Source organism: Castor canadensis, chromosome 1 (genome assembly GCF_047511655.1).
Source record: "Castor canadensis chromosome 1, mCasCan1.hap1v2, whole genome shotgun sequence".
NCBI classification, from domain to species: domain Eukaryota; kingdom Metazoa; phylum Chordata; class Mammalia; order Rodentia; family Castoridae; genus Castor; species Castor canadensis.
In genome coordinates this window covers 27,662,219-28,238,934 of record NC_133386.1, presented here as the reverse complement: position 1 = coordinate 28,238,934, position 576,716 = coordinate 27,662,219, and the positions used below count along the sequence as shown (strand labels likewise).

At 37.9% G+C, this 576,716-nt stretch overlaps 3 protein-coding genes, 1 long non-coding RNA gene and 1 other non-coding gene across 20 annotated transcripts; 1 reads left to right on the top strand and 4 right to left on the bottom strand.

The window, feature by feature from the left end:
* Nucleotides 1-144,133: 144,133 nt before the first annotated feature.
* Nucleotides 144,134-453,623, top strand: Pde7b (phosphodiesterase 7B). 4 transcript variants are annotated; one of them, XM_074073883.1, is made up of 13 exons: nt 144,134-144,556; nt 231,580-231,640; nt 369,476-369,559; nt 404,067-404,218; nt 407,120-407,183; nt 409,060-409,155; nt 411,020-411,120; nt 412,500-412,631; nt 424,531-424,622; nt 429,074-429,218; nt 431,393-431,489; nt 434,873-434,953; nt 438,887-442,458. In XM_074073883.1, exons 1-13 carry the CDS (start codon nt 144,536-144,538, stop codon nt 439,099-439,101), a joined length of 1,341 nt encoding a protein of 446 aa, XP_073929984.1. In that variant the 5' UTR covers nt 144,134-144,535; the 3' UTR covers nt 439,102-442,458. The 4 variants fall into 4 exon arrangements, with proteins under 4 accessions (XP_073929984.1, XP_073929991.1, XP_073929980.1 ...); XM_074073890.1 differs by lacking the exon at nt 144,134-144,556 and having other exon boundaries at nt 231,559-231,640; XM_074073879.1 differs by lacking the exons at nt 144,134-144,556; nt 231,580-231,640; nt 438,887-442,458 and adding exons at nt 304,948-306,118; nt 447,576-453,623.
* LOC141416259 (U6 spliceosomal RNA) lies at nt 210,073-210,179 on the bottom strand. The gene has a single exon (XR_012441037.1). It is a non-coding gene; the product is annotated as a U6 spliceosomal RNA (small nuclear RNA).
* On the bottom strand, nt 250,682-305,791 carry LOC141423302 (uncharacterized). 5 transcript variants are annotated; one of them, XR_012448054.1, is made up of 3 exons: nt 305,658-305,791; nt 267,361-282,666; nt 250,682-250,826 (listed from the first exon to the last, which is right to left on the bottom strand). It is a non-coding gene; the product is annotated as an uncharacterized lncRNA (long non-coding RNA). The 5 variants fall into 5 exon arrangements; XR_012448055.1 differs by lacking the exon at nt 250,682-250,826 and adding an exon at nt 250,860-264,329; XR_012448053.1 differs by lacking the exon at nt 250,682-250,826 and having other exon boundaries at nt 250,860-267,488; nt 267,611-282,666.
* Nucleotides 453,624-482,724: 29,101 nt separating the features above from the next.
* Mtfr2 (mitochondrial fission regulator 2) lies at nt 482,725-500,229 on the bottom strand. Its single transcript, XM_074073863.1, has 8 exons — nt 494,323-500,229; nt 493,751-493,855; nt 489,945-490,049; nt 489,370-489,482; nt 487,841-488,073; nt 486,355-486,703; nt 485,440-485,614; nt 482,725-483,442 (listed from the first exon to the last, which is right to left on the bottom strand). Exons 2-8 carry the CDS (start codon nt 493,811-493,813, stop codon nt 483,431-483,433), a joined length of 1,050 nt encoding a protein of 349 aa, XP_073929964.1. The 5' UTR covers nt 493,814-493,855; nt 494,323-500,229; the 3' UTR covers nt 482,725-483,430.
* A 4,151-nt stretch (nt 500,230-504,380) lies between these two features.
* Bclaf1 (BCL2 associated transcription factor 1) lies at nt 504,381-536,243 on the bottom strand. Of its 9 annotated transcripts, none has more exons than XM_074073801.1 (13): nt 536,090-536,243; nt 530,937-531,026; nt 525,074-525,187; nt 523,225-524,133; nt 521,437-522,102; nt 521,147-521,316; nt 518,811-518,916; nt 517,711-517,795; nt 515,177-515,352; nt 513,917-514,097; nt 512,829-512,975; nt 506,985-507,197; nt 504,381-506,834 (listed from the first exon to the last, which is right to left on the bottom strand). In XM_074073801.1, the coding sequence occupies exons 3-13, from the start codon at nt 525,175-525,177 to the stop codon at nt 506,829-506,831; spliced, it is 2,763 nt and encodes a 920-aa protein (XP_073929902.1). In that variant the 5' UTR covers nt 525,178-525,187; nt 530,937-531,026; nt 536,090-536,243; the 3' UTR covers nt 504,381-506,828. The 9 variants fall into 9 exon arrangements, 7 of the variants coding, with proteins under 7 accessions (XP_073929902.1, XP_073929922.1, XP_073929909.1 ...); XM_074073821.1 differs by having other exon boundaries at nt 523,225-524,127; XM_074073808.1 differs by lacking the exon at nt 536,090-536,243 and adding an exon at nt 535,568-535,717.
* Nucleotides 536,244-576,716: the final 40,473 nt, after the last annotated feature.

The window sequence follows — 576,716 nt, the reverse complement described above, 5'->3', positions numbered from 1 at the left end:
ACAGAGTAGTTTTAAACTACAGTGAAATTCCCAGTGGGCCTTCTTTCTATTTATGCCCCTATTTTAGAAGGTTTTCTTGGAGAATTTATATTTTATTAAGATGGATGGAAAATGGCTATGTTGTTTAACTTATCACTGCCATGTTCTGAACCACTTTCTGTTGTCATGGGCCAATTATAAATTCCCTCTAAACCTCTGTTTCTGGAAACTACATTTTCACTATTAATCCCAGTTTTAACAGGTCTTAGTCACTGTCTGAAAGTCAACACATTGGATAGGGATTAAATGCAAATCTAAAACCAATAACTCTAAAACTCACCATTAGCCACTTTCATGCTTTTTTCATTCCACACTTGCTATAGTTTGGGTCTTAAAAGGCCTTTAAACTCATGAGTTGAAGGTTTGGTTGCCAGCCTGTGGCACTATTAGAGAGTGATGAATCTTTAAGAGATGGAGCCTAGTGGCTCCATCTATATGTTATTGGGAGTAAACAATTGAAAATGGTGGGACTCCAGCTCCTTCCTATCTCTCTCTTTGTTCGAGGTCATGAGGTAAGCAGCTTCTTCTACTACATTGCCATGATGTACTGTCTCACCTCAGACCCAAAAACAATGGGGCAGACCATGGACTAAAACCTCAAAACTCTGAGCCAAAATATAATCTTTCCTCTTTTAACTTGCTCATCTCAGGTTTTTTTTTACAGTAATAAAAACACACTGTTGTACTCTAACTCAACTTGTCTTCTTGCAAGATTTGTCTGTTAATGGCTATCTGACATCATGTCACAAATTATTCTATGTGCTTGGAATCCCCATTTGCAATTTTCTTTTCTCAGATTTGTGTGCTTAAATCTTCACTGTTAAAGGCATAAAGTTTATAACCCATGACTTCTAAAAAGTTTGTATTTTAATATTTAGAGCTGACTCAAGGGGAAGATGTATTCAATGCCATCTTTCTCTGTTCTCAGTAAAGGCTGCTCAGATATTGACTTTTATATTTGCTTAAGATTAATATTTTAAACTTGGAGAATTTTGGGTAAAAAAACAAAAAAGAAATAAGGTTAGTAGAAGTAACTGTTTTAAAGTATCTTCTCTGTAAAATGTATTGAGGGAAACATTTGGTTTGACCATAGTGATTCCCTCAACAGAATAAGTACCCTTGAACCAAGGAATCAGGAGTGGGAGAACTTGAGGCAAGAAAGGTGGGAGTCAGGAAGTAGTACTGCACCCTTCACAAGACTGTACTGTCATGTTGAAGGTGAAAGGAATACTCTCCTGTGGAGTGCTCCAAAACCTGACTCTATATGCATGTTCTTGAATCACTCAGATAGTGTGAACATATAACATTTCTGACAGATTCATGAGGCAAAGTCTCTTTTGGCTTAAAGAAAAGGTTTTAAGGCAATTTAATTCTAAAAACATTACTTAGTTCTTTCCATGTGCAATTCAGTGTGTTTGATAAAAAACATGAAGAGATTTTGCAACTCCTTTTTTTCCCTTAGGAATTCTTCAAAGAAAAGAGCATTTACAGTATAATTAAATGACAAGTTACATTGCTACTTGTTCATGCCAATCACAGGTCATTTATAGTTAACATATGGTGTCATAAAAGGAATCACAAAATCTTATGACTTAGTTCTCTTTATATATAGTTTCAAAAGCTATATAGTATAAATGCAAACAACTTCAAATCATAACTTGTATCTTTTAAAAATCATGCCCCATCTAAGATTTCCCATAATTCGGATATTTGGAACAGTTCCCTTATGCCTAATAGACTATATGTATTCAACAATAAATTATATTCTAATTATCTAGAAGAATCTATCAAGAAAAGAAACTCCTTTCTTGTATGGGGAGATTAGCTCATATTAACACATTTTCTATCTCAGTGAAACTACTTTTAATGTGTAGTTAAGGGTTAGCAAATGAACTGAAACCTTGAAAAGAGGAATTTGGGAGCAATGTGGAAAGAAGAATAATCTCATTGGTTCTCAATTTTGTTGACATTTGGAACCATTTGGGAAGTTTTCCTAAATAAATAATACCCCTCCCCTTAAAAAAAAGCCCAAGACCAGGACTTCTGATTTAATTGGTCTGTAGTGTGGCCCAAGCCAGAAGATACTAACGTACAGTATTTAAGAACTACAGGTCTATAATTAAGAAGCTAGTTCATACTGCTTCAGGACAGACTCACACCTTCCACCTCCTGGGTCTCTTCCTGTTTCCATAGGCTTGTTAAGCAGTTTTATGATGCTAACTTATTTTCCCAAGTGGGTAGCATTTCTCCTGGAGAGAGATAGGACTCACTGTAAATGATTGACTTTCTAGTCAAATTAGACCCTGGTGAGTCTAAGAGTGAGACTCTCACCCGACCTGAGCTGCTCAGCCTGGGAGTAGTATGCCATCCTCAAGATCCCAGGCCTACAGAGCTGGCAGGCCAGCCCTAGAAACAAAAATGGACACAGCCACCTCCAAATCATTCCAGTTTGTCAGTTGGTTTCCACCCAATTACTGCTCTGCTTGTTATTTAATTGGTTTATACATCTGCTTAATCATACCCCAGACCAACTATTCTCAATCCTGGCTGCAATCACCTGTGGAGCTTTTAAATTCCCGATGCTAGTGGTAACTGCATCAGGATCTCTGGGGGAGGTAAGCGGTCATTAGTGATTCCAAAGCTCCCCAGAAGACATTTGGATGCCCTGCCTGAGGCTTTCATTCAAATGAGGTTCCTTGGCCCCAGAGTCAGTAAGCTTAACCACAGGTATCGTTGCTACAGTCCCAGATCTGATGAGGTAGGTATGTTCTTATATTTCCATTTTATAGGTAAAAAAACTGTGCTAGAGAGAATGTTTCCTAGGATCACACAGCTCATAACTGGCAGAGCTGAGTAAGTTAAAATAATTTGGACCCAAAGTTCATGCTCTGGTAGTAATCTAGCCCTTTTCCATACATATTCAACTGACACAGCTTGTCAGAGGTTTCTATTACCACACCACTGAAATTTGGTATTGCAAGTTTCCTGTGTGCTTCTGAAATTACTTTTAATATTTTATCCAGAATTAGAAATAAAAAAGTTTGTGGATTTTTCAGTCTACTACTACCCTAAAGATGCCATTAATAAAAAAGATACTACATGGTTTTAAAATTTCTTTGATTTGCAAATATGTTAGGTACCATATATCCATCAAGATGGCATGAAGAAAGAAAAAAAAGAGTCTCCATGCCAAATCTTTACATGCCTGAAAACTCATTCAATTTCTTTTTAGTTTGGTATGCTTCTAATTTTTTATTAAAATCTGGATTTCTTCCAGCTATGGACATTGTCCTGTTTCATACTTTTCAAACAAGTCCATCAGAATATTATGGTGATAACTATGTAAGTAGGACAAATGCATCTCGGCCCTTTGGCAAGCAGCCTTGAGGACTGAAACAGTTTCAAATTGTGAATTTCAACCGGTGTAAGGATTATTGAACATAGTTTTGTAAAATGAATCAGTTACAGATTATAAGAGGCTGTTTTAAAAGTTTCTTGATTTTCACATTTTAATATGCAAACAAACCACCGAGGCTCTTGTTAAAATATAAAAATCTGATATGGAAAGTCTGAAGTGAGATGCAAGACTCTATTTCTAACAAACTCTAAAGCGATGTTTATTCTGTTGGTTTGTGGACCACACTTTAAGTAGCAAGGACACAGTGCTAGCCAAATAGTTCTCCAAAGCAGGAAAACAAAGCCCTGATTTGTAGTGTTTGCTAATTTCCATGATAGAAATACTCCTACAATGGCCAAGTTCAAGCTATCAGCATGACGTCATCTAAAACTGTGTTGGGAAAAGGTGCTCAGCACACAAGTAGCACAAGTAGCTCTCCTGAGTTGGTACAAGCCAACTTCAGCACACCACAGGATCTATGTGACTATTAGCATACATTATTTCAAGATTGAAAATAGTGAGTGAGGCTGTGCCACTCTGCAAAGAGTTTCAATAAGGTTAGGGGATGTTATAGGAAAAATGACTAGAGATTAGTTAAAGTGTATTGTAAATATGTGCAAAATAATGTAGTTCCAAGGCTGTAGACTAATAAGAGAGCAGATTTAAGGAGATAAAGAACACATGAAGCCAATAATTGAGACTTTGGGGAAGATAATAAAACACTTTGGGTTTGGATGAGTGGGAAGGGAGAACAACCACAGAAAAGGAAGTGGGACAAGAACAAGAAAAATATCTGATACTAAACTAGAGTGAGGGAAACCTTGGAATCAGTAAATAGTTGGGAGTAGAGTAATTGGTCCAGGGCCAAATGAGATCATCGTATTTTCACAAATGTACTATTACCTAGCATAATTCAGGACTAAAATTCTCTGATTAAACAAACCTTCAGGCTAACAGAGAGTTGACTTATGTACTAGAAAGAGATAGCAATATTTAACATAGCTTTATATACTAGAATACACAGACCTAATTTCTTCTTTGATGGCAAAAGGATCTGTAGAGTTGTCATCCCTTGTGGCTTTGAGCATCTTTGGTCCCTATTCTGGTAGAGTTAGGTGATACAGCCTGCAGATTTCCAGTCACAGTGTGCTGTTAGAAGAGTTTTTTCTCCATGGATGCAATACAAGAGCATCCTAGAAAACCCTTCCCCATGGCGAGAATTTCCAACTAGGAAAAAAGTTTTTCCTTGCCATAAATTGAGTTCTTAAGAGCCCAAACTTTTTCCTTCATTTGTAAAATGGGGCTCATGATACCTAATCCATGTAGTTTTGGTGATGATTAAATGAATGTGGTTAATAAATGTTAGGCTCATTAAGTACAAGTTTCTACATTACAGGTACATCTTTGAGAGAACCTGTGGCTGGTTGTGTGCAATATTTGAATGCCTAGGAACTGTCCTGCTGCTCTGGTGGACAGCATTTTCTTCACCCTCACACCCTTCCTTTAGTAGCCTGCTACATGACAATGACTTCTTACGTTTCTGAGAGCTGAATAGAAGTTTATTTTGAAAACAAAAATCCTTTTTTTGTGTCTCTTGGAATAAAAGTACTATTTAGATTTTCTTAGATTTATACTATGTTAAGAACAAGGAGAGGGAACTTAAGGTCAATCTCTCAGGTTAAGAAACTCCAAGCTATAAGCTCCAAAATCTTGTCTTTGTCTTTGATTCCAAATGGGCTTGTGGGGAAAAGTGATATAACCATGAGATCACTGTGTTCTTTCAGATGATTTCCTATTTCCTGTGTATTTAAATACACAGGGAATAATCCCACTATTAAAATGAGACTCTGTATGTGTGTATGGGCAGAAGTTCAATGAGAAAAGGAAGAAAAATATGCTTACTGAATACCAGATGTAGAATGCATAAATCCTGTTAGGACAAGTGGGGAATAGCTTTATGGCTGTCTTGCAAGAAACCTAAGGGAACTGGGAAGTTAGATAGGCAAGTGTCAAACAGACTTATTTAAGCCATCCACTTCCTTAGCAAAATGAAAGTTTGAGAGAACTCTGTTTCCTTTTGCGGTTTGAAATTACAGTTGTAGGCTTCAGAAGTCCTGCTTGATTGAGGGCTTCCAAGCAAAGACATTGCATGACCCATTCCAGGCACCCGGCAACACTGAGGTTGTCCAATGTCTCTTCCAAGGCCTCCTACATGGCCCTGTTTGTACTTTCTGTCCTTTGTCATCTCAACAACAAATTGCAGTGCAGCTAACCACGACTTCATGGCTCTCTGACTTGTCTCTGGAAAAGGCTTTGGCATCTGAAAAAGAAAAGTGCCCACTGATTTCCTTGTCAGATTAGGCTGGAGAGCCAGAATATAGGTGTTAGCCCTATAGGCTTGAAAGCTAGGCAACTCCAACCCCCAGCCCCTTCTCAGCAGCCCGTGCCCTGCCTTGTCCTGCACAACTCACACAGCTTGTGTTAAAGCAAACTGAATTGAAAAACTGATTATCTGTGTGTGCCACCTACAAGAACCACACTAATTTGTTGTGAGAGACAAAACTGGATTAAATCCTTTCAGATATGGCATCCTGACAGGTAAATCCTTCAGGAGATCACATTCTGTTAGTAGGTGATTGGCATGTACAAATGTAAAGCAGAGGAATTTAAGCATTAGCCATTTCCTTTAAGGTGTAGAAGCTCTCTAAATTGTTCTTTTCAAGATATTTCTGTTTAAAAAGATTCTGTCAAATATGTTACTTCAGTAGAATTATGTGTGTGTGTGTTCTTCAGTTTCCTTATCTTCTCACTAGGAATGTATATATAAAAGACATTTATAAAGAATCTAGTACAGTGTCTAGCACTTTGGGAAACCCTAATAAATTCTTACCCCTTACCATAGACCCCTCCCTTCCTCCCTCTAACTACCTGAGCATGTTGTTTCTGGAGACAGAACAAACAGAAGAACAAGCAGTGTGTGTGGTCAGAGTAAAGGGGTATCTGCTCTCCACGAAGTGGGAGTGTGGGAAAAGGGTAAGTGAAATATATATTGGCTATCCATTGCTGTACAATAAAGTGTCCTAAAACCCCACAGCTGAAAACAGCAAGCATTCATTACCTCACACAATTTCTGAGAGTCAGGAATCCAAGACTCAAGGTCTCCTGGGGAGATGCAGCCAATGTGCTAGCTGGGGATGCTATCATCTGAAGGCTCAGCTGGGGCTGTAGGTGTACAATGCATGCTAATTATATTTCTCTTATTATGGAAGAAGTCAGGCTTCCTTTTATATGCTTAAAATTATCTCTCTTTACTTCATCATAAGTTTTTCGTAATCTTTGTTCACTTATTGATTAGTGGGAGTTTCTTAGGGATTAAAGAAATCAGCTCTTGTCTAGAATGTTAATAGCACCTGTATTTTTCCCAGTGTGTTTTTTTCCCATTCTTTTTTTACTTATTAATTTTTTTCTTTTTGCCATGCAGTAATTTATTAAACAAATATTTTGTGTGGTCATATTTATCCTTTTTTTTTCTGTTAAAACCTCTGGGTTTCTGTTACTCTTAGAATGTTTTCCTTCTCTAAGGTTATTAAGAATTTTCGCATGGTTCTTTTTAGCATTATCATAATTTGATTTTTTCACTTTCATTTTTTATTGAATTGGTTCTTTTAACTCTTTACAATATATTAAAGGATAAATATTATGGGAAAGACTAAATTTGTATCCATTTTGTTTCTGGTTCAGATTTGTCTGTTTTATTCTGTTTTCTCATTTATGGAATAAGGATAATAGGTACTGAGTATCCTCCGTGGCTTCTGGTGGGAAGAGGCCCTTTTCTAGATTACAAACAAAACCAGAATTGTCTTCCTCAATACTTGAAGACTTCACACCTGATTAGGTTTGGTGTTCCAGTGGGAGAATTGAGATGGCTCATTTTAATAATCCAAACTAAAATCAAATTAGTCATGTCATGTCTGCCTACACGAGGAATGATGCTTTCACTTAGAGTGTTTAATTATGTATGTATATATGTTTATATATGTATAATTATACATTTAATTATATATAGTATATATTTTTAAATAGCATACATACAAAGATAACACTTTTGAAATAATTTTGCCTATCTGTGAAGCAAAATTAGAAAGGGTCTCATAATTTTGAATTGGTTATTTGGAACTCAACATTTCACAAAAAAGAATATTTATTTATTTTTTGATATTTCTTTTTTATTTGCATACAATAGTTGTACAGGGGGACACAAACAGAATATTTAAATGTTGATTAGGTTCTTGTACCCTTATCCCCATTCCAGGTTTATGTATCATGCAATGCAGGATAGGAGGAACACTGTTATAACATATAGACATAATATTTTACAGTAAGGTTCTTTTGGTAATATGTATCATAGGTAACTTTATTAATAAGTGGAAGAAGCACACTTTAAAGTAATGATAAAAGGTGTATTGTAGTAAGTACATAACCCAGCAGCATAGTTATTATCAGTATCCTGAAGTATTAGGTACTGTGCATTATTGTGTGACCTACCTTTTATATGACTAGCAGGGGAGTAAGTTTGTTTATTCTAGCACTACCACAAACACACAAGCAATGCATTATGCTATGTTAGAATGACTACCAAGTCACTACACGCTAGGAATTTTCCAGCTTCATGATGATTTTATGAGAGCACTATTGTATACACATGTGGTCTGTTGTTTACCAAAATGTTATTATGTGGCAAATGGTGGTAGTAGGTACTGTGAGTTAAATCTATTAAAAATGAAATTCGCCTGTGGCAAATACAAATTATGATAGTTTGGAATAAAAGCCAAAAGACATTTTACTTTGATGGGTTGTATGTGCTATCTGTGTTCCTGGCATCTCCTTCCATCTGTGTCTAGTTGTTTCACTGTTCATTAACATTTCCACTAGAAAGTGGACAGGGTGATGATAAAACATAAAAACACAAGGCTGACTGCCACTCAGAATTTAACATTTAAAAATGCAAACAGAAGAATGATATAAACATCTCAATTGTGAAAATAAATCATGACCCTGTTAATATATGGTATTTTCAATACATGAAAAATAGTGAGATATTGGAACACATTCTATACAAAAGATCACATCCATAGAATGTTATTCAGAGGAAAGGACCACATAGATACACTTCAGAAACATCTGTCCCAGCAAGTGAGAACAGCAGAAAAAAATCATTAAATAAAAAACAAGTTTGTAAGTACACATGAATCTTCAGAAGATTCATGAAGATTTCCAGAAGGCAATTGCAAAGCTTGGCCTGAACATGACCAGGCTGAGGTCACTTGCTAGAGTGAGGGAAGGCATCTGCAATGGGGTGTATTTTTTTTTTTAGAAACTGATTTCAACATTTTCAACAAGGAAATTGGGGTTGAAAGTATATGATTCTTGATTATTGGTATACATCAACATAATATTACCACTACTGCTATCATTATTAGACATGCAAGCTCTTGAGGCCATCTTACTGCCATGTTTATGTTACTTTTCATTTCAAAATTTCTACCGTGAACCTGTATTAATTTTATTATCAGAAAGTAATTTTTATATGGTGTTGCTTTGTTTTCTTTTTGGTGGTACTGAGGTTTGAACTTGGGGCTGTAAGCTTGCTAGGCAAGTGCTCTACCACTTGAAAGATGCCCCTAGATCCAGAAGGTAATTTTTAAAGAGAAATTTTATGTTCCACTCCCATTTCTTTTATCAGTTAAATGAAGTTTATGCAGTGAGTTTGATTAGTCAAACCCATCCTCAGTGGGATGGAGGCAGAGGTTAAGACAGGGAATTTCCAATATGCAAATGATTTTAATAACTAAAGCATGGAGACAAGCCCTAATGTGGCCATGTACACCTACCAATTAAATTTATCAGACTGTTCACAAATAGGAAGACCTTTTAAATTTAAGGAAAATTTATAGAAATTCAGTGGCTCAAAAAGTATATTTTTAAATGCTGTGACAAGATACCCATAATTAACTTGCAATTATTAGAAAATTACCACTATGAAATATTAATGATTTATTTCAGACATTATATGTAGTCAGTATCAAAATGTTAAGCAAAAGGTAATTGAATATTATAGTTATCTACTAGTGAATTTACCTGAGCTTCAAAGAAATTTTAGATTTCCACTGTTTTAGTAGCGATTAGTACAAATGATAGTGATGTTAGAACAGTTTCACAGATCCTTTCATGATAGTGCATAATAAATTCTTCACTTATATTTTTGTGATACAAACCCAAAGAAATACTTGAGTCATCTCCCTAAACATGGGGCTTATTTCAAGAGGCATTGATTGAAATTCGGAAGTTTTTAAGATCTGTTATCTGAAAACAACCTGTAATTTTTGCCTATGTTGCCAAATCTGGGCAAGCTTTGGTAAACCTTGTGCCTGTGAAAATGGTGATTCATTGACGGATCTGATAAACTTCATGCTGAGGTCCATAATGTGTAATGCACAACTGACTCTGGGATTTCATATGTCCTAAGAATTTGTTATAATGACCTAATTGACTAAATATAAAAATTCTCATTGAAATAGTAAAAGCAATTAGTGACTAGCACTAAAGCCATAGATCTATATAGATTAAATAGTTTTCTTCAGTAACTTCTATTAATACATCATGCTATTTTCTATTAGGTTACATTCCACCCATGTTTATTAATAAAAATCCACATATATCACACATACTGATTCCTGAAAATTAAAGTGTATATAAGTGACGTGTTTTTAAAAAATATACAGCATTGCTGGCTAAAATCCAGGTATACAAAATCAGAAATAATCAGCAGATATTCTACTAAATCATACTAGATTTCCATGTGGCTAAAGAATGAAAAGTAGCCGGACACAGTGGCTCTAGCCTGTAATCCTAGCTACTCAGGACAGATCTGAAGGATTGTGGTTTGAGGCCAGCCCAGGTTAAAGGCACACAAGATCCCATGTCAACCAATAAAAACTGAGCTTAGTGGCTCATGCTTGTCCTCCCAGCTACACAGGAAGAATTAAATAAGTGCATGATAGTCCAGGTCAGCCTGGTGTAAAGCCAGAACCTATCTCAAAAATAACCAAAGTCCAAAGGGCTAGGGACTTGGCTAAAGTGGTAGAGCACCTTTTTAGCAAGCAAGAGGCACTAAGTTCAAATTCTAATATTGAGAAAAAAACAGTAAAAAAAAAAAAGAATGAGATGGTCTTTGAAGGAGGTTGATAGAAACTGAAGGTTCCTATATGATACATAATCATGAGAATGAAAGATTAAGAGACTTCTGAAAATAACTTTTACTTTGAAAGAAATGATTACCAAAAGGTTAGAACATAAGATTAATTAGATTTGTGTGTTGTCCTTATGATACAAATTGTCACTGTGTCAGTTATTTAATTTCTTTCTTTTGTTTTTCACTTGCAAAGTGATGATAATTGTGTCTGTAGGATAGGTTAGAATAGTAATCAAATGATTTAGTAATATAAAAGAGTGTAGGGAGTAAACATAACTAATGTTTAGCAAATATTAGATATTATAACCACTGTGGATCAAACATTATGGTATGCTCTTAACATACATAACTTTATTCAATCCTTACAGCATCAGTGTTGCAATAATAATAATAATAGTATTATTCTCATATGGCAGGTCAGAGAAGTTTAGATGTGACCACATTTGTATGGCTAATGACTGAGTCAAGATTTGGCAATGTTTAAAAGCTAAAATTCAAACCCATGTCTGTATAACTGTTGAACAGAGAGTTGGCTAATTAATAACTATTTTTACTTTTTTAAAGTGTTGTTAAAAATAGGACAGAGACCAAATATGGCCTGCAAAGACTAGAATACTTGCTATCTGAGACTTTAAAGAACAGGTTTGCTGACTGCTCATTGAGTGAAATTTTCTTTCTTTCTCTAATATCAGAACCAGACTGCTTCAAAAAAAAAAAGATGTTTAATTGATAGAGTTATTTATTTTTCATTTGTTCCACAAACATTTATTGGGCACCTGCTATTTGTTTTTTTTTTTTAATTTTTATTTTTTTATTATTCATATGTGCATACAATGCTTGGGTCATTTCTCCTCCCTGCCCCCACCCCCTCCCTTACCACCCACTCCGCCCCTTCCCTCTCTCCCCAGCCCCCTCGATACCCAGCAGAAACTATTTTGCCCTTATATCTAATTTTGTTGAAGACAGAGTATAAGCAAAACTAGGAAAAAACAAGGGTTTTTGCTGGTTGAGATAAGGATAGCTATACAGGGAGTTGACTCACATTGGTTTCCTGTGCATGGGTGTTACATTCTAGGTTAATTCTTTTTGATCTAACCTTTTCTCTAGTTCCTGGTCCCCTTTTCCTATTGGCCTCAGTTGCTTTTAAGTATCTGCTTTTGTTTCTCTGCATTGAGGGCAACAAATGCTATCTAGTTTTTTAGGTATCTTACCTATCCTCATATCTCCCTTGTGTGCTCTCGCTTTATCATGTGATTAAAGTCCAATCCCCTTGTTGTGCCCTTGATCTAATGTCCACATATGAGGGAGAACATACAATGTTTGGTCTTTTGGGCCAGGCTAACCTCACTCAGAATGATGTTCTTCAATTCCATCCATTTACCAGCAAATGATAACATTTCATTCTTCTTCGTGGCTGCATAAAATTCCATTGTGTATAGATACCACATTTTCTTAATCCATTCGTCAGTAGTGGGGCATCTTGGCTGTTTCCATAACTTGGCTATTGTAACCAGTGCTGCAATAAACATGGGTGTGCAGGTGCCTCTGGAGTAACCTGTGTCACAGTCTTTTGGGTATATCCCCAAGAGTGGTATTGCTGGATCATACGGCAGATCAATGTTTAGCTTTTTAAGTAGCCTCCAAATTTTTTTCCAGAGTGGTTGTACTAGTTTACATTCCCACCAACAGTGTAAGAGGGTTCCTTTTTCCCTGCATCCTTGCCAACACCTGTTGTTCGTGGTGTTGCTGATGATGACTATTCTAACAGGGGTGAGGTGGAATCTTAGTGTGGTTTTAATTTGCATTTCCTTTATTGCTAGAGATGGTGAGCATTTTTTCATGTGTTTTTTGACCATTTGAATTTCTTCTTTTGAGAAAGTTCTGTTTAGTTCACTTGCCCATTTCTTTATTGGTTCATTGGTTTTGGGAGAATTTAGTTTTTTAAGTTCCCTAGATATTCTGGTTATCAGTCCTTTGTCTGATGTGTAGCTGGCAAATATTTTCTCCCACTCTGTAGGTGTTCTCTTCAGTTTAGAGACCATTTCTTTTGATGAACAGAAGCTTTTTAGTTTTATGTGGTCCCATTTATCTATGCTATCTCTTAGTTGCTGTGCTGCTGGGGTTCCATTGAGAAAGTTCTTACCTATACCTATTAATTCCAGAGTATTTCCTACTCTTTCCTGTACCAACTTTAGAGTTTGTGGTCTAATATTAAGATCCTTGATCCATTTTGAGTTAATCTTGGTATAGGGTGATATACATGAATCTAGTTTCAGTTTTTTGCAGACTGCTAACTAGTTTTCCCAGCAGTTTTTGTTGAAGAGGCTGCTTTTTCTCCATCGTATATTTTTAGCTCCTTTGTCAAAGACAAGTTGGTTATAGATGTGTGGCTTCATATCTGGGTCCTCTATTCTGTTCCGTTGGACTTCATGTCTGTGTTTGTGCCAGTCCCATGCTGTTTTTATTCTTATTGCTTTGTAATATAGTTTGAAGTCAGGTATCGTGATGCCTCCAGCATTGTTCTTTTGACTGAGTATTGCCTTGGCTATTCGTGGCTTCTTGTGTTTCCATATAAATTTAACAGTAGATTTTTCAATCTCTTTAATGAATGTCATTGGAATTTTGGTGGGAATTGCATTAAACATGTAGATTACTTTTGGGAGTATCGACATTTTTACTATGTTGATTCTACCAATCCATGAGCGTGGGAGATCTCTCCACTTTCTATAGTCTTCCTCAATCTCTTTCTTCAGAAGTGTATAGTTTTCCTTGTAGAGGTCTTTCACATCCTTTGTTAGGTTTACACCTAGGTATTTGATTTTTTTTGAGGTTATTCATATATTCTTTCTCAGTTTGTTCATTTTTAGTGTATAGAAATGCTAATGATTTTCTATGTTGATTTTATATCCTGCTATCTTGCTATAGTTATTCATGGTGTCTAGAAGCTTTTGAAGAGTTTTTTGGGTTTTTAAGGTATAGGATCATGTCGTCTGCAAATAGGGATATTTTGACAGTTTCTTTACCTATTTGTATTCCTTTTATTCCTTCTTCTTGCCTAATTGCTCTGGCTAGGAATTCCAGTACTACATTGAATAGGAGTGGAGATATTGGGCATCCTTGTCTGGTTCCTGATTTTAGAGGGAATGGTTTCAGTTTTTCTCCATTAAGTATAAAGCTGGCTGTAGGTTTGTCATATATAGCTTCTATAATATTGAGGTACTTTCCTTCTATTCCTAGTGTTCTTAGAGCTTTTATCATGAAATGGTATTGATCTTATCAAAGGTTTTTTCTGCATCTATTGAGATGATCAAGTGGTTTTTGTCTTTGCTTCTGTTAATGTGGTTTATTATGTTTATTGATTTTCATATGTTGAACCACCCCTGTATTCCTGGTATGAAGTCAACTTGGTCGTGGTGAATGATCTTTTGATGTGTTGTTGAATTCGGTTTGCCATTATTTTATTGAGGATTTTTTCATCAATGTTCATTAAGGAGATTGGCCTATAGTTCTCCTTTTTGGAGGTGTCTTTGCCTGGTTTTGGGGTAAGTGTAATACTGGCTTCATAAAATGTGTTAGGCAGTTTTCCTTCCCTTTCTATTTCATGGAACAGTTTAAGGAGGGTTGGTGTCAGTTCATCTTTAAAGGTCTGATAGAATTCAGCAGAGAATCCATCAGGTCCTGGACTTTTCTTTTTAGGCAGACTCTTGATTGCTGCTTCAGTTTCATTTTGTGTTATAGATCTATTCAATTCATTAATATTCTCTTGGTTCAGTTTTGGATGATGATATGTATCTAGAAATCTGTCCATTTCTTTAAGATTTTTGAATTTATTTGAATATATGTTTTTGAAGTAGTCTCTGATGATTTCCTGGACTTCGATGGTGTTTGTTGTTATCTCCTCTTTTGCATTCCTGATTCTACTAAATTGGGTTTTTTCTCTCCTATTTTAGTCAGGTTTGCCAGGGGTCTGTTGATTTTGTTTATTTTTTCAAAGAACAAACTTTTTGTTTCATTAATTCTTTGTATGGTTCTTTTGGTTTCTATTTCATTGATTTCAGCTCTTATTTTTATTATTTCTCTCCTATTTGCTTTGGGATTTGCTTGCTCTTGTTTTTCTAGGAGTTTGAAATGTATCATTAAGTCATTGATTTGGGATCTTTCAGTCTTTTTAATATATGCAGTCATGGCTATAAACTTTCCTCTCAGGACTGCCTTTGCTGTGTCCCATAGGTTCCGGTAGGTTGTGTTTTCATTTTCATTGACTTCCAGGAACTTTTTAATTTCCTCTTTTATTTAATCAATGACTCACTGTTCATTATCAATGAGTTATTCAGTTTCCAGCTATTTGCATGTTTTTTGTCTTTACTTTTGTTGTTGAGTTCTAGTTTTATTGCATTGTGATCAGATAGAATGCATGGTATAATTTCTATTTTCTTATATTTGTTGAGGCTTGCTTTGAGCCCTAGGATATGATCTATTTTGGAGAAGGCTCCATGGGCTGCTGAGATAATGTATATTGTGTAGAAGTTGGATGAAATGTTCTGTAGACATTGAGTAGGTCCATTTGATCTATTGTATATTTTAGATCTTGGATTTCTTTATTGATTTTTTGTTTGGATGACCTATCTATTGATGATAATAGGGTGTTAAAGTCTCCCATAACCACTGTGTTGGAGTTAATATATGCTTGTAGGTCTTTCAGGATATGTTTGATGAAATGTGTGCATTGACGTTGGGTGCATATAGATTGATAATTGTTATTTCCTTTTGGTCTATTTCCCCTTTTATTAGTATGGAATGTTCATCTTTATCTCATTTGATCAATGTAGGTTTGAAGTCTACTTTGTCAGAGATAAGCATTGCTACTCCTGCCTGTTTTAGGGGGCCATTGGCTTGGTAAATCTTCTTCCAGCCTTTCATCCTAAGCCTATGCTTATTTCTGTCAGTGAGATGGGTCTCCTGTATGCAACAAATTGTTGGATCTTCTTTGTTAATCCAGTTCATCAAATGGTGCCTTTTGATGGGGGAATTAAGTCCTTTAACATTAAGTGTTAGTAATGATAGGTATGTGGTGATTCCTGTCATTTAGTTTTTTTAGTTGTTTGAAGGTTTGATTGTGTGTACCTAAGTTGAGGTTACTCTGTACTTTCTTGCTTTTTCTTATCCTGTAGTTTGGTGCTGCCTGTCTTTTCATGGTTATGTTGGGTTTCACTTTCTGTGTGCAGAATCCCTTGAAGAATCTTTTGTAGTGGTGGCTTTGTGGTCACATATTGTTTTACTTTCTGCTTATCATGGAAGCCTTTTATTGTGCCATCTATTTTGAATGATAGTTTTGCTGGGTAGAGTATCCTGGGGGTGAAGTTATTTTCATTCAGTTCCTGGAAGATCTTACCCCAAGCTCTTCTTCCTTTAATGTTTCTGTTGAGAAGTCTGCTGTGATTTTGATTTCTTTACCTTTGTATGTTATTTGTTTTTTCTCTCTTACAGCCTTCAATATTCTTTCACAGGTCTCTGTATTTGTTGTTTTAATGATAATATGTCATGCAGTAGTTCTATTTTGATCTGATCTGTTTGGTGTTCTGGAGTCCTCTGCATCTGTATGGGAATAAATTTCTCTAGATTTGGGCAATTTTCTGTTATTGTTTTGTTGAATACATTACACATTCCCTCTGCTTGCTCCTCTTCTTCTTCTTCAATGCCCATGATTCTCAAGTTTGGTCTTTTGATGGAGTCAGTGAGTTCTTGCATTTTCTTTTCACAAGTCTTGAGTTGTTTACCTAATAGTTCTTCAGTTTTTCCTTTAATTACCATTTCATCTTCTAGTTCTGAGATTCTCTCTTCTGTTTGTTCTATTCTGCTGGATTGGCTTTCTGTTTTGTTTTGCAATTCTGTTTCATCTTTTTTCTGAGGTTTTCCATATCCTGGGTGGTTTCCTCTTTAATGTTTTCTATTTTTGTCCTGAGTTCATTTATCTTTATTAATCGTGTTCTTTGTTTCACTTTGATGTTTATGGTTCTATGGTTTCTTTTATTTCTTCTTATGCTTTTTCAAATTCTCTGTTTTTGTTGCCTTGGAATTTCTTGAGTGTCTCCTGTACATTTTGGTTGACCATATCAAGTATTATCTCTATAAAATTCTCATTGATTACCTGTAGTATTTCTTCTTTTAGATTTTTCTTGTGGGCTTCATTGGGTTGTTTGGCATAGTTTATCTTCATTTTGTTGGAGTCTGGAACTTAGTATCTGTTTTCTTCATTCCCCTCAGGTTCCTGTACTAATTTTTTGCTGGGGGGAAACTGGTTTCCCTGTTTTTTCTGTCTTCCCGTTATTTCCCTTGGTGTTGTTATTGTCCGTGTACTGTGCAATTAAGTATTTTCTAGCTTGTAATAATAACAATGGTGATTTTTAGAATGGAATGGTGATTTGAGATGGAAAGCAAAAAGTTAAAGAAAAGGTGAAAAACAAATAAGCAAGTAGGAAAAAACAAAACAAAGAAACAAAGAAAAAAGTTTCAAAGATAAAAACAGGGAGAGATAGTGTACTAATCGACAGTAAGCTGAACAGGCATTACAGAGACAGAGAGAGGATTGAAAAAATAAATAAATAAATGAAAAAAAAATCTCCAAGTTCAAATGCAATAAAATTTCAGTCTTAATAATTTTTGTGTTAGTCCCTCAGCCTCCAATCCTGGAGATAGTGTCTCAGAAGTGTTCTGTCATTGTCTCATCAAAGGGGAAAAAACCAAACCAAACCAAACAAAACAAAACAACAGAAAGTAAAAAAACACCACAAAGTGTCCCAAGCTCAAATGCAATACAGTTTCAGTAAGTTTTTCCACATGCAGGTGTAGTTCAGTTTTTGTCTCATCAAAGGAAGAAAGAAAAAAAAAGAGTCTGGAGACAGTTCTGAGAATGTTATCTGCAGCTGTGGCTTGCCTGCCCACTGCTGTCAGCCTGCTGTTGCTGGAGGCATTATTTATGCAGATCTCTGGGGTGAGGTTAACACTCACCTGGCCCCACAGATTTTGTTTACTCAGAGTTCTCCTGGGTGCGACCACCACTGCTATAAGTTTTCCCCTTTCCAAGCACACTGGGGGACGTGGCACTGCACCTGCTTTCTCAGGCCTGTGTGTTTATTTACAGTTCATGTGGGAAGTGGGTCTTCCCCCCTCTCCTGTGCAGTTTTCCTCCCACCGCTGATTTTACAAGCTTTCTTGCTCCTGGTTTCTGGGTGTGTGCTGCCACTCCTGCCTTCTCCAGCTTGCTTGTTGTGAGGGATTTCCCCTTTCCCCCTCTTCAGCACTCAGGGTGCCCCACCCTCTTTGATATGTGCCTTTTTTTGTTATTGCTTATTATTCAGGTTTTTTTTCCTTTTTTCCCTTGGTGGGGGTCAGTCTTTCCAGGGGGCTATGCTGATCTGGCTCAGGGTTGTCTGTGGGAGTACCATATACCACTTAGCTCACCTTGTGGTCTGCATCTTCCCAAGCCATCTGGGTGCTGCTGTCTGGCGGTGGCATGGGAGCCCTCCTGGTTTCTTTGTTTAATGTGAAGTAGAGATGCTATGCACAGGCTGGAGGTGTGGAGGAGTCAAAATTTTGCCTCTTCTCAGTGGTTTTTCCTGTAATGTGTATCTCCAGTGTCTCTCCAAGATTTCACTTTAGGAGGCACGCTTTCTGCTTCCTCCCTCAAGCCACCACCTTGGAATCTCTACTGCTAATTTATAAACAACAGAAATTTATTATTTTTTTTTATTGTTTTATTATTCACATGTGCATACAAAGCTTGGGTCATTTCTCCCCCTTGACCCCACCCCCTCCCTTACCACCCATTCCACCCCCTCCCTCTCCCCCCACCCCCTCAATTCTCAGCAGAAACTATTTTGCCCTTATTTCTAATTTTGTTGTAGAGAGAGTATAAGCAATAATAGAAAGGAACAAGGGTTTTTTGCTGGTTGAGATAAGGATAGCTATACAGGGAGTTGACTCATATTAATTTCCTGTGTGTGTGTGTTACCTTCTAGGTTAATTCTTTTTGATCTAACCTTTTCTCTAGTTCCTAGTCCCCTTTTCCTATTGGCCTCAGTTGCTTTTAAGGTATCTGCTTTAGTTTCTCTGAGTTAAGGGCAATAAATGCTAGCAAATTTTTTAGGTGTCTTACCTATCCTCATACCTTCCTTGTGTGCTCTCACTTTTATCATGTGCTCAAAGTCCAATCCGCTTGTTGTGTTTGCCCTTGATCTAATGTCCACATATGAGGGAGAACATACGATTTTTGGCCTTTTGGGCCAGGCTAACCTCACTTAGCGAATGATAACATTTTGTTCTTCTTCATGGCTGCATAAAATTCCATTGTGTATAGATACCACATTTTCTTGATCTATTCGTCAGTAGTGGGGCATCTTGGGTGTTTCCATAACTTGGCTATTATGAATAGTGCTGCAATAAATATGGGTGTGCAGGTGCCTCTGGAGTAACCTGTGTCACAGTCTTTTGGGTATATCCCCAAGAGTGGTATTGCTGGATCAAATGGTAGATCAATGTTTAGCTTTTTAAGTAGCCTCCAAATTTTTTTTCCAGAGTGGTTGTACTAGTTTACATTCCCACCAACAGTGTAAGAGGGTTCCTTTTTCCCTGCATCCTTGCCAACACCTGTTGTTGGTGGTGTTGCTGATGATGGCTATCCTAACAGGGGTGAGGTGGAATCTTAGTGTGGTTTTAATTTGCATTTCCTTTATTGCTAGAGATGGTGAGCATTTTTTCATGTGTTTTTTGGCCATTTGAATTTCTTCTTTTGAGAAAGTTCTGTTTAGTTCACTTGCCCATTTCTTTATTGGTTCATTGGTTTTGGGAGAATTTAGTTTTTTAAGTTCTCTATGTATTCTGGTTATCAGTCCTTTGTCTGATGTGTAGCTGGCAAATATTTTCTCCCACTCTGTGGGTGTTCTCTTCAGTTTAGAGACCATTTCTTTTGATGAACAGAAGCTTTTTAGTTTTATGAAGTCCCATTTATCTACGCTATCTCTTAGTTGCTATGCTGCTGGGATTTCATTGAGAAAGTTCATACCTATACCTACTAACTCCAGAGTATTTCCTACTCTTTCCTGTATCAACTTTAGAGTTTGTGGTCTAACATTAAGATCCTTGATCCATTTTGAGTTAATATTGGTATAGGGTGATATACATGAATCTAGTTTCAATTTTTTGCAGACTGCTAACCAGTTTTCCCAGCAGTTTAACAACACAAATTTATGACTAATAATTCTGGAACCCAGGAATTCCAAAATAAAGGCTTTAATAGGTTTTGTGTCTGGTGAAGTCTTGGTTTCTCATTCATAGATGACACCTTCTTGCTGCACCTTTACATGGCGGAAGGGGCAAACAACTCCCTTGAGCCTCTTTTATAAAAGCACTTATCCCATAACCTAATCATCTCCCAAAGGACCTAATTCTTTAGACTGTTGTATTGGGGAATAAATTTAGATATAGATTCTGTGTGTGTGTGTGTGTGTGTGTGTGTGTGTGTGTGTGTGAGAGAGAGAGAGAGAGAGAGAGAGAGAGAGAGAGGGTGGACACAAACATTCAGATCATCTTTGTGGATATTAGGTCTAGAAAATAAATGAAATAAGGTCATTGCCATCAAGAAACTTAGTCTTTGAGGCAATCTGAGAGAAAATGAGCAATTATGATACAGTGCAACAGGAATTCTAGTTTCATATTGTGGGGTTCTGTGGAAACTGATAGAAGTACCCTCCTGTGAGGCACATCAGTGTTCAGGGGTTAGATATGCCTTTCTGTAAAAAAAAAAGATGCTTGTAATAAGCTCCAAAATTTTAGTTTGAGTGGGTATACAGTATTTTAGTAAAATGGAGAAGCATATAAGTACAAAAGACAAAAATATGCTGCAGAGAAGAGAGAGATGACAAGTAAGAAGAAGTTGTCTTATACATTGATAAGATGGATGTTGAAGTGTAGGAAGTCTGAGCTGTCTGTAAGTAATGGAGCAGAGTTCTGTAGAGTTGGGAGCTACATATAGAAAAGAGAGCCAAAAATATACATGGGGTGGTCCCTTTGAAAAATATAGACAAGCACATATAGGATGAAACTCCATAAAGTGGGGCAAAGAACAACTAGAAAGTTGTGAAATGAGAAGGCTTCCATGATTTGTATGGGCATGGGAATAATTTTCATCACCACCAGATAGAATGGAGAGCCTTCATTGATTCCCAAGGTGTGCAGTTAAGATTTCAGAATGGCTACTCCTTAGAGCTGGTGGAATGGCTCAAATGGGAAGAGCTAATTTACCATTTTTAGGTTGAGGATAAAATCTTCTAGATTTTCTCAAGCAAAACTTAAAAACAAGGCTCAAAATGATCTAACTATAATGCTTATCTTAAGAAAGAAGAAATATCAACACTTCATCTAAATTTATAAGTTTTAAAGTTCTACCATAAGAAAACTAGAAAGCAAAGACAAATTAAACTTGAAGTAAGTAGAAGGAAAAGAATTAAGAAGATCAGAAATCAAAAGCAAATACATTGAGAAAATTTATGAAACTCAAAGATGCATCTTTGACAACATCAATAACATTGACCAACATCTGCTTAAACTTATGAAGGAAAAAGAGCAAAGGCACAAAATTATTTAATTTCAAGAATTAAGGAGGAGACATCACTACAGATCTTGCAGCTTTTAAGTGGCTATTAAGGAAATATTAGTAATAAATCTATGATGACAAAGTTGGATCATTATGAAAAATATCCTGTAATAGGAGTACCAAATCAATAAAATTCACCATAACCATAACAAAACTAAATCATTTGTTGAGCAATTTTATGCAACAAGCCCTGGCTAGGTAAGGTAGAAATAAACAAAAACCCACTAAATGAGAAAAGCAAAGACTACTCATTCAGAGCTTTTTGTAGCAGAGGAGTCAGCCACTATCACTTGTATTTTGGCAGAGACTCAAAGACAGGCAGAGGAGTGAGAAACTTTATAGTAGAAAAAAAAAGAAAGGCTTCAGTTATATCCTTACTGGAGGCTATTGACACAGGGAAGTTAGCAGTAGAATAACTAGAAGTAGTGCCTATGTGCACAAATCCTATATGATTGGCACACATCTTTCTTTAGTTTAGAAGTGGGGACAAAAATTAGAGAAGCTGTCTATTATTAATTTAGTCCTGGACATGAGGTTAGCCTGGCCCAAAAGACCAAAAATCGTATGTTCTCCCTCATATGTGGACATTAGATCAAGGGCAAACACAACAAGGGGATTGAACTTTGATCACATGATAAAGTGAGAGCCCACAAGAGAGATATGAGGATAGGTAAGACACCTAAAAAATTAGCTAGCATTTGTTGTCCTCAATGCAAAGAAACTAAAGCAGATACCTTAAAAGCAACTGAGGCCAATAGGAGAAGGGAACCAGGAACTAGAGAAAAGGTTAGATCAAGAAGAATTAACCTAGAAGGTAACACCCACGCACAGGAAATCAATGTGAGTTAACTTCCTGTATAGCTATCCTTATCTCAACTAGCAAAAACCCTTGTTCTTCCTATTATTGCTTATACTCTCTCTTCAACAAAATTAGAGACAAAGGCAAAAGAGTTTCTGCCGGGTATTGAGGGGGTGGGGGGAGAGGGAGGAGGTGGGGGCAGAGGGGAGAAATGACCCAAGCATTGTATGCACATAAGAATAATAAAAAAAAATTTAAAAAAAGCTTGAATTTCCCCAGTAAAAAAATAAATAAATAAAAAATAAAATAAAAAATAAATTTAGTTCTGGACAGTTTGGGCTGATTGTTACAGAAGTTATAGTTTACCATCTTGGATTTCTACTAGAAATTACATGCTGTCTTCCTGGGCTAAGAAGAGGTTTATTTTTGGGGAAGAAGGCTACAAATAGAAGGTCAAAGTTCTATTTTTTAAATATATATATATTTATGCTGTAGCCATTATCTGTTTGTATATTAAGTTCTCAGTAATAAATGATATTGCAATACAGCCTTTATTTTGAAAGTGTACTGAAAGGAGTGATCCAATCTTTCTAGGTGCATCTGAGAAGCCTTCTTAGTAAAGGCAATATTTAAGATAAATCTTCAAGACTAAGGCAAAGAGAACTTGAAAATACATCACTACCAGAGATTGCAACATTTACAAATAATCAAGCAGGTAGGTGTGAGGTGTGTATGGGGAGCAATGATGTTTTTGAGCAGCTTAATCATAGGCAGGTGGGGTCAGAAGGTGAGCCAGGAAAGGAAGGTTGGAATTAGAGTGTTAATGGACTCTGGATGCTGTTCTAAGATGAAACTTTATGAGACTCCAAGGAAGAGCAGGATACCTTAAAATCAACAGTCATAATAGACTTGTGTTTGGAGAACATTATTCTTATGACTGTGGAAAACATGCATGGGTGTGCCAGGAAACTGGAAGACTGCACAAAAGCTAAAAGAGTACTTTTCAAATCGAAGAAGTAGTAGTGAAGGCCTTAACTTGGGCAGGGATGGTAGGAGTGCAGCCAAGGGCAGTAGAAATAACTGGGCAGTATCCTGGACACAAAGTGAGTGCTCTATAAATATCCGTTATATTTTTTGAGTGAATAAATGGAATATCTAGGTATTGGAATAGATTGGGTTTGATGACTGGTTATTACAATGATGGGGAAAGGTCAAGAACTTTTGAAGTTAGCTTCAGCAACTGATTATATAACTAGGTCATGGGCCAAAGTATAAAAATAAGAGTGTGGAGGTTTATGAGTAAGAAGTCTGATTCTGGGCCTGTCATTGGGGACTATAAAGTTATAATGGGGGCCTATAAATCCAGGTTTTGGTGGCTGATGGCAGCAAATAGGTAGTAGTTGGTCAGAAAGACCTTTTAAAGGGAAGGGGGCCTGGTCCTTGAATATACTGATTTTTTTTAAAGTAGTATAAATAATAAGAAGAAACAGTGCTTCCCAATAAAAGCTGTTCTGCACTACTTTAGGATTTCCCTTTTAGACTGCCTATACCCACTTTTAGCCATTCATCTTCCTGGAGGTAGGGAGAGGAAACAGAGCCTTTTAAGAAAAACTTGAAAAATCACATTGGATAGAATATATACAATTCTGAGAATCTGGCTCTTTAAATCTGACCCTTTGTGTACATGAATGACCTGTTGCCTCCTGTAGGACCTATAAGGGTGGTTCCTTATTGCTTTCAGTGATAGGATTTGGTTTGGTTTGGTTTTTGGCGGGCTTGGGCTCCTCCCCTCCTCCATCAGGTGGAACTTCTGCATCTGATGGGTTCCATGCATCTTCACAAACCGTGAGGATACCCAAATTGGGCTTTCTGCACCTTCAGGAAAAACACAAGCATGGCCTTGGCTCCATAACAAGACCAGGCTAGGGCCTTGCCAGGCCCCAATCATTACATCTTTCCACAATATCTATGGCAAAAGTTGTTTACTATGATGTTCCCAGTGTTTTTCAGCTGGAGTAAGGCCAGATTCAGAGCAATTAAAAAAATTTAAAGTAAAAAGAGCTTTGTTAATTTGAGTGTCTGGGGAGCTCTCTCCCTCTTCTTGTCTTTGTAATTGAACTTTTAAAGTTTGGTGAGCTTGTTCCACTATAGCTTGGCCTTGGGGATTGTAGGGTATGCCTGTGGTATGAAGAATTTTGTAGGAGGAACAAAAAGCCTTGAAGGCAGCAGATGTATAGCCTGGACCATCATCAGTTTTAATATGGAGTGACTTGCCCATCACAGCAAAGGTGGATAAATAGCGATCTATGACATGGCGTGTTGCTTCTCCTGATCTTGGAGAGGCAAAAACAAAACCATAGTAAGTATCAATGACAACATGGTCATAATGCTGTCATCCAAAAGATGGAATGTGAGTAACATCCATCTGCCATAATGATAGAGGATGAAGACCATGAGGGTTAATTCCCTCACTGGACACAGGCAAATGAGGAGCACATTTTGAACATGACTTAACAATTTGATGAGCTTGTTCAACCTTAGCCAGGGCCATCTGACCCTCTGGTGTAAGATATCTAGGAGATGATGGTTGAGTGTCTGCCTGTAAAATTTTAAAGAGAGGAGACAGTTCACAGGTGGTAAGTTTTAAGGCAGAACATAGCCAATTTAATCACCTAATAATATTTGAAAATCATTTAAAGTTTCTAAATTATTTTTACGGATTTCTGTTTTTTAGGGGGCTTATAGTCAGTCCCTCAATAAGCTGTCCCAAATATGAAAAGGGAGATTGCTTTTGTCCCTTATCTGGAGCTACAGTAAGCCCATTTGGCCAAATTAAATACAACAAAAGAAGTTTAGAAGAAGTGGGCTTACCTGGGATCCATTTTTAGTTATGCCTGGACTATAGATGAGATCCTGACAACTTAAAAATGCTGCAGAATGTCAACAGATGACAGTTAAAGGTTTTGAAAAAAGCCAACAAAAGTAAATATTTAGAAGGCTGACTCAATTGAATATTAGTATTGGGTAATTGTAAATACTCTGAAGAAGGACCCAGACTGAGAATGAAAAGACTTAGAATAGCTATGGTTAAAATACTGAAAAGTAGTTTGGGAATTGTCAGACATTTAGTTATTTTCATTGCAGACTGAATTTTTAGGAGAATAATTATGACCAATAGTATTAAAATAGCACACTAAATGCTCTTTGTTACAATTAGGAACACGTGTACACAAGCTTGTAAAAGTCTGGCATCATTAACTTTAGATCTCTTTAAGTTAGGGGGCCAATGCCTGTGATCCCAGATAGCCTTATTTTTTGATGTACAGTTACATTTTACACATATACAGTAACACTTATTTGCCTAAAACTAATATAGGCCAGATTTTAAGTAGCAGGATTGCTCAAATGGCAAGGTTTTTCTGAATGTTACTGATAATTAACAGCACACCTGCCAAAAGTTTCATTAAGCATTTTATATGTCAAAGGTTTAGATGTAACACTTTTGAATAAACAACTTTAGCTGGTCAGTTAAATGTAACACTTTTGGATAAAGGAGAGCTTTAGCTCATCATTTTACATAAACTGACACTTTTAACTTTGCAAATGTTTGTACCATATTTAGATAAAGTCTAGACACAGAACACAGTTATAAGGTGGTCATTTAAGAGAACTTTGCATGAGCAAATATGTAAATGAATTCTGATTTAGTAGTATTTAAAGTTTGACAAGATCAACAGAAAACACAAGTAATTACTTTGATAAAATCTATCCAAATAATAGTTTTTTGTAGATGTTACTTGGAGCAGAACAATATTAAAATAGCCTTTTTATTTTATGGACATGGAGAATTAGATTTTAGTCTGACATGACCCTAAAAACATTCTTTTAGGCAACTCTTAGATTATAGTCAACTTTAACTTTATCACACATAGAAGCTTTTTATTTTACACTTTTAAAACTTACTCAGACCTTCATACAACATACTAACCCCTCTGATGGTTTGTCCGTATCCCTCCTCTCCATATTTGAAACAATCTTTAGGACAAACCCTTCTTTACAAAATCCTTTCTTATCTAAAAACATTTCTTTTTACCTTTAACTTTTCCCCAAAATATACACTCAATACCTATCTGTATCCTTTCTACTTGTTCACTTTGTAACTTGCATTTTAAAATAACTTTTATAAGAATTTTAAATTTAAATAAAATGGTTTTTTCAATTTGCCCTTTTTTAAAGACACCTTTTGTTAATAGATATAATTATAAAAGAACTGAATGTAAATTATACCTATGACAAAATGAAACAGATTAATCTTACTGTCCATAAAATAATGCCTGTAATTAGTTAGACCTGATTAACATAGCCTTTAAAAAACTGGTTTTTCTTAAAAGTAGTACCAGAAGAGGTGGGGGAGAGAAAAGAACAGAAATTATTGTATTTCTTTACAATAATTTTATAATAAAAATCCTCCTAAAGATGTTTAAATATATGCATATGTAGAAAAGGGTTTTTTTTTTTTTGGGGATCAGAATTTTAGGTAACTTTTTATTTATTTATTTTTTCTTTTTTTCTTTTATTATTCATATGTGCATATAAGGCTTGGGTCATTTCTCCCCCTGCCCCCACCCCCTCCCTTACCACCCACTCCGCCCCCTCCCTCTCCCACCCCCTCAATACCCAGCAGAAACTATTCTGCCCTTATTTCTAATTTTGTTGTAGAGAGAGTATAAGCAATAATAGGAAGGAACAAGGGTTTTTGCTGGTTGAGATAAGGATAGCTATACAGGGAGTTGACTCACATTAATTTCCTGTGTGTGTGTGTTACCTTCTAGGTTAATTCTTTTTGATCTCACCTTTTCTCTAGTTCCTGGTCCCCTTCTCCTATTGGCCTCAGTTGCTTTTAAGGTATCTGCTTTAGTTTCTCTGCGTTAAGGGCAACAAATGCTAGCTAATTTTTTAGGTGTCTCACCTATCCTCACCCCTCCCTTGTGTGCTCTCACTTTTATCATGTGCTCAAAGTCCAATCCCCTTGTTGTGTTTGCCCTTGATCTAATGTCCACATATGAGGGAGAACATACGATTTTTGGTCTTTTGGGCCAGGCTAACCTCACTCAGAATGATGTTCTCCAATTCCATCCATTTTCCAGCTAACGATAACATTTCGTTCTTCTTCATGGCTGCATAAAATTCCATTGTGTATAGATACCACATTTTCTTAATCCATTCGTCAGTGGTGGGGCATCTTGGCTGTTTCCATAACTTGGCTTTTGTGAATAGTGCTGCAATAAACATGGGTGTGCAGGTGCCTCTGGAGCAATCTGTGTCACAGTCTTTTGGGTATATCCCCAAGAGTGGTATTGCTGGATCAAATGGTAGATCAATGTCTAGCTTTTTAAGTAGCCTCCAAATGTAAAAAAGGTTTTAACTTAGGCATGTCATAAATGTCAATTTAAGTGCACATAAATTCAAAAGCTCAAGAACTGTAAAAATTAATTAAGTGGCCACAGTACATTGATAACTTATTTTTAAAAATTTTTTTTAGGAGCAGATTGAGAAGTGTCCCATTCTGGACTCATTTTGAGCAGCTTAACAGCTGAGGCAAGAATCAATTTTAGGAATAGTGTTTTGAGTTAGTCTCACTTTTTAATAAGACTGTTGCCATAGCTATTAGATTTTTGTCTCTAATAAGTTAATCATACAATAGACATACACAAAACTCAAACAATGAAACACAAAACAAATACATTAATATACATAAAATTTACATAATGAAGCACAAAACAATTACATTAATTTTGAGTGCACTCTTAAACAATTGAGGACTTTAGATTTACCTCTAGTTTTAAACATACACACATAGCAATATCTTTCTTTAGATCTAGTTTGTCCCATATTTATTACTCCTGACTATATTCAGAATTTCGCTCTCCCCTTACCTTATTTCCTTTGTGGACGCGTCCTTCAGAGAGCATTCCCTCACCTTGTCCAATGAATTTTCTTGTAGTCAGGCCCCACGTTGGGTGCCACTTGCCCACAACCTGTGTGGGTATGCGTGGGTGTGCTGCGTGAACCTGACTAAGAGTGGCGGTGAATGAGAAATAAGGCACACACAGACATACAGACATAAAACAGAAAACAGAAGGCTGGGATCAGGAGGACCGCACGTTCCTAGTGGGAAATGTAAATGCCTACCTGAGCCAGAGTGTTTATTTTATTAGGTTAGTACAAGGAAAAGACTCAGGTAAAAATCAAGCTTTAACAATTCTTGATGCAAGGTGAAAGGAATGAGGTTTGGTGGGCTAATTTTCCTAAGGCTAATGAAGCTTAATTACAACACATCAGTTCTGGAATCATCAAGGCACGCAGGACACCTTATATAAGGTATTGATTAATCTGGCACCAGGGAGTTTCCTAACAGTTCTGGTACTTTATCTAGTTTTGTGTAAGGGGGCTGATATGCAGACACAGCAGGCTGTATTCTTCAAGGAGATGTGAAAACAAAGGTTAAGACAGCAGGTACTGAGAAAAATACGGTAGAAGAGGCTGTGCAAACTCCTACATGGAGAGGCTGTGCAAACTCCATTATATCCCAGTCCAGGGTTCATGCCTGGTCCCCAACACCAGTACTTTCCAAAATGCCAGGCATTATATTAGGCTTTGGGTTCTTAGATGAACATTATGTTTTGGATAGGAAGTTTCTTCCAAAAAGTCTCATGTGTTGAAGACTTTGTCCTTAGCTCATGGTGCAATTGAGAGATGTTTAATCATGAAGGTGAATGGGCTGTTAGGAGGTGGGACCCGTTTGGAGGAAGTGGTAACTGAGGATGTATATCTTGTCCCTGGATCCTTTCTCCTTATGTTTCTCTCTCTTTGATTCCTGGTTGTCAAGAGGTGAGAAGCCTCCTCTACCACATGCTCCCTTGCCATGACATTCTGCCTCACCTCAAGCCCACAGCAATGGAGCCTGCCGATCATGGGCTAAGCTGAAACTATGAGCCAAAACAAACCTTTCCTCCTTTCATTTGATTTCTTTCTTGTATTTTGCCTCAAAAAGCTGTCTAACACAATGAGAAATAATTGCTTTTTACAGGATATCAGTCTCTTATTACTTAAATCATTGTAGACTGATAGAAGATACCTCAATTGGCAAAAATACAATAGGCATTGTTGAAAATGTCAAACTGATGCATGAGAACAAGTATTTGACATGCTTGTTTTTCATTCCTCTACATCAAGATTTTTTTAATGAAATTATTTGGTCATGGCTTGAATGTGTCCCCCACAGGTTCATGTGTTGAAAGTTTGGTTCACAATATGTCAATGTTTAAAGGTGGTGAAACCTTTAAGAGGTAAGTTATGCCAACCAGTTTTCTGTCACTGAAGCAAAATACCTGAAAAACACTTACTAGGAAGAAAGATTTATCTTGACTCATGGTTTCAGAGGCTTCAGTCCATGGTCACTGGACCCCTTCACTGTGGGGCTGTTGGCAAGGCAAAACATCATGATGGAGAGTGTGTGGTAGAAGAAAACTGTACACCTCATGGCAACAAAGAAGGAGAGGTGAGGAAAACTCTTCAAGGGCATGCCCCCAGTGAACTAATTCCTCCAGCGAGGCCCTACTTCCTAGTTTCCACTACCTTCCAAAAGCCCCTTGAACTATGACTCCATTAATAGATTAATCCTTTGTTGAGGTTAACAGCCTCATAATCCAGTCACCTCTAAAGGCCCCACTTCTTAATACTGTTACATTGGAGACCAAGTCTTCAATATATGACCCTTTGGGGACATTTAAAGGACAAAGAGTAGCCCTTCCCTGCTATCTTTCTAGCACTTAAGCCACACCCTATAACTTTATAGATATTATTTTGTTTACTTTCTTAAAAATCCTATGATAAGTGTTATTATCCACATGTTATGGAAGAGGTCCTGAAGCATAAAAGTACAGTCATCCTGTGTAAATCACAGCTAGTAAGTGAGATTAAGGTCAAATACAGTTAAACACCAGCATTGTGTAAGGCATTGTGTCAGTTTCTCTGAGGAACAGTAAATTAATGAAAAATTTGTAGAATGAGTGAAAGGAAGAAAGTGTGTAAAGTTGCTTTTAGGATATTTTCATGTAACAAGGAGGAAGCTAGAGAAGGGAAATAAGGTCAAGGGAGGAATTTCTTTGTTAAATGACCCAATATGAAAGCTCTCTTCTGATTGAATTCATTATAGCAAGTTGATGGGGTAGAGCTCATGAGTTAAAGGAAAAAAGATAAAAAAATGTCAACTAGGAATAGTGGATGAATTTAAAGTGAGTCTAGTCAGAATGATTGCCGTTATTCTACACTTACATTCATGTTAAGGTATGTAGGATCCACACAGATTGAGAGTTGAATTTTTGTAGGGTGGGGTTTTACCAAGTAAGTAACAGGGTTTGAACTCAGGGCCTCATGCTTGGTAGGTCAAACCCCTAGCCACATATAGAACCCTCTTGAACAGGCTTTTTTCCTTGCAGTACGATGTTTGAAGTTAAGGCTTCATGCTTGCTAGGCAGATGATCTACCATTTGAGCCATGGTTCCAGTGTCATCAAACAGGCCTTTGACCATCTTCTTTTCCAAATTTTCTTTGGCCACGGTCACAGTGATTACTAGGTAGCTAAATCTAATGGCTCAGTCTCAGATCTCATCTCACTTGACTTGTATGTGTCATTTTACCAGGCTGATAACTTCTTTATAAGACATCTTTTACGTGGCATCCAAGACACCAATTTCTTTTGGGTTTCTCCTCCATTACTGGTCACTCCGCTCAGTTGCCTTTGCTTATTTTTTCTCATCTCTCTAATTTCTGAATACTGTTGTGTCCCAGGGCTCAATCTTTGGAGTGTTCCTTTTTTTCTATCAGTATTCCTCTTGGTAATCTCATCCAACTTCCTGGTTTTAAATGTCATCTATACACAATTTCCAGAATTGAAACTCCCAACTTTATATTTCACTTGGTTGTATGATAGTCATTTCAAAATTAATACATTCCAAAATGAGCCCCCATTTTTATCACCAAATTTCATCCTTTTACAGCCTTCCCCAACTCACCACATGCTAACTCTATTGTTTTGTTTTGTTTTTTTCAATTCCTAAGGTCAGAAACTTTATTCTTGCTGTCTCCTTTTCTCATGGTCTATAAGTAAAACTTGTCTGTTCTAGCTTCATAATACTTTAGGATCTATTTTTTTTTTTTACTACCTCCACTACTACCAGTCTGTGGCCCAGGTGATGTAGTAGCCACAAGTTCAGTCTCTACTTTTGTACTTCAGAGTAATCATAGTAAAGTAATAAAACTTTAACCAGATGTTTCTCCTCTGCCCCCAATTTTTTACTGGTTTCCAGTGTCAACAGTGAAAATCAATGTTCTGATGGTGACCTAAAGGCTCAACAGATCCTTAACTATATAAACTCTTTGATTTTATTCTCCTACTCAAACTATCTGCTCCAGACATGCTGATCAGGCCTATATGTGTTTTAATACACCATGCAAACTTCTGTCTCAAGACTTTTCTACCACTGCTTTTTCAAGAAATGATTTTCTATTATAGGGCTGCTACACTCACTCTTTGCCCACCTTTAGAAAAAAAAATATATATACCTTCCTTAACTATCCTATCTGAAATTGCAAAACTCTAACTCTATCACTGTCCAATTCACTTTCCAACTTTCTGAATATATGTGTATGTATTATGTATTTACCTATGGATGTCTACCTATGCATCCATTCAGTGTCTATATTTCTTTACTAACATGAGACCTGTGTGTGATTTTCTTTTCTTTTTGTTTCATTCATTTCTGTATTCTTAGTGGCTAGAACTAAGTCTTTGATGGACAGCGGGTGCTCCATGAGTATCTGTGTGATAAATGAATGGCATTATTCATTGAAGATTGTGTAGTATATATATATTTTTTAAAGTAAGAAGTTTTGTTCCTTTTTCAATTTATCTTTTAAATGAATTTTTATAAGGGGCTTGAGAATTAAGAGTAAAGAAGACATAACTTGAATGTGGTTGATGTGCACACTGTAGAGGAGCGAACATAGTAATCTTAAACTGGCAGAGGCCACTATGGGAAGGTGACCAAGAAGTAGTAAAGAGGTCTGGTAGAACTCTTGGGGATATACCCAAAAGACTGTGACACAGGTTACTCCAGAGGCACCTGCACACCCATGTTTATTGCGGCACTATTCACAATAGCCAAGTTATAGAAACAGCCAAGATGCCCCACCACTGACGAATGGATTAAGAAAATGTGGTATCTATACACAATGGAATTTTATGTAGCCATGAAGAACAACAAAATGTTATCATTCGCTGGTAAATGGATGGAATTGGAGAACATCATTCTGAGTGAGGTTAGCCTGGCCCAAAAGACCAAAAATCGTATGTTCTCCCTCATATGTGGACATTAGATCAAGGGCAAACACAACAAGGGGATTGGACTATAAGCACATGATAAAAGCGAGAGTACACAAGGGAGGGGTGAGGATAGGTAAGACACCTAAAAAATTAGCTAGCATTTGTTGCCCTCAATGCAGAGAAACTAAAGCAGATACTTAAAAGCAACTGAGGCCAATAGAAAAAGGGGACCAGGAACTAGAGAAAAGGTGAGATCAAAAAGAATTAACCTAGAAGGTAACACACATGTACAGGAAATCAATGTGAGTCAACTCCCTGTATAGCTATCCTTATCTCAACCAGCAAAAACCCTTGTTCCTTCCTATTATTGCTTATACTCTCTCTACAACAAAATTAGAAATAAGGGCAAAATAGTTTCTGCTGGGTATTGAGGGGGTGGGGGAGAGAAGGAGGGGGCGGAGTGGGTGGTAAGGGAGGGGGTGGGGGCAGGGGGGAGAAATGAACCAAGCCTTGTATGCACACATGAATAATAAAAGAAAAAAAATAAAAATAAAAAAAGAGGTCTGGTAGAGATGAACCAATGTGGGTTGCAATACACATGTGCATGGAAGTAATGCTAGGAATCTCTCTGTATAACTATCTTTAGCTCAAACTCACTATGTCTTTCTAATTATCTGTTATGTTTTCTCTTCAACAAAATCAGAGAAAAGGGTGATACAGATTCTGCCTGGAAGTGTGTGTGGGCGGAGGTGGCCCAAACAATGTATACACATGTGAGTAAATGTAAAAATGATTTTAAAAAAAGAAGATAGTAAAACCCTCCAAAACCAGAACATCATTATGAATTTTAGGAGGGAAAATATGGTGGAAATATTATGTACTCATGTATGAAAATGGAAAACTGAGACCCAATGAAACTTTCCCGGAATATGGGGAGTGGAGGATAAAGGAGAATGATGGAGGGAAAGAATTCAACTATGATATATTGTAAGAACTTTGATAAGTGTCACAATGTACATCTAGTACAACAATAACAATGATAAAAAGAAAGGTTAAAAAAATAAGCCATACTGCTGACAGTGAGAAAGGAAGGGAGGGAGGAAGAGGGGGACAGAGAGAGAGAGAGAGAGAGAGAGAGAGGAGAGAGAAAGACAGAGAGAGAGAGACAGAGAGAGGGAGAGAGAGAGAGAGAGAGAGAGAGAGACAGACAGACAGACAGACAGACAGAAATTCCCAGGAGCTAGAAAAAAGAAAGTGCATTAGAGTCTAAAGAGAGCTATAGGCCTAATAGCAAATCAGGATCAAATTAGACCAAGAGTGGCTGGGGTTTCAGTGCCTGTTGGAAAAGAAGAGCTGAATATGTACAGGACAAGGTAGAGGACAAGACTGGGGCCACCAGTGGAAGGCTGGGGTGGGAGACTGAATTGGCTCCAGTTGATGAAGAGGAAAAATCAACCACAAAAGGCTGGAGCTTTGCCCACATCACTTGCATGGGGTCCAAAATTGCACAACTTTCATGGAGTAGGAGCACAAAGGCTCTAATTTAAGGCCAAGTTTGGAGCCATGAAACCCAGAGAGCCAGACTGTGGCACATTAAACTTATGATAGTGGTTACCTCTAGTAAGAGGGAGGGGGACAGGGTTACTTTATCTACAGTATTTGTTGGGAGTTAAAAAGCAAAGATTACGAAATTATCATTTTTCAATTCTTGTAAAACCATAGGCGCATTTCTATCATTCTATACACTTTTCTGGATTTATTTTAATGTTGCAATTATTTTTAAAAAGAAAAATGTTTTCAAGAAATAAGTATAGCGTCTCTAGATTTTCTATGATATTTCTAGTGGCTTAGGTCTGTTTCTAAATACTTTATTAGGTAACATCGGATAGAGCTAAGTATCTCTTACTGTATTTTTCCTGTTTCTTTTAAGTTATAGTCCATGAAAAACTGTTAAAAATACTTTTTTGGGATAAAAAGTTTAAAAAAATCAAAGTTTTTCCTTTTGTTCCCTTGATCAATTATTATACCACCAAGTTGGATTAAATTCAAAGCCACAGGACAGCCCATACAATTCACATTATATGGCATTTTATAGTGAATGAGAATTGAAGCCAAAACAGCAGTAAAATATCCTTGGATATTACATATGATTGCAAGTAGACTTTGTATTGAGTGCGTGGTTGGATGTAGATACAAATTGCTATGTATTAAAATGTTCAGACACTTTTAAAAGAAACAATCCAAGATGTTTTCTTGCTTACTGAAAATTGCTCAGTTTTGAATCTGGAATATTTACTGTAAGGCTTTCTGAAAATTTCCACTGCATACAATAATTAATGTGCTGTTGTTAATCACATTAATACTTGTACTTAGAGTAATACTTTGCTAATAGCGAATAGCCATTTACACCAATACTCACAGATGAAAATATCTGACATCTTGAATACCAATTTGGAAATCAGAAGGTTTGTTTTTCTGAGTTCTCACTTTTGAAATTTTACCTTAAAAGAAAATTCTCAGGAGTGAATTTGATTAAAGCACATTATATTCATGTAAGGACATATAACAATGAAACTCCTTTGTATAATTAATATACACTAATACAAATAAAATTATTTTCTCCTCAGAAATAATATATATTCCCCTGTATGAATACTCTCCAATCAAAATGTCATTTTAAAATACGCTTTTGACTCATGTGGTTGCATCCTCTATTCACTTTTTGTTTTGGCTCGCTACATATTTGAAAGCTGTTAACACATCTTACTCAAATTTTCCAAAACAATTCTTAATGGAAAAAGTGTAGGAATCAGAAATGTAGTAGGTTGGAGCCAAAAATTTTTTCCAAGTTTTAAGAATTTGATCTAAATCTTTAAAATGAAGTTCTTTTCCTTTTATACATGGAACTAATTTTCCATTGTAAATTACTTGGCATTTTACATAGATGTACATGTAAATTGAATTTTATAATCTTTATAAATATGACCTGCTTGGATCCAACATTCAACCTTGGAATCTGTGGCCTGGAATGACAGCCTAACCTTGTTCCTAAGAGAGTTATTATCTATTCCTTCATCAGGTCCTACACTTAGAGTATGTGGATATGTAAATGTTTGAAGAACACTTTGTAATATTCAGAGCACAAGAGTTTTATTATGTCTAGATTTGTGACCAGAGATGAGGATCTCTTAAATGTAAATAGCAATTGGAAAACCAGGAGACAGAATTAGAGGATACAAATTAACCAGGGAGGAGGAATGCAGAAGCTTATTAGGAATAGAAAGAGAAGAGAGACTATAGAAAGACAGCTGTATCTAACATCTCAGGAATAACATGTTCAGGAGTTTTAATTTACTTATTAATAGAAAATTGAGTCCATTTAATGAAATACCAAACAGCTGTTAAAAATGATAAAGAGTCTCAAATTACACTGGTTAATGAAATTAGGAGTTAGAGAACCTAAAGCTAAGAAATTTGAAAGGATATATTACACTTTTAATAGATTAACCCTACAGAATTAGATAGGCTAAGGGGTGTGTGTGTGTGTACTTCATTTTATGCATCGTCTTAGAAACATACTAATAGCAAAAAAAATCTGAAAATAGTATCAGCAACCAGGAATTGGTTGGGTAAATTTTGAAACATTCCTAAACATTGAACTAGATTTTGTTTTTAACACTTGATCTTAACCAAGAAGCAATGGAGCAGATTTTTTTTTAATCCAGGGACCATAAAAATAATAGCCTGAAGGCTAGCACCAACTTCTGACTCTTTTTATAAGGTTTATTATAATGCAGCCATGGTCACATATTTGCTTATCATGGCTGGCTGCTATCCTGCTCCCATAGCAAAGCTGTGTAGTTGTAGACCATATGGACCACAAAGCTTGAAATAGTTTATAATTTTATTTTTGAATTAGTATACATTAATAATATGAGGGGATTTCATTGTGATTCTATACATGATTATAGTGTACCTTTTATTTATTTAAATTTTTTTGATTAATCATATAATTATATTAGGGATTTCATTGCAATAATTCCATACACGTGTACTGTGTACCTTGGACAAGTTCACTACCTCCATTATATTTCCACTCCCTCTCTCCCTCCTTCCTCCTTTTTAAAAACAGTGTTTGGTGGGTTTCATTATGCTGCCTTCCTATGTATATATGTAGTGTACCTCAATGCTCTTTCCCCACTTAGTATCCTTTCCTTCCCTCTCCCCATCCTTTTGATCTCCCCCTAAACACTCTCCCAATTACACTCATGTCCCATCATCATTGTTGTCGTCATCATTGTTGTTTTAGGTCTAAGTTCTACAAATGTGGGAGAACATGTGATATTTATCTTTTTGAGCTTGGCTTATCTCACTCAGCATAATAATCTGCAGTTCCATCCACTTTTCTGCAGGTGATATAATTTCATTATACTTATGGGTAAGTAACATTCCTTGGTGTGTGTGTTTGTGTTTGTGTGTGTATGTACATAGGAATAGATATGTATGTTTTTTCTTTAGTCATTCATTGGTTGTTGGGCTCCTCAGTTGTTTCCACAGTTTGACTGTTGTGAAGAGATTTGCAATAAACATGATATGCAGGAATCTCTCTTGTATATTGATTTGCTCTCCATCAGATTTATGCTCAAAAGTAGTATGAGGGGTCATAAGATAAGTCTATTTTTAGTTTTTTAAGGAATACTGATTTCCATAGTAGTTATGATAGTTTGCACTCCCACCAACAGTGTCTGAGGGTTCCTTGACCCCTTATATCCTTGCCAGCATTTGCTGTTGTTTGTTTTTTGGATGATTCCAATCTGACTGGGGTGAGTTTTGATTTGCATTTTCTTTATGGCCAAGGATGTTGAATATTTCTTCATGTATTTATTAACCATTTGTATTTCTTCTTCTGAGAACAATTCATTTGTCTATTTATTAATTGGATTATTTGTTCCTTTGCTATTTAGTTTTTTGAGCTCTTTGTATATTCTGGATATTATTCCCTTATCTGTTGAATACCTAGTGAAAATTTTCTCCCATTCTGTAGGTTGTCTCTTGATTCTGATAACTGTTTCTTTTGATGTGCAGAAACTTTTAATTTTGATGCAGCTCCCTTTGTCAATTCTTACTCTTATTTCCTGGACAACTGGAGTCCTCTTCAGAAAATAATTGCTTATGCCTATATCTCCCAAAGTTTTCCCTGTATTTTCTTGTAGTAGTTTCAATATTTCAGGTCTTAAATTAATACCTTTGATCCATTTGGAGTTTATTTTTGTACAAGGTTGGAGACAGGGGTCTAGTTTTAGTCTTCTGCATATAGCTATCCAGTTTTCCCAGCCCCATTTGTTGAAGAGACTGTCTTTTCTCCAATGTATGTCTTTGGCTCCATTGTCAAAGATCAGATGGATGGCTGTAGTTGTGTGGTTTTATTTCTGTGTCTTATACAGGTGTTTTAACACCAGCTGACAATATTGTAAAATCCATACTCTTATTGATCATAATTATGTGTAAAATCACACATAACACTATTAACATAGTACCAGTGATGGTCTTGGGGTACATGCCTTTCTCCTAGAAATTTTGAAGGGTGATGCAACTTTCTATGAAGTGAATGATACATGCATGCTAATCTTTAGGCCATCAAAGTTGAGAAAATTATATTCATATATAGGCTTAATTAGAAATGAACCCTTTGAGAGAAATTTAGTCACTTTGATTAATATGATTACCTTTCTCATTGAATTAATCAGATCTAGCCCTTGCATATAACCCCAGATCACTTGTTAGAATTCCAGTTGAAAACCAAATTTTGAAATTTAATTCTCACATAGATTCATTATCCTGGTGTTCCCAAAACCATTTAAATCATTTGGAACAACTGAGGAGCTTCAGGAAGTGTTCAGAGTTATGGCCTCCACCCCTGACCAGTGTCTCAGAATCTTTAGGTTAGAATTTGGAAATCTATCTTGCTGTGTAAACTCTCTAAGTGTTTGTCAAACATTGCACAATAAAGATGTAGTTTAAATATGAAAAAATCAATAATAAAATCTGTCATTTATTGTGTGTGAGCTATGTGCTGGAAGACAAGAAGAATTTACTCTATCTACATATCAATGACTCTAGTTTATCATCCCCTAGTTTACAAATTAGAAGTTAAATAGCAGTTCAAGTCTATAGATTGACTAAGCTTTTTGTATAGGAAAAGCTGGAATTCTACAGAATTCACCTAACTCTGGAGCTGTGAGCCTCTCACAAGAGCAAAGATGTGATGTTGTGATCCTTCATATGATAGCCTGGCTGTGCACGCTAGGTTTGGCATGTTTGATGTGAGTTTTATGTCTATTTCAGAAAGTTCCAGCAAGTTTCAGTATTCTATTTAAATGTCATTGTACAGAGAGGATTGAGTTGTGAGATGGTACAATATTAGAATTTCATGTCTGATTACCTCATGTTCTTTTAGCTGATAAAGATTCTTTTGTTTGTCTGTAGAAAGAGACCATTTGGCCTTTTCCACAGCTAGGTGGGGCTTTGGAGATTGACAGGAGAATTGGGACCTTCCTTATTCCCAGGTAATATCTTTAAGTTTCCAGAATCTCATTCCATTTTTGGTTCTTGTGATCTACCCTTATGGAGGGTTCTCTGCACATTTGATGTAATCTGCATGGGACTGCAACAAAACACAAGCCAAGAATTTCCCACTGTGAGTTCCCTAAAGAATGACAATGCTGTAAATAAAAATCCTACTAGGGATGAATCATCACAACAGTCTTCATAGAAACAATAAAAGATATACATCTTTTAAATATAAATGTCCTAAATCATTAAAGCGGAGTGACAGAAAATTGAAATAAATGAGGCTCACTTGAAAAGGAAAGGCACATTTTTCAGCTTGCATCAGACATTTGGTTCCCATCTTGTATATACACTCAGAATTATTTTGTTTATATTTTTATCTCTTTGCTACATGCTATGAACCAAGTAGACATGGACAATTAGAGGAATGAAGGTGCTTTTTGGGCAATCTGGCAGGCATGGTAGGAAGGACAATATTTCATATTCAATCTCTCCAGTCTTCTGAAGTCATCAGGTTAATTGCATACAAGCTGGTGTTTATAGTTTGAGGCTACAGATGAGGGGAAAATGTATCAGTTAATGTGCACTGATGCTGCTGCCTTAAGACCCAGTTGTTTGAGGGCTGTGGTTGTTTAGCAAATGCCTGCCTGTTTTCTACTTCAACTTAAAAAATGCTGACAGTTGTCTTGTAGGTTGTATCAGAAGGGATTGCTCTGTCATTGAAACAAAAAAGACTTTTTGAGCACAGCACAGTATGAATGTAGTTGACTTGTATCTTCCATTCACACAGTGTGTGTATATATAGTGTACACATGCTGCATATGATATAGAATAAATTCACATTTTCAAGTGTGTTTATTTGTGGAATAATGATCACAGCCCTATGTGAAAGAACAAAAATACCATTTAGATTGCTGATTGGGGACTTAACCTCTCTCATCCTCTCACCCCAATCTCTAGGTTATCAGTGAAACTTTGTAGTTTTTTTTATCAAATTCTTGTATCATATAAAATTTCAATATTTTGAAAGAATAAAGGAGTCTTCCTTCTCTGGCCTTCTTCTATGTCCTGACCCAATCTTTGGTACTATTTCTTCTTTGAAGATATGTACTCTGGTGTCATTGGAATTATATAGCAAATATAGCAGAACACTTCTATGAAAATGTCCAAAATAGAATAATAAAGTATGGAAAGATGAACCTCTCAGAAACAGATTCACTCTTCCGTACTCACAGATGAAATTAGTAAAATAAGCAAAAAGCATTGATTTTTTTTTTTTGCTTCTTTTCAAGTAAGTTAACAACTGCATAGGGATGTAAAGATATATGATGATATCATTACAATAAAAGCCAGAAGATGATAAATGCTATAGCAATGTTAGCAGAACATTTAATAGGAGATTATAGACAAGGAACATACAATCTTAGGGGACCTCTATTTTCAGCAATGGGATGGATGAGATAGTACAAAAATTGCAAAATCAGGATAACATCATTTAAAATACACAATTAATCATTTCAGGAAAGAAAGGCAGGGATCTTGAGACCAGAAAGAAGGTGACACTGCACAAAAAATTATCCTGGGAAAATAAGCCACTCTCAGCAAACCAGAGTCTTGGATTTTAAATAAGTGCACATGTGACAAGAGCCAAGGTATTAGGCCTATGCAAAGCGGAGAAGTATATCCTTGAATAAGGCTAGAATCCTTCAAATGCTATATATTCAGTCGGGTAAATGGTGGATTATCAAAATGAATATAAATATTAAAATATGAACTGCAAACAAAGGCAGAAGACCAAGAAATGTGCTGTCTTCACATGGGGTTTAGGTAAGTGAAATCCCCTTGTAAAAGTTAGTAAAAACAAAAAAAGTTGCAGGAAAATTTGAAAACCCAAGTAAAGAAATTGACCTTAGATGGTTCGGAATGCCTACTAGGAAAAAACCTAACTCATTTACATCTGTAAAAAGTTACTACCTGTAACTTACTCTTTTCAGGAGTCACAGGGATAAAGCCTAGAAAGGCATGTTCTAGCAATACAAAGCAAGCTTATACAGAGAAACAAGCAAATCTGAGCTAATTTTATCAAGCTCAGTTTGATACATGGGTTAAAATATTGGACTTACTATATTAAAAATATAAATATACTTAAAATATTGAAGTAAATGATATAGGGATTTAATAACATTTTCAAGAAAAAGGCTATAAAAGGCTGAAATGTATGTGTGTGTGTGTATATTTACAAAAGAAATGAATTTCTCATTGGGTGAGATAAACAGGTATAATATAGAACAGGGAATTAATGAAGTATATGGGAAATTTAAATCTAAGCCAGGTGTAGGGGTGCATGCTTATAGTTCCAGCTAATCAGCAGACTGAGGTAGAAAGATTGTTTGAACCCATGAGTTCACCACCAGCTTGAGCAACATAGAGAAATCCCATCTCAAAAATAAATAAATGAATTAATAAATAGCTAATTTGCCAAAATGAATTATAGAGAGAGACTAAAACATGAAATCCACAAAAAAAGAGTAAGGAGCATAAAGAATAAGATGATTTGATGCAATAAATAGGAAGTAGGTATTTAAGAAAGACAATGAAAGACCGTGATTCTCAATTCAAGGAGCAGAACAAATTTCAAAGTAAAAGAAACGCATTTCAAGATACATCATGATGAAATGTTATAACAAAATACACTGAAGATCGGTTGTCTATCAGAGAATGTCACTAAGACCAAGGGATGACTTTTGATAGCAATAATGAAAGCCAAAAAAGATGGTGGAATAATATCTTTCAAATATAGGGAGGAAAAAAAACCCCTGTCAACCAAGATTTAGAAAAATAAACCTATACATTTGGGGATTAAAATTTTAAAATTCCTAATTAATTAATGAGCTAAAGAAGTAAGCATAATGGAACTTAGAAACTTAGAACTGTGTATTTTTATAGCTACATTTACCAAAATATGACTACTAAATACAGTAGTGACTAGTAAATGTAGCGATGTAGATGACTACTAAATATAGTCATTTTATAGATAGACTGCTAAATATTTGAATTAGACAAGATGAATATTAACAAACAGAAATTAAGAAATTGCTTAAAATAGTAGAAAAGACACAAAATTGAAGGAACTAACAAACATTAGAACAGAAACTAATTTAACTTGTAACAAAGAGGAGGAAAACAAAGACAGCTGTTTTAAAGAAAATATAGATAAAATAGATACAGTGATAGTAAATTGAGCAAAAGAAGTAAAGGAAAGGCACAAATAAATAATATTAAAAAATAAAAAGGGTGATATAACTATAGAGACACTACAGATTTACCCTTTCATAATGTAATACTAATTTTAAAAAATAATGTAATACTAAGAATAGCTTTCTGGAAATATATTTTTTAAATCTCTAGAAAGTCATAACTTACAAAATTTTCTCCTCAAGAGGAAATAAAAGACCTAAGTAGATTTATACATGAAATGGAAACTGGCATCAGCCATATGAGAGAGACTGACCAGATACTTACCAACGCTCTATTTTCTGGAAATACATCTGTCTTGCCACTAGGCTGAAGCTACAAGTCTGACTAGCTAGTGAAATTAGGGAAAAATGATGCTTATAGGACAGTCCTTATCTCCAAATCTTTCTTGGAATCCTGGGTTTGCTTTCACTCAAGGTAAAGAAATTTCCATGATGGAGCCCTGCAATAGAGAAAGATGGAAGCGCCAAGCAGAAAAAGTGCTCACTCAACATCCAGTTCCTATATGAGTGATGAAGGAGAAAGGAACCTTCTGTGTGGTAAGCCATTGCAATTTGGGGAACATTAGCAATAGTTATTATTGTAAACCTCCCCATTGCAATACACACACACCAGATAATTACACATAAATCTTCTACAAAATCTTGAAAGGACACATAATTCCAATCTTTTGCAAATCATTCCAGAGAATATAAAAAGAGGAAACAATCATTCTCTCAATGCAGTTTAGAAGGCTAAAGTTGACCTAATACCATCACCAGAAGAAAACGCTATGAGAAGGGAACAATATGATTTATAAAATAGATGATGAAATCCTAAATAAAATATTAGCAAGTTGAATAAAAACAATATATTTACATTGTATACAAAAATATGAAATCAGTCATCATTTAACAAGTACTGCTAAGTACCTACTATGTATCAAGCACCAATAAAATAACTTGTAGTACATCAGAGTAAACATATTCTAGCAGAAGAGAACAGATGATCATATATAAATATGGAGTTGTTGGTGCCATTCTCAGCAGAAATTCTTTAGTAGTGCTGCCCAAGATTGCCTTAGCTTTAAATACCTCCAACCTTGCTTCTTTATGCTCAGGATGGCCTTAGCTACTCGTGGTCTCTTGTGTTTTCATATAAATTATATCATTGGTTTTTTTTTCTAGTTCTGTAAAGCATTGTTACATGGATTGCATTGAATCTGTAGATGACTTTTAGTACTATGGCTATTTTCACCATGCTATTTCATGAATATGGCAGTTCGTTTCATTTTCTAATGTCTTCTTCAATTTTTCTCTTCACTGTTTTTAAATTTTTATTGTAAAGGTATTTCACATCTTTGGTTAGGTTTATTCCTTAGTATTTTATTTGAGGAGGGGTATTGTGAATTGAATTGTTTTTTACCAGGAAAAGAAACCACCTTTCTCATTGAGTTTGTTGTTGGCGTATAGAAAAGCCATTGGTTTTTTGTATGTTGATTTTGTACTTTGCTGAAAGTGTTATCAGATCTCAGAGTCTTCTGGTGGAGTTTGTAGGGTCTTTTAAGTATAGAATCATATCATCTGCAAACAGAGATAATTTAGCTTCTTCTTTCCTATTTTATCCTTTTTATTCATTTTCTTACCTTATTGATCTGGCTAGGACTTCAAGCACTATGTTGAATAAGAGTGATGATACTGGGTATCCTTGTCTTCTTCCTCAGCAAGTCAGTTATTTTAAAAAAATAATTTGAGTGAAATTGATGCCAGAAATAATTTGAATGCAACCTGAGAAAGTAGCCCAACAGATAAGCAGTCCTCCTAGTAGCTCCTCCCACTTTTGGCCTTGCTTGAGTGCCATTTCCTTCAAAGTACTTCCCTTGATCCCAAAAGAGATTTTGTTTTCCTTTTTTCACTCTCTCATAACACCCTATTGTTTTTTGTCACAGTACTAGTTCAGAAGTCAGAACTAGTGACACTTTGCAGATTTTGGCACCTAGAAGCCACAAAAATATTATTGTCATGAAAGAATTAATGAGCTAACACTGGAATGAGCTTGCTTTAAATTCTAGGATCGGAGGAAATCTTTCATTTTCTTGTTTGTGAGTTTTCTGTTATAATTCACATTTCTTAATCTTCATTTAGATCCAAAATAGTCATACATGAAGAAAGAGTTGGACATACAATGGCTGCTTAATGGTTCCCAAGTGTTTATTTCCTTCTTGTCTTTAACAAACCTGTTCTGGATGTTAGAGCTGGGTTTAGATAACTGGTCTCTTGAATTCTATTCATTTGTAAGAATCTACAACATGGGTTTTCTGGGAAATGAACTTATAGTTTGGAATAACAAATAACTAAGAGACATTAGGGCCAAAAGACGAACTGAACATGAGATCAGCATTGTTGAAATAGTGTCATGGGATGCGCTTCAATATTCTGTTTGTGTTTTCCTGATTATCAACTTAAAAGAAGTTCATCCAGAAAATGTAGAAATAATATAAAATGTAAAGAAGAGAATACATCACACATAATCATTTAATTCTACTGGAGCACACCCCAAAGCACATCTCTTATCTCCGTCTCTCATTGTTTCTATTACTTTTTACTGTTCTATGGAAAGAGTGAAGGATTTGGGAAGGCAAACTATGCTGGAAATATGAAAAGAATGCAAGGTGATAAGAAAAAAATCAGGCCTCCAACAGTACTGCTCAGTATCGTAGGAACTTGAATTTGTACACCATTTGAATTGTCTTCAATCAGAACCTACTGATAAGTGATCACAGAATTCAAACTTCAAATCACGCCATAGTCAAACAAATTGAACCAAACCAATCAAATGTCCTATCCACTTCTCTGCATGCAACAAATATTCTGATTAAAATTAAACGTCCAGTAGGTTAACTGTTTGGGACTATGTGATTTTAGAGGATATAGGACAACTTCAATAATCATGATAAATACATACAGCTCATACAAAAATGTATTTCCATAGCAGAAATGATTATAAAAGTAAAAAGTATGAAGTAATAAAATATTTTATAATGAAAGGCTGGTTAAATAATTTATTTCAATATAATATGATAATGTCACTGAATATTTGATAGCCTGGGTTATCAAATTTGATATTAAAAAACCCATATTAGTCAGCAAGTATTCTTCACCTGGAGTACTTGGGATCCTAGAGGGGCCACAGATAGGTGTCAAAGCATCTGTGACCCTCACAAAATAAGGTATATGTTTTCTATGCATATTGCTTGTGAAAGAGAATCCTTATCTTCTCATAAATTCTTATAGTGATCAGTGATCTCTAAGACCCAAGGGTAACCACTTTCCAGAAACTAGATTGATAATCTGCTCACGATAAATCAAGGTAGGTGTCTTCAGATTCTTCATTTCAAAGGCTGTGTACAAACTCTGGTCTTGAGGGTCATCATGTTGAATGTTAGTCTTCTATGTGTATCTGAAAGCCAGAATATTCATGGGAGTAAATTTAATGATTTATTTTTTAATAGAACTAGATGTTACTATCTGATATTTCCTAACTCAAGAAATAAGAATATTTTCACATTTAAGCTAAAACACCTTAATTGCTTGTTTCTATCATAAACTGTTGTTTAGAAATGACTTTTAAAACATTACTGACTGAGGAAGCATTCAACCTTGCTCTCCCTTGATCCTTATTTAAATAATTGTATAACATTGACTCTTTACTTTGTAAGTCTTCACGTGGCCTTTGGCCAAAAGCAATACGATCCTAAACTGACCTTTATAAATGTCTCCATATTTCACTCTTGTGAATAAGATAGAGGGGTACTCAAAGGTGCCCTGTCCTTCCTTGCTCACCAGTCCCAAAATCTTATGGGGTCCATGCCAACACCACCAGCATATTTGAAACCCTGAAGGACATTGGTTTGTTTTTTATTCAAAAATTAAGTTTCTTGAAACATTCTTTTTGTCCTTCCCTTTCATTCTGGATAATTGCACATACAGACTTACACACACTTCTTTCATTCATTAACTGAAGAATTGCTCTCTGGCTACAAAGACTACATCATAAGTACTTACTGAGTTATAAGTAAAAAGAAGTGGATTCATTTTTAATTTATTATTCAATAAAATATTATTCCCCATTTGGGACAGATACAGAATTTGTGGTTCATTTTAAATACCAGTCTACAGCCTCATTTCTGTACAGAGAACAGTACAGTCCTTTTGAGCTTGACCCTATAAAGTGTTTTATTTATTTGCTTTTTAATTCCAGAGTTGATCTTACAGTCTTTACACACACTGGTTAGTGGTGAATACTGGAAGCTTGCCTCCATAGTCTTTTGGGGAAGAAGGCATATAGTGGCTCTCCTTTTTAAAAGATCTATACAATCCACTGCAGTCAGTTTGCATTTTGAAAAATTTTGCCTTAAACTGACATTTTGTAGATATTTAATCTTTGTTTTGCGTTGCAGTACCCCATTCATTAACTCACTGATGGGAGTGGAAAGTGATGCCTAGTGGTGACACTCTTACAGCTTTCCCTGCCCACTCCCCCAACCAACTACTGAAGAGTGTATGTGTGTGTGTGTGTGTGTGTGTGTTTATGTGTGTATGGGGGTGTATGTGGTACTAGGATTTGAACTGGGGATCTCACATTTGCTAGACAGGAATTTGAGCCTTCAGCCCACTACTGAATTTTTAGTGAAACTCTCAGTAAATCTTTCTAAAAAGTAGGAAGACCAGAAAGAATATTAACCTCCTCCAGTTCTATAATAAGATTCTGATAACACCACTTGCACAGGAATGGAAAAGCAGAAGCTAAGGATCTGACACCTACAGAAGAAGGTTCATTGAAGATAATGCTGGTAAATTCATTCTCATGGGTAGGATGAGACTTCCGAGTAGAAATGGTGTGACTTTTCTTCAACTAAAAGAAAACTCTCTGTACTTTTGCATCAGTGACGTAAGTACTTGACATATGGTAGGTGGTGCATGAAAGTTTTTTGAAGAAATGGAAGGCTCTAAGTGGCTACTGATAATTTTTGAGATTAGCACTCTAATTGACATTTTTGTGTTAAATTATGGCTTTACCTTACTTTCAGTTTTATGTTTCTCTTATACGCTAATCGAAGGAGGGTTTCACAATGCTTTATTTATTTATTTTTTTGATGATACTAGGCTTTGAACTCAGGGCCTTAGATATGGTAGACAGGTGTTCCACCACTTGAGTTAGTCCCCTCGTCCTTTTACTTTTAGTTATTTTTCAGGTAGCATTCCACACTTGTTTTCCCACATGGCCTTGGATTGCCATCCTCCTACCTATGCTTCCCACATAGCTGGAATTACAGACATGAACCACCACACCCAGCTTGTTTGTTGAGATGGTGTCTTGCTAATTTTTTGCCCAATTTGGTCTCAAACTTTGAGCTACCCAGTCTCTACCTCCAAAAGTTTTCACTATTCTTAATATTTCCTTTCTTCTTGATGTTTTCTCAACCTGAGATTCCTTCCATTTCTACTTATTGAAGTCAGGTCCAATATTTAGGAACCACACCATTTCTCTCCTTTTCTTGGAAGTCTTTTCTCATTCCCCTTGACTTGATACAATGTCTTCTATTTCTGAATGTTTATATTATTTCATCAATAATAAAAGCTACCTTTTAAACTGGCACAGATTAAAAAGAATAAGAATTTTCAATCTTGGCAAGTGTGGGGAAAAAGGAAGTCTCAAAACATTGTTGACAGGAATTTCCAGAGGATAATTTGGCAACGTGTATCAAAGCCTTAAACATGCAAATAGTCCTTGGCATAGAACTTTCCACTTTCATGAATTTTTCCTAAGGAAATCATCAGTTAGGTGCAACATTGTCCATTACAGTATTTTTTGTAAAAGTAAAAAATGTAAAAGCCTAAGTGTCTAATGATGCAGTTTTTGTTCAATAACTTTTGGTATAGCTGTATAAAAGAAGATAACAAAGCCAATACCCATCTTTTAAATTAATGTTTATTTACATAGGAAAATATTTATGATATAAAAACAAACAGGCACAAACAAAATTTCCCTTATGATGCCATTATTTCAGCAGAAATTAAATATGCTTGGAAAATTTAAGGAAGACATACACTAAAATGTTTATAATGATTTTGTTCCATTGTAATTGATATGAATGTATCTTCCAAATTTTCATGTGCATACACTATACATAATTTTATAATGCATTGTGACAATTTTAACACTTCAGTGAAGTAAAGGACTGTGTGGTATGCCACCCATGTGTCCCTTCCCTCTCTGTCTTCATCTGTGACCTCATGTGCACTTCCCTCCCACTGAAGGCTGCCTGTGTCCAGTGTAGACCTTCTTCCCCGAACTCTAGTAACTGCCCTTCTCTGAGCAAAGCTGGTGCTAAGGAGACTTGCCTCTTACAAAGTCACACTTCATTGCCATGGGAAGTCTACACTCGATGACTGTAGTCACGGAATCTAAAGCCTTGAGCTCCTTTCCCTAATTTGAGAGAAAGCTACAAGACTATCTAACTACACTGTGCAGTAAGCTGAGGTCTTTGTTGAGACTTCCTCATAGCCTGTTGCCTGTCTAGTTGTGCTTCCTTCTTTTTCTCTTCTCTATCTATCAGCCCTGAGGGTCTGCCCTAGTCAGTTTCCTACATGGAGCTCTCTCTCCATTTTAGAATCCACTTTCCAGGGAAGCTGACCTGCGACATGTACTGTCTTGCTGGGTACTTTGCATCTGTTACTCCCAAGTCTTGCAATGGGATTTTAAGGCAGTTATTGATATCTCTGTTTTGCAGAAAGGAACACTGTTCAAGAAGCTTATGTATTTTGTGCAAAGATACGTTATTAATAAATGTCAGAGACAAGTTTGAAAGCAAGTGTGTTTAAGGATAAAGACTATGCTTTTTCCTTTAAGCCAAATAGCTCTCTAGTCTGTCCTATGCTTCATTATTTTTGTGCTTTACTGGTTCTCTCTGGCAAGTGGTGAATTCCTCCATGGCAGGGATTTTGTCTTCTTTTTCACTGAATCCCTGCAGGATACTGCATGGTACCTTGCACATAAGTGCTCCATGTTAAAATATAGTTCTGTTCTACAAGAAATGGATTCCCTAGGAGGAAAACAAAATCAGGGCAAGATGTTGCAATAATAAATTTGATTTTGTTTGATAAAATAATTTCCTAAAAAAAAGAGGGATACTAATATTCTTCTTTTCTCAATGTTAGCTAACAGAAGGCAATTTTCCAGAACTTTGCCTTTAATTACAAAAGTCAGCAAATCAGTGAACTGATAAACTTATGTTAAACTTTGATGGCATAAATAATGCATTTTTACCTTGTATCCTTTAGTTCTAGCTTTTATAAAATTTAGGTTATTGGAGAAGTAATCTACTAAAGGTAAAAAAAGAATGCGACAAGGAAGCAGCTTTCCTTTTCACACAAGAATTGAAAGTAGTTTAACAGAATTGAAGTTTTTGAAGCAGCAGACAGATGGCATGCAATGAAAGTTTCTAATAACCACTGGAGATTGCAAGTGTAAGCTGAATTTTCCTTTAATTCAAAATCTTCCAGATTTATGATTTTTTAAGTACACATGAAATGAATGTATCAATAGTGAGTTATGCTGTTAGGAATAAATAATATCAGATTTGGGATTAGATTTAGGGAGGTGGGTATCTGAATAAATTTCGAAGAGCTCTGTTATAGTCTGAAGATTGATTACCTCACCCCCACACCTATTCATCTGTTGGACTTTAGTCAAAGTCTGATGGCATTTAGAGGTAGGGTCTTTGCGAAGTGATTGTCCTGAGAGTGGAGCTGTCCTGCTCTCTGCCCTGTGAGAATTCATCATAACCTCCATCTGTGAGCAACAAATGCTTTGCTAGAGATGGATCTGCTAGTGTCCTGATCTTGGACTTTCTAGCTTCTAGAATTGCAAGAAAGAAATTTCTATTATTTATAAATTAACCAAAATAAGCTATGTTGCTATAGCCACCTGAACAGACAAGACAAGCAACACAGTAAAAAAAAGGTTTCCTGTTGGCTCAGTTTTATTGTTCCTGCACAGCTCCTACTAAAACATGTATTTCCCAGGGAAGTTAATACTCATCAATTCCTTCATGAAAATGTGCCTTTGATTGGAAAGAAATGTGGAACTAGAGGCCTGGAGGCAAGAAATATAATTCAAGACTAAATAGACAGATTGTAGTTATCATTATATATGTTATGACTGATGTTGAACCTTAAGCCTGAGGCCTAAAATAAGTGCATCTTCTAATTAACTTATTTTGGTCTGTCTCATCATATCATTTCCTTTTTTTATTCATCCCAGATCTAGATGCTCTTAACTATTCCCTGTAAAGCATAAACAACCATCTAACTATTGTATTGATCATATCATCCCCATGAACTCTAGCTCTACCTTTTAGTTTGAGGTAACATATCCTTGAAGAAAACCTCCATATCTTCTTCTTCCTTTCCCCTCCATGATTAAGTGGGAAATAGAGGGGCTTCGTTTTAGAAGTTAATCTCATAAAACTAGAAAGTAGAATACTGGCTAACCAGAGGCTAGGAAAGGTGGGAGGGGAAGAAAGGGGATAGTTACAGGGTTGTAGGTGGATAGAGAAATTACTTCTAATGTTTTGGTTACAACAATTAACAACATTGTAAAATAGTAGAAATAATTTCAAATATTCTCAACACAAGGAAATAATAAAACGCTTGAGCAGATGGCTGTGACAATGACCCTGATCTGGTCATCACACATTGTATACACACTGAAAAATCACAACATACTACATAAATATATACAATTATGCACACACTACATTTTTTCTCAGTGAAAACTTTTATTTTTAAATTTTTTTATTATCATATATTATTGTTGTGCTGGAGGTCCATTGTGACATTTATGAAAGTTCTCACAGTATATCATAGTTGAATTCATCCCCTCCACCATTCTCCCACTCCTCCCATTCCTGGAACAGTTTCAACAGGTCTCATTTTCCATTTTCCTACAGGAGCACGTAGTATTTCCACCATATTCACCTCCTCCACATTTCCTTATGTCCTTTCCCTTCCCACTGGTGCCAACCTCCCAGACAGGAACTATTTTACCTTCCTGTTCTGTTTTTGAAAACCAAAAGACATTTTTGTTTGTTTAAGGTAGCTACACAGGGTGTTTCATTGTGACATTTTTAAGTTAAATAAATTTATAGCAACAGAGAGGGGAGCTTTCTGACTACATAGGTATTTATATCAAGGTGGTTAAATTGCTGTTTCATGTAAACTCCATATGTTTTCAAAGGACTGCTATTGGATTTCCCCACTGCACCAGAACCCACGACAGAGGCTTTCTTACAGTTCTAACAAGAGATTAACGTTCCCTCCAGAAAACTTGGAAATTTTGAAATTTCTGTTTCATTACAACTAGTGTTGAACTGTATCAATGAACTTTATCAATAAATAGCCATTTTCTTGTAAAATCACAAATACCATCAGTAAAGTAAAATTTAAGAAGACATAACTTAATATAGATTATTGTAAACAATTAGTCTCTTTTAATTCTTATCTGAGATCATTCACTAAAAGAATAAGATTTTTTATTTGAGGGAAAGAACACAGAGGATGGGGCAGTGAAAAGATGCTACTAGAAGAACTTTGGGTAGTGCCGTGGGTTGGAAACTCTTTCTGCCAACAGAAGAGTTAAACTAAGACTGATTTGTTTGAACTAAACTTGAATTACTCTACACTATGGATTAATTGATTTTTATAGGCTAGTGTGACATTTCTGGTGCTGATTTTGAGAGAAGATGCCTTTGCAAATCTGAACAATAAACACATTGGAAGTATCTTACCATAAAGTGATGTATTAATCAGGCACCTGCTTCCAGGCACCATTTTAACAAGAAGTACCCACTGAGCAGGTCAGCTACCCATCAGATGTGTTTAAATAAGCTTTTCAACTGAGCCATCAGGAAGCAATGATAAGTTTATCCCTTTTGTAGGCCCAGGATCCCATGTGGCAGGGTAGGTCAACTAAAGAAGGAAAATTTACTGTGTAAAAACTTTATTTTTTAACTTTTAAAATTTATTATCATACTATTTTTGTGCTTGGGTACATTATGACATTTATAAAAGTTCTTACAATATATCATAGTTGAATTCACCCCTCCATCATTCTCTTTTACCCTCCCTCCCCCCATTCCTGGAATAGTTCCAAAAGGTCTCATTTTTCCATTTTCATACATGAGTACATAATATTTCCACTATATTCACCTCTTACACCTTTTCCTCATATCCTCCCTCTCCCACTGGTGCTAACCCCCAGAAAGGACCTGTTTTACCTTCCTATTCTCTATTTTTGAAAAAAGACATCTTGTTTATTTAAGATCTCTTAAGGCCTCTGTGATTTGTGTAGATAAGATGCACTTAAATAATTATTTCATGTTAGTAAATGCTCTTCATTGTCTCCATAGTCTTTTTATAAATACTAATGAGCCATAAGCTCATGGGGTGTGAGGATTTTGGCTATACTGTATAGTGCATTGTGAGCTCAGTGTTACCCAATATTTTGTAAGTGGTAATGCATGCGTTTATAAAATTTATTGAAAGCAATAGTTTTCATGTATACATGAACTTCTTAGAAGTCGTAATGGAAAACAACTACAATGACAAAACAATTCTGAAAAGGATACAATTTCAAGGAACATTTCTGATAAGGAAATGTTCTAGTATTCTAGAACATTTAATATTTTAAGGTAAAAATGGGACACATTTCTGAAGAACAGAAGAATTGAGTAAATGGGAAAACATACCAAGTTTGTAAATAAAAAAGCTCAATGAGTAAAGATGCCATCTCTCACTAAAATAATTTATAAATTTAACAATCTGAATAAGAATACTACAAAACAAATTTTGGACTGGAATTGGGTAAGCTAATTTTAGCATTGGTATGGAAAAATAAACTACTGATAATAACCAGGAAGTCTCTGAAATAGAAAAGCTTTGCCAGCCAATAAACATATAAAACTCCAATAATTACAACAGTATATTATTGGGACATATACAACACTGAAGAGAAGATGAATTCCAGAACCAAATTCCAATTTTTGTGGGAATTTAGTAAATAGCAAATAAAGGTGGTGCTCAAATCTGTGGTGGGAAAGATAAATTTTAATATATGTTGGGATATCTGAATAACCATCTGAAAAATGAAACTGTCAGGATGCATACATCATGCCATGTTCAAAGATTCCAAATGGATTTAGAACTCATATACTAAAAAATTATAACATGGTTGAATTATTTTATGATCTTAAAATAAGAGAGACCTTCAGAGCTGCAACTCAGAAATGAGAAGTCAAAAGAAAAAAGTGATAAGCTCAACCACATAAAATTCATAAATTTTGAGTTCAAAAACGAAATGGAAGAGAATATTTACAATTCACATCACAGTCAAAGGGTCATATTGATATATTATAACAACATAAAAATTTTAGAAGAAATGGCACCCTAAAAATTTGATAGAAATATGGACAAATAATATTAATGGACATCTTATAAGGAAAAATATAAATGTCCATTAAACATAGAAAATTAATTATAATAAAAGAAGTACAAATTAAAGTTACATTTCTAAAACTGATTGGCAGAAATGTAAATGTCACCATAAACTCCAACCCAAAGTATTAAGTTCTGTACAATCCCCTCCGCTAAGTGTGGCTATGACTTGTGACTTGCTTTTATTTATTTGTGGTTAGTTTGTGAAAACTTTAGGAATGGAAATATTCTCTCAATTTACACTTATAAGTGTTTTATAGGAGTTTCAATGTTGTGTATACACTTTTGAAGCAAAAGTGCAAAATGGAAAATGAAACAATGAAAACTTTGCTCAGCACACTCAGAAAAAGCTACTTGACAACATTCTTTGAACTTTTCAATATACGTTGTGTTCCTTGTATCTTTGGGTGCTTCAGCCTATTCCTTTGTGGACTGGCTGCCTCATTCCACCCCAAAGAACCCTTACACCCACCCCCCTTTTTTTCGTCTTTTCTTTGGGTTGGTGCTGGGGATGGAACCCAGGGCCAAGTGCGTGCTAGGCAGGTGCTCTACCACTGAGCTTTATCCCAGGCCTTCTCCTTCCCTTTTGTTAGAAGGCTTTCTTCCCCCAAGACAGTTCTGCACTCTATTTCCTCCTTTCTATTTCTCTCTGGGTTGGATGGTGTAGAAAAATGGTGGGGTTTTTTGCTCAAGTCATTAACTTTGTTATAAGTGTATCAGAGAGTCAGTGAGTCTTTCCTTTCTGGTATGAACTAAGCAAGCACCTGTGAATGTTGTTTTCCAACAAAGTTTAGGATTGTGACAGAGATAGCTAAAACCTTAACCATGGTGCTAAAAGCATGACTCAAGCTGTAGAGCACCTGTTTAGCAGGTATGCAGTCCTGAGTTCAAACCCCAGTTACCAGTACCCCCAAAAAGGAACCTTAACCACGGCATTATGGAGCATATGGAAAAGGAAACTTCAAAGGAAATATTCCACTACAATTTGTTTTGGCAAGGAAGACAAAACAGAGAGGAGAGGGAATTAGGTCATGACAATTGCTATTTGGTGAAAGAGGAGTGAAGGAAAATAGGATGAAGAAAAACCCAGGAGACAAAATTTTGGCATCCTTTTCCTAGATTCTTCATTCTTTCAGCTTGCCTCTAAGCTAATTTTTGTTACCTGCCTCTGTGTTGGCACTTGTTAAAGTCATTGAGTTATTTAGTTTTCTAGGAATTTCAGAGTTCTTTGATATTCTTGTGGGGGTTTTAGTCTTCTTTGATTTTTAGGGAAATTGATTGGATTCCTGGAAGCAGTATTTGTCTTGCCAATCACAGCTTTGAGGTGTAAATAATTTTTGGATTATTCAGAAGAGTGGACATTTTACTTCCATTGTGCTGCCTTCAAAAGGATATGTAGACTGGATGTGGTGGTGCACACCTGTAATTACAACTACGTGGGCAGTAGAGTTAGGAGGATCATGGGCAGAGGCTAGCCTCAGCAAAAGCACAAGACCTTAGCTGAAAACTAACTAAAAGCAAAGGGACTGGGTGCATGTATTATTATTTTATTGTTTACATTTTAAATCCTATGCATGAAAAAGACAGGAGAAATGGAGGCCCCAAGTACCTGACCTCCCCATGTCACAGGTAGAATGTAACTGAAGTCATTTGGAATTTGATATTCTTTTGAAAGCTAGGGGAGTACTATAGATCAAAGCAAAGGTCTCTGGAGCTAGTCAAGGAATAAGCCAGGGTATCCTGTCTATTTAGTATATCTAGCTCGTTTGGGATAAGAAAATTCAGTGAAAGAAGCCACTGACAAAATTCACAAAGAACTTGTCAAATAGCACTATGGTATTTCTTTTACTTTCTTACACAAAACTGAAGAATGTTCAAGGTAAGGAAAGTTAGGGGCCACTAATTTCAGCATGTCTGTCAATACAATAACTTCTGTTATTAACAGGATAAAGTTTTTCTTACACTTGAATATGTACAGAGATGGTTCTCACATCCTAACAAATCCATTCTACTTTTTAGATTTCTTTATTAAAAACATACATATTAAAAATTGTACGTTTGCATGTGTTTTTATTGACACATACTAATTGAGCAAATTAATGAGTTTTGCTGTGACATTTCCATAGATGTTGTAAGTTGATCATGTCCACTCTTCCTTCTACCCTTTCTTGCCTTCCCCTCTCTCTCTATTCCCTTAACAGTCCCTCTTCTACTTTCAGGTCAACTTTTTGTTAGATTATGCATATGAGAGCAAATAAGCAATACTTCTGTTTCTGTGTCTGAATTATTTCACTCAGTTTTATGTTCTATAGTTCCACCCATATCCACAGAAAATACTTTTATTATATTCACTCCAATTACTGCCCCCCGGCACTCTTCCTCGTCCCTAATAGCCCCCCTCTACTTTCACATCTTTTTTTAAAAAACCTAGACCTGACATATAAGAGAACACATGCCATATTTGTCTTGCTGAGTTAGCCTTCTTTTGTTTTACATTACGATCTCCAACTGCATCCATTTTCCTAAAAATGACATAATTTTGTTCTTTTTTATGATTGAATAATACTTCACTATATATCTCGTATTTTCTTTATCCATTCATCTGTTGATGGGTACATAGGCTACAGATATGCAGGTATGTTTATTGGTTATCAGTTATTTTTTTTTCTTTAGGACTTGAAATACATTGTTCAGTTCCCTCCTGACTTTTAGGGGTTTTATTGAGAAACATGCTCTTAGTCTAATAAGTTTGTCTTTAAATGTGACTCTTACAGATTTTGATATTCTTTGTTTGTCCTGTACCTTGGGCAATTTAAATGTACTGTGGAGAGTTTTTTTCTGGTCATGTCTACTTAGGGTTATATGCCTCCTGTACATGGATGTCCATTCTTTCCCAAGATATGGGAAATTTTCTGCTATTATTTCATTTACTAGGTGTTCTATACCTTTGTTCTGAAGCTCTTCTTACTCATCTCTTCTAATTATGCTTCTGTTTTGTCTTTTAATAGTACCCCAAAGATCTGGCATGTTATGTTTATTATTTTTTTCTTTCATATTGTCTGAATGTGATATTTACCAGATGTCTTCAAGCTCTGAAGTTCTTTGTTCCACTTAATCTAGTCTGTTGGTGAGGCTTTCAACTGAGTTTTGGTCTTATCATGCTTTTTGATTCTAAGATTTCTGTTTGGTTCTTTTTCATATTCTCTCCTTATGAAATTTCTCATTTACATCCTACATTATCTTTCCTTATTCAGTCAATTGTTTATCTGTTTTCTCTTAGAATTCAGTGAGTTTTTAAATAATCATTCTTTTAAAATTCTTTATCCAGCATTTCATCTACTTCAATATCTTTATAATCTGTTAGTATAGAACTATGATTTTAGGTGGTGTCATAGCACCTTGGATTTTTTTTTTCATATTTTTTGTGTTTCTGTGCTGAAATTTGTGCTTCCATTTGGACAGGTATCTTCTCCACTTTTACATGAAGACTTTCTTAATAAGCACCCCTCATTTGACAATGTGTCTTGGGATACTGGTTTATTGCGTAGTGTTGAGTTTAATTCCAATTGGGCTTCATACTGTAATCTCTCTGTGGCTTCTTTGGCTGTGGTGAGTGGGTTTTGATCTATTGTGTGCAGTATCTAAGCCTAACAGACCCACTTTCTCTGTAGGTCTTGCAAGAATGGGGTCCTTCTGGTAATTCAGGCTGGTGTGATGTAGGTCACAGAGTATTATAAAGCACACCCTCTGTGTTATTCCTACAATGGAAGTGGAAGTCTTTATTAGATGGGGGGATTTCATGGGCATTATAGTATTGTCTTTCTTACTTGAAAGCTATTCTGATATTGGTTGTTCTGATTGTGGTAAAGGGCCTGAAGCTTTTATTCTTTATTTAGTCATTAGTGCAGTTCTTGATGTTTCATGTGGAGAGGAGAGGGCCAGGACCAGAGTTCTCCCTCTGTGACACTCACATCCAGTCTTATCAGCAATGTGTGATCTGACAGGGTGTAGGAGTGACTGATACCTTGGACTCTCATAGATGTAGTGTTCATAACATTTGTGTTGTTTCTCTTTGCTGTTCCTGGGGGGTAGTGACTATCTAGGAGTGAGACATCAGATGCCTTCCAGCTGTGCCCTCTTGTGGAAATATCATTGGTTGGAAACAATGTATGCACATGTGAATAAATGAATAAAAAAAAAAGAAGTATCGTTGGTTGGGAGTTTTCCTTCCTTCTTCTCTCTCTTTGTCTCTTTCTCTCTCTCTCTCTTGTCCTTCCTTCCTTGCAGTATTGGGGGTTAACCTCAGAGCCTCACACTTGCTGGGCAGGTACTCTATCCCTGGAAGCACTCTGCCTGCCCTTTTTACATTAGTTATTTTTGAGATAGGTGCCTCACTTGATGCCCAGGCTGGCCTCAAATTGCAATCCTTCCAATCTTCACTTCCTAAGTAGCCAGGATTACAGGCTGGAACCACAGTGCCTGCCCTGGGCAGGACCAGGTCACAGCTGGAGCTAGATGCAATTCCTCTCATGGACTAGAGTGAGCTCAGTGGCAGAGGACCCATTCAATGTGCATGAAGTACCAGGCTTGATCTCTGGCAATTGTTTTTGTTTTATCTCATGGAGAAATGTATAAGTACTAGTTGCCTCTAATGCACCATTTTTCCTTCCTAGTCATTACCTCCTTTCCACTTTTAGATGCTCTAATGGTTAGAAATTTACCTTATGTTAATTGAAATTTGCCTCTCTGTGAACAATCGGACTTTACTGGGGCTTTGACTCTGTTGTACCTCAGTTCCTTTCTGACCACATTTGCTCTACCTTTCTCAATTCGAAGATCAATCTCCTTGTGAGAGAAAAAGGAAGCAAATTGAAATTGAGTAGCTGTGCTTTCTCTATATCTGAATATATCTTCTTCAGGCAGGGGAGATACTCTTTCCTTGTTTATTGTCCTTATTTATGGATAAGTTTTTTTTTTAAAGTGTGCTATTTTTAGTACTCTTGAATAGGTCAAGAAGTCTCCCAATACTTATGCAAGGCATGCAGAGCCATTATTTTGGTACCTTAAGAAAATCAAATGGGTTATTTTCAGCTGATAGGGTCATTATTCAATTTCAGCATTAAGTAGTGCATAGGTTTTTAAAATAGTAATAGTGCACCTTAACTTGACCTATAATACGTTTAATGACATCAAATTACTGTCAAGCAATAGCTGTGCAAATGTGTTCATGGTCCAATGTTAATAGGGCCATGAGTATACCTCAGTGCTGACCGAGGACCAGGAGACCTGAATTAGACCCAGCCTGGTGCTGTCAGAGAACACATCAACTTCGTATTTGTACCTATTAGTGTTGGTGATTATTAGACAGATGTATATTATGTGATTTATTGTGAATTTTGCTTTAAACTTCTCCTTTGTTGTTTCATGTGCTGAAAGATCATTTATAGTTTGTAGTGTTTTCCCTTTCAACTAACTGGGTCTCAAATTATGTTTACTTTACAAATTGAGAACTTATTTGTTGGTGGACATGGTGGCATGTGTCTGTAATCCTAACACGTGGGAGGCTGAGGCTGAAGGAATGAGTTTGAGGACAGCTTGGGATATATAGTGAGACCATGTCTCAAAAAAAAGAAGAAGAGAAAGAAAAAGAAAACCCAAGCCAAATTTATTTGTCACAATATCAGATCTAGCATCATTTGTTGTAAAACACGTATTTAGTCATATATGACTTAATTTTCAACTCTTAATAAATTTTACTAGCTCATGAAACTCTTGGCATAGCACATGTATCTTGAATTGCTCTAACAAAATAGCTGATGATTTGACACTAATTTTTGTACTTCTTAACCATGCATTTTTTCTATTTAATATGGGGGAAATTAGCATTTGTAATTCAATTCATGAAGTTGATTTTTGTATATATAGTTGGTCCTCTCTAAGCCCTGTGACAAAAACAGCACTGGTATTGCTGACCTCTGTTTAGAAGGAAACTGAAACTTTAAAATACTAAGTAAATGAAGGACTTCTCATCAATCTTACTGAAATGGTTCCTGTTATTTTACTAGTAATTAGCACTGAAATAACACTATTTTCCAGGTACTGTAAGTGATTAACATATAAAAACTCATTTGATCCTTACAATCATTTATGATATAGGTACTATTGTTATCATTCCCATTTTATAGATACAGAAACTGGGCACAATGTCACATTGCTCTTTAGTGGCAAAAATGGATTTTGAACCAAAATAGGACATCTGTGGAGTTCACGGCTTTGTTTCCCTTATATTCACATAAGTCAATATTTGTTGAGAACATGTGCAAAATGCTATATTATGTACACTGAGAGTTCTAACAGCTAACAAGGTATTTGAAGAGATAATAAATGTCACTATAGCTAATGAAGATAAAGCCAGTGTGCAAATATGGGAGCTTTGAACTTTTTTTTTCCATTGGTATGAAGTGAGTAAAAGGAATTCTTGTGATGAATCATAGAAGTCACTTGAAGGAGGTAGATTTGAAACTCTATGCAGTCTGGAAGCTTTTCACAGTCTGATAAGCTTGTTGCAGTGTGAAAAGTTCTAAGATGGGTGGCGTCCCAGGAAGAGCATCTGACAGGGCAGCATAAGCAGAGGCCCAGGGGCTGGGATTGCCTGGGAGAAAGGGGAATTGGCTGAAGTTGAGGGCATAGGTGGAAGGTAGGGTTTAGTAAGAAATAAATTTAGGACTCCAGCCTGGAGCAAGATTGTGGAAAGCCTTGAACAGAAAACTGAGAAAATTTGGACTCATTCTATATTCAGTCTGGAACTAGTAAAGGATTTTAAGGATATGTGTTACATAATCAGATAAACTTTAGAATGAGAACTCAGGCTGCAAAATGAAGACTTTTTTGGGGAGAACAAGTTTGGGGGAAGGAAAATCAATTAAGAAATAGACACAATTGTCCAGGCAAAGAAAAGGCAATGAGTCTGTGCAGAGCTAGTAAAAATATGAGTCAGGAGCCTTTTACCCAAAGAGAAATTAGCTCAGAAATAGAATCAACAAGATTTAACAAAAGATTTATTATGAAAACAAATGGGAGGTAGAAATAGGAAATGGCTTTACAGTTTGCAGCCTGCACAGTGGGCAGGGTGCTCTGCAGTGAGAGGAGGCATGGGACAAAAGGAAAGATATGGTAAGTTGGGGAGTTTTGTGAAAGTGCCAGAGCTATAACAATCTTTCTTATTTCTGAATTTTAATCATCAGCTCTGCACAGTTTAGTTCTCTGTATTGGGAGGTATGTGTGTGAGAGAGTGTACATATCTATACATACATGTAATATAATGTAACATAACAATATAATATATGTGATTAATAGTACATATATGTATTATCTTGGATACATATGCATTTATTCTGTAGTGTCCTATAACATATGTGTGCATTAGAGCTTTGCTTGTCTGGGGAATACTCAAGTCTGTGATAGTCTAGATTATTCACTATTTTCATCGATCATGCTATTATTTCTTAAACACAGTATTTTGTCTTCTCGAATATGTAAATATTTAAATATGATATAAAATTGAAAGTTACTGGTAAGTAAAATCAAAAGTTGGATGATTTTGTTGTATGGTAACAATCTTAGTAAAAGGAAAGTATTTTTAGATAAAAAGTCATGAATTTTTTTTATATTATTTTTTTAGAAGACCTTGTAATAGTTTTCTGTCATGTGTTAAAGTGTGTCAGATCTTTTTGCAGTTTTGGGATTTAGTACTTCTTGATGAATAACTATCATACTAGCAAGATTCTATTTAGATATTTCAGTGGATGATATTTCTACACTTTTGTGTATTTTTGGCACTCTTACCACATTTAAAGTATTGTTAATCTTCCTGAGATCTGGCCCAGTATTTCTGACATCTTTTAAAAAGGTGGCACACCCTTTATAAAGTGTATTTTTCACTTAAACCTGCCATATAATTCTAGACATTTTGAAATAATTTATTTTTTCTGTCATGATTTTAAATTTTTCCAATTATTTATAATGTATACATATAAAATCAATGATAATGTATATTTATAATGTGCATATTATATTTATATTTTGCCAATTGATCATCCATAATTCAATAAAAGATGTTTGTTTATTTTTCCTATCATGATTTATGTTTTGTCCATAATCACTTATATTAATACATAAAATTAATAGTAATGATGTATATTTATAATGTATGTAATATTATACCTTTTTGCCAATTGATCTTCAGTAAGTTATCCAGCAAAAAAAGCCTAATAATGTCCTTACTCTTTGCACCAAGTACCCAACCAATCAAAGGTGGGTCCAAGACAAAGGAATGCACTCCAAGATAATGTGACTATCCTAACAATTGTTCTGTTGACTGTATTATTGTTAATACATATTGTTCATATTGAACCTTTCTCTGACCTGACACTTCTCTGAGCCCCAAGAGGATCCTTCTTGCCCCATTGATTTCAGGCATTGCGACAAACCTTGCTTTGGGTTATAAAATGCATAAAATGTATATGCGGAAGTAACGCACTGCTCTTCAAGCAGAACTTTTGAGTAGTGATGCCTGATTTCCTTTTACTTTTTTATCCTAGGGGGCTTCACTTTAAGCTGGGCCCTCAAAATAAAGTACACTTGCAATTTAGTAAAATATTTACTGATCATGTTAGTTACTGAGATTTGGGACCAGTTTGCTAACTGCACCACACTCAGCTTAAACTGACTAATGCAGCTAACTTTCTGCATTATTGGTTCTTAAGCTTTTCTTCTTTTTGATGTAGATCACTGTAGAGTTTCCCTCTATTTATTTACTACATAAATATTAATTTTGTTAAATGAAAATATTATAAATAATTATAAGCTTTTAAAAAAATCTTTATTATGGTTAACTAGTATATTGTGTTTCTATAAAATTAACATAAATTTGATTCCAAAATCTGACATAGTGAGCAAAAAAGTGGGCTGGTGGAGTGGCTCAGGTGGTAAAGCAGCTGCCTCGTAAGCAAAAAAGTGATACTCCAAAAACCTGTAGGGTGGTGTGCGTGAGTGTGTGTATGTGACGTGAATGTGTGAATGTGTTTGTGTGTTTAGTTAGGGAAGTCCTTCCATATAGGAGCTATATCCCTATTATAAATGTGCTTCCTACTTGTAATCACAATTTAGTAAATCTAAATATATATTGAAAAATCCCAAACAGAATAATAAGATATGAATTTTAACAGTATTTTAAGGCTCTGAGTTCTTGCCAAGGTAGATTAATAGCTACTATATTTATCTGTCTACCTTCTGCCTTCTCAATTATTACCTGAAATAACTGAGAAAACAGAAAAAAATACATGAAATGATGGCTTTCAAAGTCCTGGACACCAGCCAGTAAAAGATGGCACTTTACTTTTCTCAGCCTGCCATAACAGAATACTACAAACGAGGAGCCTTAAACAACAAAAATGTGTTATCCAACAGCTCTGTGGGCTGGAAGTCTAAGATCAAGGGCTCAGAGGGAGAACTCACTCCATGCTTGTCTGTGGCTTCTGATGGTTTGCCGCCAATCTTTGGTGTTCCTTGGCTCGTAGAGACCTGAGTCTTATCTCTGCCTTCATCTTCATATGGTGTACCCTGTTTGATGAGTCAAAACAGATAAATTTTCTTAAATGTTACAGGGAAAGGATTAACTTGACACTGATGTAAATCACTGTGACCTCAGGAAGGCAGGGCCTGAAGAAGTCTCATGTACTACAAGTTCCATCATCACCTCCACGGAGATCTTGACCCCAAATCTCAAAGAGGGTGCCCGGGAGAGAATCCTGGGACTGCAGTCCATTGGAGCTGCAGCAGGTTTGCTGTTATGTACTCCACACTTTTGGGGGTAGAAGATCACACAAAGAGCCTGGAGGCCACAGACCCTTTCCCTCACTATGACAATCAGTCCACAGTGAGATGTGCAGTACCTTCACCATGTGCAGGGACCTGAATCACACAGGCTTGTCAAGTGTAGGGCTTTAAAGAAACCAAAACCACTTTGGGTTATGAGATTGGACCACAGAGAGTGATTTAAAGAAATTTGTTGGGAAGAGGCACAATCTCAAATAGGAATAATTATTTCAGTCTTCAACTGAAGAATCACCTATACATGCAACTAATATAGAAAGCAATTAGGAGTCAATATTGTAGGTCAAAACCATCATATAAAGAAGAGAAATATTGGGATTCATTTTATTGTACAATCAAGTGTCATTCTACATTTGTAGTACTTAAGGAAATTTTATACTCTGTAATGTGATATTGTATAGCCCTGTCTTTGGGTAGAATTAAACTTCCTAGGTGGGATGTTTGTGCTAATTATGAGCAGATTTGTTGTAACTTTCAGGATCTTTTCTAGCTTATTTTCTTAAGTCCTTGTGTTGAAGTTTCCCATGGACCCAAAGGACTAAACTCAGTTCAAAAACATGTCAAGGGGAAACTTGCCACAATAATGGAATAAAGTCCAAAAAGGGCTTCTGGATGAAAATGTTTCTGCTATGAAGGAGGACAGAGTCTGAATCGATTGGTAAACAAGCAACACTTTTATATACTAAATATTGTTTTTTAAAGCAAATTTCATGGTTGCCTGCACATTCTGGATTTATAGGATGAGGTACTGTCGTAAACAGCCATCCAATTCCCAAACAGCCTCAAGCATGTGTCAAATCTTTCTCATATTGTTTACTTGCCTACCTAGGTTTTTCTGATTTGTCCTCGAATTTGCTGGAAACTCAATATGGAAAGGAAACTGTGTTGGACATCTCTTCATTTTCCTTGTCTTGGATCACGTTCTCCACATAATGGCACTTATGGTGTTGCTTAGGCCTCTGGTGAGGCTTGACTGCCCCTTTCCCCAGCTACATGAAGTACCTCTTTCCTCCCCATTCTGGGGCTTCTCTGCCACCTTGGGAGTGGAGGGGTCTCCCATAAACTTGTTCAGATCTTCCTTGCAAGTACGAAACTGAAGCATGAAGAAGTCAACACATTTGCTGGACCACTCCTAACCAACGCTGGATGGTAGCTGATGGGTACATCCTCTCTTCCTGGTCTGGGACAGGCAGTTCTACAGCCTGTTCTACAGGGTTCCTCCGGAGTCTCCAAAGGTCATGCTGAACATTCCTATCTTACAACTGGTTTCCCATCTTTCCTCTTCCAATCTTCCCACTCCTCTCTCCTATCTCCTGGGATCCCTTCTCTTCCAAGTCCCTTCCCTTCCAGATCTCTTCTCACACTCTGCTTTTAGCATAATAAGAGAGAGATTAGATGTTTTAGTACTATTTGATTCATTTCAGTATGTTCTCGTAGCAAACCAATAGATCTTATCTGTGTGAAGAGTTCAGAGATTAAACAAATCTAGAAATTAATTTTTTATTTTTATTCTTAATTGCCAATTAATGTCTTTTGTTTATAAGCTGGAAAAAAAACCAAAACTAAAACTACTTTGTAAGTCACATTCTAACCCACATCAGATTTATTTCTGTATTTTATACTATGTACCAGAAGACTGGACAATTTTCATATGAAACCCATTTTGGAGAAGCAAAAATGTCCAATTTGGACAACTTTAATGTGGATACCCACATTCTCCAGTTCAACTTTAGTGTGGATTTTTGTTGTTGTCATCCTAAAATGAGCTTTAAAGCTGTAGCCTCTAAAACCTTCATGACCAACCTACTTCCTTTTCCCAAAACATGCCAGTATGGAGTACAGAAGGTTACAAACATCTTGGTTGTGGGTGTTCCTCACATCAAAAGCAAACTTGTACCATTTTAAGCCACTAAATTGCTGATATTTTGTTATAGAAGCAATAACTGATACACCAGCCTGGCCACACTTGCCAAAAGTAACACTCAGTTGTTGTCTGGTAACATTTCAGGTGGGATTTTATATTTTTAAGAGTGTTGAAAGGCATGATTATTTTTACATGAACACTCTTTCCCTCTCTGTTTCCTCCATAACTGAATATTATAACTGACTTTTAAAAATATTATACTTATCTCAACCAGCAAAAACCCTTGTTCCTTCCTATTATTGCTTATACTCTCTCTACAACAAAATTAGAAATAAGGGCAAAATACTTTCTGCTGGGTATTGAGGGGAGGGGAGAGGGAGGGGGCGGAGTGGGTGGTAAGGGAGGGGGTGGGGGCAGGGGGGAGAAATGAACCAAGCCTTGTAAGCACATATGAATAATAAAAGAAAAATGAAAAAAAAATAAAATAACTTTTCTCCACTTAAATATAGACTGTCATAATAAAGAAAACTAATTTGAAATATTTAATATTCCCAGAGAATCAGAGAGAATATTCACTATTACATGTAAGTGAGTGCAGAATCTGTTCTAATGGAGACTGAGATTTTATAGACAGACATACCCATACATACATACACAAGTATCCCATTATAGGCAATATATTAAAGAACATAAATTATGTGTATATATGTGCTTCCATTTATATACATATGTGTATATATGTATGTGCATGAATATATATATATATATGTATTAAAATTAAAGGAAAAACCTAAGCCCCAAACAAACAATTAGCAACTTTCGTACAGATGCCATATTACTGGTGATTTTTTCACATATTCCCATAGGCAACTTGAAAGTACCTGTTAAAAGTGAAGCTGTGCACATCTTCTGATTGAGCAATTCAATAGCTAGGAATTTGAGTTAAAGAAATATTTCTTAAAATGCATAGATACAAGTATAATGATGCTCACTGCAACACATCATCTTCTGAAAAGTAAAATGAAAGTATATATGTCATGATTTTAAAAGGTTTCAGCTTACTTCATTAAAAGCATTGGCATAGAAGCCTGTCTGTGAAATATTATTGAGTGAAAAGGAAATTTTAGTATAAAATATACCATATGAGCTATAAAAAATACATACATTTAGATGTACTCTTAAGAATTTTCTTAGGTACGTAATTATACACACACACACACACACACACACACACACACACACACAAACCCTTAGATTATATTGTTATAATCAAGAATAGAAGACAAGAAACTTAGGCAGTAGGTTTTAATGTCCATTTCTAGAGTACTCTTTTTTTTTTTTTGGTGGGGCTGGCATTTGAACAAGGGCTTCACATTTGCAAAGCAGGCACTTTACTGGTTGAGTCACACCTGCAGTCCATTTTGCTGTGGCTATTTTGGGAGAAGGGGTCTCATGAACTATTTGCCCGATGACCCTTCCAATCTCAGCCTCCCGAGTAGCTAGGATTACAGGCCTGAGCCACCAGCTTCTAGCTATCTTTTTTTTTTTTTTAAGTGAAAAAGAAATGTATCCTCTTTTTTACAGTGTGGAGTTCAGAAAAATGTTACACCTCTGAGCAACACTGCATATTTTCCCTACTGATCTCACCAGAAATCAGAAATTGGTATTTTAATTTATTTAGTTACTATCTTATTCTTTACTCTTAAGCTTAAAATTTAAGGATGAAATCAAACTGCTTTTTAGCACAATTGGGACCAAAGCTTTAAGGACTTTTGCTAAATAAATGGTTGTTCAGTTTCTTTTTCCATTATAAGCAAATTTCAATTTATATAAATTTCCAGAAATAGAAATGTATAGAGTTAAATGCAGTTAAATAAAAATTTCATATAGAGTTAGACAAAAATTTATGGATGAGTTACTCTCTCATGAAGCTAAGTTTTGAAAATGTTATTTAATGGATAATAGAAAACTATAAATTTGGCATTTCTTTTCCTGTAAAGGGCAGAGTAAATGTGAATGGAGTGACACTGTGAGCCTGCCTTTGTGACAGCGATTTCTGAGCATTCCTGCATTTAAAGGCTGTGAATGCCTGCTGAGGATGGAAGACTCACAGTTTCCCAAGGAGGTGCAGGGTCTAGGAAACTCAAGGTCACCTGGTCACACGCATGGATCAACTTCATTATTTTTTCACTGTGACATAGCACATGGATAGCTGATACTTTTATGCATCCCATTCGTCAAGTTATTTTTTTTTAACTCTTTAAAGCCAAACCTAAAACCAGGCCTTTATCATGACTAAGTTCTATTACGAGTGCTCAAAATGTGGTCATTCAGAATATCTGAGATGATAAGTGTGCTTGTGAAGTTTTATTGCTCTAAACAGGAAGACTCACAATTTAAAACATATACTGAGAAATTTTTCTGTTAAATATTATCATTTTATGTTTAATCTTAGGTGCCAGAATATTAGAGCTTTTTATTATCTTTTCACCAAATCTCTATCAAAGTCTGAATTTAGGCAAAACTTACATTATAATGGGTCCTGCTAATACTAACCATCCAGATATTTTATTGTGTGCTTGGAATTTTGGGAAGGTTGTTGTATTTAAACAGGGTCGTGCTATGTCATCCAGGTAGGTTTTGAATTCGTGATTCTGTTACCTTGGCCACTCAAGTGCTGGACTACAGCAGTACACCACCATGCCCCGTTTACAGTTATAATTTTACATTTGTGGTGTTGTTGTATAAATGTGCGCCTCAAATTTAGCCAGTAGTCCTGTAATATGAAACACTTGAATGTATACAATAATTAATATGAATAACAATACAGTCCTTTTTATAAGAATGAAATACGCACATTTACCAGGTTACTGCCTAATATGAGATAGGATCCCCTAAAAAGATTAAACAGTAGGGGGAAAAAAGCATTCTATTAATGATTTCACAGTCTAGTGGGAGAAGCAATTTTTTGTTGTTGTTGTTAAGCAGCACATTTATTGAGTGCCTACAGTATGCTTTGGTATCATCTTGGATTCTGCTAGATTTGCTCATTTGAAGCTCACAATAACCTGTATTTGGACAAGGATTTTTCCTCTCTCCAGGGTGTACTTGTTCTGTTGGTGCCTTAGAAAATCTCCTATATCCTGCAGAATCTTGCTGAGATGAATTATGTACAGGGGCTTCTTCCTTGACCTCCCTCCTCTCAGCTGCCCCACTCCAGCCTCCTGCAGAACCACTGTCTCATTCACTTTCTCTTTTCGTTAGGCTCATGTATGCATTTTACATCATTTGATGTTGTTCAGCAGATCCCCGAAGCTCTGTTCATTTACTTCAATGTTCTTTGTCCTGTTACTCAGATTGAATAAATGCCAAAGATTGGTTTTCAGTGTCACTGACTCCTGGTTTGTTTATTTGTGTTGCTGTCAGTCATCTCCAATCTTCTGGTAAGTCTATCAAGTAAAATTTTAATTTCAGTTATCATACTTTTTCATTTCCAGAATATCCATATTACTTTTATAGTTTTCATTTTTCTTTTGGAATTCCCAATTAGTTCATTCATTGAAGTCCTATTTCCTTTAATTATTGGACATAATCACCCTTGAATTTTTTGGCCATAGGTATAAAAGTAGCTTTACACTCTTTATGTGTTAAGTTCACTGTCTTGGGCTTGTCTCTCTTGTCTGCCAATTCCTGACCCATTGACTATGAAGCTCTACTTCTGTGTGCACCTAAGGAGGGTTTCTTTCTTTTTTTTTTTATTGAACACTAAATATACTTTGGGGAAAATTCTGGATTTTGTTATTTTTCTCCAAAGAATGATTACTGTTTTCACAAGGAATTCAATTATTTTGAAGTCCTATAGGGATGATCCTGCCTGCTGCAGGGGCAAGCACAGTCCTTACTTATAGAGTTGAGAAGAAGCCCCCTCTCCTAACCCACATAGATTTCTAGAACTCTCTGCAGTCACTTCATTTCCAATGACACATTTCATCAAGTCCAGCTGCTTGAACTACCCCACCCTGAACTCTGCCTTCCCTGATCTCAGTGAGACTGCTATACTGGAGATCCAGCACAATGTGCAGCATTGGGAAAGTGACCATAAATAAGTGGAGGAGCAGGAAAGTAATGGGACTTGTGAGCTGTCCTTCTTTAGGAATCACAGTCCTGTTTTGCCTGTCATCCACTGCCCCAAAACACTTGATGTATATATCTTGTCTAATTTTATAGATGCTGTTGCAATAAGGCTAGTCTGATGCTAGTTACTCCGCTCAGAAGTAGAGTAAAAGTTCTACTCTTTTAACATTTTTCCTTTTCTGACCTATGGCACTTATTGCGTTCTAACATAGTAGATAATTTACTTATTCGTTAGGCATTATTGGGATACTATCTTCCTCTTCTCACCACCCTGCCGGTGTAGATGCTGCATATGAATAGAGATATTTGTCTATTTTGTTCACCAATGTGTCTCAAATTCCAAGAGCAGTTCTTGGAATGTACTTGGTATTTAATCAGTGTTTGTTAAAGGAATGAATATATTATCTTAGCCATTTTACAGTAAAGGAACTAAGATCCAAAGATTGGACATATGTATATTTTTAAAATTTCAAGTAGCTAATAAGTGTTAAAATGTTTCCATACTTGTTCTAAAACTTCTTAAAGTCCCTTCTGTGTTTTATAGTTTCCTAAGTAAGACAAAGAAGGGGAAAGATTGAGGGAGAACAGAAATGAGAGACAAAATTTCAATGATATCTTCATTCACCTCTTTTTTTTTTTTTGGCCCATTTATTTATTTATTTATTTATTTAATTTATTCATATGTGCACACAATCTTTGGGCCATTTCTCCCCCTACCCCCTGTCCCCTTCCCTCTCCCCCACTATCCCCCCAATCCCCTCACTTCCAGTCAGAAACTGTTCTGCCCTTATCTCTAATTTTGTTTTTTTCTTTTTTTGCAAATTTTTAAAAATTTTATTATTCATATGTGCATACAAGGCTTGGGTCATTTCTCCCCCCACCCCCTCCCTCTAATTTTGTTGAAGAGAGAGTATAAACAATAATAAGAAAGACAAAGCATTTTTGCTAGTTGAGGTAAGGATAGCTATACAGGGAGATTCCTAGCATTGCTTCCATGTACAAATGTGTTACATTCTAAGTTGCTTCTTCTTGAACTGACATTTTCTCTAGTTCCTGATCCCCTTCTCCTATTGACCTATGTCACTTTGAAGTTTCTGCATTAGTTCCTCTGCATTGAGGACATCAAATAAATACTATCATGTTTTTTGGGTTTCTTACCTATCCCCATACCTCCCATGTGTGCTCTCGCCTTATCATGTGTCCAAAGTCCAGTCACATTGCTGCATTTGTCCTAGATCTAAAGTCCGCATATGAGGGAGAACATACAATTTTTGGTCTTCTGAGCCTGGCTGACCTCGCTCAGAATGATGTTCTCCAGTTCCACCCATTGACTTGCGAATGATAAGATTTCATTTTTCTTCGTGGCTGAGTAAAATTCCATTGTGTGTAAATACCACATTTTCTTGATCCATTCGTCAGTGGTGGGGCATCTTGGCTGTTTCCATAACTTGGCTATTGTGAATAGTGCTGCAATAAACACGGGTGTGCAGGTGCCTCTGGAGTAACCTGTGTCACATTCCTTTGGGTATATCCACAGGAGTGGGATTACTGGATCATATGTCAGATCTATGTTTAGATTTTTAAGACGCCTCCAAATTTTTTTCCAGAATGGTTGCAGTAGTTTGCATTCCCACCAGCAGTGTACGAGGGTTCCATTTTCCCCACATCCTCAACAACACCTGCTGTTGGTGATGTTTTTGATGATGGCTATTTTAACAGGGGTGAGGTAGAATCTTAGTGAGGTTTTGATTTGCATTTCCTTTATGGCCAGAGATGGTGAGCATTTTTTCATGTGTTTTTTGGCCACTCGAATTTCTTCTTTTGAGAAAGTTCTGTTTAGTTCAGTTGCCCATGTCTTTACTGGTTCATTGATTTTGGGGAAGTTTAGTTTTTTGAGCTCCCTGTATATTCTGGTTATCAGTCCTTTGTCTGATGTATAGCTGGCAAATATTTTCTCCCACTCCGTTTGTGGTCTCTTCAGTTTATAGAACATTTCTTTTGTTGTGCAGAAGCTTTTAAATTTCATGTAGTCCCATTTGTCCATCCTTTCTCTGTGTTGATGAGCTGCTGGAGTTCTAGTAAGGAAGACCTTGCCTATACCTACTGCTTCCAGAGTATTCCCTGCTCTTTCTTGTGCTAACTTCAGAGTTTCGGGTCTGATATTAAGGTCCTTGATCCATTTTGAGTTGATACTAGTACAGGGTGATAAACATGGATCTAGTTTCAGTTTTTCTTAGATGGATAACCACTTTTCCCAACAACATTCGTTGAAGAGGCTGTCTTTTCTCCAGTGTATATTTTTGGCACCTTTGTCAAAAATAAGGTGGCCATAGCTGTATGGATTCATATCCAGGTCCTCTATTCTGTTCCACTGGTCTTCATGTCTGTTTTTGTGCCAGTACCATGCTGTTTTTATTGCTATTGCTTTGTAATATAGTTTGAAGTCAGGTATTGTGATACCTCCAGCATTGTTCTTTTTGCTGAGTATTGCCTTGGCTATCTGCCGCCTCTTGTGTTTCCAAATGAATTTTAGATTCATTTTTCAATCTCCATGATGAATGACATTGGGATTTTGATGGGAATTGAATTAAACATGTAGATTGCTTTTGGTAGTATAGCCATTTTTACTATGTTGATTCTACCAATCCATGAGCATGGGAGATCTCTCCACCTTCTATAGTCTTCCTCAGACTCTTTCTTCAGGGGTTTGTAGTTCTCCTTGTAGAGTTCATTCACATCCTTTGTTAAGTTTACTCCTAGGTGTTTGATTTTTTTTTTGAGGCTATTGTAAATGGAATTGCTTTCATATATTCTTTCTCAGTTTGTTCATTATTACTGTATAGAAAGGGTAATGATTTTTATAAGTTGATTTTATGTCCTGCCACCTTGCTGTAGCTGTTGATGGTGTCCATTCACCTCTTAAGAAGATACCTTAAAAGCAACTGAGGCCAATAGGAAAAGGGGAACAGGAACTAGAGAAAAGGTTAGATCAAAAAGAATTAACCTAGAAGGTAACACCCACGCACAGGAAATCAATGTGAGTCAATGCCCTGTATTGCTATCCTTATCTCAACCAGCAAAAACCCTTGTTCCTTCCTATTATTGCTTATACTCTCTTTACAACAAAATTAGAGATAAGGGCAAAATAGTTTCTGCTGGGTATTGAGGGGATGGGGGGAGGGGGCGGAGTGGGTGGTAAGGGAGGGGGTGGGGGCAGGGGGGAGAAATGACCCAAGCCTTGTATGCACATATGAATAATAAAAGAAAAAAAAAAGATGCTGACTGTCAGTTTATTTACTCTTTCCATAAAATGCATTCCATGTTTTTTGTGTAAATCTTATCTACAGTGAGTAAAGATATTAGTGGACCTGATTTTGAATTCATGGCTTTTGAATTTCATTTATTTCTGCTTTAATATTTTTTAAACTTACAGTGCGTTTTTGAATGAGAAAATGAGTTATACATCTGGTTCCACTATCTACGCACAGTGAAACTTTGGGCAAACAGTAACCATTGTAGATCTGCTGGAGGGGGTTGTTTTCAGAATTCTTGTAAAACATGCTTATCCCACCATTCATTTTAAATGTAGGTCAAATAAGAAAATGAATTAAAAATGATTTGAAAAGGTCATTTGAGAAGTTTGAAAAACTTATACAAATATTAAATATTATTTGAGCTGTTTAGATTTTGAAGTTAGTAAGTATGTATAAGATAAAGAAGCCATCATAACAATAAGTAAATAGCAGCAGTGGTAGCAGTGGAAATATAGTTATTTTGCACGAAATTTTGCTATAGCCCTTAATAAACCAAAACCAGAAAAGAAAAATTCTGACTCATTTGCTTAAAGAGAATGTTAATATAAAATGTTACTTCAAATTTCTTCAAAACTTGCAACTGAAATTTTTCCCCTTTGGTAAAATCAGGGATTCTTTTTTTTTTAATCAATGTAACAGTAAGATACATAGAAAAAATTAGAATAAAAGTTAAAAGCTATGTCACAGTATAATCTCAGAAAAGAATTGAAGGGTCTGTATTACATTTCTGTCTGAGAATTCTTTCAAGAGATTGGGGCAGAAATGGTAGTTTTGCCTTTAGTTACAAATGAATATTATATAAATAAAGTAAAAATTATGTTAAGTTAAAAAACTTTTAGTTGTCCAAGAAGAAATGCTTCTTTCGTTCACATGTGAACACATTCTTAGTAATTTTCTTATTGATAGTAGTACTTGTTCCACCTAATTTTGGAGGTCCTGGATAATTTGGTCAGATTCTTCTTTTCCATTGGGCATGCTGGGAGTAGTTAGAGATATGTATAATTTGTAAAGAAAATGCACCATCTTAAATTAAACTACATTAGCAACTACTAGTTGGTGAGTTAACACTCCCCATTTGGAAGATAACCAGTTACATAATTCTGGTTTGTGGCAGTACTTATCCAGACTTCCAAGATTACAAGTTAAAGTGTTAATAGTGGACTGGTGTACAGCTCAATAGTAGAGCACTTGCCTTACATGGGTAAAGACCTGGGTTCCATCCTCAGAACTCACACACATGCACAAATGGTATTAAAATTTTATTTCAGCTAGATGTAGTGGCTGTCTGTAATCCTAGGTGGAGATTGGGAGGATCACAGTTCAAGCCCAGCTTGAGCAAAATGTTTTCAAGACCCTATCTTAACCAATGGTTGGATGTGGTGGAATAAGCCTGTCATCTCAGGTACACAGGAAGTGCAAGTAGGAGGATTACAGTCCAGGCCAATACAGGCATAAATGTGAGTCCCTACTTGAAAAATAACTAGCCTGTTGCCAGTGGCTAAACCTGTAATCTTAGCTACCCAGGTGGCAGAAATCAGGAAGATCATGGTTCAAAACCAGCCTGGGGAAATAGTTCATGAGATCTCAACAAAACCCATAACAAGAAAGGGCTGGTACAGTGGCTCAAGGTGTAGGCCCTGAGTTCAAACTTCAGTATCACAAAAAAAAAAAAAAAAAAAAGCCTAAAGCAAAGAGAGCTGGTTCTGGAGACATGGCTCAAGCAGTAGAGTGCCTGCCTAGCAAGTGTGAGGCTCTGAGTTCAACCCCCAGTGTCATTAAATACATAAGTATATATTTGAATCTCTTTGGGACATTGAGACATTGAGATGAGAATATTTGTTTTAAGGTCTAGGAAATTTGGTTGTTTTTTTTAAAAAACAAACTTGAAACTCTAAATCCATTTAAATATTCTCTCTTAAATATTATTTTCCTACCACCATTTTTTATTGTTTAAAACCAATTCCGTAAAGCATCCCAAGGTACACCTCTCACCTCTGTGCCTGGTCCTTTAAAGTTAAATGTCAGTAGATTTGTGATAAATCACATTCTTCTAAGGGAAACTTCCTTTGAGATAATGGTAAAACGACCCCTACTCAAGACTTTCAGATTTTAAAAAGCCATCATGGGGGCAATCTGGGGAGTTCGTCGTTTAGTCACTTAGAGTGCATTGCAAGATGTGGTTCTGTTTTCCTGTGTTCTGTTTTAGAGTATAGTAGCACATCTGAAGTAGGTATGGCTTGTTTACAGTCAGCATTCATTCCCTTTCCTTCTGTGTTAAAGAACCTCAGTTTTCTCAGGTATCCACCCGTGTGTCAGTTGCTTGGGGAGAAGTGACATTATTGTAACTCAGAGGTAAATTGAGTCAAGTCAGCTAAGGTAGGAAGTCTCACTCCTCCACTCTCAACACCACTGACCAGTTTTGTCAATGTAAAGAGCTGGGTTTTGTTGTTTTGGGAAAGGTTCCTTCTATTTCAGACTGAGACACTAGAAATAATGGACACTGGAAACGACAGAAATTTATTTGCTCATAGTTCTGGAGACTGAAAGTCCAAGATCAAAGTGTTAACGGAGCTGGTTTCTCCTGAGGCCTCTGTCCTTGGCATATGGATTGTTACAATCACATTGGGTCCATACATGGTGCTTTCTCTGTGCTCACGTGCACCTGATACTACTTTTTGTGCATCCATATGTCCTCTTTTTGTAAGAATACCAGTAAGATTGGATTAGAGCACTCTAAAGGCCTCATTTTAACTTAATCACCACTTTAAAGGCCTTATCTCTGATTATTGTCACATTCTGAGGTACATTCTGGACAGAAACAATTCAACCTTTAACCCAAGCCTGAGGTCCAACAAGCTCACTGACAACGTAGAGAATACCAGTGTAAAGAATCTGTAAAATAATAAGTGTTCTACTGGGCCTGCTGCCTATAATCCAAGCATCAGGGAAACTGAGGTAAGAGGATCAAGAGTTCAAAGTCAACTTGGGCTACATGGTGAGTTCCAGACAAATCTGGGCTATAAGACCCTATCTCACACACATACAAAAACATAAATAAATAAATAAATAAATAAATATCCTTATACTCTGTAAGCAAATTGAGTTGACATTTTCTTGGAATAGAAGACATCTACCTTGAAACTAACAATCATGGAAACAATGGAAAATTATTTCTGTCGCCCTTCTTCCTAGCCTGGAAATCTTCACTAGTTATTCTCTCACATGGAGTATGGAAACACTTCTTACTGCAGAAGAAGGAAGTGTGTTTAAATAGTGTTTAAAAAAACCTTCTCAAGTGACAAGAAAGCTTCCTTTGATGGTATTCTCCAGAAAGGTTTGTATTCTTTGGACCTAAAGACCACTCTTTAAGATCTTTTTTTCTTTCTTTCTTTCTTTTTTTCTTGGTAGTGATACTGGAGTTTGAACTCAGGCTTCATGCTCTTCAAAATTTTCAAGTCACAAGAAGACTCAAGGTACATACACACAGATTTTAAAGTGTGCCAATGGCACAAATTTTATATTTGGAAAATGTTATTTTAACTCCTTTTATATGATTTTCCCTCATCAATATATATAACATGTGAATTTTAATATTTAGGAAGTTCCTTAATGTTTGGACAACTAACAGCTGGACTCTGAATGTTCTGAGTGACAAACAGTTCTATAGAATACTATTTCTTATAAATACGTCATTAAATGGTTTAATGAAAAATTAATGGCTTGCATTTGTTTAGGTCTTGCACAAATCATTTTCAGGTACATTATTCTAGTGAGTCAGTTCTCCAGACTTTCAGACTTAATTAACTTAACAAGAGCTAGGTTAAATTTGCCATGATCAAATGAACAAAAAAGGTGGATTTAGAAACTACAGGAAGGTTTTCCAACTTGCATAGGTAGGTATTCCAATTTGCAAAACAAGCATACAAACAAAAACAAAACAAAACAAGACCACAGTCACAATGCAACCCTAAGCATGTTCTTCAAGATTCTTATATTAAGTGGTAACCACTGGTCAGGTGTTAAAAAAGTGAATATGATGAAATTTTACATGTCTATGAAAGAGACAAAAGATATAAAAAGAATGAATCAGGGCCAGTATCGTGGCCTGTAATCCTAGCTACTTGGTAGTTGAAGATCAGAAGGATTGTGGTTCAAGACCAACCTTAGGGAAAAATGCTATCAAGACTCCATCTCAATAAGCTGGGCGTGGTGGCATGTGCCTATCATCCCAGATACAGGAGAGACATAAATAGGAGGACAATGGTCCAGGCTGCCCCAAGCAAAAACCAAGACCCTATTCAAAAAATAACTAAAGCATAAAAGGGCCAGGGATGTGGTTCAAGTGCAAGGCCCTGTGTTCAAACCCTAGTAGTGCCAAAAAGAAAAAAGATGAAAAAGATGGGAAAAGGGAGAGAGAGGAGGAGGAGGAGGAAGAGGAAGAGGAGGAGGAGGAGGAGGAGGAGAGAAAGAAAGATAGAATCATAAAATTTCTAGAGTTAAAAATTCTCAAATAAGAATTTCTCAGGATAAGCTACCCCAAGGCACATTTTATCATTTGGTGAAAACTAGTAATGTAGAGATTATTTTCAAAACAGAAAGACAAAAAATATTATATACAGAAAAATAAAAATAAGAAAGACCAATGAATTGACCATAGCCAGAATGCTATGTAATGACATCTTTAATGTAATGAAATAAAAGCAATTGTTAGCCTAGGATTCTGTATCCAGTAGGAATGTTCTTATTGAGGCATTTTAACACAAACAAAAGCTGAGAGAATTGGTCTTTCTACTTCAGACTGAAGGAGATAATGCCACATGTAAGCTTGGATCAACAGAAAGAAACAAAGAGCACTAGAAATGGCAAATATGTTGGTGAATACATTTTTTCTCTTTTCATAGTGTCTTTGAAATAGAAATTACTGGTTACAGCATTAATAATAATAATGATAATACCGTATTATATGTTCACAATGACTGAAACAACACAGACAAGGACAGAAGAAGAGAAACTGGAACATATTATTGTAAATTGTTTACATTATATGAGAAGTGTTCAATATTTGATGGTAGACTGTGAAAAATTCAAGTTGAATATTGTGACTTCTTTATTAGCCACCTAAAAAGTAAAAGAGTAAGATAATTCAATAGAAGATAAAAATGCTCAATAAATTGAAAAGAAAGAACAAAGAACACAGAGGACTGATGGTTGAAACTGCACCCTTGCTCATTGGAAGAATGAGTGTTAATACCCAGGACGTACTGTTACACATGCGTTACAACGAATGACATGGTTTTTAAAAAAATCACCACAGAAATGTTGAACAGATATGGAACAAGTGGAATTCTCTTCATTGCTGGTTAAGGTGTGCATCTTTAAGCCACTTTGGAGCACTCTTTGGCAGGTTCTCATAAAGCTAAATATGCCCATGCTCTTTGACCACTTTAAGAAATTTGCCCAAAACATACACCCACTAAACAACCAATTCAAGAACATAACAGCTCTATTGACAATAGTCAAACTGAAAATAACTCAAATGTCCACTATAAGGTGAATGAATAAATATTTTCTGGAATATTTAGACAATGAAATAATAGTCAGCAGTAAAAACAATAAACCATTGATACTTGCAATGACATAGAAGGATCTCAAAGACATTTCAATGAGCCAAAGAAGCCAGACCCCAAAAAATCTATCTTCTATGATTTCACTTAAATCTATAGTGACAGAAAACATATCAAAGTTCATCAGGGGCTGAGGGGTGGGAGATACAGAATTGACTGCAGGGGGCAGGAGATATCTGGTGGTGTAATAAGCACCTATGTTCTACATCATGACTTGGAGAGTATCGCCCCAAATGCTCAAATTTTCCAAAATTTATCACACTACAGATACAATTCCAAATGATATAAATTATATTTCAATAAAGTTTTTTTTTTGTGGTACTGGGGTTTGAACTCAGGTCCTACACTTTGAGTCACTCCACCAGCCCTTTTTTGTGAAGCGTGTTTCTGAGATAGGGTCTCGTGAACTATTATGCTCTGACTGGGTTTGAACTGAGCTCCTCCTGAGTAGTTAGGATTACAGATGGGAGCCACCGGTGCCAGGCCAAAGTTGATTTTTTAAAGAAAAAAATCATAGTGCTGCAAAAAAGTTAGGTAATTAAGGTATATATAAACCAATTTTTAATCAGTTGATATTATCACTTATTGTTGGAATTAAAAACTGCCAGTCTGGAAAAATTTCATTTTTGGAAGCTGGGTATGAAGTAAGACAGATGCCATGAGTCAGTCAGATACCAAAAGGCTGTCATATTTTGTTCAAAAGTAAGTTAAAAACGAATACAGACAACAATAAAAAGAAGTTTCATCAATAGTTTGAACTTCTCTAACAGCTACCAGGAGAATAAGCTCTTGAGACCTGTGATCCAAGGTTTTACTAGAATTATGATTAAATAGTAAAATTTACTCATGAGACTTTAATTTTGTTCCTCCTCACAGGTATTATGTAAGAGGTACCAAAAAACTAAAAATCAGTAGAATAAAGTCTGATTTTTTCTATTCTCAGTTAACTATGCAACTGTCTGGCTGTCAGATCTTTAAAACAGGTAGTTCAACTTAATCTTGAAGGACTCTTTCACTTCTAAAATTCTTTGCATGAATTTGTGATGTGAGTGGAAGGAAAGTAATATTAAAACAAATGCCTCCTAAAAGAGCAGCCCAAAATATTTTCTAACTGCACATTTGATGCAAATTTACTTAGAGAATTTATTACATTATCCAGACAAATATATTCATACACACATTTAACTATTTTAACATTTGAAATGTGATCTATAACCCTGGTACTATTTTTTTATGTTGGTGTAGATGAAAAATAAATTGATGCTGATTACATTTGGGAAAAAGTTACCACATATTTAAGCTATAATAGTTTTCATTAATACCATTGAATTATGTAAGATTATAAAAAATATATAGGCATGTTACTTTTATTCTTACTTTGGAACATGTTTCTATACCAATGAGTAAATAATGATTTTATGTTTCTTTGTGGTTGTCAGAAAAAAAAAGTACTCTTATTTATGCTGGTTTAATTGCTTTATTTACATATTTTTTGCTTGTCATTGGTTTGTACATCTGTTCCTAATGTTTCTATGAAAATTTATATTAAAGCCACAAAGTTAAGGTTTTGATGAGTAGCTCAGAAGCAACTTAAATACAATATAAACATTAGAACACAAAGCTTCTCATGGCTAGTGATGGAGGGAGACCACTTTTCATGGAGGATGCAGAGCCAAGACAGTCAAAAATCAGAGATATGTCAGCCTCCAAGTTTAATATTTTTTAAATTGCTAAATGCTTCCAAATGTGTTAGCATACCCAAAGCTTCTTTGATTTTTATTCTGTTCCTATAGTTGGAATGAAAGTTTCCAAGCATAGATTAACACTTTCTTGTGAAAATTCCACATGATCATTCTAAACATCAAGTTAAAAAAATCTTTAAAAGATGTGTGGTGGTAGTGATACTCTTGCATGTGAGGAACATGAAAATATATAAAAACAATCTTGCAAACCATTTGATGAATAAATAACGAACAATGCTAAAAACTGAAAAAATTCATTTTACTATCTTTGGAATCTAGGTTGATTCAAAAAGCAATTAAGAACAAAAACTAAATTTTAGAGCCATAAAACAAAGGAATTCAGTAAAGTGCACACCAGAAGTTATCGAGATCCTGATTTCTTAGTGCTCGAACCATAAATAAGCATTTCTTATGTGTCTTTTATTATTGTAATTATTAAGGCATATTAATTATGCTTATCAATGGGGTTCAGTGTGGTATTTCCAAACATGTATGTATTGTGTTTTGGTCATACCCATTCTCCCAAGTACCCTCTCTCATCCTCCCCTCTCATCAACAGACCCCAGACCCTTTGCTCTTCCCTGGTAATCCCTGTACTACTTTCAGGTCATCTTGTTTTTCCTTCTAGCTTCTACATATTTATGGTTTTTTTGCAGTGGTTCAAATGCTTGTCTTAAATGGAACACTAATGTCCTGTTCGTTAACGTCTTTGCCCTTAGTCTTCACATTGATAACATGTGGGGACTCAACTAGTCAAGTATAACTACCTTAAAAGCTGTTATTTATTGTCCCAAGATACATAACCTAAATGCAGAATAATGAACCATATGACATCTCAGTATCACTTTCAATTACAAGACTCTTGGTCATTGTTTGACTTTGTTGTATTTCAATATCGAGACAAAATCATAAAGAATACACATCTCAAACTGACAGAATACTGGCTATTCAGTAGGAACAAATAAACGTTCTCCTACTTTCATCCCCCAAATAAGTTAAATTAAGAAAGAAAAGAAAAGGAAAAGATGATTTATTAGTTTTTGGCTCTGGTTTCCTATCTTTTTCTATGTAATATGAACACTATTAAATAACTGGAAAAAATCTAAAATACATAAAGAAGGATGTGGTTGTATAAATTGGTTTCACTACTTTAGAGAGCAATTTGGCTCAATGTCAAATCTCCAAAACTTTTTACTGAGAGAGAGAGAGAGAGAGAAAAGAAGTTGCAAGAAGACATACAAGCATGATACCATGTTTAAAAGTTGAAAACACTTGAAACTATTACATCTTTTTTATTGGATACATACATACAAATGTAAGAATAAAAAGATGCTTGTATGTAAATAATAAACATGAAATCAGCATGGTGTTTATATTGGGGATAGAGAAGAAAGTGTTCAGAGAGAGAAAGCATAGAAATATTTGGTTACACTTGTAATGTTTAATTTTTTTGCACCAAATGATATATTTAAGGATGTTTAGTAGGGTACTCTTTTACCTTTTGGCATTTCTGAAATACTCCATAATAAGAAAGTAGAAAGAAAGCAAGACTATTCAGCTTGAAGCTAGAAGTGTTGTACTTTTTATGTGAAGCATGAGAACCAGCTGTTTTCTGCCTCCATAAATAGAATTAGAAATTTAGGTTAAATATAAGGCTAATTTCCCCAGTTTAATGAGGTTTTAAATATTACCATAGGTTGCAAAGCAAAGTTTATGGGACTCCTTCTGAATGTCTCGACAATGGTGCTGGATTCTTATCTCTCTTAAGCTTGGGTGTTTCCCAGCTTAAAGTCAGCCACCTTCCCCCTGGCTTTTTGAGTGTAATTATAAGGTAATGATAGTTTAAGATGAGGAAACAGAGAGGGAAGAAAGAACAATTATGAGTATAAATATCTGAGATTAAAGCCTCAAAAGCAGGCCAAATAATAAACAACATAGACAAAGAGTTTTTTTCTTTCATTTTTTTTGTCCTTTATGATCACCAATTTCTAAGCAAACTGGATATCTCTTTAGTATCCCATCAATCAATGTTTTAAATCAAAGTTTTTATTTATGTAGGGAAAGAACCTTGAAGGGTCTCAAATATTCTGCCAAGTGACAGGCAACTGGAAAGGCCTTGATCTTCTACTTTTCCATTTCTAAATCCAACAGAGGTTGTTGTAGACTGCCCATGGTGATTACCTCTCTTGCCAACACAACACTGAACTTGGATTCCCATTTCTAGGTAACAAGTGAGGAGGGGACTTGAAGGACATTGGTTTGCTCCCAGTGTCTAAATGAGATTGTGCAGGAGTAAAAAGGAATAATCAAGATAGCAAAAGATGAACAAAATGGTAGATTTTCTCAAAGATAATAACATCTACATTTAAAATTTATATGTATTTAAAATGTAAAATAGGAAGAATGTTGTTTTGTAAGGGATTGTTCTGTTAGCTATAGCTCTGGAAGATATGCAATTGCTTTAAACAATTTATTTCAGGATACCTAAATATCCCAGTAAGCATATCTCTTTTCCTTCCTTTTTTTTTTTTTTGAACCCAAGATCACATATGCTAGGCAAGCTCTCTGACAACTTAGCTACATCCCCAGCCTGGTAACATAGTTCCTTCAGACCTTCATGGGAGAAGGAGCAGTCACCTTTTGGAGATGCTCCTACGGTCCAAAATGTTTGTGTGTTATCAACGTTCGCTTGAATTGAGTTAACTGTGTGTCTTATGTTTCTTCAGGGTCAGAAAATTGCTTTCCAATGTAATTCTGAATTTTAAAAGCTACAAAACTGGACAGAAGCATCATGAACACTGTGTATTATGTACGTGACTATGACTGTTTTGGGGTTTTAATAATGTCCATTGCTTGTGACTTGGGAGTATAGCTAAAAAAATGAACCAACAATGCAATTTTCAAGAAATCTTTAAAAAATACTTAATACTGTAACAGCATCTTTGGAATTTGTATTTGACAAGATGTAACAAATTAGAAGAAAAATACTTGTTCTTCTTAAAAATATCACTTCCTTTAATTTATATCAGAACAAATATCTTTGTTCTTTTTAAATACAAGCACGCAATTTAAGTAAAATTTAAAAAGACAAAATGCTGTTGGCCAAACATTCTGTTGGAAAAAAATTCTGTCTGTGTGTGTGCTTTTCTGTGCCTCACACAAATTCACACTTCATCCACATTGAGAAGACATAATATTAGATTAGGATGGACTAATTATTCTTCCAGGCATGGAGCTTGGCAGCCTCCTGCCTACATCTCACATTCTAGGGCTGTGGTTCATGGAGCACTGACTTGACTCAGAAGCCAGAAGACTGTCTCTGGCCCTTGCTCTGCACATCTCTGGGTCATCATAAACAAGATATTTAACCTCTCTGCCTCTCCATTAGCCCAGCTCTACTCTTGCTTAACCATATGTAAACTGATTCATTTCAAAGGCTGTAGTAAGAATCAAATATAATGACATACTTTAAAACTCTTTGAAAAATGCAAAGCACCAAGCAAGAGTCCCAAATAATGAATACATTTTCTAAGCCCCGTCATTTTTAAATGTGGTAGATAAGCTTAATCCCAAATTTTGTCAGTTTTCTTGTTTTGTCATCCCATTTGTGAAAAGTTACCAATTTTACCAACTAAAGAAATAAGTTCAGGTTTTTTTTTTAACACATTTGTTTTGAATGTAGTCAAATACAGAGCTCATACTATCAAATCAAATCTAAATTATGAAATAATGGTTGACTCTAACAGTTGAAATAATGGTCTCCATTATTATACCACTGTTGAGAGAAAGTCTAATGCCTTAAAGCCTACATGGTCAAGGCATAGTGCCTATTTTACTTACAAATAGAAATTCCCCCACAATGAGTGGTCATCACAGAACAATTAGGCATTTAAGTAGCATACTTCTCAAGGGAAACTTTTTTCCCTGGCTCAATAATCCATATGTCATTATATTTGCTCCTATTTCTGGCTAGAAAACATAGATATAGCAATTATATTCAATATTAACAGAATTTAATCCTACCTATGCAATTTTTCCAAAAATTATTTGCAGTAGAGTTATCAAAATAATGAATTCCCTAAATTGGTCATTAATTTTTTTAAATATCAAATTTACAGCCTGAAAATTGGGTTTTAGTTGGTTGTGCTAATCTGTACTGAACTATAGCAAATAGAATCATAATAAAACAATGGCATGTTGTATCTGCTTATTTATTCTTTCAAATAACATGTTTTGAAGAGCATCTATCACCCAGCCAGGTGTTGCTCAATTAGTCATTAATGAAAATTTCTATATAACCTGAATTTTTGTATTTTCATTTCAAGGTAATAAAACTGTATTGTATAATAACTCAAACCATGACACTCCACTAAATATTCTCATTAATGCAATTCAAATTTTGGATATAATAAAAATCTTAGAATTATCCTAGGTGTTATAAACATTTACTGGATTTGCAGAAAAAGGTAGTTACAGAGACTGCAAACACAAAAACAAGAAAAAAATTGCTTTACAGAATTTGTCCTTCTTCCTTTATTCAACCAGAGCTGTAAGCATGGTAGCAACATGAAGGCCTTTTTCTCTGCCTGGTGATTTGATCTCATTTTTAATGTTTCAGAACCATATTTTCCTTTTAAATTAATACAAATTAGCAAATATATGAAAATTTTTTTCCATGCCGTGTTCTTCCTCCTTCGGAGCACAATATTTCACAGCAATTGAGTTCTTGGAATTGTAAAAGGTATATAGCTCTTTGAAAAACAATAAAAAAAAAAAAGATTGTGTACACAAAAATCACTCTTCTGAACCCATTAAAAGTAGTGTTACCTTTTTCTCAGAACTAACAAGCAAATAAAACTAGCTGAGATTACAATTACTGGATGCAAAATTTCTGATCTTAGAGGAATTGAAAGCAAACATTTTCCCAAAAGCAAAGAATAAGTATATCCAAATGTTCTTTCCAACAGAGAAGAATGAAATAAAGTTACATTCTGGGAAGATGAGTACATGATGTGTTAACTCAAGGATTTTGTGCGTTCCCGAAACTAATATTCAAATCAATGTAGAAAAATTCGTTTCCATAAATTAAATTTATTCATATCTTCTCATTTGTTTATTAAATGCTAAAGACTTCACATTGACATCAACACAAACATTTAATCAAGAGTGCCTGCTGTTGATTATAGTCTATGACTGAAAACTTGGCATATTTCAAGTTTTCAGATGCCTCTACTCTATCCAAAACAAAGCATTTTAAGATACATTGCTTCTCTGCTGGAGGATCTTGAATCTTAAATGAGCACATTTGCGTGAATACAACCCATGAGCTGATGCAAAAGCATTAGACCAAGCATTGACATAAAGTCAAAGACATTCCCTAATGGTGTGGTGCCATTAAGAGCAAGAGAGGAGTGCACGCTCTCACACACACACTCAAGCATCCTCACACCCAGAATCAGGATAACGGCTAACATTTCTAAGTGCTGGTGCTGTGAAGAAGAGGAATTTACATAGCCTAGCTCCTTCAAACCTATGAAGCAGAAAATATTCTGATCACATTAACAATGAAAAATTGTGGCCATAAGATGTCACGTTATTAGCAAAGTCCCAAAGGCTTCTTGACTTCACACTTTAAGTCAGCATGCTGCATAATGCTAACACACACACACACACACACACATGCACATACACGCATGCATGTGCACAGGCACACACTCATTCAGCTGCAGGAAGTGAGGATTCCAATCAGATAACCATAATATCAGATTAGGCAAGTTTTTCAGGAATGCCCCTCCAACATGAAGTCAGAAAGTGGATTGAGTGGCTTTTATCTCACCAAGACCACTGAGTTTTATCTAAGTATTATTGTGTCTAGAGTTGGCATTTAACACATGACTACATTAACTGTATTAAAATGTCATCAGTTATCAATAACAAAGAGCTAAAACTCTGAAGGTAGCTCCAAAGCATACTTGTATTTTAAAAGCCGTACCACTTTTTTTTCTTTTTGATAGCAGTGGGGCTTCAATTCAGGTCCTCATGTTTGCTAGGCAGTGCTCTTCCACAGGAACTATAACACCCAGTCCTTTTTGCTTTAGTTATTTTTCAGATAGGGTCTTGAAGTTTTGTCCAGAGCTAGCCTTAGAGTACAATCCTCCTTCTACTTCAGCCTCCCATGTAGCTGGGATTGCAGCAGTGAATCACCACATCTAGCCAAAACATACAGCTCAGGTATTCAGTGACAAAAGGTCATTATGTCTACAACTTATTCTTGAACAAGTCAGAAAAATCACACACATACACACGTGCACACACACTACAGAAAACAAATCTGATAAAATATTATTTGGGGGAATTTGAGAGAAAGTATAAGACAATTCAAACTAATTTTGTACTTTTCCTGTAAGTCTAAAATGACTCAAACTAAGAATTTCTTTTAAAGGCAAATAAAAGAAAGAATTGAAATCCACTTGGAAGCACAATCAAAAGGACTTTACTGAGCAGGTGCAGCAGGAGAGCAAATACTGAGAATACAAATATGTCCAGACTGGCGCGCTTGAGATGAAACCTCATTCATGGTTTTCTGGATGCAGCAGACTGGATAACACCCCTTCCCCAGAGCTCCATTCCTGACTCTGAGCTTCTCTGCAAGCCAGACTGGAAGAGAAAGGCAGACATGGAATATGTTTTCCTTTCTGGCTCTTAGTTCTAGTTTTTTCTCTACGATTCTATTTTTTTCTTTCTAGGTCACACCATCTTCTTTCCATAGGATTGAGACGCCCTTGAAACTTTTCACAGGATAAATAAATCAGAATGCAATAAAATAGTTTCAACATCTACAAAAGAAACACAATAGATTCACATTTTACATTGTGGCTAAAAAGTGAATTTTAACACATTAGGATGAACTAGTGTACAGTCAAAATTATCCTCGAACAAACTTTAAATATCCCATTAACTAGGGGATCATTGCTTTGTTTAGTAATTCTTATGCACAGTAAATTTTGACAGCCCCTGAGGTAAACAAAAGGAACAAAATAAAAATTTACATACAAATGTCTGAACATTCAAATGAGTATGCTTTTAAGATACCCATCAACTCATAAGAGGCAGTGAGAAGTGTGTTTTAAGTGATTCTGCTTTCTGGGGACTTATTCCATTCGCTTTAATGTTAAGCTTCTAGAGCATAATATATGTAAATATACTTGATTGTTGTTGAGCGTAAACAAGAATAGAGCAAATAAATTCTGCTTCCAGTCACAATGGAGAAACTCTCACAGTAGGCCTCAAGCTATAAACAAGTATAAAATTGGACAAAATATTGCTACTTTTAGACATTGAATAAAAGGTGGCATATGACTATAATCTATGAAAAGGCAGGAAAATGAGATGAGCTCTGTAATCAGAGTAGTTTTTTGCCTGGCATCACTTTTTATATTGTGGCACAGGAAGAAGCCCAAAAAGAACACAGCAGTCCTCCTTAGCTAAGATTGAAATTTGAATTCAGGGCCATTGATAGGGCAAGAATTTGTACAACAGGGGCAGAAGGAAGTGAGCTGAGCAGAGGAAGCTTTGTCTGAATTGGAAGCTGTATATATGCAGATAGAACAAAGTATAGTTGCTAGAAAAAGAACAAGAATGGAAGAACTAGGAGTTGACCTCAGAGTTAACAGAGCAGGAAGACATGTTTGTACTAACTTGTGTTGATCAATTCAAGCTCAGAAACTATGGAGATATGGAACAGAATGCACATACATAGTAAAAATGCCTGTAATACAAGAGTTCAAAAACATTTTGGCATGCATCTAGGATCTCAGGACACAACATAATTATCTGGTCATTCCAGATGCCCGTAGTCAAAGGGTGAAGCTGACCAAAAGTTCACATTCCCAGGCAGCAGTTTGAGAGATGTGCTGTTGACTTTATGGCCTCCCAGCTCCATTTTGAAAAGTTCTGTTAAGGTTGCTTTCATTGCAGTTTTCTTTCTATTTTCACACCAGCCAAAGTGATAGGACCTTATTAAACACTGTGGATTCAGTGGAACTCCACAAAGACCATACTGTAGAAACAGAGATAAACTAGCTCTAGAGAAAACATTACTCTTGACTTACCTTGACAACAAGTCCTGAAAGAATCAAAGTCCTCTGCAAGTTAATTAACTCCCTATGGAGTTAATCTATTACTATTACACATTATTGATGATGATAAAACCCAGTCAATATGAAGCATCTGTAAGGTCCAGATATAACAAAAAAAATTTTTTTTTTAAAGTTTAAAACCAACTTTATTGAGGTATAGTTTACCTGCCATAAAATGCATGCTTTTTTAAAAGTCAACTTTACTTTTTTTTAATTATTTTTATTTTTTTATTGTTTTATTATTCATATGTGCATACAAGGCTTGGTTCATTTCTCCCCCATGCCCCCACCCTCTCCCTTACCACCCACTCCGCCCCCTCCCTCTCCCCCCCTCCATACCCTGCAGAAACTATTTTGCCCTTATCTCTAATTTTGATGAAGAGAGAATATAAGCAATAATAGGAAGGAACAAGTGTTTTTGCTGATTGAGATAAGGATAGCTATACAGGGAGTTGACTCACATTAATTTCCTGTGCGAGTGTGTTACCTTCTAGGTTAACTCTTTTTGATCTAACCTTTTCTCTAGTTCCTTTTTTTTTTTTTTTTTTTTTTCATTTTTCTTTTATTATTCATATGTGCATACAAGGCTTGGTTCATTTCTCCCCCCTGCCCCCACCCCCTCCCTTACCACCCACTCCACCCCCTCCCGCTCCCCCCCCTCAATACCCAGCAGAAACTATTTTGCCCTTATCTCTAATTTTGTTGTAGAGAGAGTATAAGCAATAATAGGAAGGAACAAGGGGTTTTGCTGGTTGAGATAAGGATAGCTATACAGGGAGTTGACTCACATTAATTTCCTGTGCATGTGTGTTACCTTCTAGGTTAATTCTTTTTGATCTAACCTTTTCTCTAGTTCCTTGTCCCCTTTCCCTATTGGCCTCAGTTGCTTTTAAGGTATCTGCTTTTAGTTTCTCTGCGTTAAGGGCAACAAATGCTAGCTAGTTTTTTAGGTGTCTTACCTATCCTCACCCCTCCCTTGTGTGCTCTCGCTTTTATCATGTGCTCAAAGTCCAATCCCATTGTAGTGTTTGCCCTTGATCTAATGTCCACATATGAGGGAGAACATGATTTTTGGTCTTTTGGGCCAGGCTAACCTCACTCAGAATGATGTTCTCCAATTCCATCCATTTACCAGTGAATGATAACATTTCGTTCTTCTTCATGGCTGCATAAAATTCCATTGTGTATAGATACCACATTTTCTTAATCCATTCGTCAGTGCTGGGGCATCTTGGCTGTTTCCATAACTTGTCTATTGCGACCAGTGCTGCAATAAACATGAGTGTGCAGGTGCCTCTGGAGTAACCTGTGTCACAGTCTTTTGGGTATATCCCCAAGAGTGGTATTGCTGGATCAAATGGTAGATCAATGTCTAGCTTTTTAAGTAGCCTCCAAATTTCTTTCCAGAGTGGTTGTACTAGTTTACATTCCCACCAACAGTGTAAGAGGGTTCCTTTTTCCCCCGCATCCTCGCCAACACCTGTTGTTCGTGGTGTTGCTGATGATGACTATTCTAACAGGGGTGAGGTGGAATCTTAGTGTGGTTTTAATTTGCATTTCCTTTATTGCTAGAAATGGTGAGCATTTTTCCATGTGATTTTTGGCCATTTGAATTTCTTCTTTTGAGAAAGTTCTGTTTAGTTCACTTGCCCATTTCTTTATTGGTTCATTAGTTTTGGGAGAATTTAGTTTTTTAAGTTCCCTATATATTCTGGTTATCAGTCCTTTGTCTGATGTGTAGCTGGCAAATATTTTCTCCCAATCTGTGGGTGTTCTCTTCAGTTTAGAGACCATTTCTTTTGATGAACAGAAGCTTTTTAGTTTTATGAGGTCCCATTTATCTATGCTATCTCTTAGTTGCTGTGCTGCTGGGGTTCCATTGAGAAAGTTCTTACCTATACCTATTAATTCCAGAGTATTTCCTACTCTTTCCTGTATCAACTTTAGAGTTTGGGGTCTGATATTAAGATCCTTGATCCATTTTGAGTTAATCTTGGTATAGGGTGATATACATGGATCTAGTTTCAGTTTTTTGCAGACTGCTAACCAGTTTTCCCAGCAGTTTTTGTTGAAGAGGCTGCTTTTTCTCCATCGTATATTTTTAGCTCCTTTGTCAAAGACAAGTTGGTTATAGTTGTGTGGCTTCAGATCTGGGTCCTCTATTCTGTTCCACTGGTCTTCATGTCTGTTTTTGTGCCAGTACCATGCTGTTTTTATTGTTATTGCTTTGTAATATAGTTTGAAGTCACGTATTGTGATACCTCCTGCATTGTTCTTTTGACTGAGTATTGCCTTGGCTATTCATGGCCTCTTGTGTTTCCGTATAAATTTCACAGTAGATTTTTCAATCTCTTTAATGAATGTCATTGGAATTTTGATGGGAATTGCATTAAACATGTAGATTACTTTTGGGAGTATCGACATTTTTACTATGTTGATTCTACCAATCCATGAGCGTGGGAGATCTCTCCATTTTCTATAGTCTTCCTCAATCTCTTTCTTCAGAAGTTTATAGTTTTCCTTGCAGAGGTCATTCACATCTTTTGTTAGGTTTACACCTAGGTATTTGATTTTGTTTGAGGCTATTATAAATGGAATTGTTTTCATACATTCTTTCTCAGTTTGTTCATTATTCGTGTATAGAAATACTAATGATTTTTCTATGTTGATTTTATATTCTGCTACCTTGCTATAGCTATTGATGATTTCTAGAAGCTTCTGAGTAGAGTTTTTTGGGTCTTTAAGGTATAGGATCATGTCATCTGCAAATAGGGATATTTTGACAGTTTCTTTACCTATTTGTATTCCTTTTATTCCTTCTTCTTGCCTAATTTCTCTGGCTAGGAATTCCAATACTATGTTGAATAGGAGTGGAGATAGTGGGCATCCTTGTCTCATTCCTGATTTTAGAGGGAAAGGTTTCAGTTTTTCTCCATTAAGTATAATGCTGGCTGTAGGTTTGTCATATATAGCTTTTATAATGTTGAGGTACTTTCCTTCTATTCTTAGTTTTCTTAGAACCTTTATCATGAAATGGTGTTGGATCTTACCAAAGGCTTTTTCTGCATCTATTGAGATGATCGAGTGGTTTTTGTCTTTGCTTCTGTTAATGTGGTTTATTACGTTTATTGATTTTCGTATGTTGAACCACTCTTGCATCCCTGGGATGAAGCCTACTTGGTCGTGGTGAATAACCTTTTTGATGTGTTGTTGAATTCGGTTTGCCATTATTTTGTTGAGGATTACAAAAAAATTATTAAACATGCAAATAAAGGAGCATAGGTAATTTACCCCCAAATATGAAACCCTGGAATGTTATGTTTAAATGAAAGGTCCTTGAAGGTCAGCAGTACTGGAGACTTTATTCTGACAGTCCCTTATCTACCCAAAGCCTGGACACACCAAAGAGGAAAGCAATTGCCCTTGATCTTCCTCCTGAGGTTTCATCAAGCAAACTCCTGTCACAGAAAGAAGATTGAGGAATGTCACTATACCTGGACAGACTTTGTCACAAGCTATTATGTCCTTGGGACCATTCATTCTTCTAAAGACCTCTCAAAAAATCACCTATGTACTCCATTCTCCTGGCTCTCATGAAGAAAGATATATAAGAATCTGAACCACACTGGGTTATTGGGTACTAACCTTTCTGTGGTGCTCTAGTTCACATGAAATAAATCTGGGTACTTTCCTCTGTTTAACTGTCTACTGTCAATGCATTGTAGTGAAACTTTGAAGGGTGCAAGGGCAGAATTTCTTTTATCCCTACACAAAGAGGTAGAAACATGTGACCCATAACCAGAACAGCAATCATTCAGTAAGGAAAGACCCAGAAGTAACACAGATGATGAAAATAGTAGACTATCTCCCTAAAAACATCTATTATAATAATGGTGAAGGATTTAAAGAAAGGCAGGAAAAGATAGTAAAATAATAAATCTGAACAAAAAACTATAAAAAGGAAACTAATATTATACACAAAATATTATATCAAAGTTTACAATTCAACAAATGAGCTTAGATAGATACTGAAGCAGATTAGACAGGAGAAGAAGAAGGATTAGAAGTGGAAGAAGGAGCTATCAGTAAACTTGAAGACAGAGCAATAGAAATTATTCAAACTGAAGCATACAAAGAAAATGCAGCTGAAAGTAATAATGGAGTCTCAGTAACTTATGGTATATTTTTAGACAGATCCAAGGAACTCAACAAAGCCTAAGTAGTATAAACATAAAGACCATACTAGGGCATATCTGTTAGGGCTCAATCAGGTAAGCAGAATTACTGCAAGGGATATATAATGAGGGATTTATTTTGTGGATTTGATTTTAGGCATTTGTAGAAACTGGTGAAGCAGTCTGTAGAGGTTACTTCTGGCATGAGACCTAAGTCAGCAAGGAAATGTCATGAAATGAGAAGATCCAGAGTGAACCTTGAGGCGCCTATAGATAAAAAAGTTAAAAATCTCTAAGGAAGCTGGGCACTGGTGACTCCCACCTGAAATCCTAGAGACTCAAGAGGCAGAGATCAGGAGGATCTGGGTTTGAAGCCAGCCCCAGGCAAATAGTTCTCAAGACCCTATCTTTTAAAAAAAAAAATCACAAAAAAGTGGCTCAGCAGTAAGAGCACCTGCCTAGAAAGTGTGAGGGCCTGAGTTCAAACCCCAGTGCTGCCAAAAACAAACAAAATCTGTGAAGAAAATCTAGAACCCACCTGAAAAAGTAGGAGCATGTGCTTGTTTTTCTCCTTACAATTGGTGTGTGAACGAATTGCAAACCAAGTGGCAACTTTTTTCATGAAGCTGACCATGGTGTGAGCTGGGATTCAAAGACTCTAAAAGAATATTTCTGCAAGCTCAGATGTTTTCTTCAAGACCAAATAGATGTACCAACTGATCAGTAAAATATTAATGTGATACACAGTGCATGGCCCCATGCTAACCAGTGTAAAAACTGGCTATTTCTTTACTTCTTTCTTCCCAATCTCACACAATTTCTGTTGAGGCCAATCATAAGCCGGAATGGTAGAGTGAGTGGTATTCTGACAAACATTCCAGTTAAACTAAATTGACACAGAACAATTACCATAGTCTATATCTTTATAACTTGGCCTACCATTTAAACATTTGCCATTGAAATAAAAGCAGTAGTAAAATAAATTTCCTGAATATCATGATACAAGTGTCTGGTAAACTAAAAACGTGCTAAAACTCTCCCCCAAAGAGCACACAAAATCCCTTTATTCAACTTCAATTAATACACTTTTCCTCTGACTGAATTATACTTTCCTTTTGGTAAATTGTAATTTAAATATTGAATAGCCTAGTTGCTATTAGTACATCTCGTTCTATTTGGTAAGGGGATAGGAGAGAAAAAAGATGACTAAAAACATGCACATATATTCACACCAAAACAAAGAAGATATGCACAAATAATATAGTATTTATTTTTTCAGCTGGTCACATGATCTTAGCTAATATTTGTAACTTTATTCTTCCACTAACCTTATCATTCCCTTTACCTTTAAGCAAGTACTTTGATTAGTTATAATTCTTTGCCTAGTGGGCAAACTTTTATTCTTGTAGTATATAAATGAACAATTAGAAGTTTTGCTATAGTTTTTTGTTGACTTTTATTACAGGGCTCGGAAGTACTAAGATGTGTCCCAATATATTTCATGAATTGTATCTTACCCCAACAGTGTAGAAGAAACTTAATTTTTCCTGGCACTATCAATCACTCCAGTTAGTATTAAAATCTCCCTTCTCTGCCCATTGTTTACCTCTATAAGTATTATATATATGTACATATATATAATTGTTATTATACTGTGAGAAATCTTAAGTAGACCCATGACAATGTCAAATTCCTATTTAGTAAAACCATTGTTATGTCCCCTGGTGTACACATTTCTTTCTTGAGAGCTAAGACTTCTAGACAAGTGGTCTACTCAAGGTTACAGAGATGAGAAGGAATAATTTTGTTAGTGTTGTATTAGGGGTAAACAATGAGATGAGTCATTCACTCCCATTTCACCTTATTGATTACTAGATCTGTATAAAGAAAGAAAAAGCATCAAATTGGACACTGATTTAGAAAATACATACTACCTTGGATGACATTACTCCAGGCCTACAAAGTGTTGTCATTTATCTGGTACCATAATTTAGTCATTGAAAGACCATTTTAATTATAGTCTTGTAATAATACAAGTGAATTCCATGCACACAAAAGCATTATTACAGTTTATTAGCTGTTGTATGACTTCTTTAGTCAGCAGTAATGCTGTGTGGAATATCATGGTGGTGAAGACATTTTCTAAATCCAGAGGGTAATTTTGGCAGAAGCATTGCAGGTGACAAATATACAGAGAACGTTTCTATTACAGTGAGAACAAAGTGTTTGTTTTCTATCATGGAAATAATTTAATCCACTTGTTATGTCCTACAGATCCTCCTTACAATGACATCCTTTTAGGGTTCACTATTAACCTCTGATAGTAGATTGGACACTCAGCAGTGGCAGTTGTCAGATCAGACTTAATAAATGTATATTGCTGAATCCCTGCATAACTTTCTTCCTTCCCTGCTGCCCATGGACACTGTTTATGACCCCGTTGTACACAGACAGGGGTAGCTACAGAAACAGTTTCACTCACACCCACAGATTACCTCATCATGTCCACCTTTTCAACTGAGTGGTTCTTTGGAAAGCATTGCCATGGGACACAAATATCTTCACGACCTATGCCCATAGTCTACCCATATCTTCCCAGACCTCACTGTACCCACATTTCTAATCATGCTCCTTTTGATTGATAATCCTCCAGCTCAACCATTGGCCATAATCCATGAACTGATGGGTATCTGTTATTCTCCTCCTCCAAGAAAAACTTTCTCCAAGGATCAGAACAAGCAAAAGTCTTTTTTATGTTCTATTTTATTCAACATTCTATCTAACATTTTAGCCAATGCAATAAGACCAGGAAAAAAGAAGCAAAAGGCATAAATATTGGGAAGGAAGAAGTAAATTATCATTATTTAAAGACAGTATGATATATATTATATAACATGTGACATATATTTATGTATGTTATACGTACATTATTATATATACATATATATATAATTCTAAGTAATCTTAAAAATACTAGTGGTGCCCATAAATGGTTAGCAATTCCAAGTCTATATAAAAATATTATTTGTATTTCTATACATTAGAAAAGAATAAACATAAAATAAAAAATAATAACATTTAAAATAGCAAAGTATTTAGGAGCACTTAAAGAAAACACATTCAAGATCTGTACACTGAAACTGCAAAACACTTCTGGAAACTATTAAAGTAGTCTAAATAAATAGAATTATATACCATGTTCATGGATTGTGAATTCTGCCTAAATTGATTTATAGATTGAAAGTATTTCCAAACAAAATTTCAGGAGCATTTTAGTAGAAACAGGCAAAATGATCCTAAAATTTACATGGAAATATTAGATATTCAGAATTGCCAAAAATCTTGGAATAAAAGATTTTGGAGAACTTATTTTATTTCAAAACTTACTACATTCAAGATAGTATGGTATCACATAGAGATATGTTTATATTATGATAAAAGCACATAGTGATTCTAAAAACAGACTCATATTTACATAATCAGTTGATTTTTATAACCAAACTACTGACATAATTTAATTTGATAAGGAAAGTTTTTTGTAAAAAACGATTTTGCAAAAGAAAAAGTAGTATTATCTACAAGAAAAAAATCCATTTTAAGTTATCCATAAAAGTTAAGCTAGATCATAGTCCTGAAGATAGAAGAAAATTCTAAAACATTTTGAAGAAAACATATAGGATTATTTTTGCAACCCAATGAAAGACAAATTGGCTAGGCCCTGAACTGTGATCTTTCCTGCTGGTCTTTGCAGTGTTCAGTTTTAGCAAAAATCATGTCAAATTTGTTTAGCCAGAATCCCCTACTTTCAATATCTGATCTTCCTCCATATCTCAAATTCCTCATCCCTCACCATCACCAATCGCCCTTACCTTCCTTCAGCAAGAATCCCATTCTCCTACTTAACCAAAATTCCCTCTTGTCTCCAATGCTTCTTAAGAATTTTCAATCCATTGATGCCTGCTCCCCAGTTGTAAGTCTTCACTTGTCTTTGTTGTATTCAGAATCGAACCCAGCTTTAGCCTGAGGTCTCTCTTCTGCTATTGCAATAGTTCTTGAATAAAATAAATCTGCTTAATCTACTGCCAACCTCTGGTTCTATGTGATACTACTCATTAATTTAAAAAAATTAACTTCTGATACATGCAACAATATGAATAAACCTCAAAAAAGTATGTTGAGTGAAAAAGACGAGACAAGCATATATACTGTGTGATCTGCTAGGAATGTGAGGTTCATGGGTAAATGCAATTGTCAAAACTCATCACATTTAATAGACACTTCACTATATCTTTGTCATTCTACTGTATGCAATTGTATTTCTGTTTGGGTCACCACACAATAGATGCTAGAATGTTTTCTTTACTTGAAACTAAATGATTTATTATTAAACTCTTGTGCAAACTTTTATTAAAAAGTTGTGAACTGTCTTCAGTAGCTTGTTTTTGTCTTTTATATTATTCTATTTAACTCCCCCACTAAACAGTTGCAATTCTTATGACCATTAGCTTTTGTTTTAGGACCCCTTACAGCTATTTCAGGGCTCTTCTGATTGATAGCGTACTGCAGAGTAAGGGAAGTTACCAAGGTCAGGAAAGTCAAACAGTCCGTGGGGTGTGTATGTACAGTCAATATTCAAGTTCACCTGCAGGCCACATTGAGCTATCTCCTTCCAGGCTAAATTCTTAACTTAGTAAAAAGAACATCATTTGCTAAATGAGCTGGGGGAATTACCTGGAATTTGTTCTTATCAGTTAGGCAGCTTCATGGATAATAAGATGTGTTGTACATTGGTTGTATATTTGACTCCCAGAAGTAGCCTCAGAATTTAGTCTCATGTGCTGCCTCCCTGGGCTACAATCAATGTCCACTGGGCTCTGAGGGTCCCTGAGAGACCAGGCTGTCAAACCTCAGTATCTTTAATACCCCCCATAGGCGCCCATAATGTCTACTGAATGTCTTTGCCATTCTTATCCAATCAGTGAATGAAATCAACTTCTAGTACAACAAACAAAAATATATTTAAGAATATATATTATGGCTGCATGTTCCTTTTAGTAAGTCATAAATTTTGGTGGTTTCATAATGATTGGGTATACATTTTCTACTCACTTTTTCATTGTTTTCAAAAATTCCTCATTCCTCTATTTAAATCTGTTTGAAATATTTGTATACTTGTAGCTTTTCCTTATGGCAATCTAAGGAGTACTTTTACAGAATGCTTCCTGACCAAATTTATTTTAAACAGGTGTTTGTTTTTAAAAAAAAAATAAGTTGAATTTACTAGGTAAGAATTTCCATTAGGAAATAAGATGAACAATTTTGCAAAGATTCCCAGATTTTTTGCACTTTCTAAAGTACTAATGACCCCAAAATGTGGTCTTTCTGTTTTGTTCTGTTATTATTCCTACAACTTACCTGCTTTCATTTATAGCTCCAGGAAATTACAAACAATTATACCCTTTCTCTACCATTTGTTGATTACTCTAACAAACAGTCTTTGAGTACTTGCTTTTGTATGTACTAGAGAAACAGCTGTGACCAAAACAGATGTAGCCTTATCCCAATGGAACTTAGGACTTCTTGTCACAAAAGTAATTATATAAATGATTACTCAACTGTAAACATGGAAAATGTCAGGAAGCAAAATCCAAAGTATGTCATAGTACCCTATTAATCTGATTGGGAGTGGAAATGCCATTTAATCAAGGTCTATCCTAGTGCCAGGAATTAGTTTGGATTTTGTGTATATACTATTTTAGGTATTGTCATATTTTATTCACATTGACTTCAGTTCATCCTGCTGGTGTTAAACAGAGACTATATTGATAAGATACTTTTGTCTAATAAAGAAATGTTCTAGTTTTTATTATTTGGAAAATAAATGTTTATAATTTGATTTCATTTTGTACCTATCATTTAAAAAAATCTATTCTTGAGTGATAGGATCTTGTGGCTGTATGCAAATTGCTCTTATTCAAAAATAAGCATCGGGGAGAAAGAGTAGAAAATAAATTATTCATTAGGTAAACTGCCAAAGATTGATATAGCTTTGAGTTTTATGACAATCAAATAACTTACTTGTTTTTTACCAAATTAAATTATATTTTTTTAAAATTATTCTTGCAAGTCTTGTTTGATATCTTTCAACTATAATTCAAATTATATTGAAAATGCAGTTATTACTTATTTTGCTTAGTTTTGTTGGCCTAACCATATGGCTAAATTATATTACTATACTGTTAATATTGCTTAACTAGAAGTAATTAAATGAGCACATACCAGAAAGCATGATTTTACTTTATAAGCTGCCTAGAACTCTTGAATATTTTCCTTTATCTTAAATTTCTTAGCAATTTCTACAGGTCTACATATGACAATGAACTGTCTTGGTGCACCTCATTTGGAAGTTTAAAACTATCATACAACTTGAATGTCATTGTTGAGATATACCTAGATCAATAGTTTTTAAATGGCATTTCACAAGCTTTCAATAGTTTTATTCATTTCAGAGTGGACACTCACAGAAAGAAACCTGCAGCATAAAGTAATCACAGCTTTCAAATACCTCAATATAGAACTTTATTTTGCAAAACACAAGGTTGAATTATCTTCATTTTGCAATTGCCCAATTTGAGAATAACTTAACTTTTTCAAGAAAATAAGTTAACTATTGTCTCAGTCTACTTGAGCTGTCATAACAAAATAGCATACAGTAGAATGGTTTAAATAGCAGAAATTTATTTTCTCACAGTTCTGGAGTTAAAAGTCTACAACCAAGGTGCCAGCAGGGTTGGTTTGTGGGGTGTGAATGGGGGTGAAGAGCATGCATGAGCAAGTGCCCTCTGATGCTCCTTTTCATAAGCACACTGATTCTAATGGATCGGGGCCCTACCCTTGTGAGCTCATTTAACCTTACTGACTTCTTTAACACCCCCGTCTCCAAATACAGCTACACTATGAGTTAAATCTTCAATATATGAATTTGGAGGGAGACATATTCATAACAGACTTGAAAATGTCAGTTTGGTTTAATTCCAAAATCAATAATGCATTACTGTATTTAACAAGATTCTCAAAGTTTGAGTTTTCATCAGCAAACTAGTCCATGGGATGTAGCTCACTGGTAGATCACGTGTCTAACATACATGAGGTCCTGTGTTAAAACTCCAGCACAAAAAAAAGTAACAAAAAGAAAGAATTCAAGTTGAAGGTGTTATCTAAATAAGATACAAACTTAAAATCAGAGAAACTTACCAAGAGAAACTTCTCTTGTAGCAGTACTCATTAAAAAAAACTTAGTACCTTTGTGCAATACTTGATATGTTAGGGTATTTTTGAAGGGTGTTAGTAAAGCATGTATAATGATGTGATAGCAATCATTCATATTATTGTACACATACTATACTCACTATGCTGCAGGAAAAGCTAAAAAATTGAATTGTATAAAATAATTTAGCACTGCCAAAATCAAGTAGCAATTTGAAACAATTTCATAAATATATCAAAGGAAACATTAAATGAGGTAAAATAGTGTGAATTAACTTCATAATTATTTTACTTTATACTTTAGCTATCAAGTCCCCATCTAGAGATGATAGGAGGAAGTACAGAGAAAAGACAAGCCTCAAAAAAGTGAAAACTCAATGGAATCCTGTTGTGCCACTCCTGGCCATAAGACGCACAGAAGGTGTAAGTCAGCACACAACAGAGAGACCCACACAGCCATGTTTATTGAAGCACTACTCACAATAGCTAAGCTATGGAACTAGCCTAGGTGCCCAAAAATCGACAAACAGATAAAGAAAATGTGGTATATATACACAATGGAACATTATTCTGCCATAAAGAAGGATGAAATTATGTCATTTGCAGGAAAATGGAACTGAAGATCATCATGTTAAACGAAGTAAGTCAGACTCAGAAAGACAAATATCACATTTTTTTCTCTCACATGTGGAATCTAGATCTGTCTATCTATCTACTACCTACCTACCTAGCTACCTATAACATGAATGGAAAAGAGGGATTGTTTGGGGAAAGAAACCAGCAAGAGGGAGGAGAATGAAAGGAGGCATGTCTATGATAAAAATACATTACATGCATGTGTGACAATAGCATAATAATGCCCATTAAAAATTGTAAAAAAAAAAAAGGAAGGAGGAAGAAAGGAAGATAGAGAGTAATAATAAGGTTGAAATGCATTATACCCATGAATGGAAATTTCACAATGAAACCCCTTTATACAATTAATATATGCTGATAAAAATTATTTTTATAAAAAACAAGTAAGAATGCAGATGTCTAAACACAGAAGACACAAACAAGCCTGGAAAATACTGCCCTTGGAGAAATTAGAACTACAAAGAGCTGCTTTCCAAAGTTAAAATGTCTGTGGTAAAATAAGCACCTCATTCTCATGAAAATGACAACTTCTTAGAATGGACACCAAAAAATAGCAACTGGATTCAGCTGGATTGGTGCCTGGTTTTTAGAGCAAGAGGCCTGGTATTTTTTCAAACAAGAGGCCAGTTGTCAGTAAGTCCCACAGAGAAAGAACTCCTTGGTTCTGACACTCCTCACCCATTTGAGTATGCACCTTCTGTGTGTAACTTTATAACTGAAAGCTTCAGAGTCCCAACTCTCTAGGGAAAGGGGGAATGAGACAAAATAAAGGAGAACAGTGCCTGACAATCAGAATGTGAATCAAGGTATCTTTCAGTAGGATTTAGCAAGTGCAATTTAGCTCAACACCAGATTAGCTAGGTGAATAATTTATGCATCAAAAGGACATAAATCATGAAAATAATGTGCTCAATGTCAAGTTTAAAAAATTAGATGTTGGTTCTCTAATGAAATCTTTTCTTCTAGGTTAAGAGTATTGTTTTTTTAACTGAGACCCATTTCAAGGAATTTTGATGACCTGAGTTGCCAATCTGATCAAATTTGTGTACCAAATCTTGGGGATGAATTTGTTTTTCTTGCTTGTTTTTTAAGCAGAGCTTCAGTTAAATAAATCTGAGTGAATAAAGGATACAAAAAAGTCATTAGTGACTTGATCCAACATTCAAGTAGTAGTTCTTGAAGTTAAAAAAAACCTGGAAGTTCTAAACTATAATTATTAGCCAAATTATAAGTTATAAGAATGTTATTCTATATGAAAAAGTATCTCATCTTTCCAGACAAAGAGTCATAAAAATGAATGAATCCAATAAAGTACAGTCTTTAAAAAATTTCACTGGTACTGTGAGCCTGCAATTTAACATAATTTATGTAATATTTTATGGTAAGTAGCCTGTGCATAGGAATGCTGCAAAGTTTATAAGAAACTCTGTAGGAAAGATGAAACTCATAAAGCAAGGCAGACAAACTGCAGCCACCTAGACCTTGCCTGACACATAATAGTTTCCTATAAAGATTTGTTGATACATTGATTGCCTGACTTGAAGGCCATCATAATACAGCATAAATTTTTTATGATGTGCTTTCTAAATATCTTGCATTTATCTTCTAAATGTAGCTTTTGGCTATATTCTGGTACTGGCTCTCTCTTTTATTGTGTTATAACTAACAGATGCACACTGAGTTATTAGCAGAGCTTTGCTTCTCTTTCTACAGTTTCTCTTAAATCTTTACAAGGGATAACATGGGAACTGTATTTTTAACATCCAAGACTGCCTCTAAACCCATTTATGCTAAAAGAGAATGGAGAAAGAGCAATAGGAAACTTCATAAAGTTTGCCTTCAGCTCAGAGACAAGAACCTATATCCAGAATCTTTGCTGAGGATGAAAGATCAAAGTCATTGGGTGCCAGGTGGGGGGAATAAGGTCAGAAAGAGGTACAGCGATCTCTATGAAGAAAGCTACAGAACTTAGATCTCGAGAGGCAGACAGACTTGAGTTAGGGTCCTGGCTCTACCACTTAACCTAAATGAACCTGTTTGTTTATAAAAGGATTTGGGTAAGCATGCAGATCCTAGAAGGTTCTAGAATATAGTAGAAGCTCAGAACATGTTACTATTATTATTCCAAATAAGTTTTAGTGACATAAAAACATAATGATTGAACCAGGCACAGTGGCTCACACCTTTAATCCTACTCAGGAGGCAGAGATTAGGGGGATTGCAGTTTGAAGCCAGCCTGGGCAAATAGTTTGGCAAGATCCTATCTTGAAAACACCTATCACAAAAAGGACTGGTGGAGTGGCTCAAGGTGTAGGCCCTGAGTTCAAGCCCCAGTACTGCCAAAAAAAAAAAAATACTGATAAATACCACTCAGGAAATACAGAGGATTCTGAGCAGATGAGAATCTAAACAAAACCCCCAAAATCCATGAGCAATCAAGTGGTGGCAAGAAAAACTGGGAACTCTTGAGGTCTTGGGCTTTAAAGGGAGTTATGGCACCTGAGCAGCAGAGCCATTAGGACACAGTAATTTGACTGCCATCCCACTGGAAGAGTATGGGTGTTGGAGAGTGGAGTGCAGAGGGGAGAGGCAGACTCTTAGCCCTCTAACAAACTTGTTCTCTCAGCCCCACCATTTCCATTTGTCTCCATGGCTGCATCCCTCCCCAGGGAACTCTCTTTAGTCACATGAGTTGAGCTAAGGGACTCAGGAAAAATTCTCATTGCTGGTGCCCTAACTCCTTCTTTTGTTTGGTAACCATTCTCTGTCTCTCTAGAGTTGGAACATTTGAACTCTCCATCTAGATGATTACTTTAAACACGGAAGTTAGGTCAGTTACCCATCCTCAGGTTTAGGAAGGACCCTTAGCTGAGAGTTGTTCAGGTCTCACACGCTAAAGCCCACTTTTCTACTAAGAGAATTTACATGTAATGCTTGTTCCACAATTCAGAGCAGCTGAATTCTAGTTTAAAATTGGTCTGTGTTGGAGCTGGATTCATGTAGGGAGCCTCTCAGAAGGCTCATTCTTATTTTTATTTTATCCCTATGCTCTAGCATGTTCCTCTTACTAGAGTAGATTACAAATCTGGAGTCTGGGGAGAATGGAGCTATAAAAGGTAGGTTAAAGTTGGCTTGTATACTGTTTTGAAAGCTAAACCAAGGAATTAGAGTTAAGCAGTGGGAAATCAGAGAGATTAAATAATTAAGATGGTTTTTGAGAAAAATTGCTCTTGGCAGAATGTAGAATTTCTGCAGATATTAAAAGACTGTCTAGGAGGGCCTTACATTAATCTAGGTCTAAAAGGATGGGATCAAGAATTGGAAGGAAGTAAAGGATGTGAGCTAGGGAACACTAGCATGACCTGGTGACTGGATTAGATTACAGTGTGAAAGTGAAGATCTTGGTTTTAAAAGCAGATAATTAGGAGGACACACACACACACACACACACACACAAACATATACACTAAGGACTTATGTTTGCTAAATAATTTAATATTAACCCGAGCTTTTTGTTCCTCAATTTAAACCTTCTCTGTTGTCTTATCTTTGGCTTAGACATTGATGGTTAAATCCTCCATTAACCATTTACACTTTCTACTAAATGATGTTAGTATTTTTCTTATTGTGCCATTTCCTGAATACATATTCATGTGTGTGCTTATTAGTAGGCAGAGTTCATAGGCTTGTACTCTCTACTATATCTCTTGTAGTGAAAGCACAAAAAAAAAAGGGTATTGGAGATAAGAATAACAACCATCCTTTATTGGACTCTCCTTATGCACCAGCCTCTGCTGAGTTCATTATGTAGATTTTCTATTTAATGCCCACAACATCCCTGTGAGGTAGCTGCAATGATGATTTCCATTTAGCATGGAAGGAAGCTGAGATTTGGAGGACTATAGGAACTTGCTGAAGGTCACAGAGTCTGAAAGGGATCAGAATATGTCACCCTAAAATATGCCACTGAGGCAAAAGAATTATTTTTAGTTGAAGGTAATTGAGACAAAACAGACATAGGAAGAGCTCTGTCCTGCCCCTATATTAAAAAATTCCCCTTGGAGAGGTTCCTCACCCCCCACCTCCCCACCTCCCCACACACTCCCTGTCCTCTATATCAGGAAGAGAACACTTACCATTGCAGATAGAGGCAGCTCCTAGGTGAGTCTATATAAACAACCTTACTACATCACACTTGCTTACCATTTAGTTCTCCTGCATACCTACTGTTCCATAATGTACCACCCTTAGAAGCCCAAGTCCCCTTTCCTTTGTCTAGTTACTTCTCTATAATTTATCACCTTTTGTTAAAATGGTATATTACCTCTCCAAGTCCACCATTTCTTTGAGTTTTTTCCATTTTCCTGTGAAGTCCTGTACATGCAAAAATGTTATTATCAAATGAAACGTATATGCTTCTCTTCTGTGGGTGTGTCTTTTGTTAGTTTAGGTTGCAGGTTCCAATTGCAGAATATAAGAAGTCGCAGGAAAAGTTTTTCCTCTTTTTCAAGCCCAAAGTGGCAAAGCCAGCATTGTATCCCTTCCCTGTCTCCTTCAGACCCATACTCTTAACCATAATTAATAATAGTATGATAATTATAAAATCTTCTAATTGGGAAGAGACATGAGGAAAACTTTGGCATTCTCTTTTATGTAATGACTTATTTATTGCCATAATTTACTTGCCAAATGGAAGTATTGCTGAGGTTTGTTTATTTGGTATGTTTCCAAAAACCATTACATTGATGCATTAAAACATGGATGTGACATATTTCCTATGAAAGAGAATTTGGTATCATTCTAAAAATCTAGAACTCTATCCAATAATTTTTTAGTCCAGACATTAACATAAAGCAATTTCAACATGTAAACTCTTGGACAGAATGTCAGTGAATTACAGCACACCACGTAAAAATGCCTGGCAAAATAAAACAATTATGTTATTTTAAAAAACAGAGTGAAGTGGGTGTTTTGAAAAGGTGTTGTCATCCAGAAAGATGAGTCTTTACAGGTCAGTAATATAAAGACACTGCCTCAAAAACATGGTGAGTGAATGCTTCCTTTTGGTGAGTGATTTTCTTATCACCAGTAATCAACTCTTCATTTGAAAGACCAACACACAAGAAGAGTAGTTATCTCATTTAATTTCTTCTAAAAAGACTTTCCTAGTTTCAAACAAGTTTTTCTTTTCTTCTTTTCACTTTTATTAGCATATATTCATTGTATGGGGTGGGGGGATCCATTGTGGCAATTTCCAAGAGCCTTACATTGTACATTGGTTAGATCACCCCCACCATCTCCTCCACTACAACCACCTCCACACCCCACTAAAAGCAATTGCAAGAGGTTTCATCATTCTATTCTGTGTAAGTATACAAAGCCATCAACCATATTCCCTCACCTTCATCTCCTCCATTCACCCTCCTCCCTCCCACAAGTATCCCCCCCACACTACCTATTTTACAGTCCTGTCTTTCATTATTAATTCCAATATCAATGTTCAAAAGGTCTTCTCAGTGTATCCCAGTTGTGAATATACTTTACTTTTGTCAATTCAACCCCTTCTGTAACTCTTGCCTTTTTCAAGGCTGGCATTCAAAGTCACTACCACATTGGGATAATACTGACCACAGGCTGATAAAAATCCTAAGTGGGGCTTGCTCAGTATTTTAAAAGTACTGCAATACTTTTACAAATAAATATCCCTCAGAGGGAAGAGAGAGAGAGAGAGAGAGAGAAACTGACCCTGGAACTGCAGCTGAGAGAGGCTAGTGCTGGTGAATGGAGAAGCAGAGACCAGAAGACGGAGATAGGGAATTAAGGTAGAAATAGCCAACAAAGACCACTGTGCACAGCTCGGGTGGGTGTTCAGCAAAGAGAGTCAAGTTCCAGGTGAGATGGAGAATATAAATCTCAACCTGCAAAAAGAAGGAGAAGATAAAATGTATTTTAATAAAGTACATTTTACTTTCTATTATGAGCTCTCATTCCACCAAATAGAAGCATGGTCAGTTTCTAGGCCAAAAGAACATTCCAGATGCCTGTGTCTAAATGTCCTGGAAGGCAGCAGACTTATTGATAACTTGGTACACACTGAGTCAGCATATTTTACTTACTACCTTATAAACATTTTTGAACCTTTTTAAAAATGTTAATGTTTGGTTGTATGTTATTTTTCTTTTATAAGTGACTTTAAAATAAGCAAAAACACATTAAAGGAAAAGCTTAATTCACTCACAAGGCCTATGGATTTCTTCTTGCTGGGTCTCTCTGCACTTTCAGTGGAACAAACAGTGCAATTTCTGTCCCTTCTGTTTTTAGAACAGCAGCTGCAAAAGTAATTAATTGCTAAAGAAACTCCAGCACCTGCCCAGGCCATTCTGCACTAGCTCCTGCCCCAGGCTGCTGCCTTGCAAGCTTGGGACATCAAGAGAACATCCTGGTCAATACGGACCAGACTCTTCTCCTCAACTTGGAATCTTCTAGGCACTTAGATTTGTGTTGGCTACTAACACACATAAAGAAAATCTGTCAACGGATATTCCCATAATATTTCCAATGATGCTATTGGTACACATACGACTTTTCTTTATATCTGGAAGTTGGCAATGATGATCTTAGATTTTCTATGTGTAATTAGTGAAGAATTAACAGTTATGTTACAAATTTCATAAAAGAATGAGTGTTTTTCCCTATTTATTTTTCTCTTCCTTCTAAATCTCCACTTCTTTTTGTCTATTTTCCTTCCACATATACTTGGGCAAAAAGTGTCCCTGCAGTTAGATCATTTCCAGCAGAATAAGGAATGTTCCTTGGGTGCCACCTGCCTAATCAGTGCACCTGATATGGGACTATAACCAGATGGCCTCCTTCCACACCTGGCAAGGCTCTTACACCTGTGACCTGGAGAATATGACTGCTGCTCTGGACTTTCAGTTTTATGGTCTATAAAAGCAAGGACAAGGCCTATCTGGTCTACTTCAGGGTCTTTGAGGGGCACCAATGATGAGTGTGCTTTGTAAACTATAACACTTTCTACAAACATAAGAAGGATAGCATTACTGATTTTGACAAAACAATACTCTCCAGAAACTGATGAGAGAGTAGAATTGGTACAGGATTCCTTCATTCCATCTCATTGACTCATCTAGTAACATTGAGGCAGAGACTCTAAGCTGCTTATTTGCTGGTGGACTGGGAGCACATACAGTTAACAAACATGGAGGGGACACTGAGCTTCCTGCACTTCCTCCCATGGCTGCCTCTTCAGGAAGTGTTGCTGACCTGTTCACTGGCCATGGGGCTCTCTTCAATGGCTCAGCTTTGCTGCTGTTCCTCCCCAAAGCTCAAGAAAGTTGGGTTAGGTTGTTATGGCTGTTGCCACCCCTGGGAGAATGCCCAGGGGATGTGGGCTGCCCCCAGGCAGTCCATAAGAAGCTGTACCAGAAAGTGCAGAGTCACTGTGTGCCTTTTCACCACCGTAAGAAGACATTTATCCAATAGGCGTTGGATACAATTGGTAAGAGTTATAACTGTAATATAGATGTGGGGACTAAAATTATGCTGATCATGGCCAAGCAAAACTTTAATAGTTGAAAATAGCATTTAAGGTATTGGTGAAGATTCCTTTTAGGTTTAATTTTTCCCCTTTCTTACCCAGAACTAAATATGAATTAGTTCATATTTAGTTTAATGGAATTAAGGAATTCTATTAAAACTGCAAACATTCACCTGCTCAATTTATAATAACAAGATTCATTTCACAGAAGTATCTTAAGTTTGGTAATGCCTCTGAAACAGCAATTATCAAACTTCTTGGTGTCAGAACTCTTAAATTAAAATTATCTGGGACTCCAAAGGGCTTTCGTTGTATATATATATATATATATATATTTACTCTATTGAAAGTTATACCTGGGAAGTTTTAAAATATCTATAAACTCATTCAAAAGTAGCAAATCAGTCCATTGCCACTCAAGGTTATAGCAATAATATCACTTTGTGTCACATAGATACTGAACAACTCTACTGTTTACTGAAGGACCTCCCTTAAAAAAATATCTGATTAAAACAGGGAACAACCATTTATTATAATAGCATTTTTATGTTAGTTTCATTAACCTGAAGGAGCTTGTTTGTACTGTTAAAGATTGTTAGCAATGAGTTTGAATCTCCATCCTGCCACATACTGATGTGCTGGCTTATGACCTTGGACAAGACATTTAAGCTGCTGAACCTCAGTATCTTCATCTGTGGAATAAAGATAGTAACATACTTGCTCCTTGGCAGCATTGTGATGAACCAAGGACTTTATAAATATGTATTTTCAGGGATCTCTAAGAAACAGAATCAATAGACTGGATGAAAATTAGAGGAAGGAGGGAATGAACGAATGAAGGAAGGAAGGAAAGAAGGGAGGGAGGAAGGAAGGAAAGAAAGAAAAGAATTCTTTGAAGGAGTTGGTCCATGTGACTTTGAAGATAAGAACATGAAAATCTGGAGGGTGGTACAGCAGACTGAAGACGCGGGGAGTTGATGCTGTTGTTCAGATCCAAAGGCCATTTGCTAACTGAATTCCCTCTTACTCCAGGGAAATCCAATCCTTAGTTCTATTTAAGCCTTCAACTGATTGGATGAGATTCATCCACAGTGTGAAGGAAAATCTGTTTTCCTCAAAGTCCACTGATTTAAATGTCAATCTCTCCCAAAATACCCTCATAGAAACATCCAGGCCAAATACAGTGACTCCATGCTTATAGTCCCAACTACTTGGGTGGAGATCAAAAAGATCATAGTTTTAGGCCAGACTGGGCAAAAAAAAGTTAGCAAGACCCTTTCTCAACAAATAAATAAGGTGTAGTGGTTCATGCCTATAACTCCAGCTCTGTAGGAGGTACAGGTATGAGGATCTTTGTCTGAGGCTGGCTCAGGCAAAAAAGCACAAGATCCTATTAGAAAAATAACTAAAGTCAAAAGGGAAATCCTGAGGCCCTGAGTCAAACCCTAGTGCTTCCAGGAAAGAAAAGAAAGAAGAAAGAGAGAGAGAAAGTAAGAAGGAGGGAAGGAAGGGGAGGAGGGAGGGAGGAAGGAAGGAAGGAAGGAAGGAAGGAAGGAAGGAAGGAAGGAAGGAAGGAAGGAAGGAAGGAAGGAAGGAAGGAAGGAAGGAAGGAAGGAAGGAAGGAAGAAGAGAGAAAGAAAAAAAAGAAAGAAAAAAGAAAAGCATCCAAAACAATGTTCAACCACATGTCTGGACACCATGAGATGAATCAAACAAAAAATTACATAAAATTAACCATGTAAAACACTGCTTATATAGTGTCTAGCATATACAAACTCCACAAATGTTAGTTGTTATGAATTGCTAGATTATACTGAGTGTATTGCTTATTGGTCAATATTGTTGCAAGAAAAATATAGTAATTCATAAAGCAAAATTTTATTTTTATAAAGAAAAAGCCCACAAATCCATATGAGAATATATATATGTATATATGTAATATATACCTATATAGGTATATATTATATATACCTTCAAATATGTACTTATATTTAAAATTTAAAGAAAACTGATAAGGATTAATTTGATTTTTAATATTTCAAAATATTTTTATATTTTTGGGTCAATACATAAGAAGATTCAGACAAATCAATGAAAAAATATATAGTCCAGAAACAGATATTAATATAAATAGTTATCTAATATAATAAAAATTGGCATCACAAATCAACATGGAAATTGAATCAGTGACTGAATATACTGTTTTTAAAAAGTTGTATAGCTGTTTGTTTTTTAAAAGCCATTTTATATCATCATTTTGTTCTAACTACAAAATAAATTGCACACACAAAACCCAAAAAGTTGCTTACAGATTCATATTTAGGAAGAATTTAATAGCTTAGAAATCACTTGAAATATTACAAAATATCTACATTTGATTACACTAAAATTACTAATGTTAAACTAATTGAGAAAGAATATTCACAATGATTAGTACACCTAAAATATGGCGAATGTGTACAGATTGATAACAGTTCAAGACTTTATTGGAAAAAAGGCAGTGGAATCATTCTCACTAGGCTTCCTTCCTTAGAGTCAGGAGCATGAAAAACTACAAGTTCCTTATTATAATGGAAATAATTTACATAAAATTCCTGGGAAGGTAGAATTAAAGGAGAAATCACTGTTTACCTGCACAGTCATCTCCATCCCACAGTCACCTGAAATGAGACAGAGGGTTGGTATCAAAGATAATTATGTAAATTATTCCTCTTAGGAAGAAAATCTTGGGGGCGGCCTAGGAATTGGGAGGGTGCGGTGCAGTAGTAGAGCATTTGTTTAGCACCTGAGGTCCTGAATTCCACCCCAGGATGGTGTGGAGGAGAAAATCTCTTTGCCCCTCCATTTGTATTTCATAAAAACAACTTGATTAAGCTACTTAGTAACACAAGATAGGCTGAAGAAGTTGATTTATGAGAACACATTTAGGAGTGATTTGTAACACCAAGAGATAAAAAGTGGGTGTCTTCCAGACTTTCTATTGTTTTAGCTGATAAGCAATATCCTGTTTAAAAAGTTTCAGCACCAATCCCCTTCTCCTGCCTTTCTTTATGGAACAACATAGTACTTTCCAGGTCAGTGCACCCATGACTGATGAGGACTCATTACCTATGCTATCATTCTCACAAGTGCACCACACACCCATGTCTCAGCACCATGTATAAAAACAATTGCCTTCATCCTAAGAGCAAAGTTTATAGCCATGAGTGCATATATTAAGAGGACAGAAAGATCTCAGATCAATGACCTAATGCTACATCTCAAACTCCTAGAAAAACAAAAACAAGCAAAACACAAAACAAGCAGAAAGAGAGAAGCCATAAAAATAAGGGCCAAAATTAATGAAATAGTGACCAAAAAAAACATACAAAGAATCAACGAAACAAAGAACTGGTTCTTTGAAAAAATAAACAAGATTGACAGCCCCCTAACAAATCTGACTAAAATGAGGAGAGAAAAAACCCAAATCAGTAAAACCAGAAATGCAAAAAGGGCGATAACAACAAACACCACGGAAATCCAGAAAATCTTCAGAGACTACTTTGAGAACCTATATTCCAATAAATTTAAAAATCTTGAAGAAATGGACAAATTTCTAGATACTTATGACCAGGCCCAAAATTGAACCAAGAAGATATTAACCACCTAAGTAGATAAATAACATGAAATGAAATTAAAGCAGCAATAAAGAGTCTCCCAAAAAAGAAAAGTCCAGGACCTGAGGGATTCTCTGCTGAATTCTATCAGACCTTTAAAGAAAAACTAATACCAAGTCTCCTTAAACTGTTCCATGAAATATGAAGGGAAGGAACACTGCCTAACTCATTTTATGAAGCCAGTATTACACTCATCCCAAAACCAGACAAAGACACCTCCAAAAAGGAGAACTATAGGCCAATCTCCTTAATGAACATTGATGCAAAAATCCTCAACAAAATAAAGGCAAACTGAATCCAACAACACAACAGAAAGCTCAATCACCACGACCAAGTCAGCTTCATCCCAGGAATGCGGGGGTGATTCAACATACACAAATCTATAAATGTAATACAGCACATTAATAGACGCAAAGACAAAAACCACTTGATCATCTCAATAGATGCAGAAAACGCCTTTCATAAGATCCAACACCACTTCATGATAAAAGCTCTAAGAAAACCAGGAATAGAAGGAAAGTACCTCAATATTGTAAAGGCTATGTATGACAAACCTACAGCCAACATCATACTTAATGGTGAAAAACTGAAATCATTTCCTCTAAAATCAGGAATGAGACAAGGATGCCCACTCTCCCCACTCCTATTCAACATAGTACTGGGATTCCTAGACAGAGCAATAAGGCAAGAAGAAGAAATAAAAAGAATACAAATAGGTAAAGAAACTGTCAAAATATCCCTATTTGTAGACAACATGATTCTATAGCTTAAAGACTCAAAACACTCTATTCAAAAACTCCTAGACACCATAAACAGCTACAGCAAGGTGCCAGGATACAAAATCAACTTACCAAAATCATTAGCTTTTCCATATACCAACAACAAACAAACTGAGAAAGAATATATGGAAACAATTCCATTTATAATAGCCTCAAAAAAAACCCCAAATACTTAGGAGTAAACTTAACAAAGGATGTGAATGATCTCTACAGGAGAACTACAAACCCCTGAAGAAAAAGATTGAGGAAACTACAGAAGGTGGAAACATTTCCTGTGCTCATGGATTGGTAGAATCAACATAGTAAAAATGGCTGTACTATCAAAAGCAATCTACATGTTTAATTCAATTCCCATCAAAATCCTGATGACATTCATCACAGAGATTGAAAAATCTACCCTAAAGTTCATTTGGAAACACAAGAGACTGAGAATAGCCAAGGCAATACTCAGCAAAAAGAGCAATGCTGGAGATATCACAATACCTGACTTCAAACTATATTACAAAGCAATAGCAATAAAAACAGCATGGTACTGGCACAAAAACAGACATGAAGACCAGTGGAACAGAATAGAGGACCCGGTTATGAATCCACACAGCTATGCCCACATTATTTTTGACAAAGTTGCCAAAAACATACGATGGAGAAAAGACAGCCTCTTCAATGAATGTTGTTGGGAAAAGTGGTTAGCCGTATACAAAAAACTGAAACTAGATCCATGTTTATCACCCTATACTAGTATCAACTCAAAATGGATCAAGGACTTTAATATCAGACCCGAAACTCTGAAGTTAGTACAGGAAAAAACAGGGAATACTCTGGAAGCAATAGGTATAAGAAAGGACTTCCTTACTAGAACTCCAGCAGCTCATCAACAAAGAGAAAGGATGGACAAATGGGACTACATAAAATTAAAAAGCTTCTGCACAACAGAAGAAATGGTCTATAAACTGAAGAGACCACCCACAGAGTGGGAGAAAATACTTGCCAGCTATACATCAGACAAAGGACTGATAACCAGAATATACAGGGAACTTAAAAAATTAAACTCTTCCCAAATCAATGAACCAATAAAGAAATGGGCAACTGAACTAAACAGAACTTTCTCAAAGGAAGAAATTCAAATGGCCAAAAAACACATGCTCACCTTCTCTGGCCATAAAAGAAATGCAAATCGAAACCACGCTAAGATTCCACCTCACCCCTGTTAGAACAGGCATCATCAAAAACATCACCAACAACAGGTGTTGGCGAGGATGTGGGGAAAAAAGAACCCTCATATACTGGGGTGGGAATGCAAGCTGGTGTAACCACTCTGGAAAACAACATGGAGGCTTCTTTACTAAACATAGATCTGCCATATGATCCAGCAATCCCACTCCTGGGGATATACCCAAAGGAATGTGACTCAGGTTACTCCAGAGACACCTGCACACCCATGTTTATTGCAGTGCTATTCATAATAGCCAAGTTATGGAAACAGCCAAAATGCCCCACTACTGACGAATGGATTAAGAAAATGTGGTACTTGTACACAATAGAATTTTATGCAGCCATGAAGAAGAACGAAATCTTACCATTCACAAGTAAATGGATGGAATTGGAGAACATCATCTTGAGCGAGGTTAGCCAGGCTCAGAAAACCAAAATTCGTATGTTCTCCCTCATATACAGACTTTAGATCTGGGGCAAAGGCAGTAATGTGGTTGGAATCAGGTCACATGACAAGGGGAGAGCACATACGGGAGATATGGGAATAGGTAGAAAACCCAAAACTTGAAAGTGTTTGATGTCCCCACTGCAGAGGAGCTAATACAGTAACCTTAAAGTGACAGAGGTCAATGAGGGAAGGTGACTGGGAAGTAGTGAAGAGGTCAGGTAGAGATGAATCAATTCGAGTTGTAATACACCTGTACATTGAAGCAATGCTAGTAATCTCTCTATATAGTTCTCCTTAATTCAACTAGCAAAAATGCTTTGTCTTTCTTATTATTGCTTATGTCTTCTCTTCAACAAAATCAGAGAAAAGGGCAGAACAAGGGGATGAGGAGTAGAGGTAGGGAGCAGGGGGCAACTGGGAGAAATGGTCCAAACAATGTATGCACATATGAATAAATGAATAAAGAAAAAAAAGAACAATTGCCTTCATGGATTAATCACTACTTTTTAAATGGTATTTGAAGAGGGAGCCAAATTCCTGGTGCTCCTTTCACCCCACCATTTCCACAAAAGGCATTGTGTAGGTTGACACTTCACTCTGATCATCCCAGGCCAGAAGAAAAGATCTGCATTAACTCAGGGTGGTTAGCATAGACCAGTAGACAAAGGAGCCAAACCCTGATCCTATTACATCAGAGATTTCTTTGTGGTCTAGTTGGGGAGGAACTCTACAGGAAGTCAGGAAACCGGATACTTGCTTCTGCTCCAGTCTTGAGGGCTACTGGAAGGGCCAGCTTTCCTGGGCTCCAACTGGGACTTACATGCCTTGGGCCTTCAGGACTCCTTAAAATAGCAAGGCTTTTGTGTGCATGTGTCCTTGGGGTTGAATCTCCAACATTTGTGAACTTCAACAATTAGATTTACTTCTCTGAATCTTAATGTTTTCATTTACAAAATGGAAACTACCTATATCATGTCCCTTATGTAAGGATTAAATAAAATAATATATGTAGCATTGACCTGCATACACATGGCTTATGCCTGGCATACGATAACCTCAGTAAACAAACTTCTTTTCCTTCCCTCTTGGAGAGGAGCTCACCACTTCTGAGTTATTTTCAGAAATGAAAAGATCATAGAAATTCAACTTGTGTATCATTGGCTAATGAGGCATAATAAATGTTCCTTCCCAAGCGTATTGGCATTTTAATAAGGAAAAATGAGTAATTATGCTATAGTGAAGCAGCCAGGAGAAGCCAATAGGGAATGCATTTGGAGATTCAGCAGAAACTATGCAGGAATTCTTGTTTCACAGCATTTTTAATCAACCTTTCGATGCATGCCTCCTAAACCTGAAATTGCCAATGTTTTGAAACAGGTGGAATGTCAAAGTTGTTGCCAGTGTGTTAGAGTGGATTAGCCTTTCAAATTCCTTTTTAGAAGGGAAATTTTAATCTATGTGTGTTGAAGGGAGTAAGATTCAGTTCATGTAGAACAGATATTTAAGGAGTGAAAGAAGAACAGGCAGATGGGAATATGAAATAAAACCTTCACATAATTTATACTTGTACCCAGGATGATAAGGATAAAATTAAATGACTGGTATAAGTGAAGACTCTTGCACGAAATGATTGAAAAGGTTAATGTGTGGTGTTGAATGTATTGTTCTTAATTTTGATATTTTTCTATTCAAAGTCACAGTCCCAATGCCTTTAACCATCATGGTAGTCCCATGCTTACTTATAAATTCTCACAGAAAGTCACACATCCTCTTCCTGTTGAACTATTGCTCTGCAAATCATGTTTTCCTAGTATTTTGCTGTTTAAAGTTCCATTGCCATATTTGTGGTGAACGCTATTGTGTAGGGTGATAGATGACAACAATGAGCAGTGCCTAAAAACTATAATGACCTAGCAATTCTGTGGTCAGTAAAAGGAAATTATATAATGTTAGTTGCCAATATGTTGTTAAGGGAAAAATTCTCCCATTTCTCCAGCTTGCCCTCTGCCCCCGTCACTTGCCACTAATAGTAGGTTTTGTAAATAGGTTGGGGCAAGTGGACCCTGGAGTCCTATTCTCTGTACCCCAAAACTATGCCCAACCCTTCCGCTTGGTTATTGCAACTTAGTGATGGGCAAGTTTGGTGTATTTAACGCCTACACAACTTTGTTCTATCATAAACTGTGTGTGTCTAGCACTATCAGTTGAATTACTTTCATTATTACTTTATTTACATAAAATGTCTTTTCAAAGAGTAGCTTGACCTAAGACACAGGTCATCCTGCACTTTTCTGTTTGTGGTGGTTTGCCTTTTTTAGTGTTCTGGGGTTTTTTTGCTGTTTTGTTTTTACTCTTTTGAGCATTTACCATCTAAATAAAAAGCAATGGTAGCAATAGTTTCTATTTCCACATGCCTTTGAGCTTTTCTCTTCACATCTGCTTCTCTTTCACAAGTAATTGGCTTTCAAGTCAAACCTCTCCTAACCTTCACTGTGAAGGAGCTCCTCCAGGGAGGAGGCTCAGCCCCTGCATCGGCCAGCACTGGCCTCCAGCTTGCCCTGACCCTGTGTCTGGCTTGGACTGCCCGTGATTATGGTTCTTGCTGGCAGAGTAGGGGCCCTTGGGACTGTGGGGCAGAAAGCAGAAAAGGAATTTTGAATTACAGGGAGAAGTGATGCTTAAAAAAGCTAACAGTTTACTGATGTCTATTTTTTTTCCTCTCACTGTAAGATATTTTCACTGCTTGTTCTTCACTTCAATCAAGTATGGTTGGTCATACTTCTTAAGGAACTTTATTTAATTATATAGTGTGCTTTGGTGAAATAATCCAAGAAGATAATACTGAAAAAATATTCTATATGTACATCTTTCTTCACAGAATAGGGGAAGATGTTTGCTTACAAAATACTTTGAATGTAAAGTGATATATTTTGTTAATTTAAATGTATTAAGCATTTTATGTTATACTTTTTTGTTCATACCAATTGGCTATTTGAATTCATTGCTCCTCAGGGTAGAGAATCTCTATGTATTTGATACGGTACTTGAAATGCTATAGATACCTTTAAAAAGTTAATAATGATTAAATAATAATAATATCTATTATTTTATCACTACCTGATTTTTAAAAACTGCTGGTAATTTACTTTATTTGATATAGTACTAAGTAATTATTGGATTTAATATTTTCAGTGATAAAAATCCTTTAAAACAGAAATGTTCTCACTTTATTTTCCTCAAAGTTAATTCTTTATTACCTTCCTTCTCCTCAAACATGAAGTTTTATCAGTAGTGATTCACTTCCTTGTGTGTTTCTTACCTTACCAGGCTTGATCCAGTCAGATCACACACCTGAGATGAACCCCCAGTTCCTGGCAGCTAGGAAATCATTCAGGAATGCACACTTATAAGTAAGCAATTAAAGTAGACTGGCGTCCAGTGAGGCGTGTGGCATTCACGCTGGGCAACAGGTGGTATATTTTCCATCACGCTTTCCCTCCCCTTACTCCAGATACCTCCTCCAAAAATATTTTTTCTACCAATCATATTTGTGTGTGTATATGCATGTATTTAGAAATACATATATATATCATTTTCCTACCTTGTCACTTTAAAGGGACTAGACTGAGAATAAGCAATAACTAAACAAATCATAATTGCTAACTGTATACCACTCAGTGAGTGCTTTTGTAACATAATTCCTCTTTGGGCTCCTATTAACGTTCGATCCTGTGTTTCTCCTGTTCCCCTCCTTCCTTTTAGGTTTTGCGTTGACTATTTTCTTTATTATCTTTTTTCATGAGAGTTTCAAAGTTTTTCTCAAACTATGGTCTTCACCAAGATTTCTGGATCCTAATTATTTGTGTGATTGTTGCAAATGTTCCTGATCTCCACCCCCCAGCCACTGCCAATAGAATCAGTTTCTGTGGAAGTAGGAACTTTTGAAAATGTGCCCCTCCCCTTACCAGGAGTTCTCATGTGTGGAAAGTTAGAAAACCATTGAGGGAAATGGTCCTACCAGCATTACCTACAACACAATTATTCTTTCAACCAGGTTTTGGTTTCTGCATTTTCTCCTTTTTTGTGTATCAATTCTTCCATTTTCAAGAGGATTTGTGAGCCAGGGCAAACCAATATTGCTTGGTCCTGTCTACAACCAGCCTTAGACATTACCAATCGGGAATCATCAAATGGAAAGATACAGACCTATGGAAGCCATAAATCCTGGAAAATTTTCTTACTCATTCAACACAGTCTTCCAGAACACATTGGTATCACATTGTCAGTAGGTCATCCTTCAGCTTCACATTTGTGAAAATCATGTTTTGAGAGGGAATGGCTCGTACCTGAAATAACAAAAACAATTCCATACTTGTTGAATTTCTCCTTTTTATATCTGTTTCCAAAAGTCCCAGGTCTTTCAAGGGACTTTCCAGGTTTTGTTCTATAGCTCCTTCCCAGGAGGCTTCCTGATAGCCCCCAAGTTGTATTTCTTTTCCTGTAACAGTCTTCTGGAGCATGGTAAGTACCTAAATGTGTTCGTGCTATTATCATTCTCGTTGCTGTTATTTGTGCAAAGGAAACAATTTGGGGAAGTGTCTTGGACATGTGAACTATAATTTCTAAATTTTAATTCTCATTATTAGCATTTTTTAAAACCACACTAAAGTAAGATCTTGGATTTCACAGCATATCACCTAACACACAATTGATTTGCCAACATGCTGGTAGACACTGAGAGGCAGTTTTGGAGTTTATTTCATATTAAAGTGAATATTGTTGTTATTAAGCACTAACTCAAAATAATTAACAAAATTGTCATTAATGCGGTACTCTATTTTGGCATAAATTTAGAAGACTGTGTCCTACTTTAGTGTGTAATTAGTATAAAAGATAATACTTTTTAAAATTGGGTATTTGGTAACTGGCATTTAATTAAAAGATCAAAATGTGTATCACTATCAAATCCCTCCTTTGATTTTGGGCAATTTATGTCTACCCACTCTGACTTTTATCCAGTCTGACTTACCTGCACACTTGCTGACTAATACAGGTCTCAGCATAGGTAATTTCTCTTTTGAGAAACTTTCATTGCCTCCCCCCAAAAAATCTGGGTTTGGCAAAGTGCCCAAGGCCTCCCAAAGCACTCTGCTCTTACCCCACTATGAATACAGTCTTCACTCAGTATTGTAATCCTGTTTGTTGCCTACCCTGGTAGCCTGCAAGTCTGACTTTTATATTGGAGCTCCAATACCAAATCAAGGGCCTGGAACACTGGTTAATAGATTGATCAGTAAATGAATGCAACCCACACGTGCCAGCCTTGGAACGGAACTTCAGATCGTTTATGACTGTTAGAATCCTCTTCACTGTACTCTGGTAAAATGAAGTGACCCCTCGTTCCCTGTTCCATCTGGCTCTTGCCCTTTGGCAACAGCTCTTTTTCTCAGCATCTGTTATGTTCCATGAATTTATCAGTTAATTTCTGGTTCCATTTTCTGAAACTCTCGGGGGATGCTGGCTCAGATTCAACCCTCTAGATATTCCCCATCTTCACAGCTTTAAGAGAATCCCCTGACCTTGTTCTGGTCTCTCAATATAAACCCTGAGTGCCCCTTATGAGAGAGGACCAAACACTGTGTGTCCTTGTGAGTGTTTTCAGTCTAGCATTCTAACCTCTCTGAGATCATGAAAACACATTTTTTCTTTGATTCATTTTATCTAAATGTCTTTGACAGTTCCATAAATGGAATTGTTGATAATAACTATGAACATGTTTTCTTTTAAACTATCTTCCTGATGAGTATTTGGTGGCTTTAGAAAGAGAAGTTTTTGCATATGAGCAGGGTGTGTTAAAACCTGAAGGTTAAATGGATGAAGTTGACTTTGAATGACCTTACTGAGACAATGTTGTTATGGAAGAGGTCTTATTTTAAAAGGTCTTTTAATTGATAAGGCCAGAGAAAGGCTTTCATCACCCAAGGCTAGCTTTTGGAAAGACACAGATCAGGCTTATATTTCCATATTGTCAATCCCAAATCAATAAAGTTTTCAGCTATTCCAGATGTTTCCATCTGTATCTCAAGCTTGTTAAGGAGATGGGGAGAAAGAAAGAAGCTTATCATTGGGCTAGGTATTGAGCTTATTGCTATCTGGCCAACCATAAGTACTTTTGCAAGGTCGTCTTTTGGCCATGTTACTTCTTAGTTTTGTTCAAATTGCCTTTAATGACTGTGGTCAAGTGACAAGATCCTAAACTCTGAGCAAACAGCTTGACAGAATAGCTCTTGATGTGAAAGAATTCAAAGAATGACAAGAGAGCTACTTCTGCCCAGGAGGAAGTCTTAGTGCAATTATCAAGCAACCCTGGAACTCATCTATAAGCACAGTGCAGAGAAGTTTGTATTTACTTAGTGTATGTGTAGAATGAATGAGAACTTTCATTTATGCTTAATCTCTGAGTAGGACGTAGGGCTAATTCCTAAACCAAATCTGGCATTCAACAACTTCATACTCTTCAGGGCCTCCAAATACCTCCTTGAGTTTGAGCAACAATTCTAGGAAGTTACCGATAATCCCCCCACATACTCCATCCCCGCCATTAGCCTCTTCAAGGCCAATTTGTGATGCAGGTGATAACAATCCCAAACTCAGGCAGCCAGTGGAGAAACCTGCAGCTGCAGCCCTTGATACCACCGAAGGGTACTGGCAGGGCTTTTGTCTGTCTTGCCCTTGGAAATGTACCCACAAGGCAACTTGGTTGGGATTGCCGCTATTTGGGGGGCCTTCTCCTAGGGCTGATTGAAGCTTTTTGAAGTGAGATGGATAGCCCATGACATGAGGCCAGAAGTCTGCTCTTTTGGCAAGTAGGTCAGCATTCCAGGGCACTGTCTTTACTACAGCAATGTTGCAGATCTGTCTTGCACTGCTTGTGCTAAGAAGGAAAGACCAGTCTCAGAAATGCATAATAATGACAGCACATGTGAGAGCTTAAAGCTCCTATAAGGCAATTTTGCTGAGAACAAAATAAAGGAAATTGAAGAGCTAGACCTATATCTCCTGTTTCATTCTTAGAGTGGACTTTCTCCTTCCACAACAAGAATTAAAACACTAACATAGTATAGTCCAACAGCTAAAGTGACCTTTCCAATTAGGGACTATGTTAATTTTCCTCCCACTCTTGTCTATTATTTCCAAGCTCACAGATCATTGGATGGCTTTACTATTTAAGATTCCAGTGAGGTGGAGAAAGAAAGATTGTAAATTTATGGGAAGAAAAAAAGGAAAGAAGAACAATCAGAATCTATAGTATCTCATGGGAGTTAACAGAAGCCAAACCATGGAATGGAATGGGACGTGCTGAATGAAGCGCTGCCTATGTGCTCACACCAGTGAGTCTTAGCAGAAGCCAGGAAGTAGGCAGCTGTTAGGGCAGCCAGATCAACCATGATAAAGTTTTCATTTTTTGGAAGTTAGGTGTTACTAGTTTGTTCATTGTCCTTCTGAGAAATGTGCCCACCTGCCAAAGATGAAAATATTGCCGAAATGTCTTTTGCATTGCTACAAGACCCAAAGAATGGGGGTACTTTATAAGTGATAAAAGGTTAAAATCAGGTCCTAAATGCTTCCTTAGGGGTTCAAATGAAAGTTTAGAACATATCCACTCACATTGTTCTAAATTAAAATATATTAGCATTAATGCCAATTATGACTGTGAGTATCCACACAAATGAGTTGTCAAGAGAATGTATGGTTTCCACTAAATTTTGTTTCTGTCACCATTTCAATTTTAAATGGCTATGCTGAAATGTATGTGAAATAAAATGCTATTTCTACCTTTAGCATCTTCCTTTGGTCCTAACATGGTCCCCTGGGCTTTTCTTCAGTGTTGTGAACTTGGAACCAAAGGCAGCACGAGGAAGACCTTTTCCCATGTCAGAAGCTGTGGAATGTAAATTTTGGAGGGTGTCAGTAGCCATAGTTCCTACCATGTTTGGAAAACTTCCCTAAAGTGAGAAAGGTTGAGATTGAGACAATGAAGAGTAGTGACAGGGCACAGAGAGGATCTTGTCAACACTCAGCTCCTTGGCTTGCATGAACTAATAAACACCCACTCTCTTTAGCAGGTACTGCTTGGGATCTGGGATCTTTTAAACTAGGATTTGGCAAAGTTCAAGGTATAAATATGGAAAGAAATATTGGAGCAGATTATTTCAAGAAGCAATAATTAGGAATATTAACCCACAGACAGATCTATCAGTGGTGTAATGCCTTGTTAGTACATGTACCTCTGGCCACAACCCATATGTGGTGGCTTCAAAATATGTTGCAAATTCTTTGACATTCACCCTTCTTCCTTCATAAGGTGAGCTCCAAATTTCCTCTCCTTTTGAATGTGGACTTAGTGTCTTGATTTTTAAAATATGGCAGAAATGATGTTATGTGACTTCTAAGGCTAAGTCTGAATATGGCTAACTGCACCTGGCTTTCTCTCTCATGCACCACTTGCTCTGCAAAAAGTCAGTCACCAGGTCATGCGGACACTCAAGCAGCTGCAGGAGAGTTGCACATGGAGAGAAACAGGCCTCTTGCTAACAGCCAGCACCAACTTGGCAGCCATGTGCATGAGCCATCTTGAAAGTAGGTCCTCTGGTCCCTGTTAAATCTTCCAATGCCTGCAGCAATGCTAAACATCCTGCCTGAAGTCTTGTGGGAGATCCTGAGCCAGAACTACCCAGCCAAGCCAATCCTAAAAGCCTGACACACAGAGATAATAAAATGGTTATTGTTGTTTTAAGTCGCTACAAGTATAGAAAATTTGCTATACAATACTAGATAGCTACTATTATGTCCTAGAGTAAAGGAAATTATTCTAAAGAGGTTAGTCAATCCACTTCAGTTGTAATGATAGGAGGAGATCACAAAATAAGCAACCCCGTGATAGAAATAAATAGAATCCATGGTTTAAAATTTTATTCCTCCAGAACTAGGGTTCCAGATGGAAAACAAGTTACTGAAGAGGAAATGGGTTAGAATTACCTAGAATTCAGATTCAAATGTTGGCTCCACTAGTTTCTGTTTGAACTTATTTGTCCACATTTCTCAGAGTCTACTTTAAGGTAGTTCCATGGCTTACAAAAATGTTACAAAAATTATCAAAAGAGTTCCCACGTACTCTTCACTTAGCTTCTTCACATGTTAGCACTGCAAAAGAAAACGCAAAACTAAACAAATAATGAAAACACACAAGAATCCTACTACCAGATACATGAATAGTTTTTCCTATGAATGACTGGAATCTCAATTTGTACGCATGTAAAGTATACTCCCATCACCTCCTGTTCCTTTTCTCCTTTCCTTGGTTCTACGTTTTTCCAAGACTCTGGATTTTCCTTTTCCCCCTACTGTGCCAGGCTGTCCTTTCCCACAGCAAATTCACATATCCAAGTCATTTCTCTCTTTTGCAAATAAAGTAGGAGCTAAGAAGCCAGTGTGAAGTTTCTCCATCTTAGTTTCTCAATACTTTAGCAAGCAAGGTTTCCAAAATGAATGAGCTACCTCTATCATATGGGTATCAAGAAAATTCAAGAAATTGATCATGAATTTCTCAGAAAAATATAACTATCTTTATTTTTTTTTGATAGAATGACATGAAGGAATTTGTTTTTAAAACTTGAACCTAACAATTCAGAGCAAATAAACCAGATTTGAATCCCACGTATATGCCTATTTTTCTCCCGTCCTCCTATCTTGATAGAAGCTCATCGAAGGCAGGGACTCCATAATTCCTGGTGCCCTTAGTGCCTAATACAGTGTCTGGCCCATAACATATATGTTGCTTGACTGCAATTGACAGAGAGGTGTCCTCTTGAATATCACGTTTTTACAGTAATTGATCCAAAAGTTAAATACATATTCTTTAAGATAGCTAGCTAAAAAAGAAAAAGTTCACAGAATGGGTTAGTTTGAATGCTCAGAAATAAGGTCTTACTCACTAGAAGTCTTCACATTGGACTGCAAAATAAAACACAGGTAATCCAGCTCCCTTTCTGACTACACCGAAGGCAAGTCAAACATTCTCCTTTTTCATTTTCTAATGGTGTTTTAAAGTGTTCATCACTGCAGAGAAACAAAAGGGAAATAACAGAAAAGTAAACATAGTGATATGATAAGGCTTAAAAAAATTGTACATAGTACTTGCCATGGCAGCTCAAGATCTTTATTTTCCTACTCTGTCATTGAGAAGGGGCTTTCTGCCCTTGGCTGGGCCCATCATCCTGCATTACTCTGTACTGAGCTTGTTTGTTTCCTCTTCAGTCCACACAGCATGAGAGTACCTTTGTGTCTTATTCTTGTGGACAGAGTACTAGGCAGTACCCACCACCTGTACTAATGGCTCAATAAATAGTTGTTGAATTGGTAAATGAATGCCCTGTTTGACTAATGTTTTTACTGATCCAAGTGATAGATGCCATAAAAACATTGCCAAAGTGGTGAGGTGAGCAGGGGAGGACAGCCGAGGGATCAGTGTAGTTGGGGGGGTGGTAGAGAAGGAGAGATATGAGCCAATCATTGACATTGTAAATACAAAACATTCTCTAAGGAGTTTGGCTTTCCTACATAGCAATTATGTGTCATGGTGTGTACATACTCTATAGCTTATTTCTCAAAACATATTTGTGGCTACATTTTTGCCAATGTTATTTTCATAAGACATGTGCCACATGAATGACCAAGAGCAGCCAGAAGCAAAACCCACCAAGTCCTGGTTCGTGTTTATCCTTTCTTTGCTAACGTATGCAAGACTTCAGAAAACTGAACTCACACTTTCCCTACGGAGAATAGAATAATCTTCCAAAATCTCCAGCTAGCCTACAAGCAATCTGCCTCAATTCTATGGTGTCAAAAGCCAGGATAAGTGCTCTATTTTGTCTATGTGTGGTTACCACTTTCTTGGCACACAGGAAGGATATTTTTGACTCTCTCCTTGCTGACATGAGCTACAGAGACCAGTGGAGAAAATCCTGAGGGAAAATAAACAAGAACTCACTAGAACAAAGTAGGACGCCATGTGAGAGTTGTGAAACCATCAGAATTATCAGGATTCAGGATGCTCCTTCAAGTTCATTAGAATTTCTGAGAACACTCCCTAGGAAGTGCTCCTTTTCATGAAAAGTTGTTCCTCAGAGCATAAATAAGCACGTGAAGACCAGAGATTATAAACACATTTGCAGCAGTAGCCAAACTGGTAGCAAAAATCTAAAATTTGCATTTTCACAGTTCCATCAGAATATGCAATTTTTTTTCTTGTCCTTATCTATTTTATGACATTAAAAATGATTTAAGGAAGGTGATAATTCTATTTCCTCCATGGGAAAGAACAGATTTTTGCAGTGTTCAGACATAATCTGTGCATGACTATATCAGATCTTTTTTGCTGGAATATTCTGTGGTACTAAAGCTTACTTGATATTCTTTTGTTTACTCATTCAACAAGTCTTTGTGAAACTCTCTTTAAGTGACAAGCACTGCACTCCTGTTGGCTACACAGCTAAAGAAGAGAACCATGGTAAATTAACAAGGCAGCAGATTTAAATGTCTATCAAGGAACCTTAATGTAGAAACTAATAGCCAACCTACTTCTCTTCTGACCACTGATTTGTATTTGAAAGATCTAGCCGGTATGTATTTTGCGTATCAGTCGGGTATCTTGAACATCAGCCAATAAGGATATAGAATAAAACTTAGAGAAGATTATAAAGATTGTAAAGTAATAGACTGAAATAATCACATGTGGGAAAGAGCATGGATCTCATCTTTCTAGATTGCTGATTTGGATGTTTATAGGTGAAACTTTAGAAGAAAGGAAAAGAATTTCAGCAGTCAGGTTATGTGAAGGGTAGGTTTCAGCAGCTCTAAGAATGTCCTTAGATAATCAAGTGTGATTTCTAGTACAGAGTTATTATCTCAGAGAGGACCTGCTGGAACAAACCCATCTCTGCTGTTGAAGAGCGTGACCTTGCTGGTTTATTTCTTCTTTCTTTCCTGTAGAAGGCCAGAGCTATAGCACACTGGGTAACAGCATAAGCTTCATGAATAGCCATGCTTGGGTTTGGGTAACAGCATAAGCTTCATGAATAGCCATGCTTGGGTTTGGTCCTGCTCTGACATCAGCCAGCTGTGTGATTTGCCTGAGTTTCATAGCTTCTCTCTTGCTGTTTCCTGTGATAACTCATTCACAGAGGGCAATGAGCTTAGATAAATTGTTAAGCTCAGAGCCTGGCATAAGGCAAAGAGCCAATTCCCATCAACTAGTGTCTCTAAAGGACATCAAAGACACTTCTTGTTAGTCAAAATAAACCAGTGGGCACCATAGGTTGGAAAGTTCTCAGAGCTGGTTAGCATGCATTACAACTGTGTTAAAATTGGTACCATCAGCACACAGGAAGACACAGATACTAATTCTTCCACACTTAAAACATTTTATAAGGGTGATATATCCAGACTGGTGACTAAAAAGAAAAAGAACTTCAGATTTTTAAAAGAAGTTTTATGTCACCTTGTTTATTTCAGGAAAGAACAATTCCTGAGTAGTGCTGCAAGAAAAACAAGAGCATTTTCAAAAGTACCTTGTGTGAACTGAATCGTGAAAGGGGAAAACAACAGGAAAAAAATGCCTTATTATTTTAAAGTGCTTTGAAATTAAATTCAAAGCTGCAAACTAAGTTGTGTGGTGTTTTGGCCACTGTGTGACTGCCGGAGCTTGCCTTCTTTTTCACCTACAGAGACTCCAGCACTTGCAGTTCTTGGACTGAAGCTCATGGGGCTCCTAACTGTTGGACTCTTTCAAGCACTTAAACAAGATTTACTATTCTTAAAACATACATCCATGATGGATCAAAGAGCTTGTAATCTAAAGTCCACCCTGATTCAATGGAAATTCAAGTCTTGAAGCGATGGGTCTCCATCTTCCCTGGCTCTTTCCCTCACATCATCAACATACTAAACTCACGGCCAGCCTAAAGCAACTGATGACGATGTAGCTTCCTCTCAAACTGATGCTGCCTCTGCTGTTCTCTTCCACAGCCCGGTGCACTTCGGAGGGCTCTCTGCAGAACACCATTTCCTCTGCTCCCATTCATAGTCCAACCTCTTGCAGTTAGAGGAGAGCTTGCCTCTTGGAGCTTCCAGTAGACTTGAGGGAGGGGAGCTTCTTCCAGTCCCAGCAGCAGACTCCCCTCTCCAGAGATAACATTAAAGGAATATTCCTTTCTGGCTCTGCCAGTGGTCACCTGAAACCAAGCCCCACCCTCTGAGGTAAGAAGCAAGTGAGTTGTGCTGAGAAATGGGAGTGGAACAGACATTAGGGAGAAACAAATGACAGAGGAGTCATCTAGTTACCAGGCTCAGGGGAAAAACATTGATCAGTTTTGAAGCAAAATTTGTGTTCATTCTGGGATAACCCATTTGCATTTTGAATAATCTGAGTCTCAAATTATCTGAGCTCCTTGGAGCTATAATGACCGTATTCATTTAATTTCAGTGAATAGAAAAATTTGTTTGTGTTATAGTAGCACTTAAGTTTTCATTAGAAAAAAAAATGAGAGGAAGAGCCCCTCTGTGTTAAGTCAACTTCCTGATTATACTAATTTTATTTGATTGATATATTAGGCTCTAGAGGAAAGGGAAAAGGGGAAGGGAGACCACAATACGGTCCCTTATTCTTAGCCCCAGACAACACAGGAAATCCTCAATTAAATTGTACCACTGCCCTCAGCACTCAATAAACTACATGCTTTATAGTTAATATCTTTCGACTCATTTATAATAATGGCTTTATGTGACATGGTAACATTAACTCATTCCTTCTAGACTTTCTTTTTATTATTATCACAGAATAATGTATGCTTCTTATGAAGAATCACAAGTTCTGAAGAGTAGATCCTGAAAAATTGTGCCCCTCCTGCCTCCCTTAGGTCTTCATTAGAAAATGTTCTGTAGTCATTTCTTTAGTTTGGAGAGAGAGGCAATAGGACATCTTCTCACTCACAGCTAGAGAACTATTTGTTTCATATCATGCAGGGTCTTTTTCCTGACAATACTGAAAGGGGAAGAAGATTCCCCAAACCCAGAGAGAAAAACAAATGTTGCAATAGATCATTTTAGACAAGCAAGTCTTTGCCGTGTCTATGGTTTTGCTGTAGAATTTCTCTTCTGATGCTGGGTCTGACTTAGAACAATGTCTTCCTTATGTATGCCCCTTCAGGAAGAGTAGGCTAGACCTCAGCAATTAGTAGCTGGGCACATAACACTCTGAGCTAGTGGCCCAATAAGAGTCTGGAACTGGTTTTCCTTCCACTTCTGTCCCCTATCCCTGGGCTGGGACACTACCCAGATGACCATTAGCTAAGGATGAACTGTATCTTCGAGGAGGCCTTCCTTCACCCGTTATCAATGGCTGAGTAGCTCATGACCTAGAAGGCCAGATGGGTCTCAATTGTGGGGTGTACATTTACTTTGTGGTTAGCATCTCAGTTGTGCCACCCCCAACTTTAAGAACCACTCAGCTTCCTATGAAGCTAACCAATAGCTAACCCAATAGCCCTTCCCTTCTTTCCCATGACCCGTGTCTGGAAGTGTGTGCTGCCCTAGGACTGTGTCTATGAGTATCCTCATAATGTCTTCATATTGACTATCCCTGAGTTTATGAGGGAACACATTTGAACCTTGGCATCCATCTGTATTTTCCAGATCATTGGCATCACTTCTAAGCTGCCGATAGGACATGAAGTCTGAGCTGTACTTGTGTGTCCTTGGCCCCACCCCTAAGCTGGTCATCAATCAGCACCTGGTTTGCTGGTTCCAAGGCTAGGCAGCCTTAAGTCTGTTCCTGTTCAGGAAGAGAAAGGAGCTTTACAGGGATTCCAGATGAAAAGGTGAAAGAAGGCAGAGACTCAGGGCAAATGTTCCTTCCATAAGTGGTGTTTATTGTGCTGAGTATTTTATAGCTCAGAATGACAGATAAGATTTGGAAGACTAAGATCCTTGATAATATACTTGCCTTTGTGTATTATCAAAACATGTTCAGGGATTGTGCTCTGAGAATTCATTCTCATTCTGTAATTTTCCATACTTCCATGGCTAGTCTATGATAGAGTTAGAACTAATGACTAAGAGAACACCATTCCTGAAAATTCAATGATCCTGATTGCCTCTTCTGGACTCTAAGTAAGAAGAAAGTTGATACCCTTAGACAAACTTTTAAAAAATATTTTCAAAAAAGTCAATTAATCTTAATGACATTTTTAGCTTTGAAAAATCAGAATAATTGTAATGTCTATAAAGGTATTATTTTTGCACTGAATCTAAATGATGTGAGAAAGTTAGTATTAGTTTCAGGATGGTTTTTGACTACTTCAAAAGATGTTTGGAGTTCTGTAATTCTCTTTACAGTTTCTCCTATAGGCAGAATTTGTATTGTCTTAGCCTATTTGTGCTGCTATCACAAAATACCTGAAATAAGGTAAATTATAAAGAACAGAAATTTATTTTCTTATATTTCTGGAGGCTGGGAAGATCAATATGAAGACACTGTCAGGCTCGTTTGGCAAGGGCTGCTTTCTGCTTCCACAATGACACGTCATTGCTGCATCCTCCAGAGGGGATGAATGAATGGCAGACATGGAAGGACAAATTCCCAAAGCAAGTGAAGCCTCTTTTATAAGTCATCATGGCCTAACCATCCCCACTGCCTACTATCACCACCATGGTAACACCAGAATTTTCAAGTGGACACATTAAAACCACAGCATGAGTCTGTACTGTCCAGGTCACTGCCATCAGGTCCTAGCTGCTGCTAGGAAAAGGCGATAGAAATTTATCATTCTTGTATCTCTTTGTATTCCAAGTGTACCTTGGACACAGTGAATGTTTAATAAATAATAAACTAGAAAGAGTCCTTTAACCTTTATACTTTGCTTCTGTGTTTAGAGAAGAAATAAAGAAAAAACAACAATATGTGAAGGCAGTAGTATTTCAGCTTAAGTCCTAGCTCCACCCACATGAGTTTGGACAGTGAGTTTAATAGCCATTCTGGACTCTAAAAGGAAATAAAGATGTCTCATACAGTTATTATGAGGACTGTGACCGTGTATGGAACATATCGTAGCTATGTACAAATGCCATTCCTTTCCTTCCACCTTTACATGGTTCATTTGACGTGACATGTTCAATTACTAAAAAAGAATTACAATAAACATTGAGACAATAGGTTCTTTCCCTATGTGGAAATATTGTCTGAGTACCAAAATCTGCCACACATAATGTAAAGCAATGGAGTTTATAAAGAAATACAAGACATGATACTCTTTGGAGCAGGAACTTATTAATTCTTCTCATTCTTGTCCCTCTGCTTTCGAACTGTGTAGAGAACAGAGAGGTAGACCAAATATTTGGGGGAGGAAAAGGTAAAAACAAATAGAAAAATCTATCTTCATTATATTCTTATGAGCTGATTGGTAGGAAAATGAAGATTTGTGCAATAGAGTAAATTGTGTTACTTATAGATACCAGATAAAATTGTAACGTCACCTTCTGTCTGTAGGAGTTAAGCAAAGTTAAGTTATCCTTTGGTTTGAAGAATGCTTCTGAAGTTTTCATTGAAATGAGTAATGTTTTGCTGTTTGCCTCAGTGTATTTTTTTTAGTGTTTCTTTGAATTGTTTTTGTCTGAGTTGACAGACATTTTCCAGATAATAATTGGTTGATGGTATCCAATTCATAAATTCTTCCTTTTCAATGAATGTTCCCATCATTGTAACATCATGATCCTTTACACCTACTGGGTGTGTTAATATTGAAGACTGAATATACCTAGAATGATGGCTTCTTCCATTTTTTTCAATACACTTTTGCGACCTTTTAATAAAACCTTTTCTCAGATTTAAATTTTGGATCAGAAACCAAGCCTATATCTCTCTTAGGCATACCTGAGACAGACCTATGACTGAACAAGAAATATTTGAACTTCTGTTTTCATCTAACTTGGAAGAAAAGGAGGAGGGCAAGTTGCTCATTAGATTTGTTTCAGAGTGTCAAAGAGGGTAGTATAAGCAAGAATATTTCCTGAAACTCCTCTCTGCTTTCTCTTTACCACCCCTACATTTGAGAAAGAGCTTGCTTATGACAGCTATCTGAAGGGAGGAATTTTTAGCCATTCTCTCCTATAGTTATATGTCACTGTTAGTTGCATGATTTTTTAAAAATGAAGATAGTTTCATTGTAATGGAGAAAACTCCTTTACGTCCCAAAGAAGAAAGCCTGATAGTAGAAGCTAGTTGATGTTGGACTCTATACTTGTCCTCAGCACAACCCAGACTGGTCCCTGGAACCACTGAGTCCCCCAGAAGGCTGCCCATTCCTTCTGCGAAGTCATTAGAGTTCTGTCAGGAGATTTCAGCTGACTTCATTCTGGGTGATGAAGGGGCTAAGGAATGGCCTTTGCACCATGTTCAATGTCATCACTGCCAGCAGCCCAGTGGCTCCTAAGGACACTCACCTCCTTGAGTATCCCTGCTCCTGCCCCTCAGTTTCTTCCAGAGTCCTTCTTTCTGATTCTTCTCCCAGTGGTCTGAGATTTCCTTTCCCTTCTTAGTTTCAAAATGAGCAAATAGTTCAGATGAAAATATGTCAGAAATTAGAGTGTCTATTTCTTTTAGAGTAAGTTTAGGTATTAAACTAAAACAAACCAACAACAACAACAAAAACAAAGCATTAAGGAGGACAATGAATTTCAATTTAAAAAAAAATCATCAAGGACCCTTTTTGCTAATAGATGCAGACTTGGGAGGTTTCATCTGCAAAGCAGACTGCATATTAAATTGATGGTTTTACTTCCTTCTCGTGTTTCTCTTTACATCGTGCTAATACATCCCCATTTTATTTCAGTAATAAAGATCTCTTCTGATTTTCTTATTTAATAACAAAAGTAACAATCCACCAGAGCTTTAAACAGTCTACTAAGTTAATAATGCTCCTCCCAAAATGAAGAACTTTGACAATTTTGTTGCTGTTATGCCTTATTGTTTCAATGTAGCTTTCTAGAAAGATAAATCTTAGCCCCCCCCCCTCAATTTACTGTTGTTGCTGCACCCCAGGTTTCTGAGTTTCTCAAGGCAGGATCCCTAGTTAGAATATCAAAAATAGGTTTAGGTTTTTACCTTCCCATTTTCCTGTGGCAGGTTCAATTTCCACAGTTTGATGTTCACTAAGCAGTCAACAAGATACAAACATGGTGTCTTGTGATCCTAATGCAAGGGTTACCCAGTGTGTAATAGACAGCCTGGGATAGAAAAAGTAAGAGGAAAAAAAAAAAAGGATCAGAAAGGGAAGGACCTGAGCCAAAAGAATGAGCGAAATTTAGCATTCCCTATAGATTTTTTTCACTCCAAGCACCATTCACAGAAATTTGGTATCCATGGAGACGAGTGCAGTACATGCTGAGGTTACATATTGTCTGCAGATACAAAAGGCTATCTATCCGATCTGATGCTACATTTAGGTTTAGCAGAGGGAAAGTGTTTGAGAAGAGTATTGAATAATTAATTGAGTACCTGTCTTGTGCAGGCAACCATAGGTTGTGCAAAGAAGGATACAAAATACCCAACAAATGATGACTATGGGATCACTTATTTCCATGTAGCAGCAGTCTTGGAAACTTATTATTCTGACTTTTCTTAAAGCTCTAATATTGTCTCTGAAAATATGAGAAAATATTCCTATCACAAATTTAAGTTTTAAACCTGCTTTGGTTTTTAAAAAAAATTTTAAAAATCCAAAATGTTGTCAAATAGAAGACGGAATTTTCCTGAGACTTTCTTTTTTAAAAATTGAGCAATAAACAAGAAAGCAAAGATTCCCAGAAATAAAATAAGAAGATCATATGGAGGCTGGTAACCAGAAATGAGGCAAAGCTGGGGAGAAAGGGACATAACTGAGAGAAACAAGTGTTTGACCACATTGATTTAATCAGTGATGAATGAGCTGCTATCCCAAAAAGAAAAAGAGTGTGTTCAGAGGAAGAGAAAACACAGAATAATCTGAAGACATGAATCCATTCAAGGAAGTTGACATTCTTAACTATCAGTGGAGATGGGTGAGAGAGTTCCGGCATAGCCTTGAGAAAATGATGAAGAATTAAAGAATTAAAAGCTTAATATTGCTCAAGTTGGACAAAGCAAATGATAGATTTAGATCAGTTTTATAGCTTAAGAAAGTTACTGACCCCTGTTACTTAATCACTAGTCAGTCCTAATGTGTAATATGACTGACCCTTAATTGCCAGCAAAGATGGGGATGGGTGGGTAAGCCAGTACTGATTTGAGGTCATATAGTATGGGAAATGTGGGGTTGTCTTCTGCCATAGCAACAAGTAGGCATGGTAGGTAAGAGAGGAAAAACTGACTACTCTAGAGAAAAATGTACCCTTATGTTCAATCTCATGTTGCAACATGCTCTGGTTATTTGAGAATAAAGAACATTTTCCTATTGACAAATGTTCACCTCAATAAATAAGATAAAAGTGCCATATTTGATAGGACATTGTAAATAATATAATTAACTGCTAATTTACTTTTAATTAATGTAGATGTTTAAATTATAATTTCTACAACTGCAGAGAATAAAAGTGTTAGCAATATAAAAAGTTAACTGATAAAAATAAAATGTAAGTTATGGGAGAAATATACCTTGTTATAATGACAAGAAATATACCAGCAGCTTAGTACACAAGACCCTTTCCCTCTTGCTTGATAAAGATACAATTTTCCCCAAAGTCTTTATCTCAGGATCTATCTGGCATGGATTAGTGAGTTAAGGCTGTTGTCACAGGATACCCCAGACTGGGTCCTTAAACAACAAAAACTTATTCTCACTGTTCTGGAGGTTGGAAATCCAAGACCAAGGTATCAGCAGGGTTGGCTTCCTCTGAAGTCTTCCTCTATGACTTTCAGATGGTTAGCCTCTCCCCGTATTTTCATGTGGTCTTCCCTCTATGTGTGTCTGTGTCCTAATCTCATCATTTTATAAGGACACTAGTCATATTGGATTATAGCCCATATAACCTCGCTTTACCTCAACTATCTCTTCAAAAGCCCTATCTCTAAAAGAATCAGTTCAGTATATATTCTTGTTGATGGGGGGCACAATTCAAACCCATAACATGGTGTGCCTCTAGACTAGAAAATTCCAGTTTGGAAATAAATGGCCACAGATGTCATTAAATAATCTTTTCTTTTTTTTCCCCCTCATATAAAAACTTCGGTGTGGACTAAGTTACCAGATAACTTCCACATTCAAAATACTACTTTCTACAGACCTGTTGATGATACAACAGCTCCTACCTTGGACAGCAGAGAGTAAGGGAATAGAAAATGGAGCCAGAAGGACAGGGCTAGAAAATACTTCAAAGGGCTGGTTCAAGAAGGTATGTTCACGGGTAACTGATGCTGCCAAGGCAAGGACTTCAGAGAAAGGCTCTTGATGTCTGCAGGCTAAGGGCAAGTCCAGTGATCCAAGGTGAAGAGGGTAACTGGAACTAAGTAGTGATTTATAAATTCACCCTAATAAGAAGTTTGATGATGAGCATTAAATGGTAGAGTTTAGAAGAAAATTTTTTCTTCTTGCTTTCAAATTGTCCTTTCTATTTGATATTCTTGCCATGATTCTGAGCTAAATTAGCACTTTGGAGACATGGTCCTAAGATAGACTGTTGATTTGAGAAACAGCTTTAATGAAAGATGAGTAGGTGGTAGAAGGAAAAGAGAAAATAATTTAAAATAAAAATGCATTTTAAAGGCATAGACGGAAAAATGCAGTGGTAGGACTGAAAATCTATTTCACCAAATTTTAATTCATCTTAATGTAATAGGTACTCAATCAACACTTGTAAAAATTATTTACTTTATGCTTACCAATAACTTTCCTGTAAGTAAATGACAATTCTGTTTCCAAAGGGAGTGTCCTCACTATGTGTCCTCACTATGTTATTGCTAACACAAAGGAAAATTTTGATTGGCAGATCAGGTTATGGTGAAATGAGAAAGACAAGACAGCATAAACTATAGCATCAGTTGACAATGAGTTATTAGGTAGAAACAATGAGTTATTAGGTAGACTTGGTAGGGTGGCATTGTTTGGGGGTCTGGACCAGGACCAGTTCTGAGAAGAGCACTGAGTTCAGAGGCTGTGTACTAGGAGACCAGGGACAAGGGAAGACACAAGCTGTTTCATACCCCACTAAGGGTGAAGAAGACTCAATCTGTATTACCTTTCAAATATGTTTTTAATTTTGGAATCCTAGCTGTGTTATCCTTCAAAAATCTCACAAAGCTTGATTTCTGAAACTCTGACCCCAGCTGTTCCAGATTTGTGATGATGGCCTTGGATTTCCATGCCCTTGGCAGTATGGCAATTCCCTCTGCTTCATAGCCTCATCCACATTTTTTAGAGCTGGGATCTCTAAGGTGTATAAATCTGATGATAATATATGGTAACATTTTAATTATTTTAGGTAAGTCAAAATATCTTGTAATCTGTCCCCTGTCTTTGTACTTTATTTAGAATGCCTTTGATCATGCAGAACCTGTGATGTAAGCTGTTTGGTCCATCTATTTTACCACCTTTGCTTGTGTCTTTTTAATGAACATCTTCCCTACATTGATATCATTTGTACCTCCTGTCATGTATTTTCTGAAAATTTTATTGTTTTGGTTTTTCATACTTAAATCTTCCATCAAATTGCAATTCATATTTGTATAATGACTTTTGGAATGAGTTTAAGTTTAGCTTTTTTTATTGTTGCATTTTGCAAGTGGCTAGTCTTGTCTCAACATTATTTATCAAGTAGGCCACTCCTTCCTGCTCACCTATAATATCACCCTTATAATACAATAAATTTTGGTGCACATATTGATTCACTTTTAGACTTTTTCCTGTTTCATTGATTTGGTTTTTTAATTTACACCTACAGTAATGCTATAGAATTTTAATTTTTATAGCTATTAAGCAAAAATATTAGGTGTTCTTTTACTTCCTCTCAACAGAGTTAACATTGTTGACTATATTTTACATTTTGAAACACCATTTTCCTTGGGTTCTGCACTACAACATCATTCTCCTCTTTTTTCCTCTAATGTTGTCACTCTTTCTCTACATTTTGTAGACTTCTCTGCTCTTGCTTAGCCTTTAAACATTGGTGGTTCTTTTGATTTTCCTCCACCCCTCTTCTCTCCTCAGTGGAGAAACATTTCCTGAGCTCATATGGTTTCACTCACCAATATGATGCTACTCAAAATTGTTGTAGCCCAAGTTTTTCTTCCGACTTTCATGACAGCATATCCAACTCCACTCTGATGTTAACTTCAAGGATGAACGTTCCATCTTCTCTGTCATACTTAACCCAAATAAATGGCACTCATTTGACATGCCTGAAACTTGGGCGTTGTCCTTGACTGTCTCATCTCTTACTATTACTCCATAGTAAATCACTCATCTTTCTACTTTAGTCTAGCACCAAATTTTATTACTGTTGTCTAAATAATTCTTAGCTCTTCTCCTGTCTTCATGTCTACATGAGTACCAACCCCATCCAAGCCATCATACAGAAAGACAAGGAGGTCTTTCTGTCTCCAGGCTTCCCTTTTCGGCCTCCAAACAATTCCCCAAGTGACATTTCATACTATAAATTTGATCATGTCTGTTACTGTTTAAAACTCTTCATTTCTGTCCCTCCTTAATATGATGAAAAGGTCCTGAACTTTCTTCACTTCCTATCAGCCCAGCCACACTGCCCTTACTTTTGTCCCTGGAATGAACCATGCTCATCTTCACCCATATGCCCTTATCTATAAATGCTATCATCTCAGCTGGAAATATTTTTGCATTCTTGGTACCTTCTCTTTCTACCCTACTTATCTCAGGCATCCCCCTTTTGTATCAGAGTTCTCTTATGTATCCTTTAGACTTTAACTCAGATGTCACTGCCTTTAGGGGGAAGCATTTGTTAAGCTCAAAATCTATTATTGATTTCTCTCTTATATGCTTCCAAATCACCCCGGATTTCCCCTATTACATTACTCATTCATATGTCTGTCTTTACAAATCACTAGACCATTTTGCTAATAGGAACATAGTATTGCTATTTCAACCCCGTACTGGTAAACCTTCAGTAATCTCTCATTCCCTAATGAGTAAAATTCAGAATCCAAATTTAGCTTTCTATCATTTTCACTAAACTACCATGTGAGACGCAATATGTTTCTCCTTTCCCACATCCTATATTCCTATCATTCTGTACCTACCAGTCAGCCCCTCAAGGACAAAAGAAGTCTCCTACAATATGCAAAATTTTCCCAAAGTCCCCCACATGGAAGTAAGCTTCTCTTTCCCTGAATTTCCATTGAACTTTTTCTTTAGAAGTCTTATTGTCTCTTTCTTCTTATCACTGTTATCAAAACATGCCTGTTATTCTTGCTGCCAAATAAATGACTCATAAAAAGTAAAAATCATGTCCTGTTCATCTTTGTACCCCCAATAGTATGTCATGTCAAATATACACTATTGAATTCTCCTAATAACATATCCAGTATTTCTCGAATTAACGTCTACACATTCACTGAGAAATTTATTACCCTGCAGATGCAGAAAGAGAAAAATTTTATTTTCTAATCTCTTAATAGAGAAAATTGACAGTTGAATTATAAAGGGAAGAAAATGACTAAAAGTGTCATTTCTGTGAGTCATGGGTCATGGGCTATTTAAGAAGGGGATTAAGATAGGAAATGAAAAGGCTTGGAATAAGGTCACTCCTTTTAGATTACTTTTATAACTAATAAATTATAGAAAATGTGTTCATTTCAAATGTTTTGCTTAAAAGAGCACTCCAAAGTATGTGCTTAACAATGGTGTCTCTGCAGAGCAGTTAGTACTTTTAATAGTCTTAGATTGATATTACCGTGTTGGTAGAGTTAGACAGATATAGACATGTATCCTTCAGCGTTTTCTTAAGGTGCAAGTAGTGACATAATCATATCAGGGAGAAGAGAGTCAACAGCCACCTCTTGGAAATGAGGACCACATACACTGGAGTTGTTAGGACTCTTCCTAGTAAAAATAGCAAAAAGCCAACTTAAATGACCTCAGATGAAAAAAGAGAATTCATTGACCAACTTAACTGGCTACAGTAGTTTGCTTGAATTGCCACAACAAAATAACATATACTGGATGACTTATACAACAGAAGTTAATTTCCTCACAGTTCTGGAGACTGGAAGTCTGAGATTAAGGTGCCCACAAGGTTGTTGTCTGGTGAGAGTTCTCTCCTGGCTTGCAGACAGCGACCTTCTCTCTGTACTCTCACATAGGAGAGAGAAAGAGAGAGAGCGAGTGAGAGAGAGACAGAGACAGCTAGCTCTTGTGTCTTTTCCTCTTCTTATAAGGGCAGCAACCTTATCAAATTTGGGTTCCACTAATATGGCCTCATTCAGTTGTCTCCTTAAAAGCACTATTTCCAAATACAATCATAATTGGGTAAGGATTTCAACATATGAATTTAGGTGGCAAGGGGACACAATTTAATCCATAGCACTGAGTGTTGGAACTTGACCTTTGAAAAGCCATTGTCTTGATTGTTCATCTACCTCCATGGTGACCCCTTCTTGGTGTCCTTTGCTGAATCTGTCGGAATTTCCCAGTTTCTTAACATTGGAGAAGCCCAGCCATTAGTCCTTGAGTCTATTCCTGTTTCCTAATTGATCTCATGCCCTCTCCTGGCTTTGAATACTATTTCATCTGTCATGGCTTTCCAGAATTTCATAGAAACCACCAACATGATATTTCTACTTGGATGTCTCATAAATATTGTAAAGGTAGCCTACTATCTGGTGTCACTTTAATTCATGATGACTGAATTCAAATAGCCCTTAGTGCTCTTGGTGTTTGTATTATACTTATGGTAATTCTGGCTTTTTCTTCTGGATGACTGTTTTATATCGTCTTTCTTCAAAACTTTATCACCTCTCCTGTTATCTCTTGGAGCCTATATTCTTAATTTCTATTTTACTGAGACATTAGAAGTCACAGAGAACATTTACAATCTTGCACCATTGTGGCAGCTTGCCTGCCAATAGCTGTCCCATTTACTCTGCCTTCCCTTCTGTGGATGAGCCATCCATGCTTCAGTAACTCCATGTTAGTTTTATATCACTACTGAAGCAACACAAAACTTATTAGGTCGTGCCTCTCTAGGCAGGTTTGGTTAGGTACTCTGCTTAGAGTCTCACAAGGCTGAAAGCAAAGTGTGGCAATACTGTGAGCTTTTCTGGAGGCTCTGGAAAAGAATCCATTTCCAAGTTCATTCAGACAAGTGATGGAATCAGTTTTTTGCCGTCATGGGACTGAGGTAGTGGTTTTCTTGATAGCTGTCAGTTGGGGAGTCACCTTGAGTTGCCACAGACCTCTCTCTGGTCCTTACACATGGCTCACCATCGCAAAGTCAGTAGCAGCGCATTGAATCCTTCTCAGACTTGGAATCTCTGACTTCTTCTATTGCATCTCTCTTTGCTTCCATTCAGAGAAAAGTCCTCTGCTTTTCAGGGTTCATTTCATTACATTGGGTACCTCCAGATAACCCAGGAGACATCTTATTACTTCAAGATCCATACATTTTGTTATTATCTGGAAAGTCCCTTTTGTCACATAATGTAACATATTCTCAGTTTCCAGGGATCAGAATATGAATATCTTTGGAGAGATATCCTGCCTATGGCACACTCCACTTCTGCTCCAGAAACTTCCCTTTTTCTCTTCTACATCACCAATTACTTCTCACAACTGGATCCTTTCCTCTGGGTATAAGTAATGCTGACATTTCTCCCTTGATAAAAATGTCCCCTAATTCTACTGTCACATCTGACTATTCTACCCCTATTTCTCTGCTCTTTTTCAGAGAAAACAGCACATTGAAAAAAATCATCTATACTCTGTTCCCAATTCTTCCATTCTTTCTTCCTCTTCTACTTCTCTACTGTGCTGAATCTATTTTTTATAAAGGTAGGAATGATTTTACATTCTAAGTTCAAGGGTTAAGTGTCAGTCTTCACTTAGTCTTCACTTTACACAGCTGATCACTGAAATCTTGCTTACCTTCCAAGATACCACCTTCTCTTGGTTTTTCTGGAACCTCCTGGAAGCTCCTTTTCAGACTCCTTTGCTGGTTCTTCTACATATTTCTGATGACTTAACTGTGGGCTGTCTGCAGCTTTTCTATCTGCACTCATTCCTTTGGTAAGCTAACCCAGTGAAATGGCTTTAAGTGCCATGCATGTACAATGACTTATATGTACAGCTAGAATTGTCCATGAACTCCAGGCTTATACAGTCAATGGCCTACATCTACATATAGATATTCTTTAGGGAAAGTTAACATAGACAATATCAAACACTTTATCTCCCCCCGACAAATCCTCTTTCTACTATTTCTTGGTGAATATAAGTTGTTTTCCACTTAATAGAATCCAAAATTTTGGAGAGGTCATTGCCTCTCTCACTAATCTCCCTCCCTTATACATATATCCAATCCATCTGACAAATCTTACTATCTCTAACATCAAAATACATCCAGAAGCCAACCCTTGTATCCATCTCCACTGACAGCACTCTGGTCAACACCATCATGGTCTCTGGCTATTTTGTTACATTAGTCCCCACTTCTTCTACCTTGACCTCCAAATAGCTGCTGGAAAGACATGTTAACATTAAATCAGATCATTTTAAACCTCTGCTTAAAGCCCTATTTCATTCAGAGAAAAAGCCAAAGTCCTTAAAATTACTTAAAAAGCCCTAAATGTGCTGCCCCTCTGGACCCATTGCTATCTGTTCCTAACAGCGAACTCATGCCTCAGAGCCTTTGCCCTTGAGGCACTCCTAACTGTAATGCTCTTCCTCTACTTTCCCTTTCTTAACCTTAAGTTTGTTCTCAAATACCCCATTGCAGTGAGACCCTCTCTGGACACTCTGTGGAAGGTCACAAGCCCTTATCTGACCAGTGACCCTTCCCTGTCTTATCTTCTCTTCCATGATATTACCATCCAATATCTCACATAAATTATATATATTTATTGATATGGTATTACTCTTAGAAGAATCTAAGTGTCATGAGGGCAAGGAATTATGTGTGTATATTTCATTGATTTATCTCCATCATCTAGAACAGTGCTTGATACATAATCTACAAATATTCATTGCTATTGTTGAAGCTCCAGAATCACTCTTTATTTCATCTTAAAACCAGGCTCCTCACCCAATCTTCCCCATATCAGCAAATGGCAATTCTATTCTAGTTTGTTCAAACCAAGAACCTAGGAATTATTCTTGAATAATTATTTCTCTCTTTCACATCTTATATCTTTAAGCCCTATCAATTGTATCTACAAAATCATATACAGCGTTTCAGAATCTGGTCCTGTTGCCTTCTGCATTGCTTTCACCCGAGCCCAGTCTATGACTCTAGCTAACCTACCTTTTGCAATGGTCTCATTGTTAGTCTTCCTGCTTCTGCCCATGCTCCCCAGGACTCTATTTTCTACACAGAGGAGAGAGAAATTCCTCTAGAATTTATGTTGGATCATGAGTGTTTCCCAGCTCAAAACACTCCAGTAGGTTTTCCACCCTGGAATACAGCCTAAATCCTTACATAGACAGAAGACACTTGCTGATCTTGTCTCAGACAAACCTCCCTGAATCCATTTCTTCCTTTTGATCCTTCTTCCCCAGCCACCCAATTCCTTTTCCTATTCTTTGAATATGCTGAGCCCCTTCTCTTGCCTTAGGGCCCTGATGCTGCTTCCTCTACCTGGAATGAATAGACATACATGACCTCTGCTCAAAGTAGCTTCATCAGAATTCTTCCAGATCAGCACCCCTGAAACAGCAAACACCACATACACACACATACTCTCTCTCTCTCTCTCTCTCTCTCTCTCACACACACACACACACACACACACACACACACACACACGCATGCATACATGCACATATGCACAAACGCAAATATACACACCTCTGGCCTTCACACATCTGGCCTCCATCTTACTTTATTTCAAAGTCCTTTTACCACGTGACATTATGTTATCTTTTTTTTTCTTGTTTCTACATTAGGCCCCTTCTTATGGTGACTTCAACAGGTTTTAAAATTCTATATTCATTCTTATATAGAGAGTAGATCAACCATATTCACCTTCTTAACGTCCTTCTGTTACCCTCTCGCTCTAGTATATGATCTCCCCTTAGCATGACCTATTTTTCATAATATTGCTATATTTGTATTAGGTTCCATATATGAGAGAAAACATGCACCTTCTGAACCTGGCTAACTTTGCTTAAGATGATGTTCACCAGTGCCATCAATTTACCTGCAAACAACAAAATTGCATTCTTTATGGCTGAATAAAATTCCATTATATATAAATACCACATTTTCTTAATCCATTCATCAGTAGAGTATCTTGGCTATTTCCATAGCTTAGCTATAATGAATAATGCTGTAATAAACATGGGTGTGCAGGTGTCTTTACTGTAACCTGACTTACATTCTGTCTCCCCACTTCTCAAAATGTAAACTCCATGGGAGAAAATACTATGTTCCCTGCTATATCTTCAACACCAGAGATGAAACCCAAAAAGCCACAAGGTTATTTAACATTGGCACCTAGGATGTAAATACCTTCTCTCTCAAAGAATCAATGTTAATATCTGAAAAAAGACCCTGGACTTCCAGAGTGTTCCCTAAAATATTGTCTGCACTTTGAGTGATGGAGACATGTACTTGACCAGCATGGGTCACCTTCCCCCTTACAGTGCTGTCATTGGTATGGGGATGGCAGGGAAGACTATGCAATCCATAGATAGAGGAGGAAAATTCCCCAAAGGTTAAAAAAAAGCTTCTGTTAGTAGAATTCAGGGTGGGTATGGAGGGAAGGGAGCATATCTGGGGGAGGCAGAAATAACAGATGGGAACCACAGCGATTTTCCAGAGTGGGAAGAAAAACACCGGGCTAAGCTGGGCCCCTGGTAGAAGAAGCATCCCTAAATAAATGTACCTTCGCACACTTTGGGAGAGGATGCGCTGATGTGATACCCCAGGCATGCCTGCGTGGCCTCACCATTTTGAATGACTGCTGTGAGGACTGCAGGAAAGATCTCTAGGTGAATAATCCCGAGGCTTTGCCCCAGAAGCTGCAGGAAGGAGAGAGAAGCAGGGACCAGCAGCAGCGACTGACACATGAGTTCTATTGTTCACTACATGGACTATGGTCCCCTAGCTCATTTGCACAATTGTGCATCCATGGCTTTAAGGATTAATAACAACTGATTTTTAGGTAAAGGTAAAAAAAATCAGTTAGTTCAAAAATAAGCAACAACTGTGAAGTGGGCATAGCCACATATACTCACAGGTGGGAAAAAATATCAGTCTTGCTGCTATTATGTAGCTCAGAGTGTTTTATTTATTTTTGGATACATCTAACCACAAGGTATTTTGCAATTTTTAAATTTATTCTTGAGTGTAGGAAAATGTTTCTGGGGTTCCCTGAGAGTGGGGTTCCCTGGCTAGTCACAGGCACACACACACATTCTTCCCATAGTACAGGACTTTAAAATTAATAGCACATGCAGGGAAAAACTAAACCCTTTGACGTCACTCTTGAAATGAGGAAACATAAACAGAAAAGGCTCCACTCCAGTAAGCTGCCAGCACTGAAGCCGATTGGTCTCTGCTTTTCCTTGCCTGTGGCAACTGCCAGCACCTCCCAGCCTCGCAGGCCGGCTGCCTGCTCACCCAGCCAGTCGGTCGGTCTGGGCACTGCAGCAGGCTCGGCTCTGTCCCAGCACTTGTCTGGGAGAAAAGTGTCCTCGCCCAGAGAGAGTCTTTCTTTCTCCCTTCCCTCTTTCTCGATCGCTCTGTGTGCTTTTGTGTTTCTTTCTCTTATTTTTTCCTCCTTTTTCTTTTCTTTCTTCTTCTTCTTTTTTTTTTTAATAATTATATTCCTAATCCTGGATGAAGTTGCTGGATTCTGCAGCACAAGTCTTCATGAACAAGCAGCACCGCTCAGAGATTTCACGGCATTCAAAGGTCACAGAACTGCCACTATGGTTAAATGTCTTGTTTAATGGTTGAGGTATGTACATCAGATTTAAGGGGCAAGGTCATTTTTCCTGAGAGAACAGAGTCACAGAGAGATGGCAGGGTTTTTATTTAAAATGAACCTGTACATATATATATTTTTTTTTATTTTTGTCTGTGATTGTTTCTACAGCAGCCAGCTTTTGAATTTCCTTCCTTTTTCTAGGCGAACTGAACTGACTAAACATTATCACTTACCCTCATTAACCATTTGAGGGCCTGAGGGTTTCATTCCAATCAGAGTTCTGAGAGACTCCAGCATTTCCTCCGTACTTTGAACCCCCATAAGAAGTGCTATTTTTTTTTGAATGCAATATTTCTTTGCCAACATAAATCTTAGTGTTGGGCCATTTTTTATTTGTGGGGGCATGGTAGGAAAATGTTGATAAAGGGTTTGGTGAGGGTTATGGTTATTGGGAGAAGAAAATCAGATTTTTTTCTTGAGTTTGTCATGTTGGTTGATAGCAGGCTTCAAGATAAGAAATTAGTAGGAAAAAGGAAGCAGCTGGTGTGAGATTGAAGGGAGAGAAATCGATAGAAGTTATGGAAAAGTGAATTCTTGGGGGAAAAAATGATTTTATCGCCTTGCTGCATTTTATCAAAAAAAATGTTTTGAGTTTTGAAATCAACAGGGTAGATGTAAGTACTGAATTACATGAGCAGTGATTTAGATCTTATTATCCACAAAGGAAAATAAAACTTTATTACCTCTGCAAAATTTGCTAATTATCTTTTCTTACAACAATTTGAAAGCAGAGTCAGATATTTAATTAGACACTTAATTGATTGAGCCTGGGGACTAATTAATCGCCTAACTATTCTGCTCTTCATGTGCTCTGGCCAAAGTGACTATTGCGATGCTAGGGAAAACCTCTCTGCACCAGAAGGCAGGCATGTACGGTAAAAACACTGCTTCAGAACAGGCACCGAACACAGGGCTAATGTGTTGTTTTCAGTGGGACACTATTTTGTGTCAAAGGGGACCCTGCTAAAAAATCATTCCTAACTACAGTCAGATTTTGTAAAAGCAATTCAAGTAATGTATAGTTAATGTGGATTTCCTTATTACCCTTCTCAAAGTTATACAATAGCAAATAAAATAGGATCATTTGAGACCATTACCTTACTCCAAATTTTCTTCCTTTGCTTCCTTAAAGTTTCTGTTTTTAACACTGAGATCCAGAAATCTGTACAAATGGGTCATGTTGGCAGCACTGTAAAGCAAGGTATCGTACACATAGTACCTTTCAAAGGGTTAACAAAATTAACTGCAGAAGACAGTCATGTACCAAGTTAAGAACTGCAAAAATATTAGCTCTGAAATGCAGAGGGTGTGCTGTGAATGCACAATTGCTTTTCTGCAGCACCCAGTGGGAAAACAAGGACTTTGTGTGTTGCAAATGCATAACTGCAGCTCCTCCATTTCCTCTGCTTTATCTTTTATTACTGGCTGGTGAAACAAAGACGGGTGTCAATGGTTATGTCCTGATTGACATTTGCCCTAATAAAATGAAGTTGCTCTTTATTGCAAGGAGAAGCTCAAAATCAACTAGTTGCAACTCCAAAACCTGTATCTTTTTTTATAAGAATTTTTACCTGACACAGAACAAGGGGACTTAGTTGAACAACATGTGACAAAATCAGTGGTGATTATATTTCAGCAAATTAGCTTGTTGAAACTTCTTTTTTTTTTTTTTTTGGAATCAAGTTACTTAGGACAGGGTGGAAAAATCCAAGATGTGTCAGGGACAGACATCAGCTTAAGGAAAACAATTACACCAGTTCACCTTTTAATGTCTTACACCGTGTTGCACACAAAGCTAGCCATTGTTGTTACTCCTTAAAAATGTAGTTAAAAATGCTTGCTGAGAATTTACCCAGCACATATTGTAAGTTATTTAATTTTCAAACATAGTTTATTAAGCTGTTTTTAAAAATGTTTTTGGTGTTCGTCCAGCCTAACATATTATCAAGAAATCAACTGTCAATGATACAGAGAAGGGCATTCCAAACATTGACTTGTGTTATTTTCAGCCAAAAGAATGTCTTAAATATGAAAGTAAAAATGACCAAACTTCCTCAAAATGGGAATGAACCACCTGGAAATGGCTCTGCCTAGTAATTATTCTTCCAAAGTCTAGTTTGTTGTTAGCCAGGCTGAAATCACAGGGAAAGATGTTTGTTGACTCACAGAACATAGTGTTGGAAGGAATATATTAAATGGTAAACTAATATCTAGCATTACTAAAAGGATTTCGTTATCTTAAAGACAACTGTCAAATTTAAAAATCAGAAGAGACTTGGGAACAACTAAGTGTAGAAGCTAACAGTTATTCTAGGGGGGAGAAACGACCCAAATAATGTATGCCCATGTGAATAAAAAAATAAAATAAAATAACAGGTATTTTATATAGTTCAACTCACATTGCTGAGGTATGTAACTTATAAAGGAAGCATCTGTGTACACAAATTATTACCCAAAGAATTTAGCATCTTAAGGATTCAGCTTGTGTATCCCAAAGAAGTCTTACAGATAAGTAGGAATGTTTTCCAGCAGGTATGAAGGAATTTGGTATTTGGTGATTTACCAAGTTCCTCATACAGAGGTGAGGCCATTCCTATCAGGGCCTCCCCACTGTGGTACTCCCATATCTCCTAAGAATGCGTTCAAGGAACACTTCCATCCTTTACATGACAGTAGCCTTGGAGTTAGTACCATGGGCTTCTCTGAGTATTCATGGTGGCTCTGTCAACATTCTGGCTTTCATTCCCAAAATGGTGCCTACTATATTAGCAATCTTTAAAGTGGTTGATACAAAAATTTGAGAAAAAGAAGGGGAGAAAGCCATAGAAATCCAGATTGACTGAATGCTTACCATGTATCAGGCACTGTTAAAAACTTTGATAGAGAGAAATGTGTCAAATCAAGGCATTTATACTTTCTTACTTTGCTAAGAATTATTTAAGTATCTAAATGATTTAATTTGTACTCAGAGAGTGATTGCATGGAGTGAACTGAAAAGGGCAGTGGACAGAGATGGGAGACCAGGGTGACATACTCATTTAGACACCAACTACCTGAAGCACTCTAAGCCAATCACTTATTCTTGACCTTAGTTTCCTCATCTACAAAAGGAACTGGTTGTATGATTGATTTCTAACACTAATTTACAGTATTGTAATTCTCAGACTAGAGTTTATTCAAAAAAACTTGTTTCATGCTTTTGGCATGACAAGGGCTGTGTCTGCTGAGCTGAAGTGAATACAAAGATGGGTAGCAATGATTCTTGTCTGCAGGAAACTCATTTTGGTTGGTCATGTAAACAAATAAGTAGAGCCTGTGCAGAGAAATGGAGGAATAAAAGAAGCTTAGGAGGGAGATAGTGATGAGAAGAAAGTACACAGAAATTGGAGTATAAGAAGTGAAATTTTGTGTTTTTATAGATATTTGTCTTTACAATGATGATCTTTAATATGATCAGTTGAAAATACTGTTATTCTTTCGAAATCATATTTGCAATGGTGTGCTTAAAAAAAAAGTTACAAAGAGCCAAAGCTTTGCCATAGGGTGATTCAGCTAGTCTACTGGCTTGCAATGACAAATTACACCATGCACTGGAATTACCTTCATCATCTCTTGAGCTCAGAGCCCTAGGAGCTCCATGAAGCAGGAGTACTTAGAGAAGACTGACAGCAGCCCCAGATCCCTCTGGGCACTTGATAGGTGAGTGAAAGGATCATGTAGTGACGAGCTCAGGCCCTGGCACAGTGTGGTGTGGAAGTGGTGGGGAATGCCCTGGTTGTAGGGAAGTTTCTGGTGGTGGCTTTGGACTTCCATAGATTATGTGTATGAGTTAAGGCCTCTGCTTCCTTGTCTTTAAAAGAAGGCTGTTGGATGGCTTTGCCTTTCTCAATTCTGCTTGCTTCCTCTGACAAGATTGGAATTGAACCATTAGTATGCATTTTTTATTCTTATACCTTTCTCACCTTTTATTTCTACCACTTCTCTTCGCAGTTTGCCATTACTCAATTGTTGAATTTTACATAATTTCACCTTCAAGATAGTCTCATTGCCAATGAAAAGCAAAAACAAAATAATGCTCTGGGTTTGGAGAATTTCTGCAGAGGACTATCCTTCCCCTGAAAAGGTTCCTTCTCTTTGCCTTATTTCTCTTGTGAGAGTAATGCTTCTCCACAGGTGTAGCACTTGCTGAGACAGCAAAGTGAATGATTTGCATTCACTAGAGCTGGGCACTTTAATTTTGTAAGACAAATGTCTTCTTCTTAAATGCCAATCATGGCTCTAGATTTTCTTTATCACTTCAGTTGCTATCTCCTCAACTCCAATTCTGATTTCTTTAGAGAATAACTAAAACCATGTTGTTAACTAAGTTGGGGGAACTCTCAGAAGAAAACTGTTTGGTGAATTGGTTGTCTGTTGAGTATCTGCTCTGAGATTTTTCCCTCCTGGGTTACTGCCTAATCTTAGTGGTGGGTTTGATGGAGTACAGCTACCCTAATTCAGACACTGGTCCATCCTATGTGGCTCAGAGAATTCCAACTGGCATCTTCCTGGAGTGAGGGTTTGCAGCTCACAGCTCAGGCATGGAGAATAGGGAGCAGGCTTTCTAATTTTGAATAAAAACAATAGAACAGAATACAAACAAAACTATTAAGCAACAGGTAATTCTCACTGTGTAAAAAACTACATCCTATCAAGAATGCTGTCTACATTTATTTGTATACAGTACAGACGTATGAAAATAACAAAGCAATGTGACAGTAACATTTATGCCACACCTTCAGAGCTCTTTCCCCTCTCTCCCTCCTTTTGTCCCCTCCCCTCCCATCTTCTCCCTGACCCCAATCCCCAACCATCCATAAAGGGAAGATGGAAAATAAAGGTTGATGATGGACTTGATGTGTTTTCCTGGTTTAAAATTTAGAGTAATATTTGTTCTCATTTTTCCTTTCTAGTAGTTGGTGAATTCATCTAAAGATTTTTTTCATTGAATTCTTGTTCAGATTTTTGTTACTAATATCTCCTGTGTTTTACATTGTTATAATTAAAAAATAAGCAAGAAATATATAAACTATCCTCTCTACATGATGGAAATTGTCATCACCTAACTCACGGTTTCAGACACACATGAAGAAAGATTCTGTTTAAAAATGAACAATTATACATGACTTAAATTTACTGAAGAATGTTTAAGACTCTCAACTCTATGGATCTTCTTCTTTTCTGTGACATGGAAGGTAGGGTGCACAGCTGATCTGATGGGAGGTGTTTCCATGGGCCCCGGTGTAGAAATGGCCACTTGCTTGAATTGGCCAAAACTTAGTATCTAAAGACACCAAACTCTTCGAGTGGTTTATATACTCTTTGAGCCTAGCACCCATTAGTCTAAGAACATATATAATTGTTTGTTTTTGTATTATTTGTAACGTAAAATCAGAAACTATCTGGACCTGGCAATAAGTGAATTATTGAATATGTTATTTTAACCCATATAATAAAACACTATATGGTTATTTAAAAGAATGAGATCTATATGTAAAACATTTGGAATGATTTTCCAGATGTGTTTATTAAGTGGAAAAAACACCGCATTAACTATTATTTGTATTAGCTTAAATGCATTCATACATATTCATAGAAATCTTTGGAAATTCAAATAAAAAATATAACTATGGTTGATTCTGGGAGAAGTAGTTGGAATATGGGAAGAACAGCTTGCTTTTCATGTATTTCTATAGAATTGTTCACCTCTTCCCCTACAAGTTTATTGCATTTATAGTAGAAAAAATTGCTGACATTTATTTATCATTGTGTGATATTTTGACAGAAAAGTTAGAGGCTAAAAGAAAAAAGGTTTGTCTTGCCTTTAGACTCCTTCCTTGGCTTCTTCCTTCAATCCTTTTTGGATTTCTCCCAGATGCCTTTGATGCTGCTAGGGAGAGAAGGCTCTGGAAGCTAATGTGCTGAGTGTGAGAGGATGGAGTCTGTCACTCTGGTTTGAGGAGTGGGTAGTCCAATCAGCCCTCTGGGTACCACTTTCCTCAAGTATAAAATGAGGGACTTTGTCCACCTCAGCGTCCCTTCCTGCTTGGATAGATGTCCAAGAAACCCTTTTGTCCTGTTGCAGGCTCAACTCTTTGAGACTTCTCACCATACACCAAATATACATTTTTTTATTTATTTGGAAATTTTAGCTAACCTTTCTGTTTTAGAATTGGTTTGTTTTAATTTTTCAAATTAATTAACCATGCAAAATTTAAACTTTCCAAAATAATGTTGAAGGAAACTACAAATCATAGACAGACTTTTAAAATAAAATTACACTACAAAATCACTTATTCAGAAAACAGTAGAAAACATTATTTACGTTAGCATGAGCAGAGTGTATAGCTATGCAAGTAATCAATGCTGCTTTCGTTCAAAGATGATTTATACACTTCTCAGTTTTCCAGGAGGAAAAAAGACCTTCATTTCCTTTTCTCATTATACCACTTGCCAGCTGTGTGCAGTCTGATGAAAGACCTCAGTCATTCACAAAAGTGTAGACAGCTTTCTCGTGAAAGGAGATGCCACAGTAATATGGAGGCCTGAAGAATGCCTCGATTTAGTAAAGGTCATTAAATGTAAGAAAAAAAGTTGTTTTCTATGTGATTGAAATATAGTTTAGCTTCATGTCCTGAAGATCAGTAATTTTGCTTTTTCAAGGAAATGAAAACATAATTTCAATTTGGTTTTTAGTTTGATTTGGAAAATATAATTATTAATCAATCAAAATATTTAGTAATTTTTATTTCCTATTTCTCTAGACCTGTATGATTGTACTTCGGGTCAGGAGCAATCTTTAAGTTCAAACGTTAAAAAAGGGACGGAAGTAAAGCAGATATGCGTTTATGTGACACACTTTTGAATGAGCACAACCAGCATTCTAAATTTTCTCTGTCAATACTTTCTAATAATTAAAAGTCATTCTGTGTTAGAAAAAATATTTCAATGGTTTATAAATAAATAATTGATAAGTATTTTTCTCTTTTGCATGAGCTGTATTGCCCTTGTACAATTGCATTGAGAAAAATCCAAGGCAAGGCCCTTCTCAGACTCAGAGTCGTAGTGTGGCTGAGCCGTAAATCACCTGCCTAGCATGCACGAGGCTGGGTTTGATCCCCAGTACCACCCCTCATAAAGGAAAGGTAGAAGATAGAAAATATTTTTATGTCATGTCAAAACAAACAAAACAGAAAATTGGAGAACATGGTATATTAACATATGCTGTTTCTTTTAATGTAAATCTTTGAAAACTAAATAAATCAAAAAATTTACTGAATTAAACTCCCAAAATACGTATTTTTTTTCAAAATTTCTGTTTGTACATTTTGTGTAGGAGGAGAAAAAGAAAAGAAGAATAAGAATAACTTTTTCAAGTAGCTCAACCCAAGTTCTGAGTTCAAGTTCCACATACCTGGACTGATTTTTTGGCAGATTACTTAACATTTTTGGCTTTCCATTCTCTAAAATGTAACTTAAAGTGAAGTGCCTTTAGCTTATAAAGTTTCTGGCTTTTATGTGTAGCTAGTCACTTAGTTCATAAGAGAATTGTCATGCCACTTCATTGTCAGATCATTCCTGTTAGCCAATGATTAGTTATACCCATTTTAAAGGAAAGGAACTTGAGACTCAGAAATTCCAGCAAGTAGAGCTGAAATTTAATTTTAGCTTTTTACTGACAATTTTAATAGTTTTCCTATGTCTTAAAGGCCTGTTTAATCATTCTAAGTATGTCTTAGAAAACAGCTATACAAATATTTATACAAAACCAAAACCACTTGTTTCAAAAATGTTAAAGCAATCTAGTAGCTAGATTTATGTGCAGGAGGTCCAATATATACAGGACCCCTTTATTTCATTTTCAATTCCATGACAATAGATGACTGACACTGAGAAGCTTTGCTCTGAGAGGTGGGATGTATAGCTGCATGTGGGGCACAATTCAGCAGCATTCAACGTTGCTCACTCTTTAGCTCTGCCACCGTGGACAACTGGCTTAATATCCGACGACCTCACTTTGCTTACATAGAAGATGAAGTTGTTTATACATCTGCCTCATAAGATTGTTGAAAACATGGAGTGACTTTTATTGATGAATGCTTAGAATAGAGAATGGAAGTGGGTAACCATATAACTCGCACTATTTAAATAAAATTCTGAAAGTTATTTTCTGGAGCTATGATTGTTTTGTGGGCAGTGTCATCGTGTACTTAAAACATTTACGAGAAAGAGTGTCACTGCAGTTTGGATGTTTGTCCCCCAAAGTTCACAGGCCAGAAGCTTGGTTCCCAAGGTGGCTGCGCTGGGAGGCGGAGTTGTGTAGAAGGGGTTTGGTTCACAGGCTGTACTCTGGCGAATGCATTAGAGTCATTTGCATGGGAATAGGTTGTGATAAAAGTGACCAGCTCTCACCTGGTCCTCCCTTACTGGCTTGCTCCCACCATTTCACCTTCTACATGTTATGACGTACCATGATAGCTACCAGAACCATGCTTTTGGACTTCCCAACCTTTAGAGCTATGAGAACACACTTTATTTTTTCTTTATAAAGAACCCAGTATCAGGTATTCTGTTGAAGCAACAAAAAGCAGACCAACATGAATTGGATGTTTCATCTTTTGAAAATTTTTACTTTTTGCATTAAACCATAGCATACATAACTGAAAATTTCCTACTACATAAATATATAGCAAAACTCACTTATTGTAAGTAAACCTCTGTGTAACTGTTACCCAAATCAAGAAGTATACATTTTTATTAGCACATCAGAAATATCATATCTTTTCCATTTCAACATTATGGCTTCAGAATCCACAGGTTGTTGCATATGATTATATTTTTTGTTGGTTTTTTTTGCGATGCTGGGGATCAAAGCCTTGCTCTGTCTCTTGAGCCATGCTCCCTAGCCCTTTTTGCTTTAGTTTGTGTTTGACAGGGTCTTGGGCTTTTGCCCAGGCCAACCTCATTCTGTAATCCTCCTATCTAAGCCTCCTGAGTAACTAGGACTACAGGCCTGTTCCACTATACCCAGCCCTGTATTTTGTTCATTTTCATTGTTGCGTGAAGTTTAATTTTCTGAATGTACAGCATTTATTTGTCCATTCTCTTATAGAAAACATTGAGTTGTGTTATTTTTAATACGATGAGTAATTAGTAAAAAAATATATTATGAATAAGGCTGACCTGAGTATTCCTGTACCTCTTTTGGTGCATGTATCCATGTACTTTTACTGAGTGTGTTCCTAGGAAGAAAATTGCTGGGCCACAGGGAATGTTTATATTTAACTGCAGTAGAAAAATGCAAAATTTCTCAAAGTGGTTAAATAATGTACACTTTCATCCATAGTGCTTTTTCAGTTGCTCTATGTCTTCTCCATTCTTACACATTAGTACATCTGGTATATGCCTGTTAGAGGCACATCCTGGTTTTAATTTGTATTTCCCTGATTATTAATGACCTTGAGCATCTTTTAACATGGATATTGGCAATATAAGTATCTTTGTTGTTAGGTGTCTCATTGAATCATTTGTGGACGAATTTATGGGAATTCTTTATACATTTTTTATGCCTTTGATTGTCATATCTAGTACAAATATTTTCTTCCATTGGTAAAATATTCTGTGTTACTCTTCTTCAAGATTATTTTGGTGATTCTTGGTTTACTACATCTCTACATAAATTTCAGAATTAAGATTCCTCACTAACAACAAAACACTGTTGGAATATAGATCAATTTGGGAGCACAGATGTTTCACAGTTCATGAACAGCCTTTCTCCCTCCATTTGTTCAGGTCTTTGTTAACTTATCTCAGTAATATCTTCTAACTGGGTCTGTGGCATTTTAGACATTCCTTGCTAGACATATTTCTAGGCACTCAATATTTTGATGCTATTCTAAAACATATTACTTCAATTTCAATTTTAGCTTTTTGTGTATCAATTAATTATTAGCAACCTTGCTAAACTCACTAATGAATTCTGGCATTCTGAGTACTTTTGATTTTCTTCTGTCCAAGAATATTGACAGTTGTTTATCTTTCTTTTTAATACTTACAGTTTTATCGTTCTGTACTGGCTAGGATTTCAGTAAATTGTTAGAGGAATAATAGTGGACTACATTATTTTGTGTCCACTCCTGAAAGGAAAGCTTACAACATCCTAGCATTAAGTGTATTTTATGATATTTATGTTTGTTTTTATTCCTAGTTTATTAAGTATTTAACATGTTAAATACTCTTTCTGATATCTAGCTTATGATCTTTTTTCCTTTTTATTCTATTGCAGAGGTGGTTTGTTTTAGAATGTCAAATCACACTTGGAAGTCCTGGAATAAACCTAACTTGGTTGGGATATTTTATGCACTTTTAAAAAAATCTCTGTCACCCTATTACTGGATTGCTAATGAATTTTAGAAATTATGTTGATGAAAACAATTGGCCTAAAATTTTCCTTTTTTGGTAATTCCTTTAGGTTACACTGACCTTATTAAATTAGAAAGTATTACCCTTTAAAATTTTTCTGATTTTATATAAATGCATAGTTTTCCTTAAATTATTAGTAATATTATAAATAAATCCCTATGGGCCTGGAATATATTGTGGAAAAGTGTTTAGTCAACTTTCAAGTTAAAACTTTTTAGTCATTTTTCTGGGCTATTCAGATTTTCTACTTTTTATTGTTGGTTTTGACAAATTTCTCAATATTTGGGGGTATTCCTATATTTCTTTCTTCTTTGTGAATATGTGCATTTAAAGTGATAAATTTTACTTTAATATAATTTTGACTGCATCCCATAGGTTTTAAAAGTCAGTGTTCCTTTTTATCAGTTACTTCAAAGTATTTTCAATAATAATTTATTTTGGACCTACAGATTATGTACAAGTGTGCCTATTAATTTGCAAATGTATTGGGATTATCTAGATATCTGTTTGTCATTGTATCTTAGTATAGCTTTACTGTGCTTAAAAATCATTAAGATTTAGATTTTTAAAAGTGGTGGAACCTATATGTACAATTCAATATACAGTCAGTTTTTGTAAATGTTCCACATGGCTTTGAAATGAATGTATAATGAATGCACTTTGTTGGTTATAGTCCTCTCTCTATATGTCAATTAGAAAACTCATTAATCATGTCATTTAAATCTTTTTGTATTTTTACTGATTTTTTTGTACTTTTATTATTACTGAAATAGGTATATTAAAAACGTTCTCATGATTGAGGACTTGTCTGTATTTCCTTTTAGTTTTCTATCATGTGTTCCCATATTGTGCCAAGCAAAGCAAAAGTACAATTTCTTATAAATCAAGGTTGAACATACAGCAATTTTATAGAATTCAAACTAGTATTTTTGATGCCTTTCTGTTAGAGTTTGTTTTCGTGGTGGGGCAATAAGTGGTTCTTGGATATGAAGACATCATGGTAGACAGTAGCCTTCCAAAGAGTTTCAGTACATATAGAGATACACAGACTGTATGGTATTAAAATTTCCTTGAAGGTGTGTGATTAAGGAAAAAAGAATGCCTAAAACAGATGATAATGAAATAAAGGTTGAGACTTACATAGTTATACCTCAATTTAGAATTGTCATAACTTCCTGTTGAAGAGAAATTTTATCATAATAAAACATCCCTTCAGTTTCTTTTGCCTTTAGTTCTACTTTGACCATAATAAAATCTGTGAAACAAATTTTCTATCCTTTTACTTTTTAATTTTCCATTCTTTTATTTTTAAATTTTCTCTATGTTTATGTTTTAGATGTATCTCTTTACAAGCAAGAGATAAGTAGATTTTGTTTTCTCACTCAGTCTGATTATGTTTGTCTTTTCAGTGGAGTATTTAGTCCTTTCATATTTAGTGTAATTAGTGACATAGTTCATGTAAGTTCAAATAGGCTCAGGTACTATATACAGCCTATTTATTCTTCCTTCTCTATATTTCTTTTTCTTTCTCTTTGCTTTCCTTCTTCTGAATTATTTTTATTATTACATTGCCTCCCTCCCATTAGCTTGTTATTTTTATGTTCTTTTACACTATTTAACTTGTTTTACTGATGACGTGCACAGGATACATCTAAGACCTAATCCAAGTATGATGCAAATTAGTACTGTTGTCACTTTGTGGAGAATGGGAGAATTTTGGAATGTTACCTTGTACTCTTCCTGAATTGTATGCTATTGTCAGGTATTTACCTTTATATAATTTAACTATTTCAATAATGATTGTTATTACGGTTTTATGTAATCGCAGACTTTTCATTCCCTCCTGCATCCTTGACATTCCATATGGAATTTTCTTTAGTGTAGTAATGACTTCATTCAGGTTTTATTTTTTGTGTTTGTCTGAAATTACTGTTTTACTGTTATTTCTGAAGTGCACCTTTTTCAGGTTTTGTGTGTGTGTGTTTGTCTGAAATTACTATTTTACTGTTATTTCTGAAGTGCACCTTTTCTAGATTGGTAATCTTACACACATGTTTTAAGATATTATGACATAGTCTTAATACTTGAATTATTTCTGTTGATTAGTCAGATAAAAACCTTTTAAAAGCAGTTTGTCCTTTTCCTCTGATTACTTGAAACACTGATTGCTTTCATCTTTGACTTCTTGTAGTTTACCATGATTACTCAAATTTAGTTTTCTTTACATTTATCCCAATTAGGATTCCTTATGGTTTCTTAAATAGTGTCATGATATTGTTCAATAATTTTTGGAAAATTCTTACTAGTTTCCTCTTGGTATTTCTTTGCATGATCTGTCTTGCCTTCTTAATGGGACTTCAATTATGTAGATGTTGTAGCTTTGAGTTTGTCTACCTCCATTGTTTACCTTTGAGCTCCTTTTTCCTTCATTTTGGATATTTTCTTTTGACCAATATTTTGTTTTCCTAATTCTTTTCTTTGGCTGTATATAATCTGGCACTTAACATATTAAATTATTTCTTAAGCTATGGCATTTTTTTTTCTAAAATTCCTTAAGTTTTGTTTTGTTTTTATAGCTTTTAGGTCAATCATATCCTTGAACATATCCTCTCTATAATTTTAAAGCTATTGTAACTGTCTTAATAAGATCTCTTAAATGTCAACATCTACTGCCTGCTGGTTGGGCTTTGACTTTAATCCTGGTTATTTCGGATGGAACACTGGACATTGTATGTAAAAAATAACATGAAGAGTCTGAGTGTGATGTTATATTTTTCCAGATAGGATTTATGTTTGTTTCTGTAAAGTTACCAGTAGCACAAATAATTCTGACTATCTTAATCCAATTTAATGTTGAATGAAAATATATGAAGTGCTAGCAACTATTTCTTTCCCTTTCATGTTTTCTTCAATAGATATAGAAAGAAAGCTTGAAAAGAAAGTATTAAGGAATACATGTGGCAACAAAAGACTCTACCCTGAACCAAAAGTAACTTCTCAAATCTCTCATTTTTTTCCTTGTATCTGAAATAAATTTTAAATAATGAGTTGCATCCATTAAAGTCATGAACTAAGTAAATCATGATAAGTATGTGTTCACCTTCTGTACTTCATGGCGGCCATTATAACATTATATAAAATTTTAAAAGAAAAGAATTACAATCCCATCAGTAATTATTTTATTTTATAATTTTGGGGGTATTAGTACTTTGACATACATTATTTGAGATTGCTAATATACTAAAGAGCTCTTGAGTAAAAGAACTATTCATTAGTACCTCACATCGCAAATCAAGAATATCTACAAAATGTGTCATTTAGCTCTTTATTTACAGCCTTCATGCATGGTGGTTAATGTTTTGTTATATAGTAGCTGATGGTAATTAGCAAAAACGACCTCTTGGCAACTTTCATTATTATGCTAATTATTTCACAGTTTACAGTTTCATGCAAGCCTATCTAATGTTTCTGAATTAAAATGATAGTGTTATAAATGTTTGTGTTATAAACAAAAATTATTTTCAGTACTCTAACCATGTCCTGTAGAATTAGACAATTAATTATTTTTGTACTTGCAAATAAACTCTGGAATAAGCTTAATTAGGCTATGGCCAAATTCTAGTTTAGTTGTGTACAATCAGGTCTTTGGTGGGGTGGGTTTATCCATTGCCTCTGGAAGTTTGTTGCCTTTTTTGAGGTGTTTGTGCTTTCCTGGTACTTTATGTAGGTTTTGCAGGGATAGGGTATCTTCAGAGTGCAGGTAAACTCAAAGTTATAACTAATAAATGCAAAATATGTTAAGTCCTTAGTCCAAAGGTCAGTCATTATTTATGAGTAATTTATAAGTAGCTTGAAAGCATATGTGAATTAAGAAGAAATATTAAACAGTTTAAAAGTGCTTTATATAACTTTTAAGATAAATTCTCCTTATAAATAGTTTTCATATATTATATGGTCTTTCTGTTCCTTTTCCAAATAAGAATTAGAAAATTAAAACTTCAAGAAGAATCAATAGTCAACATTTTAAAATATGCCATTTAAATTGAAAACACACTACTATATAGTAAGATTTATGAAATGTTATTTTCAGTTGATAATACATACCTTACAGGTCACAGGAGAAGTTAAGAAAAATTGATTTAATATTTTAGCCAAAAGACTAAGTAAATTTTTTGGGTTACTCCATGAACTTTTTGACTGAGAAGACATTTTTCACTCTAGGACATTATAGAGTAATCACAGAGTTTTTGCAAACTGGAGTTATAGAGAAGTAGAAAGTAGTTGTTTGTACAGTTAATTGCTACTTCCTCAAATTCTTATGAAAAGACAGGAGTTGTTTTGCTTAATGCAACAAATATTTATAGTGTTTCTTCTTTAAAGAAATGCAAAAAAGTAACTTAACACATCCACATTTGAACTTTTCAAAGCTCTTGTTGAGTGTTGAATTTCAATTTAAAACTAACAATTTATAAACTTGGTAATTTGGCCTTTGGTTAGGTTTTTCATATAATCTCCAGTAAGCAAGATTGCTTCAACTATTCTCTGACTGGGGAATGGATCCCAATGATGTCATCAACCTCCAAAGAGATCTCAAATTATAGCTTTTTTGTACTCTCCCATTAGGTTTTTAGGCGAGGTAAAGTTTTATTGTGGAGCCAGGAAGAATCTCAAATTCCACATAGCAGAGGGCTCTTGTAGTCCTTGCCCTTGCTCTGGGTCATTGTTCCAATGGTAGATGCCAAGATTGCCATGTCAATCATCCACCTGGATCAAGCTACTGTCAACCATTCCAGTGCCTATATTTTATCAAAATCAGCATCTGGAGAGAATTTTTAAAGGCCATTGGTTTTGGGGCTACCATGGACACCCAGAATTATGATTTGATGGGGCTGCTCTACCTTTCTCCCATAGTGCCCAGGTAGCATCAGAACTATGTTCAGTATTAACTCCAAGTGAATTTTTCACATACGTAAACAAAATTGTTTTGGACCAATATTTTAATGGCTTAGTTTTGCCTAAATGCTTCAAGTACATTGGCTTCATTGTTTCTTTTTCAGTCTGAGAGGCACAGATAATCAGATGTTTCTATATTTCCTGCTACACAAGTTTGTGTATGTGTGTGTGCATTTCAATAGCCAAGCCATCAGAATGATCATATTTTGGCTAAACTAGTCAAATATCAGCAAATTTATGGCTGAATCATTTGTGTGTGTAATGTATGGGGTGTGTGTGTGTGTGTGTGTGTGTGTACATGTACATAAGTGGTAATATATAACCAGATGACTGATGTATGTGTCCTTTAATTAGCAGAGTCTAAATTATAAGTGTGTTAGAGCATAGAATTGGGATGGATATAGACTTCTTTGGGTTAAAGTAGAACTATGTAAATATTTTCACAAAGAATAGCTATCAATCAGCCCCAAATGTTAGTGTATTATATTCTTACATATATATAATGTATATGCTTTATGTATATAGTATTACACTATTCATGAATAATACATTATATTCATATGATGAAAATTTTCTGATTTCCACTTAAATCTCTCAAATATCTTCAGTAAACCTCCAATATATAGATGTAATTGTCCCATTTTAATGAGAACTCAGACTCCCATTGATTAAATAATTAGTGTCAAGTCGCTACCTTTAAGTGACAGAACCTGGATTCATCACTCAGTCATCATGCAGTTGAGCCTTAATTTGGTGTAGAGACTCAGGATGGAGAAGAAGAACAAAGTCCCCGTCACCATGGAGCTCGCAGTGCAGTGAGAACAGATTGACAGTGAGCACATAAACTAGTAGACATAGCAGTTATTTCAGATTTTGCTAAATCTCTGAGGAAAATGAGACAGAGAAAGAAGACGGCAAGTTGCTAGATGCAGAAGTCAGGCTTTAAAATGATCACTCTGGCTCCTGTGGAGAGAAAAGCCTGTTCCTCAGAAAGAGGGGAAACTGTCATGAGCAACTCATGATTGTTGCAGGTGAGATGAGTGAAGCGGGTGGCTTGGATGAAGACTGAGACAGAGGAGTGGAAGCCATAGACAGTGTTCAGATGTGGGTTTCTGACAGAAGGGCAAATAGGACTGGATTGGGTGTGAAGGACAGCCATCCACACACAGCACTTGTGATTCCCAGCCTCTGAGGCTGGGCTCTTGGGTTCATGTGCTGACTCTGCCCCTGCCAGCTTTGTAACCCCAGACACAGACTCTGTTGTCAGTTTCCTCATTTGTAAAACTGAAGGAGGCATCATTAATACAGCCAACTTTATAGGATTGTCGTAAGGATGCAGTGTGAGTGTGCATGGGTTTAGGACAGTGTTCAGTAGTGAGTACTGTCTATTGTGTACATATCAGCTAAGTAGAAAAATTGTGAACAATGGGTTAATTCTAGATTTGGGGCTCTCATTGCTAGGTGGTACCATTCCCTGGGTGGGGGAGATTGAGGGAGGTCAGCTTGGTGGAGGCAGAATGCATTTAACAGTTGACATTGCTAAATAAGATACACTAACTTTGAGGTGCCTATTAGTGAAACAGATGAAGAAGTCTGGAGCTCAAAGGGGAGGTCAGAACTGACCCTGGATCTATTGACATGTGTTATTTAAAGCCTGGCCACAGGATGAGCTCACCTGAGGTGACAATATAAAGAGGAAAAGGGTGGAGGACAAAGACCCCACCAGCACAGGAAGGTCGGGAGAGGAGGTGGAGGCAGGAAATGATTCAAATGCATGCACATCTGGTTTTCACATCGTGCTGCCTATATCACTGGAGCTTTGCCAAGTGCATGCTTCAGAAGGCTCTGAAGACATGAAAGCCTCTTTATACATTGCTGGTAGTGAGGGGCTGCAGCTTCCGGCCTGGACCCTGAGGACAGGCACTTTCCATTTATGCTTGAAAAGTAATACAAAGAAACTGTGGTATGAATCTGCTGCCCCATGTTTACCCTAAGACGGTTTTAGTGCTGTCATAGCTACATGTGGCTCCCAATAGTAGGATTAGTCATTTAAAATTGTGTCATGGTGATACACTTTTCTCAACTCAACAGTATGGGCATCTCCACTTTTGCAAAGATGTTTTGGTCAGAATTCTAGAACTGGAAAAGAATAGTTTCATAAGCACCATATTATTCATGACAGTTTGATTCCAAGTCAGCCCTTCAAAAGTGTGCTTAACCCACAAGGATATGAAACCAATGTACAAAGAATTATCTAGACCCTGCACAGCACAGGCAACAGTATTAGTGGTAATGCTTGCTTAGATTTCTTAAGACACCAGGAATCCATTTTCTTTTTTAATTTAGACCTACCAAAACAAGGGCGAAGAGTTGCCTCCTTCATGGAAGTGCACGGGACAGGGAAGGGGCTCCTTTGCCATTTACTTACATAGAAAGTAGCCAGAGATTGTGGAAAACACAGTTGTATGAATCAAAGAAAAGATGCTGGGGACAGACAGGACTCTGGAAATCCAGTCTTGGCTTTGAGAAAAACTCAAATTCACTAATATTGTGTGGTTCAGCTTCCTTTCATCTTATAATAACTATAAGACTCCTTTGCAGTGTTAGATATTTATATATAAGACAAATGCTTATGTGTTTGGCACATATACTATGTGCTTTCACGTATGGCAGTGTAGATGGTGCGATGATCTATGTAACTTAAGTTCATATCATTATTGTTGTCTTCTAGCCTCATATCATCTTTGTTTTATTCTCAAATAAATGATTCTTAGAAAACTAGGAATGAAATAACAGAAATGAGATTTCAAAGAAAATAATGAATTCAAGCAAATCAGAAGTTTTGTACATAGAAATATTATGATTAGGTCACCTCGTTTCTCATTAACTCTTCAAATTTTTCCCAAATCACCTCAGTGATTTGTCAAAAATGATCTAGTTTCAGCTTTTGTAGGGTTTTGAATCCTTGCTGAGAAGCGTTCAGTTGCTTTAGCAAGTCTGGATCTTCTGTAAATATAATCAGTAGCGTCCTGTTAATTTGTCTCTAGAAAGCAACCTAGAATTTCACTGCAAATCATTATTTATACCTTTGGCACTGCTCCCCAGGCTAAGCCAGGACGAGTTTCTGCTTAAGGTGTCAGGATTTTGTCAGTAACTTCCCCACATTGCCCATCCTCTTCTCGTGCAGTAGCATCAAGATCACGCTGTCTTTTTGAGGATAATTTTTTATTTTACATAAGATACTGCAAAGCAAAAGTCACACAGAGGAAAATGTATTTGTGCCTTACAATTTGTATAGCTTCTTCAAGAAATGCAATCTGTCAAATATAAGTCTACGTTAAAACGGTAAAAAATCAGAATAGTGGTTCACACCTGCAATCCCAGCTACTCAGGAGGCAGAGATAGGAAGATCACAAGTTCTAGGCCATCCACAGCTAAGTTCGTGAGACCCTATCTAAAAAAAAGAAAAGATCCGGGATGTAGCTCAAGTGGTACAGCACTTGTCTAGCAAGCCCAAGGCCCTGGGTACAATCACCAGTACCTTAAAAAAAAAAGTTTCATTTTTATTCCATCTGATTAGTAGTTTTTCTGCAAAATCACATAGAAGGAGACCTGACATTGTGGCGTCTCCCTGCCTAACAGACTCACAAGGTCATTGCTTCTGTTGAAGTGGGTCTGTTAGTTAAGACTGTCAAGGACGGTGCCAACACATTGGATGAAGTTGACTATGATCGCTTCACCTGGAACTCCACATTTCTGTTCATTCAGTCAACTTTTTGTTTAGCTAATACACAATAAAATGCGCTCAGCATGTATGTGAACTTCAGAAACTATAACCGATACAACGCTACACATTCACACGTTACTGCTCAGTGAGTGTGCTTTATTTCTCGTTCTCTGTGGCCAAACCTTTCACGTACACTCTGCTTTTGAAAATCTCCTGATGAGCACATTATTGGACTTAGTGAAGATTTTCTCAGTTTAAACTTTATCCTCTAGATAGAGAGGGCTCAATGTAATAGCAATTTTTATCGTCTAACATGTTAGTGTTTTGATCTCCTGATTTCAATTAATTTTCTAGAATTACTCATATCACCTGGGTAACAGTTCATGCACACAATTACTTTATACAATAAGGATTCCTGATTATTGTGCTCTCATTGAAGCTGGAGGTGACCAAGCTGAGAGCAAAACTGATTGAATATCTATTGTAAGTGACAATTGCTGCTTAATTTCCTTCAGTCTTCACCACAAACTTCTAAATTTCCCCTGTCAGAAAACACAACTGGGATTGGAGGTGTAGTTCAAGTGGTAGAGCATTTACCCAGCAATCACAAGGCCCTGAGTTCAATCCCCAGTACTGTGGAAAAAAGGAAGGAAAGAAGGAAGGGAGGGAGGGAGGGAAGGAAGGAAGGAAGGAGACATACCTGATCTGGGTGTGGTATGCTTGTAATCCCAACACTTGGGAGGCTGAAGCAAAAGGTTCCTGATTTTGAAGCCAGCCTGAGCTACATAGTGAGACCCTCTCTCAAAAAAATAAAATGAAAGTAAAGAAAAGAGAACACGTCTGAATTTCTAAACCATCCACAAACATAAAACATAGGGGAAAAAATCCATGTTATCTACCTCCCACAACTTAAAATTTAAAATAACCACTTCTAAATTCTTCAATTCTGATTCAACTCCAATCTATCGGAGCCTGGCATGCCTTCAGGCATCCCTTGTCTCCAGGTTTTGTAGACTTGAGTCCAAGAATATTCTCAGATATTTTTTCACTGAAATAATACAGTGTCCTGTATTTTTATTACGGAGTTGGTTTTCTTTTGGTGCTAAATCTTTGAAGAATTTGAATGCTCTTTTGTATAGATCCTTTGCATAGTATGTTATATGCCTAACAATTTTGCTAATTCTGGAAAGGAATGGTTGCTTTAAAATCATAACAAAATTTACTAAATATATGAGTTAGGCATATGTGATTCATTTGGGGGGCATTATTTTTATCTCTGTTGTTCTCACAAAAGCAGTATAAACATGTTATAAGTAATTGGACAAATAGGAAAATGTAAATATGGAGCATTTTGTTAAGTTTTTATGTTGATAATCCATGTAAACCTTGATGTTCTTTTATTAAAGAAAGTTTAAATTTTTAATTATAGATATTTCAAATGTACAAAAACTTTAGAAAATAGGACAGATGTCTGCATACCCACTACCTACATATCTATTCATTCATTCAACCAAAATTTATTGAGAACTTCTAAGCTAGACGTTGTTTTAACTAAGCACCTGCAGACTTAGCAGTGAGCAAAACACATAATTGGGGAATACAGACAATAAATTCAATGCATGTGTAAGAGATGAGATTTGGTGATGGTTGCCACAGAGCAAAGCTGAGCAGGGCAGATGTCAGGAAACATTGAAGGGCTGAGTGTGAGAATTTTAACAGTGTTAGGGGATCACCAAACACATGACTTCTGAGAAAAGACCCAAGAAGCTGGGGACATGAGCCACGCAGGTAGCTGGAAAAGAATGTTCTGGAGAGAGGGCACAGTGAGTACAAATGCCGCAGAGGTGGGGGTGTGCATGATGTGTTGAGCTCCTCCATGACCACTTTTCTCTGCTTCATTAGTTTCCATTCTTGACGTGATGGTTTTCTTCTAATGACTGCTGGTTCACTCTACTGCTGAGTTTCAATCTTTCTTCAATTTCAATCAACACCATTCAAAGTAGGAATTTCCCTCCAAGTGACTTTTTAGTTGAACATCATAATATTTGCAAGATGGTATAGTGATGTGATTTATTTATAAATATTTTGTAATTTCTATGAATTTTTTACAATAATTATTTAGAAGTGGTTATTTTAAATTTATAAGTCGGGGAGGTAGAAAGGACGTCATTCTTTTTTATTATTGACTTCTAAATTTAACAACTTATATTCAGGGACTGCTATTTATGTAAAATGATTCACAGCTATCTTTGAGATTTGCTTTGTAACTTCTTAAATCATTAATTTTTGTTTAAATTCCGTGGAAAAGCTCAACACAGTAGCTTATGCCTATAATCTCAGTTACTTTGGGAGGCAGAGATTGGGAGGATTATGGTTTGGGGTCAGCCTGGGCAAAAAGTTAGCAAGATCCCATCTCAACCAATAAGCTGGGTGTGGTGGCATGCACCTGTCATCCCAGCTATGAGGAAGTGTAAGCAGGAGGAGAGCAGTCTAAGTTGACCTGGGCATAAAGTGAGAGATATGACTAGAAAAATAACCAAGAGCAAACAGGCTCTAAGTATAGCTCAAGTGGTAGAGCACCTACCTACCACGCATGAGGCCTGAGTTCAGACCCCAGTACTGCCACACACACACACAAAAATCCTATGGAAAAGAAAAGAATCTATTTCCTATAATCATTGGAAAGTGCCTATATGTAGTTATCAAATCAAACTTTGATGGGTTGTCAAAATTATCTGCTTCCCTATTAGTTTCTGCCTGCGGGATCAATAACGATGATAGTAAATTAAAATATCCTGCTATAATTATGGGTTTGTGAACTTCTCCTTGTAATTCTGTCACATTTTGCTTTGAGGTGTTCCTGATAGGTGAATGTAATTGAGTTCAAGACAATTATTGTCATGGTAATTGTTACTTTTACTTCTGCTATAAAAGCTATTCCATCTAATATTAAAATGATATTTAAACAATATTCTAATACGAAAGCCTACTATTACAGTTCTCTTCTGTTACAGTTTTCCTGACTTACCTCTTTTTAAGTCATCTTCCTTTCAGCAGTACTAACAGTGTATATTTTTGGTATGGTGTTTTTTTTGTTTTTTTTTTTTTGGTGGAATTAGGGTTTGAACTCAGGGCCTGCCACTTGCAAAGCAGGCACTCTACCACTTGAGCCATGCCTTCAGTCCATTTTGCTCTGGTTATTTTGGAGACAGGAGTCTCAGGAACTATTTGCCTGGGCTGGCCTGGAACTGAGATCCTCCTGATTTCAGCCTTCCAGGTAGCTAAGATTATAGGCATGAGTCACCAGACTTAGTATTGCTTTTTAACACAACATATAACTAAATTTTATTTTTTAGTGCAGTCAGACACTGTCTTTTAGTTATTAAGCTAACTCCATATATACGTCAAGATTGTTTCCTTATCCAATTACAACTTTGGCTTTCTATTCATCATTTTTCATTACTTCTTTACAACTCTTTTGCTTTCTACTGGATGGAGTGAGTGTTTTAATTTAGTTTCCCTCTCTTAGCTTGGATATCAAACATTTCATTTTTATGGTCTCAAATTTTTAACATTTCATATGAAAATTAAGATAAATAAGTTTATATGTATTCAGTATCCCTACCACACCCCAGAATACTGTAAGGGATTTACTTACATCATCTTTGAGACTATATCTACCCTTAACACTGTTTTGTTATTGTCTATATCTCAGCTCTACTTTTTGTCATTAAAAATTTTTAATAAATGCTTATCTAAATTTATCTGTATGTTTTCAACATTACTTAACATACCAATTGGTATGACTTTGTGATGGTCTTTCATTTCTGATTTTTCTCTATGTTGATTGAGGTCTTTGGCAAAGTGCCCACCAAGGCACTCTTTCCTATTTACCGTATTTTTATTTCAGTATATTCACTATGAAAATTTACCAGAGATTTCTCTTCCAGTGCAGTAATCTTTTGAGCTATGTCTAAAATGTTTTTTATCTATATTTGAGTTTTCATCTTCAATTACTATATACCTCACTTCTAGAAGATACATTTGGTTTTAAAAATATTCTACTCATTCGTATTTCACAGTACCATCTTTTCCATATAGTTTCTATCCTTTTATCTCCAATAATTTGTAACCTGCTTATTTGGTAGACACCTTCAAATTGTTCTGTTTACTTTTGTTTTGATTCTCCTGTCAGCTGAGTCTGATGAATTTGCTCTTTTTTTATCATTTTAAAAAAAATATTATTTTATTAATATTAAGCAGAGATTTATTGTTTCATCTCTTAGGTGCTTTGTGTTTGCTTCCAAATACCGCCTCAGACCTTCTGTCTTTCTAGAGATGATTTTCACACCAATTTTTCACACTTTAGAGTCCAATGATACTCAGGTATCAGGCTCAGTCTGGGTTTTCAGTTTCTCAATTAAGGTTTTTGTTTGTTTGGTTGGATGGACTTTTTCTCCATCCCTGTATAAGAGAAAAAGAAAATGGCATATCACTTCCCTAAAATGATCATCAAGAATGTCATGTTTCTCTTTCTCTGGGGGCAGCCAGGATCAGGTTAATGTAAGGCTCTTGGTTCTGGTTTTCTTCACTTTGGATTTTGAGTGGATATTAAAACCCTACTCTTCTACCTGAGGTCCTAGAAGTCATTACCACCTTTCTTAGTTTTGGTTCTCCCAGAGGCAGATCCTAAAAAGGACTTGATGACTTATAGACTCTTTGGTATGTACATAGAACTCCAATGAGACAGGGGAAGAGAGGAAGGGAGAGAAGGAACTGAATAGAGTGTGCTTTTAGGCAATGGGCTTTAGTGAATGAGTGAAGTGGGACACTGGGAAATGGTGTAAAACACACTTGGGAATTAGCCCACCCAAGGGCTGAGGGAGCATTTCCATCTGCACACCATATCTGGGAAGTCGTTGGTTGGGTGTTATTAGGCAGAGGAAGGAGGTAACAGTAGCCTATGGCATTTCCAACATGTCATGTGTAACCAGAGTAGGCCTTTAGAATTCTCAGGAAGAAAAAGTCCAAGTTACAGAGAAGTGGAGCCTGGCATTTGAAAGTCAACAGCGGAACCCTAAAAGTCTGAGCAATGGGGACAGAAAAGTCTCAATATCTGCTGAAATATCCTGTGAATTGCCATGGTTCTCTCTTGACCATGACACCTGGATTTTAGGTTCCCTCCTTGCTCTGCTTCTTAGATATTTGCTTTTCTTTGTTTTGTGTCTAATAGGGTATTTACATTTTTGTCACATATTCTATTATTCCTTTTTTAAAATGTGTGTTTTTATAGCTTGGAAGAGGCCTGCTAAGATCAATCCTCATGTTGCTGCAAACAAAATTCCAAAATATTTTAATTTTATAAAGTAAAATTATAGCTGGGTGTGGTGGCATATGCCTATAATCCCAGCTACTTAGAAGATGGAAACAGGAAGATCATAAGCTCGAGGCCAGCCAGGCAAAGTTAGTGAGACCCTGTCTCAAAACCAAAATACAAACAAAAAGGCTGGGAGCACGGCTCAAGTGGTAGAGTTCTTGCCTAGCATACAAGAGGTATTGGGTTCTGTCCTCAGTAAGATCATACAAAATATGCCTAATGACATTTTTCAAAATTAGCATTTCCCCCATAACCATACATACATGAAGGTCAACTTCATTCTTTTAAATTTATTCCTTTAAAATAATAAAGATACTGTTTACAGAATATCACTATTACAAAGTATATAAAATATTATTTCATCTATATTCTTGCATTCTTATGCTAGTGTACCTGTGGCATAAATTCTTAGTGCTAGAATGTATTGGTCAAAGGTTTTAGGACAATTAAATCTTAAAAGATATTGCCAAATCCATTGAAATCATTTTACTATTTTTATTCTCACCAAGAGAATATTTATTCCTCTTATTCTCACCCAAAATCTATAAAATCAATTGATTCTTTGATGACCTTATTGAGTGAAAAGTGTTGGACTACTTAATTTGTCTTATTTTAGTTATTAGGAATGATGAATCATTTTATGTATTTCCAATTATTTGGTACTCACTTGTATGATTTTTGCTCATATTTTTATTAGCCTGCCTATTTTTTGACTCTTTTTTCTTGAACTTTTTAATATTTTGAACACCAGTCCTGTCTATGGCCATACTACCCTGAATGCGCCTGATCTCCTCTGATCTTGGAAGCTAAGCAGGGTCAGGCCTGGTTAGTACTTGGATGGGAGGGATAACACTAGTCCTTTGCTATATGTCTTGAGTATACTTTTTGAAGTTTATGTTTCATCTTTGGAATTTGTTTATTGTGTTTTATTATCCATGTAAAATTTTATGTAACCAATTTTATCCATTTTTGGCTCTGTGGTTTCTTATTTTATATCATGCATTTAAAGACCCTTCCATAATTATTAATTATAAAAAGAACTTAAGCAGTATTGAATGCTTACTATGAGTTTGATATGTCATTATACACAGGGAAAGGGACAAAGATGAATAAGGGACTCATTGCTTCAATGAGTATTGTATTAAACATAAAATATTTTTGTTCTGTGGAAGGAATGAAGTAAATAGACCTTTTCCACTCCACAAACAAACAAGAGAACAGATAACAATTCTCTAAACTTGTGTATCTTTTTAAAAGAAAAACTTAAACTAGTCAAAACATCAACAAATATGGTAAATAATAATATTTAGACCCGATCAGCAAGAAAGTCAGGCCTAGAACTCAAGGTCTGTTTAGACATTGATACTGTAATACTCTCAAACTGTGCCATGTTTTATAGCTGAGGCCAATTCTGCCAAACTTACAATGCGGTTTTTTAATGCACTTTAAAAAGGTTTAGTCAATACTCATCTTGGTAGCATTTTTAAACACTAACTATAACTACCAGATTTGGGGCAATATTGATGCAAGAGGAACTCTCTGACCTCAAGACAATATAGTTGAAGAGGCAAAATATACCAAAGAATAATTCGAAGGGCAGAAATAATGTAAGACAGACCCTATGCCTATGCATATGCCAATAGAGCTAGGAAAAGGGGACTCGGTGTCCTCAGGACAATCTCCAGTATTCCTCCTAACTCAAAGGAAAGATTCCTTAAGTTGCAATCTGATATCTCATTTTGACATTTGGTGTCACAAAGAACTCTTAAACATTGAGAAATAGATAAATATAAATCAAAATTCTATATTTATACAATTATGTAAAAATATCAATATCTGCAAAAAGTTAAAGAAAAAAAAGGGCAACCCCAAAGTTTGATTTTTTTTTAATGTTAGTGTAGTGGAACAAAACAGTAAGCGAGCCATGAATGCAGATGTTCTAGAAAAACCACTTATCTTTGTTTTCATACACAGAGTAAAACATTGCCCCACAAACCACATACTTACATTGCTGACATTAGTGCCCCCATACATGCCTAGCACAACCCTCTGAACTTAAGGTGCCTGAGAGCAAATTGGGGTTCAGAGGGAAGATCAGAGCAAAAAAAGCAGTGAACCTCAGGTACTTCAGCAGACACAATAACTGCTTAGGAAGTTTCTGCTCTGGCTCATGTGGTTTGGAAACAGGAATGTTAGTGTGTGACTTAAGGTCTTATGAATTTATTCATCCAACAAATACTTACTGAATACTTAATATGAGCCAAGCACCATAGGCATTTTTTAACCAGTCAGGGAACAAAAATCTCAAGCAAGAGGAAGATAAATTAGAATGGTAGGTTGGATGTGCAGATAAGGAAAACATCTGAACAGTGTGATGGCTGGAAGGAGGCACCAGATTGCAAGTGGAAATCAAGATTGAAAGGGATGTGTGGAAGCATCTCCCTGAGTTTCTAGACCTAAATGTGTCTTTATTCCTGTGCACTGGAACTTAAGACAGAATTTGGAGCTGATCTTGCATTGGCCCTGAAGTTGAGGGAAATAGAGGAAGGTAAAAATCAAGATTTCTACATAAAATAAACTGCTGAGCAAAAGAGATTTCAAAGTGCTACACTGCACGATTTCCATTTGGGGCTGGTGAAGGGGGCAGGTACATTCTTGAGGGAAGAAGAGAATAGTTGTCTGGATGCTTTCCTTGCACTCAGGAGAATACTAGAGCTCAACAAATAAATAAACAAAATGAGCAGTTTGCTTATCCTAGAGATGGTGAAGAGAGGACTTTTTCTTTTCTGTCCCAGGCAAGACTCTTCTCAGGGTAAGTCTCAGACAGTAGTGTTGCACATTTCCTTTAGTTAGTGAATTTCAGAGCTTGGGAAGCACAGATACCCCACAGGGAGGGTATGCATCACTTGCCCTAATTTGCATGTAAGTTTTGGAGCAACCAAGAGCTCTATGCTGTCGTAGTAGGCTTCACAGAGGCATATTTTTGAGAGAGTCTGTGCAGGAATCACAATGTTGTATGAAAAATAGTAAGATCACTGCTGAAGTCTGTATTCTAATAGTAAGGTCCTGTAATGTGTTTTTAATAACAAATACCTACCACAATGACCTGCTAATCTAGAACAGTCGTAGGCCTGAAAACCTTAAGGAGATATAAACTAATAAAGCCAAAGTTTACTGTAAATAAAGGAATTTGCGCAGACACTGGAATGGAATCCATTTGCAAGTCTTTGTCATCTTTCTAGATTTTTTGTTCCTTTTCTGTACGTTATGTGAGATTTTGTTTTAGAGGAGCTCAAAATACTCCAGAATGCACTTAAAATAATTGCACCCATGTAACAGAAATAATTGTACAATTCTATTTCTTAGATTTTTAAAAAAAGTTTGAAAATTCATTCAAAATAAACTGCAAGAAGATTTGTCTACCTTAACTTCTCCCATCCTCCTACATACTTTAATTTGTGGACCAGGTTTAGAATAACTGTACTTTTTTTTTAATAGAGGAATTTTTCATACTACACTTTGAAGCCATTCTTCAAGTCAGATTTAAATTTGCAAGAAGGGATTAGATCTGGGATGAGAAGTAAAGCTAGGAGGAACAGCTACAGCTGGCCTGATTTGTCTAGGGGAATCACTCAATGCCTTTGGTATAAAATTTGGGGCCAATTCTCCTACTGGATATGCACAGCACACTGAGTTCTTGTTTATTAGCCTGCAGTATGAGCACCTGGGAACAAAGACTTTGGTCAAATTAGCTCCTGTTTGTGCTAAAATGTTCTATGTATTTCATGTGAAAAAGAAAAAAGTTTTCAACTGAGTAAAGATTGTTTTCAATTTTCTTTCCTTCTCTGTTACTCCTACCTCCTGCCCCCTTGCTTTGTTTCCCCTCAATATCAAATCATATTCCATAGTGTTTCTTTTTGTTTGAACATTCTCAATTTCTCACTTTTGATTCATCAATCCTCTGCCACTATCTCCTTAAGTGTTTCCTCAATTTAAACCTTATTCAACAAATAAAGGCACTGTATAGACTGAACAGATGGTTATAGGTCTTTTTCCCTTGAGATTTCCATATATAGTAATTTGCACTTCCCAAACAAAACAAAATGGTGATGGTGAATGGTGAAAGAAGGTGATCCTTACAGAGGGTCTACACCAATTTTTTAAAGCAGTGTTTTACTGTATGTGTGCCAGGAGGCTTTGGAAAACATGCTGTTTATGTCATTTGATTTGTAATTTCCATTTCACTAGATAGATGCACTCTACAGTAAGAATGCCATATTATCACCTTACCCTATTTGAGTATTTCCAATGACCAGTGGAGGCAGTATTTTCCTAGACTGTCAGTAGTTTGATGATTCCAGTCATTCTAAAGCTTTCCATCACCCTGAGCTGAAATCCATGTGCATCTTTCCCCTTTAGTGTAATAGGGAACAAACATATCCTCGCTTTTACAAAACAAATATCTAAACACTAAAAGACAAGACCCTCTTCTTCAGACTGAGCACCTCAATTACTCCCCACGTTCCTCAAATGTCCAGCTCCAGCTTGTTCATGGTTTCCTGATACTGACACACCCCAATCTGTCAAGTTTCCTCCTTAAATCTTGCCATGGATCTTGACGAATGAACTGACCATAATATATTCATGCAGATTCACTATCGAAATTCTACTTACGAAAGACCTGTTACACACATGGCCCAAGAACATAGTCACCATCACTTAAAGAGGCTGATGAATCAATGGGACATCCGCCAGGGATCCTACAAGCTCTGCCAAAGGTGGTGACACTCAGCTTTCAGGAGGAGGCTTTGAAAACTGCCCTCCTCACATTTGCTTATGTTTTCCACTGTTCAGTTAATAATAATTAAGCAAAATTAAGTGAGAGTGAGTGTTACTCAATGCCCGATTTATCAATGGGCTGTGGCAGTTTCCTAGGAAAGTAGAATAAATTTATCTGAAAAGAGATTCCTAATTATGTCTGTAAAATCTTATGATGCTTGAAATATAAGCCTGCAATAGACAATGCTTCAGTCAATGGGACAATTATAGTAAAGAAGTTTTATCAATGAGATCAACAAGAAATCTGTTTTATTTAAAGACTTTTCATTAAGTATACACATGTGCCAGACACCAAGCTACACTGACCTTGGTCTGGACTTTAGGGCTTTCAATATGGGTCAAAATAAGCAAAGAGAGACCAGGTAGTCGCAGGTCATCAAATATCCTCACCGAGACCCAGAGGTTTTGTTCCATGATGTCCCACTGAGGGCCCCAGATGCGAGCCCACCATTGAAGGGAGTTGGGTTCTTATGGGGTTCTGCCCAGTTTCACTAGGTCAAATGACCATGGCTAAATTTGCATGGTTATTTCTCCATCAGCCAAAGTCATCTGGTTTTCTGCTTTGTTTTTTTTTTATTTGGTAGGAAGAACTCATCTAATACACATTTAATATGCTGAATGTGACCTCCCTCATTTTGAAAATGCTTTACATAAAATAATCTCTGAATCTTAGCATACAAAAAAAAAATCCTTGTCCATTTTGAATCTAGCAGCTTGAGTTAAAAATACCATCCGTGTGTAATAAATACCCCTATATATATTTTAAAGGTCCACACAGGCTTCAATTTTTACTTAAATAATAGATGACATGATTTCCATATTTCAAATTCCCTAGAGAAATTGGATCCTACTCGTAACTACTTATTATGTATTGACTTTCCAGAATTTTCAGAATTTCCGATTCTATATCACAGAAATGCTTCCCGAGTTCCCTGGGTCCCCGCACTCAAACTGGACCTTCTTGGACTTCATGCTCTGAAAATTTGTGTCCTGGTCCCAGGATTTTCTTAAAGTCATGGCATCTACACACTCAACCAAGAAACCCTTGAATGTTAGCACTTAACACAGCTGTCAGCCAGGACTGTTTCTATTACTCTCTCTTCTCTAGTTCTAAAGGATACTCTACATTTCTATTTTTATTAATCAGTCACTAGATATTTATTGAACACTAAAATCCATCATGTGACTTTCTGTTTGTCTACTTCCACAGTTCTTTTTGCGATCCCTGAATTCATAACCAGTCTTTGTCTTTACTTTCTGTCTCTGTGTGCCTAAAACCCAAATTAATCAAGTGATAGAAATTTTGAGTCAAAAGAGACTGTAGTGACAAGTTAACCTACTTAAGCATCCTACAGATAAAGATATTACACCCAGTAAATTAAATGCCCAGCTAAGATCTTACAGCAGTCAGTGGCAGAGCCCACACTGACTCCTATGAAAGCCAGAAGTATTTCTGCACTGTCTCTTGAACTTCAACTTGATGCAGGATCTTCTGAAACCCCAGATTCAATTCTCCTCTTGATTTCCTAGTTCTGTTATCATAGTCCTTCTCTTCATTACTTCAGAGCCTTGATTTTAATCTTGTTTGATACCTCCCAACTTCTCACTCCCCTAGCCTTTGAGCCAAATATTCATGTCATTCCCCGGACCCTGTCATCACAATGCCTTGAGAATTGCCTTCCTTTTTTCCTCACTTGACACCACCTTGGGCCCAGAGCTGCATCTCCCTCAGTCTGTCTGATGGTGAGCATCTTTCCAGTGGTTCTCTGTGCAATGGCAGTCTATTCTACATGCAGATATTTAAAATGTCACTTTTTTTCACTTAACCATCGCAGAAGTGCAGTGCTTATCTCCATTTATAAATAGTTCTCTTCAAATGCTTGTAAATGTTCAGAAGAAGAAAATTTAGCCCTTTGGAGAGGCAACATCTGTTACAAATGGAAAATACAGACACCCTGCTATTAGGTGTAACAAACCTTACCCCAAGGAATTATGCTTGAAAGGGGGTCACTTAAAGAAGAGAACTAGTTTACTATTAGAAAGATTCGTTGGAAAAAAAACAAGATAGAATTTTATAATCCTATGGGTGACTGGAAGAAAGCCTACATTCTTTCCACACTGTGATAGCAAGCAACGGACTGAGAAAACTTGTGAAATAGAACAGCAAAACTGAGTCCAATCAATTGCTACTCAGCACTGTTTCAGCACAGTGCTCTGGTGGGCGCTCACTCAATCACAGCCATGCAGCCATGTTTTGAAAATGTGTTAAAACTTAGTCTATTGTGGTGGAACGGATACTGTGGGGGAGATTTCTGTCAGCTCTGAGTTGGCCACATAACCTGACTCAATGTAGCTCGCTGCTAGTTTCTTGCTTAACCTAATGTCAGCCCTACAAGTGTTTTGTGGAACACACAAGGGTTTTGCTTCCACCACGATTGGCAACAGCTGTTGTCAATTGTCTTTGCTAAACAGTGAGCCAGTGAAAAATAATGAGATAATGGTGAGTGCTTTTAAGGACTTTGGAAGGCCTTCCTCCATTGTAGTTGTCCTGACACCTCTCTTTTTGAATCAGTTACACCTTTATTGCGCAGGTTTTCAAGAAGCCAGGGGTTTCTACAAGATGGTAACAATAGTTTTAAATAATTTGTCATTCCTCTTTATCTCTTTCTGTCCTTTCCATCTCCTTTCCCATAATAAATACTTGCTGAGCGTTTAAATGGTACTAGGGGCTGGATACGTAACAATAGGTCTTGTCTTTAAGTACTTTTTAAAATTCTTCTGCATATTAGTTCTGTGGACTTTGGAGAAAATAATTTGTCCCAAATCTGAAACCCTACCAGAAAAAGAGATCATGATCCATGGATAAGAAAAGAGTACTTACAAATTTGATTACATAACGTGACTAACATGATGCTGACAAAGAAAAATACTAAATGCACACTTAGGTGTTGGAATTTATTTAAACACTATGTGCTGTATTCTTTCAGAATTATTAAGCAATGACTTGCGCTTAGTATTGCACTTAGTAGATTATCCAGTATTTATAGAAAATGCTTAATGAAGGCTTTATTTTATATTGAAAAGGCTTAATTGTCTATGCTAATCTATACCCTCTCAATGGTCTACACTTGAGGAAAGTTCAGTTGGTGTAAATAAACCATAACTAATGAGAGTTACCTCAATGTTATCAAATATAAACCTGCAAACTAAAACGCAATCTCACATTCCCCTTTCTAAATGAGTGCTCATTGTTTGTAGCACCAAATTTGGTCTTTCAGCATCTTTTAGAGACCTCCATAACCTGGTCACATTTGACAACTGACCACCCAACAGTCCCCAGTATCCTGTGATTACTTAAGTCATTTCTCCTCCTGAAATGTCACCTCTCACTTCTCTCAGTCTGCAGTGCTAGTGACCTTTATTAGTTCATACTATAAGTTAGCTACTGCATTGAGTGCTTTTATCTCACACTTGTAATGGTAGCCCTGTGATGGCAGGGAGCCTCACTAAAAAAGAATAGAAAACTAAGACTGAGAGAAACTAAGCAGCCTACCAAAGTTACACCATTAGTAAGTGACAAATCAAATCGTGAACTCAGATCTGTCTAACTACAAATCTACATCTAACTATTAAGTTCTGTGACTCCCTAGGACTTTAAGCTATCCATCAGATAATATCTTGCAAAGATAATATTTTTGCAATCTCAGATAAACTATCTAAATCCCTGAGCTCCAGTAAAGCTAGGATTGGATAGATAGATGATAGATAGATAGATAGATATAGAGATATACATATCAGTATATATGTGTGTTCTTGTTAATTTATTATTATTATAGACTTAAAATAAATGTCACTATCTTAGATTGTTCAGAACTATAGATCAAAGAAGGACAACTGATATTAACAGTGAAGTGTTCTAGTTTTTGTTTTTTAGTGTTTACAAATATTTTTCCCAGTTCTGTAATTCTGGGTACCCAGGAGATAAATATGATGAATATAGCCTATCTCAAAGTATAAACACTTAAGGAAAACAAGCATAAATACTATAAATGTATCTACAGTTGAGTGATTTCTAAAAGCTAAGAGTGAATTTCAATAAATACCTACTCCAGATTATATTCTCCATTATTCTTCCCTCTTGATGAGTAGTGGGAAGAAATGTTTCTGGGAATTGTTTTGTTTTACTGTAGTTCTGGGGATTGAACCAGGGCTAAGTACATTCCTAAGTGCTGTACCACTTGAGCTATGTCTCCAGCCCATTCTTTTTTTTATTATTTCATTTTTGAAAGAAGATCTTGTTACTACTGTTTGCCTGGGCTGGCCAGGAAATTGCAATCCTTCTGCCTCTGCCTCCTGAGTGGCTGGGATTGTAGGAGTGTACCAACATGCCCTGCTAGTTTTAGTATTTTCAAAGGGAACTTGGAAACATTAATTCCCTTATCATTTCATTTAGGCTGCAGGGACTAAAAGTACCTTTCCCTCATCTATCACAAGGATCATACAACAGGTTAACAAGAGAAAAGCGTAACAAATTTATTTAATAAAGTTTTACATGATCCGTGAGCCTTTATAAATTAAGACCTGAGACCCAGAGAAAACTGTATATTTATGCTAAGTCTGATGAAAGTGTATTCTAGAGTAGTTCTGATCAAGGCTTGAGTGTTGACCTTGGAGGCTATGTTACAGATTTCAGTCTAAAAAAGAAACAGGAAGCAATTAAAGGATTTTAAGTAGGGGGTGCATGTGTACACAAAAAACAACATGATCAGAATGTTAGTTTAGAAATATTTCTCTGTCTGGTTAATGGGGGATGATTTTGGTAGCAAGGCCCTTGCAGTCTATCCCAGAAAGGGTATCTGTATTAGGGTAAGGGAAAAGGCAGTAGAAAGTTCTCAACTGAATTGATACAGTATTGGCAGGAGTTGGTGATTGAGTGAGAAATATGAGAAAGAAAATGTATCAGGAAGAACAGCAGCTGAATATATGATTAGTCCTGGTCATGATCAGGAACTTAAAGTGTCCATGAGGTATCTGTCATGGAGGCAGCCAGTGTACTGGTTACAATTCTGAAGAGAGGTCAGGATTACAGATATAAATTGGAATAGTATCATAAATATGGCATTTAAAGTAAAGATAACATAAATGAGAAGATACAAAGTAAGAAGCAAAGAGATTTTCAAACTCAACCTTGAGAAACACCAACATTTAAAAGTCAAGTAGAAGAAGAGGTGCCAACAAAGGAGACTGATGATAAAAGTGACCAGAGAGAGAAGAAGCACGAATATCCCAGAAGATAAAAGAAGACAACATTTCAACAAGGACATGACTGGGAATCCCCCATATGGTGACATGAAGAAGTCTGTACATTCCCTCTCCAAACCAGAAGATATAGATATGAATAGATAACAAGAACATGAAGAGTGATCACTGTTGTTAGCCATTAGTAAACTGAAAATTAAAACCACTGTGGGATACCATTAAAAATGGCTATAGTCCAAAAATCTGGCAATACCACGTGTTGATGAAGACAGAGAAGCTAGAAATTTCCTACATTGCTAATGGGAATGTAAACTATCCACTTTAGAAAACAGATTGGCAGTTTCTTTAAAAGATAAAGCATGTCTACTTACCATATGAGCCAGCAATTCTGTTCCTTAACATCTACACAAGAAAAATGAAAACATATCCACACAGACTCGTGTCCAAATGTTCATGTAAGCTTTATTCACAGTAGCCAATAGAAAAAAATCATATGCTTATCAACTGAAGAGTGAACTAATGAAATGTAGAATATCCAGACCATAGAAAAGTACTCATCACTAAAAAAGAAATGAACTACAGGCATGGCAGTATGTGCCTGTAGTCCCAGCTTCTCTGGAGGCAGAGGTAGGAGGATTCCAGTTGGAGACATCAGCCCAGGGAAAAGCACAAGACCACATCTCAAAAGTTAACTAAAAACAAAAGGATTGGAGTTGTGACTCAAGTGATAGAGCACTTGCCTAGAAAGGGTTTGGCCCTGCATTCAATCCCTGGTACTAATACCCACCAAAAAGAAGAAATAAGCTTCTGAAATGCAACAAGATGGAAGAACCACCTAAGATAAGTGAAATAAACCATGCAAAAGCCTACATGTTATCTGATTCCATTTATACAAAGCGTCAACTGAAATGCCAGTTTGTAGAAACAGAGAGCAAACTAGTCAGTGGCTATTGAGTTGGGGGCAAGAGCAGAGACTGACTGCAAAATGGCCAATTGGGACTTATAGGGATGATGGAAACTGGCTTTCAGAGGTAGTTGGCCAACTGGAAGAGTTAACTAAAAATCATGGAACTATACGCATACAGCCATGAATTTTATGGAATGCAATTTACACTTCGATAAAACTTTTTATTAAAGAAAAGATGTTACTTTTTCTGGGCTAAGCTATAGAACCTATACCCCATGTCATTCAGCCATCTTATTTAAATTCTTATTTGTTTCTGATCTTCTTTATTATGGTAGTAATATTTGCTGCTGTTTTTTGGAACCAACTTCAATTCTTAGAAGAACATTACTTCTGGAGTTTGCCTGAGGATACAAACAGGATCTTTTTGCTTAGCAGTTTAATCTTCCATGGGTCATGCCCAATTTTAAATTCCCAAGGATGTCTTTAATTTTCATTAGTAAACTAATTTGTTCTAAAGGAGCCCTGGGGTTTGAATATGAATATGTCCCAGGCCTCTGCGACATGGTCTAACTGGATTTGGATTCTCATTGAACCTTTGTTAGCCTGAGCTGGGAGGACATGGGTCTGGTTAGTAGTGTTTCTTGTCATCCTAATCCCAGTGTGTAAATAGGACAGGGACCTGAGATACCAGTTTTTGACTTACAAAATTCTATTTTACTTTGTATCGTGCATAACTCACAATAATTTACAAACTTATCCTGATAAAACAATGACATTTCAAAAAACAAAGTTCCATCCCTAGAGATTCATGAAGCAATATAACGGTAAGATGTGATGGACAAGTCAAGAATTTCCTTAGAAAAATGTTCTTTACTCTGAACTTTTAAGCAACAAATTTATTACATGGGTCCTAGGCATTCCCGTGGTGGGTAGAACTGCAGGTATGTGTGTTCAAACAAGTGGAAGTAGTGGATCTGAGTTCTGCTATTGATTTTTCTCACTCTAGTGAATATAAATGATTCATGTTCACCTGTCCTGGAGATAAAAACATAAGGATATGTGCTTGACTTCAAAGGTGCAGCTTGGCTCCACTGACAATCCAGCACATAACCAGTACAACAGATATCTTTAAATAAATATGTATCAGAAACTCTCCAAGGAGTCATCACCATCTTTCCTGAGACCACTCTGGGTCTACAAAAATGAGGAGAAGGAGGAGAACATGAAAAAGGCTCAAAAGAGGTAGCAACTATAAGCTCACCTCTTTATGTGAATGCAAGACAAGTCACATGATGTCCAGAAAAGGAAAAGAAAGTTCTCTAGGTCAATGGAAGACAATGAAGATATTGCTAATGAAGAATGACCACCTACCCAGGTCATTTCACCCATGAACTAGCCCTTCTTCAAGAAACTGTGAAAAATTGAAGTGCATATTCCAATGCTATTTTGTAAAAAATCTATAGTACAGAAGAAAGTCAGATTTCTTTTCCTGGCTTCAAAAGCCATATGGCAAAGAAACTTATTTAACAAGCTCCTTAGGATGAAGAGGGTATCTGTTGCAGACAGGCTGAGATTGGGAATCATCATGGAGCCCCCATTCCTTGGGTTTATTGACCCCTGGTCCATTTGCAGGTACAATGGGTTTTCTCCCACCACAAACTAAAGAGCATAGATATTGCTTTCTTTCTGATATGACCTCAACTACAATATTATGCCATGTTTGAAAAATTAGTCTTCAAAGAGGAAGCAATTATTCTTAACATCAAAATGAGAAACCAAAGAATAATAAAAAGGTTGGGTGAAGAGAATCTGAAAGAGTGAGACTCATTAAGATGAAGATGTTTGTGGAGATGAGTACACATTAGGGCCAATGGGATAGTATGCCATGTGGAAATAGCCAGTTAGTTTTATATTTTCCTGCCATATGTGAAGAATTCCACTCTCTGACTAATATCTTTGGAGCAATAAGAAAGTTATAGCTGCACTGTAACGAAGTTAAGTCAAAACAAAATTGAGATGAGCTATTTAAAACAATTCTAGAACAAGAGTTCTTTGTTTTTGAGATAAGGTCTTATTATGTTGCCCAGGGTAGCCTTGATCCTGTGATCTTCCTGCCACAGACCTCTCCATCACCACCAACTAGCTGGCATGAGGAGTGTGCAGAGCCAAACTTAATTTAGACCAGGAATTCCAGTGATGTACACGAAGAAAATAAGGCAATTAATTACTGTAATCAATACTGACATAATATCAGGCAAGGGGATATTTTACAATAGTCCACCTCTTCCATATTATTATAAAATGTCATTTTCAAATAACTGAAAGTAATCAAGGACGCTAAAGTCTATTGGCATCAAATGTGAGTTGTTATTTATTACAACCTACCATCTAAATTCACATATATAAGATATGATTTGAAATGTTAGCTAGCCACCCTCTTATGATCTTAATAAGTTATTTCCCAAGGTCTTTATGAAGATGCTGTGCTTTAGGTATTGTATATTTGCAATGGGCCACCCTGAATGTGTATAAATCTTCACTATATTCTTCATTTCCATATTCACTACTGAACTTATGTTGCATATCGTCTTACTTTTTCCTCTTCTACCTATGATCTTATGTCTTAATGTATCCAAATGACATTGATCTTGTAGTTCACTTGCTGTTTATCTTGTTCTGTCTTCTTTTACATTTCTACCCAATTATAAGCTAGGGACAGGAGCCTCTTTTCATCCTGTCTCCTTCTATGATGAGCACATAGCAGGTACCCAATTACAGGTTCTTTGAATTGATAATCCGTTATCCAGAAATTAACAATGACACAACTTCTTAATCCCAAGAATAATTATACCATTGTCACTGAAGTAAAAGAAGAACATTTAGCTTCAGATTTTGAAGCCTTTTAAAAATAGATATTATAAGCTGATTAAAAGTGGATCTTTTAAGCTGTCACCAAGGCATTTATTCCAGTGAAAACACTGATCCTTTTATACACTCATGCATAATTTATATACCACCTACTTCCAAAAATTAATGGAAGGAGCCATTAAGGTGATGGCAATTATGGAAATCCCTAAAATGTTCGTACCCAAACCAGCCATAAGAAATTTTATTCCCAACTTCATCTTGGCATTTTTAAATGTTTGTAGATTAAAACATTGACCATACCTATATGTATGGTCTCTGCAGTAAATAGAGACTTATTTGTTTAATATTTTCAACTAGAATATCTAATGGTATTTCTTATATATCACTTTATATTATTTTTCTTTTATTTTACACCATTATTTTAAATTGTAGGAATCATAGACTTTGTTTAAATGTATAAAGACTTAGGTGAAAAATACCTTAACTTCCAGCTTCAAATGAGTTTAAATATGGAGATTCCAGGAGTTGGAATATTTGCCAAAAAACTTCTCAGACTCAGCAAAGTCACAGTGACAATTATAACCTGCACCTACTTTCCTTAAAAGCTGATGTGGGTAAGAACTGGAAGGAAACAGGAGAGTTTTGTTCTGAGAAAAACAGGAGAAAATGGAGACAAGAGGAGAGAGGCAAGTCTTAAAGACAAAAGTCCCCCACTTTCCCTTCCTCCAAAGTACCCTTACCCAACAGCACAATTCCAGTGAGCTCTACAAAATTCACCTGTGTAACTGTTTGACTTTCTACCCACCTGTGCTGAAATGCACAGAACCTCTTGACCATGTCATTGAAGATAGAAGTGAAGCATGTGCACATGTCTTTACAAGATGGGCCTGCCAACTATGGGAACATATTTACCCAGGTGGTCTCAATCACAATTTCTACTCTACGAAATAAAACTTCAATTTGGCTTGCAACACCTAAAAATTAATTTCTGAGCTTTCTTTAAAGAAAATTTGGTCACAAAAGAATCAGAGTTCAATTTTAAATACTGGATAAGTTGATCAAAGGTGGGATCACAATAAGAATTTATTAGTTAATTCTTCCTAAACTTAGGGATAAACAGTCGAATAAGAAAAAGCAGGTGATTAGGGTTAGGGATATCAGATATCTGCTATATGCCTGGTAATGTGTTAAATAATTTACATATATCTTCTGTGATCCTTGCAATATATCTACTTATACCATTGCAACTGTAATATATATATATATATATATATATATATATATATATATAATATATATACATATCACCATTCCCATTTTACAGATAAAGAAAGGGAGACACAGAAAGTTTTAAAAAATTACCTTACCATGCAAAAAATTGCCTAAATTGTGATACAACTAAGAATGAAATCAAATCCATGTGGCCCCAAAGTCAATGTCTACTGCACCAAACCTCATCCTATACAACAGTTCCTCAATATACTTCCCCAAAGTCCCCCACCTCCATGATTTTACTGCTGCCTGAATGACAGCTCCCTCTTTGGTTTTTATAAAAAATATTTTCTTCATCTTTTCATAAGGGAAAGTCTCTGCCTGCCAAGAAGTTTGTTAGGACAAATACTTCTCTTTCTTATTTTTTAAAATTTACTTTCTTGGGTAGAGTGAGCATGTTTAATCCGAGCATGTGAATATTTTTAACACAAAAATATTTCTTTCACTGCATCTTAGTCATTGTACTTTAAATATTTCTTTTCTAAGAACATCAGTAAACTTTAGGTTGGAATTTTAATAAATTGTTATATCTATCGTGTTTGCCAGCTTTGTCCTCAATTCTCCTTGTTCTTTTTAGCTGCATTCTCACTTTCATTTGCTGTCCCTATGTCTGGCATTCAGCTTTCTATAGCCTTATAGCATTAATTCTCATCTTCAGTCTTTCCAACAGAACTCAGACATCTCTGTTCTACTTACAGTTTTCTCTCAATTCTACCCTATTTTGCCCAGGTTCTTTTTAATTCAGCTTACAGTTCTTGTTTTTCACTCTGATTTCCCCTCCCCCCTTTCTGTCTCTTCATGTCTGTCTGTTCCTGTTGCATAGGAGGCATATCTACTTGCTCCCTAGTTCTGGAACCAAATTCTTAAATATGATCTTTTAACTCTAACAATCATTATTTTTCCTATATATCTTTAGGATGACTTCCTTATTCTGTAATCCTTTTCAAAATCTTCACATATAGATACTGCCATACTCAGTTTTTCCAATGACTAGGATATTTGATTGGCCTCAGACCTTTCCTCAGTTATTTCGCTGTTGATAAGCAGCAGATTCTCCTAGCCCCACGTGTAGTATCTAGGTGACCTTTAAGTGCAATAGTTAGGCTAGATTGATTAAAAAAAAAAAACCTTCAATTTCAATATCTTGTCCTTTGACCCATGAATCCAAATACCACTTGTTCTTCTAAAAGCCTTTCCAAGCCTTTGCCCAAGGATTTGTGAATGCACTGTCTATACAGCACAAAGAGCTAAAGCCAGGAAAGGAAGACCTTGCACCTCCATTTACAGAACTGCTAGGAACTTGACCATCATAGATGTTTATCAAAGAAATTGACGTAGCAACCACTCCTAGAGTTTTTAAACTCCTCAAGTTTTCACCCCTGGCTACACAGGAGTGAAGAATGTTTTTTTTTTAGGGAGAAGCAGAGTCAAACAAGGCAGAAATGAGAAAACTCTTCGTCATATGTGGCTTGTCCCATGGATTGAAATCTCCGCAGTTAAATAATAGTAATAATCCATCTTCATGAGGATAATAAATTTGTACGTGCCCCCATGTATAAGACACATGACTGCCAGAACTGACTTCAGTATGATTAGATCTTTTATTTAATGGGGAAAACAATTACACATCTTTATTAGGTGATTCTTCAAAGTTTGAATTTGAAATTGCTTTCACATTTGAAACTGTAGAAGTTCACAGCCTGGCTCAAAATAGATGTTCAATAAATATTTTTCGATGACTGAATGCATGCATAATGACCATATATTTGCAAAAATTAATAAGGGGGGAGCTGAGGTGGAGTTGGGAGAACTGTCTTCTTCCTGCCCTTAAGCCGTAGCCTATCTGAGCTGTGGGCTGCATAGAGTGAGAGGGTCCTGGGTGGAAGGGTCGCGCGCCAAATCCATAGCAGCATTTCATGAACTTGCAATATGTCTACAATTTCTTCAGTTCCAACAGACCGGGCTCAGTTTACTGTATCCATAGCATGTGGTAACTAACTTCTGCAGTAGACAAAAGTCCTCATTTTCATGAACAATCAGTTCAGTGCTTGGGATTTCTGTAATGAGAGAGAAGTGTGGAGGCACGTTAATTATCTCACATCCCATTGTCCTGAACTGAGCGAGGATTTTGAAAGCAGCATGTCTGGATCCTAATCCAGCCGTGGGCCCTAGGTGACCTTGGGAATGTTCCTGAATCGCTTGAGTTTCAATTTCCATATCTGATTAAACAATATCACTCTGAAGACACTTCAGTTTTGACACCCTATGGCCCATTTACAGATAGAGAGGACACCCTCCCCTCACTGGAAACTAAGAAGGTTCATTCTGTGAAAGTGATGCTCAGGTGGGTGTTTGGATATAAACAGGAGAACTGTTTATGGTGCTCCTCTCTCTACTGTTGTTTGAGATTAAAAGGGAGCTTTTTTTTTTTTTTCATATGTTCAGCTTTCAAAAGACACACTGGAGGAAGTCAGCCAGTTTCTGCCCACACAACTTCCAAGTGACGTCAATGGAAGCAGAGCACACAGATCTCTAAGCAAGTTTTGGCACTTTATGTGAGGGTTTTTTTTTTTTTCTTCTTTTTTTAAAAGAACAACTGCAAAAATGATTGCTCTCAACTCAAATTACACAATTTGTTCTTCTTTGTGCCCTGAGTCAGCAACAGACATAATGTGAAAAACAAAAAAGCAATATCGTCCTCTACACCTCAAGTAAAACAGAATGGTTGTGTGAAACACAGAATATCTGAGATTCTTGAGCACTCTCAGAGCAATGTTGTTCGCCCAGACCCTGTTAACTTCAATGTAAAAGATTGATAAATGATACAGATGTACAAATGGAAAACATAACTAATTATTCTTATTTTTTTCTCAATAGGCAAGTGATAATGTATATTTTGGGACAGTATACATCTTAGAGGTATTTTAGAGGACTCTCCTGACAAGAAAATATAACCTGTGCTTTTCCTCAGCTCTGCTTTTCATGATAAAGTCAAATAGATCTGATAATACGACTATCAGAAGAAAAATAACTAGTACTCACATAGCTCTTACTATAGCCACATACTGGAGGAAGTCAGTCAGTTTCTGTCCACTCAACTTCCAAGCAACTTCGTAAGGTGGTAGTGTATTCTCTTAATTCTATAGATCAGGAAACTGAGAATTAGAGAGGCTGAATGATTTGTCCATGATCAAATAACATTTGAATTCCAAACTAGGCAGTCTGACTTCAAAATCTATATTCCTAATCACTCTGCTATACAGATAATACTTAATTTTTTTCCCTTCAAAAGGTGTCTAATGATGCCTGATTATTCTGGGATCTGAGTACAGTCAGTTACTAGATAATGTGAAATAATGACAAAGAAAACAATGTGAGAAGATGGAACTCAGATTTCATTTGTACCTTCACCAGATCAGACACGGTATTAAACAACTCACATCTATATCATCTTTGCTAAAGCTGTCTGAGCAAAAACTGTATCCATGAGATTTTACTGATGAAGAAACTGGGTTTTAGGGAGCTGCCACTTGCCAAAGATCACACAGCTGGTAAAGACTTGGATCCTAAGCAACCTGTGTGTTTCTGCCATCTGCACTTCCTCCACTGCAGCAGGTTGCCTCCATGAACATGTGCAAAGGAAACACACTAAGCTTAGGATCTTAAGAGAACAGGGCCATGCTTTCATGTTCCTTTCATATTTGGGAAGCTCTTAGAACTTTTTAGGGATGATATCAACCAAAGGAAATTTCTAGATTTCAGAATATCCAAACAGTTCTAGAAGGTCTGCATTCAAATCTAGGCCCAAAGAGGGCTATAGACAAATTGGGATGTAATTTTGGCTTGTAGGACACATTTGAATTAAAACAGCATCCAAATTCCTTTTTAAAGCCAGTATAAGTGAATTCCCTATCTTGTGTATAAAGTCTGATATGTTTAGAAAAATTAGTAGAAATTTTTTAATGAAATTGCAGTTTTTCATGAGTATGTATGGAAATAAAAACTAGTATCCTGTATATGATACCTTAAGAACAACCATTCTGTAAACATTAAAAAAGGCAAAATATATGAGAAAAATGTAAGAAAACACCTTAAGATTTTCCAAAGCAAAATGTAATGTAAATTTGGAGTTATTTTATTATCCCTTTTTTATTTAAGTAAAACACTTTTTCTTTAGTATTACCAAGTAAATTAGATGTAGCTTTGGGTTAATTTGTCCTCTTCAGAGTTTGTTCGCATCACACCAGATGTCCTATTTATATTCAAATACCACGGGGAATGGTCAAGAAATTGTATGTTTAAACTGGACCTTTTCAAGGCTATTAAAACCAGAATATTTGCTTTGCCAGAAACTTAATTATTACAAAGTACAGCAAGCACCTTACCTATGGTGAGTCAGAATAAGTAAACATCTTCACGTGGAAATAGAAACAAATTCTCCCAAGACCCCAGAGCACCATTTTTTACCTAGTGACAGCTGTCTGCTTATTGGTGGCAGAACCTGATCATATATATTGAAAGTGGGGATCACCTGGATATTCTGTCTCCATAAAACATCGTTCACATCACTTATATACTTGCTCTTGTACCTTCCATGCTACAGTGGTTCCTAAAAACCTAAAAATACTTACAAGCAGCAGGCTACCTTGGATCCATCCTTTCTCCATGTCCAAATGATCCTCTAATAATATACTAGCTACATTATATCATTATATCACTATGTATAAAACACCTTGACTTTCACAGCATCAATACAACTTTAATGCATTTCTTAACTTTGTCTTTTACAGAATAGATAGGGTTATCTAAAGAGATCTATGTACATCTAAGATCAAAGACTGCTGTTTCCACCTGTTCTGTGCAAGTAACACAAGCTATAACTCATTGCAGTTCATTAACTCACAGAATTCATTTTCCTTCTGTAAATGCAAAATTTACTTGCTGTGTCTGTCAGTTTTCTATTACTATAAGGAAATACCCGAAATAATTGACTTATAAAGAGAAAAGGTTTATTTTGGCTCCTGGTTTTAGAGGTTCCATTTCATGATGGGGCATGGGAACTCATTGCTTTTAGACCTGGGGGGGTCGTCTGCTGTCAACAGCAGGGAATGAATGGCAGAGAAAACCACTCACCTCACAGCCAAGACAAGAGCCTTGCTTTTTTGTTTTGTACTAAGATCTGCAGTACAGTGGAGCCATCCTTGGTCACATTTTATTGTCAATGTAGCAAATATGGAAAGCTGATTTGGTTTATGAAAAATTAACCAAAGTGCTACTAACATATTTAAGTTTCTTCTAAGTAAAATGTTTGATTTAGTAAATGTACCTGGCTTTTATTTTTGGTAAAATAATCCTGAATTTTAGATGTATATAGTTATCTAACTATATGATATATGAATATATGTATGTATAGATATAGCATTTGACACTGAATACTTTTTTTTAATAGTTGATAAATAAATTGAACAGGAACCAAGTGAAAAAGAGAAAGATGAACCAGCTTCCAAAATCTTTTTTACTTAGCTGTGGCTAAACACTGAAAACACTCAACACTTTCTTTTCACTGTAATCATCACATTGCCTCCTTCCTTACTTAGTTTTGGATTGTTGTAGTTTACAAAATTACTGCAGATGTGCAAAGTATCACCAAAGTTGGGACTGAACATGGCAGACAAACAGCATGAAAGCCTGGGGCCTGCGTGCCTTTACAATAGTCAGCCAGCATAACCAGTCTTACCGTGTTCCTCTTTCTTTCTTCTGAGTGGGTGCGAGGGCGTGGGGAGTGGGCCAACATGACGCTGAGTGCACTGTGCAAAAGCCAGCATGAATCCCAGGCTTTTCTGCAGACAGAAAGGACTGATTGTGTAGCGGGCAGCTGGAATGCACTCTGGTCACTTCTTGGAGCAGTGTTAGCAGGCATCATTTTGCTGGATTGTTCGAGGAAAGGCATAACAAGGACAAAAAGGAACTTGCCAGGCCTGTGCTTCAGTGGCCCTGTAATTTTCCTCCTCTTCTTTATTAAAATTTTAAAGAATAAGCTCATGCATTAAGAAAACTTCAATCCTGTTTTCTCAATTGGATGCTGTGGTTTCAAAAGCACGACCTTCCTTTTCTGCCTGTGTAGAAGCTGACTTTTGAGGAAGTGTGCTCAGAATGACACAACTCTGGCCCCCAGCAGAACAGGCCTGAGGGGGAGCTGGGAAGTTAGTCAGGGTCTGTAGGTAAGGCCAGGAATATGTCACTAAAGGGCTTCTATCAAATAGCATTTTCTAGAACTTCCTAAATAAATATTCAGAGGAAAAGCCGGAATGATATTTTTGATGATATCTTAAAGTTATCAAACAAAAATTTTTTTAACAAAACGATTAACAAAGATCTTTACCCATTAGACTAGTGGCTACAATCTTACAAAACTGGGGCTACTCCAGGCTCTGCCTTTGTCCTGTTGTTTAATATTTAGTTATCATTCTGTCTGGATCTCAATGTTCTGATTATTCATCACTTTATACCAGATCACTCCACACCAAAACCTACAGCTCGTGCCCACCCAGCCTCCTGTACTGAGAGTAGACATCACAGATAAAACGCTGTAAGAAGAAGAGATTCAGATGCCTTATCTATTTTGCTATCTTTGTCGTAGCATGAATATTTACATTTCTTATTTTAACTCAATATTTAATGAGGATTTTCTTCTTCTTTTCCAGTCCTCTATGCTTTTCCCAGGATGTCATTGTAGAAATGTGGTTAATGAGATTTCACTTGAGTCCACACACATTTTTAACCTCCATGTTATACTTGTTAGGGTAACTGAACTGAACCAGCTAAATGGATTCCTAATTGCCCACCTACCTATTCTTCCCAGCTTACAAAACACTCTGAACAAAGATGTAACTGTATAAAAACATTCAAAAGAGTATCACAACATTTTTTTAAGTGGAAACAACTCAAATGTCTATCAACAGCCCAAGGGCTGGTGAGGACAAAAGTTCAAGGTACAACCTCTCAAAGTTGGCAGACCCAGCACAGAGATCATCAACAAGGGCAAGTATGGTCTTGGGAATGGGTCTAGGCTGAATAGTTTGAATCTAGGCCTCCGCTCTCTTACGGATTATACCAAGTACCAATTACTCTCCTAACGGTCTATTGCTTACATGTACAAGAGTAGGTTCCTGTGGCTTGAGACCCAAAATCTGACAGGTGTGTTGATTTTGAGATGTCTGTGGGAACAGGTTTAATAAGGCTGTTAGGAAGATGAGATCGAAATTTAGAAATGATTTCTAACCTTAAGAGATAGATGCTACCAGTGTACAGTCATCTATGACTATAGATGGGTTCACCAAGAAAGAGTAAAGCTCAAAGGGTATAACCCTCCCCAAATGGTTCACTGCAACATCCAACTTACCAACCTCCAGTATTTTGTGCTGAGATGGTGTTGGGACACAGTTGGAATCTGTTGGCACCTCTCCACTACTTTACAAACATAGTAACACCTATGGGTGCATCTAAATACTGTTTGTTTTTGTTGCTGCTTTTACTTTTAAAGACTATTTTTAGAGTAGTTTTAGGTTCACAGCATGACTGAGCAGAAATTAGATTTCCTGTATACCTCCTGTCCCAACACATGTGTTGCTATGGTTTAATTGTGGTTTCTCCCCAAAGGTTCGTGTGTTGAAAGTTTGATCCTCAAAGTGGTGAAGCTGAGAGGTGCTAGGATCTGTAACAGGTGAGGACTGCTTGGAGGTGGTCAGGTCCTTGAGGGTGCTGCTTTTAGAATGGATTAAGGTAGTTCTTGTGGAATCCTGATTTAGTTTTCCCAGGAATGAGTTGTTGTAAGAGATAAGCTTAACCCTTGAATCACTCTCTGGCTTCCTGTCTTGTCTTGTGATCTCTTCTTCTCATGCATGCTCCTGCCATGGTGAGGCCATCTGCCATGAGGTCCTCACCAGAGCTAAGCCAATGCTAGCACCATACACTTGAGCTCTAAGAACTATATGCTAAATAAACATCTTTTCTTTATAAAGTACCCAGCACCAAGGTTTTTTGGGGGTTTTTTTTGGCAGTAACATAAAATGGTATGTAGTAACATAAATGCAGAGCCTCACCCATTATTTACATCCCCCACCACAGTGGTACAGTTATTGTAATTGATGAACTTGACACATCATTATCACCTAAAGTCCACAGCCTACCTTAGGGTTCACTCTTGGCATTATACATTCTATAATTTGGGGCAAATGTATAATGATATAAATCCCTCATTATAGTATCTTACAGAGTACCTCCATGACCCTATAACCCCTCTGTGCTCTGTGTCTTCATCCCTTTCTACCCCAGTGTCCACTCAACTTGCCCCACCCCCACCACTAATCCCTGTCAATTATTCCTCTGGATATTATTTCATGCCAGGAAGAAAGTTTCCCTAAAAATGACTCCATACTCTTAGAATGTATCTGACCATTACTCTGTTTAATTAAGCTACATTCTGGTGTCAGAAACATGTCTCAGAAAGGGTTAGAAAAAAGAGGTGGGGGAAGGGCAGTAATTACATGTTGATAGCACAGATCTCTGCTCTACTCACAAATCTTTCATAGGAGGAAAATATTTGAAATGTAAGAATAAAAAACAAAAACATTTGGCTATGAAAAAGGATTCAGTAATTACAGTGAACATCTCATTAAACATACTCTTTAGTTGTAAGAAGGCTGGGAGAGTTCTAATTACATCATAAGCTGTCTCTATGAATAATTAACTGTGGTAAGAAATTCTAGGTGGCCCACTAAATCGGCATGCCCACAACTGTTCAGAGAAAAACATAAGCAAACCTTCATTGCTCTGACTTCAGATGAGTGGTGGACTTTCTCCAGTGGCCAACTGGAAAATCTTGTCCACCATAGGTATGTACTTCCTTTTCCCCAGGGAAAAATGAAATTCTTTTTATCTATGAACCAAAATAGTAGTTCTCAACACTCAACAAATAGCTCTTTATCTTTGACCTAACTTTTTAACCAATGAAATGCAAACAATTTCCAAGACTTTAAAATGGTTTTTAGATACAGATCTCTATGAGTTGGCCAGGAAGGCTGTGCTGTTTTGTCATGTTAGTTTCCTAAGTGTATATTTAAATATGACCTTTCACCATTTTATCTTTGACTTTTTGTGTTTCTGTGTTTGCTGCATATGAGCGATTTAGTGTATTGGGGGGCGTCAAACACTTTGAATCTATTTTAAAAACCATAGAAGATCAAATCTGCCCTGACATGACAGTCATAAGTCTTTTGTGGGTTTTGAGTACTTGCTGTGGGGCCCTGAATTGAGAGGTACTGAGAAAAGCTTCAAGTAGCTAGGAAAGAAAGTAAATTATGAATAATTTTATATTGGTTATATGTTAAAGTTTTTTTAACCATTTGGCTACTAGAAATTTTTGAATTTCATATGTGCCATGCATCTGTAGCTTACTTGGATGATAATGATACAAGAGATCTCTTTGGATTTGTGAGCTAAAAGCACATGTGGGAAAAAGAAATGAAAAGAAGTCGGGGAGTCCTAGAGCTATTGAATTTCCTAGCTGGAAGAAATTTCTGAAAGTAAATGGTGTAAAAGTGCTTATGGGTGGCCAACATAGACCCACCTTCCAGCATACATTACCCAAATATAAACTTCCATGCATCTAAAACTGATCAGTACAAGTGAAGGGCCACCATTAAAGTGTTTGACATCACTTGCAAAATCTCCTGGCTCCTATTTCAGTGTTCTATTAACATGCAGGTTGGGAGTTAAAGAAGAATGTAACAGAAGGAAGAAAGTCAGAGAACATGCAGGACAGGGCATTGAAAGTGAAAGTGAAAAGGCATTCCAGTAAAGGAAAATAAATTAACAAAAGCCAAGAAGAAAAATGAGTGTGGGCCTCTAGGAGAGTGACAATAGAGCTATTGATAATCATCATCGATATATGCAAATTAACTTAATCTGTAAAGATTTCCTCTCAGGCATTATTTTATTTCATTGTCATAGACATCAAGTTTTATCATTCCCATTTTACAGATAAGGAATTGAGGCCCAAATTTAAGGAAATTTACCCAAGATCACACAGTTGTTTGAACTTAGGGGATAAGACATCATGTTGCCTGGGCAGAGTTTTCTAGCACATAGAACTGTCAGTGCTAGGACAATGTCAGGGGCAAACCTGAGCAATTGGTCACCTGGCTCTTGAACACTTATCTCCTAACCCTAAATCCCATTCACTTTGCATGAATAATTATGACAAACATTTGTTGAGCACCTTCTGTGTGCCAAGAACTATATAATAAGGTCTTCACAAAATTATCTTTTTAATCTACAAAACAACTCCACAAATTAAGTATTGACTTTTCTCCCCCTCCAGCTCCCACTCCATCTTGTCTGGATTTAAAAAAAACCAAAAAACCCAAGTCTCTGGGTCACTAATTAATGTACCTAAAGTCACACAATTAGACAATGCTTAGAATCAAACTCAGGCCATCCCCATCCAAGACCTGTGCCTGTGCTGCACCACCATGAAACTTGCCCAACCCCTCATTGTCAACTCATTTATTGAGGACAGAGGACCAGGGCCACTAGTGGACCTCTGACCCCACTTGTTTTCTCATTTGTTTTTCCATATGGAAATATAGCCCGCTGGAATCCATAGGTTTTACTCTTCAGCCCCACCATACTGCAGCCACTGTTTATAAGATGTATTCCTCCTGCCTTTGATCTCCTCAGTCATCATGTGAAATGCCTTCTTGTATTAAAATCCCACCTGTGCCCATCCCACCTTGCACTAGATGTCCTGATTGAAGAAGTTCTTAGAAATAAAAGTTTTTCCTTATATGTCATAACAGTTATAAGCAATTGTATTTGCTTTAGTAAAACCCTAGTTTTGTTACCATTTTTAATGTAGTTTTAAAGACTTCTTTGAAAGATCATGTATTATTTACATATAACAGAACTTCTTGGCACCATTTAAGAGAACAGATATATAATGTTACTTCATGGCACCATTCTCTTTATGAGAGTGCTGAGCTCGTCAGCTTCCTAAGACCATCAATTCCTAGATGAAAATGAACATGTCACTTTCTTTTTACTGTAACTCACACATCATTGGCATGGTGACTGACATGTTTTCCAGAAATGTTAAGTTGAATGGAATACAATGTTTGTCAAAGATCTTGCTGGTCTAGGGCTGAGGCCAGAAGATTTATCTGATTTTTTTATGGCCTATGATTTTAAGACTTGCCACTTCTCCCTCTCTAAACTTCAACTTGCCATAGTGGCATACTCTAAACAGAGCTGGAACTGTCTCTGTATCAACAGGTCTGCATTTAGGGATTGAAACAACCACAGATCAAAAATAGTTGGAACAAAAATTGAGCCTGTACTGAACATGTACAAACTTTTTCTTGTCATTATGGCTTTAACAATACAGTATGACATATTTACGTAGCATTTGTATTATGTCATATAAGTAATCTAGAGGTAATTTAAGGTATATGGAAGGTTGCACATAGGGTCTATGCAAATACTGTACCATTCTATATAAGGAAATTAGGCATCTGTAAATTTTGGTATCCTCAAGGGGTTTTGGAACCAACCCCCCGTGGGTATCAAAATATGACTACAAATAGTTGCCCTTTCAGAAAGAAAACTGATGCTCAGTATTTGAACTATTTTACCTATTAATTGAGGCAGAATGTTCATATGCTAAAATTCACCCTTTTAAATCCATTAATCTTTGACAAACGTATATAGCTGCATATGTGGAGCATGCTCAGGGTATAGGACATTTTCACCACTTCAAAATGTTCCCTGTGCTCCTTTGTTGTAAACACCTAACCCATGCCAGCCCCTGCCACCAGCAATGTGTTCCCTGTCCACAAAAATCTGCCTTTCCAAGACTCAGAATCTTCCGGCAGGTAGACTTTTGGACTGTTTTCTTTCACCGTGTATGATGCTTTTGAGATGCATCCCTGTCATCACATACACCAGTATTCATTCTTTCTGTTGCTGCTTATTATTCCAATGGGTGGACATAAATCATTTAATTATTCATTGCCCTAAATGATGGACATTTAGGGCTTTGTCTTCCAGAAAACACTGATATAAAAAAACCATGCAAGTCTTGTGGATGTATGTGTCCATTTCTCTTGAACACATTCCCACGGGTGGAATTGCTAGGTCACTGGGTGGGTTATGTTTACCTTTAGAAGAGACTGCCAAGTTGCTTTCAAATCTTTGTAACACTTTGCTTTCCTGCCAGCAGTTCATGAGACTTCCAGGTGTTCCTCCATTATTGCCAGAACTCAGTGTCATCAATCTTAATTTTAGCTGTGCTTATAAGTTTACATTGTAGGTGTATCTCATTGTGGTTTTAATTTACATTTCCCTGGAAATACCCTTGATGGACCTTTTTTTGAGGGGTGAGGTGTAATTTCATACAGTGCAATGATCTTATGTGTTAAGAATTCTGTGACTTTTGACAAATGTATACCCCTTTTGTAACCAACAGCACATAGGCAATGACCAGCCCAGAAGTCCCCTTAGGTTCTGTCTAATCTCCCATCACTGCAAAGAAACACCTTTGTGATTTTTTTTCACTGTAGATTAGTTTCACCTGTTGCAGAACTTAATAGTATGGAGTGATACAGAATATTCTGTGACTGGTTTCTTTCACACAACCTGCTGGACTCTGAAGGTCATCTGAGTTGCAGTGTATCTACTGTGTACTCCCTTGTAACCCTGGATAACTTCCCCTGGTCTGGAAAGACTGCAAATTATCTATTTTCTGGTTGATATTTTGGTTGGTCTCAGGTTTTGTGCATTATGAATTAAGATCCTACAGACTTTTTGTACAATATTTTTGTGAAGACATATTTTATTTCTCTTGAGTAAATAGCTAAGGATGGAATTACTAGGTCAGAGAGTAAATAAATATTTACCTTTATAAGAAGTTGCCAAGCTGTTTGCCAAGGTGGCTTTTCCATTTTGCATTTCCAGCCACAGAGTAAAAGAGTCTCAGTTGCCCCACATCTTTGCCAAAGTTTGTTCAGTTTTTTTAAGTGGAGCCATTCTACTGGGTGTGTGATGATAAGTCACTGTGGTTTAAATTTGCATTTCTGATGACTAATCACAGGCCTATTACCATTTGTATGTCTTTGTGAAGTGTGTCTACCATGCCCTTTACCCTTTTTTTATTGGATAATCTGTTTAATACTGGACTCTAGTTAATTGTTTTGTAGTTTTTTTATATATTACATATATAATTCCTTTATTGGATATATTATTGGGAATGTTTTCTCCTTATGCATGGCTAGGCAGAAGTATAATATAACTTCATGATGAACTTGAAATATATATTTAATATGTTATAGTATACATATATATAATATACATTTAATGCAATGTATAACATTTTATAAGATACAAATATATGTTTAAACAGCAATTTGGGGGGCAGTACTGTTGTTTGAACTCAGGGTCTTGTGCTTGCTAGGCAGGTGCTCTACCACTTGAATTATACCCCAGCCCTAAACAGCAAATGTTTTAATTTGATGGTTTACTTTGTCAAAAAGTTATAACTTTTTCTGTATTCTGTACAAAAAATCTTTCCTCATCCCAAGGTTGCAAAGATAATCTGTGTTTTCTTCTTTGTGTTTTTTGCTTTTACATTTAGGTCTAAGATACATAGGATTATTTTGTATGTGCTTGTGGTAAAGTAATCCTACAGTGTCATGATTGTTACGGCATGAGAGCAAGTCCAAAAATTAAGAAGTTATCTAACAGTGTTGTTTTTCACATTGGTTTGGCTAAGCTAAGTTCCTTACATCTCCATGTGCATTTTAGAATTATCTTAGACATGGAGAGATATTTTTCAACCCTTTTTCTTACTGTACTTTAGTTCCTATAGTTTTTATTTTTCAATGTTCAGTGTCATTTTTTTTACTTCGGCAGTGTCCCATCTGCAGTTATGCTCTACACAATGAATTTTTTCCTTACTCCCTTTTACAGTTTTCATATTTTAGAATTTTGCATTAGTGGATATTAATCACACAAAGGGGTTTCATGGTACTATTTTCATACATACATATAATGCATTTTAATCAAATTCATCCCCTCTATTGCTTTTTCCTATTGCCCTTCTCCCCTTGTGAATAATTCTAATGGATGTCATTATTCTACTTTCATATATGCATCTAAAGAACTTCAATCATGATTACTCCCCTCTCATTCTGCCCTCCACTACTTCCCCACCCCAAACAGTCTCTGTTTTATACTCATGTCATTCTTGTTTTTGTTTGTTTGTTGGTCTAGATTCTGCATATGAGAGAGAACATGAGGTATTTGTCTTTCTCGGTCTCACTTATTTCACTTAACATTATGATCTCCAGGTCAATCCATTTTCCTACAAACAACATAATTTCATTCTTCTTTATGACTGAATAATACTTCATTGTGTATATACACCACATTTTCTTTATCCATTCATCAGTTGATGAACACATAGGATGATTTCACAGTTTGGCTATTGTGAATAGTGCTGTGATAAACATGTGTGCTGATTTACATTTATTCAGATATATGTTCACGAGTGAACATTTGTACTTCATTTGAGAACTGTCTATTCAATTCATTTGCCCATTTACTGATTGGATTGTTTGTTCTTTTGGTGTTTAATTTTTGGAGCTCTTTATATATTTTAGATGTTAATCCTTTATCTATTGAGTAGCTGGCAAACATTTTCATTCTTTAGGTTATCTCTTAATTCTGGTGATTGTTCCCTTCAATGTGCACACACTTTTTAAAATTTGATGCACTCCCATTTGTCAATTCTCACTCTTATTTCCTTAGCAACTTGGGTCCTACTCAGAAAGTTGTTGGCTATATTTATGTCTTCAAGTTTTCTCTATTTTTTGTAATATTTTCAAAGTTTAGGTCTTACATTTGATCCATTTATTTATTGATTTTTGTACAAGGTGAGAGAGAGAGAAAGAGAGGGATCTCCAGTTTTTCCAACACCATTTGTTGAAGAGGCTGTCCTTTTCTTCTAATGTTTTTGACTCCTTTGTGGGAAATCAGATGGTATGGCTGTGTGAATTTATTTCTGGATCTTTTATTCTGTTTCATTGCTCTACATGACTGTACCATACTTGTTTTGTTAAGAGGCTTTGTAGTATAACCTGAAGCCAGGTATCATGAAAGCTTCATTATTGCTTGTTTTGCTCAGGATTGCTTTGGCTCTTTGGAGTTTTTTGTACTTTCATATAAATTTTAGGATTGATTTTTCTATTTCTATGAAAAATGATGTTGGAATTTTAATGAGGACTGTATTGAATCTGTAGATTTCTTTCATTAGTGTAGTCATTTTCACAACATTAATTCTGCCTAGCCATGGATATGGAAGGTCTTTCCATCTTTTAGTGTCTTCTCCAGTTTCTTTCTTCAAGTTTTATAGTTTTTATTGCAGAGATCTTTCACTTCCTTCTTTAGGCTTATTCCTAGGTATTTTTTAGGCTATTGTGAATTGGATTTTTTTTTCTGACTTCTTTCTTAGTCTGTTTATTATTGGTGTATACAAAAGCTGCTCACTTTTGCATGGTGGTTTTTATATCCTTCTATCTAGCTAAAAATGTTTGAGTTTTAAGAATTTTCTTGTGGAGTCTTTAGGATCTTTTAAGTATACAATAATACCATCTGCAATTATGGATAATTTGACTTCTTCCTTTCCTATTTGTATTCCTTTCATTTCTCTGTCCTTCCTATTGCCTAAGAATTTGAGCACTATTTTGAGTAAGAGTGGAGAGTGGACACCTATATCTTGTGCCTAACTTTTAAGGAGATTGTCTTTCCCCACTTTGTATGATGTTGCTATAGGTTTGTCATATATAGCCTTTTATTGTGTTGAGATACATTCCTTTTATTCTTGGTTTCTTCAGGGCTTTATCATGAAGGGATGTCAAATTTTGTCAGTGGTTTTTTAGGCATCTAGTGAAATGATCATGTAATTTTTGTCCTTTATTCTGTTTATGTGCTATATTGTATTTATTAACTTGCCTATGTTGACCCATTCTTGTATCTCCAGAATGAAACCAACTTGACCATGGTGTATGATTGTTTTGATGTCTTGTTAAATTTGATGTGAAAGTTTTTTATTGAGATTTTTTATCTATGTTCATCAAAGAAGGTGGTTTATAATTTTGTTTTTCTTGTTGTATTGCTATCCAATTTTGATATCAGGTTAATACTGGCTTCTACAATGAGTTTTGGCAGCATTCCTTCCTTTTCTGTTTTATTCTGTTTATTCTGTCTTCCTTTATTCTGTTTTTGGAATAGCTTGAGGAGCATTGGTGTTAGTTCTTTTTTAAAGGTCTGATATAATTCAGCAGCAAACTCATACAATATGGGCTTTTCATTGGGTGGGGGGAGACAATTATTGATTTGACTTAATCACTTGCTGTAGATCTGTTTAGGTGGTTTGTATGCTCTTGGTTCAATTTTTGTAGGATATATGCACCTAGAAGTTTATCAAGTTCTTCTAGATTTTCCACTTTACTAAAGTATAGGTTTTCAAAGTTCCCTAATGATCTGCTGAATTTCATTGTTTTTTGCTATAATATCCCTTTTTCATCTATAATTTTGTTAATTTGGTTCCTCCCTCTTTTTTGTTAGTTTAGCTAAGAGTTTGTCATTCTTGTTTAACTTTTCAAAGAACTAACTCTTTGCTTTATTTATTCTTCATTTATTCTGGGTGGGGCTTGGGACTGTTTTACTTTTCTCTTTCACCTTTCTGTTTCTTATGGGTTTTCAGCTGTTCTGCCACCTCTTTCATAATTCCTGATGCTCTTCTCTCTTTTTGTCTTCAGAATATAGTCTCTCCTTTGTAATGTGACTCTACTTATTTGAGGAGTCCAAACTGATGACATTTCTAATCCACCATCTTTCTCCATGCTTGATGGTTCTACCAAATGAATTTTAAAAATAGGATATTATATTTTTCACTTCTAAAAGTTTTATTTGTTTGTCTTGTGTAATTTCTAGTCTTTTACTAACATTCATCATCTGTTTATTCATTATATTGATCTTTTTCTTTTGAATTCTTAACCATGTTGTTCATAGTTATTTTTAAGGCTTTATCTGATAATTCTAACATTATCACTTCAGATCTGTGTCTTTGTTTTGTTGTATTTTGATTGCAGGTTAATTTTTGGCTTCCTTTTCCAAATCTAATAAGTTATTTTGCTATGCTGGATATTGTGAATCCTACTTGTTGAGCATCTGGATTTAGTTGTCTTCCTTTAATGATTGTTGAAGTTTGTTCTAGCAAGAATTTATTTTACTTATAAATCAACTAATTCAAGATTTGTTATTAAGCTTTGTTAGGGCAGATTTAGTGCAGTCCTTTATATAGGACAAGACTGACTCTTCTGCTAATGTGTGGTGATTTGGAGACCTCGATTGAATGAACAGAGTGCCAGTGAGTCCTTTCCACTCTGGCTAATCAGAACTCTTGTGACTCCCAGTCCCATGCACTCCTTCCATCTTCATCCCACTCACAGCTCCCTCATAGCTCTAAGTGCTATACTTCATCATCTTGCCCTGGATATGATTGGGTTGATATTTAATCAAAGTCTTAAAAAGGAACTTTCTGCAGATCTCTGGAGTTTCTTCTCCATGCAATTCCTACTTCTTCTCTCTGAGAGACTGCTCCAAAATACTTGCTACTCCAAGAGCCACAAACTACAATGTCTGCCTCCTCAGCTCAGCAAGATCACTGTGCACTGCCCTGGGTCCATTGCCCTGGGCTAGGCAGAGAGCTAGATCAGTTGGGAGATCCTATCATGTGTTTCTCTTCTCTCTGTGACCACAGTTCTGTGCTTAGTGTCTTCTAACATCTGAAGCAGTTGTTTCAAGTATTTTGTCCAGTTTTTCAATAGCTTATGATTAGATACCAATTACTTCATTATAGCTGGGAGTGAAAACTGCCTTACATGTTTTATGTATATATATATATATATATATATATATATACACATATATTTATTTATTATGTATATGCATATATTATGTATATACATGCATATATATTATATATATTATATATATATATATGTATATATATATATATATATATATTAGGCCTTAGACATTTCCTTTATCTTTTACATTTGGTGCCATCTCTGAAACCAGAATTCTAGTTGTTCCTTTTTCACTACTACAATGCATGCAGCTCTGAAGCAGAATCTATGTATCTGCAAAGAATGACATATGTCATATTGAAGTAGTATAGGACTCCTACAAGATGAAATTCCATGTTAGAATGCAGTTTATATGGGAGTTTCTAAAAATATTTGGAATTTTTGTTTTTTTAAAGCAAGTTACTTTTTTCTTTGTGGTACTAGGGTTTGAACTCAGGGTTTTGTGCTTGCCAATCAGGGGCTCTACCTACCTGAGCCATGCCTCCAGCCCTAAAGCAAGTTACTCTTTACCATGAACAGACAGTTCTTGGGTATGAGTTATGGAGATGCCACAAAGGTATTTAAGTTAAAAATACAACATCTATGGCATTTTTAAGGTGTTCCATTTATGCTTGGGCAGAGAATAAATGCAGAGTCTCACCATGTTTGAAATACTGTATCTAACATGGTATAAAGTTCCTAATCAGATTATTTCTATAAGTCTGCTGCTTTGTTTTCATATGAGGATTGTTTTATGCTATGTTTATTTCTTCTGTGGTCTTCTGGGAACTTTTAAAAGTTAACTGGCTCATGCATTCATTTAAAACTCTCCCCAAATTATTATTCTTAATAGGGAGAAAGAAGAAAGTATCAAGAGATCACATCACATTTTGAGGTCAACTGAATCTGGAAGTCATTTCTCAGGGCAAATGTGTGTTCAGCTCATAGAATCACAAATGTCTCCTCAAAATAAAAAAAACTCCTCTGGCTATAATACAACAGGAGGACAATCCATGCCAATCTTTCCACTGTGTTATCAAACGCCTCCCTTTTTTTCAGCCTTCAATTTCAATTGAAAAATAAGGGCAGCAGATAATGAATGCTTTGTTCATTTTAACCTAACAACAGGCATTTTAGAATGCTCACTAAGGGTCCAGTCTTACAGATATTACAGTTATAACTCTGCATCTTTTTATGACTTCACAAAACTTACTAAGAGAAAAAAATATACATATATTTAAGATATAGTCACCCAATAAAATGTAATTTGAAATTATGTAATTTGTATACTCATAATTGTGTGCTTGCTGTGAATCACTCTATCACTCCCTACAAACACGTGGAGATTGATTTTTCCTTAACCTGACAGCAATATACCCCAACCCTGCTGTGTTTACAGAAGAACCATTAAGTTACTTGTATTTATTAAAAAGGAAGTCTTTAGGCAATGAACAATGTATTTTGTCTTTCCTAACATTTCAAGATGTACTTTATAAGCAGAAGCAACTCTAGACTTAGAAGAGAGTTTAAATTCTGTCACTTACTAGCTTAATGACCTTGAGTCAATTATGTAAACTTCCCATGGCTCACTTTACATGTTAAATAGATATTAGGATAGTACTTGCTTCACAAAGGAGTTATGAGAATTAAGGAAGTTAACGAGGATTGAGAGGGCCTGACAGGACAGTGTAAGCACAAAATAAGCTACATTACGTGTTTTATGTATATGTGATATACATAAATACATGTAAATATATATTTATTATGTGGTTATTATAACTATTACTACTATTTACAAAGCTCTTTAAACTCACTCACTCTTCACAACAGATAGTTAAAATCAATGTTATGATCTCCATTTTATAGTTAAGGCAACCAAACTAAAGTCTAGTTCTTCTACCTCTGAAAGCTGTATATATTCTGGTCTCCAATTTTCTAGGTAGCATGAACTTCAGAGTTCTTTAATGTTGATATACAGCCTGTACTAACCTTAACTTGATCATCTGAAATTAAATAATAATTTTATAAAGTTACTTTTAGTGTCATCTAAAAATTTTCCTGGCAAAAGAGAGTTCAAGACTGTAATGCATTTCCACTATTACAAAGTGTGCTTAGATCTGTTTGATATCCTTTCTCATTAATTAGAACAGAGAACACTTACAGGAGAAGAAAAATGTTAAATATTTGCCACCTTGGCTGGCACACAGCAAGTTAATTCCCTTCTGAGCTTTTTTTTTCCTTCTAAATACATGTGTCCTAAATTTTTGATCACTAATCTTTTGAGAAATTATTTCTTTGAACTTAGTTTTCAACTCCCGAGTGTGCACAATCCCCTCCACCAATGTGACAGTGTGTTTTTCAAATCATTGGCAGCTCCACTACCTTGGAGCTTTCTTCTGTTCCCCCACCCAGGTTCTACTAGTCTAAGAATTGCTTCAGAAAGCCCGTAACTTAAATATCGGTAATTTGTTAACTTATCAGCCCATAGAAAAATAACCACAGCATACGGTTTCTTATGGAGCTAGAAAAGAGAAAAATAAAAGAAATATATCAATTCAGTTATAATATACATATACATGGAAATGTCATAATTAAACTCTCTGTATAGCTATCTTATACAAACAAAAATGTCTTTTTTCAAAAACAGAGAGCAGGAAGGTTAAACAGGTCCTGTCTAGGGATTGACACCAGTGAGAGAAAGAGGGAGGATATAGGGAAAGTGTGTAGTAGGGTGAATATGGTGAAAATATTATGTACTCATGTATGAAAATGGAAAATAAGATCTGTTAAAACTGTTCCAGGAATTAGGGGAGAGGTGATAAAGGAGAATGATGGAAAGGGTGAATTCAACTTTGATATATTATAAGAACTTTGGTAAATGTCACAATGACCCTCAGTACAACAATAATAAAAAAAAAAAAAGATTTTAAAAAAAACCAACAAAGTTCTTCTGGAATCCTTTTAAGTACCGATTTAGCCTGAGTCTATGATTTAGGTTACTTTCCATTTCTTTTAAGAGCTAAACACAACTTAGTAAAGAGAAGTCTTTGAAGTGCAAGCTGGTTGACCATTTCCTGTGCAGAACATCCAATCCAGTTGCAACTGTCTTGGAAATGGCTCCAGCTTCATCAGCAAGTGCTGGGTGATGACATCACTGTGGGATTTCAACCGAACTTTGTGTTCTGATAAACAATGTGGTATTGGAGATGCCACTGGTGAATTTTTTTCTTTTGGGAGGTGCCTGCAAAGTTCCTTATTCATATTCAAGCTTTGTTTGAAGAATAACAGCAGGTAAGACAGAAAGAGCTGGGGAATGGGGCCACGTGCCAAGGAGGGTGCCTATTAAAGTGGAGGGTAGAGGACAATATTTTGGTTTAGTTTTACTCTTCTTTGAGAGAACATCAGGGAATAATTGGATTTCTTAGAAAACAAGCTATTTCTATCTTACCACCACCTGTCTCCTGTTTCAATGTCCATCCTAACACTGTGGTGGATTGCAGATGGTATGGGTTCTCTTCACTTGGACACTTCTCTTAGATGAATAATGGATTTGGAAGGCTGTAGAGTTTAAGAATGGTGGTAAAAAGCCCCTCGCCCCTCCAGCAGAAACAGTAACAGTGAAAGAATCCAACAGACAGTTTTGCAAGCTTTACCCTAAATAAAATCCCAGAGAACTTTGTCACCAAACTAACCGTAAAATTCTACATAGGAAAAAAAAATTCCCTGCTTATCAAGCTGATTCTATGATATGTTCCCTAATACTAAAATTTTTATAACAAAATGTACCCATTATCTGGGCATTCTGAGAGGTTTCTTTGCTTTTTGATTTTCTTTTTCTATTTGTTTTAGGTTTTTAGTTTTCAAGCAAAACTACTCATATAATTGTTTATAGAAAGGGGGTTTCATTTTCTTCAATAAACAAGGCTTGTTTGCCAATGAAAATAAATAACTAAATAAATATCTCCATTTTATTCTAATGCCTACAAAGAAAGTTAAATCAGGTTCCAAAACAAAACAAGCAAACAAACAAAAACATACCTAGTGGGTAGGTTGTGTTTCTGAATTTGTAGGATATTATCAGACCCCAAATGACTACAACTGCAGTTCCTTTAACCTATTCTCCACATCCCTTCCTACTACAAAAAAAAAGAAAGAAAGAAAAGAAAACACAGAGAGGGAAAAAAGCTTCAAATCCCCCTTCTAATTCTTCCTATCCCTAATTTCATACTCTTTATACTCCAACCCATCCCAAAAGCATGCCCCAAACCATATAAACATTTCTTAACTGAATGAGACAGGATAACCAGGCTAGAACTTTCTCCCACCTAGAATTCAATGCACCTTGCAATAGCATTAGAACGCTCAATCCATGAGGGTTCTTATTCTCATGGTAGTTTGGAATATGTGAATCTTGTGTCGGAGTTTTGATTGACTGACACCAGTCACCCCAACTCCGGTTCCCTCTTGCTCTCCTGCCTCTTTCAACATCTCCCAAGTCTATCCTCTCATAAACTGCTGTGGATAATGTAAGAGAAAACACAAGCTCAGAGTGATGTTTTATTGAAGCCAGTAAGGTTTGCCTGTGTCTCAAATGGCAGGGGAACCAGGGAATAATTTCAAGTTGCAAGGATCAGGAGTGAAACTCTGTAGCTTTCTTGGCCCTTACAAAACCAGGTCACAGCTGCCTGGCTTCCTAATTTGGTTTGATGTACTGTGAATTCCCAAAGGGATGAGTCACTCTCTTATTCATATGTAAGTACAGGAACCATTCCAAAACAAAAACCAGACTGAGTTTACTTGTGATTTTAAAGGCCCACTCTACAGATGGTCTAGTTCCACTATAATTATTCACCATTTTGGAGAGACAGTGTAGGATATCTCTCATCTTTTGAGGTATTTGCCTTCATCATGAGATGATATTCCCAGGGGATTTCTTCAGCTGCTTTCACTGAAGATGGATATCTATTATAGAGCATGAACACAAAACCAGTCCCACACAGAGAAAATGAAAGTAGTAAAATTAATTACAAACCATCTGAAGAAACAGTCTTTATGTAATAACATTATATGACATTTCTCTTGTTACCTATCAAGCTCACAAGAACACCATAAATATCTTGCTTTATAAGATTTGATGAGGCAGAAAAACCTTCCCTGTTGGTCATCAAATTAAGATGCAGTGTGATTTTACAATTTGTTCTGTCTTAGAATTTGGCTGTGTTCTATCTCTGATTTCCCAGAGCCAACCACTTCAGGGTTCTTGGGTCTCTGCCAGAGGCCATGGCACAGGTGCTTTTAACAAAGAAAGGTAGCCCCTTCTGGAAAATCTTCTTTCTTTACTAGAACCTTCAAGACACATCAGTACTGTTCTATTGGTGATCATTAGCAAAAAATAAGAAAGAAAGAAAAAAGAAACCTGAATAGCCCATACAGCCTAGGAAGTGCTTTGTGTCCTTTCTTTTTCTGCACAAAATAGAATATTTCGTATGAAAAAGTTTCATGCAATTCCACAACAACCTGTTGGATTCCTACCATGTGCCAAATTCTGCACTTAGCATAGGAGACATCCAGAAGATTTCCTGTCCTGGGGAGTCACAAAGATGCAGTGGTACTTTATAAAAACTGAATCAAAGGATCAAAATTCATGGGTGAGGTGTGTGATCTCCCTATAGGGCATTTAAAAACACATAAAATGGGCCCAGACATTATGACACATGCCCGTAATCCCAGGTACTCAGGAGGCAGGTATTCAGAGGATTGAAGTTTAAGGCCAGCCCAGGCAAAAATTCAGTAAGGCCCTATCTCAACCAACAAACCAGGCCTAGTGGTACATACATCTGCAATTCCAATTACACAGGAGGAGACAGTTTAAGTCAGTCCTAAGCAATAAAAGCATGAGACCCCATCTGAAAAAGGCCTTGAGACATTGCTTCAGTGGTACAGCACTGCCTAGCAAGCATGAGGCCTCAAGTTCAAACCCCAGTACTGCAAATAAGTAAACAAATAAATGAATGTGGAATTGATGCTACATAAAGTAGATCAATAGCTATTTGTTTTAAGAACTAAAGAAGATAGAAAAAAATGTTGTACATATATATATATATATGTATAAATAATGGTTATAGAATGGTTGGAGGAGTTTCTGGTTATAAAAGTCATCAATGAGAAAACAAATATCAGATTGGAGAACATAAAAATATAGAAATTTTATGAAATTAAAACATGTCCAACTTGACAAAATATCAGCAGAATCTGACAACAAATTCATATCCGTAATAAAGAACTCAATGATTCTTCTCATATTACTAACTGTAGAGTAGAAGAATAACAAGCAACGTGGTGAGAGTGCACAGTGGAGTGAGGGACATGAACATATATTAACCCTTATTAGTAACTAAGAAATCCACTTAAAAAATAATAATATATTATTGCTTATCAAATTAATAAATATTTCTATTGTAATAATAGTGAGACAATAGTTAATACATAGACAACCTCATGCAATTCTGATTAAAACTAGAGTAAATTTTTTGGAAATGTATTTAACAGTGAGTATTAAGAAAAAAATTTAAGTTATTATTCTTGCATCCAATAATTCCAAGTCCAGAAAAATGTCCTAAATTTTAAAAAAATCTTATGTAAAAATACACTATCACAATGATTTTTATAATCTAACTTGGAGACAATTGTTCTGTATAGAGAAATATATACATACATAGAATTTTTGTGAAAATAATTTAGTGATAAGAGGGAAAGCTCTTGAGATATTGTTAAACGCAAAATCATGGATTCAGTAAAATAAATAATTTAAAATTCATATATTCATTCAAAAAATAAAATTAATTCAACATTTATTGTGTGACAGGCTTCATCCTTAGTGTGTTATAGGCACTTTCTCTTTTATACCCCCACAACCTCTATGAGGTAGGTGGTGTTTCTGTCTTCATCTTAAATATGGGAAATCTCAATGTAGTTTTGATTTGCATTTCTTTTTATGCCGAGGATGTTGAACATTTCTTCATGTACTTACTGGCCATCTGTACTTCTTTTGAGAATTATCTGTTCGTTCATTTGCCCGTTTACTCAGTGGGTTGTTGATTGTTTGAGGAGTTAGTATTTTGAGCTCCCTCTATGTTCTGGTTATTAATCCTTTGTCAGATGTATCTCTAGCACAGATTTTCTCCTGTTCTGTAGGCTGTCTCTTTTCTAGTGACTCTTTCCTTTCCTGTATTGAAACTTTTAAATTTGATGCAGTCATATTTGTCACTCCTTTCTCTTAGTTGCTGAAAGTTAGTGGAGTTCCAGTCAGTAAGCCATTACCTAAGACTATATGTTCCAGTGTTTTCCTATTCTTTCCTAGAGTAGTTTCATGGGTTTTAGGTATTACATTAAGATTCCACTTTGAATTGATCCTAGTACAAGGTGAGAAAGTGGATCTAGTTTTTGACTGCTACAAGTGGATAAGCCAGCTTTCCCAGACCATTTGTTGAACAACATATCTTCTTCAAGATATGTTTTGGGTTGCTTTGTCAAAAATCAGATGGCTATAGCAGTGTGGATTTGTGTTAGGTGTTCTATTCTGTCCCATTGGTATTCATGTCTTGTTTGTGCCAGTGCTGTGTTGTTTTTATTACTACGGCTGTGTAGTATAGTTTGAACTGAGATATTGTGATACTTCCCGCATTGCTCTTTTCACTCAGGATTGTTTGGGCTATTCAAGGTCTTTTGTGCTTCAATATGAACTTCAGGATCAATTTTTCTATCCCTGTGAAGAATATTGCTTTTAAAACCTGCCTAGTATCATCTAGTAATTGTTTTTGTTTTGTTTTACTGGTCCAACTTTCATTGAAGCCTGTTAAAAATATGGAATGTTTCATAAATTTGCATGTCATCTTTGCTCAGAGGCCACACCTACCTTCTCTGTATCATTCCAAAGTTAGTATGTGTGCTACTGGAGAGAGCACATCATCCAATAATTGTTGGAACAAGCAAGGTTCCTAATCTCATATAGTTTGCAATCTTAAAGAGAAGGATTAAACAATGAAGTATCAAAATAAATACAAGTTAGTTATTTTGTGATCATAATCCATAAAGTAGAGATGCACTCTAGAGAGACTGAAGAAGTGCTTGCATTGGGGATAATTGAGTTGATCATTTAAGCAAGAATAAGAGTGAAGTGAAAAGAGGAGAATAACCAAGGTGGAGAGGACAGTGTGTGCAAGAACCATCTGTGGAGGAGTGTCACATGCTGGGGGAGCTATTGGGGGGAAGATGAAGATGGAGCAAAGAGAGAATAGGAAGGAGTGTGATGGGCCTGTCCTCAGATGCTTCCTGTTGTGGAGAGCAATGGAAGGGTCATGGAGGCTGGGTGATCACTTGAGAATCACACCGTGTCTTTCAGGACAATCTGAAATCAAGCTCAGGTCTTCCAGCGAGACCAAAAATTGCCTACCACATTATGTTGACTTAGAACAACAGTGGATTTCAGACTTTTTGAGTGGCAGAATCTTATTCAGAATTTCCCTGAAGTGAAAAGAGATCCAAGTATCACAGCAATATGAAGATAGCTTTTTAATGAAAGTAAAATGTTTACTTATAAAGCCAGTCAGTGAGAAGCATTTGAAAACACAGGGAGTAGTTATTAAACCCTTGTCACATAGTAGAAGTGATGAGGTTGAGTGAGTAGGTTGGTTTTTAACACACCAACAAACAAAAGGGCTGTTTAAATAGCATAAAGATTTAAAGTCTAGGTGATGGATGACATTTGTAGTTTTGTATCAAATTCAATATACAATGTTTCTCTTCAGGTTTTTTTTTCTATAACACAAGGAAAATTCTCTTTTATATGAATAAGTAGCTATTAGAATGGAAACCATTTTATAGTTTGTATGGTAACCTCAAGAGATCATTCAATTAAACTGAAACATAAGCTGAGAGAAGTAGAAAGTCTTGAATTTTAAAAATAAATCATCAAAAATCTAAACTATTATATTCCTTTTTTTTTTTTTTCAGTAATGGGAAGTGAACTCAGGCCCATGAGTTTGGCTTGGAAAAAGTCAACTACAGGGTCTTTGACCAGTTTAGCTCTTCATCAACCATGGAGTCCTGTTATCTTGTGACCTTGTGAGATACCCAAATGTCATTCAAATCCTCAGATTATCCAGTAGGGTGATATCTCAGTCTACCTCAGCTAGTTTGTTTTCAGTCAGATGTATTTCACTGGTGACACTTATGTGCCATGTAAGCATGTGTATAATGAGGGCTTGTATTGTCCGATTGGGTTTGTTTGGTTTACTATAAAAAAACTAGTAAGGCAGACAAACCAGTGAGACCAATTCTTTTAAGAGGTATTTCACAATTGGAAATTCAACAAAAATGAGTTTTATATTTACCTTGCCACAAAGCACTGATGGAACTTCAGTATATATTTTTAAAAAGCCAACTCTAGAACTAACAGGGAACATAGTTCACTAAAAACAAATCAAAAGATCTCTGCAGTTTAAAGACAATAGTTTAATAACATTATAATAAAATAATTTTAAGGCATGGCCTTGAAAGATATTCTCAGATATTTGCATTCTCCAATCCCACCTAAATAGCTTTGCAGAAATAGCATTTACGGGCTGGGCACAGTGGCCCACACATATAATCTCAGCTACATGGGAAGCAGAGATCAGGAAGATCATGGTTCAAGACCAGCTCAGGTAAAAAGTTAGTGAGAACTCATCTCAACACATAAGCAGGATGTGGTGGCACAAATCTGTAAGCCCAGTTCCATAGGAAGTGAAGGTAGGAGAATTGTGATCTGAGGCTGGTCCAGGAAAAAAATTCAAGTCCCTATCTGAAAAATAACTAAAGCAAGAAGAGCTGAGGACATGGATTAAGTGGTAAAGGACCTGCCTATCAAGCACAAGGCCCCAGGGCCACCAAAAAGAAGAAAAGGAACTGGCTTACTATTTTTCCTCTGACACCATTTTGCACAACCTGTGGAATTTATTTATCTATTTATTTATTTACTTACTTATTTAACTTTTTTGCCATTTTGTTGCTCAGTGTGTTAAAAATTGTAGGAGAGGAGAAATACCTTTTCCTCGTCCCTCACTAGGTTAATAGCTTAGGCCCCTATAATAAAAGATAAACAAGTAAAAAAATATAAGGAAAATTCCCAAGGAAACGAAGACCAGAGAATCAGGTCATCTGGTGTATTTTCTATGCTCGAGGTGAGGCGGGTGGGCTGCCATGGAAAAGCAGGGCTGGAGGGCAGCAATGTTTGCCCTAATGGCGCCATTGTGGGGAATGTTATCGATGCCCATTGGTCCAGGAGCTTCCTGTCTCTGTGTCTTTGGCTCCTTTCTTCCAGGATGGTGAGGCACTCCCAAAATGAGCACAAAATACCTATTTCAAAGAAAGTCAGAAATCCTTTCTCCATTTTATGACCTTCTTCAGGGGAGAAAAGTGGGAAGGTTTCTGATTTTCTTAAATGTCACTGGGCTGTATTTTGGAGTAGTGTGCCTTAAGCCTCATCAAAACCCACCTAATCATGCCTACTGTGTGACAAATGTTACTAAATTTCCCTCCATTTTTCTACATAAACCCACTGAATAAAGAAGGAAAATCAGCAGTAATGACTCTCTCAAAACATTGACTTTATGAAGATTATACTCCATCTTAGTCTTTGAAGTAATTTATCACTTCTCCTGAATTCATGTTCTTAGATTATTCTCTGGGTTATAACAACAAGGTTCTAATTGTTTTTTCAATAGCAGCCTATTTATCTAAAGTACTTGTCAGCATACAGCTTAATGAGCTGTTTCTGAAGAAAAAAATGTGTTTCTTCCTCACAAACAATAAATACTTTTTCATTGCTGTAAGTTTTTTTCTATACCATGTACATCAAATTAACCTGACAATCTTACTTTTATGCTCACTACAATTTGTTTTAAAATAACAAACTTGGCAGAAAGTATAGAGGCACTGCGTAGAAATTTCACAGCCTGAAATACTGTGAGGACTTCAGTAATTTTCATTACCATTAAAAACTGAACCCTACAACTGATAACACCCAATGCAATTTCCAAATGACTTTCTGGAAGATTTTTCTGCATGTTGCGCACTGTTGGTGATGTGAATGATGGAATCCATCTGTACCAATATGTCAAATCTTTGTTTCATCTATGTGCTCTTTCCAAGGCATTGTCAAATTTTCTTTCCATGTTTCCAGTTGTAAAATGTGACCTGTTTCTAATTTAAGAGTCCTGTCACAAACTTTTAAGTTATAAATACAAAAGTTGATTAAATAGTACTTTAAATGGTATTAAGTAGTTGATTTAAATAGAACTTACTGGAAATATAGAATAAGACAAAAAAGCACCTAGAATTTTATGCAAAAGTTGTGTCTAAAACTATGCTGTTCAAATGTAGTGACATGAAATGTAGCTGGTCCAAAGTGAGATTTGCTCTGCATGTAGCATATAGTCCAGACTTCAGAGATTTAGTAAAAAAATAAATAAATAAAATATTTCCTCATTAACTGAATAGTGAAATGATAATATTTTAAATATGTAAGGTTAAATGAAATATGTCATTAAATTAAATTCACTTTTTCCTTTTATTAGCTTTTGCTTTTCTTCTGTTTCCTTTTCCTTTCTACAATGTGACTACTAGGAAATGTAAAATCACAGACGTGGCTTGTGTTATATTTCTAAGATAGTGTCATCACATACATCATCAGTATTCAGCCACTTATCTGAGCCATGCCATTGGCAGATGTTGAGCAGATGTGCCTGAATTCGCCAGGTATTTAATTGTGTGAGGTACAGAGAAGTTGTAGTGATGTTTCTGTTGCATTAATTTTCTATTAACAGATACACAGAGGACTATAGAACTGCAATTGTTCCAGGCTAGGGCATACACTCGTATTCAAGTTCAATTATAAGGCAAGAAGTGGCAGGAAATGTTGTCTAACCTATAAGTAGGTCTGCAAGGATCTACATTCAGTCAAGAAATTTTAAACACCAGTTATTTGTACTTAGTATTTTATTACATCCTTTTATAGACTTAAAATCATTCAATTAAAATTTTAGTCAAATATGTATACCCTTATCTGAGAACATATCTGAAAATCCATACAGTTCCACAAAACTTGCCTGAAAATTTCTGTTGTTGGAAGAATGTTCACACACTATGGTTCGGTTGATGTATTAAAGCTATTGTTTGGTTTCAGTCTTATCTCCTCCTTCTTTGATTTAGGTTAGTCTTTCTCAAGCTGTAATGTGCAGGAGTGACAAGGACTGCTTGTTATGAACACAGATTACTGAGCCCCCATCAGAGTCTGGATTCTGTTTGTTGCATTCAGCAAATGTGTTGAGCTGCCTGGGATCTGAAATGTTACTAAGCCCCCGCCCTGACACAACAATCCTCCACCCATTGAGATGCCCACTGCGGACAGTATGGCAGCCCTCAGTGAGCTCAAAGACTTGTTCGCCTTAAATATTCCTTGAAATGCTGTCTTTGAGCTCAATAAACTGGATCTTAGGTAGACTACAAGGTCTGAGAAATAATGGTCAATGACTCTTACCAAAATAGCAATTAACTTGCCATCTGTTGCTGTTGAGAGTAAATTCTTCTAATTTCTTAAATATACTTGTGAACTTTGGAATTGAGTGGTACACAAATCATAAATTCTAGTGCTGAGGTTAAACTGCACAAAGTCTGTGAAATAATGCACAAAAATGAACAGTGTGTGTCTGTCATGAAGAAAGCACTTCCTTCTCTTTTTCTGTGTGTGTGTGTGTGTGTGTGTGTGTGTGTTTGTGTGTGTATGTGTGTGTTGTGTGCACACATTCTTACTTTCTGAGGACATATTCTTTGTCAATAGTGCTGTTCTTTCAGGTGGGCAGAGAATCTAGGAAGTTGTTTAATCAGACACAGATTATGGCTATCTAAGTATGAATACCAAGGTTTTGCCAGCACTGGGGAGGTTGAGGCAGGAGGCTCAGAAGGTCAATGCCAGCCTGGGCTACATAGCAAGACTCTGTCTCAAAAAAAAAACAATAAAAGAATGAATGAATACATAAATAAACCAATATAATCTTTTTGCCTTTCTGGGGATTTCAAATTCTATCCCTTGATATTTAACTTCTATCAGTGATTAAAAGCCAGAGTCAAAAGAAGCAAATTTCTACTTGTAAGAGGCAAACTACTACTAACATGTTTCTTGAAATAGTGAAGTGAATATCAACATGGAGTATTTCCTAACAGACTAACAGAAAATCCTCATATGGCAGTGAAGTACCACATAAAACACATGAAAAGTAAAATCCAAAACTAATATTTTGTTATCATTCCACTGGATTATATTAGATCCAGATGGAAGACTGGCCTTACTTCAGCTTTTCTTGACTTCAGTGGTTTGTGAGTGTCCATCAAATTTAGATAGAGGGGATTTTTGAACAGTCCCTCTCTTGCTGAGGTAGAATGAGGTTTTAGTTCTAGATTGTATGTCCAGCACCTGCAATCTGAAACTGTGTGATCAGGAGTCACTTTATATTTTTAAACAACTCTTCTCATTGCAGTTATAAAAGTGTAATAGGGCTTATGGTCCATGAAATTGATTACCTTTGTTTGTTCTCATCCTGGGAGAAGAAATTTAATTGATAGTATCTTTTGACTATTTTTTCTGAAGTATAAAATCTGGCCAGATCAGTAATGTTTTACAGAATTCTTGAGAAATTTCCATTTTGCTAAAGACATATGAATTCTGCAAATTATAAATTTGGTCACTGTAATGTAATATTCAAATTCATTTTCCTAAGTAATTTGGGCCATTTTCTTTTTTCTGGCAGCACTGTGTTTGAACTCAGGACCTCACGCTTGCTAGGAAGGCACTCTGACCACTTGTCACTGCACCAGCCCTGGTTGTTTTTCTTGAATAAAGAATTCTTCTTTTAAAAAGAATCAGAATCAGTACTCATCAGCTCCCACTCTGATAATGATCCTCCACCCATTATGGGACTAGCACCGTTCTAAAATAACTAAATTTTATATGTTTAACTTACCTTGCTTTGGGGCCAAATCTACAAACTAAGGCAAATAAGAATTACTGGAATAAATTCAAATATTTGTAGAGACTGAAGGACCACATGCAGAAAGAAAACTTCCTAAATCACAGAGCTGGGCCTGTAGCTCAGGATTCCTGTCTTCCTGGGACGTGGAGCACTATAAAAGACCACTCTTTGCACATAATTAAACTATGCTATGAACACCTTGCTAAAGCAAAAAACAAACATTTTAGGATCAGAAGGGCTTAAGAAACAGTCTAAGCTCACCTTGCCATGAGGAGGTGAAGGCTCACAAAGGTTAGGGAATTTGCCTAAGGTCAAAGCTGACTCTAGAATCCAGATCTCCTGTCTCTTAGTAAATGTGTTCCACTTCACCAGCATTTTTCAAGGTAATATCAAAGGATACCAGTGTCACACCCCAAGGATGTACTTCCTAACGCTTTTTTCCTTTCTCATTGTAGAGCCCAAGATATTTTAACAAACACACCAGATATTTTTTATGCCCACCAGAGTTAGAAAATCAATGTACCTTAGGTTTCATATTTTAAAACAAAGCTTTAGACTGTCCCCTTCATAAAGCGCTGCTCTTTTCCAATAATTCTTTTCAGTACTAATTACAAATGGTTAATGTATCTGACTTACACTTAGTTCTAAAAGCTTGTTTTTCCAGAAAGACAAAAAACTCTGGTATCAAAAGTATCAAGTATTTTTATTGTTTGTTTATTGTTTTGATTACTCTCAGATCACTATGTAGACTTTTGTCTTAATATCACATGTCTTTCTGTCCCTGTTTCATTCCTTCATTCATTCAACAAACACTTACTTAGTACCCATTAAGTATAAAACACAGTGAAAGGCAACAGGAAAGTAGCTGAAGATAAGTTAGAGTCCTTTCCTGACCTTCATATGGTCAACCTCCCATATCTATTGGTAATGCAGTCAACCACAGAAAATATTTCTTTAAAAACATTGTTTCTGACCAAATATATTTGTACATGCCTATGATCCCAGCTACTCAGTACGTGAAATAGGAAGACCATAGTGGAGGCCAGCCACAGGCAAAAGCTTGAGGTCCTATACAAAAGTAAAAAATCTAAGCATAGGATGAGTGCTGTGGGGGCTGTAGTCGTGGCAAGAGGATAAGGGAAACTAGATGGATCCAAAAAACAGAACTAAAAAATTCATTAAATTTTTCTGAGGCTGAAGGAAGGTAGTGTGAGTGAGGAAAAAAGGGGGAAAATGAAGCAAGACACCTGGGAATTTGACATATGCCACTGAGCTAGAAAAAAAATAACAATAAGTGTTATCGAAATTATTTTTTAAGAGATTCAGCTTCAGATATCACTAGGGGAACATACTTGTCCAAGACTATGATATTATTTACTTTATTCCTCAACATAAAAAGATTTCTGAAGCTAGTTAGGGTTATGTGTGGGATTGAAAGTTTGTGTCATGTTTCGTTTTTTAAGAGTGTCATTTACTAGAGCCCTGTGACATTATTACCCTGATGACCAAAAGAGTTTCCTTATGAGGAAGCCTTCGTGCCAGCACACCGAGCCATGCATTTCAAGCATCAGTTGCTCATAGGTTGATATCTTATTATCCTTATGATTTGCCTTCTATTAAAAGAATTCACTAAAGATACCATTAAAGATACTCACTTTTCTTTTTTAGCAAGTAAAAGTCACATCCAAGTCTAAAAATTTTAAATTAAATAAGACTTGTAATTATTTCACTTAATGAATACATATACCCAATTAGTAGTTATCTAAAAGATACTGAAACCAGACCCTGATTTTAGAACTTTATTTTGATCCAAATTCCATACTTTTACTCCTTTATTTATTAATTTCAACTAAATGCTCTGTTTAAAGAAAATCCTTTGGTCATCTGATATGGGTGATAGCATATGAAGTACTAACAGCCTGTTTGTGCAGATGACATTGAGAATGTTATCCAATATCACAGTCATTCATTTTGAAAAAAAATAAAAAGAATCACCCTTGGGATTTAGATGAAGAAATGTTTCACTAACAAAGGGCTCTGAAAGAATGTTGGCATCAGTAAACATGAAGGTATGAAAGGCGACGGGCCAAGAGAGCAACTGAAGATTACTTCCTAATTCCAAGAGTTTAATATTTTCATTTAGAATAATAAGTGAATAACAGTGATCACAATTTTTTCCTGGAATAACAGCAAGAAGATATATTACAGGAAGTGCTACAAAAGAATGTCTCCTATCTTAAAAACTTGAAAATAAGTAAGAAATCTCAACACGAACATAATTCCACAGTGAGCTCAGTGCTATGCACTACACACAATCTGGGGGAACTTCTGGGGGTTTTAAGGCTTTATGCTAGGTTTAACACCTCTTGCGATATACATGTGTGTGGATGTATATATATGGTGGATGGTGATCTACAGAGAGAGACAGAGAGAAAGGGATGTACATCACAAAGAGAAATGCACATCAACCAGAAAATCTTTAAAGAATAAAGCAGGGTAGTAACAAGATTTTAAAAAGAAATGCTTGTTAAATATTTTTTCATTATCATACACATAAACACAGATACAGTAGTTAATATACACATACTCCAGAGGCAGAGTGGGGTATATAAATAAATAGACCTGGATTCAGTTCTTAAGAACCTCAAAGACTAATACACAAAATTGTTGTTTTCAAGTGAGGTTAAAGTAGCTAATAGAAGAGGTCAACTTAGGCTCAAAAAATTTAGGAAACTTCATAAAGTGTCATCATTTCAGTGGGGCCTTGAATGATGGATGATTTGACCACATAGGAAGATAGACACTGAAGTTAAAAAATAGAAAAAGAGAGAGAGAGACATATATACAAACATACAATTGTGCCAGGAACTTTCCTGATATTATCTAAACCTCAGAACAGCCCTGGGAGGCAGACAGGTCTTATCATTATGTTGGAGATGAGGAAGCCAGCTCATGTTTCCTGAGGTCACATGGTTGGTCAGTGCCAAAGAGGTGCTGGATACCCAGCTCAAGCTCTTGTCTCTACACTTCCTCAAAGATCTGGAGACACGAACCTGTAACGCAAAGGCGGCAGCAGAGGGACACTTTGATTGGGAGGCAAGGTAGTACAATATCCAGAGTGAAAAGTAAGTTTTTCCCTTGGTTGTTTATTGACAAAGGAAGAGTGTAAGAGTAGAACAGTCCTAAGGAGCATGCATTGTTCACTTCCTGTGGGCTGAGCACTGTAGTAAGAGCCTTGAGTATGACATCTCCTTTAATCTCCTACCAACTATTGTCTCATTTCTTTAGATGAGGAAACAGAGGATTAGGAAAAAAGGATAAGCAAATTTCCAAGGTCAAAGACCTAAGATGGCAAAGCTGGGATTCAAACTAACTGTTACTAGACTGGGGACAAAAGCCTGGACTGTTAACCACTAAACTGCAGCCCTCCAGAAAGCAGTTGCATGGTATACTTCATGTATGTTTGTGTATGTGTTAATATGTTTTGCATACATACACAAATAAATTTCATACCTATCAGTGATCTCCAGAAATGCTTGAGTTGACATGTCTGTATTGAATACAACTTGTTAAACAGATGACCACATTCCTTGCTGCGAGACATTTTCTTCCATCAGTCATACATGAAAGAGCATTTACTGGGCATTCCATGGATAGCACTGTTCAGAGCTGAGATGTAATCCCATGCTTATAGAACCCAGCCTCTTCAAATTTAAAACATGTAAATTAATAAGGTGGGATTTGCATTGTTTTATTTCTAAAGCTATTATTGTGTTCATTTTCTTGCTTTGCTAAGAATGTATAGAGAAAAAAAGTTTTAAGTCACTAGGTTAAAAAGATTCAATATGCAAAAATCTGATGGTTTGCTAAGCATCAGTTAATTAATAAGGATTGTTAATTGATGGATATATGTCATATTACGATGTGAGATTCACAGTTTGACTTGCTGGGAAAATGACGAAGTATGATCTTTACAACTTCTTAACTTTATTGACAGTTCTCCAAGACTACTTTTAATTTTGTGCCCATTCATTTGTGTTCTTTCTTGTAAGGAGTTCTCCCTCTAAATTTTATAACTTTTAGTATCCTAAAGAACCAAATTCACCCCAGCCAGTTTTAATAATTTAAAGACAACTCAATGATTTTGGATTGATTGCCAGTGCTCATAAAAGAAAGAACTCTCTCTTGCCTCTCTCCATTGGTGTTCGCCTTTCTTGGATATTTATTTATATTTTAATTACTAAGTGTTCCTAGAAGAGTATGAGTACTAATAAAAATTAATAACCATCTCTAGAAGAAGGTCTTAAAACACTAGTAACTAGAATGCAACTAGAATGAGAATTCAAAACATCAGCAATATAGCACCTACTACTACAAGTAATCCCCAAGTGACCCTTATATTTACACAATTTTTCTACTAGGACACTTTGCTGCTTTAATCTTTAAGCTGATACTAATGAGACAGAATATAGTTAGTGCCTCCATTCTCCTGGTATTTAAAACAAATTTTGCTTATTTCTTTGTTCAGTTTTGGCAATATTCGCCAGTGAATAATATATATATATATATAAATTCTTACTTTCCAGGGAAAATTATCTTTCAAATCTGTACTCGTTGAAGAAATCTTTACCTTCATGTGGGATTCCACCTAGATTATTCATCATAGATTCACTTGACAGCCCAGATGACTTCTTTCAGGCATAATTACATCAAACGTAACAATTTGAGCTTATGTAAAGAACAGCCTTACTGGGAGTATAGCTCATTGCTAGAGTGCTTGCAGAACATGCACATGGTCCTGGGTTCCATCCCCAGCACCACCACAGAGTATAGCCTCATTGTTCCTTTTCTGAGAGTTTCATCATCTTACAGATTTTTTATCTTGACTGCCAAGCAGTAACAAATGGGTTGGGTATGTATTTTTTATCCCAGATCATTCATTCATTCTTTCTATCAAGCAGCATTTATTGAGAATTGATGATGTGATGGACATTGGTCTGGTGTTGGGGGATGGCAGTGAATTAGATAGGAAGTCCCTACCTTGATGAAAACTCAAGAGAATATGTCTTTCAAATATTGCTCTTATCAAAGAACACTATGGAGTTTAATAAGTGATACCATAGCAGTTATTACTATTAGCAAAACATATACAATTTCATTTTCACTTACAGCTCATAAAAGCTGTCAGTCATTTCTCCAAGTTGGATTTTCTAGCTTCAGCCCAGGGTTACCATTGATTGCCAGTAGAATTTACAGAAATCTCTGTTCTGAGGCCAAATCCATGTCTCATTGCTGTCCATATGGAAATGGTCAATACAATTTGACCGGTAATAGTTTTTTGATTGTCTATGGAAACATCTGGATCTCTGACCTCACAAGTAGTTACACAACAAGCCCTTATCCCTGTGGAAACGTGTTTGTTCCTTTGTGGCTCAGAGGGCCTGTGTTTGCATGTTGGGCTTGATGTTCTGGAAGTCATTTTCTCTAGCACTGGGTTATTTAATTCCAAGGACTGGTTTGAATTTCTTTTAAAACTATAAGTATATAGGATTACATTTAATTGTTGGTTTACGTACAGAAGCATTGCAGTACGGAACTGCAAGGGGCCCGTTATAAGTACTCCTTTGTCCTGACTAAATAGTCACTCAGTTGCAGGCTGGATGAGATCCCATGAATCTCTGAATCATGATGCCTCTACAAAGATTTGGAGATATTGCTGATATTATCTATTAAGCTTTTGCTGTCTGCAGGTCTTATATAATGTGACTTCAAAATTATAGTGCAAATCAGGAAAACCAATGTCTAAAGCTTACATACTTCAACCAGATGGCTGGAGTTTAGCAACTGTGAGTACATATTTGTTGGCAACACATGGATAAAGACAGAAAGGGGGCTATTCCAAGCACTCACTGTGTCAGTGTTCCAGGGCCAGCAGTGACCTAGTCTGAAGCATTGCTGCACATTCTGTTGGGGGAAGGGACAGGAATGCAGAGTCCCATTCTGCTTCAGATCTGCCTCTGAAGGTGACAGTTGACTAAAGAAGACATCTTGAAATATAGCATGCTGTCCCAGAAGTTTCTGAGAAGGAGAAGGGTTAGGGAAGAACTTTTGTTCTCAGGGCTTAGCTCCTCCACATTCTGGGATCCAGGGACTTGACCTTGATCAACCTTTCAGTGCACTCTCATTCCTCACCCTATGCATGATTTGGAAGGCCATGGTCTTCATAATATAGTTATGCTAGACTCAAAAATCTACTGGTCACATTCTCCTTTCTAAAACCTCCCCTTCATAATAACCACACAGAGTATATGAAAACTAAAGAGCTTTAGTTGTGAACAACCTGCATGCATAGCACTGAGTGACAGTCAGAAAGAAAGGGCAAATGGTTCTGATGCTGTTCCCCAACTTTGTCAGTTGTCACAGCTATGAGGATTAGGGATGACAAGGATGATGCCATTAAACTCAAAAACTAGGTGGTGCCCCACCAAGTTTTCCCTCCTATGACTCTGCCAAGAGTAGTGAAGAACACCTTGGGTCAGCAAACATGGCTACAGCACAGTACTCCATTCCAAAAACTTTCTGAACACTTTTGGGAGCTCTCTACTCCCTGAAACAGATGGTCTGTGACCTACGGTGACTTCATTCAGATTCATAGCCTACAGAATGTGGGCCTGTGTCCAATCACTAAATGGAGTCATACAGGGCATTTATGATCACATCTCTGCCACCTCCCCCCACCCCTGCTTCGTGTCTCTCCTTTCCCCAATTCTCCCAATTATCTGAATCCCATCCCCTTATAGCTCTCTGTAACTCCCACCACTTTCCCGATTTCCCTTACATTTTTTTCATTTACAGTGTATGTGTGAGACTAAATGCCTTCCCAGTTTATCTATTCTCCACCTACCCCCCTGCTACCCCCTGAGGGGCCTCTCTCCTTTATCCAAGCTGAGTACACTATTCAGAAACTTTTGATCCCATGAGAATGGGCCCAGTTTGTCTAATCATACATGAGGATACCCTTTACCTAACCCATTTGGGTTCTCCTCCCTTTCGCAATGTCCAGGATAGAGGTGCATTAGGAAAGGTTGGCGACTCTATCCTGACTCACCAGATCTGTTCTCTGGACCCTTGACTTCGCAGGTTACCCTCTCTCCGAAGCACTAGTGCTCTCTTAACACCCTATCACTTACTTACATGGAAGAACAGTGCTGTGTATCTTGTAATAGAGCCACCAAGAGGCCATATGCTACTTCTACCCGCTTCTTTCCACTAAACCACATACATACAGGCCACATTATGGGTTTTAAGAGTATACAAGATGCTTTCATATCTATTACATTATTTGTAGGGGAGGGATCATTGTTACTCCTTCCTCAGTTCTACAAAGTTCAAGTAAACTGAACCAAAGATGGTAAAACTAGTAAGGGACAGGTTAGGTATTTGAACTTTGATATGCACCAATCTCTTCTTCACTTCTTCCTGTTTTCTCCAGCACTAAGTGTCTATGGAATTCACCTTTAATAACTTACTATGTACACATTAAACATTTGTTGCTGTAGCAACTTGTCAACCTTTGGGACACTGAGATGATAAATAAAAAGTAAAACTCTCACACAGTTTTTGTCCTATTTATTCAGACATAAGACATATATTTGTATCAGATATTGGGGAATTCTCAGACCCCATACCAGAATTCTTTCCAAAGTGCTCAGACTCAGCTCCTGTAACTGAGAGAGACCTCAGTTATACTCCATGTCATAAATCTTCAGGTACAGATTTTGCTAGAATACTACTTCCCAGAAGCTAGAGTCATTGCATGGTGAAAGCTTCAGTTTTCAATGTGTATTTCATGTTCAATGGAAGTCAAGATTAAGACAAAGTGATTGAAATTATGTGCCATGTGACCTCCCCACCTTCACCCCCCCCCACCACCGCCCAGCATCTCAACCAGATATAGCCTCTCTAGTGCCCTCAAAGCCTGGGGCTGAAATGACAGAAAATTCAGGTCTGTTTCTGGACCTTTAGTAACTTTTTTATTATTATTTTTTTAATGCTCTTGGGCTGAAACCAGGTTTTCCAAGTTTTGGTTCATAATAAGTAGTTTTTGAACATTTAAAAATAGGGGTCTGTAACAAAATGCTGAGAGACTCTCTGGAGGCTGCTGCTGGCTTTTCTCTAATAGAAAGCATACATATTGAGCTAACATTTTGTTCTTTGACTAAAGAAGAAAACAAAGCTGTTAAAAAGCTGGTAGGCTCATTTTCCAATAGCAATAGCGTTAATATCTTTCAAATCACTCCTAACCATATCTAATTAGAGGTTTAAAAGGGATGGCCCTTCCTGAAGGGTCACACCAGGTTATGTAGACCACAGTGTTGCTGCTAACTATTGGCAACAATGATTGTGCTAAGAATTTCTGCTCAACTCAAGGTGATTATCTTATTTTTTCTTTCTTGCTGCTGGTGTGTCCCTTATTTTGACTGGCTGAGGTTGGGTTGGACCATGAGGCTTGGATCTAATGGCAGTGCCAGGTTGTTGCTGGAGATCTGTACTGACAGATTGTTGAAAACTTATTAGTCTGACGTTTTAACAGCCTGCAATAGGATGGAAATCTGCTCTTGCACTGAAAAAGCTTAGGAAGGAAAGAAAATACAAGCTTGAGCTAAAACCAGCCCCAGTTCCAAATCTGCTGTCCTCTGGCACCAGAGCACTGAGGGCTGCCACAGTGTTTAGAGATTAAGGCCTGACTGTGCCACCCACGCAGTAGACAGGACTGCAGAAAACACTGTGGACTTGGGCCACTGTACAGAAGGAGAGCTGAAAATGCAGGCTCCAGGGACAGGGAAACTGTGATGTCTCCACAGGAGGTGCTAATAGCTTCCTCAGTAGCAGAAGTCAGCCTCACAAGAGGTTTCCGCTGGGTGGTTGGGGAATTCTTTGGCCATAGCCATTCTATGGAATAATTCAAGAAAAAGGAATAAGAAGCACCTCTGGCTTGGTACCTTGTTTGAACCAGAAATGGACAAATATATTGCATTCAATACTATGGATGAGAGATATCTGGTGCCATTAAGTTGTAATGACAATGCTAAAAGAATTCACTAAGCTTCCTTGATTTTTAAAAGCAAACCAGCCTTCTCTAGCCCAGTCCAGAACTATTTTTTATTCAATACTGGCCCTTACTTTCTTCCAGTCTCACCAGTGAATACCAGTTTGATGAAGCCCTCTACTTTTTTGCCCCTGTTCTTGGGGACTACTTATCTGACCCTTGAAGGGCCCTCTCTTTTGCAAGGATTTTTTTATCCCCCAGACTCAGGCCTGTGGCTCTCTCTTTTGGAAGCCTTCTGTGATGGCCTCAGGCAGGGTTGGGTGCTCACCACTGAAGGTACCCTTAACCTTCTCTCTATTTCAACTTCAAACTAAGCTATCGATCTCTCTTGAGGGCAGGAACTAGCCTGAATCTCTTGATTCTGTACCCACACTAATGGTATAAGTGTCTGCATAGACTCCGCACTCAATGTTTTTTGACTATTCATTTTCACCCAGTTATTTAATAGACATGAATGGGATTCCAAACTTCCAGGACTTGTTAAACTTTGGGGTGCTGTTTCAGCAGAAGCTACTTTTACACTTTATAGACCTATGCCATTTTTTCCACAGGCCTGTCTTCTGGGGCTTTCATGGGTGTTACACATGGTGTGGGTCCATCTCTGGTGGCACTTATTAACATGTAAACATAAATGTCAGGAAAAAGATCTCTTCTCATGCTAACCCAGATAACATCTGCATGTCCCACAGAACTGCAGTGAGGAATTCATCATTCATTTATTTAATAAACCCATTATGCATTATCCTAGACATTTAGGGAATCAGGGTTGAGCAAATTAAGCAGATACAATCCCAATGAACACATCACCATATAGACATTTGCCTATGTCCTCAAAATCTCACTTGAGAATTCATGTAAGATGTGGCAAAATTGCAGGATCTTAGATCTCTTCTTAGACATGGGTAAGAGTGAATGTGAACCAACCCATGCTGAAGCCTTGCCTCCTCCAACTCAGCTTAATTACTCTTGGGACAGATGGAGGTGTTTTACTTTCCACCCCAGTCCAGCAACTTCCCAATAGCCTCACTCATGATTAGTGGTTTTTCAGCTCAGGAAACTGCTTTGGAGAGTCTAGCCATATGTAAGGATTCTTTTTGCTTTGTTTGAATGAGCTCTTAGGCACAGTCAGGGAGGCATTGGGCTTTCCTCCATTTTAACCGTAGCATATACTATTCAGTCACAGTTTTGCAGATGTCAAGAGGCAATTGCATCAAAAGCCTCCTAATCCCAGGATCACTGCCATGTCCTTAAAGTCAACAATCCAGTGATAGGCATCACTGGTTCTCCCCTTTCCCAATGGTGGTCCCCTAGCCAATGAGAGCCCAGCCTTGGCAAGCCCGTAGGGCAGAGCAGTTATTTTTTTTTTATTGTTGTTGCTGAGGGTACATTGCAACATTTACAAAAGTTCTTACAATATATCAAATGTAGCATACTTGAATTCACCTCCCTCCATCATTCTCCTTTATCATCCCCTACTCCCATTCTTGGAGTAGTTTCAACAGGTCTCATTCTTCCATTTACATACATGTGCACACAGTATTTGCACGGTACTCACCCTCCTAACCCTTTCCTCACACACACACCCACACTGGTATCATCCCGCTACTGGCAGTCATTTGTGGAGGTCTAGCCTATAAATTGATCCTCCAATAGTTTTATAAGTACCTAATTCCCTTTACTAAATTCCTTTCTACTTAAAAAAAAAAAAAACCCACAAACGTGTGAAGGACAAAAAAAAAATCAAAGACTCATAGCCTATTAATTATTCTCTAATAACATTTAACCATTTAACATTACATACTTACAAAAAACTGTTATTGTCTTAGCTGAAACTGGACCAAACCTCCAAGCAATGGGAAGCTCTACCTGAGGTTTTATTTGTTTACTGATATTTCCTCTCTTCCAAAGATATCAAGACACTCTCTAAAATGATTAGTTGCTGGAGGCCTGCTGGGAGAACTATATGCTCAAGTGACAGCAAGTACCCAGAAAAGTAAAAAAGAAGTTAGAAAGCTTATTTGAAACAAGAAAAAAACATTAACTGCTTTAAGAAACTTGGAAGTGCTGTCAGTTAAACAATGAGAACAAAATGCCAGCTTGTCACTATTTTCGATAACTTCTTTTGAGTTTATTACCAATATTTGAATATTAGAACATCAAATATGATTTTTCTTTAAGGAAAAGAGGTTTGTTGAAGACTTAAGTATGGTTTTTTTTTTTTTTAGCAATGTGGAGGTCATTGGTGACATTTATTTATTTATTTTTTATTATTTTATTATTCATATGTGCATACAAGGCTTGGTTCATTTCTCCCCCCTGCCCCCACCCCCTCCCTTACCACCCACTCCACCCCCTCCCTCTCCCCCCCCTCAATACCCAGCAGAAACTATTTTGCCCTTATTTCTAATTTTGTTGTAGAGAGAGTATAAGCAATAATAGGAAGGAACAAGGGTTTTTGCTGGTTGAGATAAGGATAGCTACTTAAGTGTGATTTTTAAAAATTACTTCTAAAGGTTGGAGACACAGGTCAAGTGGTGGAGTGCTTGCCTCTCATGCACAAAGCACTGGGTTTAATCTCAGCACTGCAGAAAAAAAAATTACCCCTAATGTCACAACTAAATTTATGATGAAGGTATTAAAAATACACTCTATTAAAAGAAATATACTCTATTAAAAGAAATACACTCTATTGCACATTTTACTAGAACACAAGATTTAGTTAATGGAAATTGTATAGTTAAAATGCTGATAGCTTTAAATCAAAGATGCAGTATTTTGTCTTTATTGTTACTTTTAGTTAACAAAATTAAAATAGTATATATTTATGGTAAATAACATGATGCTTTGAAATATACATACATTGTGGAATGGCTAAATCAAGCTAATTAGCATACACATTACCTCACACACTAACCATTTTTTTGTGGTGAGAACACTGTACATATATTCTCAGCAGTTTTCAAGTGTTCAGCAAATCATGATGACTACTGTCACCATAGATCTCTTGAACTCATTCTAACTGAAATTCTGCCTAATGGAAATTTGGTGTGCTTTGACCAACAATACTAAAACACCCCTGATCTCCAGCCACTAGTATCCACCCTTCTACTCTCTGTTTCTGTGACTTCAACATTTTCAGATCCCACATGTAAGTGAGATCACACGGTATTTGGCTGTTTTTATGCTTGGATGATTTCACTTGACATAATGCCTCCATGGTCATCCATATTGTGGCAAATGGCAGAATGCCCTTTCTTTTTCTGGCTGAATGATACTCTATTTTGGATGTATGTTGCGCTTTCTTCACGCTTTCAACTGTTGATGGATATTTAGGCAGATTCCTCATCTTGGCTATTCTAAATAGTAGCTGCAGTATTTTATAACATGCATCCTTTTCCTGAATAAAAGTCAAATTCTAAATTTAATACAGAAATGTTTTAGCAAATAAGAATTGGCAACCAACTTATGAAATATTCTTTTAAAGTAAGAAATGTTCATTCGTTTTTAATCCTCAGTAATAACATGGGAATTAGACAGAATTTTAATGGATGAGTTAAATTTACTAATCCTCATTTTTTGTTACAATCTTACCTAGGATCACTTAAACTAGTACCTTCCTGTTCATAACAAATTAAAAACTAGATTTTCAGTGACACTATCGCTTAGAATTAATGCTGTCCTGTTTTGCAGATAAGAAAACAGGTGGGGCATAACTAAATGCCCTGGTGATGGAGATGTAGCTCAGTGGCAGAGTGCTTGCTTTATATGTAGAAGACCTCCCCCATGGAACAACTTGCAGTTTTCTGGCATTGGGACCCTGTGGCTTAGTCTAATTAATCTCCTAAACTGGATCATCACCCTGGCCCCACAGAAAGCAGGAGTCTGGCAGCAAAGTCCTAGTAAACACCGGCATCAGTGAGAAAAAAATCACTGGAAAGAATCTGGTTTCTTGCAAGTCCTGAGAACAATCAGATTCCCTCTGGGCATTGCTTCAAAGTCTGTTCCCATGGTCAGGTAACTTTACAAAGCAGCCAATGCAAGAGCTGCTTAAAGGTTCCTCCGCCATTTCCCAGACTTCCAGGGAGATAAAGATGGGGAATGTCACTGCCTCATCCTCCCTGGAAGGACACAGCACCTACCCTTGCTGCTTGGTAATGAACTTGCCTGTCATGGACAGGCAGGCCATGATTGCTAAGGAATGCATGCTTCACAGGAGTTTTAGGAAATCTTCATAGCTGTGTGCCTGGCTGGGGGAGAGAGCCACACCTCACGGGCCACACATGGACCCCACGTGTTTGAGAGGCACATATAAAGCTGCCTTTGGCGTAGCCAGGAACTTATGTGACTTCAACCTACCATCTCTTATGAAGGCCCTGCAATAAAAGGACAACTTTTCCATGGTTAGCGCATGTGTGGACTTTATCACCTACAAAAGACAGAAGATCCCGCCAAAGTCATTTCCTTGCAGAACCAAGACAACAGATTGAAGGAGCTTCCTAGCACTTTGTTCTGCTAAGAATTCAAAAACATTTTAGAAACTCTGACCTTTCCTTTTTAAATAATTATTAACTCTTTCAGGTCATAAAAATACCACTTTAAAACGCAGGTGATGCAGAAAATAGATCTTAGCTATTTGAAAGGGCTTAACCTCTGCCAAAATACAAACGAACAGGCACAACAGCAGGATCAGACTGCACGGGTCGTTAATCTGCACATTTGCTCCCTGACCTACCTTGGTGGCACATATCAACAGCCCCATGTTACTTACAAGGAAATGAAGCATGAAGCAATTAACTGGCACAGTAAAGGCCGCACTCAGTCCATGCGATCTTTACTGGGGAAAAGGTTCATGATACAAACTATCCATCCGGAAGTCAACAAACGCTCTTGCATTCAGAACTCAATGTCTCTTGAAACCTTCTACTGTGTCCAACATCCCTTGTCTGCAGTCCTGACTCACCAAAGTACCTCTCTTCCCTGTCACATCCCTGGGCCAACTGTCCATCCTCTTGAGCACAATTCAGGTCATCCTAAAAGATAAGTTGATTTGAAGGGAATGGCTGAGTTTTTCCTCTTGAGATCTGCCCCTCTTGGTACTGGAGAATTTTGTAATTAGGTGTGGTGATGAGGAATTCTCATATTCATGAGTTTTGTTCTTTAGCATTACTTTGTCTTGTAATATATTAAGTACAGATACAATAACAATAGCTGGGAATGGAACTAACTCAGCTGTGAACTGTGAAAGAGGAAAACAAGTGGGGGTAGTACATCCTCATTCTCCCTAAAAGCAAACCAAATAAGTGGTGAGAGCAAGTTATTGGGGAAAATGGTCCAGTCTGCTACCAAATGGCCTCTATAAGCCCAAGGACAGAGGTGCAGAGGTGTGTCGTACAGACAGCCATCTTATATTCAAGTATTGCACTGGGGGCCCATCTTTTCTCACTATGAAATATTTCAAGCACAGAAATAAGTTAGAGAATAACTGAAGATAAAAATATTTGTAGAAAAAGTTGAGAACCCTGGTATACCCTTCATCATCTCATTTTTCTATAACTCTTTCCCATCTGTATTTTATGTCTCATTCACTACTCATTGCTGTTATGCTTTGTATATAAATTAATATATATAAACAATAGGCACTATTTTTTGATATTTTCAACTTCATAAAAAATGGAGACTTTTTTGCTTAACATTAAACTTTTATATGACATAAATATTACAAAAGAATTATGAGTGCCACTGTCTTTATTTCTTTGCTTTTTTCCCAAGTTCAGAGAGTTAAGTATTGACCACCTAGTTTTATGTTTGATGGTGTCTGTATCTAACTGTAGATGAGTAGTTTAGGATAATATAGATTCTGATAAGGACCAACTTTGAAAGTGATTAGCCTCAGATTATTGGGCCTAAAAGATTGCATGTCTTCTACTGAAATAGAGACTGTTAGAAACTAAGCCCATCTCAAATCATGACTTCTCCTGGAGCAGGCGGAATCAGCTATAAGCAGGGTCAGGAGCGTGCAGAAACAGTCTATCCCAACTCTCAGATTTTACTGCAGGAAACTATTAATGGCAGAAATCCCAAACCTCAAGAGTAAAATAACACCATGGTGACATCAGCTTGCATGGATGTATTGCCTTGGGAATCCTGGTTGGAAATCCTGACATAACTATGGCTATCTTTCTATTTCAGAGGTGTGGCGAAATCTTGTTTGAGAACCCTGATCAGAATGCCAAATGTGTTTGCATGCTAGGTAAGAAGGCTTCTCATTTTAAATATATTAAGCATGTTGATGTCATGTGGAATCACTATTGTTCTGTTGCCTTACTGACTACCTCTTGTTCCGTTTATAAGAGGCTCATAGGCTCACTTATGAGTTTATAAAGACCTATAACACATTCATGGAACACTAGATGATGAAAAAGGTTTTAGTTTTAATAACTCAGTAAATTTGGCTTCATGCTTCAGAGACTTTCAAAAATTTTCTTGGATGATTAGCAAAAGCATAGAATTGAGTGTTTTGTATTGAGAGGACTGACCAAAAGGCCAGAAGAATCACATTGCAATTCCTAAGCCACCAAGGAGAAGACAGATAAGTACACCATTAAGTATTTACAATATAGCACAAAATGCCCTCACTTACTTGGTCTGGGAGAAATATACATTTGAACTAATCTAAAATCAGCACAATAATTACCCACAATGCATTTGTAACAAAATGATAATATAACGAATAGTCATTTGTACTTATACTTCATCAATGCCTTTTATAAACACTTAATTCTTTCTTCTGTTAAGAAATGAAGTTGATATTATTTGCCTCATTTTGTAGGGTAGAAATAAGTATAGAGGCTGTAAGTGATGCACCTAACCTCAAAGTGAGAAATGGTCAAAGTTATGATAAGAAAGTTTCTAACCTGTAAAATTTTAGCTCTAATATTTAGATTTTTATTAAATCCACTAAAGTATGTCCAACGAGCTTTATATTGATTTTAGCAGTGGAAATGAAACAGTAGGAACAGCAATTTAAAAATCCCTAGCTTTTATTTTCAAAAAATTATCTATTCCAACCTTAAACTATATTCATACATGAAGAATGAGATGATTCTTCATTAAGCTTCTTTTGCTTACTCTAACCACCTCATATCTTGACAATCTAGACAATCAGTAAGATGACCCAAAAACAGACAGCAAGATAACAGAGGCAGGGGAAGTTTCCAGTTATAAATAATTCAAGATAATCATGTAACAGATAATTTAAGGGTGCTCATGTCTTTAAAAAATATGGATATAATGGCTCACACCTACAATGCCAGGTATTAGGGTGGCAGAAACTGGAAGGGGCACATTTCAAAACTAGCCTGGGCAAAAAGTTAGCAAGACCTCATCTCGAAAAATAAACTGGGTGTGGTGGTACACTTCTCTAATACTGGTAATGCAGGAGGCATAAGAAGGAAGAATATAATCTAAGGCTGGACTCAGGCAAAAAGCAAGATCCTATCTGAAAAATAACTTAAGTTTAAAAAAAAAAGGATGGGGGTGCAGCTCAAGTAGTAGAACCTAGCAAGTGTGAGGCCCTGAGTTCAACCCCAATGTAGCCAAAAAAAAAGAAAAAAGAAAAACAGGCACTACATTTTTCTAGCCTTCTGGTCTTTCTTATTTTCTTATACTATTTTTAAACTCTCTGTTGTAGTTCTCATATATTATTATTTTAATTTGTTATTTTAATTAAGATGGTGACTATAGAATAAGACATTCATTGGACACTGAAAGCACATGAACAATGAATATAACATAGTATTGACAGACCCATTTCAGATAACCAACATTCATTTCCCTAAACCATGAAATGCCTCGAAAGAAAAGTGCTAAGATTTCAGGATACTAGTTAGAGAGAGATAAGATTTCACATCTGTTCATCAGTTAGCTCCCTTAATTTTCACAAGAGCAAGGTGAGGTAGGTGCTATTGATACCCTCATTGCACACAAAAGCAAATTGAGGAAAACAATCTGATACTACAGGTACCTTAATACCACTAAAACATGATTTGATTATAGCTTCTACCTGATCTAATAACTTGAATCAATTTTTAACTTAATGATTTTAAGGACATGAGCACACCATCAATTTAGACTGAATTTTCCTATGTCCTGACTCTCACGTAAGTTGCTTAATTAGCAACCAGCTAGAAGGACCGCAGCACTGTCTACAGTTGCCTGTAGACTGGACTTCATTTAAAGTAAGATGACCTTTCCTTCTCTTCTGATTATATGGCATGGTTTATATTGCTGCAAGAAGGCATTCTTGATCATTAAATATATCCCTAATGAATCTGACAGATGGCACAATATGGCAAAATTTGGAATATATTGATATAAATCAGTTGTGTTTTACTACAACTGTCATAACAGTTGCAATTGATTGAGCCCTGGATATGACAGATGAAATCCATCCTAAGCATCCTACATAATCAGGTCACTTATTCTAAGCAAGTTAAGAGATGTCTGCTCTTTCAAAATATAGATATCCTTCGCAAGATGGGTGTATTGATTAAGCTGTCAATGATCATTAACCTTGTAGATTTCATTAGTTTGATGAAGTACTATTTTCTTAGTGAGACAGAGCTAAACAATACAATAGAAACATTAATTTGAGGATATATAGGAAGAGCATACATTTTACCTTTAAATACTGTCTATTTACAACCTATAATATAGTATCAGTGACCTTGAGTTCTTCACATAATGAAATCCAGCTGTGTCCTTAAGGAGCTGACATCCAAGAAGGTTTACACTTTTTCCTACTGTCTTTTTAAAATTATTTTATTTTTTGCTTTTATATTTATTAATATGTGTATACACTGTTTGGGCCACCTCTCCACCCTGACCCCACCCTCTTCCTTTTCTCTCCCACCCCCCACCCCACTCCCCCTTGCTTCTAAGCAGAACCTGTTCTGCTCTCTTGTTCTCCAATTTTGTTGAAGAGAAAACATAAGAGATAATAAGAAAGACATGGCATTTTGGCTAGTTGGAGATAGAGATAGCTATACAGAGGGATGCCCAGCATTGCTTCCATGCACGTGTGTATTACAACCCACATTGGTTCATCTCTACCAGACCTCTTCACTACTTCCTGGTCACCTTCCCACAGTGGCCTCTGCCAATTTAAGATTACTATATTTGCTCACCTACAGTGAGAACATCAGCCACATTCAAGTTTTAGGTTTCCTTCCCTGTCCCTATTCCTCCCAAATGCGTTCTGCCCTTAGTGTTTGACTCATGTCCAATAATATTACTGCATTTGTTTTAGGTCTATAAACCGCATATGAGGTAGAACATGCGATTTTTGGCCTTCTGAGCCTAACTAACTTAGCTTAAGATGCTGTTCTCCAGTTCTGTCCATTTACTTGCGAATGACAAATTTTCATTCTTCTTTGTGGCTGAATAAAATTCCAGTGTGTATAGATACCACATTTCTTAATCCATTTGTCGGTAGTGGAGCATCTTGGCTGTTTCCATAGCTTGGCTATTGTGAATAGTGCTGCAATAAACATGGGTGTGCAGGTACCTTTGGAATAACCTGAGTCGTACCCCTTTGGGTATATCCCTAGGAGTGGTATTGCTGGATCATATGGCAGATCTATGTTTAGTTTTTTAAGAAGCCTCCATATTGTTTTCCAAAGAGGTTTTACTAGCTTACATTCCCACCAGCAGTAGATGAGAATTCCTTTTTCCCCACAGCCTCTCCAACATTTGTTGGTGCTGGTGTTCTTGATGCTAGCCAATCTAACAGGGGTGAGGTGGAATCTTAGTGTGGTTTTGATTTGCATTTCCTTTATGTCCAGGAATGTTGGGCATTTTTTCATGTGTTTTTGGCCCTTTGGATTTTCTTCCTTTGCAAAAGTTCTGTTTAGTTCAGTTGCCCACTTCTTTATTGGGGAAGTTTAGTTTTTTGAGCTTCCTGGATATTCTGGCAATCAGTTGTTTGTCTGATGTATCCTACTTGTCTTTTTACGAGGACTGTGACAATTTTTTTAAAATCCTTTGAAATTATAGACAAAAGAATACTAAAATAAAATTCTGTAAGTCTACATGGGTTAACCTGCCATTAGTGTACACCCTGACAAGAGCTGCTGCTTCACATAATAAGGTACAAGAAGATAAGATGTAAAGTTGAATGATTCATTCACTTAAAAAGAGAAATTCAAGTTATAAATATGTAAGTCACTAAAACTGAGACTACATGTTGTATTTCTTCAAGAAAGAACATCTGTCTTAAGATCACAAAGAAGCATCTCTCCTGCATCGTCTGAGGTATTAGTAGCTTGTTTCCTTTAAGAAGAACTTGTGATGGTGCTCTTATGACTTCCTGGAACACTTCTTGAGAAAACTTTATATCTGATAAGGAATCTGATGTTTTAAGGGATTATTACGTTTTTCAAATGTGACTTTTGACTAAGATCAAGTGAAGTGAGGACAATTATGAATGTAGCCTGTATTTTTGCAGGTAATTTTTACAATGCTTTTACGCATGAATCAAAATTTCTTTTTTTTTCATTCATATGTGCATGCAATGTTTGGGTCATATCTTCCCCCTTCACCCCACACTCTCCGTTACCCCCCCTCACTACCCAGCAGAAATTATTTTGCCCTTATCTCTAATTTTGTTGAAGAGAGAGTATAAGCAATAATAGGAAGGACCAAGTGTTTTTGTAGTTGAGATAAGGATGACTCGCATTGATTTCCTGTACATGTGTGTTACCTTCTAAGTTAATTCTTCTCGAACTAACCTTTTCTCTAGTTCCTGGTCCCCTTCTCCTATTTGCCTCAGTTAAGTATCTGCTTTAGTTTCTCTGCATTGAGGGCAACAAATGCTATCTAGTTTTTGAGTGACTTACCTATCCTCATACCTTCCTTGTGTGTTCTCACTTTATCATGTGATCAAAGTCCAATCCCCTTGTTGTGTGTGCCCTTGATCTAATGTCTGCATATGAGGGAGAACATACAATTTTTGGTCTTTTGGGCCGGGCTAACCTCACTCAGAATGATGTTCTCCAGTTCCATCCATTTACCTGTGAATGATAACATTTCATTCTTCTTCATGGCTGCATGAAATTCCATTGTGTATAAATACCACATTTTCTTAATCCATTCATCAGTAGTGGGGCATCTTGGCTGTTTCTATAACTTGGCTATTGTGAATAGTGCTGCAATAAACATGGGTGTGCAGGTGCCTCTGGAGTAACCTGTGTCACAGTCTTTTGGGTATATCCCCAAGAGTGGTATTGCTGGATCAAATGGTATATCAATGTTTAGCTTTTTAAGTAGCCTCCAAATTTTTTTCCAGATTGGTTGTACTAGTTTACATTCCCACCAGCAGTGTAAAAGGGTTCCTTTTTCCCCCGCATCCTTGCCAACACCTGTTGTTAGTGGTGTTGCTAATAATGGCTATTCTAACAGGGGTGAGGTGGAATCTTAGTGTGGTTTTAATTTGCATTTCCTTTATTGCTAGGGATGGTGAGCATTTTTTCATGTGTTTTTTGGCCATTTGAATTTCTTCTTTTGAGAAAGTTCTGTTTGGTTCACTTGCCCATTTCTTTATTGGTTCATTAATTTTGGGAGAATTTAGTTTTTTAAGTTCCCTATATATTCTGGTTATCAGTCCTTTGTCTGCTATGTAGCTGACAAATATTTTCTCCCACTCTGTGGGTGTTCTCTTCAGTTTAGAGACCATTTCTTTTGTTGAGCAGAAGCTTTTTAGTTTTATGAGGTCCCATTTATCTATGCTATCTCTTAGTTGCTGAGCTTCTGGGGTTCCATTGAGAAAGTTCTTGCCTATACCTATTAATTCCAAAGTATTTCCTACTCTTTCCTGTACCAACGTTAGAGTTTGTGGTCTGATATTAAGATCCTTGATCCATTTTGAGTTAATCTTGGTATAGGGTGGTAAACATGGATCTAGTTTCAGTTTTTTGCAGACTGCTAACCAGTTTTCCCAGCAGTTTTTGTTGAAGAGACTGCCTTTTATCCATCGTATATTTCTAGCGCCTTTGTCAAAGATAAGTTCGTTATAGTTGACTTCATATCCAGGTCCTCTATTCTGTTCCACTGGTCTTCATGTCTGTTTTTGTGCCAGTACCATGCTTTTTTTTTAATCACTATTGCTTTGTAATATAGTTTGAAGTCGGGTATTGTGATACCTCCTGCATTGTTCTTTTGACTGAGTATTGCCTTGGCTATTCGTGGCCTCTTGTGTTTCCATATAAATTTAACGGTAGATTTTTCAATTTCTTTGATGAATGTCATTGGGATTTTGATGGGAATTGCATTAAACATGTAGATTACTTTTGGGAGTATAGACATTTTTACTGTTGATTCTACCAATCCATGAGCATGGGAGATCTCTCCATTTTCTATAGTCTTCCTCAATCTCTTTCTTCAGAAGTTTATAGTTTTCCTTATAGAGGTTGTTAACATCCTTTGTTAGGCTATTGTAAATGGAATTGTTTTCATATTTTCTTTCTCAGTTTGTTCATTATTAGTGTATAGAAATGCTAATGATTTTTTTATGTTGATTTTATATCCTGCTACCTTGCTATAGCTATTGATGGTGTCTAGGAGCTTTTGAGTAGAGTTTTATGGGTCTTTAAGGTAGAGGATCATGTCATCTGCAAATAGGGATATTTTGACAGTTTCTTTACCTATTTGTATTCCTTTCATTCCTTCTTCTTGCCTAATTGCTCTGGCTAGGAAATCCAGTACTATGTTGAATAGGAGTGGAGATAGTGGGCATCCTTGTCTCCTTCCTGATTTTAGAGGGAATGTTTTCAGTTTTTCACCGTTAAGTATAATGCTGGCTGTAGGTTTGTCATATATAGCTTTTATAATGTTGAGGTACTTTCCTTCTATTCCTAGTTTTCTTAGAGCCTTTATCATGAAATGATGTTGGATCTTATCAAAGGCTTTTTCTGCATCTATTGAGATGATCAAGTGGTTTTTGTCTTTGCTTCTGTTAATGTGGTTTATTACGTTTATTGATTTTCGTATGTTGAACCACCCCTGCATTCCTGGGATGAAGCCTACTTGGTCACGGTGAATAATTTCTTTGATGTGTTGTTGAATTAGGTTTGCCATTATTTTATTGAGAATTTTTGCATCAATATTCATTAAGGAGATTGACCTATAGTTCTCCTTTTTGGAAGTGTCTTTGCCTGGTTTTGGGATAAGTGTCATACTGGCTTCATGAAATGTGTTAGGCAGTTTTCCTTCCCTTTCTATTTCGTGGAACAGTTTAAGGAGGGTTTGTATCAGTTCTTCTTTAAAGGTCTGATAGAATTCAGCAGAGAATCCATCAGGTCTTGGACTTTTCTTTTTGGGGAGACTCTTGATTGCTGCTTCAAATTCATTTTGTGTTATAGATCTATTCAGGTGATTAATGTCCTCTTGGTTTAGTTTTGGATGATCATAAGTATCTAGGAATCTGTCCATTTCTTTAAGATTTTAGAATTTATTTGAATATAGGTTCTCAAAGTAGTCTCTGATGATTTCCTGGACCTCTATGGTGTTTGTCATTATCTCCCCTTTTGCTTTCCTTATTTTACTAATTTGGGGTTTTTTTTCTCCTCATTTTAGTCAGGTTTGCCAGGGGTCTTGCTTATTTTTTCAAAGAACCATCTTTTTGTTTTATTAATTCTTTGTATATTTTTTTTGTTTCTATTTCATTGATTTCAGCTCTTATTTTTATTATTTCTCACCTATTTGTTTTGGGATTTGCTTGTTCTTGTTTTTCTAGGAGTTTGAGGTATATCATTAGGTCATTGATTGAGATCTTTCAGTCTTTTTAATATATGCACTCATGGCTATAAATTTCCTCTCAGGACTGCCTTTGCTGTGTCCAATAGGTTCCAGTAGGTTGTGTTTTCATTTTCATTGACTTCCAGGAACTTTTTAACTTCCTTTTTTATTTCATCAATGACCCATTATTCATTAAGCAATTAGTTATTCAGTTTCCAGCTGTTTGCATGTTTTTTGTCTTTATTTTTGTTGTTGAGTTCTAGTTTTAATACATTGTGATCAGATAGAATGGTATTATTTTTATTTTCTTATATTTGCTGAGGCTTGCTTTGTGCTCTAGCATATGATCTATTTTGGAGAAGGTTCTGTGGGCTGCTGAGAAGAATGTATATTGTTTAGAAGTTGGATGAAATGTTCTGTAGACGTCGACTAGGTCCATTTGATCTATGGTGTATTTTAGATCTAGGATTTCTTTATTAATTTTTTGTTTGGATGACCTATCTATTGATGATAATGGGATGTTAAAGTCTCCCACGACCACTGTGTTGGAGTTAATATATGCTTTTAGGTCCTTCAGGGTATGTTTGATGAAATTGGGTGTGTTGACATTGGGTACATATAGGTTGATAATTGTTATTTTCTTTTGGTCTATTTCCTCTTTTATTAGTATGGAATGTCCTCCTTTATTTTGTTTGATCAATGTAGGTTTGAAGGCTACTTTGTCAGAGACAAGTATTGCTACTCCTGCCTGTTTTGGGGAGCTATTGATTGGTAAATCTTCCAGCCTTTCATCCTAAGCCTATGCTTATTTCTGTCAGTGAGATGGGTCTCCTGTAAGCAACAAATTGTTGGATCTTCCTTTTTAATTCATTTCATCAAATGGTGGTTTTGATGGGGGAATTAAGTCCATTAAAATTAAGTGTTAGTACTGATAGTTATGTGGTGATTCCTGTCATTTAGTTGTCTTAGTTGTTTGAAGGTTTGATTGTGTGTACCTAAGTTGAGGTTACTCTCTACTGTCTTGCTTTTTCTTTTCCTATAGTTTGGTGCTGGCTGCCCTTTCATGGTTATGTTGGGTTTCACTTTCTGTGTACAGAATCCCTTGAAGAATCTTTTGTAGTGGTGGCTTTGTGGTCACATATTGTTTTACTTTCTGCTTATCATGGAAGACTTTTATTGCTCCATCTCTTTTGAATGATAGTTTTTCTGGGTAGAGTATCCTGGGGTTAAAATTATTTTCATTCAGTTCCTGGAAGACCTCACCCCAAGCTCTTCTTGCTTTTAATGTTTCTGTTGAGAAGTCTGCTGTGATTTTGATGGGTTTACCTTTGTATGTTATTTGTTTTTTCTCTCTTACAGCCTTCAATATTCTTTCTTGAGTCTCTATACTTGTTGTTTTAATGATAATATGCTGTGGAGTAGTTCTATTTTGGTCAGGTCTGCTTGGTGTTCTGGAGGCCTCTTGCACCTGTATTATAATAGATTTCTCTAGATTTGGGAAATTTTCTGTAATTATTTTGTTGCATATATTATGCATTCCCTTTGCTTGCACCTCTTCTCCTTCTTCGATGCCCATGATTCTCAGGTTTGGTCTTTTGATGGAGTCAGTGAGTTCTTGCATTTTCTTTTCACAGGTCTTGAGTTGTTTAACTAATAGTTCTTCGGTTTTTCCTTTAATTACCATTTCATCTTCAAGTTCTGAGATTCTGTCTTCTGTTTGTTCTATTCTGCTGGATTGGCCTTCCATTTTGCTTTGCATTTCTGTTTCGTTCTTTTTTCTGAGGTTTTCCATATCCTGAATCACTTCCTCTTTAATATTGTCTATTTTCATCCTGAGTTCACTTATCTCTTTATTAATCGTGTTCTTTGTTTCACTTTGGTGTTTTTACAGTGCTTCTATGGTTTCATTTACTTGTTCTTGTGCTTTCTCAAATTCTCTATTTTTGTTGTCTGGGAATTTCTTGAGTGTCTCCTGTACATTTTGGTTGACCCTATCCAGTATCATCTCTATAAAATTCTCATTGATTACTTGCAGGATTTCTTCTTTCAGATTGTTCTTCAGGGCTTCATTGGGTTCTTTGGCATAGTTTATGTTCATTTTGTTGGCGTCTGGATCTGAGTTTCTGTTTTCTTCATTTCCCTCTGGTTCCTGTACTAATTTATTACTGGAGGGAAGCTGGTTTCCCTCTTTTTTCTGTCTTCCCATCATTGTCCTTGCTATTGTTACTGTCCCTGTACTGTGCACAATTAATATTTTGTAGCTTGTAATAATAACAATGGTGATATTTAGAATGGAAGGGTGAGAGGAGAGGGAAAGCCAAGAAGGTAAAGAAAAAGGGAAAAACAAACAAACAAACAAGTAAAAAAAAAAAAACCAAATAAGCAACAAAAAAAATAGTGTCAAACTAATAAACAAGGAGAGAGAGTGTTCTAATCAACAGTAAGCTAAACAGGCATTAAAGGGACAGAGAGAGGATAAAAAAAAAATCCCCAAGTTTAAATGCAATAAAGTTTCAATCTTAATAATTTTGGTGTTAGTCCCTCAGCCTTCAATCCTGCAGATGATGTCTCAGAAGTAATTCTGTCATTGTCTCATCAAAGGTAAAAAAAAAAAACCAAAAATACAAAATAAGCAAAAACAAAAAACAAAAAAACCAAAACACAATAAAATATCCCAAAATCAAATGCAATACAGTTTCAGTAAGTCTTTCAGCATGCAGTTGTAGTTCAGTCGTTATCTCATCAAAGGAAGAGAAAAAGAAAAAACAAAACAAAAGAGTTTGGAGACAGCTTTGTGACTGTCTATCTGAGGCTGCGGCTCACCTGCCTGCTGCTGTCAGCCTGCTGTTGCTGCAGGCTTTATTGATTGCAGATCTCAGGAGTGAGCTTAACACTCACCTGGCTCCTCAGGCTTTGTTTACTTGAAGTTCTCCTGGTTGCAACCGTCACTGTTACAAGATTTCCCCTTTGCAAGCACACTGTGAGGGGGTGACGCTATACCCGCCTTCTCAGGCCGGCTTGTTTATTTACAGTTCACATGGGAAGTGTTCCTTCCCCACTTTCCTGTGGACCTTTCCTCACACCACCACTTTTACAAGCTTTCCCACTCTAAGGTTGCTGGGCGGGTGCTGCCACTCCTGCCTTCTCCAGCCAGCTTGTTTATTTACAGTTCTGTGAGGGATTGCCCCACACACACTTTTCAGCACTCAGGGCACCCCGCCCTCTTTGCTATGTGTCTTTTGTTGTTGTTGTTTATTCAGTTTTTTTTTTCTCTTTTTTCCCTGGGTGGGGGTCGGTCTGTCCAGGGGACTATGCTGATCTGGCCCAGGGTTGTTTGTGGGAGGACCGCGTGCCACTTAGCTGACCTGGTGGTCTGCTTCTCTCAAGCCGGTAGAAGCTGGCGTCTGGTGGTGTGGGAGTCCTCCTGGTTTCTCCGTTTACTGTGGAGTGGGAATGCTATGCATGGGCTGGGGGTGTGGAGGAGTTGGGGTTTTGCCTCTTCATGGTGGTTTTTCCTGCCAGGTGTATCTCCAGCATCTCTCCAAGATTTTACTTTAGGAAGCATGCTTTCTGCTTCTTCCCTCTAGTGCCATCTTGGAATCTCCTCATGAATCAAAATTTCCAAGCAAAGACATGAAATCTCTACAGCCTGCACTTCTAAAACTTCACCTCTGATCTTTATGTCACCCTAATTTTAAGATCCCTGATGGAGGCCAACCTGAGGCATCCATATCTTTAAGCTGTCAAGGTCTTAACTCACTCCCTCTTGCTTCCCCATCTCTGCCCACCAAATGACTCAGGTTTGGGGCAATTGCCTGAATCCCGGCTGTTTTCTGGTTTCAGCACAGTTGAGATGGAATAGGTACAAGAGAAACTAGACAGGGATATGTTTGCAGGTCTATTCTCTCCCTCTACTGAGGAGTGCTCAGCTCTTTCTGAAAAATGCAGTTTTAATGCTTTGAGTTGTCTACCTGCTGACTTCCATGAATAAGCCATCCTCTCTGAAAATTATGCTTCTGGATTATTACCTTAAGTGACACAAGTATAAAATTCACCTGGAATTACTCTGAGGTGCTAGATCCAATGCAGGGTGAACTAGAACAAATTGCTGTTGCATATGGCCCTGCAGTGCATCATGCAGGGTTCAGGAGTGTAGTTGTGTTGGATATGAAGGTAATAAGGTGCCCTGCAAAGCTGACTATGCTGAGCAGTACCTGTTCATTCCTGCAAATTGCTCAAAGAGGCAAATGAGGACAATCAAGTTAGCACAAATTGCAATAAATGGCTGTTTTCTTCTTTTCTTCAGGCTTAGGTCAGTAGGTTGCAAATGTAAACCTCCTCCCTTTAAATTTAGCCACAGGATTCAAATTGGCCTCCAAAGTTTGTATAATTATATCCAGGAGTGTATAACTGCATAGCAAGACTTATACTTGAATTTGGTATAATGAACTGATGGTAAAAGTAAAAGGAAGTAGATACACAATTATCTCTTGTATAAGTAGTGCATGAAGTGTGGCAAATTTCAAAAGCACAAAGAAAAACTATTGGATAAAAAAAGGCAGAAATATTTAAAGAAATTACATCCAATGGTTAATGTTGATTCAATTCTTAATTCATTTGTTTTTTATTACAGATTTTTATTAGGATATATTTGTTATACCAGGGGGGTGGGTTTCATAGTTACAATTCTGATTAGACTTATATTGTACATTAGTTACATTGCCTCCATTGTCTCTCCCCCTCCACCCCCTTCCCACCTTACTTAAAGCAATTGCAAAAGGTTTCTTAGTTCTGTTTCATATACATATATGAAGTCCATCAACCATATATCGTCACCTTAATCTCCTTCATTCACCCTCTCCCCTCCCTGTAGTACCCCCACACACACACTGTACCTATTTTACAGTTCTGTTTAGGGTATAGTAATTGTACAGGGGGACACATTGTGTTATTTATATATGTGCTTACAATATATCTTAAATAGATTTACCCCCTCCATCATTCTCCTTCCTCCCCCTTCCCTCCCTTCTTAGAACAATTTCAACAAGTTTTCTTATTCTATTTTCATATGTGAATACAAAATACATCCACCATATTCACCCTCATTCACCCTTTCCTTATGCCCTGTCCCTTCCCACTTGTACCTACCCTAGTTCATTTGTTAACCTTTTTCTATGAAATGATAAATGTTGAGAAAATAAATTCTAAGAAAAAGAATTCTAGAACAGACTTGATATTCTTTCTACTCCCTCAGCCCCCTTATTCTTAGAGTGGAAGTCTCTAAAGCAGAAAGTCTTCATTTATAATTTATGATGTTTTGGCTCAGTTTATCTATCCTCTTTATAAGGGAAGATTTTGGGTTTTTTTTTCCAATTTGGAATGCTCTGTGGCTCTGCTGTCATTTCATCCCTGATTCTAAGCATGCTGGTGAGTGGTGTAGCATTTGAAGATGCTATAAAGACTTGCTTACCTGCCTGGCTCAAAAGAGGGTGTTAGTATCAATCAGCCTTCAGGTTGAAGTTTATTATAAATCATCAAACTGCATTGCTAATTTTCAGATAATAGAATACCATAAATTAATATGACATTTGACACTCACCATAAGCAGAGAGGGTCTTACTTTCTAGTCTGAGCACTGAAAAATTGACTGTGTCCTCATAGAACTTGCTTCAACTCTTTAGACTCTGATTTATGGTTTTCTGTAAAGTGGAAATGAAAACGTCTGTCCCTCTGAGTCCCAGGGTTTTCCTGGTGATAGAATGAAATGTTCTGTGAGAAGATGCCTGTTATGAGGCCAGCCCTGAATATCCATCCACAGATTGATGGGTAAAAAAATAACAGAAAAATTTAAACTTAATAATAGGAAAAATAATTTTTAAAATATTAAATATGTTCTTCAAAATTATGGGGTGCCTCAAGGGCAAAACTACACATTCATGAAAACTAGTGTTCATTATCCTTGAATGTGGATGGAATCAAGTGTTGACCAGATTCAAGAATGTGTGCTAAGCACTGGGAATCCAATCACCAGTGTGACATCAATATGCCTTCAGGGTCTCCAGTCCACAGGAGATTCAAGTCTTTAATCACCACATGTGCAGCATGAGTTCAAGAGTGACAAGTGATACAAAAGAAAAAAAGGTAAAATGTGTTCGGACTTCAAAGGCTGGAGAAAGTACATGTAGCAGAGATGTAAAGACACATGGGTTTACTTATGAAAGCCAAGCAAGTGGTAGGCACCCAAGACCATTCTTGAAAGTCAAGATACAAGGAGGCTGGGGAGCAGGATGGGCAGTTTTAGGCCATAAAGAATATGAAAGTACACATTTGGGAAGGAATTTGGGACCTGAGTACAGAAAATTTGACTGCTAACATCACCTCCTAAAAGAACAGAAGTCTCAGATAAGAGTTCTAGTCTTTTGCATTTAGTTAGAGTATGTTTTAATTTAGCTATGAGTATTACAGAATACTCTATACATTCATCTCTGCTGGGTAGTATTAAGTATAGCAATTTATCATATTCTTGTGAAATTAAATAATTTTAATCCAATGTATATTTGGCTCTAATAACCTGAGTTCTAGGTTAGATTTTTCTAAATACATGTTAATTTTATCTTTTCCCCTCAATAGCAAATATCATAATAGATTCTTGTTACAAAATATTTTCATATTTTATAATACATAAAATTATCTTTTTCATTTTTTGGAACTTCATTATCCAGTAATATTGAGAGTTTTTGTATTAATATTTTGCTTTTATCACTGGCCTCAGTCTGTGATTTTTGTATGTGAACACTTTTATGGTCAATAAATTGTTTCTATTTCAAAGCAAAATAAAATCTGCCATCCAAATAGGCCCCTGTTGTGACCTTGAACAAACAGGCCGTTTATAGGCCTGGTCCCAGCTAATACTTGGACTAGTCACCTAAGGATTGTAGACTTCAGTTTTCTCATCTCTAAAATCTACCTTCCTAGGTCTTTTGAGGGTAGCATGATAATAAGTATTATTAGAGTATTCAGAAAATTTTAGAAGTACTACAAATATAATTTTATTAATATATTAGTCAATGTATTCTATGTCCTTCATTTCATGTTAGTTGTAATGCTTCTTATAAGCAGCTGACAACTTTGGTATGCTTTGAATAGTAAACCATTTCAATTTGTTCAAGTGAGTAGATATTTTCAAGTGCATGCTTGCAATTTAGAAATAAGAAATAATATCATACATAATAATATAAATGCAAATATAATAATCAGAAATCATGTTTTGAAATATTCTTCATAGGCTATTAAAGAAAGATTATTGTAAATACTATTTTATGTGCACTTGACTTGGAAAGCCAAGGTCTACTTTTAAAGAGAAAAGTTTTCAAGCTGCTTACTTTTAATTTGTCAAGATTAGAAAGCCTAAGAAATTGTAATTAATTTTAAGTCATACTTCAAAGAACTTTATTCATATCACTGGACACATCAATTCACTCTTCCTATTGCGGCATGTTCAAGTAATAAAACCTGTGGAGAGGCTTTTCTAAGTCTGAAAAAGGAGAAGAAATGGAACCTGGATATTCCCAAAGGCAGAGCACCCTCCCCCCGCCCCAGGCCCGCTTTGTCTTTTCATTGCACTTTTCACCAAATACATAGGTCACATTTCTTTGCATGTTTATGGCTGTCCCCCACAACATATTTATACACACAGCATGTAAACAGCCTGAACAGCAACTTCATTACATCCCCCCTGAATTTCCAGTGTCTGGAACACCCAGCTGCCTAACCCCTAATCGAGACTCAACATTCGCCAAGTGGACAAGTGCTGATGTGTTTTTGAGAACCATATAATCACCTGTAGGGCATCACTCAGATGTGCCAGAGTCAAGTTAGTATAGCATTCAACACTTTCTGCTAACATAGCCAAGACCATGGGTCAGCTCCTCCACGAGTGATCTGGCAGTTTCCCAAACACAGTACTCTATATTCCTGGAACACAAATGTGTAGTTGTCTACAAATAGGCAATTAGAGCTATCCTAAGATGAGGAGACTAGCAAGTATTTGTTGAGCACCACTGTATGCCCAGCCCTCTGCTAGGGTTCTCTGCACATCACTAATAATAAGGAGGAGAACACTGGTACAGTAGTGGTATCCACAAAGTTGTCACAGAGTTTATTCTTGGGCAGATGGAACACTGTGTTGAGAAACAGAAGGAAGTCCATTATTTTGTCTTCTGCATTTTTATAGAAACACACAGAGAATTATTTTACCCTGAGGTTTGTGGTTTAAAAGCCTTTCTACATAATCCTAAAAATTTATAATTGGGAGTCAACATTGCTTTGCAGACGGAAGCAAGTTTCCTAGATTCGCAGTCGCTTTTGGTGGAATGTTGCTGCATTTCCACAGCAACCAAACGTCACACTTTTGAATGCAGCTGGGAGCCAGGGCTCAGACAAGAGCTAGCTGCAGAATAACAACACAAGCAAGGCCAAGCTATTAGAACTGAAGTTGTCAAACCCTAAAATGAGAGAAGTCTAAGTCTTGTATTTGCTTCATTTCTTGCCTGAAGGTAGACCTATCACCCTTCATACAAAGATATGCTTCAGAAATGTGTGCAATCAGTGAACAGTTACAGGTACACACTGTGTAACAGCATAGGGATGCAAAGACACTGATTTTCTGGTTTCAGCCCTCAAAAGCTTCCAGTCTAATGGGTCATGGACAACCACACAAACAATGGCATCGTAGCATGATAAACCATAATAAAGATGAATCTAGGTCTTGTAGGAAGGGGGAGGATGGAATAGCAGCTGGAAAGGCCTTGTGCAAGAGGCAATAAGGATCAGTATACTATGGAGAAACAGCAGACATCCCTAGGAAACTGGGATTGGAGCCCACTGGGAAAGAAATTGGCATATGTAGGTAGGAAATGCAGCAAGGTATAGGCAACTTACCATGGCCAATTAGAGAAACTATAAGAAGGTCACTATGCCTGGAGAATACAATAAGAGAAAAATAAATATGCTGACTGAATATAGAGAGGAAGGTAGGACAGGCTGTGAAGGATCCTGTAACAGGACAAAGAACAATTTAGGAGTATTTAAGCAGAGTAGCTGCACAGTGAGATGCAGGCTTGACAGGTCCTGTGTCAGAGCAGAGAAAGTCCAGGATGAGGACAGGACTAGACAGAAATCAGTTTGTGAAGTAATAGCAATTATCAGTTGAGAAATGGTGAGTCCTGCCTGAACTGAGACAATGTCACAGAAAATAAAAGGCACAGGACACAAAAGACTTTGTAAGAGGATGAAAGACTTTCATGAGTTGAACGTAGAAAATGTCATCAAATACATAGGGTGCTGCCCAGCTCCTCATCATGAACAGTACAGGAGAATCAGATGTTTCAACTGGGGTAAATGATGAGGCACAGTAACTTTGAGGTGCCCAGGAAAATCTCAGGTGTAGGAGGGAGTCTGGAGGTAAGAAGAGAGAAATGTAAGTTGGGAGTAATTAACAAAACATCAGCAATGAGTCCACCCAGGGTAAGGTGAGGAGTGACATGAAGTAAACCTTGGAACACTTGAAAGTGTCACCCCAGAGACTGAGTAAGTTTAAGAGGAATCTGTGGAAACCTAAATAGATAGGAGACCTAGAATGAGCAGACAGAGAGCCAGAGGAAGTCAAGAGAGAATAGTATTGTAACCATCTTAGCCAAGAGGAGAAAGTTCCAAAAGGAAGGACAAGATAACAGTATAGATACAGTAAAGGTCAAGTGAATTCAAAGCAAAAGGTGCCAATTGGACATAGAATCCTGTAGGTAATCGCAAGAGGACAGTTAGCAAGACCGTTGAGGCCAGAGGGTGGCATGGAGCCAAGCAGCAGAGACCTGAGGCAGGGTACTTCTGTCAAGAGGTTTGACTGAGATAGGAAAGCAGGCATATGACAGTACCTGTCAAATTCTGGTCTTAAGAAGGGTTTCCTGGAGTAGAAAATATTGGGGATTTTTCTGATGCTGAGAAGAGGGAGTAGTGGAAGTGGCTGGAGTTTTGTGAAGAAAAAGGAATAACTGCAAGCCTTTAACCTGTGACTAAAAGGTAGTCAAGGTGGATGAGGAAGGATGAAGAGAGAGGTAGAGAAAGGAAGCGGTCCCTCTAATTACTTCCCTTCTTTTTAAGAAGAATGTATGATGCTCTGAGGAGAGGAAGAGTGCAAGCAAGCATAAGGAAATGTGTAAAACTAATGTTTCATGAAATGAAAAATAACTTAAAGACGTAGTGTGTGTGTGTGTGTGTGTGTGTGTGTGTGTGTGAGTGCGCACTATATAAACCTGACTGAGATTAACAACTGTGAACCACATATCAAGGCCCATTCTTTAAAATTAAAAAAAAATGCAGAAAATCCAAACTACATGTATTTCCCAACACATATTTCAGAGAAGTAAATGCTCCCTGCTCATGAAGTCCCTCCCCTTCTCTTTTTCTCCTTAGCTGCCTCCTCTCCTCCTCCTCTTCTTCCTCCTCCAATGGCTGGCCAAGGTAACCTGCATGGAGATGCTTCCTTGACCCAAACTCACAAACTCCTTTACCCCGACTGTAAATATTGAATTACTTCTGGATTTCTCCCTCTAGTCTGCACATTCCCATAAGTTGTTATATTATTTATCTTTCTAACCCTGGCCCCCGGCATCAGCCTATAACTCCAAAGAAGGACAAAAACAATTCCTAATGATGACGTAAGAACTCTGTAAGATTGCATATTCATCCCTAACCTTCTCTCACCGTCCATCTGGTGGTGACTCTATCAGGCTCTTTTCTGTCTTGGCCTGCAAGGGATTCCTCTATATCCACCTCCCAATTCGTGTGAAACCACTTAAATTCTGGGAATGCTGTGTCCCCAAAAGGAGACATTGGCTCAACCCTGGCCAATTATATCAGTGCTTCTTCTTCTTCCCCAGCTATCCACCCTTAACCCATCCCCTCTTATAAGTTTGTTTTCTTTTCTTTTTCTTTTTTTCCCTTTTCTTTTTTGTGGTACTATGGATTGAGCCCAGGGCCTGACACTTGTTGGGAAGCACTTTAGACTTGAGCTATGCCCCAGTCCATCCCCTCTTAGGTTTCAGTCAAAGGCTTCTTGCTCTCAGAATGAGTCGTCCTAGGAGGCTTAGCACACAACAAACTGTATTTTTATAATGTTCCACAGACAATGTTTTTCAGTTTTGACAAAAAAATAATGTTAGGCCTTTTTATCAGATTGAGTACAGATTGCTATAAATTTATACCATTTAAACAGGCAAATGTTCATGTAGAGTGGCTACTCAGGGTGTCTGAAGAGGCCCCCCATCCTGTCACTATCTAACCATCTGCCTTTCCAACTATGAATATGTAAGGTTTTTTTAATATTTATAGATTATATATTTAATTTAATTTAATATTTATAGATTATAAACATTCACAAAATATAGAAATTTTCAGAGTGAAACAAAGCAAATTGTTTCACTTTTTATGTACTTTATGTAAAAGTACATAAGAAGAAAATTCTAAAGCAATAAAAAGAAACAGCTACTTGTTAAGAGCACACCTTTAATCCCAGCAATCGGAAAGTGGAAGTAGGAGAGCTGAGAAGTCAACACCCGGTTGAGCTGCCTGGGACACATTGCGAGGTCCTGTCCAAAGAGAAAACAAAACTTGTCCTCAGCACATCACTTGTTGTCTTTGTCATATTTAAATGCCAAAATATTAAATACATGTTTCCAACAAATGTTATGTTTCTAACAAAAGATAGCTAAACATTTCTTTGTTAGGATCCATAATCCCAAAAATAAAATTTTATTAATTTACCAGGAAATCTGTTCCAAATAAGTCGCTAACTGGTGGTAGAAAGATTCAGTTTCCATGAGCCCCAAACTTTCATGTTGGACAAGTTTTCAATTTTTGTAAGCCTCGCACAGACACTATCAAAATTACTGATTACTTTTTAATGCAGGATTCCTGAAGGCAAATGTAAAAGTATGCTATATGTAGTGATAAACAAATGCATAGATATTTTGGTTTGGGTCAACCTTGAAGTAGTCAAATGAGCTTAATACATTTGATTTTCAGTCGATATTTTTAAATTTTTATGACTCGTAATTTAGTGAAATGCTCAGGATTATGAAATCTTGTGAATTGCCATTTTGTCTTTGCCCAAATTCTGGATTCTGAGGGCTCTAGTTCCATGTGGCAAAATGGAATTGAAGGTTCCATTCTGAAAGAGCATTCTACATTCTGAAATATGATCGTGTATTACTTATCAAGGGGCATGTTCTGAGAAATGCATTGTTAGGTGATTTCATCAATGTACAAATGTAAATTTCACAAGCCAAGAGGTATAGCCCGCTATACACCTAGGCTATATTGCTCCTATGCTGCACTCCATGGAGCGTATTCCTGTACTGAATACTGCAGGCATTTGTACCATAATGGTATTTGTGTATCTAAGCATACCTAAACTTAGAAATGGTACTGTAAAATACTAGGTAAGAAGAAATTTTCAGCTCTATTATAATTTTATGGGACCATGGTTGTATATGTGGCCCACTGTTAACTGAAATGTCATTATGCAGCACATAACTGTGTGATAATGTCAGATAAGATATAGAATTCCCTGGCATTGGTGAATAGCAATAGCCTTCTTGCTCAGTGGTAATCCTACAGATCTGAGAGGTTTTGGAATATGTCTAGTAAACATACTGAAAAAAGGTACTATGTCCAGCTACTTTCTAAAATTTACATTGCAATGTTAAGAAAATACATTTCAATATTTTGTCTTCTTTCAGAAAACCAAGTATTTGGAAACAAGTAATTGAACATTTTGGAAGCACGCATTGAATTCAAAAATACATTTTCTGTATTCCTTAGGAAAAATTTGACATCTTATTCCAAAGTTACTAAATTATTTGTTGGATGGTGTCATTAATAATCAATTCCACAAGACAGTCTATGTGAGAGGCACCTGTTCTGCCTGCTACTTAACTTTTTGTATCAGGAAAAGTCTTCATTTATGCATCATGTTTACAAGATGGGTGACTAATAAAATGCCAAGGTGACCTTAGGTGACAGGCCATGAATGACTATGAGTATGTGTTAGGTGATTTCACAGACATTTGGAACTGGTCATCACAGAGACTTCAGGAAATCTCTGAATATTTGAAAGGGCTTGGTGTTTCCTTAGCATGTACTAATTCAGTGTGATATTTCAACACAGGCAAACAGCATGCACTGTGATTCAATTAGGATAATAAGCATTCCCTCTCCTTATCATTTCTTTATATTTGGAGCCTTCGAGTTCCTGTCTTTCAGAACTTCATAAAATAGAGATAGGTTGTTGTGAGCTAAAGTCATCCCAATGTGCTGGAGAACGCTACACCTTATTCCTTCCTGTGTTTTGGTATCTGTTATCCAACCTCCTTTTATCCACCCTCCATACCCTACCCTTCCCAAAATAGATGATAATGTCTCCCAGCCTGGCCCATTTGCAGGGAGTCTAGTTTAGGGAATGTATCTCAGATAGATAACCATAGAGAGCTGTATAAATTTCTAGTCCATAGCAATAAATTAAGAATTTTTTCTCTGTAGCAATTATACTGTTGAAAATGGAGAAGCGTCTGATTTAAAAATAAATAGTACAACTGTGCATGTCAATTTTACTTTCCTATACAAAATCTTAGAATATCAATTTTAAATGTTAGCAGCTTTAAGAGAGATTTCCAATTCACATGTTTAATATTAGTAAACATGAACTGACAATATGCATATTTGTCAGCAAACTGCTGTCACTCAACAATGGAAGTTATAGCTTATGTATTTATTGGCATTTCTAATTCTCCTGCTATTGGTTTATTTAGCTATTGATTTATTTTGATTAAAATGTTTTTCTTAAAATAAAAAGACATGAGAGTAGAATATGAAGGCAGAAAAATGCAAGGCACTAAGACAGCGTATTCAAAGCTGGGTGTGGTGGAGCAGGTCTATAATCGCAGCTACTTATGAGGTAGAGATCAGGAAGATTATGGCTTGAAGCCAGTCCTGGCCAAAAAAAAAAAAAGTTAGCAAAAACCAAATGTTTTTTCTTTTAAATGATACAGTTTAATTCTGAGAACTATCCAATCTTTAAGGGTACAGATCAATGCAAAGTTAATATATGCATGTTAAACCACACAGATCTGTACTGACAGATTCTCTAACACTTCCTCCTAGACATTACCCCCCAAAGATTCTGTTCTGACTCACTTCTCTCACCATTCCCTAAGTTTGAAGTTTACATAAATGGACTTAAAAAGAGTATATTCTTCTTTGCATCTGCTTTCTTTCACTCAGCGCTGTTTGTGAGGCTTATTCATACTGTCCTTCATGCTTTGGTTTGTCTGCACTCTAGCAGAGATAGCTCATGGACTAAATCTGACCTGTCACCAATTTTATCAGAACATAGACATGCCCACTTGGTAGAGTTTAGTTGTGATAGAGCCCATCTGATCCCCACAGCCAGACATATTTATTCTGTGTCCCTTGATAGAAGATCTCTGACCACTGCTGTAGACTATTCCAGTGTATGTGTGTGTGTGTGTGTGTGTATGCATCACACATCTGCACGCCTGTGTGATTATTCGTTTATTCAATATTTCTAGAGATAGTAAATATTTAGCTATCTCGAGAGTTTGAGACTGCCACAAATGTTATTGTTATGAAGATTTGAGTACATGTTTTTTTGTGCACAAAATTCCCTGTCTACCCAGAATTGCAACTGTCCAGTTGTAAGGCATATGCATGTTCAGCTTCAACTGATTTCTGCCAAGTAGTTTTCCAAAGTGGCTATACCAGTTTATTCTCCCACCAGCTGTGCATGAAAGCCCCATAAATAATTTAACACTCAATAATTACCTTAGCGGAAAAGTTAGGATGCATAATTCATCATTCAACTCAATACAAACAACATTTTATGTAACAGCCGCTAATGAAGATTGTGATTATCATTTATGTAAACAAATCATCAGGTTGATGATGGTAGTAATAAAACAGGTACATTTTATTTACTGATTATCAATGAACATTAGAGTTGATAGAGTTTATTTTACAAACCAAATTAATAGTTTCTCTTAGTTGAACACTTGGAGATAAATATCCCACAAATAATCCTAGTACACACTTACCCACCCACAGTGGAACTATAAACAAAACTGAGTTCATAAGTAAAAACTCTTTTCCCCTGAGCTAATTAATTTCTATTTTTTTATTTTACTATAAAATACACAATTAGTTTTTTACAGATCTGAGGTTATAATATGAAAAATATAATAGAAACATGAGAAGTAAACAAAGAACAGAAAAATTTCAGGGCAATGAAAATACTCTGTGTGATACTATAGCGATGGGTGTATGTCATTATTCATTTGCCTAAACCCATAAAATCTATGAATATATCCAACACCAAGAGTGAATGTTAAGTAAACTATAGATGCTGGGTAATTCTGATATATCAAAGCAGGTTCATCAATTGTAACAAATACACCCGACAGGGAATCTTGACAATGAAACGCCCCTGCATAGCTAATATGTGCAAATAAAAATGTAAAAACAATCATTGAAACATCTGAAAAATCAGTAATCTAGTCTCTTTCTATGAAATCAATGACATAGCACTTCCAGACTCAACCCTTACATGTTTTTATTAGTGTATGTAATTGTACAAAGGGGTTTCACTGTGATATTTCTGTACATGTGCATAACGGACTTTGATCAAGTTCACCCCCTCCATTGCTCTTTCTTGTCCTCCCTCTCACATGCTGTTTTCATGAACATTGTCCATACTTACCCCAGGAATGAAGCAGCAAAATATTTTCGTCTCTCCTCTTTATCAGTTTCTCTCAATTATAAGCATGTGCTGCTGGGGGGCGGGGTAGAGGAGGTGCATTTAGCCAATACCAGCATTGAGTTGAATGAGAGAATTACAGTTTTCCAATAGAAAAAAATCTCAAGAAATGTTTTTTGCTTCCCAGGTGGTAGAATCAGGCATGATTGCTGTTTCCTTTTTTGGTCTCTTTATAATTTCCAAATGTTCAACAAAGAGTAGTTATTGTATAGTGAAGGGGATTTTAGGTTATTTCTCTGATTTCTAAGCGTGCAAAGATTGTTTCATATCCTTTGTTTGTACTACTGAAACCTACACCTGACAAGTGTCAAAGGTCTGAGAACTCTCTCCTGTGGCGGGAGAATACACAAATGGAAATATGGTACAACTGTGACTTGTGATAACCGCTGCACCAGTTGTTCTATGAGTCACAATTTTCATTCAATTTTCTCTCACACTCACCTTACTGACAATAAATAAACTTTCATAAATTAGTCATTCTCTTCCAGAGAACATTTGATCTCACCAATGCTGCACTTTTACTGTAGATCAAAGTGCCACCCATTGACATCCATTCTTCAATATGTCACAGAAGTTGCAAAAGAGTATGAACTTCAGGTAATTGAGGTTTGAGGTTCCATGGCAAATGGAAGAAGCCTTCCAGAACAAACATGCTAGAGTCTGCTGCATTAGGGATGGGCAAGAATTCAAAGCACCAATAATATTACATAATATGAAAAAAAAAACCTTCCTTAGGTCCTCAAAATTGTAACATGTGATATGTTGTGTGCATGTACACACACACACACACACACACACACACACACACACACACACACAGTCTGCCTCTGCCTCAGAACCCCTTGAGGTATTACCAAGATGTTTTAATTATGCCAGGAAAATCTGCAGCTTTCCTTAGGCTAGCAAACAAACAAAAGGCAACTGTATGTTTCCAAGTTCAAGATCTCTATTATGTTCCTTTTTTCTCAACTGGGGTCCAAAGGCAAAAGATTTTGTCTGAAAGAATAAAGGTATGTATGCAGTTTTTTATGTGTGTGTGACCAGTTGGTTTACTCACTATTCAGAAATGCTTTAATGTTTATGTATGTCCTGAATTCTGTTTCAAATTGAGGAAGATCCTGATGATATAAAATTCTATAAAGAACTACTAATATAATTGCTTTTCCAAATGCATATGGTTTGATATATGTGTGTTTGCATATAATTTTGAGTGTTAGGGAAAATGTAATTTATTTGATTCAGCATATTTTGTTCCGACTCTATAGCATTCCTACCATCAGCATGTATCACTTTTATAATAGGAAAAAAACACAGCAAGAAAATATCAGTTGGCAACTTTAGAAAAATGTATATAAAAGTGAATAAAAGCAGTGGGGGAAGAGCTGAGAGCAGTGTGGTTGAGGTCTGCTAAGCAATGAGGAGTCCAGAAAGGTTGCTCAAGGACAGGACCCTGGAGCAGAACTTTACTGAGAATTACCAGACAGATGAATCTTTGTTCAGTCTATATTATCTGGTTTATTATTTTCTCACTGGAAAAGCAAAATGTGCTATGATTGATCCCTTTTAGAAATCCATCTGTTTTTCAAAGAAAAATTTTTCTGGGTCCGTTTTTAAAGCAAACCAGAACACTGGAAGTAAATTGAGTGGCTGAATGCCAAAAATATATAGTAACTAAATTGTATCTATATCATTGCTATTCTAAAGAGAGCGTCAAATGACAGTACCTGCTTTGCAAGCACAAAATCTTGAGTTCAAGTCCTAGTCCCACCAAAAACAAAGATAAAATAAATATTCTGGATATATTATGCTGAGTTTCAAAATTGATTAAACAAGGAAAGAGCTCTTTTAGTGGAATGGAATGGGAATTGCCCTAAAATGACCCCTGAAAGAATGTACTCCAGGAAATAACAACATGAATTGAATGATTGAATGTCATATGCTACAGAAAAACAATGTGATTATCAATTGTTGCTCATCTACCTTAGAAAGCTCACTGGGGACAGATCACTTTACAGAGGTTAGGATTCAGCAAGGAAAGGAGATTGGCACCCTCACCCCTAAAAATCTCCCCATCCTTAGTGAGATCCTTTTTCACTTGATTTGTCTTTAGTATGACTTTTTCTTTACTGTGGAGGGGGCTGTCTCCATTTCTGCCTCAGAAAATGGGTTTCACTAAGAACCAGAGGACAGAGAAGCCTCCCCTTTGTCTGTTACCTTTAAAGTAAGAGTTTACAAGTGCTAACAGAGTGAAACAGGCCCCGAGCCTCGTCATGACCCAGCAGGGAGTCTGGATTCTTGGAAAGTTGTGCACCCACAGCCCTACAGGTGCCTTTAACCTAGACTAGAATGTGAACAGCGGTCGCCGGAATTGCACCGTGGTCCTGTGAATGAGTCGTTGGCTCCTCACAGGCTTGAGGTTACGACTTCTGTGAAGTCTGTTTTGTCTGACAGCCATGGTGTTATGGTTTGGGCATAAAGTGTCCTCTAAAAGGCTCAGGCGTTGGAGACTTGATCCCCAGCTGGTGGCACTATTTTAGGAGGTGAGCCCTAGAGAGAAGACTAGGTCACTGGGGCAGGTCCTTGGGAGTATCTTGTCCCTGATCCCTTCCTGCCTTCCCTCTGCTTCCCGTCCATCATGAGGTGAAGTTCCTCTGTCACCGTGGTGTTCTGCCCGACCACATCGGGCCAAGCAGGCATGGGCTGAGCCCTCAGAAACCATGAGCAAAAAAACCCTTCCTCTTTGTGATGTTTCTGTCAGGTATTTTGTCACAGTGACAAGAATAGTGATACACAGGGACTGACTCAGATGCCTTACTGGTCACAGTCAGTTAGAAAGGGTGAATACTCACATTCTTCTACTCTCATTCCCCTTAATTTTACCTCCAAAGAAAACTTGAGAAAATTTCTCAAGAAAGGCAAATCGGTACAGAGTTCATGAGGTAACATAGACAGTATGTGACTGACCACTCAGCTACGATTGAGCATTACTGTAATCCCAGAACTGTGCTTGGGAGTAGAGATAGGAAAAAATTAGTGATGCTCCATCCTCCAAGACTCCCATTTTCTAGCCACCCTCATGAGCTCACTAAGCTAAAGTGGTAGCAGAAAATGGAATTTGACTAGTTCTTTCCCTTCAATGCATTTTTTTTCTTAAAAATATGTAGCTATTCCAGGACACGCATCAGTCTGGAACCTAGTCTCCCCTCTGAGTTGTTACTTACCCGGCTCGGTGAAGGCATGCATACACTCAGAAAGATAACAAGTAGATTCTATTGAGACTCTGGAGGCCTGAGCCCATGACCTGCCTCTCTCCCCAGGTTGTATGCCATAAGCTCTCTCTATCTCAAAATCCTTCTTCTTTGCACATGCCCAACAACCCTGAGTAGTCCCAGCTTTGCTTTGCCTAGAGTTTGAATGAAGTAATGTAGTATTAGCAAAACCACGGGAAAATGAAACATTGTCTACACCAATGTAAAGTGCATTAACAGCACAGTTACTCTCTATCTGGAAAACATGGTAGTTAAAGGAACTAGCTTTTTCTTTAGTTTGCGTTCAGTGAAAGGTGACCAATTGAACAGAGTTGTAGCACCAGAATTTTAGCTTTCAAATTGCCAAGATATTGCTGTGAAGGAGTTAGCCCTGAAATCTGTGATGTCGGATCAGAAGCAATATCCTCTCTGCCACTGGGTGCCAAGATCAGACATGGCCAGCAAACACTCATGCAATTAGCTTCCTTATGAGCTCTTTAGAGTCTATGCCCTTAATTGTCCTTTTTAATAATTAGTGATGCTTAATTTTATGTGAGCCCAAATGATTTGGCTTATCTGGCTTCCCCCAAATACATCCTGACACTAGAGGAAATCTCAAGGCAGAATGAAAGTTAGGATAGTAAAGAGGTCATGGAAGAAAGAACATACAGACAATTAAAAGGAGCAATGTCACTTGGGCCAGACATGAAAGCTGAGGCGGCTGAGAACAGAGAAAGACAATGACTCCTGCAGAAGTATTCTCCTTATCTTCAGTAGACTGCGCAAGAACACTGTGGCTTATGAAGAAAGGTCTGTGTTTGGCAACACTGAAATGGATTTACATTCCTACTGAAACAAGTGACTGAAGCATCTCACTTTAAAATGAGTGTGTGAATATGTGTGTGAGTATACCTGTGGGTGTGGAGTGTCTGTGTAAGGGGGTATCTGTGTGTACACGTGTTTCTAGGGAGAACTTTGAAAAGAACCTTCTCTGTAATGAGGAACTGATCCAAGCTCACTGGCATGTAATCATATTCCAGAATCTTCCTTGGCTCATTAGAGAGCAAAAGGCCTCACAGATCAAGAGATAAGGTCACTAGCTCCTAAGCAAAGCTTGAACTGTTGCTGCCATCTGGATAGAGTTTACTGCCAAACATTTATAAGGTTGAACTTTTAAATTTTCTTTGATTTCAAGAACTTCAAGACCAGAAGCTCCAGAGGTACTGCCATATAAGAAAATCATTATTAAGCGTACATGATTTCATGTTGCTTTGTAAAGTTTAGTAGGAGCTGCACATTGTCTTATTCTGAGCCATTCTTAATGTACTATGTGATGGAAAAGAACCCCATAGCTGATCCAGGGAAGAAAGAAGGAGATGGGAAAATAGCCCAGGCGAGGAAATTAGGAAGGCAGCATCACACTAGTAAAATGCCATGCCACAGTCATCAGAGTACACTTGAGTATCAAGTCCCTAATGCATGACGTAGAGCTCAGGTTTTGTTCTAAGTGTAGTATTGTGAAGAGGGAGTGGCAGGACATAATTTACCTATTAAAGAGCTCGCACTTGCTTCTGTGTGAAGAATAGATGCTGTGTGGGCACTGGGAAAGGGACGATGACATTAGTTTGAGCAGGAAATGAGTGGTTTGGACTAGAAAGGCTGCACTAGATCAGTGAGAAGCTTGGACTCGGGCAATGCTTTGAAGGTAGAGCTGATAGTTCTTGCCACTGAAATGAGTGTGGGAAACAGAACAACAAAAAAAAGCTGTGGATTTTTGGCCTAAGCAACTGAATAGAAGTTGATACCATCAACTGAGATGGGGGCAGGTCCCGATGAGGGCTGGAGAATGATGTGGCAGAGAGGAGGGGAGGCTTATGGGATGAATTGTGTCCCCTCAAGCTGTAGTAATGAAGTCCTAATCCCCAGTACCTCAGATGTGATCATGTTTGAGATGTCTTTACAGAGGTAATCAAGTGAAAGCAAGACCATCAGGGTAGGTCCTAATGCAACATGATCAGTGTCCTTATAGGAAAGGGAAATTTAGACACGCTGATATGGTGTCCTTTGGAGATTTGTTCCAAGAACCCACCAAAAATACCAAAATCCACAGATGTTCAGGTTCCGTATATAAAATGGTGTGGTAATCACATAGAACCTACACGTGTCCTTCTGTATACTTTATATCCTCTTTAGATTAAATTAAAATATGTAACACCATGTAAATGTTATGCAAATACTTACTTGACTATATTGTTTAGCTAATAACGAAAGCAAAAAAAAAGTAAAGTCTGTATATGTTCCGTAAAGACGCAACTTTTTTTTCTAATACCTTTGATCTACGGCTAGTTGAAACCAAGGATACAGAGGATCTGCTGTACCGTAGTGGGGGATTGCTCTTTTAGACAGACTCTCAGAGGAGTGCACTTTAGCGATCTGGGAAAGGAGCCTCCTTGGAAGAGAGAACAGCATGTGAGCATGTGTAGAAGCTCTGACATGGGAACAGATGGTATAGAATCAAAATTTTATTTTGAATTCAGAAAGTAGTAACATTATTGAGTAAAAATGTGAGACTAAAAATATCATTGGATTAGATTCAAAAGACATGGTATGAGTTCTACCTCTGCCACTTGTTACTTGCAGGGTGTAGAGCAAGTCTCTGCACTATCTGAGCCTTTCTTTCCCCATAAGTGGAAAAACTAGTCCCCATGGCACCAGCCCCACCAGGCTGGCTGTTGTATGGTTCAAACAAAATAAAAATACAACCAAAAGTACTTTTCAAACTATAAAACCTTATGTAAATGTTAGTTGTAGCAGTTGTTTTATTGTTTCTGTTGCTGCTATTGTTACTGTCTTGGCTACCATAAGTAAGATGATATATGCAATAACTGGATGTAACTGGACCCTGAACCCGGACATTCAGGGTCCATGAGCCTTGATGTGATGAGGATGCTTGAAAGTCTGTTTTGTCAATCACTGAGCTATCTATTTCATTTTTTAGAAGCTAAGAAATCCAAGTTCATGTGATCTTAATTATAACCATACTTGTATTTAAAGTGGGAAGCAACGGAAGATTGTGGTAGCATAAATCACAAGTCATCTAATCTCATTTCGGTTGGATGAAAACAAGATGGAAACCTTTGAAGTTAATGTGTTTATTTGCTAATCCACCCCTTCCCCCGACACACACATCATCGTGTTTCTTAGAACTGTTTGGACAGGAAGTCCTATTTTTTCCAGGAATTTTTATTTAAAAAATAATAAATTCAGTGTCTGTGCTATAAATCAGATTCATTTGGTCAAAACAAACCATCCTAGCTACCACTGTTGCATCAAATTGTGCAGCTCATTGAAATAAACAGGACGGTTTTCTGATTGTTGATGATGGACTAAAGAGAAAGGAAACCTAAGGCAGATGGCAGCTACAGTGTTCTTGGCACAACTGTGATGGTATGGTAATGGCAGAGACTGTCTTCAAAATAATCTTCCACCTCCCAAAAGCTCGGTGCTGTGAGTTTTTAAATTTTTATTAAAAATTTAAATGTATTAGAGTACTGTTGACTATAGGTACAATGCTTACAGCAGATCTCTAGAGCTGATCTGTCTTCCTTGTCAGAAATTTTATGCCCATTGATTAGTTAACTCCCCATTTTTCCCTTTTTCCCAGGCCTTAGCAACCACTACTCCATCCTCTGATTCTATACTTAGGACTATTTTAAATACCTTCTTTAAATGAGATTGTGCAATATTTATCTGTGACTGGCTTATTTTGCTTAGCATAATGTCCTCACAACTCATCTGTATTGCTACATGTTGCAAAACTCCTTTTTAAAAAAGACTGAACAGCAGTCCATTGTATGTGTTCACCACATTTTCTTTATCTATTCATTTGTCAATAGACAGTTAAATTATTTCCACATCTTAGCAATTGTGACTAATTGTGCTTCATTGAACATAAGAGAGCTACTATGTCTTCACAATTCTGATTTCAGTTTTGTTGGATAAATACCCAGGAGTGGGATTACTGGATCCATGGCAGTTATATTTTTAAATATTTTGAGAAACCTCCTACTGCTTTCCATAGATTGCATTCCCATCAATGTATAGGGTTCCATTTTCTCCAGATCCTTACCAACATTTGAGCTTGTTTTCACATGCCCATGGGTTATTGGTGTGAGCCTTGGAGCCTATTTGGACCCACTTAGTATTGCTCTCTATTTTCTGCAATAAACTATGTCTTAGAAATGCCAATCATGACAGTCTAGCTGCCTAGTGGGGAGTAATTACCAGACTGAGGCACACCAGCTGCATACGTTGCTTTGGCTGTTTGTGCCCCCACTCAAAGAACCAGGAAGATAATTCATTCTTCAGAGCATGTCTGATGAAATAAATCTGCACAGTCGCCATTATCTTGCAAGTCTAGAGCCCTCCACCCTCTTCTTTTCTGATTCAGATTCAAAGTAGCAACAACTCACAAGCAGTAGTCAAGTACTTACTATTTCCAAGAAGGTACTGGTGATGCTATGGGTGGATTTGCAAATCTACAAATGTCCCTCTTCTGGACTTCTCCTCGAATGAGATAGTCAACTGCCTCCAGGAGACAGAAAGGAGACATATAAGAGTGAAGCTGACTAGATTCAATGCCAGAGCTAGTGGTGACTGAGGCCACCTGGAGAATTTGTGCTCTGCCTAAGAGCAGGCAGTTGCTTTTCAGGTGCTGCCACAGGAGGCTATGAGCAGATGCAGGTTCCATGTGGCCAACTCTGCTTTTCCCCCCAAATCTGGAAATTCAGATGTGTGTGTGTAAAACATGCTGCTTTATATAATTTGGCAGATAATATAATTTTTCTTTCTTTTAAATATTATGCAGCTAAGTCTACCAGGCTACCATGTTGCAACCTCTGCTTTAGGGATTCTCCATGGGGAAGAGAGATGTGCCAAAATATTTCTTTCTCAGCTCCCTTAGCCATTCTTCTGCCCTCTAATACCCAGAAAAATGTCATAAGCAGGACTTCCTTTCCACTTGGAAGGGTCTGAGTTTTCTGGAAAGTAAAGAGAGAAAGAAAATCTTGGACTCCCAAATCCAGCCCTTCTCACCCGCCTTTAAGACACAGTCATATGGAACTCAAGGTCATCACAGGCAATACTATGTGCACATTTGATTTTCTTGAGCGCCTTACAGCTTTTCCTTACAGAGTACTATGGGGCCCTGACTGAGATAAGGGAATAGGAAAGTGAAGAAAAGAGTTCTATGTTCCATGTATTGGGCTTAAGAGTAAAATAGGACTTCCAAATTAAAACAGCTTAAGAAATTTAAATGTGATTGAAGACCAAAAATTGTAGATGTGCTTTATTCTCACAGCTTTGAGAATAAAGAGAACAACTAAAGTCATGAGAACTGATGTACCCCAATGCAGATAACTCAGGTGCCATATTGGTGCTACGAGGACAGGAAGAGTTGAAAAATGGATGTTACCTAGACTCACTCCGAGTGAAGAGAGTTACAGTGAGCTGGACAAGATGTCTCCAACCAGGTGATGGCACAGAAAGCAGAATAAACAAAGGCTAGCCTCAAGGAACCCACAAATGATGTTGTTCTCCTATCCAGTCCTGCAGCAGACATCAGAGAAAAATACTTAGTGGGCTTGTGAAAACAGCCCATTTGCAAGAGCCAAAGTAACCAAACAATTAAAAATGAGTTCTAATGGCATACCCTTAGAAGGCAGGCAACTTATTCAGTCCCTTCACAAGTTTAAATAATTAAACATTTAAAATAAATTTCCTCTGAATTTTTACTCTTTCTCAAGTAGCATTCTCCATAGTTCAACTTTTGCTTTGTCAGACCACTAGGGGAAGAAGCAGGAACAGAGAGAGATGTAAGGGTCCTCTAGTCGTCATAGGAGGCTCTCAATCCTCATTAAAGGTCCTCAGGAGCCAATTTTACTGTTCCCCAATGACAGCTACTGGGAGCTCAGTGCAACACCTCTCGCTGGGGAAATACTGCCATGATGAGACACCTGTTAGCAGGACAGAGAGAAAGCGACCTCAAGGAAGATGAAGCACAAACAGCTTTCCATTCTTCTTTCTTTTTCCTTCATTTTTATTAGCATATATTAATAGTACCAGGGGGATTCATTGTGATAATGCCACAGATACATACAGTGCATTTTGAACAAGTTCACCCCCCATATTATATTCCCTTCCCCCTCTCCCTCCTCCCGTTGCTTTTTTCACAGAATTTGGTGGGTTCTGGGGTTGAAGAGGATCAAGTGTGTTTCAATATGTGTTTGTGTGTGTGTGTGGCTGTGTATAATGAACTCCACCATTCTTTCTTTATTTCAGCTCTTTAGAACTCATTTATTATAACTTTTTCCTGAATATTCTGTGAAAAGGCATCTACAGAGTTTAAATAGTAAAATGGGAAGATCAATGAACTAAACAGCAGCAAATGCCAAGAGATTTCAGAGGCCCTATGTGATTCATTTACCTAGGACTATTTGACTATTTTTTCTAATTTCCTTTTCTTTCTTTCATTTTTTTCTCCCTCTTGGCAATCAAATTCCTTATGATCCTCAGACAGTCTGAGAGCTCAGATGGTATACTAATAACTTTGGGGATTTCAGTCTTGGAATTGCACTGATTTGGGCTTCCTGCTAGTTCACCCAGACTATTTCAGGCCCTGAAATCATACATTTTCCACCCATTCATTACCTAGAGGTCCCCAAATACAAGCAGCAGAAAATGGCCATTGATGGCTTTACATAGCACTGAACTTCTGTAAGGATATCCATATGGAGGAAAGAAAATTCATCCCATAAATTCTCTGTATTCTGAGAAAGCTAACATTCCGCATGGGGTGGTGGATAAGCTGACGCTAGCCAGGGCAGAAGGATTGGCCCCTTGTAGCAAGAAGTCCTTGAAATCTACTTCACCTACTACAAGGAGGATGAATCATCCTGTATTTGCTCAAGACAACATGGCCATATTAGAGCAGATGTACAGGCTGGTATAAGAGACTGGGGATTCTGGGAGACTGAGAGCATCCCTGATGTCTTCAGGATCATGGGTCTAGCGATCCAGCCCTGACCATGTGAGAAGAAGTGAACACAGGATCTAACTCCAGAGTGAAGGAAAGTTGGTGAGGGGCCAAGATCTTTTCACCATCTACTGGGGTTCAGATTAGGCTCCAGCTCCACCAAAAGAACTTGAATAGAGTCCAGGGTCCCAAATAGTCAGACAGGCTAGCTTCTCTTGGCATGAAAGACATCACCTTGCCCTCACTCAGATCCTGTGGTTATAACCTGATGTTCCAAAGATGAGACACTAGCAGAGTAGCTTCCTGAGCCTATTCAAAGGTGGGGGTAGGACTTCTAACCTGATAAATACTGTCCTTGGGCCAAGTGGGGGCTCAAACCAATTTGTTATCACAAGGAGCTGATTAGGCCAGAACAGAGCAGTGAATATGATGAGGTAAGAAAGGAGAGGAGGGAAGGAAATGAGATAGATTAGTATAAAAACCTGTGGCCAACTCAGACCACCATCTCCAAAGTACCCTCAATTTAAAGTGAGATTGCATGAAACCAGCATAAAAGTGCACTCCAATAGACTGTGAACAATACTTCATTAGCTAAGGTCTCTGGAGCAGTCATACATAATGAGTATATTATCATTCATGCCTACTTGAACAAAATCAGGCAAAGCTGCACTTGCATTTTGGCTCCTACCTGCTCCCCCAAACCGCCTTCTCATGGCTTCTATATCTGATAGAACTATTGGTTCCAGGTATCAAACATATTGCTAAACCTGCTTAAGCACAATGGAGGAATTTATTATAAGGACTCGGATGCATTGTGTAATTCAGTTTCAGTAGTACCTACTATGGGGTAAACTGATGTCAAAACCAAGAGCAGTGAGCTAAAATCATCCAGGTAATTTATGTAAAATTAAGCCTTTGCATTTAAAATTACAATTTGGTTTTTGTAATATCAACTGATTGTTTTCATAAGGAAAGCTACCCACATTATGTAAACACTTGCCTAGCAGAGGAATAATGGGCTGAATTCTTAGCATTGACCTGGGGTGTAGGAAGTATCCTAACTATTAAATTTGTTTTAAATTCTATAAACATTTTTCAATCCAATTTAAGTAAATTGGTCATGGCACTCAAGTTTTCTAAATAGGAACTTCTTTCTCCTGTCTCAGACATGAGCATTTTAATAAAAATGCTTTTAAATACCCATAGGCATTTCTCTAAATATTCCCAGGCAAGTGATTCTCTGTAGACTATGTAAGCTTCATTGATTCCTAAAGATAAAAAGAGATTGATTTTCTATATAAACACCCAGAATCCATTTCAACACATTACAGGATTTTGTTGCCTCTTGTACCCAGTGGCATGAAAGTCTGGGAAGAAGTCAGCTGCTGCCAGCAAGGCTCAATGTTTACTCAGGTTTCTTCATTTCCCATATATGTGTGCTTACAAGCCAAACTAGGAGCATTTACTCCCATCATTAGTAACCTCTAACAAAATAGAGTTCCTCAATTTATTGCAAGTTCTGAAGGAACAGGGATGAAGCAAGTCAGGTTGATCTACCTTCTTTAAGAAACAGCTGCTCCTAGCATGTATTTAGCAATTCTTTCATCCATCTATTAGACCAGCTGGAATGGAGGAAAAGAGGAATGCTTTGAATAAGAATGCAACAATTGCAGGAAGATTTTTCATCAGCCAGAGCTGTTGATAAAACAGTCAACTCGAGTTAAGAATGACGCATATTGGAGTCCCTGCCTAAGACATCAAAGTTATTTATCACAAGACCTGGAAGTAAATTGTAGTCTCCCAATTTTTTTTTTTAAAGGCTATGTCATTCAAAAGACAGCTCAAATTCATGTAGTAGCTAACTTTGAACTTCCCAGCTCATATTCATGTTAATCTCTCCCAGGATTTTCATTTAATCTAAGAGATAGAGACCTTTTCTATTACAGCAGTTAATTCCTTTGTTATAGAAATTGACAAATGCTTTTATTAATTTTCTAATTAAAAGGACTTACCTAATGATGAGAAGTAGCACACATGGCATTGGAGGCTTTTATCCAGACTTAATTTAGGGCCATTCCAGGCAAAATTTTGCTTATGTTGAATTTTCATGTAGAAAATAAGATGCAGACTAGGGTTTCATCTGAGAAAATTAGAGTAAAAGTGATTCCTTATAGTGGTTATAAACATGTATTCTAGAATTAGTCATGAACTTGAATTGCTGTAAAGAAAATTTCCTTCCTTACAATGTGCTAAGTCTCTCACCTGCAATATGGGAATGGTCCACCTTCTACCTGGCCACCTTCACTCATTCTTTACCCACCTGAATGAAAAGAGAACAGAAGCAAAACAAGGGAAAACGTGCAAAGACTACATGGGAAGGAAGATGGCAGGAACTTTGAAGAACTTTCTAGAAACATTGCCATCTCACTATATGTATGGAATGAAATTAAAGTCTTTCTTTTACCTGCTCTTTTGCTACTAGGCTAACCTTGTTTAAATACCATACTTTACACTTTGATTGTGTTTGTATTCCCCTCTCCACTGACATTCTCCAAAGGAAAAGGAATGTCATGTTAATGTATTTTCCACAAATCCAGAGGAAAACCCCACTGAGAAAAAACAAAGCTCTCCAAACAGCCCCATTTCCCCTATTCAGTCATAACTGTCCTATGGAGCCATCTGCCCTTATAGCTGAGCTGATCAGAGCAGTTGCAAGGATGGAAGGCCTTTGGAACTGCAGTTTTCTGAAACTGGATAATACAAAGTGACTAGAAGTCTCTGAACCTATCCCACAAATGTCACTTCTCTGGGGTCCAAAGTTTTCTATCATTGTTTCTACCCAGGTGGAAAAATGAAAATGAGTAGGAAAGCAGAGACTGAGGAAGAGCAGGAAGATTAGTCCCAAAAAATATGATTCTCATCTTAAAAGGGAACCATGTCTTTGGAATAGATTCCACTTTGGTAAAGTTGGGGCATCAAAATCCTACAGTGCAAACAACTTTAGTGCATCTACCCATGTCTTGCATATACCCTAAAGGTGACAGATAGCCATACTTGGGAATAGTCGAAAGTATTTCTTTCCTTTGGGAGGGTCCTTAGTATGGGAAAAGTAGAGTGAGTGATCTAACTGGCTCATGCTTGGTTAAATTCCAAGCATTTCCTATTCAGAACAACTGGACCCTTCTGTGGTACACTGGTAAGTATGCAGCTTAGAGAAACTTTGATGGTCCCATCCAGGGTAGCAGCAAGGTCTACTGAGCACTTGAGGACATTTTTTTTCTGTCTCCAGATCCCTTATAGAAAGGTATTTGTGAAACTGGTTGCTCAGACACACAGTGATATTCTCCACTTCCTCCTCATCCCACTGCTAATAAAACTCCTGGGACCCAATTACAAGGCAGTCGCTTCTGTAGCAGAGATTTCAGCCCTGCATTTTATAGGAGTTACCCATAGTACACCAGAGACCTGCAGTCACAGCTTTGTTCAATGTCTGCTTGCATTTGTGGGTGCTTTCACATTCCTGAGTCTGTAGAGAACACAAGCCTTGATTTTGTGGGTAAGGCCCATTGATGACAGGTGTGAGCTGCCTTGATTTGTTTACCAAAAACATGTTTGAAATGCAAGTAATTCCAGTCGCTGGAGTGTTGACATGTTCCTTTTAGCCCTCTCTTCCCAATACATTGTGTGAAAATGTCTAAACAAACCAAACATGCTTCTTTTAACATTGCAAAATGGTGGCCTTTTGGACAACGTGTTAATATTATTCATTCAGGGGAAAACGTATAGCAAAGGGTAAGAGCCACCTAGTTAAGCAAACTTTTTGTACACTGGATCCTTAAGGCAACTCAGTCCAGCTTTGCTTGTAGAAGTGGAACAGGGGAATGATTAGGAAGTTAAAATATGATTATCTGCTAGGTCTGAAAAAAACTGCAGGTATGGAGAAAGAATTAATCCTAATTCCTCACCTACTTACTTTTTCTGAATCTTCTCTATGTGATGAACCTGTATTATTAGTGTCACTTTCTTCAGGTTTTCTCAAATGATAAATGTTGAAGACCTAAACATTGTTACCCTGATTTGAACATTACCCAAGATACATGTATGTATCAAAAAATCACATGGTACCCCATACACACGTACAGTTTCTACAGGTCTATGTATACACATCACATACATACACAGACACACACATACAAAGCTTTCTCTCAGAAAGGGCCATTATGAAGGAAATACCTTCTGATGAAGATGGTCACTTGTTCTCCTTCCAAAGGTCAAATCTATCCCAGATCGAGAATGTGATGAGGTCAGTCATGCTGCTTTAGAAAGGACTAGAATATTACCATTGTGTGACCAGCTCCATCTTAAATAAGAGCAAGTAGAAAAGACAGGGATTGTCTTTTGTACATTTGCTTCCAGAAAGCCTTGAAATCTATCCTAGGAGAGAGCTATGCTGATCCCACCAACTTCCCACCTGCTCTCCATTATCATCCAGGATAAATTATCTGTACAAGAAACCAAAACTTTCCCCCATCACAAAGTGATGCTTAACCTATGACAGATCTTGCTACAGTGGATGACATAATTTGAAAGCAGACCATGATTCACAGAACTTAGCCCTTTTTAAATGATTCAGGATTATATTAGCTCAAATGAAAGTCACTCAGAATTTCAGGGAGTATCTCTGGGGCAATAGCAAGAGTAAGCTGGTGCCAATTCATAGGAATTTGGGGAAAGACCCCTCTAGAGTATGTATTGAGTGTGAGTGCTCCCCTGTCCCAGGTCTCTGACTTATGAGATGAATGGTGTGGCCCCTGGGTTTAGTGACAAGGGGATCTCCTGAATAGTTAATACTAGGCCTGGACTCTTGAGGCATGGGCATTCCATTTGTCATTGCACTGTGTCAGATGGAGACCACTAGACCTGAGACATCATTCCTTGATCACTCACTAGAGAGTAGTCATTAACTTGCATAAGATAGATCCCACTTCTCACTGCTCCCAAGACAGTGTGCTTGTAATCACACTATTATGGAAACTACTCCCACTTCTTTTTCCCAAGGAAGAGCAAATAAAACAGGGCCTTTACATTTCTCCAAAGAGTATGGCTCATCTTTCTGCTTTTATTCACTAATAAATACACAAGAAGGTAAACATTTGCTAATTAGGAAACAAACAATAAAGACAGATATAAATATTGGTGTGTGTATATAATAAACACAAACATATCATGTATGATATGAATACATATATGTATGTCATGTGTGCACATATCATAGATATATGACACATGTATTAATCAACTTTGAGTTATTACAACAAAATACTGGAGACAGTTAATCAATAAAGAGAAAAGCTTTATTTAGTCAATCGTTCTGGAGGTTCCAGCACAAGGTCAGGTAGTTTCTGTCCTCTGGGCCTCTGGTGAGGGCTGTGGATGGCAATGGCTGGGAGTGAATGACAAAGCAAACCCCTCACATCATGAGCCAGGAAGCCAAGCTAGATGATGGACGAGGTCTAGAATCGCCCTCAGAGACATGCCCCAGTGATCTAAAGACCTCCCACTAGGCCCCACCTCTAAAGGTCCTTAGCATCTCCTAATACCACAAGCCACAGGACTAAACCTTTAACATGTGGGCCTTTGGGGAACGCTCAACATCCTAACTATAGAAACATATATCCATATGTCATATATAGCACACATAATGAAAAGGGGAGGAAAACACATGTCAAATTTACTCATTTTCACACATAGAACTTCTTGCTTTACTAAAATATTAAATGTTTTTCCCATAAATTTCCAATATTCAGTCTTGTAACCTTAAAAAGTGAAAATTACAAATCATAGAGCAAGATTTTACAAGTATTTGTGTATTTTTAAATCCAAATAATCTGTTGACTAAATCACAGGAATTTCACCAAACAGTCATAATTATTTTTTTCTTTCTTTTAACTGTGTAGAATGCATGCCGTCTTAGTTTGTATAAGCTTCCATGGCAAAATACCATAGGGGTATCTCAAATAACAGTTTATTTTCTGTCTGTTCTGGAGGTGGAAAATCCAAGACCCAGGTGCCAGAATGGTCGGGTTCTAGTGAGGGAACACTTGCTGCTTGCAGATGGCTGCCATCTCACTGTGTCCTCACATGATAGAGAAAGATAGAGGTATCTGATGTCTCTAGTTTTACTTCCCAAAGGCCCATCTCCAGAAATCATCACATTGTGGGGGGCTTCAACATACGAATTTTAAGTAGACATAAATATTGAGTCCATAACACATACCTATCATATTTGTCAATTACAGAGAACTTCAAGGGATAGTATCCTATGTAGTATTATGTCCAGTCTAGACCTGTATATTTTATAGAAAAATGAAAAACAGACTCTATCCAAAGGAAAGAAATTCACTTTGCAAAGTTCTAGAAACTGTATCACAGGAGGAACTGGAGTTAAAAGAACCAGAGCTCTTTATCATTACAAAAGAAAAAGTAAGATGGGACACAACTTAAAAATATTGTTTGCAGATACTTGGAGACTTGCATATTGAAGAAGAATTTGGCTTCTTTTTGGTTACAGCATGTGAAATAAGCAGAAGTTAGAAGGAGGTGGATTTTAGAAAATTATAAAACAGAACTCCTGGTAAAGAGAGTTCTTTACAATTTAGTCCCCTAAATTGTACAGTGATCATCTCTTAGCACTGAACTCATTGAGGTGGCCCTCTTTCAAGGATGTGCTCATTCAGTGAATTGGAACCTACAATGGATCTCTCCAGTCCATTCTGATGCTAAGACACTATGGTTTAAGAGATCACCCTACAGCTATAATTAGTCTTTAACTGATTTGAAAATAATAGGTAAAAGAAAATAAGGACTAAAGCAATCACAATATTATCTTTGTGTTAAATGAAGAGGAATAAGGGCGATGAAAATAAACAAACAAACAAACAAAATGCATTCTTTCTTAGAGATGCATCCAGGATGAAGCATTCAAAGGAAATATGAATGTTCTGATCCAACAGGTAAAAAGAGTTGTCATCCTCAGAATTAGTTGATAATTAGGAAAATCTCACCTCAGGAGAGCATGAGATAAGAGTTCTGTTATCATTATTTCTTGGTTTTCTTTTGGATAAGGGCACACATTTTGTTTATTGCATGACTCATATCTTCTGCAGAAAAATATAGACTGATGGATGTTTATGACTTTATAAATAGTTGTTGAGACTATTGCAAAAAATTAATCTCAGTCAACATAAGATTGATATTTCTTGTCAGTTATCTACCATGGGGAAGGAAATGTATCCCTTATATCTGGAATATAGCTCTCTCTCTCTCTCTCTCTCTCTCTCTCTCTCTCTCTCTCTCTCTCTCTCTCGGTCTCTCTGGCTTTCTCTCTCTCTCTCTCTCTTTCTCTCTGTCTCTCTCTCTCTCTGTCTCTCCCTCTCCTTTCTCTTTCCTGTTTCTTCTCTCTCTTCTCTAGCTCATCTCTCTTTCTCTCTCTCTCTTTCCTCTCCCCTCTCCCCTTTCTCTCAAATTAAGTCCCATGCAATTAAACCAGCTGAAAAGCCAACCAACCTGGTAGCTATCAATTAAAGGAACATTGTAAGATGCTTAGGGATCCAAGCATTTTGATTGGCTAGAGTAGAATTTGAGAAGATGAACTAATAAGAGTAGGGCAGTATCCATTTTACCTCTCATTGTATTCCTTCTTGCCCTTCATGGTGCCTGCTACCAAGAGATCCTCAACAATTTATCAAAAGAATGAAAAATTATTTTTACAAGCTAATGATTCAGTTGATATAATATATGAAAATATTGTTAAATTCATACTAGACAGTTGCTTTCATTACAATCATCTATGTTGGTTTTTCAGTAGCAAACTACCCACTTGGCGCTTCATCTGAAGAGCCTCTGGTTTCTTTCTATTCTCTTCCTGCTGGCTGCTTTGCTGTTGCATGCACAACAGATGTTTAAAAAGATGTGAAACTCAAATTAAATCTGAATGTTGGTTATGCCTTTTCTAAAATTCCACTTAGTCCAATTTTGGATTGGGGGTGAAATTTAGTAATATATTCCATTTATATAAAATATGCTTTATGAAGCTCTTATGGGTCCAAAACAGAAATTGTCCAAAGAAAAGGTGTGGATAAAATGGGTTATGTAGGGAGTGCATTGCTGCAGCCTATCTCATAGTATGAGCAAAAAACATGAAACAAAAATGTGCTTTGGAGTGTCTTCAGGTGAGAAAATCGGATTCATGCTTTCATTATATAAGGTAGAGGTTCAGTGTACTCACTGGCCAGAGAATTAGGAACCTTGAGATTCCACCAAGGTCATTGGTGTCATTTAGTACATTGGACCCTAGTTAATCCCTTGATAAAATGGAAGGTAGGCCTTAGTCTCAAAGGAAAGTCTAAAGCAATAGTTCTCAAAGTATTTTTCTTCAACATCATGTGAGAACATGTTAGAATTGCAAATTATCTGGCCAGATCTTGGACCCATTCAATCAGAAAGTCTGGAATTGCGATCCCAGCCATCTGTTTAGGTGATTTTGATGAACAATTTTGAGGACTGGGAGCTTTGGGTTCTCTTGGAAATAAGTGGAGAGGGTTTTAAAGCCTCCTTTTCCTCTCTACCACCAACAGCTCTTGAGATAGGACCCCCTACAACCTGACAATAATATCCAACTAACAACAAGTTGTGACTAGACATGAAGATTAGGTCTCTTTCAAGAGATCTATTGTACAAACTGGCTATAGTTAATAACAATGTATTATATGCTTGAAAATTGCTGAATAGATTTTAAGTACTCTCACCACAAATAAATGATCAGTATATCAGATAATGCATATGTTAAGCATGTTACAAAAGCAAATCTTTCTGTTTCACTTGAAGATTTTTAGATTTGCTGTTATGCTTAATTTATAAGAACTGCCTTACCAAAAAATATGTTAATCAAAGTGTCAATACAATTAAGAGTTTATCCACCTTCATTATTGTTATGATAAATCAAAACCAAGGTTGAAAGTGGCTGCTTCTCCATTTCTTCCCCCAAATGGTAGTGGGAATTTTTCTTTTACTATAGCAGTCTCTTAAAATTGTTCAATTTCATACTCTGCTTAAGGTAGCAATTTTGGTTCATTCAAATATGTGTCATTGATTTGCATTTTACATTATTTTTAGATATTAATCTTAAAGTTCAAATCAAGCCTGAACTGCCTGAATGGCACAATACCTAATGCATAGTCATGGGCAAGAAATATTTAATAACATTGTGATAATACTTGATGTTTCTCTGTCTTAGCTATAAAATAATGGAATAAATAGATCAGCTTTGCTTTTTTATTTAATTTTTCCCTGTAGCTAGAGTTTGTGGTTGATTTGTAATTAGGATAAATGAAAACAAATGAAGGAAAATATGACTCAAAATATGTGACATGTCTTTTCGTGTTTTATCCATAGATATTAAAATATTATTTTCCGGTGTTTGGCTCATGGAAAGAAAACACTTCAGAAACTTTGAAATGACTCAGTTATACAAATTGGAATAGTAATTTCTGTGAAGAATGAAACTTTACAGTTTATAAAGTGCTTTCAAGTACACAATTTCATGATCCTCTCCACAGTTCAGTGAAGTAAGCATGAGTTTATTGCCCCTTACTTACTTGGCTGGAGAAAAGGGTCTGGGAAAATTTAATCAGTTGCCCAACATCACAGGGAGTTGTAAAACCAATTATTGGTCCAGTGCTCCTGTCACCATGTTGAATTACCACTTCTATCCTCATCATAAGCTGGGCTCCCCTCCCTGTGGAGTCTGGTCAACCTATGCTACATTCAGCCTGGTCAATTTCAGTAGGGAGGAGATAGAGAGAGAGAGAGAGAGAGAGAGAGAGAGAGAGAGAGAGAGAACTCTCGAATAGGTGGACTCTTGGTTGGTTGGTTGGTTGGTTGGTTGGTTGGTTGGTTGGTTGGAGAGAGATGAAAGCTATCCTGTTTCTGACTCTAAAGGTAGGCATCAGAAGTCTAATCTTTACCAACATTTAGGCTCGCTACAGTAGAGTTGAAGGTATCAACTATGTCCCCTTTCAGGAATGCTGTCTTCTTGGTCCTAAACTTTAAGAGCACCTGCAGAAAATGTTAAGGACTCAGATGTCCCATTCCCATCTCCAGTAAAGTTAGCTCACTCTAGACAGTGGGGTTCACACACTGATAGTTTTGGAAGCTCCCCAGGAGACTAATGTGCAACGAGGGTTGAGCTCCGCACATACGGCTGAAATGGAAGCAACACTGGTGTAGAAGCAGCCTTTCCCCATCTCAGACTAGGTAAAAAGAGCATGTTTGTCCTCACCGTTTCTATGTAGAGGCCTTGTATAATTTCAAAGCAAGCCAGAGAGTTGTGTCTACCAGGGAATTCCTGTGGGATATTATTAAAGGGTTTATGGTTTACTGATGAGATGAATTAATGGTGAGTATTAAGACAGATTCAACCTCAGAAATTGGGCAGATTAACAAAGTGACCAATGTGGAGGTACAGATTTCAAGTTCAACTTCGTGTTTCCTATCTTTCCAAAGAAAGGACTGGTAGGAATAAAAAATGCTTTCTTTCTTTTGCTGGTCAGGAGTAAATGGACCAGCCCTTATAAAAACTTGGGTCTATCCAAAGAGACATAAGAGGAGAGGTATAATTAGCTTGAGTAAGCAAAGGAATAAACAGCAGCCTGAAAAACAGCTTCTAGAAACCTAAGAGGGACCAGGTTCTGTCCTTAAACTACCCCTTGCTTGAATAATTTCCTGCATAGAACACCCTAGAAATTACATCAATGACTAAAGTTGCCTCCTCTCCTTGTATTGGACCCTTGTATGTGTTTGCATATGTGTGTGTGTGTGTGTGTGTGTGTGTGTGTGTGCACATGCACGTGTGTGTGGGTATGTATATGTGTAGTGGAGAAGAAGGATAGAAAGGAGAGGACATTCACCTCCTTACCACTGAGATCCTGTCCAGTGAATCCAATTGAGGAAATACTTAAAAATAAATTTGTTAAAGTAGGTGAGTTATTTCACACTTCATATAAAAATTAAGAGGTGAATATAGCATTCAAAGTCACATTTCTAGAGGGAACAAAATAAGATGGTGTTCTTTAACAAAGTTACATAAATTTAATAAAAAGTTTCTATTTCAACAAAAATATTTTTGACCCCACTCTACATGGAGTAAGGAAATATCTAATTGTTAATTAATCTTTTGCAGCTAAGCACATGCATAAATGGATTCATAATCAGAAAGTTATTAAGCCACCCAAAGCCAACTGAAATGTCCCCACAATTTATAGGTGTAATGAATACAAGTGAATATACAATATCCCCAAAAAGTCAACTGGAGAGGACTTTTCAAACTCAATAACTAACCTTTATTATAAAGAATTTCATTTAATCAGTTATATCCAACCAACCCTTACTGAGGATGTAGTATGTATTTGGCATTGTTGAGAGTCAAAATAATATCTCAACATAACTACCAGACATATTAAATGACTAGAGAGTCCTACGAGCTATTTTATAAGACAGCATATATTCACAGGTCTCATTTAAATCTATGCTACTACAAAAAAAGTGGAATAGAATCAGTGCTATCAGCAACAGGAAGGATGGAAAACAAAGAGAAATAGGGCTCAGTTTCTATCTTTGTACATTCTAACAAATCTTCCTAAAACAGTACTTCCATGAGTAGTATCTATGCCTTCCCCAGAATCAAAAATGATTCATAAGACCCACCCATCCTGATGTTTCATGTCCTTTCTCAATTCTGTGTTGGGAGGTTGTTAGCCCTTCCTGCTGTTTTGTAACCCTGCTGCCCTGGCCTTGGACCACAAAAGTCCTGAAGGCCTCAAGGTCACCTGGCCACCCCAGTTCACCTCCTAAACTTTAACCTTCTCCTTGGCCCCCACATTCCACATACATATGGCCCCCCTACTTTGTTCCATTTGTCTATGCAAATCCAGCTAGAGACAGGAACCTTCCTCTGACAACCCCAAGGAAAGGAAGCACAGGGTTCACTGTAGAAATAAATGAGTCTGAATCCCCCCAATGTTCAAATTCTGAAAAAGATTTATTTTTAAAGGCTAGCTTCTGAAAGAGATACCCAAGGTTTTTGTTTATGTTTGTGTTTCTTTTTTGTCAGAACAACTCTCTAGCTCTTGCTTGATTGGCCAGTACAGATATTGTTGTGAGCCAGTTCAGGGTCAACACACGAAAGGAAAGTCATAAAGTACAAAAGAACTTCAGTCTTTTCTGAGGAGACTAGAAAATTATTCCCTACTACACGGAAAAAAAAAAAAAAAGATAGCCATTGTGAGTTCTTAAATGTAACCAACATACCTGTAATCACAGCTGTGTGCAGAATGAGTTACCTTCTGTCCTCATTAGCTGATTGGTCTAAGAAAGACAGTGTTACCAGTCCAGGGACACTTGTTCACATCCATAATCTGTAAAGGCATTTGCTATAAAACAATATGAGTGAGTTATAAAGAAATAGTCTATACCAGGGAAGGGGCAGGGGAAAAGTGGAGAGAGAAAAGAGGATAAGACAGATAGGTGGGAGGGTAGATACAATCCAAGTATAATATATCCATATGTGGATATATATTAACAGGGAAATCTATTAATATGCACAATTAATATTCATTAATAATTATAATTTAAATTTTTTAATTCTGTCCATAAGAAAAAGCAGTCTAAACTTACTTATCAGGGAAATAATTTGGAATACATTGAAACAAATATTAGCAAAAATGGATTAAAATAAACCTAGAAGATTTTTTCTTTAAGAACCTGTAATATAAAAAGTTTTTAATTAATTGTTCATTAGTAGTGTCAACATCTCAGTTTTTTTTAAATAAAGAGAGACATACATTCATAAAGAGAGAGTTGAAACAAAATGTTTCTTCCAGAGAAATTAGATCTCATTTAAAATTTACCCTTGGCTGAGACAAAAGCTTCACTTGATGGTAAGACATGCTTAGATATGGGATCCTTACTGTAAGAGGACCTAAGGTTCTTAGTGTCAAATAGGTCAACCTAAATAAACGCACTGAGAAAAATAACACAGCAATTTCTAACTTCAAAGTCATGACTTTACATTTTAGCATAATTATTGGCCCATTTGTAAATAAGCATAGCTCATTTTTTTCTAGATTTGTAGATTTTTCTATTCAAATAAATCAAGCAAGGGACTTGCTCTTATTTAGGTCATAAATATTTTTGAGCAAAATTTAACCTCACTCAGAAATTCACTGACTTCTCAAATGATTCATCAACCAACCATTTTATATAAAATATTTAGATTCCCTTTAATTGATGTAGTATATGGACTCCCAAATAGTAAGAAAGAGAATAATATCATATTAGTTTTCTGTCACTAGAAAAGGCAAGAAAATGACAGAGACAAAAGTGCAGATTTTTATCAATCTAGGACAGGGAGGAGTGGTTTTTTTGTTAGTTGGTTCTCTGTTGGTGAACCCACTTGAACAATCTAGCTTTGTTGCTGGGAGTATCTTCTCCCATTTTGTGTATCTCTGCATTCTCTGTCCCATTGTAGAATGTAAAACAGCAGAAATATGCCCATTTGACCCAAAATGTAGTCTTTTATCTTGTTCTGGTTGTTTTCTTCCAATGCTGAGAAGAAAACTCCATCTCGTTACCCTACTTTGTTTCCAAGAGAGTATGGAACTCTTGTGATTAAATGTGAAGGATTCAGAGCAGATGACAGTAAATATACTGTTTGGGGTTTTCTCTCTTGAGAAACAACCCCCACTCAGAGCACTGGTTGTGCAAGTAAGTCACATTAAGTTCAGATTACTACTGTGATCAACTCTTAAGTCTGATAAGAAGCTCTGAGGCTATCACCTACTCATAAGAAGCAGCACAGAAATAGACAAGCCTAGAAGGATGCTTGTGACTGCCACTCACTTCAAAACAGTGATGTTATTTTAGAAACAGCCTGGTTTTTGTTTCCGGTGTTTGCTTTTTGTTTTTTTTACTGGCCAGGTCATAATTTCAAGAAGCAAATAGCTATAAGAAGCAGTTCTTATGGTTAACAAAATGCATTTGTTCTTTTTCTGAAACTCCACCACTAAACTCTATCCTAAGAATATAATCTAAAACACCAAAAGAAAAACCGTTTGTTCACAGATGTTTCCTGAAGCATTATTTATAAGAACTAAAAATTTAATAATACTCTACATGCCTAAGAATAGAGAAAAGATGAATTTAATCACCATGCAAACATATGCTGAAACATCATGTAGCCATTAAAAACTGTATTTGCAAAGAGTTTTAATGGAAAGTAAACTGTTTTCTTTCCAGTGCTGAGTGAAAACAGAACACAAAATGGTATAAAATGATTCAGTATCAAGTGCATGACACATGCTTATGGATAAGACTGGAAGGATAACAGGGAGTGTTAGTGATAGTGAGTAAAGGGTTATACATGATTATTTGCTTAATACTGCCTTTTGATTCTCCACTTACTAGGAGGATCACTTATTACATCTTACACAGCCAATACACACACACACACACACACACACACACACACACACACACACACACACACGGACATTCACATCCCATGGGAAAAGAGCAGTAAAACCTATTTCCCAAGCTATTCTACATATTCTTACATTCTATTATAAACGCTATGGTTTTGGACAAGTCTGTAATCCAGTGTATTAATTAACAGTGTCAATATCTCAGTTTTCTTCAAGTAAAGAAAAATAAGTACATATAAAAACTGCTAGAATTAATTGATGTGATATATTTGTAATTGCTTCTTAGTAGGAAAAGTGCCATACAATTAAATAACAATATTATTCAGAGGAGAAGAAACTGAATTTCAGTTTTTCCAAGCCAGTCTACATGGTAAAGATTGAGGGTTTTGTCATATTTTCTGCCACCAATTGGAGCTCCAACCACCATGGAAGAAATTATGTAGACTGTTGTATGACACTGTGCTTTCCTGCTCTTAGGCACTAAGTTAAAAATGCAAATTATTTACCTTATAGGCAATGTGTTTTAGTTTATTTAAGTACCTTGAGTTAGTTTCAACCCTGCCTACAAATTGACAATAATAATTTTTAAATGTCATAAAATGATACTAAGATATTATAATTCTCATCCTTTCTCATTCACTGACCTAAATAGGGAAGAAGGAAGGAAGAAAAGAAGGGAGGAAGGGAGGGAGGGAAGGAAGGAGGGAAGAAGGGAGGGAAGATAGCAAAGAGGAAATGAAACGTGGGTGGGGAGAGAGAGAGAGAGAAATATGGTCATGGTTCTCACATTTACTGTAAGGTAGATTGGAAACATACAGATCCTATACGCTGAGGAAGAATATAGTGATCATATCACCTTTCTCTGCCACAAGCTCCTAGGTGATGAGATAAGTAATGTGTCCTCAGACCTAGAGGAATCAGAAGACTATGGTCAAGAAATTGTCTGTGATTCAGTCTAGTTTGAGAATAGCATAAATATTGTTTATACTGAGAGAGATTTCTGAACATTTTCACAATCAGGTGATTTTTTAAAAAATAGGTTTCATAAACTGTAGAATCTTGGTTTGCTTTTGGAAGGCAACACTTTAAACACACTGTACCAGCATTTAGGAACATCTAGCCCATAAGGCCAAGGCTCAGCATTGGACCTATTGTCATAGCTAGATCCCTGCCCAGCTTTCAATTCACTTAGTAGCTTTTTGTTGTTTTGTTTTAAGCTTCTAGAAGAAACATGCCAGGCTTGGCAGAAACTTTGACAAAGTTTATAAGACTTGAAGTCAGTTTCCCATTTGTAAGCCGAATCAAAGAGAGCAAGAAGCTGTAAATGGAAAATAAGGTCAGAAGCACAGAGATGAGAATTGGATTTGCTCACTGGGATCACAGATACATAGGAGGTTAAGAGGAAATGATCACAGTCCTGCCTCCAGGGCTAGAACAAGGTCAGGACTGAGAAACCATCTGCAAGGGGAGTCTCTATCCATGGCCTGGCAGAGGCTTCCAGCTTCACTGCCAGAGAGGTTCATTCACCCAGGATCCCAGGCCATACCATGTGCAAGACAGCTTGCCTTCCAGCAAAGGCTGGCATTACCAAGTCCCTTGGCTTGGAGGTTTACATTTGACTCACACCCCAAATCTAATCATAAGACAGGATTCACTTGTTTAATTTTCTCAGATGGTTTATGGAGAATAAGTTTTACCCTAATAGTGATTTTTCACCGCTAACAGCATCCCTTCAAGAAAACCTCCAAAGATTTTTGTTTTTCTTAGCAGAAATACATATAGACTTTGCCGTATCAAACTGCTCTTGTGTCCAGGTGGCCATACTCCCAGGATTTAGTTACCTCGTTTCTCAAGTGAATATGAAACATGGAACGTCTTAGTTCTCAGAGTAGGACTGATTTTAGGTCATCATGTTCACTCTTTACTTGAAACACTACAAGACATATTGAATCATATAACTGACTTATGGGAAAATATAATTTTCATTTCATAATAGATCTTTTATTATTAACAGTTGCTTGGGCAGCCTGACCTTGGAATCTCTCTTTTGAATGATTACAACACTCCTGTGTCCAAATGTGGATCCTGGCCTTTGTAATAATGGTGCCACATTCTCCTCAAACTTAGTCTGTCTTGACTAATCAAAGGCTGACTGATCAGTACAGGGGGACAGCCTAGCCAGGAGGGCTCAGGTGCCAACCTGGAGAAACAGCCTCAATTAGGTTCTCACCACTGACATTAGCCAGAGTGCCTGGACTTAGAATCATCAGATGTGCATCTGTTGTCAGATTTTCACTTAAAAAGAAAGTTTAGGGGTATAGGTTTTGTTGAATTTGAAGAACTGGAGTTTGGGGAAAACAATAATGATTTGAAATATGATCATTCACCTACCTGGATGATACTTTCTGGTCTTTGTTTTCTGTATGCCTACTTTGTGAATTGGAAGATCCAATTCCAAGTCAAGAACACATCTGTGACAATTTAATAAAGAAAAAAATATACCCCCTAAAAGCACGTGAGCAACCCCTTTGACTTCCCTGTTTTACCTTCTCTCTCTCAACTTCCCTCCACCTCACAGGCAGCCCACTCCCTTCCCACCCCACTGCCCACTATCACCTTCCCATCTTTTGACTGCTAAGGAGGAATCACTGACAGCAAAATGAGACTTTAGAGTTCACCTTTTCCTAGGGCTCCCTTCCTCGAATTGTCCTTGCTTGTTTGTTCTCTTTTGATCTGGGTATGACCCCCACACTAAATTTTAGATCCTACTCCTTCAGCCATCTAGAAAATAGGAGAAATCAAGATTGCTATAGATATTGACATGTTGACTCAACCTACAGTGATAGCGTCTGACTGGTTTAAGTAACTACTTACTTTGTCCTGACTTACTTGTATTATTAATATGCCTGTTCACCATTAGAGTCTATGAGAATGAGTTCTGGTACCTTCACCCAAAGACACCAAGATCCACTGATACTCAAGTCCATTATATAAAATGGCATAGTATTTTATATATAACCTATGCGCAGCCTTGCATATACTTGAAATCATCTCTAGATTATTTATAATACCAAATATAGTATGTTATGTAAATAGTTGTTATGCTGTATTGTTTCAGGAATAATGTTAAGGAAAAAGTCTGTACATGTCAGCTCAGGTGCAATTTTTTTTTAATGTTTTGATCCAAAGTTGGTTGAAGCCACGAATGTGGAACCAGCAGAAACAAGGGGTTGGATAGAATTTCAGAGTAGTGGTATAGAAAAGTTAGGGAATATAAGTGTGTGTTTAATGTCTCTTCCATTTTCTTGAGGGTGTTTAGAGCATCACCTATGAACAATACCTTGGTTTTTAGTAGTTCAATCATTTTAGCTGGGAATTAAAGAAGTATTAAAGTCTCTCTCTCTCTCTCTCTCTCTCTCTCTCTCTCTCTCTCTCTCTCTCTCTCCATATATATATATGATGAAAAAGGATATAATTCCTTTGGCAAAAGAGAGTACTCTGACAAATAAAATACAATGTGGAAGTAGTTTTTCCCCACTTTAGTTAATAGCTAGTTAGCATCTAGACCCTAGCATGAACTTTTTTTTAATGTTATCTTTCACTGTGGAGAGCAGAATTAAGCCCCATTCCACAGTTAGAAAAATGGAGACATGAAGCAGTCAAGGATCTCTTCCAACATAACAAAAGAAGAAGACAAAATCTAATGCCTTACAGATGTAGGATATTTTTCAAAGAAGAAGCACAAATCATGTTATCTTTGATGTAACATGTGTAGAACTAACACAAATGTTTGCCTTTGAGAATTATAATAGAGTGGAAAAAAATCTTTTTCATCTTTTTTTTATTTTTAAAATTCCAATGTGTATGTAGTCACTTCTGTAAGACAGGCCAAGGTATTTTTTATGAATAACAAACTTGACTAAATGAATTATGCAATAAGTTAAATTAAAATTTCCTTGTAATAAATCTTAAAATTTCTTCCTCTTTTCATCAGTTCCTTTATGGAAGAAAAAAACAGATAAAATAACAATGGCCAAGACTGAGGTCTTTCTGAATCCTGTAGACCAGAGTGTTTTAACTGGGAGGAGTCACAGAAGACCTTATCCAGTGAATCCAACTTTCTGTGTACCAGGCACAATGGTCTCTGCCCTTGAGTGGTGTTCAGACAGTGGTAGAAAGAGAAGTGTACTATGATGCTATGAGCAGTGAACATGAATGGCCACAGCCACACATGGGAGGCCATCAAACTTGATCTTGGGAACCAGGCTAGGATTTGTGAAAGAGATAAAAGCCAAATTCGTCCCTATAATATGTGTAGGAATTAGCCTGATGAAGGAGTGTCATAGAAAGATGGATAGATACCACATTTTCTTAATCCATTCATCAGTGATGGGGCATCTTGGCTGTTTCCATAACTTGGCTATTGTGAATAGTGCCGCAATCAACATGGATGTGCAGGTGCCTCTGGAGTAACCTATGTCACAGTCTTTTGGGTATATCCCCAAGAGTGGTATTGCTGGATCAAATGGTAGATCGATGTCTAGCTTTTTAAGTAGCCTCCAAATTTTTTTCCAGAGTGGTTGTACTAGTTTACATTCCCACCAGCAGTGTAAGAGGGTTCCGAATTTTATGCAGCCATGAAGAAGAACGAAATGTTATCATTCGCTGCTAAATGGATGGAATTGGAGAACATCATTCTGAGTGAGGTTAGCCTGGCCCAAAAGACCAAAAATCGTATGTTCTCCCTCATATGTGGACATTAGATCAAGGGCAAACACAACAATGGGATTGGACTATGAGCACATGATAAAAGCGAGAGCACACAAGGTGGGGGTGAGGATAGGTAAGACACCTAAAAAAGTAGCTACCATTTGTTGCCCTTAACGCAGAGAAACTAAAGCAGATACCTTAAAAGCAACTGAGGCCAATAGGAAAAGGGGAACAGGAACTAAAGAAAAGGTTAGATCAAAAAGAATTAACCTAGAAGGTAACACCCACGCACAGGAAATCAATGTGAGTCAATGCCCTGTATAGCTATCCTTATCTCAACCAGCAAAAACCCATGTTCCTTCCTATTATGGCTTATACTCTCTCTACAACAAAATTAGAGATAAGGGCAAAATAGTTTCTGCTGGGTATTGAGGGGGTAAGGGGGAGAAGGAGGGAGTGGAGTGGGTGGTAAGGGAGGGGGTGGGGGCAGGGGGGAGAAATGACCCAAGCCTTGTATGCACATATGAATAATAAAAGAAGAAAAAAAAAAAGAAAGAAAGATGGAACAGGATGTGACAGGATCTAGACCTGAGAAAGCTTGCAGCAAGTTAGAAGAGCTCAAAGAAATCCAGTGTAATAGGTGTAGTGGGAATAAGGGTAACTTACCTACTAGAATCATCCTTTTGTATTTTTGAATACATTAAATTTTTAACACTTAACAGTGTATTAGTTTGAGTTAACAAAACTAGCTTTAACTGCTGGAAAATATAAAGACAAAGGATGGACAAACATATAAAGACAAAGGATGGACAAACATATAGCTATGGCAAAGACTGGATAATCTTAAATAACAGATTTTCCCTGAGCTATTCTTATTGCATACTGGGTTCAAACCCAAGTATTCTAGGACTGGCACTAAATTGGACCAACTCATTTATTTCATTCATATCTCACCCCAAACTCATTCTTTTGGCATTCATAGAGGTTTTTTTCCTCAAAGTTCTACCATTTACATTCAAATAATTTCTCCCTTATACAATTAGTTTTTTTAAAAAGATACTTATTGAGATAATTTTCCTGATTCTGAAAGAACTATATGTTTATTTGGGAAACTTGAATTATACAGGAAATTAAAATAGCAAAAAAATCTCTAACACTACTGCTGCCATTGTCAGTGTCACCTTGTACAAAGTATGAACTTTATTTTCTAAACCTTTCTAAGAAAATACTGTATAATAAATATTTAATCAATTTGGGTGCTTCTCTTCTTTTTTGTGTACACATATATATGTGACATATTTTCCATTCGTATTAAAATGAATTTTAATTATACAGTTTATGAATACACTCTTAGTTTGCAAGATTTTATAAGACTTTATCTAGTGTATAACTTTTAGCCCTGTGGAAAATCCTTTGTCTGCTGTGTTTCCGTGTGTGAGGCTCATGCAACCCTCTAGTCATAAGTTTTTTAAAACACTTCTGTGACATGACATAGGTGGCAAGGGTTTTTATCCCTATATTGATGATGTGGCCACCAAAGTAGACAGTAGTTACATAACTGATTCATGTCTAGAAATACCTGGGAGCTATTTTGAAAGTAGGTAAAATAAAAATTAGAGGCAAAATTAAATATCGGTGATTTGTATCTTTATTTAAAACCTCAAGTCTTTGAAATGATAATGCATAAAACACATTGGCTCTCTGTTATTTTTCCATGAGTTGAGAACTAAATCTGACCTTGGGGAGTCCACGTGGATATCAATGGAAGTTAAGCCAGTAGCATGTGAGTTGTTGCTGTCAGAATTTTGCCCGAGAGCTTAAACTAATTCATTGTAGAGCTACAACAGATTGTAAAATATTACATTGAATTTGGATTTTGATGTTGAAATACACACATAGGTGAGTGTGTGCAAACACAGACACATATGCAGAATTTTAAGACCAAAAAGTAACACCAGAGCCTTTTTCCTCTGTATTTGTGTTCATAATCTTTTCTTGGGCACAATTTTGTAGAAGCTGGTGGGATTCTTTTTTCTGAGTCAAGTCTGCAGAAGCAAGCCTGCTGAGAGTCAGCAAACCACAACAGACGTCATCAGATCTCTCCTGCTTCAGGATACATATACTGATCCCTGCAGGGGTCGGGGAGAATTTTATTTTTGCTTGCGCAGGCTTACACAATTGTCAGCGGATATAACCCTTGCCTTTCTTTGAAGTGTGAGCTATCAAAAACTAAATAAACCAGACGGAGCCATTTTCTGATTTAAAGTGACAGAACAGAGCAATGTCTGAGTGATAGTTCTTTTTAAAGATGGAAATAGAATTACAAATTTGCTACATCTAATTTACACATTCCTTTGAAAAGGTGGAGTGAAAAAGAAATTTTTCTCAAGTGCCTTTTCCTCGGGAGAAAAAGTAATAATATTGAAAATAAGAGAAGATTGCATACACAATACATGAAGTTAGCAAGAGAATGAGAAAGAAATTGTCAACTCTGAAAGAAAGTGATATAGAATGAGTCCCTTCCGTTCAAGTAACCTCTCTTCTCCTTGTGACCAGATACATATACATTCTTGATTCCCAGATTCCTTCCATTCTTGGGGCAATACTTGAAAAAAAAAAAAACTGACCAGGTTTTTGGCATTTTCATCTTTTCTGGGAATACTTCTAAATGACCTTGGGGAAATTTTCTAAACCAAAGAACAGTTTTGGCAGTAAAAACAAGCCTCAGTATGTATTATGATTGAACAAAGTAATTTAGCCTTTAACTCATGCAAGGAGCTAGGAAAACCTCTATGTTGAGCAGAATAAAATGAACTTGATATATCTATTTTTAATGTGTGGGAAAAGATGTTTTTCACATTACTGTTTAACTCTATAAAAGAAAAATATGATTGATGATTTGAAAATAAATACAGTGCAAACTAGATTATTAATGTCAGGGTTACAACTTATTCTTAAGAATTAAGATCTCAATTGTACTAAATGTGTTCTGTTCATTTTGTTGCCTTCTCTGATGGGTAGAAAAATATAAAACCATCTTTCTGGGCCTTTATTTTTTTCATTTATGCAATGAGAAAAATAGGTCCTATTTCAAATTGTTATTATGAACAGATGATTCAATGAAAGAAAAATATCTAACATAGTACATGGTAGATTCTTTCTGATTTATTCCCTTCTACCTTCTTGTTATTTTCTATGGCATTTGAAGAATGTGTGAAGACTTGTAGACCAATTGTGTAAAGTCTGACTAGTAAGGACACAGAGCCAGCTATGTTGACAGGACCCGCCACTTATGAGTGGTAACTACGTACCTGGCACAGTATATGCTCAGCAATATTAGATATTATGTCATACATGTCATCTTGTCCTCAGAATAACTCTGGAGAGTGTTTATTTTCTTTTTATTATTATCATTTGTTGTTGTACTAGGAGCACATTGTGACATATACAAAAGTTCTTACCATATATCATAATTGAATTCATCCCACTTATCATTCTCCTTAGGGAGTATTTATTTTCCACTCTCATTTTCCAGTTGATAAAACCAAGGCTTGGGAGATAAAACAACAATCCCAGTGCCACACAGCAGGATCATGACAGAGCCCAAATCACACCTGAGATCTGCTCCAGAGCTCTTGGTCTCTCCACTGCAGCAATGCCACACTTCTACCTAAGTATGGGGCAGGTAGGCCTCAGGTGAATTCAGTCATGCACAACAGAACAGGGAAGCCAGAAGAAAGCTAAAAGTACTTGGGGTAGAGATGAGGGGCACAGACACTAATAACTAATGTTCCCATCTATACATTTTTTCAAAAATGCTTTTAGATATAGCTGATACCATTCTGAGCTAGATGTAGCTGAGTAATAGCTAACTCTAAGCCTATTAATATACAAGAACAATGCACTTCAAAGGTACCATTAGCCAGCTGGTTCTCTGCTTACACAGCCTCTAGAAGATTCAAAGCAGTGGAACTGAAGGTACGGACAGGTTGCTATAGTCAATTCCCTTGAAATACTAAAAGCAACCTGAAAACCTGCCAAATGCTGACATGAAACTTTAAAACCATAGAAGCCTTGAGCCATTTTTTAGCATAGGAGCAAATAGCCTAAAAATACCTAAATAGTCCTTGAAGTGTAATAATTGATAACTGTAATAGTCATTTAAATTACTAAAACAGAAGTAAATTACACATTTTACATGTAAAACAAATTTCATCCATATATCACTTAAATAAAATACCTTCTCTGTTAATATTACTAAAGGGTTGTGATAAAAACAAATTTATCATTAGAAACAAAAGGAAAACTTAATCACATAAACTTTAACCTCTTGCTTTGCTTGATGCTTTTCTATTCTCTACAACTTTGTGAACTGGTTGGTCAAAGACAAGTACCAAAAGACATATATCAAAGACAAGAAAGGATTCAAACATCTCTGGTTAGGAGAGCAAATGTGTTCTTACTTGGCTTAAGAAGGAGCCAGGAACTTTTCATTTTACTATTAAAATTTTAACCTAAACATGGTCTAGAAGAAAATTGACACATTTTCTTAGAAACACACAAACATACACATTCCCGCAATGATTCTTACCCCTGCACTGTGGATTGAATGTGTTGTATTTCAACATGCCTTTCCATTAGTTTCGCATCCATAGGAAGTTAAGAGATTATGATTCAGTGGATAAGGGAACAAGGAAAAACTTCAGCAGTATTAAAACAGTAACTGGGGATGTAAAAAGTCATAGGAGTCTTCTAACTTCCATTTCGAGCTTTCCATGCATCTTGAAACAAATCATTTGAAGCCCACAGGATCCTGTCCTCGCATGAGTGGCAAGATGTAATGCTGTGAGACAGAGTAAACTCAGTCCCAGGTTGCAGGCTACTGAATCCAGCAAAAGTCAGGGAGACACACCTCCATTTCCAGAGACCTGTCCAGCCCTGGGGCAACACATAAAACAAGAGCCTGGCAAAACTGCATCTGAAAGATGGACTGATTTTCCTTTTTAGGTTTGATTTTTATTTCCTTGTCTTAATTGGTCTTGGATAGATATGGAAATGTCATTCAAAGGACTTAGCATATGAGCATTATGGTTAACTTAACTAGAAATGAGATCAACTACCCTCCATTGTAATCTATCCTAACCCAACTCAGTCAAGACTAAGAAGGCCAACACTTGGTATGTGTGTGGGCCATCTTGACATTCAAAGTCAAAGGACGCTTTGCTCTTTGAACACTCTAAGCAACGAAAAGAACGTGGTGCCTCATTGACACAAGAAATTCAAAACAGTGGGGCAGGGAGGGGGTTGAGGAAGAGAGACAATGGGGGTGATGTAGCTAATATACAATATAAGTCTAATTGGAATTGTCACTCTGAATCCCTGCCATACAATGAATCCTAATTTTAAAAAAAAAGAAATTCAAAACAAAACAATACAAAATCTTAAGCCCCTGTAAAGGAGTTCAACTGATGTTTCTTAAGATATACATTTCCAGGGCTGGGGTAGTGACTTGAGTGGTAATACCACCTGTCTAACATGCATGAAGCCATGAGTTCAAACCCCAATACCATCAACAAAAAGATACACACTTTCAGATATGTTGAGATACATATATATATATATATATATATATATATATATATACACATGTAAATACATATATATATATACATACGTGTAAATATATATATATCCAAATCCTTATTTTAAAAAATTTTGGTGACCCTGCCTCTTATCTCCTAAATACAGGCTTAACTATATATTGACTGATTTTTGTGACCAAATGTCTCATGTCCAGCAATATATGCCTGGGTTTCCCCCACCACCCTCAAGAATAGAAATGTCTCATGGCTGTCCACTCACTCAATCTCCAATTTTATAAAAATGTAATTCAGTTTTTATCAACTTCATAGAATCAATATGTATATTAATAAATAAATTATTTAATATGCAATCCTGGAAGTAAATACTACAGAAATGCAAAGCACAGTTATTACAACTGACCTGCTTCTGAGATTAATAAACGACTCTGGGACTAAATGGCTCAACCACTAAAGATGAATCCAGATAAGGACATTTAGCCAATTTACTTTTAGTAAATTACAAAGGTGCCTTGTAAGAGTTGCATTATGTCATGAGTAAGAAATTAATTCCCTGAATACGAATTTCCTTACTATTTTACAAATAGTGAAAATAAGTAGTAAAGAAATTGAACCACTAGTACAATTAAAAATGAAGGAGGAAAAGAAAAGGAAGAGACATCAAATTGTGAAGTATAGCTATTACAGCTGATGTTGACCCTATAAATACCCAGGCACCACCAAATACACCTATTATTTTTGTCCACTTGTGTACCTATTGTTTGAAATATTTGTCTATGAAGCTACATTAATTTGGCAATAATTGTTTTTCTTCTTTATTAACCACAATTAATTAGAGCTTCTGTTCAACAAAGAATAACAATGTTACTTCACTGAGAGTATATAATTACCCTCTTCAATGAGTCTTTTCCTATTGTCATGCTAGAACCAGGTATTGTAATCTCTCACCTGGTTTCCTTAACTCTTGTGAAGGTATTTTTTACATAGATAGTTATTCAAACATGTTTATGTAGTGAGGTGGTGGGCAGTGAGATCTCTGGAGAGTCCTATCCCTCCATCTTGCTCCACTTTCCAGCTGATTTGATATAATTCAAGTTAAAACAAAGAATTTCACCCTACCATCTCTCTGAGGCAGGAGACTGTTGATCCAATCCAAGCCTGTCTGTTCACAGAAGAGAATGCTGAGTCCCAGGGTGGTTATTGCCTCGCCCAAAATCAAAGGGTCTTTAAAGATTGCAAATACTTTTATCCACATAACAATCCTGCAACCAACCTTATCAAATTGCTATTGTCTATAATTAAGCTCCAATATTAAGAGCAAGGGACTAACAAGAAAATTTTTCCAATTAAATGAGTCTCTTGCAGGTCACCTCCTGTCTCTGCTGCCTCTTATAATTTCAGGCATAGTAACTTGCTATAATTTTCTTTCTCTGATGCCATTTCCATTTTACCATTGCATTAGAATAATAGTACCATGGTCTGCCTCTTCCTCAACAAATAGTTCCTGAGTGGAAGCCTCTGTCTTTTTGATCTCTTTATCCTTAGCACTTATAGTACTTCACTAAATATTGACTTGGGGTGGCTGAGTTTGGCCTGAATTAGCACAAGATTTTGTTTTCCTTTAAATACCTTCTTCTTCCAGTACTTCCCAAATTAATATTCAAAGACTGAGTTTTCTTCTGTACTTCTTACTCAGACTACCTACTTGACATCAACTTGAATATCTAAAAGTTATCTTAATGAGTTCAACAAAATGTTTAATTAAATATATCTAAATATATATCTTACAATCCTTGCAAATAACACCAGAACCTAGTTGCTCTCTCTCCCTCACACACCAGCCCATGGGTATGATCTAGAAAGCATACCTCCAAAATACTTCCTGAACCTTTTTACTTTTCCATAATTCTTGCTGCTATTTCCCTGGCTAAGCTATCACCCTTTCTTTGAACTTTTTAGCTTCTGGGTTAATTTCTGCATCCACTCTGGCTCCTATACAATCCCTTTTCCACAGAGCTACCAATGTGGTCTTATGAAACTATCTTAAATTTCTTCTCCTTAGACTTCCTAATGGTTTGTCATTATGCTTAGAATGACCCAAAATCATTCTGTATTCTACACAACTCAACATTGTCCAGTCTGGAACTTCATCTCTTGCCGCCCTGTCCCTTGTCACTCTGCTCTTCTTTGTTTTTCAGACATAGCAAGTTAGTTCTTACTTTTAGGTTCTTTACTACTCTCTCTCAGTTTATGCCTCTTCCAGGGGATTCTAAACCATTTTTTTTTTCCAACTAGCTATTTGTTAGTGCAATTCCACACTGGCTGAGTTTCTCCTTCTTCTTTCCAAAGTATGAATCTGTTTTTTCAGATGCCCATGAGGCCATTCAGGTTCATTGGTTCATTCATTGAGAAAGCATCCACTGTACCCAATAAATAACCTGCTCTGGTTGATAGTTATGATAGTACTGTCACTTTTGGTCCAGATTTGTCTCTCAGTGCAAAAGGCCTAGGACATTATCCAGAAAGCAGGACATTGTCAGTCTTGACTAGCTCAGACACATCCTATGAGTCCAAACTGAAATCTCGCATTTATGAGCTGGCAGAACCTTCTAGGGTTCTGAGTGCTTAGGATGATCCTATGAAACCCTACTGTAGGACAGAAGCCAATAAATCTAATTGTCCTCCACACGCACCTCAGCAGTGCTCTTTCTCCATTCTTCAAAAGAGGGGCTAAAAGATGGGTAGTTTGGAGTGGCTCTGTAAATGGTGGCTCCTCTCCACCCTTGAGCAGAGCCCTTGTCCTCCCCAATCCTGCTCCCTGACCACAGAGGAAGAAAGCCATTTCTCAATGTCTTTTGACACTGGCAGCCTTTATAAGCTCTTCCAGGACCCAAATTGGCTAATACTCTCATAAGAAACTTCAACTTTTTGGAGTTGCTTTGTTTTTTTCAGGCCACAAAGATATCACTTAGAAAATTGCTACTTTAATGCCCAAAATGATGTTCTTGAGGCCTGAAAAGGTAACCATTTTTTTCTTTTATTTATCAACCAGGACCAGGCTTTTTTGCAATTTCTTTAAGGGGGTGGCTTGTGGGTGACAATACATCACCAAGAAAAAATCTTGATAATTCAGTAACTGCATCCTTTGAGGGAGACATATGAAAAAAATGACTTATCTAAAATATCCTCTCTGGCAATAATTATGCTCTAATGAATTAGAAACTGGTTCAGTTTCTAATGAATGATTATGATTATTTAGATCACACTAGAAAAATTAAGATAATAATTTTAACCCATGTTTTATAGAATTGGATCTGGAAAATCTCCCAGATGATCTGAAGCACAGGCTTAAAGTTAGACCATAAAGAAAAGAAAACAGTAGTAGGCCAACATTGAGGTAAAGGGCCCAGCAACCCATGGCATCCAGGGTCTTGGAGTAGCCCTCAAAATCATTGCTTGTAAAAATCTGCACTATGGGCTGGTGGAATGGCTCGAGCGGTAAGAACACCTGCCTAGCAAGCTTGAGGCCCTGAGTTCAAAACCCAGTACTACCAAAAGAAAAAAAAGTCTGTACTACTTTTTTCTTTTTATTTTCTTTTTTATCTTTATCTTCTTTTTCTTCCAGTTCCTTGACTGCTCCACACTAAACACATATCCTCTATTTTTCCTCATTTACAATCCTTTCTTTCCCCTTCCACACATCACCTTCATCTCTCTACTTTTGGTACCTGGTTAGAAAGTGTATTGTTGCCAACTCTGTGGAGAAGAGAGCACTTCATCTGGAGGAGGTGATAATAGCTGTATTATATTGAATGCCTGCTTTACCCTTAGCCTTATTCTATATACTTTCCATGCATGTCTTGTTTAATTTTCTTAGTTGCCCTAAGAACTCAGTTTATCCAATGCCCTAGTTCTATTGAAGAATGAAGGCACTTTTACTTTGTTAGGTTTTGTTTGGTTGTTGAAAACTGTCTCCAAAAGATCTAGAGAAAAAGCCCCCCAAAAATAACACCTGGAAAAAAACAGATGGAATTTGAATGTGTGATAAGCAGGTTAGAAAGAAGAAAGATGCAACAAAGGATAAATCCTGAATGAAACTTCAAGTCAGTTGCTGCACACAATCACTTTCATTTGCACGTTTGTGCTCTTGGAGGAAAACGTGACTTTACCAACCATGTTAAAGGGGGGAGAGTTCTAACCCTTCAATAATTTCCAAAAAACCAGAATATGGTTTAGGTCAAAAGGAGTAGTTGATTTTGCAACACCAGCTACCCCTTCTGAGGTTTTACAGAAATGCTGTGTCTGTCCCACACAGAGCTCTCTCCATACTTTTACCACAGACACAATAGTGCTAATTCAGTGTGCACTGTAACATAGGCCACTTTGGAGGTATTCTATGGAAGATAGCAGAGAAACAAATACCTGCACTGTTAAAATTCAATCTCATAAAAATTTAAGGCATAACTTATAGAGTAAAAGAAGCAGGAAGGAGAAATACAGGAACTTGAGTGTCAGAATGATCTGCCCAGGGTTTCTTCTTTCCTTCCTTTGGGGATTGTACTTAAGAACACAGCCTTCAGATCATTCTAAAACACCTGTAAAAAGAAGGAGCTACATATGGAGGAATTTATAGGGTTATATTTGCCCAGTAAAAGGCTGTAAATATAAATGACTAGATTTGCCATGTGACAGTAAAGCCAAAGAAAGTCACTAAGTCAGAAAACAGATGTCTTATCCACTGGACACATGACTGTCCTCAGCTTCATCTCTTCATCTATCCCAGGACAAACCTCAGTTAGGGGACAGTTCTGAATGTTCACATGTACTGTTGTCCATGCAAAAGGTGACCCAAGCCATTTTCTTACCACCTGGAAACATTTAAGAGTTTTTTCTTTCCGTTTCTGGTCAAGCTGCTTAGAAAACAGATGGAGCTGGCATTGCAGGATGGTAAGCAGCCTTACTAACTGGCTCCAAAAGGAAAATATCTGTTCAGTATCTCTGGCAAATCTGTGGACTCGATCCACCAATTCCACGTTACATTCATTGGCTGTTCAGAGCCAGGAAATAAAGTCAGAGACAGCAGAGTCACAATTCTCTTTACCCAACATAAAAACTACTCTGATGGTCTTCTATCACTAGCCCTAACAGTTCCAGCTCACCACACTGGCAATTACCATGATGGTACAAGTCAATCAAGTGACATTTCATAAGGAATAAGGTCACCTTTGCCATAACCTTCATCAAGAAAGTGCTGAAGTAAAGCCAGGTACCAGTGGCTCACACTTACAATCCTAACCAGGGTCTTATGTCTATAATCCTAGCTACTTGGGAGACTGGGATTGGGAAGATCATGGTTCGAGGCCAGCCCAGGCAAAAAAAACACCATCTCAACAGAAAAAAGTTGGATGTGGTGGTACACACCTGTCATCCCAGCAACAGTGGGAAGCTTAAAATGGAAGATTGCAGTCCAGCCTAGCCTGGACAAAAAGCAAGATCCTATCTCCAAAATAACCAGAGCAAAATGGGCTGTAGGCCTGGCTCAAGCAGTAGAGCACAAGCATAGCAAGCACAAGGCCCTGAGTTCAAAATCCATTACTGAAAAAAACAAAATGCAATGTCAACTCACCTAAGGAAAGTAGTAAGAGCACTATTAAAGTTTTAATATCATTAAACTCTTAAAAATTCTATCAAGTAAAAAAAATAAACAAAATATCAGTAACCACCTGCATTTTCCTGGCTACATATAGACTAATCACAGTTTTTTTAAAGTTTTAAGTAGAAATTTCTAAGACATTGTCTTAGTTGTCAAACTATGGAGTTTTTTAAAAAAAACAAAAAAGTTGATTTTCACCATTATTAATAGTGAACACTAATTGAGACCTATTATGGCCACATTTATATTATAGCACTAACATTCACTGTGCACTATAGTTATTTGTGCATGTGTCTGTCTCTCCACTAAATTTATAAACAATTTTTAAGGTCAGGAAACATGTTTTTATATTCTGACACTTAGTATGGAGCAAGCACAAAAATAACATTTCTTGAATGAATTAATGAATCAATTTAGAGTGCCTCACTAGGATTTTAAGTTAAAAAACAATGGTTCTTACAGTCTAATTTGAAAGATAGATAAGAGAATCAAAGGCAAATAGAAGCGAAGCTATGATTACAAATAAATGAATCTCAGATGTGCCTCTTTGTTTAAATAAAAGAGTCAATTTTAAGGTAGGGTACTAAACTTTCATAAAGAAAACAGGACTTTTTCTTGTGGGGTCTTCCTTAACTTCACATCTCCCTGACATCGATTCTCCTATCTCCCTCATTCACATAGAAAGAAGCCTGTCATTGTACTGGACCCATCCAGAGAAGGCAGAAGATTCTCCCTTTATAATGGCAGCTGATTAGCAACCTGGCATTTTTGAGCAACAATACAATTCCCATAGAAATTTTGTGTATTCAGTGTAAATCTGAGTGAGTTCATAGGACTAGGTGAGTGGGAGCCTATTTTTGAAAGCACTGAATGTCCCATAAAGGGATTTGGACTGTTTTTGTAAGTAATAATTCTCCTTGTGTCAAATTAATATGAATAGTTGACATCACTTTTCATATGTTACATGTTTTAAAATGACATGATTATAAGGTGTGTTCAAAGCACAATACAGCTTTGAAAGATAAATAAGTCTTCATTGAGTTTTTTAAATGCTTACTGAGAGATTTGAAGGATACAACTTAATAGTAGCTCAATCAACTGCCTCCCCAAAGTTTGAAAGCAGGAAGAAAAACAACAACGTGGAAAATGCATGGATTAAAAGCCTGGTTTTAAACTGGGTATGGTACGCCTGCCTGTAATCCCAGTTACTCAGGAGATGGAGGCAGGAGGATTGAAAGTTGGAAGCAAGCCTGGGCAAGATAATAAAACTGTCTAAAAAAAAAAATAGTAACAGGTGCTGGTGACTCATGCTGTAATCCTACTTACTTAGGAGGCAGAGATCAGGAGGATCACAGTTCAAAGCCAGCTGGAGCAAATAGTTTGCAATAACCTATCTCAAAGAAAACCCATCACAAAAAAGGGCTGATGGAGTGGTTCAACATGTAGACCCTGAGTTCAAACCCCAGTACCACAAATTAATAATAATAATAAAACAAAGGCCAAGTTTTGTGGGTCTGATATTGAGCCCTTATACTCTAATTGAGAAGCATAAAAGCAACTAGATATATGAATATATTCACCTTGCACCTAAATGAGCAAAGGAATGCTAACATCAAATGCAACACAAGAAGTCAAAGAAGTCTCACTAACAGTCCATAGGATGGAAGCAAGGAGAGGATCATGGAGGACAAAGAGTAGACAGATCCAGAGATCCAAATAAGAAAACAGAGCAGGACCAGTTAGCATCCATAGCTGAGAGACCGAAAGATATGCAATCACCTGAGGTGATTTACAGGATGGAAGGAGTAAGATATCACTAGAGTTTGAATGGGGGTGGGAAGGAAAATTACTAACAGAAAGCCTAGAGGTTATTTTGGTGATAAAGATCTTCTACACATTAATGCTGTCATACTTTGAGTATGATGCTATGATTCTTGTAGCAATAAGACATACCAAACAGAAAAAGGATTTGGTGTGCTGTATATTCTATATATTAAATGCCTTTCCCTTTATTTTCACCCTCAATTTTCCTGCTATTACAGAGGACAACTTCTAAAATTATCTAAAATAATAAGCATGGTATACATTAGCTGTTAATACAGTACCTTCCAGCTTCTCTCTCTTGTTTTTTAGTTATTCCCCTGGATGGCAGGAAATATAGGTGTTCATAACCACAGCAAAGCGTTAGCCTTAGAAAGAACCCAGAAAGACAATGGAAAAAAAATATAGCAAACTGTGTTTCCAATTACCAACAGATGCTTTCATTTATCCAAAGCGTTCCTGTTTAGTTAACTGTACAAATTTTTAATCATATAAATGTGGTTCTAGCCTCATGCTCTTGATTAGCCATTGTCTTCCAGCTGATCTCACATGCCTCTGGCTTCTGCCATTGCTTTCTCATAAATACTATGTCTGGGGCTGCATGAATTCCAGGCGATACCTTTAAAGAGAGTAGCTTGCTGTAGATTTTATTTGACTTATCTTTTGTGTTTTTTTATGTGTTTTGCTAAGGCAGAAATGAGAAATGGCATCGCGGTACAATTCTCTGAGTCACAGCACCATTGGCCACTGCCTATAATGTCATGAATGTCTGTTTTCCTTTTCCCATCTTTATTTTTTTTGTGGAATCATCTGGTCACCATTCATTCATGCCTGGAATATTACAGTGGGAAACATGACCAGATGTCCTCTAGAGATCACTTTACATAAATCTTTAAGAAATCAAATGAAGGAACCGGTCTTAGAGAGACCATCACCAGTAATGGAAATCAAAGACTCGGAGCCTTTCCTGTATTCCAGCCATTCTGAAAATAGTGATAGGGTTGCAAAAAAAAAAAAAAATACTGGGAAGAAGGAAGGATGGCGAAATTGGCATCGATTTTGTTGGACATTTGGTAAGAACAGACTTGCAAAAATTGCATTTGGTTAAAAGTTCTTAAGACTCCATGCAGCTTATACTTAACATTCAGCCTTGTCTTTAAAGTTAACTCATAAAAGAAGAGAAACTAATGGAACAAAATTGAAAAGCAAAGCAATGGCTCGATGTTGTGAAAGACCCTGGTCACAGCCCTTGTTCTTACACAGCAGTTCTTGTCGCTTATTTCCCTGGAGAGTACTTGACCCGAGCCAGCAGTGATCTAAAGTCCTAACTGATATACCTATAAAGAATGAGACATTTGCTGCATTTTCTTTCACAAGCAACCTGCCAAACAGGCGAAAATACCTATCTCATGGTAGTCCTCTAGCCTTTGTCACTCAGTGTGGTCACAGGTCAACACCCTTGTCATCCTCAGTGAACTTGTGAGAAGTGCACAGTCTCAAACCCTGTGCAGACTTGCCAAATTAGAATCTGCATTTTAATGGATTCTCTGGTTTTTCGTAAGCACATTAACATTGGAGAAATGTTTGAAATATTAGTCCCCCAGAATGGCATCCAGAGGTAGCTTTTGGTTCATAACTACCAGGAGGTAGTAAGATGAATAGCAAAGGCAAAGGCTGGTCCTGTTAGAAGGTGAACTCGAGACCTTGTACTTGCAAGCCAGGTGCTCTACCACTTGAGCCACAACCCATCCCAAGAAGGCTTTATTCCTTACTGTTTCCTTTTCCTCTGTTGTGTTGTTTCACATCAGTAGTCTCTCTATATCTTATTTGTGAGGAAAGTGCCTCACCCTGGCATTTTCCAGTGATTCATTGAGGATCAGCTCCCCTCCACTCACCTTCTGGTTTCTGAGCCCAGCCTAATGCTTGAGAACTTTCAGAAGTCATGCCTCTCACTTGTACAAAAAATAGAAAAGTAGAAATGTATTTTACACTTTGCTTAGGCCCCTTTCTAAGTATTATATTTGGTTTTACACACTACATTTATTTTAAAAACACTTATAGTGGGCATGGTGGTGCATGCCTGTAATCCCAGCAACTCAGTAAGCAGAGGCAGGAGGATCATGAGTTTGGGGCCAACCTGGACAAAGCAACTTCTAGGACAGCCTGCACTGCATAGCAAGACCCTGACTTAAAAACACAAACAAAACCATCTATGAATTAAACGAAGATCAGTTAAGAGCAATCGAAATTCTAAAAATGTTTGAAATATAAAGCCCCCAGGCAAAAACTGTGAGGTTCTCTTAAGTTTGTCTAGGGAAATGAGGTCAGTGAATGACCTGAGGACAACACATTTACTACCAGAGCACATGACACAAAGCTGCCCAGCTCAGGAACATTGAACACAACCGTCAGTCATTGTGGATGGAAATGCAATTCCCTTCAAGAGAACATGTACAGTATTAACTACAGCACCACGTAACCCATGGTACAGACCATGAAGGCTTAACTCTGGACATGATCCTGGGCTGTTTCACCTCCAAAATGCACTTACAAAGAATATTTATCTTATCATATAGCTACTTCTACTAACACACATTGTCCTTTATCTCTCTGTGCTCATTCACACATCAATGATTTTGTTTACCTTACCTTGCCTGCCTTTCCACCATTAAAATCTCTTACTGCCTCCCTGATGGGACACTCCCCACTAACCTCTATTCACTACCCTGCCTTCAGGTTCCTCCGCTTTGGTGGGGAACATGAATTTCCAAAGGGACCTACTTCACGTGTGGTTGGATTTGGCTTTTCGTCTCTCTAATAGATCCCTGAAATGTATAAGTTTTATAATACAATATGGTTTTTAAATAGCTCACATTTTGATCTTTCATGCTTATGAGATCCTAGTGTGATTAATAAAGTGCCTATTATTTATAGATAAGGCACTAAGTCTGATGCAAAACTTAGTAGTGAGTACAGACTGATGCCTGGTTTTTGTAAATCTAAGGTAAATAGTCTTGAAGGGTTACTTTAGAGATTTCGTTGTGGTAGCTGTGTTTGAAAAAGTAGATACACTCAAAGATAAAATTATAAAAGATCTCCTCTACCATCACTTATGATCTCTCACAATCAGAAAATCCTAAAATGGCTAGTCAGAGGAGGTCAGGGTCACACTCCCAGCATCAGATGTTCAGTAATGGAAGAGAACACGGAGCCATGTTCACCAGTAGGGAAGAGCCAGGGGAGAAAAGCTGCTCTTCCTGCCTTTTGGATCTCAACTCTTGCCATTTTGGATTCACTAGCTGTTAGAAAAGTCTCAGAGGCAGGAAACTTAGCATTCATTAAAACAGCTAAAAGCCAGGATAGAGATCTGATGCTTGATGGAATCCCAGTTTCTCCTTTTAGATAAATTAACAATAATAATAATAGTAATAATAATAACAATAATAATAATGGAAGAAGAAATAGCTCACAGAAAACCAGGACCTTGGCAGTGGAGTCCAGTGCTTCCTGGGAACTTAAAAAGGACTCACAGGCCAGCCGAGTTTCTGGCTTCTGCTGTCGTTCTCTTGGTGCAGTTAATACATGTTTGCAGAGTGAATAAAAGAATGATTGGGTATAGTTTAGATACCTGTTGTGAAATCAAATTGTGACTCTGTCAGTTTAGCCCCTTCTACTTCCTGCCACCTTATCTTTCCTCTTCTTGCCCCACTCTCTCTCTCCCTTTTCCGTGGGACAATAGAAATATGTGCTGCCTTGTATGGTTGCTCTGTAGACCAAGTCCTTCTCTCTACTTGCTGGCATTGTTCCTTGAAATTAGCTAAGGCCAAAGCTATTACATTTCTATTTCTCCTGAAGGACACTGTAAATTGTTTGAGCTTCTCCTACTTAGACTACATTAAACAAAGTTAAAAGACCTGTTTTTCTTTCCCAGCTCATTTTGTATTGCATTGAAATGCATTTGTGAAACCAGGGTGGTCACAAGTGTGTGTGCGTGCATACGTGTGTGTGTGCATGTGTGTCTGTTTACACAGTCACATTTGAATTGAATTGATGGAGAGAAAAGTTCAGGACAAAATAAATAAGTTTCCTTGATACTCTGAATTTTTTTTCTAAAAGGTAGAAGAGAGATGAGAGTAAATAAGTGTATAAAAGTACTTCCAAAACAATCTGAGTGAGATTTTCATTAAGATGAAGTTCTGTGAGACTGATAGACTCAAAAGAAAACAACAATGAATACAGATTTCTAAGTTTGCATTTTAAAGATACATTCTCTAGATGATCAGAAATATTTTAAAGGAAGAATAATACAGAGGGTATGAGTGATTAAAGTACAATATATTTACAGGTGAAATACCAAGTCAAAACCATATTGAACAATGAGCAGACACTAAAACAATGAAGGGCAGGAATGTAGATTAGGTCACATTAAAGGAAAGGTACTCACAGAAGGGCAAGGGTCAATGAAAAGGGTAAAGGAGGGTGAATATGGCTGAGGTGCTTTCTCTACATGTATGAATATGGAATATCGAAACCTGTCAAAGTCATTTCAAGAAGCAGAGTGGAAGAAGAGGGAGACTGATGGAGGGAATGAACCAAACTGGGATACAATATTGGAAATGTCCCAGCAAAACTCCCTGTGTAATAATCATATACTAATAAAAACATTTAAAAAGATATATTTAACATTATTAATATTTAAAAACCTATATAATAAAGACACCTGCCTAGTGAGTAGAGTACCCATAGTCCACAGGATTTTTACATGGTCCTCAGAATACTAAAAGTTCTTCAAAATCATTAAGAGCCACTATGCTTTGGTGGCACTCTTTTCTTCACCATATACTTTAATATTGGAGTTATCAATTCCTTTCTTCTATGGATACAGCCACACAACAAAGCCTTTTTGATAGAATTAGGTTTCCATTGGAACAAGCTGTTTTGACTTTGGGAGCTCTCATTACATTTCTTTCACACAAGAAGAGAATTCTATTTTTTTCTTAATGGAATATTAGATTGACTCACAGTGCCTGAAAAAAGCACTTGCTTATTTTGAAAGTCTGTCTTAAAATTTCCTGTCTGTAATACATTAATTACTGATATTACCATTTGTAAGCATTTCTACAAGTCAGACAGTTGAGACTTTGCTCCATGACTCCTCTGAGCACAGAACATCCTACTCCACCCCCTTTTAACTCAGGCCCAGTGGTCTACACTTCTGGCTGGAGGTAATATGGCAAAGTGAACGATGTTCCCTGAGTAAAGAAAAAATCAGAGCTTTGCTCTTCTAAGGTAGCTAACAGAAAGATCAAAGAGATCACAGGCTATGAGTTGCTAGCTCAAAATATAACTGAATTGCCCTTCAGAGAAATCGTGTGGTAGAGAGATTTTCAGTCCAGTAAGTGTTCGCATCCCACCAGTCCATCTCAGTCTCCTGGGCCTGCAGCTGAGCCAAAAATCTCCTGGGCCAAGCTTTCTCACAAGATTTCCTGTACTTCCTGTTTCTACGTGAGCCAGAAATACCATGAGAACAACCTTTCTTGTGGTATTTTTGCACTTCTACTCTGGGATGAAGATAATCCCATATTGGGGAAAAAATTTTAAATCGTGCCAACATTTTCAACTCTCAAACCTTCAAATGAAGTAGGTTCTTCCTTAGGAATGGAAATTTGAAATGGTGTTTGCTTGGCCCAAACGATCTCCCATAGGAAGTATTCGTGCTCAGTGATCTAACATTTTGTAACTTCTCTGGAATATTTTTACAAGGAAATTTGTGAAGTAGTATGGAGGATACAGTTGAAATTTATATCCCTGGTTTGAAAAAAAATCACTCTTGTGTGCACTGAAGAGTTGTATTCTTAATACACTCATGGTTGTGATATATTATATCATATAGTTATTTTCTTTGTTCTTAACCCCTTTGTTCCAAGGGTCAGGATATCCTGATGCTAAGTACTATTGCAAAATAACTGAACAAAAATAAAAATAGTCAAACACTTAGGAAACTCTTTAGTTGTTATGTCAAGGAAGTTTGTGACTGAGGAGTGAGTTTAAGACATTATTCAGGAAACATGGTAATAGAGTACAGCAGCCTACATGCACTTATTAAATAAAATCGTCTCAATTCTAGACAGCCCTGATGCTCCAGTCTGATGGAAAGGTAAGATAAGGACTGGAGACTGTCAAACAGTGAGGGGGATGCATCAAATTGAAGCATAAATCTTTTCATGTCTCACAAAGAGGGAAATAAAGAAAGGCACATCTTTCTGATAAAGTGGATACATTGGGTTGTTATAGGAAGAGCTCAATATTGTACTAATAAAGTTTACAAAAAGGAGTGTCTTCCATGTTTTTCATTGTTATTTTATACCCTCAAAGGGTGTTGGTCCTTTTTCACCTGTTAGGAAAGAAAATAGGCTTGCCATTACACTTTTCTATCCTGAAAAAAAAAAAAAGGAAACTCACTTAATTCAGTGTGGAAAACCAAACTTATTAACCATGGGTTTAGAAGAAGAATAATATAGAAGGCTTTGCTGCTTTCAACTTTAAAAAAAAAAAAAAAAAAAAGTGGGAGCAATGGAAATCAGACACTCTACAGGTCTTTCTCCTCTCCCCCAAATCTCCTCCATGCTCCCCTAAAGAAACATCAAATGATTGTGTGATCAATCAGCCCTGAAAGGAATGTGGAGTAACAGATTGTACATCAGCAAAATCAAGTGCCAAGCAAAACAAAGCCCTTTGCAAGGCGGGATGTGAAGAGCAGAGGAAGACGGGATTGCAGCAATGTCCTCCAAGGAAACAGGCTAGCCACGTGAAAGTGCAAGTTCAAATTGTTCCTACAAACCCAATTTGCTGGCAAAAGTGCCAAACATAATACCACCCCACTTTCGTTTATGTCCAGGGCCTTTCACACAAGCGACGGGGGGCATCTCTCGTGGCTGTGTTGGTTCTGACTTCCAGGGTTAGCGCCTTCATCTCAGAGCCTCAGGAAACAAGAGCCTGGCCTACAGTTGTCCTCAATTCATCTATCACTCTCAGGTGGGGACACAGTAGTCGGTGGCCCAGATATTAAGCCCCATATCTCTCAGTGTGTGTGTGTGTGTGTTTGTGTGTGTGTGTGTCATCTTCCACACACTCTTTACACTGACATTTAGACTCTGCTTTAAAATGATTACTTTTCTTTGAAACTGGGTTTGTAACCTTCCTCAGCCAAGTGTCTGGACCACACAAACCCACTGCACATGTGCATGGGGACCTTGATGCTTCCCTGATCCACTTCTTTCAAGTTAGCTTTGGAATGTGATTCAGTGTTATTTCCCTTCCAGCTGAAGGGCAGCTGAGGTTACAAAGGGATTTGACTAATAGGCCAAAACCTGGTTAGTTTGCTGAGAACCAAATGACAGCAAAAAGGGAGGGGTGTGGAAAAGGAAGGGAGAGTGTTTGAATTGTGGTCCTCAGGATCAAGCCAACCTCATCCTTGTGGGGGCACACTGACTGGACAAGGTGGCCCCCACCAGGCATTCCAGAGAGAAACTACTGCTGAATGGTCAGCGTCCCGATTTGTTTTGTTGTTGTTGTGTTGTGTTGTTTTGTTTGCTGAGAGCTCCTTGGGGCTTGCAGAACCAGAGCCTGGGAAGCTTCTAGGCTTCCTGCACCAAGGGGAGGAGGGTGAGTCCTCACCTGACATCCAAATAACTGGCCTCTGGGGAACCCCTTCTAGAGTGTGGCAGAGATGGAGCCCCACTTCTTTGCCTGATGCCCTTCAGAGCTAAGCCACTTGACCAACTTCGACAAGCACCAAAAGCGAGTTGGAAAACAAATCAGGAGGAAGAAGACGAAAAGCTGAAACCTCCATGGCTTTTTTTCGCCCCCCTGCTGTCGTTCTAGCTGTAGCCTGGGATTAATTAAGTGCTGTGAACTCAGTGCCTGAGAGAGAAGGAGAAAAAAATGCTCCCTCTCTGTAAGGAAGGAGTACGGTAACAGTTCCTCACCAGCGAGAAAGCTTGGGAAGTGCATCGCTGTCGTGGTCGCAGTGTGTGTGCAGGAACTGGAGAGCCAGGAGACTGTGGCAGGCTGCAGGAAGCTTATCTTTCCAAGGCTGGAGAGGATTTCACGGGGGATCGCCTACCCCTGCCCAGGAAGAATTTCCCTTCTGGTGGCAGCGGCAACAGCAGCAGCAGCAGCCCTACCTCCTTTTCTGGGGAGCAGGGCAGAATGCCTGTGCTAGAGAGGTATTTCCACTCGGCAGAGCTAGGCAGGAGGTGGACGGCCCCAGAAGGTGCGCTGCCCTCCTCCCTCGGCAGCCGGCTGGGGTGCCAGCAGGGGCCGCTGCCCTGGGACTTTCCAGAGATGATCAGGATGGTAAAGCTGGTTTGGAAATCCAAAAGTGAACTGCAGGCAACCAAACAGAGAGGCATTCTGGAAAACGAAGATGTTTTCCACAGCTTTCCAGGTAAATTGACGGTGGGGTGCTGAAGGTAAGGGGGGGGCACGTCTGATGACCACTCTTAGTCCCTGACTTGCAGAGCCCAAGCCATAAAAATGGGAAAAGGAAGACAAGCTGTGCAAATAGGGTCCTAGGGCTGTGACTTAGGAATGTTTGCTCTGTTATAAAAGTACATCCTAAAATTAAGGGTGATCTAGCAGGGAGAACATTAGAAATTAAGAAATTTGGTTTCTAAGCTCAGCGTGCAGTAGGCTTGTCCTGTGTTAAATAAATCAAATGTCCTGAGTGCTGTCCCCACCAGGAGAGGGTGGGATTGGATGCTCTTTCATGTCCATCCCGACTCTAGCATTTCTGGTTGACAAGTTAGAGATGTCTACAAAAAACTACCCTCTTTGGGTTGCTTTTTCTAACTCCTCATATAAAATAAAATGTATTCCCAATTTTAAGCTATGCAACTGCAACATGGATAATGTTCCCAGAAATGAGTTTGTTTGGCCTTCATGCTTCTTGTGTCTTGGGCAAATTGGTAAGCTTTCTTGCCTCAGTTTCCCCTTTGACAAGTGACAATTATACAAACATCCCCATTGATATGAGGGAAACTCAGCTCACTTACAAATGTGGAAATGGTGATTCACAAAGCTCTGTCATGTCACAAGAATGTGCTATGTTGGGGACAATTGTGGGGAACTTTGCTGTGTTTCTAATAATGGACAAAGAGCCCAAAGGTGCCTGGGACCCCTAGAGAGGACCCCAGAAACTCTGTAAGCTGCAAATGCATAACTGACTGCTGGGTGTTCTCTTCCTCTGGGGACAAGTTGATAAATGTATGGCAAGTGGTGAGTTCGCTTGAGAAGAAAGAATGAGTGTATGTTCATGCATCGTAAGTCTTGGCTGGCCCTGTGCAGTGGGACCTGGCATGCCATTTGCTGTGAGATGGGGTAGATGGAAAAGATAAACCGAAAATGAACTTCCCTCTTTCTCACAGAAAGAGACTAGAAAATAAAAGCTTACCTAGTTTTGTTTTAGCAACTTATGGCAGAAAACTTTTTTAAAAGTTAAGTTTTAAAAATCTATAACAGTGTTAAGAAGGCAGAAAAGCCATGAGCAATGAGTGCCTCTAGTAAACAATGAGTATTTGAGTATTTACAAAAGAGACAGAGAGCAGTCAGCCTGAGGTTGATGTGGCCTCCGGAAGATGGGAGCCCACAGAAATGGGTCTCGGTCAGAAGGAATGAGGTAATGCAAAAATCATTGCATATTTCATGTGAATAGGGCAAGAAAAATGGGGAAAACCACCTGGGCAGAAAATGTAGCTATGACACTACAACTGTTACCACCCTTGGTTTGTTTCATTACGCTAAATGATAAAACTACCTAGCTTGACAAATGTTAGTATGTCTGTGGGGTGAGTGTTTATCATTATTTATATTGCATATTAGCGGGCATCTAGCTCCTGAACAAGCAATGTCACAAGAAGAGAACAGAGCTCTTGCAGTTTTTTAGGAGCTAAAGCTTTGCACTTTTCTGCACGTTGAGAAGAAGCACTAGTTGATAGCCTCCACACCTCCCCACCACTGCCTCTCTTGCCATAGAGGTTTCACATAGCCATTTGGAGAGAAAACTGCACCCATCTGCCACCCTGGTCACCCTGCCTTTGAGGTGGCAGGCTCTGTTTCAGTGCCTCCCCATGGGATGTCCATTTGCCTCCTCTCCTTCCTCCCCTGACTTCCCGTGCTCAGGGACAGAAGGGCTCTCACTTCTAGCATGAGCATAAAGCCTCCTGGTCCATCAGCACAGGCCAACCAGAGATGAGCTGCTTCCTTTCCCACGTTGTCTGCCACTTCCTCCTTGTTCACCACGTCCCCGATGCTGTGTTTCCTTCCAGCATCAGGTGCTCTTTAACTGTATCACTTTCGCCATGGAACATGAATGACAGTGGGGACCTCCAGAATACTTGTAAAACATTTCAAAAAATACAGCATTTTTCTATTCTTACAAAGTGATGGTTTAAACTGTTTTCGGTTATATATGGGGGTTTATGATAAAAGGCACCTCAAAAAAAAAAAAACAGAGCACATGAAGATCGATCTAGCTAGCTAGCTATTTATCTCCCTCTCCCTACTCTCCTCCCCTCCTAAATCTTACCTTGCCTGAGAACCCTCAGACAGTTTACATTTTGACATTATTAAGCAACTCACTGGACACCAAGGGCTGCTTTGCCTTACCTTGTGTTTGGAATGCCTGTCTGTGGCTCAGCCACTGAGAACATTCTATTCAAAGGACAAAATGCAGTTCAGTCATCCCTGCTCCCCATCTTCCTCCAATAGTTATTTTCTCCTCCTCTCTGCTATCTTCACTGATAGGTACATAACATGCAGTATATATAGTACACAGCACTTTTACTGTGCTTGTACCTGAAAACAGAAAAATTCAGTATTATAAATTTGGTGTATATTTTGACTGCTCGTGATAACAAATGAATAGGTTTAAATGTTGAAAAACATGAACTTGAGGAAATTCTGAATGGAACCGATAGTCACTTTATAGGAATCTAGAGGCGGGTGTTGCTGGTTCTTACAATGTTTAATGTAACCTTAAAAGCTCCAGGTTTTCTTTTCCTTCATGAAGGGCATCATTATTTTTATTCATGTTTCTTAGACAATACTGGAACTTTGTCCTTTGCAAGTGAAATAGAAAAATGTTTTGAGATTTTTTTTTAAGGTAATAAGGGGCAAAAGCAAAAAAGAATTTCTGGAAAAATAAATACATAAATATGTATTCATGAAAGACTTAAGATGAAATCAACTGAATCAGAAGTGATAGAAGGAAAGGAGAGCAGTCCTCTGAAGAAAGCAAAGATGTGCTAGGGAGGAGGTGACACAGGGGAACATCTCCAACATCTTTGGATCCATCTGGTGACTGTTCTAAGCAACAGGCTGGAGTAGGGAAGGGGAGGAAGAGATCTGGTCACTTTCATATGTTGGGGTGCATGCCATTGGGGAGTACTCCCAAGCCAGGCATTGGTGAAGGCATTGTTTACCCCAGGAAGGGCTCCAGAAGTTTTGGTATTCTTGGGATGAAAATGTCAGCTCCGTTCATTGAATTGTACCCTATTATTCAATTATATTAATACATATTTTTTCCCTTTTTGAAGCAAAGGATCATCTAATTAGCTAATCCCTGTATTTTAGAAATGAGGTGAATCCTTCAGAGAGATACACAATTTGTTCAGAAACTGTGCCAGAACCAGAGCAAGGTGTCAGTTCCCCACTCTGGTCCACAAAACTCACATAGATCAGACCACATGCTGGACCATTTAACTTTATATTTAAAACAAAGCATGGCTTTACTAATTGTATGTTGATGGGAACAACATGATAATTCATGATGTGAGCCTCAGTCTAGCCAGAAAAATAATACCTAATCAAAGAATTGTGCTTTCTTTATGTTTTCCCACTTATTTTGAGGGCCTTAGTTTAGATCCAAGCTTCAAGTGCAGGGAAGGTTCGGGGAAGAGCCTCACCTATTACCAGTAAGAAGTAAGCCTCCAACACAGTCATGAGGTCATGACTCAAAGTGGGGAGAGGGAAGAAGGCAGAGGTTCAAACGGGTGGCTTCTCAAATACAGTGAGTACAAACATTATTCTAATTATAATTCTAGTCAGCACTCAGTTTAAGACTAGACATCCCTAGCAGGACTCCTTCTTCCTTGAATAAATAATCTGATTTTGAAATTCAACCAAATAACTGCAAACTCTGCAGCCATGGAACTTGCCTTTCATTTTGGTGTCTCTGGTCTAAATTTTACATTATATTTTACTTATTTATTAAGCTTGTTCCCATTTCAATAGCCTTTGGTTCCAGGAAAATATGAAAACTCATAGCTCTCTCTCAAGAAAAGAAAAGGAAAAAAAGCCCACAACCTATTTCCCCACTTGTCCCACACTTCAAGGAGAATACAAATATCAGAAATTTGCTTTATACCTATCCCCAAATATCACTGTCAGACAAGAAAATCTCCAAAAGAATTTTGATTCCAGAACTCTATAATTCAAACTGACATTTAAAGTAAAGGCTGAACACTTTGATCATATAGTCCAAGGCACATTTATTACATGTCTAGTGTATACCATGGACTGTGCCAGGCAACATGGACTCAGAGATAAATCAAAGATTTAATGAGAGAAGAACAATTGTGAATTTATGAATCAGAGTTCAGTCTATAGCTTCAGTGTAAAAACAAGCACTTGTTAGTTTAAACTTCTCTATTTAAAATATTGACTGTGAAAATGGTGAGATTCAAAACACTTGTAAAAATTCATATACATTTTCAAATATTCATCAGTGTTTAATGATGTTATTCAAAGCTGAACAAGTTGCTTTGAAAAAAGACTCAATGACAATAGCAATAATCTGCATTCAGTGTGTACCCATACTGGATATTAATCACTGACCACTGAAGTCATCCTCTGAATAGGAATGCAACATTGTGTCAAAATGGAACACATCATCTTGCCTTGAACCAAACCTGTTCTTTCACTTGACTTGGTTTCATGAGTAGCAGAACCCCAAATTTAAGATGCTTTCCTCCAACTCCCCAAATCCAACTGGTTCCAAGTCAATAAGAGAGACTGAGAGTGCCAGACTGTTGAAGAGCTGTGATTTTAAGATTTCTAAAACCTGAACTATGTGACCCTGGGCAAGTTACATCTGCTATTGGTGCCTCGGTTTCTCATCTACAAAAAAGGAACAACAAAAATGCACATTCACAAAAGGATTAAATGAGATCATACCCAAAACAGTGCCCAGAGAGAGCCTAATCCCACCACACTCTCAGTAAATGGTAAATGTTGCCTATGATTATAAGGCTGGTGTTATGTTCTCAACAGCTTTTACAGTTCCTTCCTCTCTGTCCAGTGTGATGGCCCTTGGGCAAATCTACAACCTGGTGGTAGCCTCTGATCACATACTCTCTCTCTCTGTCTCTCTCTCTCTCTCTCTCTCTCCCTCTTCTTTCTACTCTGCAACTTAGATCAACAAGTTTAAAATGAAAGAACAGAATGTTCTTGTTCCTCTTCAAAATCCTTCAGTGCTTTTCCACCATCTGCATAGAAAATCCAGATTCTTCATCCTGCGTTCAAAGCTCTCCACTTACTTTTCCTGTCTTATTTGACATCTTTGGCCTCGGAGCACTTCTATTCCACCAGACCAGACAAGCATCCCACTGCTTCCTACTTAATGTTCCCAATGCTCAAAATGACCCCCCCCCAGCATGTCCCCAATTTCTTCCATTCCTTAAGACCACACTAGATTGCTAATCCCTTCACAAAGCCATCCTGGGATTACTGAAGAAAAATAGAGGTGGCCCTCCATATTTGTGGGTTCTCAATCTGCAGATTCAATCAATTGTGGATGGAAAGTAAAAATAATAAATAAAACCAGTCCTTACAGAACATGTACAGACTTTTCTTATCAGTATTCCCTAAACAATAGCATAACAACTTTTCACACAGCACTTTCATCATATTAGGAATTACAGATAATGTAGGAATGAAGCAAAGTGGACCAGGGGATGTGCACAGCTTGTGTGGGAATGCTGTGCCGTTGAATACGGGACTTGAGCACTAGTGGATTTTGGTATCTGGAGGAGGGGAAGTTCTGCACCCAGTCCTCCATGGATACCAGGCATGACTTTGTACCTTCCTCTCCTGCAGTATCACAGGACTTTCTTTGTATTCATTTCATAGGCAAATCACTCTTTGTTATAATTAGTGTGCATTTGCTCCCACCCCTCCTTGATCCCCTGCTCCTTGGTACTCTGGAGACTATTCTGTTTTTTCTATGTTCTCTTTCACGTCTTTCCCATGACAATCACTCAATACATTTTGATACATGAAAAAAAGAAACTTACCAGAAGAAATAAAATCATTTACAAGTTGCCATTAAGTACATGATGCATATTTTCCCCCTAGAGCCAGATTAGTCAAGGAACATTAATTCTACTTCCTATTCATGGAATCATTTTTAAACTTACATTCTAGCAGATCAAGAATAGTCATTTTAGTTTTTAAAACAAAAAAGTATATACAAGAGTGAACTTCAGGACCAGGCAGGGTACATCACCAGGTATTTGGAAGGTAGATATTGGGAGGATCTCTGTTCAAGGTGTGTGTGTCATCAGAGTGGGGGTGCAGATTAATAAGACCCATCTCAAACAAAAAAGCTGGGTGTGGTAGAGCATGACTGTCATCCCAGCTATTCAGATGACTTAAAGTAGGAAGATCATAACCAGGTCAGCCCAGGCAAAAAATCAGGAAACCCTATCTGAAAAATAACTAAAGCAAAAAAGGGCTGGGAGTGTGGCTCAAGGGTTAGAGTGCCTACTTAGCAAGCGTGAAGCCCTGAGTTCAAACTCCAGCACTGAAAAACAAAACAACAACAAAAAGTGAATTTTAGAGCTTAACCCAAAATCAATATGAAACTTTTCCTATAGAAAAGATGTAATTTATTGATAACTATAAAATTAAATACATACGAATTATGCATGCATCTCTATACTTTCAAGATAATTACACTGTTAATGCATTTTGGAATGCCTTACATAAACTATAGTTCCCAAAGGTGTTTCTTTTACAGATAAGTCTGTATACTCCTCAACATAATTTCATAAATATAGCACAGAAGGTAGGTGTTTACCCGACCTTACGAATAGCTTTTGAAGGAATGAGGCTAGGTAGAGGATGTTATTCCTGTATCCTCTGCAACTTGGCAGCAGTCTTTTTTCTTCTCTTTGTTCCTTCCTTCCTTTTTTTTTTAAATGAATCTGGTTTAAACAGATAGTGAAACACTGACTTTTGCATCACACTAATCCCAAAAAGGAAAAACATTAGCAGCTTTATTGTAAGAAGACCAAAAGCTTCAACTTACTGTTTAAAAAAAACAACAACAACTCACGGAAACAACTGGAAATGTGCAGTTTTCTATTGTCTCACTTTTTTCTTGCTTTGTTATACTTTGTTATACTTCATGATATATAGTAAGATACAGACTGTAATGTAATACAATATTATAATCTAGATAATACATGCAGAGTAAACTTTGTCCTTTTTTATTCCATTTATCTCTCCCAGCCTTTGGATAAATTTCTCTTTAAAATTGACATCGATCTCTAAAATGATAAAACACCTGCCCAAGAAATGAGTTTTATATCTTTGTACTTGTCTTCAATTTCTTCAAACTACAAAATTATCAGAGACCCTTCCTTCAATGTACTTCTCACCTAAAAACTCCACATGGCATGTATTTTCTAGGTTATAAACTAAGTCCCTCTTCTGAGCACTTTTTTTTTTCATCAGCTCTCACACAAGTGGTGAAGGAGTTCTATACATTCTTAATCATTAGTAACAAGATGAGACTGAAAACCAGCCTTGTGTGCACATAGAAGGCATGGTTGACAAAAACAAAACAGGGGTTAGTTGTGCATGGCCTTGAGTCCAAGGGTCCAAGCTAACTGCAGAAAAACAGAATCACAAGAGAGAAGAGGACAAATTTCAAGAGTGATTAAGTGGCAGTCACTTGAATTTGGTAATAGAAACTGAAAGGTACAAGAGACTGAAAACTAGAAAATAAAATCAAGATCAGAGTTTTAACTGCAGATGAGTATAAATCTTTGGTCAAGGTTTTGAAGAGGGGAATAGAGTAGCTAAGAGTAACAAGACACATGTAATGTAATAATTACCCTCCCAGTTTAGTCCTTGGAGGCTCTTCAACCTCTGGTCTTAAAGCTGAGGCACAAGGTGCTCTTTTGTACTTCCTCCTCCAAATCTTTTTGTATGGTCAAAAGTATCTCACAAAAATCTCTGGCTGTAAGTGATGGACACTTCAGAAAATCCAAAGACACATACAACTAGAGGGTCTGTGACAGTAATTCATTCAAAAAAGTAGATAGAATTTGATGAAGATGATTTAGAAGGAGAAGAAAAAAGGGATAGGCAGAGAAACAGACATAGAGTGCCCAAGAGAAAGAAGTAAGGTGAGGTCACTATAAAAGAACTGGAATCAAGTATAAGACATGTAAAAGAAAACATACAGAACCAGGCATGACAGCTCATAACTGTAATCTCAGCTACTTGGAAGGCAGAGTTTGGGAGAATTGCAGTTTGAGGCCAGCCCAGTTTTTAAAAAAAGTAGCAAGACCCCATCTTAACCTATAAACTGGTCATGGTGGTACACACTTGTGATCCCATCCACATAGGAGACAAAAGTAGAAAGATGGAGGTCTGGGTTTGGCCCCAGGGAAAAGGAAAGACCTTATTTAATAAACAACAAAAAGTGAAAAGGGCTGAAGGTATAGCTCAAGTGGTAGAGCACCTGCCTAGAAAGCTGGAGGCCCTGAGTTCAAACCCTAGTATAGAGAGAAAGAAAGAAAAGAGGAAGAAAGGGAGAAAAGGAGAGAGGGAGAGAAGGAGGAAGTGAGAAAGAGGAAGGGAAGAATGAAGGAAGAAAGGAAGGAAAGAAGGAAAGAAAGAGGGAGGGAGGGAGAGAGAAAGAAAGGAGGGAATGAAGGAAGGGAGGGAAGGAAGGAGAAAGAGGAAAACACATAAATAGGGAGGAAGCCATTGCTGTTTAAAACATTTGTAACAGATTTCAAATTTCTACACTCAATTATGAAATAAAACATAGTCTGTTTCTCTTCTTCATTAATCAAATCTTGCTCTTGAGCTCATCTTCCTGGAGAATAAGAAAATTTAACCTTTCTGATTAACAACATATTAGTCTATTCTGGTTAAATTACTTTTTTTGAATAAATGCTTTTCTTCTCCTTGCTCCTTTGCAAGATGGCATCTGCATGAATGTGTGCCTCAGGCTCCACCTATAGACATATCTATCCAGGCACCTATAGACATATCTATCCAAATGCTTCACCACACATGCCTGCAAGGTACCAACCTGAGAGCCAGAACCACAAACACGTTCCTCTGCCATTGGCTCTACATCAACTCCTCCCACAGTTCCCAGAGCACCAGGTGTGGACTCTGTATCTCTCCTTCTGTTGTGCTTCTCCTATTTACTCCCAACAGGAAGTCTCCTTCCTTTTGTGGAGCCATAACCACTGGCTTACCTCTTAATACATTATCTTTAATCTCTTTAACAAACCGAAAAAATCTGTTACTCTGAAGATCAATCCATGAAGGTCAACTCCATCTTCTCGTTCTTGCTATAACATTCTTAAGTATCCCCAATGGATATCTCTGGTGGATTGGAAGGGGAGGATATGCCCTGGAGAGCGCAAAATAAATGAATAAAGTTCATGGCTATCTATCAACAGATTTAATCTTCATTACACATTGGTTGAGTACTTAAGTGTTGCATATTTAATGCAACTTAATCTAGTTACATCCCCATGCATATACTGAACTCATTTGTTCTCATATTCTCCACCCCTCCCCACCATTTTCTCTCCCCTTTCCTCTTTTTCTTCCCTTCCCTTCCCTTCTTTTTTTTTCTCTCTCTCTCTTTCTCTCTTTCTCCCCCTCCCTCCCTCTCTCTCTCTCTCTTCTCTCTCTCTCACAAAACATACACATGCATTTCAGTGGCCATCTCGGGACTTTGACACTTTAGTGTTCAACCTCATAAGTGGAAAACATGACCCTGGAAGTGTGCAAATCATATCTTTCTGGTTGGTTCCCACCTTGAAAGCCGAGGTTTTGTAGTTGCTACTAATTGGAATTGTGGTCATAATTATAGTGAGTTGTACTCCGATCAGTCCTGATACATTTTCTTTGGTTGATTATGCTAACTGGAAATTTCTGAGAACTCTTCTGGTTTTTCAGGCCCCTGGGAAGTCCTGGGAGAAGTAAGGCTGACAGCATGATAGTAGGGGTCATTATGTTCTTCTAGTATTGTAAAAGAAGTCATTATTGAATCTTCTAAGACAGCTGATATGGAGAGACGACTGCTTCTTACCTGTCCTCCTTTCTGTAACTCACTCAAGATTTAGATACACTTGTCTCCTTTGAACATTTATCCATACTGCTTTTCCTGAGTCAGTCCCAGATGAAAAAATTTCTTTGTCAATTAAATCCTTATAGAAAATTGGGAAATGGTGAAGTCACCAGATTTGCAAACACCAAAGCAACTTCTTTCTACCCTCTTTATAACGGAAATGCCCATTTGCTTGATTTGGTGATGCATGGGCGCTATATACTGTGAACAGATTAAATTAGACTGAAACAAATTTTGCATTGAAAAATTTTTGAAATTGTCTCAAATCCTCCAATTAGGACCATCCTAAAAGGCAAATATTTAGCTTCTTAAACTATATAATGAACATCAATCAAATACAGATTTATTCCCAACTTCAAAGAAATTGAAATCTAAATTTACTATCTAACTACTTATGATATTCAGAATGGGAAAATAAAACTCCATTTTCAAGATTTCGCTTCCAAAACAATTCAGTTGAATAGTTATCTACTGAGTTTATATTTGGTGTATAGCATTGTGCTATAATCCTGGAAAGGAGGAGAAAAAGAAGGGAGAGATTACAGTTTGTTAGACGTGACAAATATGTAAGTAGTCAATAATATCGAGGCAAAATGGCACATGTTTTACAATACAGTAGAGATGATACTCCATGGGAATATGAAGAAGGACCAAGAGTATTTATTTAACTAAATATATTTAGTGGCTATCATATCACTGTCTTTGGTTTCTTAGAAAATTTATGAACCAAAAACATTGAGATGGATGGATGATGATGATGATGATGGAGATGACAGGTGATAGATAGATAGATAGATAGATAGATGTAATATACTAGAAGTACAGACACAAAGTCTACAACAACTGCCAACATATGGTAGGGTGATTAATTCTGTCTATAGCATGGACAGTAAAGGACCAAAAGAAAGTGATATCATTCAAGATAAATTACATTTGTGCCAATGAAGAAGAGATTGAAGAAATCAAAGGAGAAAGAAACAATAGTACCAAATGCAGGAAACACTAAAGCATGACAAATTGTGGCATAAGGAGTATATTGGGAGAAGGCTAGAGATGACAGAAGAAAACTAGACTAGAGGTCAGGTTGCCAACCTTTCTAAGGGGTGTATCCCCTAGGCACACAATTTTAGTGGGAAGTGATAAGATAAATTTTCCATTTCTGGAAGATCATTCTAACAATAGTGACTGGTAAAAAGATGGACCTGGGGTGAGGATATTGATAAATTTGTAACTGTAATTTTGGCATTCAGTGACCGTGTTTGGTAGATACTGAGAATTTTTGAGATGATGGCTATTTTGCCTTCAATTCCAAAGTCGAATTTCCCAAGTGCTATAGTACTTTACATAAAGCCACAAGAAATGCTGCGCAAACCACTGGGCCAAAGCCCCTTAGCACTCAATATGCCCTATCCTGAATGATTTCTATTTGTGATCTTCCATTCAGAGCATACTCATCTCTTCCTCAAGTTCAAGACACAATTCTGATTTGTGTCTCATAACCTGAGAATATTCTTTCCCTCCTTCCTTGCCAAGCCATGTTTCTTCCCATTTTACATTTGCCATTTTTTTTAAGCAAACAATCCTTTCAAGACCAGGTGCCACAGAATAGATGAGAAATAAGAACGTGATTTTTTCATGTAGTTTATATAATGTAGTGAATTAGATAAAAACCATGTACTTGTAAACAAAGTGTGATAGTACTCCACGAGGACTAAGCATGAACTGGTTCTTTCTAGGGTGACCTCGGAAAGCTTTGTTTTAGACTGATCATTACAGCTATATCTTTAAGATGGTTAAACATTTCAGCAAAATGTGAGAAAATTCCACTCCTAATGAAGGAATCTGAGCGTAGTTACAAAGACAGAAAAGCCCAAGAAATCACTGGGAATGGAGATTAGTCAGTTAGTTCCTGCAGGTTTGTGGTGAGGAACAATGGGAAAAAGAGGAAGACTTTCAAGGAACCAATGGTTTGGGGGCAAAAAAAATCGTAACTCTTTTTAAACTATTGAAAGTGATTAAGTGGAAAATGAGAGAGGCCTTTGAATTTCACAATAGAAATGGGCCTTTGAGAACATCTAGTTAAACCACTGAATTTCTTTAAAATGAGGGCAATACTCAGGGTCACAGGGTTGGCAATGGATTACAGAAGGGCCAGCTCAGGGTTCCTTGACATCTGGCCGTGCCGTTGACTCAGCCACGCTCCCTGTCGTGGTCAAACCCAAAGCCTCTCAACACCAAAAAGTTTCCTCTACATGATAATCCCTTTAAAACTAATCTAACACTTCCCAGTACATCCCATCTCCACGACTGCATTATATAAGCATGTGGTGTCCATCTGAACATGAGCAAGAATTAGATGTACACAGATGGAGCATCTCTAATCTGGAGACCCAAAATCATAAATGCTTCAAAATCTGAAATGTTTTGAGCGCTTATGTGAGGCCACACGTGCAAAATTCCACATCTGACCTCATGTAATAGGTCACATTCAAAAGGCAGGCACACTCAAACTATTGTATAAAATTACCTTCATTTCAGACTACGAATATGTGGAGTATATGAAACATCAATAAATTTCATGTTTAGACTTTGATTCCATCCCTAGGATATCTCATTATATATTCGCATATACTCTAAAATGAAAAAGAAATCGAAACTCTGAAATACTTCTAGTTCGAAGCATTTCAGAGAAGGGATACTCGGCCTATATATGTACTTGTGTACATATATTTGTAAACATTCCTTTTGCTTGCTTTCAAACCTAGATTATCAATTGGGCAAGTTCCAAGTCCTCTCTGTAAATCTTCCCATCTAGCTGTCTACAGTGTACTCAAAGGATAGTCATTCACCAGAACAGAATGGCACAGGTGAGAATTTAACCAGGACTCTGAGGGTAAGGGAAGTTATTTATAAAACCAGAAGAGGTGGAAGCTACTGGTTCCTTAACCATCGTAAGTGCAGTGTCACTGTGATTCTGTGATAGCTCTGCTTCTGGCTACATTGTTGCCTGAATGCAGTTTTAGGAGGGTGGGCCAGCGTGGGTGGGGCTGCAGAAGCATGGCTCTGTGATACACTTGCCCATAAACCACTGCAGATTAGCCTCTCAAAACCTCGGTTCTCTTTGCAAACAGGACTGAGCATGTGCTGCGTCTTGCACTCAATAATTTAGTGAAGATTTAGCAAAATTTAGACGAGATTTTATAAACTGGACAGGCCCCTTCTCAATCACTTCTTTTTCTTTCCTGCTCCTATAAAGTGTTTGTGCAAACGGGTACCTTTGGTGGTCACTTCTTTTTCCTCTGAAACTCGCCCTCCTTGCAGAAACTTTCTTGGCTCACTGCTTTATACCATTCACAGCCTGCCCACTACCCAGATAAGCTAATAGAAATACAATTTTGGTGACATCTTCTATTTTATGAACAATAGACCTGGTTCCATTGAAAACAAGATCTTACTGTGAACCACTGCAGAAAGATTTCTGATGCTTAAAAAGAAATGCCAGTGAGTGAGTGAGGGGACTGAAGGTGGCCAGAGCACTTCCATGTTCTTCTTAATTATTTTTTACTTCGCGCTCTCTGTACCTCTGGCTGTAGCTGAGGCAGAAACAGAGAAGTACCATAAAATAACCCTCTCTCGAAGTATATTTGGCCTGACAGGAAACAGGAAATACCAGAAAAGATCACAAGAAAAGCTGTAATCATAAGATTTCTAGCCTAATTCTTTTGACATCAGCAGTTTAGATAAGTCAGATAAGCAATCTCAAGCATCCGCAGGCTGCAGAGTGCTAACCCAAATACCCAGAGTGCATCTCCAACCCTTTTGAACTCGCATTGTGTGTATTCCTTGCTCTCCTCTCTTCCCCCACGAAGCATATCCTGAAATTGTGACTTACGGATTTCACGTCCACATTAAGGTGTTCAAACACATTGCACAGAGCTTCTAAAATGGTCCTAGAATCAATTCATCTCGTTTGGTGCATTATAAACCCTGACTGTTTATAAGACACAGAAAAGCTAAGTCTGGATTGTCTCAAAATATCCTTTGCTTCCTAAAGTTTAACTTTCCCAGTCTTGGCAACTAATCTGTGACTATGTAATACCTTTGGTAAAATGCTAAAAAAATATATTACCATATCCAAAGCATTTGGATATGCCTTCTTTATTTTCACCTTTCCTTGGCTGGCTATAACCCACCTTCACTGCCAGCCACAACAGAATATGGATAGGCTGATTAAATATAAATGATATATTGGATAATGTCCCCTCTGAGTTTTCCTAACTTCAAAACCAGAACTATGGAACTCAAGCATTGAAGGGTAAGCAGAGACATATATGAGCTGTTTAGATGATAAGGTAAGAGTTTAAATCAAGATTTAAATAGTTATATTACATGTAAATTTAAAATAAAAATAGTTGAGGATAGGAACCTATTTGTACAGCACTCTACTTCCAAAAACATTTGAAATCCTATAAGAAGCTTACAATAAAAACCTAAGCACACAAAGACATAAAACCATTGTGTCAGGATGAGTGACAAAAAACATATAAAGTAAGAGGAAAGGAAAACAATTATGAGAAGGAATTGAGGAAAACTGAGATCTGAAACTTCTTAGCAGACAGGGCAAAGGGGAGACAGGAATGATGACAACATTCATTATCTCCAGGAAGATTTGCTAGGAAGAAAAACATTTTTCCTGGCTTTGGGTGTGTGGAACAATTTTTGATGAGGGCTCTTTGTATGGTAAAAGAAACCGTCCTTCCAAGGATTTTAAGCACGTGTGGAAGTGTGCCACCTGGAGAGAGTTTTACAGGCCCTCTCAGGGGAAGATGCTTGCGGAGCTAGTGTGTGCTTTTGGGGTTGTCTAACATAAAAGATGGCGAGCACGTATGTCATTGTGAGGAGCGAGAAGGGAAGTCACAGCCTTCCATTGTGAGGGAAGCGTAAGTCTCCCCAGGAGGTTCAGCTCCCATGACGGTATGGAGTCTGAGCCCAGTCCTCCAGGACATCTAATTCTCGCAGCTCCGCTGATCACATGATGGGCACACCTGCCATTATAATCTTTAAAATGAAAAGAGAAGAACTAAGAAGCAAATGCTTCCTCTTGGTTGGTATGTATGTTTCTCTATTTGCCTTTGGTTTGGGCCAGACATTTGATTCTAATTGCAAACACCTTGGTAAGGCGTTGTAATTAACTCACAGGTGAGTCTTGAGTCTTCACCTGGCTTTTTACCTGATGTCTTTACCTTAAGTATCACCACTAATGCTTTTGCTTCATTGGTATTTCCTTGGTGCATGAAAACATGCTCAAAAATGAACGGCACAAAATCCAGAGCAAATACCTGAAAGTTTTTTTCTTTTTCTAATACTGGGGATCTCAGGGCCTCATACTTGGTGCTCTATCAGTTGAGTCATACCCCCAGTGCGTTTGCTTTTCATTTGTTTACAGATAGAGTCTCTCACTAACTTTGCCCTGGGGTAGCCTGGTCCTTCTGTCTCCACCTCCCCGGTAGTTGAGATTATAGATGTGCAGCACTACACCCAGCCGGAATGCATTTTTCATTTCACTTAAGCCCATTTCCCATACTTTGCCTAATATTCTGCTCTGCAGAAAAACTTTTAGTACTTCCCAAGGATTCAGAAAATTTTGAAAGAATGTATGTGTTTAGATTAAAAAGTCAATATCACACTGAAGGAAACCCAGTAAGTATGAAAACAAGTGGATTTATTCCTATGCAGTACAAAAGTGTTGAGCAGCTGGGTGTTAAGTGTACTGAAAGCTGTAATCTAGACATCTTTTCTCAGGCCACTTCCAAGTAATCTTAGCAAGGAAGGTTACTGGTGTCACATGGGCCTCATCTAAACCTCATTACCCTGAGTCACAGTGAGAAGAATTCTGTTCTATAACTAATATACTATTATATTTGCAAATCAGTGATAAATATTGAAAGTGACTTTTACTTCTAATTTTTCATCAAATTTTCCCCCACTATACATGATGTACAATGAGAGAATAATGCCTCTAAACATATAATTGTCAAAATGTTCTGAAGGATTTAGGATGGAGAAAGTTTAAGGTTTGGTTGGGTCAAATTACATGCAAGGGTAATTTTCTAAAAGCATAAAGAATTTGCTAGTATTTTGTAGTCAACCAAATCCTTAGTTAAAATGAATATAAAATGTGTTCTTATTTTTAAGTAGTCAGTTATTCATGGTATTAATAGCTAGTTAAAGTCAAAAACCTATTTAATCACAAAGGAGTTTTTACTTGAATCTAGACTTCACATTGCCATTTTGTTGGAACAATTTCCACTTAAGACTTATTAATGTAAAAAGCCAATTCATAACCTATTGTCATTAAAATTCTAGCCACAGCATTTTAGGAATTAAGATTGATCACTCTTGGCAAGTAGCAGGCCTTTCCAAAGTACCATAAGAGGAAAAACATCTCAGAAACTGGAAATTTTGTAAGATGATCAACACAATACCATATTTCCTAATAAACCTGGCAGGGGTCAATGTCTTCTAGTGATGTTTAATTAAAGCCATTAGATTTCCTCCTGAGATTCAGACTTTGGATGTTCTTAAACTGGGAACAAAAGACACCCTGAAAACATATAACAACCATTCACCCAGAAATGTCCAAAGAGGCCTAAAAATATTCAGAACTACCAGCATGTTTCTGGACAAAGACATCCATCCTGCCTCCAAGGTCTACTTCCCGAAAAATCAGCAGCAAGCTGGAACAATAATCAAAGGGAATCAAGAAAAAGAAAACCTGGTTCATCGCTTTCAGAGGAACAGGAATAGTAAAAGTCATCTTTGTTTAGGACATACTTGCTACTCATTGGCAGTCCTAATTTATGATATCCAATTTTATAAGTAATGGTGGGTGCAGGGACTTACATGTCTCACTTCTTGTCAGTACAAGTGTTGACCAGTGTCCTCCTGTGCTGTAAAACATGTGAATTTGAAAAAATGGAAATGAGAGATGAGGGAGGGGAAATTTTAAAAGATGATATTTTGTAGAATTGTGGGGGAAAATACTGTACTATGTCCATTTACTTTGAATGGCTACAAGACCAAAGGAATTCGATTAAGGATACTGACTTTTATAAGGAATAATTTAGTAGAAAGTAAAGCTTTTAGGTTCTGCTATGGAAATGCCAGAAATAGGACTGGAAAGTTAAAATACACATAATCCACTTTTTAGATGAATGAGCCACTCTGAGCAGTTGTTCAGCCTAAGCAGAATTGACATGTCACATTGACCTATAATTTGGACCAGTGTGCTCAACAGTGACTCTCCCAGGTAGGAGTTAACAGTGACTTTCTGAGGCAGAGAGAAGGAGGAAGAATGAATGCAGACTCCACCCCGGCTCCAATTTCTCAATAGTTCTTCAATGCAATTACACAGAATTAATCAAATCCCCAGACATCAAATCAAAAGGCACCTTCCTACTTGCTATGCAGATGTAAACTTTCCTTCTCTCTGCCTGAGAGCCAGCCAAACTGGGGGCTGTGAAGCTCTAAGCCAGAGTGGAACCCTGCCAGGAAGGCACAGTCATTTGAAACCAAGCCCACATTTGATTTAATCTCAGAATGACAATTTTGGCAGGGGGGGAGAGGAAGGCAGGGGTAGTGGCTTTGTTGCATTTGAACAGGAAAAACCTACACACTAAGCATAAATTTCTAAGTTTTAACTATGCAGACTCCAAGAACATAGAAGCTACTTGAATACTATCCTAACATTCGGTCAATTAATCTCCCTAAAATTATACTGTTCAGTTTTCATAACTATTTCACATTCAGAATTTTAGTTCTCACCTCTCACAGTTGAAATAAAAGGACTGTGTCCACAAAGAAAAGACTCATACTTAAGGAAATAAAGACAATGATAGTAGGAACATTGAGTATCACTTTACAGAAAGAATTTGCTGTACACTGATCAATCTTGATCCACCAAAACTCTTTCAAGAAAGGGTTGAAAAGAAATGAGAACTACACCCTCCCCATTAGGAAATGTATGATCCAGGTTGGGATTGAGGAATTGCGTACACTAAGTAGCAATTCAAATCCATGTATTCTGATGTAGAATATTAATCTGAAAAGTTAAAAAGCACACAAATCAGAATCAAAATGGATAGTTATTCTAAATCTAGCTGATAAAAATGAGTATCTAATTCCTTAGGTTTTTTGTAGCGCTTTTGTCCTAAATGAAGGTTACTTCTAAACCTGGTTCATAATCTCAGCCTCTCATCCTGTCTGTGGTCTCATGGTGAAAAAATGGTCATTTTGATTTCTGTTCAGTTTACATCATTTTCCTCTCCTTATGCTTTCTTCTTCAGTTGTCTCACCTTCCCTCTCTCCTTTGCTTTCCACTTTAATAAAACAATACAGTGCATTAAAATTCATGTTTATAAATAAGTAGTCAAACTATTATAGATATTGGCTTTGTAGGAGAAGCATTCAAACAAAAGCCAAAATCATGTTATTAGCAGACTAAAAATGCCCTAAAGAAATAGTATAAATTACAAGAAAATCTAAATGGCAACAATATAAACAAGAAGTTATTGCAATAAATTCCATGAAGTAGCCATTTAGAGAGCTCAAGGAGCTTTCTCATGTACATTGCCTCCTTCAAATATCATAAGAACCCATCAAAAGAAATACAGATTATTCCTTCACCTTTTTTTCACAGATTGCATAACTGACTTGTCCCAGTGATCACATAGCTAGAAAAATATTAAATAAGAAGAATTTATACAATGTCAGTCCCAATCACGTACTAAGTAAATTCCTATCTGTATGACAGAACTAGGACTCTAATCCCTCTGCTTCTATGTGTAAGGTTCTTTTCACTTTATATACATCCTTTGACACATTCCATTTCTAAAGGGAAAGAGGGAGAGAGGAAGGGAGAGAGAGAAGAAGGAGAGAGGGAGGGAGGGAAGGAAGGAAAGAAGGAAGGAAGGAAGGAAGGAAAGAAGGAAGGAAGGAAGGAAAGAAGGAAGAAAAACCCTTGAGTTGCTTTGGACATGTTTTCCAGGGAAACCCCACTAGAAGGATTGTCCTTCTATTCCCTGGAACCTTGTGCTGTGCATAGTGGCTGCCACACGATAGACGGTCAGCAGTGACTTATTGGATGAAAGAATGTAATGAATGAGACAAATGCTAGGAAGTTGCCTGGCACCCTCTGTTTTAATTACTCTCAAATAAATTGAATTGCTATCTGGTAGCAGCAGCTTTCTTCTAAATGAATCACTATTAGTGTCGATGGCATTGTTTGCAAGCGTGCCTGATCAGAGATTATAATAAAAAGTCTTTGTGTGTATGTGTGTGCATATGTGTGCATGTGTTTGAGTTCTTTTTATCATCTGGTGCGTATATTATCTTTACTTGTTCAAAATTTTTTTAATTCACAGTTATATTTGGTTGACTAGATATCTCATTTGAAATTCTCATTGATGAATGAAATACTTCCTATAAAATTAAATAGATATATTTGAATACCCAAAAGAGAAGAAAAGAAATTTGGTGCTAATTCAAAGGAAATTGTTTTGGGAAGAGGCTGGAGGTCTAGTCTGGGATCAGGAATCCTTGGGCAATTAACTTAACCTTTAGTGACTCACCTTCCCCTCTCCCTCCACCCCATAATAAATAAGGATAGTATTACCTGCCAAATGCAAATATCTAAGAATTGTAAACATTGGGACAATGATACCTTTCAGTGGTTTTTCTTTCTTAGTAATACCCTACCCAGGTCATATGTGTTCAAACTCCACCACCCCTAGGGTAAAATCCATCACAGCCATTCATCAAACATTAAATGAACATCTAATCCATGCTGGGCATTGCATCAAGCCCTAGGCTGAGGCTTGGGGAAACAGAGATGCCTAACCAAGTGGGGGACAGAGAACGTAACTCAACATGCCCTGCTCTGAATCCTGTTCTGCTTCTTGCTTCGTATGTGATGTTGGGCCACTTAGACTTCCGTCTTCACATTTGCTACTTAGCACAATCTGGAGCATTGCCAGAACTCAAGCATAGTGTTGCTGTACAGCCCTTGGGAAGCCCACAGTCCAGTGAAAAGACAGAGATGTGAAAAATAAAACTTTGTCTGATGCATACTGAGACAAAGCAGGGCAGGGTCTATGGGAGCACCAAGGTGTGGAGGCCTGACCACACCTGAAGGCATACAGTCGTTACAAACTAAGCTGTGATCTGATGCTCTTCCTGCAATCCTCATGCCACTCTGCGACAGAAATAACTATTAGCCTTAAAAAAATTTGCACCCCTATCAAGTATAATTAGCAAATAAAATTGTACATATTTAAGGTATATGACATGATATTTTGATATGTGTACATGTTATGAAATAGTTACCACAGTCCAACTAGTTATACTTATCACCTCACATACTTACTTTTTTTTGTGGTAATGAGACTATTTAAGGTCTACTCCCATAGCAAATTCCAGGCATACAATACATTGTATTGATTATAGTCATCAAATGGAGACACTCGGTCTCAAGAACTTATTCATCTCATAACAAAGTTTGTTCTCCATTGTCCTACTTCTAGATAGGAAAAGTAAGGCATTGAGATATCAAGATATTTGTTTAAGGCCACACAGCAACTAAGTGACAGAGGCAAAATTTGAACTGGCATTTGGGGTTTCCAGAACCTTCGGTGTTAGCTGGGATGGTGCTTAGCCCATTTTCATAGAGGTTTTAAGAAGGATCATGGAGTCACCAAGTAATCAAAGTGAAAGAATATGTTTTCAGGCATGAGAATAGCAACTCTAGGATCCTAAGAGAGTCCCTCCTCCCTAACACCCACACCATCCCCCTTACACCTCTTCTCTTCCACCTCCAATGTTTGGTTAGTTTCTGCCCCTACCTCACGGTCCAAAACACTCTCTAGACCAGTTCTAAGGTATTTTCCAAGAGCCAATATTGAACTGAAGGCCAAGGGTGCCCTAGGCCTGCACTATAATCTATAGGCTGATTCCAGCCATCCTGAATTCTTCACGAGGGCAAAGTGGATGACAGAGTTAGCAGGCGAGCAAAGACTGGCAACAGTTTTTAGATTAGATCTCTCATGGCCACTTTAGATTCTTGAGGTCTCAGTATGGAATTGAACCCTCAAAATTGAGGCAGACTGAGACAATAAAAAATAGTGAAAGAACATCTGTTATGACTTGAGTAGATTTTCTACAGAAAATGAGGCTAATATTAAGTACTCTGCCTCTAAAAAGCAAGGTTCTTAAAGAACAATATATGTGAAAATGAATTTCAAGTAAAGATAGGAAGTCTTCTACCCAAAGACTTGTAGAATTGTGGCCAGTGACTTGGAAGAGTGGGCAGAACTTTCCTGAATGAACAGAATTATGAACCTGACACACGGGGATGCTGCTCAAGAGCTGAGAAGGTGCATAGCTGCATATCACTTCAAAACCACCAGGGGATAGTGAGAAAAAAAAATAAACCACAAGTACCTCGCAAATCAAAGCAGCTGTATACACCCATTAATATTATTCCTTGACGTCCTCCTGCCCATTCCTCCTACCACACTAAGAAATCAGACCTTATTTTATATCCAACCTCCTGGGGTCCCTATTTTCAACAAGGCCTAAAGATGAATCCATCCTACATACTACTTCTGTCATTCCCCTCCTAAATCTTCCAGTGGCTCCCCACTCTCTTGGCATCTGAGGGAAATAGAGCCACCCACTTTCCACTTCTCTGCCTCACCCTCACTACAGGCTCAGAAAACAGGACAGCTCGTCTTACCTTTCACTATTATTTCCTGCCTTTGAAGTCCACTGGGCATTCATACCTTATACCCAACCCTGTCATTTACAAAGTCTCTTTTCCTCCAAGGATCTGCCCAATTCACCACCTTCATGAAGGCTTCCCTAATATCCCAAAGATAAGCTGCCTCTCCCCCATCCCCATAGCAGCTCCTGTTGTATCATCCAGGTGGGCGGTGGTCATTTTGTATATTTCTTATCTCCCTGGCTATCTAATAAATTCCCTTCCAACACCCGTTAGCTTGTTTGATAAATTGATTATGTAAATGAAGAGCTGAACTCTTTTAAAATACAAGAATATCTTCTGGTTCTGCATTCTGTTAACATGTGATGATACTATCACAATATTCACAACTTCGTAAGTGAGTAGCCTTTTAGTCACTTGGCATGGAAAGGAAGACTATTAGTAGCTAAGATTTCTCTGGAAGTGCAACTATATTAACACTGAGCTGTAACAGAAAAGTATAAACAGGTCACACAAATGCTTTAAAAGAAGAAAAATAAACCTAATTACTCATAATTACTTTCTCTCAATGCAGGAGGAACCAAAAATTAGCAAATACTTTGGCTTTCTATGTCATAAATGCAAACTACTCACCTGCTTCTCTACTGGTGGCAAGCTCATGTCATTGAATGCCAGGCTGGGCATGAGCTGTTCCAAGGAAAGAATCAACAGCAGGCCACTCATGCAGTTACCCCATTCCCTTAAGTATGGGGCCTTCCTGGAGACCACTCCTCTCTGAAAAGCTCGAGGGTCTCTGGGTGAGTCCTGTTTGGTCCCCTTGGTCCATCCTAACCACTTCTTCAGCTGTCTCACTTGGCCAACTCCACCTTCATGTCTGGAACCGTCTCCAAAATTTTATAATGGAGGTGAAACTCAGGTCCACTCATTTCCTTTCCTTCTAAGAGCAAGTCAAGACCTGTGGCCAGAAAGCATTGTCTCCCTTGTATTTCTCTTAGTTATCAGTTTTTCTGCAGTCTTCTCCCTGAAGCCCTGACAGGTTAAGACACCCAGTTCAAACTCCTGTCTCCCCTTCATTTTTCATGATGTTTGTAATTGCATGCTTAATTTCTGCCTTCCTCACAAACACTGTAAGCCTCCTAAGAGCAGAAACAATGTCACTTCTTTATGCATGGCATATGGTAGATATTCAATCAACATATGTTGTGAATGAATGAATGGATGGATGAGTGAATGAATGAATGGACAAATGCAAGCAATAGAGTCCAGTGACTTGTAGGTTTGCAAGGGTGCCACGTGTTTGTGTTTATGTGTGTAACTACACCACTGCCTACCTGTCGCAAAAAACCCATAGCCACAGAGCACAATGACAGGAATGACAGGTGTGTCTAACAAGCAATGGGAAAGACACCTGCTTGCTCTCATTTGGGGGCAGGAGGACTTGACAGCAGCCTCCCGAGATTACTACTGAAACTGGGACTTGTAGACTTCCCTAGTTTGCCTTGAAGATGCCATATAATCATGTAATTAACCATTTCTCCTACACACTTACAAATAAGCTACTCAAATTAAACAATTGCTTTACAAACTACTTTTGAGGCTAAGTCACAGAAGTAGAGTGGTAGGAAAAAATGAAATTACCATCCTTTCTGTCACAAGAGAAGTCACACTAATGTTTATGAGTGTCATGCTTGATTTGACTATTTCATATGTTTGTTGCTTGAGTGGTACTCTGATGGTCAGAGAGAAGGGAGACTTCAACAAGCATCAAACATCCCAGAGAGCACAGAACATTGCTGCGTGAGCCCCACTTTCAGAAGCACCACCAAACTCTATTGAGAATTACTCCACTCCTTGCACACACCCTGGGGCCACACATGTTGCCTTCCAAAGGAATCAAACCAAACCCTGTATACACCGCGTTTTTATTGTTCTTACAGAAGAAAAATAATAAGAGTAATTCTAGTGATTTCCTTTAAATTACTGAGTTTTCTTTTCTCCCCTCCCCTCCCCTTTCCTCCCCTCCCCTCCCCTGTTTGTACACAACTGTATATTAAGTAATTTTAAATTGTATAATTAAGTATGTCAGATTCAGTTGAATGGTAGTTATGTGATTTTTCATCTAAATATTTTATTCTCTATGAAAAAGGTCATTAGCCATAAATATCAGAAAGATCAGTTTTCTAGAATAGCAGTTGGCATTAAACAGTTAATATTTTAGATTTTTAGCCACTATCCTCTTTATCTTTTTATGAGTTCTTAACAACAATAGAAATATAGTATTTCCCCATGTGATTTTCAAAGTTCTATCTGGGAGTTTATAATCAGGTCATTAATTTCACACATCACTGCCAAAGTCTTCCACATCCCAGTGGAAACAAAGGTCTTCCTTCCTTCCTTCCTTCTCTCTCTCTCTCTCTCTCTCTCTCTCTCTTTCTGTGTCAAGTTTTACCCACATGTGGTTCTTAATTCCAGTCATGTAGCAGTCCTGAAGGAAGCAAGACAACACAACCAACCCCATTCCCACTGCACAGCAGTATGAAGTCTCCACCCTAGTTCTAAGGCAGGGAAAATTGGCTCCTAGGATGACTGACTAGCTCTGAGAACAAAGGTGCCACCTGGATGCCTTGTTTGCCATTTGGGTTTGGCTTGGTCCTTTTAGAAGGCAACAGAGTAGATGGAAGAGGTGGGAAGATTCTGCAGTAAATCCTGAACTGAAATGAAAACTCACTGATGTTCAGTTACAAATGCATCATTTTCTTACAGCTTCATAAGTTATGAGAACTGCAGAGCCTTTAGAGAATGTGACACTGTAGAGAAATCAATGAACCAGGCATGGCCTGAGCAACCAAAAAAAGAATACCCCTCCAGCTCCCTGGCTATGCAGATGCAAACCAACCACAGAAACATATCTTAAGTAAAGAGGAGTGTTTTCAAATCAAGTGTGCGATATATTTGGTTACATAAAAGATCATGATAGAAATACTTTCTTAAAAAGCTGACATCACATAGCAACCAGAGCAGAAGAGATGGGGTGATAGAACACAAATCTGAAGATAGACAAATGTGAGTTATAGTCACATCTTTGTCAAGGACCCCCTGAGTGTTGTTTTGGACACCACTTTTGATCTCTGCAGGAATTCCTTCACATGATGTCTTTCTCTCTTATTCATGGAAATGTTCTGGCTGATATAATAGAGCATGCAAGTAACATTCTCCAGCTTCATATTAGTAGCTTACCCATTTTTCCCCAAAATCTTTAAGTGAGACCTTATTATTTCTATTACTTAGCTCTCTGTTGTTTTTACTGTCCTCCCACTAGACTCCATGTGGACCTGTACACCCAGAGCCTAGCATAACTATTTTTGATGGAAGCAAATGAATAAAAAGCAAAAATAGTGTTCAAATTATAAAACCTAAAACTAGATAAGGCATTCTGACTAAGATTAGAGCAGCAGCATGTCAGGACTGTTATACACAAGACACACTAGAATTAGTTTCTGACTTTGTTCTGTATTTTGTTTCACCTACTGTAGTTGTGATTTTGACCTGTTGGTCATGTTGATATGGAGATGGCTTCAAATCTAAGCAAGGAAGGTGTTTTGAAGTTGCTGGAAGAGAGCTGCCAAGTATTTCCCACACACAGGGCTCTGTTTTTTCAACACCTTGTTGAAACTAATTGGAGTTTGCATAATCTACCACCAAATTGCAGGCATTCCTTTGAAATGAAAGGGGAAGACACAAACAATGATCTAATTAATTTACAAGGAACTGAGGTTTTGCCTCCTGATTTTCTCCAGAAGAAAAATGGAAATGCAATCTGAAAGTTTAATCCTAAACACGGTACAGTTGTTGTTAGAGATCCACATCCCAAAAATCTGTACAGCAAAAGAATAGCTTAACGTATTCTTTCTGACACATCAAAGGCTGAGGAGCTGGAAGAAGTGGGCAGACAGGGACAAATCACAAAGGGAACATACTCTTGGTATGAAGCCAATCAGCAGTGACAACAATCAACATGACTGCGCATGCATGTGTCAATAATATGGATGTGGATGTGAGATGGTATTGATCAAGTCCATGGTGGAATTCAGAACTAATCAGTAGTGATCACACCGTCAGATAAAGTCCTGACGTTTTCCCCTGGACTTCAGTCCTTGACAAAGCTACAATTTAAAATTGCCTCAGAAATGCAAAGTTGCTATTTAAAATTTTTTTTAATTGCTTATATCAATATGCAGTTTGAAAGCATTCAAGAGTGCAGTTGGTAATATATTGTCTGTCATAAATGTTTTAAATTAATATTTAACTAACTAAAATAAATTCAGTCTTTCCAGCATTTTGGAAATTTAGTTCTATAACATGCAACTATAAAATGTGATATTTTTAATTTTTTTTTGTTTTGTGGTAATGGGAATTAAACCCAGGGTCTTGTGCAGGTTAAACAAATATTCTACCACTTAGCTGGCATCCCAGCCCTAATTTTGTTTGTTTTTAATTACTTTGTTAAAAAATTACAATATCATCACCACAAAAGAACTCAGACATGAATTGCATTGGTAAAAATATCACAAAAAACTAATGTTTAAGAATTCAGAATATAGTTGGGCACTAGTGGCTCACACCTAAGATCCTAGCTACTTGGGAGGCTGACACTAGAAGGATCACAGTTCAAGGTCAGCCCAGACAAATAGTTCATGAGACCCCCATCTCCAAAATAGCCAGAACAAAATGGACTGGAAGTAGAACAAAATGGCTCAAGTGGTAGAGCACCTGCTTTTGCAAGCATAAAGCCCTGAGTTCAAACCCCAGTATTGCCAATAAATAAATAAATAAATACATAAATAAAAGAGAATTCAGAACAGTAAATTCACTGCTTAAAGGATCAGTTAAACAGGTGACATATTTCTTTTTACTATCTATTTAATTATCTGTCTCTAATCTGAGTCACTTTTAAAGTATTATTCAAATAGCAAAACTGAGTTAAAATGAACATAAAAGCTCCCCCAAGTTAAAGGATATTAAACTGATAAGTATTAAAATATTAGAAACCTCCCCCCAAGCCAGCTCTTTCTCAGCATACAGATTAAATTGCCAAGAACTGAGCTATTAGCTTAATATACACATGTATTTTAATGAATGCCAGCCTAAAAAACCAGAAACAAGATTTAAAGTGAATTTTAAGAAACAGCTAATTAAGACTTGAAACCAGTTAACAAATGTAACATTTTGATGTGACATCAGGGAGACTTTCATTGAAGTGGATGGAGTCCTTGAGTCCTGCTGAAGAGGACAAGTCATTACACCTGGGTTCCTTGATTTAGAATTGACACATGGCATTAAGGCAAGTGGTTTGCAGTTTCATGATGGTACCAGTTAGTTTGTGTATCGGTCTCTCTAAATATCCACCCAATTTGCTTCCAGAGCTTGCTTATTTATTTACTTATTTATTTGCAGTTCTGGGGTTTGAACTCAGGGCCTTGCATTTGCTAGGCGAGCATTCTACCACTTGACCCATGTCCCCAGCCCTTTTTACTTCCGTTGTTTTTCAAATAGGGTCTCATACTTTTGCACAGGACTAATCTTGGATGGCAAGCCTACCTTTACCTCCTGCTTAACTAGGTTTATAGATGGGCACCATCGTGCACAACTTGTTCTTTGAGACAGGGTCTCACTAATTTCTTGTCCAGACTGCCCTTGAATAGTGAATCTCCTATCTCTATCTCCCAAAGAGCTGGGATTACAGGCACGAACTCCCATACCTGGCATCTAGTGTACTTTTTTATTTAAAAAGATAAGTACATAAATGTCACAGTGAATCCCACCTATACAACTAATGTATGCTAATAAAAATGCTTTGAGAAAAAAAGCAAAAATAAATTTAGAAATTTTTTAAAGAAAAAAAACCACAAAATAGAAAACAAAAAGGTAATTACTTGATTTGGACAGGGTAACCTTTTGGGCATGAATTCATTTAATTTTAAAAACTGAATTCTGTGTATTTTTTAAGATACTTAAAAACACACAGATCACCCTCTGACTTAATTTTTAATTTGCAGCAATACTTACTTTGTATTTTCATCAACCTAAATTACTATTATGGATTGCTTTTCCTACAGGATGATATTTTTTGAACACTAAAGATTTGAATCATAAAATCTACAGTCTGTAGAAAACATACTATTTGGGCTTACATAGGAACCAAACCCAAACCCTTGCCCAAAATGAACAATAGAAATTCCTGTTGAGGTTTTAAAAAGTCTCCACCTCCCACCCCCTCAAGTGTCCCACTTTTCGTGAATCTCAGCACTTCCAAACCCAGCCAGAACTCGGAGCCATGAGATCCCTGTGGTCGGCCGTTTCCCAAGTGTTCCAAACCCACGCCTGGACCAAGAAGCTCCAGGAATCTCATCAGAAGCCTTGACCCCAGGAGGTTTCTAGGCTTGAGTTCCAAACCAGAGAGGTTTGGACAAGATCTCACTGAACCCTCGACCCCCTGTTGACTTGGCCATCTGGACAGCAGCTTCAGGCGCTCACCTAAGAGTCCTGACTTCTCCCACTCCAGCTTGAGTTAATGTGCCATTGACACTGTAAGAACCTTGGCTGGGGTCAGTCAAGATGGTTCAGTTTAACAACCTAATAAATAGATTGAAAAGAACCAATGCAAACAAAATTACAGAGACTGCCTTGTATTTCAGCTGCACAGTCTCTTCAGCAAACTTCAGCCGGATTCACTTCAGTGTTGCACAAAGTTCAGAATCACTAAGGCATCAGAAAGGCTAGACAAGAGGAGGTGTAGCTCAGTGGTAGAGTGTTTGCCTACTGTGCTTAAAGCCCTGGGGACCACCCGCAGCTCTGCAAAAGAAAGACACACACAATAAAGTTTTAATTCCAAAATACTGACAATTTTATTTCAAAGTGCTAGAAAGGAAAATAGAGAGATATATAGTTTATTCTGCAACACCAAAAAACGGTACTTCTCCCGATTTAAGTTTTCTCATCAGAAAATGGTATTAAAAAAAAAAATCATTCTAGCCAGGTACTGGCAGCTCACACCTGTAATCCTAGCTACTTGAGAGACTGAGATCAGGAGGCCCATGGTTCTAGGCCAGCCTAGACAAAAAAGTTCTCAAGAGCCCATCACAAAAGAAAAATGTTGGGTGTGGTGGCATGCACCTGTCATCCAGCTACTGTGGGAAGCATAAAATAGGATGTTCTTAGTCCAAGACAGCTTGGACAAAAAGCAGACCCTTTCTCCAAAATTGCCAGATAAACAAGGGTATGGCTTAAGTGGTAGAGCACCTGCCTAGCAAGTTCAAAGACCTAAGTTCAAACCCCAGTACTGCCATAAAAAAAATCATTCTATTGTGTTAAATACTAAATCAGATGAGCCTATGACAGTGTCTTACAAGGTACACAGTACAGTGAGAACTACAGCTATTTTAGCTTCTTTACTATTGTATTTTTTTTGTTCAGTTGTTCACTCTACAAATGTTTATTGACTATCTATTATGTTGCAAATCCTGTATTGGTGTTGAATTTATTGTATTGGTAAATGCAACAAGTATAGTCCCTGTCCTTGGGGAAGATATGATCTTGATGGGGAAGATAGGAAATACATAAGTGTGGAAGGAGGAAGGAAGGGGGATCAAGAGATTAAAATTGTCATAGGTGCTGTGTTCAGTGACAGGAAATAGTTGACACTTTCATTTTGTTCTGTTTTTCTACTGATCTTAGGAATGAAAAATGTCTTCTAATTACTGTATTTTACCTCAATCAGTTTTAACATAAGGGTTACGGTTCAGCATTACCCTTTGAAAAGACTGAGGCCACCACGTAGGACAGAGTATTTCAGACAGCTTTTCTAGACATGGATGGCCTGGCTAACTTTCAACTTGTCATTGCATATCCTTTTTGGAAAAAGGTCATGGGAGAGGTTTTGACAGAGTGATGCTGTTGATATTTAGAATCCTGACTTTCCTGACCCCTTTCAGTTGAGTTGTAGGCCAGGGTGTGTGAAGGAAGCCGGCCTGGTTGCCATGATGGCTAATGTCCCGACAACAGACACGGGTCAGGTGTCCATTTTGGATTTCACCGGCTTGTCAGCAGCTCTCAAAAAAGCCGGTCATGTGGCTTTTATTGGCTCACCTGTACATTCTGGTAGGAACAGCTAAGAGCCACTCAACATGCCCTTCTCTTTTTGGAAAATCCCCAGAGAGTAGTGTTGTTTGTGACCAGTCTGCTCTGAGAGCATGGTTGGTGACCTACTCTCCTCTCCAAGTGAGAGTATGGGCATGGGATATCTGGGGTGGTGATGTCGACAGGGTGGGTCCAGGTCACAGCTGCCATTTCTGAAACTTGATGTCACACAACTAGGACCACAACCAATGACCTACATGTGGTTGGTGTTAAAGGGCAAATTCACAATCCAATGTGTATTTGTCCCACAGACTTTATGTGCATGCACTGTGACAGGTCCTGGGTTACAGATATTAAAGATGATCTCCCTTTTGTATACAGAATGTGATTGGGTTAATTAAGCAAAAGTGAAAATTTTCTTTCCTGAGTCACAGAATTAAAGGCATCTTTATTAGTTTGTTGGGGCTAGCATAACAAAACCACCAAGACACAATTCAGCTCATAACAACATTTTACAGTAACATATAGTATAAATCTAGAATTATATCACCAAAATGTGTCAGGCTATCAGTGGCCAAGGTTGATAACAATTTGTATCTTTTCAGCTGAGAATTTCAACATTGTTAATAAAGATGAGGTAGGGACATAAATATAAGTTGGAGAAAAGTGAAATTTCACCAGCAATCTTATAGTGAGGTAAGTGAAAACCCTTATTCCTCCCAATAGGGCTAATTCCTTTTGAATTCATGCCTATGACAGAAAAGAATTTGGGCAAAACTAGATTTCTTCCTTATGCATAAGATCATTCAGTTATTAACTCTAATAAGGAAAAAAATTCTACAACAACTTCACAAAGTCTATCAGCATTTTTGTCAATGAGTTAATTTAAGCCACACTGTCACTCTGTCTCTGATTCTTTCTCCCTCCTAAGTGCTTTTCTTTAATCATAGCAAAAGCATATTTCAGATGCTTTTAAACTTGAATTGCTCAAAGCATTACAGGAAAGGGGAATCAGGAAATTATCTTGATCTTCTCTGACAGCCGGGAGATCATCAAATCTCTTACTAATGTACAAAGATTCCAAAATGTGAGGCCAACTCCCCTCCCCCCCACCTCCTGCAGCTTCTCCCCTTCTCTTTGCACACATAAGTATTTCCTGATGCTAATCTTTTGGCTAGAGATCATCCTTTCTCTTTGATTGTACCTTCCCTGTTATCCTTTCCATCCATATGGATCCCATCCTGCTAGAATGGTCCCTGAGCAAATTCTCACCATTGGGAAGAATTACCTGAAAGACAAAACAAGTCTTCATGGAAGGTTGCCTCAAGAAGGGGCTGGCTGCTAGAGGCCAGGGAAGCAAACTCTAGTTCCAACTACATGATTCCTTTACCTAGGCTTTTGCTTATATATCTTATTTTCTGTTTCTCAACTTCTGTATCTATGCAGTGATAACATGGTTTATCTTTATTTTTTTAGAGGGCAGATAAATGTAGTAGGTTGAAAGCACCTGTTCATCCCAAAAGCCCTTGGTAGGGCTGCAATAAAAAAAAAATGAATAAACCCATAAGATCAAAGAATGAAAAAAGAGATATTGACAAACAAGAGGTACATTTGGAGATGGAAAGTGGATGGACGGGTAGCAACTGACTTATGCTTGCTTCTTTGTAGCACCAAATGCTGGTACAGGGGTGAAGCCTGGATGAAGGCAGCTGATTGATGCCCAAATCTTAGAAGGTCTCAGGAATAGATGGCAGCAGGGCTCTGTAAAGACAAGCTTTAAGGGAGGTGGGGGAATGCCAAAAACAGGAGAATTGGTTCCAAGTCTATACAGGTTGCAGTTAGACCCCAGATCTCTTCCCCTATGTCATATCTCCAAGCAAATATTCCTCTTTCATCTTGTCAGAAGATGTCTTGGCTCACTGAAGAGAATGAGCCAGAGAGATTCTGGACAAGGAACGTGAGGCCACCAAGGCAAAGAGGGAGGTGCCATTCTGAGTGCATGGAATGAAGATCAAACACATATATGAAATAGCAGCACCTGAATCTCCTCTCTAAGGAAAGTGCCACCCAGGGAAAAAATGTGGTGGTCCCTGGACAAAATGGCCAAGTCCCTCTCAACCCCCAATTATAGAAAAAGTAAAATAAACCATACGTAGATATGCATTGTGTCTATTTTTCTTTTCTCACATATACAGCCTCTTCTAGAGCCTCTTCTAGAGGCTGTTCTACCAAAATCAGGATAGGAGAATGAGGGAGAAAAGAAAGGGCATGGGAGAAGGGGGATAATAGAGACTCTGACAGTAGAGGGAAAGGAAAATGACCAGGAGGACAGCAGCACATAACTACAGGGAACAGGTCCATAAACAGAAGGGACCCAGTAAGACAAATCTCAAACATCTTGTCCCTGACAATTTTGGTGTGTTTACCAGTATTTCAGATAGGCAGAAGTCTGAAATGAAAAATAAAATTGTGTAAAATAGAAAGAATGCAAACAAAACACTGAATATGGCCAAGCTGTGGAATGCTAAGACTGTCAAAAAGAATATGATTTATCCCCAAGTTATAATGATTAGGGGCTAAAAAGTGTGGGAAAATGTAAAGGAAGGATTATAGAGTACAAATTCCTAATTGTCTTTAGACATCTAAAATGGAAAATTGAGATATGGTAACATAAATATATTATAAACATAGAGGTAAATAATATAATTAAAAATCTGAGTCTTGAAAGTAATTACCAATGAGGTGTAGGACTGGGGGTTGGGATGGTGTGGGTTTTAGTAAGTTGGTTAGGTAAGCTGGAGTTGGGGTGGATTTTGGTTATAGTAGGTCTTATAGTATTAACTTGTTAAACTATGTATGTATTACTTAGCTGAAAATTAAAATAAAATATAAGGTCAGTTAACCCATATGAAGTACATATTTAAAATGCATTTTTATATGGAAAGATATTTTAATGGATATGAATCTTACAGGCTTTGAGATCTTCCAAAAGGCAGAATTTAATAAAAGTCTACCTTGAAAGTTACTATACAATGGTGTGAATTCCTATACTTACGTTTGTTAAGGAGGTTTTATCAGTCTGGATTTCTTTTTAATTTTTCTTTTATTCATATGTGCATACAGTCTGGATTTTTATGATTCAAATGTCTGGCATATTTTCTTTTGTTGTTTATTGAAAAACTTATTACTTGACAATGAACATGAATGTGACTGGAGGTTCAGTTGGGTTTCCCTGATCATTTGAAATCCTATGGAGTCATCCATTGCTAATTCAAACCTGGCCAGGATCCTGATTCTAATCTCAACCCAGGGTGAGCTGAGGTTAGGCACTGGATGGAATGTTCAGTTCAGTTGAATATGAGCTAATGCCAAGTTTCATGTGAGCTGAGCACTGCAGGGTGCCAGGTGATAAAATGAAGAAAGAGAGATCACATGAGGCTGACGTCTTAACACTGGCACACGGTCTCTTCTACAGAAATACTGAGCAAAAAGTTATAAGGCAGCTACAAGGAAGGCACAGCTTTGAAATGTAAAAGACAGCATTCCAAGGACCAAGCCATCAGAAAAAATAATCCCCCTGTCAGTGAGGTCTCAATATGTGATATACTCTTTTTTTTTTTCTAGCATTTACATAAGACCAGCAACCTTCACAACAAATGGACAAGAGTGCTGACTAGACCAGATGTTGTCTCCTCCCCCGTTTACCCTGTTAGGTCCATTTTAGCCCCTACCTAATTAATTCCCTGAAATAGCTCAATATTAAAGTAGACTTTGATAGCAGAGCATCCTAGTTCTAGATTCTGGACAGACGAAGAAAGCTCTTTGGATTTTTTTGATTAGCAAGAGGTATATGTCTTCATGTGCAAATCCTGCCCCAACTTCCAAATATCTGTCTTTGGACAGTGTAAAATATATAGCAGCAGAATTGGTGTAAAGAAAGTACACAAACATTTTAAACAATAATGTTGAAAAGTATACTCCATAAAAACAGACTCATTTTTAAAAATAAATCTATATGCATTTATTGCATACAATAGAGCACTTTTATTTTATATTTTGGCAATACTGGGGTTTGAACTCAGGACCTCACACTTGCTAGGCAGGTGCTCTACTTCTTGAGCCACTCTGCCAGTTCTTTTAAGTATTAGTATTTTTGTGATAGGGTCTCATGAACTATTTGCCCAGGCTAGCTTCAATCCTGATCTCTGCCTCCTGAGTAGCTAGGATTACAGGCATGAGCCACTAGCACCCGGCAATTGCATAAAATAGAAAAGTAGCCCAAATCCTGTTACCCAGGGAAAAGCTATTTTGCTAATACCTTTTCAGACGTCTCTGAGTGGGCACACTTGCAATTTTATATAAATGGGGTCATACCCTTCATACTCTTTTCTGACTTGAAGATCTAAACACTCTTAAGTGATTAGATAAACTTCTATCAGGCATGGAAGTACTCTGGCTATTTATCCTGGTTTAAAAAACATCGCTTCACATGCTCAATCTGTTTTATACATTGAGACCATATCTTCAAACTGCACTTCCTAACAGTAGCCATTACTCCTATTTGATTATTTAAATTTAAATTAATGAAAATTGAACAAAATTTAAAATTCAGCTCCTGATTTGCACTGACTGCTTCTTGGGGACTCAGTAGCTACATGGGCTGGTGACTACAGTACAGACAACACAGAACAGCTGCATAATGGCAGAACGTTCTACTGGATGGGGCTGGATTGGAACCAGATGTTCTTCAGGCATGGACCACTGAAAGGCTGAGGTTTTATTTACACACCTGAATTTTCCAAACACTCTTTGACTCTTGCCAACATCATCCAGGATTAAATCCCACCTTTGGCAGCCAGAAGTCACAATTCAGAGATCAGCGTTTAGATAAGGCAAAAAAGAAAGACTTTCCCACTGTTTACAATGATTTCTCAAAAACCCTGGCTTCCAGCTGTGCTGGTGACTAGAACATCACTCTCCTTAACACTGTGTTCCCTTGGGACATCATGGTTCTTGCTCTCTGAGAATGAGTGTGAGAGTTTAAGGCTAGGTCCTCCCAGTTGATCGGGATCCCTCCTACATCAGCATGGGAAAAACAATCCAAATGTCAGAATATAAATAAAGTAAGGACAATTAGAGCAGCAAGGTCTGGGAACTGGATCCAAACCAACCACCCACCTGCAGTTCCCTTAGATTTTAACACTGTAATGATGAGGGGGGAAATGAAAGAAAAAGTCTGCATGTGTTCAGTGCCATATTCAAGCTGAGCAAATAGCCTTCCCCTGTTTGGGTGCCTGTATTTCTAGAGAACAGAACACAAAATTAAATTCCAGACTTTTTCCATTAATTTGACATGATTAACTTCCAGTTTTTAGAATATATGTTCAGCTTGAATAAGCACCTAAAGTTACATGCTCTCCGATCTCACACAGTCTTCTCACCCTACGCCCTTCCCCGAAATCTCTGGAGGCTGAAAGTTTGGCAGTGAGAACAAACATTCTCACAGAAGATTTCTTATCCTTCCTCCTTCCACTTAAATTTAACTTCCTCAAAAATGGCCTTCGGGGCTTTCATTTCAGAATGTCTCCCTGCAGTCCTTGTAGGAGTATGGAAATACAAGAAGAAGTTAATAGTGTGCAAAGAGATTTTCAATATGATTGAATTTGAGGTCTGTAGGAAGACCTGGAGTCATTTCTCATTTGTTGTGTACTGTTTTATCTCTGTTTTGGAGTCATTTTTGTTCAATGGGTACCCATTTGTCATGAAGATCCATCCAACTCTCTATCCTCAGGAACAGCCTTTGGAAGGACTAATGCCTTTATTTTTAATTTGTTCATTTCACTTCTCAATAAATGCTTGTTGAGCAGCTGTTCTGTTCTAGAGGCAGAACTAAGTGCTATGATAATGAACATAAATAAGAAATGGCTCTGTCAGCCAGTGTGGTGGTGCATGCCTGTATTCCCAGCACTTGGGAGGTAGAGGTGGGAAAATCATGAGTTCGACCCCAGCCTGGGCTACTAACAAGATGCTATCAGAGAGAGAGAGAGAAGTTCTAACAGGAAAGAGAAACAAAATGATAAATGATAGGATAGAGCCCTGCCCAGAAGCACCTACTGCAAAATGGGTGAGAGAATGTGGTTCAGGAAAGCTCCCTCCACAGATGTACTTGAACTAACCTTCATAGGATAGTGATAAACTAGCCACACGATGCAAGTGGGTAGGAGTAGCCCAGCATTCAGAAGGAGAAGGAAAGTTCAGTGTAGACGGGCAAATAAGTTATCAAGGCTAGTGCAGCGAGTGAGGGCAGTAAGGCTGGAGAGTTAGGCAGGGTCAAATTGGAGAGGCCATATATGTATGTCATCCTGAAGGTTCTATAAAAACATTGCGGGATTTTAAACATGAAATGACAAGAGAAAGCCATCATTTCAGAAGGATTAATGTGGCATTATAGTAGCGGATGGGTGAAAGGGGGACACAGATGAAGAAAGACAAATACCAAATAGATGGCCACTACAGTGCCTCAGAGGAGAAACTGGTGCTGAAAGTCGGGACTATTGAAAGCCTAGAAAACACCCAGCGAAATGAATTCAAGATTTGATGGAGGGAAAGGAGCATGGTTTAAGAGATAAGTGAATAATTAAACAATACACTCGTCTTTCAAGATTCATTTTGGGAGGGGTGGTAATTAATAGAACGTCTACTCTGCTCTCTGAGTATATATCTTTCTTCCTTCCTTCCTTTCTTTCAGTACTGGGGTTTGAACATAGGACCTCTCGCTTGCTAGGCAAGCACTCTACCACTTGAGCCACACCTCCCCGTGCTTTTTGCTTTTAGTCTTTTTTGAGATATGGTCTTGAGCTTTTGCCTGGTCCAGGCTTAAACCATTATCCTCCTACCTTTGCCTCTCAAGTAGCTAAGATTACAGGCATGCCCCACCATACCCAGTCCTCAATATGAAGAGAAAGAAAAAAAAAGTGTTTTTTTCTATGTGCAACACAACTAATACTCATTATTCTCAGACACTTTGCCTCTCAGATCAATGCTCTACTTTCTTGATTTCAGTGCCTCTCAAAAACAAACAAGCAGGCAAAGAAATCTAAACCATCATTTTCTTGGCAAAGAAATCGAAGTCATCATTTGCTAGGTAAAATATTTTGAATTTTGACATCAATCTATAGAAGACCCTTTCAGTCATTTAGTCAACAATGTTTACTGAGATTTGTTCGTCGCTGAGCACTGCAAGTACAAAAAGAGATAGAATGTGCATTCAGATTCTTTATGAGTCTATATCTTTGTATATTTTGTGTCTTTCCAGTTTTATTTGCTTGCTTGTTTACATCTGGTTGTTATCATCATACATTGTAGCAGTAGTCCTCACACTTGTAGCATAAATAAGAATCACTAGGAGAGCTTATGAAACTAGTTTAGAGGACCCAAACCCAAGAGTTTATAACCACTAGAATTGTCAGGCCATGAATTTGAATTTCTAGCAATCTCATGTGCAGCCAGAACTGCTGGACTGAGGACCACCCTCTGAGAACCATTCTTTACAGAGGTAAGAGTAACTGTGTCGAGCAATGTCAAGTTCTTTCCTGTGGCCCTGTAGTATCTGCAGCATGGAATTGACGTCAGTGGGGATTATATAGGCCACAAAGGTGTCATGCAGGGACCTTAAGTGTTTATGACCAGCCTCTTACTACACAACTCCTGCTCCTGTTTTTCAGTTGCCTTCCCCATTGGGCACTGCTGTTGCTGTTTCCTTGTAAGTTGCTGCAGTTACAGCTCCTGATGAGGTCAAATAGTCCCAGCTGGAGAGCCTTGAGAAATGGGAGCAAAAGTTCCTCTGTCTGAACTTCTGTTGTTCTACCTGAGCTCAAAGTCAAAGATGAATAAACTGATCGCCTAATCATCTAGAGAGGGTGGCCAGTTCTGCCAAATCTTAACAGACACTGGAAAGGCTGTTATGGTCAGCGCAGGGCCAGTCATGCAGTTAGCCTGGACCACAATAAAGATAAATGGGTAAGAAACTGCCTCCCAGTAGCATTGTGAGTTTAATGGCTTGCCAATTGCTTTGGCTATGAATTCCTTTTCTTGTAAATAAGTTTCAAATTGTAGATTTTTTTTGTAGGGAAAGCAAAGGCTCTTGTGTTTATTTATAGTATTCAGGAGTTTTTCCTGGTCTTTGCCTTCAGGTATATATATTTTCAATTTCACATATGAGATCATCAAACACGCAATTATTGAGTGACTCAAGTGAAAACAGAGCAATGGGAGTGGAAAGAAGGGACAAATTTAAAGAATATTGTAAAACTAATGGTGAAAGACTAGGTTTCTTGAAGACAAGATAGTTGAAATAACTTCTAGGTTTATACCTCTATTGACTAGGAAAAGATGGCATCCTCTACAGAAATACGGAGATTGTGGTTTAGGTAAAAGAGTGGGTCTTGTTTTGAATATCCAGATGATAGTGGGACAGCCAAGTGGAAGTGTTTTGAAATATTTGGAAATCCCAGGACTGGAGTTTGGTTGATAATGGTGACTTGAGAGATAGTGTTGGGAGATCCCTACTTAGTTATCACTTAGAGACCTCATCAGTGGTTACCTTACAGAGAGAGGGCCCATGAAAGAACGGTCAAAGGACTGAAGAATGAACTCTAGTATTCCTTTCAGAAAGGTTTCAGATAAGTTCTCCTTGGATTTGATACCTTTGTTTATTTTCAGTTTAGTGTTTCAACTAAAATGTAAGTAATATTCCTGGAACACAGTGTAGGGCTGCCCCTGGAGAAATTCCCCAAAGTGCCTGAGCATGTGCCCATGGCTGCTTGCATGTGTACCCACCTGTATAGAAGAGCTGGCTTCACTGCAGTTTCATTTAGAGGTTGAATGTGGGGCATTTTCCGTTCTCAGAAAGGCATAATAAAGTAGTCTGAGCTGGCATGCTAGTTACCATTAAAATGTCTGTAGCTTTTCTCCTTTTTTCCACAGCATTGGTGCCATGTGATAGTGGTGTGGGATACTTTCCAGCCACATTTGAAAGCCTCCCCTGAAGCTGCAAACCCAATGGTTTGGAAGAGATATTTCAACTAACTCAAAATATACAGTGTAAACAAACTGGCCTTTTAGTATGAAGTGTACTAAATTAAAGAAACCAGATGCTTTGATTGGCTTGGAACAACTGAATTTTGATTGGCTCTCCTTCACTAACCATTTTCTTTTGGGGCCACCTTACCTCCTTCTCCTCCTCCTCCTTCTCTCTCTCTCTCTCTCTCTCTCTCTCTCTCCCTCCCTCTCTCTCTCTCTCTCTCCTTGCCTTTCCCCTCTTTCTCTCCCCTTCCCCATCCATATTTTTTTCTTTCTCAGAAAGCTAAAAGCTCATCAGATACCATGCACATAGTTCCTTAATATCTACAACAAATGTTTTCAGAAAACAGCATTGTTGTTCATTTAAGTTGTCTGCTTGTACTCACTGAAATTTGCTTACTAGAGGTCTGGTATAAGAGTGTGAATCACACCTTCGATTATAGCTCTAAGTGTGAAGGACTTTCCTATGTAAAATTTTATTTAACTTAAAAATTAAACAGTAAATATTCTTCTTTCAATGGTACTGAGACATTTTATAAGGTCTCTAGGGAATCCTTTAGATCCATAAATCTCCAAGCTACTTACCCATATAAAATCAAAAAGTCTCACAACTCTGAGATAGGGGTCCAAACCCAAGCACCCCAATTTATTAAAAGTTAGATGAACCTTTATGTAGTTGAGTGGCTGTCCCTGACACAGAATCTTCTACTGGCCAAGTCTGTGCCATCTCAAATCAATTGAGACCTTGGGAAATCGTTAGTTAATGTGGATAAAAATCCACTTTCACCTGAAATATCTGGAAACTGTACTAGGAATATATTTCCAGCTAAATGCTAGAATAAAATAGATTCTCCAGCAAGGGAAGAAAAAGAAAGGAAAGGAAGAAAAACTAGGGAAGTGAAATTCTATACAGCGCAATAGCAAGAAAAACAGATTAACACAATGATGTCAACGATTAATATGCTGTATAATCGGGAGAAATTTCATGTTTCTCTGATTCAAGATAAATACTAGTAGTCTCTGTCACAAGGGTTAATGATGGCTTAGATAAGAAAGGTGGCTATTACGCATACCCATAACAGTGTGTATGTATTTGGTGTAAAACACAAATTACCAGACAACAACTCACAGTTGTAGAATCCTATTATATTTCAAATGGATAAAGGACTCTTCTCTAAATACAGAGTGTCTAAAATGTATATATCTTTCTTTTCTTTTAGGGAGAAATGTTTATTGTGCTTTAGTAAATTGAGTATAGGAGTAGAATTGGTTCCAAATAACTTGGGGGTTAATTTCACTTTAAATTTCAAAGTAGAGAAAGCATTCCAGAATTTATCCATGGCTTCTTTTTGTCTCCAAAATATCCATCACCTCCACCTTTCCTCTCTGCCCTCTTTCTCTTCTGGGTCTCAGCTCCCAGCAGACAGTGTGCCCCTGTGGCTTAGCTCTGGCACTTGCAGAAGCCAGGTAGGACAGGCTGGGCACATCCCGAGATGAATGTTCCAGTGTTTTCCCACTCCAATAGAGCCCAATAATAAATCTTTTCAAAAATGAAGTATTGTATTAAATATACTTCAGAGAACCTAAACGCGGTAACGGATGCATCCAAGATACCAGATCATTTTATTGGTTGACATTTTATTGCACGGTCTGACTTAGCAGACCAATTCTTCAGGACGTAAAGAAAATTACCACTCTTTCCTCCCACATCACTCACTTCCCACAGACAGGACACAAAGGAATTTTAATTTTTGTTAGAAATTCCACATGGAGTATGAGTCAGGAGATTCTTTTTTGTCTTGGCTTTGTAAACTTATGCCAAAAGGGCTGTCCTGGTACTAATCTGTTTTGAACTTGATAGGGATTTGTGAAAAACAAAGACAAAAATTTCTGAGCCTAGTAGCACAGTTTGTCTTGCTTTGGTAACTCACAGGGCAGCCTGACTTTTGGCTGATGGAAACAGTTAACTTCCCCAGGCAGATGTGAGGATCCTGACTTTCATCAGACAGGGATGCAGGCTATCAGGGATGGAGTCAAGGTAAAGAAAGGGAAGGAAACATCAGTACTGAAAAGTCAAATGGCATTGGCGAAGCTCTCAACCTCTTTTCCAGGACAGTTCCACTTCTACTCCTGGGAGGTCGGTGCTAGGTGTCCTGCTTACCGTGGTCTTTGAGGTACCCTCACGCACTGGATGACACTGCGATGAGAGTGTGACTGAGCTACAAAGGCAGACGCTGCACGTACAAGCAGGATTTTATAATCATCACACCTCTGGAGAGTCATTAAACTCAGAGCCTTATGGGGTTTTTGTTTTTAGATTACTCATCCTCAGAAGGTCAGCCCATTGGACTCTTTTGATTATAGTTTATCAACCAAGTTTTACAATTTCATGTCAGTCTGCGAATTCTCTTTCTTAACCTTTCTACAGCAGTACTTTCTAGAAGGCCCTACCTTTATCTGCCAAGAACTCTTCCCCTTTCTTTGCTTCCTATGTTTGGATTGTGTGTCTTGGCAACTGGAGTTGTAAGTCCTGGCCTTAGGAAATGTTCTAGTACTCCTCAGGGAATGTTCTAGTGCTCAGGGAATGTTCTAGTACCCTGCTCCACTCTGAATCGATTGTATCTTGCGTGTGCTTCTTCCCTTACTCAGCATTTCTTTCCAGTTCTAGTATGAAGCTACTTCCATTTTCAGCATTCTAATTCTTAACAGCTTTACCACAGTCCCTCCTGTTACCTGCTTTTCCCTTCATTCTCCTATTTTATGCCACTTTGACCCCATATTGAAATTGTCCACAAAGGCACATATCCCAGGATTAGTACCTATGGAAATCCAGTCTTTCTTCACAACCTCACCCACAGTAACTTACAAAAGCCTTAACACCTACCTGAGGATGTGTGCATTCCATCGTAGGGTGACTTTTAGCTACATCTCCTTTGCCTAAGGGTTAAAAAATGCAGGTAATTTGCTCAGAATAAAAAAGGGAAAATGGAAAGTACTGTTCTTAACAATTCAGCAGCAGCTTGACAATGTCAGCAACTAGTCTACTGCCATGCCACCCTGATCGCGCTCCATCTCGTCTGATCTCGGAAGCTAAGCCGGGTCGGGCCTGGTTAGTACTTGGATGGGAGAATGTCAGCAACTAGAGTCGTGTGCATTTAGTGCCAGGGGAGATGGAGCCGCTGCTTGGGAGGGATACTGCAAAGCCAGCTGTTGTTCCCATTGGCACAAGAAGGTGCCAGTCACTGCCCAAACTGCAGGAAGTGTTTGCCAGAGTCTAAGGAAAGAGCATCTTATGCCAGCTAGAAAAGGGCCTTGTCTCCATGTGTCAAAATCTATCTGCCATTACTTACGTGCCCTTCTCTCTGTAGCCACCCAGTCTCCCCTCACAGGTTGGAATGAGAAGGAAAGGATATTGAAGAGGAAAACTTCTTTCTCTTTCATTTTACATTGTAGAACAAATAATTCTATGGTTAAAGTGTCATTTTATGTTGATTAATTGTCAGACGTCCTATTTGGAATTGTCACAATGAGCCCCCCCGTACAATGAATATGTCCTAATGAAACTTTATTTTAATTGTGCAAACATAAGAAAAGACAAGTGCAGGTGACTAATTTACCACACAATATATATCAATTTCCCAAAGCTCTTTATCTGGGAACCAGAAACTTTGCTAACCAAAACATAGCACCTCAAAATATTCTAAAGAAACTTTGTTACTTCCAAGCAAAGAAAGAATAAAACTATTTTGTTTACCATGAAGTAGGAAGAACAGGAGACATTTTCTTCCAAAAAAAAATCCTAACTTGGAATTTAAGTCATTTCCATAAAAGTGAAGCCTAGTTGACATTCCCTGTGGCTTTATGTAGAGTTGTTTGTTTTTGTTTGTTTGTTTTAGAGCTAAAAGCTTTAACTTAGACAAACAATCGGAAAACAATAGCTTCATTTCCCCACTTTTCAATGTGCCTATGACATGCGAAGCTTCCTAATTACGTAGCACAGTCTTGTCCAGAAAATGAAAATGAGCACTTCTCCTATAGCCATATTCCTGGTTTGAGGACAATTTTATTCTATACTTATTTAGAGATCATAGTGCAATGTAGAAATACAAAATTATGCTCTGCAATTAATATTGGGAAATCTTTTGCTCTTTGTACTATCCCAGGATTTTAAACAGATAAGTAAACAAAATGTTTTATTTTTCATGATTCCAATGAGTCAATACCAGTGGGAGAAAGTCTTTTCCCTAAACCCCATAAAGGATATTGGACAATCAGTGGCAATTCTGGTTGGGCATCTCTCTTATTGCCAGTATATCCGTGTCCCTGAGACCAAAGTTCAATGTCACGCTAAACATTTCTTTTGCTGGGGACAGCTTCAAACCAAGCAAGCAGGTTGCTACGGAGCACTCCTGAAAATTGTACAGAATGGAGATGGAAGCAGATGGAGATTGGTGTAATCAGGCCTCTGTGCAAGGAACAAAGACCCAAGTCATCTCAGGCTTCAGGTTATGTGTTATTACAGCCGAGGGGAGAGGAGAAGGTGGGAGGGAAGCAGTAGGACCTTCTTTTGAGAGATATTACAGAACAACTCTGCAAAACAACAACGATTAGTTCAAAAACACACAAGCACTCATTGTGGGTGTGCTGCATGTGTGCCCCAACTCAGGAGCAGGTAAGCCATGAGAGGAGAAGAGGCAGGGAGGGCACTTAAAAATTTTTAAAGTACAATGCACAACATCACCACAAATGTCATAAGGCAAAATGGGATGAAGCCAACTGCACAAAAGACTGTGTATTGTACAACTCCAGTTATTGATGCGCCCAGGATAGGGAAAGCAATAGATAGAAAGTAGAGTAGTGATTGCTTAGAGCCCTGGATTGCAGGATGGAGGGATAGAAAGGTAACAAGCAAAGGGTACAGTTTCTCCTTGAGGTGTTGAAAATGTTCTAATTGACTAGGGTGATGGTTGCACATGTCTGTGAATATACTAAAAAACATTGGACTGCACACTTTAAATGGCTGGATTGTGTAAGTATGTAAATTATATCTCAATAAAGCTGTCATTGAAAAATGTGAGGTAATAAAATTTAGGGGGAGAAAGCCAAGTAAGTGGAAGGAGCCATAAATACCTCGGGAGCAGATATTCTTCAGGGGCTCCCAACCCCACTTGTATTCCTTCCCTCCTACCCCCAGGAAACAAAGCTTGCCTAGAAACAGAGAAGAAAAGTCGGATGCTTGAAAGAACACAGGTGCCTCGTTTTCTACCACATTTGAAGCCCACTTGAATGTGAGACTTCATGGAGTCCTCTCTCAGCCCTAGGAAAACTGTGAGCTTGTGAGTTATTGTCTAGCTTCTTTTACAGACAAAAGGGCTTGAGCTCACCACAACACGAACTTTTGGATTTAAAAAAGTAGGCTTTTGAGCTCTCAGAGGCCCATCATAAATAACAAAAAAGATTGGCACCGGGTAGTTCTTACCAGAGACTAGAGCATTTACAAAGTTCCTCTGTTTGAATTTATTTCAAGCAGTCAATAAATAAATCGTTCCATGCTATTAAAAATTGAGAAAAGAGAAGACTACAAACAAGTACTTCTACCTCCTACAATTTGGGCCATTTCCCCAGCTCCGTCTCAGAGAAAGATGCAATTGTTCGCTTGATGATCCTGGTACCCAGTGTATTTTCTTTGGGGCCATCTTTTGAATATTATTTTTGCATAAAGCCAAGTAAATGAATGGGGAAAGTTGAAAAACATAATCAGAATGTTATATTGACACTTGTAGATTTTCCGAATGCTGAAAAACAAGAAATGAATGCAAATGAGTTTGCCAAAGTGAACATTTTATGCACCTTTATATAGGGCATCTTCCCAAGTGGAAAAAATACACTTGGATAAAATAAAATATCAAAATATTTATTGAACATTTCAAATTTATGACATATGTTTATTACATTTAAGCAAAGCCCTTATCCTCAAGGACTTACATTCTAAGCGTTGTCTGTCTTTTTCTCTCTTCCTTATTTCCTACCTCTAGTGCTAAGAAATGGCACTTCTAGCTACTTGGTAGGAGCTACAAATATTCTGCACAACCACAGGCATATAATCCCCACCTGAAGAGTCTTTCCAAACTGCCTGTCTTAGTGATACGCAAAGTGATCTTGCTGGGGTTATAGCCCAGTGGTAGAGCGCTTGCCTAGCATGCTCAAGACCCTGGGTTCGATCTCAGCACCACAAGAACCTTTTTTTAGGTTTCTTATAGTGATTGCATAGGTCCTCTGAGAATCTAAAAGATACTGCATGAGGATTCTTTTTTTAACTAACTCAAAAAGTTCTATATTGATATTAGCTTTGACTGATCAAGAAGGGACTGCTCATTTTTTATCTTCAGAGATAGTGATGGTGTCTTCCATTGAGTGGGGTAGCTCACATCCCTTCACATGCCTAGAAGAAAGGCTGAACTTGAAGGATGGGGATGTAGCTCAGTGGCTGAGTGTTTGTCTAACATGCACAAGGCTCTGGGTTCAAGGGTTCAATCCTCAGTACTACAAAAAAAAAGAGGCTGGACTTGTGTGCAACATCAAGGTTTGGGGGAAAACTATGCTAAGGATCCTAAAAAAAATCAGAAAGAAGTTCTTCATCTAGGAATTGGAGAATTTGAACTTTCATTTGAAGGGATCATGGTCACCTGAGATGGCTTCACAGTTGCTATGCTAATAAAATTTGGCTTTTTATTGTTACCTTATTTTTCCCTCAAAATTTGAATTGTGATTTTCTTTATAGTAAATAATAAAAAGTGCACCCATTGTGCTTTTAATCTTGTCAGTAAATATTTTTCAGTGAGTGAATTAGAGTTTTGCTTTGGGTGTAGGAACTAATTTGGTCAATCCAAGAAAAAAATGTGCCAGTTACCCCTCAGTCTAAACATGGCCATAAGTAGAAGGCCCTTGTTTTTGCTCAAAAACTGGGCTTCTCTTTACAGGGACAAGAGTTGCACCACAGACAACTTAACCTTCCTGTCTCTGTTTCCAATTCCTTCATCCACAAATTCCCTCTCACCAAACAAACCACCCCACCACCTATTTCTCTGTTTGCTTCTCAGGCTCTTCTTTTTGCCCACTTGTAAGAAGCTAATACTCTAAATTTTCATCACCTCTTCCTTTTCAAAATATTCTACAAGTCAGTTTGTTCCAGAAAGCTTCTAATTCACCAGAGCAGTGAGAATTCATTTCCTCAAAGGAAGTGCCACACTTTCAACAAGAAACTATTCACAAATGCCCAAAGACAATGCATACTGCAAATACTTTCTTTCTACACTGTCTGCCTGTGCATTCTTTCTATTTTGTTGGACACTTAACCTTTAGAGTATGTTCTTTAACATGTGAGTTTACTCACAAAGCAGGATACCCATCAGTAGTTCTCAACAATGTCTCCCTATTGAAGTCACTGGAGAAGCTGTAAAATTATGGCCAGATTCACCCAAGACCAATTAAAATCTGAAACCATACGTGAAAACCACTTATTGTGGTGACACATGCCTGTAATCACAGCTACTTGGGAAGCAGAGGTAGGAGGATCCCAAGTTCTAGAATACCTCATGTAAAGTTACTGAGACTCTGTCTCAAAAAGAAAGGGCTAGAGGCATGGCTCAAACCACAGAGTGCCTGTAGAAGCACAAAGTCCTGAGTTCAAACTCAGGTACCACCAAAAAGGAAAAAAAAAGCACAAAATAAAGAACTGAGGGCATAGCTCAAGTAGGAGGGCACTTGCCTAACAATGCCCTAAACTTAATCCCCAGTACTGCAAAAAGAAGGAGGAGGAGGAGGAGGAGGAGGAGGTGGGGAATAGAAGGAGGGAAGGGGAGGTTGTAGTGGTGTGAAAGCTAGTAGAATGTTAGGCTGATTTCTTTTTACTTTCCGTGTGTGGGCTAAAGGGGGAAATCCTGACCAGTTTGACAATGTAACAGAACAAAAATACAAGAATATGTCCTAGTTAGCAATTAGTAACTGCTGAGTCATGTAACTAGAAAGCTAAAGATATACAAAAGCTTATCTTTTTCTAAGTCACTGCACCTCAGTCCAGAGAAATAAGAACGGTTGACTTATTGATGCTTCCCTTCATTCTCAAATGTTTAGCTGACATGCATAAATTGTATACATCATTGTGGTGAAAATGTTCACAATCTTTTTTTCTAGCTTTTTCAAAACATACAGCATATTACCATTATCTAACATCACCCTACTAGGTAGGCAATAGTACACCAGAATTTATTTTCCCTATCCAGCTGTCACTTAGTACCACTGAGCAAACTTTCCCCACTCCTCCCTCCCCCCTACTATCCCCAGACTGTGGCAGCCATTTTTCTACGCTCAACTTCAATAAAATTGACTTGTTGAAAGTCCACATATGAGTGAGATCATGCCGTACTTGTGCTTCTATGTCTGACTTATTCTCACATGACATAATGATCTCTAGTTCCATTCATGTTGCTGCAAAGTCTGGATTTCATCCCTCTTGTGACTGGCTAGTATTCTATTGTATAAATGTACATTTTCGTTACTCATTCATCAGTTGATGGACATGTGCATTGTTTCTGTTTCCTGCCTTTTGTGAATAATGCTTCAATAAACATGGAAATACAGGTATCTCACCTACTGATTTCATCTCCTTTGGACATATATCCAGTAGTGGTATTGCTGGATCATATGGTAGTTCTAGTTTTAATTTTGTTAGGAATGTCCATACTGTTTTCCATGAAGTCCTAATTTACATTCCCACCAACAGTGTGAAGGGGTTTCCTTTTCTCAACATCCTTGACAGCTCTTATCTTTACTCTTTCAATAATACTCACTCTTACTGGACTGAGGTGGTATTTTATTGTGATTTGACTCACATTTTAGTGATGCTGAACTTTTTTCTTACACCTGGTGTGCATGTGTATGTGTTCTTTTGAGAATTGTCTATTTTAATCTATTGCCTCTTTTCAATATTTTTTTGCTGTTGAGTTCCTTATATATTTCGTAGATTGATCCGTTGTCAGATATACAGTTTGCAAATATTTTCCCCGCTTCTGTAGGTTGTCTTTTCACTCTATTAATTATTTCCATTTTTGTGAAGAAGTTTTTTAGCTTGATGGGATCTCATTTGTCTACTTTTGCTTTTGCTTCCTGTGCTTTGAGTTGTTATCCAAAGAAATCTTTGCCCATTACAATGTCCTGAAGCACTGGATGTTTTAGTCTAAGAGTTTCATAGCTTCTCATCCTATATTTCAGTCTTTAATCCATTTGAGTTTATTGTCATATACAGTGAGAGTTAGAGGGTCCAGCTTCTTTCTCCTGCACATGGACATCCAATTTTCCCAGCATCATTTTTTGAAAAGATTGTCCAAGGCCTTCTCTTAGCATCTTTGTCAAAGAGCAGTTGGCTGTAGATACATGACTTTAATTCTGTGTTTTACTGTGCTCCACTGGTTGATGTATCTGTTTTTATGTTAATACCATGCTGTTTTGATTACTACAGCTTTGAGATATATTTTGAAGTCAGATAGTATAACCCCTCCTGTTTTGTTCCTATTGCTCAATATTACTTTGACTATTTGGGTTACCTTGCAGATGGTTCCACATGAATCTAGGACTTTTAAGGATTTTTTTCCTAATTCTGTGACTATTGTAATTGGTATTTTGATAGGAATTACATTAAATCTATAAATTGCTTTGGGTAGTGTGGACATTTTAACAATATTGGTTCTTCTGACCCACAAACACAGAATGTCTTTCCATTTTTTTGTGTCCTCTTTAATTTCTGTCATGTAATTTTTTTAATTTTTAAATTTTTTTAAATTTTACTTTATTATTTTTGCATTTACTTACATGTGTACACATTATTTGGGCCACCTTCCCCACCCCCACCCCGCCTTGTGGCAGAACTGGTTCTGCCTTCTTGTTCTCTGATTTTGTTGAAGAAAAACCATAAAAGATAGTAAGAAAACATGGCATTTTTGCTACTTTGAGATAAGGATAGCTATACAGAGAGATTCCTTCTGTAGTTTCCATGCACTTGTGTATTACAACCCACATTGGTTCATCTCTACCAGACCTCTTCACTACTTCCTAGTCCCCTTCCCACAGTGGCCTCTGCCAGTTTAAGATCACTGTATTCACTCCTCAACAGTGAGCACATCAACCACATTCAAGTTTTAGGTTTTCTTCCCTTTCCCTATTCCTCCCCTGCCCATTCTCCCCTTAGTGTGCGACCCGCCTCCAATAATATTACTGCATTTGTTTTGGTTCTATAATCCGCATTTGAGGGAGAACATGCGATTTTTGGCCTTCTCAGCCTGGCTAACTTCACTTAAGATGATTTTCTCCAGTTCTATCCATTTACTTGCGAATGACAAAATTTCATTCTTCTTAGTGGCTGAATAAAATTCCATTGTTTATAAATACTACATTTTCTTAATCCATTCATCAGTAGTGGGGCATCTTGGCTGTTTCCATAGCTTGGCTATTGTGAATAGTCCAAGCAATGTTTTAATTTTTGAGATCTTTCACCTCTTTGGTCAAATTCATTCTTAGGTATTTTACTTTCTTATTTATTTTAGTTATCATAAATGAGATCGCTTTCTTGATTTCTTTTTGAGATAATTTGCTTTTAGCTTATAGCAATGCTGTTGATTTCTTTGTGTTAATTTCATATCCTACAACTCTGCTGAATTTGTTTATTAGTTCTAGTAGCTTTTTGGTGGAGTCATTATGGTTCTCAATATATGATGCAATTCATGTCATCTACATCAGTGACAGTTTGACTTCCTGCTTTCCGGTTTGGGTGCTTTGTATTTCTTTCTCTTGCCTAATTGCTTTGGCAAGGGCTTCCAGTACCATGTTGAAGAAAAGTGGTGAAGGTGGACATCTTTGCCTTGGTCCAGTTCTTTAAGACAAAGCTTTCAGTTTTTGATGGTTCCCTTCTATTCATTCTCATCAGAAGTTTCTGTGACACATACCCTATCTCGCCCAACCACAGTTGATGAGTAGTAAGAATCTCTGAAGATTAATTCTGTGTTTACAAGAAATGTGTTGATCTCAAGAAGCATATATTCTAATGAATCAAACATATTATAAGCTATGTTTGAGGGTTGTTTCCAGGTAGTGTTGTCTTAATTGTATAGATCAGAGTTTTCCAACAAGTGCGCTGTGAAAGAGTTTCTAATGTGCCGAAATAGTAAACTCCCAGAGTGACCAGGCAAGCCCGGGACAGCCAAGATCCCCAGTCTAAAAGATCCTGGACATGAGTAACCAGACACACTTTACCAGTGGGAAATCAGGGTGTGTGTGTGTGTGTGTGTGTGTGTGTGTGTGTGTGTGTGTTATAGAGTATGAAAGCAGGAGAGTCCTTGAGAGATACATGGAATAGACTTTTGAGTGTCTGAAAAAATAAATTATATGCAATACCAAATATGTTCTTAGTATAAACAATGTGTATTCCATATAAATCCATCTAGCCATTGTAACTATGCATACAGGAGTAAAGCCATAAGTAGCAGCATATCAGATATTAAAAAAGTAATCAGTTAGTAGTAAAAGAAATGCCCCCCAGATATCATCTGGAAGCATAAGAATCATTGTCAATCTATTATTGCTTACAGTGATAGTAATCACTAATATAATAATGCACAAATAAAAGATTTACAATAAGTACTCAATGAACATTAATTAAGAATAAATAATATTTATTTATCATCTCCAAAGTAATTACTTCAATATACTTAGGATCATTTTTCAGGTCCACTTCTCAAATACAATCAGATTTAAATCATGTAATTGGGTTTGGACTCGAAGAACTACTTCTCTGCATTCATTTATCACAAAAGGTGAAATGGTGCAGTGCAGTTAACAGAAACAGGAATTTGGGACTTTGTTAGACTTTAAATTCAAAAAGCAAGATATATATGGGTCCATCAAAAGAGATTCTAAAAGGCTATAAGTCTTGATAAGAACAGAAAACTCTAAAAGACAAATTTATTGAGGTATGAAATCACTCAGTTAATTCCAGCATTGCTTATACAATTTGTGTTTGCCTGTTATATACTTGTGAAAATGACAGGCAACTTGGGTGAATGAAGTAAACCCATGACCATGTGCCATGATTCACTTTCTGCCTTCTCTATGCAACCAAGAGAGAGTTCCTGGTGGCTTAGCACCCTTTTCCAGAGAGGTGCCCATACACACAGTAGAGCTTCTCACCACCGACCAGGAAACCACTTCTGCAGCATGGAGCAGAGAGGAGGGAACACAGTAACCAAGCTTGCTGACCGACTGGCCTTGCCACGACTGAAATAGGAAATGCTAGATAGGACCTGGGTTATAGAAAAAGATAACAGGATCATTTAGGGATCTATTAATGTATAGAGCAATGTATTCTCAACAGAGCAGCCAGCTTAATCCTTTAAAAATTTAGTCAGATCAGCTCTTGTCACTCTCTTTCAAGATTCTTCTGTGTCTTCCTGCTTCACCCTGAGTCCCTAAAGTAGCTGCCACACCCCTCCTGTCATAGTCCATTTGGGCTTCTATAACAAGACATCTCAGATGGGCTAACAATAAAAACAGAAATTTATTGCTCATAGTTCTGGAGGCTGGGAAACCCAAGGTCAAGGCACCAGTAGATTCTGTGTCTGATAAGGGCTTGCTCTTGCCTCCTAAGATGGCACCTTCTGTGTGCACTGGCATGGTGCACGAGGCAAGGAAGCTCCCTTCAACCTTTTTTATAAGGACACTAATCCCATTTATGAGGCTCACCTCTTCAAACCACCACTATCGGGATTAGTTTTCAACATGAATTTTGGAGGAACGTGTTCAGACCTAGCATCTCCTCACTCCCCCTCACTTGTTATCTCTGCCCTGATCTCCTCCCACTCATCCTTCCTGATGCCCTTTCTCTGCACCAGCATGCTGGTCTACTGGCTGCTTCTAGAACAGTCCAAGTGTTTCCCTCAACCTGAAACGCTCCTCCCAGAAAGCCTCCTCACTCCTCACACACTGCATTCAAGTCTTTGCTCCACCTCACCCCAGGCTGTCTTTCCCAGACCCACCCTATCTAACCTGCAGCCACACCCCTCCCAGACACAGGGGAGTCGACCGATCACTCCCTTCTCTACTCACCCACAACACGTACACTGCTCCCCTACAGGAGGCGCTTTACTTACTAATTTTGTTTCTTGTCTGACTTTACCTAAATTCCTATCATCTCAGCCCCACAAGGACAGGCACATTTTGTCAGTTTTGTTTGCTGTTGTATTCGCAGAGTCAAGAACAGGATCTGGGGCATAGTTAACAAGCAAATACATATTTTAGGAATAAATGAATAAATATCCAATTGGTCTAAAACCCCCAAAATTAAAACCTGAGGTACAGACATGGTCATATAAGACAAAGATGTGTGGGATACCTGAGGAATGGGGCTGAAGAGACTTTAACCAACTTGCAGTGCTAAGATTTTGAGCTGAGCACCGCACACGTGCACCCATGCACACGCACTCACTCCCTCCAGGGAGAACAGTATATACCTGACTCTTTTCACCTCATCTCAGAATATAGTTAGAAAATACGTTTCTTGAGCAAACACATTGGACAAATGCTTTTTGATCTTGCCTGCTTGGATATTCACATACACATTAGTATACTGAGGGGTCCGAGAAATCCTACAACTAAAAAAAAAATTGATTTTGTTAAACTTCCATGTTTCTCAAATACATTAGATTACAGTATACTTTAATTCACATAGTGCTTAATTGCATATCAAAGAATAATGTTCCTTCTTTTAAACCTACTTTAATTAACACTGACCTAGATTTTTATGACATCGATAGCAATATTATTTATATAATACACAAAATATAATAATACAGCATGGAATTTATACAATGTTACATATGTTCAATATTTATGTGACAATATCAATAAAAAATATTCTTTATAATAAAACTTGATTACAAAGCGATTGGCAAAGCACTTTTATCCATGTGATTTCATTTGATTCCTATCTTCTGTGAGGTAGACAAGGCAGAGATTGCTACTCTTAACAAAACAGATTTAATTGAGCCCAGAATGAGCAGTGTTACAGGGATAATAAGTAGCTTTTCATGCTACAGTTTTAAATACTGTGTATTTAACAGTACACCATGGCTCTCACTTTGAGTCAAGACATCTTTGAATAGAGATTGTACCACATTAGTTAAAGGACACAGGGTGTGGAACCAGTCACCTTGGTTTCAAATCTGGCTTCACACTCGCTATCCACATCAACTGAACCAAGCACCTTAACCTGGTTTCTAGGGCTCGGTACTAATAACAGTACTTACCTAAGGGAGTTATGAGGATTAAATGAGTTAATTCATGGAAAGTACCTCAAATATTACCTAGTATGCACTAAAGAAACAATGTATTTATATGTAACATTTATTTTTTAAAAAATATATTTATATATTTATTTTTAATATATGTATATATTTCTATTACTATAGAACTATGAGTTACTGTTTTTAATAACAACGTAACATTCTATAACATGGATATAAATATAATGGATTCAGCCACATTTCTACCAAGTCCAGTTTTCACCATCTGTTTCCTTTCTGAAAAACAAACAAAAAATGAAAAACACTTGGACTTTAAGAGAATCCCAAGTGCCATGTTGGCACAGATGGCTGCCATGAAGAACTTACAAAGACTTCCTGGTACCGAGCAGGCTCTATCCCTGAGTGTGTTGACCTGATGGTCCTTCTCAGGGCGGCAGACTTAGTGTGGAAGTACCCTGAGGACAGACCCTCTCATGGGACTTAGAGTGTTTCCTATCCATGATCAGCAACATCTTTTCTTGCGGGATTTTGGCAAGCTTGTCCTTTTTCCCAGCCAGAATCAGGAAGTTCGGAAGCACATGAAAACAAACAATATGTTAAAAACGCTTCTCTCCAATTACTCAATGTTTCAAAAAAAACCAAGAAATTGCTCAGTAATATTGGAACTTGGTTGGTATTGTAACATACTATATTTATTCTCATTGATATGCCCATCTTTTCCTTTCTAGTGAATACCTTTCCTGGCAGTGATTTCCATTAGACTTTTCCAAAAGTATATTTAAGTATGGGAAGCGAGTAGACAGGTTATCACTATGTTTTGCAAAAATTCATAGGCATTTTCATGACCTGGACTGTTCTATTCTCAGGCCAATTTTCAAATTATATTTTATTTTTCATAAGGATCACTACCGTTCTTAAGGCCTGTATAATTTTTTTTCCTAAAAACTCACACCATTTCCATAATCATAGATGGACCAATTACAAGCAAATACTATAAAGTGCTGCTTTTTAAATTTTTACTTGTCATTCAAGATCCCTTACCACTCAAGATCTACTTATCAGTTCCTTAAAACTTCCCAATTCCCCCACTCCATGCAATAGCCAAAGGACTCTGCTTCTCTGACACTCTAGTCACTCACCTAAATCCAGTGGACTCTTTTCAATCATTATTTCACCTGGCCTTTCAGCAGGATCTATCAGGAAGCCATTTCTTCCCTCTTGGAGCATCCTCTTCTATGGTATGACTAGCTCTGGTCTTCCTCCATGGTTTACAGATTCTTCCTCCCCAGCAGGACTTATAAATGTTAGCCCTTTATGGCTGGATGCTAGGCCCAATTCACTTGTCACTTCATTTCCTGGGCAACTTCACAGAGGTCCACAGCTTTCTTTGATTTACAAGTTTCCATCTCTATCCCAAACATTCTCTCTGAATCCCACCTCCCATAAAATGTCAATATCTACTTGACGTTTTACTTTGAAACATACTAAACATGGTCAATGTTGAATGCATGAGCTTCTCCCCCTAAACTGGGTCCCTCTAGAATTGTCATACAGTTATGCAGACCAGAAATCTAAAATTATCCTTGGTGCTTCCCTCTCCCTCAACCCTTATCTATAATTCCTTACCACATTCTGTCAATTTTAGCTACTTACCACCTCTAAAAATCTACTCACTTCTCTCTACCAGCACCACCACCCTTCTGGAAACTACCATCTTTTCTCACCTGGTCCACTATAGTGATCTCCTACTTGGTCACTCACTCATGCCCCTCTAGTCTATTCTGTAGTTGTTTTTCAGTATGCATATCTTTACACATGATTTTTCCCATGGAAATCATCCCTGGGTTTCCTGATTCTCTTGGGATAAAGTCATCTTCCCCAGCCTACCCTACAAGGCCCTGACACTTCTCTAACTTCATTTTGTACCGTGCCCCACACCACCCACTTTGTTCTCTTTGCTGTGGCACAATTGGCCTTATTGTGGCCTCTCAGATATACCATCCTCCTACCATGGGACCTTGGGCCTGCACTCCCTCTGCCCGGATTACTGCACTGGATGTCCATGCAATGTGTAACCCAAATCAGGATGCTTCTGAGTATGAAAGGGGACACTAGACAACAAGCACAAATAAGACTTTCCAGGGCAAACTGGAACCTATGTTCACCCTGAATTCATTCCTATTCATTTACCGGATCTCAAATCAAATATTACCTCACAATTCCCTGGCAAGGCGAAGTCTATCAATTTCATAACATAATACACCTCTCTTCTGTTCCACTAACCAAAGTTGCAGTTTTGTATTTATAAGATTGCCCTGTACTGCCCTCCCCAGGAGACTATAAATGGTGTGAGGTCAAGACGATCTCCAGTGTTCCTCACCATTGTATTTGACTGCCACAAAATATCACAAATCGTCAATATCACTTACATTAAATATCACTTATCAAATGAAGGGCATGAAATAACTTCTTTTGAGAGTTCTCTTTCTTTGTGGTTGGCACAAGCCACCATCCAATTAGGTAATTCCTTGGACGCCTGCCTGTGCCTCATCCCCAAGATTGAATTCCACCCTGTACCCATTTTCTCAGTAGCCTCCCCTCTCTCTCCTGTTCCTTTTCTTTCTTGGCCTCTCTCCTTTCTCTTCTGCCTCATCTCTTCTCCTGAATATGTCATTTTTTTCCAGATAGATAACAAGATTAAAAAAGACATCTTTCTAGTGATTTCTGAAAGTATCACCATTAATTGAAATTGTTTTACTGTACTCACAGAAATCTTGTTCACTAGAAACCTGGTAAAAAAGTCCAAGTCATATCTTCATCCATTGTTTTACTATGTAAAGAGGCCTTTTAAGTATAAAAATATGTTTAGTTTAAATATTTTGTAATAGATAATCCTCTTTCAATTCTAATGAAACATTTTACGGGACTACTAGGAAGTCAAATTGAACTCAAATTTTCTAAGGTATTTTTCCATATAAGGTCAGAAAAACCTCAGAATGCTTCTGAAAGAGGGCTCCAGTATCATTAAAAATTACACTCTTTCTTGTTTCTTCCATGTTTTCTCATGTATCTGACTCTTCTTGATGGTTCATTATCTGACTGCTTAGAGCATCCCTTATGTACCTTTGAATCTCTCTTTCCCACCTTCTTTCCAACAGTAACTAAAATTTTTTGTGTGTGGTCATTCACTGAAATGAACTACATTAACCTAGGATCCTCTCTGCCTGCCTTAGAATTGCCCCCTTTGAGGACTCAACACCTAAAAGTTCTGCTGACCTGCAGATACCTGGATCTCCAGGGGAACTGTGTCTCCCAACTGTCTGACCTGCTGGTGAGGGCTGGTGGCTCCTGGGCCATGGCCCAAATCACATGCATCCTGAGCTTCTAACATGGCTGCAAAGAAGCACCAGGATCCACGTCCCACTCTCCTCAGGACTCAGTTTTCACACTCACTTTTCTTAACCTTGTCGTGCCCAGCAGATGGGAATATCAAGGGAAACCATGAATAATATCATGGAATTGTGGAGAAAGCAGACACTAGCATGTGCCATGTGGGTGACAGCTCCCAGAGCTGCCTGCTTTGATCCCAATTCTATTAGTCACCAGCTCTCAGTGGAGCTGTATTGAGAACTTAAAGGAGCTCAGACTAAAGTCCTTCAAACCACTCCCAACACTTAGCAAATCCTCCCAAATCATACATGGTGGACAGGGGAGGAAGCCCAGAATATCAGAAAAATAATACCAAAAGGACTACTTTTTTTGATTGCTTACCATGTGCCAGACACTGTGCTAAGCACCTTATGCACATAATAAATTTATAAAGAATTACAAACTTGTCTTGGGAGATATTCTGGAGTTAAAAGATTATCCCAGAAATAGGTGCATGGTGTGCAAGTCTACACTGGGGTGAGACGGCTTCTCAGGTTCTTTTTCCTCTCAGTCTTTGTGAGAAGACCTGGTCTTTGTGTTCTTTTAAGTGTCTTTACAGCTTCTTGGAATTCTCCTTAGGCATTCCTGCTGTGTCTTGTTCAGTATCTTTTTTATTAGACTCCTGTGTTCCCAGTGATTGGAACTTTTTTTTTCTCATTTTCCCTCTGAAACACTATCAAGCTGAAATATGAGGAGAGCTCTCATCGCTGCTACTCTGAGTTAGAAACTGCCTCACCTGCTTGGGAAAATAAAGCCCTGCTATTTCCACATTCACCTCTGCAGCATTCAAGACCCCAAATGCACACTTGTCCTAAAGTGTTTAATAACTCTAAGCTAAAGTCACAAGGTAGTATTATTTGGGAAGAAAATTTCTTTGTTTTGCTTCTGATAGAAGGATTGAGAATTTTAAAAAGAGAAGAACTTTCTTTACATGCAAAGAAAACTGTCTGTTGTTCCTTTTGCCAAAAATATGGTTTGTGGACAACGAACTCCCACCTCTCTCCTTCCTATGTACAAAGCTGTCTCAATGACAGTGCAGAAACACAGCTGGAGAAACAAACCAATCAATGGCCAAAAACCCTGCTACTTAACCAATTCAATACAGCCCTTAGTGAAGAGATGGGCCCAGCCTCACTCAAGAAAGTGAAGATGAACCCTCCACAGGGAAATCTGGCTCTTATCAGTCATGCTGGATCTCTCTTGTGAGATCACAGTGCCGGATAGTAATCTCTGTCTGAGTTATCTAAACTGGCTGCTTGCACTATCCATAAATCTATAGAGTTATTAAATTGCACAACGCTTTTCACCTTTGTCAGGCTAGATAAACATCCTTAGGAGAAGTCACTCTCTTAACTAATTCTAAGAGTAGTCATTGGGAAATAAACAAAGCCCGCAGCTGAGGCAGCCCAGTGTGCTAAGAGTCCACGTCTGAGATGTGGGGATCTGGTTCTCTCTGTCTTCATTTTGCAAGAGGTGGCAGTGACATGAATTAGTAATGTGTTCAGGAAGCTCACAGGAATGCCTCTCCCTAAGCTTCTCTCTCCCCACTGTATTTGGGCTGCTCAGAGATTTCGCATTTCTGACACCACCACTGTCCCATCCTCCTTGCTCTTTACTGACACCCCCACTGTGAACCCCATGTTGTTCCGTGACCGATTTATATCAAGAACTTTACTGTCGTCTCATTCTCAGATGCACCAGCAGCACAGTAGCTACTGCTCTGTCCCTCTCTCCCACCCTGAAATGACCCTGACACCCCACAGTTGGGCCCAGAGTCTGGTTCTCGTCACATGGCCCATGTTTCAGCCACTGTAAGTTGTCATCACTGTCGGAGTCTCCACCCTCTTTGCCAGTTACATAAGAGGCCACATCCACGTCTGCTCCAGCACAGGCTTTCACTAAACAGACACCGTGCGAGAGGCCAAGTGGGCGAGAGGTCCATCCGGAGCCACATCCCCTGGGAGGTGAGGGGCTGGGTCCTGTGTCCTGCTCTTGGCTCCAAGAGTGACTTAGCTCAGCTCGCTGCCTGTGTCCGGAGCCTTCAGTACCAAGGACGACATGTTATGTTTTTCAGCCTGAAGAAGCAAAGCTGCAGCAGTCCTTTCAAAATAAGAATTCCCTTGCTGTTTGTTTCCTTCTGGAACACAATGAGAACAGACTGAGGACATGACTCTGAGCTGTCAATGCTTCCTCGCCGGCTGCCACTGCACCTTTCCTTTGCCAGGAAAAAAAAAGCTGCTGAAGTTAAACAAGGGCCTAATGAATAGGTGAAATAATTGTTTAGCTTGGATATAAGGCTGTAGGCAAACAGATGACCAGGGGCCAGTAAAAGCAGCTCAGCCAGACACCACTTCTTCTGTGCTTAGGACAACAGCCTAGTGGTCTCTGCTCCCCCAGAGATCCTTGTTACTGAGTTATTTCTCTTCTCAACAACATATTGAAGCAATTTAGCATCAGAAGGGGCTCGTGGAAGCAGGGAGAAGGAACGAGAGCTTTCTGTGTTCGAAATGTATGCTTAAAACCTTCATCTTCTTTACAGCTTCTATTTAAATAGAATGTCCATAACACGGAATGTTTGTTCGTTTGTATTTAATTTTCTTCATGTTGAAAATTTCTAAAATGCTTTTCTAGCTCACTTATAATTATCCTGCTTCTTCCAGTACTTTTAACATAATCTAATCCTTTTCATCAGACAAGAATATTTATGGGTTTTGCCTTCTTGCGGTGCTGAGGTTCGAACCCAGAGCCTTGTGCAGGTCAGGCAAGCCCTGTACCACTGAGCTACATCCCCAGTCCTTGGTTTAGTCTTTTTTGAAGGCAATTATTTACTACCCCTAAAGGCTATCATGACGTTTGTGAGTTACTTACTTCTAAGGCTATAATTGTAGTTAGTAAGCATAAGGCCCCGAAATTTAATCTCTTAGTTGATAGTCTTGTTGTGTGTTGTTAATGCTGTTGTTTTGTTTATCTTGTTTATTTATCTAGATATCTTTGCCATCAGTTTGCTTTGTGGTTGTCTCTTTTTCCCAAAATTGGGGTACATCATGAAAATTCTGATTAACTGAAAACTTGAGTAAATTAATTACAGCTAATTTCAGTATTGCTAAATAATACTTTTAATAATTACTTTCCATTTCTTCCTTGAAAGTAATGGATGCCCTGCTGATCCAGAATAGGATTTAATTATCTCATTCATACAGCCCATTTCCACTGAACGACTTTTTGAATAAATGACATCTATTTGACTCAATCTTGATTTTATCCAGGCAATAGATTCCCCTCATACTCAGTTTTCAGGAATCAATGGCCAATAGCAATCAGAGCATACATTTGGGTAAGAAAAAGCTAATACTTAACTGGTTATGCAATTTTTAATGCTGATTAAAATGCTGGTAGGAAAGAGGTTGAAAGCATGGGTTTGGAGTCAGTCCTGAGTCAAAACATAAGCTCTCCTCTTACTAACTCTATGAGTTTAGACAAATTATCAAATTTCCATTGGCTTTAGTTTCTTCTGCTATAAACTAGTGTAATAATAATAACAATTCCTACTTAGGGTTGTTGGGTTGATGATACGAGGTAATGCATGCGAAGTGCTCAGCACAGCGTAAATATTCAATACATGCTAATGTTATCTTCACACACATTTAACTTCATCACAACAATCCTGTAAGGTAGGCAAAATTGCTGTCATTATGCAAGTGAAAGATTAAGAAGCTGGACTCACAGTGGTTATTGATTTGTCCAAGGTTACCCAACATGGCACATAGCTGATCCCTTGAGCAGGGATCCCCAGTTCCTAGGGCATCGCCCTCCATTTACCCATTCTCCTACGTGGTGCTGGGACTCCATGTTCCTTGTATCTGACATGATGATGGCTTCTCACTCTCAGGTGGACAACAGGAATAAATTCTGAGAGGCTTCAAACCTTCATCAGTATCATGAGATGTTTTCTGGGGAAATGCTTATAAGGATATCTACCAAGTCAAGAGCAAGTCTTTGGTAATACCAGGAGGAAAATACTGATAGAGAAGTAAATTCCAAATGGCAAACCTGAGCCCCTGGAATTTTAGCAATAGGTCAATACGTCCATAGGCCCAGCCAGCTTTATAGACCAAATGCCTACAGCCTCATCCGTGCATGGTTTTCTAAACTATATGCCTATTTTACCATCACTATAAACACAAACTCTGATTTTGTTGTAATTTTAACATGCTGTATTTTCTGAATGGATACTAAAAGTACAACTTCTATCACATGCAGGTCTAAGGTTTGTTGTTGTGTTTCATGTTGAAAGCCAGGTGTACACACTCATAAGATTAGACATGGATGGAAGGAGGAGAGAGCGCCACCTCTGATGTCTAAAAACTGACATTTAATACTAGCTCTGCTCTCAATAAGCCTGGAGCACCATCCACTCAGGATGCTCGAGAAAAGTCAACAGTTTTCACTGAGTGCCTTTTAGGGCCTGAGCCCTTGCTGGAGCACCAGGATGAATAATAGTTTTTCAGCCAGTCTTCTCTGAGCCGCTTATTTTCTTACTTGTAAAATAAGCATAAAAGTGACTTTCCTCACAAGACTACTGTGAGTGTCCAGTGAGAAAAACAAGACAATAAATTCACTGTGATGCTTTTGAAAGTGCTTTGTAAACTCTAGAGCATTATAAGCACGTCGTGTTCAAGACAGCTATGAGGAAGGGAAGCTCTTCCCCTCCTCTGGGTGGTTTTCCTTCAGTTGACAATCCACCTCACAAACTTATCAAGTGCCAATGGCATTCCTTTCTTCAGTCTCACACTTTATATATATGTATTTTTTTTTTCTTGGCAGTACTGGAGATTGAACTTAGGGCCTCATACTTGCTAAGCAAGTTCTCTACCACTTGAGCTGTGCTCCTATTCCTTTTGCTTTTATTATGTTTTTTAGATAGAGTCACTTGCTTTTTCTCAGGCTGGCCTTGGACTATGATCCTCTTATCTCCTTTTCCCAAGTAGCTGGAATTACAGGCATGAACCATCACTGCCTTTCCTGTTTTTGAGATAGCGTCTCACTGACTTTTGCCAATGCTGGCCTCAAATGGTGTTCCTCCTGTCTCTGCTTCCCACATAGCTGGGATTACAGGTATGCATCACTGTGTCCAGTCCTTTTCATTTTTCTTCCTCTTTTTTTAAATCAAATTATCTCTTTTTATTGTAACATCTTTTAATATCAATATTGCAGTAAAAATATTAGGTTACACCAAACATAAGAAATAGGGCATCAATACAAAATTCAAAGCAGAGGATAGCCCAGGAGCTCACAGCTTGCACATTATAACCTCAGGAACATTTGAGAGCCTCTGTGAAGGCCATTTTCAGCTCTGTCAGTTGCATGGTCTGCTGTGGATGGGGCTCTGAACCAGTCCTGGTTAACAACAAGGGTTAGGAAAGGAGAAGAGAAGACAGTCCTTCCTTTCTGCTCCCAGGATGAGGTCCCAGTGCTACTGCAGGTCTGGAGGTGCCCATGGCTCTTGGAACCGATACATCCAGCATGGACGCCCTCACTGACTCAGTTCTTTTAGAAACCCAGCTGTTCTTCTGAATTTCTACCTCTCTTCCATATAATTCCACATGATATAGAATAATTGGTGACTCTGGTCTGCTATTGTTGTCAACAGAGGACAGTCTCTTGGAGTTCACCAAGTGCCAGACAGCTCACAGAACATGATGGAGACAAGCAGACCAGTGACGTATGTGATCCCTGCAGTGCAGGAGTATAGAAGAAAGCAAACCAGCACACATTGCCAGGCAGTCAGTATTGTATGAGAAACTCTAACAATTATACTTTAAAAGAAGTCATTTTCATTTTATAGATGAGGTACACGAGGTAGAGGAAAATAAATTTTCCCAAGATCTCACAGGTAGCAAGTGTCTGAGCCAGGCTTCTGCAAGGTCAGCCTTATGCTAAAGGCCACACTCCTTCCACTCTACTTTGTTACCTTCCTTGATTGGGAAGACAGGACATAAACCCTAAAAAAGTAAAATGAGCATAGCCACTAAAAGAAGCCTACTAAGAAGTAGGAGCAACTCTACAGACTGTGATAGGTTACAGGGTGTCTAAGAGTCTAACCTGAGCTAAGCTGGCCTCAGGGAAAATCCCAGCGCAGATCAATATCACAACATAGGGAAAAGAAGTTGCACAATATTCAGAAAACAATTGTGCTGGAACCCAGAGAAATGACACTGGGCAATTACATCTGCTCAGAACAAAACAAAAGTTACAATCCCAACACACCATTTGTCCTTCCAGGCTCAGCTGCATATGGTCCTGGGAAGTATAGGCTATGAAAACTTAGTTGTTGTAATTTTCACAGGCCAGGCAAATATGAGAGAGCAGTGGATCATTTATTAAAGGAGTGCCAAGTTCCTCACACTTGGCATCAATTAAACATCCCTTCCCACCGATCACTTTCGTAAGTGAGGTAAAAGGGAGTCATTTTTCTCCCACCATCTGGTGTTGGTTCCATTGACATAACTAGTTAAGAGGATTTACAGAGGAAAAGTGAACACACTTGGCAACGTCTTCAAACACTTGTTTGGATTTTCTGTTTTCTAGGAGATGTACGACTAAGGGGTCAGACTGGGCTTCCTGCTGAACGCCGAGGCTCCTACCCATTCATTGACTTCCGCCTACTTAACAGTGAGTAATCAAGTGTACCTGGAAAGGAACAAACGTTTTCTTCAAAAAGGAAAAAAAAAAATCCTCATTTCCCTCTGAACTTCAAAACCTCCCAAGGTCTACCTTCCTTCCTCCATCCCTGTCCTCCCAACCTTTGTCTCTCAATTTCCTCACTTGTGAAGTAATTTCCAGAGGTAGGGCCCTGCCCTGCCAGTCAGAGCCTTGGTCAGGTCATATGAACTCACATCAGCTTTGAAGATGTAAATCTTCAAAATTGTGAAACCACATCCAAGGAAAGTATTCTTTTCATTTTCCAGAACATTCTTTCTACCTTCATCCAGGACTAGACTAGATGAAGATTCTATTTAAATTTTAAAACTTTGTAGGAAAACCTACTGCCATTGCCCTTAAAAAAAAATTATCTAAGTCTCTCTTTTTTGTCTGTCCTAAACCCTGAAAGTCTATTCTTGTACCCCGATGAAGCTCTTCACTTGGCTACTTTCTTCCTTGTGATTACCTCTGAAGTACATTTTTTCCACTTTTCTTTCCATTACTACTCCTCATTTGGACTTTTGTTCAACCTTTGACTCATAATTATCTTAATCTTAAATTCCTTTGGAAACCCAAATCAGTGACCAGTCATCTCTCCTGATGTCGTATCTTCTGTCATCATCATCCTTCATCTTGGACTTGTGATGGGCAGTGGCTGGGGGAGAGGGGGGAGTGGGGAGTAAATGGATACACTTCACAATTGGCTCCAAGGTTCTCAGTGTTTGGTTCTCATATCACTCCCCATCTATAAATTTCAAAGTTCTGGATTGCATCCACAAAGTATTAGTTTCTTTTGACATAAACAAGCTCAGTTCAAGAGGTAATTTGATTTACCTCGACCCCTGGAAATTACTAGGAGAAATTAGAACTTGCTATTTCTGATCTTGGGTCCTTGAAAGGCCAGTGAGAGATGGACTTGTTTGTATTTCTCCTGGCTTGTTAACATCTCTTTTCAATGTGAAGTACTTTTTAGCCCTTTCAGAGATAGAAACTTGGAGTAACTCTTTCCATACTAGAGACAAACTACCCCACCGCATCTCCCAAAATATATTTTAGAATCCACAACTGACCAGTAGATATCAGGACAGCCTATGGGAGGTATGAAAGTATCTCTGATTTGTCCTTATAATCAAAATGGGCTGTTTTAAGTCCCCATGGGGTTACAAAGGCCAGTTCACTATGTCATATAGACCAGAACTCTCCAAAAGTATCACAATCTGAATGCCAGAGGGAGAAAAAAACCAAAAAGCCTCTTGAATAGCACATAAGTTATTAATTCATAGTTCTAAGATAAGCCATAAAAAATTAGAAAAGTAGGTGACATTTATCTTTGCAAACGCAAGGTTCCAAATGATTTTTTAAAATATGGGAAGGGGACTAGAGGGTAGTGAAGAAGAGTGGTAGAGATGAAATAATTTGGGTTGTAATACAACACAAGGAATCTCCCTGTATAGCTATCTTTATCTCAAACTCGCAAAAACACCATGTTTTTCTTATTATCTTTTATGTTTTTTCTTCTATAAAATCGGAGAACAGTAGGGTGGAACAAGTTCCGCCAAGAGGCGGTGAGGGGAAAGGTGGTAGGGAAAGGGGTGGGAGGATGAATATGGTGCAAATAATGTGTACACATGTGTGTAAATGCAAAAATGATCCCTGTTGAAACTGTTCCAGGAATCAAGGGGGGGGTGAAAGAGAGCAGTGGAGGGAGTGAATTCAAGAATGATTGACACATTATAAGAACTTTTGTAGATGCTACAGTGTACCCCACCCAGCACAACAATAACAATAATAAAAACAGAGAACTGGAAAAAAATTTAATCCCAGTGATCCCAGTGCTCAAAAGCAATATTTTTGCAAAGATTCTTGGAGACTGGACTATAGAATATTTGTTTGCATTGGAGGCTGCTAGATGTAAAAGGCACTTGGATGTTTTTAAAGAACTTATTTCTTTCACTTGTTTAATCTGAAAAACTGCAAATATATAAATTTAAAGAGAAGGTGATTGTAGGCAGCATTTAACGGACATGCCATTCACTATATAAACATTACTCAGAAGCAGCTACCATCCTGTCACACCTCTGATAGGGAGTCCTTCAGGAGCCTCCAGGTGCCTGAGTTCTGCCCAGCCTCCTTTCCTGGTCCTAAATGCTGTATTTCCCATTCTCCCCACCTGTTGTTCATAACCCTGGACTCAATGAGTAACAGTGTTGGTCATCCACCTTGAAATTCCCTTTCTGTTCTTCTCGCCACTCCATTCTGGAAGACTCGTTCACTCATGTCTCTTTATATAGAGCATACGTTAAGGCAATACTAATTTACCTTCATGTATTTGGCTTTGTAAGTGGTCTCAGTGTTTCCCTAGATGTATAAAACATAGCCATAAATAAACTACAAATTCTAAAGGACAAAACTCTTTGTTGTTACTAGTCACTCAGTAGCTACATAGTTGACTTGCTGATTACATTAAAGGGCCCCCTCACAAAAATTATATTAAATACCTACAAATGTAAAATCACCCACTACATTTGACTGAATAGCACAGATAGGACTGAAGACCTCTGAGGTTTTCTCTATGTGTGGTACAGCACCCCTCTGTAAAATACCTGCATGTATCCTGTCAGTGAGTTGAAACTAGAATCCATGTCACTATGGTCACTCTCCAGTTTCCTAACTTAGCAATTGCACAGCTTATCACCATGTAGCAGTAGATGTGTGGACATCTATGTAAAATTTAGTCACAGGATTATACAGGTCCTGTCTCCTGCTACTTTATACAGACTTCCATTTATTAATTCTCTTTAATCTCATTCATGTCCTTGTTGAGCATTGCCTGAGTGCTAATGTGTGCTTTCTGTCTAAAGGGAAGCATTTTAGAACATTTAAAGATTTTCTCCCAAAACTTTTATTTTTACCACCTCATTCCAGTTCTACACAATAAATGCCAAACTAGTTTAAAGTGACTCTCTGTCTTGTACTTTCATTTTGAGTCACTTTCTTCCAAGGTTGGACACAGACCCAAGACTTCATTTTCCTTAAGTGTTTGTAGTTTTCTCTCCCTCCCAAGGTAAAATCTGATCTGGACATTTTGAAAAAATCATTTATAGGAAAAACCAAATCATGATAGCCCCTATCCCCTGGACTATATTTTTACAACCTTCCTTCTAAAACGCTTAGTCAAAACCACACAACTGCCATTCCCTATTCAAAATGCCCCTCACTGTTTCCCTTCTACCACCTGCTTCTAAAGTATATCTTTCTGCTTTGAATCACTGAAACATCCAGAAGCAGAAGTGTGTATTAAGTAGTAAGTCCCGTTGCATTTCTCTATTAGTGCATTAGCCACTGCTTCAACCTGTCACAGCCGATAGAAGACATCAGAATCCATATCTAAAATAACTTTTGTCTTCTGTGAGAGCAAAGTTTCTAGATACTAAAACAGTTGGCTAGAACAGAGGTGAGCAAGTGACAGCCCATACACCAAGTCTGTCCTCCTGCCCTCCTGTCCTCCTGTCCCTCCTGTTTTGGAAAATAGAATTTATTAGAACACTGCCATTCCCATTTGTTTCTATGTCTGCCACCTAAGATGCTTTCATAGCACAGTTGACTCGTAGTTGCAACAGAGATCATAAGATCACAAAGCAAAAGTACCTATTACACATCCCTTCAGAATAGAAAAAGGTTGTCAACCCCTAATATGGATTTTTTAAATCAGATTTTAAAAAGTTTTGTGGCCATGTGAGTCAACTCCCTGTATAGCTATCCTTATCTCAACTAGCAAAAACCCTTGTTCCTTCCTATTATTGCTTATACTCTCTCTTCAACAAAACTAGAGATAAGGGCAAAATAGTTTCTGCAGGGTATTGAGGGGGTGGGGGGGAGAGGGAGAGGGTGGGGTGGGTGGTAAGGGAGGGGGTGGGGGTAGGGGGGAGAAATGACCCAAGTATTTTGTGCACATATGAATTAAAAAAAAAAAGTTTTGTTACATCTCCATGGCCACATTCAGTCAAGTCTATTTTCCTTTCTTATGTCATTTTACTTTGTTTTTAATTCCCAGTCCATTACTTTACTTTCAAGAATGGACTTCACATTGACTAAGTTATATGAGACTAGAGTAGAAACAAAAAACAAACCTCTCTTGTTGAACCAGACTTAAAATTTGAATTTGAAATGATAATTTCTAATTGCACAAAGCATTCTTCTGAAGGAAGAGATGTATCCCTATTGTCTACAATACCTGCTTTGCCTGTCATAGTTCTAGTTTGCACCTGTTGTTCAAGCATTCTTTATAATGTCATCTTTTACACTCAATATGTCCTGGTTTGAACAATAAATCACAGGACAATTCCTTATAAAGATTCTTCCAGAGGAGGAGGAAAAAGGAGAATAATGGAGGGGATACATTGTATGCCAATATGGAACTGTCACAAAACTCCCTGTGCAACTATGATATACTAGTAGAAACATGTCTACAAAAGGTATTTCATTAAAATGCCTCTCGACAATCAAAGGGATCGGCGAACAGCACAGTGACTATAGTTAAGAAAAAATGTATTCTTGAAAATTGCTGAGACCATATTTTCAGTGTTCTTACCACAAAGAAATAAATGTGAAGGGATGCATACATTAATTAGCATCATGTAGCCATCCCAAAATCTACTTAATTCAAACCATCATTTTGTATACCATAAATATATAGTTTTATTTGTCAATTAAACCAATAATAACAACATAGCATATGTAGCCCAGGAATAAAGATCAAAACAGTCCTCCTCATAAGAGATCCACCCAAATCAATAGAAATACATAAGACAAAGTTACTTGTTAAAAGCTAGTTTCGGGGTTGATGGAGTGGCTCAAGAGGTAAAAGCACCTGCCTAGCAAGCATATGGCTCTGAGTTCAAACCCCAGCACCACAAAAAAAAAAAAAAAACCTGTTTCTATTTCACACAATTTAGAAGAGAGGTATCTTTATGAGTTTCTAGAAGCTTCTCAAGAAAAGTCACAGAAAACTGTGACTCTCTACCATTGTGTGGGACATGGAACACACAGAACCTTACAGAAGAGAATTGTCTTTACACCTAAGCCTGGAGGGATGAGTAAAGTGAGAGAAGAGGACAGCAATTATACTTTATTCCAGAGCAAGTACTGAAGCAGAGGGCTGGAGGAGGACAGGAGCAATGGAAATGCAACAGCTGTGTTATCCCGATGCAACTTCCTGTGGATGAATTCATTTGCTAGCTCTGTTGAGGGGGAAACAAGGAAGAAAATGTGGAGAAGAGATGTGCTGGGGACGAGGACAGGGAGGTGAGAGAGGCAAAGAACTGCAATCTTCTGAGCTGGCGGCTCCTGCAGCCCCTTGCATGGCTGTCTCCTGACTTAATATGATCAGTAATGTAATCAGGAGCCTGAGTAGATAATGACTAGGTTGACATGTTCCCGTGGCAACCACCTCAGAACAACAAGATGTGATTTCCACACTGGCTGAGCAGAGGAAGTGACATACAAAGAAAACATTCCCAGGGACTGGGCGCATTAGGGAACCCAGCTCTTCAGCAGAAGGTTTCAGGGCACAAGTTTCAGCTGCCACAGACAGCCTGGTGCTCCAAACCAGCCCCGGGCTTTGCAGTAGTAGGTTAATTGGCTATTTGGCTTTTCCTGCCTGTTAATTTGCTAATCTTGATCTTGAAAACTCTGTTCCTCTAGACTTGTCTCTCCAGGCAAGGCCATTTTAGCTGCATAAGCATGAGATCATTTTAGTAGGGCTACCAAAATATTTAGCTTTGCTTATTATTTCCAAAAGAAAACCAAAATCTACAAATATATACACATATATGTTAACCTTTTTATGAAGACAAGACCCAGAGACTCGATTGCTTTTTTAAAAGCTGCCATCTAAAACATTACTCCCTGTAATATTCTTTCTTTGCCATATAAAATACATTCACTGAGGACTGTCAACCAAAAGTCACCCACTGGTAGAAACCAACTGATACTAAGTGATATCCCTGTCTTAAAGATGAACGGGCAGTTTGCTTCCAAAGTCCATTGTCTTAATTCATAGCAGATGGTGACAAACTTGCAGTAATATTAAAGGTATCCTTTAACATCACCAGTAGGAGCCACCTAACATGTAAAGAACCTAAACAAAAAAATGTCACAGGGCGATTTGAAAGCAGGCTTGCCCGGAGAATGCGGCCCACCTTGGCCCCCAGGGCTGCACACCCCCCACAGAGAAGGGAGGCCTTAGTTGGGACGCCTTCAGCTTACTCACACCTGGGAGTGCCAGCATCCTATCCCACAGTTTCAAAGTTCAATATTTGCCTTCCTCTAGAAGAAAGGCAGCTCTGGTTGTGGTTGTGGTGCCTCCTGGCTCAGTTGGATCATGCTCCCTGATGTGCACTCAGTCTTCTGGCTCAGGCTCGCCAGTACTTCTGCTGCGGAAGTGCCAGACCAGTAGGGCGGTTAGCCACCAAAATGTCACTTCATTGCAGGAGACAGAGTTGACAGTGTCCTGAATGTTTCACTCACTTCCCATCACTGTTCCATCAGTGGGGCACCTCATTTAGCAGGCAGTGTGCCAGGCGCTGGAGATGCAAAGATGAATTAGACATAGACACTGCCCTTGAGCAATTCAGAGACATGAGCAAATACATTTTGATATGGTGCAACACCTATAACAATATGCATGTGCATAATAAAGAGTATATACACTACAAGAAATACGATTCAGAAGCGTTGCAGAGGGAGTGAAGAGCTCTGTCTTGGGACACCAGGGAAAGCTGAGGATTAAACTAGGAGCTGGGACTGAAGCAACAGTGAGTAATAGTGCATGTTGAGACCAGCTTTTAGCACCATTCTAAAATATGCTTCGAGATTTGTGAAACCAGAAAAGAGTTGTAGCAATACTCAACCAGGTAAAAATGCTCTCGAAAAGACAAGTTATTCAAACAGAGAAGTCGGAAAGATCATTCCAAATACCTGACTGTCAGAACAAAACGGATTCCAAAAGAAAATTTTCTCCTCTAAAGCCCGAACAGAAAACAACCATTGCCTTCTGTTAGCCTAACTGGCAGCATTTAATGGGATTTACTTTTTTTCTGTGTGAGGGGAAACAGAAAATTGAATCTGGGAGCCCAATACTTCCTCTTGGTTATCATTCATTTATTCAACACACTCATTCAAACTCCCACTCTATGCCAAGAATGATGAGGTTAGAAGGTTACCTGAGCCACACCAATGGCCATGAGACTGAGGTAGCTTTAACATGAGAGGTAGCTTCCGTCTCAGACAACAGGGGCTGGGTGGATTTGTCAGATTCAACGAACAAAAAATATCTGCACAATTCCTTTCAAAGAGTTAAGAATTGGTGGATGGAGGTAGAACCTACTATATGCTGTCCCTAGTCTGAAGATTCTGAGGGCATGAAAGGAAACTGAGTTCGACAAATGTCAAAGAGCTAACTACAGTCTCATTACAAGGACAAGTACACATTACAACAAGGACCATACAAGAGAATAAATAATGTAATTTTAAAGTAACTGACATAAACAGTAAATCAGAGACAAGAGAAGGCAGAGATGTCTGAAGTGCCCTAATCAAGGGAAGGGAGCTTTGGAGTCTTGTGCAGAACCCTGGTTAAGGAACTGCCTGTAAGTGAGACTGACCTGACGTATGTCGTCTAAAGCCATTCAGTAAGAAGGTGTTCTACAGTGCGTTAGCTAGAGAGAAAATGAAAGCCTTAGAATATCAAGATAAAGAATTTTTGAACTTGACTCATTAAGTCAAAGAGGATCACTAGAGAGTCTCAAGAATAAAAAATTGCACAGGATAAAATAGAGTTTCAGAAAACTAACCTACATTCACAGGTAGGAGGGATACACAATGAATCACAAGAAATGTAACCAGGTGGCAGACAATGATGGCAGCTGAAATAAAAACACAGCCAGATAAGTTGTATGGAAGAGGAAATTACAACTTGATGGTACCGAACATTGGGAGCTCTGGGAGGTGTGCTGACCATCTGAAAAATTGGAGGTAAGGTCAGCACCAAGAAAGTTGGGGGAAAAGATGGTGAGCTCAGCTGGGACAGGTTGAGTTTGCAGGAAAGTCAGGTGGAAATGTGTCCAAGAGAGCTGGAGATAAAGCACCCGAATGCAGGTGAGAGGCCTCTTTTGGAACTTCCACTTGGGAATCCTAGTCATCCATGAGCCATGTGGCCACAACAGGAATTCAAAGTCACTGATTACTTGGGTCAAGGGTCCTTGTACTTTTAGTTTAATGATAAACTTGATTTAGAAAATCACTATACATAGGCAATAAGTATCACAAAGAAGCAAGCTCACCAGCAACTGAGTTTCCTCTGTGAAAAACTATCTAGACACTACACTTCAGATACCACTTCAACCCCTCCCTACATCATACATTCTATTTGGTACAAAAGTGGCTGCTTGTGTCAGACCTAACTTACCTGGACACGGCCCCAAAAAACAGGAATTTTCTACAGCAGCACCTGCTGAGCAAAACCCTAACCCACTTGAAATATTTCTGGTATTACAGCCTCTTTGGATTTCTTAAGACTGTAAAATACAGAAGGAAGGAGGAGTAAATTAGGTTTCCTTTGACTGAAGTCACTCTATGAATCACTGAACTAGAATGGCTTGTTTGTTCAATAAAATTAAATTCGACCTCCTACCCAGAACAGTCAGGGCTTATCTCTTGTGACCTCATTAATAAACAAAATGAGAGGTTATTTCCTCTCATTGCCATCCCACCCTCAAACTTTTTGAAGATCTAAGAGATTCGCTATGGTCTCCATTCTATAGATGTGAAAAAATTGACTGTATCCCTCTCTTTCATATCTGTTGTGTTTTCAAACTTCAGTCTCAGGATTAACACATATAATCAACAGGATCTTGTTTTCTTTCTAATCAGCAAACCAAATTGCCTTGGGGCACCTGGGTGGTTTATTACTTTTAAGTTACCTTGGGAGGAAAGGCAGCAATTACAGAGGAAAGTCCCAAGGGAAAGGTGGCCATGCCACTGCACCTAACAACAGCCACCACAACAGCATTAAATGGGAGGTCCTTACTCCCTGACACAGGATGCATGAGGCCAGGTGTACATTCCTCTCTGGCAAGTCACCCTAGGTTGTAGGTCTCTTGAAGGCCTAGAAGCACAGGAGTGTTGCTGTGAACACTAGAAATAACGAAGAGGCCCATTACAACCCAACCACAGCCAGCCTCCCTGCCTCTTCCACCATGGTTACCCAACCCAGAGTTCTGAATACACTAAACTCCCTCCAAACCCTGCACACACTAAACTGTTGTCAAGAGAGAAAACTGACAGCAAGACCATGAACTTTGAAATCAGACCTGGGTTTCAACCTATTTCTTTTGTGAATTTAGGAAAGATGCCCAAACTAATTCATGTGTCACATGTATGGAAGGAGCTTGTAATAGCACCCTCACTGGATTTTACTGAGAAGCACCTGAGTCAAGTGTGTCCGGCAGCAGCCTGTCTTGCTTCTAATAGGGCCATAATAAATGTAGTTGAACTCTGGGTGTCCCTTCTCTCTGTGTTGAATACACCTCTCCCGAGGCACTCTTCTCTTAGAAAGCATCTATTCATCCTTCAAGCTCTAGCCCTGGCATCATGCACTTGGAGAAGCCTTCTTCAACCCTCCCAAGGGCCTACTTGATCTTCCTCCCTGGCCTCTCACTGTATCTCCAATAGAGCAGCATGACACTAACCATAGGCTCAAGGGTAGAGTCCAATATCTCTGCAAAGTGACCTGAGGCAGTCCAGTGCAGTAAACCTGGCTCTGGACCTTACATGGGTACTGGGAACCACTGACATCTCAATTATAGCATATGATGTAATAGCTAGTGTGTTTGGAGCCCTTAGCTGCTGCTTACAGCCTACGTGCTTTGCACAGATTGGCTTTTCCCCTCTTTTTTTCTGTTTTTGCAGTACTAGGGATTGAACCCAGGGCCTGTACTTGCTAGGCAAGTACTCTACCATTTGAGCTACACCCTGAACCCACAGATTGGCTCATTTAATTTAATCCCCACAAAATTCCTGTGAAGGGCACCATTTAACATAAGGAAATTGAAACCCACAGAGAACTAATAATTCACCCAAGGTTACCCAAGTTTTGTAAAAGCCAGAATTCAAACTCTAGTGGAAAACATCTTTTATCTAAATTTTAATATTCAAAGGTAATGCCCCTATGCAGTATATCCCTTTTACTTGGAACATATATGGCAATGACTCCTCTTAAATATTTTTCATGTGTTATAGTTATTTTATGATACATTTGGATTCTCTTTTGTTATTAAGCTACTTCAAGATCTTTGACAAATAGTTCTATAACTTCACCATCTAAAATGTGATTAACTGGCTAAAATGTTAGATCTCGTGGCATTTCTACTGCATTTTTCAATATTCCTTGTGCTCTGGCAGAAGGTACCAAATGACAAATTGCTCATTTCATCGCCTGGCCTTGTGTTCTGTGATAAGAGAAAAAGGGTGTGGCTGGTGGTGACCGCTGAGAATAGTTGTAAGCGATCCCCCAAGAAGGAAATGGAATCACTGCTGTGACAAATTAAAGTCAGATTTGCATCTGCCCCCACTTGCTTTAATTTTTCTCAAGAGGGAGTTGGTTATTTCCTGTCGTGCAAACTGTGCATCATTGAAAGAAAATGATTTATAGTGCTTATAATCTATTAAATAAAAAGAAGCAAAATACAAAATTCTGTATCTAAAAAGTTCTGTTATGTTTTCTTTCTTTCTTTTTTTTTTTTTTTATGGTACTAGGGGTTGAATTCAGGCCTTACACTTGCCAGGCAGACACTCTACCACTGATCTACACCCCCAGCCCAAAATCTGTTATGTTTATAAAAAGACCACAAAATTTTAACAGGCTCATTTCTAGTGGAGTATTACTTTCTTCTTTCTATTTGTCTCTTTTTTGATTCTTATAGTCAGAAAAAAGTGAGATTTTTGTCTTTTTTTAAAAAGCTCAGTGTCCAGTCCACCAGAAATAGATTTTTTCCTAAATGAAGTAATATTAAAATGTAGAAAGTGAAATGACTGCCATGGACCAGCAAACACTATGTAATAGGCCACCATAGAAAACCAGCTGGCAATCATGAAGTTGGGTGACTGTCAAAAATTATGTATGATGGGATATGGATAGAATCGGTACTTTATTTTTATTTTTACGAGGTAAACCATTATGTCAGGCAGAAAAAATAGAGTGGGTTTTCAAATTAGCATTTTAATGTTAAAAATAAAGACAATGTAAATATATATTTATATATAGACATATATATATATATATATATATATATATATATATATATAAAGTCAAGAGGTAGGGTAAAAAGCTATTGTTTGAAATGATGATTTGTCATTTAAAGATGAAATTTACTCCAAATAGCATGAAATCAAAGTTCTTATTCACATTAAAACAGCTCTTTACTCTTGATGGGGCTCTCTGTCTCTCTCTTTCTCTCTCTCTCTCCCAGTATGTTTTAATTGTGCAAAGGTATTTCATTGTGATATTTTGATACATATATAATATACTTTGATCAAATTCACCCTCTTCTTTTTCTTATCTTTCATCCTCTCTTTTTCAAGCATATTTTAGCAGGTTGCCTTATTCTGTTTTCATGCATGTGTAAGAAGTACTTCAATCATCTTTACTCCTCCCCACCATCTCCTTTCACTCTCCCCCCCGCCACTGGTTTCCACCCCAACCAGTTGTTTATTTTACATTTGTGTCATTCTTCCTTTTTTTTTTTTTTTAGCTCTAGACTCTGCATATGAGAGAAAGTATGTGACATTTGTCTTTCTCAGTCTGGCTTATTTCTCTTAACATGATGATTTCTAGTACTACAATTTCCTGCAAATGACTTAATTCCATTCTTCTTTATGGATGAGTAATACTCCTTTGGGTATATATACCACATTTTCCTTAGCCATTCATCAGTTGATGGGTACCTAGGCTGATTCCGTAGTTGGTCTATTATGAGTGGCACTGCTATAAACATGTATGTGTATGCAGGTGTCTCTCTTGTATGTAGACTTACATTTATTTGAATACATGCCCAGGAGCAGAATAGCAAGATCACACAGAAGTTCTATTCTTAGTTCTTTTGATAAGGTTCTTGAATAAAGGCACTCCAGAGATCACTGGGCTTAGTTTCTCATTTATAAGCAAAAGCAAAAACAGCAAGTGAGTGATTCATTTCAAAGTACTGAGAGTGAAGACCTGGCACTCCAGCATTCAGCTATTTGGCATTGTCTTTTCACTCAACCAGATGGACTCCTTTATTTAAGCCTTATTATAAAATATACAACATACATGTTACCATTTGCAGTGAGAGCAAAGATAATAGAAGGATTCCCTGAAGGTAAAAGGGCAGCTCCAGGGCCAGCTGCCAGGGCATGGACCCACACAATGGCTACAGGACCTAGGAGATCCAGCTCCCTCAGTGCACCTGCTGCTGGGCTAGCATAAGACCCTCAGGAGCGCACCTCCCATGGGATTATTGTGCCAGCCAGAGTGTGTAGAGAGATGGCACAGCTCCTGCCACACTATAAATTCTCAGTAAATGAAGGCTTTTATTATTGTTGTTGCCAGAATTGTTGCCAGTGTTTCCATGTATTTATTACTATATGTAGACTTGCTTAGAAAGGTATAAACTACATAACAATGAAAACACTTGACTTCTATTGAAGAAGAAAGTGGTTTATCAACTCCTTCTGTTTCTCATTCTTCTGAAAAATATTTTTTGATCTCCCTCTATAATGGCAGACTTATCTCCTTCCAATCTACGGTTATAAATAAAGCGGTGGAAAGACTGAGAGCTAACTGAAAGAATGGGGTAAGGGAAAGTGTTTACAAGACATTCGAGCATGCTGAAATGACAGTGAGAAGAACAAATTGGGAAAGAACAACAGAGTCCATTGGAGAGAAGAGTCATAACTGAAAATAAAGCATCCTGAGTAGACAAGAGGGGAGGACCAAGTTTGGGGAAGGAGGCAGATACTCTAACAGAGAAGGTGGGAAGAACAAATGCAGCGAAGGTCATTCGACTTGTAGTTTCTCTCGGCAGCAGAGAGCCAGGTGGAGCCTAAGGGGCCACTGGAGCTAAGTGGTCATGCATTTGTGGCACTATTTCTCAATGTGTCCTTGAGAGAGAGAGAGATCAAAGTATGCCCGTGTGGTACAACAAAAAGAGAAATTCCATCAACATGGTGGCCTGGACCGACCTTTGTCAGCAGTCTCTGCAGTGGCTTTCAACTTTTTCCTTACCTTGGGAGCCAGTATAGATAAGCCTGACACCTCACCTCCCCCACATTCGTACACCTCCCCAAGCAGCACAGGAAGAGAACACAAGAAAAGTGATGAGCTCAAGTATGACTCCCCTCTCTTTGTGCTCACCTGCACTCTGTGAGTAACAGAATCTATAGGAATGGGCGACAATGAGAAGTTTCACCTGTGTCCAGCATCTGTGTCTCTGCAAACCCACCTCATCTCCACCTTTAGCTAGGAACCAGCACATGGAGATAGCTATGGCTGCAGCTAGTTCCTTCCTAAGCAGAAGTTGGGAGCTGTGCCCTTTTCTGCTCTCCTGCCTCCAAGTGGATCTGGATCCAACAATTCCAGTGCCTTTTCTCCTGAAAGGCTCTAAGGCATTAGGCAGGTCCCCATACAGACTGTAAACTCAACATTCCCCTTCCGTCCTTGAGAGAAAGGACAATGCCCATCTCCTCTCTTCTCATTCTTTCATTTTGTCCAAACCTTCTACTTTGGAGACAATTCTTGGTGAAACCCAGAAAGCTAAAACTATACCCAAAAATTCTTTTCCTTAGAAGATATAAAATAAATCCTTTTTTTAAGGAGAAAGGAATTAAATAATTCACATGTATTGAGCAATTACTGCATGTCAGGCCATAAGCTGTGGAAAATAAGAGAAATGTTTTGAAAAAGAACTGATACACAACTCACTAAAACACCAGATAAACTGGCAGATATCTAGAAGGCCCCAGTGGCGAAAGCACTGGACATTCTGTTGAATGACCTCATGGAGTCATTGGCACTTCAACAACGACTGGATTTTTCTAAGTAAAGGAGCGTTCAAAATGAAGACCCGGGATGTGGAGTGTGGGCGGGTGCATTTGGATCCTAGAGTGAACGTGTAGCATTAAAGGGAGGGAGTTGCGTGTTTGGCTGGAAGGAAATCACATTGATGCAAAATCATGCTGAAACCTTTAGTAAAACAATGTGGATTGGTTAGAGCCAGACCAGGGATCTTCTTGAATGCCAGTTTGTAATTTACTCTGTAAAATATATATATATATATGGAGGATTACTGAAGCTTGTGAGTCAAGTAAAACACATTTTCTCTCTTTTGTGTCTTTCATAGCAAGTGGCTGCTTCTGCTTCATATTAAAACTAACTTGCAAGGGCAGAAGGCATGGCTCAAGTGGTAGAATGCCTGCCTCACAAGCACACAGCCCTGAGTTCAAACCAGTACCAAAAAAAACCTTAGATACAAAGAAATGGCCAGTTATTGCTGAGTACCGTGAAAGTGTAGTCTGTTTTCAACACCCTACCTCAGCTGTCTGTCTTGAGGTCAAGACTTCTTTAGCAAATGTATGAGAATGGCATATACTTTTCTTAGTGCTCAATTCTTTTTCAAATTTGTTGTATAGAAAGTCCAGGATCTCAATCCAATATCAATGTAGAATGTACATTCTAATTCCAAAATCAGCTGATCTTTATTGCAAGTGTTCTACTAAACACCTTTTTTGGGTTTTGTTTTGCTTTGCTGAGACAAGGTCTCAGACTGGCCTTAAACTGTCCATCCTTCTGCCTTAGCCTCCCAAGTGCTGGGATTACAGGTGTGTGCCTCCAGGCTTGGTTGTGCTAAGTACTTTTTATGTGTAACCTCATTTATTCCTCTTGAAAATGTGGTAGATTCAGTGAATTATCACGATCCTCAGTTGATCCCAGAGGCAATGAAGTCTCTTAGTGCAGAAGTCCCCCTTAGTGTGGGACTTGGCCAGGTAGCAAAACCTCACTGTAAATGCTAGAGGCCATCCTCTACCCACTCTGTGACAGTCTTCAGCCACCCTGCCTGCTGATGAGATACGCCCCTCAGAAAGGCCTCTAGCCCACCAACAAATTCTTCTTCATTCACTTATTCACTCAGATTTTTACTGAGTACTTACTATGCGTCAGGCAGTGTTCTTACTGCTTAACTCCAGCTATAGAAAGGAAATAAAATTGCTCCTTTCTGGACTGTTTTCTCTTCTGCATCTATTCCTCTTGGTTTCAGCAATAATTATTCCTTAAGAGGCAATACCAGGTCTCCAAAATGTCAACATTCTTCTTCATCCCACTGCCAAAATACCTTAATATTTGTGTAAAAAACTTTTCATAGGTAAATAGATGTGATACTTCAGCACAAAATGTCTGAAAAGATGAGGGTTGCTTAAATATATTGAGAGGCAAGCTAGTTCTAGTCAGTTGAATGTTCTCCTAATTGAGAATTGCCAAGCAGGTATAACTTGTTTTGAAAGAATTATAGCATAATTCAAAACTCTTAACCAAAAAAGAAAAACCGCTATTTGGAGCATAACTTAGTTTTTCTTTAATGACTCATGACTTCTCACAATCTTAGAATGGTTCAGAGTCAATTATTTTAAACAACAGTTATTAGCTGGAACTTCAAAGCAATCTTTGTGAAGCGTTGAGGTTTCTTATTGCTAAAATTTCCATTTGATGAATTGATAAAGGCCAGTGGTGTCACCTGAGATTTTGAAAATAATCTAAAGCAGTGGGTTTTTACTTCAGCTCTTTGGAAATGTCTAATGGAAGAATACAATAGATGGGTTTCATCTAACATTAATGGCTGGATATGTAAGAAACACCCACTATCTGGGAATTTATAAAAAGGTGTGTCACCACTGTCTTATGACAACAATGATTCTCTTAAAATAGGTTTCAACTCTCGGTTGAAGAGTTCTTACCACCTTAAATTACCCTTGAAGATCGTTTCTAAGTGTCTGAAATAGAGATTAAGAAAACGAATACCTGCACCTATACTTCCTTAAGCAATAATTAAGGGCTCTGGTAACCATTCATCAATTATATTAATGGCATAAGATAATAGGAAAGTATGACTCAAAGGTGGTTTAAAGACAATTTAAATTATATGAAAATTAAAACTTAGGCTGAAGAATTAACACATTCTTATCTACTCCTTAAATTGTGAAATACAGTTTTAAATGGGACTGGGAAACAAGTGCAAAGCATCAATACCTAGTATATTATTAGAAAAGGTGTACAAACCAAAGGACATTGAGGTCACTGTGCTATGTAAAATTTGTGCTGAGTGGCAGGATCCAGTGTACACATCTTGGACACAAAACTGCAGCCATTTAATTGGTGTGGGGCTAAATGCTGTATCCCCATCTAATTACTTCTTGAGACTAATGGAAATCCATTTTGCTTTCATTTTGCTATTATGTAATGAAGTGTAACTTCTACAATGAGAAAGACTGTATCTCATTTACTGCTACAATCCAGTTAGTGCCCAGAGCAATGCTTTCCCATAATAGGAAATTAACAAATATTTGCTGAATGAATAAGCAAATTATTTAATGAGCTTATTAAAAAAAATTCTTGCTATGGATGGCACATTCTACTTTTACTAAAATTAAAGTATACACAACATGCTGTCAGCCGGAGCCAGAGATGAGTTTAGTAAAGGGTATTATATTTGTCTGTTTTCCATTGCTATAACAAACTACCTAAAGCTGGGTACTTTATAAAGAAAGGAAGTTTATTTATCTAGATTTTGGAGGTTCAAGAGCATGGTGTTGACATCTGCTCGGCTTTGGTAAGGTCCCCTTCTCTGTGTCAAATGGCAGAGACCACACGGTAGCACAGAAAGACAGAGGCTGGGGTCCGGCCAGTCTTGGGGTTTTGTTTTTGGTGGTACTGGGTGTGGAGTTTGTGTTTGCTACGCAGATGCTGTGCCACCTGAGCCATGCCACCAGCCCTTTTTGCTTTGGTTATTTTTGAGAGAAGGCCTCATGTTTATGCCCAGGAAACATAGACCTCAATTCTCCTGTCTGTTCTTTTCCACATAGCAGGGATAATACACACCAGCACACCCAGTTGAGATGGGGGTCTCACAAACTTTTTCCCCAGGCTGGCCTCAAATTGCATTCCTACCAATCTCTGCCTCCCAAGGAGTTAGAATTAGAGGCTTGAACCACTGCTCCTGCCTCAGTCTTGCTTTTTATAATAGCCCTGTCTCAAAAACTCCCCATGGCCCTAGGATGACTCCCTTAATCTCTTCCAAAAGCAGTGCCTCCAGTGACCTAACAACCTCCCAATAAGCTCCACCCCTTAAAGATTCCAACACCTTTGGACCAAGCTTCCAATATATTAACATTGCAATTATCTTTATGACAATTATCAATAGTACATGGCATAATTACAATATTGCATGCATTGCATTTTACTTTTAAGTTATTTGTGTTTGTGATGAAACAATATTTAAAATATAGTGTTGAGGATACATTTTAATAAAGGAGGAATACATCCTTTTTAAAGAACAAAGAAAACAAAAGAGTATGACCAAACTTTATAACATCATTTCCCAAAGTTTGGTGTGCAACCCAAGAGTACACATGATCTTTTTGTTACAGAAACAATCTTTTTTTTCTTTTGCTTTAATCATTACGTATTTATTGTAATGTGCACTAGGAAAAATATAATTAGGGCATTAAATCTGTTTTATTGACACCAAACTTATAGAAGATGTAATTAATAACAAATTTAATGGATTTAAACAAAGATATCAAGTAAACAGTATAAAGCAGATATGGTAAAAAACCATGAAAAAGGCTAGTGGGTGAATGGTGTTAAGGAAACTGTTAGTTCTGTATTGGAAGTGTGAGCCTCAGAGTAAAATGCTATGTTCCCTTAGGGTCTTCCTATGGCTCAGACAGGAGTCTGCTGCTTCCTAGTAAAGTTCTTACCCAGTAGAATAGCTTTTGACCTTCTCAGATCCAACGCCTCCCTTCTATCACACATATTTTATAGTCTTTTAAGGACATCTATAGCCTTCTTATTCACCTACATTCAAAACAACTCCATAAAAAACCCAAATTCTATTGTAAAACACAAATATAAGAAAAACAATTTATGACTTAAATAATATGTTTTCATCATGCACATGCTTGGACATAGCCATCCTAGCAGACATAACAAGGAAGTCATTCATTATATCTACGTGAAGAATCCTTGTGAGTGTGACAGCTCCTAATATAGACAGACACAGGTGTGCTTTGTTAGAAACATAGTCAAATATCATAAGCAGTCTTGTCACAGATCATTTCCTAAGATGGAGAGCAATGCCTGGAAAAGTCTCCTCCTCCACCCCACCCCACAATCCCTGCCAAACTACATTCTTCCCTTAATTTGCATAGTAGTTGCATTCCTGAAAACTGAATATTAAACAGTGCAAAAGAAAACTTTCTGCTTATATATAAAACAGAGGAACAGGGTTAGGTTCCAGGTTCAGATCATTAAAAACAGGTTTTTCGCCCACATGAATATCTGAACAGCCACTAAAAAAATTGAAGGAGACACAGAACATTCTTTGTTGTGTGGAACATCCCTGGCTCTCCTCCACTAAATTCAAGTCTGGCCCTTTCCATCATTTTGACAACCCAAAGTGCCCCCTCAACATTTCCTAAGGGCCTCATAGGGAGTAATACACCTACAGTGAACTCAGTAAGTCCCAAAGCACTCTTGGCTTTGTGTCTTAAGTTATCCATTAGTTTCTAATGTCCCATTAAACCACTTTGGGATTTTTATTTATCAGTGATAGCTCTTGGTTTTAAAGTGTCTTACACATATAAGATAGCTTCTAAAACTATTACTATAATAGTCTAATTTATGATTACTATAGAAGTTTTATTAATTGTCATATTAAACCATATAGTTTCTCTTTTGACTTGAATTTGGGAAAGAATAAGTATTCTTGAAGTAAACTTCAGAAAGTTTGGTTTTCTAAAGAAAAATTTCAGAGTTGGGGGCTCCTGAAAGAATCTGAAATTCAATATAACTAGAATCCCAGTTACTAAAAATCAGATACTTTTTAAGTGACCTAAGTCTCTCAAGGCTGCAAATGTTGACAGCATAGCTTTAAAAAAGCAGATTCACACATAACATTAAGTGGGCTTTGACCAAGTCTGCTGAGAAATTTGCAACTGCAGCATTCACTAGCATGTCCAAAAAAAGAAAAAAAAAATTAATGAAAACTTTCCAAGGTGAAGGACCTTGAACTTAACTGAACTTCTGAACTTTGCGCTCTGTTCTGATGCTCCTGACACTTTGAAGAATAGTTCTGGATAGTCTCCAAATAGCATACTCCTCACTCTTCATTCTCCAACAGTGTGAAATCTGTCAACCCACCAGGTCATCAAGAGGGCAGACTGCTGCTTGTCACTACTGAGAGGGTGTTCCCTGGGACACTGAAAAGCTGGGCAGGTCTTGCTTTTAGGGCCTGGCACTTGGGAACTGAGTTCTACTTGTTTGGAAAGCCTGCTTAGCACATATGTGTGAACTGTACACATTCCCCTCAAGTCACTAGAGTGATGATTTGACAATCCATTCCCTTAATTCATATTAGAAAGCTGATCGTTGAAAATAACTAACAGGGCTTTATTTGCAAAGAAAGCTTTAAAACACTTGCCTCAGCTGTAGATAGAACCTGATTTTTTTAATAAGTTCTATTGCATGTGACAAAGAAACAGTATCAGTTAATGAAAGATGAGGGAACTGTTTTAAGGCCTGTGCTACTTGTTATAAGTTTTCTATTGCGTTTCTTAACCCTTCCGTTTTCTCTGCTTATAAGCTTGGATTAATGATAATTATTAATAGCTTAGGTTATCATGTTGTAAGAACTGGGACCCCCTGGGCAAAATTACCAAATGAGTTCTGTGACTTCATCCCTTCTTTACTCATTCTACTGTGCTTAGCGCTTAGGATTAAGAGGTAAACAAGGCACATCCCCTGCCTTCCAGAAACTACTGGTTTAATGGGTACGACAGCAAATATGACCATTTTGATCTGTATGAATAAGTGCTTTGAAGAGTATGAGTCAGATGGCATTGCTAGGGGATGCCCAGCACAGAACACCAGCCACTGGGAAGGATCTAGAAGACGACACCCAACCCCTTCATTCTCCTCTCTCCACTCCTCCACCTCATCTTCTACCTCGTCTCAAAGCCCACTCTCCCTATGACTTCCTTCTGAGACAGAATCCCAAGCTTCAGGGCCCTCCTTCTGCCCCTTCCATCAGAACATATTCATCTGGCATTGACTACCACATTCATTCATTCATTAAGTGACTTTTTCCAGGTGATGTTTGCATCCTTACATACGAGCTGTGCTAACTCACATGCACCGTGTAGGCTGATTTCAGTTCATTTACTCAAAAGACTTGTGAATGGAAGAACCAAAATTTGAACTTTGTTCTAGACCAAGCGTTCTTTTCTCAAAATTATGCTGTTTTAAATCCATCTTGCTATGACTTGAGTGTGTTCCCAAAGTTTATGTGCTGGAAACTTAATCTCCCATGTAATGGTATTGAAAGATGGGACCTTTAAGAGGATATTAGGTTATGAAGGCTCTGCCTTTATAAATGGATTAATGCCAGGGTCATAGCCTTGGGTTCATTCTCAAGAGTGAGTTCCTAATTAAAGTGTGAATTCAGCCCTTTTCCTCACTCTCTTCTGTTTGCTCCCTCATCTTCTCAACTTCTACAAGGCATGGGGCAGTAAAAAGGCCCTTAACAGATGCAGGCTCCTTAACCTTTGGACTTCCCAGCCTCCAGGACAATAAGAAATAAATTTCTTTTATTTATAAATAACTCACTCTGTAGTATTTTGTCATAGCAGCAGAAAAGGTACTGACACATCTTATCACAGTCAGATTCTCTAGGCTCTGCCCAAACCTCCCTTTGGTAGAGACTCCATGTGTAGCAGTAGGACACCTGTGTAGGCTCACCTGTGTGGAAATGGAATAAACATCAGAAGGGCAGAACCATCATGGTGCCATGACTGCTCTTGGAAGTCCAACCCCTGTGAGGGCACTGCTTAGTTGTCTGGCCATACTATATGCTGGAAGATCCCAGGAGAGAGCAGATTTCCCTCAGGGCCACTATAACTGCCATGAAGGAACAGGAGTGTCTCCCCGTGTCTTGTCAGAGCCCTCTCTCAGGGTAGAGGCTATGTCCTCCTCATGTCTGCGTCACCAGCACCCAACCAGTGTCTAAGCAAAGTAAAACTTCAATTAATGTTTGGAGAAGGGAAGGGAAAAGAAGGGAAGCATGAGCTATTAAAGCAGTAAGGAACAAGTCTTCTCTTTGGCTATCCTTAGCTGAACTTGCTCCACAACTGTTGCATCTCTGCCTCCCGCCTCTTCTAGACCCCCTCTTCCAGTCATAGCAATTACACTCTTCATTCTGAAAAGTCCAGCGCTAATGAGCTAGAAGAGGAGAAGGCAAGAAAAAACCCAGCACAACCACTTCACGTCCATACTTCTTTGTACATCTTTATACCACCTCGCTTTCACTCCTTGCTGCATGCCTGTCCACAACACCTACTTGAGTCAACTTCCTTATGGATTAAGCAGATTATGCATATGCTCATATTTGTCCCAATAGAGGTTTATAGAAGCTTGTTTTGAGAGCCCTGTGGTCTGTATAGTCCTAAAAACAGAAACACATTCTGACCTATCATTTGATCCTTGCCATGAGCCTTAGCTTCATCTGGAAAGGAAGACAGAACCTATTACCAAAAAGAACAGATCCTCATAGATGGCACCTCTCAAACTCCTAAGGGATTCCAAGGATGGTACAAAACAGTTCTTACCTATCTTCACAGACTACATTCACTGAGGCAACATCCACTGGGTTCTTTCATAGCCCATCTCTTTCCACCTCCCTTTCTCATTCCTTTTTTACTGTTCTATCCTCTCCACCCTGCACACCCCACACATATGTACCATGTGCCATCCCACACATATGTACCATGTGCCATCTTGCCTCTATCCTTTTGGAAAGAAAGGCTCCTGACTCCATCAAGGCTGAAAGGACAAAACGAATTATATCATTCTTGAGGGTGCAGCACTCACTACACAAATAACTTCTTCTTGCTCATATATTTCATTACATTGCAATTCCTAGGCATTTTTCGACTAAAATCTCCCTTACCCATCACAGCTAAAAGTAATGAAAAAGATAAAGAGCCACTCCCGTGATGTTCCTCTGGATAATCATCCAGCAGACACCCATCTTGAATACTCTGTATGCTCAAATGCTTGCCCAGAGCAGGTACTCAATGGATATTCATCCATAGAGCCTTTCCATGTTGCTAAGAGAAAGCAGCCAAGTCATTCTCTCCTCACGTGCCTCCATGTCATTCATTGACAACTTCCAAAGAATAGTATGTGTAATTAGATAACCATTTCTGGTTACAATATTACTTAACAATATCAAGGTAGTTAGAAATATTTAGATAACACATAAAGACAGGTGTTTTCTAGCAAGAAAGGCAAAAGAAAGAGAATGATCACCGGCCACATGAAACAAGTAAGGTTTTGCTCTGAGATGATGTCTCCATCAGCAGACATCCCTTTTTGGGTATAATTTTAGGTAACTTTTAGGCCCCAAAATGGTTAAACCGGAGGCCTGTGTACATCCTGTCAGTTTTATTTTGAGCAGCTTGTTTGCCCAAGTACCTCCCACTCTTTCCCTTCCCCACAAGCAGAGACTCTGCTGTACGTACACAACAAAAATGTTTGTCTTGTCCAAAGCTGCAGGCGCTAACCAATGTCTGTATATTTCCTTGGGTAACAACATAATAATCAAATCACATTAAGTCCGTGTCAGTAAGACATGTGTTCTCAATTTTAAAACCCACAAGTGATTTCTTATTCATTTCCTAATATCACATTTGTACATTTAGTGAAACAGGGCAGTTACATATTCCCAGCTTTTGTGATGAGGCTATTTCTCTGGTTGTTTTCTAGCTATTTGATGAGTTAGCAAGATTGGCATTACAATATTGCTCACTGTGACATTCCTATTCAATGACACCAACTTTAATCTTCAACCTTTAAATCTTTATTGAATGTAAAACATTTGTATGGGTGAATTAATTTAAATTTCCTTTCATAGTTTCTATTTTACTATACTTTTTCTTATGATAAATAATATATGAGATCTACCCTCTTAAGCTTTTAGTGTGCAATACAGTCTTGTTACCTATAAACCCAGTGTTATAAGGCAGATTTCTAGAATTTTTTCACTTTATATAACTGGAACTGTATTACCCATTGAACAATAATTTCTCATTTCTACTTCCCCCAGTGCATAACAACCAGCATTCTATTTTCTGCTTCTATGAATTTGGCTACCTTCCTATACATTTTAAAGGAAAGAAATTAAAATCTCTGAAGTACTACATATCACTGTACCCCAGAGAAGATAGAGTCCTGTGCTAGACTGTCACATGTCTCCTACTCTTTGTCCTTTCCCATAAAGCACAAGAAAGATCAGAGCATAATCTTCAAGATCAGGCAGACCCAGGTTCAAGTCCCTGGTCTGCTACTTAACGGCTGTGTGATCTTGGGTAAATTACTGAACATTTCCAAATCCATTTTTTTATCTGTAAAATGTACCTACAAATACCGACTTTACAATACCCACTATTATGAAAATTAAATGAGATAACAAATGTAAAACCATCTAGTATGTACTCAATGTTTCTTGGGTCCATCACCTCTGGCCCCAAGTACTATTCTTGCTGAAATTGAATGCATGGAATGGTAAGCCAGTTGTGTTTGTTCTAGATTAAGTACATCTGGTATGTCTTTTATGTCAGGTCAGGTACTCATGCAGGTGGACTTTACAGTGGACATCATAAAACAAGTCTTTCTTCTCTCTGATCTAGTTCAATGTGAACACATGTAGCAGTCTGTGGCCTGTTAATGTCTTAATGGGCCTTATTCCTTAAGAGTGTCTTATACCAAGAGCTACAGACATAGTTACTCTAAGGTATTACTAGGATCCACGTAGAACCATGGACCATAAGGAGACAAACCCAATGCATGGGCAGCCATCTGGAGTTCTCTGCTGACCTGAGGGTGGATATTTACATACAAAGAACTGTACTCTAACCACATGAAATGCCCACTTAGTTAAGTCAGAAAACTCACTCAAATGAAAGAGAATTCAAACAGCCTCTATAATCTACATTGTACTTTCTTTCCAAAGAATAAAGAATAAGTGATAATTTTCTACAAGTTTTTAAAGATTAAAGTTCCTATCCAGGCCTCTACCCATGGATAAAGTTGGTATAATACTAATTTACCACCATTCTAAAAATGTACTTATAATCATTGCAGAAAATCCAACAAATTCAGAAAAGAAGTAGAAGTTTAAGTTCTTCTACCCAAGTGATCACCTCTGCCATCTGTTGGATTCAGTGAATGAACCTGGGCAATTAAATCAACTTAGAAATTACACAGTAGCCATGTAATATTGCTACCATAGTTATGAAAATAACTTACCCACTTCAATCAATAGTCAGCCATTCCTTCTTTCAATAAAGACTTTTTAAGTCGACCACCAATATAAATAAGACATGGTCCTGCTGGCCATGTCCTACAGTAAGTGTGCAATGTTCACCTAAGTGACTCCAGCACCAACTACAAAGCAGCAGGACTCACAGAGGCATCTGAATGCATCTGACCAGGAGGTCAGGAGGCAAGAGTTGAGGTGGGCCGAGGAAGGATGGATAGCACTTCAATAGGTAAAGAAAGTATTCAATTGCATCCTGAAACAGAAAGCCCCTGGGGAGAACAGCAAGAGCAGAGACCTGTTTGTCTGCAGGGAACCTGTGGAAAAATGGGAAAAAAAAAATTGGCATCATATTGTGGAAGACCACGAATGCCAAAGTAAATAATATAAACTGAATTAAGTAGACATTGGGGAGCCATTGTAGGGTTTGGAAGAGAGGGCTGACATAGTAGGAGTTGTGCTTAAGAAATAAATCTGTCAGTGGTAGGTGAGATAGATTGGAAGGGATGAGTAGAGGCAAAGGGTTAGTCAAAAATTCTAGGACAAGGCTGTGAAATAACAGACAGAGTACAGTGAAAGCAGAGAAGCAGATGTATATTACAGCACACATTTGGAATTTTTGTAGTGAAACTTAGCAGTCCAAACACATATCTTCAGATAAAAGACCACACTTCTTTTATATCTATGCCAAGAACTAGGGAGTTAATGCACCAGTTTTTAACCTCAGGAGACATACAATCAACTGAAAGATTGGTCACCTCAATTTGCTTACCACAAACCATCACCCTCGAAACTCTGGATTTTCTAAACATTTCAAACTCAGAAGCAGAGGATTCAATAAAACCACATGGTGCCTGGCACATATTTCTTCTTTTAAAGCTGAAGAAATTTGATCTGCTTCATACTAATTCATTTAAATTTTATTCAAACCGGAATTTTGAAAAACCTTCCTACTACCCAAAGAAGACTTTAGAACTTACTTTTGAAGACTGTTTCTTCTTTCCTTACAAAAAGGAAACAATTGTTTTCCAACCATTCCTGACCCTGGTTTTCATACTGCATGGGTTGGAATGGATTTTTATGGTAGACAAAATAATAGGCAAAAAACAGTAGATTGTGCAAAAAGTCAGTGTGTTGGGTGTTAAGGAAGACAAGCATTTAACCCTCTTGAAAAGCAGCAGGTGTGGCTATAGACAACTTGGAGAGGAAAAGTCCCTACTAACTTATTACTCAAATCAGCCATGTTGGTTTTGTCATCACTGTCAAGAACATAAAAGAAAAATAGCAATTGAAAAAAAATTAAAAGTTAAAAAGTTAGATCTCAAGAAACCATTTTACCCTGCGTTAAAGAAGACTTTGCTCTTTCTCCTCCTCCTCCTCCCACTCCATGGCAGTGTTGAAACAAAGCTCTTCTCCTAGTGACAGCCATCAAGAAGTCGTGAGTGTTTTTTCATACACAGAAGAGGTAATGTCATGGGGCTTGAATACATTCTATTCACAACCTGAGCTTAGAGAACTTAAAATAACTTCTTAGATCCTTAAAAGTCAATTCCCAACTTCAAGTTAAATTTCAAGGTGATGATGTGTTTTATTTCAGTTTGGGTTTCTTTTCCTTTTTTCTTCTTTTTTTTGGGGGGAGGTGTTTTTGTTATTGTTGATAATGATATTTTGCTGTTCGTATTTTGTTATTTGTCTTACAATACTCACAACCAGCTTTCTTGCTTTTGTATTAAAGTTTGAGGCCAGCAAGTGCTCAAGATCTTAAGGGATTTAATTTGCATTTTGTCTCAATCAAGTTGTTCAGGATTTCAAAAGTCATTGGTAATGACTTTACATGAAGAATATGTTCACCCACGTGAGAAAATCTCTACACTCAATTCTGTCATGGGCTGAATAATGTATTTGTCATCCATTTCTACCCTTCATTTTGTGACTCTGAAAATATGCACAGAGAGAAATGAACACATATGGTCATTTATGGCCACTGATGATTTCTGAGAGACTGGAGGAGACATCATATTTTATTTTAAAAGATTTTGTTTTTGGAAATTGGTTCTTTTTATGAATAAATGGAACCTTTACTGTCTGACGATGCTGAAAAGGGAGATTTGAATACTGAAGTTGTTATAGTCAAGACCAAATTATGAAATTTACTCACAGCACATGAAAATGAACCAAAGTGTTTAATAATGTGAAATGAGCACTTGTCCCATTCATCTTTAGCACCTCATCAATAAGATGAGAAGTCCGCAGTGTAAGTTTTGGGAACTCAATACCATTTTCTCTACATAACCTTTTCCTTAAAGTCATTTGCTTAAAAATCATTTTGACAGGACAGATGCATCTTACACTATGTTGCTTCAATCTTCAAATCATTCTGTCTACTTTCACGAAAACTTCCATCCTGGACAATTCCACTAATCTTCCAAGCTTTGCAAGGATCCTGAACCCTGACCTGATAGAATGTGTAGTAAGAGAGGAAGAGCTGTGCTATAAATCTGCTACTTGTGTTTAAAACACTTAGAATCAAATTAACTAACTTCGTCTCATCTCTTTTGAAGCTGCATATTGAAAACTGGAACTTTACCCTGATTTCTCCAGGGTTCAGCATTCTTGAACTTAGACTGCAGCATACACATCAGGAAAGTAATTTAATTCCGTCAACATGTATTCACACCTACACCTTGCAAGATCTTGTGGAAATTCAAAGAAAACTAACAGGAATCTGTCTGTAAAATCTTATAGCCTAATAAGAAAGTCAGACAGACCTGTTAACTAAGCAAACTTTGCCCCACACAGGGCACAACTGAGCTAGGGCAGAGGTCAATTAAAGCAAAGGCAGTGGCAGGAGAACCTGGATCCTGCCACTCCTTTTGAGGTTCATTGAGAAAATTATTTCAAAATATAACATAAATTTTATCATCTTGCCTTTTATAAACTGGCTTATTATTCAAAAAGGGCATTTGATAATAATGTTTCTGTAAAGTAATTGAATTTATTCAAATTAAATCAATGGGATTTTTAATTTAATGTTATTTTTATTAACATACAATAATTTTCTGTATTAACGGGTACAGTACAATATTTCAACACATGCAGGCAGTGGGATGACTAGAGTTCACAATAATCTGTTGTCTATTTTATGAAGACCTGGAAGAGAGGAGCTTGAAGGCTCCAAACATAAAGAAGTGACAAGGGGAGGGAGATACTAACATATAATGCGTCCATTAAATGCAAGATTATGTACTAGGTATCAGGGGTCACAAAGTTTGGTGAGATGGTTTTGACCTTGGGTGTAATCAGTCATTTGCACCAATAGCTCATGGTACAAGACACATTAAAAATCCTATAATAGAAGAATAAAAAGAGCTATGAAGAGTCACTAGCCCAGCAAGGAATCTTGTGATAGTAATCATTAATACAAAAATCAGCAAAATAGGGCACTTGTTAATGTGTTATTCAGGGGATTCAGTTGGATTAATGCTCAAAAGTGCTGATATGTAGTTGGATCTGCTTGTGACTAGCTCTGCTGTCTTAAAAATAAACACTTTATTTGTTCTCAATGTCACCTGAGTGACTTTTGCACCAATTACTAGCTATCTGACTGCTGGAAATGGTACAGACATTGTTCAGGGAACCAGGTACACAGTTGACAAAAACATCATCGTACAGACATACTTACCACTTTTTTTAAATCTCAGATATGTATCCTTGGTTTAAGTTTTCTCCTAAATAACAACATTTATCAGCCCCTATAAGAAGAATACACCATAGAGAAGGTACTCAAAAACGAAAGTAATTATAACTTTTTGCACTTATGCCAACCCCAACATGTAAAATTTTAAAATTACCATACTGGCAGTGCCAATACAAATTTCATCACCCTAAAGTTAGTACCAAAATAGAGCAAAAATGTGTTAATACATATTTTTAATATTCATAAGGAACAAGTGAACAGAAAATGAATTTCACAGTCAGGATCTATGCTTACACAGGTTAGGCAATGAAGCTTTCTGAAGCACTTTTGTGTAATTCTTCCAAAAAGAAGATGAAGATGATAAAACAATGAAATCCAAACAAAAATGCATTAGGGTCACTATGAATGTCTTTAGATCATGATTTTTACTGTTATAAATGTCTTAAATAAACCTAACATTTCATTACTAGGTACATTAAAATTTCCTGGATTTTTCCCAAGCTGAATTTAGCTAAGCTATCTGAAAGATAGCAAATCACTTAAATTTCTATCTAGAATTTGTATATAATTGTATTCCTAATTAGCAAAACAAATATGCTAGTCCTGCACCCAAATTCCTTTTCGGGAAAAAAGATATCAGAACTTACTCGGTAATTGTATCACATATTTCAAAACTTCAAAGAGCAGTACTATTATACAGAATGGTAATTTATTTTATGTGGATTTTTCTCCTAACTATACCTCTAGCTTCTTATATCTTAGTTTTCCTATTATCTCTCATACCATAAAATGTTCCCTAAATGACAATTGACTAATAATCAATACTGATTTAAATAAATCTACTTTTCTAGCATTGTGGTAGGTTCTTCCCCTTTAGAGCTACCTTGAGGATTTTTCCATTTAGTTTCATGTATGTCCTCAAATAAGAAAATTAAGTGCTATTATTTTCATAAATCTCAATTTTCGTAAATGAATAGCATCACTTCTGAATCATTTTCTTGTTAATTAAAGAATAACCTACATAGAGGTGCTGGATGGCGGAGTCATTGACATTTTAGGAGATAATTGGCCACCAAATAATACTGCATCTTGATGGATGTCTACTGGCCCATCTCAGACAGTACACTCGACAGCATACAAATAAAGACTATACATCATAATAGCCAATGTGTTAGAAAACTTTGAACACTCTTATGGTGAATGGAATTATATGCTACATTTTTAAACCTACAGGCTTCCTTAAACAAATAGCTACTTTGAAAAGATTTATTGGAGAGGCTATTTTATTAGAGTATGCTTTTTATATTATCTGAGCTTATACTCCAAAGATGCAGAGCAGTGGTAGGATGAAGAGAATGAGGCGCTGACCTCATGTTCTAATTTAAGAGGGTATCAATAACTCAGCAATCAAGATATATCATACCTTAATGCAATATTTTTTAAATAAAAATTAAAACCAAAAAATCCATGAAAAATAAAATATTAAAAATTTAACTAAAGATCAAAAGAGATGTACATTCTGCCATGTTGATAGACTATTATCCATTTGACTATGGGATTAAAAAAATAAGTGGAAAAGGAAAGAATTTTGCTGTTTTCTTCTTGGTTTAAAGACAAAAATGAATCAACCTTAATATCTCCAGCTCGTAGGATCATTTGTTCAGCAGTATTTTCACTAAAATGACAGTTTTAGTGAATAGTAATCGTTCTTTCCTGTCATGTTTGCCATAGTAATTTAAATGACATTATCTTAAATATGACTCTGCCCAAAGTGTTATGCTACCTGGAAAACTAAATGGAATATTATAAAGAAATCATTCATAATCCCAGTTTTCTGTTTGTGGCATATTTCCATCATTCAGGATTTCCTTATTTGCTTCTGACTCTATTACATAAATGCAGGCATATTGTCAGCCTCAAGAAAATTTCCCTATAGTGTTTTAGAATGGGAGAGTTTTCATAGAATATTTAAAAAAAGGAGCACTCTATTGTATGACTATTTTCTTTTAGAGTTATCTTACACATAGCATAGAAATAATTTATTTCATTTATCTATTGAAAGAGTTAACTTCATTCTTCGTAGAACTATCCTCACATTTCTTACTCTCCTATGCAGTAGCACTCCTAAAAGGAGTTGTCCATGCTTGAGTTGTTTCACATTTCTCTCTTCTTAAAATTCTTATTATAAAGTAATTTCAAATTCAGAAAATTTTCAAGAGCAAAACAAGTCATATACCAGTTTCCCATATGCCTCAATGTAATGTTATATTTTCTTACTGCTGAATATTTTTCTTAACCTCTTGAGAATTTGTTGTTCACATCAGAAGCCTTTATCTGTGCATACTTCAACCTGTATTTCTCAAAAAAAAGACATTCTGTTATAGTTCAATTATCAAACTCAATAAATTTACAAATACAGTATTATTACACCATATGTAAGTCTTTATCCAAACTTCACAATTATCCTAAGAGTGTCATTTATTGAGAAATTTTCTCTAATTCAGGCTCTAAGTCACAATCATGCATTGTATTATTGCAGTACCTCTGGCGTCCGTTATGACAATACCTAACACTATCATGACTCACAACATTGATGTTTTCTAAGATTGCTAGCCAGTTGTTTTTTAGAGTGTCCTTCAACCTGGGTTTTCCTGATGTTTCCTCTTTATTAGCATCATGCATGCCCGGTGGGTAGGAACACTGCATCTGTAATGTATCTTCAGTGCATTTTATATCAAATGTATCAAAAAGTACAAAATGTCAGTTTCTTCCATTATTAGTGAGCACCTAATGCTGAGTGAAAATGGTGCCTCTTCTACATTTGTCCACCAAAAAAGCTGCCCATTTTCCCTCTCCAATTAATAAGCAGAAATGCTTTGATATTATGTAATTATCCTGCTGCTTTTTAAAGTTTCCTTAATCATTTCAATGCCCATTAAGGATTCTGGCCTGATGCAGTTATTACTATGATGGCTATAAAATGCTAATTTTCCAACTCTATTATTTCTTCTACATTTACTGGCTGGCACACTCTCTAAAGAAGAGCTTTCCCTTCTTATGCATTTATTCTCTTGTTTGTTTCACTACAGAGTCATTGGTTCTTATTTCAATCAAAGGTTTATAATCTATTTTTCCATTATTTATTTTAAAGGGCAAATATGCCAATATTTACTTAAAGAGACACCTTACACATCATCTCCACTGCAATTTTTAAATGATCCCATCTTTTTTAAAGCCCTTCCTTATTTATTATCTGGCATGACAAGATATTACAGTTCATCTTGTACATTTCCTGGACCAGTCCTGGAATTGGCCATTTCCCATTGTTGCCTGGTTCCTTTTTACTAGAAATTCCACTTAAAACCCCAAATCTGGATGCTACGTGTGTTCATACTGGGATGGTGTTTATGCATACAATGAAATGTGCTCTTTCTAAGGTATACAGCTCATGATCAGTTCTCAGCCTTCTTCATTTTTCCTGACCCATTAGCAACACTTGTCACAGGATCACACTTTGTTGCATTTCTTCATTCAGCTTCCAGGAAGTGATGTTCTCTTGGTTTCCTACTCTTCACTGAACCACTCAAAAGTTGAGGTTCAGCCAAGCACCAGTGGCTCATGTCTGTAATCCTAGCTACTTAGGAAGCCAATCAGGAGGATTGCTGTTCAAAGCAACCCAGGCAAATAGTTTGTGAGACCCTATCTCAAAAAATACCCAACACAAAAAAAAGGGTCAGTGGAGTGGCTCAAGTGGTAGAGTGCCTATCTAGCAAGTGTGAGACCCTGAGTTCAAGCTGCAGTACCACCCCCCCCCAAAAAAATTGAAGTTCGGTTACTCCAGACCTCAGACTTGGACCTCGGACTGACAACTCTCACATCTTTATCTCTAATCCACTCTTCTCCCTCGAGCTCTGGGCTTCACTTATATCTACTCAGCATCTTCACCTGATTTCCAATAGACATCCAAATTCACCATATACAAAACTGAACCACTCCAGATCTAGTCCACTGTAGCCTGGGCCATCATCCCGGGTGATGGCTACTCTGTTCTCCCAGTCATTCCAGTCAATAATGTGGAGGTACCCAAAATATATTCAAAAGCCTCCTTCCTTCACTGCTACCACTGTGCTCTTAGTCGCCATCTTGCTTGGATTACTTCAATGACCTCTTAACAAGTCTCCTTTTCATGCCCTTCTTTATGCTAAGATCTCATCTCTGACTCTTTCATTTTCTCTCACCTTCATGCACATTGAACTGTTGTTCTTCCACATGCCAGCACCTCAAGCATGTTCCTACTCCTGGCAGTTATTTGAGCTGGTTCCTTATGTGAAAGGTGTATGTCCAGATATTTGCTTGGCCAATGCCCTCATCTCCTTCAAGTTTGGATCAAACTGTATCCTCTCGTGAGGCCAATGCTGACTACTACCAACACAGAACTTCTGACCCCTGCTCTCTGCTTTCCTTTTTGTCCCCATTACATTTTTCATCTTCTAACCCATTTCATAATTTTTCACTTATTTTTATGTTGTGAGTTGTCTGTCTCCCTATGCCAGAATATCCATGAGGACAGGGATCTTGAAGAATCTAGAACTTAACAATCTCACCATGCATCTGGAACAGTGCATGTTCCTATCATAATAGGCATACAATTTTTTAAATAAATCAATGAACCACTTTATCCAGTACTTTGATTTCATAAACTCATGGAAATGAGGGAGAACCCATCAATGGGATGGAGCCATTTTTAATATTATATTTAATAATTATAATAATATTATATAAACATGCCACTTTTAATATTAGTATGTGCCTAACCACAACCACAGTCGAACTCTATCTCCGTGTGCACGTTTGCCTCCTTTCAAGGGTAAAATCTAGATCCATTTTAAAATAAAATAATTTTAACCAGGCAGCATTTCCAGAGAAGGTTAGGTCTTGATGTCTTTGAATTATACCTTTTCATGCATAATACAATCTGAGTTACAGGTGTTGGTCACTCACTGTCATCAGGGAGTGTGCAATGTTTCCTCTGGTTTTGGTATTTGTTGTAATTTTGAGCTCCATAGGGGAAAAGACAAGGTGGGAGAAGGTTTGGCAGAAATAAGATTACTTTTTATATGAACTTTACGTTTTCCTACTAAACTATTAAATTGATTCTACATCCAAAATTGGCAGCAATGTCACTTCTGTGGCCCTAAAGTGACTCAGAATTTCAGCTGAAATAAGGTATGCCTTGACAGACCTTGAGATAATGTACCTAGCACATTTCTGGACAATCACTGTGATGTCAACAGTCAAGTTTTGAATGGTACCTGTGACACGAGTATTGAAATGTGTCTACTGTCAAGGTCAGACAGTGATGGCTACCTGGAAAAGAAACCACACTGCATTAGAAAGTGAACTTCCTCTCTGATTCTCGTTAGGGGCATTGCGAATCACTTTTGTGCTGAAATTATTGATTCCTTTGCCAGTCATGTTTCTGGGACATTAAGAAACATTTGCCTTACAGCTCCTCTACTTCAAGTGGAGGGGTTTATCAAACTGAAGAGAATATAGAATGATAATTTAATCTAAATTTTTATCATCTATTCCAATATAGCAGGAAAACAAGCAAAACCATTCATTGCAAATGCATGCACAATGTGTGAATTTCACCCACTAAAAATACCAAACAACAACAAAAAATGAAATTTTTAATTCATATAGTTTTGTCTACCAAAAGGACATTCAGAAATATCTTGGCACTTTAGTAAGTATATAAAGTATATAACAAATATATATACATATATATATATATATATATGAAATATAAATCTAGGTGTGGTATAATCCCAGCAGTCAGGAGGCTGAGGCAGAAAAATGGCAAGTTCAAGGCCAGCCTGGGCAATATAGTGAGATCCTGCCTCAAAACAAATATCATTTGTGTTCTAGAACAATTTCAAATGTGCAGTAAAATAGACCATATTTAACTCAATTTAGTTCTCAAAGTATTGTGATCACCTTTTAAACTTCTCTACTTTTAAATACATTATTTTTTTATGTAGTAGAGAAAATAGACTCTTTTAAATATATAAAATTCTGCATTGGATTCATTCTACAGATACAACACACTCAGGGGAAATTGGCACCAAGAAAAAGGTAAAAAGACTGTTAAGTTTCCAAAGATACTTCCATGCATCGAGGTTGCTTCGTGGGATTATACCACAAGCCCCCCTCCACCTGCTGGATGAAGACTATCTTGGACAAGCAAGGGTAAGCCAGTCACCCCTCAGTCTCCCTACAACAGGCCAGTGACCAAGAGCCTGTACCTCCGTTGACGGCTCCTAGGCTTGAGTCCTACTCTGCCTATGAGGAGCTGTGTGGCTCTGGGTTAGTTACTCAACACATCTGGACTTTTGGAACAACTATAAAAGGAAGGTAACAGAAACACCTATCTCATAGGGACAATGCAAGGATTTTTTTTTCCTTTTTCTTTTATTATTCATATGTGCATACAAGGCTTGGTTCATTTCTCCCCCCTGCCCCCACCCCCTCCCTTACCACCCACTCCGCCCCCTCCCTCTCCCCCCCCAATACCCAGCAGAAACTATTTTGCCCTTATTTCTAATTTTGTTGTAGAGAGAGTATAAGCAATAATAGGAAGGAACAAGGGGTTTTGCTGGTTGAGATAAGGATAGCTATACAGGGCATTGACTCACATTGATTTCCTGTGTGTGGGTGTTACCTTCTAGGTTAATTCTTTTTGATCTAACCTTTTCTGTAGTACCTGTTCCCCTTTTCCTATTGGCCTCAGTTGCTTTAAGGTATCTGCTTTAGTTTCTCTGCGTTAAGGGCAACAAATGCTAGCTAGTTTTTTAGGTGTCTTACCTATCCTCACCCCTCCCTTGTGTGCTCTCACTTTTATCATGTGCTCATAGTCCAATCCCCTTGTTGTGTTTACCCTCAATGCAAGGACTAATGAAGTAGCGCATTTGGTTTTTTGGGGGGTGCTGGGGATTGAACCCAGGGTCTCATACAAGTTAAGCGCACACTCCGCTGAGTAGAAACCCTTAACTGAGCAACACCCCGACCCTGATACTCATGCCTAACATATGCTAACTCTTCACTTTTGTAAGTGTGCAAAATACATTTGTACAACTATGTTTTTGAACTGGAAAATTACTAATGAGCAAAGTAAAATTTTGGACTAGAAGATTACTAATGAGAGAATAATTATATTTTTAATCAATTAAATTATCTCATTATAATAGTGACACTGAAAATAACCCAGTAATTGTCGACTCTTAATTCACACTAGGCTATTAATACAGTGTACTGGCCTTTTTATTATTTTTAATTCTTCACGTAATTTTTAATAATTTAACAACTATTGTTGCACACATTGATCTGAGTAAGGGCTAAAATTAATATATGCCAATCCAAAAATAAGCTTACAAGATATCTCCAGCCTAAATTACCAGAGAAACTTAAATTTAAGTGTGAACTGTTGCCATTAAACAAAAGTCAAAAATAGTGTTTTATAGATACATGCTAAGTAATATTATATTCCTCATACTACTAAGAAATAAATATTACTAATATATAATATTAAGAAATAAGCAGTAAGTATTGTCAGAAGAACCAATTCCCAATATTAGGGGAAAAAACCTTCTAACAACCCAAAGACTGAGATTGGGTGATGGTTGGTTGGTTAGATGGTTGGTTGATTGTGATTGATTGGTTGGTTGGTGGTTGGAGTTGGTTAGTTGGTTGGTTGGTTGGTTGTGATTGACTAGTTGGTTGGTGGTTGGTGGTTGGTTAGTTGGTTGGTTGGTTGTGATTGACTTGTTGATTGGTTGGTTGTAATTGGTTGTTGGTTGGTTGTGACTGGTTGATTAGTTGGTTGGTTGGTTGATTGTGATTGGTTGGTGGTTGGTTGGTTGATTGGGAATTTGTTGTTGGTTGATTGGTTGTGATTGGTTGATTGGTTGGTTAGTTGGTTGGTGGTTGGTTGGTTGGTTGTTAGTCAGCTGGTTAGTGATTGATTGGTTAGTTGGTTGATTGGTTGAGAGGAGAGCAGACTCAACTCCTCTGATACTGGAGCATTAATGCCAGAGCAGTTTTGGTGCACTCTATAAACAGATACATTTAAGAAAAGTAATGTTGAAGTGCAGAAAGAATGGTAAGCCAGAAGTCTAGATGTCAGAGGTCAGGTCCTGAGTCTGCCATAAATACTGTTTGATTTGAGTAAAAGGCATGCAATCCAGACCTCAAAAATAAGCTATCATCCCTTCATTTCTCTAATACATCTGAGGTCTTAATGTGGCACACAATGCATTTGGACTTTACCATAGGACACAGGTCAAGCCACTTGGGGCAGATAGAGGAATGTGAGCTTGTCCTCGTGTGAATCAGTGGCTAACCCTTCAAAGAGAGGTGGAAGAAGCTTCAGGAGCTGTGGTAAGGAGGGGGAATACAATCAGTCACTGCAACTTTTGTGTCACCATCTAATGATAAGTATGGTATGTTTTTAAAGAAAAATAGGATAAATCTGAATTACACAACAGACCTTTAAGTTACCCAGTATTTTCCAGTTACCACTTTTCAGCTTCCTTTGCAGTGGTTAATTTCACATTCAGCCCACATGGAGCAGAATAATGTGCTCAGCAGTGGTTTTCACTTCTTTCTCTTAAAACATTTGTTGTGAATCTCCAACCTGAAATGCAAGGTAGTTTGTGATGTAGACCTTTATTGAGCTCCAGTTTAACTGATACCAACACATGCGCCCCCTGTGAATCAGCACTGTTCAAAACACTTTATGTATACAGTGTCATTGTACTTCATCCTCACAACAACCCTCTGAAGCAGACAGTATTATCTGCCTCATTTCTCAAATGAAGAAACTGAGGCAAGAGAGGTTCTGATATGTGGCCAAAGTCCCACAGCCAGAAAGAGATGTGGCTGACATGGAAGCAGGCAGTTTAACTCCAGAACCTTCTGGAGTTTAACTCCAGAAATGGCTTCAGGGAGTAGAGTAAGACTTGGTTTACCAGTTGTACATAGAGTGGTGTGCTTCTATTTCTAAACTTAATTATTTCATTCATTGTGTATCAAAGTAAATGTTTGAGTCTTGATGTGATTCATTTGGGTGCTATTTTTTGTTTGCCTTTTCAGCATATGCTCTCCAAAGTGGGAATGTGGGACTTTGACATTTTCTTATTCGATCGTTTGACAAATGGTAAGTTACCCAAAAGAATTCTTGCTAAAATATACACCATAAAGTGGGATGCATGTCATAAGAAACAAAATTTATTTTTAAACACTGTTATTCTTTATTCCTTCCTTCTTTTCCCACTTTCATAAACCTACAGTCACTCAGGAGGGACCCAGATGAGGGAAAATTTAGATGAAGAATAAGGACTCAGTTTGGCCTTAGACTCTTAGGACAGTTTCCTTCTGACCTTGATGATCCCAAAAGAATGAGGAAGCTTCAGATTCAATTCTTTCCTTTCAGAATACTTGGGCAATCTTCTAAAGTAGGAAATTCATTGTTGAGTCAATGAAAACTGGAAACATGAAAGCACATCGACCAGTCCTGATTCTTACAGGACAGGGTGCTTGTGTAGATTTTAAAGTTAACTGAGTCTGTCCATGACAAGTAGTGCTCAGCTAGGCTTGCTATCATCAGAAGAAAATGATCACTAAGGAGAGAACATAAAAATTTATACTGCAGCTAAAGAAAAAACTGAATCTTCCCATTGACCAAGTTTCTATGCCAAGGAAAGCCTTCCTTAACAAAATAACAAAATCTAATTATATTTTCTTCTGTACATTAAACAAATGTAGATAAGCTTAGGCAGCCAAGGAAAGACATCACATTTAATGATAATGTTGGTCTGCCCTATCACCTTCCATATTTGTGCCTTAAAACAATACGGATGGTTTTCCCACCATTCTGTTATTCAACAAACATTGTGCAGTTAAAAGTGATGTAGCCTAAGATCATGAAACAGATCTGTACACTATTTAGAGCTAAGTAGACTATGTGGCTGGACCTTATAATGTCACATTTACTTTGCTCAAATCAACTGAGAAATGAGTGCTGGTAAATGAAATTAACTGTGAATAAAAGAACTTGTTAAATGGTGTTTGTTTAGAAGAAGAGAGTAATCACGACTGTCATAGAAACATGAAATATTTTATTTAACTCAATTCATTTGAGGCTCAGTAAGACACTATAACTAGGCTCTAAAGTAGACTTTAAACATGCACACACATATGCAGAAAGAAATTCTGAAATGAATTTATAAATAGCTTCAAAACTAGGAGGGAGACTTCGGTTGTATTGCTAGCAGACTAATTTCATTCATAAGTCCGTGGACAAGAATCATTTGTAATCTTATCAGTTATGTCTAGCTTGAGAGTTGCAAAATAGCACAAAGATGATGAAATATGCAAAGACCTTTGAATCAGGTACCCTGGAAGCGTAGACTTAGACAATATCTAGTCTTTCATTCAAAGCACCCAGACATCTTTTTGGCCCTTTTCAAAGTCTTGAACTATAATGCTTTTAAAATTCAAAATCATTGTTCTTAAATTAATAATATTTCTTGAAGTTATTATAGCTTCAATTTTGCACTTCTGCTTGAGTTCTAAAATGTCTCCTAGTCAAAATTTCTCTCAGGTAATTTTTCATAGGAAGAATAGGCTAGCACCATTAAGCAATATGTTAATTTAGATACTCCAATAAATATAAGAGTCAACTGAAAAGTGACTTAAGGCACATTTCAAGGGCCATTAACTGGGTTTTTAAAAACATCCACATGTAGGTACACCCACACACATATATGCATCCCTGACTCATCAGTAAGGAGACTCTTTATTTTAATATTTTCATTGCCTCTGGTATAGGGAGAAGGTCTAAGTTCATTCTGTTTGAGCTCAGAGAAAATCTAGATCATGGAAGTAATATCCTCTCTGCTTGATAATTTCAAATCCAAAGGAAAAAGAGTTCTATCAGAAGAGCCTTATTGTAAGACTTTGGATCTTACTGTCAATCTTGATATTTTAGTGGTGATAAAAACAAGTTAAAAGTGGTAACTGTCTTTCTCTAGGAAACAGCCTGGTCACACTGTTGTGCCACCTCTTCAACACCCATGGACTCATTCACCATTTCAAGCTGGATATGGTGACCTTACACAGATTTTTAGGTAAGCCCTTTCTTTCATATTCTACCCTATTGCCATGAATAATGATAGTGCATAATACTCAATATATATTGGAAAAAATCATAGTATGGTGGATAAAGGCTTCAAATTAATCTCAAATTATCTAATTTTATTTTTAAAATATAGCTTACCCATCCTAAGTCATTGATAAACTATTTACTTGATAGGTTATGTTTACAATATGTTAAGGCTTTACAAAGAAAGCCATCAAAAACATAGCTGTCAAAGAAGATTCTGATCTGCTCATATATTGACTAAACACCAGCAACATATACTTCAAATAATTCTAATTAGAGTATGAGTTTTTGAAAACCTTCAATAGCTTTTTATTTAAAAACCGTAACAAATACTATTTACACAGCACCCCCTAAGAGCAGGGTACTTTAGGTAAGTTATTTCTAACCATTAAGTTATTTCTAACCATTTGTACAAATCTCTAAGTTGGACATTACTGCCACCATTTGGCCCACAGTTAAGGAGACGTACAAAGAGATTTCATTACTTTCCCAAGGCCAAGGGCCAGTAGGAGGCAGAACCTCAGTTCACATCTTAATACCATCAAGAGTGAAACAACAACAAAAAAAAAGAGTGAAATAATAGCAGCCAAGCTTATACAGTGCTTACATCTTCTGGGACATCTAAAGACTCACAAATAATAATACATAGAACAGCAATACCTTGAGGTCAGAACTATTGTTTTTTTGAGAAGGAAGCTGAGGAGACTTGCAGTTCAGTAGCCTAACCCCTATAGATAATAAGTGATAGAGTTTAAATATAATTGGAAAACAAAACAAAAGGTGTATGAAGGGTTGGTGGAATGGCTCAAGTGCCTGCCCAGCAAGAATGAAGCCCTGAGTTCAAATCCCAACACCTCCAATTCAAAAAAAAAAAAGTATATGAGGCACAACAGAAATATTTTAAACCATCCCCAAGGTTCCTTTCCAGAAACATAACTCCAGGCTGATAGTATTTTAATTAGTTGAGCAAGTAATTAGTTTAGCCACAAGTAAGGCCAAATAATTTTGATTTGTCTAAAGAGACACAGAGTCTATAGTTGAATTGACACCTACATCCAGAGCCATTTTCATAGCATGGGCTGAGAACATGGCCACACTTGCAAATCTGGAATTCCCTACACACTGACTATACTGCATCCTAGACTTTGACTTGGTTATTTGCTGACGCAGGCTAGTGGCTTCTGTAAACAGCAAACCCAAATTGTGTTGCCTGTTATCCAACATGGTTCTGAGAGTACACTAACCCTTGCATTACACTGGGTAGAGGGGGTGAAGGGGGGGCTATGAAAGCTGATACCTTGAATAAGGTGTAATAATTCCAAAGAGGCCTCAGCTGGACCTCTGAAGTTCTTCAAATTTTCACCTGAAGAAGCCCCAGACTTGATTGGGTCAGTATTTTTTATTCAAGTGGTAATCCAGTCATTGGCTATCAGGAGCCTGATCCTACAAGGGCTCTTGAAAGGAAGCTTCACTTCTGGTATTTTATTCATAAATAGCGGCAAATTTAAATAACTAAACTATAGTGTGAAATACAGTTGTCCTTTTTTTCCTACATATTTATCTTTCCTATGAATGAGAGCCTTCATGAATGCCAGAAAGGAATGATTTATGGAGGAGGAGCGAGATCCCAGGGGCCTCACAAATCCTTTGGCTTTTCTCTCCTCTGCTAGAACTGCCAAGGTTGCAAACCGTCCTCGTTTGTAAAGGAACCACAAGCTATGCATTTTGGAGGCACTGATATTTTTCAACAAAAATCACCCTCCATAAATCGGATCCACTGTGCCACTCTCTCTTGGTTTTAGCTAACTGTGTTATCTGTTTCTTCCTAGTCATGGTTCAGGAAGATTACCATGGTCAAAATCCATATCACAATGCTGTTCATGCAGCCGATGTCACCCAGGCCATGCACTGCTACCTGAGGGAGCCAAAGGTAAAGTAAGATCCATCTGTCTCCCCGGTCACCTGGAAATGCCAAGTAAACTAACTGCTAGGCTTCAAATTACCCAACGTATCTGAACACCTTTGCCAGCAGTCATTCACAATATGAATGTAAATTATTTATATTAAACGTTTAGTATCAGCACTGAAATCTTATCACATTCATGAAAACGGATGTGAATTTTCTGAGGTTTCCTTTCATATTTTGTTTATTTGCAAAGCTGCATGAGGACAAAATCAACCTTCTCTCTGGCAATCTACCTTTTAGATATCCTCAAAGGTCCCAAAGATCAGGTCTTTGCCGTGGACCTTTGCCACAAATAGCACTGGCACTGAATTTTGCTGGGAACAAACTTCCCACCTCATGGTTTTTAATCAACAAATAGAATCAGAATTCCTCAAGATTCAAGCTCCATTTCTACTGAGCCAACTAGATTTCCTGATCCAGAGCCCACAGAAGCTTGTGAATATCAGTGATATCTTAGCATGCATGCTCTGACACAATAAACCAACTCAAAGTCATAAAATAAAAACAATGATAACCATATTACTCACAATCTAGGCCATTCTTAACTGTAAAAAAAATAAGTTTTTGTTATGAGTTTATGGTTTTTGGAAAATGACTGCTTAGTTCAATCAATTTTATCAACTCACTAAACAATTTTATCAACCACTAAACGCACAGATACCAAACAGGCATTCTCAGGACAAAACTGTATAGATGCCTCGCACCTGTAAAATACTCCAAAGACACTAATGGCATTACTTACTAATCATACTTAGCCCAAAAGTTCTGCTATATCACAGAGTTGTGTTTTATAAATTAGTACTGGATTCCCATTCTCCTCCTTGTTTTCCTGGCTAACCAAAATATTAATGAGTCTCACACCTTCCCCCACTATTTATTACACATTTTTTCAATTCAGCCTACCTCCTTCAAAGAAGTGGTAAAGATATATTACTTGAAATCTATAAATGATTTCTCAACTGTGTCCATTACCTCAGCTTCAACTTTTTTCCTCATTTACAGCCTTCTTGAGGAGCAAGGCTAATGTCAGTCCCTGCCTCCTCCCTACCTCTCAGCCATCAGTGTGGCTAACAAGCGATGCCATTCCAACAAAGCAAAATAAGTAGTAATAGGGAGATGAGACTAACCAAATGAGCTACACAATTTAAGTTTCCTCAGTTACTTTCCACACAGTTTTCTTTTGTTCTTGCAGTTCTGTGTCCCTATCACTCATTGAATACCTCAGAGGGCAAAGGTTTGGCTGACATGCTGAACAATACTTCACTCATTTGATTTAGTGAGAACAGATGCTACCCTCTTTGTGGCAGCATACTAACAGGTCTCCACATTTGATATTTTAACAGCTGGCAAGCTTCCTCACACCTCTAGACATCATGCTTGGACTACTGGCTGCAGCAGCTCACGACGTTGACCACCCAGGCGTGAACCAGCCATTTTTGATCAAAACTAACCATCATCTTGCCAGCTTGTATCAGGTAAGGGAGCCCAAAATGAAGCCAGATCCTGTAGAGTCCATTGCCTTAGGCCCAGGGCTTGAACCTGAGTCTTACCCTTGAAGAGAACCTTCATTTAGGGTCAACGTCAATGATGCAGATCATATGCAGAGCACAGGTCTGAACCCTTAGATTATCCTATGCCCCAAGAGAGATTAAATTAATGTACAAGGATATCCAAAGAATTAAATTTGTTCCAAAGCATAGTTAAAATTGTCCCAAGTGAACCAGCATCTCCTTTCATGGTCTCGAGTATCTATCTCTATGGAGACTATCATGTGTCTCCACATGACCATTTGAAACCAGGTATTTCCTACATGTAACCCTAATTCAGACTTGATTCTCTAGGGTCATTTCTGAACTGTACTGGCCTTTGAGTCAGAGGTATATTATCAAAGCCATACTTTGTTGAGCTGTTATAAAATAATTCTGCAAGGTGAATTGGTTGACCTGAAGAACTCTTATTTATAATATTGTTTCAGATAGTAAGCCCCATATCATAAATAAATTACCCTCAGAATTTTCATTTTGTCATTGGTTTTTGTTATTGCTTTATTTTGTTTTTTGAGACATGGCCTCACTATGTATACCAGACTGCCTTGAACCCACTATGTAGCTCAAGCTGGCCTCAAATTTAAGATCTTCCTACAAGCCAGGTACTGGTGGTTCAAGCCTGCTATCCTAGTTGATCAGGAGGATTTTGATTCGAAGCCAACCTGGACTAATAGTTCAAGAGACTGTATCTTTAAAACACCCAACATAAAAGAGGGCTGGCAGAGTAGCTCAAGTGGTAGAGTGTCTGCCCGATAAGCATTAGGCCCTGAGTTCAAACCCCAGTACTGCCAGAAAACAATCAAAAATCTTCCTGCTTTAGACTCTCAAATGCTGGAATTATAGGCATCTGACTACTCTCATAATTTTCAGTGTGGTTCTTTGGATTTGTTCGGTTGTCATTAATAAAATCATTTCATGTGAAAGAATCATCATCTACCTCAATTTTAGTAGACCTTTTGGGAAATATTGAGTGCTAAAAGAATTCCTGATAGATCTTCATAAAACAGTTGCACTAAACAAGAATTTTCAGCTTGAGAATGCATTTATTTCTGATAAAGTACAATTGAAACATGGAGAAAGGTCTAGCTCCTTTTGATTGACTTTTGGCACCAGTAGAAACTGGCATTCCAAGGTTGTTTAGATATCTACCTGACATGCTCTTTGGTAGTAGGCCCCTCAGGATGTCAGCCAGCCCTGGAGCTGGTCCAGACATGCCAAGTAGAGGGACATTTTATGATGAGCTAAAAATTAAACAAAGAGAAATACAAAACAAAAACTAGTTTTTCCAAACCATCTCAAAGGCTAAAATTATTGCTTGAGAAAAACATAGACTTTGGACTGGGGGAAAATGAACAAATGTCCCAAGAGTCCTCAAGTAGACTTTCTGTTCCTATTGACACTGACTTTCTCAAATGTCTTTTATTTTACAAAGGAAATCTATCGATAACTGTGGCTGCTTGATCCATTATGTTGCTGACATAATTCTAATTTCTCATCAAATAAATTGTATTGAAGTTTGATATTGATTAATCTGTACATAAAAAAGAGTCATAAAACTGCTTTCACATGAAGCATATATAAAGACACAAAATGAATTCTCATGTAGACAGGAAGTCAGAAAAATATGCCAGTGTTAAAGACATAAAAATAAGAAAACAAATAATGTAGACTTTTACAAATAGTAAAGCATTAAGTTCTCACTGATAATTAACAAAAGTGGAGCATCAATATAAAGATATTCTAATCTATCTATTCAGATACTAAAGGTTTTCTCAAAATAGAAGAATCCCTTACTTAAATTTTTGAAGTTCAGATAATTTTCAATAATTTTTATTTTATAATAAAATAACTTAATTTTTAATAAAGTGTTATTAAAAATAAGCATTCTAATAAGCCAAATTCTATGGTTTTTGATGCAACATATAATCCCGTATATTTTTAACCAGCAGCTATTTATTGCAGATATCAGCTGATGTACTAGGATCTAGGAGTACAAAGACGAATGAAACATAATCTCTGTCCTTAAACATTTGTTCAAACTCAGATGCCAAAAATGAGCAAAACGCAAGCAAACTTAATTCTAGTTTGAAAGGGGTTTGAGGAGTTACCTAAAGGTACATATATAGATACATTTTTTTATCTTTAAAGAGTAAATACCTGCCTTGTTCTTTATATCCAACGATGATAGCTTCTAAAACAGAGTGAGCTATTATTTGTTACAGAAGGAATCTCATCCATCTGTATTTCCCTGATAGGAAAGAGAAGGATAATGACAAGGGAGGAATTGGAGTGGCAGGCTCAAAAACAACTTTCAAGATGCTATCTTTGTCAGCCACCTGCTCAACTGACCTTAGGATCCCTTGGAAGCTAGAGATCCATGTTTTAGGGACATTGTTAGAGGTAAACCAATGTCACATAATATTATAAAGATACTTCCAGTATCCTAAAGCTGGCTATAATAAACACTGAAATTTAATCAACCAAATGGTAATTTTACAGATTGAAGTAAAAATTATTTTAAGGGACCTGAAAATAATATGAAATTTTAATTTTAACCAAATATTTATGATGCCTTTTATTATTGGTTATAATTATTTATTACCTATATTAAGGAGTTCTAAAAAGATAAGGGTAATTCCTCATAAAAATTCTGTTCAGAAAGACAAATAGCATATGATCTCATCCATACATGGAATCTAAAAAAAGTCAATCCCAGAGAAGTTGGGGGTAAATAGTGGTTACAGAGATTGGGAAGAGTAAGGGGGATGGGAAGGAAGGAGATGGTCAGTGGGTACATTGTTACAGTGAGATAGGAGGAGTGAGTTCTGGTGTTCTTTTACATAGTAGAATAAATATAGTTGTCAATTATGCATTGTATATCTCAAAACAGTTACAAGGTAGAATTTTCAATATACTCACCATAAAGAAATGATAAGGGGTTGGGGTGTAGCTCAATGAGAGAGTATTTACCTTACATGTACCAGAGCCGGATTTGAGCTCCAGCACCACACACACACAAAAAAAGCATCAGCTGAGTGTGGTGGCATAAACTTGTAGTCTCAGCTACTCAAGAGCCTGAGGCCGAAGGATCACTTGGGCTCATGAGTTCAAGATCAGCCAGAGCAACATAGTCAGATTCTGTCTTGAAAAAAAGAAAAGAACAGAACAGAAAGGGGTAGGGAAGGAAGGGAAAAGAAAAAGAGAAAAAAGAGATGAGAAAAATTTAAGTTGATGGATATGCACTAATTTCATCATTAAACATTGTATACAGAAATCAAAACACATTGTATAATATGTACAATATTATATGCTAATCAAATAAATTTTTAAAATTCTACTTGACAAATTATACAGTTAACCTTCATTCAACATTTATTGTAATTCAAGCACTATGCTAAATGCTTTTTAAACATTATCTTACTTAATCTTCACAATAGCCCAATGAGGTGGATATTATTACCATACTTTGTTTTCAAGGAGAGAGAAATTGATACATGGAAAATTTAAGTGTTTTTCCTGAAAATTAACAGCAGAACTGGGAGCTTTTCTCTCCAGAACCAAAGTGCCTAAGCACCGTACATGCTGCTCCATAACTCACACTGGTCCCCCTGTGTACAAGAAGCAAAGCTCTTTCTCTCCTTGAGGTCCTCCTGCTGGTGAGGGGTATGAGACTATAGACTTTGGTAAGCACTCTACAGTATATAGCTACAAACAGATGCAATGGTCTGCAGTATATAGCCACAAACAGATGTAACGGGACGACAGAACAAGAGAAATTGATTCTGCCGATGGTTCAGGTAGGGGAAATGACGAAGAACAACATAAACTGCATCTTCAAGTGTGAGTAGTGTTTAAGTAGCTGAGATGACAAGAGGACATTCGAGATGGCACAAGCCATGTACTTCTGAGATTAAAACCTGCAATTTTTAGTGACAAAATGGACTGCATCCATGGCCCCCTGCCATCAGATCAGTGGCTTGGGCCTATCTCAATGAAGTGTATCTTCTCTTTTTTAGTAGAAATTGTAGATTCCTTGCACAGGACATGACCTGGATTAGGAAATCTTCACTGTGCATAAAGTTGTAGGTGAGGAACTGGCATAATCCTTCAGATTTTCAATTTAAAGAAAAATAAATCATATTACATAATCTATAAACTGAACAAGATATTAACAACACATGATATTTTAAATTTTTTGTAAATGTAGCCTTTTGGTCTATCAAGAGCTTGTTATTAGAGACATAAATGGGATTTTAGGAAGCCATATACAAATTTTCACAGGATATATCTATGCACATTTTTCTGGGAGAAGGGTCTCTAAGTTTCATCAAATTTTAAAATGAGTTATAGATTCAGAAGATCTTAAGAATCACAGAAATGAATGAAATAAATCTATGTGCACAAAAATTATTTTCTCACCTACATATTTGATCAACAAGAATACCCTAGAGAGGACGTTCCAGGAATGATGTGACTTTGAGAACACCCCGTGCGTGACTTTGTTACAATGCAGACTTACTATAAATGAGATAAAATGGAAGAGGGCTTCCTCTCCCTCCTGTTGGCTGAGCTCTTTCACTTCTGATAAATAAGATTGTTGCATAACGCTTGTGCCCTGAGATAAAGAGGGAGCCAGGGCAGCTGGAGTGAAGGCCGGGTCAGAGGGCACCCTCCCATTGTCTGCTGTCTGGCCCGAAATGAACTGCCAACCAAGTTCAACGTGAAGGTGGGGCAGTCACTTCCATCTGGCACCTCACTTATCAGACTGGACACAATCCATCTATCAAGGTAGAACGAGAGGAAAAGGAGCATGTGAGAGGCCTGAGAACTTGCTTTCATTCCACCCTCCACACAAAGTTAAGGGTGGACTCAGCAATTTGCAAAATAAGCATTAAATCAGACATAATATTGGCTATTGCAATTATAAAAGGAATCACTCTCAGTTCAGTTTAAATTTTAATTTCATTTGATAGAATCCAACTATCTATTAACTAGAGATGGAGCACACCATCCAAATAAAATAATGAATAATTAATCATTCCATGAAACATGTTTGTTACAGTCTATAATGTCTTGCAGAAGTTTCTATCATCTTTGTGAGTTGTAATCCCGGATACCTGGGAGGCAAAGGTAGGGGGAGTACAGGTACCATACCAACCCCCAAACAAAGTTATCAAGACCCTATCTCAAATACAAAAACACAAATAAAAAGGCTCGGGGTGTGGCTTAAATGGCATCATGCTTGCCTAGCATGTGGAAGGCCCAGGATTCATTCCCCAGTACCACCAAAAAAAGTTCATATCATTTTTCTTAAAACTTAGCTGCAGGCAGGTGGTCCTATGAACTCTCACAAATAAGAATCCACAAAAGATAACTCATAACCTCACAGTTTCTACAGTATGAAAGGCATTGAGGGAAAGTAATGTTGAAATCCTAAAAGGGAGACATAAATTTGATTTTCTGGTTAGTCCTAGGTCTGCCCTATAGACATCAAGTGACATCCAAATGCCTTGCTTGTCTGCGATCAAAGTCTTGGTCAGATGCAGGTGAAAGGAGAGAAAGACATCTTCTAAGATGCATTAATCAGAGTAGGGCATAGGTCTTACAAGGGTCAAAGTCTTGTTCAATACACAAGACATTTCTTTTCCTCTGAGAACTGGCTGGGGCTCATGGGAGTCACCAAGGAAACCATTTGTCTTATTAGGGGAGAACTCTGCAAAGTCTGTTACCTCCCGCAGTCTTGCATCTTGTTTTGCAAGCAAATAAAAATGAAGACACAGACAACATTCCTGTTGTTCTTTCTCTCTCCTCTGGATTTAAAAGGCATAATAACTCCTGATTTCTCTTGTACACCAGCCTGGGCTTATCACCATCACTCTAAGTATTTTAATCAAAGAAAGTGCCCAATAAACAGAGAGGAAACCAGTTTAAAGCTCCCTGTATGTGCCGGCTGTGGAGGCATACTCTGGTGATCCCAGCTATCCAGAGGAAGAATGGGAGAATCCCAGGCTGAGGTGGCCCCAGGCAAAAGGTCAAGACCCTATCTAAAAATTAAACTAAAGCAAAAAGGCTGGGGTATGGCTTAAGTGGTAGAGTACCTGCCTAGCTTGCACAAGGCCCTGGTTTCAAAACCTCAGTACTTCCAAAAAAATAGAAAAAAAACAAAAATCTCCTTACGTGACAGCAACCAGCTATGCCAGGTTCTCTTTGACAAATAGCTTCTTGTTTTATTTGAAAACCTGTGTTCATGGCTTATTAAATGCCATGTTTTGTTCTTAAATGGCATGTTTTGTTCTTAAAGCGGATTATACTTGGTAACTCCAACAAAAAGGGGAAAAAAACCATTTTTTACCTTCAATATTGTCAGGGTTTTGTTTTTTCCAAATTAAAATTCTCATGAGTCTTGTGAGCACAAAAGTGGATAGTTACTCTTTCAGCTCTAAGATGAAGATTATTCTTAAAACAGCAAGCATGCAGGGTTTGAGGCATGAAAACCTACTGCCTCCAGGACACTGTGAAATTGCTGAGCTGATACTTCTTCAAGGTAGACAGATGTGATACCCAATGTTTATTCCAAAACTAGCTGGGATTTCAAAGTATAACAGGGGGCACCATCTCCCCATTTGTTCATGTCTCCTGGACTATTTTTGATGCATTTCTTCTTCTTCTCAATCTACCCTTTGCTGACAGTGGGCTGAGCTGCAGTGCAAGCCAGACGAGTCCGAATGGAGCTGCCTCTGTGCTAGGTGACCTAGTATCATCGGCAGTTCACTGGGAAACACAAACAACTGGCCTTCTCTCCCTAGTTCAAGGGCACCCCCATCTTCCTTCCTCTTTCATCTACACACACTCAGCCTTGCTCGGGTTCAACTCTTTCTCTATTATGTGGCCAGAAAGAGTTTCCTGGAACTCAATTTTGACCACATAGATTCCTGCTCAAAATCCTGCTGAACTCCAGAATTGAGCAAATGGTCCAATCCAGTGCAAAGTACACTTCTGGGAGTTCTCATCTGACCCTACCTTCCCTTCCAGCCTTTCTTCCCACCATCTTCTCCCAGGATCCTATGCAAAATCAAGTCAGGACTACTTTCCAACTTCCCAAACATGTCACTCATTCCTTCATCATTGCACAAATAATTATGGAGTCTTAATACATGCCAGGTGCTAGGGATGAGAAAGATGAACAAAACAAATAAGAATCCCTGTTTTTTCCTTGGGAACAGAAAACGAAAGTAAAAAAATGTAGTCTATTCTAAAGACAAAAAGTAGCAATAAAACAGAGACGGAAGATATAAAGGGTCCCTCTTGCTTACAGGTCTTCACATGGGCTCTTCCTTCTGCCCATTTTAATCAAATGCACTATTATATTGATATTTTCCTCAAATATAATGTATAACACAGTATATTGCCTAGTCTCTGACTTCTTTTCTCTACCTTGTTTATCCTTTTGGCCAAGCAGAATGGGTGAAAATGATTTTAAAATTCTTTATAATAGTCTTATTTGTATCTTACAACTGACAAATGCTTTCTGGTATGTAATTTCTGGAGTTGCTTAGTGTTCTTGGTTATCTATGAATGTGTAATGGGAAAGAGCCAATAGATATAATAATTTAAAACTCTTTTTGGTTCGTGCTTAAATCTAAGGATTTCACAACAGAAAATCCCAAGTCTAGCTTCTGTTGACCAAAAATTCAAATCAAACTCTTTTTCTTTTAACAATTCTTTGAACTTTTGCAACTACTGAACTTTGGTGCTTGGGAAACTATTACACAGTCTCCCTGCAACACATATTTACTTACTTAGATGGCACTGTGCCACATGGTATGGCACAAAGATGAATACAAGCTGGGTGTGGTAGCTCATGCCTCCAGCTACACAGGAGGTGGAGGTAGAAGGATTACAGTTAGAACCAACCCAGGCAAAAGTGTGAGATCCTATCTGAAAAGTATACTAAAAGCAAAAGGACTCAAGTGGTACAGTGCTTGCCTACCAAGCATAAGGCTCTGAGTTCAATCCACAGTACCATAAAATTTGTATATATACTCCTTGCTATCAATAGCAGTCACAAATGGCAGCAGTTTTTAGAGTATGGATAGCCATGGGACACATGAAGATTTTCCACAGGTTCACAGGCAAGAGTGGTGTGAGCAGAATCCATTTTCAGGTCCTCATACTAACCCATCCGGAAAACCTTGCAGAACAGTCAAATCAGTTTTGCTTTTTCACTCACCTTTCTTGATCACCCTGGTTCCACTTTACAGAAGAACACATACACTTACCATTCTGAGTCAGAATGCTTATCACCCCAGATATAAAAACTACAAAGGAATCACTAAAAATATTAAAAGAGGTCTCCAATAATTGAGGTACAATAACTCCCCCTCCATCTCATAAACTGATGCATTGTCAGTAAATTTTTATTCTTAAGCATAATTATTCTTTCCAAATGTGCAACATTCATGTGTTTTGATCAGTTAGTTACTGATAATTGTCCCATAAACTCTAGCTCAAAAAATATTTAATTCTTTGAGCCTAATATTAGGAAAATCTTTGAAATTAAAATTTCAATATATACTTATTTTGTCACAGAGAAATAGGATAGGTCAACAATAAAAGATTCGCACATAAAATATATGCTGTTCAAATAAGATTCTATGGAGGAATAGAACAAAAATATAAGCTTTAGGGTTAGAGTATAGCGCAGTGGTAGAGCATGTACTGAGCCTGGGCAAGGGTCTAGGTTCAACTCCAGCACCAGAAGGAAAGAAAGAATGAGAAAGGAAGGAAGGAAAAGAGAGAAGGGAGACAGGGGAGAGAGAGAAAGAGAGAGAGAGAGAGGAGAAAATGCAAGTTCTGGTAGGGAAAGAATTGATTTAAAATTTTGACTTAAAGAATACTCAGCAGTCATGGTGGCATGCATCCACAGTCTCAGCTACTCAGAAGACTGAGGTTGGGAGGATTGCTTGAGCCCAGGAGTTCAAGACCAGCCTCAGCAACATAGCAAGAATCTGTCAAGAAGAAGAAAAAGAAAAAGAAGAAAGGAGGAGGAGGAGAAGAATTTTATTCATGTATTTTTTCCAAGAGGAGATGAATGAGCTTTAAATGCCATTGGTGGGGGGAGAGGTGGCCCAAACAAGGTACATGTATGAATAAATGTAAAAACAATTTTAAAAAAGAAAAAAATGCCATTGGTATTTAGCTTCCCTTATATATCATACCTAAAAAAGAATGATGTTAAAATATCCATATTCACAAATATGCAGGATGTAATTTAAATTAATGAATTTTTTAGAGATCAATTCTGAAAAGTATAGGAAAATTAAGTCTAATTGCAGGCATTAGTCAACTTACAAACTTCTGGCTCTGAGTGCTTGGATGTACAGAGGAAACTGTTGGGAGGCAGCAAGGTACACGAGCAGAGCTCAGGTCTAATTCCACCTGATCTGAGTTGAAGACATTCCTGAGCCATTCACTAGCTGTGTTGCCTCTCTAGGAAGTAAGAATAGCAGAGCTGGCACTTGATGCGTCCCCTCCGCACACTGCCACTTATTTCTTTCTCTCCAAACGGCACTGGGGTGGCCCTGCTTCCAACATGGTCCTGCCCAAAATACGCTTGTTTGCATGAAGGCTCACCCACAATAGGGTGTGTTTGCAATCATAAATTCTGTCTTTTATTCTGTATCAGCTCTTAAACCCACTCAATTTCCTTCCATTTTCCTGGTGCTCTTCCCCAAATATGGTTCACCAGCAAATTTCCCAAGTATCCTTGCATTCAGTCTGCAGGAGGATTATTAATGAAGATGTTAAGTCAGGATGGCATAAATAACAAGGCTTAAGGCCATCCTCCTGACACTTTCATTCCACTTAACAGAAATATAGTATCATTTATCATTAGGTCTTACACTTTTCTGGCCCCTTAAAAAACTCACATAAAGGCACTCATGTCCATATCTTCTTGAATTAGTTTTGCAAGTGAACTCATGAGCGGCTGAATTAAATGTCACTGCAGGACTGAACATCTGTTACATCACACTAATCTATCACTCTCTGCACTCATAAATCTTTACAATCAAAACAAATTAGTCTGGCATGTTATTTCTAGTAAACATTCTCTTTTGTTGTGTGTGGCTCATGCCCAAAAGGAGATAATAGACCAGTGAATGAAAATAATAAAATCTCATCAGTGGCTCAAACATGGCCAAATGATGACAAAAGAATAATGACTCTGGTAACAAAAGAGATGAATAGCAATGTAACAGCCTAGACAGGGATGGGTTGAAGGCAAACTCAGGAAATTCATCACAACAAAGTCCCGTAGAGAAATCCTTGTCTGATTTTCAAACCAAGATGAGCTGCACTTTTCCTAATTTTATGTTTTTCCAAGGGACCTTGGATTGAGCCATTCATGGGGGTCCTCTTTTCATTTGCTGAAAAGGTTGAGGATTATATGAGAGACCCAGATATAGTAGGAGCATCCTGAAGGTGTGATTTTTGGTCTCACTCCTGGTTCCGTTCAGTGTCCATATTATTTTCCTTTCTTCTTTTCATCACTTTTAAAAAATTGTGGTAAAATGCACATAAATATAAAATGTACCATCTTAACCATTTTGAAGTCTTAAGCCCTGTCATCTTGTTATACAACCATCACTACCATCCATCTCCAGAAGGCTTTTCACTTTGCAAAACTAAAAGTCTGTAACCCATTAAACAATAACTCCCCATTCCTCCCCACCCCTCAACCACCACTAGGAACCACCATTCTACATTCTGTCTCTATTATTATGACTGCTCTAGATACCTAATTTAATTGGAATCACACAGTTTCCCTCACTTTTAAAGAGTTTTATCTTCTTGGTTTTTTTTTTTTTTTTTGTAAATATATAACCCCTCTTAAAAACAATATAGGGAATGAAAAAAAATAAATAAGGAAATAAAGCAAAAAGGTTGACTGGGGTTGAGAGGGTTCTATTCTATATGTATGAAGTCAGTGGTAAGACCATAATGTTTGCTCATTAGAACAAAATAAAATGGATTATAAGATATATTTGCTATTTAAATGGTTAGTTAAACATTCAGATAGCAAGCATAGTTCTAATAGCAATAAGGTCAAAGGAGACACTGAACATCAAAGAGGTTCCCACAAGGCAGGAAATATCAAGATAATTGAACAAGGAAACCATTGCAGTTTTTAACTCATAAACCTAATAGGCTAAATGCCAGTATTCTGGTCACGAAGATTATTGACAGAGCTGCCTCCACGACAGTGGTTCTCAGACTTCAGTATGCATAAGAGTTAATAGCCACAAGTTCAGGAGTCTGAAGTCTCACCAGCTGCCCTGGTGGTTTGGACATAGGAGGTCGTTATCAAAGTTGAGAGACAATAATCAGTGCAGGGGATTAGATCAGATATTTTAATGCCTGCCTCTGCTCAGTTTGGACAGATAATCTTGGATGATGTTATGACAATAGGGCCGTGGTCTCCATTGCTACCTGTTTTTAATTGCTTCACTTTACACTTCTACATTGTGTTGTCTAACCGGGCTATGGAAAGCTCCAACAGAGGCAGAAGTGAATGACACTGGGAAAAGACAGGCCCTCATTCAACCCTGGAGTGGAGGGTCCCCAAGGGTCGTGCTGCCTTCCCACCATCACGATAAGCCTTGAGAACAGGTCTTGTGATGATTTTCCTTTGGGTTTCTTTTCTGCTCTGTCACCAGGAACAAACTGGCTGGAGGGGGAATGCCAGCTGCCCTGGAGCTGTGTTCAGCATGAAAGATTGTTAGCGGGCTGCTCCCTCACTTACAGCTTTTGTTTTCTTTCTTTCCAGAATATGTCTGTGCTGGAGAATCACCACTGGCGGTCCACAATCGGCATGCTTCGAGAGTCAAGGCTCCTTGCTCACTTGCCAAAGGAAATGACGTAAGTGCTGTGAGATGAAACAGGCTGATGTACACACAGTAAAGATAAGATGAGTTCTCCAGGGGCTCTCAGGACCCCTGCATGAGTGACAGAGAGCCAGCTCTATGCTTCCTGCCTGTGTTTGGTTGTCTGGCAGGAGATTCGGTGTCAGGTACCACAACCCAGAAACCAGAATCTCTCTGTGTTTTTCAAAGGGCCTTGGACTATCTATGACCTAAAGTTAAGAAAAGAGACAATAAACAGCTCTCAACTTTCACGCTTCAGCATCAACACTCTGCTTTGACAAATGTCTGTCCTTTATGTGGCCAAAACTGTCCGCTTGTTTAGATCCAAAGAGTAAATATTTAAGAAGGAGCATAGGAATTCTCGAGCTAGCTCAGTAAAGTGTGTTTTGTAACTGCCAATCTTAGCAAAAATAGTAGTCAGAATGTCTTTTCTAAAACATCTTTTGTGAAGTGATTGAATGGGCCTCAGCAATTTTTTTCACCATTACTTTGGCTAATATTTCTTGTATTTTAAACCAAGAAATACTGCTTTCCTGGTCCACTGTTTGCTGGGCCAGCTAAGTAGGCTGCACCTTAACTAAACTCAAGGCATTTCCTCATGGCTCCAAGCTAGCTGTTATACTGTCTTCAAAGCCACCACTGCATCCCCTCTGTTTAATGAAAATATGCAGAACCCACGGGAGGGAGGTGAGTGGCAAAAATAGATCACTGCACCCTTCTTAATGAAAAATGACTGAACTTGAGGTCAAGGACCAAGTGGTGTTCCCCCATAGGACAGGCAACACACTCTGGGATTGTGACTTTATTCCTGGTCCCCTGATACCATCTCATGCTGTTTCCTAGCACCCAGAGGAATGTGGAATTTGCAGGAGGGACTTCAGTCCTAAGAACTTTTTACTCCTTGGAACTTAATAAAACCAGGCCTCGTGCATGCTACAAAAACTTTTACTAGAATAATAAATTGCAAAGGCTGAAAGAATAAAATACAAAAAAGAACTGAAAGCAAGAAATCAAGTAAGGAGAAAAGGAGAAAGAAGGTGGTGAAAGGGAGGGGCAAATAAAGAAAGAAAAAGAGGAGAATAGGAAGAAGAGTCAAGACAGGAAAGAATAAAGGGAAAGGGAAAAGAAAGAGAAGGAATTCATTCAGCGTGACAACTCTGGTTCCCTTTATACCTACCTTAAAGCTGCTTATCGCTCGCTTAGAATTCATTTTCTCAGAGACTCTCACTCATTCCTATGGATTCCAAATAAAAATGCCACTTGAGTTTCTTCATGAAAGTATGTGCTATAAATTGCTTTTGCTAGAAGAATAATTATTACGCAATAATAACTGTGAAGGGACTTCACAATGAGTTACCATCATAATCCTCGTTAGTTTTCTATCATCACGCAAATGCTTTATAGTCATTTTCCAAAGATTTATAAAAGCAAGACAGGTTAGCTGTAGAAACTAAGAAAGATTTAACAAAAGTAGTAGTTTGAAGCAAATGAAGTTCTTTTTTGAGAAGCAAACAACAGTGGAATACTGCCTGTTTCATATGGATTGACCTGAAATGAAAAAGAAAAGTGAAATTACTGATAATCTTGCTGTCTGAGAATAATGCTAACCTGATTGTGAATTTCCTTTTAGCCTTTTTTCAATACAACCATATTTTAACAAAATGGGGGACTTATCTGACAGCTTTTGTCCTGGTATTATTCACTTACCATAAAAGCTTTTTCCATATCATTAAATCTATTACTTAAATTAAAATTATTTTCAATCCCCACCACCACATTATTGTTAAAATTATTTTAAAATAATTTCAATTTTTATTAAAATCATTTTATTTTACTATTTAAAATTATTTAATTTTAAATTAAATAATTTTTTAATTTAATTTAAATTTATTTAAAATTATCTTATACCATTCTTGTGCACAAATGGGTGTGACTGTTGCTTATTGTTTGAAAATTAGATGGTTTACAAATTTTTGTCATTTATAAATAATGCTCAACACACATTCTTAAACATATAATTCTGTTCCACACTCTGATACTCTATTTTCTCAGAAAATATTTGTGAATAGAATTATTGACCAGAATAGTTTGAATTTTGAAGATTATTGTTGCATATTATCAAATTGCTTTTCTAAAAGAGCTTTATCTACCTGTGTTTCTATTAGTGAGTTATAAGAAAATCTACCAATGAAGCATCACCCAAATTGAGCCTTATCTTTTATTGTATTTTTAAAATATTTGCAAATCTCATAAATATATATCTATATATGCAAAGAGAATTTTTCATTCAATTGGTACACACCTTTAATGTAACTGACCTCAAAATTTTTCATATATTTACTGAGCATTGTTATTTACTTAGAAAACAGATTTTTAAATTTGCTCTTTTCCTATCTTATTCTTAGTATTATTTATTTGTAAGAACTCTTTGTATATTATGTTCAGCAACCATTTCTTATACATTGTAACTATTACTTGAAGTTTTTAGGTTGCCTTTTAATTTGATTTTTATGAAATATTTTACTTAACTAAAATAGATTTCCCGATTGTAAATCTAATAAATGTTCATATTTTTTAAAAAATTCATGCTCTATTGAGAAATATAAAGAAGAAAAGGCAAATCAACAGTAATCATACTATATCTTTCCAGTTTCTTTTCTGTGACCATAGAGATCACACTTTGCATGCTTTGTATCCTGTTTTTTTAATAGAACAGTAAAAGAGGACATTTTTCCATAACAACAAACATAGCTATATATCATCATGTTTAATAATTTCAAAGTTTCAATACAAGTTTTGTGATGTTTGTCCTCCCTAAAATGTTTCATTATTATAAACAATAGGATAAGTATTAATATAACACATACCCTTATTAAATTACATCTTGCCAACATGCTAATATAAATTTGTAGATGAACTGATGGTCATATCATTTATGCCATCAAATGCTTTTTTTAATTTTTCAACAATTTTATTAGCATATAATAGTTTTACAGAGAATTACATTGTGATATTTACATGTGTATTTACAATATATCTTGATTAGATTTACCCCCTTCATCATTCTTCCTCTTCTCTGCTTCCCCTTCCTAGAACAATTTCAACAGGTTTCATTCTTCTAGTTTCATATATACCATCAAATGTTTTAATACTAATTCCTATTACACTAGTTTATATCTAATAAATCGGAGATAGGCATACCCTGTGATGCAGTCATTATATTCCTGAATATACATCCCAGAGAAACTTCTGCACATCTGTAACTGGAGGCATGTAAGGATATTTGTTGTGGCATTTTTCATAGTAGTCAAAAACGAGAAACAACACAAGGGACCATATTGTACTATATTCTCATAATGGAGTATAATATAATAATGAAAATGAATGGACTATTGCCTATACATCCACCTGAATGAATTTCAGAAGCATAATTTTAAGCTAAGAAAGCAAGACATGAATTAATACATACCATATAGCTTAAAGTTCAAAAGTGGTTAAAGTTAAATCACATTGTTTAGACATGCATGGATAGGTAGTAAAATTATTATAAGAAGCAAGAAAATCATTAAAGCAAAGAGCAAGAGGGTAAATGCTTCAGGCTTAGCGTGGGGAGAGGGGTACAGAAGATGTAATGGGAGAGGCAATGGGGAGCTTCTGTGTTCTTGATCCAGGGGTGATACAAGATATTCAACTTATATTTATTAATTGAGCTATGTATGTATGCTCCATGTGCTCTACTTAAATATATTTCATTTTTAGAGGTGAATTTTAAACACAGTCATTTATCCTTCCTTCTACCAATTATTTTCTACAGGTGAACTAAAGTTCTAACTTGTGTTATTTTTACAAAATACTACATTTCCACTGTACCATTTTTTTCTTACCCATATATCTCTTACCCACTGGTTTGTAATGGTGTCTTAATCACTTTTCCCCTCTTTCAGTCCAGTTCTCTCTATTGTATGCTATTGGTGGATCTTTCTGTTCTATAGTGTCAGTCACTCTTACTCTCATCATTATTATGACTATTACTGTGCCTTTTTCTCTCTCCATAAAAATAATGTTTGAACTAGTTTAAGTTCTGAAAAAGCACAACCCCAGCTCCTGTGACTCTTTATGTCTTCTTTTATCTTCCTTGAAGTGTGCATTTCTGTTTCACTTTCAATTTTTCACCATAGGAATTATGGGAATGTATAAACTTCCACAACTTTGTGTACCTAAGGCTTTACTCCCTCTATTCAGCATTGGCACACCTCTGTCCACAGACAGGAGACTCACTCTTTGGCTGGGAGGGACTGGACTCTGTGTAATAAACACAATCAAAGGTATAAATGAGATGACCAGCTACCTAATGATTCTCTAATCAATCAACCTCCTCAAAGGATTTGTGTGTGTGTGTGTGTGTGTGTGTGTGTATTTTTTTCTTGTTCATTCTTGTGGATGCAGACAGGATATTGAGCAGCAGCTGGGCTCCCTGATCTTGGCCACAGACATCAACCGACAGAACGAATTTCTGACCCGATTGCAAGCTCACCTCCATAATAAAGACTTAAGACTGGAGGAGGCACATGACAGACACTTCATGCTTCAGGTAAACAACTACAAAGCCATTAACCTTGCTGAGTAAAAACACTTTGGGGGCATGATCAATGATTTTAGCACATTTGAGGAATAATCTCCCATGGTAAAAGTTAGAGTGGTGGCCTACTTTATTAAAAGACATATGAAATTGTTAAATGGTTTCCAAACAAGCGCAATCCAGGTTTTGCATCAGTAAGTTGATAATATCTCATTTTTCTTTCTTCAGTATCTACTTCACCACAAAGTTGTCCCACAGGAAGGTTGCATACATACAGTATGTGTCTAACGTTCTGGGGCTCAAACCCAGGAGGACCTGGGTTTTCTAGGCATGCAGGCAAGTGCTGTATCATTGAGATGCACTCCCAGACCAAGTGCTTACCACATTTTGTGGCTTGGAATAAAATTGTCCAGTGTGATTCCTGTGCAGTTTTAAGAGACTGTTTCTGTAGCATGAAACTATGCTAATCATTACCCATCAAGAATTGAAAAACAAGTAGCTTTCCTTCACCTTACCTGTTTTTACTACCTAAATTCCTGTTTTAATCTGAGGCTTACTACATTTACATACCAATAAATAAATAATTTAAGTTTAATTGAATTGAATCAAACTGAATTGGATCAAGTCCAACCCTTTCTACTTTACTCTAAGACAAGAAACCATTTGTAACATGAGAACAAGGGTCAGGGTGAGCCTTGGAAGTACAAATCTGATCTGGTATCCAAGTCAGACCCTCCTCCTTCGCTTCTCCTTCTCCTTCTTCTTCTTTTCAGCAGTACTAGAGATTGAACCCAGGGCCTTGCGCTTACTAGACAAGCACCTCACCACTTGAGCTATATGCCCAGCTCTTTGTTCTAATCTTGTTTTTAAGACAGAATCTCACTATCTTCACCTAGGCTGGCTGGGAAGCCTTGATTCTCCTGCCTCTGCCTCCTGACTAGCTGGGCTTACAGGCCTATGCCACCATGGCCAGCTCAGACTCTTTTCCTTGATATTCCATTTTCTTTTGTTTTCCTTCTTCCCTTTTGGCACAAAAGACTACATATGTAGACCAACCCTGGACTCATCTAGATAGACCAGCTTTTAACCAGGAACCAGAGACTGGATCATACAGACCTTTCATTCCAGGCCTTCATGCTACCCTCTGTAAATGCTTCATCCTTGCCAGGAAATGCCCTATTCCCAGCTGTAGAACTATACCTTCTTCTTTCTTCCTTCCCAAACTAGTCTTCTAGTACCTGAGGGCTCAAAGATGAATCAGATATTTGAGTGGATAAACCAAGATATGAGTAACTGAAAGATCTTGCCTGAACACCCACATTTTAAAAAGAAGACTAGCTAACACAGATGAAGCCCTGAAGGGCAGGTCCTGGAGGGGACTTTTCCCCCTACCTACTCCAACATGTACTGGTGCCCCCACTAACTAGGAAATGGCAACCAAATTTGCAGTTTAGCATAATCCAACACTCTCCCAGACCCCAACACACCTAGCTGTTCTGTGAGCCCAAGGAACTGAGTGAAATCAACATAGACTGCTGGTGGGTAGGTCTCTCAGCAGCTGATGGTTAAAAGGGAAAATCTACTTGTTTAGGAGTTCAAAGTAACACTCCTAAGGTCATCATCCATGACAAAAGCTGGTGTCCTGGTTCCAGACCCACGTGAGACAAGTCAACAGGGCTCTGAGTTAGTTGTGCAAACACAAGTTTGGTTGGTATGACTTAGCACCCTGGTTGGCAATCTAAGCTTACTTCACATAGACACGGGCACATAAATGCAAACACACACACACACACACACACACAATTTAGGCCATATATGGAGTCCATAAACTTGAGAATAAGTTCCTGGTGATCTCATTTGAGCCTGGCCAGGCCCCTGCAGCCTCACTGCCTGAAAGGGTTGGGGCAAGAGAAGGAGCCAGCCCATAATTTTCCTTGGCCTGACCACCCCAAGTGTACTCCAGAGAGCTCCCCATATCCTTGTACTGTGGCTCTTCTCTCCTGGCAACTAGAAAGCAGGAGCTCTGAATGAAGAGCTTGTGACATTATGAATAATGACTGTTTCCTAAAGGAGCATGTTAGCAATGATTTCTGTAAAGATGGGCCTGGTACTATGAGGCAAATTGGCAGGCCTGCAGCTGAAGGGCCCATCCTCTGACCATCTCTCCCTGCCCTGTCCTTTCTCAGATCGCCTTGAAGTGTGCTGATATTTGCAATCCTTGTAGAATCTGGGAGATGAGCAAGCAATGGAGTGAAAGGGTCTGTGAAGAATTCTACAGGCAAGGTTAGTAGTGACCCAGCACTAAGACTGCAACACCCCTTCTCCTTTCAGGCATTTATCCTAGTAAAACAGGAAACGGCTACTCTATCTTGACATTTATTGTCTCATCATCTCTTTTTCCAACCTTTCTCTTTAATTCACTTGCAAACCATCCAGCCCTTCTGTGGAAAAAAGTTTTTTTCAATAAATAGCATTGACTTACTATGGAAACAGGTAGTAATGAGGCACAACAAAAATGAGAATATCTGTGGATATAAGAATGTGACACAGTTCGAGTTGTACCCTGACCTTCCCTGAGCTGCATACAGCTTAAAGGCTAAGTGCCATTTGGGGATGATATCTTCCTGACAGAAGGACTTAGATCCTTTTGTATGCCCTCCTCTCACTTTCTTAAACAAAGTTCTTAGTAAAGTAGAATACAGCTAACCAAAAATTGAGTTCAATCTTTTGAATGTAATTTCAACAGTGAGAGAAGAATTTTGCTGTGAAAAGAGGAATGTCCCAGAGTCAGGGTATAATTTTTTAAAAATTGCCCTCCTTCAGAAAGAAGGTAATGAATTAGCAAGCAGGATCTTGATGTTGGGTGGGATATCAGCCTTTAAACACAGCCTTGTTTTTTCGGGCTTGGTTTCAGTGTTGAGGCTGTTTATTTGGGCATCAGCGGTGCCCTCATGCTAGTGACAGGATCAGGTTTGAGAGGCTGAGAACAAATAAAGCTTGAAGTGTCCCACATACCAGCTCTGTGGGGAGGTCAACCAGAAACAGTGAGCCTTTTGGAGAAGCCTCCATTGAAAGATGTGTCAATGACATCAGAAGGCCCCAAAGACAGAAGACAAAGAGGCACTCACCATCACTCTCTCAGAATAAAAGCTCATGTAGCTCCCACAACTCTGTGTAATTTCACTTGAATTGAGTGTGAGTGGTTAGAAATCAAAAGCTTAGTGCTGGTTGCCCATGACATAAAATCTCCACTGAGTGCAGAACAAAAAGAAATATGATGTAATTGGATCAAAGAACTTGAAGATTAGGTATGATAAGTACTTTCTTTCCTGTGTGAAATATAAACTATTGAAATAGCAGTGAGAGAGAGGCTAGAAGCTCTATCCTTGGAAATCAAAGAATGGGACAGAGATTCTACTTTGTAGAACCTTTGGCTCACTGGTGTGCCACTGCTGGTGTCAATTATGGTTTAACAATTTCATTTGCTCATCTGGCACCTTATTTAGATTCTGAGTGACTTGAGGCAGAGATCAAGTCACTTGAACAGATACTAAGGCCCATACAGTTAGTGGATTAAGTTGTTAACTAAGTGGGGTAAATGACTCCAATCAAGAGAGGGACCCATAATATCTCTTTCAAAAACCAGCCCTAATAAGGTATGCATGTGAAGCCTTGTGAAATGGGAATACTTGGAACATTTCTAACTCAGATCACTAAAGGTGAGTTTTACACACTTTGCTGTGGCATCTCCCAGCAGATGAAGGAGCAGAGAGGGCAGCTTGGGTCCTTTTTCTTCAATAGCCTTATGGTCCTTCAGAAGTTTTGCCTGTTTTGAGAAGACCATGCTCTCTAGTCATCCAGACTGTCCTCCATACTGAATGTTTTTGTAGTTCTCTAAGGATGACTTGTATCATTTTGATTAATCTTATTCTGGCACTTACTTTGATTTTTGGACTCAAATCCCAGCTCATCCCAGCCTGCTCCTGGCAGACAGGTTTCTGCCAATAGTCCTGGAAAGGTGTCTTGATTATAATTCATGTGCTGAGCAAAGGAAAACGCTGAAGATCAAGTTGAAGAAACAGGGGGAAAGAAAATGAGATCCTATGATTAAGAAAACTGTTAGATTCTCAAACAGAGAAAAGGATTCCAAACACCATGTACCCTCCCCACCTAACCCTCAACACCTTCACAAAGTAGAATTTCTATCCTATTGTGACTACGGATTTAGAGCGCCTCAGTCCACCTGGTTTCCCAAAAGCTTTTATTGGACATCTTCCCTATCCTCAGCAAAAACTGATTTTCCTATAAGCAAAACCACATTGGGGATGTTACAATTACTACAAAGAAATCTAAAATAACTAGTTTATGTTTTATATCCTCAAAGTAATAATCAGCAAAGCTCCTGGAGAGGAAGAACTATTTGGTTTTCCTCTTTGTAGTCTTTACATTGATTAGCAAAATACCTAAAACATACAAGTGTTTTCTAATTGCCTGTTGAATAAATGGAAGAATAAGTGACTGACTGGAAGACTTCTAATGGTAGAGGTCATAGAAAAGAGTTAGTGCTGAAGAAGGTAGGATTTGAACTTGGTATTGAAGAATGTGTATTGCTCTATACTTATCACTATGGTAGCCACAAGGCATGTGTTAAATTTAAATTAATTAAAATTTTAGTTCCTCAGTTGTCGTGATCATTTTTCAAGGGGTTCCAGAGTGGGAAGTGTGGGGAACATATCCATCATTGCAGAAAGGTCTGCTGGATGGCACTGGTCCAGATAGAGGGCAATGGAAATGGACAAAGGCCCTGAGGTGGGGACACACCCTGCTTTGTAGATCAACTCCATCTCATAGAGGATAATAATGAGAGGATGGTGGAAGCTAAAGAAGAAAACATGACAATGGGGGTCATCTTAGAAAGCATGTTTAGGAGACCACATTTAGTTAAAGTGGAAGAAATACTTGAGAAAGCCAACTAACTAAGAAGCAAAACTAAGAATGAGTTATTATGAAACAAGAGTAGGGCCAAGGAGTGAAAGGGAGGAGATAAGGTATTCTATGACAGAAAGAAACAGGGTTGGATGCCTTGAGAAGGAGGGTGGAGGAAAGAGAGAAATCAAAGATGACTCCTACAGCATGTCACACTTGACTGAAAATCACTATGAATAGAAATGGGGGTGAGGAGTGCAGCTGGCTCTAAGAGAATTCATTTTCATACTTAATGGTGTTCTGCGCTTACTTCTGATTGATGTTGTAGCTTCAGACCGAGATGCTGCTCAAACGAGACCTCCTAGTCCTGCTACCCCATTTCCTACCAACTTATTATTCTCCATTGACCTCAGGTGAAACCAGAGTAGGGTCAGGCAATTTGAAGGTGAGGAAGTAGGAGAGGAGGAGGGCCAAACATGTTTCTTAATCTATAACTTAAAGCCAAAACTTTTATTTCACATTAAAAAATTGACCACAAGTTGTTTTCTGGTTTGTACAGATCTTATTCAAAAGTTTATTCTAGTTGCGAAGCACACCTGTTTATAAGAAGCCCATTATAAATAAATGGTCATTGACACCTTGATATTTTAAGTTTACAGGCAAGCTACAAGACAAGTCAGTGCTGATAAACAGTCTATAAACTCTGGGTTACCAATGTGTTTCTTCTTCTCTCTTCTTAGGTGACCTTGAACAGAAATTTGAACTGGAAATCAGTCCTCTTTGTAATCAACAGAAAGATTCAATCCCTAGTATACAAATTGGTGAGTTGAATTCCATGTCAATTTAAAAAGAATAGTTTGACACCTCTGCCAAGAATCACACAGACAAGATCTATACCAAAGCTCTGAACAGCTGATGTCAAACAAACACTTCAATCATGACCAATCTACTAAATAATTCTCAAGTGAGAAATCATGAAAAATAGAGTAAAATTTTTGTTACAATACTTAATACTAAGTTATAGTGTTCACTTTATGGTTTAGAATAGAGACAAAATCAAATCAAGTAAAAAGAAAAGTAACAAGAATGAACTATTCTCAAACTGGGCAGCATGGTGTATGCCTATTATCCCAGCACTAGGGAGGCAGAAGCAGGAAGATTCAGAGTTCAAAGTCAGCATAATTGTGCAATTGCATTCTGTATAAGATCATTAAGCAATCAAATGGTGGAAATTTCACACTCCACCAATTTCAGCTGCACATAAAGCAAGCTTCTTTTTCCTTGCAGCTCCCCTCCACTGAAATCAAACATAGAACTTCAACTCTTTTTCCATGTAAGCTCTTGCCCTGCTGTGTGGCAGTTCGTATTTCCAGAGTTCCCGTCATTTTAGTGTATTCTCAGGGCTGCAGCCTCTGCAACTGTCAAGGCTTAATGCCTTGGCCTTGGAAGAGAAGAGGCTATCTGAAAAAGATCAACTGAAAATGAAAATCAGAGGAAGTTCAAATGATATGCTATCATTGAAGGTCAAATCTAATCCACAGTCACATGAAAGAGTCATAAAGTCATACTCAGAAAACAGGATCTAAGCAAACCCAGCTACAAAAGATTCAAGTGGACTATACAAATATTCAAATAGGCATGTTGGAATTATGAGATACAGGATGGCCCATCTTTTTTCCAAATTTTCCTTAATGTTGTTGCATTGTTTTATTAAATTGTTTCCTCTACCCACAAATGGAGATATATAGCTATAGCTATATAGATATAGATATAAATTAGATATAGATATAGATATGAAAGAAACCAACCCAGAAGCCAGGCACCTGTGATTCATGCCTGTAATCCTAACTACTTGGCAGACTGAGATCAGAAGGACCACAGATGCAGGCCAGCCAGAGCAAAAAAGTTGGTGAGACTCCCCCCATCTCTATGGAAAAAATCTAGATGGGGTGGCATGTGCCTGTCATCCCAGCAAGAAATGTAAAATAGGAGGATTGCTGTGAGGCTGGCTTGGGCAAAAAGCAATCCCATTTCTCCAAAATAACCAGAGCGAAAAAGGCTGCAGGCATAGCTCAAGCGATAGAGCACCTGCCTAGCAAGCATGAAGCCCTGAGATCAAACTCCAGTATTCGGAAAAAAAAAAAAAAAAACAGAAGCCAGGGCAGAGGACAAATGAAAACTTCTGGGAAGACAGGCAGTCAGGGAGGGGAGTATCAACAACAGAAATCCAGCCTCGGCCTCCTTGGGTCCAGTTCTGTCCTATGATTTAGCCCTTGGGTTCTACAGATTGGTCTAATCCTGAGAACCACTGTGTTCAGCTCTGGCTAGAAAGAAATTTGCCAGGCAACTGCTAATAACACTTGGAACCACAAACACCCCAAACAAAAGCATGACATTCTCAAGCACTCAGCCTGGATTTGCAAACAGGCCCGATTTCAGAGATCTGTCCCGTTGTTGTCATGAGAACACACTTATTTTGTCAGATCATGTATCCTGATTTTCAGCTCAGGAAAACGTGGTTACCATAGATACCTCCTTTAAAAATGGGATGGGGGTTGTGTGAATAGGGAAGTCTCAGGGATGCAACACCAGCTCACCAATAACACAGAGAAAGAGACGGCAATTATGAAACAACACTTGGTTCATAAATCTGTCTCTGCTCTGTTCCACATCTGACAGCTCTTATCGGTCCAGGATTGTGAGAAAACGGTGCTCAAGCTAAACTAGAAAAATGCAAATAGATAAAACAGTCAGATGGATGCTGCAGGCTCTAGCCTCCACCCACACAATGATTTCTCCACTGGGTCGCTCCATCCGGACTCCCCTCTGTTTGATAATGTCCCCTCTCTTTTTCCCATCGCAATCCAAAAGGAGAATTTGCTAAATGTAGGAAATTTTCTATTTAAGTAATTTATATTTACCCAAGTGGAACTGGGGCTTACTATACTGCTACACACACTTACTCGCCACTCTCTCCACCAAATTTTGCATTTTAAAAAGAAGATATTACGTTGAATAAATCTCTTATTGATAGAATCTATAGAAAGATGAAAAAAAAGATATTTTCCCTCAATTCTTGTCTACTCTGAGGCCACCCTTCCCTTCCCCCACTCTCACCCCTCCAGGACCAAAACCCAGTAGTCAGTTTATTCCTGAAGAAGAGAGAGGTTGGCACTCCACTTTGAAGAAACAGATTCCTAAGTCCCTGGAAAAATTGCCACGTGGTGTCTATTCTATTTCAAACCACTTTCCTATCTGGCATAAGAAGTCTTTTTATTTGACAAATAGAAATACAGATGTATAATTCCAGGGGTAACTTCAAGAAGAAAATGAATTGATTATTTTTTAAATGTAAGATTGGTAATCTTGTTATGGCTAGGTAAACTTGATAAATATTCACATTTAGATTTTAGAAGAGTATAAATATATGAACTGTCTTTTTAGATCTCTAGACTGTAGTCTTTTTTGAGGGTAAAAGACCTCAGAAATTGCATACAGTGATTATGAAGGAGATGAAGGAAATCCAAGGATGGCAAGCAAAATGGGAAATCCTTATTTGCTCACTCCCTTTATCACTCCTAAAGCTGCCGGCTTAGCTTTCTTCCTGGGGTTCAGGTTATCTAAAATGATATTAAGATGAGATAATGCAGAAATGGACAATAACATTCCCACCCTTTTCCCATCCTCCAGCATCCTCAAAGGTCAGGTATCTGCTATTTGCCCAATATGCAGCCAAATCAAGCCTTAGCCCTCATGAGATGATGAAGTCAGCCTTACAATTCACATGGCCGTAAACATAAGGAGCTAACTGCTGGAAACTGTTGTGCTGAAAGCATTCACCTTTCTCCCCACACTTACATCCCAAGGAAATAGAATGAAACCTAAACAAGTTCAAGTGTGACGATGCCAGTATTTCCAACCTAGACCAAAAGTTCTCTTCATTTAACAAATCATTTTTTAATATGGAAAGCACATTAACAACAAATAGGATTAGAAAGTCATGAGTTTTCAATTATTAAGAGATCAGACGCGTTAGCCAGCATGGTGGCACACACGTGTGATCCCAGCATATGGGAGACCGTGGCAGGAGGATTTTGTGTTCAAGGTCAGGCTGAAATACATAGGAAAACTCTATCTCCAAAAACAAAAAGAGAGAGAGAAATAAGAAAGTCTAATATCAACCAATCTTCTGTAGCCATTTAAGCAGGATTTAGATGAATGTTTGCCTTGGTCTAAGTTGCTTGACATAATTGAAGGCAAGGCAGAACTATAAATGCTGATCCTGAAGTGAGGGTGGTACAGAGCACTGTGCATGAATTCCCTAGATGGCCTGAGTGGGTGAAGCATACCTTGCTGATGTCACGGGCCTTCCCGGCAACCTTCCTGCCTTAGTTCCTGCACACACTCTTCTTATTTTTGCAGAAAGTTCTCTCTCCCTCTGCAAATAACAATCGCTAATATTTGATGACTAGAAGCTACTACTGATGTACTGAGCTAGTATAATATTTATGACAGCTAATAATAATAGCTGATATTTAAAAGCCAGGCGCTTTTAAGCATTTCCCATGTGTTGGTCATTTAATTGTCATCACACCCCTACTCTTCTCAGCTCCTTTTCACCAGTGGGGAAAGAGAGGCACAGAGGTTGAGTGGCAAACCCCCCCAGCGACACATCTTGTTTGTGACCTCATCTTGTCTGGGAGGGGGACACTGGTGAGGGACGGTGCTGAGCGAGTGTGGCCTTGGCGTTTCAGGTTTCATGACCTACATCGTGGAGCCGCTGTTCCGGGAGTGGGCCCGGTTCACGGGGAACAGCGTCCTGTCGGAGAGCATGCTGCGCCACCTCGCCCACAACAAGGCCCAGTGGACCAGCCTGCTGTCCACGCAGCACCGGCGCGGGGGCGGCGGGGACCACGGGGGCCCGGGGACTGAGAAGGCCGAGCAGGTGGCAGAAGGCGACTCGCCATAGCGCAGGCCTGGAGGCCCGGCCACCAATGCTCGCCAGGAGCAAGATCGGAGGGACACAGGGCCCAGCGATCCTGGGGTTTGCCCAGGGCGCTTCTTGAATGCCGCCCTCCTGCCGCTTCCCTGCCTCCCTCCAACTGTACAGAAGCCATTTGTCACCTCAGCATTAGCTGCCGAAATGAGCAACGCTATCCAGTAAGATGGGCGCAGACGCCGGAGGCAGGCTGCCCCTGCAATGAAGAAGACTGGGAGCAAGAACGGGGTGCCCCTGCCACGTCCCGCTCTGGCCCTGGGTGGCACTGAAATAGGCAGCCGCATTTTAGCATTTGCCATCCGACCGCTGATCTGCATGACAAAACACCAGCATATTTGGAACTCCGAGGATATTGGTCTTAAGTGCAGAGCACAACCACGAGCTTGAGAGAAAGTACCTTCTATTTTAATAATAATTATTATTATAAAGATAATAATAAATCTTTTTAACTTTTATATTTTATGCACTAGACAATGGATCTAAAATTTTGGACTGAGATCACTCAATGTACCCAAACTTGAGCAAGGGGTTCATTGTTTTGTTACTGACTTGTGACACTTTGGGTCAGAGATTTGGACATCTTCGCAATTTAAGAAACCACATTTCCTGTCCCATCCGGGGAAGGTGCTGTACAGTTCACCCCTTTGCACCGTTAACCAATCTGTCTTTTATGGATTCGATGACCTGTTTATATTCACACATGTACATTTTCTGTAAATACCAAGCGCTACTGATTCCCATGCCAAAATACAATGTATTATGGGATTGATACCTGTATAAACAATGGCACTGTGAACAGAATACTGTTAGTTTTAATACAAGAGAATGCATTTGTAAATATGGTATAGAGTTTATTAATATACTATTGTTTGCAGATAAAGGCCTTAATGTTAAACATCCTTCATCTTCTGAAAGCTGCCCAACTTAAATCCTCACAGATGTCTTTCTGAACTGCCTGCCTGTGACTTACCTTTAGACTTTCCAGCTAAGGTCACAAACCAAAACTGAAAAAAGTCTTGAAGGGAACACTTTTGGAAACTTCATGTGAATTCTGCTTTCGACCATAGCGTTCAATCTACGGCAGCAAGCCTCCTTTCCTCAGATTGCAGACTCTCTTCAGCAAGCGTGAAGTCGCTTTTCAAAGCAGCAATGTTGCACACACTGTTTTAACAAGCCAGCTGATAAGCTTGTGTTTATGTGACTCTTGTTATGGAACATGGCGGTGCACCCAGCCTCAGAGGAGACACAGCAGGTCTCGAAAACCTTCTATGACCCTGTCACCTAACCATCAGGGACTTCCCTGCTCCCATACCACACATTTGTCTGTTATGGCTACAGTACCAAAGTACCTTTGATCCATGGTTGGTGTGCATTACTTTGGTGTTAATAGTAACTGGATCTTTCTTTTTCCTTGGTGTCATGTGAACAACGACTGAACTGTTTAGCTGAAGTTAACATTATTTAAGTAAAGAAACTATTTTGGTTTTATGATAGACTTTACCTTCCTGACAGGTCATTGTGGTTAATTATGGCTGTAACTAGCAGTCACGTTGGAATTTGTTGCCATTTTTTTTCTGCAGACACTTGGCTATAAAATCTAATTTGTTACAGCATCCTTCTCTAGTCTGCTAACCTCTGTGCATTGAACTTTTTCTTTATAAATTCTAGCATAAATCATGTTTGATGAAAATTGTTTAATGGCCCTTTCTCTTTACCTTAAACAATGTGGTTGTGGGAGAATGATAAAGCTATTTTCTCAATCTCATAGAATGACAGCCAGCTCATATTTCTAAGTACAACTAGTTTGGTTTTTTTTTTTTTCTTCTAAAATCAAATGAAATGTTAGAAACTTGACTGGCTTTAATGTGTTCCTAGAGAGATTGTGGCTTGGAGACTTAAGGTTTAGAGGAAAATTTGGAAAGTTGGTTACATTTTCATTAAAGTAGGTGAGATTGTCAGGTGATGTAAAGAAAGTGTCAAGATCTTATAAAGCAGATGGATGCAAAGTTTAAAATTACTGATATGGGTAAGAAGGGAAGTCATAGAAACGTAACACTAAGTTTTGTTTCATAGTAATCATGAACTGACATGCTTTTCTTTATCACGGTAATATTCTGAAGCTCTCAGGTAGGTGAGGCCCCAAAAGAAAAAAATGTTGGATCGATTACTGCTTCTAAACTGCTCATATTTTGGTTTGATGATGCAGAGAGAGCTCTCAAGTAGTCTATTTTTAATACCCATGAGATCAAATCAAGGAAAGCAATTGTTGGGGATGAGGACGTAGAGATAAGGAAAGAAGACGTTGTTTTGGCTAATGAAGACACTACCAAGTGGATTTTGTTTAAATTATAATTTTATAATAATTTAAATAAATAAGATTAAGGGCATTCCTGGTAGCTCCAAGTTGATAGGGCAAAAGCGTTCTTGTTACAATTAAGTCTTGAAGAAGAGCTCACAGTTAAACTACCAAATAGCTAATTGTTAAGGCTATGAGTTTTCCACTAGTACAATACAAATTTGAGGTAAAATCAGACACAATGCATAAATTAGATGCATCTGTCTCTCTTAACTGTCTGTAGATTTCTTGAGTTCCTCAGTTGTTGGCAAAAAAGAATGTGAAAACATTTTTTTTTCTGGCCTTCTAGTGGCTCTCTTGGAATATTTCAATAGAAGGGTCTAATTAGTAGTTGGGACATAGCTATTGAATTATCTATGGATTTTAATCTTTGCAGTCTCATTCTGCCAAGAATTGTCAATTGTTGACTTACCAAGTTTAATTCTTTCATTGCTTGTCAAGAAAGAACTTAAAGGGCTATTTTTAGTAAGCTAAAGTCAAGATCACATTAAGAGAGAGAGAGAACACACACATCACTGCCGGGCCTGATAAGCAGAGCCTGCTTTTCCTTGCAATAGCTGCAGTGAATAGTCAGACCCAATTCATGAAACCCTGGCCTTCCCATAGCTCCCTGCTAGGCTAAGTAAAAAAACAGCTCTATTTCTTCCTGTTTGTGCTTCCCACAAAGGGCCTTGGAGCACATCCTGCAACCTGTCTCCAGATAATGCTACCTACAAAACAGACTTGTTTTGTAATCTTTTCTTGTGTTGACTCAGATGTGCTCACTGATTTGGATTGGATTATAAGCTTGTATATCCCTGTATTCTTCATGCTTTGTTCTTTTAAGCAAACTCTTAAAGTTGTGTCATCTTGTGTACACATGTAAGGTTTGGGGGGAAAAAAAAACCTTGTGAGTTTTGCTCAAAATGAGGCCTAAATATCCATCGGCATGTCTAGATGAACAATTAAAAATAAAAATAATTTCTTAAAAATATATGAAAATATCCTGATTCTCATCAGATAACATGCTATCAGTGGATCAGTTGAAAACATTCAGGAGGGATCCCATTCAAGAGAGCAGCACAGAGGCACACATGGTCCACATGACCTCCTTTACTTGGTAATTAGCGCCACATCAGGAAAACAGGCCTCCCTGCAATTTTACATTTTGCTAGAGTTCTGATATTTTTCCAAATGCATACACATACACAAATAAGGCACTGATTCAGGTCATGGAAACACATCAGACTAAATGCAACAATTATTTGTGAAAAATAGAGTCTCACATTTCAGAATTGAAGGCCATAAAGACCAAAAAGAACAATGAAACAGTTCAGGCAAGACCACGGAGTATGCTAAATTTTTCTTAAAATAGAGGAGGAAAAGAACAACACCCATGTTTCCCAGAAACCTCCTCAATCGTTTTCTCCTTATAGCTTTACGTGTTCTCCCACACCTACTTTATTAACATTTGTATTCAGAATCCCACTGATTTCTGAATGCTTCCCATAGCTGAATGCAAAGCTACTTTTCAGTGGATATTCCATACATGAAGTCAAAACCAAAAGAAAGAACCAAGTGACAGTCCAAGTAACGGTCAAATGTTACTTTCAGATATACATGGGACCAAGCTGAAGCTAGATCAAGTAGGCAAAACCTCTACAAGCAGTTAAATTTCAATTAAACAAATACTGAGATGTCACCATGTCCCAGATGCTGTGCCACATAGCAGGACCCAGGTCCTCCAGGAGAATTTGGACTCGTGTGGAAGACTGGCATTACTAGGATGTGTTTCTTAGAGAACTTTGGAGGCACCTCCTACAGTACAAAATACTAGAAAGCAAATAAGCTTCCAAGACAAAAGTGGGTCACATTTATGGTTCTGTCGCTAACTTATTCTGTGACTTGAAGGAAGTTACCAAAACCACTATAAAATTATTTCCAGACAATAATTCCTTTCATAGTATGATTGTGGCAATTAAAAGAGATTGCATACAAAAAAAGCACCAAGCACTCTCTCTGGTGCACGGTAGACTCTCAATAGGTAAAAGTTTCCTCCTCTTAAGTTGCAAAAAGATTGGAAAATGATCATTCACACAGAATAAGAATGGGAAGAATTGGGTGGGGAGGAAAGTTCTGGTGTCATGTTCATTAGGAAGTCATGTTCATTTTTACAGTTTTTGATAATATTTGATGTACCCATGAATTTGTAATGTCAGCTAAAAGGTAACCCTTTCAACTTGTTGTTTAGTACGAGCTCTGCCCAGCTACAGCCTACTTTTCTGTTTAGTCCTCCTGATTCTAGAGAAAAAGACAGTGGATCTTTTCTTTGAAGTTGTGCAAAAATTTCTGTAAAACAAACAGCTCCTAAAAACAAAACGAGAGTCATTTACTTCCCTTGTGTCTAAACCCTAATTTCTGCTGGGTATGGTTCTGGCCCTCTGTGTTAAGCCCTGAAGTTCTGTGATGCCCTTTACTGATGGCACAGGAACAGGGCTGAGGGCCTCTCCCACATTTCCAAACATCTTCTCAAATTTTGCTTATTGTCTGTCCTATAGCAGGACATAGGCAAAGCCACATCTTAACATCCTGTTGGAGAAGAGAAAAGACTCCCCTCTTGCCTCCAGGGGAATGCAAGGGAAACATTTGAGTAATGACTAAATAAGGAGCTTTTAGCTATGAAGCAGTCTCAATAAATAGGCCTTTTATTTTTCAATTAAACCAGAGAGATTATTAGAAAAACTTTGTTTCAGCTGATGCAGTATGAAATTTTCCTTGTCTTAGTTATCTATTAGATAACAAATGTCATTGATTAAATTGCCTGCAATGCTTCAAATTCTAGTCTTGCAAGAGCTGATTTAAACTTCAGTGTTCTATTCCCTTGTAAGGAAGCAATGTGGTAGTTTGGAAAGTATGAGCTTTGGTGTCAGATAGACCAGAATTTCAAATTCCTTCTTATCACTTGCTGCTTAACCCTAAGCAAAATAACTTAATATCCCTGAACCTCTATGTCCTCATGTATAAAATGATACTAACACCTACCTCCTGGGGTGGTTGAGGGATCAAAATTAAATAACATACATAAAACAAATAGCACCATATCTAGAAAAGAGTTGCTATAGTTTGGATGTGGACTGTACCCCCAAAGGCTCATGGGCTAAAGGCTTTATCCTTAGCTTAGTACTATTGGGAGGAGGTGGAACTTTTAAGAGGTGGAGCCTAGTGCAAGGAAGTGAGGTCATTGAGGAGTAAGAGAGCCCAGCCCTTTTCTTTCTCTTTCATTTCCTGGCATCCAGAAAGTAAGCAGCTTCCTCTTCCATGAATTCCTGTCATGATATACTGCCTCACTATAGTCCCAAAAGTGACGAGGCTAACCAGCCATGGCCTAAAACCTCAAAAACTATGAGCCAAAATAAACTTTTCCTCTATGAATTCATTAATTCAGACATTTTGTCCATGACAGAAAGTGGGCAAACAAGTGGGTACTCTGCAGAGGTAAGTTCCTACATCATTTACAAAAAAAACATGTAAAGTGGGAATTGGGATGCATCTTTCTGTAGGCTGCATCAATTTTTGTGCAAATAAAAACACAAAATCAGTTAATAGTCATTGAACATGATTATATCTATAGATGACATATTGGTCATAAAATAATCCTTGCATTAGAGACAAAATACTGTCAAAAATGATTAATGAAAGAACTCAGTGTTCCTGGGTTAGTAAGGATACATTGATAAGACCAGGAACAAATAAAGGGCTATCTCTTCTCATTTTAAAGTAAATACTCCTTAGTCCGACCACAGAGAACCAGTCTGGTTGACATAACACTTTCCTAGAGTTGACAAGAATTCAACTCCAATTGGAGAGAAGGTTCAGTAAAATAAACAAAACATGATAACCTGCCAAGTTTTCATGAATTCCACTCAAATCCTAAAAGTTTTATCCATCAAAGTTTCCACTAGCCTTTCCCCTGTAACTTCTTTATCAGATCCTCTGTGGTCATTGATAGCAAAGGGCTCCAGGGTAGTCCATGCATATAGATGGCTCAAAAATAGATTCAGTTCTACATTATCATTTCCCAAGTTGCACAAAAATGTATATGCCAAAAGATTTGTGTCAGCTGGAGAAAGAATGCTTTCACAGTCAAGGAAGTTTGAGAAAGAATGGATCAAACACATAAGCTTCTCTCCTGCATGGTTCTGAGAGCTGTAAGGCACCCATGGACATTTCCAAAGAGATAACATTGATGAAATCATTTGTTTGGGTCCAGTTTTGGTTTCAAATCATGAAGTCTTCCTTAACTATCCTAACCCAGAACGATCACCCCATTTATTATTTCACTGCCTTACTATTGTTAATGGGTATTATTTTTATTAGTATTTACATACATGTGCATATTCTACCCAACTTAATAGAACATTGTCACTAACTTGCCTGAGTTTGTGGCTTGACCTTAACCACTTACTAAGATTGGGCAAGTTTCCAAATGTTCTGGACCTCAGTCTCTTCATCTGTGAAATGATGATTGAAAAAATGTGGTCTGTGCCATAGGACTTTTGAAAATTAAAAGAATCACACCGTATAGCACTTAGGGCAGTGCCTGGCACACAAAAAACACCCATTTCATTAAGTGCTGACAAAAACATCTCCCCACATGTCACCCTCGCAAACATGATTTGTAAGCTTGGTAACAGGAATAGCTATTCTTTTTTATACATTCTCCATGTATAGCACAGAAGGTAATGAACAGATGTTTCTTAATTAAAGAACATATGTTTGATTGACAAATTGAAAATCATATCAAAATAATATGCTAACATTTAAGTTCAAGCAAATAAAACCCAATTGTAACTATAAATGTCCCAATAACTAAATTCAGGTCCACAATTGCTATCTGGTAGACTTTTGAGTGTTTTGAAAAATGTGGTTTAAGAAGACAATAGCTTTCTCTTCCCAGTTTATAAGCATTCTTTTTGGGTGAAAAGGGCAGGAATAAGACCCCTGAAGGCCTTGATATCCAAAGATCTTTAGGGTTTTTTCCATGCACTGAAAAAGAAGCCTACAGAAGTACCATTAAATCACTTCCTTTGCAAGGTTTATACAGTGCAGCCCCCACCATAATGCACAACCCAAGAAAAGAAAGACACAAATCCCCATGCTCATCTTAAAAAAAGAATATGGGAGAGCCAGCAATGTAATCACACACACCTGTAATTCCAGCACTCCGGACTGAAGCAGAAGGATCCTGAGTTTGAGGCTAGCATAGGCTACATAGCAAATTCAAGATCAGGCTGAGCTATAGAGCAATTCTGTCTCAAAACAAACAAAACAGAACCTGGGAGTAACAGATGAGTCTCGTTTTATCCTTATTAAAAGCACATCATATTACACAAAACCTTCTTCCACTCTTCTTCCCATAAGCACTGTGCATTTTTAAGGTTGTGGACAAAGTAAGCCTAATGGACCAGTATGTGCAAATCCATTTGGAAGTCATTTTCTCTTCCTTCCAAAGGCTATTATTTTAGTTTGCATCTTTCTTATGAGGAGAGGCAGATTTTACATTTCAATAGACTTTCATTTTCTCTGGACATCTGAGTCCATCCACATCTAAAGAAAAACTTATAAATGAAACCTATGATGTTATACAATAGTGTAAGTGAGAAATATATTCTGCAATTGCAAATTTTTGAGTGTTAACATTACTGAGATGGAGACAACAGAAGGTTCTGATAGATTTTTAAATGTGTAGACTTATATGTAATATGCTCTGGCATATTTCTTAGCTGCCTACCAAGTTTATTTATTTAAAAGGTATTAATTATTGTATAAATAGCTTATCAAAAATATCCTTCCACCAGGCATGGTAGCACACACTAATAATCCCAATACTCAGGAGGCTGAGGAGGGAGGATCACAAGCTTGAGAACAGCCTGTGATACATAGTGGGTGCCTGTCTCAAATTTAAGTGTGTGTGGGTGTGTGGGTGTGTGTGTCCTTTTGCACCTGAAGATTTCTTTGTCTTAAACTTAAATGGTAAAGTTGAGGGTTTTTTTCACTTTAATCAAGTTTTTTTTTTAATTTTGGTTTTTGTATTTGTTTTATTTTGCAGAGACTGAGTTCAAACCCCAGTACAATCAAGAAAAAAACAAAAACCATAAAGAACCTTATAAGACTTGGTGAGAAGAAAGAACCAGAGAGAGCTGGAAGGGTGAGAGTCCGTGGTCCAAGGCTGTGGAAATTCTGAATTTATTATTCAGAGGCAAAGTAACTTCGTGATGTGAAGACAGGGGCAGAAGTTTTGGCTACAGAGTGGGTAGCTGCAGGAGTGTAGAGAAGGTTATAGTACTTAAGGAACCAAAAAAACTTGATGACAGATGGATTATCTACTTCATTGCTGATGTCGCACAGGATATTGGCAGAACTTGAGGAGAGAAGAAGCAGAGAACTTCTCCAGTAACTGAAGTAGAAGAAACAAAAGAGGTGGTAATGTTTCATGGCAAGAACCCCAAGAAAAGGGGTTTGGTGGGAGTGTGATCCCTCAACAAAAGTTGAAGACTAGTGGTCTTGCTGAGGACTAGTAACAGTAAGGTGTGAGAGACATTGGTCCCATTTCCCAACACTGACAAGAAAGAAAGTTCGTTGGAAGTATCTCCACCTGAGATAGTTCTGTTCAACAGTGTCCTCAGGGCGCATTTTCAGGTAAAGCACAGAGGGCAAAGGAATGTCTGGGGCAGAGATAGTGGATCTAAGAGCTTATTCTATGAGGTAGGGCCAACTAAACCAACCATTAGATTGAGTTAGTCCTGACATTCCCCCATAGATGGGGTTTACAGAGTTCTTCCAGATGCAGTTCCAAGCCTTAAAAGAAAAGGGAAGCTCTGGGCTCTTGGAAGAAGCAGCCTTTGTTATGGACTGACTGGGACAGTCCCAATGTATGAGGCAACTTATACTCAGGTACCTAGAGAGTTGTCAGAGACCTGCACCCAGAGAACCAGGGCTGCAGGCAGTGGTGAAAGCAGGCTTTTAAGGAGCCATGATGACATAGAACTCAATCTGCTCCTCCCTTTGAGGCTCCAGGCTCAGCAGGACCACCGTTAGAGATTCTGTGTGCGATCTGAAAGCAGTAATAAGGACCTGTGACTGTGACTACCACTTTTCAGTTCTCCTTTCTATAATGACCCCAAAGGTCAACCAAGAGCCCAGGCAGTTTGCTGTAACAGAAGAGCCATCTGACTTGCCACTTTTCTGAATTAAATGGACAGGTATGATAAGTTTGAAAATGAAAGAAATCTACCCCCCAACCATCCAAATGGGCCATTTGAATAATGAACATTGTGTAGAAGCAAAGACCAAAAGTAGGTGTGAAAGGCAGTTGGTTCTTCATAAATACTTATACATTGGAAATACAGGCAATCCCTTTGTAAGGTATAAATCAAGCAACCTCCAGATTTTAATCTAAATTCAGGGTCCTCTCTCTAATTTCCAGCCACACTCAGTTTAGGAAGAAAAAAGAGGCCCAGAAAAAGGGATTCCACTCTAGCCCTATTACTTTTGACAAGAGTTGGCTCCCTAACAGCACTGAAGAAAAAGTAATTGCTTTGAGAGTGTCCTCATTGTACTATGATTCCTTATTAGAACTTAATTTAAGAAAGAGTCCATTCTTAGGATTTGAGGACTTGCTAGAAATTAAGTATCTCTTTTTCCCTGAAATTGACCTTGCTGTCCTTCTGGACAAGCCTTCCTAGAATTTTTGTTTAGAATTCCAGAAAGTTTAGTGAAGATTTTCAAATACAACCACATCTTTTGCTAGCATTCTATGCAAAGACCTTCTTCCTCCTAGAATCATATGGTACTGTGAAAGTTCTACTACCAGAAATAAGCACCAATTTCAACCAGACTTCAGTTTTCAAACTGAGACCCCGCCATTACTCATCGTGCTAAAACATACCAATGTATTGAAGTTACAGTAGCATACTGGGTTAGTCCCGGAAGAGGTTAGAAGAAAGACAGAAGCTGGCTTGGTTTTAGTGGTTTCACCAAAAGAATTAAACATTTTTGGAGGTTATGTGTGTCTCCTCCCCGCCACTGTATTACAGATTAGCAGTAATAATTAACCAGTGATTTCTAGCAGAAATCAATGGAAAGACAGTACAGAAGAGTGGTTACAGGCAGTGTAAGAGTGGTTACCTGTCCGGCTCAGCCACTTATCAACTGTTTGGCCCTGACTGGTTTCTTCATCTCTTTGTGCTTGTAGCAGCAATGTGATAACCACAGTACCTCCTATAGGGTTGTTTGGAGATCAAATGAGTTAGGGTACTTCAGGTCCCATACTAACAAACAGCTTGCTATGTTTTTAAATTTTTAAGTGGACATATGTGCAGAAAACATGGAAACAAGCCCTCCTGACCTTTTCACAACTTGCTCAGTGCCCAAGGAAGGTGGATCACTATACACAATAATTTCAGTGTTTATTGTGGTATGTTTCCAAATGTGATTAAGAATATTTTACTCACATAGTAGATATTCCAAAATTACTCCTATGATGCTTCAGCCTTCCTTGGCTCTGCCTTATTCATTTCTTCAAGTACAGGATACATCAAATGTCTACCAGATAACGGAGCCTCCATAAGTGATTATTTAACTAAACTGAACCTCAGACAAGATAATTCTAGAAGCTTCAAGTAAAGGATTTCAAAAAAGACAGACTGCAAAGAAACGAGAAATGCAGGAATACAAACAAAAACATGGACAGCATATCAAGTATCTCTTACTTGATAATTCTCCCTCCATCATAATCTATCCACACTGATAGAGCATTGCAATAACTGAACAGCCTTAGAACAGAGTCATAAAAGTTAGAAATAAATAAAGCAGGCTTCTAATATCTTGTCAAGATGACAGCAAAAACACAAGAGACTACAAGAAGAGTCTCAAGCAAGACTCAGACAGCAACTGCAAAGAAAGATGGCGCCCTCTCAGTGGTAAGATGCTCTGCTGTCATTGGCTCTCTCACAGGAGGCTCCATGTGATGTTCCTTCACCTCTTCTGTGGGTCTCACCTCATGCTTACCTCTGAGTTTTCCTCCATTTTCTAAGATGCTTGTTTGTGTGGGGGGAACAATTAACATGAGCTCTACCACCTTCAATTTTTAAGTATCTATTATTTTTGATCATAGGTATAAATGCCTTTTTTCAATCTCAAGAACTCTAACATCTTGATACTGAAATTGCTTGTTTTCCAAACATGTACATAAAAAGTAGAGGAAGAATAGCCATCAGAGATTTGAAAATTTTATAAAAAGGAAAATGAAAATGACAATGGCTTCATAATAAGCCACTTCCTAACCCAGATTCCAAGGGATTCAAGGACCAGGGAGTCTAGTCTTGGGTCAAATAATAGAAACATGTTCACTTAGGGAATCACAGTAACTTATCAAAACATAACCAGAAATAATTTGGTCATAAAAACAGCAGAAAAATCACATTTCCAGCAGCCAGGAAACTGAGATTATGTTCTCTTCTTGTGTTCATTAAAGGACAAATTGACACAGATTAATCAAGACAACAAAATCGCCAAGATCTCATTTCTTGTAAAGACCTCCCCCAAATAGCTATGCCTTTGTCTGAAGTTTTCATGAACTCTTAGCTCACTACAATGTCACTTCCATTGTAAAATGCCCCAAAACCTCTCTCTTCAAATTCGGATGACTTTTCTATGTTTATATGACATGGTTTCTGCAACAGTTGTCACCCCTGGCCACATTTCTTCTTTCAAACTCTTACCCACAACATGTTCTCCCACTTTTTCTTCCTACCTCTTATAGCCATTCTCTTGGAGAGAAACAAATGATCCTGGTTTATCTGGAAGGGTTCCAGCTTTAGCACTGAAAGTATCATGTCCCAAGAAATCCCTCCCTGTAGAGCAAATCAGAATGGCCAGTCATCCTTATCTTAAATCTCCTTTAAAGGCTTCACATCTTCCCTCACTCCTAAAATGTCAGTGTCCTAAAACTCCATTCTTGACCTCCATGGTTTTCACCCATACAGTCTCCTTGGTGACTTCATCCAACTCAAAAGCTCAGAAAACACTCATATATGTGTGATGGTTATCAAATCTGTATCTTCTCCATACCCAAACTGCCAATATAGTTTAACATACCAAAACAGGAAGTGTCTACCGCACAAAATCTACTTCTTAAAAATGTAAGAAACACCTTGGTAAGAACACCTGGTCACCCAAACCAAAACAAACCTGGAAGTCATCCTTAGTGCCTCCTCACTCCCCCTGGTTGATTCTGCCTTTTAGGTGGTCCTCGCCCTCAGCACCACTTTTCATAGACATCTTTGGTTCTGGCTCCATCATTCTCCACCTGAAATACTACAATTCACTCTGCCAACACCTTCTATAAAATGCTAGCCAAATCAACCTTGTGCAATCACTTACTGATTTCCCCTGTAGCTTTTCTCAGTAAAACTGAACTCCCTAGTTCAGAAACCAAGGCTCATGTAATCTGAACCCTACCTACTCTATAGATTTTCCTCCATCCACTGTCTCACCCTCCCTCTTACAGTCCATCCCATCTCCCAGTCTTAGGCCCAACTATAACTGCACAGGAAGCATATTTCAACCTGGTAAATGAGTAATTTCTTATTTCATCATATTTGGTTAGCATTTTTAAGTTTGTTTTTCCACACACATTGTGCATTAATCCATTTTCTATTGCTATAACATAATACTTGAGGCTAGGTAGCTTTATAAAGAAAAGAGTTTTATTTAGCTCCCAGTTTTGGAGGCTGAAAGTACAAGATCAAGCAGCAGCATCTGTCTGGTCTCTGGTGAGGCTATAATATACTGGCCTCAGTATAATATGGTGGACAATCAGAAAGTGAAATGGCTCTATGCAGAAAAAGATCACAAGGGAAGAGTCCAAACCACTCGGGAGTCAGACTCTCTAGTTTAATAACAACCCACTGTCTTGGGAATTGACTAAGGTCCCAAAAGAATGAAGTCAATCCCTTCTGGGGGAAGCACCCCACTAGGCCCCACCTCTTAGAAGTTCCAACACCTCCACACAGCTTCATTGCCAAGCTTCCAGCACATGAACCTTGGGAGATGAACCATATCTAAGCTGTATGTAGAGCATTATTTCACTGTCATCTCACACGGTCCTGTCAGATAGGTGGGATAAGAATTATTACCCAGGGAGCAGGTGACAGAGAAAGATTAAGTACGGGGGAGAGGGCACGATATGTACATGTCTGAAGTGCCAAGGCAAAACCAGCTTGGACTATCAATATACACTTTTGAAAAATGAAGGATAGGAGGGTAAAACAGGTCTTTTCCAGGGGTTGGTACCAGTTAGAGGGCAGAGAGCATAAGGAAAGGTGAAGGAGGGAGAATATGACAGATGTATTTTGCATTCATGTGTGAACACAGAGGAATGAAACCTGTTGAAATTGTTCTAAGAAGGGGGGATGAGGAAGGAGGGAGAAAGATGGAAGGGGTAAATCTAACTAAGATATATTGTAAACACATATGTAAATATCACAATGTATCCCCTGTACAATTAGTATATGTTAATAATCAAAAATTTAATTAAAAAAATTAAAAAGCAAAAAGAATTTCCTTGTGATCAAGGAAACTGCAGGACAGGGACATTTAGCAAATTGTTTGGCCTAGGTTCCACAGAATGTAAACCGAGACCAGTGTAAGAGTTCTGATTTCTAGTTCACCTCTGCCCCCCCCCCACCGTGCCCCCTGTAACAGGAGGCCGGTCTGATTGAAGCCTGGTGCTGTAAAAGGAGAAAATGGGAGCAGGTGAGAGATTGGGGAATCCAGTCTTGCAGGGTTACAGCTTGGTGCTCCTGTGTGAACAGACATGTCCTCAGGCACCAGGCATCCCCTTGGAGCATTACAGAGTGGCAGGGTGACCAGCTCACCCCAATTTGGCAAGGTGTAACCCATTTTAGAATGGAAAATCCTATGTTCTGGGAAGCCCCTTGTACTCAGCAGCCCAGGATAGTTGGTAGCCCTGGGGAAAAGGAAAGATCTGGAACCAAAAGGTCCAGATTACAAAATGAACTGTGATATTCTGGGTGGACTTTGATGCAGCCTCACTCTGTGAGTTGTGGTGTGGAACTGGGGTTAGTCATTAGCGCCAACCTTTGCTATTTTTTTTTCATTTTTCTTTTATTATTCATATGTGCATATAAGGCTTGGTTCATTTCTCCCCCCTGCCCCCACCCCCTCCCTTACCACCCACTCCACCCCCTCCCGCTACCCCCCTCAATACCCAGCAGAAACTATTTTGCCCTTATTTCTAATTTTGTTGTAGAGAGAGTATAAGCAATAATAGGAAGGAACAAGGGGTTTTGCTGGTTGAGATAAGGATAGCTATACAGGGCATTGACTCACATTGATTTCCTGTGCGTGGGTGTTACCTTCTAGGTTAATTCTTTTTAATCTAACCTTTTCTCTAGTTCCTGGTCCCCTTTTCCTATTGGCCTCAGTTGCTTTAAGGTATCTGCTTTAGTTTCTCTGCATTAAGGGCAACAAATGCTAGCTAGTTTTTTAGGTGTCTTACCTATCCTCACCCCTCCCTTGTGTGCTCTCGCTTTTATCATGTGCTCATAGTCCAATCCCATTGTTGTGTTTGCCCTTGATCTAATGTCCACATATGAGGGAGAACATACGATTTTTGGTCTTTTGGGCCAGGCTAACCTCACTCAGAATGATGTTCTCCAATTCCATCCATTTACCAGCGAATGATAACATTTCGTTCTTCTTCATGGCTGCATAAAATTCCATTGTGTATAGATACCAACCTTTGCTATTTAACTGAAACTTTTGGAATTGCCTTTTTTTTAAAGGCACACATCATTATTGTGATTCTAGCTAATATTACTTCATAAGTGCGATCAGGAAGACAAATGAGGTTGTGTCTATGAGACTTACAAACACTTGAGGGCTTATGAACATGAGTCATCATGTCACTGTTATTTTTATTATTACCAAATGACCCTTCATCGTCAGTAACAAAGTGAACATAGGTCTGTGTGACCACGAACCTCACTCAGTAGGGAATCCTTGTTTTGTGATATTTTTAAGACTTCCAGAAAAATCATTATGCTTTTAAATTTTCTCATGGAGAATTTTTTTTTTCCTGCCCAAGATTAATTGTCTTTGTGATGTCTACCAGATAACCAGGGAGCAAACCCACAAAACTGAAGCTTCAGCCATCTGGTTTGCTCATAAAACAAGAACACATTCCCAAAATTGCACTTTAGATATATATCACAGTGGAAATAAATAGACATTCATGAAGTCTAGTGGAACCAGAAGCCATCCACAAAAATGGCTCTAATTAGGACGGGCAGAAAATTTGGGGAATATAAAGAAATGACAGCCCTGATTACTGGGAACATATGAATTTTGCATCACCCAGAAGTATTTGTGTAATTAATTGGGCGAGAGATGCAATGATGTTGACTCTGTCTCACACAGAGACATGCAGAGGCAAAGAAGACTCAGCTCCTACCCTTCTAGGTCATGAAGAGAAAGGAAGGAGCCAGAATGAAAGCAGCACAGTCTGGCTGCTGCACCAGACATGAGCTCAGAGCCAGTTAGAGTTGCTGAAACTGGCCCTGTGGGCCAGAGACAGCTCAGGGAACCTGCTCTGCCTTCACAGAACACTCACAGGCTTTCTATAACAAGTACATAGCTTCTAGAAAATCTGACTGCTGCAAACACCCACACTCATTTTGCAAAAATAACATAAAAGGTACAAACAGAAATCTGGGCCCTGAGTGAGTAGTGTTACAGGCCACCCAGAGCACAGCCAACACAGTGCTCATGTAGTGTAGACAAGGGCATGGAGCAGACTCTCAAGACCCGATTCTGCACTTTATGTTTATATAATCACTACTGATGTGTTAATTTCAAATAATGCCTTTGTTCCCTCTATAACATTGAAAATTGTCATCGCCTTTAAGAGAAGACATTTTTCTCAAGTGCCAGAGGACCGGCTAATAGTTTTTTACACATTCAACACTCAAATAACTTTGGGAGCTACTGTTGCTGCCAACCCTTCAGAACATGGAAAATAAGGGCTAGAAGCCAGGCCAATCAGGCAGTTAGTGGGACACCTGTACCCCCTTCCCACCACTTGCTGGCCTGAGGCAGGACACTAGCAAGGTCCCTGCAGGCTGGGCCTTGACTATGGACCACCTAGGGAATGGGCCTTGTGCCCCAGGCATACACGTGCACATGCAGGCGCGCGCACACACACACACACACACACACACACACACACACACACGAACCCCAGGCTGATGGAGTCTGGTAAGAGGCACTGAAGAACTCTGTCCCAAAGAAAGAAAACAGCAGAACCCCAAGGGGGTCTCAAATTTTGGCCGTGAATCAGTGGCAACTTATACGGGAAGCAAGGTGAGAACACATCACAGAGGTCAGCCACTGAACCTTCCAAGCTGATATGTTGCCTGCATACAAAGCGCCTACAGTGGGATGTTTCTTCAGCCTCCTGGGGTTCACAGCTGCTCAGAAGTCTAGAAACAGGAAGTGGGAGGAGAGAAGGGGAGAGGGGGAGAAAGACAAGTGATAATCTTTATTAAACACTGGCCAAGGCATTGGGGTTTTTTTTTAATTATTTGTATTAACATATTATAGTTGTTCAGGGGGTTACATAATGACATTTATATATGTGCTTACAATATATATGAATTAGATTCACCCCCTCCATCTTTCTCCCTCATCCCCCCTCCCTTCTTCATAGAGCAATGTCAACAGGTTTCATTATTCTATTTTCATACGTGAATGCAAAATACATCCACCATATTCTCCCTCCTTCACCTATGCCCACCTCCCTCCCACTGGTGCCCATCCCCAAACAGGACTTGTTTTACCTTCCTGACCTTCACTTAAAAAAAGAGAAAAACACCATTTTTGCTGGTATACAGTAGTTATGCAGAGGGTTTCATTGTGACATTTCCATACGTACAAGTCTCAGACCCCACTGTTCTAAGAGTATTGTACGTATTAAAGATCAGAGACAGCAAACTGAAGTAGAAGTCTTAGAAGTCTTCTTTTAGGACCCTTTACAAAAGCAAAGGACGCCTGAGAGACACATTCTCTCCCTCAGCTTTGCAGGTGAGAAACTTTTGTTTCTCCCTCACTCGTTATCACCACATCCAGTCTAGAACATTTTGGAGCCAGCTCCCACCTCTGTACAGAAGCCTTGTCAGACCATGGCCAGATACTCCTGTGTGAACGCCACCAAATTCATGTTCAAGGGAACAAAGGGTGAGAGTAAGAAGAAAAGAGCAAAGATAAGAAGAGAAAAAAAAGAAGGGGATGGTGAAGAAACCCAACTTATCTCTCCATTCTAAGAGGTAACGGTTTAGTACCTAGAGGTCGTGGAGACACTGTTAGCTTTTACATAATATCTGTACACTTCAGATTATTTGGGGCATAGTGAGAGATTGGGTTCTTTGCTAACAGGAAAACCAAGAAAAAAGATGACATCGCAGAAGACAAAGGAAGTATAAAGCAGTGAGATCACCTATGTGTGTTGTGTGTGCATTTTCTCCTTTTAGATCCATGGACCTAACAGTGAAGCATGTCTCAAGGTATTTGACAATAAATTCCTGGAGGACAGAAGAGGCACGTCATGTGGGCTCCAGGAAGAAGCACTGAGCGAAGTGCTCTTTCCTCAAGCCTTCTCGTTTCCTACTTATCCTGCTAGTGCTTGCAGGGAAAGTGACAGGATAGTCGGTTCTTCCCAGTCCTTAAAGAAGTGACCTCATGCCACCTGGTGCCACTCATGCTCAGGGAGAAAGGACTCCAGCCAGCATCCCTCGTAGATGGGGCTGTGGAGAGCTTCCCAAACAGCAGCCCTCTTGGTGGGACAAAATGGTCAGCTTTGTAGGTGAAAATCTGTTAAATTATTAAAGAAATACAACTATATTTTGATTTTGTGTGTGTATGTGACTCTGGAGATTGAACCCTGGGCCTCACACATGCTAAGCATGCATTCTATCCTTAGGCTACACCAACAGCCTAGGAGTTTTTAAATAACTAAAAAAACTTCTAACTGTATTTGTAAATCCGTAAACATATACCAAGTTTGATATGTTTTTCAACAAAGACATATTCTTTATGCACACACAAAAAACTTCAGGAACTGGGGATATAACTGTGTGGTTATCAAGATTAACTCAAAATGGATCAAGGATCTTAATATCAGACCCCAAACTCTTAAGTTGATACAAGAAAGAGTAGGAAATACTCTGGAGTTAGTAGGTATAGGTAAGAACTTTCTCAATGAAACCCCAGCAGCACAGCAACTAAGAGATAGCGTAGATAAATGGGACCTCATAAAACTAAAAAGCTTCTGTTCATCAAAAGAAATGGTCTCTAAACTGAAGAGAACACCCACAGAGTGGGAGAAAATATTTGCCAATTATACATCAGACAAAGGACTGATAACCAGAACACACAGGGAACTTAAAAAACTAAATTCTCCCAAAACTAATGAACCAATAAAGAAATGGGCATGTGAACTAAACAGAACTTTCTCAAAAGAAGAAATTCAAATGGTCAGAAAACACATGAAAAAATGCTCACCATCTCTAGCAAAAAAGGAAATGCAAATTAAAACCACACTAAGATTCCACCTCACCCCTGTTAGAATAGCCATCATCAGCAACACCACCAACAACAGGTGTTGGCGAGGATGCGGGGAAAAAGGAACCCTCTTACACTGTTGGTGGGAATGTAGACTAGTACAACCACTCTGGAAAAAAATTTGGAGGCTACTTAAAAAGCTGGACATCGATCTACCATTTGATCCAGCAATACCACTCTTGGGGATATACCCAAAAGACTGTTACTCCAGAGGCACCTGCACATCCATGTTTATTGCGGCACTATTCACAATAGCCAAGTTATGGAAACAGCCAAGATGCCCCACCACTGATGAATGGATTAAGAAAATGTGGTAGCTATACACAATGGAATTTTATGCAGCCATGAAGAAGAACGAAATGTTATCATTCGCTGGTAAATGGATGGAATTGGAGAACATCATTCTGAGTGAGGTTAGCCTGGCCCAAAAGGCCAAAAATCGTATGTTCTCCCTCATATGTGGACATTAGATCAAGGGCAAACACAACAATGGGATTGGACTATGAGCACATGATAAAAGCGAGAGCACACAAGGGAGGGGTGAGGATAGGTAAGACACCTAAAAAACTAGCTAGCATTTGTTGCCCTTAATGCAGAGAAACTAAAGCAGATACCTTAAAAGCAACTGAGGCCAATAGGAAAAGGGGACCAGGAACTAGAGAAAAGGTTAGATCAAAAAGAATTAACCTAGAAGGTAACACACACGCACAGGAAATCAATGTGAGTCAATGCCCTGTATAGCTATCCTTATCTCAACCAGCAAAACCCCTTGTTCCTTCCTATTATTGCTTATACTCTCTCTACAACAAAATTAGAGATAAGGGCAAAATAGTTTCTGCTGGGTATTGAGGGGGGGGAGCGGGAGGGGGTGGAGTGGGTGGTAAGGGAGGGGGTGGGGGCAGGGGGGAGAAATGAACCAAGCCTTGTATGCACATATGAATAATAAAAGAAAAATGAAAAAAAAAAAATAACTGTGTGGTTATATGTTTGCCTAGCATTCAAGAGGCCCCCAACACTGCAAAAAAATGTCAGCGCTTCTAAGACCATGTGCTTAAAAGAAGTAAAGAAAACAGCAAAATTCTTGAAAAGTCTCAGAAATGGATTTCTGTATGGGACACTTCTGAGCAGGCAGATAACATATTTCCTTGTTTCTGATTATTTCAGTAATCAATGTGATGTGCATAAAACCAGTGTTTCTTTTTAAATACTGCAATTTTCAAGTATTTGTCTTTATTTCTAACTCATGCATATCAATATTACCTAAGGAGGACACCATAAATTCTGAGCAAAGATTACCAAGAAAGAAATATCTAAAACTTATTGCCTGATACTAAGTATTTATATACTTGATTAAAACAATTTCATAAATTTATTTATCATCATCTTGTTATAACTGTTAGAACCAGAGTTAGAAAGAAGTTACTTTGAATGATATCAAACCACGTACAGACAGGAAAGCAGAGGTATTTGTATGTCTGGCTGAGGTGGCCGAAGCCTACTCTTGGCTCCCATGATAGCATCCAGGCAGGCAGAGGAGGAGATGGTGAAATGTCTCCATACTGGAATGAGGCCAGCATAAAGGGGACAGAAGAGGATGGAAGAAAAAGGCACATCTAGCAAACAGCTCTGCTTCTCAGGTAGTTGTAGGGAAAGACACCAAGATGGAAACTTCTAAAGAAAACCTGCTTTTTTGTTTTTACATTTTATAGATATTTGATCTGCCTCTTATAATAGTCAGAACAATCTGTGACATGGATAGTAGTATGTCTAGCTTGCAAATAAAATTGAAGCTTAACAAGACATTACCTGTCTACAAGATGCCACAGGGAGTGGTGAGGGCAGGGTTCAAACCCAGCTCTAGAATAACTGGTATTCTAAGGCCAGTTATTGTTTTCTGAATATGATATTGCTCTCAGACACATTTATTCTTAGATTCATTTCATTGTTTTATTTGCTTAGTTTTACTGTGGCTTGTTCCAAAGGCCTTAATGAAGAATATTCTACAGAGAAAAAAAGATAGGGAGAGAGAGAGAGAGAGAGAGAAAGGAGACCTACACCAAATTATCTAGAGATGAGAAGAGGAGATGAAAAGGAGAGGGAGACAGGCCTTTCTGTTATAAGTATTAAGTGGTTTTAATAATAAACTAGAAACCAATATGGTTTTAGGGTTGATGTCCAAAGCAAATTTTATTGAAAATTTGTGGAGCACTTGTCTAGGTGAAGAAACAGCCTGAACTTCAGAAACAGTATTTTGTGCAGCTCCAGATGGGTTGGAGGACTCAAGGACACTCCTCCCAGCGACTTGAATGGGTCAGGATCCCAAATGCTTCTATGGCATTCCTCAGAACCTACACCACACCCCTGGAGGGTTTCCAGAGGACAATCTCAAGACCTCCCACTACCATTAATTCAAATGCATCCGTAGCTGCCTCAGATAACCTTGGGAAGGGATAGAAGAAGTCCCTTAGTAAGATTTCAGACAAAATGGCCATAACGTGTGGCTTTTCATGTTAGTCAGCCAATCGGCACTGGCTCCCCCACCCCAGCTACCTACCTAACGGCTGTACTGGCCATTTCTGCCCACTATGTGGTCTCTAGGGTCATAAAGAGTTTTAAGTATATATTTATATATAGTGGACTGGAGGCTTGACTCAAGCAGTAGAGCACCTGCCTTGCAAGTGTGAAGCCCTGAGTATAAACCCCAGTACCACCAAAAAATAAAAATAAGAAGTACAAAAACAAAAATCCAGATGTGGTTGCCTGTAATCCTGGCTACTTGGGAGACCAAGATAGGAGGGTCAAGGCTCCAGGCCAGCCTAGGCAAAAAGTTAGCAAGTCAATTAAAAAGCAAGTCGATACCTAGAGTCCATCGTAATACCTGGAACCTGTTCTGCCCTCTTCGTCCCCAATTTTGTTGAAGAGAAAATTTAAGACATAATAAGAAAAACATGGCATTTTTGCTAGTTTGAGATAAAGATAGCTATATAGAGAGATTCCTAGCATTGCTTCCATGTACTTGTGTATTGCAACCCACATTGATTCATCTCTACCAGACCTCTTCACTACTTCCCAGACACCTTCCAGTAGTGGCCTCTGTCAGTTTAAGAGGACTTTATTAGCTCCTCTACAGTGGGCACATCAACCACATTCAAGTTTTGGGTTTCCTACCTTTCCCTCTTCCTCCTGTGTGGATTCTCCCCTTAGCGTGTGACCCATGTCCCATAATATTGCTGCATTTGTTTTAGGTCTATAATCTGCATATGAGGGAGAACATGCGATTTTTGGCCTTCTGAGCCTGGCTAACTTCACTTAAGATGATGTTCTTCAGTTCCGTCCATTTACTTGCGAATGACAAAATTTCATTCTTCTTTGTGGCTGAGTAAAATTCCATTGTGTATAAATACCACATTTTCTTAATCATTCATCGATAATGGGGCATCTTGGCTGCTTCCACAGCTTGGCTATTGTGAATAGTGCTGCAATAAACATGGGTGTGCAGGTGCCTTTGTAATAGAGACCTGAGTCACATTCCTTCAGGTATATCCCTAGGAGAGGTATTGCTGGATCACGTGGCAGATCTACGTTTAGTTTTTTAAAAGCCTCTATATTAAGGAAACAACTTTCATGAAACTAGAATCCCTTTCGTATAAAAAGAAAATTATTAGCTGGACACTGGTGTCGTAAGCCTGTAATCCTAGCTACTGAGATTGGGAGGATCACATTTGGAGGCCAGCCCAGGCAAATAGTTCGTTGGACCCCATCTCCAAAATAACTAGAGCAAAATGGACTGGCAGAGTGGCTCAAGCAGTAAAGTGACTGCTTTACAAGTGTGAAGCCCTGTGTTCAAATTCCAGTCCCACCAAAAAAAAGAAAAGAAAGGAAATTGGTAAGTAAAATGTATGCTCTAATATAAATACTGGGGAAATGTAGTAACCAAACTGAACGCACAATCTGTGAGCATGAGACTCGTATTTAGTAACAATTGACTGTGGCATATTCTACATAGATTATTTTTATTAATTATTTTGGTAATTGAAAGCTGATAGATACTGCACATGACCAGGATTTTTGTTTCTGTCTTTTGTTTTTTCTTTTCTGAATAAAATAATCAATGGATGTGCTCTTACAGAAACAGAAAAAAAAGAAACACAAACACCAGATCAGAGAAATAGCATAAGAAAGCGTTGAGGATCAGTTATGGTGGTACACACCTGTAATCCCAGCTACACGGGAGGCATAGGTAAGAGGCCTGGCAAAAACACGAGACCCTATCAGAAAAATAATCTAAAACAAAAAGGCCTGGAAATGTGGCTCAAGTAGTACAGTGCTTATGTACAACGCACAAGGCCCTGAGTTCAAATCTCAGTGCCGCCAAAAAAGAAGAGTTGAATTGCTGTTTTGATTTCTTTTTCTTTTTGCAGTACTGGAGATTGAACTCAGGCCTCCTGCTAAGTAAGTGTGGGTACTGTGAAGAATGCTCTACCACGTGAACCATGCCCCTAGTCCTTTTGCTTTCATTGTGCTTTTCAGATAGGGTCTCACACTTTTGCCCTTGCAGCCTCTCCTTCATGCTCATACCCTCTCAGTAGCTGGGATTATATTATGTGCCACCATGCCCAGCCCTTCTTATTCTTTATTGCTTAGACAGGGCAACCTGGCTAAGTGTGATGAGTACAAACCCTTAATTATTGCTTATACTCTCTCTTCAACAAAATTAGAGATAAGGACAAAATAGTTTCTGCCGGGTATCAAGGGGGTGGGGGGGAGAAGGAGGGGGTGGAGTGGGTGGTAAGGGAGGGGATGGGGACGGGGGGAGAAATGACCCAAGCATTGTATGCACATATGAATAATAAAACAATAAAAATTTAAAAATAAAAAAATTTTTTAAAGTGTGAAGAGTACATAAGTACTAATATTTTTCCCCATTTCCATATGAAAAAAACTGGGCTGACCCATTGTGGAGGGCCAATGAAATCACAGGAGACAAATTTGCAGAGCCTGGTAACACATGCCCTCTCTGGTGCTCCCTGAGGGCTCCCTTCTGCCTGAATTCCACCCAAGCAGGCCATTGTGCATCACATGGGCTCTGCCATTAACTTGAAGGTGAACGCGTGTGCACAGCTGCCTGTGCTCTTCCTGCCCACAGCTGCACCTGCAGGGATTTAATCCACGTCAACAGCTGTTGGGGCATGGTGGTAGTTTGTACAGAAATGGCCACACTTCTATCAACAGACGACTTGTTAAATTCATTAGCAGGTAGCCACACAGCATTGAGTCTATAAAGCTGCCTCTCAATTCTGCCCCCTCCAGCCCTGCAGCCATGGTTCACCAAGTGGGGAACATCTTGGTGAGAAGAAAGCCACACGCTTGCCTCTAAGTGGAGTCAGCCCCAGGACAGGGGCTGCACAAACCACACACTGCCTGGGCAGCCCAACAGCTTCACAATGAATCCCCACACAGCAGAGAAGGGGCATGCACCATCCATCCACACAGGGCATCCCATGACCACAGCTGCCTCTGAAGAGAGGACCTGGAGAACTGGGGCTGGAGGGTAGACTCTTGACTTGCTTACTGTTTTGTCATATTTGCATATTTTCACGTGTACAAGAACCCAGCATATCTTTTAAAAAAAAATTAAAATTTTTAAATGAATCACTGAAAATAAAATACTCATCCATGACCAGCTACAAACATGAACAGCTAGAATATGGCCAAAAAAAAAAATCTAAATTTCAAACAACTTGGAGAATGGATCAATACATAGGAAGATATATCTGTAGTAAATATAATTGTTAGAAGTTGGAGATATAAAAGTCATGACAATAAAGAACAATGTTTAGATTATAATGTCAATGAAAGAGCAACATACCAAGTTGAAATTCAGGCTGATTTTACCACAGTAAAACGACAGTCTTTTCCCAGCAGAACAAATATTTCTCCACCAGTGGAATGGGATCTACTCTGTTGGGAAGATGATGATTGGTGAGTCCTTGGGGGCAGCACTGAGGCCTCAGTGCTCTCCCCAGGCCCAGGTAAGGGCTCTGGAACCTGCCTTGCTCCCTTTTCATCAGGGCCACATAGAGAGACAGGGGCTGCTGACCTTGGTCATCCCACAGTGCAAAAACAGAAAGAAGGGCAGCACCAACTCGAATAAATTGCTAAGTAGTCACATTAGCCAGAATTTTTATTATTATTATTATTATTATTATTATTATTTCTTGTTTGGGGTAATGTGAGCTTACTACCACTATACATGTTACAAATCAATGCTCAGATGTCTCTGTATGCAAGTGTTTCTGTACACTAAATGGCAGGTAGAACTCTTACAGAAGAAAGCAATCACAGGATTGACAACGAAACCTCCATCTTTCTCAGATCCCCAGGGTTCTTAGGTTCTCTCTGCCACCAAGTTCCAGTCCCTTGGTCTAGATAAAGGTGATGAGAGCTATGAGCTGGGAAAGAGGGAGGAGGTTAGGGAGCAGGACGAGGAAGGAGCCTCCTCAAAGTGGAACTAGATCTTTTTGTGTCATTTTTTGGAAGGACCTTACCCTAAGAATGCATCTCCAAGAAATAAGCAATGCTCACAGAGAAAATGAGGTTGAATACAGGAGAGCTGACAAATCCTTCCCAGAACATCCACTGCACACAACGTAGAACTTGACACTCATAAGGCTGGTTTCCTTAAATGGTACATGGTGTGGCTACAGTGGACATCGGAGCAGGTAATCAAGAATTACCAAGACTTTACAAACCATATTTTTACTCTGATTACTTCTGCAGGCTTTTCTTCCCGGTGCTGGGGGTCAGCCGGAGGGCCTCACACATGCTAGGAAAACACTTTGCCACTGACCTACACCCCAGCCTTTCCTGGGGGTTTGGGCAAACCTGCATGTGAACAGTGTGACTTCCCATATTACTTAAGCTCCCTAAGTCCCAGGATCTCCATCAATAAAATAGGAATGATAACAGACCGACATTCAGGTTCATCGTGAGCACTGCAAGAGATGATGGATGTGAGGAAGAGCTTGGGATTTTAATGATCTCATGATTTTATCTAAATTGAAGAAAGCTTATGCTGATTCAGAAAATACAGAAAAATCTCCCCAAGTAATATATATGACTAAAATACAAAATTTTGAATATCGCATGACTCTACAGCATTAGCAATTCAAATGTTGTCAATAGACCGAAAACTATATATTGTCTTCTTATTTTTATTTTATTCCTATATCTACTTAGAATCTCCTTTAAAGGAAAATGGGGTAGTTTGACTCTTCTTTTACCTAAACTTCCCCTTAAAAAGTTAAAAAATTTAAAAAAAAAAAAAAAAACTATAGTGGAGGTGTAGCTCTAATACGTGAGGCCCTGGATTCAATCTCCAGCACCAAAAAACATTAAAAAGTAAAATAAACAAAAGACATATGAAAGGGAGTTTGTCTAAAAAGAAGGATAATATCACTTCCTTCAAATCGGTGTTTCAAATGCAGGAACACTGCAAGCTGCAGACTAGATTAAATAAACACTTGGTGACAGCAGAACCAGGATCCAGTGTCTTCATTTACCCTCCAGGAATTCCAAGACCCCGGGGGTCCTTCAGGAAGCACCAAACCCTGCATGAAGTACGCTTTCCCATACATACACGCCGATGAACAAGTTTAATTTGTACATTAGGCACAGTAAGAGTTTAACAGCACTAACAGACAATGAAATAGTTATAAAGTACACCAGAAGGAAAGTTATTCAAAACTTATGAACTTTTTATTTCTGGAATTTTCCATTTAATATTTTCAGACCAATTTAATCTCAGGTAACTGAAACTGCAGAAAGTGAACCAAAGGAAAAAAAGATGACTGTGTTTCCTCTTATTCTTTGATTTTTCTAAGTCAAAAAATCCTTTCTAAGTTTATCTTTTTCATTATATTCAATGTAAATGCACTCATGATATTAAATAATAACCTGCTGTGCACTATCAATACTATTATTGCTAAAAATAAATTTGCATTCATCAATTAGAAGTGAATGCTCCAAATGAGACAAAGAATACGTTGAAACCAAGTCGCAGAGCCATAGGCCCCTCAGTGATGGTCCACAGCCACACTAATCACTCTGCTGGCCTCCTCAACTGAGCACACATTTAGTCTTTTGGCTGCAAAGCACCACCAGGGAGATCCTGAGAGGGTCCTCAGAGCTTCACAATGCATCCAACTCCAGCTGGCTCTTCCTGACTATGTGCCTCCATCTGCTTCCCTTTAACTCCATCCAAAAGCCCAGAGCTTCCTTCTGGACCAATGGCCGAGATTCATCCTTCTCTGTATGAAGAGAGCTGCACATTCTCCACCCATCTCCTCTTCCAAATCAAATTCATCAGACTGTATCAAAGCCTCATGAAACACAATGTCCTGGAGCTGGGGGTTCACTCAGGCCCTGGATTCAGCTCCCAGCACTACAAATGAAAGTGTACATAGCATTACTCTGCTACCATCCTGGTTAAACCATGGTGGGAATCCCAAATGGGTGTGCTAGCCAAAGCACCCCCTAACTTTTTCACTGTGCAATGGAACTCCTCTTAAGAACAGGTATTACTTGTATTATTGTAACCTAAACTTGCATACATTTTATTATTTGCCTGTTTTGAGAAGGGTTTTTATTTAGGAATTTTCATCTCACTCCAGATATGCACTGTATCAAGCTTGTTCCCTTACAGTTGGAATTATCATGAATACATAAATTTCCCTTTAAACTTTTCAGGAATTTCCCTAACATTTTCATTTAAATTGAAATTTTCATGGTCAAAGAGAAAAGAAGTACATGCATCTTAATGCGAAGTGTTTTCTCCCTTTTTTTTCCACGAATAAAAAAATAAAAAATAAAATAAAAATAAAAAACTGTCCCTTCAGTAGAAATTGGTTATGAAAAAAAAAATGAAGTGTTGTATTCTTAATACACCACAAATCTCTACAAAGAGCAGGAAACTTCTGAAAAATACTATGTAATCAAAATGAAGATAATTTTGATCACCAAAGTATATAATAGCTTGGGGTCCTGGAAGGGAACACCATAAAGAAATAGACTAATTGACTCTTATGGCAACCCAATTCAGCATATCTAAATTAAGAAAAGTTTTTTCTAAACATTTGGTAATCATAAGCCAACTAAGACCCAGCATGCCTGGAGGAGCGTAGGTTTTGGGATGGGGCCCTGTTCTAGATAGCAGAGACAGCTTGCGAATTAAAACTGACAACGTTCCCTAACTGACGTACATGTGTGTGATAGTGGTGTATATCAATGAACTCATAAGTGCAAAAATGCAGAAATTCACATTCCCCCTTCATTTTCTATCAAAAAGAACAAACCAGAGCCATGTGGAGACCCACCTACTCAGGAAGATCTAAGCTCAAGGCCACCTGGACAACTTAGGAAGACCCTGTCCCAAGGATTGGGGCAGTAAGTCAGTAGAAGAGTGCTTTCCCAGCATGCCAAGACGCTGGGTTTAATCCTTAGTACTACAAAGAAAACAAAGGAGCAAACCAGTATCATTACGATCTTATAGGTATAACTCTGAAATAGAAATGTTTCATGATTCATTGTCCTTGAGGGGTCATTGATGTCCTATGAAGTAACGGAACAAGAGAAAATATTTCATGAACCAAAGTAAAAGAAAAAAATAGAATCATCTACTTACCAAAATAGGGTCATTTGTGTGGCTACCAAAAGGGAGAACAGGTAAATCATATGACTTTTAAAAGTACTCATTTTAGCAGGACATCAGAAGGCTGACACAGGAGAATTTTGAGTTCAAGGCCAGCCTGGGCTACACAGTGATATCTTATCTCAAAACACACTCACATGCACACACATACACACACACATACTTTATAACTCGAAGTATCTAATCATGGGTTTTTATAGTCAACACGTTGTAGAGAAGGAAATTGAGACCAAAACACATGGGAAACCTCATATAACCTGTCATAGAAAGTGAGGGTCAGTGCCTCCCTTGGCCATCTGTGCTTCTCCTCACCCCAGCCTCTCCCTGACTTCTGGACCAGGAGTCAGGGGAGGCGAAGGAAGAACAATAAAAACAAAAGGCACATGAGATCATTTCATTATGCCTGATAAAACTCTAGCTCTACATCTGAAATCAAGCTGGAAGACACAAAAGTGAGAATTCTTTTCCTTTTGTTCCTTTTTGTTTTGTTTTTTAAGAAAGTCTCTCCCTGTAGCTCAGACTGCCCTCCCAATCATGCTACTCCTGCCTCCTCCTCCCAGGCACTGGGAATGCAAGTGTGCACCACTGGTTCAAAAATGAGAATTCTTACAGAAAGTTTGCACCAAAAACTATGACACAGCATGCAGTAGGTGGAATGCTCAAAGACTGGTAAAACTCAAACAGAATGTCTCATTCACCTCACACTGAATATCACCAGAGTCAATAACAAGATGAAGTTAGGGGTTCCTGGTATTTGCCACCAAACTCAGGGAAATTAACAGCTGTGCTGTGCTGTTACCTTCCAGGGACAAAACTTTGCTTTTTTAGAGACAAAATTTGGCCATAGTGGTGAGTTTGAGTAGAAAGTAACAGGTGGATATAAAAGTCCCATGTATGTGCTGAAGAATATAGGAAAACAGATTTATTTATGATAAATAGCAATCACTTTGTCAAATGTAGCCTGCTTTTGACCTAACTAGCCAAGAATATTCTTGGGAAAAAACTGAAACCTTTTCTCCCAAAATCAGAAATGAGACAAGGTGTCCACTCTCCCCATTCTTATTCAATATAATGCTAAAATTCTCTTTTTTGGAGGGAGCAGTACTAGGATTTGAACTTGGGGCTTCATACTTACTAGGCAGGTGCTCCATTGCTTGAGAGCCTGCTCTGGTTATTTAGGAGATGGGGTCTCGCTTTTTGCCCAGTCCAGCCTGGACCACAGTCCTATTTTATGCTTACCACTGTAGCTGGGATGACAGATCCAGGCCACCATACCCAGGTTTTTCCAGTGAGATGGGGTCTCAAGAATTTATTTTTTGCCCAGACTGGCCTGGAAACATCAGCCTCCCAAGTAGCTTAGGATGACAGGCACAAGCCACCATGCCCAGCTATTGTTTGAGATTGGGTCTCCCAAACTTTTTGTCTGGGCTGGCCTCAAGCCATGATCCTACCAATCTCAGCCTCTCCAGAAGTTGGGATTATAGGTGTGAACCACGGTGCCCAGCTACTGTTAGAATTCTTAACCAGAACTATAAAGCAAGAGAAAGAAATAAAAAGGATACAACTATAACAGGGAGAAATCAAATTATCCCTAGTTGCAGATGATACTGTGCTATACTTAAAGGTCCCTCAAGGCTCCAAAAAAAAAAAAAAAGTTAAATCAGATTAATACTTTTAGCAAAGTATCAGGACACAAAATCAACTTACAAAAATCAGTAGCTTTTCTATATACCAATAATGAACATACAGAGAAAGAAATCAGAAAAACAATCCCGTTCACAATAGCCTCACAAAATAATGAAATACCTAAGAGCACACCTTACTAAGGAGGCAAAAGACCTCTACAATGAAAGCTACAAAACATTAAAGAAATTGAAGAAGGTCCTGAAGATGGAAAGACCTCCCATGTTCACGGATCAGCAGAATTAATATTGTGAAACTGGTTATAATACCAAAATCTAGCTACAGATACAAGGCAATCCTCATCAAATTCCAATGTTATTCGAAATAGAAATAGAAAATTCAATCATAAAATTCATTTGGAAGCAAAAAGACCCTGAAGAGTCAAAGCAATTCTGAACAAAATGAGCAATGCTGGAGGTATCACATACCTGAACAAATAGCACAAAAATAGACACATAGATCAATGGAATAGAATAGAACATCTAAAAATAAGCCCAAACAGCTATAGCCATCTGATTCTTGACAAAGGCTCCAAAAAAACATTACCAGAATATATAAAGAGCTCCAAAAATTAAACACCAAAAAAAATAGTCCAATAATCAACCCATTTATTAAGATGCACAAGTGGATTCAACAGTTTTCAAAAGAAGTACAAATGGCTAATAAAGTCATAAAGCAACATTCAACATCCTTATCCACAAAGGAAATGTAAACTAAAACTACACAGATTCTACCTTACCCCAGTTGGAATGGCAATCATGAAGAAAACAAACAAAAATGCCAGCGAGGATGTGTGAGGAGTGAAAGGGGAAGGGACCCTTATACACTGTTGGTGGGATGTAAATTAGTGCAATCACTGTGGAAATCAGTATGGAGTTTCCTGAGAAACCTAAAGATAGGACTGGAGGAATGACTCAAGTGGTAGAGTACCTGCCTAGCAAGCACAAAGCCCTGAATTCAAACCCTAGTACCAACAAAAAGAAAAAAAGAAACAAAAACAAAAACCTAAAGACAGAACTACTATATCATCTTGCTATACCTCTCCTGGGCATATATCCAAAGGAATGCAAGTCAGCACGTGGTTGAGACACCTGCACACCCATGTTTCTAGCAGCACTTGTCACAATAGCCAAAATATGCAATCAGCCCATCAACTCGTAAATGGATAAAGAAAATGTGGTACATATACACAAAGAAGAATGAAATTAGGTCAGTTACAGGAAAAGGGATGGAATTAAAGATCATCATGTTTAGTAAGATAAGCCAAACTGAGAAAGACAAACAGCACATGTTCTCTCTCGTGTGCAGAATCTAGTCCTTAAAAATAAATGAGGAATGTAAAACAGGTTTTGTCCAGGGACAGGTATCTGCTGGAGGAGAGAGGGCGAAGAGAAGGTGAATATGGTTGGAGTACTTTATACCCATGTATGAAAATAGAATGAGGAAACCTATTGAAAGTCATTTTAAGAAGAGGGGGAGAGAATGAAGGGTAGTGGGGGGTGGTGAATTTGATTGGGGTACATTGTATACATATCTGGATATTTCACAACAGAACCCCTCTGTACAACTAATATATGCAAATAAAAAATGGAAAAAATATCTATACTTCACTGGCCATGGTGGGCATGCCGGTAATCCCCAGCACTTGGGAGAATGAAGCAGGAAGATCTTGAGTTTGAGGCCAGCCTGGGCTACATAACAAGACCCCATCTCAAAACAAAGGATAGTCTTATCTTCATCCAAAAAATTTGCCTTCTCATCTGTTAAAACTAACTTCCATCTAGGATCCAAACAATCTAAGCAATATAAATCACAAAATAGATGATCTTAAGACCCTATGACTGATCTACTGACACTCTTAACGGAAATTCTATAATTAAATTGAGTATTGTAGCTCAGTGTTAGAGCACTTGCCTAGCACACATGAGCCCCCAAGATTCAATCCCCAGCACCACAAAAAGTAAGATAAAATGAGTATTGCTCCTGGGTAACAGCACCAATGTAAACACCTTTGGAATTACTCTTTAGGAAATGCCTTCAGAGCCAGAGTACAACCCTTGCATTAAAAAACGTCTGACAAGGGACTGATAACCAGAATATACAGGGAACTTAAGAAACTAAACTCTCCTAAAATCAATGAACCAATAAAGAAATGGGCAACTGAACTAAACAGAACTTTTTCAAAAGAAGAAATTCAAATGGCCAAAAAACACATGAAAAAATGCTCACCATTTCTGGCCATAAAGGAAATGCAAATCAAAACCACACTAAGATTCTACCTCACCCCTGTTAGAATAGACATCATCCAAAACATCACCAACAACAAGTGCTGGTGAGGATGTGGGGAAAAAGGAACTCTCGTACACTGCTGGTGGGAATGCAAGCTGGTGCAACCACTCTGGAAAAAAATCTGGAGACTTCTTAAAAATCTAAACATAGACCTGCCATATGATCCAGCAATCCCACTCCTGGGGACATACCCAAAGGAATGCAACACAGGTTACTCCAGAGGCACCTGCACACCCATGTTTATTGCAGTGCTATTCACAATAGCCAAGTTATGGAAACAACCAAGCTGCCCCACTACTGACGAATGGATCAAGAAAATGTGGTACTTGTACACAGTGGAATTTTACTCAGCCATGAAGAAGAATGAAATCTTATCATTTGCAGGTAAATGGATGAAACTGGAGAACATCATTCTGAGTGAGGTTAGCCAGGCTCAGAAGACCAAAAATCGTATGTTCTCCCTCATATGCGGACTTTAGATCTAGGACAAATGCAGCAATGTTGTTGGACTTGGATCACATGACAAGGGGAGAGCACATAGGGGAGATATAGGAATAGGTAGAAAACCCAAAACTGAAAGCGTTTGATGTCCACACTCCAGAGGAGCTAATACAGAAACCTTAAAACGAAAGGTTATCACTAGCAGGGGATCAGGAACCAATGTAAAGATCAGTTAGAGTTGAATCAGCCTGGGTCGTAACACATGGGTACATGAAAGCAATAGTAGGAATCTCTCTGTATAGCTATCCTTAACTCACCGACAGCAGGACTGTGGAAGTAGGAGACATGGCGGGGCAAGGATGAAAGGCACCATAGCAGGTACATCAACATACTCCCCTACCTGCTGTTCAGGGCAAGTCTGGAAGCCTGAACAGAGGGGGGTGAAGTGAAGGGATCCACAGTGAGGGGAATTTGGCAGATGCCAACGGGACAGAGAGCCATCCCCCTCGGGGAGAGATCCCTGGCACACTGACTCCTGTGCCACCCGTCATAGTTCCTGTGGGTGGCTTTAAATTTCTGCTGCCCTATCACCATTAGCTTTCCACTTAATTTATCTGGGTTGTGGGCCAATGGTGGGCTAATACCAGGAAAGAAACATGAAGGGAGGGCAATCTTTTTAACAATTACAATATCTTTGGAAGATATGAGTTATGGCATCCTAGTAAAAGTTCCATCATTTTAAGTGACCAATCTTTACTGAGATAAAAGCAAAAACTGTAATTATGTTATTCACAATAAGCCTTGTGTCTTTCCCTTGTGGTGAAATAAGTAGTTGTACTTGAACTGAAGGATGTGGGAGAATCCCAATGCAATCTTGAAGTTTAACTATTAAGCACTTGCTTTTGTCTTTGAATTTTACAGAATATGTATTTGCTGAGAAAAAGAGTTGAATTCGCTTGATGACATAAGTAATCTATCCAGTATACAGCTATTTACAATTCACGAGTATCTTCATAATAAGCTGCTTTTGCAATTAATACTTAATTTAACCTTGTGTTGTTCGTAATTTTAAAAAATTTGTTATCTGAACATGGTAACAGGTTGTCAGCCTGAGCGCACTCGGTATTACACTGTCCTCTTGTGGTAAGAACAGAAAACTGCAGCCTTAAGTTCTTTTCACTCATTCTGTTTCTTGTTAACATTGTTTTTCCATTGTTTGTATATCCTTTGTAAACTGCCTTAAATACTGGCTGGAATAAGGCAAAGTCTAAATAAAAAAGATTTTGAAATGGTAAGATTGGCTGCTGCCTAGGGGTAAAAAATGTGAGTTGGAAAAAAATCCACATTCAAATCCCAACTCTACCTGGGTTCAAATCCCAACTCTGCCACTCAACAAAGCTGTGAGGACCTGGGAGGGCTTCTGGACTAGAGAGAGAAGCATCTGCTAAGTGAGAGGAGCCATAGTCTCCACCCCCTAGCATTGTGCAGACTGAATGAGGCAATTTATAGAAAGCACTAAGAGCAGCAGCACTCAACATGGGAGCTACTGCTGTCGCCTAAAAGGTAAACAGGTAAACAGCAGCTATTGTCACATGCAGTGTAACAGAAGTTCTCAGGGACTACTGACTTCTTCCCCAAGTGTCCAGTCCAAGAACAGTTGACATGGATACAGAGACTGACAGCGCAACTGAGCTAAGCTCTGTGTCATGACAAATCACAGAACATTGATGCTGGACGTCATTCCTGGGAGCACATTCCATTTGGCCTCGCCATGTGAGGAGTGTGAGGCCCAAATAAGTGATAGGTCGGTTCCAATCCAGTTCCACAATATCACAACTGCTTAATGCTCTGTGCACCTGTAAACACAAGTAATTTCTATGAAAAGAGCAAAGCTAACCAGTCACCCATAGGTGACCCATGCCCTTGACTTCCCCATGCCACTACAGAAATTGCTGTGGTACTTACACAGAGCCATAGGCACAGGAACCCTGGAAGCCAAGGGGGACTTGGTCTTTAGACATGAAATGCTGTCCTACCCACCTCAGCCGTTTTAAGAACACAACCTTTTTCAAGAAAAGTGTAAGAACTAGCCTGGTTAGAAGGATGACAGGGCAGAGAGAACTGGGAGTTCTGGGGAATTTATGTTACTCAATTTGGTAATTTATGTTACTACATTGTAAGACAGCCTTTGCATTTCAGGCAAGCTCTGAATCATGTTTGCAACCCATGTCCTCTGTAATGGACTGTGATGAACCACACCTTGAACCATCTTCAGACTTGACAACTTCTCTGGAAATTGCCCTTGGCAAAAAAAACCACTGCCTTGCTCAAGGTTGTGTCCCCTCCCCCAATGTCTGGTCAATGTGAAAGTGTAAAGGCCCAGCACACCCTCTGAATGATGGAAGACAACTCCAAAGGTCACTAGAGGCCACTGTGAGATCTGCTGAGGCCTTTCCTGAGATGGCATCATGGCCCAACTGCTCTCACACAAGCCCTCTTCCTTTCCTCCTCACACAGGTGTTATCCTGCAAACATGCCCAGAGACACTGCTGTATGATCATTTTTATCAGAGCTTGCAGTCGCCCTTCTCTGATAAGAAAATCTCTCACTTCGTTCTCCTTGACCTATCCGGGTTTTGGAGGTAGAAGGGTTTCAATTTGAAAATAAATTCAGTTGCATATTTAACGTCTCTAACCTGAACACAGCATGTGTTGAACATCCAACAAAACCTATTTAAATGCTCTTTCCCCATTGCTGTCACCTAAATGATCTTCCATGTAAGTGGCTGTTTGTTCACAGAGCAGATTTGTAGTGGACTGTGTGCTTATGGCCCCCCAAATTTCCTATGCTGAAATACTGCCCACCATCCCCTCCCAGGTGGTATTCAGAAGTGTGACTTTTGGGGGTGAATTAGATTATGAGGGTGAAGTTTAGGATTGGTATCCTTTGACCACAAGATGCCAGTCTGGGCTACATAGTGAACTCAAGGCCAGCCTCAGCTATAAAGTGAGATTCTGTCTCAAAAAACAAAATTAGAGAGCTAGCCCCCCAGAGAGCTAGTTTGTCCCTTTCACCATCTGAGGACACAGCAAGGATTGTCTATGAACCAGGAATCGGACCCTCACCAGACCTTGAACCTTGATCTTGGACATCCCAGCCTCCAGAACTGTGAAAGTTCTATTGTTTGCAAGCCACCCAGTGTGAAGTATTTTGCTATAGCAGCCTGAATGGATTAAGACAGAAATTTATATTAAAATTTCATAATAAATGCACAAATATATTCTCACTGTAAAAGCAAGGCCTTTGGATACTCCCCTCCCCATAACAGCACCATACCATTACTTCCAACCTGGGGTTCCATCCACTTTCTGATACACACTCGTGGGAAGTCGTGTCTTCCTGGCCTGATTAGAAAACCACCGCTAGCATCTGAGCCTCCCACCAAGGTGAGATTTGGACAGCATTAACTTCCTGCAATCCAAATTATAAAGTCCTTTTTACATTTTTCAAAATAAAACAGAATTAGAATGCTCTGTCACATGTCCTGCTCAAACACCTTCATGTGTGAGGATTACCTGACACCAATTGGGAAGAATGAAACCTGGGGGCTCTTCTGAGGCAAGTGAAAGAACTGATATCTGTCAGGAAAAGAAGCTAGCACTTCTATAACTTGCAGAGAAGTAATTTCAGCATTCACAGTATATTTAAACAAATTTAAAAAGTCATCAAGTATGAATTACACCACTGAGGTATGTAACTTATGTACAAGTTCATAATGGAGGCCTGAACTGAATCCCCAATCCTCAGACCTCTACAGTAAATGCAAGTCACCAGGAGCCCAACTTGGGCCACTGAAGGCTTCCTGGGGTACATTTTAAGACATACGGCCATGCCTCCCACGACACCAACAGTCTTAATTCTGCCCAGAGGGTGCCCATGGTCTACTCAATCCCCATACATAACTGGTGTTGAAAGATGCTTTGAGAAGGCAAGAAATTTGAGTTGGGCATGGTGGCAAGCACCTGTAATCTCAGCACATGGGAGGTGGACATAGGGGGATGGGAGTGTTACAAGCCTGCATGGTCTACAAGGGTGTTTGAGGCCAGCCTGGGCTATATAGCAAGACTCTACCTCAAAAAGAAGGTTTTTTCCAAGGTCAAAAGGCTTTATTTATTTATTTTTTATTCATTTATTCACATGTGCATACATTGTTTGGGCCATTTCTCCCCCCTACCACCTGCCCCGCCCCCTCCCTCTCCCTCCCACCTCCCCTTGATGCCAGGCAGAATCTGTTCTCCCCTTATCTCTAATTTTGTTGAAGAGAAAGTATAAGCAATAACAAGACAAAGCATTTTTGCTAGTTGAGATAAGGATAGCTATACAGAGATTCCTAGCATTGCTTCCATGCACTAATGTGTTATATCCCAAGTTGGTTCATCTTTAACTGACCTTTCCACTAGTTCCTGATCCCCTTCTCTTATTAACCTCTGTTGCTTTAAGGTTTCTGTATTAGTTCCTCTGGAGTGGGGACATCAAATACTTTCATGTTTTGGGTTTCTTAACTAGCCCAATACCTCCTGTGTGTGCTCTCCCCTTATCATGTGACCCAAGTCCAAAAACATAGCTGTAGCTGCCCTAGATCTAATGTCCACATATGAGGGAGAACATACGATTTTTGGTCTTTTGGGCCAGGCTAATCTCACTCAGAATGATGTTCTCCAATTCCATCCATTTACCAGCGAATGATAACATTTCGTTCTTCTTCATGGCTGCATAAAATTCCATTGTGTATAGATACCACATTTTCTTAATCCATTCGTCACTGCTGGGACATCTTGGCTGTTTCCATAACTTGGCTATTGTGAATAGTGCCGCAATAAACATGGATGTGCAGGTGCCTCTGGAGTAACAGTCTTTTGGGTATATCCCCAAGAGTGGTATTGCTGGATCAAATGGTAGATTGATGTCTAGCTTTTTAAGTAGCCTCCAAATTTTTTTCCAGAGTGGTTGTACTAGTCTACATTCCCACCAACAGTGTAAGAGGGTTCCTTTTTCCCCGCATCCTCGCCAACACCTGTTGGTGGTGGTGTTGCTGATGATGGCTATTCTAACAGGGGTGAGGTGGAATCTTAGCGTGGTTTTAATTTGCATTTCCTTTATTGCTAGAGATGGTGAGCATTTTTTCATGTGTTTTCTGGCCATTTGAATTTCTTCTTTTGAGAAAGTTCTGTTTAGCTCACGTGCCCATTTCTTTATTGGTTCATTAGTTTTGGGAGAATTTAGTTTTTTAAGTTCCCTGTATATTCTGGTTATCAGTCCTTTGTCTGATGTATAGTTGGCAAATATTTTCTCCCACTCTGTGGGTGTTCTCTTCAGTTTAGAGACCATTTCTTTTGATGAACAGAAGCTTTTTACTTTTATGAGGTCCCATTTATCTATGCTATCTCTTAGTTGCTGTGCTGCTGGGGTTTCATTGAGAAAGTTCTTACCTATACCTACTAACTCCAGAGTATTTCCTACTCTTTCTTGTATCAACTTAAGAGTTTGGGGTCTGATATTAAGATCCTTGATCCATTTTGAGTTAATCTTGGTATAGGGTGATATACATGGATCTAGTTTCAGTTTTTTGCAGACTGCTAACCAGTTTTCCCAGCAGTTTTTGTTGAAGAGGCTGCTATTTCTCCATCGTATATTTTTAGCTCCTTTGTCAAAGATAAGTTGCTCATAGTTCTGTGGCTTCATATCTGGATCCTCTATTCTGTTCCACTGGTCTTCATGTCTGTTTTTGTGCCAGTACCATGCTGTTTTTATTGTTATTGCTTTGTAATATAGTTTGAAGTCAGGTATTGTGATACCTCCTGCATTGTTCTTTTGACTGAGTATTGCCTTGGCTATTCATGGCCTCTTGTGTTTCCGTATAAATTTCACAGTAGATTTTTCAATCTCTTTAATGAATGTCATTGGAATTTTGATGGGAATTGCATTAAACATGTAGATTACTTTGGGGAGTATCGACATTTTTACTATGTTGATTCTACCAATCCATGAGCATGGGAGATCTCTCCACTTTCTATCGTCTTCCTCAATCTCTTTCTTCAGAAGTGTATAGTTTTCCTTGTAGAGGTCTTTCACATCTTTTGTTAGGTTTACACCTAGGTATTTGATTTTTTTGAGGCTATTGTAAATGGAATTGTTTTCATACATTCTTTTTCCGTTTGCTCATTGTTAGTGTATAGAAATGCTAATGATTTTTCTATGTTGATTTTATATCCTGCTACCTTGCTATAGCTATTGATGATGTTTAGAAGCTTCTGAGTAGAGTTTTTTGGGTCTTTAAGGTATAGGATCATGTCGTCTGCAAATAGGGATATTTTGACAGTTTCTTTACCTATTTGTATTCCTTTTATTCCTTCTTCTTGCCTAATTGGTCTGGCTAGGAATTCCAGTACTATGTTGAATAGGAGTGGAGATAGTGGGCATCCTTGTCTGGTTCCTGATTTTAGAGGGAATGGTTTTAATTTTTCTCCATTAAGTATAATGCTGGCTGTAGGTTTGTCATATATAGCTTTTATAATGTTGAGGAACTTTCCTTCTATTCCTAGTTTTCTTAGAGCTTTTATCATGAAATGATGTTGGATCTTATCAAAGGCTTTTTCTGCATCTATTGAGATGATCAAGTGGTTTTTGTCTTTGCTTCTGTTAATGTGGTTTATTACGTTTATTGATTTTCGTATGTTGAACCACCCCTGCATCCCTGGGATGAAGCCTACTTGGTCGTGGTGAATAATCTTTTTGATGTGTTGCTGAATTCAGTTTGCCATTATTTTGTTGAGGATTTTTGCATCAATGTTCATTAAGGAGATTGGCCTATAGTTCTCCTTTTTGGAGGTGTCTTTGCCTGGTTTTGGGATAAGTGTAATACTGGCTTCATAAAATGTGTTTGGCAGTTTTCCTTCCCTTTCTATTTCGTGGAACAGTTTAAGGAGGGTTGGTATTAGTTCTTTAAAGGTCTGATAGAATTCAGCAGAGAATCCATCAGGTCCTGGACTTTTCTTTTTGGGGAGACTCTTGATTGCTGCTTCAATTTCATTTTGTGTTATAGGTCTATTCAGGTGATTAATTTCCTCTTGGTTCAGTTTTGGATGATCATATGTATCTAGAAATCTGTCCATTTCCTCTAGATTTTCAAATGTATTTGAATATAGGTTCTCAAAGTAGTCTCTGATGATTTCCTGGACTTCCATGGTGTTTGTTGTTATCTCCCTTTTTGCATTCCTAATTCTACTAATTTGGGTTTTTTCTCTCCTCATTTTAGTCAGGTTTGCCAGGGGTCTATCGATCTTGTTTATTTTTTCAAAGAACCAACTTTTTGTTTCATTAATTCTTTGTATGGTTTTTTTGGTTTCTATTTCGTTGATTTCAGCTCTTATTTTTATTATTTCTCTCCTTCTATTTGTTTTGGGATTTGCTTGTTCTTGTTTTTCTAGGAGTTTGAGATGTATCATTAGGTCATTGATTTGGGATCTTTCAATCTTTTTAATATATGCACTCATGGCTATAAACTTTCCTCTCAAGACTGCCTTAGCTGTGTCCCATAGGTTCCGGTAGGTTGTGCTTTCATTTTCATTGACTTCCCGGAACTTTTTGATTTCTTCTTTTATTGCATCGATGATCCATTCTTCATTAAGTAATGAGTTATTTAGTTTCCAGCTGTTTGCATGTTTTTTGTCTTTACTTTTGTTGTTGAGTTCTACTTTTACTGCATTGTGGTCAGATAGTATGCACAGTATTATTTCTATTTTCTTATATTTGCTGAGGCTTGCTTTGTGCCCTAGGATATGATCTATTTTGGAGAAGGTTCCATGGGCTGCTGAGAAGAATGTATATTGTGTAGAGGTTGGATGAAATGTTCTTTAGACATCTACTAGGTCCACTTGATCCATTGCATATTTTAGATCTTGGATTTCTTTATTGAGTTTTTGTTTGGATGACCTATCTATTGATAATGGAGTGTTAAAGTCTCCCACAACCACTGTGTTGGCGTTTATATATGCTTTTAGGTCTTTCAGGGTATGTTTGATGAAATTGGGTGCGTTGACATTGGGTGCGTACAGATTGATGATTATTATTCCCTTTTGGTCTATTTCCCCTTTTATTAGTATGGAATGTCCTTCTTTATCTCGTTTGATCAAGGTAGGTTTGAAGTCTACTTTGTCAGAGATAAGTATTGCTACTCCTGCTTGTTTTCGGGGGCCATTGGCTTGGTAAATCTCCTTCCAGCCTTTCATCCTAAGCATATGCTTATTTCTGTTGGTGAGATGAGTCTCCTGTAAGCAACAAATTGTTGGATCTTCTTTTTTAATCCATTTTGTCAAATGGTGTCTTTTGATGGGTGAATTAAGTCCATTACAAGTACATTTTCTTAATCCATTCGTCAGTAGTGGGGCATATTGGCTGTTTCCACAACTTGGCTATTGTGAATAGCACTGCAATAAACATGGGTGTGCAGATGCCTCTGCAGTAACCTGTGTCGCATTCCTTTGGGTATGTCCCCAGGAGTGGGGTTGCTGGATCATACGGCAGATCTATGTTTAGATTTTTAAGAAGTCTCCAAATTTTTTTCCAGAGTGGTTGCACCAGCTTGCATTCCCATCAGCAGTGTATGAGGGTTCCTTTTTCCCCGCATCCTCGCCAACACCTGTTGGTGGTGGTGTTTTTGATGATGGCTATTCTAACAGGGGTGAGGTAGAATCTTAGTGTGGTTTTGATTTGCATTTCCTTTATGGCTAGAGATGGTGAGCATTTTTTCATGTGTTTTTTGGCCATTTGAATTTCTTCTTTTGAAAAAGTTCTTTTAGTTCAGTTGCCCATTTCTTTATTGGTTCATTGGTTTTGGGAAAGTTTAGTTTTTTGAGCTCCCTATATATTCTGGTTACCAGTCCTTTGTCTGATATATAGCTGGCAAATATTTTCTCCCACTCTTTGGGTGCTCTCTTCAGTTTAGAGACCATTTCTTTTGTTGTGCAGAAGCTTTTTAATTTTACAAAGTTCCATTTGTCCATACTTTCTCTTAGTTGTTGAGCTGCTGGGGTTCTATTGAGGAAGTCCTTGCCTACACCTATTACTTCCAGAGTGCTTCCTGCTCTTTCCTGTGCCAACTTCACAGTTTCAGTCTGATATTAAGGTCCTTGATCCATTTTGAGTTGGTATTAGTACAGGGTGATAAACATGGATCTGGTTTCAGTTTTTTGCAGACAGATAAACACTTTTCCCAGCAACATTTGTTGAAGAGGCTGTCTTTTCTCCATTGTATATTTTTAGTGCCTTTGTCAAAAATAAGGTGGGCATAGTTGTGTGGATTCATATCCGGGTCCTCTCTTCTGTGAGGACCCGTGTCTGTTTTTGTGCCAATACCATGCTGTTTTTATTGCTATGGCTTTGTAGTATAGTTTGAGTTGGGTATTGAGATACCTCCAGCATTGCTCTTTTTGCTGAGTGTTGCCTTGGCTATTCACGGTCCTCTTGTGTTTCCAAATGAATTTTAGGGTACATTTTTCAATTTCTGTAATGAATGTCAAAAAGAATTTTTTAAAGGGCAGAAAATTCTGAAGTAAAACAGAAAAGTATCAACTGGAGGTCTGTCAGGAAGCATTTCACATTGACAGAGGATGGTACCCTCCAAAGGTTTCTGGTGGCTGCCAGGGAGATGTTGGCTACACATTTTGAACAAGGACACTAAAAACCAAAATTCAGCCTACTTCAGGGAACAAAAAGCAGTTATTTGAGAGAAAAATTCCTATTAAGAGGACAAAGAAAAGACAGGGGTGAGGAAAATGTTTAGGAGCTAGAACAGCAAGAACTATCAATAAGAGATCAGACCACCTCAACAGGAACTGCAGGTGGGGCACCCAAATCACACTGCTATGCCTGCTTTACCATTCCCAGTGCTTCTGGCTACAAGCAACAGAAAACCCACTGGCATCTTTCTCACAAGTAGCAGCCTGGAGCTTGCTCATGCTAGTTTTGGTTCAACAGCTCAGCAATGGCAGGGTTTGCATCTCTGTAGCTCACAGCCTCTTCCCCATGGTCATGACTGCTGCCTGACAGTGCAGGGAGAAAGGGGTTGGAAACTGAGGTGGGGCCAGGCAATCAATCCTCTGTCACAGTGACAAAACAACTGTGTACAACCTGGACTTTCCTGAAAGCAAAGTTCCTGGTGAAATGGATGGGTGCTGAGGGCACTGAACTGGCTACTGGCCTCCCTGGCTGTTGCACAGTCTGAAATATGTAAAGAGAACGGAAATTCTCACCTGTTAGTGTGTGGGTGAAGAGGAACAGAATAGCTATTGCAAATTAGGTATTTTTCATTTGTGTCACCCAAAAAACTACCTACAGAACTCTCTCACACAAAAAAAGGTCAGCCTTCACAAAATGGTTAGAAAACATGCCTTTGAATTACTACAAAACAACCAAATTCAAAAGACACATTTATTATACAATCCATTTACAAAGGAGCAGAGCATAAATGCAGAAAGGAACACAGGAAACAAACATCAAGCATCCATATTTGCACAGCAAGTGTGGGCAGAACTTGAAAGGAAGATTCTACTTCTGCTGTAGCACTGAAGAGTTAAATTTAAAATCTATTTTTAAGAATAAATTATCTCAGAAAGAAGTTTTAGGAAGCTCAAACCTATATGATTAAAACTATTATTATCTTAATTTAAAAAATAACAATTTTTATCCTCTTTGAAAATCTCCAACTTGCTGGAGGCCAACTAACCTAGATCATTACCAACTTTGAAAAAAATTCAAAGGCACTTAAATTAGGAAGGCACAATTGTTTTAAAACTTATTGAAGTATGTATTTGGCTTTCAATAACACTAACATACATGGGGGTGAAAATCCACAGACCAAAATCCTCAGCAGCCAGTAAACGGCTGGATCTTCCACAATCAGAGATAGGTTTTCTGAAGGGTCTTCCAGGCCTGGGTACTGGATCCCAGAACACAGGCTTCATCCACCTCACAAACAGAGGACGTGATCCTCTGAAAGGCAGAGAAAGATATGCCAGCACATTTCCGCATCTCTCCTTCCAAGGGTATATATAGTTTTTGTGTTTACCAGTTCTTCCCTTAGATCACTGTCCAAACTGAAATAAAGGAAAAAGAAATTATTCAAATGTAAAAAAAAAAAAATGGCAAGACAATAAGCAGATGACCCTTTCAGGCTTAATTCACTCAACAGCAAACAATGAAATGAGTCAGGCCCTGTGCTCAGAGCTGAGGACACAAAAGTGAACAAAGACTCTCAGCCACACAGAATGTGTGTTAATCAGTTTTGTGATACTACAATGAAATACCTAAGGTAATTAGCTTATAATGAGGAAAGGCTTGTTTTGGCTTGTGGTTCTAGAGGCTTCGGTCCAAGATCAACAGCCACATCAATTTGGGCCTCTGGCGAGAGGAGCACTAAAAGGCAGTAGGGGCATGGTGGAGCAAAAGAAGAGATAGGAAGGGCTGGGATCCCACAGTTCCCTCCAAGGGCTTGCCCCAGTAACTGAGGACCTCCCACAAGACCGCAGCACCTCCCAGTTGTATCACTCTGCAGACAAGCCTTTATACCCAGACTTTGAGGGAACCAGTACCCATATTCAAATCACAGAGGAGTGAAACCCCAGTCAACTACAACTTGAGTACCTGGGTCCAGCCCAAAACTAGGTACTATAAAATATATAAAAAGTGATGATTCTCCCTCTAAAATACCCATGGTTGAAAAAAAATGCTAAGAGGCTTTGAGCAAACAGGAAATAGCACATGACAACCAGAAACAGCCCACTGATCCACTAGCACTAGGACATAGTGCGTTCCACCTAAATTAATTTCTTAGATAACTGAGTGTTTTCAAACATCCTAGAATTTTAATAACCAAGTTCTAGCCTCTGCTCTACTCCTTACATGGATTATGGGTGCTATGAGGCTCATTTTCCTCAAATATAAAACAAGTAATATTCACCCTTTTTTTGATATTGCTGGAAAAATCAAACAAGATGAGTAAGCAAAACCAGTCACCCTAAGCTCCCTGGAAGGTTTGTTCCAGAGCTCCACAGCAAGACCAAAGGGCACAGATGTGCAAGTTCCTTACACAAAATGGTACTTGTATACAACCTCCACCTAGCCTCCTAGATATTTTAAATCATCTCTAGATTACTCATAATACCTACTACAGTGTAAATGGTCTATTGTTTAAGGAATAATGACATGAAAAAAATGCCTACATGCTCAGCACAAATGCAGTTTTCTCTAATATGTTTCTATCATGGTTGGTTGAAACCACAGACACAGAACCCACAGATCAGAGGGCCAATTTTACCTTGCGAGTTACAGAGTGCTATGCAACTGTAAGAATTAAACATTTACTTTAGACACATTTGTGTTTTCAATGGTAGTAATTGTAAAATGAACTACACACTTTTTAGCATCATAAGCAGTTAATAGAGTACAATTTTCTGAGTCAACGTAATAAGCATCAGGTACAGCCCACACACACAGTGGGAGCAGGACAACCCCCACCACTGCCTCCTGCTATATGCTTCGAGTAGCCGTGTGCATGTCAGTTTCCCAGTCTCCCCTCTGCAGGAGGTCACTCCTCAGGGCTTTCACCTGATGTTTCCCCCCACCACACTCCTCTCTTGTGCTCAAGGTTATTTATGTGTGACCTCAATTAAATTACAGGATTGAAAAACACCACCAAGATGTATCTTTTTTGAGCACTCAGTGATGTTGTCATTAAAGATAACTGTGATCCCATTTGCTTTTTTAAAACAGAGTTAATATTCTATTCAACTAAATCATCCATAGTCTTTATATCGATTGCAAAAAATTCCTGGACTATTCCTATGCAATATGGCCAAATGAATCCACTGCACAGCTTTTCTGTGGTCCTCTTGAAGTTTCAGATACCCAGTTCATACTGCAGACAGCAACATCAGCTTAGCACCTGTCTAGTACTAACCATATATACTTACACATGTGTATTTCTCAAACCAAGTGCTTTATTTTATAATAAGCTAACAGTGAAAATGAGCATGGAAAATCAACAGGAAAAATACATCAACAAGAAGTGTAATGCCATATTATCAGAGCTCACCCTTGAAGTTTCTGGACTAGAAAATGGAGAAGACTCCCAAGATCGATCTTCTTTGTCAAAGGAATCATCTTCTTGAAATGCAAATTTCTGCTTAAGCGCATGTGATATTAATGACACTGGATCCCACTGTGAACTCTGTCTTTTCCTCTTATGAATGGGTCTACCACCAGGTGACCTATTTTAAAAAATTGAGTAATTTAAACTTTTGATGAAATTTTAGCTCCTTGCTGACAAACACAGCAGGAATATAAGTACAATATAGTAAACTCTAATCAGTTTCCAAGAGATTTTTGCCTTGAAATAAGGAATGGAGGAGGCACAGAGAATTCAGAATCAGAAAAACGAGAGACCACATGGGTTGGGGCTCTACTACACCCTTGCTACAACATGGTATTCTTCAGAATCACTATGTGAAAACCTTAATTTCTAATTTTCCAGTGGGCAGAAGAATTAAAAATACTTTATAACTTTAAAAAAGACTAGAGCTCATGAAAAGAAAACCATTTGGTCATTCAATTCAGTAAGTCTTCATTATATGCCTGCTAGTGCATCATGCTACTCAGAATAGCACATAATTTAAAATTTAAGAATTCTGTTTATTTCTGGAATTTTCCATTTAATATCTTCAAACCACGGTTGACCATGGAGCCATGGAAAGCTAAACAGTGGATAAGGGGAACTACTGTATTCCTATTCTTCAACAATAGGAAGTATAATTAAAATGCCAAGAAACAGCAAAAGTAAGACAACAGGAAAAATAGTCAAAAAGAACTGAAAATTATTATCTCTGGGAAGGGTCAGCAGAGATGAAGAGGAGTAAGAAATAAAATATATGCTTCAACTTTCATGAACAGAATTTTTTTTAAAATATCATTGACAAAATTTTAGTTTCTTTCCCAAATTATGACAACATACCGTTCAACAACCCGAAGCTTAACCTTATTCATGTCCTTTAGAACATCCAGCATGTTCGGAATACCATCATTCCTCTGACTCTGTGAATGATTACAAGTGGTCTTACTAACCACTTGCTGCTCTGTCATTTCAGCTGCTGGATTATGGGAGCCACAAATATCAGTAGATCCTGGTTGTATGGGAGGAAAACACTGAGGCTGAAGAGAAGAAAACTGAGGAGGAAGAGGTGGAGGAGGAGGAGGAGAAAGCACCGATCTTGGCAACTCATCTGGTTCCACACTCAGCGGAGCAGCCCCTGGTGGGGGCGCTTGTCTCATACCGCTGGGCTCCTCATTCGTGTCAAAGGAATCTAAAAACAAAGAACTCTGTTGAAAAAACAGGCAAAATTCTCTCTAACATAATGTATAACTCCAACAAAATCAAACCCAGAACAATTTCTGTAATGCTGATAAAATAGTTATATGGTAGTCGGGAAAGAGAATCCATCCCCAGCTTAGTAACTTCTGTGAGGTCAAGGTATACTGCACATTCATGTTCAATGCAATTAGGAATGATCAGGATGCATTTTAAAGAGAAAACAAAGTGTTTTTCCAGAAATTCATACACAATCTGAATCCATTCTCCACTTTAAAAGGCTGAAGCAAAACATGATCAACAACTTGTAGTCAGAAGCACTTAAGCTGATACATCTGGTCTATGAGGCTGGAGAAATGAGCAATGGTGAGCAGAGCATTTAACTTTTTCATCACAAATCTGCTCCTGAAGAATCATGAGCTTCAGAAAAAAACGGCATTTATACACAACTGTATTAACTGCTTGTGTCTACAGTACAATCTATACAGTATTATGTGATTTACTTACATGTAAACTGTTATGAATGCATGTTGTATACACACACTATACAAATAAAATGGGTCTATATATGTATTTACACATATATGTTATATATGGTGAGTATGTGTAATTTTTTTTAGCAACCAAATTCACACACAGTCATTTACAACCAAATCTGAAGGGAAAAGTTCTTAATTCCTTAATTCATGTTTAAAGCAAGTACATTGCTAAAAACTCAGAAAAGAATCATCTAGAAAATATTATTCATTGAACTTGGTGAAGAATAGCAGCAAAAACTAAAGACTACAAATATACCTGGCCTGAGACCTACTCTGTCTTTCAGATGAAGACCAGAATCTCCAATTCTTTTCTGAAAAACTAGAAAAGCTTACTTAGAAGTCATGAAATTTCAATACAAAAATACCATCTTTGGTATATAGCTAGCTCTTCTGTAAATCAAAGCCATCCCCTCACTGTACATTTATTTCACTATTCATTTCTTCTAAATGAGCATCAGATAGGATAATTTTATACATCCAACATCCTTTTATGATATATTTAATGTTGTGCAGAGTTCCTATCCAGAATGACGCTGACTTGAATATAAGACAAGTATAATGTAACTGGAACAAAAAACGAGTACACTACCTACCAGAATTTGTTCTGTTTCTCAGTTCCTTCACTTGCACAATTGCAGCAATCTGAGAGCGAAGAAAGGCCAGCTCATCTTCAAGGGCAGCTATTTTTTTAATTGCAGCTTCACTCACAGGCAGAGAATTTTCCACTGTTTTGTTCTGTCTTACAGCAGGTGACAGTGGCTCCCAAACTAGTTGCGAAGGATGGAAAAATTCAATTTTTTCTTCTTCATTTCTCCATACGTCATTTCTGTGGGTAGAAGGAAGAAACAGAGAGAGAGAAATTTTCAACCAAAAGAAAAATAAGCTCTTTCATGAAGAGCAAAAGAGAACAAGACAGAGGCTAGGATATAGCTTAGCAGTAGAGTACTTCCCTACCATATGCAGGAACTTGATCTCTAACATCATACAAAATAAATACGGGATCCAAGCGTGGTGGTATACACCTGTAACCTCAGTTACTTGGGAAGTGGAAGCAGGACTGAAAGATCAAGGCTAGGCCAGGCAAAGTCAGGGAGCCCTATCTCAAAAACAAACTAAAGGGGCTAGAAGCTAGAATCTATTGGTAGAGTGCCTGCCTAGCAAATGCAAGGCCATGAGTTCAAAACTCAGTACTGCCAAAAAAGAAATCCCTAAACTAAAAGGAAAAGGGCTGAGTGCATAGCTCAAGTGGTAGAGCACTAGCAAGAGTGAAGCCCTGGGTTTAAGTCCCAGTTCTGCAAAAAGAAATGTGTATGAAGTAGTAAAGAGACTTAGATTCAGGATTATGTTAGGGGTAAGTTTATGTTATTCTAACTTTTTGAAAATTGATAAACCAGTCTGACATAAGTCTAGCCAGAATCTTTGAATAACTGACACTCATCGTGCTTACAGCCTATGTTTCAATACACTAATATGTAAGTTAGTACACCACAGGGGTAATACATCCAGTTGTGAAAACAGTCCTCCCTCAGTATCTATAGCGGATTGGTTCCAGGACCCCTGCAGACACCAAACCCAGGGATGCTCACGGTCCTTACATAAAATTTGTGCCATATTCGCATCTAAGCTACGCCCATTCTCCTCTCTAGACTGCTCAGGGTACCTAATCCAATGCCTAACATCATTTGTTCTCATGTACTCAGTGTAGTACTTGGAGCACTGCAACTTCAGTTTTTGCTTTTGGAAACTTTCTGGAATTTTTAAAAAATAATTTTGATACACGGCTGTTCGAATCCACAGATGTGAACCCACAGCCACAGGGCCGAGTGGCATAACTCTAGCATTTCTATTGTTGCTAATACAGAAAACAGAACAGACTTCATGACTCTGATACAACTTTAATAATCAGTCCCTCCTAGGCCTGGTGTTAGATTTAAATGTGCATTGCGAAAAACTGGCTAAAAACAGGAAGCCTCAGTCATTCCTATTAGGAAGGTGTTAATAGGACACAGCACGCCAGAGACAGTGAGAACCAGAAAGCTCCATCAGTGTACCCAAGCTTCAGCACATACAAGAATTTGGGTTATGGATCTACCCATTTCCCAAGGTAGGCAGAGGAAATTACCGACATCTCAGGTAACAGGCTTCTTCGTCATTCACCACATACAAAACATCAGCAAAAGATGGAGCCACAGGTCTACAGTTACCAGACTCTGCAGAGTTCAAGAGCGGGATCAACTAAAGTAAAAATGAAAAAAGTCAGCGCTCTTAAGGGAATCAGGAGAACACGCAAGCCCCACACCCCAGGGAATTAAGTAACGATCCAAATGAGGGAAAAGGAAAAAAGGGAACTTCAATAGGAAAACATGCACCTGTCAGCCAGAGAAAGTCCTGGAGAAGTTTCTCTATAGTCTAAGCTTCTAGCAATGTTGTCTCCCCTCTCATCTACCACAAACCATCAAGATAAGCTAAACTAAGATGGGAAAATAAGATGAAAAGCCCCTCAGGTGTTCCTGCACCTGACCATCTTTGAATGTAATTATTTAAAGAAACAAAAAAAAATTGTGTAAAATGACTTGTTTCCACCAGAAAAATAGTTTTATTGAATTTCAGAAAACATTTCTTCCTTTGCACTTCCATTCTATATCCCTAGCACTACTTTACACACAGAGCTTAAACAATGCCTGGTAACTGACTTACCTCAAAATTAGGTCTTCGACAAGGTTCTAAAGGAAGAATTTTCCCAATAATACGAACAATACTCCGAGCTGATCCATAGTATTTATTTTCCCAAATCAGCAAAACCTATTTAAAAATAAAGCTTTAATTAGAATATAACTGAAGCCAGGTTCTGGTGGCTCACACATAATCCTAGCTACTTGAGAGGCAGAGATTAGGAGTGGTGCAGTGAGGCCCTGAGTTCAAAGTCCAGCAGTACTGCCAAAAAATAAAATAAATAAATAAAAATATAACTGATTAAGCATGTCTATATATTTAAGAAAAAAAAATGTAAAAGATGTATTCACATTTTCTAAAATGAAAATACAGAAATGCATAGTCTGGTTTGTTTTTTTTTTCTTTTTTGGTGGAACTGGAGTTTGAACTTAGGGCTTCAAGCTTGCAAAGCAGGCATGCTCCCACTTGTGCCATACCACCAGTCCATTTTCCTATGGTTATTTTGGAGACGGGGTCTCGCATACTATTTGTTCAGACTGGCACCAAATGGTGATCCTCCCAATCTCAGCCTTACAAGTACCTTCCAAGGCGTGAGCCTCTGGCGCCCAGCGAGAATGGCATACTCTGAAAGTGTCTTCCTCAAAGAATTAAACTTTAGGAGGTCATAGTGGCTCAAGCTTGCAATTCTAGCTACTTGGGAAGCAGAAATCAGGAGAATCAAGACTTGATACCAGCCCTGGCAAAGAGTTTGAGAGACCCCATCTTAACCAATGGCTCGGTATAGTGGTACACACCTGTTATTTCAGCTATACAGGGAAGCACAAATTGGGGGATCTTGGCTCAGGCAGGCCCAGCCATAAAGGAAGACCCTATCTCAAAATAACCAGTGCAAAAAGTAGTAGAGCATCTACCCTGCAAGCAGTAAGCTCTGAGTTCAAATCCCAATTCCACCAAAAATAAAAAATATGAAAGTGGAAAGATATACATTCCAGGAAGATCTTTCAAGAAAGTACCACAATTCAAACCAAGTGTGACAGTGCACATCTATAATCCCAGCACTAGGGAGGTTGAATCAGGAGGATCAAAAGTTCAAGACAATCCTGAGATAAATACGGAGACCCTGTCTCAAAATAAGAAAGAAAAGAAAGTGCCACAATTTGTTTTGCTCTATTTCTAATAATGTCCAAACACCCTAGAAGAACTTTGTTCAGAAAAACTACCTTCCTTCCCCACTATTAAAAATCTACTTTCTGGCCCAAATCAAAAACTAGTAATTACTGGGTATGGTGCTACACGCCTGTAATCCTAGAACGCAAAGGGCTGAGGCAGGAGGACTGCAAGTTCAATGCCAGCCTTGCTACAAAGCAAGATCTTGTCTCAAAAAAAAAAAAAAAAAAAAGGTGGCTACTATCTTGGACAGGACAGCCTGGAGGAAATAAACCCCAGACCTATTATTAGCATTAGAATCTTTGTATTTAAGGTATATTACACTCAATGGTAGAATGTGTACTTAGTTCACAAGGTATTATGTTCAATCCCCAGCACCAAAAAAGGAATGATGTTCTCTACAGACCATTCACCTGTGCACCCCTGCTAAGAACTACAGGCTACCATGAAGGTGCAGAGTCACGCAACTCCGGGTTAATGTTCATGATGCCTTCATTTCTTGCTCTGTGATTTGCATCCTCACAAACTCCAGTCCTTCTACCTCTCTTTCCTTTTTTGCCCCTCATGGTCTTCATCATTCTTACACCTTCACCTCCTTCCTCTATTCCTGGTCCAGCACCCTCATTTTGGCTTTACTGATTTCCATAGCAAGCATGGGTTTTTCTGGTTGCTTCACTGTCACTCAAAAATGGCTCATACTTTCGCTATTATTCATTGCTAATGAATAAACCATCCCAATCACTCTTAGCTAGAGAAAAAAAATTACAAAACAACATTTAGAAAAACCATCTCTACAGACATCAGCTGGGTATTCTGTAATCCCTTCATATAGGTTACACTTATATCAAGTCACCCAAAGCTACCTCCCAATCTCTGATGTCCCCAACACCACCACTTTATTATATGTATGTGACCTTGCCTCTGCTTTGAGAAAACCAAAGACTTCAATTTGACATACCTCAACTTCATTTCTCTCCAAAGTCTTTCTCCACCATCATTCACTTTTTTTCTATTGTTTGAAGTAGAACGCTCCCTCTTCTTTCCAAAGCTTATTTATTTAGGCTTCCCTATCTTCTCCACCTGCTCAATCACCCTCTCTCATTTGTATCTTAAATTTCTTACCTAGAGCTTACAAATTTAGGTTAACTCTGTCTTTGAAAAGAAAAAAAATTCAATCCTGCAGCTCCTCCAAGTTGCTGGCCTCTTTCAATTTTTCACAAGCAAACTTTTTAAATAGTGTAGATGCCACTTCCCTTCCTCAGATTCTTCAGACTACTCCAACTCAGTCCCACACCCCATCTACAGAAATTCTTACAGGCACTAGTAGGGCAATAATGATAAATAAACCTTCAACTGCTATTTTGTTCTTGACTCTCACTATTACTGAAATTTAAAATGTTTCAATAACACCTAATGACACCTTCCATTAAGTCATAAAGTCCACGGCTTCAAATATCAAAATAGTCAGATAACTCTCAAATCTGAACCTCTTTCCTAGCCTGTAGAACCATATATCCAATTGTCTGCTGGATATCTGTATATTCCCACAACACCTCTGGCTTACTCTATTTCCGTACTCAAACTAGTTTCTCATACGAAGTTGCCTATTCGTAACTGGGTACCATCATACTTCAATTTACTCAGCAAAATCTTAGCATTACCCTTGACTAGTGTCTTCTAAATCACTCCACCAAATAGAGATGATCTGCCCTATTTAAGCCCCCATACTATTCTGCATCTTTCTTTTTTTGTTTTGGCAATACTGGGGTTCGAACTTAGTATTTCACATTTGCTAGGCAGGTGCACTACCATTTGAGGCACACCTCCAACCCTTTTTGCTCTAGTTATTTTTGAGACAGGGTCTCACTGTATGCCTAGGCAGACCTGGACCATGATCCTCCTATTTTAGGCTTCCCACTGTAGCTGGGATGACAGGTGTGTGCCATCACACGCAGCTTTTTGTTGAGATGGGGTCTTGGGACTATTTTGTCTCAGCTGGCCTCAAACCACAATGTTCTTGACCTCAGCCTCCAAGAAGCTAGGATTACATACTTGAGCCACTGGTGTCCAACTATTTTGTGCCATTCTTATAGTCAACCTCATATTACTGTTATATTTGTTTCTTATTCATGTAATAGATGTTTTAAACATCATGACCACAAGAACCATGTATTCCTACTCTGTATCACCTGCAGAACCATGAATATTGTCTGATGTAGCTATTCAGTAAATAGACAAAATTGGATTGCTTCTATTTCTCAGGCCTAGGTCAACCTCTCTCCCTCCCTAAGATTTATTCTGAATTTGTTTAGCTTTTAAGTTGTCATTCTATACATACCCAAACATCAAACTTGTTCAGAAAATACCTTAAACAGTTTTATTTATCTATGCAATTAATGTAATTCTGTGAAGGTCATGTCTATATTTTACTTCCTTTGCATCTTCTATTGGCATTTGACCTAGGAGGTAAATAGTTTTCCTAGTACTATTGTAATCTTTTTTTTTTTTTAACTCAAACTATCAAAGCTATACTACTGCAAAGTCGCATTTGCTCCACTTTGGGGAAATTAATTTTGCCTCAAACGTTTACATATAAATCATCTTTATATGAAACCCAAGAACAAGGACAGTAGGTTCATTCAAATCCATTAAAAGATATTTACCTGGTCTATGGGAACACCAAAGTATGACAGCATCTCTCTTAAGATATTCACTATAAGAGACATTGATGAAGCAAATTCAAGGACACATCATCAGTTTCTTGGTCCCTTTGGAGAAAATTTTAGAAAATATTTATTACTCTTGCCAAATAAATGCCACAAAAGTATTAAATAAACTAGGAGAGACCTTTCATGGCACCATCAGGTAATTCGTTCTGGCCAGCACTATTGTGAAGGAAGCAGGGGGAGAAAGCAAGTGCGGGTGGGGGTCGTGACAAACTACCTGCTAGGTTACGTTAAGGTCTTCCGGGATATTTGAGATCCCAGGGCCTCACCGGGAAGGCAAGTCGAGAGAAGGGACTCAGCTGATCCCTGAAGCAGGCAGGGACCTGACTCAAGGTCTACACTCGCGCAATCGGAGGAGGACCATCCGTGCCTCCGCACTCATCTTAGAGCTGAAAACGAGCGCGATGGGCACGCGACCCAGCCACCCGACTAGTAGATGCCACCCGGGCCCGGTCGTGTCACTTGCTTTCTGGGACACTCTCCAAGCCCGGCCTGATAGCCTTGCTCACTTCCTCCGGACTGGGTCGGAAGCCTCCACGGGCACAGCAGGCGACGGGCGTTATGGAAGCCTGTCTCTGAATCCTGAATCGCAGGGTGCGCCGGAGCTGGTGCAGAGCCCTCAGCAGCCGAGCCCGGGTCCGCCCACACCCCTAGGACGGTAGGCCACAGGCAGCAACTACGCGCCCACCGCAGAGTACGAGTCGACGCAGGCTGGGCGTCGGAGCCCCGCGGTGCTGGAGAACGCAGCTGGAGCCACCGGTACCTCTGCACAGCTCACCACTTCCGCTTCCCGGAGCAAAAAAAAATCAAACTCCGCGGGCCGGGACCCGTGCGGTATCCCATTGGGCGAGGCTGAAGACCGTGGCTTCTCATTGGTCTCTTAGTGATGTCAGACTAGTTAGCCTTTTGGAAGGCCTTTTCTTCACCCTCAGGGGGGCGGGATTCTTGCGAGACACCCAATGGTAGTGGACAGGAAGTTGGTGGGCGGGGCAGGGAGCGCCTGGATGGTGACGCACGCGCAAGACGCGCTTTCAGTTTCTCCAGCGGTCTCAAGTACCCGAGTAGTTAAGAGGTGGTTACGTTAACCTGTTCCAAAAACTGGACAGACCCGCAATCCGGAGGTCTGCCTCCCACAACGCTTCGCAGGAAGTGCGTCGCCTCCTCCACCCGGACCCAAAGGGGCCAGTCCTCCCAAGTTCGCCTGCTTGTTCGCGAACAGATTCGCGGTTTATTTTTTGGTCATTCGTGATCTTCGTCTGGTAAATGCCTAAAGGGACTATCTTCAGCTAAGCTTTACTCTCGATTGGTTTGTAGCTTTGCGATATTTTTCATTCGTTCTTTCACAAAAGGCTTCTGGTTATCCAGGCTACCACATACGGGCTGGACATTCCCCTAGGCTGAGAACGGCAAAGTGATGACTAAGTCGTGACAGGTGATGTCCCAGTTTTTCAATCTATTGGTTGTTACTGGCTTCATAAGCGACAATAGATTCCTCTTCACGTTCCATCAAGAGCTGCAATGGAATGGCATGGTAACTTTAGATGACTGTGCCTGCTTCTTGATCTACATTTAAAAAAAAAAATGGGGGGAAGCCGGACCGTGTGGCTCAAGCCTGTAATCCCAGCTACTCGAGAGGGAGGCAAAGATCAAGACCCGGACTGGAAGACGAGTAAACAAAAAGTTCCCAAGACCTGAACTCAACCGATAAAAAGCTGGACATGGTGATGCGCACCTGTCATCCCGTTTAAGGGGGGAAACTTAAAATAGGAAGATTGTGCTCCAGGCCAGGGCGTGAGCAAGAGACCCTATCTGGAAAACAAAAACAAAAAAAAGCACTAAGGGCTGCGGTCGTTGCTCAAAGGGCACAGCGCTTGGCACGAGGCACTGAGTTCAAACCCCAGTACTGCGGCCCAAGAAAGGAAAGGGGACTTTAATTTCTCTGTCATCAATATTATTCATTCAGCTGGATTCTTCTCAGTCTAAGCTAATCAATCTAATTCTCACCAGTCTAAGCTCAGAAAATGTAGTAATCGGTAGGGTGACTCCTTGTCATCCTCGGATCTTACAATATAATGGGAGTACTATATATAAAATATGTAACTGGTATATAGTGGGCACTCAACCCACTTGCTAAATAAAATAATTGGATATGAGATGGCAGAAAACATGATCAAGAATAATTTGGGACTAAGTAAATGGTCAAACAGTAAAAGTGGTATGCCCAATATCTGAACTGGGAAAAGATGAAAGTAGATGGGTGATAGATAATGTAAAAGCGGAAGACAAATGGATCAGAAACCCTACATGGAATTGACCGTATCACAATTTTTTCAAGTTCCTGGTCCTTCCATTTTGCCCCCATTAGTGAATAAATCATGACTTTATATAGCCTTCTACCTTTGCAGGTTCTTCCCTAACACAGCATGTAACAGGGCCAGAATGTAAATGGGAACCACTCATCATCTGGCTGTACTAACATTGCTCAATATATCAGCTCTGACTTCAGTAGCCAAGTGGGCCAAATGCATCCATGAAAGCCTTGCTAAAAACCTTCCCCTCAACTCTCCATTTTACATTTACAAAATCAGTCACCATATTTATAAACTTTTGTGAGATTTGACATATTTCTATTGCTCATCTTTGCTTTACGATTTCCTGAACTTTTTGAATAAGGCATGGTCCAGGAAAACATTTGACTTTATAGAGCTAGTCGAGTAGTGGGTAGTGTTGAGTAGTATTCACAAATAGGCAGCTTGCCTTCTGAAAATTACTTGGCTGTGTTCACTTTCCTCAACTTGATCCAAGCCCTCTCCTTTTGTACCTTCTCTATCCTGCTCAACTTTCCTACTTTTTAAGAGTAGTTTTTCCTCAGTGTTGGGCTCTAGATCTGGCAAGTTGGTTCTGAGAATTTGCCAAGGCAAACTGCTCTAAACCACTCGAATCCTAACTGTGGGTACTTCATACCCACTATGAAGAGGGTAGAACCCTTTATTTTCAGCAGCTTTCCTAGTGAATGGCTGTTAGCTCATTTAGGTTTCTTAGGGGGGTGGGGGGGAGTGGTGGAGGGCAGCACTAGATTTTGAACTCAGAGCCTCATGCTTGCTAGGCAGGCACGCTACCACTAGAGCCATATCACCATCCAGCCATTGGCTAATTTGGAATTGTGAGGTTCTGTCATCCATCAGTCACTGCCCCAATTCTTCCCTCTTCTCTTACAACTGACACAAGTTGGTGGTTTATCTCCAACTGCTGATCTTCAAGGATTCATGGAAATAGCTTATCACATAATTCTACTGCAAATGTTACCATGAGTATTTAGTATTTAGCAGCCAACATTTTCTTGAACTGCTCATACTATGTTTTCTTATCGCTAATTATTAAAGTGTTCCCCAGTATGAAAAGTGACTTATTCATATTAGCACACCCAATGCCAGGCAGAAACTTTTCAGTGAATGGGAAGAGGCCAAGAACTGGTTAACACAAAAGCTAAAAATATATGCACTCTATTTTGTCAACTTTTCAACAGAACTCCATTTAGGCTTGTGACCCAACCTTAACCACAAGTCTTACTTTAAAAAAGGTCCCAAAGCCGGGTACCAGTGGCTCACGCCTATAATCCTAGCTCAGGAGGCAGCAATCAGGAGGCTCACAGCTCAAGGTGTAGGGCCTGAGTTCAAACCTCAATACAGCAAAAAAGTAAAGGGGGGAGGGTCTCATAAATCAGGATGTACATAACCAGAACTCATTTCTGCTGTTTTACGTAGTTTCGAAAAAATACATGTCTTTTTCCTTCTGCCCTGGCTATACTTGAGAACAAAGACAGTAGTGATGCAGTACATAACATCTGCTAGTTTAAAACATTACACACTTCTTAAAAATGGTATCTTTACATCTTTTTATTTATCCTTTTTTAAATACTGAGGCTACTTAAAGGTTCTCCTTGATCATAAAATGCCTTAAGTTATCCTTTAAAAAAGTTTTGCGTTGACTAAGTATTGGAAAGAGTGAAAAACACTACCCATGTATCTATACTTACTACACTTCTATGTATTTGTTAATTGTAGTGACTTATCAAAATTACAAAACCTAAGTTAAATAATTCTAAAACCTTGTTTTTTTTATTTGAACCCTTAAATGACATTTATATAAATAAACCCTAGGTTAAATCCAAGTCTTTTTTGTCTATAACTAATGCTAATTTTTTTTCCAGGGCTGGAAAAAAAACCTAGGGCCTTGCACATGCTAGACAAGTGCTCTTCTACCACTTGAGCTATGCCACCAGCCCTTTTGTTTTTATTTCTGAGATACCAATCTCCCTAAATTTGTCTGGGCTGCCCTCCAACTTATGAATACTCCTTCCCCTGCCTGTCAAGCAACTAGGATAACAGGTATGCACAACCATGGCTGGCTTAACGATTTTCTGAACAAAAATAGTCTGCTAGAGCAAAAACTTCTCTAAAAGCATAAAGGTTAACTGCTGCTTGATTCTTCCAGTTTTATTATTTTTAGAAGATATGACTTATTCTTTGTTTTCTGTACAAAACACATATGTTTACAAGTTGGAATGCCTTACCTTTGTTAATCAGTAAGTTGGTTAAAAAAAAAAAAACCTTTAACAGAACACTAGGTGACAAAATAATTTTAGCTTAAAAATGACATTCATTGTGCACCTGCAAAACCTCTCACATATGGGAATATAAAGGATGAAATGTAGGAGTTAAGGAACACAAGTTAATATTGCAGCAGTTGGAGCAAGTGAAGAGCAGCTATTATTGGAGTGGAATCAGAAGACACTCTAAAGGGACAAAGAGAAGAATATCAGTTTTCAATAGGTTGGGACATAGATGATTTCGGTTTGGAGTGTCCAAGTGGCAGTGAGGGTGTCAAGGAGAGAAGTTGAGAGAAGGAATGGAGTTAGGGAAAGTATGAATTTTGGAAATATTTAGAGACATCTACATCTAGATAAAGATATTTAAACTGTCAGAAAGTAACTTTATTGGTATGCTCATTCCAGATGCCAATTATAGGTACTAATTTTTCCTACCTCTTATTTTTTAAACTTAGCCATGAAAGACAACAGCTGTGGAATCAAGGATTTTTAACATCAGCTTTCAGAGATAGGACTGCACCATGAAAACTATAGCTGTTTCAATTACTTTAAGTTTGCATTGCTTTTGTCCTCATTAGTTTAGGTTTTCAGTTATCTTTTGGAATACTCAAATGGTAAAATGGAAAGAGAACTTGGTATGTCATGCTTGAAGGAGTTGAACAAAAAGGGGTATTTCAAAGTTTGGTAACTGGAAATAATTAGCACGAAAAAGTATAGTACTGTGTACTTTATAAACACTTTATGACAAAAATTCAAACAACTCAAATTAGGCCTCAAATCCCGCTTTTGGAAGACAGGCATTCTTTGATGAACTGTTAAGTAAACTCAATTTAGCACTGAGTTGGCGTAATTGAGGAATTTAAGGTATCAGAATGGATTTTCCTATACACCTTTTAAACTCATTGTCCAAAACATTTTGAGCAAAATTTTTTTTAAGTCTAATCACATATTTCAAACTCATTTTCATGACTCATGATTAACCCATTTACTGTAGCAGTCTTATTATAGGGACATCCCTCGATATTAGCCAGGACTTTGCTTAACTTTCAGCCAGCTACATCATTTTAGTTATGGTTGTGCTGCTCTTTTCCTTAATGACAGCTGATATTACCAAATGGCATTTGACAACAGTACCATTTAAGACTGGACATGGCGTTTCATACAGAAAGTTTGTTACTGGACAGCGTAAGATATTTGTGAATTATTTTGAACCTTTTCCATAATGTATCTACTTTTGGCTTGTTTTGCTGTATCAATATCCACATTTCATTTTCAGTCTATTATCAGGGTAAAAGTGCAGGCAGGCCTGATTTTTGTTCAGGCTACTGGAAAACTCTATTTGAAAACTTTATCAAGCTAGGTGCCAGTGGCTCACGCCTGTAATCCCAGCTACTTATGAGGCTGAGATTATGAGGATCACAGTTTGAGGCCAGACCAGGGCAAATAATTCCCAAGATCCCATTTCCAAAATAACCAGACCAAAATGGACTGGAGGTGTGGCTGAAGAGGTAGAGCACCTGCTTTGTAAGCATGAAGCCCTGAGTTCAAATACCAGTCCCACTCCCCCACCCCCCAAAAAAAACACCTTATCAACATCCCATGTACCTAAATAAATGCCATTGCTTAAACTTGGAGATTTTCCAATTGATGTTTAGAAGATAGAAAATGTCTAAGTAAACACCATATAAAATGAGGTGTATGAACTGTTAATAGTCACAGATACATCTTGATGTTTGAAAGATCCAAAGAATTACTAAAAGAATCCTGTTTGAGGAAATAATCCCTGATTATTATTATTATTATTATGAGCCTATCATAATAATATGAGCCTATCATTCAAAACAGGGGCCTATAGAAATTTAGATATTTAAAATGGTAATGTACAAGAACAAAAATGAAAAATGAACAAAAGGTCTTACCTTATTCATTGATCAAGTACCAAGCTCACAAAAGCCTTTAATATTACCACACAAGCCTTTAATACAAACTAAGAATCAAGACATAGTACTTAAAAATTACCACAAATATTTATGTGGCATTTGCTTTTAAAATATTCATCCCAACCTAATTACTCTGCTAGACAGTCCTAGTAACACATGTATATTCAGATAGTATTATCTAATTAAAATAAGATGAAAGCAGTCCTATTTTAGGGTCTCTTATTTATACACCATTAAACTACTCCGGCATTAGAGCCTCAGCCAGCAGTAACAAGAAACAGTCACTTGAAACACTGTTCTTATTCTAAAAATAATGCTGACCACAACACTGATGGCTTAATAAAAACCTAAGAAAAACTGTGTTTTGGTATGAAATAGTTATGCTCACACCAGGCATAATAAAGGCTATATATGACAAACTATAGTCAACATGATACTAAATGCAGAAAACTTAAAATAATTTCACCTGAAGTCAGGATAGGCTAGGCACTGGTGGCTCACGCCTGTAATCCTAGCTACTCAGGAGGCAGAGAGCAGGAGGATCCTGGTTTAAGGTCAGCCTGAGCAAGTAGTTCATGAGACCCTATGTTGAAAATACCCAACACAAAAAGGGGCTGGCAGGGTGCTTCAAGTGGTAGAGCACCTGCCTAGCAAGCATGAGTCTCTGAGTTGAAAAACCAGCACTAAAAAAAAAAAAAGGAATTGTTAGGCTTCTCTAGAAATAATTTTTCATTTTTGACACTGATAATTATGCACTTTTTTCTCCTTTGTTTAGCTACAACTGGCCAATTCAAGCTGTGAATTTTTTCCTATAGGGTTTGACTGTTTAGTTAATAATAACCTATTTGCTCACGGATAATGGACAAAATGAGATTTAATACTGTTCCAGAAGCGGGACAGGTGCTAAATCTGTAGCCACATAAAAAAGCCATGTTTTTTTCTTTCAAAATATCTGATCACCCCACCCAGACTATCTAAAGCTGATGTTCTACAACTTTAGTTGTAAAATTAGTTCACTGGGGCTCACTTTTTGTAGAACACACACCACCCAGTTTATAAATCTGGAAGATTATAAGGATGTCAAGGGAAAGAATACTGTGGAGACTATGAAGTGCAGAGAATAATGTGAAGTTTCCCAGCAAATCATGAATAGAACTGTCATTCTTAAGTAAAAGTTATTAACTTTTCATTCCAAATCCTATCAAAGATTTTCATCTTATACTCCATTTTTCACTAGAAGTACTAATTCAAACTCAAAAGACAGTTCTCACAGCTACAGAATCCTCAATTTGAATCTCTCTTCGTAAATCTGATGCATTTTACGTTGCAGTGATACTACCCCACAAACGTTCAATACATTTTGCTAAGTGTATATTTACATTAACCAGTTAACTTTTGTAGTTTATTGTAGCAATCTTTTTATACATGTCTGGTGATGACAGTCAACTTCTTTCCAAAAGAGCCAGGCATGATGGGACCTGTAATCCCAGCACTCGGGAGACTGAGGCAGAATTTCAAGTTCAAGGTCAGCTTTGATTCCATAATGGGACCCTTTCTCAAAAAAAAAAAAAAAAAGAAAGAAAACAAAGTGCCAGATCAGTGGATTCAGTTCCCATCACTACAAGAATACATAAAATTCAAAGTCTATTTAATGTTCTTGGCAATCTTACAAGCACCCTGAAAATTTAAGAAAAATGTTTGTAACTTTCCATTTCTGGTACAAATAAGATGGAAAATTATCCCTTCCATAATCAAGGTCAGATGAAGGAGCAAGTAAGCCACAACTTAGGAAGAGAAAGGGCTATTAATCTTAGTTTACTGTGAAGCTTAGCATTCCACAAGATTTGGAATTAGTCAATGGTACCAAGAGGGTACCACTGCCAAGTACAGGATCATCCTCAAGCTCAGCCTGTAAGTCCTTCCAACTGACCTAACTGTATAGTGGAATTTAAGGTGAGGACTCATTAATGAGGAAGCTGGACAACACCAAGAATTATTTTTAAAACTTAAGACTGATTCTTGGATGAGTTAACATTAAAGAATCAAGAATCAACACTATCTCTTGCATTTTAAAAGTGCTACAAGTAGGTTCACGGTCATAAAATGCCCAGAAAAATATAATGTCCAGAAAAAACATTTTTCCAATACACAGATCACTATAATTAAGATATATTAGTAGGGCATGGTAGCTCAAAGCCTACAATCCTAGCTACTTGGGATGCTAAGATGAGGAAGATAGCAGTTTGACTAAAGTTTGCAAGACCCATCTCAAGAGAAAAAGTAGGGCATGATGGGGTGCATCTGTCATCCCAGCTATGGCAGAAGGCATAAAATAGGTGGATCACAGTTCAGGTCAGCCGGGGCAAAAAGCAAGACCCCATCTCCAAAATAACCAGAGGAAAAATGGCCATGGCTCAAGTGGTAAGATACACTTACCACTTACCGGAGTTTCTAGTAGTGATGAAGTGTTATACTAATGCTAATGCCTGTTCTTTCTTTTTAAACCAGTGGGATCCATCCCTAAGAGCTAAGGTATAACCTGGTAACAGAGAACAGGTAGAAGTCCGACCCTGTAATTAGCATAACTAACATATGGTTTCTGAAACAAAAGGAGTCCAGACTACAAACAATCTAATTTCTAAGGCTCTCAAGTGAGACAGTGGACTATGGTAGTTTCCATTCATTCTAGGACTTTAAAGAAATTAAGTAGCAACAAACCTTATTTGTTTCAAACTTTAAGACTCCTGGTTTTAGTATCCTCAATAAAATGATCAGTCCCTTGACATGAAGACTTAACAACAGTTTCAACTATCTGAGAACTCTAAACATGTAACAGATACCTACTCCCTTAATTGTGTTAAGACATGCATCAGAATCTACTACTCAAGACTTGAGTCTAGCCACATAACATCCCATGGGAATGCAGTCCGTATCTCCATTAGCCTTCCCTATTTAGCCACTTCACAGAGACAAGCCTTTGTTTGTACTTGATTACAAAAGGATGCTATTCCATAAGTATATCCCAAAGAATTCCAGAATGAAAAAATAAGTTAAATAATGTGCCTAAGACTATACTTCTACATAGAAAATTTGTAGGCAACACTGAAATTACCAAGTATTAAGCTACCCATGATCTGACACATCCTTTTATACACACCACACCCACATATAGCTTACTTCACTACCAAAATTTTGAAGGGATAATTTGCATTTGTATGTCAGAATGTGCCACTTTGAGTCAGGTGTGGTGGTCCATGCCCATAGTTGCAGTATCCAGGAAGCTGAGGCATGCCGACTGAGAGTTCAAAGCCAGCCTGGGCAACATAGTAAGGCCCTGTCTCTTTTTTTTTTTTTCCAGAAGTACTGAGTGTGAACTCAGGGCCTATGTAGGTGCTCTCGATCAATGGAACCACTCTGTCAGCCCTTTTATGTTGGGAATTTTCAAGATGGGGTCTTAGGAAGAACTATTTGCCCAGGCTGCCTTTGAACCTCAATCCTCCTGATCTCTGCCTCCTTGGGTAGCCTGGATTACAGGCATGAATCATCAACACCTTACCAAAGTTCTCAATTTGTTTTAAAACACAAAGTTCTGTGAAAGTTGAAAGGAGTACATTTTATGTTTCAAAATAATTTTTTAAAGTATGGTTAAGAATTGCTCCAGAACTTAAAGGCAACAAAGCTAACTTGAAAAACACCTCTTTTTAGCCACAACTAGCTGTAATTTTAAAAGGAAGATAATTTCCACCACAGTATTATGGTTGATATGGTCCAATATCAACATAGGAACAGGACTAAACTACAAACCTGGAATTCCTCTATTTTTTTAGTAAAGGCTCACTTATGCATTATGTAATTTTCCAGAAGTAAGATCAAACATTAAAGAGGTTTGAGGAATTTATCAAACCACATCACTTTCAAGTGAGTGGAATATTCTAAGTCTGGAAATAGGCCACAGAAATCAGTACAGTAGAATACACACAGGCATAATCTCAAAAATCAGGTAAACAAACAACAGCTATTACCACTTATGACATTTTATTGGCATATGACAATTTACAAGGGTCCCTGTTGCATTATACATCACACTGAGTAAGAATCGTTTAGCCATCTACATTCATTCTTAATATTTCTTCTCAATTTAATTCCCAACACTGATTTTAACTGTGACAAATGGGAACAATAGCAATTTCTTGAAGCAGACTGCAATTGGAAAAATGTGTTTTTTATTATTAAAGTTCCTAGGATGTTGGAAAGCATACACACCTAAGAACTGAGTCATGGCCTTCTTAAACATGTTTTATTTTTCTCTGGAAATATCCTTTGGTTCATTTTTATTTCTTTCCTCTAGGCAAAAGGAAATATGTGAATGCAACTATCAGTTATTTCCTGGCACTTGTAATCTAATATCCTTACCAAGAGGAACCATGCAGCTTTTAGTCATAAAATGTGGAACTAAATTGTGGTTTCAAAAAAAATACAGACTACTTTGAATATGTTTGGCTCTGAAAAAGTTAACATCCACAATGGTATTCTACTGTAGAGTTTTCATAATCATCCTACTCTAGTATATTCTGGTAGGATACTCCTTCCTAAACCTTAAAAGAATAAAAGTAACCAAAGGTTATACAGAATTGCATTTGCATTTAAAATATAACCTGCCAACTCACTATTAAATCATTTCTCAGCAAATTCACTTTCCCCTACTATCTTTAGAAAAAAACCTGTAAGTTTATAAACATGCATAGAGATTCAGTATTTAACCAACTAATAACAGTTAAAATAAAAGCTATCTGTGTTCGTACAAAAGAGAATGGTCATGAAAATTCCTTGTTAGGGAATTCAAATCAAAGTTGCTTTAACATTTAAGTATTATGCTGAATAGGATATTAGTTACGTCCAGATTGATGCAACACAATACTTTCTTTGGCGCATATTAGTTCTGATTTACTAAATTTCAGAAATAATTAAAGGGAAGACCTTAAGCCAAAGAAACTGTATGCTGACTTTGGTTTCAATTTAGTTTTTGTCCAATAGCTCTTTGCAAATGTCCCTGGCTGTAATCAAGGTACAAGATGCATTGCAAATCACCCAAAGTGAGGATGAAAGAGCTATATAAGAGCTTTAAAAGTTTACATTAATAGAATATGCATTATTTTTTATTAAATGCAAAAATATACAACTAATCCTATTGCTGAATTAAATGAGATGTGACTTGTTTCACAAGTATTTAAAAATCAAACTCAACACTGAAGTAGTAACTATATCAGATTTTCATTCTTTTAACAACTATTAAACATAAAAGTAACCCACATTTAAAAGATTATATACCTGAAGAATAGAACCCTTGGAAAGAAAAGGGCCATTTTACAAACTGCAACTGAAATAAGGAAAAAAAAATAAACACAGTTACATCAATCCACAACAAGCCTCCTGCCAAACTCTTTTATAGATGACATTAGAAGAAACAAGTTAATTATAATACTAACAACCAGTATGTTGTATTTCTGTTTCTTCAGTTGTTATACTACAAACTAATCTTCAGCTCTTCAAAAGGTCAAACAAATGTGTTACCTATGAAATCAGGTGCTGAACTAGCAAATTATTCTTCAGGATATCAGGTTTTGTTTATTAATACTAACCTGGTGTGTGGGTCTAGGATTTTTATTTGCAATGTTAGTTTTACAAACCAGTTTCCCTCTCTCAAATAGCTGATACCTAAGACCATGACTCAAACTGTCAAATAAGAATCTAAAGAGAACACTCAATTTTGAACTCAAATAGGAAAGCTTCCTAAAAAAGATTTTTTATAGGCCACTGCTTGCTCAGTAAAAATAGTATTTTCTCAAACCTTTCAGTCTAACTTTTTTAATAGATTTTACTTTTTAAACTACTGGCAAGCTTTTTTCTCCTTCTTATATATTTGCAGAAGTGTTAAACAAGCTTAGTTTACCAAAGCAACAACTTTGTCTGTGATATACTTCAAAAACTAGTAGTGTTCGAATTAACAAAGATGTTGAACAGATGTAGACAGTTAAAATTATTAGTGTGGCCACTATAAACAATTTCTGTTCAAGAATTTGTGTGTAGAGCTAACGTTTACTTCAGAATAAAACATTAACAGGGAGGAAAGAGAATCAGAACTTTCACAGAGCTGTACTTGACCGTATCTTATAGACAAAGCAGAATTACAATGCATGTAACAAAAACAGTAAAAGTGTTTTTTAAAAGTCAATAGTTACAAATATGGTACGTAACAATTTTCTACTTTATTTCAGTACAATTTTCAACATACAGTCTACTGCTTTTTCAAGGTATCTGAAGACTTAAAACAAAATTTCTATAGACTACTTGCAAACAGTAAGATTTAGGTAAAATGCTTACATTCTTATTTGAAAACAAAAATATCAGATTAAAAAAAATGGTGGGTGCAAGTTCTGCTCTCTGTTGCAATTGTACTTCAGACTCACTATTCCTAAAAAATGAAAGAGAAATTAAAAATTAATAAAGATGACTCTCAGAATGAAGATGAACAATAATATGTTCCTGAAAGTATTTAAATATACTAATTCATCCAACAAGCCCATACTGAAGAAAATCAGAATCACAAGGTAAAAATGTCTACCTTTTCTTCTTTGCGTCTGTCCTTCTTTTCTTCATTATTTTCCATGGTCTCTTCTTCATCTTCAACTATCCCATCCCCTTGGTATTTGTCATGAGTCCATTTTGGACTGCTACCTGATTTTTTGAAATTAAAGCGCCCTCTGCCACGTTGAAAAGTACCACGACCTCTTCCTCTTTTGGCCCAATAATCCACACCATCATCTCTGTCGTCATGCTACAGAAAGGTTAAAAAAAATAATTAAATGTCTTTCTTATGAAGATGATTACTTCTCCATCATAAAGCGTGCAATTAATAAATCATGCAATAAACTGATTTTTTAAATAATAATATTCCAATGAAGAATAATTACACCTTACTACTTAGTAATTCAAACACCAAGACTTACCCAGAGAACTATTTAAAGAATCTCAACTATTAAATTACTACTGATTATCAGAATTCTGACTTTTTTGATTTCCATGTGTTTAAAGCCTACTTGGTATTATACTGCCTGTAAGGAGACAAAATAACCAACTTTTCCCCACAAAAAATACCTTAGTCATAAAGATGTGGCAAAGTCATAAAAGCATCACTATAACATTCACTAAATAATATAGGTCCTATGAACTATGACTTACATATTAAAACAGATTTTTATAGTCCTATATTGATATTTAAATCTAGACCAATGTATAGTACACACAATCTTCTGGGCTAGGGAGCTTCAATGACAAATCTCAATGCCATAGTTCCTAGGATTAACATAACTCAGCTATTTTCTTCTTCACCAATCTAGAATACTGTAGCTATCATATTCCAAGTGTATTCAAATAGAGATATTCCCCACCTTACAAGCACAACAACCTACAAAACTGAAAAAGTACTCGACTTTGTAGATAAATGAACTATCATGTCCAAAAATACAAAGCAAAAGACCAAGGATTTCCCATATATAATCTAATTAACTGCTGCCCACCTCAACTAATTTACTTTTAAAATTTGTCACCCACAAAATGAGAAATAAGGCAAAAATGAGGCCCCTTTATAAGGCAACAGTCACAATTCAAATAGAATATTGCATAACCTGTGGAGTACTGTTATTAATCAACTACACAAGTGACTGCAACATTTGTTAAATGTTATGCCATACTGATTACCTCTCTCAAAACAAAGAATGTGCCTTTCTTTATATATAACCATTTAATACAGATTTCCCTTTGCATGCCTTTAAGGGTAATTAACAGACTACAGGAAAGAACACTTCCCAATTTCAAATATCCTGTCTTTATGGAACCAATAAAAGATTACTAGGTAGAGGTGTGCATGATTCCATTAAAAGTGATTTCTGGAACCATCAAAAGTATAAATTTAAGCACAGTAGACAACAGAAGTACTGCAAACCCAAAATAAACTATTATGCACTCAAAATGATACCTACTCAATTACATTATTTTGTGTTCCCTTTTGGCATTAATAGCCAACTTTAGTGTCTTTTTGTTTGTTGTATTTACACAGTATTCTTCATATGGGACGAGATAAGGAAGATTTGGAATAAAGGCATGGATTTAAATCTTAACAGAAACCACCAACTTTAGGCAACTTCTCTGAGAATTTATATCTCCTTTTAATAAAGGGAGATAAGCCTTGAGAACACAGGGGAGGGAGAAAAAAAAAACACATTAAAAAGTGTCTAGTCCACTGTCTGACAAGCAAATACTCAATGAAAGGTGAAACTTCCACAGTTCTTACTGTGGGTAAGGCATTCTTCTGAATACTTTACATATATTTACTACTCATCTCATCCTCACAACATCCCTGTAAAATACTGTTATTACCCCTGTTTTAGACATAAAAGGAAAAAAATTCAGACAGAAATTATAACCATCACCAACAGAATACATTTCCCAGACATCGTGATGTAAGTAAATGATTAAGCGCATCAGGTGGCTAGGAGTTAGTAGAAATAGAAATGACAGTGAGTGACAAAGCTACAAAGCCATTACTAGTATACTACATCATCTGAAATGTAAAAAAAAGCAGCCAAAAATACTAAGCTGTGTCTTCCAGAGGTAATCCTAACAGCTACTAAGTGAAATTTTTAATATAGATACTCAACCTTGAACACTTACATCCAAGATTTTAATCTCATTATAATGTTAAGAAATACATTTTTTGCAGATGACAAAGGGCCAGAAGTTGGATGTTTACACAGACAAAAGTATGTTAACAAAAGAGTCCGTATTGGAATGAAGACATTCTGTGTCCTCTTACCTCTTCTATATAGCAAAGGTAATGACAAATCCTAACCTCCCCCACCAGGGGCTTCTCTTCCTCTGAGGACATCCTCAAGTCCAAAGTGAGAACTGCCCATTTTAATACTTTCCTATTTGGTCCACCAACTCCTCATATTCATTCCTCAGTAAGGTTCTACCTAATACTAGTATCTTTCCTGGAGTCCTTCTTATTACTAAAAACATTACCCCACCCTTGCATAAATCCGTTTTGAGATGGAAAATTTCAGAAAACAATGCAATAAATTCTATTATTGTAATTCAGTATTGAAGCATGAACAGTTTGTTCAGAACTCTGGCTCTGGAGCCCAGTGTATGGGTTCAAATTCTAACTCCATTCCTACTAGCTACCTAACGGTCAAGTGTTTTTCATCTGTAAAACAAGAATAATAGCCCCAATTTAAAAGGACTTCTAAAAATTAAGCTAAGACATGTAAATAACATTTAGAACAGCTCCTATCATAGTATATAATGCTCAATTAAATGTTACTAAGTATTAACATTTCAGCAACATGGGCAAAATTTCTGTTGGTGGATTATTGTGAAAGAACCTAAAAGGGCACATTGTTATTTTTGTTTATGTTTCTATTCGCAACACCAGCAGTCTAAAAAGTCATATTATTGTTACATAAGGTGCAAACTATTTTAAATTCAAATATCCATGTAAAACTAACTTTGTTGCTTCACTGGCTCTTAAGAAAAACCCAAAATAACTTTGGGAATTGATTTACAAGGAAAAATAAGTATTAATGTGTTAATTTTTACCTGATACTCTACTGAACAGTCCGTGTGACATATGCATATGTACATTTTACAGAGACCAAAATTTTATTATAGTCCAAAAGAGCAATATAAAAAGTATTACTACTACTTGTTAAGTAGCTAAATTCTCACAAATGACACTGGTATTAATAAAACTACTGCTAAATTATAAGGAAATCTAAAATGACTTGTAGCAGTTTCACATAAAATCTATGATGCCAGATTCTGAAAGAATAATAGTAGGTCTGGTTTTCATAAATTCTTAGGAGTGGTAAATTACTATCTCCTCTTTCTCCTCTCATTTCCTCTTAACTTTCTGACATTTCACAAAGGTCCGATTGTCTAGCATTTTTACCATTACACCAACCCCACCTCAGAAAGGCTGATCTTTAATCTTTTTTTGACTACGAGTTCTTGGCCTATCTTTAATAGTAACCACATTTAAGATGATGGTTCCTAGATTTATGGGTCTCTAAATCTGCATTAGCAACTATCCACTGGGCATCTCCACTCAATTCCTCCTACTCACTTCAAATTCAGTCTGTACAACAGAATGTAATCCACTCTTACCATGGCATCTTCCCTCTAGATTCTTAAGATTCCCTCCTCTCATTATCATACAAAAGCAGATAGTACAAAGTTCACAAAAATGCTTTTCTTGTTGTTTCTCAAATGTAGCCCCTTAGTTTTGGCACTCAGTATCTACTAAATCCAACTACTCTAACCACCATGGTGATGCTCCTTAACCCCACTTAAAACCTAAATTTATGGGGAGCACCTGGTGCACATCCCTATAATCCTAGCTACCTAAGAGGCAGAGGTAGGATTGTGATCTAAAGCTAGCCTCAGGCAAAGACAGTGAAACCCTACCTGAAAAAATTAACCTAGGCAAAAAGGGCTGGGATATAGCTCAATTGGTAAAGGGCTTGCCAAGCAAGCATGAAGCCCCATTGAGTTCAAACCCCACCAAAAAAAAGAAAAACCTAAATTTATTACTAAAGTATTATAGTATGTCCCAACACAGTATGGTTCCTGATTTTTCTCAATTTTCCCAAATTTATACTTACCTTTTTAAGACTTAAACTCTATATACCATGCTATTTTACCCTTCTGCTATTTGTAGTACAAATATCCTTTTTTTTTTTTTTTGGCGGGGGGCGGGGGCGGCGTGTCTTTTTGGGAATTTTGTTTCGTTTTTTGGTGGTAATGAGGTTTAAATTCAGGGCCTCTAGGCAAGTGCTCTACCACTTAAGAAATTCCCCAAGCCCTGTTTTGTTTGGTACCCAAGCCTGCAACTTCACTTCTTCAGCTCTCTTACCTCTCCAGTAGCTGGATTACAGATATAGCCTCTGTGCCCAGCAGCTGCCCATCTGTCAAGCTCAAAATTCAAGCCAATTTCCTCTACAAAGTCTCTTCTAATACTTTCCTTGACAATAAGTCGACCATTTCCACCTCTGTAAAAAGCCACCATGCACATTTGGAAAGTTTGTTACTAGTCTAGGTCAAGAATTGGAATCTATTATCTCTTTCCATGCCTAGTACTTAGCCAGAAAGATTAACCTGTAGCTAAAGATGTAGCTCAGTAAAAGAGCACTTGTCTAGCATGCACAAGTACCCAGAACCGATCCCCAGAACCACAAGAGGGGGAAAAAAAAAAAAAAAACCTTCTCTGGCACAGAAATCCTGAAGACCAGAAGACAATAAAATTAACATTTAAAATAAATGAAGTAGTCAGTTTACAGATAAATTCTTAAAAAGTAGGTGGCTCTTTAAACTTTTCTATAACTAAATCAAACACCTGTTACTTTCCACATTGTCAACGCAAGTAACTAACAAGTTTCTCAGAAGAGACATGAAGTATTACATGTACCATAAAATTTATACCACGTTTTCAAACTCTTGGTCATTAATATACCAAAAGAATTAATTTTCCAACAAAAGCATATTCTCCATTTTCCAAACAGAGATTAATTTCGGAATATAGATTTACCCTCTAAGCAGATGTCATGGACATTCAAGTTTAATTATTTAAAAAAAAAAAAAAAATCAAATGAAAGACAAAATTCCTTTCCTTGCTTCTGCCAAACAACTATTTTCAAAATTCACCTCAGAAACATGACTTCCCAGTAACAAAAATGATGGTAATTTTAATTTTTAAAAAGCCTGCCACATAATGCAGGATAGACTCTCTCCCTTCACAAATAACAGAAAATTACCATGCTTATCTAGAGAGCCTTCTGCACCCCTACTACAATGTTATCCTTGGAAATCTACTTCACATGGAAAAGCATCTCCATCACGTAAAGCATCAAAGATCAGTATGGCCAGTAATTACATTCCCCAGTTGTCATTTTTAACTTTCTCTTTATTGCAATGAAATTAGACAGCCTGTCCTGAGACCATTAATTATAAATACTCTGAAAGAATTCTTTTCCTTTATCTTTCATTTAAACTAATAGCTGTAATAATGGAAGGTACATCTTAATGAAAAGTTTCTACAATTATCACTGTCTTATAGACAGACACAAAAACATACTGAGTTCAGCTACATTACTGTGTTCTCTGAATGTGGCTATCAAATCAGGTCCATTTTTAGTTTGCCCTGATCAGCCTACACATAATGTCAAGAAAAGCATAAACAGAACTAAGGGACCCACAGTTTCAAAACTTCAAATAATCTGAATAAAGATTTTTAAAAATGGTTTCCCAAATTATGGTGAAATCTCAATTGTGTGTATCTGTACTCAAATATATTCACCTAGTATGTTTTGAAAATTAATGCAAACCAAATAAACAGATTTCTAACACCCACCAAGAAGTACTTCTTGCTCTTTGGGGTATATTCTGGATCCCATTCCTCTTCCTTCGGTCTCTTTTGAAAAGTGGTATTTGAGTTGTTTGGACCAGTATTTGTCCCAGCAAAAACTCCTCTGGCTCTTCCTCTGCCTCTAATTCGAAACTGATTAACATTAACAAAGTTGTTTAGTAATGCAATCAAAGGTATTTGGTTACATGCAAACTCTTAACTTTACTGCAGTAACAACAACAAAAAAATATGCCCTAATTTCCTATCTAAATCTCAATCTCATAGCCACTGAGGATGATAAGGATGGCCATTTTATACCATAGGCAAAAAATTCTGCTAATCAAACCCAGTTAAAAGACTGTACTTTCATGGCCTGAAGTGATATTTTTAAATACGTATTTCCCCTTTTACTAGCCTAAAGAGTTATCTAATTCCTTTGAATTATCACAGGAACCCCAAGTGTTCAACCACATCTATCACCATTTAAAAAAATTTTTTCTCTTTCCCAAATAACCAAATTAATGAAACCTACCAATACCCAACTAGGTATAGATGCAGGTACAAATTTGAATGTAGAATTAAAAAGGCAAGAAGATGCTCTATTTTGAAGTCATTAAATAATTGTAGAGACTTTTAAACAAAACACGGGGATAATGTATGCTATGTAGAAAATGTTGTATGATTCCTATGATACACACAAGCAAGGACTTGGAAGAAAACAGGCAAAAGTGAAATTAACTATAAAACACAAAGGAACACAGAGTTTTTGGTAAATTTTTTTAAAGGTAGCTTTTCAAAATACGAGCCAAATCAACTCTTTCCTTGACTCTTGGGTCTTTAAGGACTATGTATGCTAACTGACCTGGAAGTCAAGAAAACTATCTACTTAACACAGATGCTTCAAGTTCTCAAAATGACAACTCTCACTGAAGACAATACCTCAAATACCATTTCACTTCTCAAGACTGAAAATGAATTTAGAAACAATGACTCCCATGAAGGATAATCTCTAGATCATGTATTTGACTTTCCCTATGTACAGTATTCTGAAGTAAAATTCTACCAAATGATCACATATAACTTTAATTACTTACAAAGGTTCCTCGTGGCCTGCTAACTCCCGCAAAGCCCGAATATTCTTTCAGCTCATGGTGAGCTTTAAATTCTTCTTCTCTTTCCTTCTTACCCTCCTTTTCTTCTCGAGAACTGGGAGAAGAAGGTGATGCTGAAGAGGATGATGATCGAGAATGATCTTGTTCTCTACTTTTATGTTTACTGCAAAATAAAGAAAAAAATGTGCTATTTTTAAAAAGACAAAGAACCCTGTTGAGACTTATAACGAGGAATTATTTTTAAGTAAAAAAAAAACTATCCCCTATTAAAATTATTTCATAAGTAAAATAACTGGGTGCTAAACTTAGACACAGTCTGTTTCCATTCTCCTTCAATGTTTGTTTTATATCACTACTAGCAAACATGCTACATAGCCTGCCAGTCAGAAACTAAGTCTGTAAACTTCAAGAATGAGGTTCTTCAATATTTTTAAGTTTTTAGTCATTTTAATGAAAGGAAAAGAAGTAGGGAAAAGAATGTTCTTAAGGCCAACTTTCAAAATGACTGCAGTTTGCACACCCTGAGTGAGAACAGTTTGTATGATTTGGGCCATTAACACCATTATAGAAATAAAAAGCATATGACATTACAAATACCAGTTATAAATTTAAAACACAAGTAAAATCCACCATTTACCTAATAAACCGCAAGAAAAACGATTATCTCTAATACTTCGTATTCCTATTTATTTCACTCTATGATGATCAAATTTATATGATTCTAATGCAACACCCAAAAAGGTCATACCTGCAGTAACTCTTACCACTGCTAACAGTATCCATGGTAACATTACTTTGAAAGACTACTACACATCACTATTTCTAGTCCTTCCTCCCCCCCTTCTCTCCCATGTTAAACCACTAGATATCAGTTTAAAATTCTTGTACTCTGGGTGTTATGAGTTGAAAAAGTGCGGAATCAAGCATAACGAACCAAAGTTCTTACACAAACTGTTTCTAGAAATGCACTGCATTGAAGTCCAACCTCCTGATGTAGCCTGGATAATAGGACACATTAATTTGTCATTTTTTTTTTCAGTGTTAGCTTGCTATTCCAAAGTTTTTGTCCTCATCCACCATAAGCCGTGTAAAAGACAAATACATTTTTGCTGTAAAACAAATAATTTTAATTGTTTAAATTTAAACATTCGATTACACAGTCAAAGTTGAAAGCAATTAAGCTGATAATTATTAAAGGCTAATTAGAAGCTAAAACCTAACTTAGACAATTTTAACAATTACCTGTCATCTTTGTAAGATTTGTATTCCTTGTAATCTTTTGGAGTTTTTTCTTGCTTTCTTGATCCACTGGATTCCCTGGAGCCCTTGGAATCCCCTCGTTCTTTACTTCTTTCTTTTCTACGGCGATCAATGTCATGCCGAAGATCAGCAGAATCACACCTTAATTTTTTATCTCCCTATAAAACACATGTAAAATATAGATTTCAGGAAATAGAATACAGGTATGTGGGCAAATATAGCTAGATCTATGCCAGTTTCTAAACTGGTATTTTTAACATCAAAAAAGAATGGATCATAATATAAAACCAAAATCCTGATTTAAAAAAAAAAAAAAAGGACCTGAGTACTAAGCATTTGTGTACACAAGTCAGTGGGCCTGGAGATGTTACTAAAACCTATCTTGAGTTTTATAGGCTTTATTCAAAGCAATTTATAGTAAAGTGATATAAACACTTTTCCACTGAGCATATCCTAATTTACCCCTCATCCTTCCAAATGGCTTTTGTAAAAATAGTTGAATGATACTTATAACCTGTAATTGTAATGTAGCCTTGTGCCTATAAAGTGAAAGGATTGTAAAATAATGGTTCTCATTAACTAAGCCTCACTATCATCAAGCTCTTCCCAGATTAAATTGACAAACCCAATTTAAAAAAAAAAAAAAACTTTCAAAGTAAGAACTCTGTAATTTCCATAACATGCAAGTAGAATATGATTAATCAAACTAATTGAGGTTGAACAAGGATCAAAACAAAGTCAAAAAGATATTATTCGCAATCCTGTACTCAGTATCTTGGGCCATATACTGCCCTTTTCTCAATTCAGGTATTGCAACAGACATTAGTTTAACTGGGTCACAGTTCACCTCCTTCTTGTTCCATTGCTTTTTCAAATACTATATAATTTAGGAAGATGAAAAGAGGCATCTAGGAATGAAGAGAAATTATACATCAGTAAGATGCTAAGCAATGTGGACATCCTTGCTATTATTCAACAATTACAAGTATTTATTCTGGGAAGTCTAGCTATAATATTCATAAGCATTCATAAGATTTAAAGTGTGTGTTATACACACACACACACACACCTCTAAGTGGTAAGAACTACTCACCTATTTGCTCCTAGGGTAACAAGAAAAACAATCTACACAAAAACTTCCTATTTACCTAGGTATTTCCAAGTCCACAAGAAGCAAAATGTAAGTGAACCACTTTGCAAATTGCATACACCCACACACACAAACTTCATACATTTTAATTATTCATTCAGATAAATGAAGAAAAAAATGCATATCACATGTTCATCTATCAGTTACCATCTATCAGTTATCTTCCAGATCAAAATCTGGTCTGAGTAATGAAAGGAAAAATACTTACTGTCAGAGAATGAGAACAGACTAAAAGTATTTAAGCAACACTGAACACAAGGTATTAAAGTTAAAAGGAAAAAAAAAATTCACTTCTCAAAGTCTGTTCTTCCAAAATCAGTGTCATATACAGAGATAAACTCTAAATTCCAACAATTATTAAGTTGCCCTACTAAAAATTTGTATACTACCACTGTTCCAAAACAACTCTTAGGGCTGGGACTATGGCTCAAGAGGTAAAGTGCCTGCCTAGCAAGCACAACTCCCTGAATTCAACTCTGGTACCACCAAAAAAAAAAACAACAAACACAAACAAACAAAAAAAAAAACAGTTTTTAGTAATAAAAGTACCAATATTTCAAAACAGCCCAATTATCCTGCAAAACAGATGTATTCTTTATTCTTTTAACTATGAAAGTGACAGCTAAAGATGTTTCTTTACAAATATAATCCACACAGTATTTTCTGGCAACAAGCAGCACTTTCAAAAGCTCTCTAATCTTTCCAAAACAATAGTTGTTTCCTTTCTACAATTTCTGCACTTTCACTACTAGAAACTTTATGGCCTGTTACATAAGCTATGTCAACTCTGAATTACCAGACCATCAAGGTACCCTTAACCACTGAATTCCATTCTCACTAAGCCCTTTACCCACACCTCCCCCATGACTAATCTTTTACAGGTTCCTTTAAGTTTAAAAGGCATTTCCCAAATCCACATTTATTCCATAGTGACAGTTTGTGTTCCAAAGGTTCACTAGTAAATCAGTTCTTAGATTGTGTATTTCTTAATCCACATCAAAAAAGCCCAAACAGCATGGGAATAACTTGTTATCTGTGGAGTCTAAAGACATTACTTTAGTGTCACACAAATTCTGGCTCGCTCATCTCATAATTTCTATCTTTGCTCTTACAATCTTTGTTTACCCACTGATTCTTTAGCTTTTCTTAGGACTAATGTTTTCCTTTTCAAAAAGTACTCTTGATTTAATTTAAGATACTTTAGTATCAGCTTAACTTCTTCTAGGAAGAAACAATATTCAACAAAGAAGTTAGAATTAGAATATACCTATAAACATCCTGCCATAAGAAAACAGTATTTAGTACAATATAGTAACTAAAAGCCCAACTTCACATTAAAAAAAAAAAAGTGCAATAGAAAGCATACCTTCTGATTTTCTTCTTTAAAAACCCTCTCTTCCCCTGCTAAACGGGTATGCTTCCTCAGGGCGCTTGGAGAGATGTCAATTCTCCTTAATGTAAAATAAAGCATATTTGTAATCACATTATTAATTTTCTGGCTCAAAAGAATACACAGTACCACCCCTTGGTGTGAGAGACACTAGACAATTACTTCTCCCAATCAACTAATTTATCACAGTAAATCTATTAATCTAGTTCCTAACAGACAAGAAATACGAAATTATCCACTAAGAATGAATTAAAATGCTTTAGGTAGACTTTTATATATAAATGTATGATTATCTTTTAAAACACCAAGCTTATTTTAATCGTGAAAAATAGAAAAATGTTTTGATTGAATATTATCATTTTAAGTTATCAATCAACATGCTATTCTAACATCAATAACCTCAATAACCACATATGAAAGACTACTGGCTCCTAAAATGATTCCTTGTATTTTTCATATTCAATGGGTCTGGTTTTTTTTCTATGCCTTTCCTTTATAAGCTAGTATCAGGTAAAACCTCCTAGTGTTTCTTCAACAGTCACCACCAAAATCACATATATCAAGTACTAAACACTGAGTTAGGCACGATGCTGCAAAGTAGACATCATCCTTATTCTCTAAATGGAAAGCTCATGTCCAGGTTAATTTGTTCCTCACAATGCAATGGTGTGACAGAGCCAGGACTACAACACAACTGTCAGACATCAACATTCATGCTGTTTTCATGAAAATCTGTTCTATCTCTCACCAAGCATTTTTATTTCACAAACTTTCTGGTAGTAAATTCAAAGGTTACTCTAGGTATCCACCCCTTCAAAAAAAAAAAGAACTGACAAATAATATTTAAATTTCACAACAAAGAGTGTTAGTATTTTACGTTCTACCAGATTTAAACCAAGTAAACTGAAAATCAAAAAAGAGTAAATTATAAAATTTTCAAGACTTTAAAGTATATTTATTCAACAAACAAATGAGGGAGAAGACCAGTTTTGTATCATGATGACAGCATACTTCTTGCATAATCTTCTTTGAACAGTGCCTTCCAATCAAAAAATTTTTGTAAGTAAATCTAGTACCTGTGTATCTCAGGGCTCTTTTGCCGGGTACTATGTTCTTCAGTGGCTTTCTGATAGGAAGTAAACCGCTCGTTCAGGGTTACTGCAGCTGACTTGAAGTATTGCTCTGTTGATTTAGGAGAAATACTGCCGAATTAGGAAATTTTACTTTAAAAATGGAATTTTATTTGTGACAGGAAGTGCATGGAGCAGGTGAAAAGAAAAAACACTCAAGAAACCTAACCGAAGAGAACCAAACGTTCCAAAAACCTCCTACTTTTCAACTTCCTATATGTATCCCAACAAGTGAAAAGTTCCTCACAAGTCCCTGTCAATACTACATATAATCCAAGAACAAATAGTAGATTAAATTGAGTCTAAGTCCATTCTAATGCACTACTTCCTCAAAGAGAACAAAAAGGAACAGCAATGCATGACGTCCTCACATCTTTCTAACTGATGAATCAATGTATTTTAAGTAATGATTTACAAAGAAAAACAAAAATAAGGAAATTAACTAGCTTGAGTAAATTAATAAAATTATTTTAAGAATTATGTTAACATCAACAGAAATGGCTTTACAAAAAAAAATAAACACTGCCATTTAATTGGGAAAATATTTTTAAATCAATATACACTCACTAATTACTCCAAAACTCTGGCATATTGGCAAACCTGACATCACATTTGGTATCCTTGTTTTTCTTTAAACAATCTTTTAATTAGTAATATCAATAACTGATTAACTTTTAAACCAGTTCAAAATATGCTGTAAATGTAAAATAGACGTATATATGAAATGTTACATTATGAAGCAAGCTATCTGCTTAACAGGTCAACATACATCTGTGTCAACTTACCGCCCAATATCCAGCACATGTCTCATAACCAATCATTAAAACTTGAAATGGCCACTACAAGGGTAGTGCCTCAATCATAATTCCATGAAACCCAGGAATTTGAGCTAGCAACTCAGTTTTTATGCCATTTTTGCCAGGAAGACAGAAGATTCAACTTTGCCTGTATCTTTCAACAGCTATTTTACTTTGAAACATGGATTTTGCCATTTCAAAACATATTCCAGGACCTAGTTACAATGAAAAAGAAAACATCACTGGGCATTTTCAGCTCTATATAAAGTAAGAGCTGTTCAGATCGGTTGCACAACACCAATTATGAAACATAACTACAGTTCTTTTTTTTAAAAAAAGGAAAAAAGAAAAGGAAAAAGGAAAAAATTCATCAAAATCTGATTTCAAAATTCAACAACTGTAAAATGTGGAGATAGATCAAAAAAAGATGAAAAAAGAAAAAATGTTAATGTTTCATATTTAGGTACCACAATAATATGGTCAAACTGGTTCACAAACTTACTTATAACCAAATATCAAAACTCTTTAGATACCATGTTTTAAGTAATTCCAGCCAAAAAGAAATTCATTATCTATGGTTTTGAAATAAAGTGCATAAGGAACTGCTAAGTGACAAACGTCAGCTATTGAATTGTTCTCATAACAAACTTTTTAAAAAAGGCTTTTAAGACCAACAGCCATGGCGGTTTCTAGAAGAGAACCTGTTAAACACAAAAACAAAGTAACAAACAACAAAAACAAAACTTAACCTAATTGCCCAAAAAAATTAAAACCTAAAACCTTTGAATACTCTAACCATGAAACTAAAATTACATACTGGTGAAAATACAGTCGTATTACTTTAGTTGGAAAAAACACCCTGATATTTAGGTCTTAAAAGAAGTATCCTATACAGTCACTACTCATGTGAATCACTATCTAAATAATATGCTCGAAAATTTCTTGAACTTTTAGTCCTTTAAAAATCCTAATAATTTTCTCCTGGTTTATCATCTTAAAAAAAATTATTACAAAGAATAGCACAGAAAGATAGAAAGTTAATACTATTTTTCCAGAGGTTTCAGATTTCTTTAAAAATTAAACAGAAAATCTTAATAAACAACAGTAACAATTTCCTCACATTGTTACGAATCTATGCCAACAGTACATTATCACAGCTCATAATCATGAAGTACTGTGCTCTTCAAATACAACATGACACATTTTAAAGACTTTCAGGACTGAACAAATTGACATCTTCTTTTAATATGATACAAATTTTTTTAATGTTTTATCTTTAGCATTCTGGCCAATTCTTAAGTATCTTCATGAATCTCAACACTAGCAAGACTTACATTCTTCCGTGAAACTTCTTCCAAATTTTTAACAGAATAATGCATACCTACTATCCCTGGGGAATACCAAGTATTAAGAATAAGCATAACTACTCATTTTATTTGCAAGCAAGAGAAGTTTAGTTAATGATACTAAGCACAATAAGCATACCTTTAACATGATGAACCAAGGACACAATGTGTTGTATAAATGACTCTGAAGTGCTTTTGCTGGCCTGAGGCAACTTAATGTGGTCAAAGATGGATCGGAATTCTTGCTCCTTCTTGACGGAATGGACAAGTGTACTAGCAAGTAGCCTGTCTTTAGTCAAGGAAGCAGGTCTGGAATATATAAATAAACACACACACAAAATACACCATTGGTTTTCATTTGAAAGTTGATGTTCAGAAAATAAGCTTTCTAGCCATAGATTTACTTACTGGGCATTAATGTGGAATTACCTGTTAGAATCATCAAGAGGAACAGGTGCCATTTTGAGTTTGACTTCCGGACGATGAGAATCACTGGCTATCATTTTGATTCTAAGTGGACTCTCCTCTCTGAAGGTAGTCTTTTCTCGTGCATCCGGATTCTTGTGTAGAGGGGGACTGTAATCAAAGAGGTCTTTGAGCTTTTCAGACTTTACCTGCTCAGGTGACTGAGTTTCTTTCTTTACTGTTATTCTTTCAGAACTTTTGTCTTCTTCCTTGTGCTTATCTTTTGCAGTGCTAGGCCTTTCCACTATGTATCCAGTCTCTTTAAGTTTGTAATTTTTTTCTTCTCTAAATCCATCACTTTCTCTATTGCCTTTCAGCGAAACTTTGGACTTGTACTTGGGTCCTTCCTCCTCAGTATTCCGATGAGACGTAGTAGCAAAATTTTTACCCTGATCTGCAAGGACTGACTTCCTAAACTGTCTATAATCCTCTGTCTCCTCTGTGTCATCCCCTTCTGAATCATTAAACTTTTGTTTTCCAGACTCTTTATCACTGAAGTAATCTAGAACTTCCTGATCTTCCCATTCTCCCTCTGCCCTCCCTTTCTCTGATCCTTTTTCCTTTGGAGCCTCTTTATCCCTGGTATTACCCCTATCAAGCAGGAATACTCTAGACTCTTCATCTGTGAACCTGTGAATAAGCAAAGAAGAGGATAGTAACTCTGGATTGCATTCATTGTAATCACCTGCATACTATAATGTATTATCCACTACCACAGGACCAGAAATGAGAGAAAATAACCTTAATGAAAGTGTTTTTTCAGATTCTACTTTTAAAAATTTTTTTAAATCCATATGAAAATTATGAACTTTCAAAATAAATTCATTATACATGAAATTTAGAAATAAAGTCATCCTCAAAACTCACTCTATTTAGCTGACAATTCTATAGTAAAAATCCAAATTTCTAGAGATGCTCTGATATATAACACAGCCTAAATGTTACTTCTGAGGCTAAAAGTCACTAATAGACTGTATAACCATCCATTAGAATCCTGCTTAGAATTATACTTAGTCTCAGACTATTTCACTTCTCAAGTGTCAACATAAATGAGCTCACACAAGTGGACTTTCGTAATGTTACTTAATACTCTTTTTCTGAATCACAAAACATTTCAATATAAATTTTGTTCTAGAAAATATTAAGAGGAATCATTCCAATAAAAAAAATTAATTCTAGGTTGCACAGTACTATACCATCAACAACATGCTTGTATTTCTTCACTTTAGGTCAATCATACAAGATTAGCATTGTTTGTTAGCAACTCTCTGCAATACTAGAAGTCAGAACTTAAAGTAACCATTTAAATGCCACTTGAGTCAGTGAGAAACACAATCATTTCAAAGTCAGGCAGAATTTATTAAATATTGACAAGATGGACTGTTTACGATACCACACAAGATGTACATTCTGTATATCACACTAATAAAGGGAAAAAAGCTTCCAATAATCTAACACAAAATTAACTTCTGTAAGTACTTATGGTTTTTAATATGAATCATAAGTTATGCTTTATGCTATTCAATTTCTCATTATTTGTAATTGTTAACTCTGGACTGACTAAAAATGGAAAACTAAAAGGAGGAATATGAATTACTAGAACACTTTATCTTTCAAAGTTTATCCTCAGTAAAAACAATTTAGAATCATCCCATAAAGTAGGAAGTAATGAGTAAAAACAGCTAAATAGCATCATGATGCTATTTTTGAACTATTCATATTACAGCCTAAATTCCCTACTTTAGTTCTTACCTTTTTAAGAACTTTCCAGTCTTTGCAGTTTCCTGATCTCCTCCATCAGGATAAAATGAGGAGCGTCCCCTAGACTCATCTCTCGGAGCATTCTGTGGTGTGATTGTCTTTGCAGGACTTCTTCGTGAAGGAATATGATGAATTGGACTATTCTGGGAAGGACTATACCGACTAGATCCATTTCCAACAGAACCAGACCCAGATCTTTCAGGACTATGCTGAATGGAATGTGAATGCTGAGAGGGGGTATTTTTTGCAGAGTGGACTGTACTAAGCATGGGGGCATCTGAACAAGATGAACTCTGACTAGGTGGTGTAGCAATAGGTGAAGGACTATGAGGTGATCTGGGACTATTATCATAAGCTGAAAGGCCAGGCCAAATATCACCAGATGTTGCTGATTTATTAAACTCATCAATAGATTCAGATGGATCATGTTCAAATGTATCTTTTGGTTCCTCCTGTGATTTATTTTTCAAAGGACTCTCTTCTTGAGGTTCCCCTTCAGCTTTTTTGGTTTGTTTTTCCTGAGACCCTCGTCTTTTAGAGACAGGAGATTTGCTATAGGGGGATGAAGAACGAGATGATGATGATCTTGGAGACCTAGAAGATCTGTATGACCGACGAGATCTGCTTCGGGATCTTTGAGAAGAAACAGATCTTCTTTTTGGACTCCGGGAACGTGAACGACCCCGTCTAGGACTCCTAGAGTGCCTTCTATTCCAGACAGGTCTATAACCACCTCGATGGTATCTACCTCCTCCTCCTTGATAATAACCTCTACCCCTTCCTCTGTACCCATAAGGTCGTCTCATTCCTCTATTATTTCTGTAATCTCGACGATAATCTCTAGAATAAATACGATCTCTACTACGAGATCTTGAGTACGTCCTGGAACGAGACCTAGAACTAAAAATGAAATAAATATCAATGTGAGAAAAATAAAGCATTTCCTCTACCACTCTAAATACATCTGGTTGAATATAACATCAATTTTCAAAGATAAAACTGTATATTTTAAAACTTCATTTGTAGAAAAGTTTACTATTTCTCATTTAAAAAATAAAAACTTCACTTCTGAGGCAAATATTAAGACTAAATTAAATGCCCAAGGAAAGAATACACAAAAAATGGGTGAAGGGGATAGATACCAACACATCCAACCATAAAATGTATTAGCAAACTACAGTACATCTAAGCTGGCCCTTAAAGTGAGACTGTAAAACAAAATTGGAATGGTGTATCATGTATTTTAAATAAGGAAAAAGTTTACACAGTATCAAATAGTGAAATGCCACTGGTATTCAGCAAAGTTAGGCCTAGAAAATAAATGCAGAAAAATCATAAACTAGAATTCTCAAAGAAATTATAGCCACTCTTATTTTTAACGTGTGGCTTTTTGTGCTAGGCATGTATTACTATTAAAGAAAAACAACCATAGTTAATCATTTTTCAATTAAAAAATGCAATTATTCTTTAAAAAATAAGCAGTGAAAGCTATTGGACAATACACAGAGATTGTTCAATGCCAAATTAATTCTTACACATCATCAATTCATCTCTTAACATTATAGAAAATGCAAAGAAATCCATATTAACATAATATAGTAAGAATCTCAGATCTGGAGTCAGACTCATTAGACTCAAAACCAAGCTCTGCCATTTACTAGGTTGCAACTTGGGACAATTTCCAATTTCTCCAGCTCTAAAATGAGTGTAACAATAAATACATTTCACAAGGTTCTTTGGGAATGAAATATTAGTGGTTTTATCATTATATCTGTATATAGCCAATAATCTATTCGCTGATAAGCATTATCATTAAAGAATTAAAGGCACATTAATTCACCTGTATCTCTTCTTTCTAGAGTGTGATCTTGATCTTGATCGAGAACTAGACTGTGATCTAGACTTTGATCTTGAAGAATGTGATCTAGAATTGGAGCGACCCATTTCTTTTCTCCTAATCAAATGAAAGAGCAAAGGTTAAAATCAACACAACTGACAAAGTTTCACTTTAAATATTTACTTATTTTTAGATATCAACTGGAACTTAAAAATAATTATCATTCTTTCAAATAAATATTCAGCAACACAGGCTAATTATCCCTGAGTAAACTTTATTTTCATCTGACAGGTACTATAATCTGAAAGCAACAAAACATTTCAAACCAAGATTTGTGTTGGGCATGTTATTTCATGCCCAACACAAATATCTCTCTTGTAAAACAGAAATTATATTAAGAGTACCAGAGATAGGAAACCTGAAACAAAGAAAATGTAAGTGGCACAATACTAAAAAAAAAAAAAATAAGCCTATCAAACTGTCGTCATACTGCTTTATGGCCTTCACATGGAACTAAATTGACCATTCCATATATACAATACTGCTTTGAGTGGAACTGGACAGTTTCCCAGTAGAATAAAGGCCACTAAGTCTCAAAACACCTGGAGCTAGTTCTAGTTCACTATGTAGCTTGCTGGCAAGATGAACAAGGATAAATGATAAAGGAACAAGAGATTACTACATGAAATAGACAAAAACGAGCAAAACCAAAACCCCTCAGGCACCAGCATTTTAACTTTTCTAAACACTTGTTTATGTGATGCTATAATTAGACCTCAATGGTTACTGAAATCACTTAAGTCAGTACTGATTTATGAAATTTACTCTTCACAAAATTAAAATAACTTAAAAATATATGGCAAATAATTCCATGTGTACACCAAAAATCACATTTTTAACTTTTTAGTGATTTTTAAGACTAGACAGTCTTAGGCTCTTATTATTCTTGCCATATGCACTCAGAGAGAGGTTTGGCATATTGATCTTCAACGAGTGGAAAATCCCCATCACATTTAATTCCCCAAAAACTTTACAAATAGCATGCTGTTGACCAGAATCCTTACATACAACATAATCAACACATACATTGTAGTGATATATAGATACTATTAAAAGTATGCAGGGGCAGGAAAGAGAAATGACCCAAACAATATATGCATATGTGAATAAATGAATTAAAAAACAATAAAAACAAAATAAAATAATGCAATACAAAATTCACTGGAGAAACAAAATGCTTACAAGAGGATGATAGCATCACAAGGTATGCATTTTAAGTTAACAGCACAACACTTGAGTTTACCACAAAATGAAGCTGGTTATGAAATTATTATAGTAGTACCATATGAACTAGTGAGTTTCATGCAGCTATGGTTTAATTCTGCATTCATTAGTTTATTATATTTTTGAATTAGTATACATTGGTATTACAGGGAGTTTTGTGTATTAATTCCATGTATGCCTACAGTGTACTTTAAACAGGTTCATCTATTATATTCCGATTTTCCTCTTCCTCCTTCCTCCCTTTCAAACAATGTTTGGTGGGTTTCATTATAATGTCTTCATATATTGGGAGGGGGGAGATGAAGCAAGAGGGAGAGAGAGAATACTTCAATCTTCTCAGTATCTTTTCCTTTCCCCTCCCCTTCAGTCCCTCCTCCAATCTGTCCCTAGTTCAATTTCATGTCATACTATCATCATCATTTTAGTTCTAGGTCCTACAAATGAGCAAGAAAATGTGATATTTGGCTTTGTGAGCTTGGCTTATGTCACTCAACTCAATCTCCATACCTCACTCAACTCAATCTCAAGGTCTATCCATTTTTCCGCAAATTACATAATTTCCTAATGCTGCACCTTTACATTTGTTTTCATTTCTCTCAACTACAAATGGAACCATGGAGCATCTGTAAGGTGTGTTAAGTTTTAACTTTTTATGATAGATTTGTGTATATTCCATACTGGTAAAGATTATCTAGCTATCTTTTATGCCTTCATTACATACTTAGCCTTTTTCTATTATTTTTTCGATTACTTCTAGGCTATATGGTTTGTCTATCACAAATCTCTATAACCATCCACGTAAAGTGGATCCGCCAAATTCAAAGCTGTGCTGTTCAAGGGTCAACTGTGAACTAGTTCCAAATTTCTGCTAACTTAGTACTCAAAGTAATTAATTCCATAAAAATAAACTGACTAAACTAAGTTAGTCACATTTCTTCTACAACTAAGCTTTTCTTTCCCCTTTGCAGGACTAGGGATTGAATTCAAGGTTTCACACTTGCTAAGCAAGTACTCTACCACATGAATCACACCCCCAGTCCACAATTAAACATTTTTAAAGGCATTTATTTTACCTAATTAGTTTTTGGTTATAAAATAGTAATTGGCAGTACTAAGATGAGTATAGAACAGTAACAATATAGAACACAAGTATATGTTAATGAACAAATGACTACCTTTTTCTCCTTTCATCTCAATCTCAAGTAAACAAGAAAACATAAAGATAAAAGTAAGAAAATAGGTTCAGGGTTCAAAAAGGTAGAAGAGTAAAAATACCTATGAAACAAATTCAACAGGGTGATCTACTACCCCATAGAACACAAGACAAATCTGGCTTAGCAAATTATGTGATTTTGACAATGTAAGGAAATGGTAAAAATCACAATTACAAACCAGATATGGTAGCAGACACATATAATACCAGCATTTAGGAAACTGAGGCAAGATGATCACTACTTTGAGGCCAGCCTGAGATATACAGCAAGACTGGCTAAAGAAAATTTACTGCCTGCAACATTTTAGTGCTATTTGATTTCAAAATACCGCCCTTCTCAAACCTGTGAATAATTTTGGAAATCCCAGTAACAAAGCAAGATCTGTTTTCCTGGTATTGATCAGTAAGTAAAGAAACACTTTCAATTTGTAGGTTCTGCACTATGCACGTATCTCTAGAATCTCTAATCCTAGTTCTTCACGGTTTTTTTTCTATTAAGTGATTCAGGAATTTTATAGGCTTTTCCAGTCCAAAACACAAGATCAATAACAGAGTCTTGATTAAGAGAATAAAGTCTCTCAAGACTGCAGTCTACTCAACCATGTACTTTTTTAACAACGTATGAACAGTGTTACATATGGAACCATTAGTTATGGACTATTCGTTATACTGAAAACTTGGGTAAGGCAAGGACAACATCCCTTGTCTTATTCGTTCAAATGATACAGCACCAGGATATAGCACAGCTCGTGAGTTAAATTCAGCAGGTATTTCATATCTGTTAGATGTATTCCCCAGAACCTATATTTTTCTAAAGCAACAAGTTTATTATTTTGGGGAAGGAACAGGTGGTACCGGGTTTAAACTCAGGGCCTTAATATTGCTAAGCACTCTACCCCTTGAGCCACTTCACCAGCCCCTAAACAAGTTTATTTTCAGGTTAGGTTCTTTTTTGTCCTCATTTTTTTGTTGTTTTGTTTTGTTAAGTATCAAACCCAGGGCCTTGTACATTCTAGGCAAGTATTCCGCCACCAAGCTACATCCCAAACCTTTGCTCTGTCTTTAAATACACACCTCAAACTTCAAAATAAGTGATAAGAAAGCATACCTATCTAATAGTTGTTAGTCCAAAAGAAACTTGGATTGATATGGTTCTTCTCTCCTTCTACAAAATACACTTGGGTAAAGGACGCTAAATACATGGCTTGATGCATTCAAATCTAGGCACAGTTACAGGGAACTAAATGAATTAATAAATGTACTACAATGTTTGACACATAAGTAAGCAATTAATTTTAATGACCTTAGCACCAAAGTATAGGAAATACAGTTAGGGTATGGAACTCCTCTTGAAATGGCTTGGTGACTATACCAAGATTAACTCAAAATGGATCAAGGATCTTAATATCAGACCCCAAACTCTTAAGTTGATACAAGAAAGAGTAGGAAATACTCTGGAGTTAGTAGGTATAGGTAAGAACTTTCTCAATGAAACCCCAGCAGCACAGCAACTAAGAGATAGCATAGATAAATGGGACCTCATAAAACTAAAAAGCTTCTGTTCATCAAAAGAAATGGTCTCTAAACTGAAGAGAACACCCACAGAGTGGGAGAAAATATTTGCCAACTATACATCAGACAAAGGACTGATAACCAGAATATACAGGGAACTTAAAAAACTAAATTCTCCCAAAACTAATGAACCAATAAAGAAATGGGCACGTGAACTAAACAGAACTTTCTCAAAAGAAGAAATTCAAATGGCCAGAAAACACATGAAAAAATGCTCACCATCTCTAGCAATAAAGGAAATGCAAATTAAAACCACGCTAAGATTCCACCTCACCCCTGTTAGAATAGCCATCATCAGCAACACCACCACCAACAGGTGTTGGCGAGGATGTGGGGAAAAAGGAACCCTCTTACACTGCTGGTGGGAATGTAGACTAGTACAACCACTCTGGAAAAAAATTTGGAGGCTACTTAAAAAGCTGGACATCGATCTACCATTTGATCCAGCAATGGCACTCTTGGGGATATACCCAAAAGACTGTTACTCCAGAGGCACCTGCACATCCATGTTTATTGCGGCACTATTCACAATAGCCAAGTTATGGAAACAGCCAAGATGCCCCAGCACTGACGAATGGATTAAGAAAATGTGGTATCTATACACAATGGAATTTTATGCAGCCATGAAGAAGAACAAAATGTTATCATTCGCTGGTAAATGGATGGAATTGGAGAACATCATTCTGAGTGAGGTTAGCCTGGCTCAAAAGACCAAAAATCATATGTTCTCCCTCATATGTGGACATTAGATCAAGGGCAAACACAACAAGGGGATTAGACTATGAGCACATGATAAAAGCGAGAGCACACAAGGGAGGGGTGAGGATAGGTAAGACACCTAAAAAACTAGCTAGCATTTGTTGCCCTTAACGCAGAGAAACTAAAGCAGATACCTTAAAGCAACTGAGGCCAATAGGAAAAGGGGAACAGGTACTAGAGAAAAGGTTAGATCAAAAAGAATTAACCTAGAAGGTAACACCCACGCACAGGAAATCAATGTGAGTCAATGCCCTGTATAGCTATCCTTATCTCAACCAGCAAAAACCCTTGTTCCTTCCTATTATTGCTTATACTCTCTCTACAACAAAATTAGAAATAAGGGCAAAATAGTTTCTGCTGGGTATTGGGGGGGGGGAGAGGGAGGGGGTGGAGTGGGTGGTGAGGGAGGGGGTGGGGGCAGGGGGGAGAAATGAACCAAGCCTTGTATGCACATATGAATAATAAAAGAAAAATGAAAAAAAAAAAAAAAAAGAAATGGCTTGGTGTGTTCTGAGTCTTTCAGAAAAGTTCTCAGCAGTGGAAAAAGCAAACACCAACCTAGAAGCAGGAGAGATGAAAAGCATCTTTTTTCCTAAAAACTTAAAGTCTAACTTCATACACGGTTTAAACACACACATACACACACACAAATTCAGACAGCATCACTATTTTGGCGGTACTGGGGTTTGAACTGAGGGCCTTAAAACCAAAAGAGAGGAAGTAAAGTTAGGTTATGGAACCCCTCATGTAAGCATTACAGAAGATAGTTAGGTAGTGTCTTGGGCCAAGCATGATGGCACAGGCCCAAGGCTTGCTACGCCAGCACTCTACTATTTGAACCACACCCCAACTCTTTTTGCTTTCATTTTATTTTTAAGGTAGGGTCTTGACTTTGCCCTGGAGCTGGTCTGGTACCTGGATCCTCCCATTCTGTCTCTTAGACCATGTCATTTTTAGCCTCTAGATCTGGATTATTAGTTCAGCAGTCACATTTTCTCAAAGTCAAAACTGAAAACTAAGAAAATAAATGCTAGTTACCTTGGGCTTTATGCAGGATCCAGAAGTCAGTGAAGTCTTTGAGATACTATAAAATTCTTCTTTAAGAGACTGTTCTGAGAAATCAAATTCCTAGCAAAATCAAAAAATAAGTTGTTTGTGGTAAATTAAATATGAACTATTTGTAATACATATATTGGTCAAGGCAATAAATAAAGGTACTTGGCATTCCAGGGAAGGGGAAACTGATTTAGGAAACAGTGAATTTTTAACCATAAAACATTTAACTAAGCTGGGCTGGGTGGAACAATGCTTTAATCCCAGCACTTGCAAGGCTAAGCAAGAGAATCAAGAAATGAAGGCCACGAGTCTTTACTCCAAGTTCCTGCCTGGGGAGCAAGAAATATTTCTTCCTTTTTTCTCATTTCTCTCCACTTTCATCCTGTTACAGTAAACATTCCTTTCCTAATTTAAAAACTAAAAAAAAAGGACTCAATGTCACACTGAGCTATTCAATAACACCAAAAAAATTTTTTTTACCTTTTTATTCACAATGCAGCAGTGCATCACGTCACTGACAGCAAGGTAACTTTTTGACTTAGGTACCTGAATTCTAATTTTAGCAATTTGGGCTTTAGAAAAGAGAAGATATGCTGTTATCAGAAATTCCAAAGTAGTTAACAATGCTATATTGGCATATGAAACTATATCATGTAACCTGGAGTTAATATTCATTAACACTATAATGTATAAAATGTGAGCTTAATGTTCTTATTCTCTCGACACTTCTTACGTGGTTCGGTTTCATCTAAAACTTTTAAAATTCCTAACAGCGTCCCACTAACGCTAAACTATATGCCTAAAACTATTTTCATATACATACATTCAAGTAATAACAATAAAACAAGTATCTGTTGAGAGACAGTATCTGTCCTGTGCTAATTAACCATTACTATGTAAATAAATTTGGTTCAAAATATTAAGCAGTTATCAATAGTGAAAAGGTTAGCTTTGTGTATTTAGTGATTACCGCTTATATGCAAAACACTCACAAGAGCAGAAATTAACCTAAGGAATACAAGAATGATATACACTAACACTCAAAAAATTCACAAACAAGCTTACATGACTCAAATATGTATTAAAAGTAAAATATGTACTTTACCAAGTAATGATCCATTTTTTAAATGCAATAATATTGGAAATACAAAAAAGAAATGTTAAGATTACACTGGTGAATCAAGAATAGCATCCCCTAAATAACCATGAGCCTCTAACTGGGAAGATTAGGAGACTTAAGGTTCAGACTAGAAAGGAGAAGGTAGGAACCTAGTAATTACAGATAACATACTGAAACAAAAAAAGCTTGGATACAGAAATAAAAAAGACTCCTCTAAAGTCCTTTTTATTTTTGGGAGTCAAAAAACCCCAAATGAGCTGAGAAAGAAACTAATCTTCTAAATGTTACTGTTATGAAACTTTATTCTGACCTGTAAATCATTTTCACTGAGTTCACTGCTGAAAATAAAACAAGAATTGTTTTAGCTAGTACTTCCTCACAACATTTCCAAAAAAGTTAGTATCACTTCTACAGTCAGAGAAAAATCAACTGCCAAGTCTCTCTCATACTCCAAGTCATCATTTTTTGAAGTTCCAAGAAAATATACACTAGAAGTAGAAAAGAGAGGAAGGACTGTAGCCTGTTGGGACCAGTGGCTACATGTTCTTGCTCACAATCTACAAATACATCCAAGTATCTGAACCAACAACTCAAATGTGACATACAACAATCAGCAACAACTATTAATGGTTCACCTATTTTTAAAATAACAGTCTGTATACAAATACAAAGTACTATGCTAGCCTATGAAAAACATAATTATACAAAAGGTCCCTGCCCTCCAAAAACCAACTAGAAAGGAACAGTTATCTATCAGCAAAAAATCTCATAGAAAACTAAACATCTAAATATCAACCATGTGCCAAAACTATGCTAAGTGATTTGAAACAAAATCACTTTTAATCCTGCTAATCTCTTGAGTTATACTTGATCCCATCTTTCAAATGAACAGGACTCTGAACTTTCACAATATGTACTATATTCCTATTACATGCCAGGCATTATCATCCCATTCTTGGGAATAAGACATTTTAAGTGAGACTTAAATTCTCTGGGAGCATCTAGTGAGGGCAAGACAGAAGATAAAAAAGAAAACATCAAATAGTGTCAAGTACCACACTGAAGGGGGGGGGGATGAATGTGTGACAACTTAGGTGAGTCTTTGCACCCTCTTTCCCCTCCCCCCCAGTATTGGGGTTTGAACTCAGGGCCTACACCTTGAGGTACTCCATTATCCCTTTTTGTGATGTGTTTCATGAACTATTTGCCCAGGGTGGCTTCAATCCTCCTGGATTTCTACCTCCTAAATAGCTAGAATTACAGTGCCCTCTTTAAAGGCGAAAGAAAAGGAACACTCACTAATCCAGGGCATTATTAAGCATTTATGAAAAACTGCCTAATAAAATAAGCATTTTATTAAGACATTTATACAATAAAATGTGTGGGATTTTCCTTTAAAATACTCCACAAAAGCTAGAGGTGTAGCTCAGTTGGTAAAGTACCAGCTTTGCAAACATGAAGCCCTGAGTTCAAACCCCAGTCCCACCAAAACAAAAAAATCCTCCACAAGAAGGTAAATAATATTGAATAAGATTGGCAAAATTCTGGTAATTATTAAACCTAGATATGAACATGGGATTTCACTACACTGTTTTACTTTGTACTTGAAATTTTCCACAATTACAAGCTTCTAAAAAAGAATTAATCACAATTTTTTAGTTTAGTCCAGCATATTTTTACTTTGCTAAAATAAAGAACATGGAAATGAGAATCAATACCTAAGCTTTCTACCTTTTTTGGCCTTTATGTAAAAAATCAAATAAAATTAATGTGTTTGAAAACTCCAAATTACTACAAGAATGTAGGTTAGTACTGTTATTACATGTCAGTAGCCTGCATTGTTTTCCTGAGGTAATACTGATGACTACTGTCTAAACTGGATGTAATAATTCAACGACAGTCTACCATTTACACTTACTAACCAGAGCTATGTTAGTCTTCCTGATCCCTTATCTAATTTGTTAAACAGTAAGCCACTGAAACTTGCACAACCCAATTCCGCTACAGTTCAAGTAATGATTTCAAATACAGTTTCCGGGAAATCTCAATTCCAACGTACACACAGACCTCAAAGTCTTCTCATCATAGTTAATCTACCCACACTAAGTTGTTCAATAAATTCAACCCAGCTCCGAACCTCTGAGCTCTGAACATCAGTGAGCAGTACTTTGATGGTATTGGAGTTGGAATTTGAACTAGGGCCTTGCACTTAGCTAAGCAAGCATTCTACCACTTGAGCCCCGCCTCCACCTCTAAAGAGCAGTACTGTTCAAAAGTATGTAGCCAATTCTAAAATACTATTGCTCTTTTAAGGCAAGAATCAGTTCTTGGACTAGAGGTGTAGTTCAACTGGTAGAGTACCTCTCCAGCAAGTGCAAGGCCCCGAGTTCAAACCCCAGTACCATCTAAGAATCAGATCTTGCTGAACAAGTCTCCTGAGCCACCATTTTAATTATCTGAATGAAGGGGAACTCCAGTGTTCCTCACAATGTAAGTATCAAATACTTAAAACAAGAGGCTACAAACCACCATTAGACAGGCTTTAGGTCATTTACCCTGAGCTACTTTGGACACATAATTCTTCCCATCAAATTATCCTGGATTAGACAGGCTCCACAAAATGCGAATGAACTGGTAGTTCTTTCCTACGTGAATGTTCCTTAGTGCCTGAACAATAACCTAACTATTCCAATTAGAATTGAATTAGAATAAGAAATCGCATTAAGGATTTTGTTCTGCTTTTTAAAACATGTATGTTTAATAGACGCAACGGCAATTAAGACACAATTCTAAAGCAGCTAATAGTTTTCCATAGTTTTGGCCACACTTCCTTTCTACTTTAGCTTTTTTCAATTTTAAACACTAGAAGATAAAAGTTATCTAGAAAAGTCTTAAAAGTGAACAGAACCAACCTATGGGTTAAAAATGAGGGCAAAAAGCCGGGCACAGTGGTGCACAAACGTAATCCCAGGCAAGATGGCAGGAGCTCAAGGCCAGCCTGGGCTACCCAGGAATAGACCCTGTCTCAAAAAAATAAAAGAAAAAGAAAGGAAGGAGGAAGGAAGACCAAAACACAACAGAGGGCAAACTCACAACCTCAACTCACTACTCTCTCACCCGTCTGCCCCAACCGCGGCCGCAACTCGTGTGAAGACGCGGAACGGGCTCCAGCACTTGCCCAAAGGGGCCGGCTTCGCTCGAGCCCGCGTACGGCAGGGCGAGTCCCGACGCGACCCGCGCACTGAAAGCGCGAGGCAGTACCGACTTCACGAGTCCACAGCACGTTCGCGGCAAAACAGACCGGGTTGCTAGGGGACCAAGATCAGCACTGGAGAAAACTCCCGCGACACCAGGGGCCGCAGGCAGGCTCAAAAGACAGCAGAGCAGGAGCCTAAACCTGGGTAGGGTCAAGTCACAAAAAGGAGGCCTAAAATCGACGGGCCGCCTACCGCGGGGAAGAGATTAAAGACGACGGGAGAGGGGGCCGACCCACCTACTGCACTTTGTTGCAGGTTAATTATTTTATCGAAATCCCAAAAGCCGGAAAGAAAAGGTGGAGGTGGGAGCCCACCAAAGGCGGACGCGAACAGACCCCCACGCTCGGCAGCGCCGCCGAACGCGGGTGAAAGAGAAAGGAGGCAGGGCGCGTGCGCACAGCACTCCGGCGGGCGCGCGCAGGGGTCGGGGCCCAAGAAATGGGGGAAGGGCTGAAGAGGGAGGTTTGCGCACGCGCACGCCAAGGCCGCGCGGCCTCAGGACCTCGAGCCAGGGTTGCAGCCACGCGCGCGCTCCGTTCGCACGGCTCACCTACCCCCACCCCCCCCACCTTTTCAACCCGTGGTGCCTCAAAACCCAGAGGAAAGCTGACGAAAAAACGCACAAATAACGGCGCAACGTCTCCTGGGTTCTCTCACAACCGCCAACCCGTCACCACCCAAAAAAGGAGTTAACGATAATCATCCGTCCTCGGATACCCATGGCCATTTGAGTAACTTAAATGCAGCACAAGGCCTACCTGACACGCCAAAACACGATTCCCGGGATTTATCTCCGTTGTAACTACACAGCGGCCATTTCCCGACTCGAGAACGAGAGGAAAAAAACCATAGATGTAGCTTCGACGCGCTAGCTCGTCTCCGTCACTTCCGATTTGGGGCGTGGCCTCGGGTGCCGCTAAATATCTAGGCAAGCCCCGCCCACCCTTCCGCCCTAAACTGGCTCCCAGGCCGCTATTAAGATATTGCCCTGAGGCTTTCTGGGAAGTCTCGTGGCTGATCTCGCGCGAGGATGTGGCGTCTCTTCCGTCCGGCTGGTAGCGGCAGCCTCCGCTAGGATGGCTGTAGATTAAAAAAGTGGGGTGGGTGTCTCGCTAGTCCTTGAAGGTGCCTGGCTCCGCAGTGGGACTCGCCAGCGTCCCTGCCCTGTTTTGAGCTGACAATCGCCCCTGTGCTCTGCTAGAGTGAGCTTGTCTGGGCCATTCTTCCTGTGGGGTCGGCTCGGAGAAAGTCAAAAACAAAAAGGCAGACTATACACGGCTCCCTCCACCGTGGAGCACCGCGTTTCTTCGCGAGCCCCTAACTGCTTAGCTATTACTTGTGGCGGACGCACTTAGATGGTGAAAAAGGCCACAGTCTAAACCCTTTTCTCAGCGGAATCGACGCCGCGGCAGCGGGCAGTCGTGTCATATGATGCGGGCTTCCTTGCGACAGTGGCCCTGGGGCGTGCGCGAGGTTGGCGTAGGCACAAAAAAGAACACATTTACTGTCGGTGCTGCTCTTGACTCTGCCTCCCCGGGGACTAAGGCCGCTAGGACTTTGCTGTGTTGGGACGTTAAGTACCTTGAGGGACTTAGGAGCCGTCATTAGCAGTCGGCCTTCTGCCGTTTAAGTCCAACATTGGGCCCTGGTGAATTTTAACACGGCGCTTAGGGCGCTCTCTCCTCGGTCCAGTTTACCAGCTCGACTGCGAGTGCCTCGTGGAGCGAACTCTGGGTGAAGTGTGCCATCTGCCTCTCACCCCGACACCACCCTCGGGAGGCGAAGGCTGGGCTTTTAGAAGTAGGTTCAGTGTTGGATATTTTAAAAGAAAAAGAACGAACCGTTGACTGCTCAATACAGCCCGGCTACACCGCCTGCCTGAAGCAAGAAGACCCTCAGGAATGACAGCTCCTAATCGAGTTTTTCAAAGTACAGCAAAATCTGGATAGAGTACTCTGCAGGGTAGAATGTTGTCTTAAGCCCTCTGTTGCAGTTCCATCGTGAATATATCGAGACGGAAGTCATCTTTCTATCCGAGGCAATGCAACTGTCTTTGGAGGGAGGAGAGGGTTGCTAGGATTTGCAACCTAGAGCCTGGTGCATGATAAGCAAGGGCTCTATCTGAACTGCACTCCTACCCCTGATTTTGATATTAAGTAAACCGAGGTACTAACAGAGAAGACACACTGGAAGAAGCCCTTTAATAAATGGAAGAGCTGTCCAGACTTCTTGAACGAGGTCTATTTGATGTTACAGTTTCTTTACCGATCTCCAAAGTTAAAGGTCCTTGAATGTAGGTTGTTTTATGCATATTCACTGTATTGTTTCATTTTTTTATTCTCCAAACCTGAAATTATAGCTCCATTCTTTGTAATGAATCTCACTGCCTATTAAGATACAAATAATATTGAAAAGAACATAAGAAAAGATTCATAGCTTGTTTAACAAATGGCCATTTAAGCATTGCATAAAAATAGAAAATTACCCCAAAAAAGACTTATAACTTAATCAGCTGCCAACTTTACTAATAAGGTAAATACAAAAAGAATGCTGCAATATTATTTTACACCTAATAAATTAGTACTAAATTTATAGGTCACTGACAATATTACTGCACATAAAACTCTCCTGAGCAGTGTTATTTTTGTTTGGTTTTGGCTTAAAATAATTGAAAAAAGCCATTGGGTGTGGTGGCATGTCTTTAATCCCAGCACCCAGTTGGCAGAAACAAAAGGATCGTGTTTGAAGCCAGCCTGAGCTGCAAGGTGAGTTCCATGCCTGCCTGGGCTACATAGCAAGACCATGTTTCAAAATAAAAAATAAACTGTGTGTGTGTGTATGAAGAGAGTTAAAAGACAACATCTGAAAAGGACAAGGACCAGAGACAGGAATATAGGAATGAGACTGCAGTTGGAAGTCAAGACCACTTAAGGCAAACTCACTCACCCTCCTTGACTTGGGTTTGTCTGTCTTTTTAGGCTGGACAACATCTGAACTGTCTTACTATTTGAGGAAACTGAAGTTGAGTATTTGGGGTTTCATTCTTGACATTCCCTGAGAATAGTGACATTGGAAACCCAACAGTAATAATAAGGAGCAGACAGCAGAGGATTAGAGCCAACAGAGACTGCCTAACTAGCAGGTTGCTGGGAAGGGACATTGGTTGTAGTTCCTGCTGCCTGGTCTCCATTTTTGTTCCTACCCTCCTGAGGCTTTGCATTAATTCCTTGTTGGATTTTAGGGTTGGTTTGGTTTGGATTGATTGGTAACGTGAGAAATAACACTTAGGGTGTCAACCACCAAGCTTCATTCTACCACTTTTTCAATTTTTTTTCTTTTTATGGTGATACTGGGTTTGAACTCAGGGCCACACACTTGCCAGACAGGCATTCTACCACTTGAGCCACACACACACCCCCAAAAAAATCTTAGTTGTGGTAAAAATATTCATTGATTCTTTGAGCCAATGATATTTTCCCCATAAATTTCTGAGTTGGACAGAGTTTTTGTTGTTTACAAGCAAAGGCCCTGAGCTCCATGTCAGAGTTTTGAGTAAAAGCAGATCCTGTTTATAAGCACAATTTTCCAACTAGCATTTTTTAGCTCTGTGCCAATGAAATAAATAATTCCTAATCTGTTTCATTTTTTGCTGAACACAAGTTGAGTAGGGTCCCCTCCCCCCCATTTTTTCTATTCCTTTTTACCTGCTAAGAATGTTGAGGGTTTTTTGGTTTTGTTTTTGTTTTCTGTTTTGGAGGGAGGGGCATTTGGAGGGGTGACTGGGGGTTGAACCCAGATCCTTATACTTGCTAAGCACACACAGCCCTGAAAACGGGGATTTTTATTTTTCAAGATTTAAAATTACCAAAAACTTTGTTCATGAATTATGTACTACAGAGTTGTTCCTCAGTATTCATCTTTTCACTTGAAAAAAATAAAGCATCAAAATGTGATTGTTGATGCTGAGAGTGTATCTAGGTGGTGAAGCATATACTCAGCATGCGTGAGGCTATGGGTTCAATCCCCAGATCAAAGAGAAAAAGCAAATGTGACTTAGCCATTGTTCCCAAGTCCCACCAATATTAATGTGCATCTTTCTCAAACATTATAACAAATGGGAGATGTTATTCTTTCAGGGTTTCCATAAGAAGTCTTTGCCCAGTAATTATGCCCTACTTGCTGTTTATTGTAACCACTAAAAAATAAAGAGGAAACCCCTTAAAATGAGGTAATGGAATTAGATTCATCACCAAAAATCACTGGTTTTTAAGCGCTTGTAAGAGGAACAGGACACTTCCCTCTTTTAAAGCAGTTACCCAGTTGTCAGCGAGTATCTCTGCCCCAAAAAGCCCAAATGCTCAATTCTACCCTGACGGGAAAGTTTATCTAAAAGCAGCAGGCTAAACCATATACGCAAAAGGACTAAAAGCAATGGAGAGATCCAAAAGTAATGAAATACAGAGCACTGTAGGGAGAAAAGAAGGGGTGGCATCACCCCTTTGCTCTCCAGATTTCTAAAGGTGCTGCGTTCTCAACTTCATTACTGATTTTTCATGAACTAAAATTTCAGTCACCATTGATATTGACAAATCCTGCTACAGTTTTTTCCTCAAAGTGTGATACATCTCAAGACCCACCTGGTGAGAATAACCTCATTGCATTACTTTTAAAGTAGATTACTCCTGCCAAGCAAGCTTAGAGCCCTGAGTTCAAACTCCAGTACCACACACACAACAGATCACTAGGCTGAAGATGTAGCTCAGTGGTAGAGCACTTACCTAACTGTGAGCTTATCCCCAGCACCGGAAAAAAACAAAAGTAGATCACTGAGTCTCCTTTACACTCTTAATGAGACAGAATCTGCGGGGTATTTGTACACAAGTTTAAGAAGCAGTGACTTACCGAAACCTATAATCTAGATATTACAGGACTGCAAAAAAATAAGACATCATTTCTGCTTCTGTGCTAGAACCCAGAATCTATAGAGATAGTGTGTAACTCCCACAACAAAAGGAACAAAAAACATCAATAGGAAAGCAAATGCTGATGGCAAGAGGGAGAAACTACCATTGATGAATGAGTGGGATTCTGCCTTTTATTCCTTCACTCACTCAAGTACGCATGTGGTAGAGCCATGTAAAGGAACTGAGCCAACGGCTTGAGATGGAGTAGTGATAAAGGCCAACCCTGACCCTGCTCTCAAGGAGAGAGAAAGAGACAGAATGCACATAAATAGACATAATATTTACAAACTCTTACTTAATAAAGAGATGATACAGAATCAAAAAGGAACCCAATGCAGAGAGACATAGTCCTTGTGAAGATATGAGATGTGGGGAAAGACCTAGAAGATAAAGAGTAGGGGAAATGGAATAATATTCCAAGTAGAGGAATTAACCTGTGCGAGATCCCTGACCAGAAAAGACCTCAATATGTTTCTAGAATGGAAAGAATAGTAGTGTGCAAAATAAGAAGGTGAGAGTAGATAGATAGGCAGAGTCATGTAAAGCCTCTAAACTATATAATATGCTTGGATTTCATTCCAACAGCAATGGAAAATTATTAAAATTATTTAATCAGATGTGATCTATCTGGAAAAGATCATTTGAGCTGCTCTGTAAAAAATGGGAATGGAGACAGGTTAGAAGACTGATTTAGTAGTTTAGGTATGATAATAATAGTAATGGTAAGAAAGGGAAGTATATTTTGGAAATGGGATTGACAGGTTTTGCTGATAGATTGGTTTAAGGGCTTAAGGAGAAGGAAATAATGTTGCTCCCTTGATTTTGGCCTGGATTAACTGGGCAGATTTTGATGCTATTAAAATAGCTAGGAAGACTGGAGAGAACGGTAGGGAAGGTAAAAATGGAGAAAGGGAAGAAAATCAAGAATTCCATTTTAAATAGGCTTGAAATGTGCATGAAACTTCTAAGTAGAGAGGCAGGGTATGAATTTGAATGTGGGCATCTATAGTTCAGAGGAGAATTCTGGCCTAGAGACAAAGCATAAAGATGGTATTTTTCATTATTTGTTTTGATTTGATTTGTTTGTTTGCTGGTGATCAAACCCAGAGCTTCATCTGGGCGCCAATGGCTCTTGCCTATAATCCTAGCTACCATGGAGGGAGAGGTCAGGAGGATCAAGGTTCAAAACCAGCCTGGGCAAATAGTTCAAGAGACCCATCTCGAAAAAACACATCACAAGGGAGGGGGTGGGAGCAGGGGGTAGAAATGAACCAAGCCTTGTATGCACATATGAATAATAAAAGAAAAATGAAAAAAAAAAAACACATCACAAAAAAAAAGAAGGGCTGGTAGCATGGCTCAAGGCATAAGCCCTGAGATCAAACTCCAGTACCACAAAAAAAAAAAAAAAAACCGAGCCTCACATGTACTAGGCAAGTACTTTACCACTGAACTACATGCCCAGGAAATTGTAGGGAAAGAGAAACCAACCCAGGACAGACCCTAAAGAATCTCAACGTTTTTCCATTTTCATACATGGGTACAATATATTTCTACCATATTCACCCTCCCATACTCTCTCCTTATATTCTTCCCTCTCCCACTGGTACCAACCCCCAGACAGGACCTGCTTTACATTCTTACCCTCCATTTCTGAACAAGAAAAAAAAGATACTGTTGTTTAAGGCATCTGTAAAAGAGAGTTTCTTCATGACATGTCCAAGTATATATGTATAGTATCCAAACTGGTTCGTCCCCTCCATTTTTCTCCTTTCTACCTTAGTCCCCTTCTTATGGTGAGTTCAACAGGTTGAAAAGTTCTATATTCATTCTTATATAGAAAGTACATCAACCATGTTCACCTTCTTAACTTTCTTCTTTTCCCCCACCTCCTGTTAGTGCTCTTCCCTTAGTGTGACCTATTTGTCATTCTTGTCCTTAATTGTATAGGTGTCTGTTCATTGGTCAGTGGGATTTTTGCCTGTACATACATTGTGCTTTTTTTTAACTTCTCTTTTTTTTTCCTTTTGTTTGAACTTAGGCTCTTTCATGTGCTAGGCAGGCACTCTGCCACTTGAGCCACTCCACCAGTGCTCTTTACTACTTTTTAATTGAGAATTTGCCAATTGGAGTAGGAAAACTTAAATTCCATTCTTCTGGATGTGTTTTGTTTTTGTTTCTATTGTAAATCAATCAGGTGACTACCTTCAAATTACTAGGTAAATACCTTTTCTAACTCTTCATCATTGATCGCACCTACATTTGAACAGTGTACAGAATGATGGTTGAGCCCAAAGGCCTGATTTGCCCCTTGTAGCTGACAAATCACTTGCTTACTTAGGATATCTTTGAACCTGACCAGTCTCTGAAAGGTTAGGCCAGTATTTGCTAGAGGCCAATAGAAGCTTTCATTGTGCTTGTTTTCCTTTTTTTTTTTTTTTGGCGGCACTCGGGGTTTGAACTCAGGGCCTCACGCTTGCTAGGCAGGTGCTCTTACTGCTTTAGCCACTCCTCAGCCCTTTTCTGGGGTGAGTTTTTTTGAGATAGGGTCTCATGAACTATTTGCCCCAGGCTGGTTCACCCTGATCTCTGCCACCTGAGTAGCTAGGATTATAGACCTGAGCCACGGTGCCTGGCTTGTTTTACCTCTTGTCCTCTTCTGCATTCAGCATCTATAGGTGACTGGAGCAATGTTCTCAACTTCATGCTGAAAGGCTGCACAACTACTAACTTTTCAGGAAAATACTAAACTTCACAGCAAAAATAGTACAGTTTAATCTCAATGAAAATTATAAAGAAATAGGCTGTAATACTAACAAACTACTTTGAAAACTCTACAAAGAAAAGATTACCTTTTGGTTTATTAGTCCAAGATAAGACTGTTTTAAAAATCCTTTAGAAATCTGTCTTTAAAAATACATATATATGAACAATTAAAAATGACACTGTGCTTATATTTGGATGATAGTATTACTGGAGATTTTTAAACAAGTTTTTTCCTTGTTTTGTGTTTTCTGAAATGTCTACAATAAGCATTGCTTTTATAACACCATAGAAAAAATTTAAAATTTATAGGCCATTTAATTTTACTTGAATTGCATGAGACAATTAAGAGCTAAAAGCTAAAGAGAGATTTTTGTTTGTATATGATTCTAATAAATCAAGTGTAAAAACTCTCATTTAACAAAAATTAAATATCCATTACCAGTCACATTCTCCAAAAGCCTAATTCTGAATTGCTCCTGGGGGAGTCTTTGCATCCAGAGAGAATCCTTTCCTTTTGTTTCTTTGGGTGTTTGTTTCCTGTTTTTCGCTTTTGTCTTCTTCCCTAGTAGGCCTATTTACTTCTTTTTTGCTATGGGAATCTGTTGAGCAATGAAGAAGGAGTATTTCGTTCAGTGTGGTGGCAATATACATAACAGTGTTTGCTTCCAGTTAAAAGAAACCTGTACACTGAATTTCACTCAACCATGATATGCCTAAAAATGGCTTAATCCTTTGCAAGACAGTTATTTTTCAAAATTCTTTCTGTCATATTAAGATCTGGTGAATAGGTTAAAAGTACCACTGATTCATTTTAACTCCATTTTAGAAAGAATTGGAAAATCATAAACCTGACTTTGTTTTTCTGGTGTTTGTTTCATTGTTTGTTTGTTTCTTATCTACATGAAAAAAGTTTAGCTTTGTACTATGATTAGACTAATTTATGCCAACACAACTTCATCTACTAGTTTTGCCTATACACATTCCTTCTCCATAACACATCCAGGGAGGGACTTCTGTCAATGGTATGTCAGGTGATTTGTCCCCATGATGGGATGCTCACTCTGAAAACAAATCCATTCACGTACCTAAAAATTATCCTGGAACAGGAGCTCTACAGATCTGTATCATTATTGGTCATTTATAATTTTTTCATAGATTTGATCATCTAGCAACCATCTGATACATAAAACTGGAAATTCAAATAAAAAAATAGTAAAAGTCACTGGAAAAACATGAGTTATTCTCCATATGTCTTTGGTACATATTAAGTCCAGTTCATGACTTGCTAGTGGTATGAGATGCTCTATAATAGCAGATATATATGTGTGTGTATGTGTATGGAATCTATACATGCGTATATATATGTGTATATTTATATGCGTGTATATAGAGATATAGAATTTAACACAAAATAAGTTGAAATTTTTACTCAAAAGTATATGTTGGGGCCAGGTATGTGGCTCAGTGGTAGAGTTCTTGCCTGCCATGAACAAGGAAAACCCTGGGTTCAATTCCCAGCACTGTGGAAGGGGGGTGGGAAGGTGTATGTTGAAGGACAAAGTTAAGATACTAGAAATAACGTAGCAATTAATTGGCAAATGTATACAGGGTTGACAAAGGTAGTAGTATAGGCTAGGCTGAGGTGACAGACTCTAAAACACAGGATGACTCCCATGTAATAGAAGTTGTTAACCTTTCCAGTACTCCATTGGCAGTTGTATTAGATTGGTGAATATTTTCTCCATCAGTGAGTCAATGCCCTAAGCCATTTTCTGGCTTCCCTGTCTCATAGGGCCCATAAGCAGAATTCACAGGTTCACCAACTCCCATAGGATGGCATTCAGTGCTGTCACCATATTTTTATGGGGAAAATTACATCCTTGTTAACTTTGAAATGAAATTTATCATACCGCTTAATTATGATGCCTATAAAAGTATTAGCAGTACTTATGACTTATAAAAAGAAGTCACTGATTTTTTAAAAATGTATTATTACTATTTTGAAAGTAAAATACTTTCAACAACTTATATTTACTTAGCATTCTTTCAGAATTCCAATAATTCATCTGCTTCTAGATGAAGAAAATACATTATATGTATAATGTGATCGTTCTGTTGAATGGTCCCATCATTCCAGCTTACTGACAGTCATATCCTTGTATGATCTACTCCTGATGAGTAGAACATGACAGAAATGATGAAATGTCATTGATGAGGTTAGGTTATAAAATTCTTTGAGCACTTGCCCTGGAGAAAGTCAGTTGCCATATGAGGCCAGTCCATGGATAGGTCAATGTGACAACCAAAGCCTTCCAACAGCCATTTGGATGAGCTGGAAATTGTATATTTCCCCAAATCACACCTCCAGATGATTCATACCCAGAGCTAGACCACCCAGAGACACTGTTCCCAGATTCTTGACCCATAGGAACCATGACATAAGAAATGTTGTTTTAAGCCACTATGTTTTGGGAGTAATTTGTCACAAAGCAACAGAGAACTAATAAACACATATTATCATATCACTAACCTTCTAAGTGTTTTCTTTTCATAATTCAATACCATTTCTTCCATTTATAAATCCATTATTTTATTTTATATATTTTAAAACATTTCTGAGATAGGATCCAGAGACTTCTTCAGTGTGCTAAAGAACCCATGGTACAAATAAGATTAAGTCTATGTATGGCACCATTGTTGCCCTGTACTTGTGGCAAAGGAGAAAAGAACAGAGAAAGTACATCTGCTTACTATATCCTTGACCCAGAAATATCAGACATTTCTTTTTGTGTTTTATTGGCATGAGTTAGTCACATGGCTACATGGATGCTATGGGGATTGGAAATGTAGTTCCTGGGTAAACTGCCATTTGACAGCCATTGCTATATATAAGAGGAGGACATGTTTTTAATGGATAGATAGTGCCAGAGAAAATGCCTAAAATTCTGAGGAAAACAATGAGAATAATATTTAAGAATAAGATCTTGAAATCCATTCTAGAAGTAACCATAAAAAAGTCAAATGGAAGAAATAAGCCAGGTGTGGTGATGCACACCTATAATCCCAGCACTCAGAAGGCTAGGGAGTCACGGGTTTGAGGCCAGCCAGGACAAGGGTGCACATTTGTTCCAGGCCAGCCTGGACTAAATAGCAACATCCTATCTCAGAAAGAGAAAGAGCGCGAAAGAGAGGGGAGAGAGAGAGAGAGAGAGAGAGAGAGAGAGAGAGAGAGAGAGAGAGAGTGAGAGAGAGAAAAGAAGAAGAAGAAGAAGAAGAAGAAGAAGAAGAAGAAGAAGAAGAAGAAGAAGAAGAAGAAGAACTAGAAGTGTGCCTGAAGCAATAGAAGAGAGGCTGCTTTGCAAGTAAACCTCAGTCCCAACAACAACAACAAAAAGAAGAAAGATGTCGATTACAAGAAGTTTGTGAAGTGATTTTTTTCATCTCACATGATAAGATGTCTGTAGAGCTGAAGATGCAGAGAACTGTTTGTGTCCAGGATCTAGATTAGAAAATCAGAAATCAGCCAGGCACCAGTGGCTCATGTCTGTAATCCTAGCTACTCAGGAGGCAGAGATCAGGAGGATCACGGTTCAAAGCCAGCCCCTGACAAATAATTCATGTGCTCTTATCTGGAAAATACCCAACACAAAAAAATGGCTGGTGGAGTGGCTCAAGTGATAGAGAACCTGCTGAGCAAGCATAAGGCCCAGAGTTCAAACCCCAGTACCACCAAAAAAAAAAAGAAGAAAAGAAATCAAATTCCTTACTTTTCTTTGATAATAAACTTTGTGAGGTTGTGAATATAGAATCTTAATTCCTTAACCTTGTGAGGTTGTGAACACGGAATCTTAATTTTCTTGGAGTCACTGACCACAGAGTAGAATGGGATCATTGATGTCTTTTTATTCCTTAGATCAATCCTTGTTGATTCTGCTATAGAACAGGGACTGTACTACTGAGGCAAATGAGACTCTGAAGCAAGACTCCTGCAATGCCCCCCCATTCACATGTTCACCCCTAAATCCAATGTGGTGAAATTTGGAGGTATGGTCTCTGGGTGGTAATTAAGTCATGAGGTCAGGACACAAATGAATGGGATTTGTACCCTTATTTAAAAAAAACAACAAAAAACCCCAGAAAACTAACAAGCTCTCTTTCTGTCACATGAGGACACAATGAGAGGTCAGTAGTCCACCACCCAGAAGAGGACCCTGGCCTGGTCTCAGATGTCTCATCCCTAGAACTAGGAGAAATACATTTCTGTTGAATGCAAACAATTTGTTCTATGGTAATTTGTTCTATCAGGCCACACTGACAATGTCGACTCCTGTTTTCTGGGATCACAACATGAGGGAAACGGTCCAGCTAAGTCAATCTGGACAGAGTTCACACATCAGCACAAGGTGCAAAAAGCACCACACTCACAACAAAATAATTCATAGGTTGGTTTTTTTTTTTTAATTTTTTTTATTTCAACATGCCTTGGGCTAAAAAGGTGATATCAAATTGGAAGGTCAGGCTCTAATTGTTAAATAGGGTAGGATTCCTAAGGGGATCATTTATTATTAGCCTTCCAGGATCTGTGAGTCCACAAAGTAAAGCTGACCCTCAATGTTCACAGAAACTTTTCAGAAAAGAAGACCCTGCTGGTGGGAGAATGCCAAGAAAGAATTCTTGAAAGTCCCCCAAAGTGTCTTACAGATACAAAAAGATCGGTCATCCTGTGCACCCTTCCAGTTTCCAGGCTGACTGATCTCAAATGACTCCTAGAGAAAAATCAAGACAGCTAAGTTGGGGCGCTGATAGCCCCGATGTCTTTGAGAAGATTAGGCAAGTATCCCCTTTCTTGGACTGTGGCAGTGCCCTGTGCAGGCTGTGGCTTGATGAGCATGTGACAGGGCGCAAGCTGGATCGAGTCCCATTAGAACCCTTGGCTATGCATTCTGTGGCACCAGAGGTCCTGCAAGGAGTTCCTTGCCAAAGTGTCCACTCTCCCCACTCTACCCCTCCTTCCAAACAACCTGTCATTAGCAACTTGGAATCTCTCACACTATGTCATTCCTCCTACTTAGCTGACAAGTTTATGAAAGGATTACATTCAGTTTCATAATGTTGAATATTCATTCTTTGTTTAACAAATGAAATTGAGAAATTGTTCTTTTGGCATCTTTGAAGACAAGAAGTCATATTCATTATGACAGATAAATGATAAGAAGCTGTCTCATTCAAACAGGGTCGTACCAAGTCACTTCTACACTTTGTATTGCATTGAAACATCACTCTTTGTCGTTGTTTATCTCAGAGAAAGTAAAGAAATGAGTGAATAATTATCCCAGTGCAATTAACATCTGGACTTCGAAAGGATCCAACTTGCTTTTAGGGAAGATAATGACATTGCTATCTCCCCCTACCCCCAGTTAACAGTATTTTGCCCAGTGACAAAGAATCCACACTTGTCACATTTGAACAGGGACATTCCTTATGACAGCGAATCCATCCCTCCCTTTCATAAGCTGTTTTAAATAGTGATCTCGAGCCTGGAATTTTAGCATGTGCATGGTGAATTGCATTCAGTTGTGCAGCAATTTATGCGTGTGTGTGTGTGTGTGTGTGTGTGTGACTGGAGTTTGAACTCAGGGCTTCGCGCTTGCAAAACAGGTGCTCTATTGCTTGAGCCACACCTCCAATTCATTTTTCTGTAGTTGTTTTATGAAGATGAGGTTTCATGAACTATTTGCCTGGGATGGCCTTGAATTCCTCCCGATCTCAGCCTCTCAAGTAGCTAGGATTACAGGTGTGAGCCACTAAGGCCTTGTTAGTTGTACAATTGTTTGTATTTGATGTAGGGGGCTAACCTGAGACTCCTCCTCCTCCTCCTTCCATCAGAGGAGGAGTGTCACCATTCTTCCCCTAGGGTTCCAATAGTGCAAATGGTCCCTGGACCAGCATCAGTAGTCTTGCCTGGGGACTTGTTAGAAGTGCAAGTTTTCACTAATGGGATGAGGCCCAGACAAACCCTCTGGGTGTTGGAATGTGCACTCAAGTTTCAGAACCCTTGTAAAGACCTGTTCCTGGCTGATTACAGGGCCTTCTAAATAAACTCAGAAAGAATCAAATGCTCTTCAGCACAATAGCCTCAGGCTATTACTGCATAAAATAGAATCAAAGTCATGTTAATGATGACAAATCTGACCATGGGAAAAATTAATTCTTACAGTGGCAGATGTGTTTCTAGGCAACTTAAAATGAAGCCCCAAGGACTGGCCACTTAGGAACGATCTCTCCATCTGTGGAGAGATCTGAACTGAAACCCAAGCACCTGCCATTTTGCCCCTTCCTTCCTTTCCAATATGTGCATGGGACCACAGCCTTCCCCTCTTTCCTTCAGAGTCAGTGGAACATGGAAAGAAGAAAGTCACTTTCAACTCCATCAAGGTAATGGCAGAAGAAAAAATCCACACCAGGAAGTTCTCCAGGAGGAAGCGGCCAAGGGAGGGTGTGGGACACTGGAGAGTAGAGCTTGAGAAGGGAGTTGGGGGTCATTGGCAAGACTGGGCTTTGGGGTGGAGACAGTGAGAATAAAGGGAGACTTTTGAAGCAAAGGAGGAAATCCTCAAGTTCTGAGATGTTTTGTTTACCCACAGTTAAAATGGCAAATCTGGCTTTAGGGAAGATTTTACCACAAAAGCAAGCTACTTAGTATGTCATTACAGTTCATTCTGGGAAGCCAAGTGAAGTGGCATCCATTCCGGAAATGCAGCTCCACCAATCATAGGCAAGATATTCTCACTCGCTTTCACATTTCAAGTTGAAATGCTTCAGCTAAATGATCCCGAGGGCTCCTGATTGGCCACTGCTGCCAGCAATGGTGAAGGAAGTGGAGTAAATGGAGCACTACCCCAGCACTGTTGCCTAGCTACTCAATAGTGAGGAGCCCTGTTATCTCAGCCCTCAGCTCCTTCCACCCTGCAGAAAGTAATGTGCTCTAGAGTCTAGGGACATCCCAAAGTGAGCATTGAAAAAGAGGGTGGCATCAGGTTCTGTTTTTTGGTTTTTGGTTTTATTTTGTGGTGGTGGTGGTACTGGGGTTTGAACTCTGGGTCTCATGCTTGCCAGGTAGGCACTCTACCACTTGAGCCTCCAGCCCTTTTTTGTATTGGTTGTTTTCGAGGTAGGGTCTTGTGACTTATTTGCTCCTTGGCTGGCTTTGAACTGTGATCCTCCTGATCTCTGTCTCCTGAGAGGCTAAGATTACAGGCATGAGCCACCAGGTTTTTAAAATTCTTGTCAGATCCCAGTTAGGACTAGAAATAGGCAAAGGATAATGGAAATTCCAAAAAGAGAATATTCACCCAGAAGTTTAATTGCAAGCTAGATGTTGTCTTAAACAACAAGTGGACAAACTGAAACCCGTAGGCCAAATCTAGCCTGCAGCCTGCTTTTGTAAATAAAGTTTTACCAGAGCACAACCAGGCTCTTTCATTTGCATATGATCCATGTTTGCTTTAATCCTACAACAGAAATAAACAGACAACATACAACTCTCAAAAAACTGCTCTATTTCCTATCTGGCCTTCAGAGAAACAAGTTTCTGGCCCTACCTTAAATTCAACTCTAACTTTTGGGTCTTGGAAGTCACCATTGGCCTGGGCTTCTACTAGGACTGTTAACATCAGTACAAGGCTCTTAGGGATGTGCTATAGTTTAAATCTGGAGTGTCCCCCAAAGGCCCAAATGCTAAAAACTTGATCCCCAGCTGATGGCACTTTAGGAGGTAGAGCCTAATGGAAGGAAGTTAGGTCATTGGGTCCCCGCCCTTGAAGGGGATATTGGGACCCTAGGCACTTCCTGTATTGCTCTCTGCTTCCTGGCCACCATCAGGTGAGCAGGTTTGCTCCATCCACCATGTGCTCCTGGCATGATACCCTCCCTTACCATAGGCCAAAACAACAGAGTCAACTGACCATAGAATAAAACCTCTGAAACCACAAGCCAAAATAAACCTTTCCTCCACTTAAGGTATTTGTCACAGCCACACTAAGTTTTCTGACACATAAGTATACTACTGTCATCCATCAGCAAATCCCCACACTTTCACCAAAATGAAATACTTTGGTAAAATTTTATTTTACCAAAATACTTACCTCTCCTTGCCTCTATTGTTTTTTCTTCAAAACTCTATTTGATATTCACGTCTACAAAAAAACTTTTCCAACTCCTTTGCCTCCCTCCCACAATGGCTCTGCCTTCTGTTTCCCACCTCCAGCTGATAGCTTCTTATTCCTCACACTAGAGACTTGTTTGATGTCCATCTCCAAATACCTTATCCATGTTCCTTGTTCCCAGCCACTGGCAATTAAAACACAGATGAGCTCAAACCATGGTAGTTCAACCTACAATTTTTTTTTTACTTTACCATGGTGCAAGAGCAATATACATTCACTAGAAAATGTGCTTCAGACTTTGGATTTTGATCTTTTTCTGGGCTAGCAATATACAGTATAGCACCCTTTCTTGATGCTGGGCAGATGCAGGGAACCTCAGTCCAGTCAACTCCATGATCATGAGTGGCCAGCATTCTTTTGGATGCAGGTATTCAAAGAATCAAATAAGGTAGCCTGGTGTGGTGGTGCACACCTATAAACCCAGCACTCAAGAGGCTGAGGCAGGAGGATCCAGAGTTTGAGGCCAGCCTACACTACATAACAAGACTCTGTCTCAAAAAGAAACTTACATGCGATATTAAATACCTTATTATAAAACAGCCTCTGTGTTAGGTGATTTTGCCCAGTTGTTGGCTCATGTAAGTGTTCTGTATAGGTCGAAGGCAGGCAAGACTGAGCCATGGTGTCCAGCAAGTTAAATTAAATGCATTTCCAACTTAGAATAGGCGTATTAGGACATCACTCCAACATAAGTCAAACAGCATTTGTATTTTTCTAAAGCAGTGATCCATGGTACCCACTAACCACAGTAAAGATCTGTCATTCCCTCTACCTCCCATCCCACCTTTGAAATTGAGCCTTATAGAACAGCCTACTTGCATATACCTAAGCCTGACTTCATACACACTTTGGCCTCATGCTGTGATTTAAGTATGGTTTGTGTCTCCATTCCCCATCTCATGTGGGAGTTTAATCCCCAAAGTCCTATGTTAATGGCACTGAAAGAGTAGAAACTAAAGTCAGATGTGGTGATATATACGTGTAATTCCCGCACTCTGGAGACTGAGGCAGAAAGAGCACAAACTCAAGGCCAGCCTGGACAACACAGTGACATTCTTCCTCAAAAAAAGGGGGGAAGAAACTTTAATCCAACTATGATACTTAAAGGTTGGGCCTTCGGAAAGTGATTACATTTAGATAAGAGAATTAAAATGGAACCTTTGTGATTGAACCCTGTGGCTTTATAAGAGTGAGAGAGACTAGACACACACACACGCACACCTTTTTTCTTCACAAGCAGCCTGCTTCAGGTGTTTAATTATAGTAAGAAGCAGGACTAAAACACCATATGAACACACATTTACACATACTGGAAATTCCAAAAAAGAATATTCGCCCAGAAGTTTAATTCCAGGCTAGATACTGCCTTAAGCAACAAGTAGACAAACTGAAACCCATGAGCCAAATCTAGCCGGTGGCCTGTTTTTGTAAACACTGTCAGGCTCATTCATTTACACATAGTTCCAAATTATTTTAAATGCTTTGAACTCAAAACTTTTTTCATTCAGTATGAAGTCTAAATTCACACTTTTTCTTCTTATTACTTCACATTTTTAAGGGCTTGAATTTTCCCTAAGTAGAAAGCACTCGAAGTTCCAAAACCTTGTCCTCTTCTGAAAATACTGCATTCCAGCTATTTGTTTTCTTCTAGTATAGATGCATAAGACAGCAGCATAAGTAGGTAAGCTTTACAGTAGTTTTTAATGTTCAAACTGTAGAGTTTTAGATATGTAAGATGTTTGATCATTTTTAGGAATGCACACCTTTTTAGAATGACTTTCTTATCTTTTTTGGTTCTGGGTTTTGAATCTAGGGCCTGGCTTACGCCAAATGTTCACTGTACTACTGAGCTACCTCCTGGCCCCCAAAGGAGCATTTTTTTTTTATAGGCAACATAGGAAGATACTGATGGAGAAGATTCCAGATCATTGCTTTCCTAGAGGATTTCAGATCTGGAAGAACTAGTTCCACTTTTTTTTTTTTAATTATTTTTTGCAACAAACCCACAGCTTTTCACTGAATATGTGGAAATACTTTATACTTTGGCAAAGATTGATATAATAGAGTTTCTGCAGAAACCATGTTCCCTGAGTCAAATTCCTGCTAAAAGAAAGTCATTATTAGCTGGGCACCGGTGGCTCACGCCTATAATCCTGGCTACTCTGAAGTCAGAGATCAGGAGGATCATAGTTCAAGGCTAGCCCAGGCAAATAGTTCGTGAGACCCTATCTTGAAAATGCCCAACACAAAAAAGGGCTGGCAAATGGCTCAAGTGGTAGAGCACCTGCCTAGCAAGCATGAGGCTCTGAGTTTAAACCACAGTGCACCAAAAAAAAAAAAAGTGATTATGAAAAAGCAGATTCATTCATCTTTTCTACACCAAGATCTACAGTGTAACCAGGCTTGGTGGCATATGCTATAATCTCAACACTAGGGAGACTGAGGCAGGGGATTGTTACCTGCCCGTGTGAAATGTTGTGGGCTGGTGTCGAGGGTCCTTGCCTTCACAGGCCCGAGAACTGGCTCGTGAGGCAGCTGATTGACTCGTGAGCCAAGGCCAGTACACAAAGTAGGATTTATTAGAAGGAAAGGAAAGGCTACAGCTAGAGCAGTGCAGTGGAGCCCGGAAACTGGTGTCTTCCAGCCCGGGTGAAGGCGGGGGCTTTTAATGGATGCTTTAACTCTGGGTTAGGGTATCGGTTAGGTGGGTTTTTCTTTTTATTGGGCATGGATTTGCGTGTGCGAGCTCTCTTGGATGAGCTGGTCTGTTTGCCCCTTATGGAGGGAAACAACCTTGGGAGCATTCTGTTTATCAGCCCTGTGGCAGATCTATGTGACCCTGTATCTCCTCCTCAGGGTGCAGGAATGCAGATTTACAGCTCCTTCTCAGGGTGCAGGGTTCATAGTGCTCTCCGTGGGGGATGGGATACTCACTCATCTGTCCCTTAGGCTCCCAGGCCCAACAGGATGGAGGCTGGAGTACTGCCTCTCACTACTGCAGGCAGGACACAGGACTGAAGGGACCTGGCGAATGGTACTGTCCTGACCGTGAACGGAACGAAACATCCAGAAAAGGAGTAAAGGAAAAGCAGTCATGTATTTATAGGTGTGTGTGTAGCCATATATTCAGTTATATGAGTAAATACCAATTAATAAATATTTAATATATATTGAATTGTCTCTTCATATGTTTTGTTTGTGTCCTTTTTCCCCCATTGAAAAACTTTTTACTATATTAAGCATACTGAACTTGAAACATGGCAAATATCTGCACCTAGATTGTCAGACTTTATTTACAGCATTTTGGCTATGCAAATGGCTTTTACTTTTACAAAATCAAATGTGTCCGTTTTTCTGTCACTGCATCTGGACTTTCAGACACAGTCAGAAGATCATCACTATACCCAAATTAAAGATGACTCAAGTTTGCTTCTAGAAATTGTATGGGCTCTTTGTTTTACATTTAGATTCTTGATCCAAGAGGGGTTTATTCTTATATATGATGTGAACTATAAATGAAATTTTTAATCATTTTCCAAATGGCTCACCAGTTGTCCTCACACTGTTTATTAAAATTCCATCTTGGTCCCAGGGATTGGAAATGCCACCTCTCTCTTAAATACTGACTTTCTGTGCCACTTCTCTGCTGTGGCTTTCTATTTGCCAATTTAGTAAGAAAAGCTTCATAGTATGTTTTCAGTCTGAGGAGACAATGGGCTTGTCCCTTCTCATTTTTCTTTCTTTTTTTAGTATTTCTCTGACTATTCTTGCACATTTATTCTCCCATATGAAATTAAGTATCAAGCACTCCACCACTTAGGTTACACTCCTAGCCTTTTTGTTCTTATTTTATTGGATGGGGCCTCAATAATTTGCCCAGGTTGGTCTTGAATTTCTATTCTCCTGCTTCTACCTCCCAAGTAGCTGGGATTGCAGTTATATGCCACTATGCCCAATTTATAAGTTAATTTAGAGAAAACTGATATCTTTCTAAAGATGAGTTACCCCTCAAATATGAAACATTCTTTTTCTCAAAGTAGGATGTTATTGATTCCCAGGTATTACTTTCATATCCTGTTACTGTAATTATTTGTATTGAATTTATCATTTGCTCGCTAGGTTTTCCAGATATAGCATTACATCACTCACAAATACCTAATACATTTTTCTGAAGAAATTTGGTCAACTGCATTACAGCACTTATATGACACTGTTGTTCACCTAGAAGATCCAAAATGAAGAGAAAGACAAATTTGATGGACTCGAGCTACTTGACTTCAGGTCTTACCACAAACAACAGTAATAATTATACTGTAGTATTGGAGTGAGTAGATGGCCTAGAAATAGACCCGTACATGGAAGGTCAAGCGGGCGTTGACGGAGTTGGAAAGTCAACAGTAGGGAAAAGAAAGTCGTGTTGAGCAGGGTGCTGACCACCTGCACGCAAGGGAAAGAATCAAACCTGCATCACTACATTGAGCTGAACTTTATTGAACTTTGTGTGGTCCTAGTTTTATCAACCCAGAAATGATGATGTTAGTGGTGCACAGTTCCTTGTCTGTCATTCTAAAATCCCAAATTCTCTAAAACTGCTACTTTTTCCTCTAAGTCTTTTGCTGTCAAAATCCATCTTTCAACTTATTGGATCTATAATATTTATAGTCCCTATGTAATTCACTATAGTTATACATTTCATTGCAAATATACAAACTGAATTTTTTATTGTTGCTGCTGCTGCTGTTTTTGATATAGGGTCTCTCTATGTAGCCCAAGCTGCCCTTTTATCCCAAGTCCTCCAGCCTCCCAAGTGCTGGGATTACAGGAGTGCACCAACATGCCTGGTTTATAAATTTGCTTGTAACAAGTTGTTACTCAGGCACTGCTGATAGTGTTCAATGTTGTATAGCATATGTAATATATTACCTCACTAAAATACAGTTGTCCTGAATTCATACATAAGTACAAATGAAGCCATTCATATAAAGCAGTTAGTACAGCGTTTGGCACAGGGTAACCCCTGAACGTTTGTTAACTAGTATTACTAGTTTCACTACTAACACCATCACCACCACTATTGTTACTATTATTATATGTGGTAGGAGTAGCCAGAAAAGTGATTGAATACTTAAATTAAAAGGAACTAGGGCTGGCAGAGTGACTCAAGTGGTAGAACACCTGCCTAGCAAGTTTAAGGCCCTGAGTTCAGATCCCAGTACCACCACCAAAAAAAAAAAAAAAATCCAGTGGCTTGACTCCTGAATTTTGCTAGCAGAGTGGCTCAAGTGGCAGAGTGCCGGCCTAGCAAGCACGATGAGGCCTTGAGTTCAAACCCTAGTGCCATAAAAAAAAACAAAAACAAAAACAAAAAAACAGCCCAAACTTTCATTAGCTGGTTGTGGCAGCACACACGGGTAGTGAACGAGGTGAAGAGGCTGAGGCAGGAGGATCACAAGTTTGAGGCCACCCTGGGCTAAAAAAAAGGAACTAATTAAGCCAGGCATGGGGGTACATACCTATAATCCTAGCTACTTGGGAGGTGGGGGCAGGAGGATCTTGAGTTTGAGCCTAGCCTAGGCAAAGTTAGCAAGGCCCTGTCTCAAAAACAGAATACAAGCAAAAGGGCTGGAAGCATGGCTCAAATAGTAGAGCGCTGCCTGGCATGTTCAAGCCCCTTGTTTCAATCCCTAGTACTGCAGAAGGAAAAGAAGTATTAATCAAAATCACAACGACGATCACATGTAAAGGACTTGTTCAGTGTCCACAGGTGACCCAAGTCTCTGCAGTCAGCACAAGGAGGTGGCATTGATTATTTGACAGACACCTGTAGGAGATGGCACCTATCAGGAAAACTGCACCCCCTCCCCACCAGGGGGACAGATGCTGAAGATTTCTTTTCCTCCTACCATGTAAGGACACAGTTCTTACATGTTCCTGGCAGCCATCTGCAGGCCAGGAATCAGCTGACACCTGGATCCTGGCCTTCCTAGCCTCCAAAACTGTGGGAAAATAAACTTCTGTTATTTAAGCCATCTGGCCTGTGGCACTTTGTAATGGCAGCCAAAAGAGAGCAATTCCCTTACATCTGTCTACTCGTTCATTCCAGGCTGCGGGTCAGCCATTGCCAACGGACCTTGTTGTCACTGGTCCAAAGCTCAAGCGCCCCCCCGCCCCTGGTATTTTTGTATTTAGGTGGGCCGAGGAGACCCAGTCTGAGCATTGAGGCACGGCAGACCCTCACCAGGGAAGCAGCGCCCCTCCGAAATGCTGTGGCAGCGAGGACTGTTTCTGCCCAGAGTGCTGCACGTCCAAGAACTGGACGAGGGTGAGCGGCCCGCCAGGCCAGCCTCCCTGCGCAGTTCAAGCTGATACAGCATTTGCAGGCAATTGACTGCGCAGAAAGCGTCTTAGTGGCTCGCTGCCTCCACCTGCTGGAAATTTGGAGACATAGCAACACTGTTGGTTAGGTACTTTGTGCTTTATAAATCCTTATCACCACTCTGGAAATTAATACTGAGAAAAAAAGCAACCAAAGCCTTATGAGTTCAAGATAATGTGGATTTAGGGCGTAAAAGAAGACCACATTCTTTTTAATGTCATTTACAAGGGAAGACTGCATAGGATGCTAGTGTCTTTTCTTCATTTTTTTTTAATTCAGGGACTCACTATTTATCCCAGGCTGGCTTTGAACTCACAGTCCTCCTGCTTCTGCCTCACATATGCTGGAATTACAAGCATGTACCAGCAAGCCCATCTTGAGAGTATGGTTTGAATACACAAATAGGTGTGTCCTTTTAAGAAGACGAATAAACCAGAGCCCAATTTCTTTCCTCCAGGTAAGACAGTGAGAAGGTGTCCCTCTGCAGGCCCGAACCAGGAATCTTGATCTTGGACTTCCTGTCATGTGAGAAGGGTTTATTTTACTTCAGTCGCTCACTCTGTGGTGTTTTGTTACAGCAGCTTGAAGTAGACTAAAACAAAGACCTACATTAGGAAGTCACACAATAAAGATGTTCAAAGACAATGCAGGAGGACTTGTCATCAAGGAGACTTCTGTGCTGGGAAAACTTTTTAAGTTTAGGACACACAGGACTGGAGGCATGGCTCAAGAGGTAGAGTGCCTGCTTTGCAAATGTGAAGCCCTGAGTTCAAACCTCAGTCCCACCTCCCCCCCCCAAAAAAAAGGACACATAAAGTAACAATCACAAGGAATAGATAACTTGGAGTTCATTAGAGTGAAGAACCACTGTCAAAAGACATCATTAAGGAGACTGGGGTTGTAGTACTGTGTTAGAGCACTTGTCTAGTGTTCCCAAGGCTCTGTGTTCAATCTCCAGCACTGCCAAATAAAAAAGTTTAAATAGATACATTAAGAATTCCTACCAACTAATAAGAAAAAAAAAAAAAAGACAAAACCTCAGCAAGGTCCCTTATGACAACAAAAATAACCCACCAATGGAAGCAACTGACTTCACTGTTTATGTGATTATTATGTAACAGCCAGGCCTGTTCTACATTGTCACACAGCATTGTCACACAGCTCACCACACTTGCAATGTACTTCCAAGTTCATTGAGCTGAGAGGACTGGCTGCCACTGTGGTAAGAAGAGAAGGCAGCCTTCAATTCTTGAAATCTGGTGATGCTTCTTGGCCGATAGCTGATATGACTCATGGAAAGTCCAGGAGTCTCTGACCACTCTCCACTGGGTTATTTTGCTGTCCGTGATATGATTTTTTTTTCACTACTGTGATTGAACTTGATAGGCAAGCCCTCTACCACATGAGGCACGTTCTCCAGTCCTTCCATCCATGATATGTCATAGACAGTTGTTGGGAGTGTCATCAAAGGCAGTGAACAAGGAGTCTGCACAGAAAGCTCAGGATGTGAGTGAAAAGCTATCCCCACACCTCCCTCCCCACTCTTTTTTTTTTTTTTTTGCCATACTGGGGTTTGAACTCAGGGTCTACACCTTGAGCACTCCACCAGCCCTTTTTTATGATGGGTTTTTCAAGATAGGGTCTCATGAACTATTTGACAAGGCTGGCTTCAAACCACGATCCTCCTGATCTCTGCCTCCTGACTAGCTAGGATTACAGGCATGACCCACTGGCACTAGGCTTAAATCAGAATTTCTTAAAGGACACAACTTGACCAAAAACTTGTTGCAGAGTTTTGAGTCATTGAAACAAAGTATAATGAAAAATTTGGGGTTTTTTTTTGGGTAAACACTGAAATTTCTATAGAAATGATTGGGGAAGAAATTTAAGAAACCATCTGTTCTTTCTAGTGTTGCAATTCTTCTGGTGACTCTTGGTGAGAATTTGATAGTTCTGGATTAACAGGTTTTCTTTTGGATGGAATTGTGGAATTTTCCACTTATGGAAGAGGAAGAATCCTCGTGAAAACTAGGGGAAGGTCTATTGCTTGCAACAGTACTGGTTAGGGCTGGAAGCAGAATAACTTTGCTTATATCTAATCTACTTTGTAATATTGAAGGTCACGTGTTACGTGTTAAAAGAACAAAAACCCCAAAGAAAAAATGAGCAAGAGACATGAGTATCCAAATGACCAATAACATTTTTAAAGTCTCACATCATTGGTAATCAAGCAGAGGCAACAAGATACCACTTTATATGCAAGAAATGCCCACATTTTAAAGTCTAGGTATAGGCACAATGAGAGGCAGAAATAGGAGGATCGAGGTTTGAGGCCAGCCTGGACAAAAAAGTTAGCAGGGTCCTGTCTCAAAGGAGAAACTGGGCATGGTAGTGCATGTCTGTAGTCTCAGCTATGTAGGAGACATAGGTAGAATGATCTCCATCTGAGCCCAGTCCATGTAAAAAGCAAGAGATCCTATCTGAAAAATAACAAAAGTAAAAAGGGCTTGGGATATGATTCAAGAGGTAGAGGCCCTAAGTTCAACTCCCCACACATCCAAAAAAAGTCTAACAGGACCAATGTGGACTGGGTATGTGGAGCCACAGGAGCTCCTCTGAAGCAGTAAGAGTGTAAACTGGTGTGTTTACCTTAGAAGACAGGGCTGCTGGTAGAGCACAGTGATAGAGCAATTGCCTAGCATTTGTGACTTGCTGGGTTCCATCCCCAGCACCCTAAAGCCAATTCAGACTAAACAATTCCACTTGGCTTTGCTTAGAAAGAGAGCGTGAGGGTCAAGGTCATGCAGAGAGCAAAACATGATAGCATTAGAATAAAGGCAGTGCTTTTGTGGGCTGGCTGAGCAGCTCAAGCAGTAGAAGCACTATTGAGTTTGAGGTCCTGAGTTCAAACCCCAGTACCATCAAAACAAACAAAAAAGGACAAAGTAAGGACTCAGATTCTGCTTGAAATTAACTCTCAGGAAACAAAACATTTTCCAAGGGACAGCAATAGAACAAAGGACACCGAATAGAACCACTGAGAAATGTTAGCGCCCTTATTGTACTGGCTTGGGTCCTTGGAGGCTTATTAACAACTAGAAGAAACGGTTTATTTCAGAGTGACATGAGTCATCTGAATAGCACAAATCAGGTCTTGGCAAAACACGCGTTTACACAGCACGTGATTTGACACAGTCATCGCCACCTGTAATAGTGGAGGCTTGATTCCTCTTCCCTTGGGATGAAAACTGGAATAACACACTTGGTCTCTCTCAGCCTCCCTTTGTTATGAATTTCCTGAGAGGATGAACCCCAGGGTGGAAGGAGCCCAAGGAGGGCGTGCAGCACTGAACAAAGACTACATGTTGTGTTCAGAAAACTACCAAAGCTAAAGTGCAGGCTGGAAAGCTTTCTTTGCTGGCTGTGTTTTCTTTAATCTCATTTTTTGTGTACTTGAATGGGATTAGGGCTCAGAGGGAGGGCTGGAAGCGGCATCAGACCTGTGAAAGCAGGGCAGTGAACAGTAGGTGACAATGCTTTTCACAGAACTTCACTGCCCCCACCCCCAGGCGAGGAGACTTTCCAGCCCACAGAGCTGCAGTGTTGAAGCATCATGAAGCTGGGCCTTTCTCTACAAGTTAAGTTTTACTTTCTGGGGGAAGCTCTGTTTTGTTCCTATTTTGTGCCAGGACTTTACCACGTTAGAAGAAAACCTTCTAACATAACAAATGCACCTGGTTTTGAGGTTCAAAGAAACATTTTCACCTTTATTCACCATGTTTCTTATATTTTGGATGCCTGAGTACAACAGTTGAACCACAACTTAGAGTAAAGGGAAAGGACAGGCCAGTGTAAGACACAATTCAGCTCCAGTCCCAGCTTGGCCATTATCAGTTGGGAGATGGGGGTTCCTTTATCTTTTCTGAGCCCCAGTTTCTTCTGCAAAATGGTAAACGGCACTACTAAAATCTTTTCTTGCAAAATGGTGAGGAGTCAATGAGAAATGCACATGAAGAGTTTATGAGACTGGCTTGTGGTACCCACAGTATTCAACATACAGTAGTTAGGATTTTTTTTTACTTGCTAGTCAGTGAGCTGAGGACTAAAGTTTGATTTCTGTTGCCTTTCCAATTTTTCTTATTGCCCAGGCTATGAACAGATAGCAACTTGACTCAAAGATTCATAAAAATTCATTGAAAGTATTCTTTGTGTAGGGCATGGTGGTGCCAGCCAGTAATCCCAGCACTCAGGAAGCTGAGGCAGGAGGGTTTCAAGTCCAAGGACAGAAAGACTCTATCTTAAAAACAAAACCAAATCAACGCAAACCAATTTTTTTTTTAAAAGTCTTTGTAGACTTACAAAGAAAAGGGTGAGAAAGAAATCAAAAAGAAAATGAGAGGGCTAGGAATGGTGGCCCACATCCATAATTCCAGCTGTTTGGAGGGCAGAGATAGGGAGGATCCTGGTTCAAGGCCAGCCTGACCAAAAAGTTCCTGAGACCCTATCTCAACCAATGTCTGGGTGTAGTTGTGAGTGCCTGTCATCCCAGCTTTGTGATGAAGTAGAAACAGGAGTATCGAGGTCCAAGCCAGTCCTGGGCATAAAGTGAGATCTTATTTCAAAAATAACTGGAGCAAAAAGGGCTGGCTAAATGGCTCAAGTGATAGAGTGCCTGCCTAGCAAGCCGAAGGCCCTGAGTTCAAACTCCAGTAAAAACAACAACAACAAGAAGATAGGAATGAGCTTGCCCTTAGTTTTGCCACTAGGTGCTCTTTCTTTTCCTTCAAGATAATTCAGATTTTTTGGTTTATCATTATCAATAGATTTTACCTTTGGACACTATTAATATTCTTAGTCATTCGGTTTTCCATGAAGAGTTTTCATATACATAGTGAGGACTGACCCTTTGACAGATACCACAGCTTATTTTTTGACTTTCTTTTTTAAATGCCTCTCTTGAGAAACAAGGAAGCAAATAGTGCCAGACTGGCTAAGTTATAAACCCCCATTTGAGGTAAAACAGGAGGCGTCACTCCCTCGGGGGACATTGAACAGGGTTTACCTAAGGGGATTTCTGTCTTCATGCATCCTTGCTGCTTACAGGAAGGAGAATATATCCCAGTGTAAAATGTCAGCATCTGTTTTAATTAAGCTAAGCGAGCATCCAGAATGGGTGTGCAATGCCTAATTAGTCCCTATGGGGTGTCATGATGTCTGCCGGGTCTCTGAGAATTGTCTCTCAAAAAGTGGTGGTGGCTGAACGCCTATAAACGTGTCACCACAGAAGTCCCTTCTCTCCTTCAGCGTCGGTTTCTAAGGAAACTGGGAAGGGAAGAAGGAGAGAGAAGGAACGAGTCAGACAGGCTAAGGCCTTCGCAGGATGCCTGTCTCTCCACTGGGCCTCTCCCAGCTCTTACAGTCAGATCCCCAGGGCGGTTTGAATTGCAGATAAATTGAGGAGTCATGTCTCCATGGGAACAGCCTGAGAGAACAAAATGGGAAATTGAGTTATTATTTATAGCCCATGCCTTGATTTTATGTGCTGGCTTTATTCGTTGCATTATCCCAGGGCTGAGGTGAGAGCAGGGGTATAAGTCTCATGGATGCCTTAGTTCTCAAAAAAATATTTTTATTCTCTTTCCAACCCATCCTAAAGTATCAAACACAAATAGTGAATTGTAGTTATAGAGTTAACTTGTGTAACTCTCCTTCAGCTGTGTTTGGTAGAGGAATCACAGGCTTTGGAGCCAAGTCCATGGGTTCGAATCCTAGCTTGGTTGTTAGCCTCATTTGGTAACCTCAAATTCTCAATTTCTTTATCTCTAAACACAAATAATGGCAGTTGCCTCAATCAGCATCAGGAGGATTCAAGAGAAGACAGATGCCCAGAACGTCCTTGAGTCTTGCATGGAATGGCAGCAATTATTCAAATCATTATTGACTCTTTAATTGCTTCAATGGCTCTTGTTACATTTTTTAAAAAAAATTTATTATCATATTGTACGGGGGGCACATTGTCTTGATACATCTTGATTAACAGAAAACGAAAGTAGGAAAAATCAAATTGTTTAGCAGAGTTCAATATTATCAGAAGAGCTTGTGTCTAGAATTAGAAGAAAACATTTTATAATTACTTTGGATTCCCCAGCCTTAAAAAGCATAATGAAGAATCCTGTTTTTGTGGCCTTGCTTTCTCGATGTCTGGTTTTAAACATGTTGTCACGTTGCCTGTGATTTTTCTATTTTATTGTTATTTCCAGGCTGTCAGACAGCTGGATTTCATCAGCTCGGAAAGCCAAAGACTCAGAGGATACACACACCCACACACAAAGGCCTCTGTCAGGAAAGCCTGTTTATTTTGTCATGGCAACCTTTGTCACTTCCATCTGGAGAGTGAGTGATGATGCCATTGTCAAGAGAGGACCAGGGAGCAGGCTGAGAACCAGGTCTGAGATGCAGGATGACTAAGAATCATATTTCAGAGTCCAGTGATGGTGACAGGTTGAGGAGCCCTTGGGATGAAACACTCAGGCTTTGAATAAACACAGACATTACGGGGTGTCTTTGACCAGGAAAGAATTGGGAATGGAATGCACCAGTAGGAGCAGTATCTCTGTGTGTGTGTGTGTGTGTGTGCATGCGTGTGTGTGCATGTGTGTACATGTGTCTGTGTGACTTTAGCAGAGAATACACAAAGCTACTTTAGCGTGCAGGCCATTTTCTGCTGGTGTTTACTGAGACCACAAGTGGTTCTCACGGTCTGGTGGTTCTTTTAAGTCTTGGGGACAAAGTGCACCATGGTCTGGTCAGAGATCTACTGACTAGAGATGGGAACAAATTGGAGTGCACAGGAACACTGGCACTTTACCAGTTGAGCCACTCCACCAGTCCTCCATCATTTTTCTTTCCTTCTTTCTTTTTTTTCAGGGGTGGGTACAGGGGTTTAAACTCAGGGCTCTCAAGCGCTCTACCACTTAAGCCATGCCCTGGTCCCACTCCCCACTCCCCCTCCATCAAATCGATCTTGTAATCAGCCATTTCTTCAAAGAGCCAGGGTTCCTTTGAGTAATGATGGTACTTAGTAAAACAATATCCAGGCTCTAGGTGTGCTCATTGCTAGTGGAATGCCATTGCTTCTCTGCCATTTCTGAGATTTCTCTCTCAGTAGACAGAGCAAAAAAATAATGCATGCACACACACGTGTACACATAGAAACCTGTATCTGTATATATTATAAACTGTGTTCACACCAAAACCTCCAAACCAAATTCAACACCATGAATTTTATCGTACCCCTCATCTTCCCATATTTATACTATCATTCCCAGGAAGGAGAAAACTGACTCTAGTTTCCCCCAATATATTGCTCTTTCATTCAGTTTCCTGGGTCTAAAAACAGATGCGGCTTTTTTTTTTTCTTTTTCAGTCGATCATTAAACTAAAGTGATTCTCTTCCCATGCAGCAGACATGGGGATTTGAATGAACTCATTTTGGAGGTCCCATTCTGCAGGAAGCAGGCTGAGTTTGGGTCCTGGAAGCAGACAGACTTGGCCTTCAATTCTGGCATGTACTTTCTAAAAATTCTTTACCTCTATAAGTCTCAGAGGATAACTACAGTGCTAACCTAAGAGGGTTGTTGTAGAATTAAAGGAGTTAATGTAGCTATTAACACAGTCACCAGCATACAGTAAACACACAAGTGATATATTATAATTGTATTCTTTAGCTAATGTAAGAAAATTTCAATCAGAATCTCATCTGATCCTCCAAACATTCATAAAAGGTAGCTGAGGTGATTCCAAGTTTTCCTGCAGGTTCCTCTCTGCAGAAGGAGCAGCATCTGGAAGGCCAGGCGAGAAACACTGCACAAGCCACCGGCAATCAGGTGTGGTGGAAGTAAAGACACAAGGCTGAGTGGGTAGGGAGCTCGAGGCTTGAGGTGCGAACAGGGCCAGCTACTGAGGAGTCTTAGTCATGCACGTGTGGAGGACATGATGGAAAATGGCATAAAACCTGTCACTTAGAAGATTGTGTGGACAAGGGATTTGAGGGTAGGAGATGGGAAACGAGCTTCCAAGCTGGTGCTTTGGTTTCCCAGGGTTGTTATAAGCAAGTACCGTACACTGGCTGGCTTAAAGCAGCAGACTTATTGTTTCAAGATCTTCAAGGGTAGAAGTTCAAAACCATGGTGTTGGTAGAGCTCCACCACTTCCGAGACTCTAGGTAGATTCCTTCTTTGCCCCTCCCTAGCTTCCCATGGTGGCCTCCCCTCCTTGGTGTTGTCTGCCTTGCAGCTGCTTCACTCCATTCCGTCTGCCATCACATGGTCTTCCTTCTGGGTGTCTGTCCAACTTTCTCCTCAGAAAGATTCCAATCATGTGACTTCATCTTGACTTGATTACACCTGCAAGGGCCTTATTTCTAAATGAGTTCATAATCATAGGTGCCAGGCGTTAGGACTTCCACATACCTTTTTGGGAGATACAATTCAACCCAAAATAGGTAAAAGATGAGGACAGTTGGAGTTAGGGCAATGACAGAGGTACTGAGAAGAATTGGCAAAACTTGGGGAACTATTTAAGAGAACAAAACCAACAGGGTTTGCTGATTTTGGACCCAAAATGGGAAGGGGCAGCACACAAGTACCCTTGACAGTTTCTAGAGTTTAACCCTAAATCTAGTAACAGGTTTCCAGCCCCCTCCCCCTTCTTTCCTTATGCCAAAAAGGAGAATAACTTCAAATTCCTTTGAAAGAATTCTTAGATTTTGTGAAATAGACACAGAGAGAAGAGGCTGTGACATATCAGGGGTTTACAGGAGCCCAGACCATTAGGGAGGATACTGGTACCACCCTTCCTGGGGCCACCTAGGCCTGGCCTCTAATTGCTGTGTGAAGTGATTTGTGGATTTTGAGTCACATCCTTGTTGAGAAGGTGAACCAAGTATATATGGACCCATTATGAGGGCAAGCTGCAGCCTTGGCTGGGGTCACAGTGGGAGCAGAGTTGGCAGGTATAGTACACAGCAGGGCAGCCACAGATCGGTTGCATTCAGGATGGTGTCTTAGCTTGGACAGCTACTTTCCTTCTCTAATTAGGAGCTGGGATCTAACCAGAGTTGGCTGGGATATGAGAAGCAGGTTGTCCAGAGAAGCTCTGATGTCCTAGACATCAGAACTTTCCTGGACTGACTCAGAGGTTAAGGAGAGGGCCATATTGGCCACCATGTGCAGGAAGCTTAGGGGTTAACATGAGGATGGTGACCGCCTAAGGGTAGACCATTGTCTTCACTTCTAGTTTTTAAACTTGGCTACATGTTCACTTTATTCCTTCCTGTTGAGAATAAGAGCAATGGATTCTTGTTTCTTTTTTCTTTTTTTTTTTGTCACAAGGCAGGCTTTTAAAATTTTTGGCCTTGTATTCCTTTTATCTCCATTCCTAAAACATCTTAATAAATATCAATACTCTCTTAGATTTAAATATTTAAGTTTGGGGTACATTAAATATGTGTAAGAGTGATAACTGTTTAGTCATCTGTGTTTATAATAGTGCCCCAAATTAACGTTTTTAAGTTAGATAAAATACCATTTTGAAATGATCTGTTGTCATATTTTTTAACCAAAATTTTTCTATAAGTGTAAATTAAGCTGCTTGATATGAAAATTTTAGGATGCAAAGACAAGTTGAGCATGTTTCAGGAAACTTACTGCATTATTAGGTCAACTGTTAATAGTTTTTGTGCCTTTACAAAGTGCAGGTCTTGTGTCATTAGCCAGTGTCGAGATCAGGCTGAATCCTGCCCTAAGTTACTCCACATTGTACAGAGCAGTAGCTTTCAGGCTAGTGACTCCATTTACTGGATGACTCCATTTTATAAAACTGCAGCTTGTTCTAGTTTGAGTGCAAATGCTGAAGCAAATAACTCTGCATCTTGTCAGTGCAAGTAAGCAAGCAACATCTGTCCAGCACAAACCATGAGGCAGACTGATAACTTATTTATGCAAGTAAAAGTTTACCATCTATGGACTTATCAAATTAAATCAGGAACACACGGACACATGGGTTTATCAAGCCATATCAGAAAAACCAGGTCTGTGAGCTTATACTACACACCAGACCAAGGAATGATGGATCCTCACCTGGATCACATAAGAGGAGGAGCAGTGTCACACAAGGACCCACCATCAGACAACCTGGTGCATGCATCACAGGTCACCTGTGAAGAACTCCTGGGGGTTCTGCTCATTGGGAACCATTTGAATCACTGTCCTGGAGCCAGTAAACTTGGAATCAGCTCTCTCTTTTACCCAGCATTGTGCCTTGAAGCAACTCAACATTTTTTGGGTTTTTTTTTTTGGTGGAACTGGGGTTTGAACTCAGGACCCTGTGCTTGCTGGGCAGATGCTCTACCACTTGAGCTATGCCCCCCTTTTTGCTTCAGTTTTTTTCAGATAAGGTCTCACATTTTTGTCCAGGGCTGGCCTCAGACTGTGATCCTCTTACCTATACTTCCCATATAGCTGGGATCTCAGACATATGCCACCATGCCTGGCTTATTTGTGGAGATGGGGTCTTGATAACTTTTGCCCAGGCTAGCTTTGAATCTCCATGCTCCCAGTCTCCATCTCTCAAGTAGCTGTGATTATAAGTGTGGGCCACTGTGCCTGGTCCAGCTCTGCCTTTTGACACCATCATGTCTCGATAGCTTGTGACTGTGTTCATTATGTTAATACTTTATCTAACCACCTCAGTGACTCTCTTTGCTCTAAAGCTCTTACCTTCAGCAAGGCCTCTTTGAACCCTACAGCTGCTTTACCCCTTTCTTAAAGCATTCTGTAACATATGTAAGCCATTCTATAACATGTATATGCCTACATATATAAATACACACACACACGTTTGCTATGTATTTATAATTATGAGGGGTTATGTGTGATCTGAGAGCTAATATTAGTAGTTAAGATTGGACTAAAAGAATCTGTTGAGCCAATGGCTCGTGGCTATCAAGTGACATCGGTAGTACTTGGTGAATTAACAAAATTGGCAGAGCTTTGTTAATTTTTTGTTATTCAATAAACTCCGAAATTGTAGAAGGACACAGGCATGTTTGTGTTTCTGACATAGTTCGCTCATAAAACACTCATATTTCCTTACCACTTCCATTTTGCCCTATTAAGATATGTGGGAAAATGCACACCCCCATTCTAGAAATTTGTATCAGTAATGCTAGCGTTTTATTGTTTTTTCAGATATTCAATTTTAAAAATAGCCTTTATTATTTTTTATTTATGATTGTAAAGTGGGTTTTCATTGTGATATTTTCATGTATGCATGTCATGTACTTCAATCATACCCTTATCATGCTCTCTTTTCCTCCTCCGTCTCCTGCTGGTTGCCATGCTACCAAACAGCCCCCATTTTACTTCTGTGTCCTTTGATTTGTGGATATAGATTCTGCATATGAGAGATAACATGCTACATTTTTTTTAAATTTAGTTTCTTAGTTTTTTAAATTGTTTATTCATTTATTCATATGTGCATACATTGTTTGGGCCATCTCTCCCTCCCACCCCCGCCTCCTCCCCCTCCTCCCATCCTCCTCGCTTCCAGGCAGAACCTGTTCCACTCTCTTGCTCTCCAATTTTGTTGAAGAGAAAACATAAGAGATAATAAGAAAGACATCATTTTTGCTAGCTTGAGATAAAGATAGCTATATAGACAGATTCCCAGCATTGCTTCTATGCACATGTGTATTACAACCTGAATTGGTTCATGTCTACTAGACCCCTTCACTACTTCCCGGTCACCTTCCAATAATGTCCTCTGTCAGTTTAAGAGTACTTTATTAGCTCCTGTACAGTGGGCATATCAAACAGTTTCAAGTTTTAGGTTTCCTTCCCTTTCCCTATTCTTCACATGTGCGTTCTTCCCCTAGCGTGTGACCCATGTCCAATAATATTACTGCATTTGTTTTAGGTCTATAATCCACATATGAGGGAGAACATACGATTTTTGGTCTTCTGAGCCTGGCTAACTTTGCTTAAGATGATATTCTCCAGTTCCATACATTGACTTGCAAATGATTTCATTCTTCTTTGTGGCTGCATAAAATTCCATTGTGTATAGATACCACATTTTCTTAATCCATTCGTCAGTTGTGGGGCATCTTGGCTGTTTCCATAACTTGGCTGTTGTGAATAGTGCCGCAATAAACATGGGTGTGCAGGTGCCTCTGGAGTAACCTGTGTCACATTCCTTCAGGTATATCCCTAGGAGTGGGATTTCTGGATCATATGGCAGATCTATGTTTAGTTTTTTAAGAAGCTTTGCAAAGTGGTTGTACTAGCTTACATTCCCACCAACAGTGTATAAGGGTTCCTTTTTCCCTGCATCCTTGCCAACATTTTTTGTTGGTGGTGTTTTTTGATGATAGCTATTCTAATGAGTGAGGTGGAATCTTAGTGTAGTTTTGATTTGCATTTCCTTTATGAACATGCTATATTTTTCTGAGTCTCAATTATTTTGCTTAATGTGATCCATCCATTCCAGTTCCATCCATTGTCCTGCAAATGACATAATTTTCTTTATGGTTGAATAATGCTCCATTCTGTACATATACCACATTTTCTATATTCACTGATCTGGTGATGTGGCTATGGTGAATAGTGCTGCAATACATATGGGTGTGTAACTGTCTCTATCATGTGCTGATTTACATTCCTTCAGGCATATCTCCAGGAGTGGTATACCAGGATCATATGGCAGTTGTATTTTTAGTTTCTTGAGAAAGCTCTATACTGATTTCCATAGTGGCTGCACTAGTTCACATTCCCACCATGGGTATGAAGATTCCTTTTACCCATGCATCTTTGCTAGCATTTGCTTTTTTTTTTTTCAGCATTTGCTATTTTAAAATTTCCTCGATCATAGCTATTCTGTCTGGGGTGAAATGGAGTCTCAATGTAGTTTTGATTTGTATCACGCTTATATCTCAGGATGTTGAACATATCTTCATGTATTTCTCTTTTGTACTTCTTTTGAGAACTCTCTGCTCAATTAATTTGCCCATTTATTAATTGGATTGTTTGTTCTTTTAGTGTTTAATTTTTGGATCACTTTATATAGTCTGGATATTAATTCTCTGTCCAATGAACAGTTGGGAAAGATTTTCTTCCATTCTGTAGGCTGTCTCTTCACTCTGGTAATTATTTCCTTTGCTGCATAGAAGTTTTTAATTTGATGCAGGGCTACTTGTCAATTCTTGCTCTTATTCCCTGAGCTATTGGTGTCCTATTCAAAAACCCATTGCCTATGCCTATACTTTGAAGTGTTTTCTCCTAAGAGTTACAAAGTTTCAGGTCTTATATTAAGGTCCTTAATCCATTTTGAATTGATTTTGCACAGGGTAAGAGATAGAGATATAGTTTTAATCTTCTTTGTGAATATCCAGTTTTCCCAATACCATTTGTTGAAAGGCTGTCTTTTCTCCAATGTATGTTTTTGGCCCCTTTGAAAATCATATGGCTTATTTCTGGGTATTCTATTCTGTTCTGTTCCATTCTGTTCTGCTCTGTTCCATTCCATTCCACGTTTTCTGTGTCTGATTTTGCCACTGCCATGCAGTTTTTGTTACTGTAGGTCGGTAGTATAATTTGAAGTCAGGTATTGTGATACCTCCGACATTGCTCTTTTTATTCAGGACTACTTTGGCTGTTTGGGGTCTTTTGTGCTTCCATATGAATTTTTGGGTTGTTTCTTCTATTTCTGCAAAGAATGTCATTGGAATTTTGATGGGAATTGCATTGAATCTGTAATCACTTTCAGTAATATAAGCATTTTCACAATATTAATACTGTCAATTCATGTATGTGGGATGTCTTTCCATCTTCTAGTGTCTCCAACTTCTTTTTTCAATTTTATAATTTTCATTGTAGAGATCTTTCACTTCATAGGGATTTTTTTGTTTTTGGTAGGTTTTTTGAGGTACTGGGGTTTGAACTCAGGGCCTCATGCTTGCTAGGCAGGTGCTTTACCACTTTAGCCACTCTGCCAGTCGTTTTTTGTGTTGGATATTTTTGAGATAGGGTCTCTCAAACTATTTACCCTGGCTGGCTTCAAACAGTGACTGGAGTAGCTAGGATAACAGGCGTGAGCCTTTGGCCCCGGGCTGTTTTTTTGTTTGTCGAGACTATTGTGAATGGGATTGTTTTCCTGATTTTTTTTCTTAGTCTGCTCATTGTTGGTACATAGAAAGGCTACCAATTTTTTATGTTGACTTCATATTCTGCTACTTTGCCAAAAGTGTTTATCAGATCTCAGAGTTTTTTGATGGACTCTTTAGGGTCTTTTAAGTACAGCATCATATTTGCAAATAGGGATTATTTGACTTCTTCCTTTCCTATCTGCATCCTTTTTATTTCTCTTGCCTATTGCTCTAAGAATTCAGCCCTATATTGAATAAGAGTGAAGAGTGTGGATACCCTGGTCTCATTTCTGCTTTTAGAGGAAATCAAATTTTCTCCATATAATACATTAACTATAGTTTGTTATATATAGCCTTTATTATATTGAGCTATGCTTCTTTTATTTCGTTTTCCAGCCTTTTTTTAATCATAAAATGATGTTGAGTTTTGTCCAAGAATTTTCCTGCCTTTGATCTATTGGGATGACCCTATGATTTTTGTCGTTTATTCTAATTATGTGCTGTATTACTGATTTTCCTATGTTGAATCCTTGAATTCACTGAAACAAACTTTATTATAGTGTATGACCAGTTTAATCTGTTGTTGAATTTTGCTTTGAATTCTTGCATTTATTTTCATCAAGGAAATTGGTCTATACCTTTCCTGATTCCTGCAATTTTGCTGATTTTTCCCTTGTTGATTCAAGTACTGTTTGTTCTTTTCTTTCTCCCTTATCTTAGGTATTTGCTGGGTTACTGAGTTGAACATGTCTCTTTCCTAATTCTCATTTGCTACTCTGTTCCTATTATGAAATTTATTCCCGAACTCTTGTGTTTCTGTCTTTCTTTCTCATCTGTGCATAGAATTCCTTTAACATCTTCTGCAATACTGCTTAGGTGGTCATGAATTGCTTTAGTTTGGGCTTATCCTGGAAGTGTTATTGGCAAACAGTGTTTCCAGAAGATCTTGGTCCTTGTGTTCTGGGTGGAAGAATCCAAGCAGAAAACATGGATGGGGTGAGGTAGAATAGCTTGAGGGAAGGGGAGTCACCCATTCTGCCAGGTGAGGGAAGAGAAGAAGAAGGATCGGGGTCTTTTGGTAGGTTGTTTTTACACAACCTTGAACTTGGAGGTGGGGAGACAATATGGATCCTTTCACTCCAGTCAAAGGCGGGGAGCAGACCCAGACTATCCCTAACTTAGTCTGCCTCAAAAGGTCTTTATCTTTCCAGTGATTTTAAAGGATAACTTAGGTGGATATATTCTTGGTAATCTTGGTTGAGAGTTGTTTATTCTAAGAGCTTGAAATTTTATCATTCCTTGCTTTAAAGGTTTCTGCTGAGAGGTCTGATTCAATTCTGATGGGTTCCCTTTATAAGCAAGTTGGCATTTTTCTCTTACAGATTTCAATATGCTTTCTTTGTTCTGTACTCTTGGCATTTTAACTATAATGTGACATGCAGAGGTTCTTTTCTGGTCATAATTTCTGCCATAATTTCATTGGTTTTCTGTGTCTTTAGTTTGTATCTCAGCTCATTCTACCCCATGGATTCTTAGGTTTGGTCTTTTGATCATGTCTCAGAGTTCCTGACAGTTGTGGTCATGCTTGTTTTTATCTTTTTTGTCATCTGAATGTAGTCTTTCCTGGACTTTTGCTCAATCCCAGATACTGTTTCTTCTGTTCTAGTCTATTGGTGATGCTTTCTACTCGTTTTTATTAGATTTAATGTAGCATTTTTAATTTACTTTTTTTTTTCTCAGAATCTTAATTTCTTTGCTGACTTTCTCATTCTTGTTGCTGGATTTTTTTTTTTTTTTGGTACTGAGGTTTGAACTCAGGAAGAACTTGTGCTTGAGACACACCTTTAGCCTTTTTTGATTTAGTTTTCAGGTAGGGCCTCACATTTTTCCCAGGGCCCGCCTCTAGCAGTAATTCTTCTACTCATGACCTCCTTTGTAGCTGGGATCACAGACATGCACCAACATGCCCAGCTTATTTAGATGAGGTCTCGCTTTTTTTTTGCCCAGGTCAGCCTCAAACCATGACCCTTATGATTTCTGCTTCCCAAGTGGTTAGGATTACAGTCACTGCTCCTGGCTTTATGCAAGTCTTGAATTGACTTCCTTATACCATTCATCTTTTGGTCCGGTGACTCCACCTGGGGAGGAAAGGCAAAGGCTAGATGAACTCAGAACGTGATCTGCTCAACGTCCCCCATCATTAACTGCTTTAGAAACCACTTGTTGCTCCAGCATCCTGAAGCAGCTCTAGAAGTGGGGCCAAGGTGACTTCTGGAAAAGCTGTTAAACAACCCTGGCTGTGTAGCCAATGAGATATCTCAGTGCTGAAGCATCTCTCTGGTCAGGTGTGGTGGCATACACCTGTAATCTCAGCTACATGGGAGACATAGATAGGAGTATGGTCCAAGGCCAGCCTCCAACTAGAAAATAAAGCAAAAAATGTGGCTTAGCAAGTGTGAGGCTCTGAGTACCTCCAAATTAAAAAAAAAAGCTGTAAAAGATATGAAAACATCAGGTAACTAATTCTTGGGAAAGTTGAGGAAGAGTAATGATGAAACACCATAGTGATAAGAAGAGTAACAATAAAATACCATAGTGATAAGGAAACTTCTCGAAATGACTAGAAACACTAAACTTGTTACACTGTTCTAAAGAAAATGGTTCCTATTTACCTCACTTGGTATAATACCTAGGAGTATCTTACTAAAAACAAAAAGGCTTATGACACTCAAGGCCACTGTGAGAAATAAGTGAAGTTCCCGCCTACTAGGAAGTTTGCTGCTACTCATTGACTTTCCAGAACCCCTGTCTTTTCACAGGGTAAAAGGTAAAAAACCCCTGTCTTTTACCTCAAAGTAAAGACAAAGAAGTTAACATTTATTGAACAACTTCTAATGTTCTAATAAGTTTTACTCTCATGCCTGGCATGGTGGCACCTGTCTGTAATCCCAGCACTCTAGAGACTGAGGCAGGAGGATTGCAAGTTTGAGGCCAGCCTGGGCTACACAGGGAGACCATGTCTCAGAAAATAAAAAAATAAATTTCCCTATCATTCAACCTTAATTATTAAGACAATCCTATGTATGAGATATAAAACAGGCATTAGTCTCCCTTTTAGAGTCTAAAAGCAACTCACCAAGCTGTACAGCCAATTTGCAGTCACTTAAGTGCTGCTCCATTGCCTCCACCATCAGCCTATTTTTAGTCTTTTGCAAGGTACCACACATCAATAATTCAAACACAGTTGTCTGGAAATATATATATGATTATACATAATCTTTTTTTTGTGGTACTGAGGCTTGAACTCACCTTGAGCCTCTCTGCCAGCCCTTTTTCATGATGAGTTTTTTTGAGATAGGGTCTCCCGAACTACTTGCCCAGGCTGGCTTTGAACAGTGATCCTCCTGATCTCTGCCTCCTGAGTAGCTAGGATTAAAGTGTGAGCCACTGGTGCCTGCCTAGTGTATAATTTTGAACAGCAGTTTACCATTTACCATTTTTCTCTTTTGAATTTTATTAATCTTGGCAGTTATTACTAATATTTTTAGCAGAACTAGAGTTTGAACTCAGGGTTTTGCACTTGCTAGGCAGGCATTCTACCCCTTGAGACATTCCATCAGCTGTTTTTTGTGTTTAGTATTTTTGAGATATGGTCTTACAGAACTATTTACCTGGGTCTGGCTTCGAAGCTCCATCATCCTAATCTCTGCCTCTGAATAGCTAGGATTTTAGGCATAAGCCACTAGCACCCAGTTTAGGATTATCTTTGATTCCTAAAACTGAAATCAAACCTACCAACATGAAAATCAGAGTCACCAAAGAATTAACAAAATGTTTTGTAATAAAATTGTCCCTTCTGTTCACATGATGTCCTTCTCTCTCACCTTTTGCAAAGCGTTCAGAGCTTCTCCCCTCACAAATGAGTGAGAAAGGGTGTTGGAAAATGACAACCTACAGCATTTCTGAGTGGGCTCAGGAGATCAGAGTCAACACAGGATTTGGACGGAGGGGCAGGGAGGTGAAAGGATGTTTATTAAAGGTTAATTTACCTTTTATAACCTGATCTGATAGCTATTTCATCATGACTTGCAACCTTTAGTACACAAAACAGATTTAGCACCATAGTCAATTTACATTAGTTCAAAAAAAAGAAGGCTGGTCACAACAGTACATACCTGTAATTCCAGCACTGGGGAGGCAGATGCAAGAGAACTGCATTTGAGTCCAGTCTTGGTTACACAGTGAGACTGTCTAGGATTACTTATGAGCAGAGAAGGAACTTTCCCCAGCTTCCAGAGACCCTGCTTCCTAATAAATGTGTTCACGTGAGAGACTTCTTTTAGATTTGCTTTTATTTCAGGTAGAGAGGTTATGCAGGAGGAAACTACAGACTTACCTTCCTGTATCAGCAGGAGGCTGCCTTCCCAATGAACACGTGATCAAAGAAAGGCTAAAGTGGCCTTACATAGTGTGCAATCGTGTAGGAAAGAAATGGAAAGACATTCAAACTTATGCCAGGGTGAGGGTCGGTCACATCTGATCCCAAGCACACCCTGTAATGTAATGCCCTACTGAAGAACTCTGTAAGGTCAGCAGTTAACACAGGTTCACTAGATAGCAATTCAGCCATTGTAAAGGTCAGTCATTCTCTGCCAGTGTTGCTCTTAACAAAACATAGTTAAGAATTTTGTATCACCTCTAATCAAAACTTGCTCACTCAGGAGACTTTCAATTTACTAGTGACAGCGTAAGCTTAAAAACATCATGTAAAAGGAAAACTTCATAAAAAATAACTTGTTCTAAATTTTAAATAAACCTGTTCGATATGCCTCCTCACAGGAACTTAGGAAA

What these genes read in the sequence shown, in the direction of transcription:
- Pde7b (XM_074073871.1), top strand. Translation starts at nt 305,881, where the DNA reads ATGCCTGTGCTAGAGAGGTATTTCCACTCGGCAGAGCTAGGCAGGAGG. An exon ending in TGTTTTCCACAGCTTTCCAG is followed by an intron (nt 306,119 to 369,475) that starts GTAAATTGACGG and finishes TCTGTTTTCTAG; the next exon opens with GAGATGTACGACTAAGGGGT. An exon ending in TGACTTCCGCCTACTTAACA is followed by an intron (nt 369,560 to 404,066) that starts GTGAGTAATCAA and finishes TTCATTCTACAG; the next exon opens with ATACAACACACTCAGGGGAA.
- Mtfr2 (XM_074073863.1), bottom strand. Translation starts at nt 493,813, where the DNA reads ATGTCTCTTATAGTGAATATCTTAAGAGAGATGCTGTCATACTTTGGT. An exon ending in GTCGAAGACCTAATTTTGAG is followed by an intron (nt 489,483 to 489,944) that starts GTAAGTCAGTTA and finishes TTTTTACTTTAG; the next exon opens with TTGATCCCGCTCTTGAACTC. An exon ending in GAGAAACAGAACAAATTCTG is followed by an intron (nt 486,704 to 487,840) that starts GTAGGTAGTGTA and finishes CTTTGTTTTTAG; the next exon opens with ATTCCTTTGACACGAATGAG.
- Bclaf1 (XM_074073801.1), bottom strand. Translation starts at nt 525,177, where the DNA reads ATGGGTCGCTCCAATTCTAGATCACATTCTTCAAGATCAAAGTCTAGA. An exon ending in AAGAGCCCTGAGATACACAG is followed by an intron (nt 517,796 to 518,810) that starts GTACTAGATTTA and finishes TTTTACATTAAG; the next exon opens with GAGAATTGACATCTCTCCAA. An exon ending in AGAGCAAGAAGTACTTCTTG is followed by an intron (nt 507,198 to 512,828) that starts GTGGGTGTTAGA and finishes ACCTTTCTGTAG; the next exon opens with CATGACGACAGAGATGATGG.